This window comes from Ornithorhynchus anatinus, chromosome 1, assembly GCF_004115215.2.
Source record: "Ornithorhynchus anatinus isolate Pmale09 chromosome 1, mOrnAna1.pri.v4, whole genome shotgun sequence".
NCBI lineage: Eukaryota > Metazoa > Chordata > Mammalia > Monotremata > Ornithorhynchidae > Ornithorhynchus > Ornithorhynchus anatinus.
Window position 1 is genome coordinate 98,162,425 of NC_041728.1, and position 444,401 is coordinate 98,606,825.

The 444,401-nt window shown below is 44.7% G+C and overlaps 2 protein-coding genes, 5 non-coding genes and 1 pseudogene across 7 annotated transcripts; 4 read left to right on the forward strand and 4 right to left on the reverse strand.

Annotated features, from left to right (window-relative positions):
- The first annotated feature begins 17,084 nt into the window (after window positions 1–17,084).
- RALGAPA2 (Ral GTPase activating protein catalytic subunit alpha 2) lies at window positions 17,085–386,039 on the forward strand. The gene is made up of 40 exons (XM_029070298.2): window positions 17,085–17,224; window positions 54,225–54,335; window positions 56,428–56,477; window positions 86,884–86,941; window positions 113,711–113,754; window positions 115,767–115,944; window positions 119,919–120,034; window positions 122,164–122,302; window positions 125,054–125,253; window positions 128,189–128,413; window positions 135,515–135,697; window positions 137,082–137,219; window positions 139,775–139,923; window positions 145,092–145,203; window positions 147,225–147,465; window positions 149,697–149,861; window positions 160,607–160,729; window positions 161,495–161,592; window positions 163,433–163,523; window positions 163,672–163,842; window positions 177,869–178,062; window positions 180,036–180,134; window positions 180,438–180,593; window positions 215,181–215,309; window positions 221,705–221,833; window positions 225,157–225,215; window positions 230,062–230,170; window positions 234,378–234,488; window positions 236,325–236,393; window positions 236,781–236,918; window positions 243,422–243,602; window positions 246,520–247,291; window positions 254,047–254,118; window positions 264,962–265,085; window positions 265,817–265,972; window positions 274,911–275,069; window positions 284,751–284,878; window positions 358,613–358,734; window positions 378,030–378,069; window positions 381,604–386,039. Exons 1-39 carry the CDS (start codon window positions 17,119–17,121, stop codon window positions 378,032–378,034), a joined length of 5,610 nt encoding a protein of 1,869 aa, XP_028926131.1. The 5' UTR covers window positions 17,085–17,118; the 3' UTR covers window positions 378,035–378,069; window positions 381,604–386,039.
- Window positions 187,738–187,875, reverse strand: LOC114816032. The gene has a single exon (XR_003763811.1). It is a non-coding gene; the product is annotated as a small nucleolar RNA SNORA7 (small nucleolar RNA).
- On the forward strand, window positions 232,734–232,870 carry LOC114816109. Its single transcript, XR_003763892.1, has one exon. It is a non-coding gene; the product is annotated as a small nucleolar RNA SNORA7 (small nucleolar RNA).
- Window positions 245,298–245,435, reverse strand: LOC114816523. Its single transcript, XR_003764310.1, has one exon. It is a non-coding gene; the product is annotated as a small nucleolar RNA SNORA7 (small nucleolar RNA).
- On the forward strand, window positions 310,672–310,796 carry LOC114817026 (annotated as a pseudogene).
- On the reverse strand, window positions 327,886–328,023 carry LOC114817295. Its single transcript, XR_003765155.1, has one exon. It is a non-coding gene; the product is annotated as a small nucleolar RNA SNORA7 (small nucleolar RNA).
- A 6,900-nt stretch (window positions 386,040–392,939) lies between the features above and the next one.
- LOC114815565 lies at window positions 392,940–393,078 on the forward strand. The gene has a single exon (XR_003763358.1). It is a non-coding gene; the product is annotated as a small nucleolar RNA SNORA7 (small nucleolar RNA).
- A 41,607-nt stretch (window positions 393,079–434,685) lies between these two features.
- On the reverse strand, window positions 434,686–436,376 carry INSM1 (INSM transcriptional repressor 1). Its single transcript, XM_029069701.1, has one exon. It carries the CDS (start codon window positions 436,283–436,285, stop codon window positions 434,975–434,977), a length of 1,311 nt encoding a protein of 436 aa, XP_028925534.1. The 5' UTR covers window positions 436,286–436,376; the 3' UTR covers window positions 434,686–434,974.
- Between the last annotated feature and the right edge of the window lie 8,025 nt (window positions 436,377–444,401).

Here is a 444,401-nt window from a genome sequence, read left to right on the forward strand (position 1 = left end):
CGCTTAACAAATACCAGCATTATTATTTCCCTTTGTCTTGCTCAAGAGATGAGCCTGATTTTGCAGAGTCCTCCCCGTCCTCCCTGCATATGGAGTTCCCTTGGCCGACCTATGTAGTTACAGTGTCCCCAGGGTATTATGTTTCAACCAAGCTGCCTACAGGGCAGGCTGTTTGGCAGTCAAATACCCTCTTTTATAAGATGGTGCTTATGAAATTGCTCTTCCTGAACTCCTGTCCCCGACGACCTTACCACCTAAAACAAATTCCTTCAACCTGGGCTGGCACAAAGAACGGGCACTCCCACTAAATTGGCTATGAAATAAGCTAATAATAATCGTTCTGATAGCAATGGCACTTACTCTGTGCCAAACAGAAAAGCAGCGTGCCCTAGGGCCACGGGCTGGGAGTCAGAAAGACCCGAGTTCTCATCTCAGCTCCACCCCGTTGGGCAAATCACTAAACTTCTCTGTGCCTCAGTTAGCTCATCTGTAAAATGGGGATTAAGACGGGGAGCCCCATATGGGTTTCCAAACTGTTTCCAAACTGATTTGCTTGGAACTGTCCCAGCGCTTAGTTCAGAGTTTGGCCCGAAGTAAGTGCATAACAAATACAATTTAAAGAAAACACTGTGCTAACCACTGGACTAGATGAAATACAATCATATGAGACCCAGTCTCTGTCCCACAATAATAATAATGTTGGTATTTGTTAAGCGCTTCCTATGTGCAGAGCACTGTTCTAAGCGCTGGGGTAGACACAGGGGAATCAGGTTGTCCCACGTGGGGCTCACAGTCTGAATCCCCATTTTACAGATGAGGGAACTGAGGCACAGAGAAGTTAAGTGACTTGCCCACAGTCACACAGCTGACAAGTGGCAGAGCTGGGGGCTCACTGCCTAAGGGAGAGGGAGAACAGATATTGAATCACCTTTTTCCAGATGAGGAAACTGAGGCATAGAGAGGTTAAGTGACTTAATAATGTTGGTATTTGTTAAGCGCTTACTATGTGCAGAGCACTGTTTTAAGCGTTGGGGTAGATACAGGGTAATCAGATTGTCCCACATGAGGCTCACAGTCTTAATCCCCCTTTTACAGATGAGGTAACTGAGGCCCAGAGAAGTTAAGTGACTTGCCCACAGTCACACAGCTGACAGGTGGCAGAGTTGGGATTCGAACCCATGACCTCTGGCTCCCAAGCCCAGGCTCTTTCCACTGAGCCCCGCTGGGACTCGAACCCAGTCTCCTGATTCCCAGTACTGTTTTCTTTCCACCGAACACCAGGAAAATTCTCACCTTCTCACCTTCCAACAGGTCCCCAGAGCTCAAACTTTGGTTTTAAGGAACACTGCATAATGTATGATTATTCAACTAGGGTTTTAAATGAACATTTAAATGGCAGTGAGAAACAGCTAATTGGTCTAATAACAGTAATAAAAAATAATAATATAGCATCCTGAAGGGCAACTTGAAAGACAAGTGTTCCTAAATGCTTTCACATCTATCATCTCATTCATTCCTCATGACATCTCTGTGAGGCAGGGAGGGACAGGAGCTATAATTCCCATTTTCCAGATAGGGAAAGAGAGGCCCAGAGAGATTCTGTGAATTGCCCTTAGTCAGAAAGCACGTGACATCTCCTGATTCATACACCTGGGGTCTACTCAGAGTCATTCTGGCTCTGAAATTGGGAAATCTTAGTGTGAGTGCTTTGAAGTAGATGGTGGGGGAAGGGAAATGTCAATCAACACTGTTGTATTGTACTTTCCCAGTGCTTATTAATACTACTACTACTACTACTAATAATAACTGTGGTGTTTGTAAAGCACTGTACTAAGTGCTGGGGTAGCTACGAGGCGTTTGAGTTGAAAACAGTCCTTGCCCCACACAGGGCTCACAATCTTAATCCTCATTTTACAGATGAGGTAACTGAGGCCCAGAGAAGTGTAGTGACTTGCTCAAGTTCACACTGCAGACAAATAGTAGAGCCGGGATTAGAACCCAGGTCCTTCTGACTCCCAGGCCCTTGCTCTATCCACTAGGCTGCTCATTACGGTGCTCTGCCCACAGTGCTCAATAAATCCCATTGATTGATTGATTAGAGGTAGATTTTGCAGAGTGGCGGCTCCAATTTGACCTGAGGGGAGATTCTTGTTTCCCCGAGCTTGCAGAAAGCAAGGAGTCGCCCAGAGTCAGTCGTGGCCAATGTGGCCTCACATCATCTCACTCCGCCTCCCCGGGCACCAGTTCCGTAAGGATTTCCCTGGGTTTCTGTCGGGCCCGATTTATCTTCACCATCCAAATAGTTTCTTGAGCTTTTTCTATATTTTCTTGCGTTTGGAGAGGTCATTACAATTCAATAGTATTTATTGAGCACCTACTATGTGCAGAGCACCGGACTAAGCCCTTGGAATGTACAATTTGGTAACAGATACCAATGCTTCCTGGGTACAAATACCAATGCTTCTGCTCCCAAGAGGAGTCAAACTGAGCAAAATTCAGCCTGGGAGCACTCTGTTGACTCACCCAATCCATCAGAACTCTCACTGCCAGTGGGGACCTGGAGACGCTTATTTGTTAACCGGCACCGCAGACCTGTGGAAGGATTATGGGTAGAGTGGTTTCTTTTAGCAAGTTTTACTCGCTGCAGCTTTGTTTCAGAGTTCAGAAACGTTCCAGCCGTGGAGAATCTATGCCTCTTCTCCCCTCCTTTTCCCACCCCTCCCTTCCCTCCACCACTTTCCCCAATCCCCCCTCCCCTGCTTTCTCCTCCACTTCCCATCCTTCTCCTCCCCGCTCCTTTTCCCAGCCTCCCTCCCCGTCCTTCCCCTTTTCCTCCCTTGTCCATCTCCCTCCTCCCCTCCCTTCCACCAAGAACTGAGGAAAATAATAGGGCCTGGTTTCCTAACTTTTCAGTGCAGGCACTTAAGATGAGGGGGGAGCACTTCTGTACTTATTGATTTACATACTCCTCCATATAGACACTTCATCCATGTAACGATCTTTCCATTCTCTTTTCCCTCCTATCTGAAATGTATCTTGCATCTGTCTCCCCTTCTAGAGTGGAAACTTTCGAAGGCAGCTATTGTCTACTCCCTCAAGATCTTAGCACCGTGATCTTCCGACCCAGAAGCCACCCGGTAGAGTCTTTCGTCTACTTGATATGGCCCTCAATTCTCACAATTAAGCCCCAAAACGTAATAGAATAAACACACCTGGGCTGTTTTACTTTTACCCATTCAATTATATTTATTGAGCACTTACTGTATATAGAGCACTGTACTAAGTGTTTGGGAGAGTACAATATAACTAAGTTAGTAGACACGTACCCCCTCTTGACTGTAAGCTTGTTATGGGCAGGGAATGTGTCTTTTCATTGTTCTATTGGACTCTCCCAAGTGCTTAGTACCCAAGTGCTCAGGAAAGCAGCGTGGCTATACGGAAGCAGCGTGGCTCAGTGGAAAGAGCCCGGGCTTGGGAGTCAGAGATCATGGGTTCTAATCCCGGCCCCGCCGCTTGTCAGCTGTGTGACTTTGGGCAAGTCACTTAACTTCTCTGCGCCTCAGTTACCTCAGCTGTAAAATGGGGATTAGGACTGTGAGCCTCACGTGGGACAACCTGTTTACCGTGTATCTCCCCCAGCTCTTAAAACAGTGCTCAGCACATAGTAAGCGCTTAACAAATACCAACATTGTTAGTACAGTGCTCTGCGTACAGTAGGTGTTCAATAAATATGATTGACTGACTGACTCTATGCCCTCTCTTGCTTGCTTGCTGTCTCTGCCTCTCTTCCTATCTCTCTCAGTCCTTCTCGCTCTCCTTTTCTCTCTCTTTTCCGCGGACCCTAAGAGTCAGGCCAAATAGGCACTGCGTGGGTCCTGAAGGATCAGGGGAGTGCCAAGGTCAGCGGCAAAATGGCGGTTTGCTGTTACCTCTACCACAACTGTCTATTAGTTCCTTGATAAACTCAGACTCCATTTCCAGCACCTGTCGGCTGCCGCAAAGCAGGGGCCCCGCTCCCTGGCCTTCTCATGGCAGCTGTGGAGAAGAGCCCCAGATACGATGGCTAGAACCGCTCCTGTGTTCAGATGATCCTCCTCCTTGGCAGTTGCGCTACCCAAACGGTTGGTTCCTTCTTTCCTCAAAATTGGCAGTTTAGGACCAGGAGAGTCCCGAAGTCTGACCTTTAGCCAACTCACCCTGTTCTGGCCGTCTCCCACCTCTCCTCACCGCTCCCTGGCTGGCTGGATAGCTTCACTTCTCCCTTTCACGGATCATAGCATCTTACCCGCGGGCATGAACGTTAAGTGAAGAGCCATTTTTTTATGGCATTTTTAAAGTGCTGACTGTGTGCCAGACACTGTTCTGAGCACTGGTGCGGACACAAGCCAAACAAGTTGGACACAGTCCATGCTTCGTATGGGGCTCACTGTCTTAATCCCCATTTTACAAAATGAGGTAACTGAGGCACAGGAAAGTTAAGTGACTTACCCGAGGTCACACAGCACACAAGTGGCAGAGCCGGGATTAAAACCCAGTTCCTTCTGACCCCCAGGACGGAATTCTTTCCACTGGGCCATGCTCCTTCTCTAAAGGGATCCTCTAAAGGGTTTTTAGAGAATAAGGAATCCAGGACAACACCGAGGTTGTGACCTTCTGCGATAGGGAGAATGGGGATGCTGTTGATTGACGAAGGAAAGTTAGACAAAGGCTATTTAGGAGGGAAGATAAGTTGTGCAGTTTTAGATGTATTGAGTTTGAGATGCTGGCAAGACATCCACGTGAGGATGTCCTGGAGAGATGCGGGATTGTTGATTCGATGAGAAGTTAGGATTAGAGGGATAGATTTGGAAATCCCCCACAAAGAGGTGATAACTGAAACCATATTTCAGAGTTGAAAGTCTTCCCAGCTCTGTAAAGACAAGGCCTAATTAATTTCCCTATAAGTAACCCCAATTCTAGTGTAGGGTTCCATATAAAGAAGATTACCGATAAATAATGATGTGGGTAATGGTGATGATGACAGTAATCATATTAATGGTGATATCATTGTTGGTGGTGATGATTATGAAGATGATGCTGATGTTGAGGACAGGCACGAGGATGACGATTATGATTTTGATTGGTGACGGTAGAACCTTGAGCTCTGGAAATCTTTAAGAAAAGTCTTTCTAGACAGCCATCTGCCCTGCAGGTATTGATCATTTCCGCTCTTACCCAACTCATTCTCTTGGTTCTCCCCAAGCTAACCTTCTAAGTGTACCTCATTCTCAACACTCCCATCTCCAACCCTTTGTTTCCACTGTTTCCTCCTCTTGGAACTTCTTTCCTCCCCACATCACACAGAGCACAGGTCTCTCCATATTCAAATCACTCATTCATTCATTCAATAGTAATAATAATGATAATATTGTTGGTATTTGTTACGCGCTTACTATGTGCCGAGCACTGTTCTAAGCACTGGGGTAGATACAGGGTCATCAGGTTGTCCCACGTGAGGCTCACAGTTAATTCCCATTTTCCAGATGAGGTCACTGAGGCCCAGAGAAGTGAAGTGACTTTCCCACAGTCGCCCAGCTGACGAGTGGCAGAGCCGGTATTCGAACCCATGACCTCTGACTCCCAAGCTCGGGCTCTTTCCACTGAGCCACACTGCTATTGAGCGCTTACTATGTGCAGAGCACTGTACTAAGCGCTTGGAAAGTACAATTCGGCAACAGATAGAGACAATCCCTGCCCAACGACGGGCTCACAGTCTAAACGTTCTTTAACAAATTCCCAGCACTCTGATGTGTATTCCCTTAGTCAGTCGATCAATCAGTGGTATTTATTGAGCATTGGGCAGAGCACTGCACTAAGACGTTGGGAGAGTACGATATATTGGAGTTGGTGACCTGTTCCCAGTCACCACTTGGGGAAGCAGCGTGGCTCAGTGGAAACAGCCCGGGCTTGGGAGACAGAGGTCATGAGTTCGACTCCCGGCTCTGCCACTTGTCAGCTGTGTGACTGTGGGCAAGTCACTTCACTTCTCTGTGCCTCAGTTACCTCATCTGTAAAAAGGGGATTAACTGAGAGCCTCAAGTGGGACAACCTGATTACCCTGTATCTACCCCAGCGCTTAGAACAGTGCTCGGCACATAGTAAGCGCTTAACAAATACCAACATTATTATAACTTATTTATACTCAATCATTCATTCAGTCGTATTTATTGAGCACTTATTGTGGGCAGAACACTGTACTAAGCACTTGGAAAGTACAATTCGGCAACAGAAAGAGACCATCCCTATCCAACAACGGGCTCACAGTCTAGAAGGGGGAGACAGACAACAAAACAAAACAAGTAGACAGGCGCTAATAGCATCAAAATAGATAAATAGAATTATAGATATAATAATAATGATATTATATACACACCCTCTTTAGCAGTCATGTATATATGCCCACTCTATTTATTCTGAAAATATTGTTAGTATTTTTATTTTTGTCTCCCATGTTAGAGTATAAGATCTTTGTGGGCCAGGAAATAGTTAATTCTTTATTCTGAATTTCCCAGGTACCTAGTACGGTTCCCCAAACCAAGTGGGCTTTCAATAATCAATGGTATATACTGAGTGCATACTGTGTGTAGAGCACCCTACTAAGTGTTCAGGTGAGTACATGACAACAGAGTTGGTAGACACGTTCCCTGCCAGACAGTAATATAATACTATGTGCAGAGCACTGTTCTAAGCGCTGGGGTAATCAGCTTGTCCCTTGTGAGGCTCACAGTTCATCCCCATTTTACAGATGAGGGAACTGAGGCACAGAGAAGTGAAGTGACTTGCCCACAGTCACCCAGCTGACGAGTGGCAGAGCCGGGATTCGAACCCATGACCTCGGACTCCCAAGCCCAGGCTTCTTCCACTGAGCCACGCTGTGATGTTGTATGGTGTTTGTCAAAATGCACTTACTATAATACAAATTTTCCTTAATGTGGGATTCATCAAGAATTCCACCCCCACATTATAGAACTGCGTGTACTTTTTAAGCATTCAAAATTTTTTTTAAGAGAAGCAGCGTGGCTTAGTGAAAAGAGCACCGGGTTCTACTTGTCCGCTCTGTGACCTTGGGCAAGTCTGTTGATTCATTAATTAATAATAATGTTGGTATTTGTTAAGCGCTTACTACGTGCAGAGCACTGTTCTAAGCGCTGGGGGAGATACAGGGTCATCGGGTTGTCCCACGTGAGGCTCACAGTTAATCCCCATTTTACAGATGAGGGAACTGAGGCACAGAGAAGTGACTTGCCCACAGTCACACAGCTGACAAGTGGCAGAGCGGGGATTCGAACCCATGACCTCTGGCTCTCAAGTCCACTGAGCTACGTCGTTCAATAGTATTTATCGAGCGCTTACTATGTGCAGAGCACTGTACTAAGCGCTTGGAATGTACAAATCGGCAACAGATACAGTCCCTGCCCACTGACGGGTTTACACTTCACTGGGCCTCAGTCAGCTCATCTGCAAAATGGGGATTAAGATTGTGAGCCCCACATGGGTCAACCTGCTTACCCAGTATCTACTCCACCACTTAGAACAGTGCTCGGTACCTAGTAAGCGCTTAACAAATACCATACTAATTATTATTATTATGAAGCATTTACGTCGTGCCGAGCCCTGTGGTCGATATGAGAAGCAGCGTGGCTCAGTGGAAAGAGAACGGGCTTTGGAATCAGAGGTCATGGGTTCGAATTCCCGCTCTGCCACTTGTCAGCTGTGTGACTGTGGGCAAGTCACTTCTCTGTGCCTCAGTTCCCTCATCTGTAAAACGGGGATTAACTGTGAGCCTCACGTGGGACAACCCGATGACCCTGTGTCTACCCCAGCGCTCAGAACAGTGCTCTGCACAGAGTAAGCGCCCAACAAATGCCAACATTATTAAACGATCGGATGGTGGTTTGGTTTGAAATGTTCCTGGAACGAGGGTCTGTTTTGGGCTCTACCACTTTATCGTGGCAGGGTATGATTGCAAACGCCGGCCTGGGACTAAGCCAGCGGGTTCGTTCCAAGTACCTACGGGGCGTGTTCTGCTTTAATCCTCCCAGCTGTCCGAGAGGCGGGTTGAAAGCACCTTTAATCCTTGCTTAAAAGGTGGAAGTAGGGAGACTCTGACAAAGCCCCCGGGACTTGTCTGAAATTATTCGGGGAAGGAGAAACAGAAAATCGATCCATCGGTCATACTGATTGAGCGCTTACTGTGTGCAGAGCGCTGTACTAAGCGCTGGGTAGAGTACAACGTAACAGAGGTAGTAGACACATTCCCTGCCCATACCGAATTTACAGTCTGGAGCAGGTTCCGGACTCAGGGCTACCGTCTCTTAACCACCTCCCTTCTCTTCATCTCCAGCCGGGCCGCCCTCGACTAAGTAAGACGCCATGAGGCCCAAGGCGCGAGTTCTCATGCCAGCGTCGATGTGTTCCAATCCCGTTTCTCAGTAGCTTTGCAAATTTGGGGGGAACTTATTAGAGAAGCAGCGTGGCTCAGTGGCAAGAGCCCGGGTTTGGGAGTCAGAGGTCCCGGGTTCGAATCCCGGCTCTGCGGCTTGTCAGCTGTGTGACCGTGGGCAAGTCACTTCACTTCTCTGGGCCTCACTTACCTCGTCTGTAAAATGGGGATTGACTGTGAGCCTCAAGTGGGACAACCTGATTACCCTGGAGCTCCCCCAGCGCTTAGAACAGTGCTCGGCACATAGTAAGCGCTTAACAGATGCCAACATTATTATTATTATCTGACTATCAGCAAGCAATCACCCCTGAAATTGCTATGTAAAACCACCCCCTTCTTCTGAACCTTGGCTTCACTGACACTCTCCTTTTCTGTTTCCCCTCCTATCTTTCAGTTTGCTTCTTCTCAGCCTCTTCGGCAAACTCCTCCTCTGCCTCCCACCCTCTAACTGTGGAGTCTTTCCGGGCTCAGTTCATTCATTCTTTCGTTGTCGTATTTATCGAGCGCTTACCGTGTGCAGAGCACTGTACTAAGTGCTTGAAAAGTACAATACACCAATAAAGAGAGACAATCCCCGTCCACACTGGACTTGCAGTCTAGACTGGGGGAGCGGAGACATTCATTCATCCATTCGATAGTATTTACTGAGCGCTTACTATGTGCAGAGCGCTGTACTAAGCGCTTGGAATGGACAATTCGGCAACAGATAGACATCAAAACAAGTAAACGGGCATCAATATAAATAAAAATGATTACAGATATATACATATATACTTACGTGACGTGGGGCGGGGAGAGCGGGGAAGAGCCAAGGGAGCGAGTCGAGGTGACGCGGAAGGGAGGGGGAGGTGAGGAAAAGGGGGTTTAGTCTGGGAAGGCCTCTTGGAGGAGGTGAGCCTTCAGGAGGGCTTTGAAGGGGGGAAGAGAGATTGGCAGATTTGAGGAGGGAGGGCGTTCCAGGCCAGAGGTAGGACGTGGACCAGGGGCCGGCGGAGAGACAGGTGAGATGGAGGCACAGTGAGAAGGTTAGAACCAGAGGAGAGGAGTGTGTCGACTGCGATATAGAAGGAAGAGAAGGGAGTCCAGTTCTGAGTCCTTTTCCATTCCCCATCTACACCCACTCCCTTGGAGAATTTATTCACTCCTACAGCTTTAACTGGCAATAACGGATAGAGCACAGGCCTGGGAGTCAAAAGGTCATGGATTTTAATCCTGGCTCTGCCGCTCGTCTGCTCCGTGGCCTCAGGCAAGTCACTTCACGTCTCTGTGACTCAGTTACCTCATTTGTAAAATGGGGATCGAGACTGTGAGTCCCATGTGGGACAGGGATTGTGTCCGATCCAATTCGCTCGTATCCACCCCGGCGCTTAATCCAGTGCGTGGCACATAATAAGTGATTAATAAATGCCACGATTATTATTGCTTTCGTATTATTATTAACATCTCTATGCAGACGATTCCCAAATCCACCTCCGCAGCCCTGATCTCTCTCCTTCTCGGCAGCCTCATATTTTTTCTTGCCTTCAGGATATCTTTTTTTGTTGGTATTTGTTAAGCGCTTACTATGTGCAGAGCACTGTTCTAAGCGCTGGGGTAGATACAGGATAATCAGGTTGTCCCGCGTGGGGCTCACAGTCTTCATCCCCATTTTACAGACGAGATCACTGAGGCCCAGAGAAGTGAAGTGACTCGCCCACGGTCACACAGCTGACAAGTGGCAGAGCGGGGATTCGAACCCATGACCTCTGACTCCCAAGCCCGGGCTCTTTCCACTGAGCCACGCTGCTTCTCTGATTCAAATATCTCTGAGATTCTTAGATCTGAGATTCAAATATCTCTACTTGGATGTCCCTCAGACACCTCAAACTTAAACCTAACATGTCCAAAACAGAATTCCTCATCTTTCCACCCAAATCCTCACTTTCCTATCACCGTAGATAACCCCACCCTCTTTCCAGTCTCACGAATCAGTAACCCCGGCATTCTCTCTCAGTCAATCCACTCATTGACCAAATCTGGCACCCAATTCTGTCAGTTCTACCTTCGCAAAATCTCTAGAATCTTCCCATTTGTTTCCTTCCAAACTGCTGCATCATTTATGCAAGCATTTATCATATCTTGCCTTGACTTCCGCATCAGCCTCTCTGCTCACCTCCTCACATCTTGTCTCTCTTGGCTCCGGTCCGCACTTCGCTCTGCCGCGCAGATCATTTTTCCAAGTCGCCTTCCAGCCCATAGCTTCCCCGTGCCTCAAAACCCCTCAGTGGTTGCCATCTGCCTCAAAGAAAAACTCCTTTCCGTAGATTTTCAGGCGGTCGATCAGCTCTCCCCCTCCCACCTGGCCGATCCTCGCCGATCTATTACCACGACCCGACGTCCCCGCTTCGTTCCTCTAATGGGAACCTACTGTCGTCCGTCCTGCTGCTGCCCCTCGTCTATATCCTTCTCCTGGCCTGGAATTTCCACCCCTTCTTATACAACAGGCCACCTTTCTCTCTCCACCTTCAAAGCCCCCCTAAAATCACATCTCCTCCAAGAAGCCTTCCCTGACTAAGCTCTCATTCCTCCTTCCCATCCTCGTCTCTGCATCAACTTAGAGAAGCAGCGTGGCTCAGTGGAAAGAGCCCGGGCTTGGGAGTCAGAAGTCATGGGTTCGACTCCCGGCTCTGTCGCTTGTCAGCTGTGTGACTGTGGACAAGTCTCTTCACTTCTCTGGGCCTCAGTTCCCTCATCTGTAAAATGGGGATTAAGACTGTGAGCCTCATGTGGGACAACCCGATGACCCTGTATCTCCCCCCAGCGCTTAGAACAGTGCTCTGCACATAGTAAGCGCTTAACAAATACCAACATTATTATTAACTGGGCACTCACATCCGTATCCCTGAAGCACTTGATGTTATCTCCACCCTCGGCCCCGCAACATCTACGTACGTATCCTTGAACTCTCCCATTTCCTCATCTGTAATTTATTTTGATGTCTGCCTTCCCTCTAGCCTGCAAGCTCCTTGTGGGCAGGGATCGTGTCTACCAACTCTGTTGTATTTTCCCGAGCGCTTAGTACAGTGCTCTGCATACAGGAAATGCCCAATAAATACCGTCGAAAAATAATAATAGTAATAACTCTAGTATCTGTTAAGGGCTCACTCCTAAGACTGTGAGCCCCATGGGTTTGACCTGATTATCCTGTATCTACCCCAGTGCTTAGAACAGTGCTTGGCTCGCAGCAGGGTAAGTTCGTCTCTAGGTCGTAAGCTTGTCTCTAAGCTCGTTGTGGCGGGGCTCAGTGGAAAGAGCCCGGGCTGGGGAGCCGGGGATCGTGAGTTCGAATTCCGGCTCTGCCACTCGTCAGCTGTGTGGCCGTGGGCAAGTCACTCAACTTCTCTGTGCCTCAGTTACCTCATCTGTAAAATGGGGATTAACTGTGAGCCTCAAGTGGGACAACCCGATTCCCCTGTATCCCCCCCCAGCATTTAGAACAGTGCTCTGCACATAGTAAGCGCTTAACAGATACCAACATTATCATTATTATTATTCTGGGCAGAGAATGTGTCTGTTTACGGTCATCACTCTCCCAAGAACTTAGTACAGAGCTTTGCACACAGTAAGTGCTCAATAAATACCATCGAATGAATTGAACTAACACCACAATGATTACCCTCTCGACTGTAAGCCCCTCGTGGGCAGGAGTCCTATATACCACTCTATTGTGTTGCACTCTCCCAAGTGCTTAGGACAGTGCTCTGCACCCGGTAAGCAATCAATAAATACCATTGATTGATCGATTGACTGAATGATTCCTAGGTATTGGGGAAGAGACAAGATAATCAGGTCAGACACAGTCCCTGTCCCACATGGGACTCCAAATCTAAGGGGGAGGGAGAACGAGTATTAAATCCCCATTTGAGGAAACTGAGGTACGTAGGAGTTTGATGCTCTTCTCTAAACTGAAAGCTCTTTGCGGACAGGGAATGTGTCTGTTATAGGGTAGCGATGTACTCTCCCAAGTGCTTAGTACGGTGCCCTGCACAGAGTAAGCACTCAGTGAATACGATTGATTTACGTGCCTAAGGCTACACTGCAGGCAAGTGGTAGAGCTAGAATTAGAACCCGGGTCCTGTGACTCTTGGGTCCCGTGGTCTCTCCAGTAGGCTATGCTGCTTCCCCAAAACAATAAACGCGATAGTCGTCATCATTATTATCACCATAGTGTTTACTGAGCACCTGGCAACTACTATATGCAAAGCACTGTACAGTAGTAGTAATAATGATGTGTTATTATATTAAATATAATGACATTATATATATAGTATATCATTATCTATTTTATAATGATATGTAGTATATCATATCATTATATATTATTCATTCATTGAGCGCTTACTATGTGCAGAGCACTGTACTAAGCGCTTGAAATGTACAAATCGGTAACAGCTAGAGACAGTCCCCGCCCTTTGACGGGCTCACGGTCTAATCGGGGGAGACGGTCAGGCGAGAACAATAGCAATAAATAGAATCGAGGGGATGAACATCTCATTAAAACAGTAGCAAATAAATAGAATCAAGGCGATGTACATTTCATTAACAAAATAAATAGGGTAATGAAAATATATACAGTTATATTATATATAATGATATATTGTAATACCATATATTATATCATTATATGTAATATTATATAAGAATACTATATATTATATCATATATAATAATATACTATAATTATATCATAATCATATTATACTATATAATATCATTATACTATACTATATAGTATATATAATACATATACACTACATATTATATCATTATATATTTTATAATGATGTTATATATTATTATATATAACGATGTGATATACTATACTATACAATGTATCATTATATATAATAATATATAATATCACTATACTATACTATATAGCATATATAATATATATACTATATATTATATCATTATATATTTTATAATATTATATATTATTATCGAGGACCCACTCGGTGCAATGTACTGTACTTAGCACTTGGGAAAGGTTAACAGAAAGAAGTTCCATATCCTCTGCCCACAAGGAGCGTGTATTCTATCTGTGCACCTGCTGGGCGTAAAGGAGCTTACTAGACTCCCAACGTATCCCGAAGCTGTACTGTTTTTTTGCGGAACACGGTTAACCGAGATACGATACCTTAGTCTAAAGCTGAGGGATTCATTGAGGGGTAATAGATTGAGTAGCTATTATTAATAATTATTAATCATATTCCTTGAGGGCTTACTGTGTACAAAGCAATATAATAATAATAATAATTTCAGTATTTGTTAAGCACTCACTCTGTGCCAAGCACTGTTCTAGACTCTGGGGCAGATACAGGGTAATCAGGTTGTCCCAGGGGGGGGCTCACAGTTTTAATCCCCATTTGACAGATGAGGTAACTGAGGCCCAGAGAAGTTAACTGACTTGCCCAAAGTCACACAGCTGACAAGTGGCAGAGCCGGGATTAGAACCCATGACCACTGACTCCCAAGCCCGGGTTCTTTCCAGTGAGCCATGCTGCTTCTCTATTAAGCGCTTGGAGAGCTCGCAGTCTAGAGGAATTGAGGAATCATATATTGATATTCTCAATTTCAAAATTTTATTTTTGCAGAAATTTCCAGATTATTAATCATATTTATTGAGCAATTACTGTGTGCAAAGCAATATACTAAGCGCTTGGGAGAGTATAATAAGCCCATTCCCCGCCCACGAGGAGCTCACAGTCTAGAGGAATTGAGGAATCATATATTGATGGTCTCAGTTTCAAAAATTTATTTTCAAGGAAATTTCCAAATTGTTAACCAAATTGATTGAGCAATTACTGTGTGCACAGCAATATACTAAGCGCTTGGGAGAGTATAATAAGCCCATTCCCCGCCCACGAGGAGCTGACAGTCTAGAGGGAATTGAGGATGTTGATGCTGTCAATTTCAAAAAATTATTTTCACAGAAATTTCCAAATTATTAATCGTGTTTATTGAGCAATTACTGTGTAGAAATTTCCAAAGCAAAACCCAAAGAGACCGTACAGCGGTATTTGGTAAGCGCTTACAGTGTGCCAGGCGCTGTACTAAGCGCTAGGTGAATCAAGCGCTTAGTACAGTGTTCTGCAAACAGTAAGCAGCGTGGCTCAGTGGAAAGAGTCAGAGGTGATGGATTCGAATCCCGGCTCTGCCACTTGTCAGTTGTGTGACTGTGGGCAGGTCACTTCACTTCTCGGTGCCTCAGTGACCTCATCTGTAAAATGGGGATGAAGACGGTGAGCCCCACGTTGGGATAACCTGATTCCCCTGTGTCTTCCCCAGCGCTTAGAACGGTGCTCTGCACATAGTAAGCGTTTAACGAATACCAACATTATTATTATTATTATTATTATTAAGCGCTCAATGAATACGATGGAATGAACACAGTCCCTGTCCCACGTGGGGTTCCCCGTCTCAACCCCATTTTACAGATGAGGTCCAGATGAGTGACTAGTCCAAGGTCTTCCAGCAGACGAGTGGTGGAGGCGGGATTCGAACCCATGACCTTCTGCCTCCGAGGTCCCGTGCTCTACCCTCTTCACCGAGCTGCTTCCTTGCAGTGGAGGCCGCTGGGGGCCCGACTTGGAATCTATGTTTCTACTTATCGTCATTCAATAATAATAATGATGACATTTGTTAAGCGCTTACTATGTGCAGAGCACTGTTCTAAGCGCTGTGGAGGGGGATACAAGATCATCGGGTTGTCCCACGTGGGGCTCACAGTCTTCATCCTCATTTTACAGATGAGGTCACTGAGGTCCAGAGACGTGAAGTGACTCGCCCACAGTCACACAGCTGGCAGGTGGCAGAGGCTGGATTCGAACCCATGACCTCTGTCTGCCTCCCAAGCCCGGGCTCTTTCCACTGAGCCAGGCTGGGGAGGATAGAAGGTGATGAGGTTGTCCCACGTGAGGCTCACAGTCTTCATCCCCATTTTACAGATGAGGGAACTGAGGCCCAGAGAATAGTGATGATAATAATAATAATGACGATGCATTTGTTAAGCGCTTCCTATATGCAAAGCACTGGTCTAAGCGCTGGGGTAGATATAGAGTGATCAGGTTGTTCCCCGGGAGGCTCACAGTCTTCATCCCCATTTAATAGATGAGGTCACTGAGGCCCAGGGAATGATAATAAGAATAATAATGATGGCATTTGTTAAGCGCTTACTATGGGCAAAGCACCGTTCTAAGCGCTGGGGAGGATACAAGGTGATGAGGTTGTCCCCCGTGGGGCTCACAGTCTTCATCCCTATTTTACAGATGAGGGAACTGAGGCCCAGAGAAGTGCAGTGACTTGCCCCAAGTCACACAGCTGACAGGTGGCGGGGGGGGGGGGGATTCGAACCCACGACCTCTGACTCCCAAGCCCGGGCTGTTGCCTCTGAGCCACGCTGCTGGTGTATAGTCCAAGCGCTTAGAAGAGTGCTCTGCGCACAGTAAGCACTCCCTGAGTGCGATGGAATGAGCGAGTGAATGGGTGAATGAGTGAATGAGTGAATGAATGAATAGGTGAATGAGCGAATGAATGAATGAGTAGGTGAATGAATGAATGAATGAATGAGTGAATGAGTAGAGCCCGTCGAAGGGCAGGGACTGTCTCTGTTACTGATTTGTACATTCCAAGCGCTTAGTACAGTGCTCTGCACACAGTAAGAGCTCAATAAATACTATTGAGTGAATGAATGAGTGAATGAATGAGTGGGTGAATGATTGAATGAGTAGGTGAATGACTGAATGAGTGGGTGAATGAATGAATGAGTAGGGAATGAGTGAATGAAATGAATGAGTAAGTGAATGAATGAATGAGTGGGGGAATGAGTGAATGGGTGAATGAGTGAGTAGGTGAATGAGTGGGTGAATGAGTGAATGAATGAATGAGTAGGTGAATGAATGAATGAGTGGGTGAATGAGTGAATGAATGAATGAGTAGGTGAATGAATGAGTAGGTGAATGAATGAATGAGTAGGTGAATGAATGAGTGAGTGGGGGAATGAGTGAATGAATGAATGAGTGGGGAATGAGTGAACGAATGAATGAGTAGGTGAATGAGTGAGGAGTGGATGAATAATGAGTGAATGAATGAATGAGTAGGCGAATGAGTGAATGAATGAATGAGTGAATGAATGAGTGGGGAATGAGTGAACGAATGAATGAGTAGGTGAATGAGTGAGGAGTGGATGAATAATGAGTGAGTGAATGAATGAGTAGGAGAATGAGCGAATGAATGAATGAGCGGGGTGAAGGAGGACGGCGGTTTCAGGGCGGCCCGCGGCGGGGGGGGGGGGGGGGAGCGGGAGGCCGGGGCCTGGGCGGCGAGGACTACAATTCCCGAGAAGCTTTGCGGGCCGGCGTCGCGGAGGGGGGCGGGGGGAGAGGAGGGCGCGCGACAGGCGGCCGCTCACCAGGGCCCGCGGCGGGCGCGGAGAACGGCATGCCGGGATATGTAGTTCGGGGCGGGGGCGGAGGAGGAGGAGGAGGAGGAGGAGGAGGAGGAGGAGGAGGAGGAGGAGGAGCGGGGGCAGGGGCCGGGGGGCGGGGCCGGGGCTCGGCGGTCTCAGAGCGCAGCCCGCGCCGGTCCCGGCCGGGATGTTCTCCCGCAGGAGCCACGGCGACGTGAGGAAAACCACCCAGAAGGCGCTGGACCCCAGGAAGGACGTGCCCACCCGCCTGAAGCACCTCCGGGCGCTGCTCGGTGAGGGGAGGGGGGCGCGCGCCGGGGGGCGGCGGGGGCGGGGGGGGGGGGGGAGCGCGCGCGCGCGCGGGCACGAGGACGGGGCCGCCCCTTCCCGCCCCCCGACGACTCGGGCGGCACCACTTCCCGCCGCGGGGGGGGGTGGAGCGGGGCGCCCCCAAACACCAGCTCTCGCGGGGGGGGGGGAGGGGGGTGAGGCGGCTGCCCCTGCTGCTGCTGCTGCTGATGAGGGTGCTGGTTAATGATGAGGGTCATCCTGAGGGTGCTGGTCAATGCTGATGACAATGAGGGTGCTGGTTATTAATGATGATCACAATGAGGGTGCTGGTTAATGATGATGATGATAAGGGTGCTCGTCCATAATGATAATAATGAGGGTGCTTGATAATAATGATGAGGGTGCTTGTCAATAATAATAATAATAAAGGTGCTTGATGGTAATATTGAGGGTGCTTGATAATAATAATGAGGGTGCTTGTCCATAATAATAATAATGAGGGCGCTTGATGATAATAATCAGGGGGCTTGTCCATAATAATAATAATAATAAGGGTGCTTGTCCATAATAATAATAATGAAGGCGCTTGATGATAATAATCAGGGGGCTTGTCCATAATGATAATAATAAGGGTGCTTGTCAATAATAATAATAATGAAGGTGCTTGATGATAATAATCAGGGGGCTTGTCCATAATAATAATAGTAATGAGGGTGCTTGTCAATAATGATAATAATGAGGGTGCTTGTCGATAATGATGATAATAATGAGGGTGCTTGATAATAATAATGAGGGTGCTTGTCCATAATAATAATAGTAATGAGGGTGCTTGTCCATAATAATAATAATGAGGGTGCTTGTCCATAATGATGATAATAATGAGGGTGCTTGTCGATAATGATGATAATAATGAGGGTGCTTGATAATAATAATGAGGGTGCTTGATAATAATAATGAGGGTGCTTGTCCATAATAATAATAGTAATGAGGGTGCTTGTCCATAATAATAATAATGAGGGTGCTTGTCCATAATGATGATAATAATGAGGGTGCTTGTCCATAATGATGATAATAATGAGGGTGCTTGTCCATAATGATAATAATGAGGGTGCTTGTCAATAATGATAATAATAATGAGGGCGATTCTTAATAATGATAACAGTGAGAGTGCTTGTTAATAATGATAATAATGAGGGTGCTTGTTAATAATGATAATGATGAGGGTACTTGTTAATAATGATAATAATGAGGGTGCTTGTTAATGATGATGATAATAATGAGGGTGATTGTTGATGATGATAATAATGAGGGTGCTTGTTAATAATAATGATGATAACGAGGGCGCTTGTTAATAATAATGATGATAACGAGGGTGCTTGTTAATAATAATGATAATAATAATGATAGTGCTTGTTAATAATGATAATGATAATGAGGGTGATTGTTAATAATGATAATAATAAGGAGGGTGCTTGTTAATAATGATAAAAATGAGGGTGCTTGAGAAGCAGCGTGGCTCAGTGGAAAGAGCCCGGGCTTGGGAGTCAGAGGTCACGGGTTCGACTCCCGGCTCTGCCACTTGGCAGCTGTGTGACTGTGGGCCAGTCACTTCGCTTCTCCGTGCTTCAGTGACCTCATCTGTAAAATGGGGATGAAGACTGTGAGCCTCACGTGGGACAACCTCATTACCCTATGTCTACCCCAGCGCTTAGAACAGTGCTCTGCACATAGTAAGTGCTTAACAAATGCCAGCATTATTATTATCTTTATTATTAATAATGATAATAATGATGGTGCTTGTTAATGCTAATAATGAGGGTGCTTAATAATAATAATGATGGTATGGGTTGTGTTTACTATGCTCATTCATTCATTCACTTGTGTTTATTGAGCGCTTACTATGTGCAGAGCACTGGACTGAGTGCTTGGAGTGTAGAATTTGGCAACAGATAGAGACAGTCCCTGCCCAGTGACGGGATCACAGTCTAAACGGGAGCAATCTAAATGTGCCGAGCACTGTTCTACGCGCTGGGGCAGATACAGGGTAATCAGTTTGTCCCACGTGGAGCTCACAGTTTTCATCCCCATTTGACAGATGAGGTCACTGAGGCACCGAGAAGTCAAGTGACTTGCTCAAAGTCACACAGCGGACAGGTGGTGAGGCCGGGATTAATAATGTTGGTATTTGTTAAGCGCTTACTATGTGCAGAGCACTGTTCTAAGCGCTGGGGTAGACACAGGGGAATCGGGTTGTCCCACGTGGGGCTCACAGTCTTCATCCCCATTTTACAGATGAGGTCACTGAGGCCCAGAGAAGTGAAGTGACTTGCTCACAGTCACACAGCCGACAAGCGGCAGAGCTGGGATTAGAACCCATGACCTCTGACTCCTAAGCCTGAGCTCTTTCCACCGAGCCACACTGCTTCTCTAAGCGCTTGTTAAGCGCTTACTCTGTGCCAAGCACTGTTCTAAGCACTGGGTGGGGGGATGCAAGTGCCGGGTTATGTGCCAAGCACTGATCTAAGCGCTGGGAGAGAAGCTGCGTGGCTCAGTGGAAAGAGCCCGGGCTTGGGAGTCAAGAGGTAGTGGGTTTTAATTCCACCCCTGCCCCTCGTCTGCGGTGTGACCTTGGGCAAGTCGTTTCACCTCTCTGGGCCTCTGTGACCCCATCTGGAAAATGGGGATGAAGGCTGTGAGCCTCACGGGGGACAACCTGATAATAATAATATCGATGGTATTTGTTAAGCGCTTAGTATGTGCAAAGCACTGTTCCAAGTGCTGGGGAAGATACAAGGTGATCAGGTAGTCCCACGTGGGGCTCAGAGTTTTAATCCCCACTTTACCTAGGAGGGAACTGAGGCACAGGGAAGTGAAGTCACTTGCCCAAAGGCACACAGCTGACAAGCGGCGGAGCGGGGATTCGAACCCATGACCACTGACTCCCAAGCCCGGGCTCTTTCCACTGAGCCACGCTACTTCTCTAGGATTAGGAGCGTGAGCCCCATGTGAGACAGGGACTGGGTCCAACCCCATTGCCTTGTATCCACCCCACCGCTTCGGACAAGAATAGTAATAAAGATGGTATTTTTCAAGCGCTTACTATGTGCAGAGCACTGTTCTAAGCGCTGGGGGGATAAAAGGTGATCGGGTTGTCCCATGTGGGGCTCACAGTTTCACTCCCCCTTTTACAGATGAGGTAACTGAGGCACAGAGAGGTTAAGTGACTTGCCCACAGTCACACGGCTGGCAAGCGGCGGAGTCGGAATTAGAACCCATGACCTATGACTCCCAAGCCCGGGCGCTTTCCACTGAGCCACGCTGCTTCTCTAAAGGAACCCCGCCTTTCCCCGTGTCATTTACGATGGTTTATGTCATTTGTTCAGCGCTCCTTTTGCGCTCAGCTCAGAACTGAACGCTCTCCAAAGCCCGTCAAAGGGCAGGGACCGTCTCTATCTGTTACCGATTTGTCCATTCCAAGCGCTTAGTCCAGTGCTCTGCACCTAGTAAGCGCTCAATAAATACTATTGAAGGAATGAATGAAAATCGGGATACCAGAAGAGAGCACCCTCATGTGTTGGTTTCGCTCCTCGGTCATTTTTTGGTCTGCAGAAAGAAACCACTGGGCAGGAGAGAGTGGATGGGTTTAGGAAACACGGGCTCATCGCAGAGTTGGAAAGGAAGAAGACGGGTTGACCACGAAATTTAAGAATTTAGCCCGGGCATTATTAAGCAGCATCATCCGTGACGTTTATTGAGCATCTCTTGTGCCCGGGACACTGTACTAAGCACCGAGAGAGTGCAAAGTGAAGCGATCGCCGTTCTCGAGGGGTTTCTGGTCAAATGGGAGAGGGAGGCACTTAGATACACTTACAGATATGGGGAGTAATAGTATATTTAAGATACGTACTTCAGGGGGCGGAAAGGGGGTTTGGTAATTTAAATCCTCAGCTCGCTCTAGAGTGCCAAGGTGGTAGTCGATAGGAACGTTAGAGATTATCCGGGGAAGATCTCGGGGGTGTCGGGGGGGAAATGTGATCTCAGGGCTTGGAAGACGGGTTGAGCCGTGCTCCGTCGGATACGAGAGGGGAGGGAGTTGCAGAAACGGGGAGGATGTGGGCAAGAGCTTGGCCGTGGGAGAGGTGAGAATGAGGCAGTGAGTAAATTATTTTGAGGGGAATGAAGATTGAAAGCTGTGATGTAGTGGGAGAAGAGAGTAGATAGGTTAAGGGGGTGGGGGTGGAGGAAACAGATTGCTTTAAACCCGGTGGTCTGGTTTTACTACTTGATAAGGAGAGGGATTGTCCCCCAGTGGAGGTTTCTGAGGGGAGGGGAGATGTGCCTAAAACCACGTTTTAGAACAGTGATCCAGGGCAGAGTGAAGTTCAGGCCGGAGTTAGATCGTGAGTCCCCTGCTATTGTTTTAATGAGATGTTCATCCCCTCGATTCTATTTATTGCCATTGTTCTCGTCTGTCCGTCTCCCCCGATTAGACCGTAAGCCCGTCAGAGGGCAGGGACTGGCTCTGTTACCGATCTGTACATTCCAAGCGCTTAGTACAATGCTCTGCACATAGTAAGCACCCCATAAATACTATTGAATGAATGAATGTGGGGCAGGACTGTTTCCAACCCGATTATCTTGTAATTACTTTTATTTGTATTTATATATATTGATAGTAATGTTGGTATTTAAGCACTTACTGTGTGCAGAGCACTGTTCTGAGCGCTGGAGTAGATACAGGGTCCTCAGGTTGTCCCACATGAGGCTCACAGTCTTAATCCCCATTTTACTCATTCAATAGTATTTATTGAGCGCTTACTATGTGCAGAGCACTGTACTAAGCGCTTGGAGTGGACAAATCTGTAACAGATAGAGACAGTCCCTGCCCTTTGACGGGCTTATAGTCTAATCGGGGGAGATGGACAGACAAAAACAATAGCAATAAATAGAATCGAGGGGATGAACATCTCATTAAAACAATAGCAAATAAATAGAATCAAGGTGATGTACATCACATTAACAAAATAATGAGGGAACTGAGGCACGGAGAAGTGAAGTGACTCGCCCAAAGTCACACAGCTGACAAGTGGCAGAGCCGGGATTCGAACCCATGACCTCCGACCCCCAAGCCCGGGCCCTTTCCACTGAGCCGGGCCGATATCGTCTGTCTCCACCACTAGACTGTAAGCTTGTTATAAGCAGGGAATGTGTCTACCGACTCTGTTGTATGGTACTCTCCCACGCGTGTAGTACAGTGCTGTGCACGTAGTAAGTGCTCAATAGATACCATTGATGGATTGATTGATGTTTCCGCCTGGCACATAGAAAGTGCTTGACAAGGACCATGTCTTTAAAAAAAGACTGAAAACGGAGGTGGGTGAGGAGGCTGATGAACTAGTCAAGCTGGAATATGACGAGTGCCTAGACCAGGGAGCTGAAGGCAGAATATGACAAGTCTCTGGACCGGTAAGGAAGGGATAGATACCGGAAACAGGGAAGAAGAACCAAAAGGTTTTGGTGGTGGACGAGATGAGGGGGTTTAAAGGGAGTTTCCCACCATGGTGGTGCGAGACAAGACAGAAACCTCCCTGCTGACCTCCCTCCCTCCGGTCGCTCCCCACTCCGATCCATACTTCATTCTGCTGCCTGGGTCATTTTTCTACAAAAACATCTTGGCCATGTTTCCCCTCTTCTCGAGAACCTCCATTGGTTGCCTGTGCGCCTCCATATCAAACAGAAACTCCTCACCGTCGGCTTTAAAGCACTCAGTCGTCTTGCTCCCTCCTACCTCACCTCACCGCTCTCATACTATAGCCCAGCCCGCACACTCCGCTCCTCTAATATTAACCTCACTCGATCTTCTCTATCTCACCTCCAGCCTCTTGCCACCACAACCTGCCTCTGGCCTGAAATGCCCTCCCTCTTCCTATCGGACAGACGTTTAACTCTCCCCCCGCCTCAGACGTTACTGAAGGCCCATCTCCTCCACAAAGCCTTCCCTGACTAAGCCCTCCTTTCCTCTTTTCCCACTCCCTTCTGTGTCGCCCTGATTTGCTCCCTTGATGAACAACCTCCTCGCGGCCCCACAGCAGTTATGTCCACATCTGTAATTTCGTTTATATTAATGTCTGTCTCCCGGTCTAGACTGTAAGCACGTTGTGGGCAGGGAATGTATCTGATATATTGTACTCTCTCAAGTGCTTAGTACAGGGTGGTGCACACAGGGAGCGCTCAGTAAATATGTTCGACTGAAGAACGAGGCCGCGGGATGGTGTGAAGGGGCCCGGCGCGAGCGACGGGCGAGGCGGCACGGCTGTGTGAGGGATGGGAGGCTGAGCTGCGACTTGCCCTGCATCGTCACGTGGGGAAAGACACAATCACGGCACGCACAGCCCCTCCCCAAAGTATAGAACACTAGCTGCTGGTAGAACCGCAGCTGAGACTGTTGACTCTCAGCTGGGAGGAATCGAAAGCCCTGCTCCTCTAGCCACACTACCCTACTGCTTCTTTGGTTTTATTATGTGCATTTGTCTCTGTCATGTATGCTACTGCTACAGTGTTTTCATTTTCTCGACTCTCCTCAGGTGTCTCTTGCCAGTCCCTTCTCCCCACTTTTAGTAGAGTGTGAGCCCCTTACGGGCCAGGTAGCATTTCCAATTCTGGACCTGTATCTTCTTTCCCAGCATTTACGACAGTGCTTTGCGCACATAAAGTGCTTAATATTATTATGAATCGATCGATATATTTCCCGAGTCCTTACTGGGTGCAGAGTTCAGTACTAAACTCTCGGGAGAGTGCAAAAGACATAGTCAGGATTTGTAAGTAGAATTCTGGCCCTCGAGTTTACAGTGTAGTGGGGGAAACAGACATTTCTGGTAAGGGAAGTGACCAGATATAAGGTTTATTCATAAATGCTATGGGTAGTGATGAAGTAAGTGCTTAAGGAGTAAAACTAAGCTCGTAGGTGACACAGAAGGGAGGGAAAAGAAAGTGGGGACGTAACGGATTGATGAAGGAAGGCTTCCTGGAGGAGATGAGATTTTTGAAGTGTTTTAAAGATAAGGAGAGTGGTGGATGGTTGGATATGAAAGGGGAGGGAGTTCCGGGCAAGAGAGGAGGTGTGAGGAAGGCAACAAGAGAGACGAGTGTGAGCCACAGCGAGTAGGTTGGTGTTAGAGGAGCGAAGCGTGCAGGCTGGATTGTACGTGGAGAGGAGTGGTTGGATAGGTATCGATCCATCAGTGGTATTTATTGAGCACTTTCTGGGTGCAGAGCGCCGAATAAAGCGCTCAAGATAGTAGGGAGAAAGCCGATTGAGAACTTCAGAGTCAGTGGCGAAGAGTTTCTGTCTGATGCGGAGGTGGATGGGCAACCATGGAAGAATTTGAAGGAGTGGATAGACGTGTGCAGAATGACTTTTTGTTTTTTTGAAAGAATGGAGTATGGACTGGAAGACGGAGAGAGGCTGGAGGCGGGAAGGTGGGAAAGGAGGCTGATGGCAGTAGTCCACAGGCTATTTATGGCAAGCGCTTGGACCGTCGTGGAGAGGAAGGGGATGGACTTTGGAGGTGTTGCGGCGGAAGAACAGATTGGATTTGGTGACTGAATATGCAGATTGAAGGAGATCAGTTGGTCAAGGATAGGGCCAAGGTTATAGGCCTGTGAGACCGGGAGGATGATAAGGGTGGTTGATTGTTTTGGTAAAGTTGGGGAGAGGAGGGAGTTTGGGAGAGGAGGCGACTACTGGGAGTCAGGGTCATTGCGAAGGTTCCTGACGTGAGAGACAGGGAGAAGGTCAACTGTGACGGCAAAGTGAAGTGGAGGAGAGGATTCGACTGGGGGAAGATAAAGAGTTCAGTCATTGAATATTAAGCCTGAAGTCTTGTCTCGTCTTACGCCGTCGAGTCGTCTCCGACCCGCAGCGGCGCCGTGGACACGTATCTCCCGGAACGCCCCACCTCCATCTGCAGTCGTTCTGATAAGCTTGAAGTAGCTGCGGCATAGTCCTGTAGAGATGTCCTGGAGGCAGGAGGAAGTGTTAGATTGCTGAGAAGGAGAGAAATCAGGACCGATGAGCTAGATTTGGGAGCCATCCGCAGAGAGGCGACGGTTGAAGCTGTGGGAGCGGACTGAGAAGAGAAAGGGACCGAAGATAAGAGGTGGGAGGCAGAGGAAGTGCCAGCGAAGAAGACTGAGAGCAATCAGCCTGAGTCACGGGGGGAGACCCAAGAGAGAACCGAGTTGGAAAAACCAAGCTTAGTTACTTTTTCCAGCTCTTGAAAGCAGTGTAGCAGTCGAAGAGGATCGGGGCCGAGTAGAGTCCGTTAGACTTGGCAAGAAGGAGGTCGTTGGTAATTTTAGGGAGTGTGGTTTCAGTGGAGTGAATGAGGTGAGAGCCATTTTGTAATAATAATAATAATAATTATGGTATTTGTTAAGCACTTACTGTCCCAAGCACTGTTCTAAATGCTGGGGTAGATACAAGGTATCAGGTTGTCCCACATGGGGTTCACAGTCTTAATCCTCATTTTAATAATAATGTTGGTATTTGTTAAGCTCTTACTATGTGCCGAGCACTGTTCTAAGCGCTGGGGTAGATACAGGGTAATCAGGTTGTCCCCCGTGAGGCTCACAGTCTTAGTCCCCATTTTACAGATGAGGGAACTGGGGCACCGAGAAGTCGAGTGACTTGCCCACAAGTCACACAGCTGACAGGTGGCGGAGTCGGGATTAGAACCCACATCCTCTGTTTCCTAAGACCGTGCTCTTTCCACTGAGCCACGATGAGGTAACTGAGGCATTGAGAAGTCAAGTGGCTTGCCCAAGGTCACACAGCAGACGAGTGGTGGAGCCGGGATTAGAACCCACGTCCTCTGACTCCCAAGCCCGGGCTCTTTCCAGTAAGCCACATTGCTTTTCTAGTGTGAAGAGGGTCAGTAAGGCAGTTGGAGGAAAGGAAGTAGAGGCAGAGGAGGTAATCAACCTAATCTAGGATAGATAATGGGAAGAGGGAGAAAGAGCCATAATAATAACGGTGTGATTTGTTAAGTGCGTCCTATATGCCCAGCTCTCTATTTGGACCCAGTCACTGCACTACATGGGGTCCACAGTCTAAGGAGGAGAGAGAACAGATATTAAATCCCCATTTCGGATGAGGAAACCGAGGCCCAGAGAAATTGTGACACGCCTAAGGTCACACAACAGGCAAGTGACAGAGCTGAGATTAGAATCCAGGTCCCCGAGTCCCAGGCCCATGCTCTTTCTACAAGGCCCCGCTGTTGCTCAACTAATGTTGTTTAGCCAAAGGGCGGGCCGAGTTATAGCAGGTGAGGATGAATTTGAAGTGGCCCAGGGAAAGAGCACAGGCCCGGGAGTCAGAGGAACTGAGTTCTAATCCCGACTCCGCCACGTGTCTGCTGTGTGACCTGGGGCAAGTCACTTCACTTCTCTGGGCCCCAGTTACCTCATCTGGAAATGGGAATGAAGACTCTGAGCCCCATGGGGGACAGGGACTGTGTCCAACTTGGTTAACTTGTATCTACTCCACTGCTTAGAACAGTGCTTAACATAGTAAAATAGTAAGTTCTTAAGTAAAATAATTATTATCATCGTTAAGTGGCCGTGGTCAGCCCACTGCCTAGATTTCCACCAACAGGGCTCGGTGGCACGAGCGCAGGACTGGAAGAAATGTACCGTTTAATCAGGGCTAGGTATTGGTGGAATGACAGGGACGGAGGGTTGGGAGCGAGGGAGTTGCTTTCAGTGGAGAGGGATGAGTTGAGTTGAGCGTACGGATTTGTTTATCAAAAGAGGAGATCAGAAAAGGAATCCAAGTGGGACATGACAGCCTGGGGTAGGTGGAGGGGATCAAGGTATCAGGGGTGTCTGTTGCGGGGAGGACAGCAGGATAGGGGAGAGATGACAGGGTACGAGAAAGTGGGATTTCAGAGTTGGGGAGGTAAGAAATGGCACAGTGACCGGAAATGATGAGCTCCGGCGTGTGTCCAAGTTGACTTTGGGCTATCACTTTTTGTGTAGTTTACAAATGATAGGTTTTTTTTTTTAAAAAAAACAACTTTACATGAGTGGAAATAGGGTAAGAGTCCAATCGGAGGACCTGTGAGGGAAATGAAAAAGCAGGCTACCCTGACAAGAGCTGTTCTAGTATTTTATGAATCAGTTTTTTTAATGGCACTTATGGAGTGCTAGCCACTGAACTAAGCCCTTGGGAGAGTATACAGTAGGTAACGTATTCTGTCCCTTAAGAACTGACAATATTTTGAGGAAGGCAGGCAGAAATCATTTATGGCTGTGATAGCGAGAGGAAGAACAAGTACAACTCAGGAAGCAATGCCACTTTTCTTTTCCTGAGGTCATGTTCCCCTCCCCCGCCCCCATCTGCCCGCTCAGCATTTATATGCCAATTATTCATGCATTCGTTCATCGTCATATTCATTGAGCACTTACTGTGTGCAGGGCACTGTACTAAGCGCTTGGCAAAGTACAGTACAACAATAAACAGTGACCTTCCCTGCTCACAACGAGCTCCCGGTCTAGCGGGGAGAGATAGACACCGATGCAAATAAATAAAGTTACAGATGTGTACGTAAGCGCTGTGGGAGAGGGGAGAGGGGAAGAGCAAAGGGAGCAAGTCAGGGCGACGCAGAAGGGTGAGGGAGATGAGAAAAAGTGGGGTGTAGTCTGGGAAGGCCTCTTGGAGGAGATGTGCCTTCATTAAGGCTCTGAAGGGGGGAGAATGGCATAGCAGGTGACAGAAATGGAACTTCTGCTGTTCAGATCCTCCCCTTCATTCTGCATTTGATTCCTCAATCACAAAGCTGTCCCGCATACAAATTAAACTCGGGGCACACCCTAATAAGGACCCATTTAGGTGGACTGCTCTGCGGAGTCCGCCTGGTGCTATGGTCTGAAGCTCACACTGGGAAAACACTGTACAAAACCAAGGATCTTAATCGGCAGCATGGAACCGACTACTGACGACCGAGGACCCCTTTTCCCTCTGCTCCCTCTACCCCTCCTTCACCTCTCCGCAGCTCAACCCTCTTCTCCCCCCTTTCCCTCTGCTCCTCGCCCGTGCTCATCCGCTCAACTGTATATATCTTCATCACCCTATTTATTTTGTTAATGAGATGTACATCACCTTGATTCTATGTATTTGATTCTATGTATTGTTTTAATGAGATGTTCTTCCCCTCGATTCTGTTTATTGCCATTGTTCCTGTCTGTCCCTCCCCCCCCCCCCCATTAGACCGTAAGCCCGTCAAAGGTCAGGGATTGTCTCTATCTGTTACCGATTTGTCCATTCCAAGCGCTTAGTACAGTGCTCCGCACATAGTAAGCACTCATTAAATACTATTGAATGAATGAATGAATAATTCCGGCTCCACCGGTTGTCTGTTGTGTGAACTTGGGCCAGTCACCTAACTTTTCTGTGCCTCGGGTACCTCATCTTTAAAATGGGGATCAAGTCTTCAGGCTTAGGCTGAGTCCCATGTTTGTCAGCGATTGTTTCCAACCTGATTATCTTGTATCTACTCCAGCACTCAGAGTATTGGGCACATTGTAAGTGCTTAATAATTAGCGTAAAAAATACCGTCAGGAACCGTGGTACGTAGGCAGCACGCTCTCCACTCTTCAATAATGCAATGATAGATAAGGAAGTAGAACACTGATTCAAGAAAGCTAACGTTTCCTTCGGGAGGCCGTCAGAGTAGGGCTGCTTTACGGAGTCAGCCTCCTGACCAAATTGGAAGTCGATAGAGCCGGATGTGTCCGGTTCTTCCCCCGCCCGCTCTGTGTGTGTACACATAGCTCCGACCACACTGTGCACACCCAAAGATTGTCCTTTGTTGTTCGCAGTGCATGGTCCTGGTGTGTGCTTCCGTGTGTGTGTGCGTGTCTGTGAGCGAGAGAGAGAGCTCCAACCACACTGTGCATATCCAAAAGTTGTCCTTTGTTGTTTGCAGTATATGGTTTTGGTTGGTTTTGGTTTTTGTTTTTGCTTTCTTGTCTCGTGAGCTTCATGATGTTTTTAGTCATAAAGAACTGCTTTTTACTTGATTATTCGGCAGGATCCTGGTCGAACTGTAACAATCGAATACCAGTTTTCAACTGGGATGCGGAATTGTTTGAAACTTCGTTTTTAATTGCATCCTTAAAATGTTTTCTCTGTCCTCTCTGCTTTCCATTTTCCCAATTTCAGCTCACTATTCATTAGCTCTCTGGATATCCTGTGGTCATCCATTCTCCTCACATGTCCTATCCAATTTGCGGTTTCGATGTGAACTTTAGCTAATGCAAGGGGACGAACCTCATTCTAGGATGTAGTTGCTCCTGATTCTGTCTTGCATTTGATATTGATTTTTAGCCCATAATTTGTTCTGACAAAACTTCTCAGGGAGTCAGATAATAACAATAATGTTGGTATTCGTTAAGCGCTTACTATGTGCCGAGCACTGTTCTAAGCTCTGGGGTAGATACAGGGTCATCAGGTTGTCCCACGTGAGGCTCACAGTCTTCATCCCCATTTTACGTCTGTGGGGAGGCCAGGTCTCACAGCTGTAGAGAAGATTGGCTAGATCTCTGTTTCGATCTGGACCTGAATACCACAACGCCGACAGTTTCCTAAAAGATGCGGTGCGGCCCAGTGGATAGAGCACAGGCCTGGAAGTCAGAAGATCCTGGGTTCTAGTCCCGACTCTGCCACTTGTCTGACCTGGGGCAAGTCATTTCTCTGTGAAGCAGCGGGAAGAGGGGAAGCAGCGTGGCTAAGTGGAAAGAGCCCGGGCTTCGGAGTCAGAGGTCATGGGTTCGACTCCCGGCTCTGCCACTTGGCAGCTGTGTGACTGGGGGCGAGTCGCTTCACTTCTCTGTGCCTCAGTTGCCTCATCTGGAAAATGGGGATTAACTGTGAGCCTCACGTGGGACAACCTGACCCTGTATCTACCCCAGCGCTTAGAGCAGTGCTCTGCACATAGTAAGCGCTTAACAAAGACCAACATTAATTCTCTGTGCCTTAGTTACCTCATCTGTAAAATGGGGATTAAGACTGTGAGCCCCATGTGGGACTCGGACTGTGTCCAAACCTATTATCTTGTATCTACTCCAGCCCTTAGAACAGTGTCTGACACACAGTAAGCGCTTAACAACTTCCACAATTATTATTATTATTCTTACTGATGAGTTTTGGTTTCTTTTACTATTCTGTTCATCATTGCATTGTCTGGCAGGGAGCTACTTAGGTAGCAGAATTCTCTAGCTTGTGAGCTCGCTGTGAGCAGGGAATGTGTCTGTTATTTTGTACCCAGCGTGGCTCAGTGGAAAGAGCTCGAGCTTGGGAGTCAGAGGTCATGGGTTCTAATCCTGGCTCTGCTGTTTGTCAGCTGTGTGACTTTGGGCAAGTCACTTAACCTCTCTGTGCCTCAGTTACCTCATCTGTAAAATGGGGATTAAGACTGCGATCCCCACGTGGGACAACCTGATCACCTTGTAACCGCCCTCAGCACTTAGAACAGTGCTTCACGCATAGTAAGTGCTTAACAAATACCATCGTTATTATTATTTATTATTACCCTCCCAAGCGCTTAGTACAGCGCTTTGCACACAGTAAGTGCCTAATAAGTACAATGGAAAGACTGAATGAATGAATGAATTCTATGGTAGTATTCAGTTCTGGGTTTCCAATATAGATTTTTAGTTGCATGTATGTCTTCTCAGGCGCAAGTTGATGTGAAAGCTGTGAGACTTGGCTGATTCCGAGAACTGGTTTCTAATCCTTTGCATTTCTCCGTGGGCGGGTGCCTCTAAGGCACAGTCATTTGCGTACAAAAATTCTTGAAAGACTGTCTTTGAATGGCTTTCGATGATGCCTGTTGAGTTGAAAGAGTTCACCAGCGGAGCAGAAGCATATTATAAAACCCTATATTCAGGTCTCTGGGCTTATCTTTCATCATGGCGCCGTGGAATAAATTCAACAGGGCGGGGCTCACTCTATGCCCCTGCACCACCGCAGTGCCGACGGGAATGGGCCGACGGGAATGGCTTGGACAGGGCACCCCTCAGTTGTGTCCCAGCCAACTATTCCATCTTGAAGGAACAGTGAAATTTTAACGCTCTTTGTACGCCGCCAAATGGATTAAGTAATTTCCCCGAGACAAAACCTCTCAGCGGGTTTGCCGTCGGGTCCGGCTGCTCGGCCGGGCAATTTCGTGGCTAGGAGTACAGCGGTGACTTCCTCGCTAGTTGGGAGAAGGGCCGTGTCTTTGCACGTCAGCGGGTTTTCTCTATTTTGACGGGCCTCGTTTTCAGTGAACACATAGAGTAACCTACTTACCTTAGAGAAGCAGTGTGGCTCAGTGGAAGGAGCACGGGCTTGGGAGTCAGAGGTCGTGGGTTCGAATACCAGCTCCGCCGCTTGTCAGCTGTGTGACTGTGGGCGAGTCACTTAACTTCTCTGTGCCTCAGTTACCTCATCTGTAAAATGGAGATTAAGACTGTGAGCCTCACGAGGGACCACCTGATTATCCTGTAAATCTACCCCAGCGCTTAGAACAGTGCTCTGCACATAGTAAGCGCTTAACAAATACCAACATTGTTACCTGGTGTGGCCCGCTGCTTAGCTTTGGGTGTGGGATATGGAGATCTCAACTGGCAGGGGGACCATTAGGTCCCCCTCACCTGTACCTTCCGCTGGAACAGAGAAAACCTCCCTGCCTCCCTCACTCTTGTGGGGGCAGGCCAAAGTGGGGCTGGGAGGAGGGAGGATGGAGAAAAATAAAAAGCATATCCCAGTCCCAACCATTACTTACCCTGGGTATTTTGATGGCGGTGGCTGCTGCTCTTTCCTTCATTTAATGCAGTGCCAGGTGATCCTACCCGCGCTCACCAGGCATCCCGATACTCGTGATCTGATCCTCAGCTTGGCTGTCAGTACCCGTGGGTCGGGGAAACCTCATGCCTGCCTCGAGAAACGGCGTAGCTTAGTGGAAAGAGCATGGGCTTGGGAGTCAGAGGACGTGGATTCTAATCCCGGCTCTGCCACTTGTCTGCTGTGTGACCTTGGGCAAGTTACTTAAATTCTCTGTGCCCGTTACCTCATCTGTAAAAGGGGGATTGAGACTTTGAGCCCACGTGGGACAACCTACCTTGTATCCACCCCAGTGCTGCAGAACAGTGCTTGGCACATAGCGCTTAACAAATACCATAATTATTATTATTATTATCGGATCCCTATCGTTGACCCGCCATAGACCTGTTTGAGTAATACATCACGTGGCAAGGCAGGATTAAAGGCAGCGTTGTGCCAGAATGAAGTCAGTCTACTGGCGGAGAAGTTATGCTCATCTCAACAAAGCTTTGCTGGGTGGGACCCGGGAGGAGGATGTAGGACAATAGCTTACCCAATCGGCTGCTGTTCGGCGAGCCGGATCTGAGCAACCAAAAGCAACAGCGTCGGGAAAAGTTTCAAGGACGCAAATAAAGCGCGGCCCAAGTCAGTACTGCATCGGAGCTGGAAACGGGGAGACGAGCAGAGCGGACAGACCAGCTCGTCTTGCTGCAGCAGACGAAGAAAGGAGTGGCTCTTTGAGCTGCAGCTTGGAGGGAATCGTGAGACCATGGCAAAAATGAAAACAGCAACAGGTGCTAAGCACAGCAGAAACATCACCACAAGAGACAAACCTTTGTGTCTACCTGATGTGGTTAGAACAGTCAGTCCCTCATTGGCCTTTTTTAGACTGTTGCCTCTGTGGCTAAACTTCATCATCAGCAGTGTCATCCCAAACACAGCGGATATGTTTGTGTCATTATATATGTGTAGTCCACATTATATATGTGTAGTTAACATTTATTCTGGAGGTAATGGGATTTTTTTGGTGAATTAAAATATTCTCATTCCTGTATTATAATAAAATATTTAACACACAGGTTGCATTGCCTGGGGAGAGTTCCACAGTATGATCACCGCAAGCATGATTTAGATCAATCGCTGGTCATAATGGAAAATTCAGATTCTATATCATTTTCCATATTGTTGAACACTTCCTTTCCAGCATCTTCACTATCGGTTTCTCGATGTTTTGACATCGATTTTTAACTGATTTTTTTGCCCTCTTTTGGTAGGTGTAAATTGTATTTACTTTGCTTCCTTCTGTCAGATACATAAGTAGTTCAGTTCATAAAATCTTTCCTGGTGTATTGTGAAATGACTATACATCTGATCAGAGTTCTTGGTATAACCACGCACTCAGTGAATTGTTCATATCGTGGTATTTCCAGTTACTCCATTAAAGATGTCAGTGGATTAGCGTGTGAGTTGAAAATAAGAATTAAGTAACCGTCATGTCCATTACCATCATAGTAAGTGTCAAAAAAAAAAAAAGATACCTTTGGTTGCCTGGACAAAATGCGCACCTGGCTTTCGACTGGCATATATAAGGGGCATATCAAGATGGGGTGGCGAGAGGGAAGACCTGTACAGTAGCGAAAGAACCCACAGGTGGAGTAGGATGGAGAAGAGGGAATCGGGGAAAGAAGGTAGAGAGGAAGGAGGGAATTTGATGCATGGCTATTCATTTATTATTAAGGATCCTTTGGGATACTTAAGAGTAACCCAGGCAAGACTTTGAAAATTTCAAACTCGTGTGTTGGTATCATTTTCCACGGAGGAATGCCTAAATTTTCTCACGCACTTTTGTAAAGGAAATGGAGGTCCGTTTTTGTAGCATCAGAGCTGGTTAAATCTTCAGTTTTCTCTCCAGCTTTGTTTATTAGTGATATGAATTCCTGACATCTAGGAAAACATGCTGTCTGTGTGAATGGAAATCTCCCTTTAAAGCTTGTGTTTTATTTTGAGAAATCTTTTATTCAGTCTGTAACAATATCTCGTTGGTTCTACCGTAGCGTCTCTAGAATCCGTACCGCGGTAATCCAAGCTCTTATCATTTCCCACCTTGACTACTGCAACAGAGAAGCAGCAGGGCCTGGTGGAAAGGCTCGGGACTGGAAGTTAGAGGAGCTGGGTTCGAATCCCAGCTCAACTGCTTGTTGTGTCACCTTGGGCAAGTCATTTAGCTGCTCTCTGCCTGAATCTCCTCAACTGTAAAATGGGGACGAGAATTTTGTGTTCTCCCTCCTGCTTAGGCTGGGATCCCCGTGCGGGACAGGAACTGTGTTAAATATAATGAACTTGTATCTACCCCAGCTCTTAGAACCGGTGCTTGACACATAGTAAGCGCTTAACAAATACCGTAATAATGATAATACTATAATACTATAGTAAGCGCTTAACAAATACCGTAATAATGATAATACTCTTTGCTGACCTCCCTGTCTTCTGTCTCTAATCATGATAATAATTTTGGTATTCATTAAGCACTTACTAAGTACAGTTCCTGGCACAGAGTGCTGGGGTGGATACAGGCAAATCGGGTCGGACACAGTCCCGGTCCCTTATGGGGCTCACGGTCTCGATCCTCAGTCCGTACTTAACTCTGCTGCCCAGATCATTCTTCTAAAAAACGTTCAGTCCCCATCTCCCCACTCCTCAGAAACCTCTAACGGTTGCCTCTCCACCTCCACATAAGGTTGAAACTTCTTTAAAGCCCTCAACCAACTCTCCCCCTCCTACCTTATCTCGCTGTATGCAAACTCTGCTCTTCTAATCGACCGTCAATCCCTTTCTGCATCCTCTTTCTTAATCAGAACTCCCTCCCTTTCATATCGGACAGATCACCCCTCTCCCCACCTTTGAAACTCTGCTAAAATCACATCTCCTCCAAGAGGTCTTTGGTGATTAAGCTTTTACACGTCCCATTTTTCCTCCCTTCTACATCGCCTATGCACTTGGATCCGTGCCCCTTAAATACTTGATATTTACCCCACTCCCACAGCATTTATGTACAAATCCATAATCTATTTTAATCTTCTTTTCCCCTCTAGAGCTCCTCATGGTTAGGGATCATGTTTGCCAACTGTATTGTAGCCTTGGGAGTCAGAGGTCGTGGGTTATAATCCCTGGTCTGCCACTTGTCAGTTGTGTCACTTTGGGCAAGTCACTTAACTTCTCTGTGCCTCAGTTACCTCATCTGTAAAATGGGAATTAAGACTTTGAGCCCCATGTGGGCCCACCTGATTACCCTGTATCTACCCCAGCTCCTAGAACGGCGCTTGGCACATAGTAAGCGTTAACAAATATCGGCACTATTATAATTAGCCTTCCAAGCACTTATTACAGTGCTCTGCACACAGTAAGCACTCAGCAAAAACTATTAATTGACTGATTTGCATTTGATGTGTAGCGAATAGGTAGATTTAAATTCTTGCTAAATCTTGATATATTTGCCCCATATAAGTCACCTAACAATGGTGGAGATTATTCCATAAGAACTGACGGATTCCAGCTTTCATCAGAATTGATTTTTCTAATGTGATGCCCTTGGGATGGTGCATTTAATTTTTTTCCCCAGCCAGTTATTTTATGTGAACTACTGTGATGAACTGCGTGGCATGGGATTTTACAGAATGCAAAGCATTTACAACCTCACCCCTTCATTTTGAATCGCAGACCTTTAAAGAAAAGACTCTTATTTTTTATCAGATTTAATGCACCCTGCTTTGATGCTGTTTTATAAGACAACTCTTGCTAAAACTGAAATCTGCCCAAATTTAGGTGTGAATTTGCCATTCCCAGCCACTGGGTTTTTGTTTTGAATTTATAACTCATAGCTTGGTACTACTGCAATTTCTTGTTGTAGTTTAAAATTTACTCATGAATGTGCTACCTTAACAGTTTCCCTCCAAATTCTCAGCAAGTAGTCAAAATCTAAAGGGGATCTGTTTAAATTTACAGGAAAAACTTTCAGATGGTCCTCTTTTCCTCTCAAGATTCTCATTTCCGTATCAAAAAGTCTTTCAGGAACCAAAAGTCAATGTGACATATTTCAAAATGGAGGTTGCATTAGGGAGAGCATCCTAATAAAATAAAACTTTGGTCTTCAGCCCACTTGGGAATGACAAGTGCTGACTAATTAAAAATACTGGTTTTAGAAGAGAAAGGGCTGTCCAGCGTGAGGTTTTACATAAAAAAGAAAAGTCCTCTTGGACACCTCGGGAAGGTCAGTTGTTTCTTTTTTAATATAGCATTTGTTGAGCACTTACTACGTTCCAGACACTGTACTAGGCACTGGGGTACATACAGGATAAACAGTTTGAACACAGTCCCTATCCCACATGGGCTCACAGTCTTAATCCCCATTTTATAGATGATGTACCTGAGGCACACGGAAGCTAGGTGACCTGCCCAAGGTCACACAGCAGACAAATGGCAGAGCCAGGAGTAGATCCCAGGTCCTCCCGACTCCCGGGCCTGTGCTCCACCCAGTATGATACACTGCTTCTCTAGACTGTAAAGTCGTTATGGGCAGGGATCATTTCTGCCAATTCTGTTGTATTCTCCGAAGGACTCAGTACAGCGCTCTGCACGTAGTAAGCACTCAATCAATATCATTGATTCGTGGACTGGGAGCTGCAGCTGTTTGAGTTGGTATAAAGTCCCCGCTAATCAGATTCTCTGCACGAGATCTAGCTACTGACCAAGAATAGTCTCACAACTAAGGTATTCAAGAGCTGGTAGAGGTTCAGGATAACAGCTTTTTCTTTGCTTCTATTTTATTCCAAAGCCCTGCCTTAGATAGACGGGCAAATTTTGCAAAATTTCCAGTCTGCTTTTCTATGCCATTCTAGAGAGTTTTCAAGCCAAAGACTTAATTTGATGACTCCAGAGGGCAGAGCTTTTGTAAGTTTCTGTATCTTCTTGGCTCACGAATTGAGCCAACTTGGCAAGCAGAGCAGATGGTGTAATAGCCGCATGCTAGTGTCACATGGCAATTCCGAAAACCCAAACAAAACACGTTAGGTGTCACCTCAGACTTGCCAGCTCTGATATTTCCTTTTTCTAGTGACCTTGACTTAAGCGAAAACATTTTAACATAGGGCTTTCTTGCCTAACTTTTTCAAAAGACCAAAATTGCATTCATAACCACTGGAGTGGAAGAATGAACTTCCTGTACTGATATGGAAAATGACCGCTTGAGTGCTAAACCTCTGAAAACAATCATTAGGCTCCATCGGGGCTGTTAGAATGCCCATTTAAACAGATGAGATCCTAAGAAGGACAGTGATCGGTGGAACCAAAATGTTTCCATAGAATTTTTGCATTTCGTGAACAAACATTCACAGTAGGTTTCCATGGACTGTTCGCTCCAGCCTTCATCCTGGGGACGAGCAGGTATTCTGTGGTTGGTTAGTAGAGAATCTTTGCATTTTTAAGAAAGTTGCAGGAGAACGGTCAAATCAGATGGAATCTAAATTTTAAAAGAATAATTGACCTGCCTTTTTTTTTTTCCTAAAAAGGAAAATGCAAAGTAATCTCAGGCTGGTACTTATAATAGTCAACAGACGATTACTCTCCCCTGCTTCAAAACCTTATTGGAGGCCTCCAAGAAGCCTTCCCAGACTGACCTCCCACTTTCCTCATCTCCCACTCCCTTCTGCATCACTCTAACTCGCTCCCTTTGCTCTTCCCCCCTCCCTGACCCACAGCACTTACGTATACATCTGTAATTTATTTGTATTGATGTCTGTCTCCCTCCCCCTCTAGACTATAAAGTCATTGTGGGCAGGGAATGTCTGCCTATTGTTGTACTGTACTCTCCCAAGTGTTTAGTACAGTGCTCTGGACACAGAAAATAATAAATGCAATTGATTGATTAATAGTTGATAGTATTTATTAAGTGCTTACTGTAGGCAGAGCACTATAATAAGCGCCGGGAAGGATTTAAGTGGAAATTAGACCCAGTTCCCGGTCCTTGGGGATTCACAGTCTAAAAATATGTAGCAGAGAGGAGACTGTTGATGAACATATAAGGAAAGGTTGCACAAAACCAAAGACATGGCCAAATCTCCCCTCCCGCCTTCCCCGGACAAAAAAAAAAAAGCATCTATAGTGTGGTGTCCTCTTAGACTGTAAGCTTGCTTTGGGCCGGGACTGTGTCGGCTAATTCTGTTGTACTGGAGAAGCAGCGTGGCATAGCGGATAGAGCACGGGCCTGGGAGTCAGAAGGTCATGAGTTCTAATCCTGGCTCTGCCATTTGCCTACTGTTTGACCTTGAGCACGTCACGTTACTTCTCATTCATTCAATAGTATTTATTGAGCGCTTACTATGTGCAGAGCACTGTAGTAAGCGCTTGGAATGTACAAATCGGCAACAGATAGAGACAGTCCATGCCCATTGACGGGGCTTACAGTCTAATCGGGGGAGATTGACAGACAAAAACAATAGCAATAAATAGAACCAAGGGGATGAACATCTCATTAAAATAATAGCAATAAATAGAATCAAGGTGATGCACATCTCATTAACAAAATAAATAGGGTAATGAAAATAGATACAATTGAGCACCTCTCTTACTTCATCTCTAAAATGGAGATTGAGACTGTGAGCCCCCTGTGGGACATGGCTAAGATCCGCCCTTTCCTCTCCATCCAAACTGCTATCACGTGTGTAAAATCACTCATCCTATCCCACCTAGATTGAGCAAGTGCTCAATAAATTCATTTGATGGATACTGTGGCCAGGGGAGCAGAATTGTGGCTTCTCACTATTCAGGGTCCCCCAGGCCCAACGGCTGCCACCACAGTCTTCCCGAGGGTTTTGTGGAGATGATGCCGGGCTGCGGCTACTTCGCTCCGTCCCACCGGAGTGGAGGAAAGCAGGTTGGAATGGTGGTTCCTCCATGACGTGGGAAGAGCGGTGTGGATTCCAGGGGAAGCAACGTGACGGGGAAGTAGAAGATGCTCAGGGCCCTCGATGTTGTGGTGGGAGGTCGGGAGTTAGAGTGGTTGTGTGGTGGAGAGAGAAGCCAGCGGAGCTGGTTGGGTGGCTGTGGGAAAGCTGCAGAGTTCCCCGTGGATTCGCTGCAGGATTCTCAGTGGACTCTCTCAGCCGTCCGCTAAAGATTTGCTACGAATAGGCCACGAAGCTAGTAGCACTTCCTTGCTCAGTGTGTTTTTTTGCAGATCACTGCTGGGCGTCATGTAGACATGCCATAAATGTTTGTTAATTTGGATGATCGTATTTCTAGGCCTCAGTACACAGCTCGGTTTCAAAGATCAACTTGGAGAAATGGGCAGAAAGTAATTTCTCAAAAGGGCTGGAGTAAAACGAGGTTTGGGCCGACCGATCAGTGGTATTTCTTAGGAGAAATGGGCAGAGAGGAGTGGCCCTGAGAGCAGTTAGCTCTCAAATTGTGTATTAGGATGTGCCTGAGACTTGAACTAGGAGTGAAAATCCCGTTAACGAAGATGAAAAATGAGTATGAATGCTGGATCGGCCAGGGCCGGGTGACAGATGCTTTCTTCAGTTATTCACTTCCTTAGGTCATACAGTGCTCTGCACGTAGTAAGCACTCGCATGTCTAAAACTGAGCTCCTTATCTTCCCTCCCAAACCCTGTCCTCTCCCTGACTTCCCTGTCACGGTGGACGGCACGACCATCCTTCCATTCTCACAGGCCCGCAACCTTGGTGTTGTCCTTGACTCGGCTCTCTCATTCACCTCACACATCCAATCTGTCACCAACACCCGCCGGTCTCACCTTCACAGTATCGCCAAGATCCGCCCTTTCCTCGCCATCCAAACGGCTATCATGCTGGTACAAGCTCTCATGATATCCCGGCTGGATTATTATGTCAGCCTCCTCTCGGATCTCCCTTCCTGCCGTCTCTCCCCACTCCAAGTCTATTCTTCATTCCGCTGCCCGGCTCATCTTCCTACAGAAACGCTCTGGGCATGTCACTCCCCTTCTTAAACACCTTCAGTGGTTGCCTATCAACCTCCACACGAAACAAAAACTCCTCACTTTTGGCTTCAAAGCTCTCCATCACCTCGTCCCCTCCTACCTCACCTCCCGTCTCTCTTTCTACTGCCCACCCCGTACGTTCCGCTCCTCTGCCGCTCGCCTCCTCACTGTCCCCCGTTCACACCTGTCCCACCGTCGACCCCCGGCCCACATCCTACCGCTGTCCCGGAATGCCCTCCCTCCTCCCCTCCGGCAAACTAACTCTCTACCCCTCTTCCAAGCCCTACTGAGAGCTCACCTCCTCCAGGAGGCCTTCCCAGACTGAACCCCCCTTTCCCTCTTCCCCTTTCTTCCCCCCCACCCTCTGCCCCTCCCTCTTCCCCTCCTCTCAGCCCTGTGCTCATTTGTATGTAGTATTTATTACCCTATTCATTTTGTTAATAAGATGTATATCTCCTTGATTCTATTTATCTTGATGATGTTGTCTTGTTTTTGTTTTGTTCTGTTTTGCTTTGCTTTCTGTCTCCCCATCAAGACTGTGAGCCTGTCACTGGGCAGGGACTGTCTCTGTCTGTTGCCGATTTGTGTATTCCAAGCGATTAGTACAGTGCTGTGCACATAGTAAGCACTCGATAAATGCTATTGAATGAATGAATGAATAAATACGATTGAACGAATGAATAAGGATCAAAGTGGCCAGTGGAAATGCTTTTTTTAAGAGGAGCTGTTAGCTCGTTGTGGGAGTTATTTTGTACTCTCCCCAGTGCTTACGAAGGTGCTCTACACAAATCAAGTGCTTAAGAAATACCGCTGATTGATCGGCCCAAACCTGGTTTTACTCCAGTCCTTTTGAGAAATTATAAAACTTCTTTTTTCTGCTCTGGATCCTTCCCAGGTAAATACGAGTTTACTTTGAATCCCTTTACTTTGAACTTAATTTTACTTAATTTTTTCCTTGTTTATGGCATACTGTTCTCTCCCCATACCTACCACAACGTAATTCATTCTTTTAGAAGCAGTTATTGCTGTGACTACACTACCTCTCATCTTATCTTACCTGGTCTAAAAATGCTCCTCAGAAGACACTGCTTTCACTGTCCATGGTTAAGTGGACAGAGTTGGCTGGATTAGCTCGGTGTTCCTGGATAGTGTTGGGAGCAGAGACACAGCTCTGGAAGCCAAGGACAGGTGAAAACCATGATACAAAAGAGTGATTTTCTTCAAATATGGTTGTTTTGTGGGATCCTTTTCCCCACAGACTTATACAGTAGAAATTAGAATCTGTCCCAGACCAATGCAAATTTACAAATAGCTCTCTGATAATCTAGTACTCCGTAATAAGGAAAACCCGTGTGGCACGATCCAAGCCTTGAACAACTCAGCCTGCAGGCACGCAACCATTTCTTCGGTTATACGCACAGTAATGGTATTTATTATTGATTGCCTTGCACTGCACTAAGCATTTAGAAAAGTACAACAGATGCATTCCTGGCCCGTAAAGAGCTATCAATCTAAAACGGGGAAACACTTTGAAAGTATTTCTGTGTTTTAATAATCAGAATAAATAGTGGATTGTACAGTTGATCATATATACACAGCTGAGGCTGAAGAAGAGTATAAATCATTCATTCATTCAATAGTATTTATTGAGCGCTTACTATGTGCAGAGCACTGTACTAAGCGCTTGGGATGAACAAGTTGGCAACAGATAGAGACGGTCCCTGCCGTTTGACGGGCTTTCGGTCTAATCGGGGGAGACGGACAGACGAGAACAATGGCAATAAATAGAGTCGAGGGGAAGAACGTCTCGTAAAAACCGATGGCGACTAGATAGAATCGAGGCGATGTACATTTCATTAACAAAATAAATAGGGTGATGAAAATATATACAGTCGAGCGGACGAGTACGGTGCCGAGGGGATGGGAAGGGAGGGGGGAGGAGCAGAGGGAGATGGGGGGAAAAGAGAGTTAAGCTGCGGAGAGGTGAAGGGGGGGTGGTAGAGGGAGTAGACGGAGAAGAGGAGCTCAGTCTGGGAAGGCCTCTTGGAGGAGGTGAGTTTTAAGTAGGGTTATAGAGAAGCAACGTGGCTTAGTGGAAAGAGCATGGGTTTGGGAGTCGGAGGTCGTGGGTTCTAATCTCGGCTCCGCCACTTGTCAGCTTTGTGACTTTGGTTAAGTCACTTCACTTCTCTGTGCTTCGGTTACCTCATCTGTAAAATGAGAATTAAGATTGTGAGGCCCACGTGGCGCAACCTGATAACCTTGTATTTATCCTAGCGCTTAGAACAGTGCTTGGCACATAGTAAGCACTTAAATACCATCATCATCGTCATTATTATTATTAAAGTGCTGACATCAGAGTCGGAGGGATAGAAGCTGGGAAGATTAGAAATTTACTTGGAGAAAACCTCCTGGAGGAGATGTGATTTTGGAAGGGCTTTGAAATTGGGGCCATGAAATGGCGGAGGATATGAGGAGGAGGTTGATGGAGGAGAGATGAGAATGAAGTATAATGGGTAGGTTGGCTTGGAAGGAGCAAAGACTGTGAGTTACGACGTAGTTATAAAAGAGAGTGGATCAGTAGGAGGGAGTGAGGACTCGATGAAGTACCTTAAAGGCAGTGGTCGGGAGCTTCTGCTTGATGTCGAGAGGAAAGGGCAACCAACCGAGGAGTGCAGAACAAAGTTTTAGGAAAATGATCCTGGCAGCAGAGTAAAGGATGGACTGGTTAAGGGAGAAACTGAAGGGAGGAAGATAAGAAAGGAGGCTGATGCAGTAATGAAACTGGAATATGACAAACGCCTGGGTCAGCATGGTGGCCTTTCGGATGAAGAAAAAAGGGACAGATCCTGGATACGTTGGGGAGGACGAACCCGCAAGATCTGTCAACAGACCGAAGCATGGCCTCCCCTAGAGGAGGAGTGTCTGTCAGTTAACTCTCTTTATTCAGTGCTTAGTGTATTTAGAGCACTGTACTAAGTGGTTGGAAAAGTATAGTAAAGTACAGTATAACAGTATAACAGACAAATTCCCTGCCCACAACGAGTTAACAGTCTAGAGTGAGGATTGTAATCTGGGATACATCTCTAGATGGTTCTTTTAAGCGTTAAATGCTAATTGAACTTCTCCTTTTTTGCCTGTTTGTTTTTTGTTACAGTCCTTTTATTACAAGATTTAAGACTTTTAGAACAGTTTTTTGAGTATAAGGTACGCTGTATTTGCCCAAATGGGTTTTTGCATGGAATGCAAAGTAGTATGATTTTTATGTCAAGTCATCTCCTGTAGTGGTCAGAGAGATCCCACAGAGTGGTTCCTTATGCTAGCTGTAACAGTAATAATAATAATAATAATAATAATGTTGGTATTTGTTAAGCGCTTACAAGGCTGTTCTAAGCGCTGGGCAGGGTAATCAGGTTGTCCCACGTGAGGCTCACAGTCTTCATCCCTATTTTACAGATGAGGTCACTGAGGCCCAGAGAAGTGAAGTGACTTGCCCACAGTCACACAGCTGCCAAGTGGCAGAGCCGGGATTCGAACCCATGACCTCTGACTCCCAAGCCCGGGCTCTTTCCACGAAGCCATGCTGTAATGCTATTTGAGTGACTTTTTAAATGGCACCTGTTCAGCACTTACTATATGTAAGGAACTGTACTAAGTGCTGGGGTAGATACAAGGTAATCAGCTGGGGCGCAGTCCATGTCCCACATGCTTCTCACCGTCTCAAACCCCATTTTACAGATGAGGTAACTGCGGCCCAGAGAAGTGAAGTGACTTGCCCAAGGCCACACAGCAGACAAGTGGCGGAGCTGGGATTAGAGCCCAGGTCCATCTGACGCCCAGGCCCGTACTCTATCCAGTAGGTCATGCTGCTTCATGTGCTGTTGAGTGCAGCACACTGTACTAAGCACTTGAGAAAATGTAATAGAAACAAAAGACACATTCCCTGAACGTGAAGAGCTAACACTCTCTAGAAATAAGGCGGGGAAAGGAGGAGAGAAAGGACTCTGTATCTAGCAGTAGGATGTGGAAAGGGAAGTAGACGAAAGGCAAATATGTAAAACAAGGTGTGCTCCGCGATTAGAATCAAGCTCACCTAATTCTGAGAAAGTACAAAACTCTGAATAGTGTATTGTCTCCAGAGGCCACATCTCTGTATCAGTTTTACCAGAAAATGTCTTCGCTACACATTTTGATTAGAATAAATGGGCAGAATTAGGAGAAGTTTTTCGAACAATGTGTGGGGTTTGGTTTTTAATGGTATTTAAGTGTTTACTATGTGCCAGACCCTGTGTTCATTCATTCAATCGCGTGGCTCAGTGGAAAGAGCGCGGGCTTTGGAGTCAGAGGTCATGAGTTTGAATCCCGGCTCTGCCACTTGTCAGCTGTGTGACTGTGGGCAAGTCACTTCACTTCTCTGGGCCTCAGTTCCCTCATCTGTAAAATAGGGATTAAGACTGTGAGCCCCACGTGGGACAACCTGATTCCCCTATGTCTACCCCAGCGCTTAGAACAGTGCTCGGCACATAGTAAGCGCTTAACAAATGCCAACATTATTATTATTATTATTATTTACTGAACGCTTACTGTGTGCAGAGCACTGTACTAAGTGGTTGGGAGAGTACAGTATAACAATAAACAGGCACATTCCATGCCCACAAGGAGCTTAGGGTCTAGAGGGGCAGACATTAATATAAACAAATTAATAATAATAATAATGTTGGTATATGTTAAGCGCTTACTATGTGCCGAGCACCGTTCTAAGCGCTGGGGTAGACATAGGGGAATCAGGTTGTCCCACGTGGGGCTCACAGTCTTAATCCCCATTTTACAAGATGAGGGAACTGAGGCACAGAGAAGTTAAGTGACTCGCCCACAGTCAAACAGCCGACAAGTGGCAGAGCTGGGATTCGAACTCATCAGTCCTGACTCCGAAGCCCATGCTCTTTCCACCGAGCCACGCTGCTTCTCCAATTTACAGATATGTGTGTAAGTGCCTTGGCACCGGGAATGGGGAAGAATGAAGGGAGCAAGTCAGGGCGATGCAGAAGGGAGTGGGAGAAGAGGAAAGGAGGGATTGGTCAGGGAAGGTTCCTTGGAAGGGATGTGCCTTCAATAAGGCTTTGAAGGCCGGGAGAGTAATTATCTGATGGATATTGAGGAGGGAGGGCGTTCCAGGCCAGAGGCAGGATGTGAGTGAGGGATTGGCAGCAGGATAGGTGAGACTGAGGCACGGAGGTAAGCTCGTTATGGAACGGGAACGTGGCTGCTAAATTCTGTTGTACTGTACTCTCCCAAGCGCTTAGTAGAGCGCTCTGCACGTAGTAAGCACCCAATAAATACTGATTGATTGTACTAAGTGCTGGGGTAGATACAAGCTAATTAGGTTGGACCCAGTGGTGTTCGTTTTACAGATGAGGTAAGGAGGCACAGAGAAGTTAAGATAATATCATAAGAACGTTGGTATTTTACTTACCATGTGCCAAGCACTGTTCTAAGCACCAGGGTAGATGCAGGGTAACCGGTTGTCCCACGTGGGGCTCACGGTCTTCACCCATTTTGCAGATGAGGTCACTGAGGCCCAGAGAAGTGAAGTGACTTGCCCACAGTCACACAGCTGCCAAGTGGCAGAGCCGGGTTTCGAACCCATGACCCCTGACTCCCACGCCCGTGCTCTGTCCACTCAGCCACGCTGCTTCTCAATAATAATTACGGTGTTTAAGTGCTTACCGTGTGCCAGGTACTGGACAAAGCGCTGGGGTGGACACATGCAAATTGGGTTGTATGCGGTCCCCGTCCCGCGTAGGGCTCAGAGTCGTAATTCCCATTTTACGGATGAGGTAAGTGAGGCAAGGAGAAGCGAAGCGACTTGCCCGAGGTCACTCGGGAGACGGGCGGCGGAGCCGGGGTTAGGACCCAGGTCTGTGCTCCACCCACTGGGCCGTGCTGCTTCTCAACAGATCGTTCGGACTGAGCGTGACGTGGGGTAACGAGAAGCCGTCTCGGCCTGCAGGGTGGAGCCGTCGGTATCGCCGAACACGTGGCCGCCGGGGCCGCCCTGCCACGCTCCCCTTTTCCCTTCCCCGGCTTGTATCGTCGGTTCAGGTTGGATCAGGGAGCAACAAACCGGGAAGGAGCTGGGCCGGGGTGGAGCGGTGGAGCCGGCGGCCGGGCCCACGGCAACCGCCGTTGCTTCGACTGAAGTTCAGACGAAACGTATGAGGAGGGCAGCCTGGGGAAACAGGCGAAGAGGGAATCGATTTGGACCTTGCCCCCTTTTACCTCACCTCGCTTCTCTCCTTCTACAACCCGGCTCGCATCCTTGGCTTCTCCAGTGGCAACCTTCGCACTAGGCCTCCGGCTCGCCCGTCTCACTGCCGGCCCCTAGGCCGCGTCCTGCCTCTGGCCCGAAATGCCTCCCCTCCTCAAAGCCGACAATTACTCTCCCCTCCTTCAAAGCCTTATTCATTCATTCAATGGTATTTATTGAGCCCTTACTATGTGCAGAGCACTGTACTAAGCGCTTGGAATGGACAAATCGGTAACAGATAGAGACGGTCCCTGCCCTTTGACGGACTTACAAAGCGCACCTCCTCCAAGAGGCCTTCCCTAAGTGCCCCCTTCCCTCATCTCCCACTCCCTTAATAATGTTGGTATTTCTTAAGCGCTTACTATGTGCAGAGCACTGTTCCAAGCGCTGGGGTAGACCCAGGGGAATCAGGTTGCCCCACGTGGGGCTCACAGTCTTAATCCCCATTTTACAGATGAGGTCACTGGGGCACAGAGACGTTAAGTGACTCGCCCACAGTCACACAGCTGACGAGTGGCAGAGCCGGGATTCGAACTCTTGACCTCTGACTCCAAAGCCCGTGCTCTTTCCACCGAGCCACGCTGCTTCCTTCTGCGTCACCCTGACTTGCTCCCTTTGCTCTCCACCCCCCTCCCCGCCTACGGCACTTATGTACGTATCTGTAATTTATTTGTATCGCTGTCTGTCTCCCCGCTCTAGACTGGAAGACTGGGCAGGAAATGTGTCTGTTGTATTGTAGTCTCCCAAGCGCTTGATGCAATGCTCTGCACACAGTAAGCCCTCAGTAAATTCAGCTGAATGAAGGAATGAATGAAAGAGGCGAGGGTACGGGAGAGGGAGATCAGGGAGGCATTTGCAAATGTAGTTTTTACTTAACTGTGGGGCTAAGCCCTTGTTGGGGCAGGTTCTGGTGCAGAATCTAGCTAGAAGCGGGGGCCTCTGGGAAAATGTATTCCACAATCCAACCATCAAGACACCGTCACATTTTTGAGGACCAACTGTGGAATGGAGTATGCGCCGCCTGTACTGTATTTGTTTTCCCTTACATTATATGAACCAGGAAGTAAACAGCAAATTAATGCAGCCAAGCTCCATTGGCCTTTTGTTTCTTAAGCACCTGCGGTGCTATTTACATCACTTCAATTTTGATTTTAGCGTATTTTGCCAGACTAAATAACAGAATCATCTTTTCTGGCTGCAATAACATTTCACGGCTCCCAGATGGGTTCTTTTCCCTCTCAGTGTTAGCGTCTAGTATAAAATTCAACAACACAAGTAATATTAATGTGCATTCACAGGGAACTTAGCACATCCTATTGTATTTCACCAAATGCATTTCTGGCATTCCTCAACACATGGACTATAAGTTTGCTATGGCCAGGGAATGTGTCAGTTAATCAATTGTATTTATTGAGCACTTTGTGCAGAGCACTGTACCAAGTGCTCGAGAGAATATGATGTAACAGTATAGCAGACACATTCCCTGCCCACAAGAAGCTTATAGTCTAGAGGGGGAGACAGACATTAATATAAATAAATTACAGATAAGTGCATAAGTGCTGTGGGGATTGGAGGGGCGATGAATGAAGGGAGCAAGTCAGGGTGACGCAGAAGGGAGAGGGAGAAGAGGAGAGGAGGGCTTTGTCGGGGAGGGCTTCTTAGAGGAGATGTGCCTTCAGTAAGGCTTTGAAGGGGAGGGAGAGTAATTGTCAGATTTGAGGAGGGAGGGTGTTCCAGGCCAGAGACAGGACGTAAATGAGAGGTCGGCGGTGATCGAGGTACGGGGAGAAGGTCGGCATTAGAGGAGCGAAGTGTACAGGCTGGGCTGTAGTAGGAAAGTACCAAAGTAAGACAGGCGCGGGCAAGATGATTGCGTGTGGTTCCTTCCATTATATTTTGCTCTCTCCAAAACTCGGCACAGTGCCCTGCACATAGCACTCAGTACACACCGTCGAGAGAGTGATGTTAGTAACGGAGGAGAATTCTTTTTAAACTCTGTGGATGGACACTCCCCTAAGGATTGAGGCTTGGACCTGAGAGTCTCAGACCCCCAAGAACCTGCAGAGAGGAAATGATGGTAATGCTAGTGCCTCGTACCCCTACCGGTCTCTTATTCCTGCCAGCCGTGCACCCACCGGGGCAAGGAAAGCGGTGAGCGAAGAGGGGGGCGGCAGATTGCACAGGGTGTGTGCCTGCGTGGTCCACATTAGCCCATTATGGGCAGAACCTGGAGGAACCCAGGTCCCCGTAGAGATGATTAGAAGTACGTGCATGGTTCAGCTCCTGGGTTTCAGCTGCCCTGGACCTACTATCAGTATAGCAGATGATGATGACGCTATTTGTTAAGCACTTACTGTGTGTCAAACACTACTCTAAAAATAATAATGATGGTATTTGTTAGGCACTTAGTATGTGCCAGGCACCGTAGTAAGAGCTGGGTTGGGTACGAGGAAATCGGGTTGGACACAGTCCCTGTCCCAACTGGGGCCCACAGTCTCAACCCACATGCTACAGATGAGGTAACTGAGGCACAGAGGTGTGGAGTGAAGTGAAGCGACTTGCCCAAGGTCACACAGACAAGTGGCGGGGCGAGGGTTAGAACCCATGACCTTCTGACTCCGGGCCCGTACTCTATCCGCTATGCCGTGCTGCTTCTCACTGGGGTAGATCAGATGGGGCACGATGCTTGGCGACACGGGGCTCACAGTCTTAATCCCCTTTTTGCAGATGAGGTAACTGAGGCACAGAGAAGCGAAGTGATTCGCCCAAGGTCACAGAGAGGACAAGTGGCAGAGCTGGGCTTAGAACTCAGGTCCTTCTGACTCCCAGGCCTGTGCCGTAGCCACCGCTTCAGAGTAGATGCTTCGAGTTTGCCCTCCCCTGTCTTTTTTTCTCCTCCCCCCGTTTTTTATGTGGCACCTCCTGAGGACCGTAGTGGCTGCTGGAGTAGGGTTCCCGTTACCCCTGCTTTAGAGAAATTACCCTCCCTGGCTCCCCTGGAGTCCATGAAGCAGGATGTGGGTGAATGTATAAAGCAATCCTTGTTTCACACAGAAGAGTGTACTCTATCAGGAGCCAGGAAGAAGTCTGCAAATTTTTCCATGACAATCTGGCCTAGTCAGCGTGGCTCAGTGGAAAGAGCCTGGGCTTCGGAGTCAGAGGTCATGGGTTCGACTCCCGGCTCTGCCACTTGTCAGCTGTGTGACTGTGGGCGAGTCACTTAACTTCTCTGTGCCTCAGTTACCTCATCTGTAAAATGGGGATTAACTGTGAGCCTCACGTGACAACCTGTACCCAAGTATCTACCCCAGCGCTTAGAACAGTGCTGTGCACATAGTAAGTGCTTAACAAATACCAACGTTAGTATAGTCACGCACTTCCTTGCTGCGGAAGGTAGCGGAAGGGTAAGGCTCGGGAAAGGCTCCCCAGCCTTTCTCTTCCAGGCTCTTCTTGCTTTTAGTGAGCTCTCCACTTCCCTCTTCTCAGTCAGCTCGACTGTAATCAATCGATCGATCCTGTTTATTGAGCGCTTACTGCGCGCAGAGCACTGTACCACGCTTGGGAAAGTACAGGCTCGTTTTGGGCAGGGAACGTGTCTTAATTCTGTCGTACTATACTCTCCCGAGTGTTTAGTACAGCCCTCTGCACAGAGTAAGCTTTCGATATTGATAATTCTGTCGTACTATACTCTCCCAAGTGTTTAGTACAGCGCTCTGCACATCTAATTGGGCCTCAGCTAATTTGCCGGCTAGGTTAGATAAATTGCAGGTCAGCAAAGTGAGCAGTTGGACATCATTACAAATTTAAAGCCCTAGTTAGCGTGGGCAAATTATATTATTTTATTTACATCGTACACGAGAAGTGGATTTCTGTAGCTACGACAAGTGTCATTCAAATTCACCACTTTTCTCTGTATCTAAATTCTCAGCTGCAGTTGGCGTTAAACCTTGTCCTCAGGTTTGGTGCCGGCAATAATTATAAATGCAGGCAACAATTAAAAACTGCTCGCATATTGCTGGTGCAAGAGGGTAATGTCTTTTGGACTGCGTTGTGAATTTTTAACACGGTGATCTGAACGTGAACCTGCTGCTGGTCAGGAACGTTTTCCAAGTCTGTTGTTTTTTTCCCAACATGCTGGTGGTCTCCACCATGATCCTTGGAAACAATGAAACTTTTCCAAAGCTCTAGCACCCTAGCCGACTATAATCTTGATTCTGTTTTTAATGAGTTCAGGGTATTAAGGAATACCCAGGGAACATATCTACCGACTCTGTAGTATAGTATTAATAATAATTGTGGTATCTGTTAAGCGCTTACCAAGTGCCTGGCACTGTACTAAGCGCTGGGTTAGATACAAGATAAACAGGTTAGATACAGTCCCTGTTCCCCGGAGGGCTCAGAGTCTTAATCCCCATTTGGGGGCATTTCGGTATTTTGAGCGGTTAGTTATTGCTTGTATTGCCAGTTTGCAGAAAAGGCATTTTTTAGCTCACATAACCGTGTGAACTCTTTCCTCTGACTTTTAGAATCTGGGTAAGATGAAATAAATGTTCTGTTTTGGTCAAATTAGTCCTGCTAAATTTCGTCTCTGTTTTCCTTGCTTGTGAATCACCACTCATCTCTCTCTCTTTTTTTATTGGTATTTAAGTGCTTCCCCTCTCAGGGTCGCACCTTGAGAGTTTCCGGTGCTCTTGGAAACTTGGCTATGGGAGGGAGAGTCCAGCAGAGGCCCGTCCATTCCATTCCTAGCTTGGGCATTGGCTAGCGAGTGGAAGGGAATCTGCCGCATGTCAAAAATGCCCCGTGCTGGGCAGCAGCGGCATGGGAGAGAGTCGAGGGCGAAGACTCACGTTTTCTTCACGGAAGGAGGCAGTGGTCACTTCCCTATTTTTACCAGGAGAACTCTGTGGATACACAACCAGAACGGTTGCAGGTGGAGGTGGGGCGTTCTGGGAGAGACATGTCCACGGCGTCGCTATGGATCGGAGATGACATAAGACAAGACAAATTTAACTGCTTACTATGTGCCAGGCACTGTACTAAGCTCTGGGGCAGATGCAAGATAATCAGGTTGGATGCAGTCCATGTCCCGCATGGGGCTCACAGTCTTAATCCCCATTTTACAGATGAGATGATTGAGGCACAGAAAAGTGAAGCGACCTGCCCAAGTCGCTTGCCGCAGACAAGTGGCGGAGCCGGGATTAGAACCCAGGTCCCTTGACTCCCAGGTCCATGCTTTTTCCACAAGGTCACACCGCTTCTCTCAGATGCATTTTGTTGCTGCTGATTGTGGTATTTAAGTGCTTTTTCTGTGCCAAGCACTGTACTGGTAGGGTGTAAGGTGCAGTACAGTCAGGTTGGGCACAGTCTTTGTTTTACTTGGGACTCACCCTGTAGTCTCCTGACTCCAGCATGTACTTTACTCTGCCCTAGATCTTTAGTCTCAGCAACCTCCAGTGGTTGACCATCCCTCTCCTCATCAAGTAGAACGGGATTGATCTGATGCTCATTTTTACAGATGAGGAAAGTGAGGCATAGAGAAGTGACTTGCCCAAGGTCACAAAACAGGCAAGGGTCTGATCCAAGGTCAGGAGACTCCCAGGCCCGTGTTCTTTCCTTTAGGATAACCTGCTTATTTTGTTATTCTGGGAAACTCTCCCTCCCTGCCCCCGAATTTATCGGTCCATATCTTGCATTTTGGCCGTCTGTAGTTTCTCTTTGTTTTTGCACAGAAGTAAAGGTCAAAGTTTATACCTTGCGTCTGTACTAACCGACAGAGAGGCAGCATGGTTTAGTGGATAGAGCCCGGGCCTGGGAGTCAGCAGGTCGTGGGTTTTAATCCCGGCTCCACCGCTTGTCCGCTGTGTGACCTTGGGCAAGTCACTTCACTTCTCCGTGCCTCAGTTACCTCATCTATAAAATGGGGATTGAAACTGTGAGCCCCACGTGGGGCAGGGACTGGGTCCAAACTGATCACCTTGTATCTACTTCAGTGCTTAGACAGTGCTTGGCATTCATTCAGTAGTATTTATTGAGCGCTTACTATGTGCAGAGCACTGTACTACGCGCTTGGAATGTACAGTACGGCAACAGAAAGAGACAATCCCTGCCCAATGACGGGCTCACGGTCTAATCACATAGTAAGCGTTTAACAAATACCATACTTATTATTTTACCAACTCTGTTGCACTGCACTCGCTCAAGGGTTTAGTACGGTGCTCTGCACACAGTCAGAATTTAATAGATACCATTGACTGATTATACCAAGATGGTACAAGGATGCCTAAAAAGAACATTTGCCTTCGTCTTCTTTGGTAGGTTAACTTCTTTCAATGCTTTTACCTTTCTTCAGAGACTCTGTTTTCCAGTCTCTTAATGGTTTGTTTCACTCCTTTGGATCTGTCCCCCACCATCCCCCCCTTCCCTTCTCCCCACCCCACCCCCCGACCTTAAACAGCATAGACGGGACCACCGTCCTTCCTGTCTCACAAGTCGGTAACCTGGGCATTATCCTTGACTCCTCTCTCTTTCAACCCACTTATTCGATTCATCACTAAATCCTGTTGGTTCCCCTTTCGCAACATCGCTGAAATCCACCCTTTCCTCACCATCCAAACCGTTACCACTTTAATACAATCACTTATCCTATCCTGCCTTGATTACCTCTTGATTGGGGCTGGGAGGGTGGACGAATAAAGGGAGCAAGTCAGGGTGATGCAGAAGCGAGTGGGAGAAGGGGGTGGGGGTGCTTAGTCTGGAATGTACAGTGGTTAGTACATGAAGTGCTTAGTGCTAGCCTCTTTCTGACCTCCCGGCCGCCTGTCTCTTCCCCACTCCAGTCCATGCTTCAGTCTGCTGCCTGGATCATTTCCCTACAAAAACATTCGGGACACGTTTCCCCACTCCTCAAGAAACTCCAGTGGTTGCCCATCCACCTTCACGTCAAACAAAAACCTCCTCACCACTGGCTTTAGATCACTCAATCACCTTGCCCCTTCCCACCTCACCTCTCTACTCTCCCGCCACAACCCACTCTGCACACTTGGCTCTTCTAATGCCTTTTTACCGTACCTCGATCTCTTCTATTTCACCGCCGACCCCTCAAAATCTCTCTGGCGTGGAACGCCTTCCCTCCTCCAAATCTCTCAATTACTCCCCCGTCCTTCAAAGCCTTTATTGGAGGCCCATCTCCTCCAAGAGGCCTTCCCAGACTAAGCACCCCCCCCCCCCACTCGCTTCTGCATCACCCTGACTTGCTCCCTTTATTCGTCCACCCTCCCAGCCCCACAGCATTTATGTAAATATCTGTAATTTATTTATATTAAACTCTGACCCCGCCTCTAGACCGTAAACTTGTTGTGGGCAGGGAATGTGACTTTTTTGTTATATTGTACTCTCCCAAGCGCTTAGTACAGTGCTCTACACACAGTACGTGATCAGTAAGTATGATTGAATGAATGACCGAACAGCGAACCTCTTAAAAGGAAAAAGATCAAAACTGTTGTCTAAGAGCCTAAGCAAGTCCAAGTTTGGCAGAAGGATTTCTTCCCACATCTTATATGTAGTACTCCTGTTACTATTACATCTAAGACCGTGATCTTTTAATAGAAATGCCACTATATTCTTGACTTATATTAAGCTTGTAGTTCACCATGGTTCCCAGATCTATTTTTACCCTACTCTTGTCACCAAATAAACCATTTTTTGGTGGGGGGGGCTTGGCCGGGGTAAGGTTTTTGTACACATTTCATGGAAATAGGCATATGCTTTTTGATAACTTTATCAGTAAGTCAACAAGTGTATTTTCTTTTCTTCAGATATTGTGGATGCAAGTGAACTTAAGCAATTTTTTGAGACCAACTATTCTCAGATATATTTTATCTTCTATGAAAATTTCATAACACTGGAAAACAGCCTAAAATTGAAAGGTAAGCTTCTCTACGATGTTTCTTAAGAGTATGCAGACCCTCTAGGTTGTTTGAATGTTTCTTCCAGAAACAGCGGTGATCATGGGCGTGAGCTGTGTTGCCACAGGGTTCATTCATTCATTCACTCAATCGTACTTATTGAGCGCTTACTATGTGCAGAGCACTGTACTAAGCGCTTGGGATGAACAAGTCGGCAACAGATAGAGACAATTCCTGCCCAACAACGGTCTCACAGTCTAAACGGGGGGTCGGGGGGGACCCTAAATGGCTCAGGACTCAGGGCTGTAGCGCATGGATTCAATTAATCTTTTTCCCTCAAGAAATGCTAGCAAAAGCCAAGTTTAGGTAGTTTACCTACATTTCTGGGGTCGTGTACTTGACGAGCCTCATGTTATGAAATCACATCCTAGCGACCAGTGGTAATGAATAGGTTTTGGGATAGAGAGAGCAAAGATACATCAAAACTGACAGTTTTTGATACAGATTGCTGTGTATTGTGGCTGAAGTCCACCATGAGCGGTATGCTTTCCCCCTTGCCATTCATTATTATTTTACTGTATTAAGTACCTTAAAGTTGCAAAATCACAAAGTGCTATACTATATGTTATAGTAATAATAATGATTATAACATTTGTTAAGCACTTACCATGTGCCAAGCACTGTTCTAAGCGCTGGGGTAGATAGAAAGTAATCAGATTGTCCTGTGAGGGGCTCACAGTCTTAATTCCCCTTTTGAGGCACAGAGCAGTGAAGCGACTTGTCAAAGGTCACACAGCAGACAAGTGCTACAGTAAGTCTGAAGCAGAGACTGTGTAGCATAACAGCCATATGCTTTGAATAACTTCACATGTATGAGCCACCAGCATTTCCTCCTCCACTGAATATACCTGAAGCGGGTTGTGTTATGAGTTAATAAATAGTCAATCGATCAGTGGTATTTATTGAGCACTTATAGCGTGCAGAGGACAGTACTACGTGGTTGGGAGGGGAAGCAGCGTGGCTCAGTGGAAAGAGCCTGGGCTTCGGAGTCAGTGGTAATGGGTTCGACTCCCAGATCTGCCACTTGTCAGCTGTGTGACTGTGGGAAAGTCATTTAACTTCTCTGTGTCTCAGATACCTCATCTGTAAAATGGGGATTCACTGTGAGCCTCACGTGGGACAACCTGATTACCCTGTATCTCCCCCAGCGCTTAGAACAGTGCTCTGCACATAGTAAGCGCTTAACAAATACCAACATTATTATTATTATTACTCACGATCTTTGCTCTCAAGGAGCTTGCAGTCTAGTGAGGATCTTATGCTGGACTAGACTTAGGTTGTGGAAGAGCGTTTCCAAGTTCTTCTAGCGTGTTATATCCAGGTCATGTAATAGTAAGCGCTCAATAAACACTATTGAATGAATGAATGAATGAATGAATAATCAGTCAAGCACTAGTGTATTTTGAGTGATTACTTTGTGTAGACCCCTCTCTTAAGTGTTTGGGTGAGTATAACAGATATCAAACGTCCCGCTTTAGGAGGCTAACTTATCATTCGGGGGTTCACATGACAAACCTAATGAAAAATAAAAGGGATATATTACCTAAATCAAAAGAACTAAAAACTAAAGGTTTGATTCCAAAAATTGGGATCAGAAATTTGATTTTTTTTCTGTTTTAGATTATTTGATTGTAGTTGCTTTATTTTTGATAGTTTACCATGCAACATTAATGTGTGGAGGAGTGAAGTGAGATGTGATTTGGCTGTAAAGTAATAAAAAAAAACCTAATTAAATCTTGAAAGGTGGAGTACTACATTATTGATGAATAGTTATTTTCTCCCTCCAGGTAAGAATGGAATAATTCCATAATCATGAAGTGAAAAACAATTCCTTTTTTTTCCAAGAAGTTTTTTGTTGTAGAAAAATCTTGGGATAAAAAAGTACTTGTGTGGAAAGAAGGAATGATACTTCTGTTGAGAATGGAAAGCACTTGATTTTTTAGAAGGCATTTCAGCTTACTGTTTTGGAAACCCTTTGAGGCCTTTGTCGATGACTGGATGATGAAGCTTTTAACACACATGTAATTGATATTGGTGTGTTTTTGTATTCCAGGGAATAAATCACAAAGGGAGGAGCTGGACTCCATTCTCTTTATTTTTGAAGTAAGTTAATTTTTCAGTTTGTCTATTTGTCTGTACTTTGAAAATTCTTCTATAAAAGCAAATTTCCATATTGGATAGCCGAATTAAAATTACATCTCCATGAGACATAGCCTTATTAAAATCACATCTCCTGAGACCTTCCCCAGTTAAGCCCTCTTTTCCTCTACTCCCTCCTGTGGATTTTGGTTTGGGACCTTTAAACACATGATATTCATCCCACCCTCAGTCCCACAGCTCTTATATACATATCAGTAATTTATTTATATTAATGTCTGTCTCCCCCTGTAGACTGTAAGCCCCGTGTGGGCAGGGAATGTGTCCACCAACTCCATTATATTGCATCCTTCCAAATGCTTAGTACAGTGCTCTGCACACAGTAGTCATTCAAGAGCTATACTGATTTGGAATGAACCTAAAATGAAGAATGGTAAAATAAAATATGATTTGGCTATCACAAAAGTGGAATTTAGTCCATAAATTGCCTTTTCACTTGAGATAAATAAATAATTTTGAATCACTTAGGCAATATTCTTCAGTCAAATCATGTGTACCTCAGCTTTCTGCCCTCACTTGAAGTTTCTGTTATGTATCAAAAAAGTCAGTATGACTATAAATCACATTTACCTCTAATGTGGCATTGGGGGGAAAATCCAATTAACTTAAATTATTAATAATAATGGTACTTGTTAAGTGAGTACTGTGTGTACTTCTAAGCTTCTTAGAATTTACACTGTTCTAAGCTCTGGGGTAGATAAAAGGTAGTCAGGTTGGACTCAGTCCCTGTCCCACATAATGATGTTCGTATTTGTTAAGCGCTTACTATGTGCAGAGCACTGTTCTAAGCGCTGGGGTAGATACAGGGGAATGAGGTTGTCCCACGTGAGGCTCACACTCTTCACCCCCATTTTACAGATGAGGGAACTGAGGCCCAGAGAAGTGAAGTGACTTGCCCACAAACACACAGCTGACAAGGGGCAGAGTCGGAATTCGAACCCATGACCTCTGACTCCCAGGCCCGTGCTCTTTCCACTGAGCCACGCGGCTTCTATAAAATACAAAGCATATTAACCTGAAACTTTTTCTTGTTTAGACATTTTTTAAGAATTATTATTGTTAAATTGTATTTGTTGAGCACTTACTATGTGCCAGGCACTGTACCAAGTGCCGTGGCAGATACAGGTTACTCAGGTTGGATATAGTTCATGTCCCACCCGGGGCTCACAGTTTTAATCTTATTCATAGTCCTAGTGTCTCAGTCTTAGAAGCAGCATGACATAGTGGATAGAGCACGGGCCTCGGAATCAGAAAGCTATGGGTTCTAATCCCGCCTCTGCCACTTGTTTGCAATGTGACCTTGGGTAAATCACTTTATTTCTCTGTGTGCCTCAGTTACCTCATCTGTAAAATGAGGATTGAAGCTGTGAGCCCCACATGGGACAGGGATTTTGTCCAACATGATTTGCTTGAATCGACTCCAGCTCTTAGTACAGTGTCTCGCATGTAGTTAGTATTTAACAAATACCATAATTATTATTAACTCCAGACTGTAAGCCTGTTGTGGGCAGGGATTGTCTCTGTTTATTTCTGTATTGTACTTTTCAAGAGCTTAGTACACTGCTCTGAGAAGCAGCGTGGCTCAGTGGAAAGAGCACGGGCTTTGGAGTCAGGGCTCATGAGTTCGAATCCCAGCTCTGCCACTTGTCGGCTGTGTGACTGTGGGCGAGTCACTTAACTTCTCTGTGCCTCAGTTCCCTCATCTGTAAAATGGGAATTAAGACTGTGAGCCCCACGTGGGACAACCTGATTCCCCTATGTCTACCCCAGCGCTTAGAACAGTGCTCGGCACATAGTAAGCGCTTAACAAATACCAACATTAATTAATTAATTGCTCTGCACATAGTAAGCGCTCAAATAAATACGATTGAATGAATGAATTATCATTATTATTAATCCCATTGTGGAGGTGCTGTAACTGAGGTACAGAAAAGTTAAATGTCTTGCCTAAGGCAACACAGCAGACAAGTAGTGAATCCAGGATTAGAACCCAGGTCTTTCTGACCTGTAGGCCTGTGCTGTATCCACTAGGCCAAGCTGCTTCTCATGGCCTCGTGAATGGAGCACTTGTTAAATCGTTTTCTGTCAATTCATTTTATAAAAACATAGGATAACTGCTATTTTAATTTCATATTATAGATAGTTAATATGTGTTAATTAAAAAAAAAAACACTCTTTTTTCTTCAAAAAAGTACTAATTGCAATTGACCTTTTTTTAATTTTAAAAGTAATGATCAGTGTTGCTTGAATTTTCTGTGGTTGTATATTACCATGTAGTACTGAGTAGGTGAAATCTTTGCCATTCCTTAATTCTGATAAACAGTTTTTTCACATTTTGAAGTTGAGAGACGAATCACTTGGTGAAAAGATTTGATCTTGAATTGCAAACTGGAATTTGGAATATTTGGAATAGAAAACCATCATGGCCTGGGGATCAGAGGACCAGGGTTCTAATCCTGGCTCTGCCATCTGTCTGTTATGCGGTCTTGGGCAAGCCCCTTAATTCATCTTTGCATCAGTTTCCTCATCTATAGAGTGGGGATTAAGTCCTACTAGAGAAGCAGCGTGGCTCAGTGGAAAGAGCACGGGCTTTGGAGTCAGGGGTCATAGGTTCGAATCCCGGATCAGCCACTTGTCAGCTGTGTGACTTTGGGCAAGTCACTTCACTTCGCAGTGCCTCAGTTACCTCATCTCTTAAATGGGGATGAAGACTGTGAGCCCCACATGGGACAACCTGATTCTCCTGTCTACCCCAGCACTTAGAACAGTGCTCGGCACATAGTAAGCGCTTAACAAATACCAGCATTTTACTCCCAAATTATTAGATTGGGAGTCCAATGTGGGGTAGGGACTGTATTGTGTATCTACCCCAGCACTTCATACGGTGACTGACATATAATGAACACTTAACAAATACCATAAAAAAAATCACTTAAGTTGCTGATTCCTTTCTTTTTTAGTTTCATGGTACATATTCTGCTTCAATTGAAGATTTTTTTTTAACTTTTAGCCTTTCAACAAAAGCGCCACAGTGTTTTGGGTGAGGTATCGTCACAAAAAGCCAAGCAGCCTGGCCGTCAGAATGGAAATCATTTTCAGTAGAGTATTCCAAGTGTCAACAGGATTTGATTTATTGCTACTTGTCGTTGGAAAAGTTCTGTAATGATTTTCACATAATTTTAGAACCTACTAAGTCAGAAGGAACATAGAAGTAAACATTGTGTAGGGATTATTTCATTGGTTGATGTTTGAAAGCCTTAAGTGGGCATTAGATGCTAAATAGTAAAACAGCAAAGGAACTTCATGCTCCCAGGAGCTTACCTTGTATAAGAATATGAGCCAAAAATCTTTGAATGATGATTTTTGCTAATGTGTGAGTTCTTTTTGGGCAGGGAATGTGTCTGTTGTTATATTGTACCCTCCCGAGTACTTAGTACAATGCTTTGCAAACAGTAAGCACTCAATACGATTGAATGAATGAAAATGTGTGTGTGTATGGATATATATAAAGGAGGGTTTAAGTTATAAATTACATTTTGGATGATTTGTAACTTTCCTCTACCAGTGCTTAGTTGATGCCTGGTAGGAGTGGAGAACAGATGATTAATATCAGAATGTGGATGGTAAACTAGAGAAAATTTCTCTAATTATTCAGGAGAAGATGGGATTTGAGGAAGACTCTGAATAATCAAAGGCAGTCTGCATAAGCCCAGAGATGGGAATGGCATAAAGAAAGTGAATGTCACTGACCTGAAAAAGAAATCAAAAAAGCTGGAGAATAGGAGTGAGGATAGAAGGAGGTGGATATGGGAGAGAAGGCTAAAGGGCAGTGACAGTTGAAGGAATGTAGAGAACCTTTGGGTGCCAGTGGAAATGTATGAAAACCCAGTCGATAGCATCGAAGAGACACATAGGGCAGATGTTTGGTTGATGTTTACCATTTAGGAGGCCCGGGAGGGAATTATAGTTATTCTGTTATGTTAGTTACAATTTGGTTCTGGAATTTAGCTGTGTGAATGAAGAGAAACAGTTCAACGGAGGTGAGAAGTGGCTAGATTTGAATTTCGGGGAAGAAGGTGAATAAGGAATTCAAAGTGGTAGAACCCCGAGGAAGGGTTAAGAATGATAATGGTTTCAGGAAGGATAGGGTGGGGAGATCAAATGAGTGTGCTTGCAGCAGACCTTAGCTGATGATAGTGTGGCAGAAGAGGAAGGCATCCAAATGGCAGAGTTGTCCTGAATCTCATGCACTGGATGGGAGCAGAACGTTTGAAGAAGGTATATTTGGACCCAGAACCTACGTGGATCCTTTCACAACCACATCGGCATCTTCTTCGTAGGACTTCCGCTAAGAAGATGAGTGCTTAAGGAACCGTGACTCAGTGCTAAACGAAAGGGCCGTCTTAACTGTTGGATGACATTTTCAAGCATTTTTGTGAAGATGGTACTTTCCATTGTTTACGGCGGTGGTCAGTAAGTTGATAATGATGGTATTTGTTAAGCACTCACTTTGTATCAAGCCCTATTCTATGTGCAGCGGTAAAGGGGTAAAGGAAAGTAGGCTGTTAGGGCTCTACAGTCCAGGAAACAGAATGCACTATTTAAGTCAAGCCCATGGTGTTACTAGAAAGAAAATGTAACAAGGCAAATAACCCTTCTCCTTGCCCCCTGATGTAAGAGGAGTAAAAATCTGATCACTTTAGGTAGGTCTCCTAGGAAGTAGGATGTAGGTCTCCTAGGAAGTAGGACCAGAATATTTCCTTTTCCTTCTTTTTCCTCTCTATAAATGATTCATGGTTTTATCTCCCATGACATTGTGAGGGAAGGGACCATGCCAGCTCATTGTTGTACTCTCTCGACGGCTTATTACAGTTCTAGGCATACAGATACCCAGCAAAGTTTTTGGAGAAACAAAGAGAGGAAATAGATGAGGCAGAAGAGGGAAAAGAACAATAAGGGAAAGGAGTGGGCAATCAGAGACAGGGGAAATCAGGAAAAGAGCATGGCTAAGTGGCAAGAGCATGAGCTTTGGAGTCAGAGGACCTGGGTTCTAAACCGGTGCTGCGTCTCGTCTGCTGTGTTTATAGTTTACAGTTGTTTTGTTGTAAGTTAGTTATGATTTGGTTCTGGAATTTAGCTGTGTGAATGAAGAGAAACAGTTCAACGGAGGTGAGAAGTGGCTAGATTTGAATTTCGGGGAAGAAGGTGAATAAGGAATTCAAAGGGTAGATTCTCCTGAGGAAGGGTTAAGAATGATAATGCTTTCAGGAAGGATAACCTCTCTGTGCCTCAGTTTTCTCATCTGTAAGGTGGCGATTCAGGCTCAGCTCCTTGTGGGATATGGCCTATGTCCAACCTGATGATCTGTATCTACCCCAGTGCTTAGTTCAGTGTCTGGCACACAAGAAGCCCTTAACAGATACCATTAAAAAGTGGGGGGGGGGGAGGCGGGGGGAGAATGAGTGAGGGATGAAATCTATCTGTCTTGATCTCTGATTAGAGCTTTGCTTCCATTCAGCTGATCCAGTCATAGCATAGCCCAGGACGGACCAGCTGAGCCGGGGCTGCTGCTTTTTTGCTTTGTTCCTAGCCGCACGTAAAGGCTGTGGCCTTAAACTGGTCCACATTGAGCCCTGTTGCCACCAGGTCCATTGGCATGTTAGAGGCAGAAGTGGCACGATCCCTGGTTGACCATAGCTGCTGCCATCCAGGCAAGTGAGAGTCCTGGCACTTGCCCTGTACGAACCAACCCGTGTTGGGGATGTGAATGAAGAGGAGTTTCCAGCCCGGCTAGAAACATGTAATTTTGTAACCATGCTCTCTCTTCTGTGCAGCAAATTGATTTCTCCATCCTTGTTGACACCCTCGCCCATTGCACTCGCCAGTTGTTCCGGACATTTAACTCCCTCCTCAAACCTCCTGTCCTCCCGCCTCCCTCATCTCTTGCCCCTAATGACCTGGCCATCTACTTTATAGAAAAAAATGGAACTATCAGGGGTGATCTCCCTAAAATTTCCCCTACTTCTCTCCAGCCTTTCCCTCCTCCTACTCCTTCTTCAACTCTCCTATCTTTCCCAGCAGTATCTCAAGAGGAGATCTCCTGCCTTCTCTCAAAATCCACCCCCTCCACCTGCACATCTGACCCCATCCCTTTGTATATTATCAAAGTACTTGCTCCCTCTCTTCTCTCCCTGACAGCCATCTTCAACTGTTCACTCTCCAGTGGCTTCTTCCTTACTGTTTTCAGACATGCTCATGTCTCCTCTCTACTAAAAAAAACCCCTCCCTTGATCCACGGTTCTCTCCCAGTTATCACCCCATCTCCCTCCTACCATTTCTCTCCGAACTCCTTGAGTGAGTGTTGTCTACATCTGCTGTCTCAAGTTCCTCTCCTCCAATTTCCTCCTTGACCCCCTCCAATCTGGCTTCCGTCCCCTTGGCATCACAGAAACCACCCTCTCAAATGTCACAAACGATCTCCTTCTTGTCAAATCCAACAGCCACTACTCCGTCCTATCTTCCTAAACCTCATAGATGCTTTCAACACCGACAACCAACCCCTTCTCATTGAAATATCATCCAGCCTCGGCTTCATGGACATATATCCTCTCCTGGTTCTCCTCCTATCTCTCTAGCCGCTCATTCTCAGTCTCTTTTGCAGGCTCCTCCTCTGCCTCTCACCCCCTAACTGTGCGAGACCCTCAAGGTTCACTTCTGGGTCGTCTCCTATTCTCCATCTACACCCACTCCCTTGGAGAACTCATTCGTTCCCACGGCTCCCACGACTTCGACTACGGATGTGCAGATGATTCCCTAATCCCGATCTCCAGCTGTGATCTCTCCCCCTCTCTGCAGCCTTGCATTTCCTCCTGCCTTGAAGACATCTCTACTCTCCTTGACTCTGCTCTCTCATTCACCTCACTCATCCAGTCCGTCACCAAAACCTGCCAGTCTCACCTTCACAACTCGCCAAGATCCACCCTTTCCTCTCCACCCAAACCACTACCTTGTTGGTAGAATCTCTTTTCATATCCCGACTGGATTATTGCATGAGCCTCCTCTCTGATCTCCTATCTTCCTGTCTCTCCCTGTTTCAGTCTACACTTCACTCCGCTGTCCGGATTATCTTTCTACAGAAGCGCTCTGGGCGTGTCAGCCCCCTCCTCAAAAACCTCCAGTGGTTGCCTATCAACCTTCGCATGAAGCAAAAACTCCCCAGTCTTGGCTTCAAATCTCTCCATCACCTTGCCCTCTCCTACCTCACCTCCCTTCTCTCCTTCTACAGCCCAGCCCGCACGCTCCACTCATTCATTCATTCAGTCATATCTATTGAGCTCTTACTATGTGCAGAACACTGTACTAAGTGCTTGGAAAGTACAGTCAGTTCGGCAACAGATAGAAACAGTCCCTACCCAGCAACAGGCTCACAGTCTAGAAGGGGGGAGACAGACAACAAGACAACAAAACAAGTAAACAGACATCAATGGCATCAAAATATACACAAGTGCTCTGGGGCAGGGAAGGGGGTAGAACAGAGGGAGGGAGTAGGGGTGATGGGGAGGGGTCACTAACCTCACTAGGTCTCGTTCTCGCCTGTCCCGCCGTCAACCGCTGGCCGACGTCCTGCCTCTGACCTGGAATGCCCTCCCTCCTCACGTGTGCCAAACTAGTTATCTTCTCCCCTTCAAAGCCCTACTGAGAGCTCACCTCCTCCAGGAGGCCTTCCCAGACTGAGCCCCCCCCTTTTCCTCTGGTCCTCTTCACCTCCCCATCAGCCCTACTCCCTCCCTCTGCTCTACCCCCTTCCCCTCCCCACAGCACTTGTGTGTGTTTGTACATATTTATTATTCTATTTAATGTAGTGTCTATAGCTATAATTCTGTTGATCTATTTCGCTGCTATTGATGCCTGTCTACTTGTTTTGTTGTCTGTCTCCCCCTTCTAGACTGTGAGCCCGTTGTCGGGTAGGGATTGTCTCTGTTGCCGAATTGTACTTTCCACACGCTTAATACAGTGCTCTGCACACAGTAACCGTTCAATAAATATGATTGAATAAATGAATGTTCTGTCAGCACTTCAGATTTAGCTGTCCAAAACAGAACTCCCTATCTTCCCATCCAAACCCTGTCCTCCCCTAGATCTTCCCATCAGTGTGGGCGGCACCACCATCCTTCCTGTCTCACAAGCCCGCAACCTTGGTGTTGTCCTTGACTCATCTCTCTCATTCGACCCACATATTCATTCTATCACTAAATCCTGTCAGATCATCCTTCACGACATCGTTAAAGACCACCCTTTTCCTGTCCATCCCAACTTGTCTTATGCCGTTGAGTCGTTTCTGACTCACAGCGACGCCACGGACACATCTCTCCCGGAACGCCCCGCTCTCCATCTGCAGTCGTTCCGGTAGTGGATCCGTAGAGTTTTGTTGGTAAAAATACGGAAGTGGTTTTTCCATTTCCGCCTTCCGCGCAGTAAATTCAAGTCTCCACCCTCGACTCTTTCTCACGCCACTGCTGCCCAGCACGGGTAAGTTTTGACTTGGAGCAGATTGCCTTCCACTCGCTAGCCACTGCTCAGGTAGGAATGGAATGGACAGGCCTCTGCTTGACTCTCCCTCCTGTAACAGAGACTGGTAGACTACTGGAGACTCCAGATGGGACCTTGAGAGGGGCCCATCCCGACTGCAATCACGTTAATCCAAGCGTTTATCCCATCCTGCCTTGTTTAGTGTATCAGCCTCTTTGCTGACCTCCTGTCTCTTCCCATCCCAGTCCATACTTCACTCTGCTGCCTGGATCATTTTTCCAAAAAAACCATCCAATCCAAGTTTCCCCACTCTTCAAGAACCTCCAGTGGTTGCCCATCCACTTCTGTATCAAACAGGAACTCCTTACCATTGACTTCAGGCATTCAATCACCTTGCCCACTCCTCCTTCACCTTTCTGCTCTCCTACTACAGCGTGGCTCAGTGGAAAGAGCCCGGGCTTGAGAGTCAGAGGTCATGGGTTCGAACCCCGGCTCTGCCACTTGTCAGCTGTGAGACTGTGGGCAATTCACTTTACTTCTCGGTGCCTCAGTTCCCTCATCTGGAAAATGGGGATTAAGACTGTGAGCCTCACGTGGGACAACCTGATTACTCTGTATCTCCCCCAGCGCTTAGAACAGTGCTCTGCACATAGTAAGCTCTTAACAAATACCAACATTATTATTATTACTACAGTCCAGCCCTGGGCCGGGGCTGGCTCCCAAATCATTCACTCAGTCATATTTATTGAGCGTTTACTGTGTGCAAAGCACTCTATAAAGTGCTTGGGAAGTAAAATACAGCAATAAAGAGAGACAGTCCCTGTCCACAGCAGGCTCACAGCCCTGGTCCCCCCTGTGACTCCAAACACCCCAAGTGTTTAATATCAGGGTGAACCTTGGACACTGGGAAGAAGGAAGCTCAGTATTTCGAACTGAGGGAAGTTCTCCATCAATAATTACTCTCTCCCTCTCAATTCCCCACTCAAGTCCCGTATGTGAAGCCTTGGATTTGAAGAAGCCACTGTCCGATATGAATAGCATTTAGGTGAGGTAGAGCTGAGGTCCAGGAGGCAGGATGCATAGGTCTGGTAAAAAGTGTGGGGCCTGTGGGTTGGGAGAAATCTGAATCTCGAGCAGGGTCCGCAGCAAAACTGAAATTGTCGTGATGCACCCGAAATCCCTCAAGTGGAAAAAGCACTATGCCCTCCAACCCCGACTAAGCCACTCTATCATACTCACTGGTGGCAGCGAATGTGTCGGTTTATTGTTTTATTGTACTCTCCCAAGTGCTAATACGGTGCTTTGCACACAGTAAGCGCTCAATAAATCCGATTAAGTGAATTAATGAAATGGTGAGGGTGCGGAGGTGTCTCTGTTGAGGTCCCAGAGATAATTTTGTTCTGCGACCACTAACTGTACCTGCTCTCCTTACCAGCTGTCTTGCTGGTGGGCAATAATAATAATAATGTTGGTATTTGTGCTGCTTCTCATGCTCATTCTCATTGCTTCCGACAGAGTCTGGCTGGTTTAGCACAATCCCCCACTACCACTACATAAAACACTTCAAATGCATGGCCTATTGTAGGTAGTTTCTTGGGGAAACTGAGCTAAGAGGGTACTTTTTATTGCGTATTGAAGGGGTTGTCATTAAGATATTCATTTTAGGGGTTCTAGTAAGGGAAATGATCAGGGAGATATAGCTCCAGATCAGGGAGATATAGCTCCAACTTTGCTGTAGCTGAAAATTCATTCAATCATATTTAATAATAATAATAATGTTGGTATTTGTTAAGTGCTTACTATGTGCAGAGCACTGTTCTAAGTGCTGGGGTAGATACAGGTTAATCAGCCTGTCCCGAGTGAGGCTCACAGTGTTAATCTCCATTCTACAGATGAGGCAACTGAGGCACAGAGAAGTGAAGTGACTTGCCCACAGTCACACAGCTGACAAGTGGCAGAGCCGGGATTCAAACCCATGACCTCTGACTCCCAAGCCCGGGCTCTTTCCACCGAGCCACGCTGCTTCATTTATTGAGCGCTTACTATGTGCAGAGCACCGTACTAAGCGCTTGGAATGTACAATTCGATCAGACTGAGGATAAAAGAGAGAGGGATTCCAGATGTGTAGAAAGTGAAGATCGAGCACTTTGATTCGTTCAACTGTTCCGCGTTGTAACACTGAATTCTGAATCGGGTTCTGTGAAGCTAGCCTGAGACTCGAGTGAACCGTGATTGATGGAGAAATAATTAAATCCAACACTATTAATGAGCCCTAGCACTAATAATACTAATAAGTAGGGCGCTGTCGATGTCTGAGCAGGGGTTACTCAGAAGGGAAGTGGCCAGAAAAGGTGCCCTGCTGTAGTGTCGTGGACCAAGGGGCAGGAATTTTCTTCTCAAAAACACTCATGGATGCTTTCTCACTGTGGACAGCAGCATGCCGAACCAAAGGACAATTCCTAAATGAACTGACAACTCCAGTTTCTTAAAAGAGTATCTGATATAATAATAATAATGTTAGTGTTTGTTAAGCGCTTATTATGTGCAGAGCACTGTTCTAAGCACTGGGGTAGATACAGGGTAATCGGGTTGTCCCACATGGGGCTCACAGTTAATCCCCATTTTACAGATGAGGGAACTGAGGCACAGAGAAGTTAAGTGACTTGCCCAAGGTCACATAGCTGACGTGGCAGAGCCGGGTTTTGAACCCATGACCTCTGACTCCCAAGCCCGGGCTCTTTCCACTGAGCCATGCTGCTTCTCTAATTCATTCAATGGTATTTATTGAGCGCTTACTGTGTGCAGAGCACTGTACTAAGCGCTTGGAATGTACAAATCAGCAACAGATAGAGACAGTCCCTGCCCATTGACGGGCTCACAGTCTAATCAGAGAAGACGGACAGACAAGAACCATAGCGATAAATGGAATCGAGGGGATGAACATCTCATTAAAACAATAGCAAATAAATAGAATCAGGGTGATGTACGTCTCCTCTCTCGCCCCGCACCGGTCTATTCTTCGCTCCGCTGCCCGGCTCATCTTCCTGCAGAAACACTCTGGGCCTGTCACTCCCCTTCTTAAACACCTCCAGTGGTTGCCTATCAACGTCCGCTCAAAACAAAAACTCCTCACTCTAGGCTTCGAGGCTCTCCATCACCTTGCCCCTTCCTGCCTCTCCTCCCTTCTCTCTTTCCACCGCCCACCCCGTACGCTCCGCTCCTCCGCCACCCACCTCCTCGCCGTCCCTCGGTCTCGCCTATCCCGCCGTCGACCCCCGGGCCACGTCCTCCCGCGGTCCCGGAACGCCCTCCCTCCTCACCTCCGACAATCTAATTCTCTTCCCCTCTTCAAATCCCTACTTAAAACTCACCTCCTCCAAGAGGCCTTCCCAGACTGAGCTCCCCCCTCTTTCCCTCTGCTCCCTCTACACCCCTGCTTCACCTCTCCGCAGCTAAACCCTCTTCTCCCTCCTTTCCCTCTCCTCCTCCCCCTCTCCCGTCCCACCCCCTCGGCACTGTGCTCGTCCACTCGACTGTCTATATCTTCATCACCCTATTTATTTTATTTTGTTTAATGAGGTGTACAGCACCCTGAATCTATTTATTCGCCATTGTTTTTATGAGATGTTCTTCCCCTTGACTCTATTTATTGTCATTGTTCTCGTCTGCCCGTCTCCCCCGATTAGACCGTGAGCCCGTCGAACGGCAGGGACCGTCTCTATCTGTTGCCGACTTGTACATTCCAAGTGCTTAGTACAGTGCTCTGCACATAGTAAGCGCTCAATAAATACTATTGAATGAATGAGTGAACATAGGAAGCACTTAAATACCAACATCATTATTATTATTATTATTATTACTACTACTCTGCCTTCTTCTGCCTGTTTGAAGGGTAAGTATTTAGCCCAAGCACATGCTCTCAAGCCCCAAGAAAGCTCCTGTATCATTAAAGAGTAAAAATTTGGGTTTAGATTCCTTCTCTCCTTTTTGTTCCTTCCCTGTATTAAATATAAATCCCTGCGTGGCTTAGTGGAAAGAGCCCGGGCTTGGGAGTCAGAGGTCGTGGGTTAATCCCGGCTCCGCCACTTGTCAGCTGTGTGACTTTGGGCAAGTCACTTAACTTCTCTGGGCCTCAGTTACCTCATCTGTAAAATGGGGATGAAAACCGTAAGCCCCATATGGGACAACCTGATGACCTTGTATCTACCGCAGCGCTTAGAACAGTGCTTGACACATAGTAAACGCTTAACAAATGCCAACATTATTATTATTACGATTTGAGATTGGTGATCTGGTTTCACAACCACCACCAGGATTATAGCCATAATCCTGTAGTGTGAAGCCCTGATTCAGAGTCTTGGAAGAACCTCAAATCCAATTCTCCATAAAAATTGATTTGATGTGGAAGAAGAGTACTTATAAAAGCCAGATACTTTGCATTTGAGGGGAGAATAAGACCTGGTCTCAGACTGTTATAATCATGACGAGTGAGGGTGTTGCCAGAATCTAGAGAAGGGTGTGCTCCCACTTCAAATGAGCAAAAAAGACAACTGAGTCCAGTTATTATGGAATTTTTCTTGGGGAGACTGGGCTAAGATGATGCTTCTTATTGTTTATTAAAGCTACTGTCATTAAGATATTCAGTTTAAGGGTCCTAGTAAGGGAAATGATCAGGGAGATCTTTGCTTTAGCTGAGAATTCTGAATCGGGTTCTGGGCAACTAGCCTGTTAACGGTGATTGATGGAGAAATAATTAAATTAGGAGGCTCAAAGACTCTTCCTGCTGAGGGTCAGGAAATCCCTGACAATGTTTGTTTAATTTATGACTTCAATAAAAGGCTCTAATTTTCTTAGGCTTTCATATCATCTCTCATAAACATTCTGGGATTATGCTTCATTTGAGGTTCAGTCATAAGGAAGCTAGGAAATACTGAGAACGTTAAATATTTAAGAGATTGTATATTAAATTCCTCATTCTTGTTTGGGTTTTAATTCAGTATTTCCTTTTTTTTGTTCACTTTATATTTAGGTAATGCTTTCACCCAAGCCATGTGCTCAGATTCGGATCAGTGACTGTAATGTAATCCTCGAAACCCAGACAGCCAAGAAGAAACAGGCTTTAATAAAAACAGTTTGAATTGGGACTTGTAGCCTGATATGAAGAATAGTGGTTTTTGCAGCTGACATTTGTTTAGAGGTAGACTTTTGTCATTCTAGGGTGGTTTCAACTGGAAGATTAAAAAAAAACCCAAACTGCTGATGGGGCATTTTTCTAAGGACTCTTCTAATTTTGGCTTTTGATAGTCTAAAGCCAAGTTTGGAATGGAGCCAAACCTCCCACCATTGTGGCTGAGCGGGAAAAATGGAAATGGGAAGATGAAATTGCTGATACTTAAATAAAGGAATGATATTAAGCAAGAGCACCACCTCTCTCCATTTAAGTTTTTAATGGACTTTATGCCCAACATGAGTTTGACAGGAGGGTGGCTCATATTTAAGGTAAACTGGGAATTGTGAGGGCAGGATTATTAAGAGCTTGGTGGTTGATTGGTCGAGACCCTTAAGATTGCCGTTGAATCTGTTTCAGTTTGACTTCTAGTTGAGCGAGGGGGTGGGGCGGACCAGGCTTCTTAAAATATTGAGTTCCCAAGAAAGAAGAGGCTATCCAGTGGCGAAGCATTGACGAGAGAATGGCTATTTGGTGATTGAGAAAATGTTAAGTATTCATAACATATAAGTGCAAAAGGTGAATAGTGGACATCTATCTTCATTCAGGTGGAAGGGAGATTCTTAAGCCGGGGAGGGGAGTCGGGGGTGGACTGTTCTTCAGTTGCCAGGGATAAGAGTAGAGGATTTAAAGCTAGTCTGCTGTGTAGGAGAACAGGAGCGGTGTTAAAATTGTACGAGCATTTGCTTGATAAGGCAGTTAGTCCAAGTGGGGAGAACTTGTGACTAGCCTCCAAAGCTCTAGATAATAGCATCTATTGAGGAACGGTCTTCCCCGGACATTTTCATTCAATCGTATTTATTGAGCGCTTACTGTGTGCAGAGCACACAATTCGGCAACAGGTAGAGACAATCCCTACCCAATAGTGGGCTTACAGTCTAGAAATATTCATTACCTTTGAGTTACTGAAATCAAATTTCACACTCTTTTTCCATTTATTGTTTTTGTTTCTCAATCTTGGCACATCCTAGTAGATGTCGAGCCACTTCTTTACTCATCTTTTTCAGTAAATCAAAAATTTGAGAACAGACTCTTCCTTTTGTCCTCAAAAAGGTATCAATCAGTGTTTTGTGGGGCCTGCTGCAAAATTCCTCTTACGAACTGAGGAAAAAGTACAGTGCTCTGCACACAGTAAAGCCCTCACTAAATACGATTGAATGAATGAAAGAGTGTCTCGGTTAATAATTGAACCATCATCATTCATACATTTTGTAAATTATTTTGATGAAATTTAACCATGGACAAACTTTTAAACAAGCACCAGGCAACTTTTTAGAAATCCACAACTGTAGTTCAAGTGTAGAACAATCTCTTCAAAGGACTTAAAGCAATTTTTTGATTTCAGGTTTGTAGCTACTAGGACTGATTGGCTTTCATGTAATGTAATCTAAAATCTTCCCCACACCCTTTAGGTCCCTCCACTAACCATAATTTCTTTTTCACCAGTGCGAAGTATTTCTGTGGTGTCGGAAGAACTTTATTTTGTACAGTATTTCAGAAATGTGTGCAGAATATGAAATTGGAAGCAGCCAGCAGACTTGCCATCAGTTGCCAGAGACCTTAGAGCTCACAAGTTTTTCAGAGTTTTTATACATTTGGGGGAATTTTGCACACTTTGAAGCCAGTGAGATCAGGTAGAACAAAATGGCAAATACCTTTTCAATGCTGGAAAACAGCTATCTCAGTTCCAAGTGGTGTTTTGCTTCCTATTTCTCCTTGTGTTTCTTATTCCTTAACATTTTGTGATGCAGTCTATCAGTCCGTGGTATTTACTGAGTGCTTACTGTGGGCAGAGCACTCTACTAAGCTCTTGGGAGAGCACATTTCAATAGGTAGTCACGATACCTGCCCTCAGTGAACTTACATCGAGAGAGGGAGGTAGACATTCAAATAAATCAAAAGTAGGGGCAGGAATAGAATGTAAGGTTATGTACTTGGGTGCGATGGAGATAATAATAATAATGATGATGGTATTTGTTTAAGCGCTTTCTATGTGCCAAGCACTGTTCTAAGTGCTGGGGTAGATACAAGGTAATCAGGTTGTCCCACATGGGGCTCACAATCTTAATCCCCATTTTACAGATAAAGTAACTGAGGCACAGAGAAGTGAAGTTTATTCCCCCGTTTAGACCGTGAGCCCGTCAGTGGGCAGGGATTGTCTCCATCTGTTACCCCATTGTACATTCCAAGCACTTAGTACAGTGCTCTGCGCATAGTAAGCACTCAATAAATACTATTGAATGAATGAATGAATGAAGTGACTTGCCCAAATTCACACAGCTAATAAGTGGCAGAGCTAGGATTAGAACCCATAACCTCTGACTCCCAAGCCTGGGCTCTTTCCACTAAGCCACAGTGCTCTTCTCAGGGGTGGGGTGAGTAGATTAGACTGTAAACCCGTCAGTGGGCAGGGACTGTCTCTATCTGTTGCCGATTTGTACATTCCAAGCGCTTAGTACAGTGCTCTGCACATAGTAAGCGCTCAATAAATACTACTGAATGAAAGTGAGTACCAAAGTGCTTAGGGGTTATGGACTCAGACACATGGGTAATTTAAATAGAGAGAAAATAGCGTGGAGAGATGAGAGATTAAAAGGGAACGCTTCCTGGGGGAGGTATGATTTTAGTAGGGCTTTGAAGATGGGGAAGAATGGAAACAGTGGTGATTCTCTGACTGTGTAATTGCATGCAATTAAATACACAGAGGCTTTAACTTGAAATTTAAAATAAACGCCTGATGATCTTGAACTCTTCATATACTTGTTGCTAAAGAATGAAGGAAAATAGTGACAGTGAAAATAACAATAATAATAATTATGGTATCTAAGCACTTACTCTGTGCCAGGCACTGTACTAAGTGCTGGGATGGATAAATGGTGGTATTTGTTAAGCACTTACTATGTGCAAAGCACTGTTCTAAGCACTGGGGGATACGAGGTAATCAGGTTGTCCCACGTGGGGTTCTCAGTTTTTACCCCCATTTTACAGATGAGGTAACTGAGGCACAGAGAAGTTAAGTGACTTGCCCAAAGTCACACAGCTGGCAAGTGGCGGAGCCGGGATTCAAACACATGAACTCTGACTCCCAAGCCCGCGCTCTTTCCACTGTACCGCGATAAAAGCAAATCGGGTTGGAGACAATCCCTGTCCCACATGGGGCTCACAGTCTCAATCCCCATTTTACAGATGAGGGAACTGAGGCCCAGAGAATGAAGTGACTTGCCCAAGATCACACAGCAAGCAAGTGGTGAAGCCGGGATTAGAACGCATGACCTTCTGACTCCCAGGCCCGGGCTCTAGCCACCATGCCATAAATGTAAATATGGGTGGAGCGATAAATTTTCCAAGGCTTTAACCCAGAACTAGCACATGTTGATTCGGTGCTTTCAAGGGATTAAGATCTGGGGGAGATAATTGGGGTAAAAAGGCTGAATTAAGGAAAAAAAAAAAAAGTACAAATCCCAATTCAGTAAATATAATGTTGGTATTTGTTAAGCGCTTACTATGTGCAGAGCACTGTTCCAAGTGCTGGGGTAGATACAGGGTAATCAGGTTGTCCCACGTGAGGCTCACAGTTAATCCCCATTTTACAGATGAGGTTAACCGAGGCACAGAGAAGTGAAGTGACCTGCCCACAGTCACACAGCTGACAAGTGGCAGAGCCGGAGTCGAACCCATGACCCCTGACCCCGAAGCCCAGGCGCTCGGGATCATTGCCATAGATATAGTAGCAATATTTCTTGTTAACTGTGTACAGTGCGCTACACTAAGCCCGGGGAGAGAAGGCACAGGTGAGAATTAGATATGGTCCCCATCTCTCGGAGGGCTCACGGTTTAAGAGTATAAGTGGGGAGAAGGGTCTGGAGACAGACACACCAGGAAGTCCAAATTTCAAATGAAGTTAAATATGTTATTAATTGAAGGTCTTAAAACCAGAACAAAACGTGCTTTACATTTTCCCTATATTATATTAATGAAATTCAAATGGTAGTTATTTGGTCGTTAATTGTTTTCCGGAGATATGAAATAAATTTTTCAGCCTTAATATAAAAAAATTTAGTGGGTCACGTTGATAGGTATTGGTAGTTTTATGATTGTTAGCTATATTGTAATATGGGATGATTATGAACTGCTCAGAATTGGCAAAGAACTCCTGCTCGACAATAAATATGAAATCTGAATCTGAGGATTGAGATTACGTACCAGCCTGCTCCTGGCAAAGCCTCCACACAACCAAAGATCTTCGTTGGCAATGGAATTGAATGCTGTCATTGAATTCTGTTGTTTTAATAGCACAGTGTTCAATGATGTAAGGAGACCCAGACAAGGAGTCTACTGTATCTTTTGGGAAACTGACAGACAGTGTGGTGCCAATGCGAAATTAAAATTCAGAGCAAACTGAAGGTCTGAAGGACAAATATATTGTCCAGGCTTCTTTAGGTCATGCGACTTAGAGTTACCACAGATGCCACATTCAACTTGTAGAGCAGTTCTACCAGTGCTACCCGTGGGAAATACCCGAAATCAACTGGCAAGATAGATTCACAAACAACAGAGTCCTGGAATTGAGTCGCAGGACCAAGATCGTGATACCAAGAGGAAAAAGCAGAAACGGCGGTAGGCACTGCGAGTAACAACAAATACAGAAATGCAGCAGCGAGGGGAAATGTTTATAGGCGCACAGTGGACCGTCCATAACTCTTCACACCGCTAAAAATGATATGTAAAAACAGCCATTACACCACCAAAAGAAAACATGTTCGATCCTGACTTTAAACTATGTTGTGGCACATCAAAATTTGGGTATGATTCGCTAATATACGTCACTTTCTATTCTGGAGCATCTGGTTTTAGGCGGCTGAAGCAGCGTGGCTCAGTGGAAAGAGCCCGGGCTTGGGAGTCGGAAATCATGGGTTCTAATCCCAGCTCTGCCACTTGTCAGCTGTGTGACTTTGGGCAAGTCACTTTACTTCTCTCTGCCTCAGTTACCTCGTCTGTAAAATGGGGATTAAGACTGTGAGCCCCATGTGGGACAACCTGATCGCCTTGTATCCCCCCAGTGCTTAGAACAGTGCTTTGCACATAGTAAGCGCTTAACAAATGCCATCATTATTATTATTAATAATAAAACGTGGCTCTGATTTTGGGGCATCACAGTGTGTGGCACTGTGCTATTGTTTTTGCTTTTGAATGTTCGATCCATGAACTGTATTTATTGAGCGCCTTCTGAGTGCAGACCGGTCTCTGTCCTCAATTCTCAGGAGTTTCTGCATGTTGTGGAAGGGAATAGGTAACCCCAAGATGTTTTTGTTAGTGGGGAGATATTTTAGAAAAATGATGTGAGCCACAGAGTGAGGTATGGATTGGAGAGGGGAGCGATTGGAAACAGGAGGGCTAGTGTGGAGAGTGATGCACTAGTCAAGCCAGGTTATGGCAAGAACTTGAACCACTGTGGTGGTTTGGATGGAGAGGAAGGGATGGTTTCTGGAAATGCGGCGGAGGAGAAACTGACGTGATTTGGCAGCCAACTTAATATGGGGTTTGAAAGAATGAGAGGAGACAGGGATAGTGCCATCCCCTCTAGACTGCGAGCTCATTGTGGGCAGGGAATGTGTCTGATGTTGTACTGTACTCTCCCAAGCGCTTAGGACAGTGCTTTGCACACGGTAAGTGCTCAGTAAATGCGATTGAATGAAGGTGGTGGTTTCAACTGAGTTGGGAAAGTTGGATGGAGAGGATTTGGGAAGTGAGATGAGTTCAGTTTGTGGAGCTTAAGGCACCAGTGGGGCATCCTGTAAAGATAGGCTAGAGGAAATGCGAAGATGGAAGCGAGGCCGGAGTTCGGTTATGATGTACTAGGCACGGTGTTCGGCACCCAGTATGCACTCAATGAATACCACTGATGGTGATATTTGTAACCTTGGGCGCGGTTGAGCTCATAAAGGTAGCGAGTGTAAAGCGAGAACATCCACGGTTAGTGGATGGAAGGCAGAGATAGAGCAGCAAAAGTCGCCAGGAAGTAGGCCAAGAGATAGGAGGAGGACCAGGAGAGAATTGGGTAAGTTAAACCAAGGCCAGAGAGTGTTTCCAGAAGAAGGGAGTGGTCTAGTAGGATTTACTGAACGTCCACTTGGTGAGGTTCACTGTGGTAAGCACATGGGAATCACAAAATATAAATGTTGCATTTCTTGCCCATAAGGAGCATGCACTCTAATGGGGGGAGGCAAGCGTACAACTGTCACCGTCGTCAGAATAAATAAATAGAGTGGGCAGATATACCTGAGTGGTAAGGAGGGTGTAAATAAATCCATAATAATAATACTGGTTTTGGTATTTGTTAAGCGCTTACTATGTGCCAAGCACTGTTCTAAGCGCTGGGTAGATACAAGGTAATTAGGTTGTCCCACGTGGAGCTCACAGTCTCAATCCCCATTTTCCAGATGAGATAACTGAGGCACAGAGAAGTGAAGTGACTTGCCCAAAGTCACACAGCCGATGACCTCTGACTCCCAAGCCCGGGCTCTTTCCACTGAGCCATACTGTATAAGTGTCGGAGTTGCCAGAAGGGATGATACAGCTCAGGGTGCTGGGGAGTGGGATAATCGGGGAAAACTGGATGGAATTGTTGTAATTTTAGAAGAGATTGGAATGCGGGTAGACCTGTGGTCTATCTTTGGGGAGGGGAGGAGTTCCAAGTCACAAAAACAGAGTGAATGAAAGGATGGAGGTGGAAGCGGCCAGAGGGAGATGAGGTAGGAGGTTACCTTGGGAGTCATGAAGACAGCGAGTTGGGAATAAGGGAAGGAGAGAGTGGATAGGTGAAGCGGGGTGAAATGAAAGGGAGCCTCGGAGCTGCTTGTGAGGAATTTTTATGTGAAGAGGCACAGAAATCAGTGGAGGGTTTTGAGGAGAGGCGAGTAGTGGACCTTGCTTTGCCTTGGGAAGACCCTCTGGGCATCAGCATGTAGCGTGGGTTAGAGCAGGAGACTGGAAGCTGGGACACCCGTGATTTGACAATGCGATAGTCTAGTCACGGCAAAACTGGAGCATCTTGTACTGGGGTGTTAGCCATCTGGGTTGGAGAGGTAGGGAGCTACAGAGTCAAAGGCATTTGAGAGGCGGAGGAGGATTAGGACAGTGTAGAGTCATTAGGTATGGCAAGGTGAAGATCGTTGGTGACCTCGGAAACAGCAGAGAGGAGGTTGGAAACCAGACTGTAATAATATTTATTATATATTCTAGAACTATGGTATTTGTTAGGCACTTACTATGTGTCAAGCACTGTTCTAAGCACTGGAGTAGATACGTGTCGCCTCGACTCGCTCCCTTTGCTCTCCCCTCCCCCAGCCCCACAGCACTTATGTATATCTGTATATATCTATAATTCTATTTATAGTGATGCCTGTTTACTCGTTTGATACTGTCTCCCCCGCTCTAGACTGTAAGTCGTCGTGGGCAGGGATTGTCTCTATTGCCACATTGTACTGTCCAAGCGCTTCGTACAGTGCTCTGCACACAGTAAGCCCTCGGTAAATAGGATTGAATGAACGAATGGAAGTTGGACACCGTCACAGCCAACATGGGGCTCACAGCCTTATTCCCCATCTTACAAATGAAGTAAATGAGGCACAGAGAAGTGAAGCGATTTGCCAAGGCCACACACCGAGCCAGATTTAGAACCCATGACCTTCTGACTCTCAGGCCTATACGCCATCCACCAGGCCACCGAGTCAGGCAGGAGGAGAGGAAATGGAGGTAGTGGGTGTCATTCATTCATTCATTCAATAGTATTTATTGAGCACTTACTATGTGCAGAACACTGTACTAAGCGCTTGGAATGTACAAGTCGGCAACAGATAGAGACGGTCCCTGCCGTTCGACGGGCTCACGGTCTAATCGGGGGAGACGGGCAGACGAGAACAATGACAATAAATAGAGTCAAGGGGAAGAACATCTCATAAAAACAATGGCGAATAAATAGATTCAGGGTGATGGACATCTCATTAAACAAAATAAAATAAATAGGGTGATGAAGATATAGACAGTCGAGCGGACGAGCACAGTGCCGAGGGGGTGGGACGGGAGAGGGGGAGGAGGAGAGGGAAAGGGGGGAGAAGAGGGTTTAGCTGCGGAGAGGTGAAGCAGGGGTGTAGAGGGAGCAGAGGGAAAAAGGGGGGAGCTCAGTCTGGGAAGGCCTCTTGGAGGAGGTGAGTTTTAAGTAGGGATTTGAAGAGGGGAAGAGAATTAGATTGATGGAGGTGAGGAGGGAGGGCATTCCGGGACCGCGGGAAGACGTGGCCCGGGGGTCGACGGCGGGATAGGCGAGAACGGGGGGGCGGCGAGGAGGTGGGTGGCGGAGGAGCGGAGCGTGCGGGGTGGGCGGTAGAAAGAGAGAAGGGAGGAGAGGTAGGAAGGGGCAAGGTGATGGACAGCCTCGAAGCCTAGAGTGAGGAGTTTTTGTTTTGAGCGGAGGTCGATAGGCAACCACTGGAGGTGTTTAAGAAGGGGAGTGACAGGCCCAGAGTGTTTCTGCAGGAAGATGAGCCGGGCGGCGGAGTGAAGAATAGACCGGAGCGGGGAGAGAGAGGAGGAAGGGAGATCAGAGAGCAGGCTGACACGGTAGTCTAGCCGGGATAAAACGAGAGCCCGTAGCAGTAAGGTAGCCGTCTGGGTGGAGAGGAAAGGGTGGATCTTGGCGATATTGTAAAGGTGAGACCGGCAGGTCTCGGTAACGGATCGGATGTGTGGGGTGAACGAGAGAGGCGAGTCAAAAATGAGAACCCATCTGAGGAGTTTGCACAGGGATGGGAGGAAGCGTATGGAGAGATAACTGGAGGACATGGTAGGAGCCAGAGAAGGATTTTTTAGCATGAGGAGAGGTGAACATTTTGGAAGGACCAGAAGAAGGCACCATCACCGAGTGAGCAATTGCCGATGGTGTACCGGGAAAGGAAAGGGAGTGGGTGCAAGGGGTTTTGGCAGGTGAGAAGCGAGGTGGGCCCCGAAGGCACAGATAGAGGGGATTGATTTTGGAAGTAGGTGGGGAAAGTTTCTCTGAGTTCAAGTTACTAAGTTACTACCAGAGCACGGACCTGGGAGTCAGAGGTCGTAGGCCTTAATCCTGACTCTGGCACATGTCTGCTGTGTGACCTTGGGCTAGTCACTTCTTCTGTGTGCCTCAGTTACCTCATCTGTAAAATGGGGATCAAGATTGTGAGCCCCATGAGGGACAAGGACTCTGTCCAATACGGATACCTTGTATCTGCCCCAGTGCTTGGCACGTAGTGCTTAACAAATGCCACAATTATTATTATTATTGTTGCTATTTATTACTCAGATCCACCACAGTCAACACCAACAGGGTTAGTCGTTCTTTTCAAGCAGCGTGGCTCAGTGGAAAGAGCCCGGGCTTGGGAGTCAGAGGTCATGGGTTTGAATCCTGGCTCTGCCACTTGTCAGTTGGGTGACTGTGGGCGAGTCACTTAACTTCTCTGTGCCTCAGTTACCTCATCTGTAAAGTGGGGATTAACTGTGAGCCTCACGTGGGACAACCTGATGACCCTGTATCTCCCCCAGCGCTTAGAACGGTGCTCTTCACATAGTAAGCGCTTAACAAATACCAACATTATTATTATTATTATTTATTTTATAAGCCCCTAGTACAGTATGCCCTGGTTTTTTAGAACCTTTTCCTTCCACCGTCGGAAACGGAACTGGCCAGAGAAGCTAATGGACGTGACTCTGTTAGGTAGAACTGGGTGATTTTCCTCCCTTTTCTCCCTTATCTTTCTTTTCTAAACCGGATCAGAACGGACTGCGATCCCACTGGGTTTGTGATTTGAGATCTAGTTTATGTTTTTCCGCAGAGCCGACGTGAAGATCAGCAGATTTGAAGCAAACGAACCCCCAAAATGATTCTTTCGAAAAGCAGCATCCTACATAAACTCCGGTTTAAACTTCACATTATTCCTAGTCATGCAGTAAGCCTGGAAGAAAAGGGAGTCTGGATAATCAGTTAGATGAATTGACAGATACCCCGATGTGTTGATCAGTAGTAATACCTAATTTCGATTTCAAGTGCGCTATAATGGATTACCATATAGATGCAGCAAAGTACTAAGCATTAAATAGATCTGTGTGTCTTTTGAAAAGGTAATATTTATTCACACTGGGTGGTTTCTCAAAATATTTTGTAGTGTTTTCCAGTGAAACCACCGACAAGATGTCGGTATCTCATGTGGCATTCAGGCCGGAATTGAGGTTCCGGTAGAGGAAAGTGTCAGGGTGTTGAATTGGTCTTACTGAGGACTGGACTCGATTCTGGTATTGAGGGACGTGCTTTCAAACTTGCACTAGTAACCCTGGCTTTATTCGCAACCCGACGCTAGAACCTCAGTGTGTAACTCTAGGATAGCGGCACGGCCCCAGTGGACAGAGCAGGGGCCTGGGGAGTCAGAAGGACCTGGGCTCTAATCCCGGCTCTGCCACCTGTCTGCTGTGTGACCTTGGGCAAGTCGCTTCACTTTTCTGGGCCTCAGTTACCTCATCTGTAAATTGGGGATTGAGATTATGAACCCTATGTGGGACAGGGAGGGTCCAACCTGCGTCTTCCCCAGCGTTTAGTGCAGTACCTGACACGTAGTAAGCACTTAAATACCGCAGTTATTAATATTATTATTACTAATAAATCATGAGGCTTTTGGGGGATGAGATGCAAGAGGGAACCTTAGGGAGGCTTAGCCTATAACTTTTCTTCAATATTTTCTCCAATCTGCAGTGTTCTTGTTGGGCAGCCTAAATATTTTGGCATAGCTTTCATATCACTGGTAAAATAATTTTATTGTATTTTTTTTTGAGTATTTTAAGCTTTGTTTTGTCTAAGAACTTTTACAAAAGTGTTAGGAGTTGTGATAAGTGGACCAACTGGATATAGCCTAGGCCGACTGCACCACATGCCTGCAAAGCAGATACAGCATATTTGACAAGGTTCTTTCAGGAATTTTGATTTTAAATTCTCCTGTAAACTATTAGAGGTAGAAAGTACTACCTTTATCGGTATGGGCATATTATTTAAAGGGGCTCTTGCCTGCTTCAGGCCTTTATCCCTTGACCTTCTGCTGCCCTGCAGAATAAGAGAGACCGCTTAGACACCAGTCAATCAGTGGTATTTATTGAGCACTCACTATGTGCAGAGCACTGTACTAAGCACTTGGGACAGTACAATGCAATGAAACGAACTGACACGTTCCCCGCCCATTCCCATCATCCAAATGGGAAAGTCTCCGTCTCCACCTCTGAGATTTTTACTCCCTGAAATAATGATTGTACACAATATTGTGGCATGATTTCTTGAGGCTCAGTCACCCATTTCATAGTTCTCCTTATTGGCCACGAATGCCTTCAGAGTTGTCTGCCACTTCAGGATGTGGAAATGTTACTTGTAAAACAAAAAAAAAGGATATGCTATTTTGAATGCCGATGGGGGTTAACAATCTTACTATACAGAGAGCCAGACAAAACGATACCTTTGAGGAGTTGGTGCTCAAAAAAAATGCATTTTACGGTCCCCCTGTCATGGCATATGATGTGATGTTGTCTTCCCATGGGACCATGTCAGAGCCCAGATTCGTGTCCCTCTGATGAGAGAATCCTTATCCCTGTTGACTGGGGCTGGGAGTTTTTGCTCTTGGCATTTGTTGGAGGGAGAAGCCCCACCCTCCCCCGATGTGCCTGCCGGCTCTTCAGGTTTTCAGCTGACCCTTACCTCTGCCCCATCCCCATTCATTCATTCAATTGTATTTATTGAGCGCTGAATATGTGCAGAGAACTGTTGTAAGCCCTTAGTAATGATAACATTGGTATTTGTTAAGCGCTTACTATGTGCAGAGCACTGTTCTAAGCGCTGGGGGAGTTACAGGGTCATCAGGTCGTCCCACGTGAGGCTCACAGTTAATCCCCGTTTTACAGATGAGGGAACTGAGGCACAGAGAAGTGAAGTGACTTGCCCACAGTCATACAGCTGACAAGTGGCAGAACCGGGAGTCGAACCCATGACCTCTGACTCCGAAGCCCGTGCTCTTTCCACTGAGCCACGCTGCTTCCAGTATTACATAACTCATTCCATCACATTTATTAAGCCCTTTCTGTGTGCAGAACACTGTACTAATCGCCTGGGAAAGTACAATACAACAATAAATGGTGACAACCCCTGCCCACAGTAGGCTCATTAGCAGACACATTCCTTGCTCACAGTGAGCTTACATTCTAGAGGGGGAGACAGACATTAATATGACATTAACAGAGTTGATAGACACATTCCCTGCCCCACATGAGTTACAGGTTCATTCTTGAAGTTGTCTAGTAGTTTATTAAGCAACTCCCTGGAATGAGAGGTTTTTGACACTTTAACATCGTCGTGGGTTTGGATTCCAGCCCTCTGATTGAGGAAGTGGTTGGGTGTTGTTTTGGGTTTCATGGTTTTTGGTGTTCGATACAAGCGCCTCAGGAGGCTGTGGAGAACACATTGATTGACCACGATATTGCTTTTGCAGTAGGTGATGCATTGAAACCTCTATCACAAATTTCACAGGTCCATTATCTTTTTCAATAAAATAATCATATTCGACTAAAGTAAAAGTAAATTAGTGAAGAGTCGAACTTGGACATTTCATATGTTGTGCACCTTGCACCAGGCCATGTGGTCAGAAGTAAACTTCCCAAGGATGTTCAGGAGTTTCATTGTAGTATACCTGTCATGATAAGAAAGGAAATGTTGTAGCTTGTTTTTTTTTCAGTGCATGCCTTGTTGGACAACCATTTTGGGGTCTTGTTTAAGTGGTTTCTCTATAAAATACGTGAAATTGCTCAGCCCTTTCTATTTGCGCTCTTCTTTTTAATTTGCATTTCTGTAATTTAGAGACTTTGGACTTAAATTAATCCTGGGGTCCCTTGCATATGTAATACACTCAGATAATTTTGAACATTTTTTCCCTTTGTAGAAGGCACAGTAAAATTGGGAATAATTCACTAAATAGAAAAGTTCACAAATTAAGAGGTTCCATTCAATTTGTTTGCTTTTCATTGCCCAAGTAATTATTATAGCTTGACGAGTTCTCAGATTTGATTTAATAAAAGTCATTTGTTATATGACAGATAGCCCCTCTCCCCCTTTGCCACCTTTCTTCAGACCTAGACAATAACCTCACTGTAGGCCAATCAGATCTTTCCATTCCAAGCATATTTTATCACGATCTTAGATGGAGTGTTGCCCTGTCGGTCACGTGAATTTAAAGACTGTAAGCAACTCGGTTAAATTAAAACACTGATAAAATTTTAAATCTCCCAGAGTAACATCTATAAGTGCAAAGTGACTCAGGCAAAGTCATTAACAGTATAAGAGGAACGTCTTGACTACATTTTATATTTTGACCTATTGATGCTTTCTTTAAAAGATTTACCCCTACACGCTGTGGACTTGGTTGTCCACTGTTAATTATCTTGTTTGAGTTGTATGCCTAACCAGCTCCAGTTGCTTATGACTTTCAAAAGGGAATGTATATAATCCCTGAAGCAGTTTGTTTATCGGGAAAATTTATTTTATTGAATTTGCCTTCTCTGGAACATTTATTGTTTACCTTAAATATAAATATTAATCCATGTATCAGGGATCCCTTGTCAAATTATTAGCCGTGGATTTTTACTTTATATTGAATTTGATACTTATTTCTCCATTTGCGTTCTGCACGTACTCTCTCTTGAGTTGCTCTATGTTTGTGTTTGGTGTGTTTGCGTAAAGGAACTGTAATTTAAACAAATATTTTAATAACACTGGGAGAGTTATTTTAGCCTAAAGTGTTCTAGTAGGGAATGCATGATGTCTGCCTTAGATATCCATTTTTAAACCAGTTTCAAGAAAAGAAAACTTTTTTGTGACATGGTCACAGCTCAGTTTTATCTGCACATCTTCCCAATCAGTCTATCAGTGGTATTTATTGAGCAGTTACTTGCCACAGCACTATACTGAGTGTGAGGGTGAGTACAATACATTAGAGTTGATAGATCCCTGTCCACAAGGAGTTGAACAGAACATTACTTAATTCAAACCATTTAGGATAAATGATTATTGTTACCTCCAAAAACCCTGCCAATTCCAAAGCACCTTTCTTCACCTAGGCACCCCAAACCATATAATGGTTGATCAGCTTCCTAAATGGGGAATAAACCCCCCAAACCATGAAGGAGAATGTCTTAAAATCTTCTTCAGAATAAGATTCTCCAGTTGAATGCATTCTTGCCCAAAGTGTTGTCTTTAACCCTTCCTCATCTCCCTCCGCCAAAAAAAAAAAGTCCAGGTTTCCCCAAGGAATGGAACCATTTAAGTAAGGCCATTTAACATACTCAATTTTTAACAATCCATGACAGTTTTGCAATAGTGAGTGTCTCTAGACTGTAAGCTGATTATGGGCAGAGAATGTGGCCGTTTATATTGTTATATTGTATTCTCCCAAGCGCTGCTCTGCACACAGTAAGCGCTCAGTAAATATGATTGAATGAATTATGATTCATTCATTCATTTAATAGTATTTATTGAGTGCTTACTATGTGCAGAGCACTGTACTAAGCGCTTGGAGTGTACAATTTGGCTACAGATAGAGAAAATCCCTGCCCAATAACGTGCTCACAGTTTGAACTAGGGAGACAGCAAAGCGAAACAGAACAAAACAAAACAAGCAGTCTAGCGCAGACATCATCAAGATAAATAGAATCATAGAGATATACACATCATTAACAAAATAAATAGGGTAATAAATACTATATACAAATATGCACAGTGCTGAGGGAAGGGGAATGGGGTAGAGCGAGGGTGGGAGAGGGGAGAATGGGGGGGAGGAGGAGCAGGGGGAAAGGGGGTGCTCAGTCTGGAAAGGCCTCCTCGAGGAGGTGAATTCTCAGTAGGGCTTTGAAGAGAGGAAGAGAGTTAGTTTGGCGATCAAATACGATTAAACGAATGCTCTGCACACAGTAAGCACCCAATAAATACGATTGATTATGAAAATGATCTCAGCATTAGGCAAAGTACTTTAACCAGTTTATGGATTGTCTTTATCATCATTGCCTTTTAAAAAGACAATTTGAGAAAAGGAACAATGCATGATATTACCCATGAGAAACTTTGAAACCTTAGTTGTTGGGAGTAAAATAATCTAGTAAATTTCAGCTGCAGATGTCAAAGGTTATGCCTCTTGCTTTCCACTGTGCACTGACAACAAAACTAACTACATCATTTTTGCTGTTAGGAAAGAGCAATAGGCACAGGCCATCTAAATTCTTTATTTTAGTTAGTTCATTTTCTCTGCCTGGTGCTAAGTGCTTAGTACAGTGCTCTGCACACAGTAAGTGCTCAATAAATACGATTGAATGAATGAATGAATTAAATGAATGAATCAAGCCTTTAGAAGATCTGCTAATAAGAGGACCTGGGTTCCTAATCCCGTCTCCACCACTTATCTGTTCTTTGACCCTGTGAAAGTCATTTAACTTCTCTGTGCCTCAGTTTTCCACACTAGAAGATGGGGATAATAATAATAATAATAATAATAATGTTGGTATTTGTTAAGCGCTTACTATGTGCCGATTTGATATTTCTCCCTTCTCCTTGACTGTGTGTGAGCCCCATGTGGAACAGGGACTATACCCAGCTTGATTAACTTCTATCTACCCCACCGCTCAAAACAGTGGTTGACACATTGTAAGTGCCTAAGAAATACCATAACAGAGTAATAAATACAGTTATGTGGGTTTCACATCCTCTTCTTGTTGTAGTGCTAATGATTTATGAAACCGTAGCAGAAAGGTGATTATGGCAAGACGAAGGGAATTTGGATAGTCCCCAGACCAAAGACTCAACATTAGCCAGGTTCAGGATGAACACGAAAAATGAATTTGGCTGGCGTTTTTCGATACTGTGTAGTACAGGAGAGATCTTTGTAAATCTAATAATTTGCAGCTCCTTAGTAAAGATGGAGAATCTGTGGGTGTAGAATAGTCTGATTATAACCTTGGGATTAAGAGTTCTGCATGAGTTGTTTCAGGCCACTAAAGAGACCATCACATGCACACTTTGAATTATCTACAAGGTGATACGGACTTGAAAAGGTTATTGTACAACTCTTACGTCCAAATCGTAGAATACTGGATTTGGAGAGAACTGATTCCCATCTAGAGGACAAGTCACTTCACTTCTCTGGGCCTCAGTCACCTCATCTGTAAAATGGGGATGAAGACTGAGAGCCTCACGTGGGACAACCTGATTCCCCTGTGTCTACCCCAGCGCTTAGAACAGTGCTCTGCACATAGTAAGCGCTTAACAAATGCCAACATTATTATCTAGGGTGACAGCAATCCAGCGCAGGGTTGCCGCACTTGTGTGGAATTTGGCACCAAAGGAAACACACTAGAGATTGGTAGAAATGATTTGGTAGAAATGATTTTTGCTTTGAGAGAAAACGAATGATCATGCTGCCTTTCTGCAGGCGTATGTCCTCTTTTGTTCTTTAACATTGTTATGAAGTAGTTAATTGTTTTTGTTTTATGCAGAAAATCTTGCAACTACTACCAGAAAGGATATTCTTCCGATGGCATTACCACAGTATAGGTAAGAAAATCCCCCCCTTTTGGTATTATCAGTTGTGTAGCAAAATGCGTTCCTAGTAATGTTACTGTAATTGGCTTACAAGATATTTTATTAACCCTGTTCTTGGGAACCATTTTGTTAGGTTTCCTTGAGAATCTGTACTCGAAAAACCTTTTGCCTAAGGCTTCTACTCCATCCTAATCCTCCTCGACTTCTCAGCTGCCTTTGACACTGTGGACCACCCGCTTCTGGAAACATTATCCAACCTGGGCTTCACTGGCACTTTCCTCTCATGGTTCTCCTCCTACCTCTCTAGCTGTGCATTTTCAGACTTTTTTGTGGGCTCCTCCGGTGACTCCCACCCTCTAATTGTGGCTGTCCCTCAAGGTTCAGTCCTGGCTCCCCTTCTATTCTCCATTTAAATACTCTCTTGATGAACTCATTTGATTCCATGGCTACAGCTACCATCTCTTTACGTATGATTCCCAAATCTACATCTCCAGCCCGGATCTCTCTCCTCTGCAGTCTCATGTTTCCTCCCGTTTTCAGGACATCTTTACTTGGATGTCACCCTGACAACTCAAATTAAATATGTCCCAAACGAAGTTCCTCGACTTCCCACCTCAACCTTGGCCTCCCCCTGACTTTCCCATCACTCCAGACAGTACCACCACCTCCCCTGTCCCACAAGCCTGTAACTGTGAAATTATCCTGGACTCATCTCTCCCATTGGATCTTCATATTCAATCTGTCGATTAGTCGTATTTATTGAGCGCTTACTTTGGGCAGAGCACTGTATTAATAATGTTGGTATTTGTTAAGCGCTGGGGTAGATACAGGGTAATCAGGTTGTCCCACGTGAGACTCACACTTGATTCCCATTTTACAGATGAGGAAACTCAGGCACAGAGAAGTTAAGTGACTTGTCCACAGTCACACAGCTGACAACTGGCAGAGCCGGGATTCGAACCCATGAACTCTGACTTCCAAACCCGGGCTCTGTCCACTCAACCACGCTGCTTCTCTAATTGGGAGAGTACGATACAACAATAAACAATCTCAATCTCTGCCCAAAATGAGCTTGCAGTCTAGAGAGAGAGACAGACATTAATGTAAATAAATACAATGTATAAATGTTACCAAATCCTGTTGAATCCACCTTCACAACATTGCTAAAAATCTGTCTTTTCCTCTCCACCCAAACTGCTACCATGCTGGTCCAACCTACCCAGCCTTAATTACTGAATCAACCTCCTTACTAACCTCCCTGTTTCCTCTGTCTCTGTCTCTCCCCCACTTCAGTACTTACTTCCCTCTTCTTCCTGGATCATTTTTCTACAAAACCATTCAGTCCCTGTCTCTCCTCTCCTCAAGAACCTCCAGTGGCTACCCACCCACCTCTGCATCTAACAGAAACTCGTTACTGTTGGCTTTAAAGCACTCGATCACCTTGCCCCCTCCTAATAATAATAATAATAATAATTGGTATTTAAGTGCTTACTGTGTGCCAGGTACTGTATTAAGTGCTGAGGTGGATACCAGCAAATCGGGTTGGACACAGCCCCTGCCCCACGTGGGGTTCACAGTTTCAATCTCCATTTTACGGATGAGGTAACTGAGACATAGAGAAGTGAAGTGATTTGCCCAAGGTCACGTAGCAGACAAGTGGCGGAGCTGGAATTAGAATCCGTACTCCCAGGTCCTATCCACTATACCATGCTGCTTCCCATCCTACCTTATCCTGCCTTACCTCCCTGATTTTTTGATACCGCCCAGCACTCACACTTTGCACCTCTAGCACCAGCTTGCCCACTATGTCCTGATCTCATCTATCTCACTGCCAACCTCTTTCTCACATCTTGCCTCTGGGCCTGTAACTCCTTCTTCTCCTCTCTCTCTCTCTCTCTCTCTCTCTCTCTCTCTCTCTCTCTCTCTCTCTCTCTCCATATATATACTAAGACTACATATCTTCAAAGTCTTTGTGAGGTCACATCTCCTCCAAGAGGCCTTCCCCGATTAAGCTTTCTAATTCCCGACATCCTCTCCCTTCTGCGTCGTCTGTGCACTTGATATTCACCCCTCCCCCAGTCCCACAGCACTTATGTACATATCGGTAATTTGCTGATATTAATATCTGTATCCCCTTCTAGTGTTAGCTCCTTTTTGTTTTTAATGGTATCTGTTAAGCGCTTACTACCTGCCAGGCACTTAGCTTTTCAGGTTGGACACAGTCCCTGCCCGCACACAGTCTTAGTCCCCATTTGACGGTTGAGGTAACTGAGGCGCAGAGCAGTGAAGTGACTTTGCCCAAGGTCACAAAACAGGCAAGTGGTGGAACTGGGATTTCATTCATTCATTCAATAGTATTTATTGAGTGCTTACTATGTGCAGAGCACTGTACTAAGCGCTTGGAATGTACAAATCGGTAACAGAGACAGTCCCTGCCCTTTGACCGGCTTACGGTCTAATCGGGGGAGACGGACAGACAGGAACAATAGCAATAAATAGAATCGAGGGGATGTACATCTCATTAAAACAATAGCAGAGAACTGACTTCTAACTTCCAGGCCTGAGCTCTACCCACCAGGGCACATTGCTTCTCATTCTGGGCAGGAAACATGTCTGCCAACTCTTTTATACTGTATTTTCCCAAGCACATAATCCATGCACTGCATATGATGTTCAGTAAATATGATTGTTTGAGGTACAAATAGGTTAGGTAAGGTCACCCAGCAGGGCAGGGACTGAACTAGGTCACGTGCTTTTGCAGTAGGTCAGACTGCTTCTCAAGAGAGTGGCAGAACTGTCCTCCCCACAACTGTATCCTCACTGGCTTTCTTGCCTCACTTCGTCCTCGTCGCTGGATTGACTTTGCCTGGCCACTTCTGCCAGCTCCCATTATTTGACATTGCCCTCGGATGAAGCGGCGTGGCTCAGTGGAAAGAGCCCGGGCATGGGAGTCAGAGGTCGTGGGTTCTAATCCCAGCTCTGACACTTGTCTGCTGGGTGACTTTGGGGAAGTCACTTCACTTCTCTGGGCCTCAGTTACCTCATCTGTAAAATGGGGATTAAGACTGCCAGCCCCACGTGGGGCAATCTGATGACCTTGTATCTCCCCCAGCGCTTAGAACAGAGCTTGGCACCTAGTAAGCGCTTAACAAATACCAATGTTATTATTATTATGGTTAAGAAAGGCAGCAGGGCCTATTGGAAGAGCGTGGGCCTGGGAATCAGAGACCCTGGTTTCTCATCTCAGCTCTGCCACTTGTCTGCTGTGGGACCGTGGGCAAGTCACAGTGCTTCAGTATTCTCATCTGTAAAATGGAGAGCAATCGATCAATGGTATATATTGAATACTGACTTTGTCCAGTATTAAGTGCTTGGAAGAATACAGACAACAGTTAAATAAATGTTCCCACTGTCCCCTTAGATCGTGAGCCCTGTGAGGGACAGGGACCGTGTCTGATCTGCATATATACTGGATTAATTCCAGAATTTACTGTAGTGCTTGACACATAGTAAGCACATAACAAATGTCACAATGATTATTATTATTACCAGAGGCTTTATAATCTTGTGTATTCCTCCAAGAAAAAGAGGTTGAGGTAAATTAATATTGTTGATTTCATTTTACAAGGAAAAGATGGAGGAACAGCGGTTTCCCTGACATAGCCGAGGATATGAACAGGTCGACAGATTTATTCATTCATTCATTCATTCAATAGTATTTATTGAGCGCTTACTACGTGCAGAGCACTGTACTAAGCGCTTGGAATATACAAGTCGGCAACAGATAGAGACAATCCCTCCCCTTTGACGGGCTTACGGTCTAATCGGGGGAGACGGGCAGACAAGAACAATGGCAGTAAATAGAGTCAAGGGGAAGAACATCTCATAAAAACAATGGCAACTGCATAGAATCAGGGTGCTGTACATCTCATTAAACAAAATAAACAAAATAAATAGGGTGATAAAGATATATACAGTCGAACGGACTACTACAGTGCTGAGGGGGTGGGACGGGAGGGGGAGGAGGAGAGGGAAAGGGGGGAGAAGAGGGTTTAGCTGCGGAGAGGTGAAGGGGGGTAGAGGGAGCAGAGGGAAAAAGGGGGGAGCTCAGTCTGAGAAGGCCTCTTGGAGGAGGTGAGTTTTAAGTAGGGATTTGAAGAGGGGAAGAGAATTAGATTGTCGGAGGTGAGGAGGGAGGGTGTTCCGGGACCGCGGGAGGACGTGGCCCGGGGGTCGACGGTGGGATAGGAGAGAACGGGGGATGGTGAGGTGGGAGGCAGAGGAGCGGAGCGTGCGGGGTGGGCAGTAGAAAGAGAGAAGGCTGTTAGGCTTGATTAGACTCCTTTAGTCTTCCGCTCTTTGAAGACACAGTGGCTCTGTTTGTGTTATCTCTCCATGTCATCATAACAGAAGTGCTTAGGACATCCGTTGCCTCATTAGTAGCACAGTGTGTTCAATGTGTTCTCTGAGCTAAGAGTAGGAGGAGGGTGCTGTTCATGCCTACGATTTACTTGTTTTTAAGCCAGCAAGATGAGTGGGAAGTATAGAATTCAAGGACTCTTAAATATGAGTTGGTATTTGTTAAGCGCTTACTATGTGCAGAACACTGTTCTAAGCGCTGGGTTAGATACAGAGTAATCAGGTTGTCCCTCGCGAGGCTCACAGTCTTAATCCCCATTATACAGATGAGGTAACTGAGGCACAGAGAAGTTAAGTGACTTGCCCACCGTCACACAGCTGACAAGTGGCAGAGCCGGGATCAAGATAGTGGAGATCATTTGAAGAAAAATTTATCTTAGTTCAAATGTGAAAATTAAGGTTCAGCTATTATCCTGAAATTCCTGGTTGTGGATTTAATTCAAGTGGATAGTCTTTTAACTGTTTTAAAAAAAATCCCACTGGTTCTTGTACAGCACTTCCAGGATCAACCCTCCCAAGAGCTAGCACCCTCACCCAACTTCTTGCCATATCTTAGTTTAGCCTATTGAATCAGCACCCCCTTCTCTCCTCCTGTCAGCATATATACACATTGCTGCATGTCTATGCTTCAAAATTCTCAAATGGCTACCTGTTTCCCTCTCCAACAAGCAGAAAGCAGCATGGCCTAGTGGAAAAAACAAACACTGGCTCTACCGTTTGGTTGCTGTGTGATCGCGAGCAGATCACGTAACTTCTGTGTGCCTCAGTTTCCTCAATCGTGGAATGGGGATTCAATATCCGTTCTCCCTCTGATTTTGACTGTGGGCCCCATGTGGGACAGGGACCGTGTCTGACCTAATTGACTTGTATTTACCCCAGCACTTAGAGGAGAGTGCTTGACTTAAGTGCTTAAGAAGAGTTATTATATCGTCGTTCTTCCTACTGCTGCCTCTGTTGGTAAATATTTTTTTTTTCTGTCCACTCCATTAGATTGTAAACTTTGGGAGGGAGGGATCGTTTATCTTGCTTCTTTTGTAATCTCTCAAGACGTTACTACAGTACTTCAGTCATTCATTCAGTGAATATTTAATGAGTGCTTATTGTGTGTTTAGGTAATTGTAATAGAGTTAATAGACATGATCGCTATCTTTGAGGAGTTTATAGTGTAGATGGGGAGACATATAGGAGAAAGAAGTGAATAGGTGTACGATTAAGTGCTTAAATAAGGGTATCTAAGTCTTTTTGTCCGGAAGTGTTCCAGATGGTTGTAAGTACTCAAGTGCACCACTTGTGCTGAAGTGATTATTCTAATTATTGTTGTATTTGTTAAAGGCTTACTAATGTGTCAAGGACACAGTTCCTGTCCCATATGGGGCTCCCAGTCTAAGTAGGAAGGAAAGTTGGGAAGATTCAACTGGGGGAAGACAAATTTCGGGACGGGGGAAGCCTTCCTGGAGGAGGTGTGATTTCAGCAAGGCTTTGAAGGTGAGGTGAGATTTCCAGGAAGGGAGGAGGTTGTAAGAGGTCAGCAGTTGGGGAGACAAGTCCAAGGCACTGTGAGTAGATCAGCTTGAGAGGAATGAAGAGGGTAGCTGTGCAGGGGAGGTCGTGATAGAAGAGAATTGTTAAATAGAAAGGAGGGAGTCGACTGAGGGCTTTAAAGGCAGTGATCAGGAATTACTGCTAGATGTGGAGAGGAATGGGAAAACCACTGGAGGTTTTTGAGGAGTGGGGAGAAGTATGAGGAATGAAGTTTTAGGCCAGTGAGGAGACTGATTCAATAAATACCATCCGTGGTAGTGAGTTTTAAATTAGATCAACATAATGTCTGGGAGGAAATTGGAAAAGAGGAAGAATTCTTGGCGTAGTTTAAAACTGGATATTGAGAAACATTCTCAGAGGTAATGATTTTCTCTTAATTCTTCTAATTGCAGAGAAGTTTACATTTTTGTAACATGAAAATATCCTACCTATCTAATTTTGTTTCAGGTATCTGGGGTGAGCATTTGGTGGTTTTTTTGTTCCAAAGTATTCTTTTCTAAGCATAAATGGAGGCTCTTTCCCAGTCCCCCTCCCCAAAGCCAATAGTCATGATTACAGAGGGGTGATGTTTAATGGAAACAAACCTTCTGATTTCATTTTACTTATATCTTTAAAGAATTGACAGTGGCCTTTAAACTTTAATGAGAAGCGGCACTCAGTGGAAAGAGCCCGGGCTTGGGAGTCAGAGGTCATGGGTTCTAATCCCTCCTCTGCCGCTTGTCAGCAGTGTGACTTTGGGCAAGTTACTTCACTTCTCTGTGCCTCAGTTACCTCATCTGTAAAAAGGGGATGAAGGCTGTGAGCCCTATGTGGGACAACCTGATTACCTTGTATCTACTCTAGCACTTAGAACAGTGTTTGGCACATAGTAAGCGCTTAACAAATACCAACATTATTATTATTATTTAATTGAGGCTCTAGACTTATGCATTTGAGTTGAAGTTAAACATCCAACTCCAAAAGGCATCGCAAAGAAACATTCTGTGGATTTGTGACACTCGCTGGAGTGTTTCAGGCCTACAAACCATCAGTAGATTACAAAGGGTTATAAAAAGCGTATTTTCATCTGTGCTAAGTATAACTTCCCTCCAATTTTGTTCATGTTATTAAAGTGAAAACCACACCCATTTTCTTCAGAGACCACTTTTAAAATTTGCAAAGGTAAGTAGCCTTCTCCGCATGAATAAACAGAAAACTAGATGTGAAAGTCAACCTGGCTTTATGTGTTTTGTAACTCGGTGAAACCAGAACAACGTAAATAAGGTGAGTTTAATTCTCACAAGAAATTCATGTGTTTACAACACAAGCCAATGGATCGTTTATAGGAATAATGAACCCAGTTCTACTAGATCTGGGTTCTAAGCAGCGTGACTCAGTGGAAAGAGCACGGGCTTTGGAGTCAGGGCTCATGAGTTCGAATCCCAGATCTGCCACTTGTCAGCTGTGTGACTGTGGGCAAGTCACTTCACTTCTCTGTGCCTCAGTTCCCTCATCTGTAAAATGGGGATGAAGACTGTGAGCCCCACGTGGGACAACATGATTCCTCTGTGTCTACCCCAGCACTTAGAACAGTGCTCTGCACATAGTAGGCGCTTAACAAATACCAACATTATCATTATTATTAGATCTGAATAAGGGATGTACATTTTGATATGTGGGGCTGTGAGGGCACAGATATCGTAAGCTAGAATGTGGTGGGGATGTGTATGCGTTTACAACGGCTTTTCCCCATGTAATCGTGTTGAGCTCATTTTACGTGACTGCTAAAATATTGGAGAATTAACTCCTTGCCTTACACAGTGCAGTGGCATCTCACTGAAGATAGTAGAACCCAGCACAGCTCTAAATTTTAGACCCCATCTTGGGCCCAACCAAGTGCAACCTGGAACATAGTGGGCACGATAAAATTTGGGGTCAACACACCTAAACTCCCACATAAAATGCCCAAAGCCGGCTGGATGTCTTAAACTGTGGACCACCCACGTCTACTTCAAACATCATCCAACCTCGGCTTCACTGACACTAATAATAATGAATAATTATGGTACTTGTTAAGCGCTTTCTATGTGCCAAGCCCTGTTCCAAGCGCTGAAGGTAGATACAAGTTAATCACGTTGGCCACAGTTCCTGTCCCACATGGGGCTCACATTCTTATCCCCATTTTTTTTTTTACAGATGAGGTAACTGAGGCAGAGAGAAGCTAAGTGACTTGCCCAAGCTCACCCAGCGGGCATGTGGCGGAACCGGGATTAGAACCCAGGTCCTTCGGACTTCCAGGCCCATGCTCTATCCATGAAGCCACACGGCTTCTTTACGTCCCGCTGTCCTCGTCTGGTTCTCCTCCTGTCTCTCTGGCTGCTCATTCTCGGTTCCTTTCTCAGGCTCCTCCTTTTCTTCCCGTCCCCTACTGGTGATTGTACATTGTACATTCTGAGCGCTTAGTACAGTGCTCTGTACATAGTAAGCGCTCAATAAATACTGTCGAATCAGTGAATCCATGAATGACGATGCAGTGAATTCCTTTAGATGTTTAAAGTCCCCTCAAGACTCAGTTCTGGATCCCCTTGTAGTCTCCGTCTACACAGACTCCCTTGGAGAACTCACTTGCCGCCGTGGCTTCAGCTACCGTCTCTTTGGGGATGATTCCCAAATTTACATCTCCAGCCCTGATCTCCTCTGCAGTCTCGTATTCCTTCCTGCTTGGATGTCCTGCAGGCATCTCAAACTTAACATGTCGAAAACAGAACTCATCTTCTCACCCAAACCCTGTCCTTCCCATGACTTTCCTCTCACTGTAGACAGCACCACCCTCCCCCCCCCCGTCTCACAAACCTGTAACCTTAGCGTTCTTCTTGACTCATCTCTTTCGTTCAGCCCGTTGTTGGGTAGGGATTGTCTCTCTTTGTTGACGAATTGTATTTTCATTCATTCATTCAATAGTATTTATTGAGCGTTTACTATGTGCAGAGCACTGTACTGAGCGCTTGGAATGTAGAATTCGGCAACGGATAGAGACGATCCCTGCCCAGCGACGGGCTCACAGTCCAATCGGGAGAGACAGACAAAAACAAGACAACATAATCATGATAAATAGAATCAAGGGGATGTACACCTCATTAAAATAAATAGGGTAAGCACTTAGTACAGTGTTCTGCACACAGTAAGCGCTCAATAAGTACGATCGAATGAATGAGTGAATGAACCTGCATAGTCAATCTGTTACTCAATCCTGTTGGTTCGACCTTCATGACATTGCTAAAATCCGCCCACTCCTCTTCATTCAAACTACAGCCTCCTTCATCGACTTACTCATCCTATCCCATCTCGATTACTGCATCAGCCTCCTCGCGCTTGTCATCCGGCAGACAAGTGGTGGAGCCGGGATTAGAACCCAGGTTCTCTGACTCCCAGACCCATGCTTTATCCATTAGGCCACGACTCACAGGGCAGGTTGCTCAATGTTCAGTTTGCCTTGGTTGAGACTATCAAATCACTGGACTTTTATCATATGTGAGTTTTGAAACATCATGATCAATTATCAATTTCAGTTTTCCCCAAGTAATCTGATTTTTAACACTTGTATCACATTATGGACAGAAGCCAGAAGTGCTGTAATGGTCTCTTGTAGAGGGGGAAAGAAAATCTACTGGTTATGTTACTGTATCCGATGATTCCACCCTCTGAATCGTTGCCATACTGATATAATTTGGCTTGTTTGTCGTATGGTCTGACGCTATTACTTTTTGCTGTTCTCTAGTGGGTAGACCACAGGCCTGGGAGTCAGAAAGTCTTGAGTTTTAATCCTGGCTCTGCCACGTGTCTGCTGTGTGACCTTGGGCAAGTCACTTTACTACTCTGTGCCTCAGTTCCCTCATCTGTAAAACGGGGATTGAGACCGTGAGCCCCACATGGGACAGGGACTGTGTATAACCTGATTTGCTGATATCCACCCCAGCGCTCAGTATGGTGCCTGACAATATAGTAAGCACTTAACAAATACCATAGTTATTATTAATTATTATTTAGTGCAATGCCTAATAATGAGTACAATTTGAGCATCTCCAATTGTATGGATTGGTTGCTTTTACTTCTTTTCCTTATTTCCTAAAATGCATTTTGCACACCAGAAGTACCTGGTCGGTGGTGTCGAATGATGATGTTCTTTTGTTTTGGTTTGTTTTGCTTTGCTGTCTGTCTCCCCCATTTAGACTGTGAGCCCGTCATTGGGCAGGGATTGTCTCTGTTGCCGAATTGTACATTCCAAGTGCTTAGTACAGTGCTGTGTACATAGTAAGCGCTCAATAAATACTCTTGAATCAACGAGTTCATGAATGACGATGCAGTGAATTCCTTTAGATGTTTAAACTGGGGAATGTGGAATTACCCTGACCACTAGGATGATACTTTAAGGAATTTCATTCTCCACATCTGTTTTAGTTCCACATTCAGACTCTCAATCTACACTTATTTATCCTCTTGGGATACTTCCATTAAGAACAGCAGTGTCAATGATCTTCCGTTTTGTAAAGTTTATCAAGCAGCAGAATGTCTGTCTTTTCAACGGGTCTAGCCGGTCTGCTTCTTGACCTTGCTGCAGTACAATTTGTAACCGTCGTTATCCAGCACATTCTTCAGTTCCTACTTCTAATATTTGTTACCTTGAAATGGAAGGCTACCTTGATGTACAGTCTTAGGAACATCATCGGGCCTCTTGATATGCAAAAACGGAAGGCTACCTTGATGTACGGACTTAGGAACCTCATCGGGCCTCTTGATATGCCTTAATTTAAAGCATCATTTCGAGATCAAATCTTCAGCAGCCCATATCCTCCGAAAATGACTTCGTCTCTTAAAGCCATTCATTTTTTGTCCTTACTTTAGAGTTTTTCTTTGAACCTTTCATATTTTAATATTTTAATTTCTTGGTGCGCTCCCTCTGGCCCTACTAAATAATCTCTTCAGCTTCAGCAAAGAACCTTGCTTCAGCCATTAAGCAGGTGCAGTTTGATCTACTCAGTATTTCTCAATCCCAGGCCAGTAGGCTGCATATAGATTTTGGGCTTTTGGTTTGTCACTGGGCCCTCTAAATTAGCTTCTCCCGTATGCTGAGCACTGTTTTCGGCATCTGCGGTGTGTGGAGCTCAGCACTGAGCATCTTTTGTGTGGGCAATACTGAATTAACACTTCCTCACCACTACTAGGTACTTGGGAACATGCAATAGAAATGAGACAGATCCCACATCCTTGGAGTTGACCCTCCAATGAAGTTTATAATCTGACGGACAATTTCGCCTCCAATTTAAAACTCTGTGTATTTCAATCTCTCTGAGACTGTAAGCTCTCTGTGGGCAGGAAACATGTCTACCAACGCTGTAATAGCGTACTCTCCCTACTGAGAGCTCACCTCCTCCAAGAGGCCTTTCCAGACTGAGCTCCCCCCTTTTCCCTCTGCTCCTCCTCCACCCTCTGCTCCTGCCCCTTCCCCCGTCACCTCCCCTCAGCTGAGCCGCCTTTCACTCTGGTCCCCTCCCCTCCCTCTCCCCTCAGCACTCTCATTTGTGTGTATATTATTTATTACCCTATTTATTTTGTTAATGAGGTGTACATCCCCTTGATTCTATTTATCATGATAATATCGTTTTTGTTTCGTTCCGTTTTGCTCTGTCATCTGTCTCCTCCGATTAGACTGTGAGCCCGTCATTGGTCAGGGATTGTCTCTATCTTTGCCGAATTGTCCATTCCGAACGCTTAGTACAGCGCTCTGCACATAGGTAGCGCTCAATGCATACTATTTAATGAATGAATGAAATGCTTAGTTTAGTACTCTACACACAGTGAATGCTCAATACATAAAAACTGATTAGTTGATTTTCGGATATATCCAAAGCTCATGTTAGCATGTGATTTTATAAAATGGTGCTGCATCAGAGTGAATTTTCCTTAGTTTTCTCTTTTTTATTTCTTATCAATATTTTTTGGAACTGAATGGGCAAAGTGTAGTCCAAAGATGGATCAGGCCTACCAAATGACTTAAACTGGCCCCAGCAAATACCGTTAGCCAACTCCTGGCTGCCACAACCTGAAAATCAGTGGTAGGCAAGGCTTTGCGTAGTTGGCTCGGCTCGGGGGAAACCCTGGATTTCAAATTTGCACCCTTCAATTTCTGCTACTGAGCAGCTACTTAAAAATTAATGAAGCATTCCTTTTCCCTGACTTACTCCCTTTGTACCTTACCTCCCTCCCAGCCTCGCAGCACTTATGTACATATCTGAAATTTATATTAATGTCCGTCTCCACCCCTCTAGACTTTAAGCTCATTGTGGGTAGGGAAAGTGCCCAGTGTTGTATTGTACTCTCCCAAATGCTTAGTTTAGTGTTCTGTACACAGTAACCGCTCAGTAAATGCACATGAATGAATGAATTAATGAAAAAACTTGGTAAGTGGCCCATAGGCCAAAATAATTGCTCACCCCTTTTTGGGGGCACTTCACTAAAGGATAGAAGACAGTTTTATCTTTAACAAGAAATTGCATTCTCAAATAGACCTATTGCCCATTTGAAGTATTATAATTATGCTTGTGACTTCAAAAAATAAATGAAGCAGCATGGCCTCTTGGATAAAGCCCAGGCTGGGAGCCAGAAGACCTAGGTTTTAATCCCAGCTTCACCATTTGTCTGCTGTGTGACCTTGGACAAGTCACTTAAATTTTCTCTGCTTCAGTTTCCTCATCTGTGAAATGGAGATGAAGACTATGAGTCTCATGTGGGACTGTGAATTACCTTGTATCTACCCCAGCAGTTAGTACAATGCCTGGCACATAGCGCTTAACAACTACCATAAAAATATCTGTGCTGTGTTAGACTGAATCATTCTAAATACCTAAAGAGTATAGCATAAACACAGCCTTCATTTGTAACGTTGGCATCTGGGCGTGCATTCTGACCACAGATTAATGAAACGATCGGATAGTCACCTTCAGGAATTTCTTTCTTTCTCTGGAAGAACAACTGTCCCTGGCTCTTATGGGTATCTGTCTATTTCCCCTTCAGAAAAAGAGCAGGGCTCATTCCTGTTTTTAAAATGATGCATTTCACAGTGATTCCCCCAAATTTCTTCCCTTGGATAAAGCAGCAAGAAAAATCACACCCATGACTAATATGTAAAGTTAAATTTGAGAATGGTTTAGTGCTGTTATCATTTTGTATAAGAATTGGATTTTTCTCACTAAATGCTTTGCATGAAGTGATGAACAGTTTTGGGCTAACATTTTTAAAAGAACCCACATCAGTGCTTCAGTCATAATCTACCCTACAACTCCTGCTTCACAGTTAACCCTTGATAACATTCAGTTTAGAAAAAAGTCTGCTTACTTGGGGAAGAGAAGCAGTGTGGCCTGGTGCGTAGAGCATGGGAAGCAGCGTGGCTCAGTGGAAAAGAGCCCGGGCTTCGGAGTCAGAGGTCATGAGTTCGACTCCCGGCTCTGCCCCTTGTCAGCTGTGTGACTGTGGGCGAGTCACTTAACTTCTCTGTGCCTCAGTTCCCTCATCTGTAAAATGGGGATTAACTGTGAGCCTCACGTGGGTCAACCTGATGACCCTGTATCTCCCCCAGCGCTTAGAACAGTGCTCGGCACATAGTAAGCGCGTAACAAATACCAACATTAGAGGACCTGGGTTCTGATCTTGGCTCTGCCACTTGTTCCTTGCATGACCTTGGGCAACTCTCTTAATTCATCTGTGCCTCAGTTACCTCATCTGTAAAATGGGAATTCATACTGTGAGCCCCAGGTGGGACGTGGACTATGGCCGACCTGGTTGGTTTGTATTTACCCCAGCACTTAGTACAGCGCCTGACATGTAATAAGCACTTAAATACCATAGAAAAACCCCATGCTTTCACAAATTTCCTGTTATTGAGGAAAATATCTCAGGACGCATTGGCCTGGCCAGCTGGGCTTCTGAAAAGCGGATACCTCGGCTCTGAAATGTAAGAGGAGTCAGCCTAAAAACAGAGATTAAGGTCTGCCATGCCGTTGTCATCCTAACGTTATTGTGTAACCGTGGCACGGACACCAAGCCGACAGGATCTGAAGCAACGCCATCGGTTCCATCTGCGCTGTGGGAGACAGAAAGCCGGCATCAAATGGCCAGATCGTATCTCAGACACCGGAGTCCCGTAGCGTTGTGGGATCCCAGGGACTGAGGTGATGACAATCAAAACTCAGAGGGGAAGATACGGTCATCTAGTCTGCCTGGATGACAGAAGGATTCTCAAGACAGTCTTCTGTGGAGCGCTCAGCCTGGGGAACGGGTATGAAGACTTACTGGAAGACCAAGCCGAGGGTGCGCTCCACCGATACTAGCATCTGGAAACTTGCTGCGCAGGACAGACCCCGTGGGCTCCAGATCTGCCATCAGGCGGTTCAGTCCTTTGAGGTCAAACGCACTGCTGCAGCGAAGGAGAAACGCACCAGGGAAAGGCAGTTCCAAGCACTGCAGAACAACCAGGGCTGACCTTCGCAATCAGTCTGCCGTTTTCGGCTCTGTGTTTACACCGTGGCTTCCTCCTGCACCTCAAAAATACACCAGAAATGACAGGACTGAAGCTTGTTTGTCCTCAGTAGGAGATTCAACATTGTGATGTTGAAATTAATTATATACTTGAGAACGGATAGAATGTTTAGCATATAAAACAGAAAGATCAATAATTGTGCAAATGAAAACGCACACAAAGGGTCAGAAACTTCGGAAATGCAAATACAAAGGGGCAAATGTCATCAAAGCAAAAGGATCAGTTTAATAAATTCCAGGGTTTAATGTGACTAATTCAGAATGCATTACTTCTGGCTAAATTGAAAGATCCGTACAGCTCTGGACTGTGGTTAAGTGTTTACCCAATATTATTTGGACCTGTTATTTTTTCAAAGTCATTTTATTTTCTTTGATTCCTGACGGTGATCTTACTATTTAGCCGAGCTGTGGGTCCGATAAGAGAAATAATAGGTGGAAATGATAGGTCAAGGGAAGGGCTAGCATGTTCAATTTCCATTTAGCAGAGACAAAGCTAAAGGGACAGATTTGCTGGGATTCTTTGAAATCATTTCCTGGAAATCTTTAGGGCATTAGTGACAACATTCAGTTTTGATCATTGTTTTCAATTCTGTAGACTTTTCACAGTATGTTATGCAGGGTTTTGTTTTCCAGAGAGTAAGAATTGCAGAACGGTTTCCTCCTAGGAGGAAAAGCTCCACATCTATCCAAGGAAATGGTAACATTATTATTTGTCAGATCTAATTTGAGCATATGTGGGTTAGATTGCAAAATGGTTTTAATTTCTGGACCAAGTTGACCATCTTCAGGGAGCGTGGTCGCAATTACTGAATGAGTAATCTCCTCAAGGCATGTCATGTCATACTTATCAATCTGTAGTACTAATTCTGTTTACAGACCACCGTATTAAGCTCTTGAGGGAGTATGGTGGGCTTAGAAGACATGATCCCTATCTTCAAGGAGTGTATGTTCTAGGCAAGACACAGACATTAAAATAAATTCACTCAATTGTATTAAGCTCATACTATGTGCAAAGCACTATACTAAGCGCCTGGGACAGTACAGTATAACAATAAGCAGACACATTCCCTGCCCACAACGAGCTCAGAGTCTAGAGGGGGAGGCAGACATCAATACAAATAAATAAATTACAGATCTGTATGTAAGCGCTATGGGGCTGGAAGGGGTGATGAATAAAAGGAGCAAGTCAGGGCACTGCAGAAGGGAGTAGGAGAAGAGGAAAGGAGGGCTGAGTCAGGGAAGACCTCTTGGAGGAGATGTGCCTTCAGTATGGTTTTGAACATGGGGAGAGTAACTGTCGGATTTGAGGAGGGAGGGCGTTCCAGGCCAGGGGCAGGACGTGGGCGAGGGGTCGGCGATGAGATAGAGGAACAGTGAGAAGGTTAGCGCTAGAGGAGCCAAGTGTGCAGGCTGGGTTGTACTAAGAGAGGAGTGAGGTGAGATTAGAGGGGGCAAGGTGTTTGAGTGCTTTGAAGTCAATGGTGAGTTTTTGTTTGATGCGGAGGTGGATGGGCAACCACCGGAGTTTCTTGAAGAGTGGGGAAACGTGTCCTGAGTATTTCTGTAGAAAAATCATCTGGGCAGCAGGGTGAAGTGTGGACTGGAGTGGGGGAGACAGGAGGCTGGGAGGTCAGCAAGGAGGCTGATACAGTAATCAAGGTGGGATAGGATAAGTGATTATATTAACATGGTAGCAGTTTGGATGGAGAGGAAAGGGCGGATTTTAGCGATGTCGTGAAGGTGGAACTGATAGGATTTAGTGATGGATTGCATATGTAGGAAATTACAGACACGAAGGTGAAGAAGGAAAAGGGGTTATATTGTATCAACTGCTGTACTCTCCCAGTACAGTGCCTCGCGCAAAGCGATCGATCAGTCGTATCGATTGAGTGTGCACATCCCCTGCCCGTAACGAGCTTACAGCCTAGTGGGGTGTTCAATAAATGCTTCTGATTAATAGGAATGTAAATCAGTGTTTATGTAATAGAGTAAGTAATTATTAAGGAGCTCGTCAAGCCCATTACCACGTGCTGGAGCTGACGAAACATTGCCTCTCGATAGATTGTGCCCACAGTTGACCGTCACAGTCCAAATTGCATCATCAACCGTTGAAATGGATTTCTCCGGGTCCCCGTAGGCTACTGTGACTGAGTCACATCGGTGGCAGCCGGCCGTCTCCTTGCTATTGAGACAGGACTCGGGTGTTTCTCAACCCAAGGAGTGGGGCTGTTTGGTTTATGGGGCAGTGTCTTCACATCCTGAGGCGTGTAAATACTGCTGCGCCCTCAACACACCACACCCAGTGACCAGGGACTTTCATAATGTCGTCTGAAATAGAAGAGCCACCATAATCTGATCTCAGATCTCCCCTTACCCGCTGGGATAAGCCTTCAGACAGAGTCTGGAGCAATTACGGTTCAAAGATACCAGACGAGCTCAGCCGGTGGATTCATGCTCGGAAAAATGCGGCGTGAAGATAGAATCTTCGGGGCACCCTGAAACACCCTTGAGAGTTAAGATGAACATCTAATTAGTTTGTCAGCCTACTCGGTGGTACCATTCTCCTGGGTTGAGTCAGTTTAACCAAAATTTCAACAGTTGTGATTGTCCAAGAGCCTCCTACCATTGCTCTCCAAACTCCTTGAGCTCCTTGTCTACGCCTGCTGTCTCAATTTCCTCTACTCCAGTTCTCTCCTGACCCCCTCCGATCTGGCTTCCGTCCCCTTCGCTTCAGAGAACCACGCTCACAAAGGTGGTGAGCTCCTCCTTACTAGATGCAACAGCCTCTACTCCATCCTGATCCTCCTCGACCCCTCAACTGTCTTCGGCACTGGCAACCGCCCCCTTCTCGTGGAAACATTATCCGATCGCGACTTCACTGACGCTGTCCTCTCCTGACTCTTCTGTCTTTCTGGCCACTCATTCTCACTGTCTTTCGTGGGCTCCTCCTCTGTCTCCCACCCCCTAACTGTAGGTGTCCCTCAAGGTTGAGTCTTGGCTCCCCTTCTATTCTCCATCTACATCCACTCTCTTAGAGAAGCAGCGTGGTTCAGTGGAAAGAGCCCGGGCCTGGGAGTCAGAGGTCATGGGTTCGATTCCCGGCTCTGCCACTTGTCAGCTGTGTGACTGGGCAAGTCACTTAACTTCTCTGTGCCTCAGTTACTTCATCTGTAAAATGGGGATTAACCGTGAGCCTCACGTGGGACAACCCGATTACCCTGCATCTACCCCAGCGCTTAGAACAGTGCTGTGCACATAGTAAGCGCTTAACAAATACCAACATTATTATTATTATTATTATTATTGGAGAACTCATCTGCTCCTGTGGCTTCAACTGTCTCCTCTGTGCGGATGATTCCCAAATCATCCTGATCTCTCTCCTTCTCTGCAGTCTCACATTTCCTCCTGCCTTCCAGACATCTCTGCTTGGATGTCCCACCGATGCCTCGGACTTAACATGTCCAAAACAGAACTCCTTATAATAATAATAATAACAGTGGTATTTGTTAAGCGCTTACTATGTGCAAAGCACTGTTCTAAACGCTGGAGGGATACAAGGTGATCAGGTTGTCCCACGTGGGGCTCACAGTCTTGATCCCATTTTACAGATGAGGTAACTGAGGCTCAGAGAAGTCAAGTGACTTGCCCAGAGTCACACAGCTGACAAGTGGTGCACTTAGAACAGTATCTGGTACGTAGTAAGCTCTTAAATACTATATTATTATTATTATGTGGGTAGTCATTCAATCGAAAGTATTTAGTAACTACTGAATACAGAACACTGTGCTAAACACCTAGGAGAGTTCAGTAGAATTATTAGATGTGAGCTCTTGTGGGTAGGGAACTTGTCTTTCAACTGTGTTGTATTATACTCTCCCAAGTGCTTCAGAGCTTTATAGAAGGCACATCTCCAAGAGGCTGCCCGTGCCTAAGCTTCTCATTTTCTTTTCTCCCACTCCAAGTGGCCCCCTCGCCCTTGGATTTATTCCCTTTATTCACCCCCTGTCGGTCCCACAGCACTTAAGAACATATCCGAGAAGCAGTGGAAAGAGCCCGGGCTTGGGAGTCAGAGGTCGTGGGTTCTAATCCCGGCTCCGCCACTAGTCAACTCTGAGACTTTGGGCAAGTCATTTAACTTTTCTGTGCCTCAGTTACCTCATCTGTAAAATGGGGATTAAGACTGTGAGCCCCACTTGGGACAATCTAATAACCTTATATTTACCCTAGCGCTTGGAACAGTGTTTGGCACATAGGAAGCGCTTAACAAATGCCATCATATTATTATCATGTCATTATCATTATCCTTAATTTACTTATTCATATTAATGTCTGTCTCCTCCTCTAGACTCTAAGATCATTCTGGGCAGGGATTGTGTCTACCAACTCAGTTATATCCGAGAAGCGGCGTGGCTCAGTGGAAAGAGCACGGGCTTGGGAGTTAGAGGTCATGGATTCGAATCGCAGCTCTGCCACTTGTCAGCTGTGTGACTGTGGACATGTCACTTAACTTCTCTGTGCCTCAGTTACCTCATCTATAAAATGGGGATTAAGACTGTGAGCCTCACATGGGACAACCTGATTACCCTGTATCTACCCCAACGTTTAGAGCAGTACTCTGCACATAGTAAAGCGCTTAGTACAGTGCTCTGCTCATAGTAAGTGCTCAATAAATGCTATTGAATGAATGAATGAATAGTAAGCGCTTAACTAATACCAACATTATTATTATTATATTGTTAAATTGTGCTCTCTCAAACGCTGAGTACAGTACTCTGTATGTGCAGTAAGTATTCAATAAATTTGAACTATACAGTGCTCTGTATGCAATAAATGCTCAATAAATGCACATAGGGCTTAACAAATGCCAACATTATTAAAATTATTAAATATGATTGATCCATGTCCTCGAGGAGCGTAAGAGACACAGTAGTGCAGAAGATAGACACCGAAATATATTTCAGATAGGATGAAATAGAGTGTAGTTATATGTCTGTGAGTGCTGAGGATGTGTATGAATGCCCTAGTACTTTTAGTTGCAGCAGAAGTGCTGAAGTGTAGAGGGATATAAAGTAAGGGGATTAGAAATTGTTTGGAGAAAGTCTCCTGGAGGAGCTGTGATTTCAAAAGAACTTAGAAGATGAGCAGAGCAGTGATCTGTCAGATATGAAGGGTCAGGGATTTCCAAGAAGGTGTGAGGATCTGAGTAAGAGGTTGCTGGTGGGTGAGAATGAGGTCTCTCATAATGTATCAAGAGACATCATTACTGAATGTCTGTTTTCGAAACCAAAATGCAGCAGAGCCACTTAAAGTTCCTGAAAATAATCTACATCCTCGTGAGCGATTGAGAGTCGTCACTATGTTCTCGTGCGGGGCTTCCTTTCAGGACCACTGGGATCGTATAGCTGACGATGCCGTGGAAGAGGATGCATGCGTGTATATAAAAAAAGGGCATGGTTAGGTAGGCTAGAGAGAAATAAAGCTAGGCGACTGGTTAGAAGAGGATGTAGGCACCGACATTCTTCATTTAGCTCCCCGACTATCTCCTGGGTAAATTCTGAGGATTGTCTGATACGTTGTGGGAAATGGCTTGCAAACTTTAATTCCTTTCAGCATCAGGCCAAACGGCAAAGTGGTGAAGTACATTAGCCAGCCAGTCAATCAGTTGGGTGTATTTATTGAGCATCTCCTGGGTGCATCTTCTAATCTTCTTAGCACCTGGGAGATAGTAATAAAAGTAGTAGACCAAGTACCTGCCTTCGGTCGGTGGTATTTATTGAGCGCTACGGGTTTGAGAGAGTAGAGTGCAGTAGAGTAAGTAGACATGATCTCTGCCCACAAGGAGCTTAGCGACTTGTTGAGGAGGTAGATATTAACAGAAATTACAGATGGGTATATACTCGAGTGCTATAGGGTGGAGCGAGGTGAATATCAAAGTGATTAAGAGGTACAGACCCAGATGCATAGGTGACTTAGGGAGGGAGAATAGAGTGGGGAAATGAGAGGTTAGTCGGGGAAATATGATTTTAATAGGGCTTTGAATATGGAGAGAGTGATGGTCTGCCACATGTGAAGTGGGAGGGAGTTCCAAGCTAACAAAAAGATGCGTGCCTGGAGTCGGCAGGGAAAAAAATGAGGTCAAGGTAAAGTGAGTAGGTGGGTGAAGACTGTGGGTTGGGATGGAGCAGTTGATCCGCAAGGTACGGTAGGAAGGGGAAACCTAATTAAGTGCCTTAAAGTTGATGTTAGGGGTTTATGTTTGATACGGAGATGACTGGGCATCCATTGGAGTTTTTTGATCAGTGGGGGATGTGAACTGATTTTTTTTTTTTTTTACATACAAAAAATGATCCTGGCAACAAGATGAACTATGGACTAGAGAGAGGAGAGACAGGAAACAGGGAGGTCAGCGAGGAGTCTGATATAAAAGTCAAGGCAGGATATGACAGATGCTTGGATCAGCGAGGTAGCAATTTTGCTGGAGAGAAAGGAGTGGATTCTAGAGATGTCGTGAAAGTTGAACTGACAGGATACGGTGACAGACTGAATATGCGAGTTGAATGAGAGATGAGCAGAGGATAATGCCAAGCTCTGGACTTGTGAGACAGGATAGTAGTGTGTATGATCTAGTGGGAGAGGTAGTCAATCGGATTTATTGATTGCTTACTATGTGCAGAGGGTACTGAGTGTACTACACTTACTGTGTACTAAGCACCTGAGAGAATACCATATATCAGAGTTAGAAGACATATTCATAGCAGAATTAGTGGACATGTTCTCTGTCCACAAGGAGGTTACGGTGTAGAGGGGGGAGACGGATGTTACTGTAAGTTCTGGCTATGTACATAAGTGCTGTGGAACTGAGTGTGGAGTGAATAAAGGGTCCAAACTCAATTGCAAGGGCAGGGCAGAAGGGAGAGGGAGTAAAGGAAGGGAGGGCTTAGTTGGAGAAGGCCTCTTGGAGGAGATGTGGTTTTAATAAGGCTTTGAAGGTGGGAAAAGTGATGGTCTGTTGGATATGAAGAGGGAGGGAACTCCAGGCCAGAAGCAGGATGTGGACATTGGATCAGGAGTGAGATAGACGTGAGTTGCTTGGTGTTACAGGAGCAAAGTTAACATGATGAGTTGCAGTAGGAGAGTAGCGAGGTGAGGTATAAGGGGGCAAGAGTGCGTTAAAGCCAATGGTAAGGAGTTTCTGTTTGATATAGAGGTGGATGGGCAGCCACTGGAGGTGGGGAAATATGGACTGAACGGTATTTTAGAAAAGTGATGCAAGCAGCAGATTGAAGTGGGGAGAGCAGGAGGTCAGTAAGGAGGATGATGCGGTAGTCAAGGTGGATGGAATTATAATGACGGTATTTGTTAAGCACTAAAGGCCAAGCTCTATAATAAGCGCTATGCTGGGTTGGTTACAAGATAATGACACGGGGCTCACAGTCTAAGCAGGAGGGAGAACAGATTTTCAGATCTTCATTTCACCGATGAGGGAACTGAAACTCCGAGAAGTTAAGTGACTTGGCCAAGTGCATATAGCAGAAACGATCGGAACCTAGGTCCTCTGACTTCTGCCGATGGATTGATAATGTTAAGGCTATGGGCTTTTGAGACAGGGAGGATGGTGGTTTTGTCCACAGTGTTGGGAGAGTCAGGATGAGAATAGGGTTTTGGTGTGAAGATGAGGTGTTCTATTTTGGGCTTGTTAAGTTTGAGGTGTCGGCGGGACACTCAAGCAGAGATGTTGTTGATTCTATTCATCTTGATTCTATTTATTGCCATTGTTCTTGTCTGTCCGTCTCTCCCGATTAGACCGTAAGCCCGTCAAAGGTCAGGGACCGTCTCTATCTGTTACCGATTGCACATTCCAAGCGCTTAGTACAGTGCTCTGCATATAGCGCTCAGTAAATACTATTGAATGAATGAATGTTCTGAAGACAGGAGGAAATATGAGACTGCAGAGAAGTAGAAAGATCAGGGCTGGAGATACAGATTTTGAAATCATCCTCGTAGAGCTAATAGTTGAAGCCATAGGAGCAAATGAGTTCTCCGTGGGAGTGGGTGTAGATAAGAGGATAAGAAGGGGACCCAGAACTGAGTCTTGAGAGACTCTCACATTTAGAGGTTGGGAGGCAGAGGAGGAGGAGCCTGTCAAAGAGGCCAGAGAGCTAGGAGAAGCAGGAGAGGACAGTGCCGGTGAAGCCAAGGTTAGATTATGTTTCCAGGAGTCAGGCAGGAAATACATTACAGCGTGGCTCAGTGGAAAGAGCCTGGGCTTCGAGACAGCGGTCATGGGTTCGACTCCTGGCTCTGCCAATTGTCAGCTGTGTGACTGTGAGCAAGTCACTTCACTTCTCTGTGCCTCAGTTACCTCATCTGTCAAATGGGGATTAACTGTGAGCCTCACGTGGGACAACCTGATCACCCTGTATCTGACCCCAGCGCTTAGAACAATGCTCTGCGCATAGTAAGCGCTTAACAAATGCCAACATTATTATTACATCATTAAAGCCATGCATGTTCTTCTGTCCTGAGCTAGATTTGTGAGATGTGAATTTTTTACTTCAGTATGATGAACTGTGGAATGGGATAGCTCCGTCATTTTAAGTTCACTTTGAAGTACAACCTCACTCAGTATAAGCCGTTGACTGCTAAGTGGAAGCTCAGTGATCAACTGCTCAGATTGAATTGTTTCAATTTGAGGCTTTTCTCACTACTGTTTTCAGGCTGCTGATTTCAGATTACATTCTTTAAACCAATACACCTGTTTGTCTTTACATTGTTTCTTCTGCTCATCTTTTTGTAAGGATTTATAATTTGTTTCTGGAAAAATAGTAACACACAGCGAGGCTAACATCATTTTTGTTTTGGCAAAAGATGGCACAAAAAGACTAGAGCTGCTTTTCTTTCAGCCTCCGCTATTAACTCACATTTTGCTCAAGTTATTAGCTTTATTTGAGGACAAGAATTCAAGCTTTCAGTCATATCCAGGAGATGTTGCCTTTTGGAGACTACAAGAAATAGTGGAGCTGTCTGGGAGGCCACACTCTTAATTAATTCAAGTGGTTTTATTCTTAAAATATACTGGAAAAAAATCCTCATAAGGTTGAAATGATTATTATAATAATAATAATGATAATGGTATTTAAGCACTTACTATGTGCCAAGCACTGTTCTAAGTGCTGGGGTAGATACAAGGTTATCAGGTTGTCCCACGTGAGGGTCACAGTCTTAAACCCATTTTATCGATGAGGTAACTGAGTCACAGAGAAGTTAAGTGACTTCCCCAAAGTCACACAGCTGACAAGTGGTAGAGGCGGGATTAGAATCCACGACCTCTGACTCCCGAGCCTGTGCTCTTTCCACTAAGCCACGCTGCTTCTCTAATTCAGACCCCCTGAATTGATCCATTAATTAGATCGATAGAGTCAACAGCAAACTTTGATTTCCGCTGGAGTGGTTAATGTTGGTATGGGATTCAGGATCAGGACCTTAACTACTACGTATTTTCTGATCGCCTCCTCACCTTGCCCCAGTTCACTTGAAAGTATAGCTAATTTTTCCATACTCTGTTAAATCGAAGGGTTATGAGGAATTTTCTGGGTACTTACTGAAGAAAAGTAGCTTAGGTTAAAAATAGGACAGTTGTAGGTAAGTGTGGATTTCTAGGTTTCATTACTGTAGCCCGTCACCCATTTGTTGTGAAATAACAACCTCCTGCCTCTCCCCACTTGGGTCCATACTTCAATCTGCTGCCCGGGTTATCTTTCTACAGAAATGTTCAGAGCATGTCACCCCCCCCCCGCCTCAAAAATCTCCAGTTGCCTATCAACGTCTGTATCAGACAAAAACTCCTCTTTATTGGCATCAAAGCTCTCCATCACCTTGCCCCTTCTTACTTCACCTCCCTTCTCTCCTTCCTCATCCCAGCCCGCACACTCCACTCTTCTGGTGCCGCTTACCTTCTCACTGTGCCTCCATCTTGCCGGTCCCACCGTCGACCCCTGGCCCAGGTCCTACCTCTGGCCTGGAATGCCCTCCTTCCTCAAATCCGCCAAACAATCCTTCTTCCCCCCTTCGAAGCCCTACTGAAGGCACACTTCCTCCAAGAGTCCTTCCCAGACTGACCCCCCCCCCTTTCCTCAGCTCTCCCTCCCTTCCACATCACCTTGACTCGCTCCTTTTGCTCTTCCCTACCTCTCCCTGCCCCACAGCACTTACGTGGATATCTATAATTCTATTTATTCATATTGATGCCTGTGTACTTGTTTTGATGTGTATATAACTGTAATTCTCTTTATTTGAAGTGATGCCTGTGTACTTATTTCAATGTCTATCTCCCCGCCTCTAGACTTTAAGCCCTGTGTGGACAGGGATTTTCTCTCTATTCCTGAATTGTACTTTCCAAGCGCTTAGTACAGTGCTCTGCACACAATAAGCGCTCAATAAATACAATTGAATGAATGAATGAATGAATGAATGAAATAATCACCTACAGGGCCCTTTCCATCGAAACATGTTGTTTTATGTTTAGGCATTTTAGACTCGGAGCACTTCCATACTAGCAAAGTCTAGGATTTAGGGAAACACTGCTGCCTATATTTGCTCTTGTGCTGATGATAGATTTTTAGTATCTCTGGGGAGGTATGAAGATGAGGGCCAAATCTAGTAGTTTTCTCCATGACGGCAGCAAAGCTCCAGATTCTATTTAGGCCAACTCTCTTCCCCTCCCCACTTTATCCTTTCTTGCTAGTAAAGCATTGTGCCCTCATGCCTTCTTGTAGGCCTGTTAGAATCTAGAACCATTCTAGGCAAACTAAGGTCCATCCACAGTTTGAATCCAACCCCAAAGCCAGGCTACCCAGGGATTCTCAGGCCTTGTGCTCCTCTTCCCAGCTCTTAGTAGAGGGATCCTTATCCTCTCTGGAGCAGCAGGCTTTTAGGTGAACGATTGTGGCTTGGATCGTCTGCCAATGGGGAAAGTGTGTGTGGAGGACTTCAAAGTTGTTGTTTTTTCACTGTTTCTTTCTTTTGTCAAATGGCATCTGTTAAGTGTCTGACACTGTACTGGGATAGCTACGAGGTTGGCTCACAGTCTTAATCTCCATTTTACAGATGAGGTAACTGAGGCACAGAGAAGTGAAGTGACTTGCCCAAGGTCACCCAGCAGACAAGTGGAGGAATTGGGATTAGAACCCAGGTCCTCAGATTCCCAGGCCTGTGCTCTTTTCACTAGGTCACACTGTTTCCCATATTCCTCCCTCCACTACATTCCTCTTCCTCCTCCCCCCTTTCCATTTACTGTGTTAACACTACTTTCTCCTTTATCCCATTTCAGTCATAATTATTGGGAGTCAGAGGTCATGGGTTCTAACCCCAGCTCTGTCACGTGTCTGCTTTGGGCAAGTCACTTCACTTCTCCGTGCCTCAGTTACCTCATCTGTTAAAACAAATGGTGATTCAGACTGTGAGCCCCATGTGGGATAGGGACTGTCCAACTTGATTTCCTTGTATCTCCCCCAGCGCTTAGACCAGTTCTTGGCACATGGTAGGCGCTAAACAAATACCATAATAATTATTGTTACTGCGTGCAGAGCACTGTACTAAGCTCTTGGGAGAGTATACTATAACAGGACTCATTCCCTGCCCATAACGAGCTTCCAGTCTAGAGACGAGCTTTGAGTCTGTTTTTTCCAACCCCCTAAATCTGTCCCTTTCAGATTTATCCCTTCCCACCCCCTAACCGTAGTCCCATAGGAACTGAAGGCATGTAAAGGAGAGTGGCCCCCTTCCACTGGGACCATATTGGGTCCCTCAGGCCAGAACATCTGCCCACCCTTTTCGCTAAACCATATAAGTTCATTCCTCTACACCGAGAAGGTGATGGTTCATATTCTGCAGGTAAAGAAATGAAATATCCCCAATCCAGTGTGGGATGACGGGATTCTTTAATCAATGTTTTTAACTTTATAGAAGACTTTTCACAAATTACTACTTTAAATTGGCTATATCTTAAACTGTCTCTATTGATTGCTGCCTTTTTCATCTCAAGGTCATTCTGTTTCCTTTTAACTTGATACGTGGGTTTGAATCAAGCTAGTTTCCTTAGACTTCAGTGCTTTCTGAATCGTTTTTCAAAAACTATTTGTATGGTGATTTATTTTCATTTTAAATATAACTTAAATTATGCCCGAACGGCAGTAGCTTCAAAAATGCATTTAATATTCATTCCGTTTCAAATTCACTTTTTAATTTCAGGATCAACTTTAAAGAAGCTTTTGCACACTGGAAACTCTATTAAGGTATTTATCTCAGATGAAAGTGTAATATCATTTCTTGCTACTTTCAACTCCATTAGTGCTGTAAAGTGATAAAACAGCACAGTTTTGAGGACTCCTAGTTTAAAAAGTCACCTGAATAATGAATATTGCTCATTGATGGTGTGAAAGGTACCATAAGTTTTCACATTCTTTCACAAAAAAAAAATTGTATTGTTTTTATTGTCATATCATTGGGAACAAATTCTGTTGAACCACACAAGTGACCTTGTTCACTTTTTCTTTTGTAAGTTTCACCTTTAATAACTTCGTGCTGTGGTCATTTAAAAGTGATAGCAACAAAAATGCGACAAGTTAGGCAAAAATCTTCTAAATTTCAGGTGCCCATATAGGATGGGATGGCAACGTTTATTCTTCCTTTAAGGGGCTTTCTTAAAACATTCTGCAGTTCATCTGTAAATGTTAAAATATACCCTTAAAAAAGCCCAACGAATTCCACTTTCACTCACCTATAAAGTCCCGGGGGAATTTCACTTCACTGGCTCCTTCCTCGATTGAGAGGGACAACTATATGTTTTATATCCCTGTTTTGTAATATAGCTTATTTTAGTGGCATTAACCCTACCCCTTAAAAGAGAAAAGACCTCCGTCTTGCCACTGAGACCTTGCCCACATCTTTCCTCCATACTGGAACTCCCTCCCTATGCATATCCAACAGAGCAGCATGACGTAATGGATCGAGTACGGGCCCGAGAGTCATGAGTTCTAATTCTGGCTCCGCCACTTGCCTGCTGTGCGATTTTAGGCAAGTCACTTGGCTTAGTGGCAAGAACACGGGCTTGGGAGTCAGAGGGCGTGGGCCTCTGCCACTGGCCTGCTGTATGACCTTGGGCAAGTCACTTAATTTCTCTGTGCCTCAGTTACCTCATCGTACCTTACTGTGAGCCCCACATGGGACAACCTGGTTACCTTCAGCGCTTAGAACAGTGCTTGGCACATAGTAAGTGCTTAATACCATCATCGTCATCATTATTATTATAATTATTCCCCACCTTCAAAGCCCTAAAATACTATCTCCTCCAAGAGGCCTTCCCTGATGAAGCCCTCACTTCCCATATTCACCCTCGCTTCTGCCTCATCTTTTTTTTAATGGTAACCGTTAAGCGCTTATGTGGTAGTCATCACACAAAGCACTGTGGGTAGTGTCACCCATTGCCCGGGGAGGGTTTCGTTCAGGAATCGGCAGGATGCGAGAGAGAGAGAGAGAGACCGGGGACAGAAAGCTTGAGTTTTATACAAAATTTATTCCACTAGGCGATTTGAATTATTTGATTATTTTAGACGCGGCGAATTAAATTATTTAATGATATTAGAGTTTCCCTATTGGGAGGAATATACTTGTGTGTTTCTCACGCATGTCAATAACATCCACCCAGGAGGAATTCACTTATGGTTTGTTCGCACACGGTGAGGCGGCTAGTTCCCACCTATGAGCACGTCCCACGTGGGAGGAATCCACTTATGCGTTACACACCCACGGTGAAGCGCCTGGCTCCCGCCCATAAGCTCTTCCCACTTGGGAGGAATCCACTTATGCGTTACACATCTGTGGTGAGGCGGCTAGCTCCCACCCACGAGCACTTCCCACTCGGAAGGAATCCACTTATACATTACACAACCATGGCGAAGTGCCCGTCTTCCAGCCCCACGAGCGTTCAACAGGACGGGACACTCACCCATCCCACGGCTCCTCACTTGGTGCAGAGAGGGAAGGAGAGGGAAAACCGGTATTTAATCCTCATTTTACAGGTGAGGAAACTGAGGTGCAGAATAGTTAAGTGATTTGCCCAAGGTCACATAGCAGGCAGGTAGCAGAGCTGGGATTAGAACCCAGGTCCTTTGACTCCCATTCCCACGCTCCAAGCTGCTTGAAGTATTCTTCATTGGTTGTTGTATTTCTTTTCTCTTAGTTTATGTGTTGTGTCATTATCGAAGTTTCATTTTCATATTGAGGTCAGTATTCCTTTTTTTTTTAGATAAGATGTGAAGGAATTCGGTTATATCTTCTATGGCTTCAAGCACTTCAAACAAACTGTGCGGAAGAGCAGGTGCTAATTTTTGCCTGCCTTGTGCCAGGCTTTCCAGCAATCATGTCCTCAAAAGGTCCCTGTACACTAGATACCCTCATAAATCCAGCCTCCAATCTGTCTGATGGTAAGTCAGAATCCTTTATTTATTCATCTCCGTGGACCTGATTTAGGTTACTAATTGAAATGGCGATTTTACAAACTCTTTAGATTTGTACAGGCAATCCTCCTCTTAAGATGTGCAGTCCTCCACTTAGGATAGCTTGAGTTCAAGTGAATGGCACTTAACATACATTCTAAATATTCATATTCTAAATATACACTCTGCTTCACCTTTACAACATGTCAAGTGGACTTTACAACACTAACTGATTTTATAGCACCATCTCCAGGGGAGTGGGGCATGTGGAAGCCTCGGGGAAATGGAGAAACTATTTTTTAAGAGAAGGTAAAATTTAAAGAGAAATGTGAGGGCAGAATGGGAGAGATGGGGGGAAGGGCAGAGGAGGTCGTTTGACTGTCAGGCAGTTATCTGGGAGAGTCAACTGAATGTATTTTAGTTCCATTGAAGTAGAAATTATCTATTCTTTTGGTCAACCTGTCTTAACTCAATACAAATTAATGTAGTTTTATTACATTGAATAGACAGTTGTGGGTAACTTTGGTCAAAATAAGATGTCTTTACCCCAGTTTGTAACAGTATTTCTACTAAAAAATTGGTTTTGACTTGCATGTAGACGTGGCCCGGTTTTCAGGAACCAATTGTGTCGCAAGGCCGAGGATTGCCGGTCCTATTTTTTTGAGCGGGGAACAGTTGAAGTTACTCAATGTCGGCGGCCGATTTTTGAAACCTTAATCCTTTTCATCTGGTGCTTTATTCGGTATTTATTTTTGAGAATTGGAAATGTCTAGTTAGGTGAGGGCCGGCATTAAAAACCATATAATCAAAAAGCGTTGATCTTTTTCGTACCCCGTCCTTAGGTCTCAAGGAACCTCTTTTAAGTATACCTCGCTCTCACCTCTCCTCTTCCCCCCAGCCTGAGACTCCCTCCTTTCCTAATTCTAAGAGACCACAAATCTCCCCATATTCAAAGCTCTTGAAATCCCACCCCATCAAATACGCCTTCTCCAGATGGTTCCCATCACTCCCAAGTTATACAGACTCACCAGCCAATTCCAACAATACCCATCCTCAGCACTTTTGTGTGCATGTATACTTTTGTACACATAAACTCTCAGTCAGCTTGCCCCCTCTTACCTTTCCTCTCCGGTCTCCTATTCTAGCCCATCCTGCACATTTCTCCCCCTAACGCTAACTTACTCACTGTGCCCCGATCTCGTCTGTCTCGCTGCCGACCCCTTTCGTACATCCTCTTCTGACTGGGAACTCCCTGCATCCCTCCGTGTACACCAGACCATCACTCGCCTCATCTTCAAAGCCTTATTAAGGTCGTAGCTCCTCTAAGAGGCCTTCCCCAATTAAGAGTTTTTTCCACCTCCAACTTCCTCTCCCTTCTGTGTCATCTACACATTTGGATCCGTACCCTTTGGGCACTTGATAGTCACCCCACCCTTGGCTCCACAGCCCTTACATCCGTATCCACGACTTATTTATTTATATTAATATCTGTCTCCCCCTCTAGACTGGAAACTCGTTGTGGGCAGGGAAAGGGTCCACCAACTCTGCTGTCCTCTATCAAGTGCTTAGTACTGCTCTCTGTATGCGGGAAACACTCAATAAATACCGTTGATTGATTGATTTTTATTCAGTGATGCATTCAGTTACATATCTTGATTATTCCATCTGTAAATATTTTTATGTCTATCCCCCCTCTTAGATTATAACCTGGTTTTGGACAGGGGCTTTGTCATTTCTTTGTTTTGCTCTTCCCAAGTGTTTAGTACAGTGCATTATGTCCCCAGTGAATTCCCAGTAAATACTATTTCTTCACTGAGATGAGGTTGAAACAGTAAGGGGAGAAGCTTACGCATCTGGGACTTCCTGTACATTCTTTTATAGTATTACGTATCAGACACCGTTCTAGGTGCTGGGGTAGGGCTCACAGTCTTGGGGGTCGGAGAATGAGAATTGAATCCCCATTTTACAGTTGAGGAAACTAAGGTACGGAGAAATTAAGTGACTTGTCCAAGGTCACACAACTAGCAATCGACAGAGCGATGGACAGAGCCGGGATTAGAATCCAGGTCTTCCGACTCTCAGGCCCATGCTATTTTTTACTAGGCCACGCTGCTTCCTTGGAGTAATGACGAGTAAAAGCACTGCAAGCAAAGGTTACAATAATAATTTTGGTATTTGTTAAGCGCTTACTATGTGCCAAGCACTCTTCTAAGCGCTGGGGGAGATACAGGGTAATCAGGTTGTCCCACGTGGGGCTCACAGTCTTAATCCCCATTTTCCAGATGAGGTAACCGAGGCACAGAGAAGTGAAGTGTCTTGCCCAAGATCACACAGAAGACGAGTGGCAGAGCCGGGATTGGAACCCACGTCCTCTGACTCCCAAGCCTGGGCTCTTTCCACTAAGCCAAGCCGCTTCTCTAGCATACATTTTTTTATAGGCCATAGAGTAGGTGAGAAGATTTGGCCACCAGAGCTGTCAGCTCGTGACTTTTGAATAAGCTGGAATTTTTAGAAAGGGAGAAAACCTTTTCTATCAAAATAATTGCTTATGTAGGCACCTGGACTTGCTTTTGTTTGTATTAACAAAAGAATAAGAGGAGGGCGTGGCTCAGTGGAAAGGGCCCGGGTTTAGGAGTCACAAGTCATGGGTTCTAATTCCGGCTCCGCCACCTGTCAGCTGTGTGCTTTGGGCAAGTCATTCAACTTCTTGGTGGCTCAGTTCCCTCATCTGTCAAATGGGGATGAAGACTGTGAGCCTCACGTGGGACAACCCGATTACCCTGTATCTCCCCCAGCGCTTAGAGCGGTGCTCGGCACATAGTAAGCGCTTAACAAATACCAACATTATTATTATTATTATTATTATTAAGTAGTCCTGTACGATGTGCTGGGTGAAAAGTCCCAAGTCCACAGGAGTTCTGTAGATACCCTGAAACAACAGGTGTTTCCCAGTGAAAAGCATCGTGGCCTGGTGGAAAGGGCACAGGCCTGGGAGCCGGAGGACCTTGGTTCTAATCCCGGTTCCACCACTTGCTTGCAGCGGGACCTTGGACAAGTCACTTAACGTTTCTGTGCCTCAGTTCCCTGACCTGTAAAATGGGAATTCCATGCCTGTTGTCTCTACAGCTTAGACAGTGAGCAGTGAGCAGAAACTCTCTCCAACCTCATTATCTTGTATCTACCTTGTACCTGAGCTTAGTATAGTGTTTGGCACATACTAAGTGCTTAACAAATACCAATTTCAAAAACCATGGTTATGATTATTACTACTACTATTACTTAGATTGTGCTCCATCGAGGCAGGGCCCGTATCTGACCTGATTATCTCGTGTCTACCCTAGCCCTCAGTGTAGTATCTGGCACATAGTAAGTATATTATTAGTGTCATAATGATAATGTGGTATGGCGGAAGAGATACCTAGTGGTGCTCCGATTGGTCTCTGCACAAAATGGTGATGTAGACTGTTGCACTGGAGGGGGAAGGTAAATGAATGGTGATAGATGCCAGAGAAGCATTGCTTCCTAAATACCGTTCTTTACACCTGGCCCTTGTCTCCTCTGGAGATATGGCGCCAAAGCTCTGTTCGTTTTGGTGATCCCTAGGCCACGTTAGACTACCTAGAACTGAGCCTCCTGGCAGATCCCGATTCGGAATTTCCGATTTCCTTCTGAGACTTACAGAGTAAAAGGGCTGACAGCACTTTTTCCAGGTGGCTTACAGATGCATTTGCCTCTAGAGCTAGGAAGTTCCGTTGACTGTCAGCAACCTAAGTTAGCTGAATTAATTTAAGCACGTATAATTTTAGACACGTAGAAGTTCCTTATAGACAGTAATTTAATAGGCTTTGTAAGACATAGCTACTGACGGCTTCTCTACTCTTTGCCTTTTATTGTAAAATTTTAAACCCATTTCAGGATCATCTTTATTTGGTGGCTCCATTTCATTGTTTTCCATATTTTAGCCAAGGTTTGTCCTGAAGAAATCATCCCACTTTTGCCAGCTGTAGCAGGTGAAAAAGTTGTTGAGGACCAAACCTGCTTTTTTCTTCAAATATTGTTGAAGTATATGGTAATTCAGGTGAGAACCTAATGTTCCGAAATCTTGGACGCTATATGCTTAACTGTAGAAAACTAAGATAATTGCATCTGTGTTCACCTTGATGTATCCTATTTTGATTTTGTTCAGACAGTTACGACTTATAAAGTGCCTTGTGAAGGCCCTTTATAGATGGAGGGGTGTAGGTGCCATTTGAGAGCATCCTTAAATGTGAAAGTAATTTGCAACTAGATGAATCAACTACACACCTTTTTTTTTTTTTCCCAGAATGTGGGTTATCAGTAAAGTGAGCAACCCATAAGGGTTTCCATTTATTCAGCAGATGCAAACCACATCAGGATGTTGATTTTTAAAGTGCAACAGCTTTACTATTGTCCTGGAGAAATTCTTGTGGGCAGGGTGTTGCTTTTAACTCAGTTTCTTTCCTCCATCTTATTAATACAGGGATCCCTGCTATACATTGTCTTAATTGGCATATATTACATAGGATATGTTCTCTGCTTTGGGATGCTTCTTTCCACGTGTGTATGTGCTATGCTATTCCGAGGGAGAGGAAGACTAATCCTTTACCCTCTGCATAGCAGAACAGGCATCTAAAGTGCTCATGTGGATGCCAACCCTAATTTAGGTTGGGGAAAGAAGAAATTATACGAGAGATAGTATCTCTTGTATACAGTGCAAGAATGCTACCTGACCTGCTGCTGCAGGGGTTGTGTGACCTTGACAAGTCACGTAATTTCTCTGTGCTTGGGCTTGACGTGGGTTAGTGGATAGAGCACGGGCCTGGGAGTCAGAAGGACCTGGGTTCTATTCCCGGCTCCTCCACATAAATAAAAAATAAATTGTGGTATTGTTTAAGTGCTTACTATGTGCAAAGCAATGTTCTAAGCGCTGGGGGATACAAGGTGATCAGGTTGTCCCATGTGGGGCTCACAGTTTTAATCCCCATTTGCAGATGAGGTAACTGAGGCGCAGAGAAGTTAAGCGACTTGCCCAAGGTCACACAGCTGACTAGTGGAGGAGCCAGGATTAGTACCCGTGACCTCTGACTCCCAAGCCCATGCTCTTTCCACTGAGCCACGCTGCTTCTCTAAGCACACATGTCTGCTGTGTGACCTTGAGCAAGTCACTGCACTTCTCTGGGCCTCAGTGACCTCATTTGTAAAATGGGGATTAAGAGTGTGGGCCCCATGTGGGACAGGGATTGTGTCCAACCTGATTTGCTTGTATCCACCCCAGCGCTTACTACAGTGCCTGGCTCAGAGTGAGCACTTAACAAATACCACGATTATTATTATTATCTTTGTTGATCAAGTGTGCGAGACCACTTTCTTTGAGATCTTGTATCTACCCCAGTGCTTAGCCTGGCACATGGTAAGCGCTTAATGTCTACCATCATCATTGCTATTATTATTATTGTAATTATGATGGTATTCGTTAAGCGCTTACTATGTGACTGGCATTGTGCTAAGCACTGGGGTGAATACAAAAAAATTGGGTTGGACACAGTCCCTGTCCCCACATTGGACTTCCAGTCTCAATCCCCATTTTACAAGTGAGATGACTGAGGCCTAGAGAAGTGAAGTGACTTGCCCAAGGTCACACAGCAGCCAAGTGGTAGAGTCAGGATTAGAACCCACAACCTTCTGGCTTCCAGACCCATGCTCTGTCCACTACACCGTGCTGCTTCTCGTTTACTGTTAATCCCCTGTGGGACATGGGCTATACCCTTCCTGATTAGATTTTGTCTACCCAAGTGCTTAGTACAGTGCCTGGCACATAATTAATGCTTATCAACTACCATTAAAAAAAAGCCCTGTAATTATTTGGGGCAGTGCCTGATAATTGGACAGAATCTTGGAGAATCCAGCTCCGTGACATAAATTCATAATCTGCACAAGATGATCCCATTGCTTTTTAGCTGAATCTGAAAGTCTGAAATGCAGCCTCTCTGCATTTGAGCAGCCTCTCAAGTTTCACCTTATATATCATAAAGTGTTTTAAGCTGCTTCTCAACATTTTTATAGTGTATTAGAATCAGTATATTTTCCAACTCTCACGTTTAGCATAGTGGTGTTTACAGTGTCATCGTGAAGAGCCTTTGTATTAACTTGATCCATTCTTTTTTTCTTTGAACACAATGTCCGAAGGCTGCAAGTTTGGAGTGGAAGAATAAGGAGAACCAAGACACTGGGTTTAAGTTTCTCTTTACTTTATTCAGGAAGTATTATCTTCCTCATTTGTTTCCATCATTTACCAAGTTAACCAACCTCTATAAGCCAGTACTGGGTAAGTCGTGATTTTCAGCACCTGGTGCGGAAATTAAAATGATCCTATCAAGATTTCTTTTGACTTTCACTTTTAAAATATTTACAATTTCAATGACTTTTAAAATATTGGAAAATTGAACCTTTCAAAACAACTTTCCAGTAGATTAACATGAACTCTTTTTAGATTTCCTCTGATAAGCTTTCATAACGTGGCTCAGTGGAAAGAGCACGGGCTTTGGAGTCAGAGATCGTGGGTTTGAATCCCGGCTCTGCCACTTGTCAGCTGTGTGACTTTGGGCAGGTCACTTCACTTCTCTGTGCCTCAGTTACCTCATCTGTAAAATGGGGATTAAGACCGTGAGCCCCACCTGGGACAACCTGATTCCCTTGTGTCTACCCCAGCGCTTAGAACAGTGCTCTGCGCATAGTAAGCGCTTAACAAATACCAACATTATTATATCAGCTTTCTCAGGGTAGCATTGCTGGGCCTGGCTGCCTTAGTTTTGAGGGAGCTTGGGAGGAGATGGACAGGGAAACAAGATGGGGGTTGGATTTCCCCTTTGAGCAGGGTAGGGTAATGGGAAGGGCAAGGAGACAGTTTTCCAGGAGACCTGGGTTCTGATCCTAACTCTGTCATTGACCGGTTGGGTCATCTTGGCCAAGTAGCTTCACCTCAGTTTTCTCATCTGAGAAACAGGGATTAGACACCTGGTATCTTTACTTCAGTGGTGAGCCCCTCATTCGATCGCATTTATTGAGCACTTGTTGTGGGCAGATCACTGTACTGAGCACTTGGGAAAGTACAATACAGGCACAGGAGCTGACGGTGATATAAATATCTTGTTATCTATCCCAGCACTTACTTTGTGAAAAGCCCCGTGTTAAGTGTAATAAATTGATTGATTATGGTATTTATTAAGGACTTACTTTGTGAAAAGCCCCTTGTTAAGTGCTTAATAAATACCATAATCAATCTCTCTCGAGCACTTTGTGGGTGCAGAGCACTGTACTAAAGCGCTAAGGAGAGTACATTGCATCAGACTTGGTAGACTCGTTCCCTGCTTACACTCTAGAGAGGGAGACAGGCATTAAAAATAAATTGCAGATGGGGGAAATGGCAGAATATGAGGATCTGTATAAGCACTGGGCAGCTGGGGACGTGGTGACTGTCAGAGTGCTTAAGGGGTGCAGACCCGAGCTCACAGGCCACAGAGCAGGGAGGGTGAAAAGCAGATGAGCGCATTTTGAGGGTACGCATTGGGTGCTAAGAGGGTAAGGAGACTTGTAGACTGCTTTCACGTGAGATGAAGAGAAGGATGGCCAGTCTTCTCTCCCTCCTCTCCCTTTTTTTCTCTCAGTAGGTCCCCGACTCCATGACCCCGCTCCCAGGCTCATTAGCACACATGGCCATCCAGCGGGCAAGGGAGTAGCCGTTGGACCCTGATATCGCTCTAATTTACTTCTTGTTGTGGGACAGCATGGAATTTGTATGTTTTGGGCTTGAATAATAATAATAATAATAATAATAATAATGTTGGTGTTTGTTAAGCAGTTACTAGGTGCAGAGCACTGTTAATAATAATGTTGGTATTTGTTAAGCGCTTACTATGTGCAGAGCACTGTTCGAAGCGCTGGGGAGATGCCGGGTAATCAGGTTGTCCCAGGTGAGGCTCACAGTCTCAATCCCCATTTTACAGATGAGGGAACTGAGGCACAGAGAAGTGAAGTGACTTGCCCACAGTCACACAGCTGACAAGCGGCGGAGCCGGGATTCGAACCCATGATCTCTGACTCCCAAGCCTAAGCGCTGGGGTAGATACAGGATGATCTGGTTGTGCCACGTGCGGCTCACAGTTAAGTCCCATTTTACAAGATGAGGGAACTGAGGCACAGAGAAGTGAAGTGACTTGCCCACAGCCACACAGCTGACAAGTGGCAGATCCGGGATTCGAACCCATGACCTTCGACTCCCAAGCCCGGGCTCTTTCCACTGCGCCACGCTGCTTCTCTGAACATTCTAATATCAATATATTAATATCGCAAGGCTCTATCCTCTCATAAGATCACAGATGCTGGATCTATTGGTGATTTCCACTTCAAGGCATTAAGAAAACAGGCAGAAGGATCTGAATCAGTTGTGTTGGTGATGAACATCTTTTTAGATTCAGTTCAGAGAGAATCAGATGAAAAAATAATAATAATATTATTTGTTTGAAAAATAATAATTTGTTTGAAAAAATAATAATAACAAACCTATGAGTCTCTGGCATTCAGCGACTGGATTAAAATTTCTTTGGTGTCTGTGGACTCAATTGCCTGGAAGAAAGCAGGAAAATTGTATTCCTCCTCAGACGGCAGAGTAAATCGAACGGATATATCGTTGAACTTTTCAATATTTATTCTTGAAAGGGACAGGGATATTGCCTTCTCGTTGTGAGTACGGGTTGTTGCTGCCTTCTCTTCTGCAGAGAGTTGGAAGAAGCGAGTCTACTTTAACTTCTCTCCTCTCCCAAGCCTTTAACAAATATCCAGTCTGTCTTTTAGCACCTGGGGAAGGGGACAGATGTTATTCTCACTCTGTGAATGAGTAATTTAAAACTCCAAATACATTTCCAAAGCTAGAAAAGCAATGCACATTTTTTTCTGCTGCCCGTTTCCTCGGATATAAAGTTGGCCTTTTGATAATGCTGGCAGAGAAGTAGTATCGGAAATTTTGCGTATAAGTACTTCAGGTTGTGATTTACCAAGAGAGTGGTTTATCTCTTTCCAGATATTCCTCATTTGAGACCAAAGCCAGTATACGTTACGGCAACTCGAAACAACGAGAATGTGTACAGCACAAAGATCCCCTACATGGCTGCCCGGGTCGCTTTTATTAAATGGATCGTAACTTTCTTTCTGGAAAAGAAGTACCAGACTATAGCTCAGAACACTAAAAACGGAGCAGAGATGTTGCCTAAGCTGATCCAGGTAATGGTCTCTGATATTTTTCGTTTTATCATTCAGTCAATCAGTCGTACTTATTGAATGTTTATTGTGTTCAGAGCAGAGATAGAAGGGAGGGAAGATAATCATTTTCATTGCTGACATTTATCAAGAGATTCTTTATGTGCCTAACACTGAACAACTAGCAATTTACAAGAAATCAATTAACACATGGGCCCTGGTGGGGCCTCACTGTCAAAGTATAGGAGAATAAGCACAGAGAACAATAAGGACATTTTGCAAGCAACTAAACAAATTAAAATTCACACTCAAAAATAATGGATTCTCTTACAGTATGTAATCATTCATTCAGTTGTATTTATTGAGTACTTACTGTGTGCTGAGCACTGTACCAAGCGCTTGGGAAAATACAATACAGCAATAGAGACAATCCCTGCCCACAAAGAGCTCAGTCTAGAGGGGACGGAGACAGACATCAATACAAGTAAACGGGCATCAAGACATCCATCCAAGTAAACAGGTATCGATATAAATAAATAAAATTACAGATGTATATATAAGTGCTCTGAGGCGAGGGGGGGGGAAGGGAAAAGGGAGTGAGAGTCAGGGTGACGTGGAAGGGAGTGGAAGATGAGGAAAAGTGGGACTTAGCCTGGGAAGACCTCTTGAAGGAGATGTGCCTTCAGCAGGGCTTGAAGGTGGGGAGAGTGATTGTCTGGTGGATTTGAGGAGAGAAGGAGTTCCAGGCAGAGAGAGTCATGGGTCGGCCATGGGTCGGCGGCGAGACAGGCGACATCGAGACACTGTGAGAAGATTAGCGGCAGAGGAACGGAGTGTGCGGGCTGGTTTGTAGAAGGAGAGAAGGAAGGTGAGGTAGGAGGGCGCAAGGTGATGAAGAGCTTTAAAGCCAATAGTGAGGAGTTTTTGTTTGATACGGAGGTGGATAGGCAACCACTGGAGATTTTTGAGGAGGGAGTGACATGCTCTGAGCGTTTCTGTAGAAAGATAATCCGGGCAGCAGAGTGAAGTGTGGACTTGACTCTATTTATTGCCATCGTTCTCGTCGGTCCGTCTCCCCCGATTAGACCGTAAGCCCGTCAAACGGCAGGGACTGTATCTGTTGTCGACTTGTTCATTCCAAGCGCTTAGTACAGTGCTCTGCACATAGTAAGCGCTCAATAAATACTATTGAATGAATGAATGACTGGAGCGGGGAGAGACAGAAGGTTGGGAGGTCAGAAAGGAAGCTGATGCAGTAGTCTAAGCGGGATATGATGAGTGATTGTGCTAATGTAGAGTAGAGAGCAAAGGGCGGTTCTTAGCGATATTGTGTCGGTGAGACCGACAGGATTTGGTGACGGATTGGATGTGTGGGTTGAATGAGAGAGCCGAGTCAAGGATGACACCGAGGTAACGGGCTTGTGGGAGGGGAAGGATGGTAGTGGCGTCTACAGTGATGGGGAAGTTCGGGAGAGGACAGGGTTTGGGAGGGAAGATGAGGAGCTCTGTTTTGGACATGTTATGTTTGAGGTGGCGGGAGGACATCCAAGTAGAGATGTCCTGAAGGCGGAAGGAGATGTAGATTTAGGCCTTATCTGCATAGAGGTGGTAGTTGAAGCCATGGCAGCGATTGAGTTCTCCAAGGGAATGAGTGTAGATGGAAATAGAAGGGGACCGAGAACTGAACCTTGAGGGACCCCCACAGTTAGGGGGTGGGAGGGAGAGGAGAAGCCCCAGAGGAAACTGAGAATGAGTGGTCAGAGAGATACGAGGAGAACCGGGAGGGGACAGAGTCAGTGAAGCCAAGGTTGGATAACATATCCAGGAGAAGGGGATGGTCCACAGTGTCAAAGGCAGCTGAGAGGTCGAGGAGGATTAGGATGGAGTAGGAGCCGTTGGATTTGGCGAGAAAGAGGTCATCGGTGACCTTTTTAGACGGCAGTTTCATTGGAGTGAAGGGGATGGAAGCCAGATCGGAGGGGGTCCAGGAGAGAGTTGGAGGAGAGGAATTTGAGACAGCGGGTGTAGACGACTCGCTCAAGGAATTTAGCGAGGAGAGGTAGGAGGGAGTTGGGGCGATAACTGGAGGGAGCTGTGGGGTCGAGGGAGGGGGTTTTTAGGATGGGGGAGACGTGAGCATGTTTGAAGGCTACGGGGAAGAAGCCATTAGAGAGTGAACGGTTGAAAATGGATGTTAAGGAGGGAAGGGGCGAGAGTTTTTATAAGATGCGAAGGAATGGGGTCCGACGCGCGTGTGGCGGGGGTGGCATTTGAGAAGAGGCAGGAGATCTCCTCTGGAGATACTGCTGGAAAGGATGGAAAAGTTGAAGTGGGGGCCGGGAGGAGTGGAGACTGAGGAGGAGGAGGAGGGGTGATTTGGGAGACCTCACACCTGATGTTAATTTTGTTAATCAAGTAGTTGGCCAGATCACTGGGGGGGCAAGGGATAGGGGAGGCCGGGGGAGGGCGGGGGACAGGAGGCCTGAGGAGGGTGATGGGCAACGGTCTCAATATGGGAGGAGAAGTACTTTTGCCAGGCAGAGGAGAGGGCAGAGTTAAGGCAAGAAAGGAGAAACTTGAAGCGGACAAGGTCGGCCTGATGTTTAGATTTGTGCCGGCAGCATTCTGCGGCTCGAGCGTAAGAGCGAGGGAGGCGGACAGTGCAGGTGATCCAGGGCTGTGCGTTGGTGGCATGAGAGCGATGAAGGGATAGGGGAGCGAGCGAGTTGAGATGAGTAGAGGGGGGTATCGTTGAGAACATCGAAAGTAACAGTGGGATAGTGCGTGGGCACCACAGAGTACCAAGTTGTGTAAAAGTCATGTGAAGTTTAATTCCGGGGGGTTCACGGACCGATGGAAGTTGGTGAAAGGTACTGTCGGAAGACCCGTGCTTCAGCTTTGGTCAATGTGGTTGATATCCTGTAAGGCGTTTCAGGAAGTTTCACTTACTCCCGTCCAGACTGCTGGTGGTAATGTGCAAGAGAAAAATCCTGAGGCGGAGGGCAGTGGATCATCTGAACAGGACAAAAACCACTCTAACAGCAGCACCTTGTCTGACCGGAGACTCAGCAATTCAAGCCTCTGTAGCATTGAAGAAGAACATCAAACAGTGTATGAAATGGTGCAGCGAATTCTCTTATCTACCCGGGGCTATGTCAATTTTGTCAATGAAGTATTTCGCCAGGTGAGTCGTGTGTTGGTGTATGTGGGTGTTTACACAAGCAAAGATACAGAAGCAGCGTGGCTCAGTGGAAAGAGCCCGGGCTTGGGAGTCAGAGGTCATGGGTTCTAATCCCGGCTCTGCCACTTGTCAGCTGTGTGGCTTGGGCAAGTAACTTCACTTCTCTGTGCCTCAGTTACCTCATCTGTAAAATGGGGATTAAGACCGTGAGCCCCACGTGGGACAACCTGATTACCTTGTACCCATCCCAGCGCTTAGAACAATGCTTTGCACATAGCAAGTGCTTAACAAATGCCATAATTATTATTATTATTATTGTTTGTGTTCTATTATTTTGTTGCAGTCGCAAGATATCCTAGAGAAGCAGTGTGGAGAAAACCCTGGCCTGGGAGTCAGAGGACCTGGGTTCAAATTCCAGCTCTTCCGCATATATGCTGTGGGACCTTGGGCGAATCATGTAATTTCTCTGGGCCTCAGTTTCCTCATCTGTAAAATGAGGATTGAATAGATAATCTCCTTCCTACTTAGACTGTGAGAAAAGTGAGACACAGGGAACGCACCTAACCTGACAAAATCTCTATCGACCCCAGCACTCAGAACTGTGCTTGACACATAGTGAGCACTTAATTTTTATTATTATAATTCTATCTTTCTTGTAATTAGTTTTCGACATTTTGTTTTGAATGAAGTTTAATAGAGAGTGGGTTTCTAATCTCATGCTTTGCAGTATGACACCATTATTCACCTTGTTCACAAATATGTGTGAAATTCTGATTTGTTTAAAAGTGCCAGAGCAGTTGAGGCTCAGTTATATGGAGGCTTATTTGTACAAAGGCCTATTTATGAGAAATTTGCCCAGTTTCCAGAAACTGGGTTGTCTGGAAAGATATATCAAGGAAATCATTGATATTTGGCAACCAGGATGTAGAAATGGAGAGTTATTAATTAATCTCAAGGAAAATGAAGTGTTAAATTCAGCAGCATATTTGTATTTCAATTTTTTCTTCTTCTTCAAATAATTTAGTCCTTGTAATTATTTTGTAGTAAGCTTTTTTTCATTCATTAGCTGTCACCCATGGTTCAATTCATCTGTACATTACTTATAAAGGAAAATTGTGAAATTGGAAAAAGGTACATTTGGGAGCCAGAGGACCTGAGTTCTTATCCCAACTCTACTACTTGCCTGCTGTGTGACCTTGGGCAAATCACTTACCTTCTCTTTGCCTCAGTTCCCTCAATTGCCAAACGGGGATTCTGTACCTGTTCTCCCTCCTATATAGGTGTGAGGCCCATGTGGGACAAGGACTGTATCTGGCTTGATTAGCTTGTATCTACTGAGCAATTAGAACAGTGCTCAACACATAGTAAACTCTTACCATAAAAGAAAAAAAGTGAATTCATTGTTATTTCATTGAGCTGAAGATGCCTTAAAAATCATGAGAATGGTCCGTGTTGGAATACATGTTTAATAAAATACACCTCATAGTGTTAACTTGTAAATAAATCTTTTAGCCTTCAGAAATTAAGAAATCTAGTAACTTCATTCCCTGAAGTCAGATTCTAAGTTCTTAATTTCTCATTTTAAAATTATAATTGGTTAATGTATCTTGAAATGAACACAGCTGAGTTTCACAGGTGTAAGCATTATTTTTTCAGTTGCATACTTTCATTGGGAGGAAAAGATCCAGATACACATCTGTTTCCCTGTAGTCACGTTGGGAGGTAAAATTCCCTTCTAGGCTTGAAATTTTAGAAATTGATGAAATGAAGCGTGTTTGTTACGGACTCAAACTGTCAAGTCAGAAAGCATTTCCATGGGATCAAAGTGATGCTAGTGGAACCATCCCTGATTTTCCCAAGCATCCTTCTTTCTTGGTTGCTCTCCCCTCCACATACGGAATCAGAAAAAACCCTACTAGTCACCGAGTGTGAAATCTAGCGGTAGCAGGGCCGGGTCCCCAGACCGTGGCCATCTGCTCCATGAACCTGTGGAAAGGGGGTTGATGAAATGGTGAATAGTCTGTCAATTAACGGAAGACCAGGCTCAGCATTCGTTTACTTTCCGTGTGATGGTCAGATTGACTCTCTCTCTAAGGTAATGTAATGGTTTATCATCTTGTTTCGAAAATTCCCAAGGGAAACATGTGCCATTGACCATTTTTGTGTAGAAGTGATGAAAAATTTCAATTGACAATTGATCTGGCAACTTTTTCCGTGGCCCGTAGTATTACACTGCCCTCTTTTGAGGAAATGGAGAATATTTTAAAAATGCTCTTCCAAGCAAGTTAGGTTCTCCCTCTTACTTACACTGAGAGCCCCATGTGGAGCAGGGACTATGTCTTACCTGATTAACCTGTATCTGCCCCAGGGCAGAAAACTTTGCTTGGCACATAGTAAACTCTTCACTCATTCAATCGTCTTTATTGAGCGCTTACTGCGTGCAGAGCACAGTCTTAACGAATATAATAAGAATAATGTTGGTATTTGTTAAGCACTCATTATGTGCAGAGCACTGTTCTAAGCGCTGGGGTAGATACGGTGTAATCAGATTGTCCCGTGTGAGGCTCACAGTCTTCATCCCTATTTTACAGATGAGGTAGCTGAGGCACAGAGAAGCTAAGTGATTTACCCACAGTCACAAAGCTGACAAGTGGTATTAAAAAAAGGCTTGCCTCAAATTCTAAAGTCAGAAACCTTTAGGTTTTTTTTTTTCATTGCTGAAGTGAAACAATTTACTCCCAATTGTTTGGAGAAGCAAAACTGGGAAAAAAATAATCTTTCTTTAATCTTTCATCTTTCTTTCCCTATTTCTTCCTTTTCTTCCTACCTTTCTTTCTTTTTTCTTTCTTTCTCTCTCTCCCCCTTCTCTCTCTCCCCCTCTTCTCTCTCTCTCTCTCGCCCATCTTCCCTGTAAGTCATCTTTTGTTAATTTACTGGAAGAACAGGTCAATAAAAAAAAAAATCCTGGGAGACAGGACTTTAAAATAGGGATAGTACCTATATTTTTTAATGGCATTTGTTAAGCACTTACTGTGTGCCAGGCTCTGTACTAAGCACTGGGATAGATACAAGTCAGTCAGGTTGGACACAGTCCATATCCCACATGGGTTTACAGTCTCAATTCCCATGTTACAATGAGTTAACTGAGGCACAGAGTACTTAAATGACTTGCTTACAGTCGCACAGCAGGCAAGTGGCAGAGCTGAAATTAGAACCCAGTCCTCTGATTTCCAGGCCCGTGCCATTGTCATTAGACTAAGATGATTCTCCCGATATACTGCTGCTGTTGCCAATATTCATTCATACAATATACAGTGTGCAGTACCAATATACATATTAAACTCAGGGTGAACAAGTCATTCTGAAATTCAGGAAAACTCACTGTTTCATTCCTCCACCACCAATCCACACCATCTCCCACCGCTCCCCCTTCATCTGTCATTCATTCATCCAGTCATATTTATTGAGCACTTACTGTGTGCAGAGCACTGTGCTAAGCGCTTGGAAAGTACAATTCGGCAACAGAGACAATCCTTACCCAACAATGAGCTCACAGCCTAGAAAGGGGGAGACAGACAACAAAACAAAACAAGTAGGCATCAGTAGCCTCAAAATAGATAAATGGAATTATAGATATGTGCACATCATTAATAAAATAAATAGAATAATAAATATGTACAAATAGACACAAGCGCTGTGGGGCGGGGAAGGGGGTAGAGCAGAGGAAGGGAGTAGAGTTGATGGGGAGGGAGGAGGAGCAGAGGAAAAGGGGGTGCTTAGTCTGGGAAGGCCTCCTGGAGAAGGTGAACTGCCATGCTTTCTCTTTCCCTTCCCGTCACTTTGATTTTACAGTCATCTGCTTGAGTCGTCTTTGTCTCACAGCCACCAGAGTACATATTTTATAAGCTCTCTTACTTCTTCCTATGTAATAATTTGTCGGTCTTCCCCGCTAGAGTGTGACCTCTTGAGGACTGGGATCATGAATATTAATTCTCTTGTATTCTTTCAAGTATTTAGCACAGTGCTCTGCACAGTAGGCACCCAGTAAATACAATGGATTAAGGAAGATGATCCTGCTCCTCAGACGGGCTCCCTCAGTAACTAGATGCATTTTAGGTGTGATTTTTTTGACCACATGCCAAGAATGCACTAGCTCATCTGGTTTCCTTTCCTTCCTAACTACTGGCCTTAAGATAGGAACCCATGTGGAATTTTAGGTTTTGACATAAAGCAATGGAAAAAAGCTCTAATAATTTTTGACTGATAGTGAGTGTGGAAGAAACCTTGATTCTAAAATGTATTCTTTGAGATAGACAGCACTATGCCATAATCAGTCAATCAGTAGTTAATTATTATTATTATGGCATTTGTTAAGCACTTACTATGTGCCAGGCTCTGTACTAAGAGCAGGGGTGGATACAAGCAAATCAGGTTGGACACAGTGGGGGCTCACAGTCTCAATTCCCGTTTTACAGATGAGGTAACTGAGGCCCGGAGAATGAAGTGACTTGCCCAAGGTCACACAGAGACAAGTGACAGAGCTGGGATTAGAACTCATGACCTTCTGACTCCCAGGCCCGTGCTCTATCCACTACACAATGAGCACTTACTGTGTACTTGTGTCCTGAGTGCTTGAGAGAGTACAGGGTAACAGAGTTGGTAGACACATGCCCTTCCTACAGTGAGTTTACAGGGAGAAACAGACATCAGTATAAATTATGGATATAATACATAAGTGCTATGGGGCTGAGGGAGAGTTGAATAAAGGGTGCAATCTTCCAAATGCAAGACTGACACGAGGAAATGGGATAAGAGGAAATGAGGGCTTAGTTGGGGGAGGCCTCTTGGAGAACAAGTGCTTCTAATAAGGATTTAAAGGTGGGGAGAGCGATCACCTGTTGGATATGAAGAAGGAAGGTGTTCCATGTCAGAGGCGGGGTGCGGGTGAAGGATCAGTACCAAAAGATAAGATCAGTATCTTACATTGTATTTACTCTTAGTTGATTTGGAAATTTTAATGACACTTGAAAGCTTAAATCCTTCATCTGGGGAGCTACATTAATTAAGGAAAATAAACCCCTCTCCTCACCGTATCAAATTTAGGGATCTTCAGAATGACACTTAAACACTAAGAAATGACCTTTCTCATCAGGAATAAAATCTAGTGTCCCTTGTCCTGTTTTCCAGCAACCGACTACTCTCACGATGGACGGGCCAGACTGATCGGTTGGAGTTGATTACAGTTACCTATGCTTTCGGTCCAAAGAATTGCCTCCTTAGAAATGGGACTCCAGGGCTGATGTACAGGATTCTTTTTAAATTTCAGTTTAATTTCATTCCTTTAGACCTGTGTGGAATGGTATTTAGTTTTCTCTCGGGACAGATCTGTGAAGTAAATTCATAAAGCAGTTATCTCTGGGATTCTTTAATAATCATTGCTTATTATGATGAGCGATGCCTGGCCTGCAATCCCACAGCCTCCTGAATTCTCAGACAGTATTCATTGCTCCTTTTCTGAAAAAGTTAAATCTGAAATATTTCCTTCCCTGTAGCATTTGTTCAGTAGTATATATTGACCTCCTTCTCTGTGCAGAGTGCCATACTAAGTTTTTGAGAAGGTGCTAAGGAAATTATTCCGACGTGTTCTGTGGCCCGTGGGAGTGGTACAGTCTAAGAGTTAGTAGGATAGTTATTGATGGACATACGAGGAAAGACTAAAGTGATAAAAACAGCAAACCAAAAAAAAAAAAAGGGGGGGGTGTGTTTTCTCCATGTAGTGCTGCAAAACATTGTAGCTAAAGGAGCATAATCTCAGGGTCTTTACTCCTCAGACAGGGCCATTCAGAGTCCAGCAGCCTTAGGATTCCTAACATTGAAAATCTGCCATTTCTCTTTCTTCTGTTTTACTCCAGCAGGACTGGATGAGCTCAGTCGATCGATTAACATTTTCTGTCGAGTGCGTACTCTGTGCAGAACACTTTTCTGAGCGCTTAGAAGAGTAGACCGTAACAGGTTTGGTAGACAGGTTCCCCTTACTCCAGCAGGACTGGATGAGATCATTCGATCAACATTTTCTGTCGAGTGCGTACTCTGTGCAGAACACTTTACTGAGCGCTTAGAAGAGTAGAGTGTAACAGGTTTGGTAGACAGGTTCCCCACCCACAAGGAGCTCACAGTCGAAACATCTCCAGATTGACTTGTGGAGGTGGCTGGCACTCCTCCTGGGTCACTGGCCTCAGCGTGCAGCTGACAAGGATCTACTGAGACTGCATGATGCCACTGAGTCATCTTCCTGACCTACTAATAGTAATAATATTTGTGATATTTGTTAAGGCTTACTATGCGCCAAGCACTGTACTAAGCCCTGGGGTAGTCATTCATTCATTCAATCGTATTTATTAAGCGCTTACTGTGTGCAGAGCACTGTACTAAGCTCTAGAAGATAATCAGATCCCACCTGGGGCTCGCAGTCTAAGTAGGAGGGAGAAGGGGGATTGAATCCCCATTTTGCGGATGTGGGAACTGAGGCACGGAGAAATGAAGCGGTTTGCCCAAGGTCACCCAACGGGGAAGTGGCAGATCCGGGTTAGAACCCGGGTCCTCTTTCTCTCAGGCCCCGTGTCTTTCCACTAGGCCACCCTGCTTCCCATCGTCGGGTGGGCTGGGGGACAGGCAGCCTCTCTCCTGTGCTGTCAGCTTGGCACTCCGGTGACGGTGGAGCCTCTGTGGCCATATTTTGCAACAAGACTCTCTGCCTTTCCCACCCCAGCATGTGCAGAGATGTCTTTTAGTGTCTGACTGTGTGGATTGAGTGCAAAATGAAAGAAGTTCAGTTTAACAGCAGCACACTGTTTTGTTAAGCTTTAGATTATATTTATTTTCTTCAATTTCCTTCTTTTGTTTACCCAAGTATGAGTGAATTTTGAAGGATAGAACCTGCACACACAGTGGTGTGTAGTCCAGAGAAAAGTCTGAAATGGGGTGTTTATCTCAGTAAACATTGCAATTATCAGTGATTTAGTTAGCTCCCATCCTGGTAGTACTCAGAGGGCTGTAATTGTATCTAAATAAGCATTGAAAGAAAGTTTTGACTTCACGTTTTAGGCATTTCTGTTGCCTTCCTGTGACATATCAGCCACCCGGAAAGTGGTCAAAGTATACCGAAAATGGATACTGCAGGATAAACCCGTTTTCATGGAGGAACCAGATAAAAGAGAAATCACTCAAGATGACATTGCACATTTGGGATTTTCAGAGACAGAGGCGGATGAGACCGATGGCAAGGAGGTATGATTTTCGTTTTTTCCCGTGTGCCAACTGCAGGGTGGAGCCTTTTTTCCCAGCCCAAGCAGCGTGCTCAGAGAGAAGTTTCCCAGGTGACAGGAAGGCCATCTTACAGGATCCAGAAGAAGACCCTGAGCACTGCTTTGGTTTCCAGGACTGAGGTGGTGCGGCGGAGAGGTGTCAGGGTCTCCTTGGGATACACGTGAACCAGAAAGTCACAGTACTCCTTCATCCTCCTCATCCTTTCCATCGTGGTGTAAAGAGCCCCGGCTTAGCTCTAGGTCCTGTACTGGGCACAAAAGAGAGTACTTAAGATGCAGAATAGCTCACTTCCCTCAGAGAGCTTGCAATCTACAAAGGGGGCAGGAAACCGAAGAACAGGAACATACAATCAGAAAGGGCAAGAGCGTAAGTAACAGAAATCTAGATAACACAGCAGTTGATTGGTACATAAAATATGTGCTTAAGTGGCCTTGGAGCTTAGCAGGTCTAGGGCCCTGGGGGAAGAAAGGGAGGCTTCGTGCTGGAGGAGTTTTTTTGTTTTTTAGTAGACTAAAGCTATGAAACACTTCATGAATTTGCCTGCCTTCCTAATCTTTGTATTGAAATGCCTTAGGTATTTTATGAATAATTCTTAATGATGATTGCTTTGTACGATATGATAGTGACAATTAATTACTGCTAACTTTTACAGAATAGCTTTAATCTTCAAATGCTTATGCAAATGGTTTTAGGGAAATCATCTCAAAGCCTGCAAAGCAAAGGTTTGGCTGGATTGGCGCAACGCACTAGAAATAGTTGAGTCATTGAGAGCCTGAGCGGAATATGAACAAAAAAAAATCAACAAATTCTTAATTACCATTTTCGTAACTGCCGGAACCTTTCTGAAGTAATCAATTGCATCTGCAAGTACACTGTTATTTTGTAAAGGGCTGATTTGAAAATGGTTGAAAGTATGTGTCCCGGGTTTTAGATCTTTTGCTTCTGTTTAGAAGTCTCATAAAGAGTACATTTACAGGTTAGCATCAGGGTGGAAACACATATGAATTACCAGCCTTTTTTCATATTCCTAACAACAAATCGTTTGAAATTTCCATCTAGGAGACATGCTTTCTAAAATGCATAATTTTTCTTGGTAAATAATTTATGAAATGCCGTAAAATATTTCCAAGATAAAGGTGCACAGGTTGCATTAGATGTGTTAAAACCGTCATCTTGATCGCTCGAGATCCAGAAATGCAATTTTAATTTAAATTAGCATTCTTTTGCAAATTAGCACAGATGTTTGTGATAACACTGTATAACTCTTTCATAGTTTTCATTAGATCTTGAAATATGGGTATACCTATTTCTTCCCACTGTATTAACCTACTACTGTTTTCAAAAGGCCGCCTCCGAGCATTCCGGTCACAAACGATCTTCCAGTTGGGGACGGACTTATTCCTTTACTAGCGCAGTTAGCCGAGGATGTGTGTTAGAAGAGGAAAACAGGAACGTTAAAGCTGGTGCTCAAGCTGCATTACAGGTACACGTTAAGAAGAGTAAACTGAAGAAAACCCAAGATAATCAGTAAAACTTAAGTTCTTGTTTTGCGATTGTGCTTTTTAAATAAATTGTTGGGAAGTTATCTAGTGACCTTTTAGGAGTGCTCCCTCTTATAAAGATCAATTGGAATGTCCACAGAAGTAATTCTTTCTTTTGAAAATTATTGGCGGGGACTTATACAAATTTGGTTTCATTTGTTTTGATGTAGGGAAGGGAAAAATATGAAATAGATGAGATTTAGGCTTGAAAATCATTCACTAAAACACAAGATCTGTTATTAATAGTTATTCATACTACTCTTACCTTAATTTACATCAAAGCTCTTGGACCTTCTCCACTATTACAGGCTTAGAAGTAAATAAGCTATTTAAAAATCTCCTAGTGGGTATGTACATCTCGGATTGCAGCCTCTCAGAAACAACTGGTTGAGTAAAAGTGGTGCTAGATATATATCTTACATGTTAAATGAAGTGGTAGCCAAAAAAAAAGGGCACCATGACCCTTCAAAGGCATATATTTCACTAACAGAATGAGCCTAGGCTATCAAACGAGAGGTCAGGTGCGAATCCAGAGAAGACCTCCTACTTAGATTGAGAGCCCCATGCAGGACAGGAACTGGGTCTGACCTAATTGACCTGAACCTATCCCAGCACTTAGAACAGTGTTTGACACATAGTAAGCGCTTAAATACCATTTAAAAAAATCTGGAGGCCAGAGGAATAATGAGCCTCAAGCATTTTTTCTACTCTGCCCCTTGGATTCTCTGTATCAAGGCTTCCCTCTATCATCCACATGGATAGTCTGAAGGAAATGAAAGGCTAATCATTTTCCGTCGCATGTTTTAACAAAGTGGTTATGGGAGAGAGAATTATTTTTTAATCACGAAAGGGTTTTTTAGGAAATGCCTGTGGTTAGTCTACCTCACGATTCCAGATAGAATGGATGGTCTTTGCCAGCAGGAGGGAAATAGATATTGCTGATTATTCAGAGGAGCTAACGGGAGATTCTGCTGCATTTTAAGGATAAGTTACCATTGCTGTCAGCAGGATAAGTTCCATCTAGGAGGATAAAGTGAGGAAAAAATTTTGCTTTTTATTCTAGCTCTCTAATATTGGATAGTTGTAACTATGTTTGGGATGTCAACACCTGCTTTGTCTTCATTTTAATGGATCTGTGTCTTACTGCCCAGTTTAGCTGATCAGTAAGGTTACTGAAGACATCAGGTCCATTAATACAGAACAGTCAGTCAATCAATCAGTGGTATTTATTGAGCGCTTGTGGTGTGTAGAGCCCTGGGCTAAATGCTTGGGAAAGTTCAATACAATAGAGGTGGTAGACGTGATCCCGATTAAGCGTTAATTTCTTCTTCTGTGTCACCCTTGCCCCTGGATATGCACTCTTTATTCACCCTACGTATTCATAATATATTTATATTAATGTCTGTCTCCCCATTCTAGATTGAAAGCTCCTTGTGGGCAGGGAATTTTTTCAACAACTCTGTTATAATGTTATATACTCCCAAGCAGTTCGTAACGTGCTGTGCACACAGTAAGTGCTCAGTAAATACTATTGATTGATTGATTGCCCACAACAAACTTATAGATTTCAGTCCCAATAGGGAGCGCCCTTTGAACTGCCACTCTAAACATTCCTTCCCTCAACTAGGATTGATAAATCTAGGGTGAGCAAGTTTGGCTTATAGGTATTATTTAAACTGTTTTAAGGATATAACTAAGTATAAGCCACAAATTCCCAGCTTATCAGCACAATGGCTAATTGGGTTTCTACGCAAAACCCACTTCCCGACTGTCTTCCCTGCAGATCCTTAGAAGTTGAAGTGATGATTTGTGAGCCCATTATTGGGTAGGGATTGTCTCTATCTGTTGCTGAATTGTACTTTCCAAGCGCTTAGTACAGTGCCCTGCACACAGTAAGGGCTCAGTAAATATGATTTAATGAATGATGAAGGCTGACTGAAAACTCTCCCTTTCACTTCTAAGGCTAGGGCACCCGTCAGTCAACACGGGTTGACTTCTAGATTCCTAGAATGTCAATTTCTAGATTACTTTGGGAGCAGTGTGTAACCTGTTTGCATAATTGGATCAGGAAAATGATGGTCACCTCAAGTTGAGTACCTTTTCCCTTGGTCTTCTACCAGTTGATACTTTTGTTGCAAAACAATTGCATAGAGCCAGATTCCCTATAGTGGATATTCTTCTCCTAGACAGTGTGCCAGATCTAAGATAGTTACTGTCTTCATGTACTTCTTCCAAGAAGGGATGCTTTGATTTCAATCCTCAGAGCAGTACTCTACTAAAGGGTAGGGACTGTAGGTTCCTGAAAGACATCAGAGTTCCCTAAGTAAGTCATAACCTACATCACTTTTTCACTTGAAGAACCTGCTGCTATTCACAGTTCCAATGCAGTAATAAAAATAAATGGAGTGTGTTTGAAACAGTGCTTAAGACTTGGTTCATGGGACTGAATGTCCTTTTCCTAAAAGTTGTGCCTGATTAAACTATATTGCTTTTCAAGGTGTTTTTGACGAACTCTGCCAACGTTTTTTTGTTGGAACCATGTGCTGAAGTCCCCATACTCTTGAAGGAGCAAGTTGATGCTTGCAAAGCAGTTTTGAGTATTTTTAGGCACATGATAATGGAGCTTACAATGAATAAAAAAACATGGTAAGTTTTTCTCTCATCTACCAGTCCACCTGGACCAGGGGCAGCTGTTGCAACTTGGCAGAGGTAGGTTCAAAACAAGCCAAAGGGAAAAAAAAAGTTATTCTCTCAGTGGGTGGTACGCAGATGGAATTTGTATCCCTGTCGTCCAGTGCCAGTATATTTAATAAGCGTTCGCACAGTGTTAAAGAAGGGAAGTCCATATGAGTAAAGGGAAAGTAGAAATGTTAGAAGGAGAGATAGGTGTTTTAAAAAGCTCAAGAAGGGTCTAGAACTTTCACTGATCATAGATCTGTAGTGGGCTATTGGGAGGAAACGTTAAGGATGTTCTAAGTACCTTCCTAACCACTAGGATGTATATCAAGAAAGAACCACCACCCAGGGAAAGGATCAGAAATGATACACTATTGTACTCAAGAGATATTTTATCAAATACACTCAAGGTTGCGATCTCATAGTCAACATCATCCTCTTGGACAGAAAGTCAAATCTCTAATTGTTCAATTTAAGTTGTATTCTGAGTCCTAAATCTAGTTTTGTCCCCAAACGTACTGGATGTCTCCCAGTACGAGTAGAAGTACTCTCATTTTGAAAAATTCGAAGATGGTTTCGTTGGACTCTAAACAGTTTTATAAAGGGCAAAACGCATAATACCCTAATAGTTCCTTAGGATTTGATTACTCAGCTGCTGAACACTGGGCCCGATGCACCTATCTGTAAATGAAGTTGTCTTTCGTCAACAGCAGCGATGCTTAGTTAGGTACTTGGATTTGACGTCCCATCTCTAACGCTGGAGGCTCCCATCAGGAACAGTGGAGGAACTTAGGTCCTTCAGGCCTGAAACTCTTGTCTGTGGCAGTTGTGTTCCATCTGGGACGCGGAGTGCAATGATTAAGTAGGAAGGCAGGACTGGAGCACGCTGTAGAAGGCCCACAAAGGTCTTTTCAATTTTTTTCCATTTATGGCCAGGGCGAGTGGTCCGTTGAGCCAATGCTGCGCCGTTTTATCACACACCAGCGGGAGGTTGATTGGGTAGTCTGTTGGGTCTTTGCTACCCTCCACAGCCAGTTATTTTTCATGATTCTTCCTGGGCTTCCCTGCCCTGCGAAAGATCCTAGGTGGTTCATCAGTGTGTGAAACTCTGACTACAGAAGGTGAAACCCCCAGCAGGCAGGAGCAAGATAAGATCCAGGCCCCCGATTGGCAAGAGCAGTGCTCTTGTCTCTCGTATAATAAATGAATAAAAGAGCAGTAGTAGAAAGCAAATATTAGATTGTTTTCTGGTTTTTTTTAAAGGTATTTGTTAAGCACTTGGTCTGTGCCAGGCACTGTACGAAGTGTTGGGATAAATACAGAGATAATCGGGTTGGACACAGTCTCTGATCCACATAGGGCTCACATTAATCCCCAATTTACAGATGAGGTGTTTGAGACACAGAGAAACTGACTTGCCCAAGGTCACCCAGCCAACAAGAGGCAGACCCCCAGGATTAGAACCCACTCCTCTGACTCCCAAGCCTGTGCTCATTCCACTGGGCCATGCTGCATCTCTGCACTGACATGAGAAAAGACATCAAATTAACTAGAAAGACCGAAGATTTCGTTTGAACACATCCACGTAGCTCTAAAGAGTGGTGGAGTCCATATGACAAGTGATATTTTTGTCAGACTCTATTTCTGAAATTTATTGGGGAAAAGTTCTAGCAATTATCACAATCCAGGAGCCTAGACCATGATTTCCTCTGCTTCTTTCTTGGGTTTCTTTAATTACCCAAGATTATGGCTGACTAGGAGACTTTTTCTCTCCTTGAAATCAAGAGCAGCAAAACCATGTTCTGGAGTAATCAAGGCAACAGGCAGTGGACACAAATGCCACCTCAGTTTCTCTCTGCTAGAGGAAGGTTTTCACAGAAATAAGACACAAACATAGTCTACAAAGTAAAGGAAGCCAGATGGAAAAGAGAGAGAGAGAGAGAGTGTGGGTATAAGTATGTATGTTTAAAAAATCAGCATTAGGAATTAGGGCAGAACAATCATGGGTGTGAATTTTTAAGAGAAGTCAGAAGCTGACAGTTCTTTATAATAATAATTATGGTATTTGTTAAGTGCTTACTATGTGCCAAGCACTGTTTTAAACACTGGAATAATAATGATGGTATTTGTTAAGTGCTTACTATGAGCCAAGCACTGTTCTAAGCTCTGCTCCCTCTACCCCCTTCACTTCTCCGCAGCTAAACCCTCCTTTCCCCCCTTGCCCTCTGCTCCTCCCCCTCTCCCTTCCCCTCTCCTCAGCACTGTACTTGTCTACTCAACTGTATATATTTTCATTACCCTATTTATTTTGTTAATGAGATGTACATCGCCTCTATTCTATTTATTTCCTATTGTTTTAATGAGCTATTCATCCCCTCGATTCTATTCATTGCCATTGTTCTTGTCTGTCCGTCTCCCCCGATTAGACTGTGAGACCGTCAAAGCGCAGGGACCGTCTCTATCTGTTACCGATTTGTACATTCCAAGCGCTTAGTACAGTGCTCTGCACATAGTAAGTGCTCAATAAATACTATTGAATGAATGAATACAAGGGAATCAGGTTGTCCCATGTGGGGCTCACAGTCTTAATCCCCATTTTCCAGATGAGGGAACTGAGGCACAGAGAAGTGAAGTGACTTACCCAAAGTCACCCAGATGACCGGTGGCAGAGCTGGGATTAGAACCCACGACCCACGCACGACCTCTGACTCCCAAGCCCAGGCTTTTTCCACTGAGCCATGCTGCTTTTCTGTGAACAATGAATCAGATTCTGGATGAGAATGTGAGAAGCCATCCCAGTAGTTAGGTCATCACATTATTTCACAGACGTATGGCCACCCCAGAGCAAATAATTCAGTTTTGAAAACCTCCCCTATTCCCTACATGGTGCACAACTTGTATTAAATGCTGAGGAAAGGTTCTCTCCCCTCCCAGTTAGTATTCTTAAAAATAGTAATACCGATATTAGTTATAATGGTATAGGTTTTATTTAAAATATAGGTTTTATTTAAGTGCTCACTATGTGTTAAGAAATATACTAAGCACTGGAGTAGATACAACATATTGGATTTGACAGTTCTTATCCCACAGAGTGCTGACAGTCTAAGAGGGAGGGAAAGCAAGTATTTTATCCCCATTTTACAGATTAGGAAACTAAGGGCAAAATGAAATGATTCGTCCAAGGTCACGCAGAAGGCAGGTGACGGAGATGGACAAGAACTTGGGTCTCCTGACTTACGGTCACGTGCTCTTCCCGCTATACAGTACTGCCTCATTTCTCTTGTGAGAAATGGGGCTCCACTAGGTATGTTACAGTCTCTCTCCCAAGACACTAGGGCCTGTGTTCCCATTCCCTGCCCAGCTGGTGTTCAGAAATTGGAACTGGAGGAGCAAATGAATATGGCACATCTGGGTGGAATCCCAGAGACCACCAATGCCCAAGTCACATTTACATTTTTGGTTGCATTTTCCATGACCCTGGTTTCATTTGAATACCGTTTATCGGTCTTGTTCTTAGGATGCATTTAAGGCAAAGTTGATTTCTTTTGCGAACTGCTTTCTATTTGCTGCTTCTGGCAGAAACAGCAAGTTTTGGTCTTCATTGTGGATGAGGAAGGGCACTAGCTTCGGGGTCTGTTTGGGGTTGGAAGAGAGGTGGTTTGCTTTGTACTCTGTAATCCCTCAAATATTTTCCATTCCAATCAGGATATTCAGGAGGTCTGACATTCTGACTACAACCTGCCTCCCCCTTCATTTGGATGCAGAATCAGTCTCAACATGTCCAAATTGTCTTTTTTTCTGGTTTTTAAGCGCCTCCTATGTGTCAACACTTATCTAAACACTGAGGTATAATAATAATAATGATAATGTTGGTATTTGTTAAGCGCTATGTGCAGAGCACTGTTCTAAGCGCTGGGGGAGATACAGGGTAATCAGGTTGTCTCACATGAGGCTCACAGTCTTCATCCCCATTTTACAGATGAGGTAACTGAGGCACAGAGAAGTTAAATGACTTGCCCACAGTCACACAGCTGCCGAGTAGCAGAGCTGGGATTCGAACCCATGATCTCTGACTCCCAAGCCCGTGCTCTTTCCACTGAGCCACGTCAGACATAGTCAGTGTCCCGTATGGGACTCGTAGTCTAAATAGGAGGGAGAACAGGTATTTAATCACCGTTTTACAGTTGAGGAAACGGAGGCACAGAGAGGTTAAGTGACTTGCCCAAGATCACAAGCAATCGGCAGAGCTGGAATTTGGAATCCAGGTCCTCTGACTCCCGGGCCCATGCTCTTTCCACCACCGAGCTGCTTCTCAAATTGCTAATCTACTAAAATTAATGCTGTAACGATGCTGGATGGTTGTCGACTCGTGCCCTAATTCCACTAATGAACGCTAATGAATGAGTATGCATCTTCCCTGAGGTAGTCGAAGGTCCCGGAAGAGAGCTGGCCTCGGAATGGTTTGCGGAGGGGCTGGGAAAAAGGTTTCAGAGCTGGGCATTTTTTTTCCCTCCAAGCTTCTCCAGTTGCTTCCTCACCTTCCCCATTACTGGAGCTCCCCAAATGTCTCTCCACTGCCGTGATCCCCGACATTTGACAGCGACCTATACTGAGACGGTGCAGAAACAGAAACTACATTAAAAGAAAAAAAATCCTAAAGTTTCAATATCAGATAAGTGGATGGCTTTTTTGGTTGAATGTTCATATTCTTCCCAGACTACGCAGCCCCTTTCCTCTTCTCCCACTCCCTTCTGTGTCGCCGTGACTTGCACCCTTTGTTCTTCCCCACTCCCAGCCCCGCAGCACTTGCTTAGAACAGTGCTTGGCACATAGTAAGCGCTTAACAGATTCCATTATTATTATACCTGTAATTTATTCATATTCATATCTGTCTCCCCACTTCTAGACTATAAGCTCATTGTGGACAGGGGATGTGTCTGTTTACTTCTCTATTGTACTCTCCCAGATGCTTAGCACAGTGCTCTGCACACTGTAAGTGCTCAATAAATATGATTAAATTGAATGTTATTGGTCATAAATATATGATTTCCTATCATTCATGCTATGTGATATTAATTCCTAGATGACAAATTGGAATTCTTTTGGAATGATTTTGATGTTTTGTTTTGGGGATTCAGGGAACAGATGTTACAAATACTACTCAGGATAACAGAAGCGGTCATGCAGAAACCAAAGGATAATCAAATAAAAGACTTGTTTGCTCAGAGCTTGGCTGGGTTACTGTTTAGGGTAAGTTATCCCCTCTTTTTCAAAAAACCAAACAAAACTTCAAAATGGTGGCTTGAGCTGTGGTTTTATTTTTTAATTGATATTCGTTAAGTGCTTACTATGTGCCAAGCATGGTACTAAGTGCTAGGGTAGATACAAGTTGAGAAGCAGCGTGGCTTAGTGGAAAGAGCCCGGGCTTGGGAGTCAGAGGTTGCGGGTTCTAATCCCGGCTCTGCCGCTTGTCCTGACTTTAGGCAGGTCACTTCACTTCTCTGGACCTCAGTTAACTCATCTGTAAAATGGGGATTAAGACTGTGAGCCCCACGTGGGATAACGTGATAGCCTTGTATCTACCCTAGCGCTTAGAAAAGTGCTTGGCACATAGTAAGCACTTAACAAATATCATAATACCAGTTAAATCAGGTTGGACGTAGTCCCTGTCCCATGTGGAGCTTACGGTCTAAGTGGGGTTCAGAGTACACAGATGGTGAAAATAATTACTGTAGCAATTGAGAGATTTTGGAAACAAATGATATTCTGGGAAGCCGCATGACCTAGTAGAAAGTATACGGGCCTGGGAGTCAGAGGATCTGGGTTTTAATTCTGAGTCTGCCGCACGTCTGTTGTGCAACCTTAGCCCAGTCATTTAACTTCTCTTTGCCTCAGTTACCTCATCTGTAAAATGGGGATTAAATCCTACTTCCTCCATAGACTGTGAGCCCCATGTGGGACAGGGACTGTGTCCAACCTGATGATCGTGAATCTAGAGAAGCGGCGTGGCTCAGTGGAAAGAGCACTGACTTGGGAGTCAGAGGTCATGGGTTCGATTCCCAGCTCTGCCACTTGTCAGCTGTGTGACTGCGGGCAAGTCACTTCACTTCTCTGGGCCTCAGTTACCTCATCTGTAAAATGGGGATTAAGACTTTGAGCCTCATGTGGGACAACGTGATTACCCTGTAACTCTCCCAGCGCCTAGAACGGTGCTCTGCACATAGTAAGTGCTTAAATACCAACATTATTATTATTAGTATTACACCTGTGCTTAGAACCATGCTTAGCACATGGTAAGCACTTAAGTACCATTTTAAAAAAAAGTGATGCTCTCTGCGATGGCTGCACTCTATCATGTCTGCCATACTTCCCGGTCTTTCCACCAGTTTTTACCTCTTATAATGTAATACAATAATAACATGGCAGATTATCATTATATTATTATTATTGTTATGGTATTTGTTGAGCACGTACTATGTGTCAGGCATTGTACTAAGCGCTGGGGTAGATACAGTCAAATACATTAGCTATCCTAGAGTCTAGTCGAGCCTGAGAGCTGGAGGGAAGTAGTTTTAGCCAGGTTGCCCACAATCCTCTCCCTCCCTCAGCCCGTCTCTTGTCAGGTTTCCTTTTGTTCTTCCCCACCCCTTTCCTCCTGCTTTTCACGATGGAATAGATTTTTCTTACTTTATGTGTGTCTGTACAGTATCATCCCTGGGATGAAAACTGAACTAAGCACTTGGGCGAGTGCAACAAAAACAAGAAAGGTATTCCAGCACCTCAGGGAGCTTACAGTCTCATGGGGGAAACAGCAGATGAACAACCTGAGCAGAAGTAAAAACAAGGATGTGACAGGAAGGGGTAAAAATATATGTATAACAGAATGTGTAAATAGCCAAATAAAATGTACAAATGTACATATGTGCGGAGTTTAGGAGTAAAATAACACAAGTTCTAAGGGTGGATGTTGGGTTGATATGACTAGGGTGTTGTGAATTAATCAGGACTCCAGTGTACTTCTCTTTCTCCCGTTATATATCCATTACATACATGTATTATATATAAAAGATATTCTATATCAAATTAATGTGAATACATAGGTTTACGCACATTAAGTTGACATAAAAATTTTTAAACAAGAGATGCAAAGAAAATATCTGAAAAAAATTTAATGATGGAAATTAGTTACCTATTTTGAAATTTAAACCTGCCCACTGTATTCAGAGGAAATCTTTTTAGAACTGTAGAAAACATGAATCTTTCTTTCTCAGACCCTCATTGTGGCTTGGATCCGAGCAAATCTGTGTGTTTACATTTCTCGAGAACTTTGGGATGAATTCCTCAGCGTACTGTCTTCCCTTACGGACTGGGAGGAACTCATAAACGAGTGGGCCAATATCATGGATTCTCTAACGGCTGTTTTGGCAAGAACAGTGTATGGTGTGGAAATGACAAATTTACCCCTCGATAAATTAAGTGAGCAAAAGGAAAAAAAGCAGAGGGGCAAAGGTGGTAAGTTTTCATTCTTTCAAAAAAAGAGGCAAATTTCGATTAGGCTCTTCACGCCCCTCTCCTCTTTCTCATCTCTTCTGCCACTTTCCAACTCGACACAGTCCAACTCGATTTGCTTGTATCCACCCCGGCGCCTAGTAGAGGACCTGGGACGTAGCAAGCGCTTAACAAATACCATCATTATTATGTGCCTCACCTCCCAGCTGTACCAGTTTCCCTCCTATTCTTCTTCCATACATTTTCCTCTTTAGTCTGTTCTACATTGTGCTTCATGGTTCATACTTCCAAAAGGTTAATCAGACCATGTTATTCTCCTCCTCAAAAATCTCCCCTGGCTCTCCACTACTTTGGGAATAAAACAAAAATGCCTGACTATTGACTCTCAAGGCTCTCCATCCATTGGATCCCTTTCCCATCTGCTCTTTTTTTCTGTTACACCTCTGTTCCCCCACTTTTCCCCCTCCCAACTTAATCTCCTAAATGTTCCTTGCTGTCAACACTCCCGTATGTGATTCATTGCTCAAGCTATTCCCCCTGCTGAAGTGGCCTGTCATGTTAGCTTCACCAAATGACATCTCTCCTGTAGTCCAAATCGAATTCCTACCATCCTGTTCATGCCATCCTATTAGTCTCCTCAACACTTACGTATCCATTTATTTATTCACTTCTATATGCTACTTAGTCTCTAGTCTCTTTAGCATTTATGCTATTTTATTTTTTTATCAGTTTGTTTTTGCCATCCTCCCCATGTTAGATTTAAAAACTCCTAAAGGGCAGGGAGTGTGACCTTTGCTTCTTTTTTGTGCTCCTTAAATGCCTAGAAGAAGCTTAGTGCTGTGCAGACAGAAAGCGTTCAGATAGACTATGAAATCAAATTCTCTTCTGGAAGTCAGAAGACTTGAGAATTCATCCTATGTTATTTGTTTTTGGTGTGATCATTTTCAAGACACCCCTTTCTCTGCGATTTATCCATTGTTGACTATAGCGTCGGCCTCCTCGCTGACCTCCCTGCCTCCAGCCTCTTCTCTGCAGTTCAGACTTCACTCTGTTGGCCAGATCATTTTTCTAAAAAATCATTCTGTGCATGTCTCCCCAGTCCTCAGAAAATTCCAATGGCTGCCCCTTCATCTCCTCATCAAACAGAAGCTCTACTCAGCTCACTCTCCCTCCGACCTATCCTTCCTTCTCCAGCTCACTCTCCCTCTGACCTCTCCTTCTTTCTCTCCCACTACAACCCAGTCCACCGACTTCACTCTTCTTTAGAGAAGCAGCGTGGCTCAGTGGAAAGAGCACGGGCTTTGGAGTCAGAGGTCATGGGTTCAAATCCAGGCTCCGCCACGTGTCAGCTGTGTGACTGTGGGCAAGTCACTTAACTTCTCTGTGCCTCAGTTACCTCATCTGGAAAATGGGGATGAAAACTGTGAGCCCCACATGGGACAACCTGATTCCCTTGTGTCTACCCCAGCGCTTGGAACAGTGCTCTGCACATAGTAAGCGCTTAACAAATACCAACATTATTATTATTATTACCACCTACCTACTTACTGTGTTAAATCTTGTCTGTCTTGCCACTTTCCCTGGCTCACGACCTCCCTCCTCCTTGGAATACCCTCTCTACTTTCAATCATTATAACCACCACTCTCCCCATATTCAAAGTCCTGCTAAAATCAAATCTCCTCCAGGAAGCCTTCCCTGACTAATCTCTCACCTCCCTACCCCATTTTCCCTTCTAACTGCTTCATCTGTGCCCTCAAATCTGTACCCCCAATACACTCTGCTCCTACAGCACTTACACACTTCTCTCTGTTGATATCGGTACCTGTAGTTTATTTTAATATCTGTCTCCCCGCCTAGAGTGAAAGCTCTTTGATCTAAGGAATAGCGTCTACCTACTCTATTGTATTCTCCCGAGCGTTTAGTGCAATGCTCTGCATACAGTAAGCTCTCAATAAATACCATTGATTGGTATGTACAATGACTACATGGAGGATTTGTCTTGGGTAATTTTCTGTACATGTCTTTGTACTTCTTGCTTCTTTGAGATGGTCTCTAAGTATGGGAGTTACATTTTAGATATTGAGCAGTTGCAATTCAGTTAAGAGCTATCATAATGAAAGGATGCATGGCTTATAATATCAATAGAAAGCTTTACAGTATTTGTTGAGATCTGTTAGCAGTGAGGAAGATAATTAGAATATATATCATGAGTTCTTTTTTGTTTGTTTCATAGGCTGCATTTCAGATTCTCAGAAGGGATCAGGTGTTGGGAGATCATTTTCTTTAAGTTGGAGAAGCCATCCTGATGTTACAGAACCGATGCGATTCAGGAGTGCTACTACATCTGGGGCACCAGGAGTTGAAAAAGCAAGAAACATTGTCCGTCAGAAAGCAACTGGTAAGAAATTGAAGGAGTCTCTTAAATGTTCAGAAGTTTTAAAACCTAACTAAAATCAGACTTGTAAATAAGGGAAGAGATCAAGTGGGCTTTAGAATGTATAGGATGCCGAGTAGTCATTTATGTTTCTGAAGTTATATTTGATCCAAGGAAACCCTGATTGAAAAGTTTTACTTAAAATTATTGAAAAGATACGGAGGATGAACAACTTTCACAGCAGACCTTTTCCCTTCCCCAAGCTTTTGAATGACCAGAATCAGTGGAACCTCAGGACTGTTTGTTTAAACGTGCCTCCGTTATTATGAAAGAAAGAAAATGAAATTACTGAGAGCTCTTTATCAATCAGTCAATTCATTGATTAATTCATCACTGTGCGAAGCACAGTAATATACACTTGGGCAAGTTCAGTGCAACAGAGTTGGTAGACATGATCCCCCCCCACAAGTAGCTTACAATTTACAGGGGTAGACAGACATTTAAATAGATTAGGGTTGGAGAAAGAGTAGAATGAATATAAGGGTATTTATGTAAATATTGTGGGGCTGGGGTATCAAAGTAGCTCGTTTATGAAGCTAAAGGAAGTATGAATGTATCTTTGGTGAACCTCTTATTTGTACACCTGATCTAGCCAAGAGGCAGTTATTTTTATTGTATTTAGATTCAAGAGGATAAGTTTAATTTCTCTTAACTAAAAGGCACCTTGAGCTCAAGGAATAGTCTGATCCCTCTGCACTCTCCCAAGCACTGAGACCATGCTAGGTGCCCAGTAGCCACTCAGTAAAATCAATCAATTGATTGATTGATTGGAGTTAAGGATGGGTTTGATTTACAAGGAAGTACATATTTTTCTCAAAATCAGTGGTGGGCCATGGAGTCGGTCTATTATTTTTTCAAACAAAATATTAATTAGATTGATTCCCATCTGGGGGAAAGAAAATACCTGACCAAGCATTACATTTTAATTGCAGTATAATTAATGAGTTAATAGATAGTAAACATTTAATCAGCGAATGTTCTGCAGCTTGGTACATTGTTTAATTATTGTTCTTTAAAGCCTCAATTCAAAATCAGTTCCTTTGTTTGAAAATGAAAAAAATGATTGAGTGGATCCAACATTATTGTAACTGTGTCACGTAAAAAGAGTCTTCATTATCCCTTTAAAGAAATAATTCCTTTTATTTTAGGAGAGCAGTGTTTAGAGTTTTGAGACTATCCCTGCCCTTGTCAGGACTTTAAAAAAAAAACAGAATTTATAGATGTGTGCTGAGTGCTATAATTAAGAATTGAATAAGGAAAAATGATGAAAAAGAAAAGATTTAACCCCTTCCCATCAACAGCTCAGATAGGTTTCCTTTGGCAGAGTCCAAACGAGGCAGACGAAAAGAGGAGGTTGAGGAGTATCAAGTGATAAATTGAGCAATCTAAGTGCCATTTCACCTTTACCACAGTGTCATCCCCACTACTAATTTGCAGATTAGTTATCCTTCAGCAACCTTCAAATGCTAGGTCTTACAAGGATGTTGAAAGAAAAGATCCTCTTAAATGTTAATAAGTGGAATAAAGTTGCAGTTCGGGAGGGGAAGTCCATTAAATGAAGGAATGTCACTTGACTGGTATGGTACTCAGAGCTCATTACATACCTTCGGCCGCTCATCCGTGATATATGAAAAGTCAAAGTGGCTCATCCCAAACAAACCTCAGTGAAAGGCGGAGAGGTATCAGACACCAGCCGATGAGCTAAAAGAAGCGTACTCAGTCTCACATGGGAGGAGGAAGTCACAGAACACTTGATGCATGACATTTTTGCTTTAGAAGCTTATTCAGTGTTTATTAAGCCTTACCGATAGGGTAAATTTGATCGTAACAGTGGTGACATGACATGAATAATGTGAAGTAAATTGATATTTCGCTGCACCTCAAAAATCCTACTCAGTAAGAACTTTTATTATCCATCATGTTTGGGAATTGAGGTTCAATTTAGTTAAAGCACATCTAAGAGAGTTGTCCAGCAGGGAGGGGTCTTTTTGTAATCGCACACCTTTCGAAGCCCAGGAAGATGTCGGCATCCTGGGACTGCTTCCATTCGATATTAATTAGTGAGACTGTTGGCTGATCATATTAGGAGGTAACGTCTCCTGAAGTACTTTGCTTTTTAATCGTAATAGCAGAGTGGTATGCAGCCTGACGCCCTAAGGACAGACCGCAGTGAGGAGAGGATGCCAAAACTGTTTGATAATAAGCGTAGCAGAATGTCAGCCGATATCCCAGTGGAGGACTCAAAATATTTAGTACATTCCTCTACAAGGATCTATCCATCAGTGAATAGAGAGTATCCTAAATGCCAGCCAGTAAGGTGCAAGGCAGCACAGCTTTTACTGTATCAATAAAATAAAAATCTCATGGGGGTTTCCTGGCCTTCTGTATGCACGTTCAGTTTGGGGTATTTAAATCCTAAAGTAAGAATATGTTGGTTAATATTTAGAAATTCAGATGAAGTTTTTAGGCTTTTGGAGCCCATTAAAAGCATCCTCAAAGAGTACCCAGAGAAAAATAAAATTGTTACAAATGTTCTTCTGATGTAATTATTGCTTTATGTTTCCTGGAAGCTAAGCGAAGCCAGTCTATCAGCAACTGTGTCCATCTTTATGAGGCTTTGCCAACCACTAAAAGTGTTCCTCTTCTGCTTCACACTATGAGCTCTCTTTTACCTGGTATCTCTTACACTTCTCACTCTCCCAGGCTTTCAGGTACTGTACTTACAGCACTCTTGTATATGAATGTCCCTCATGGTTTTAATACCACATGTTCTGGCTTTTTCTCCTGGGTTTCTTTTAAGGGGATTGAAATTTTAAGTTGCTTGACTTGGTGTGCTCGGCGTCACAAAACCTGTGTTTTAAATCAGGTTTTCCCTGAGATTTACTATCATAAATTCAGCAGTTCTTATTACATCTGCCTTTTTTATCAATGGTATCTGTGGCAAGATGAAAACTGCTGTTTATATTAAGTTTCCTGTGCTGAGCATGTCAAAAAAGTAACACATTTTTTGATGGGAAGAATATAGTAGAGGCTTTAGAAGATATTCTGTGTTTTGAAAGGGGAATTTTCAGAAGTGGTTGGTGGGGGGGAGTTCTGTTGGGATTGTTATTGTACTCTCCCAAGCGCTTAATACAGTCTCTGCACACCGTAAGCATTCAATAAATATGACTGAATGAATGAATTGCATAAAATTACAGATAATTGCATGTGTTCCCAGCCCGATAAAAATAAACTAGAGAAGAAAATTGTCCAGCCAGCCAAGGGTTATTTTGACCTTGACAGTGCTGATTCACTTATTAATCACTAGTCAATTCAAACAAATGAATGTGATTGCTAAAAAATCCCCAAAAAGACCATTGCTGAGAATTCCAACAAAGAAACAAGGCATATTGACAATTTCGTATTGACAAATTGTCTTTAACCTCATGAGTTGTGGGCATGGTCATTTTCTGGTTTTCTCCTCCTGATTTTCCCATCACAGTAGACAGCACCACCACCCTAGGATCCCTGTCTTACAAGCCCGTAACCTTGGCATAATCCTCGACTCATCTCGCTCATTCAATCCACATATTCAGTCTGTCACCAAATCCTATCTGTTCAACCTTCACAATATCGCTAAAATCTATCCTTTCCTCTCCCATCCAAATTGCTACCAAGCTGATCCAAGCACTTATCCCACCTGGACTAGTGCATCAGCCTCCTCACTGGCTTCCCTGCTTCTTGTTTTTCCCCATTCCACTCTGCTGCCCTATTCACTCTATTTCTACAAAGCCATTCAGTGTATTTTTCCCCACCCCTCAAGAATCTCCAGTGATCTACATCAAACAGGAAACCCCTTACTAATGCCTTTGAAGCACTCAATCACCTTTTTCCCTCCTATCTTACCTTGTCGCTCACTTTGCTCCTCTAATACCAACCTACTCACTCCCTCGATCTCGTCTATCTCACCCTGGACTCCTCACCCACATCCTGCCTCAGCTCTGGACCTCCCTCTCTTTTCATATCTGACAGGCCATCACCTTCAAAGACTTATTAAAATCACATCTCCTCCTAGAGGCCTTCCCTGACTAAGCCTTCATTTCCCCCACTCCCTTCCCCTTCTGCATCAGCCCCACACTTGGATTTGTATCCTTTATTCACCCCGCCCTCAGCCCCACAGCGCCTCTGAGCATATCTGTAATTTATTTTAATGTCTCTCTGCCCCGCTAAACCTTAGGCTCTTGTGGGCAGGGAACAGGTCTGCCAATGCTGTTATATTGTAATCTGCCAAGCACTTGGTCCGGTGTTCTGCCTACAGTAAGCCCTGGATAAATACGGTTGACTGATTGTCTGATTTTAGACTTTTGTTGCGCTATGGTTAATTAATTCCTGTTGTAGTAGCTTCGATTATATTGAGAAGCAGGGTGGCCTAATGGAAAAAGCACGGGTTGGGGAATCAGAGGACCTGGGTTTGAATCCCAGCTCCGTCACTTGTCTGGTGAGTGACCTTGGGTAAGTCACTTAAGTTTCCTGTGCCTCAGTTAGCTTACCTGTAAAATGGGGATTAAGACTCCGAGCCTCTTGTTGAACATAGACTGTGTCCAACCTGATTAGCTTGTATCTGCGCCAGTGCTCAGTACAGTGCCTGGCACATAGTAAACACATAACAAGTACCATGAAAAGTATTATAAATAATCTATTTAATCTACTGTGAACAATTTGTATATCAGTTTTCTTGAAACCATAAAAAAGTATTCAGCATTATTTAAATAGCAAGCTTTGTACTTATATCTGATGTGAGAAGCAGCATGGCCTAGTGGCTAGAGCACGGGCCTGGGAGTCAGAAAGACCTGGGTTCTAATCCCTGCTCTGCCACTTGTCTGTTGTGCGATCTTGGGCAAGCCACTTTACTTCTGTGTGCCGCAGTTACCTCATCTGTAAAACTGTGAGGCCCTTGTGGGTCAGGTACTGTGTGCAACCTGATTATCTTGTATTGACCCCAGCGCTTAGTATAGCATCTGGCACATAGTAAGTGCTTAAAAATACCACATAAAAAATGATGTGTATATATATTTTACTTAGGATTGAATGCAAATTGCAATTTTCTTAGGTAAGGTTAAAACTGGTGAGAGGAGTTAGTGACAGGAAGGAAATTGGCACCATCCAGTTGGATTATTCAATGTGTGACCCTTATGAGCCAGGTGAAAATTCTGCTGAGTCAAAATCGTAAAAAAGTTTAATTTTTTTTTACAGTTTTCTCCCCAGTTTGTTAAAAAAAAGAAATCGACATCATAACTGTGACAAATTGTCCTTCCTTCAGAATTAGTTGGTCTGGGGCAGTTTATACTCTTAAAAATTCACTGATTCGAACAGTGGAAAATAATTTGATAAAATGAAGTCACAAAATGTCTCCTCCTGCTACGATTATTTGGGAAAATCTCTAGAATATTAATATATTTTAATTTCAGATTTGCACGTGTATCATACTTATAAGACCTCAATACAAGATGAACATAATTTAGGGAAACATAAATCTGGCCACATAATGTCACCCCATCCACCTTTAGAATCGGTCTAGTTTCAGACTATTAAATATTATGAATGCCCAATATAGTTTATTATTAAATGCAAATTTCCTTCTGTTTATGGTTAGAGCCAGTTTTCTCATATTTTGGTCACAGAAGGGTCATGTTTTTAAACACGATTAGTTAAAATGAGTTATCGAGGGGTTGAACATTTCTTTAAGAAAGCAGAATATAGGTAGTTCTTTGGACAGGGACCATGTCTACCAACATTATTGTATTGGACTCTCTCAAGCGCTTAATACAGTGCTGACACAGTAAGTGCTCAATAAATGTCATTGATTGATTGTGTATTCCATCTCACTAAGTGGCAGCTACCTTTCTTTATTGTCAAAGGTTAGGTAGGGCTTCCAGTCGTGGGTATTACTTCCAGATCAGATTCAGAGGCTTCCTGCTTACGTTGAGCTGCAAATTGACTCTCAGAGGTGCTAATTCCCCCTTCTCTTCTAGTTTGCCGTGCCATTCCAGAGAGTTAGCAGGGAACTTAGTCTTGGTCTTGCCTGACTCGGGGCCACTGAAGGCAGTCCATCTTTATATATGTCCGTGTGAGCAAAGATAAATTGTTAATTACAGAGGAGGCTCTGATGAGGTTTTGTTTTGAAATAATATTCCTTTCTAATTGTAGAACCGGATTTTCTTTACAAATCTTCTGTTTATAGAGTGAACGAAACGGCTTTTAGATAGCTAAAACCGGCAGGTTCCCATGGAGTCTCAGAGAAACCTGAAGTTCTAATTTCATTTTATCAGCGTGGGCAGTTGGGCTGCAGTGACTCAGATTTCATTGGCTAATTTAAATGAGCTAAACTTCCTTGATCTGAACAAAGATCCAGTTCAGATCCGTGACCTCTGGGCATTTTATATTTGGCCCATCCCCAGCTCCCCGGCTCTGATGTACATAGTTTTAAATTATATAAGTTGCGTATTCATATTGTCTGTCTCCCTCTCTAGACTGGGAACTCATTATGGGCAGGAAACATGTCTGCTAATTCTGTTGTATTGTCCTCTCCCAAGCGCTTAGTACAGTGCCGTGCACATAGTAAGCACTCAATAAGTACAACTGATTGATTACTTAAAACTTGGAGCTGGGAATGATAACGTATGAATGGTTGTGGTAAGTCTGAGAAAACGTGCTGCCGCATGACGAAAACCCCCATGAAAATTCTGAATTGCCGAGTTTCCCGGTAGCCCCCTAATAGTATTTTTGGGTTTATCTTCTGTTCTCGGCTTGCGTTTCTGGTTTTCATTAGTCTAAATCAATTTTAACAATTAGCCCGCAGAGACGTTGCTCGGTGTCTTGTCTGTTCCTAACGGAGCCAGCAGAGGGAACCCAAGAATTGTGAAAAATGAAGAAGCGGGTGGAGAAGAGAGTGAACTTTGTGAGAAAATCCTCAAGCATTTTGCCAACACCGCCCTTTAATAGATGCCCAGATTTGCATATCTATATGATTAAGGCATTCAGAAATTCGTCGGCAGTTGGCCTTTAGACTGTTACTTTGGGGCAAATGTTTTGTTTGGTTGTCGGTCTCCCCCTTCTAGGCTGTGAGCCCGTTGTTGGATAGAGATCATCTCTATCTGTTGCTACATTGTACTTTCCAAGCGCTCAGTACAGTGCTCTGTGCGCAGTAAGCGCTCAATAAATACGATTGAATGAATGAAATGGTTTTGAGCCCTATTTCTCTGAGTCGGTAATTCCCAACAACTGCAGGTGCCCTGGACTGTCAAATTAAAAGTGGGCAGGTTCCACTTTATAGGAACTGGGAAAGCCCACCACTTCAGGTTTCGGCTAAAGACTTGAACTTTGTTTGAGGAATGGGCTCTTCCTGTCGTTTTACCAAGGCAAAACCACGCTAGAGCAACTTATTTGGAAGGCCTTTTAGCCAGCATGGCAGGTACTGTGCCAGGAGAGGGAGGAGGAAGAGTACGCACGTGTCTGTATGTGTGTGTGTGTGTGTGACAGTGGAAACACTCAAATTGGAAAGCGATGGCTCTGTTGCTATTTAGCATCTCACCAGATGGTGAGCCTCATTTGCTTTTAAAAGATGCCGTCTGAGTTTTGGTCCAAGCTTTTGCTTGCTTCAGCTTCTAAACCCACCAGCCGTTATCCACCAGCTTAAAGAAACGAAATTCAATCCTTTTCTCAGGAAAATGTGTTTTTTGGGCTGTTTTTAGGTGGGATGTTGTCATTTAGAAACGGTTTTTGGGCTCCCTCTACTGGCTGTAGATTAATTATTAGGGAATAGAAACCAGCTCCGTCACAGGCCCCATTGTTTCTGGCATCTTGCATAATTAGGGTACACAATGAAGGCAGACGACCAAGAGGAACCATCTGGTTCCATCCTGGTGTAGGCATAAGGCGAGGAAGTGGGGTTAGGGTAGGCTCTGAGTTTTGTGGAGTTTAAAAAAAATTGCCCTTCCCCTTCATTTTGCTGCCATTGTTCTCATCTGTCCGTCTGCCCCGATTAGACCATAAGCCCGTCACACGGCAGGGACCGTCTCTATCTGTTGCCGACTTGTTCATTCCAAGCGCTTAGTACAGTGCTCTGCACATAGTAAAGCGCTCGATAAATACTACTGAATGAATTTTGCCCGCGTTGCCTCTTCTATCATTAGCCGTTGGCTAGTGCCGGAATTGTCCCCGAGGAAGAGAGGAAACGGCATCCAGGTGGGGAGAGGCGTTGTCTTTCTTCCTTTCACATTCATTAGACTTAACAGCCCAAATTCCACTTCTGGGTTCAAGTCGAATGGCCTAAATGTGGAATTCGGTGTGCCACTTTGGTGGTGGTTAGGTCTGGGTCTGTGGAAGAAGCCCTGAAATGGCCTCCATTTCTGGACACAGGATCTTCATTTTTGGTGCCTAGACAACCAGGAGCGGGGACAGGACTGCTGGACTGGACAAAGATGTTTGCTTTAGCCGGAAGGGCAGCAGAATGAGCTACCAGACCAAGTCCGGGCAGTGTTTTGTCTTTTCAAATTGAGATGCTATTTAAAAAAAACCCAAAAAACCCAGAACACCCCACTGCTTCACCACCAAATTCAACAGCAACAAAATGCCCCCGAAGAAATCCCACTAGTATTATTTCACTATTCTGGCTCTCATCATTATATAGGATCATCGTAACATCGATAAATATGGGTAAGGATGGTGAATATATATATATATAAAAATATGTCAATACACAAATATAGACTGCTACATTTTAAACTATCAGAAAAGGCAGATTAATAATCAGATAAAGTAAGCTCCTTTTGGTCAGGGAATGTGTTCTTTGTATTGTACTATCCCAAGTGCTTAAGACAATGCTCTGCACACAGTAAGCACTCAATAAATTCCATTGATTGGTTGATTAATAAAATCAGTTTTCACCATGAATCCAGATTAATTTGTTTATAACTATCAGTGATATGTATTGAGTGCTGTTGTGTGCAGCGCTCACTGTACTAAGCGCTTGAGAGAGTAAAAGAGTTGGGAGAGAAGTACTCTCCCCACAGTATATGACCCAAAAGCATGTAGAATTGGGGAAGTTAAACCTGATTGGGTATTTTTCGGAAAAACTAGGTGAGAATATTACTGATAAAGTTGGGCTTCTCAATTTCTTACAGAGGCAAAATTCAGTATCTCTCTAGTACTGTGGCAATAGCCAGTTCTGGCAGCTTCAAAGAGCTGTGTAATTTTCCTATGCATTTCTGTACAGGGCAGTGATTTGATTATTTTACCTTGCCAAGGGAAGTGTGCTTTTTGTGCTTTGGAATTGGGGAAGAATAGAAAAATGTTTTGGGTTTAAAATGATAAGACTTAGAATTCAACTTTTTTCGATTGTGTAGACATCATATTTTAAAAAATAAGGGAACCATGTATTTAACTAGAATGACTCGGACATTGTCACCTTGTTTAGATAAAGCTAAGAAAAACTCATGAATTTCTGCCTTTTCTTTGCTTTCTGTGAAATAGTCCGGGTTTTCCTCCACCATAATTCCCAGATCTGACACTTCCTCTTCATCCAAATGGCCATCACCTCAGTCCAGGCATTCTTCATAATGCAGCCAGACTATCTGCCTCTTCACTGGTTTCCCTGTCTCCAGACTCTTCCTTTTCCAGGCCATGCTTGACTTCGCTGTTAGGTCATTTTTCTAAAACGTTGCTCTGCCCATGTCTTTTCACTCCTCAGCAACCCTCAAAGGCTACCTTTGTTTCTCCACATCAATCAGAACCTCCTCATCATTAAGGCACCCTATCAGTTTTCCTGCTTTTGCTTATCTATCATTTCCTCCCCTATTCTCAGCTCTCCCTCTTCATTCCCTTCCATATTAATGTCACTGTACTTCTTTCTCTGCTCTTCCACTTTTGATCCCTTTTTACTACCTGGAAGTCCCTCCCACTTCAGACTCACCAGACAGCTGTTGTCCCTTTCTCACTCTAAAGCCCTCCTGAAAACCTATTTCCTCCAGGAGACGTTCTCCAATGGGACTGAAGCTTCCTAAGTAGCATCCTCCAACGGCTTCCCGTAGCATTTACATTTGTATACCTTGATACTCGTGCATTTTCCTGACGCAGATTAATTGTACTCATTTGCCTATTTAACCTCTCGTACTTTTCTGTATAATTGTGGTATCTGTGAATGGTTTGTGCCTGTCAGTACCATCTCTTCCGCTAAATTGTAAGGTCCATGAGGACAGTGTCCATGCCTTACCTAATAGTAATCTTCCAAGAACTTTGTCCAGGGCTTTGAAAAAAGTAGATATTTAGTAAACACCGTTAATTGATCGATATTAATTTTCTTCTTCATCTTCCCCATTATGTCTAACCTCTATTAATACCCTAACCTACCCTAGGAAACAATTATACAGATCAAACTCGCCTCTCGACCCGAAAAGTCTAAATTGTTATCTTTCTTTGGACTGCTTAGGGTTTCCGATGATTTTGTTTTTAATCTTCTCCCTCCCTTTGATGAAACCATTTAGGAAAATGAGAGAAATGTATTCTTGTGGGGAATTCTATGGCTAGATCATTTTATCACTCATTTTTTGCTAAAAGAATGCATTTGGTATTTCAGAGTAGCACTAGATTAATATTTATTTGAAAGTGTTGCAGTGACAAAAATAAATAATCCTTGAGACAAATGTCTTTGTATTTTAATTGAACATCCACAGATGTTGAAGAGTGTCAACAGCTGGAAAATGGAGCGGGCATAGAATCCACTGGCCTGTTGGTTGACCAGGAACAGCAAATAACTCGTAGCAGCAGCACTTCAGATATTTCTGAGTCCTTTCGAGGTAATTTATGGGGCACGGCTTTGAGGGAAATGCAGGTTTGCAAATTCCAGGAACAAAAAGAAAACGTTTGTAGTTTGCATTTGTGTATTTTGCACCATGCATATTCTCCATCTTGGAGTGCCTGTGCAGCGCTGTAAACCTTTGGAATGTGTGCTCACTGATATGCATGTATGTAATGCATGGAGAACGTGCACGGAGAAGCAACGTGGCTTAGTGGAAAGATCTGGGGCTTTGGAGTCAGAGGTCGTGGGTTCTAATCCCAGCTCCACCACTTACCAGCTTTGTGACTTTGGGCAAATCACTTAACTTATCTGTGCCTCAGTTAGTTACCTCATCTGTAAAACGGGGATTGAGACCATGAGCCCCACGTGGGATAACTTGATTACCTTGTATCTAACCCAGCACTTAGAACAGTGCTGGGCACAAAGTAAGCACTTAACAATTACCAACATTATCATTATTATTATTATTACTACCGTGAATGATTTTTCACCAGAAATCTTCCTCTCTTACTACTTCAGCCTGAGATGAGCTTTTTTATTTCATTAGAAAATCTGCAGGTTGAAGAGTGTATAGCCATGAGGAGAAATGGCTTAACAAGAAGCCAGATTTCTTTTGAAAATGCAAATTGCCTGTCATCAGTAATTCTCATATGATTACCTTTTGCATAATAACTCTCTGCTCAACTGGAATGTCTAGAATATCTACCTTTCATTATATTTATTGTGGTTTTTTTTTACTTTTTACCACTTAATCACTCTCCAGGCAAAAAGAATGAGAACTCCCAGAATCTGTGTCCTTCAGACTCCAGATCTGTTCAAGAAAACAAAGGGTACATGAAGAAAGAAAATGAAGGACCCACGGTAAGCCTTATTAATGTTATTTACCTTTGAATTCACTTTTGGAATAGTCTGTGAATATTTTAATTGAATTCTGATAGATCTGATTGTACCTAGTTTTTTTTTCTCATTTCTCTGAGGCCTCTGCCAGCTCTAATTCATATTCATGATTCATACAGGTATATTGTGAAAATACTAAATTAACACATTGCCCTGAAATTAAGAACAAAAACTGATCAACCCATATTTTTGCCCTTTCCCTACAAGCCAAACTATATCACCATTCTATATTCCTGACTGGTTAACTGAGCAAGTGACCATTTCCAGGATGGTTCTGAATAATACTTATATTCTGGGAATATGCTGTTACAGTTCCAGGTGACAAATCGTTTTTGCCAGGGTAGAGGAAAAGCTCAGATTCACAAAGTTGCCAGATTAAGAGGTTTCCAGGCCCATCTTAGAGCATCATCGGAGAAGCAGCGTGGCTCAGTGGAAAGAGCCTGGGCTTTGGAGTCAGAGCTCCTGAGTTCGAATACCAGCTCTGCCACTTGTTGGCTGTGTGACTGTGGGCAAGTCACTTAACTTCTCTGTGCCTCAGTTCCCTCATCTGTAAAATGGGGATTAAGACTGTGAGCCCCACGTGGGACAACCTGATTCCCCTGTGTCTACCCCAGCTCTTAGAACAGTGCTCTGCACATAGTAAGCGCTTAACAAATACCAAATACCAACATTACTACGGCCTTGAGGGGGTCCCCTGAAGCCTTTCTGGGGTAACCCAGACCTCAGAGGTTATCCTGGCGGGGCTCATCTAAGGTTTGACCATGGAAGAAACCAGGCATTCCCCTCCCTGAGCTTTGAGGAGGAATTGTGTCTGCCAATTTATACTGTACTTTCCCAAACTTTTAGTACAGTGCTCTGCACACAGCGTGGCTTAGTGGAAAGAGCGCGGGCTTTGGAGTCGGTCATGGGTTCTAATCCCAGCTTCACCACTTGTCAGCTGTGTGACTTTGGGCACATCACTTAACTTCTCTGTGCCTCTGTTACCTCACTTGGAAATGGGGATTAAGACTGTGAGCCCCACGTGGGAGAACCTGATTACTTTGTATCTACCCCAGCTCTTAGAACAGTGCTTGGCACATAGTAAGCGCTTAAACACCATCGTTATTATCATTATTATTTTGCTCTATTGGTACTCTTCCAGGGACTTCGTAGAGTGCTCTGCACACCGTAAGCACTCAATAAATACCATCGATTGATCAGCATAGGCCCCATTATAGGAGTTACTGGTGTGAGTGACTTGACCATCAGATCTTTGCAGTTCTAATGAGTGTAGGAGCTGCAGAGTGGCAACATTTTGGGGATAGCACTGTACGGCTTAGTAACAATAATATTGTACATTCCAAGCGCTTAGTACAGTGCTCTGCACATAGTAAGCACTCAGTAAATATGATTGAATGAATAATAGACTAAACAGCGATCTGAAAGAGCTGCACCCCTTCCTAAATTTGTAAATCACCCCCCTGCTTTGTGGTGGAGGAGACCGGCTCACGATATGAGTTAGTAGTGAACCGACTACTAAGGTAAGGGTGTAGGGAATCAGCCACAGCATATTTAGTAGTCTTCTGTAGTGGAGCGATTTAATCAGATGTCAATTGCAAAGTGAAATCCTCAAGTTGAAGTCTTGGGTAATTTTTAATTTGATTAAAACGAACACAATACGTTAAAAAGAAAAATAACGGCCTCCTTTTAGCTATTATCATTGATTGAGTTTTGTTTTTAGGAATTTGTACAAGAAACTTCTGTGATCTTCTTTAAATGAAAAATATCCTGTTTTCAATGAATTCAATATGTTCTTTGTCTGAAGATTTTAGTACGAAGAAGCAGCAGCCCAGCTGAATTGGATTTGAAAGATGATTCTCAGCAGATGCAAGGAAAATGTAGGGAAAGACAAAAGAGTAAGTGGTGGGAAATGGGAATATTTTCCTGGCTTACGTTCATTTGAGAAACCTCAGAGCTAATAGTGATGCCCTTTGATTTTCAACTGTTTCTGCTTTGGAAAAATGAAGCCCAGTTGCTCACTCTCCACCTCGTGTTGGTTTTTAGGTGAGAGCATTAGTAGCGATACCTCCATCGGTTATGGTAACGAGGTAGAGATGAATTCCTGGCGACCATTTGAGGAAGATCAAGAAGCGAACATCCCACCGGATGTTGCCGGGGATTCAGGTGCTCAACACTGGCTACAGTTGAGTCCTACAGATGCTGCAAATCTAACAGGTATTTTCTTTTCCTATAGCTACTCTGCTTCTTACACCTGTGTCACAGATGGCTAAGTAGTAGATAAGAGTGGATAAGTAAGAGGGAGAGGGTGGATTGAGTGCCTCAAAGCAAATGATTAGGAATTTCTACTGGATGTAGAAAGGCCTGGGCAGCAATTGGAGGTTTCTGAGGAGTGGAGAGACATGTGCCCAACAGCGTTTTAGAAAAATGATGTGGGCAGGAGAGTGGAGTAAGGGCCAAAGAGGGGAGAGGCGGATGCAGTATTCACATTGGGTATATCAAGGGCCTCTACTAACATGGGGGGCCTTTGGATTGAGATGATTCTAAAAATGTTGAGAAATAAAAGCCGACAAAATATGGCCGAAGAGTGAACATTGGGGTGGAAGGATAAGGAGGAGTCAAGGATAATGCCAAGAATACAGGCTTGAGGGATGGGGAGGAAGTGCTTTTTTCAACTGGATGGGAAAGTTAGGTGGAGGAGAGAATTTGTGTGGGAAAATGAGCTCGGTGTCGGACCTAGTAACCTTGAGGTTCCAGTGGAATATCTAGGTAGAGATGTCCGGGAGGTAGGAGGGAGTACGAGATTGCAGAGGAGAGCGGTCGGGGCGAACGAAGGAGATCTGGGAATCGTTTGCATGACGTTAGTACAGTTGAAGTGGATGAACTCCTCAAAGGAGTAAGTGTAGGAAGAGAAGAGAAGGGGTCCCACGATGGAGATTTGTGGGCCACCCATAGGAGTGGGAGGCAGAGGAGAAGCCAGTGAAAGAGATCAAGAATATCTTCAATCCACTTTAAGGATTGACTTGAGAACCACTGGCTTTAAAGCACTCAGTCAGTTTGCCTTCTCCTATCGTACCTCACTAATCTCCCATTACAGCCCAGCCCACACATTTCACTCCTCAGAGAAGCAGCATGGCATAGAGGATAGAGCACTGACCTGGGAGTCAGAGGTCATGGGTTCTAATCCTGCCTCCATCTCAGGCAAGTCACTTAATTTCTCTCTCTGTGCCTCAGTTACCTCATCTGTAAAATGGGGATTGAGACTGTGAGCCCCCTGTGGGACAGGGACCGTGTCCAATCTGATTAGCTTGTATCTACCCCAGTGCTTAGAACAGTGCTTGACACATAGTAAGTGCTTAACAAATACCAGTATTATTATGAGAAGCAGCATGTCTATTTAGTCGCCATTGTTTTTATGAGATGTTCTTCCCCTTGACTCTATTTATTGCCATTGTTCTTGTCTGTCCGTCTCCCCCGATTAGACCGTAAGCCCGTCAGAGGGCAGGGACTGTCTCTATCTGTTGCCGACTTGTACATTCCAAGCGCTTAGTACAGTGCTCTGCACATAGTAAGCGCTCAATAAATACTATTGAATGAATGACCTAGTGGATAGAACACGGGCTTGGGAGTCAGAAGGTCATGGCTTCTAATCCCAGCTCAGCCATTTGCTCTATGATCTTGGGCAAGTCACTTCACTTCTCTGGGCCTCAGTTGCCTCACCTGTAAAATGAGGATAGAGACTGTGAGCCCCATATAGGACAGGGACTCTGTCCAACCTGATTTGCTTGTATCCACCCCACTCCTTAGTACAGTGTCTGGCACTTGGTAAGCACTTAACAGATACCATAATTATGATGATTGTGCCAGCTTGTTTCACTCTGCCCCTATTTCGTCTATCTCTCTTGCTGACCGCTTTCCCACATCCTCCCTCTGGCATGCACACCTGTTCCCTTCCATATATTCTAGACTACCACTCTCCCAACCTTCAAAGCCTTATTGCGAAGTAGTGCGGCATAGTGGATAAAGCACGGGCCTGGGTTCTAATCGCGGTTCTGCCACTTGTCTGCTGTGTGACCTTGGGCAAGTCACTGCACTTCTTTGGGCTTCAGTTACCTCATCTGTAAAATGGGGACTGACACTATGAGCCCCACATGGGCCAGGGACTGCGTCCAACCCGATTTGCTTGTGTCCACCCCAGTGCTTAGTACGGTGCCTGCCACGTAGTATCATTATTATTATTGAGGTCACGTCTCCTCCAAGAAGCCTTCCCCCATATTAAACCCTCTTTCCTTCCACTCCCTCTCCCATCTGTGTGGTCTGTGCTCTTTCCATACTCACCCCATCATCAACCCCACAGTGCTTATGCTTATATCTTTAAATCATATATTTATAAATTATATTAATCTCTGTCCCCCCCCCAGACTGTAAACTCACTGTGGCCAGGGAACGTATCTACCAACTCTGTGTATCGAACTCTCCCAAGCGCTTAGTACAGTGTTTTCCACACTATAAGTGCTCCTTAAATACCACTGATGATCCGACTATAGAGATGAAAAGAGAACCAGGAACTGTATGAGAAAAACCGAAGGTAAATAGTGTTTCCAAGAGAAGAGCGTTGGCCAGTGTTGAAGGCAGCCAGGAGATTGAGGAGGAATTGGATGAAGCAACGTCCCTAGGATTTGGCAAGAAAGGTCATTGGGGATTTTGGAGAGAGCGTCTCAGTAGAGCCAAGAGGGCAGAAACCAGATTGCAGAGGGTCAAGAAGGAAGTTGGAGAAGAGGAAAATTGTAGCTGAGATAAAAATACCTGCTTGAATTTGTCATGTAGGGCGGTGTAACTTTTAGGTTCGTAAATGATTTCAACAGGAATATTTTCAGTGCTACAGCCGAGAATCAGTATTAACAGTAATTCCTGATTCTCCCTGCATGTTCACGGTTGTACCTTTTTCTGGTCTCAATATAAGTCCCTTTCAGTAATCAATCATATCTCCAGTGTAACTTGCATGTGATTATGAAGCAGCGTGGCTCAGTGGAAAGATCCCGGGCTTGGGAGTCAGAGGCCATGGGTTTGAATCCTGGCTCTGCCACCTGTCAGCTGTGTGACTGTGGGCAAGTCATTTAACTTCTCTGTGCCTCAGTTACCTAATCTGGAAAATGGGGATGAAGACTGTGAACCTCACATGGGACAATCTGATCATCCAGTATCTCTCCCAGCACTTATTCATTCAGTAGTATTTATTGAGCACTTACTATGTGCAGAGCACTGTACTAAGCGCTTGGAATGAACAAGTCGGCAACAGATGGAGACAGTCCCTGCCGTTTGACGGGCTTACAGTCTAATCGGGGGAGACGGACAGACGAGAACGATGGCGATAAATAGAGTCGAGGGGAAGAACAGCTCGTAAAAACAATGGCAACTACATAGAATCGAGGCGATGTACAATTCATTAACAAAATAAATAGGGTAATGGAAATATATACAGTCGAGCGGACGAGTACAGTGCTGTGGGGATGGGAAGGGAGAGGTGGAGGAGCAGAGGGAAAGGGGGAAAAGAGGGTTTAGCTGCGGAGAGGTGAAGGGGGGTGGTAGAGGGAGTAGAGGGAGAAGAGGAGCTCAGTCTGGGAAGGCCTCTCGGAGGAGGTGAGTTTTAAGTAGGGTTTTGAAGAGGGGAAGAGAATCAGTTTGGCGGAGGTGAGGAGGGAGGGCGTTCCGGGACCGCGGGAGGACGTGGCCCGGGGGTCGATGGCGGGATGGGCGAGACCGAGGGACGGTGAGGAGGTGGGCGGCGGAGGAGCGGAGCGTGCGGGGTGGGTGGTAGAAGAGAGAAGCTTAGAACAGTCCTCTGCACAGAGTAAGCGCTTAACAAATACCAACATTATTATTCCACCCTGGGGCATCGCTACCATCTTCCTCTAATGAATGGAGTTGGTTATCATCGTACCTTGTTTTTGGAGGGGTTGCTGTGCAACTCCAACCTGAAGCCGTGAAATTTCAGGCAGGCGATCGCCGCTAGTCCCCGAGGGTTCTGTGGCCGAGTTCGAGCTGTCGTCCGTGATCCTATTTGGAGCACATCCCCTGATCTCATGCCCTTCGGGGCCCACCCTTCCTGGAAAGCTGGGTTCCGACTGCTGCCGTGACGTTATCGGTGGGAAAGGGTAGGACTGTGGCCTAAGAGAAAGAGCCCGAGCCTGGAAGGCAGAGGGCCTGGCTTCTAATTCGCAGTTTCTAATCCCAATGGTAGCACTTACCTGCTGTGAGATCTTGGGCAGGTCACTTAATTCCTCTCCGTGCCACCGTTTCCTCAACCGAGAGTCTGATGAGGGACAGGGACCGTGCTCCCCTGGTTAACTTGTCTGCCCCAGTACTTAGTAAAGCTCTTGGCATGTAGAAAGCGTTTAACCAATACCACCCTTATTATAACCGGGGTGGACAGGGGAGGGACCAGGTTCCTCTTGAGTAGGTTTCTGATTTCGTCTTTATTGCCGTATTCTACTTTCAAAGCGCTTAGTGCGGTGCTCTGCATGCAGTAAGCGCTCAATAAATAAGATTGAATTGAATAATAGTCCTTGGAGGTCTTAATTCCTCTACGTGCCTCCATTTCCTCAACTGTGAGTCTGATGAGGGACGGGGACCGTGTCTCCCCTGGTTAACTTGTCTGCCCCAGCACTTAGTAAAGCTCTTGGCATGTAGAAAGCGTTTACCAAATACCACCCTTATTATAACCGCGTTGGACAGGGGAGGGACCAGGCTCCTCTGGGTAGGTTTCTGATTTCATCTTTATCGCTGTATTGTACTTTCAAAGCGCTTAGTACGGTGCTCTGCACGCAGTAAGTGCTCAGTAAATAAGATTGAATTGAATAATAGACCTTGGAGGTCTCAAACGCACTGTGAAAGGATTACCAGATTGCTGAACTGATGAAAATGACACTATCAAGTTGATAACCTCTGTCTATTCACAAGTATTAACTACTAGGTGAGAAGCAGCATGGCGCAGTGGATAGAGCACAGGCTTGGGAGTCAGAAGGTCATGGGTTCTAATCCCAGCTCTTCCAGTTGTCCGCTGTGTGACCTTGGGCGAGTCACTTCACTGTGCCTCAGTTGCCTCATCTGTAAAATGGGGATTAAGACTGTGAGCCCCAAAGGGACAACCAGATTACCTTATATCTGCCCCAGTCCTTAGGACAGTGCTTGGCACATAGTAAGAGCTTAACAAAAACTACTACTCTAATTGTTACTAGTATTAATACCAATAACAGTAGTCTATTTAGCAGTTCCTGGCCCAAAGAGGCCACTGTTTCGGAGCACCAGCATTTCTCGGCATTATTGGCCTCACTTAATTCATGCCAATTGTAGCAGAATTTGGAAATCTAGTTCTGCCAAGTCGACACCATCTTGAAACAAGTCCTCAGTCTTTTAAGCGTTCTAAACTATCAACCAGCAACCTCTTTGGGTGGTTGCTAGGTAGTTAGTCACATGGAGTAGAGGATTAGAGCACGGGCCTGGGAGTCAGAAGGTTGTGGGTTCTAATCCCGGGCTCCGCCACTTTTCTGCTGTGTGACCTTGGGTTAATCACTTCAGTTCTGTGCCTCAGTTTCCTCATCTGAAAAATGGGGATCGAGACTCTGAGCCCAAGGAGGGACAGGGACTGTGTCTCACCCGATTTGCTTGTATCCGCCTCAACACTTAAGACAGTGTTTGGCATGTAGTAAATTCTCGTGGTGGCTATCCATCAGGGCACACGCAGATTAACCCGGAAGCCAGCCCCCACCAGATTTCTTATCACTGGTCACCATTAGCATTGTCTCAGAAGACTCTCTGAATCTTTGGTCAGCAGCCACGAATATCATTAACATTATAATTAGCTACTGCACTGTTTGGTGTTCATTGATGTGTATTCCTTCTAGGTGGCCCTTTATTTTGTCTTGTCATGCACCCCAAATCTCCAAATGGTTTGTAATGAATCCTTTTCTTTATGGTATTTTTTAATAATAATGTTGGTATTTGTTAAGCGCTTACTATGTGCCGAGCACTGTTCTAAGCGCTGGCGTAGACATAGGGGAATCAGGTCGTCCCACGTGGGGCTCACAGTCTTAATCCCCATTTTACAGATGAGGGAACTGAGGCACAGAGAAGTTAAGTGACTTGCCCGCAGTCACACAGCCAACAAGTGGCAGAGCTGGGATTTGAACTCATGAGCCCTGACTCCAAAGCCCGTGCTCTTTTCCACTGAGCCACGCTGCTTCTCTAAGCTTCTGCTTCTTTTAAGCACTTTGTATGTATCAAGCACCGTTCCAGGGATTGGGCTAGGTATAAATAATAATGTTGGTATTTGTTAGGTGCTTACTATGTGCAGAGCACTGTTCTAAGCGCTGGGGGAGATACAGGGTAATCAGGCTGTCCCTCGTGAGGCTCACAGTTAATCCCCATTTTACAGATGAGGTCACTGAGACACAGAGAAGTGAAGTGACTTGCCCACAGTCACGCAGCTGACAAGTGGCAGAGCCGGGATTTGCACCCATGACCTCTGGCTCCCAAGCCCATGCTCTTTCCACTGAGCCATGCTGCTTCTCTTAATATAGAGTAATCATATTACTCTCAATATAAAGTAATCATATTGCACACAGTCCCTGTTCCACACGGGGCTCACAGTCCTACCATAAGTATGAGAGAGAACAGGTAAGGAAACTCCACTTTACGGTTGAGAAAACCGAGGCACAGACAAGTTAAGTGACTTGCCCAGGGTCTCGTAGCAGGCAGGTGGTGGTGGTTTTAAGTGGTGGCCCATGCTTTTTCTACTAGGTTATGCTGCTCCTTAAAGTCATGTCGTGAAATAATAAATGTGTAGCTTAAATTCTCTCGCTTCCCCTTAAAGAAGTTGCTTCCTTTGACCCCCATCCTAGTGGTGTAAATGTTTTGATCTCAGCTCTTCTGACTCCGCAGTCTCCTTTAGGGCAAGACATTCATGCTTTCCTCCTGTAGGCAATACATTTACAGTGCAAACTTCTGTCACCCTTACCTTGGACATTCAGCTCTACTGGGAGGGCAATCCAATCCAGTTCTGTGGAGCTATCCCCATTGTATATTTTTATGTTATCATTAAAGTGCTTATTATGTGACGGGCACTGTTCTAAGCGTTGGGGAAGATACAAGTTAATCAGGATGGACAGAGTCCCTGCCCCACATAGAACTCACAGTCTAAGTTAGAGAATAGCTATCGAATCCCCATTTTTCAGTTGAGGAAACTGAGGCGCAGAGAAGTGAATCGACTTGCCCGAGGGCACACAGCAGACAGCTGGTTGCGCCGGGATAAGCACTCAGGTCATCCGACTTCCAGTCCTGTGCTCTTCATTCAGTCATATTTATTGAGCTCTTAACTTTGGGCAGAGCATTGTATCATAATAATAATAATGATAGTATTTGTTAATCACTTACTATGTGCCAAGCTCTGTTTTAAGCACTGGAGCACTTTTTCCAGAGGACCACGTTGCTTACTATTTCCACTTCTCAGGTTCTCTTTCTCTAGCAATGATATGGAAAGTGAAATGCGAACACTAATGAAATAGTGGTCCGCTGGGGTAAGAGCACCTAGTAGGGCTCAGAACTCAAATAGCAGACAGCTTCACTACCCAAAAAAAAAAAAAAAAAGAAATTGGCACCCCTGGAAGATTTCCAAAGAAGGGAGAAGATTGCTGGGCCACATTGCTAGGCAACAGACGGTTGGCTTGCTGCCTTCATTTTAAAGGCTGGAGTAGTGGTCTAATTTTTTCAAATATCTAGTACTGGGTTTTTCCTCATCGGTTTTAAGATTATTTTTTATAACCAGACTTGGATTGAATTCCATGTGCAAGAACATCCAGAATTGGCAAATGATTTCCATCGTGGCCGACGTAAGGTCCCCGGAAACGATAAATGAAGGTCCGTGGGCAAGCCTCTCAAGCGCGGTTCAAGCGCGTAACTCACTGTGTGCCAGAGGAGTATTGGAGGACGTTCCATGTGCTTACATGTGCACGATGGTGCCAGGACAAAGTTTTGCAACACATATTCCCCCTAGAGCCAGATTAATATACCTGGAATCCATCAATCAGTGATATTTATGGAGTGCTTGCTGTGGGCAGGGCAGTAGACTGTGGGCTTAGGAGAGCATAGCACTTGTCTGCTGTGTAACCTTGGTCAAGTCACTAAACTTCTCTGTGCCTGTTACCTCATCTGTAAAATGGGGATTAAGACTGTGGAGCCCCATTTGGTACATGGACTGTCTTCAGACTGATTAGCTTCTATCTATCCCAGCATTTAGAACACTGCCTGGCTCATGGTAAGTACTTAAGAGATACCTTAAAATAAAATACAGTCGAGTCAGAAGACATGATTCTTGCCCACAAGGAGTTTACAGTCTAAAGAGGGAGAAAATTACAAGTAGGGGAAATGGCAGGTGTAAGTATAGGTTCGTAAGTGTTAGAGTCGCCTCTGCTTTTTGTGAATGACATTTTTGATGCTGAAATCCTTCCCTGACTTGGAGGCTGTAGCTGAAAAAATGTACGTATGCTCCTTGTGGGCAGGGAATGTGCCTGTCAACTCTCTTTTAGTGAAATCTCCCAAATCTTTAGTATGGAGTTCTGCACCTAGTAAGTACTCAGTAAATTCCAATTGCTTGATAGATGATGTATGACCCGAAGAGGTGGGAATCTATCTCATGCAGGGCGAGTTTCTGTTTTAAGTCCGCCATCCTTGCTGATTGATTTCATAACAATTGAATGCCCTGCAGTCTGGGGGAGGGAGGCAGGGCTTGCTGGCTCTGGACTCAGTGAGTCCTCCTTTTTGCACACATGCTAATACAAAGATCCATATGACCTTTGGGTATCCTTTTTCCATTTTTTTCCCTCCTTAATCTTGTGTGCATCTATTCAAAATAATAAAAAAAAAACACCCAATATCCTAGGAAGCAGCGTGGCTCAGTGGAAAGAGCATGGGCTTTGGAGTCAGAGGTCATGGGTTCGAATCCCAGCTCCGCCACTTGTTAGCTGTGTGACTTTGGGCAAGTCACTTAACTTCTCGGTGCCTCAGTTACCTCATCTGTAAAATGGGGATGAAGACTGTGAGCCCCACGTGAGACAACTTGATTCCCCTGTGTCTACCCCAGCGCTTAGAAAAGTGCTCGGCACATAGTAAGCGCTTAACAAATACCAACATTATTATTATTTTAAGCCCTCCAACCTTGCTGATAGATTTCATGACGAATGAATGAATGAAGAATAGTGATATTTGTTAAGTGCTCACTATACGCCAAGCACTGTACTAAGCTCTGGGCTAGTTACAAGGTAACCATGTCCCACATGGGGCTCGCAGTCTAAACAGTAGGGAGACCAGGCACTGAATCCCCAATTTGCAGATTAAGGAACTGAGGCCCAAAGAAGGTAAGTGACTTGCCCAAGGTCACACAGCAGACAAGTGGCGGAGCTGGGATTAGAACCCGTGTCCTCTGACTCCCGGGCCTGTGTCGTTCCACTAGGCCGCACTGCTTCTCAGGGAGAAATCTCAAGAGATTTCCGCAGGAATGCAATTTCATCCAAGTACTTTTCCATTTTTCATGCCTTTGACTGTGGTTGTGACATTTTAAAAAGTTGGAGCCAAAGCCAAGACTTCACATCGTTAGAGAATTACAGGAGGCAAAAGGCTAGTGTGAATTTAAAAAAAAACAAAAAACCAAAGCAAACATTCTTCCTAAAGGGAATGTTTTCTGCCAAGTGAATAGGTACAGCCTCTATGTTACCTACCAATCCCCCGATTAGACCGTAAGCCCGTCAAAGGGCAGGGACCGTCTCTATCTGTTGTCGATTTGTACATTCCGAGCGCTTAGTACGGTGCTCTGCACGTAGTAAGCGCTCAATAAATACTATTGAATGAATGAATATCAATCGTATTTACCGAGCGCTTACTGTGCGCAGAGCGCCGTACTAAGTGCTTGTGGAAGTACAGTATAGCAGAGTTAGTTGGTAGATACGTTCCCTGCTGCTGCTGATGTTAACGGTATGGATGAGTGTCTGGACATTACCTAAACTCAGAACCACCCCACAAGAAATTGCCTCTGCCCTATCATTCTGCAGTATGAATAAATTAATAATTATGGTATTTGTTGAGCACTTACTATGTGCCGAGCACTGTTCTAGGCGCTGGGTTTGATTACCCAGTAGTACAGTGGTCAGCTGGAATCCTGTGGCTTTCCAGACCCAAGCCCGGGGTCTACATTTCCCTGTGTTTCTTCACTGCCTCTTCCCCGAGCGCACGCCCAGCATGGGGATGGTTCCCTCCAGTTGAGTGTGGCACAGGAGTTGTCATCTTGCCTTGACACTGAAACCGCCTTTCACCGCCAGGGCCCGTCAGAGGGCGTTTCGGGATTCACCGGTGATGCGTTCCCCCGAGGTAGAAGTAGACTCGGCCTCCGCCATCTTGTCCGGAGAGAATCGTAGGGGCTTGGGCCATCAGACCGGCAGGTTTGAGGAACGCACGGTGCCGAGAGTGGGCAATACCTTAGCATGGGGTGCCTGCGAAAGCGTAATGGACGTGGCGGTGATGGCTCTGATGGGTTTGGCCGCACAGCTCCCGCGTGGCAGATGTGCTCACGGTAACCCTTGGTTTGGATCAATAGCCAAGCCATACCTTGAGGTATTGTCCTGTCCCAAGTGCTTAGCACAGTGCTCTGCGCACGACAAGCCCTCGATCAGCACCACTGAGAGAAATGATCATCCTTCTCCCGGTCAAAAAGTCGGGCTGCCTGGCCCCGCTCCTCCCCACCCCGAGGAAGCACAGGAGTGTGGGTTCTAATTCCAGCCCCACCACTTGTCTGCTGTGTGACCTTGGGCACGTCACATAGCTTTTCTGTGCCTCAGTTCCCTCATCTGCAAAATGGGGATCCAATACCTATTCTCCCTCAGACTATAAACCCCAGGTGGGACCTAATTATCTTGTATCTACATCCAGCCCCTCCTGCAGTGCTTGGCACATAGTAAGCGCTTAACAAATACCACATTTCTTATCATTCGTGGGTTCCCAGACCCAAGTGGAGCCAGGGCCTCCCAAAGGTTTGTCTCCACCGAAGGCAGCTGCGTGGCCCCGGACACTGCCATTACCCTCCTCCTCTTCTCTGCTTGGAGGAGGGAGGCTCTCCACCGCCATGCTGAGGGGAGGGGATGGGGAGGCCATCGAATAGGCCCTGAAACTGGAACTCCTCCCCTCCCCTCTTCCGGTGGCCACAGTGAACGAAAGAGCCAGTTCAATCATTAGCACGCCGGAGAAGGAGCACGGCGCAGTGGATAGAGAAGCAGCGTGGCTCCGTGGAAAGAGTCCGGGCTTGGGAGTCAGAAGTCATGAGTTCGAATCCTGGCTCTGCCACTTGTCAGCTATGTGACTTTGGGCAAGTCACTTAACTTCTCTGGGCCTCAGTTCCCTCATCTGTAAAATGGGGATTAACCGTGAGCCTCACGTGGGACAACCTGATTCCCCTGTATCTACCCCAGCGCTTAGAACGATGCTCTGCACATAGTAAGCGCTTAACAAATACCAACATTATTATAGAGCACGGGCCTGGGAATCAGAAGACCATGGGTTCTAATCCCAGCTTCTCCACTTGTCTCCTGTATGGTTTTGGGCAGGTCACTTCACTTCTCTGGGCCTCAGTTACCTCATCTGTAAAATGAGAATTAAGACTGTGAGCCCTTCGCGGAACTGGAACTGTGTCCAACCCGATTTGCTTGTGTCCACCCCAGCGCTTTGGCACATAGGAAGCGCTTAATAATTGCCATCATTATTATGATTTTTATTATTAGAATCCGGCAGTCTCTGGGGGACTATGGAAAATCTGTTGGTCAAGTCAGGAGTCAAGGAGAGGGTGAGGTGTTACTTCCTCTACTCGCCCAGAACTTTCGCTTACTTTAGGCGGTTTCCCAAAGTCGTCACAGCAAGGCTTCAGAGGGAGACGTCGTGGGGATGGGGTGAAAACACAGCCTCTCCAGCCTTAATCTAATCCACTGTATTTACTGAGCACTTATTCTGTGCAGAGCACTGTACTGAGCCCTTCAGAGAATAGTAATAATAATAATAATGATGATATTTGTTAAGCGGTTACTATGGGCAAAGCACTGTTCTAAGCACTGAGGAGGATACAAGGTGATCAGGCTGTCCCATGTGGAGCTCACAGTCTTAATCCCCATTTTACAGATGAGGGAACTGAGGCACAGAGAAGTTAAGTGACTTGCCCAAAGTCACACAGCTGACAAGCGGCGGAGCCGGGATTTGAACCCATGACCTCTGACTCCCAAGCCCGGGCTCTTTCCAAAGAGTTGGTAGAAAGGTCCCCTGCCCACGATGAGCATGTAGTCTAGAGAGGGAGACAGACAATAATATAGAAAAATAAATTATCGGTGCGTAGATAAGTGCTGTGGGCCCGAGGGAGAGGGGAAGGAAGGGTGAAAATCCAAGTGTAAGGGTGACATAGGAGGGAGTGGGAGAAAAGGAAATGAAGGTTTAGCCTTAAGGGGACGGGTCTAACCCTGGTGGCTGCTAGATAGAGTTCGTCTGGGCTGCCCCTTCCTGACTCTAGAGAAAGATAAATATCTAGAGAAGCAGAGTGGCCTAGTGGTTAGAGCATGGGCTTGGGAGTACCTGGGTTCTAATCCTGGATCCGCCACTTGCCTGCTAGGTGACCTTGGGCACTGTACTTGAGGAAGCAGCGTGGCTCAGTGGAAAGAGCCCGGGCTTCGGAGTCAGAGGTCATGGGTTCGACTCCCCGCTCTGCCACTTGTCGGCTGGGTGACTGTGGGCAAGTCACTTCACTTCTCTGGGCCTCAGTTACCTCATCTGTAAAATGGGGATTAACTGTGAGCCTCACGTGGGACAACCTGATGACCCTGTATCTCCCCCAGCGCTTAGAACAGTGCTCTGCACATAGTAAGTGCATAACAAATACCAACATTATTATTATTACTAAGCGCTGGGGTGGATAAAAGCCAATCTGATTGGACACAGTCCATGTCCTACGTGGGGCTCAGTCTTAATCCCTCTTTTTCGGATGAGGTAACAGGCACAGAGAGGTGAAGCGATTTGCCCCGAGGTCATATTCATCATTATCATGCTATCGCTTGGGTATTGTTTATATTTTCGCATTCTTATTCTCTCATCAGGAAGAGGAAGGACACTGCCTACTTAGATTTCCAAGTTGAATTTGGACATTGAATTTTTTTTGTGTGATTTTTTTGGTTAAGTGCTTACTACGTGCCAGGCGCTGTACTAAGGACAGGGGTAAATACAATGTAATCAGATTGGACGCAGTCCCTGCCCCACATGGGGCTCATAGTTTTAATCCCCGATTTACAGATGAGGTTACAGGCCTAGAGGAGTGAAGTGACTTGCCCAAAATCACACAACAAATGGGTGGCGGAACTAGGATTCGAACCCAGATCCTTCTGACACCCAGGCCTGTGCTGTCTCCAGGAAGCCACGCTGCTCCGTGTCTTCATTGAAATTCATTGATTAACATTGCTTTGAGAGGATTTAAAAAAACAAACAAAACTACTTTCAAACAGAAGTGAGATCTAAGATTTCCATTGCATCTTATCATAATGTCTTAGTCCTTTTGGAAGGCTAAGTATAATGAGGATCTGTACTTTTACAGCAGAGGCAAGTAGGGAGTAATTGTTCCGTTAGCGGTGATTCATCCTATTCTTTATTAATAAACGTGTGCCATTTTTAAAAATGGCGAGCATGTATATATGAATCCAGGGGATGACATTTTGAATCTCAGCGCTAACAGGGTCGTTGACAGGTCATCTAATCATTATATATCATCTTCCCCATTTTTAAACCCAAGACAGTGAACGCATCTCTGTCCCTTTCTTCTGGCACACATTCTTTGATTTAAACCGTCTTCACTTACATTAAGGAATGATTTGTCTAGTCAGTGTTTCAGGCTGCAGGTTGTAAGCTTATTTCCTCTTCTTTTCCATCCGAAACAGAGAACAGCTGGCCGTCGTCATAAGCCCAGTAACCTTTTCCATATTAAAATGTCCCTTAAGCTTTCTTCGGAGCTCCTACGAAATATTCAGTGCTCAATTCTCAACGATGTTGTATCTTTTAAAAATAATACTATTCTGTAGTTATAGAATAGGTTTTTTTATTTAAAAAGTGGTAATATGGTCAAAAGAAGAAGACTTCTTTGGCTTCAAGTCTCATTTTTAAAATACTGTTTCCGCAGATAGCAGCGAGTGCCTTGCCGATGACTGCAGTATAATTGCTGGTGGGAACCTGATAGGTTGGCATCCAGATTCTGCAGCTGTATTATGGAGAAGGGTCTTGGGAATCCTTGGAGATGTGAACAATATCCAGTCCCCCAAAATACACGCAAAAGTCTTTGGCTATCTCTATGACCTCTGGTACAAGCTAGCAAAGGTACTGTTTACAATTTTACTTTTTTCTTTTATAAAGACACTGAGAGCTTATTCATTTCAAACACAGTCTAGTCACAAATGCTTGAATGCCCTAAGCGCAATTTGCAGCCTACTTAAAAAGATTTGCGTATTCTAAAAGCCAAAATAAATGTTTACTATTTTACTTAGTTTGGATTTCTTTCCGGGCCATTTTAACTGTGTTGTGAATGCAGGGAATGCTCTGCCTTGAATCCCTGCCGTCGTTTCAGGGGAAGCCGACTTACCCTCTGTCATTTCAGGAGGGAAGGGGGAAGCAGGAGTTTTCATTTCCGTGACTTGAAAAAAAAAAAAAAAGAATTACAGTGATTTCGCCTTTAACGCAAGAGCGGAGTTCTTGCCGGCCTTTGTGTTAAGGAAAACTTGCGATATAGTACTCACCCCATGTCCAACGATGTATGCATCTGCGCAACTGTTTCTTCTGATCCTGCACTCCCCTGTAGCCAGAAACATGCCCTTGGTCAGAAGAACATTCTCAAATTCTGCTATTATGTTCTATCCAAAAAATGGTAGTAAAATCACACCCTCTGGGAGAACCGACACTTTTGGGAATTTTCCTCGTGGGACAGTACAGCCCGTGTGGGTTGGGGGGGGGGGGGGGTGCCCCTGAGATTGGTTTTATAATTTAGAAAAATCTAATCTATCCTTGGAGAGCCAAACTACCACCTCTCTTTGTCTATCCCCTGCCCAAAGTGTGCTAGACGACAAACTCCCTGGGCAGGGATTGGTCACAGCTACTAGAATTCCCGTGAACCACCCGATGTCACATTTTTCAGTGCAAACCAATCAAGTGGTGGGTGTTTTTTTTCCCTATTAAATCTTTTGCTTGGCTTGGGGAGAGTCATTGCAACCTGGGAAAGAAAAAGTCAAAACACAAACACAAAGTAGAAAGTTATTTCTAATCATGGCCTGTAAGGGCAATTCCAGTAATATTAAGGGAAAATTCCAAGAATTTGAGGAGAAGTGGATGGGGGAGGAAAAAGCTTCATAAAAGGCAACCACTGCTATTGAATATCACTCCACTTCTCCATACTTCAGCATCCCCATTGGAAAATGGGGCCAATAAGACCCCTTCCTATTTCATAACTTTCTGAGGGTAACTAGCGAAGGAAAAGGTTAAAAAAATGTAAAATGAGAGTTTATACGAAATATACAACATGTAGCATGGATGGCAAACAGCTAGTAAATGGACATATGGATGGTTTCAAAAACCAAATAAATTGAAGAGAATTCATGCATAGCCAAGATAGTGTCTGATTTCTGTAGCTGGCTCAGACCCTTTTAGAATAACGCACAGAGTCAAACAATTCCTGGGTCAGCCCCGTGATTCATCCGACCTAAGATTTTGTCTCCACATGTGGCATCCGGACACCTGGATGAGTCTTGTGACAGTTGCCCTCGTGGATAGCCCTCGTCATGGTTAGGCATTAAGATTGTTCTGGTCACTGGCCAATTTGTTTAAAAAGAAGCCCGGAAAGAGATTCCTGTTTGTTTATCTGCTAAGTCTGTGGTGTCAAATGCTCCCAAGCTCAACATCCAGTGCTCTGCACATAGTAAGTGCTCAATAAATACCATTGATTATTTTGATCATTTAAAGAATAATGGAACAAAGAGTGAATAAAAGTTTTAGACTTCTGTTTATGCAAATAGGCAATATGAGACTTTTTTTCTATTCTCTGGGTTTGGCCTGCAACTAATGCAGAAAAATATAATGATGGAATATGTAAGGATAAAATGAAAGGATTTTGAGTTCTCTAAGCAAGAAAATGTTTTCAAATAAATCTCAGCAAGAACAAATCTACGGAAGTATTAGCATTATTTAATGATGAAAGTGAATCAATTCAAAAATCAGATGTCTATAGTGTAAGAAAGCATATTTTAGCATCTCAGTGTACTGAATCATTGTTCCTTACTAACATTTTTTATATTTTACACCAGATAAGAGATAACCTGGCAATCAGTGTGGATAACCAGTCTTCCCCATCACCTCCTGTTTTGATCCCACCACTCAGAATGTTTGCATCCTGGTTATTTAAGGCAAGTTCACATTCTGTTCTATAAAGGCCTTGCCTTCCAGGCATTTAAACCTGGCTTTCTAAAACACTTCGCTGTTGCTTTCTGCTGGCGGGAAAAGACGTTTGGAATTACGCGCCGCCGCACGGACGTGCGTGCCGCGGGCGGAACTGCGTCGTCCTGAAGGGCCGAAAGACTCTTCCTTGCCGAATCTTAATGGAGGTTCTTGTAACCCTGCTCTGACCTGCTCGCGTACAGACCTCGAAAGCGTTGGAAGTATCCGGCAACTAAGGTTGATTGACTAACAAGATGCCGTCTTCTTTTCAGGCCACCACTTTGCCAAATGAATATAAAGAAGGCAAGCTGCAAGCCTACAGGCTGATCTGTGCTATGATGACCAGGCGCCAAGATGTCCTGCCAAACTCTGACTTCTTGGTGCATTTTTATCTCGTGATGCACATTGGCTTAACGAGCGAAGATCAGGTACAAACCCCATTCTCTTTCTTTTCCAACTTGAACGTAAGAGGCTCTCGAAAGGCGTACAGCCCTCTTTAGAGGTACTGGAAATCTGGACAAAAAAGTCGGGACTCGGAAAGCGAGAAATGGGGTCACCCAGCCTGAAAAAGATTCCCGTGAAACGTTGGATCCTAGGATACTTGCACTTGTTTTCTTTAAATCGTTTTTACCTATCGTCTATTTCCATTTAAAAACATTGATGGCCTCAGCACACGTTAAGATGATACCATTTGGAAAATTATGATATTTATCGCACTCAGTACCCGACGACGTTTAGCATTTTTTGAAATTTGGTGTTTTTCCGAGTTCGATAGCAGGAGCTGGGTAATGTAAGGTTTAAGGGCCTAGAAAATTGATGCCATTAAAGCTGAGCCTCATACAAAGTGACCAGTCATGGTTTCCTCTCCCCCCGCCTCCCATCGTACTCAGCACAAGATGAGGCAGTGTGACCTAGTGGATAGAGCACGGGCCTGGGTCTCAGAAGGACCTGGCTTCTAATCCCAGCGCCAGCACTTGTCTGCTGCATCGCCTCGGACAAGTCACTTAATTTCTCTGTGCCTCAGTTACCTCGGCTGGAAAATGGGAATGATGACTTTAAGCCCCATATGGGCCATGGACCGTGTCCAATCTGATAGCCTGTATGTATCTCAGCACCTATTACAGTGCCTGACACCTAGTAAGCATTGAACAAATGCCATAAAAAAAGCAAAGTGTAGCTGGTCGTGAATAGTAACAGCCAGCACAGATGTCGAGTTCTTGATTTACTACGCTACTTATTTGCCATAGCCTGGCTTTCGTGAACCAGGCTCAGTGCGACAAACCACCTCATTGCTCAGCGGAGGGCTGTTTGAAGAGCGACTTTTGATCCTCTTGAACCACTGAGGTACCCAGTTGTGGAAATTCATTGTTGGGACTCTGGGGAGAATTAGGTTTAGACGAGATCAGGGTTTTAGAAGACTGTGTGTTCCCAGAAAGAAAGGGAGCCGGTATGGAGCATAACTTGGTAGAACTAGGTGGAAAACTCCAAGGTGGCTATAAGAGTCAGGAGTTTTATTCTTTCAATAGTATTTATTGAGCGCTTACTATGTGCAGAACACTGTACTAAGCACTTGGAATGTACAAATCGGTGACAGATAGAGACAGTCCCTGCCCTTTGATGGCCTTACGGTCTAATGGGGGGAGACGGACAGACAAGAACAATAGCAATAAAAGCAATAATTTATATAGGTTTGTCCATGTATGGGAGTCAATCAGAGGTAATTAGCCTGGAAACTCCCTCTAGACTGCAAGCTCATTATGGGCAGGGAACACGTCTGCTAATTCTCTTGTATTGTACTCTCCTAAGCGCTTAGTACAGTGCTCTGCACCTAGTAAGTGCATGATAAATACGATGGGTCCAGGAATGTGTCTGTTTATTGTTATATTGTATTCTCCCTGCGCTTAGCACAGAGCTTTGCGCACAGTAAGCGCTCAATAAATATGATTGACTGAATGGTTGGTGATGATAATGAGAAGCAGCGTGGCTCAGTGGAAGGAGCCCGGGCTTGGGAGTCGGAGGTCATGGGTTTGAATCCCGGCTCCGCCACTTGTCATCTGTGTGACTGTGGGCAAGTCACTTCACTTCTCTGGGCCTCAGTGACCTCATCTGGAAAATGGGGATTAAGACTGTGAGCCTCACGTGGGACAACCTGATGACCCTGTATCTACCTCAGCGCTTAGAACAGTGCTCTGCACATAGTGAGCGCTTAACAAATACCAACATCATTATTATTATGATGATGTTGAGGAGCACCTGTCGGTCCCACTTTCACAACATCGCTAAAATCCGCCTTTTCCTCTCTATCCAAACAGCTACCGTGTTAATACAGTCACTCGTCCTATCCTGCCTGGATGACTGCATCAGCCTCCTTGCTGACCTCCCAGTCTCCTGCCTCTCCCCACTCCAGTCCATACTACACTCTGCTGCCCAGATCATTTTCTTACCAGAACGTTCAGGACGTGTCACCCCCGTCGCTCAAAAAAATCCAGTGGTTGCCCATCCACCTCCGTACCAAACAAAACTGCCTCATCATTGCCCCCTCCTACCCCAACTCACTTCTCTCCTTCTACAACCCAGCCCGCACACTTCGCTCATCTAGTGCTGACCTTCTCACTGTGCCTCGATCTCGCCTGCCTCGCCACCGACCCCTAGCCCACATCCCGCCTCTGGCCCGGAATTCCCTCCCTCCTAAATCTGACAGACAATTACTCTTCCCCGGCTTCAAATTCCTCTTCTCCCACTACCTTCTGCATCACCCTGACTCGTTCTCTTTGCTCTTCCCCCCTCCCAGCCCCGTAACACTTCCATTTCTGTACATATCTGTAACTTTATTTGTACTGAAGTCTGTCTCCCCCGACCACCCCTAGACTTTAAGCTCGTTGTGGGCAGGGAATGTCACTGGTTCTTGTCGTATTGTACTTTCCCAATCACCTAGTACAGTGCTCTGCACACAGTAAGCACTCAATACATACGGTTGAATGAATGAATGAACAAATGAATGCCTACCAACTCTAATGTATTGTACTCGCCACTGTACTAAGCGCTGGGGTGGATGTAAGCAAATTGGGTTGGACATAGTCCCTGTGCTATGTGGGGCTCACAGTCGCAATCCCCATTTTACAAATGAGTTAACGGAGACACAGAGAAATGAAATGACTTGCCCAGGGTCACGCAGCAGACAAGTGGTGGAGCCGGGATTAGAACCTTCTGACTCACAGGCCCGTGCTGTATCCACTGCAGCGTGCTGCTTCTCTCTGTTATGTATTATTCTGTGAAACACCGCATATCTGTGTCTTCAAAATTCTTATTCTGCTTTTCAGTCGATCAGTGGTATTTATTGCACACTGACTTTGCGGGACAGTGTACTAAGTGCGTGGGAGAGTACAATAGAGGGAGTGGACACAATCCCTGCCCTCAAGGAGCTTGAAATCTAGTGGCGGAGATAGACATTAAAATAAGCAGCAGAGTATAAAGTTATATTTGTGAGTGCAAAGGAGGCGGGGTGAGTACCAAACTACAATTGCAGAGATGACATAGGGAGGGGAAACAGGATAGAGAGAAGAGAGATTAGTCATGGAAGGCTTACAGGAGGAGATGTGATTTTAATAAAGTTTCGAAGATGGGGAGCGTAATGGTTCGTCAGATACGAAGCCGGTAGATGTTCCAGGAGGGATGGAGGGCGTGAGCAAGGTGTCGAGGGTGAGAGAGGCGAGTCCGAGGAAGAGTAAGAAGTCGGTGTTTAAGGAGCCGCAAGAGTGGACTGTGTTGTAGTGGTAAAGAAGCGAGGACAGGTGGAGGGGCGAGAGCTGATTGACCGCCTTAAGGCCGATGGTGAGGAGCTTTTGGTCTGTGTGAAGAAGAATGAGCCGCTGTTGGAGATTTCCAGCTGTAAGCCTGTTACGGGCAGGGAACGCGTCTGCCAATCCTGGCGTATCGTCCTCTCCCAAGCATTTAATACGGTGCTCTACACATCGTGAGCGCCCAATAAATACCATTGATTGATTTTGGGGAGTGGGGAGACTTGGTGCTTAAAGGTCTCCCTTAGAGCTGCTGCTCGCGTCCTGCTGTTGTCAATATCAGTAGTTTTTATCCCTGGCACTATAATGGGAAGAAGCGGCTCTCCGGGCTGCGTCGGGCCCCCGTGCCAGGTCGTGCCGACCTCTGCTTTAGACAGACTGAGGCAAAAGCTCAAACGATGGGACTTGGGAGGCCTAGCTGGGAGAGAGGAGCAGAAACCCGGTGAGATGGGCATATGGCTGGAAATGGAAATAAGGGGACCGTCTCGGAAGAGGCTTCCGGAAGAGTGTGACACTTAAAGTGGAGAAACAGGAATCAGCGCCAGCAAAGGGTACTGAGTAAGCACTCGATGGGAAATACTCTGATAGCAGAACCATATATATTGTGTGTTTTTATCACTTTTTAAATATTTTTGTATTGGTCAATGTATAGTCAGTTTTTTGGTTCATGACAGCACATGAATACATTTTATACTATTCCCAATGGGAAATAGTACTTTGTTTCGCCCTATTTCACTTACTCTGTTTTCATGGAACAAATCAAGAGCACCAAGTGGGTTTAGCAGTATATTAATTCAAATTTACGGTGTGCGGAGCACTGTACTAGGCGCTTGGGAAAATACAATATGACAATAAATCCTGACATTCCCTGCCCACAACAAGCTTACATATTACTGCTATAAAAGCATATATCACAGGCCACAGAAGCAGCCTGGCCTAGTTAATAGAGCAGATAGAACTGGGAGTCTGAAGGACCTGGGTTCTAATGCCAGCTCTGCTTGTCTGCTGTGTGACCTTGGGTAAGTCGCTTCACTTCTCTGCGCCTCAGTTTCCTCATTTGTAAAATGGGGATTTAGAGTGTGATCCCACTGTGGGACAGGAACTGTGACCTACTTGTACCTACCGTAGTGCTTGTAACAGTGATCGGCACGTAACGAGTGGTTAACGAGTACTATGATTATTTATTGTTTACTATTATTTCAGAAAACTCAGTAGAGTTGTAAAAACCAATCTGACTCCAGTCTTCAAATTTAAATTTAATTGTAAAGCCTCTGTATTTTACAAATTATTTATTCTAATTAATGTCTGTCTCCCCCTCTACACTGAGAGCTCATTATTTGCAGGGAACATTCCCCCTAATTCTGTTTTATCGTACTCTACCAAGCACTTAGTCCAGTCCTCTGCACATAGTAAGCACTCAATAAATGCCATTGATTGATTAGGACGTGATGTAGGATATTGTCCCAAACTGACAAATCTCTAAAAGATTTGAGCACAGTTTCACTGGTAAGATTGTTTAATTGAAAGGCACAATGACTTCAACTCTACTTCGGAAACAACTCTTAGAATAGAATCACCTTTAATGTTTCTGAATTCCTAGCGCGCATGAAATTGTGAGTAGGAACCTAAGCAGAATCCTAAGGCACGGTCGTAACTTAAAAAGTTCAGTTTTAGCTAAGCCTCGGCCTAATATACATGTCAGGAAATGCTGACAATTTGTAGTAATTTAAGTATGGGAAAAGTGAAACGTGCATTTAACTTGAAAATGGTACTGTTGGCGTTTATTGTCGATCCACTCTGAAGACAATACGGGTGGTATATTAATTTAGGAGTAGAGATGATGCAGGCAGAATTGGGGATATCAGAAGTTGAATTTTTTTTAAATAATCTCTGCAATGAAGGAGCCACTGTCCATTCCCGAATGATGCAATCTGTGCGGTGTGGAAGGTGAAGGGGGAATAATTGGGAAGGGAATTAACTTATTTAGGTAATGAGACTACAAGTGTGTGGAATGCAGGCAGGATATAGAGTGATTTGGCAATGGTTTCCTTCAGAATCACTGATTGCTACCCACTTTGTGGAATGGTTTTAATTGTTGCTTTATAACTCATCTTGTAAACTCACTATGGGCAGAGAACATGTCTGCTCATTCTGTCGTGTTGTACTCTCCCAAGTGCTTAGTAGAGCGCTCGGCACATAGTGAATTCTCAATTAATACCATTAATTGATTGCTTGATTATGTAAAATTGTAATAAATATTATGGAAGTTTAAAGTAGTGATCCCAGCTAATTAAATATACCATCTCTATGCTATAATCTTTCTCGGGTATATCTGATAAAAGTAAAATTAAGATTCACCTCGCTATCCCTAGCCATTTATTATACATGGGTTTCCCAGGTGAAGTCCCATAAATGTCTCTTCTAGTCCAAACCGAAGAATATGAAGTTTCAATTGTAAGATGAAATGGCCATGTTTTCTTCAGTTTAGAGAATTACAGAAAAATAAAACTGTTCATTAAATGTACTGTGATTTCAGTTTGGGAAGATAAAGTGAGGTTTGTAATGTCTGTACCATATTTTCAACCTTTTTTCATATTTCCATGTGTTCATGGTTTTAGTTAAGTAAGGTCTGTGTGATCTTTTGTGGCTTATTCAAAAAATATCAACATTTTGAACTCCGTCGATCATGCCATTCAGTATTCTGAACTTAAATGCAAAATGGGGAAATAATAAATCCTAATTTTGTAATAATCCTATTGTTTTGAGCTTATTTAGAAGTTGGAATGTTTTATGCACATGTGATAGAATTGATGTTATTCCTTCAACCTTAATGACTCTTGATGTATACTTTGGAAAATCACGTCTGCCAAGTAAAAATAATTACCGTAACTATTTTAAATGTAATCCCCTTTGACAAGAAGACAAAGGAATTGCTTTACTGTTTTGCCAGAAGAGGAGTGTTCTGGAGAAGGCCTACTAATAAGAAAACTTTGAATATAAGTGCAAGAAAAGCCTGCTCATGAACTTTAGAATTTCATGTCCAAAAAAAGAACTGGAACTCAAGAAAAATTCTGCAGCGAAAGATTCCCTAATTTAGCTGGTCACACGAACTTCCACAAGACTGATAATATTTTTCTCCCTTCTGCCATATTGTCCTCTTAGAAAATGGTCCTTTTAAAAATTCCACTTTCGTTGAATCTGAAAACAGAAATAGTAATAGCAGTAGTGTCAGAGAAGCAGTGTGGCTCAGTGGAAAGAGCCCGGGCTTAGGAGTCAGGGGTCATGGGTTCTAATCCCGGCACCACCACCTGTCAGCTGAGTGACTTTGGGCACCTCACTTAACTTCTCGGTGCCTCGGTTACCTCATCTGGAAAATGGGGATGAAGACTGTGAGCCCCACGTGGGACAACCTGATGACCCCGTATCTACCCCAGCGCTTAGAACAGTGCTCGGCACATAGTAAGCACTTAACAAATACCAACATTATTATTATTATTATAATTAGGGAAGGCTTGTTGGAGAATCTGGGATTTTAAAAAGACTTTGAAGATCTTGTCCTATGCCGTCTAGTCGTCTCCGACCCGTAGCGACACCGTGGCCGGATCTCTCCGTGAACGCCCAACCTCCATCTGCAATTGTTCTGGTATTGTACCCACAGAGTTTTCTTGGTCAAAATCCATAAGCGGTTTACCATTGCCTCCTTGCGCGCAGTCAACTTGAGTCTCCGCCCCCGACTCTCTCCCGTGCCGCTGCTGCCCAGCACAGAGGAGTTTTGACTTGTAGCAGATGGCCTGCCACTCGCTAGCCACTGGTCAAGCTGGGAATGGAATGGGCAGGCCTCTGCTTAACTCTCCCTCCCATAGTCAAGACTGGTAGAGGACTGGAAACTCTCCAGGCGCGACCCCGAGAGGGACTTTGAAGATCAGGGGGGCTGATATCTGGTCGTCTTGCGGATAAAAAGAAATCCAGGCTCTGGGGATAATGTGAGCTGAGGTTTGAAATAGGCAGAGAGGCAGTGTGGCTTAGTGGTAAGAGCACAGAGCTGGGAGTCCAGAAGACCTGGCTTCCTAGTCCCGGCTCCGCCACGTGTCTGCTGCGTGACTTGGGGCAAGTAAGTTCCCTTCTCTGTGCTTCAGCTACCTCATCTGTAAAATGGGAATTTAGATTGTGAGCCCCATGTGGGACATGGACTGTGTCCCACCTGATTAGCTTGTATCTACTGTAGCGCTTAATAACTGCTTGGCACATAGTAAGCGCTTAAGAAATACCATTAAAAAAAATGAAAGCAAGGTACAGTCAGAAGATGTGCCCGGGAGGAATGAGAGTGTGATCAGGGGATGAGGGAGTTTAGAGACTCAAAAATTTATGTGATATCTGCTTTATTGCCAATATTTATGCTTTCAGGGGCAGAAACTCAAATCACATTTCATTCATTCATTCTAACGTATTTATTGAGTGCTTGCTACGTTCAGAGCACTCTACTAAGTGCTTGGAAAGTACAATTCAGCAATAAAGAGAGACAATCCCTGCCCACTCTGGGCTTACAGTCTGAAAGGGGAGAGAGAGAGACATCAAAACGAGTAAGCAGGCATTATTATAAATAAATAGAATTATAGGTATATACACATCAAAACAAGTAAATAGGCATCAATATAAATAAATAGCATTATAGATATGTACATATAAACGCAAGCAGTGTGGAGCAGGGAGACGGGGTAGAGCAAAGGGAGCAAGTCGGGGCGACGGAGCAGGAGGGGAAGCTGAGGAAAAGGGCGGCTTAATCTGGGAAGGCCTCTTGGAGGAGGTGAGTCTTCAGTAGGGCTTTGAATCGGGGAAGTGTGATTGTTTGACAGATTTGAGGAGGGAGGGCGTTCCAGGCCAGAGGTAGGACATAGGCGGTCATAGCGGTGTGAGATGCAAGACCTCAGTGTTGATGTTTTGTTTGGTGAATCCTTTTGTCCACACTCTTATGGTTTATGATTCAGACATTTATAGGTAAAGGTTGCCCCATGTTTGAGAAATTTCTGCTGTTTGCAAGGAGTAGAATGTACTGTTAAATGTATACATTCCTTGTTAATAAGGCTGGCATTTCGAGCTATGCTCTAAATAACTGGTAGCAAAATATTTAAAAAGAATGCGCATAGAATCACTGAAGCTTGATCTCATTCAACCATCTGTAAGTGTGGGTTCTCCTGGACCCAGCCATACCCACATTTGTTTGCATGCCAATAGATTGGCCAATAAACACCCAGGTAACTTAATAAGCCACTTCATTTTTTTCCTCTGAGTTCAGTGGCAGAAGGACACCACATTTTCCTTTCCCCAGGGCTTCCTCTTGGCCACGTCACTTCCTCCTCCAATCCGTCTCTCTAAGAATTTAAAGTGCAGGCAGAGCTCACCTTGCGCTATATCGAGGCCAGAATCACGGGAACCTATTCATAGTCGTACCTCCCGAAAGGGTTTCATGGTTACCATTTGCAATTTCGCCAATCGTGACATCCCAAGAAGGATATCTTCTGGAAGAGGCAAGATATTTCCATGTATCAGAAGTGGAAGACCGATGAATATGTTTTCCAGTTTCAGGATAAAACCTTTTCCATTCCTAGCCTGAATTTCTGACTATTGCCTCTTGGTGGCAGATTTGACTGCATGATTTCCAACTGGCCATATAATGTCAGTAGTTTTTTCATTTTACATTTGATTTACACTCAGCTCTGCCAGAAGGTACGTGTGACTGCACATTTTGTCTAGGGCATGATACAGAATTAAGGAACTCTCTTCCAACAACACAAACCTGTCCGGATACAGGATGATTCGGTGTTCGAAGAAATGCTTACGCACACACGCATGGCATTGGGTTCGATGAAAAGTGTATTAAGTTTTCCTTAATGTCAGTCATTGAGTGCTTTACTGTGTGCAGAGCACTGCAGTAAGCATGTAGGAGAGTATAATATAACAGTATAATAGACACATTCCCTGTCCACAATGAACTTAGAGTCTGGAGGGGGAAAATGTGAGGTTTTATCACAATGCCACCTCCATCTTAGAGGATAACTCAGTTTAGGTTAAAAAAAATCCAGAATGCCTTAAATATAATAATGTTTATTCATATTTCTCTAAAATGTATTCACATTAAAACTGGGAAAATCTGGGACACTGGGTATCTGAATGTAAGAGGCAGTTGTGATTACCTTGAGAATGGCAGGATGAGCATAATATGATGGTATTTGTTAAGAGCTTGCTATGTGCCAGGCACCGTACTAAGCGGTGAATAACTGGGATATTTGTTAAGCGCTTATTATGTGCCAGGCAGTGTACTGAGCGCCAGGGTAGATAGACGCAAATTGGTTCGGGCACAGTCCCAGACCCACATGGAAGTATAGGTAAATACACATCTTCTAGGTTTTTAAATTTCCAAAGCCCTTTTAGTAGTATTTGAAGTTGTCTCTTAAAGTCAAGAAAGCTCCCTGATTGTAAAATGGATCAGGTGCATACATTTTGCTTTCCAGCAAGAATGGCGTCCATGTTCACAGGGCATCATGGCATTCGATTAACATGCATTGGCAGAAAACTATTATAGTGCAGTATATAGGGCTCGTGACTGCTTCTATTTCTCTCGTTATTAAGCCCTCGCTATCCATTTGTATCCTGGAGTAATCCAAGATGCTGATGGCTAGGCAGCATGGTCTAGCGGAGAGAGCACGGGCCGGGGAGTCAGAGGGCCACTTACTTGTTGTGTGACCTTGGGCAAGTCATTCCTCTACGCCTAAGTTCCTTCATCCGCAAAATGGAGATTCAAACCTATTCTCTCTCCCACTTAGACTGTCAGCTCCATGTAGGGCCTGATTATGTTGTATCGACCCCAGTGCCTAATACAGTGCTTTGCATACGGTAAGTGCGAAACAAATATCACAATTATTATGGCGCATGCTGTCAGAGTCAGTGTTTGGATAGTCCATGCGTTACTGCCATTCCTGCCTTTGTCAGCACTGATTTAACAAGCGAGATGTAGGGGAGAGGCTTGTAGGTATTATTTTCAAAACTTTTTTTTTTTTGCTGCTTACGGCGATCCCTTTGAGATTAGCGCAGAAATTTTGGCTCCATCAAGTAACATTTCCCACATTGCTGCTCATAAGCTTGCTGGAAATGATTTTCCTTCTTTGAGGAGGGGGAAAAAAGGACTTGCAAGTCTACAATTCTTCCTATATATTTTTTTCTAAATGTCAAGGACTCTCCAGACGGTGTAAGTTGTTTTGACAAACTGAGTAGCTTTGGGATCCCTCCTTGATATCAGATCTATTGAAGCTTCTGCCCAGTGATGACCCTTTGTATCCATAACAGTGAGCACCCCGTTCTATTCAGATGCCATTTTATCTTATTTTATCTTTTGCTTTGGTTAAGCAAGCTGCTAGTCCTAAACTTCCCTCTCCATTCATGGCCTGACCCTTTGGTGCTCCTTTTTCCTCCTCTTTGAACATGTGAATTCACAGGGCAGTCACCTAACAACTGGAAAACTTCCTGGATTTCCTCCCCAGTTCTTAGCAATCTGCTGGCTTGTTTTCTGGAGCTGATGACTGCTCATTGGAGCTTCCTTAAAGGATCACTGCCCTGCTGTCATTTAAGCAGCTCCTCCACCTCTGACTGCCCAGAAGTATTTGCGCATGAAAAGGAGCTAAGATCTGAACTTATTAAAAACAGTTTCTGTTAATTTCATCTTGATTCGCAACAGATGCAAAGATCAATATGTGAGAAATGGAAAAGGACAGTCGGGAAAAGGAATTTTATTTTCATGTTTCTCAGAGCATGTATCAAAGAGTGGAAAGTTTTTTTTTTTTAATCAACTATGTTTAACAATGACTTACAGATTTAGTGTCTTAATATAATTTTTCTGTTAAGACATCAAAGGAAAGTTCTCTTTTAAATGTAAAAACTACATTAAGACGATGTTACGGTTGAGGGCTTAGATGCAAAAATGTAGGAAATTCAGGCCTTTGGCTATGATTCTTGCTGTAGTAGAAACCAGAGTGCCCTTATCCAACGATAGCAGTTGTCTTGTATGTGTGACGTGACCTAGTCAGAGTTGCCGGGTGTAATGGTTGGAACATTCCGGCTTGTGGCATGTTGGCTGTTAACTCAGATGTTTTGTGCTCCAGCCACCGTGCAAAATCTTTACCATGCCGAATGCTGCGATGGGCGACACGTTCCACGTTCTTTAAGAGATGGTTGAGCTCTGTGTTTTTCTTAGTCCCCTGCAGCCTGAGTAGTTAACTGAAAGGCCCAAATGTAAACAAATCCCTAAATAAATAAAAGCATCCCCACACAAATTTGTTCGCTCTGACAGTTACGTGAGAAATTAGTTTGACCGTTCTCCTGGGTTGGTAGGCTTTTTTCATATTTGTTCATCTTTCAAGACAGGTGTTGGATATTTGTAAAAAATTCCCTCATTTTTTTTAGCCAGCTGCTTTCTGGCTAAACCTGTTTTTGCAATTCAGAACTTTGTACTTGATCACTTCGAAATTTTTACCTTTTTTTCCTAATGCTCCGTTGTTACAAAAGAGAATATCTGCTCCCGTTTCCTAGATATTGAACATTTTTCTGTCTTAGAAGTCAAAGTTAACCTGGCCCACAAGTCTTGTGCGAAATTGCTCGTTCCCTCTCATGAGATACATCAAGGAATAATGTAATAATAAGCAGTTGTTTCTAAAAAGATCCCAAAGGTGCCATCCTGGAGTCTGTCAGTGGTGAGTTGGGAAAGCCGGGAGGACGGGGAGAAGCTGGTAAATTGGTCCTACCTAAATCTCTTAATAACCACAGACAGCCTGAATCATGCAGGGATCTGCAACAATTGCATCATCTCGTTTCAGCAAAATAAATTATAATCACCAAATCACAGACCGTACAGCAGTAACCGTGCTAAATCTACTAGCCTTTTATGCTGTAACATGGATGGGCAGAGTAAGTCACAAAAACCTATTGTCAGGGGTGTGAGGCTGGAGTATATTTCATTAAGAGTGAGCGATTAAAAGGGAAGCGAATGACTGTTCATCCTGCATCCTGTCATGTAGTATCTTTTAGCAGCGTGTGGACTTTCTAGCTGATCCTCATGAATCACGGGGCTCCTCCTGCCTGCGCCTCCCCAAGCGTTGCATTCCCAGTGCCACCGATCCATGGACAAGGTTGTCGGGGGCCGGGCTTGGATCGGGAAGAATGACCTATAAGTACCCGTTATTCCTTTCGCCATTCCCGTCGGCTTGGAATTCTGAGGGCTGGAGGGTGACGGAGTGCGCGTCTGCCGTTACCCCGGGGCCAAATAGACAGAAGCACAACTGATGAACGGAGCACGGCTCTAGAAGCGGGACCTTTCGTTCCAGTTGGCTGCTAGGTTAGATTGGAACCCAGAGGACCAGAGCTCTTATCGGGGGTTGGGTTGGGGAAGGCTGTGTATTTCAGTCAATCGATGGTATTTATTGAGCGCATGTTGCCTACAGAGCACCATATACTAAGCACTTAGAAGAGTGCAGTAGAATTAGTAGACATGATCCCTGACCTCAATCTACCAAGGGGAGACCTACACTAAAGTGAATTACGGATAGGATATGTACATAAGTATGTATGATATGTATATAAGTGCTGCCCGGCCTAGTGGGAAGAGCACCGACCCCCACGGGAGTCAGAGGATCCAGGCTCTTTTGCCCTCTACCATTTGCCATCCGCTGGTGACCGTGGGCAAGACACTTAACTTCTCGTGGCCTCAGTGTCCTCATCTGCTCTCCCTCTTTACTACCCCAGCAATTAGTATGGCCATGGTAAGTGCATAATAATGATAATAAAATAATGTTGGTATTTGTTAAGCGCTTACTAAGTGCAGAGCATCGTTCTAAGCGCTGGGGGAGATACAGGGGAATCAGGTTGTCCCACATGAGGCTCACAGTCTTAATCCCCATTTTCCAGATGAGGTAACTGAGGCACAGAGAAGTGAAGTGACTTGCCCACAATCACACAGCTGACAAGCGGCGGAGCCAGGATTCGAACCCATGACCTCCGACTCCCAAACCTGTGCTCTTTCCGCTGAGCCATGCTGCTTCTCATACCAAATAGCACATAATTATTATTACAGAGGACGGAAGGTGTTGTGAGGACTTACGTGATTGGGTGGCATAGGAGTGCTGACATGGAAGCGTCATCATGGAAGCAGCGTGGCCTAATGGATAGAGCACAGGTCTGGGAGTCGGAAGGACCTGCCACTTGTCTGTGGTGTTGTGTTGTGCTGTCTGGGTTGTAGTAGGAGATCAGAGAGGAAAGATAGGAGGGGACGAGCTGATAGAGTACTTTAAAACCAATGGTAAAGAGTTTCTGTTTGCAGAGGTGGATGGGCAACCGTCGGAAGTTCTCGAGGAGTGGGGAGGCGTGGACTGAATGTTCTTTTCAAATAATAATCTGGGCAGCAGGGTGAAGTAAAGACTGGAGTTGGAAGAGACAGGAAGCAGTGAGGTCCTCGAGGAGGCTGAGTCAGTAATTCAGATGGGATAAGATAAGTGCTTGGATCGGCATCGTAGCAGTTTGGATGGAGAGGAAAGGATGGATTTTAGCGACAGAGAGCTAGAACCGACAGGATTTGGTTACAGACTGAACATGTGCAAAGATGAATCAAGGAAAATGCCAAGGGTACAGCCTTGTGAGACAGGGAGAACCAATCAGTGTTATCTATTGCATGCTCACCGTGTGCAGAGCACTGTAATAAGCACTTGGGAGAGTACAGTATAACAGGGGTTGATAGAGATGTTCCCTGCCCACAGTGAGTTTATAGTCTAGAAGGGGAGACAGTCATTAATATAAATAAATAATTAATGGCTATGTGCAAAAGTGCTGTAGGACTGAGAGTGGGGCGAATACCAATTAGGATACTAGGTAGGGTATTAATGTTGTCTACAGTGATGGGGAAGATGGAGAGAATGGGGTTTGGAAGGAAAGATGAAGCTTTCTGTTCTGGACATGTTAGGATTGAGGTATCAGCAGGACACCCAAATAGAGATGTCATGAAGGCAGGAGGAAATACGAAAGCTCGAGAAAGAGAGGTAAGGACCGGAGAGGTAGATTTGGGAATCTTCTATGTAGAGATGATGGTTGAAGCCATGGAACAAGTGAGTTTTCCAAGAACGCGGGTATAGAAGGAAAATAGAAGGGGACCCGGAACTGAGTTTTGAGGGACCCCACGATTAGAGGGTTGGAGGCAGACTGAGTTCTGTCCAAAACAGAACTCCATATCTAACCACCCAAACCCTATCCTCCCCCTGACTTTTCCATCACTGTAGACAACACCACCCTCCTCCCTATCTCACAACCCCATAACCTTGGCATCATCCTCGACTCATCTCTCTCATTCAACCCACATATTTAATCTGTCACCAGATCCTGTTAGTTCAACCTTCGCAACGTTGCTAAAATCCAGCCTTTCCTCTCCATGCATACTGCCACCATGTTAATCCATACACTTATCCTATCCCACAGTGATCAGCCTGCCCTTGCCTGCTGTGTGACCTTGGACAAGTCACTTGACTTCACTGTTCCTCAGTCTCTTCATCTGCAAACCGGGGATTCAATATCTATTCTCTCTCTTATGTATTAGACCTGATTAACTTTTATCTACCCCAAGGCTGTGACGGTTGTAAGCACTGAACAATTCAGTAATTATTATTATTCTCAAGTCTCCTAATTCTATTGTATTCTCCCAAGTGTTCAACATAGTGCTCTGCACCCAGTAGGTGCTTAGTGAAGACTATTGACTGACTTATTAAGATTGCTGAAAGGGCTGAGAATGAAGGACGGTGTGCAGGGTAGCTCAGAAGGAATGAGGAGCGGGAGCTGGAGAGGAAGAAGAGCATGGATGCTGATTAAGTGTCAGGAGTTTATTTGGGAGGCAAAATGACCTAGAGGAAAAGAAATGGAGCTGGGAATCAGGACTTCAGTTGACTGGCTCTGTGACCTTGGGCAACCTCTTTGGGCCTAAGCTTCCTCCTCTGTAAGAGGGGGATACGATAATCAACATAATTAGCCTTTAATAAATGCCACAATAATCATTATTGTGCAGCAAGGAATTTTTTTTTTCTGGTATTTGTTACGTGCTTTCTCTGTGCCAGGCACTGTATTAAGTACTGGAGTAGATGTAAGCTTATTAGGTTGGACACAGCCCTTGTCCCACATGGGGCTAACAGTCTTAACCCCCATTTTACCAATGAGGTAACTGAGGCACAGAGAAGTGAGGTGACTTGCCCAGGGTCACACAGCAGACAATTAGAACCGAGGTCCTTCTGACTCCCAGGACCGTGTTCTATCCACTAGAGCATGCTGCTTCATTGGAAGTTTTTGAGGAGTGGGGAGACACGTGCCAATTTTGAAACCGTGCGGGACTCGTGCCCGTCCTCTAATCCCCATACCGTATTCTGGTTCTCCTTCTGTCTACCTTAAGCTACTCCTGGCTCAGGCTGTGCCCTCACTTGTCCGCCGCTGCCTCTTACCTGCTTGCTGCCATTCCCCCACCCCAACCCACTCAGAGCAGATCACGTCAGACCCAGTTTGAGAGTAGGGACCCCGAGATGCCTTTGTCTTACGCTGCCGAGCCGTCTGCGACCCACAGTGACGCCATGGACACATCTCTCCCAGAATGCCCCACCTCCGTCTGCCATCATTCTGGTTGTGTATCTTTAGAGTTTTCTTGGTCAAAACACGGAAGTGGTTTACACGCAGTAAACCCGAGTCTCCGCCCTCGACTCTCCCGTGCCACTGCTGCCCATCACGGGGGCGTTTTGACTTGTAGCAAGTGGTCTTCCACTCACAAACTGCTGCCCAAGTTAGGAATGGAATGAGTATGCCTCTGTTGGGCTCTCCCTCCCATAGTCAAGACTGGTAGACCACTGGAAGCTCTCCAGGTGCGACCCTGGGAGGGGAGCCAAGATGCCCTCCTGCTTTCAAATCATCATTTGTTGACTAAAAGCGATAATAATGGTGGTATCTGTTAATTGCTTACTATATGCCAGGCACTGGACTAAGCACTGGAGTAGATACAAGCTTATCAGGTTGGACAAAGTCACTGTCCCACATTGGGCTCACAGCTTTCATCCCCATTTTGGAGATGAGGTAACCGAGGCACGGATAATAATAAGGATAATAATTATGGTGTTTGTTAAGCGCTTACTCTGTGCCAAGCACTGTTCTAAGCACTGGGACAGATACCAGGTAATCAGGATGGACATAGTCCTTGTCCCACATGGGGCTCACGGTCTTAATCCCCATTTTACAGATGAGGTAACTGAGGCACAGAGAAGTGAAGTGACTTGCCTAAGGTCGCACAGCAGACAGGTGGCAGAGTCAGGATTAGAAGTGAAGTGACATGTCCAAGGTCACAAAACAGGCAAGGAGTGGAGCCAGGATTAGAACCCAGGTCCCTCTGACTCCCAGGCCCAGGCCCTATCCACTCTGCAACACTGCTTCTCACTTCATTGACATTCCTATTCACTAGCAACCTTTGCCAGCATAAACGTGAAAGAATCAATTTTCATGTATTTCGTAGGATCAGCAAGTTTGTGCTATATCCTTGTTAGGATTCAAGAGTCATCATAGGTAACCAAGATCTGTTTTAGTAGCCCTCCTTAGAGTGTCTGACTTAAAAATTCTAATATAAAACAGGGACTATTCATTATTCAGTTAATATCTAGGTGTCATCAAATATCTAGGTATCATCATTAAATGCCGTCGAGTCGTTTCTGATCCATGGGTATAGGAACGGTAAATTCAGAGGTGATTTTAAAATGCCTCGCCATTTGCCCTTTTTTCCTCAGAGGCATTTTAATTAAGGCCGTTTTCAAACTGGCCAAACTTTATTAACATATTTACTACTTTTGAGCAAAATTCTGGTGTACAACTCCAAGGACTATTACATGCCAAATAAGTGCAAAGCTGAAGTGCTGATTGTTTTCCATACGATTGCCCGTAATTTGCACAACCTGTACTTCGTATTCAAAGGTGACGATGTTGGTAGCGAGAGCCTCAGCATGTAAGTAAGTGTGGAACATGGACTGTGTCTTAGTTAATCATTTCATGTGTACCCCAGTGCTTGGCACATAGTAAGCGCCTAACAAATGCCATTTAAAAAATGACCAGTGTGTCACTGAAAATCCATCTCATGCTGGGTGCGTGCAAAGATAATGCTTTATTGTACTGGAGGGCTTACCCCTTCCCTTGCTGTTTTGAATCTAGCCCTTGGTACTCTGATGCTCGGGACGTTTCTGCTCGTGGAGAGCAAGTCCTCGCCTGATTGCCGCCCGCGAGGCTAGTCTGACCACTGCTGTTGATGCCTAGCAATCCGCTGTGACACCACAGGATTTGAAATTGCCTCATTTTACCTTTAAACATTCATGCCACCCTCCCCGCTTGCACACACCCCATTTCGGCTCGCCGTTCAGCAGTTGTTTGAATGCCTCACGGGTTTCTCCCAGTGAAGCTATTCTGTGATGAGCATTTCCCCAATACCAGTCGACTGACTGTGTTTCACGGCATTTGATGTTGAGAATGTCTTGCTTTTTGATGTTGGAGATGGTTAGAGATGATGATGAAAATGTTCAAGAAGCCAAACATACCTTTTATGGTAGGTGCAGTCCTGATATCTTAGAGAAAGTTAGACACCCACAGCTTTATAAACCTTCAGTTTGGGATGAAGCCTGCTGCCCCATTGTCACCAAACTGTCTACCAGTCTCCTAGAAGACATGCCAATTTTCTTAATTTAGTTTCTTCCTTTTTCCTGCCTTGCATTGTCAGTTAGTGTGATTGCCAAGATCTACAGAACGATCGTAGCATCCACTCTTAGCCATCACTCTGCGAGCTAGTTTTGGGCAAGGAATGTGTCTATTTACTGTCATATTGTACTCTGCCACGTGCTTATTACAGTGATCTGCACACAGTAAGCGCTCAATAAATACGATCGCCTCACTGACTGACTGACATGCGAAGAACTCTACTAAACCTCAGAGTGATTATGTGGAACTCAAGGAAACAAGGAGTTCAAGGAAACTCTGAATGGGGGAGGACATTTCCCTAGAACGAGAGAATCACCAAAATAACATGAACAATAGGTTCAAATTAAGCAATAAAAAATGTCAAGAGTACAATAGGTGTGGTAATACTGCTGGGTTGGATTTGCGAATAATTAGCGCAATCACCCCAGCATTCTACCTCGTATCTTTTTTGCCGTCGACCTCATGCTCATGCCCTCCCTCCTACTTCACATATGGCACCCCACTTCTCTCCCCATCTTCAAGCCCCTGCTCCAGGATACCTCTCATCTGCCCATGCTATTTTCCCTCCCCCCTATGTCCCCTGCACAAATTGTGTATGACACCCTAAGCACTTACTCACCTCCTCCCCTAACCTCCTCAGCATTCATCTCCATATTCTTATATTCAGTTTGCACATAGATCGGTCAAATCCAGAACCTTGGCACATGATTTTAAAGAGATGGGCTTTCTTAGCCTTCACCGGATTCAGTGGCAATTAGATTCAGATCCTCTAAATACAAAATGGCAGAGTAAGACACTGTGGCTGCCCAGTGAAGTAAAAGTGGGCTGAAATAACCTCATCCTGCTTCAAAACCAGGTTACAGGGAAGCTCGGGCATTCAGAGGTCCCATTTAAGATTTGGAATTCTTCCACACCAGTTCATCTCAGGGCTAAAAACTGGATGGAGACATGTCTGGGTTTTCCTTTTTTTTTTTTAAATGGCATTTGTTAAGCACTTACTCTGTGCCAGGGACTGTTCCAAACTCTGAAGTAGATACAAGCTAATCAATTTGGACATAGTCCATGACCCGTATGGGGCTCATGTTCTTAATCCCCATTGTATAGATGAGGAAACTGAGGCACAGAGAAATCAGGTGACTTGCCCAAGATCACACAGCGGAGCTGGCATTAGAACCCAAGTCCCTCTTATTCCCAGGCCCGGCCTCTATCCACTAGGACACGCTGTCCCCCAAGGTGCCGCTGCCTCTCAGTGCCCTTGTCTTTACTCTCTGCCAGCTTGCTTGTAATAACAGTAATAATTGTGGTATTTGTTAAGCACTTACTATGTGCCAGGCACTTCACTAAGCACTGGGGGGATACAGACAAATAGGGCAGAACACAGTCTCTGTCCCACATGGAGCTCACAGTCTTAATCCCAGCAGCGTGGCTCAGTGGAAAGAGCCCGGGCTTGGGAGTCAGAGGTCATGAGTTCAAATCCCGGCTCTGCCACTTGGCAGCTGTGTGACTGTGGGCAAGTCACTTCACTTCTCTGTGCCTCAGTTACCTCATCTGTAAAATGGCGATTAACTGTGAGCCTCACGTGGGACAACCTGATTACCCTGTATCTACCCCAGTGCTTAGAACAGTTAGAGAAGCGGCGTGGCTCAGTGGCAAGAGCCCAGGCTTGGGAGTCAGTGGACATGGGTTCGAATCCCGGCTCCACCGCTTGTCAGCTGCGTGACTGTGGGCAAGTCACTTCACTTCCTCTGGGCCTCAGTTCCCTCATCTGTAAAATGGGGATTAAGACTGTGAGCCCCACATAGGACCACCTGATCACCATGTATCCCCCTAGCGCTTAGAACAGTGCTTTGCACATAGTAAGCGCTTAACAAATACCATCATCATCATTTTACAGGTGAGGGAACCGAGGCCCAGGGAAGGAAGTGACTTGCCTGGTCAAACGCAGCAGACAGGTGGTGAAGCGGGGTTAAGAACCCATGTCCTTCTGACTCCCAGGTCGGTGCCCTGTCCACTGGGCCACACTGCCTATCTGCTCACTGCCTGAAGTGGCTCTCTTTTGGGTTGATCTGCCTTCTCCTGTGACTGTGTCCCAAAGAGGAATTTTCACTGTGCATATTACCTCTTTCCCAGACCCCTCCTCCTTACTGGGTCTCTGTGAGGTAGAGTTTGAATGCCCCAGCTATGGTCACCCTCGTTGTTGAAATCTCCAAGAATCCAGAATGATCACAAGGGTGTCCCATCCTTCCCATCCGTAGTCCTTTACAATGCCCAGATGTTTTAGAACTTCCAATTACTTCAAAGGCCTTAAAACTAGTGGTTAGATGAAGTTATTTGTCCACAAGAAAAGAAATTAAGGAAGATTCTGCATATTGTGTAATCCAAGGATGAAAAGAAGGAATACAAATTATTCTGCAGCTCACATCTGTTTTGCTGTTTGCACCTAAGGGAAACAGAGTAAAAAGGCTACAGAGTGAAAAGGCTACAGAGTAAAAAGTTGAGGCATCTTTGCTGCTTTCCCAGCACATGCAAGGAGCATCCCAGGATGCCAGCCCAGAGTTCAAAAGCAGGCCAAGCTTTAAACATCCATAAGAATCCTTTACACACCATTCAAGCAATCAAGAACTCTTGAGTGGGATTCAGACAAATGATTGAATTATTCACAAAAAGAGCAGAAAGAAAATGTATGATCTCTCTTTGCCCCTCTTAGCAGTTGTTTAATGGAACTATATTCCTCCGTCTGGTAGTAAAATTAGCCCACACATGGATGAATTAAACACCAACCTTACTACAGGCTTTTTTTTACTTCTTTCAGTTTTCAGCGAAGAGTATTTATTAGGCGCTTGAAAACAGTACATATTTGTCTCATCTCATTCCCTAAGTACCTCAGATTACTGGGGTGCTTGGTCAAGAGCAGTGTTCAGTTGTTGGACTGTTTCGAGGACCTTTGCCTCCAGATTGGAACTTAATAGGGAGCCTTTGCTTCCAAGAGTTTGAAGGTTCTTCAGGGCAGGTCATGGAGGAGTAAATTTTTGTAAGGATGATTTTTGTTGTTGTTGTTTTTTTAAGGAAAGGTCAAACTAACTTGTTAGCTTCATTGGAATTATGGATTAAACAAAAATATATCCATCTATTTGTAAGTATTCATTGTAAAAATGTGGCTGAAATGCTCTTATGATAGTTATGAGCATCTCCTTCTATATATGCAAGTTTTGAAAGGTGAACAGGGCTTCTAATTCTGGCTCCTCCACTTGTCTGCTGTGTGACCTTGGCAAGTCACTTCACTTCTGTATGCCTCAGTTACCTTATCTGTTAAATTGGGGATAAGACTGAGCCTCATGGGGGACAGGGACTGCATCCAACCTGATTAACTTATATCTACCCTAGTCCTTAGAAAAGTACTTAAGAAATACCATTAAAAAAAATGAAACATTGCTTTCTTGGTCTAAAATATGAATTTCTCTGTTGCTTTGAGGCAATTTAATCACTGTTTTGGAATATTCATCAGTAGTGTTTTATTGACTGCTTATTGTTGGAAAGGGCACTGTACTAAACACCAAGGAGAATGTAATGCAGGTAATCGAGTGCCTACCGTGTGCAGGGTACTGTATTAAGTGCTTGGGAGAGTACAGCACAATATAACAGATACATTCCCTGCCCACAATGAGTGTACAGTCTAGAGGAGGAGATATAGCATTCATATAAATAAATAAATTACAGATCTGTAGCTAAGTATTGCGGGCTTGGAGGCGGGAGTGGTAAATAAAGGGAGCAAGTCAGGCTATGCAGAAGGGAATGGGAAAAGAGGAAATGAGGGCTTTGTCAGGGAAGGCCTCTTGAAGGAGACGGGTCTTCAATAAGGCTTTGAAGGCGGGAGAGTCATTGTTGGATATAAAAAGGGAGGGCATGGTGAGAGGTCAGCAGTGGGAAGCAGCGTGGCTCACTGGAAAGAGCCTGGGCTTCGGAGTCAGAGGTCATGGGTTCGATTTCCGGCTCTGCCACTTGTCAGCTGGGTGACTGTGGGCGAGTCACTTCGCTTCTCTGTGCCTCAGTTCCCTCATCTGTAAAATGGGGATTAACTGTGAGCCTCACGTGGGACAACCTGATTACCCTGTATCTACCCCAGCGCTTAGAACAGTGCTCCGCACATAGTAAGGCTTAACAAATACCAACATTATTACATTATTAAATGGACAAGATCGAAGTACAGTGAGTAGGTTGGCATTAGAGGAGCAAAGTGTGAGAGCTGGGTTGTAGTAGGAGAGAAGCAAGATGAGGTAGGAGGGGAAAGGCGATGGAGTGCTTTAAAACAAATAGTAAGGCATTTCTTTTGGATGTGGAGGTAGATGGGCAGCCACTGGAGGTTCTTGAGGAGTGGGGAAACATATCTTGAATGTTTCTGTAAGAAAATGATTTTGGCAGCAGATTGAGATATGGACTGAAGTGGGGAGAGACAGGAGGCAGGGAGGTCAGCAAGGAGGCCGATACGGTAATCAAGACGGGATAGGATAAATGCTTGGATTAACATAGTAGCAGTTTGGATGGAGAGGAAAGGGTGGATTTTAGTGATGTCGTGAAGCTTGAACCAACAGGATTTAGTGACAGATTGAATAAATGGGTTGAATGAGAAAGAGGAATCTAGAATAACACCAAGGTTATGGGCTCGTGAGAGAGGAAGGACGGTGGTGCTGTCTGTAGTGACGGGAAAGCCACTGTGAGGACAGGGTTTGGGTGGGACGATAAGGAGTTCTCTTTTGGCATGTTAAGCTTGAGGTGACGGGAGGACATCGAAGTAGAGATGTCTTGAAAGCAGGAGGAAACGTGACACTGCAGAGAGAAGGAGAGACATTGGGGCTGAAGTTGTAGATTTGGGGATCATCTGCATAGAGGTGGTAGTTGAAACCATGGGAGAGAATGTGCAAGGGGACCCAGGACTGAAGAAAAGCCGCCGTTAGGGGGTGGGAGGCAGAAGAGGAGCCCACAAAAGGAACTGAGAATGAGTGGCCAGAGAGATAGGAGGAGAACCAGGAGACAAGAGTGTCAGTGAAGCCAAGGTTGGATAATGTTTCCAGGAGAGGAGGGCGGTTGACAGTATTGACGGCAGCTGAGCGGCCGAGGAGGATTAGGATGGAGTGGAGGCTGTCGGATCTGGCGAGAAGGAGATCACTGGAGACCTTTGAGAGGGCGGTTTCTGTGGAGTGACGGGGACGGAAGCCAGATTGCAGGGGGTCAAGGAGAGAATTGGAGGAGAGGAACTTGAGACAGTGGGTGTGGACAACTCACCCAGGGAGTTTGGGGAGGAATGGTAGGAGGGAGATGGGGCGATGACCGTGGGGAGCCGAGGGGTCAAGGGAGGGTTTTTTTGAGGAGAGGGGAGACATGAGCATGTTTGAAAGCAGTGGGGAAGAAGTCATCGGAAATATGGTCTATCCTCAAGGAGGTAAAAATCTAACTGGGTAAGGAGGCAGTAATAAATTGTATACATACAGTGGGAGCAGGGGAAAATATGTACATTCAACAGGTAGCAGCAAGAGTATGGAAAATGAATGAACAAGGGGAATTTGTAAATTGCTAGACTCACGATGGTAAAAGTTTGCCATGGAAATGACTTAGCCAGGAATGGAAGAAATTAGGAGTGCCAATTTCAGGGCCTGAGTTTTCAAGAATATATTCAACATTCTTGAGTCATTTGAATACTGTAGTAATACAAATGAAGTATCATTCTGAGCTAGTTGATATTTTGGTAGCTCTAACTAGACATTCCTCAGCGACGTTGAAACGAGAAAGGAGCCCACTCAGCTGTTTGCCCATGAATTTTCCTTGTGGCTCAGCGGTGGGATGTATGTATGATTTCGTTTTAAATAAACTCATATCATGTATAGTAATAATAGTTCTGTACTCAAAGGACAGAAATCCTCTCTGGAAAAACGTCATTGAAATATTCAAATTGTAAATTCGAGCTGACCTGATGTTTTAAAGTATAAAACAGATGAACAGATTAACCGACTGTCCAATAGCAATTTCTCTGATGTAAAGTTCAGTCCTCAATAATGTATAACCTCACTGAAGCACAAACTGACTTTTCAATAAAATATCCTGTTTGCCCCAGAGAGAAGGGAAAGGGCCCGTTCAGAAACTAATGATGACAGATGGCTGGCTATTGTGTTACATTTATAATCTATTGTACTTTGAACAAATATTAAAGCAATAATACTTTTGTAATTGACTTAAGTATGGTTTCAGAAAGTATTTTTTGTCATTTATATCAAGGTTCATGCCCATGTGCATGTTTGTTTTTAGTGGAATTCTCAATATTTAATGTTTGTTTACAGGGATAATCCACTTTAAACTGCCATAAACTGGGTGGTTTTTTTCCATTTTTGACACTACAGTGCAACATTTTGAATTGAAATGGTCCATAATAGTTCTTTTTTTTGCTTTTCCATAACAACATGAGCACTAAATTATAGCTGTGCAATTATGTAAACAATGGAAATGCTTCCAGAATGAATCCTTCCTTTTAAATTTTCATTTTGTGTAATTGTTAAAAGGTTTGGAGCCATAATAAACAAAATCATTTTACACATTTATCGTTGTAAAGGTCAATTATGAAAGAACTAAAGAAACAACACTATACAAAATGAATAAACCAATTTCTACTGCCGTCACCATATGTTTTTCTTATTGCTTGTGTTTTTCCAGTTACTGTGTACATAGCATTCAATTAAAGAGATTCATTTACCAGTCTGAATAGTTAGTGTTTATAGAACTGTGCTTTGAAGGAAAGGAAACAACACGCATCTGTTTGAATTACCTGATTTTTGGACGATCACTGATAAAGGACAGATGTTCTCACTTGGTTACTTTCTCATAAACCTGAACCTTTTGATAAGCCAGCAACCCACTGAATTACTTTCTTGAAATCTGTCTTTTAGCACTCAATACCCACAGATCATTTAATCAAAAAATATGTGAGAAAAATTCTAGTCATAAAGTGAATAAGTGAATTTTGCAGGACAATTTTTTTTTATTTAAAATCAAAACACTAAAGGGATTTCTGTTCATTTGAACCACTGAGGTTTGAACGATTGTCTTTTAAACTCACTCTTTTACAGACTTCAGTAGAGTTGGGTCCGTCTAGTGTTACAGAGAAGAATATCATTTTTGTTACCGGTCGGAAAGCCTAACGCACGTGTCTTTAGTTTCTGGAAGGCCTTGTGTTAGTGTAAACTCATTTTAAATAGTGATGTGAATTAGCGGGCAAAGCCAGTGTATATCTCACATAAATACAAGCATGGCATTTTCATAGTTACTTTTGTTAGCCTTTTTGAAGCAATTATCAATGGTATATGCTGAATGGCACATAGGATTCTATGTCTTGTGTCAGGGAAAGTCAGATTCAGGTCATTTGAGACAAGTCAGTACTTTGATATTCAATCATCAAAAGCCCAATCATGCCTAAGACCTCCACAACTAAATCCTAGGTGGCCTTAACCCTGCTCATAATTAGTTTGTTCTCTGATCCCAGCGTTTGAGGTGTTGATTTAATTTTAGGATGTCATTGATTGGACTTGAAATTTTTGGCTTTAGGTGACTCGTCATATTCTGAGATTAGATTGGGTTTTAGCCTGTTAGACACAGTCTAAATTGTGAAATAACAATAATAATAATAATAATAATGATAAGTAACATTTAGTAGCATAATAAGTAACATTTAGTCTGTCCCCCCCCCGACTGTAAACTCAGTGTGGGCAGGAAACGTGTCTATCACTTCCATTGTAATATACTCTCCCAACCTTGTAGTGCAGTGCTCTGCACACAGTAAGTGCTCCGTAAATACCATTGATTGATTTAGCTACATTCTTTTATAAAACTGAACTTAGAAATCCATTATGTAAAGTGTTTCTGGCTGCCTCTTTGAGATAAGACTCATCATTTTACTCCACTTGTATTTCAGTCCATGTCAGTGGTATTTATTGAATGCTTACTGTACACAGAGGATTGTATTAAGTGCTTGGGAGAGTACAATATGATAAAGTTGGTAGAGGTGATCCCTGCCCCCAGAGAGCTTAGAGTTTACAGGGGGAGCTCACCGTCTTCATTCTCGTCTGTCCTTCTAACATCCCTATGATAAGCAGAAGCAATAGATATCGATATCCCTAATGTTCAAATGGGGACCCGAGGCCCTGGAGAAATTGGTTTGCACGAGGTCACACCAGGTGCCAAACTGAAAGTAGCACCACATCTCAAACAAATGGTTTCCCCCTGCAACCGTTACAGTACCTCCTTTTCTCATTTTCCTTCATATATAGTTTTGTGGATGCCTCGCCAACTGTCTGGAGGGAACTAGTCAGTGGGTTTTGTCATTATGCGGGGGTGACCTCTGGAAGGGGTAGAGGAGAGCAGGAGCAAGTTCTGGGGCAGAGAAGGGTCTGTGGGGACCCTTTTGCCGTGTCTCTCTCAAGTTCTTCTAGGCATTTATTGAACACTTCCTGTACATAATGCTTTGTGCAGAGCACTGTACCAAGTGCTGGGGAGAGTATAATACAACAGAATTGGTAGACACATCCCCACAATGAGCTTACATCTAGAGAAGATGGCAGACATTAATATAAATACTTTATAATATATAATTTGTGTCCCAAGCCTCGGTGACACTGAAGTGGGCAGGCTCTCCTGATCCATTGCAAATTAATACAATAAGTGTGTGAACTGAACTCCTTCTAGGAAGTGGTATTACCCTGCCACAACCCCATTCAAGCCAAATGTTCATCTGAGCCATGTATATTTCTTTCTCCACAGATGTTGAAAATCCTTTGGCAGTGCGTTCTATTCCATACCGAACACAAGTAATGGGAGTTGGGAGCCGTTTTTAGACTTCTGGCCTTCGGGAGGGGAATAGCAAGTTTATAAACAGGCTATTCAGCCAATTGATGGTATTTTTTGAGGGCTTACAGTGTGCAGAACACTGCACTAAGCCTTTGGGAGAGTACAATACAATAGAGTTGGTAGATATGATTGCTGCCCAAAAGGAGCTTGAAGTCCAGAGGAATGGACAGATAATCACTTTTAAAAGAAGCAGCATGATGTAGTGGATAGAGCATGGGCCTGGGAGTCTGAAGGTCCTGGGTTCTAATTCTGACTCCACCCCTTGTCTGCTCTGTGACCTTGGGCAAGTCATTTTACTTCTCTGGACCTTATCCGTAAAATGGGGGTTGAGACTGCGTGCCTCACGTGGGACAGGGACTGTGTTCAACTCAATTTGCTCGTATCCACACCAGCACTTAGAACAGTGTCTGGCACATGGAGAAGCAGCGTGGCTCAGTGGAAAGAGCACGGGCTTTGGAGTCAGGGCTCATGAGTTCGAATCCCAGCTCTGCCACTTGTCGGCGGTGTGACTGTGGGCAAGTCACTTCACTTCTCTGTGCCTCAGTTCCCTCATCTGTAAAATGGGGATTAAGATTGTGAGCCCCACGTGGGACAACCTGATTCCCCTATGTCTACCCCAGCGCTTAGAACAGTGCTTGGCACATAGTAAGCGCTTAACAAATACCAACATTATTATTATTATTATTATTATTACATAGTAAGCTCTTATCAAATGCCATAATTATTTTAAAAGGGGCTGCTACAAGGGCTGTTGTCTCTTGGGCACTGAAGACATCAATATTGACTAACAGTTAATGGTGGTTTGTCAGGAAGGATTGAGGGAAGAGAGAGGAGGCATAACCAGCTGTCATCAGAACATGCAATTGAATTTTGTTTTCAGTAACAGTGACGAGATGTGTTGAGCCATGTATACTCTTACCCCAACTCTATAGACTGTAAACTCGTTAATGTGTCTGTTAATTCTGTTGCATTGTACTCTCCCAAACCCTTAGTACAGTGTTCTGCACATAGTAAGCGCTCAATAAATACATTGATTGATTGACTCCAAGTAGTCATTGGCTTGCGAGGCAAGATGGCTAACAGGACTATATACCAGACCACCACTCTCTCCACCTTCAAAGCATTATTAAGGTCACATCTCCTTCAAGAGGCCTTCTCTGATTAAGTCCTCAGGCTCGCTCTCCCCGTTGTATCGTCTTTGCACCTCAATCTGTGACCTTTAGACATTTGGTACTCTTCCCACCACTAACCCACGGGGATTATATTCTTTAAATTATATAATGAACTAATATATTATTATACTATTATTACTATTCTACCAATACTATTACTGTTATATTTTTATATATATATAAATTATGTAATAGGAATCATTCATATTAATGCCTATTAATTAATGTCTCCCCTTCTAAACTGTAAGCATGTTATGAGCAGGGAACGCGTCTGCTGATTCTGTTTTATCATACTTCCCCAAGTGCTTAAAATAATGCCCTGCACACAGTAAGCGCTCAATAAATTAAATTGATTGATTGACTAGTGGGTGCCATCCCTGATGACTGTGCAGAAAAATCTTCCAGTCCTCCAGAGCAGAAGATGCTATTGGGCCCTCACCTTCCAACATAAATCACTGTTGAGTGTGGTTCTCACCTTTGCAGTTCTAATAAATCAATCGTATTTATTGAATACTTATTCTGTGCAGGGCACTGCATTAAGCACTTGTAAGAGTTGGGGACTTTCTTGTAACATTAGGAGAATTGGGGATGTGGAACAAACAAGTCTCAGATGGAGAGATACTCTAGACGAACTGGAAGTAACCACCAACAGTTTGAAAGGTGGGTAGAGGCCAGAGAAGATAGTGTGTTGTTTTTTTTTTAAAAAAAGAGAGAGAGAGAGAAAGAGAAAAAGGAGAACCTTTTCAAGAATGTAAAATTGGATGGGAGACTCCCTCTAGAGATGCCCCAAGCCCTATTGCTAATTCCGCCTCTCAATCTCCTCCTCCTTTCCGTAACAACTCTGGAATCGATCTTGGGGAGCATAATCTCTGGAATGTTAAGGACCTCCATGTGAGCCCCCCTGAGCTTCTCAGCAATTGGGGGGTCCCTCTAGCACTGTCGAAGTTCCTTTGTTCCCAGAAGTTCACCAATGGGAGTTATCCTTACACCACAACAACAGACTCTTCAGAGCTACAACTCACTGCCTCCCATAGAGAACTGATACCCAGGGAAATCTTTTAAGAGAAGTTTGAAGTCTTTGTCTTTGGCCTCTTTCTACCCAGGGGTGGATGATTACCTACGGACACACCACAGAGTGTGCCTCTGTAGGAAGTAGCATATATTTTCCGGAGGGTTTGCCGATAATGGGCTTCACTTTACAACTGTAAAGCCAGCCACTCTGTCGTGACTCTAAGTCTGATTTTTCTGTTTGGTTACCCATCTGGCCAAAGAAAAGCACTCAAAAGGCTTAGCAGAGATAAAGTTTTCTTAAGAAATTAGTGTGTTTTGTGGTACCTGAAAAGATGACTGGATAACAAACTTGTTCTCTGCCCTCGTTCCTATTAACTTGTGTTGTTCATTTTCTCTCCCAAGAAGCATTAGGGCTAGTGGAAAGAGCACGGGCTTGGGAGTCAGCGGTCACGGATTCTAATCCCAGCTCCGCCACTTGTCAGCTGTGTGACTTTGGGCAAGTCACTTAACTTCTCGGTGCCTCAGTAACATCATCTGTAAAATGGGGATTAAGATTGTGAGCCCCACGTGGGACAACCGCATTACCCAATATTTACCCCAACGCTTAAAACAGTGCTCGGCACATAGAGCTTAACGAATACCATAATTATTTATATGCAGTCAAACTACAAAGAGAAATTTGACCCTGGATAATAAATATCATTTGTGGCAATTATTCAGATAAGAAGATTACTATTTTAGCCAACATTTTAGCGACCTTTCTTGGCCCACACACTAAGCCCCCTTTGGTAATGGAACCCGAAACTTTCTCTTCATATCCTTGAGGAGCCTGGCTATACCTCCTAATTGTTATGTTATCTTGTAGGTGGTAGGGCTGAGGTAGGTGAGCCATCTGCTCCTGCCCTCCCAGTTGTATCTCCTTGCTTTTTAGGAGCCGGTCCAGTTAAGGAGATTGGCAAAGGTCCAGGAAATGGGTTGGAGACCGAGCAATTCTTAATTTCATCAGTCTGTAGATCCCTAGAAAGAATAGCGACTGTTATTTTCTCCAAAGTTTTTAAATCTCTTACCACTGCGCAGTGGAATCTTGCCGGCAAAATATGTCGTGGGTTGTCCGAGACATTCGTTTAGAAACAAAGGAATCGGCTTTCTGGGTTTGGTGGCTAAAAGAAGAGCTCTTCAGTTCTCCCAGCCTGGTTCGAAATATAATTCCCCAAATAAGAATGCAGATTCCAATGATGGAAAGTGCTTGTTTGTTTTCATAAGGGTGTTAATGGAAAATTTAAAAAATAAAAATGGGTGCAGAGTGTAGCTTCCAGTTTTAACAGATGGAATTAACACAAGCACAACAAAGTTAACATCGTGAGTGTTTGCATTATTAATCTTCAAATATGCTACATTATGCTACCTTTTTAGCCAGGTTTGCACAAATCCTTTCATTGCAGCATATGTCAACAGAAATGTTCTCCCATCTGCTGCTGTAGTGCTGGATGCCTGATATGCAGAGACAAGGGCACAGCACAATACCTAACTCTGTTAGTAATTACAGGTGTGTTGTGAGAAGCCCAGTGCATTAATCAGACCCTTAATTATGGAAAAGGTGGATCTTTTGTTCTGCCCTGGGAGCACAGTTCCCCCCTCCACACACACTTTATAAGCTGTAGCACCCATCTGCTCAGCCTCTTAGACTGTTTGCCTTGGCTGTTATTGACTTTAAAATGTATCAAAGGAAGTGATTAAAGCAGGTTTAAACATTAACTTGAAAACAGCATTAAAACTCACTTGTGGGGGACAGTCTGCTGAAATGTCATATTTTAAAATTATTTTTAAACTTTTGATGTATTCTTTTGTTGCCTTAATCGTCCTTAAAAGTCCTAAAGGAATAGCCAGTCCGATTTTAGAGGAATTGGTGGTCCCAGTATAGAAAGAAATAAGCCCTTAACATGGGAGGAAGGATATTATGCGATTGAAGGGAAATCGCCTCCCTCCTTATATCATAGAATAAAACTGTGTTGTTAAAAAGGCATTTGTTGTAAAATAGAGGGACAGAGTGTTCACAGATGAGTAGCAGCCTGGAACTCTTGGTAGTCGTTTTGAATTTTAAACATCAGGGTATTTCTCAGCTATTGCAGGAGATTTTTATCAGCCGTGTCTGTGAAAAGATGCTGGTTGACTAGATGAGAGAGAAGCCATCTTAAATAATTTGTTTCAGTATGGTAGTACCAGAGCCTAATGGAAGTCATTACTGCTTGATTAATGTGTATAATCATAAAATCCTAAAGAAAATCATTCTGTGGTTTTATCTTGGGTCCAGTCCTATGTCAAGTGTAAACCCATCCTTCATGTACTTTTTAGGATATCGAGTTACCATAAAAGTGAAACCTGCTACTTACAAGTAGATGACTATCCGTTATTTTTTTTAATTTAAAGTAATGCGTTAATTTTTCTGGCTTGGCAATAACTGAAAAAAATCAACTTTATTCAGTCACTCTAAGATCATGGATTTAATGTAATAGGATTTAATGTTGCCTTCTGGGTGCCATTTTCTGTACTGAGCATTTGGGAAGTACAAAATAAGGAAGTGACACATTCCCTGCCTACAAACAGCTTACACTCCAAGAAGGAAGACAGATATAAAAATATTTACAGAGTAATATATAAAAATACATAGGTGAATGTACAATAAATATATTTTCATAAGTGTGGACGGTGAGCATAAATGAGGACATAATTGCTAGAGTTGGCAAGTGGGTTTATATGACATAGGATGTTGAGAATTTATTGGCAGAAGCATGTTGGAGGAGGTAGTCCTCCAGGAGGATTCTGAATATGGGGAGGGCTCTGGTTTGTTGAGTTTGAAAAGACAGAGTTCCAAGCTCGGGGAATGGCATGAGAGAGTGAAGAGAGTTGAGAGGATAGAGAGTGAGGTAGTTAGAAAGCTATCTTACGAGAAATGAAGAGAGTGAGTTTAGGAGTAGTGGATGAGGAAAGTATAAAGCTCAAGAGAGAGGGTGGAGAACCTGGAAACTGATTGTCTAGAACTTTTTCTTGGATCAGTGGGACTTGGGGAGCCAGTGAAGAGTTTTAATGAGAGGAGAGATGTGTGCTGAACAGTGTCCCAGGAAAACAATCCGTGATGCAGATTGATCCGTGATGCGGTACAGATTGATGAGGGGAGGAGCTGATATTATAGTCTAAGTGCAATATGACCAGAGCTTTCACAGAATGGTGATAGTTTGGCCTATGGCCCAGAACACCTTCCCTCCTCATATCCGACAGACAGTTCTTCTTCCCCATTTCAAAGCCTTATTGAAGGCACATCACCTCCAAGAAACCTTCCCTGACTAAGCCTTCTTTTCCTTTTCTTCAATTCCCTTCTGTGTCATCCTGACTTTATTCATCCTTTATTTATCCTCCCTCCCAGCCCCACAGCACTTATGTACATATGTGTAATTTATTTGTGTTAATGTTTATCTCCCCCTCTAGACTATAAGCTTGTTGTGAGCAAGGAATGTTTCTATTTTATTGTACTCTCCCAAGCACTTAATACAGTGGCCTGTACACAATATGAGCTAAATAAATACAGTTGACTCAGCACGGTGCTCTGCACACAGTTACATGCTCAATAAATGCCACTGATTGATTGAGGAAAAACTAGGAATGACCCAGAGGTTGTGAGTTTCTGGGACAGGGAGGATGGTGGTGTTATTAACTGATATGGTAAAGATTGGAGGGAGAGTAAATTTAGGAAGGAAGATGAGATGTGTGGTTTTAGACATGTTATATTTGAGGTGCCAGCTGGACATGGGATGTCCAGTGGAGCTATCATGGGGCAAGGAGAGATGAGGAATTTCAGGTTTAGTTGAAAGGTAAGTGCTGGAGAAAGACTAAATGGAAATCATTTCAGCTCGATGAAATATATATTTATTCATAAAATCTTCAATCAATTAATGGTCCTTTTTGGGTGCTTTCTGTGTGCAGAGCACTGGACTAAGCACTTGGGAAAGTACAACATAACAGAGTTGGTAGATGCAATCCCTGCCTACAATAAACCAATCAATCAATTTGTATTTACTGAGCATTTAATGGGTGCAGAACCCTGCACCGAGTACTTGGGAGTGTACAGTATAACAATATAATAGAGTTGGCTTACAAACTATGGGGGGAGACAGACATTGAAAGAAATGACAGATAGGGGGAATAGAATATGTATGTAAGTGCTGTGGGGCTGGGATGACTATCAGAATGCTTAAAGGATACACGGTTGAGGGGATGGTGGATAGGGGAAGTAAAGATCTTAGTCTGGGAAGGCCTTTTGGAGGAGACGTGATTTTAGGAGGATTTTGAAGGAGGGGAGTGTGGTGGACCATAATATATGAAGTGGGAGGGAACTCCAGGCCCGAGGGAGAGTGTGGGCAAAGGGTTCAAATTGAGATAGATGAAATCGAGGTATAGAGGGTAGGTTGGTTTTAGAGGAGCAGAGTGGATTGTAGTAGATCTGTGAGGTTAGGAAGGAAGGGGAGAGCTGATTGAGTTCCCTAAAACCAGTGGTAAGGAGTTCCTGTTTGATTTGGAGTGAGGGGATAAGGACTGAGTGATTGTTCAGAAAAATGATTTAGGCAGTAGACTGAAGTATGGAATGAAGAGAGGAGACAGAGAATGCAGGGAAGTCTGCGAGGAAGCCGATGCGATAGTGAAAGCAAGAAATGAGTGCGTGGATCAGCATGGTAGCAGTTGGAATGGAGAGGAAAGGGTGGATTCCAGTCTTATGTCAGGTGTAGCTCACCCCTGGGATACTTTCTAGGATATCTATTTATAATCTGCCAATTACAAGAAGGTGACTCCATTACTTTTTTAAAAAAATTTAGGGAAATACATTAATATTCCAAAATTAGACATACTAAAAAAAAGGCGTTGGATGAGGTGGATAGGGGGAGATCACAAGTGCAGGTCAGAATTCTTGGTTCTAATCCCAGCTTTACTGCTGATCTGGGGGATCTTGGACCAGCCATTTTGCTCAGTTGAGCCTCAGTTTACCCATCTGTAAGGATTGGATCACTACCCTCAGACCCTTGTCATTGTAGGCAGGGAACATATCTACCAACTCTGTTATATTGTACTCTCCCAAGTGCTTATACACAGCAAGTACTCAATAAATATGATCGATTCATCGATAGAAATATTGTGAAGAGAAGGAAGATGATATGAAAAGGGAACTATGCAGATATTCTTTTAGGTTTATCATCAAAACGGACATTGACTGTTTCAGCATCCAGTGTCTTTACTTCTTCGGGTAGTTTCCATCCTGCTCCTTCCTCCTCCAGCAAAAGTTAAATTTCCAAACTTTCTCTTTTTTCTTCAGGATATTTTAAACACTGTCATAAGGCACTGTCCACCCCGATTTTTCTTCTTGGGTTTACCTGGCTTCACAATGCTGATAGGAGACTTCATCACAGCTGCAGCCAGAGTCCTCAGTACAGACATGTTGGAGGTAAGTATGACAATGCTCGACATCCAAGTTCCCAAGAGATTGCTGGGTCCCTAACAAGGTTCAGATTTCTCCACTCCTAACAGGTGTTGACTCATTAGTGCAATGTGAAACTGGGCTCTCAGGGTAGATACCATGGCAGCTGATGTGTGAAATTGTAGGATAAGGTGACATACGAGTATTACAAAGGTGTTTCATCAAAAGGCCAGAGTGTGAGGAATCATATCCTCACTAATATTGCTGCACATTTATACACTAAAAAACAGGACTTGGATTTCAGAACCTCATTAGTTTCTTAGGAAAAATGAAAAAAATACAAGCCTAGAAAAGGGTCACAAAACACAGAGTGTCAGGAAAATTCCCCCTTCAGGACTGTTCACGCTCTGTCTGGGGGAAAAGAAATGATATTAAAAAAAAACAGTTCGGTTATGACGCTATTAGAAGTCTTGGGGAAAATTTAATGGAGGCGAGGGCCAAGGGGGTCTCGCTCCTTATCCAGGAACGGTTCCCAGAATGCTTCGGGAAGGCAGGCAGCCGAAGAGTAATCAAGTCAGTTATTGCCAGGAGGCTGTCCGATGTGCGGCTAGCATACGCTGCTGTCCTCGTTAAGCATAACACTGCAAAATTAGGAAACACTGTATTAACTTCTCTCCCTGCCAACTTCGGAGGGGAGACCATTGGGCTGTATATTTATAAATTCAAACGACTCGTGATCTGTTCGTACTATGAACCTTTTAGAGCATTTGCACCATTAATTTGTGACTTTATGTTTTCTTTATTTGATATTATACAAGCAGCATTAAATACCTTGTAATAGGAATGCTGCTGATTTGGCTATTTGAAACATCATCTCTTACATCTCGGTATGATACCCTGAAGGACAGGCACCAGAATCTGAAGGAAACTAAATTGCTGAAAAAAACTTGTGGGATGGGATAGCATTTTTTTCAAGTTAGGACACCTTTTTAGGGGAGTGAGTTGAAAAGAGAAAGGTGGTAAATAGAGGGAGAGATGGAAGGAGAGAAAAGGTGGGAAAGAGAGGAAAACAGGAAGAAAAGGGACAGACAAAGGAAATGGAGCAGGAATAAAGACAGAAGGGATAGAGAAAGGGTGAGAAGAAGAATCCAGGAGGAAAAAATATATCTTGGAGTGGTTCTTGGTCTTCTGGAATAATATACAGAGGAGAAAATGTATCTTGTTGGAATAGTGCTCGGTCATCTGAAAGAATGTACTGACTCTTCAGGGTTCCCCATTTGCACGCATTTTCAGTACCTCCTTTTGGTGAATAGGACATCTTACACTGATCCACAAATGTTTGCCTCTGAATGGCCTTCTGAAAGACTATTTTAATGTTTCAAATAGGGGTCAAAGTGTGAAGTGTGAAGAGGGAGCATTGGAGTGGGAAATTTGTACTATACAGAGATACTTGTGTCAGTAGCTTACAAGTTAATGAAGATTAGGCCATAAATACAGCATTTCCAATCAGACTATCTGGATCATATAAAAATCGGAGTAATTAAGATATTAGAAATTCATCCCTTAGATCATGGTTTTCCCTAAAATGGGAGTATACTCTATCTAGTTTATGATATTTTGTAGGATGTGCATTGGGATAAGCACTTTTTAAAATTATTTTAATAGATAAGGTATTGAGAAGAACTTCTCCAGGTACATCCATCAGTCCATAGGATTTATTGAGCACCTGCTATGTGCAGAGCACTGTGCTAAGTGTTAAATGCTTAAGAGGGTCACTAAACATAAGAATTACCATCCCTGTGGCTGGAGTCCTTATTATCTGTTGGGAGAGACAGATAAAAAATTACTTTCATCCTGAAGGAAAAAGTGAATGGAAAGGTGGCAGATGAATAAGTAGGTGGTTAAATGATGGAGAATATAAATGAATCTGTAGACTGTAAGCTTGTTGTGGTCAGAGAACGGGTCTGCTAATTCTGTTGATTTGTCCTGTCTCAAGCACTTAGTACAGTGTTCTGCACATAGTAAGTGCTCAATAAATATGATTGAGTGATTGAATTTGTACCAAAGTACTAAAGAGGGCTGAGAAAGTTTACAAGTATGATGGAGATTTAAAAAGTAGAGGCTTTTGTAAGCTTCTTCGGGACAGACATTGGGCCTTCTTACTCTACTCTTCCCATGCGCTTTGTGGAGTGTTCTGCACAGAGTATGTGCTTAGCAGATACCACTGAATGATAGATTAAGGCATGCCTGGACACTTCAGTTTCTCTGCAGATCTTGTTGAGTCTGAATCATGATTCCTTTTTTGGTACCATATTCTGTCAGTGTCCTAAAGGACATACTAGCTGTCTTGATTCAGCCTTCTAGTTCTTGGTTTGTCTTTATATCAAAGGGTAGCATGTTACTTGTTTGTATTTTAGTTGTAGATCCTTGGCTTTTTATAGGGTTTTCTAGGTGCAGGCTGGTATATAACCCTGGCCTTTTTCAGTCTGGTTGTCGGTCCATTGCGTTTTCCTGATTCTGAGAAATAATTCAAAATCATCTTCATGTCTTCTTGTGTGTTTTCGGTCAGACTCTTTAGGGTATCCGAGCTTCAGTGAAAACGATTGGATGATTTTCGGTGTTGCTCCCAAATGCGGAGTATAGTGCTCTATTACACTAGTAATGATAGTAATGGAATTTGATCAAACTCCCACTGGGTGCGATGCACTGCATAAAGAAAGCACTTGGGAAAGTACTTCAGAAGCATGAGATATACTCGCTGTCCCAAGGAGCTTATAGTCTAATGGGGGAGATTTTTGTAAAAGTATTTAATATAGAGACAGCAGAATAAATAATTGACTGTTCAATTGACTATGCATATGTACATAGGTCCTGAGGATAAGTATAAATAATTAAGTGATGGGGGTATCGAATGTGATGATGTGTGTGACTCAAGGCAATAGGAATGAATCAGGGAGGGCTTATTGGAGGAGAAATCAGAGAAGGCTTACTGGAGGAGGCTTTGAACATGGCTTAGAACATAGGCGCCTGTGGTTCGTTGGATTTCAAGGGGCTTTGAAGGAGAGTTCCAGACAGAGAAACAGCAAGAAAACAGAGGTTGAGATTCTAGAGTGACATAGGCTTGAAAGTTAGCTTGGGAAGAATGAAGAGAGCTAATTGGGTAGTAATAATAATAATAATGATGGCATTTGTTAAGTGCTTACTATGTGCCAAGCACCGTTCTAAGCGCTGGGGGGGTACAAGGTAATCAGATTGAGGTAACAGGCACAGAGAAGTTAAGTGACTTGCCCAAAGTCACCCAGCTGACAAGCGGCAGAGCCGGGATTAGTACCCATGACCTGTGATTCCCAAGCCCGGGCTCTTTCCGCTGAGCCACGGTACTCCAGCGAGTGAAGAGAGCAGATATGCTAGTTGGGGAGAATTGGTGAAGAATCTGGAAGTCGATTGTGAGGTATGTTTGCTTGATGTTGAGGGAAATGGCAAGCCATTGGAGGTTTTGAAGAGTGGAGAGATGTGTGAGGGGCCCTGCACAGTTCAGCCGAATATAGTGTAGATTTGAGGGTAGTGAGTCTGAAGACAAGGAGACCAGCGAGAAGGTCGATACAGTAGTTAGGCTGTGTTAATGCAAGAGCTTGGCCTGAGGTGCCAGCTGTTTGGGTGGAGAAAGGGACAGGTCTAAGAAATGTTGGGTAGGAAGAGCCAGCAGGATATAACAGTAGATTGAATGTGAGAGCTAAAAGTCAGTGTTGCTTTGAGGATGACCCTGAGGAAGGGGCTTCTCGAGAAGGGAGGATGGTAATATTATCGACAAAATAGTAAGATCAAATGATAGAGCGTTTAGAAATGAAGATGAGTAGTTCAGATTTAGAACTGTTGATGTTGAGGTGCTTAGTACAGTGCTGTGACATACTAAGTGCTCAATAAATCCGTTTGAATGAATCCAAGAAGCGATGGCCCGAAGGTCAGAGGAAATCCGGAATCGTAGGTTAGTGAGAAGCAGATCCTCCCCCACTACACTGTAAGCTTGCTGTCTACCATCTCTGTTATTTTGTCCTCTCCCAAGCACTTAGTACAGTGGTCTGCACCCAGTAAGCTCTCAATGAATAGAGAAGCAGCGTGGCTCAGTGGAAAGAGCACGGGCTTGGGAGTCAGAGGTCATGGGTTTGTATCCCAGCTCTGCCACTTGTCAGCTGTGTGACTGTGAGCAAGTCACTTTGCTTCTCTGGGCCCCAGTTGCCTCATCTGTAAAATGAGGATGAAGACTGTGAGCCCCACGGGGGACAACCTGATGACCTTGTATCCCCCCCCAGTGCTTAGAACAGTGCTTGGCTCATAGTAAGTGCTTAACAAATACCATTATTATCTTATTCGAAGCCTTACTGAAAACATACCTCCTCCAAGAGCCTTTCTCTGATTAACCCGTCATTTCCCCACCCTATTTGCCATCCCCTCTACTGTTGGGTCTGAACCCGTGAAGCGTTTCGATACGACCCCGCCCACACATCGCTTGGTTATCTATCCTTATATTCTGTTGCTTCCCCTACCTGTAATTGATTTTAATGTCTGTCTCCCCATCTAGACAGAAAGCTCCCTGTGGGCTTGTATCCTGTCTACCAACTCTCTTATCTTGTTCTCTCCCAAGTGCTTAATACAGTGCTGTGTACACAGTAAGCACTCAGTAAAAGCACACATTTGTCAAGTGTTTAGTCTGTGCCACGCACTGGTCTAAGCGGTGGGGTGGATACAAGCAAATCAGATTGGACACAGTCCCTATCCCACGTGAGGCTCACAGTCTCAATCCCCATTTTACAGGTGAGATAACTGAGGCACCGAGAAGTGAAGTGACTTGCCTAAGGTCACACAGCAGACAGGTGGCGGAGCCGGGATTAGAACCTATGACCTTCCGATTCCCAGTCCCGGGCTCTAGCCACTACACCGTGCTGCGTCTCTCTGATTGATCCATTAGGAGAGCGGAATGGGTGAGAGAGACAAGTAGGTGGAGTGGATTCGGTGTGATTTTTTTGGAGAAACAGCTAGCAAGTACGTACAAAGGGTAGAAAGAGCGATGAAGAGGAGATAGGGAAATTTAGGAAGTCCAAGCTGCTCAGTTCCGGTTTTATCAGCAGAATAATTGGCAAGGAAATAGGGGGTTAGGGAGAGGGGCTATAGGAGTACTCGAGGCTGTGGTACCATTCCAGGATTCCCAGCGGACCAGATCGTATTCTGCAGCCATCACCCGGATTGCTTTTTGTGTCTTCTAGCATGTGGTTGAATAGAACAGATGAGAACAAGAGGAGGAAAATGCAAGGGGAATGTTAAGGTTAGAGCACGCTGGCCAGAGGGCTGACCGGACCAGTGAAATGTAATACACTGAAAATGAATATTGCCCAGTTCCATGTTTCCACATTTTCATTACCAATCACCTACCTTTCATCATCGTTATTGTTTTTACTCAAGGCGATCCTTTTCACTTTATCTTTCTTGGGAACTACCCTCTAGTTTCAGCCTGGTATGTGGTGGAAGATATGAATAACCACTGGGCCTCTTGGAGTCAGAGGACCTCGGTTCAAATCCTGGCTCCGCCAATTACCTTATGTAATAATAATATTTATGGTATTTGTCAAGCGCTTACTATGTGCCAGGCACGTACTAAGCACTGGGGTGGATACAAGCAAATTGGGTGGGACGCAGTCCCTGTCCCACATAGGACTCACAGTCTTATTCCCCATTTTTGCAGATGAGCTAACTGAGTTACAGAGAAGTGAAGTGACTTGCCTAAGGTCAAACAGCAAACAAGCGGCAGAGCTGGGATTAGAACCCAGGACCTCCTGACTTCCGGGCCCGTGCTCTATCCATTACACCATGCTGCTTTCCCATTTCCCTGCTGTGTGACCTTGGGCAAATCATTTAATTTTTCTGTGCCTCTGTTCCCTCATCTGCAGAATGGGGATTCAATACCTGTTCTCCCTTGCACTTAGACTGAGGCCCATGTGGGACCTGACGATCTTGTATCTACCCCAGCACTTAGTACAGTGCTTAGTACACTTGATACAGCACATAGTAAGCACTTAAATGCCGTAATTATTATTTTTATTATTATCCTTGCCCAGAGGGGCAGTGATTGTTACTTGGACTATGATCACAGAATGGCCAGTGGTTTCCAGGGGAACTATCAGAGCCTGCTTACTTCCATTTACACAGTTTGTGTTGACCTCCCCACTCGCAACCACACAACAACGGTTGACATACGTAGTTAGGTGATCTGACCAAATAACTCCCTTCGCCAACACTGCAAGAGCTAAACGGCGCTTTCCTGCCCGCTTCCGTGGTGTTGGGTGCTTTGGGTTTTGTTTAAAAACTCCTCAAAGTTTCCAACCTAATGAAAACAAATTGTGTTCTGTGTTTGATTTTTCTTTGGACAGGCCCCTCGTTCAGAAGCTCACACCATTCTTGGTTCTCTTGTTTGCTTTCCAAACATCTACCGGGAAATTCCTGTACTGCAGTCATTTCCCAAAACGGATGCGGTCATCCCAGGATCTGAAGACATCAAAGTAAATTTAAAGTTATTAACGCAGTCTGTCGAATCTTCTAACATTTACAATTCAGTTAAACATGCTAATTAGTTTTTATTTTTCTCTGCCCTTATAGGCTTATCACATATTCAATTGGGAATTTGGGGACAAGCTAATACAGAGAATACCCTCATGAATGCAGAGTTTTATTAATAAAATAAATGCATTCTGTAGGACAGTTGAGGCTTGCGTTTTGTAGGTTTTTAAGGTATTAAATTGAGAGCTGGGTAAATTCAAGAATATCATTTCTTAAGCAGCTTCATCTATTTTTTTTAATAATGTCTATTAGTCATATTTGTTTTACATGCCATTCTTCTCTTCCTCGAGTAACGGCTCCTAACTTTACTGTTAGCTGGATGTACGTACTATACTTGCATTTGTGATGAAATGAAATTATCTGAAGTGGTGTAGAAGAGGCGCATATTCATTCATCTCATCATTGGCAAAATCCTCAAGTACAAATAAAGACGAGTGAACACATATAAATTACCAATTACCTCCTTGAACACTAGAAAAGAAGCATTTGATTCCCTGATTAATGCAGAGCCTAGTATACAGATAATTTATGTTTACAGAAAAAGAATTTTACCATATACTTTATCAGCAAAATTTTTGTCCATAGAAAGTATCAATCTGTTCAAGAAGGGTGTGAAACTATTCACAGGGACTGAATCTGTGATATTTACTTAGAACAAAGTGTTAGGGTGGTTATATTTACATTTATTTATATTTCTGCTATCCAGTCCCTCAATCACCAGTTGAGATCTCTATGGAAGCAGCGTGGCCTAGCGGAAAGAACACCGGCCTCGGAATCTGAGGACCTGGGTTCTAATCCTGTCTCTGCCACTTGCCTACTCTGTGAACTTGGGCAAGTCACTTAACTTCTCTGGACTTCAGTTCCCTCATCTGTAAAATGGGGAGTGGATACCTGTTGTGATTATTAAGAAGTAGAAGAATTGTGGTGTTTAAGTGCTTACTCTGCGTCAAGCACTTTTTTAAGCCCTGGGAAAGATACAAGATAATCAGATCAGACACAGTCCCTGTCTCATCAGACACAGTCCCTGTCTCACACGGGGCTCCCAGTCAAAGTAGGAGGATGAACAGGTATTGAATCTCCATGCTACAGATGAGGAAACTGAGACACCGAAAAGTTAAGTGACTTGTCCAAGGTCATGTAGCAGGCACATCGCAGATCCGGGATGGAACCCAGGTCCTCTGATCCTAGGCTCTTACTCTTTTCACTAGGCCACATTCCTCCTCTATTATTCTCCCTGCTAGGCGTAGTTGATAGAGTGAGCCCGTTGTTGGGTAGGGATTGTCTCTATCCGTTGCCAAGTTGTACTTTCCAAGCGCTTAGTGCGGAACTCTGCACACAGTAAACGCTCAATAAATACGATTGAATGAATGAATAGAGCACGGGCCTGGGAGTCGGAAGGTCAAGAGTTGTAATCCTGGTACTGCCACCTGTTTTCAGTGTGACCTCGGGCAGGTCACTTCACTTCTCTGTGCCTCAATTACCGCATCTGTAAAATGGGGATTGAGACTGAGAGTCCCACGTGGAACAAGGACCGTGCCCAACACGATTTGCTTGAATCCACCCCAGCGCTTAGGTCAGTGCCTGGCACCCAGTTAAAACTTAACAGATACCACAGTTAATATTATTATTGTTATCATTACAATGTACGCCCCGGGGACCTGATGACCTTCTGTCTACCACACGCTTACTACAGTGTTTGACACATAGTGAGTGCTTAACAAATTATTGCTATTCTTATTACCATCATCACCATCACTATTTTCATCCCTAACCACTGGGACGAATCAGCGGAAAGAGCAGTGCTCTGGGAATCGGGAGATCTAGGTACTGACCCTGCTTCTCCCTGTAGCTGGCTAACGTATGCAAAGGCCACCCATGACCTTCCCATTTGGCTGCTTTTCTACCACCTCACTGCTCCTCGAACTCCGTGCCCTGGAGGGAACATATCTGGCAGGGACTAGATTGTCTGAGGGGTGCTATTCAAGCCACTGGTGCTGTGATCAATGTCTCTCCACAGATTCTCTATCCTGAAGTCTCAGGACTGAGACTCATCCATCATTCCTCATGGGAGACTCCGTTATCCCCGAGGGTGACGTCAAGCAGAGTAACCATCTCGCTCTGCCACCAAGCATCCTGGGGGGCTGTGGCTGGAGACAAAATGTTGCCTGAGGATGGGTCACTGGTCTGTCTCAACCATGGCTTTGTTGAGGTTCTTATATTGCTCTCTCACCAGTCGGGAGAAAAAGCCACCCAACCTACGTGTCTTCGCTTTTGCTTGAATTCAGTCATTCAGTCGTATTTTTTGAGTGCTTACTGTGTACAGAGCACTGTCCTAAGCGCTTGAGAAGTACAGTTCAGCAAAAATAGAGGCAATCCCTGCCCACAATAGGCTTGAATCTCCCTAGAGGCTCCAAAAGATCTGTAAACATTTATATTTCCGCTGACGGTCCCTCAATCACCAATCTGTCTTGAGGTTATAATAATAATAATGATGGTGTTTGTTAAGTGCTTACTATGTGCCAAGCACTGTTCTAAGAGCTGGGGAGATATAAGGTAATCAGGTTGCCCCACGTGGAGCTCACAGTCTTCCTCCTCTTCTCATACCTTTCTGGCTATAATAATAATAATAATTTTGGTCTCTGTTAAGCACTTACTATGTGCCAGTCACTATTCTAGGTGCTGGGGGAGATACAAGATAATCGGGTTGGACTCAGACCGTCTCCCACGTAGGGCTCACAGTCGTCATCCCCATTTTACAGAGGAGGGGACTGAGGCCCAGAGAAGTTAAGTGACTTAATAATGTTGGTATTTGTTAAGTGCTTACTCTGTGCAGAGCACTGTTGTAAGCGCTGGGGTAGATACAGGGTAATCAGGTTGTCCTACGTGAGGCTCACAATCTTAATCCCCATTTTACAGATGAGGGAACTGAGGCACAGAGAAGTGAAGTGACTTGCCCACAGTCACACAGCTGACAAGTGGCAGATCCGGGATTTGAACCCATGACCTCTGACTCCCAGGCCCGTGCTCTTTCCACTGAGCCACAAGACTTGCCCAAGGTCACACAGCAGACAAGTGGCAGTCAGGATTAGAACCCACAACCTCTGGCTCCCAGGCCCGTGCTCTATCCACTAGGCCATGCTGCTTCTCATAGGCTGTAAACTGTCTAAAGTTCCTTGGTATCCTATTAGATACACGTCAGCTGACACATGGTCAGCTATGTACGGTGAATGAAATTGAGAACAACATTTTTCCTTTCGTTTTCTAGTGTTACCTCATAAATATTTTACTGAAGAATGCAACAAGTGAGCCAAGTGAAGGCGCAAGGTAAATACTGAATAGGAGATGAAATATTTTAGGATTTTAAGATGCTGCAATTATAAAATATTTTGATTGAAGCAATATATTGAAAACTACAGTGAAAACGCTCTACTGGTTTCTTAAAGTGACATAAATAGAAGCCTTAAAAGAGTAGCTAAGTTTAGTACCGTGTTAAATAAAGCTTCTGAGTCATGTTTCATTTCATGCAATGGGAAGAAAAGTAAGGTATAAAAATATGAAGTCAAAATCTGGGAATATATCTTTTTTCACCTGAATACCTCATCACTCAGTTCTTCGATTCATTACTTATTGGGCGAAACTGCCTAAAACCAGGAGAAATTCAAAATTTAAGTATTTGATATGTGAAATAAATTGGAGGCTATCATGTTTTTCTTGGTGTTCCTGAAAAATTATATCACAAGGATTTCAGGAGAATCGATCAGTCGATCAAACAATGATATTTATTGAACACTTACTATACTAAGTGCTTGGGAGAGTACAACAGACTAGGTAGGTGTGATCCATTCCCTCAAGGAGCCTACAACCTACTGTTTGCCGACCCCTGTACTAAGCATCCTGTTAGTGGACAGCACTGTACTGAGCACTTGAGAGAGAACAATCCCTGACGTCAAGGGTCTTAAACTCTAGTGGGCCATCTGAGTTGTTATTTGGATGAGAAGGGAAAATCCCAAAAGTTAAGTGCAGGGAATAATACTAGATTGAAGAGTATTCCCTGAACAGTCCTCAGTAGTTGTAGGATTAAGATAGCTAAAGCAAATACAGACGCTGAAACCATCCGTGCCTATTGGCCTCCGGTAATGTTGCCGAAAAGGAAAGATTTTAGCTACTGATAAATTGCTTACACTGAGTAGAATAGTTACAGTGGAATCCCTTTGTTATGCCATTTGGTATACCCCAAATTGGAGATACTGAGGAGAGATTGTGACACCCCACCTTCTGAAAAAGGTCATGGCACCTTATAATCGTTGTTATAATTGTCCCCTCTTAGCACTTTGGCCCGCTGTAATCGGCAGGCAAACCCCACTAAAACAGCCTTAGGATATTCAGCAGCCACCCTTGATTATGATTTATACAAATTCGGCATTTACCTTCCCAGTAGGACACTTCAGTGTAGAAGGAATGAAGGTCCTTTCCCCCAGTTGTTTATTTCACCCAGATAAAAACATTTGCAAGTAAAGCAAAGCATGTTTTCATATTAAAGAAAGCAGAAAACCAGGCGTCCTTATTGCTACAGTAACTGAAGGGCTAGTGGGAATGGGGACATAGGAAAATGTGAAATTTGTGGCTCAGAAATTCGTAGAGGAACAACACATCTGTTTAAAGGAGAAATAATAGATTTGGAAAACGTTTTTCAAGAGTGGGTCTTGTAAATTGGACTGAACGACATAAGGATGAGTTAAAGATACGATCAAATCAATAAATAGTATTTATTGAGCATTTTCTCTGTACAGAGCATTGTACTAAGTGCTTGATTATTTAATAGACATGATTATTGCCCTCAAGGGCTTTACAGTCTGATGTGGGAGGGAGGCACTAAAGTAAATTACAGATAAGGAGAAAAAATAGAGTATCAAGTTAGGGTAAAGTTAAGAGTATAAAGTACAATGGGTTGGGGGTGATGTGAGCACCCCTGGCCTTAGATGATTTGGAAATACTGAAGTGGCAGTAGGTGGGAAATAGGCTGGGGAGAAGACCTCCTGAAGGCAATATGATTTCAGAAGGACCCTGAAAATTATTCATTGATTCAATCGTATTTATTGAGTGCTTACGGTGTGCGGAGCACTGTTCTAAGCGCTTGGGAAGTACAATTCAGCAACAGAGACACTCCCTGCCCACAGTGGGTTCACAGTCTAGAAGTTACCTGCCTCCTCCTCCTTCCCCCTCCTCCTCCTCCCTCTTCGTTCAGTCATTCCTTCAGTCGTATTTATTGAGCGCTTACTAGGGGCAGAGCACTGTACTAAGTGCTTGGGAAAGTACAATGCAGTAATAGAGACCATCCCCGCTCCTCCTCCTCCTCTTCCCAACCGCCTCCGCCGCCCCGCAGGCGTTTGAACGGTGGTCTGTTGGATATGAAGAGGGAGGGAATACTAGGCAGAAGGGAGAGCTTGAGCAAGAGGTTTGGTGTAGCAAGTGAGATGAGAAGGAGGCACGTTGAGTTAGGATAGCATGAGAGGAGCAAACCTTTCTAACTGGGGAGTAGTGGGAGCGGAGCAAGGATAAGTAATAATAATATTGTTGGTATTTGTTAAGCGCTTACTATGTGCCAAACACTGTTCTAAGCGCTGGGGGAGATACGAGGTCATCAGGTTGTCCCGCGTGGGGCTCACAGTCTTCATCCCCATTTGACAGATGAGGGAACTGAGGCCCAGAGAAGTGAAGTGACTTGCCCAAGGTCACACAGCTGACAGGTGGCGGAGCCGGGATTAGAACCCATGACCTCTGACTCCCAAGCCCGGGCTCTTTCCACTGAATCACGCTGTTTCTCTAAGTACTGGTTATTTCCTTCTCATCCAAATAACAAGTACTGGGAAGGGAGCTGATTGAGTGCTTTAAAGCCGAAGGTTGGAAATTTCTGCTGGATGCAGTAGAGTGAGGAAACATTAGTTTAAGATAATAAAATACTTAGAAAATTTGATTAACTGGATTCTGAAACTCAGGTGCAAAAAGAATGTTTGCTCATATCCTAGAAGCAAAGCACTAAATACATGGCTTAGTGGAAGGGGCATGGGCTTGGGAGTCAGAGGATGTGGGTTGTAATCCCGGCTCTGCCACTTGTCTGCTGTGTGACCTTGGGCAAGCCACTTCACTTCTCTGTGCCTCAGTTACCCCATCTGTAAAATGGGGATTAAAATTGTGAGTCCCACGTGGGACAGCCTGATTACCTTGTATCTACCCCAGCACTTAGAACTGTGCTTGGCACATAGTAAGCGCTTAAATACCCTAAATAGTATTTGTTGAGCTCCTACACTGTGTGCAAAGCACTGTACTAAGCACTTGGAAGAATACAATAGAATTAGTATATAGCTCCTTGTGGGAGGAGAAGGGGTCTACCAACTCTTATTCTCCCAAGCACTTAGCACGGTAAGTGCTCAGTAAATACAATTGATTGATGATACCTGCCTTTTAGATCTTTATAACTTTGTACCCTAAAGATAACTAATGAGTGCTTACAAGGAAAGGAAAAGGGGAGAGGGAGAGATTTTTAGAAAAGTGCCTAAAGAATAAAGACAAGTGCCTCAGCTCTTCTGGCATTGGTCACTTTTATCTCAGACACAAAAAAAGACTAAGAGAATAGGAAGTGTGCCTCTCAAGAGCAGTAGATTACTGTTGAAAAATAAACTGAGATCTGAACAAAATGTTGCCTATGTGATCTGTACTCCTACTCTCCCATTTCCCTATTAGTAATTCATTTCATTGTCAGACTCTCCTTCTGAACTGTGAGCGCCTTGGGTTCTAATCCCGGCTCGGCCACTTATCTACTGTGTGACCGTGGGCGAGTCACTTCTCTGGTCCTCAGTTATCTCATCTGTAAAATGGGGATTGAAACTGTGAGCTCCACATGGACAGGGTTGCTGCCTGGCTGGATTTGCTTGTCCTCACCCCGGTGCTTAGTATAGTACCCGGCACGTGGTAAATGCTTAACAAATACCACAGTTATCATTATTATTATTTCATCATCATTATGGGCAGGGAATGTATCCACTTTCCCTCTCGTTCTCTCCCTCCTGCCTATTACAGTCCTTGGCATACAGTCAGGACTCAGTAAATACCATTGATTGATGAAACAGAGTGCAGAGATTGGCACTCTGGTTGATAGGAAATAATGGGTCAGTCTAGCAAGGACTGTGGGAGTTTGAATTTCTTCCGAAACCCGTGTAGGTCATTCAACAAACCATTGAATCAGTCTGGAAACAGAAAGAGATCCAGCACAAAAATTCACTTCTGAAATCCCTGTCCTTAGAAGAGTGAATTGAGTAACTCTAAGACGTGGAGATTGTGGGAGACAACATGGGAATCACTGGCAACTGACTTTAGGCTACGGCTGATTACTCTGTAATACAGGGTTTGAATTCTTGAAGAATCCTGTGTTGAGGAAGACTCACACTTGGATCGACCTGTGTGCATGCACACAACCATTTCTTCCAACACAATAATATTCCACACAGATAGATGCGGGTAGTTAGAAGAAGATTCTCCAATTATTTCATTGTATTTTCCCTGAAATGGAGAAAATTGATGTTCTGAAAGTAGTGATTGTATTGCCATCAGTCAGTCAATGGCACTTACTCTGTGCAGTACACTGTACTAAGCTCTTGGGAGAGTGCAGTGCATTAGAGGGGGTTGATCTCTCTCCTGCCCAAGAGGAGCTTACATTCAAGTTGGGGATGATAACTGAATAACTGGAGTTAATTGTATTACTTGTTTTATGCTTTGGGCCATTTCTATAAAAGACTGAAATATTCAATGGATGTTGAGTGTAGTAACAGAAAAAAATGCAATTTGTTTCATAAAATATTTATGTAAACAATACTGAAATTAAAATTTACACTTGTCATGGAAGGAGGTCCAATGACAGGCCAAAGGTGTTACAATGTCAAATGGACATTCTTTAATGCCCCCGTGAATTTCTTTAAGCCCGTCAATGGGCAGGGATTGTCTCTATCTGTTGCCCGAATTGTACATTCCAAGCGCTCAGTACAGTGCTCTGCACATAGTAAGCGCTCAATAAATACTATTGAATGAATCCTGGGGTTCTTGAATGTGTGTTTATAATAGCACTTGTCAGGAGGAAAGATGTTTCATGAGAGTTTTTTTAATTTCCATTTCAAAGGTGCATCGCTGTATGCTGCCTTGGCGTTTGGATATGCGAAGAACTTGTGGAGTGCACAAGTCACCCTCAAGTGAAGGATGCAATAAATGTTATAGGTGTTACCTTAAAGGTACTGGTAAATCATGGTTTCTTGGGGTCTTCTGTGTCTGGGTATCCACAGAGTTATTGCAAGTGTCAATCTGACCATTTCTTTTTCGACCGGTCATCGATGTGCATGTTAGTTTTTAGATTTTTAACTGACCAACATTTCTGATAAGGAATAGTACTAGCAGGTCAATTTTTGGTTGTTTTTGCAACAGATATTGTGAGCATAGAATGTATTTTCTTTTATCTCTAAGCACATAAGTGGAGTTTAAAAATCCTGGTATGAGGGAAAATAAAAACACTAATGGCTAATCTGATGGCTAATCATGTCGCATGATAAAACAGTCGCTTTAGGCCGCAATGGATGCTTCGGAAGAGCTGAACTTTGCTGTCCCATTTTAGTATTGTGGCAGAGTACAGCACACCTGCCCTATAAACACCTGCTCCATGGCTGCTCATCAATCAGGCTAATTGAAGGAGAGTCATTCCTCCTAAGGGGAATAAGGAGAGGCAGCTGAGTGGCCTGAAGATTGACAGTTAAAAGGCAGGCGGGCAGGAGGGGAACGTAGAAGGGGACTCCAAAAAAAAAAAAAAACCCAGAAAAGACTTTCTTTTCTCATCAGGAGACTATGCAACCCGGAAGCTGAGCCTTCACTGAGGATGAGTTATTGGAGACAGTCTCTCGAGCTAGACAAAGGGATTCTGTTTATAAGGCGACATCCTGGCTGATGATCCAGGCACTTCTCTTACCTTAGTGATTTGAAGACTATTTGCACTGTAACCGTGACCTCACATGTGCAATTATTGAAAACATGGGTTCCTCTTGGTCTAGGAGAAAAATATTTTTTTTGGCAAGGTAATCTTATAAGAAGCTGATTAAGTGGCCATATATCAAGATTGCAGTATAAATTACTTATTGTTTACCCATGTTGAGAGGACAGCTAGAATCTTTTTTAAGTTTTAAAAACGATTCACTTGTTTCGCTGAAGTGATCAGGGTCTTAAGCGCCTATAAGCGTGAGCACGTAATTTGGGATTTCACTCTTTCTCCCTTGTCCGAAGCTAGTCCCCTCCTCTGTATTAAAAACCTCATGCGTTTCACTCCGTACAATCAAAAGGGCATCGTATTTTCCGGCCACAACTGCTCTTTGTCCATGGATGCGGAGTGGGGTTCGAATGCCTTAGCGCACACTCTGGAAAGGAGCCAACGTCCCTGGTCCCTTCAGATTTCCCGAAGCTCAACTGAATGAAGTTGCAGGCTCAGCGTCGGGCAAGCATGGGATTTCCTTACCCAGGGTTCATCTGGAACATAACCTCCCCCTCCTAAAAGAATGGAGTGTAGGTCACTACCTCCAGAAGTGATCATTGATTTTTCTTCCCGAATTCAACTGCGCGGGGCAACATCCTAAGACCACTGCATGCTTGTGCTGATTTCAGTTGTGTTCAGTTGAACGAGATAAGAGATCTATAAACTGGAGAGGTTGAATTTGAAGTGAAGGGCAAATGGAGGAGCATCGTTCAGAATGTTTATCCATGAGGTCCTGGACTACGGCCCTTCTGCCAGCAGTTTTCTCACGTTCGTTGCAGTTCTGTCCACAATGGCGGCAAGATGTCTGCGGAGAATAGGTGATAGCAGGCTGTCCAAGCAGCTGCTGCAGAAAGCACTGAAATAGATAACCTTAAACAGAGTGGGCAGAGGCAGTGATGTAAATAATTAGGGCATTTATAAGGTGCTTACTAAATGTTAGGATCTGGGGTGGATACAAGATGATCAGAGCAGATACCATCTCTATCCAGCATGAGACTCACAATCTAAAGGGGAGGGAGAGCAGGTCTTTTATCTCAGATGAGGGAACTGGGGCACAGGAAGGCTAAGTGACTTGCCTTGGGCCACACAGCTGGTCAGTGACAGAGCTGGGACTAGAGTCCTGATCTTCATTCATTCCGTTGTATTTATTGAGCACTTACCCGGTGTGGAGCACTGTGCTAAGCGCCTGGGAGAGTATAGTACAGCAATAAACGGACACCTTCCCTGCCTGCAGCGAGCTTCTTCTGACTCGCATGCCCTTTCAACTAATAAATCCTGCCTCGTAGAGCCTAGTTTCAAATGGAGAATCATGGAAGTGATCTTCTTGGGGCAGGCGACAATGAGTAAGGCAGCCTGGCGGACGGCAATCAGGAACAGAGTGGACAAAGTCTGTCAAGAAGTCAGAATCGAGAATGACACCAGGGACTGCAATAGGGGGCTGCAGCCACAAGTGAAGGCCATGCAGCCGACAAATATGCAATACAGAAAGGTCTGTTGGATTTTCATCACACATAGATAGCAGTCACCCTCAGTAGACTGGAAGCACCCTGGGGCAGGGATTGCATCTACCAACTTTATATGGTATGTTTTCAAGCCCTCAGTACAGGGCTCTGCCCTTGATAAGCACTCAGATTACCTTTGATTGATTTAGTAGGATCATCTTCAAGTACAAAGGCAACAATAATCATTTCCCCAAATATGCACATCCTTGTATTATAAACATATAGATTGCTCACAAGATTAGCGGTTGACAGAAAATCAATGGAAGTACCATAACTGGGTCCCTTTCAGGGTCACACTGGAGAGTTTCCAGTCCTCTACCAGTCTCGACTATGGGAGGGAGGGTCAAGCAGAAGCATATCCATTCCGTTCCTAGCTTGGGCAGTGGCTAGCGAGCGGAAGGCAATCTGCTACAAGTCAAAACTCCCCTGTGCTGGGCAGCAACGACATGGGAGAGAGTCAAGGGTGGAGACTCGAGTTTACTGCGTGGACGGAGGCAGTGGTAAACCACTTCCGTATTTTTATCAAGGAAACTCTATGGATGCACTACCAGAGCGATGGCAGATGGAGGTGGGGTGCACTGGGAAAGATATGTCCATGGCATCGCTGTGGGTCGGACACAACTTCACGGCATAAGATAGGACAGGACCCTAACTGGAATCACCATTGCATTTTTTCTATTCTAATTAGATCATCATATGGTATTGCTATTGGATTTAACTGATAACCAATATAGGAGGCCTGGTTTGAGTTTTAATGTTAAATCTCTTTTATAAATTTGGACAGTAACGAATTCAGTAGAATTGATGAAAACCTAGTGAGTGTGAAGAGCTTGGGACAATAAAACAATCAGTTTATCATATTTATTGAGTGCTTGCTGTGTGCAGAGCACTGTACTAAGCACTTGGGAGAGTACAATGTAAGAGAGTTTGTAGACATGTTCTCTGCCCACAAGGAGCTTACAGTCTATGTTCCTGCCCTCAAAGAGCTTACGGTGTATCAGGGAACAGTGTAAATCAGCAATCCAAACATTAAATTGAGTTATCAAAACATCCTGCTCAGGGACTTTGGGCAATTAATTTTAGTGTTTCAGCCTCAGTTTATCAGAAATGGGAGTGGTATTTACAAATCACAGTAGGCTCTTATAAAGTCTAGCAGAGACAGCAAAAAATCGATGACCTAGATGACCCAGAACCAAGGCAAGTTTGCATATGTGATAGGTTGGATCATGAAATCGTTTCTATGTAAGTGCCATTTTATTGATTCATGTAAGATGATGTGCACAATACCAGAAATAGCATTCAGTTGCTTAGACAATGCATTTAGAGATGTAGAGCGATATGAACTGAAATGACCATTTTATGTTATCACTGAGAAGAGTACAGAATACCATGTGTTCTCATTTGCAGTATAATGTTTAATTTCTTCATGGTTTCTCATCAGTCAGTGGTATTTGATTCTTACATGGTGCAGAACACTGGGAAGAGTTCAGTACGTTAGAGCTGGTAAGCATTTACAAATGCATAGAACCCCAGAGTGAAAGGTCTGGATGGTTTGGACCAACACACACATCCTAAAAAAAAGTCAGGAAAACTTGGGGTTTTGTGCTGTATAGAATGATCCAAATATACGTTCATTTTCTGTATAAAATGCCTAACATTCAGTATGATATAAATGCTAATTTTAGTATTTGAACAATGGTAAACTGTTCAGAAACAGAAATATGTTTCTTATGAAACTTGCCTTTAATTCAGGCCAACCTAAACCACAGCTATTGGTCGAGTTCTGTACTCATAAATAGGAAGGAAAACAATCATTGAAATGATATAAAGTTTCACCTTAAAATTACAACTCATGTCAATGTAATTTTAGTTGTCTTTGTTCAGCGATTTGATTTATCTTTTGGCTTTTGTTTTATTTTACAGTTTCCCAATAAAATTGTGGCTCAGGTAGCTTGCGATGTCCTTCAGTTGCTGGTTTCTTATTGGGAAAAGCTCCAGAAGTATGAAGCCCCTTTGCCAAGGAAAATTACTGAAGTAGGTCCACATCTTCACAGACTGAAGCATAAGCCTTTTGTTTCTTATTATTTCGACTCTCCCTATTGTACTACGTTAATTGTAGATGTTTCCAAGATGTAAGCTGGAAAGCATATCAGTGTAAGGAGTTGTCTCAAGCCATTTCTTGTCCTCCAGAACAAACGATGGTTAGACAAAAAGCTCAGAACATACAAAGAGTGTTCGACGCTATAACCTAAAACACTATTGTGTTCTCATTAGTTAGCACTAATTTATTTTAAAATCGCATTGAACTAGCACCTCCCAGCTTAGTTCGAGCTAATATAAAGAGAAATAACCAGCATTTGGGTGCCGATTCTTGAACCTATGTATTTGAAGACACCGGCTAAACAAAGGGCTCTTTGTAAATGGGGCCCTATTCATAAGGAGCAATTTAGATGGTGCCGGTCAGGGACAGGCAGCTGGCTGAAATGCTTCTCCTCGAGGAGGTACCCTGCTAGTCCAAGAAGAAGAGTGTAGATTTTTTTTTTCAAACTTTTAACCCCTAGAAAATAGCTTTCTGTCTAAATGTGATTACTTGCTTAATGAGATTATCTAGGGGAGGCACCCCCGGCAACTCCTTCCCCCCCGCCCCACCGCCCATGGTGTCTTTCGTAATGGGACCTGCCAGGAGAGAGGAAGAGGGTAGTGGTTAAAGTATGAGATTCCCCCAGCAGACAGTGTAGGGCTGACTGTCTGTAGCTTAAAGGATGCAGATGTCCTCTGGCCACAAACACATGATACCGTATACTTTGGCGAGCAGGCGGGGCTGGGAAACGCTGTCTCTGAAGAGCAGCTGGTTCTAGATTTTTGTTTTCTTTATGGTATTTGTGAGGCACTTACTATATGCCGTCTCTGTACTAAGCATTGGGGTAGATACGAGCTACTCGGGTTGGACACAATCCAGCTCCCACATGGGGCTCGCGGTCTTGATCCCTGTTTTACAGAGGAGGTAACTGAGGCCAGGTGAAGTGACTTGCCCAAGGTCAAATCGCAGACAAGTGGCAAAACTCAGATGCTCTGACTCCCAGGCCGGGGCTCTTTCCACTAGACCTCACTGCTGGAAAAAGGCCCTACTGGAGGTTGCAACCTGGGACTAGCTGGGAGAGAGTGAAGTGAGGGATGTACAGGATGGATGGATGGATGGATGGATGGATGGATGGATGGATGGATGGATGGATGGATGGATGGAACTGACAGAGAGCAGGGAAAGAAAGCATCCATCACCTAGAACCAGGTTTATCTCCATTCCCAAAGAGGCACATTTCAGTGGTAGCCCCCCAGATGCTACCTGGGTAAGTATAGATACAGAAGGTATAGTGCAGTAGGTGTTTTGACCTCAAATGTTATTGTTAGGGAGAGGAGTCTGGTTGGGGTAGTCACTGTATTAGAAAATTGTCAAATAAAAAAGAGGCATAATAGAGGGGGTTTTGAACTTTCCTTTTTCCCCAAAGCTGTAGTAAGTGTGCTGAAGTGAATAGGAATTGGTCGCGTTTAGGGTGGAGGGTGACTGTCACCCTCTTCTGGGGCACCTGACGTCCTCTCGAAGAAGTGCAGGAAACTTAGAAATGCCTGTGCACTGGGTGCAAAATCCACCCCTTTCAGGCTCCCAATCCTCTCAAATCCACATTTCCCCAAGTTACCTAAACCAGCCCCACGCTCCTAGTTCCCCGGCAGGGGTTACCAGAGAAGGAAGGCAAGTGGACAACATGGAGGCAAAGATTTAGCTTTTTGCTGCGAAGCCATCTCAAGAGTCCTCTTCTATGGCTTCAGAGGCACTCTTCTGGTTGGCTTGACTCTGGGTTCCTTTTCATGCAGATCCTGGTGGCTACCATTGCCTTCCTTTTGCCGAGTGCTGAATACTCCTCAGTGGAAACAGACAAGAAGGTAGGTAGTTAATCTGAAATGCTCCCTTTATTCACCCCCCAGCCCCAGCTCCACAGCACTTATGCATATATGTGTGATTTATTTATATTAAGGTCTGTCTCCCCTTCTAGACTGTAAGCTCTTTGTGGGCAGAAAATGTGTCTATTATATTGTTATATGGCACTCTCCCAAGCGCTTAGTATAGTGCTCTGCACACAGTAAGCGCTCAATAAATACAAGTGATTGATTAACTCCTTTTTTCCCCAATTCTCTGGAACGTGTCAGTAAAACAGGTCAGTGAAACAGGCCACTGTCTCATTTTTACAGTGCCGTAGTAGCTGGCAATATTAGTGCGTATGAAATCTCCCAAGACGTTGTGTAACTTAATTTCCACATTTCTTTTAATAGTTCATTGTTTCTCTGTTGCTCTGCTTGTTGGATTGGTGCATGGCATTGCCAGTGAAAACTTTGCTGCATCCGGTGTCTACTTCTGTGCTTGAAGATCAGCACTCACCTAGAGCCCCTTTACTGGATTACATTTACAGGGTGAGTTTATGATATGAAAATGCAAGCTTTCTTTCAGAGGCAGACTAAAGGCTACAGGATCCTCAAGGCCAAGGATCATGTCGCCTACTTGTAATTTTTTTAATGGTATTTTTTAAGTACTTATTATGTGCCTATTCTAAGCCTGGGTTAGATAAAAGCTAATCAGATTGGACACAATCCATGTTCCCCAAGGGACTCACAGTCTTAATCCCCATTTTACAGATGAAGTAACTGAGGCATAGAGAAGTTAAGGGATTTGCCTTAGGTCATACTGCAGGCAGGTGCCAGAGCCGGGATTAGAACCCAGGTTCTTATGACTTCTTAAGGCCTGTGCTCTATCCACCAGGCCACACTGCTTGTCTAGTTATAATTTGTAGTACAGTGCTCTGTTGACAACAGTTGCTCAATAAACGCTGCTGACGGTGGTAAAACAAAATCGCTCGCACTAATTGAAATCTACATATAGCAATTCCCTACTTATTACTCTGCTATTTCCCCTATTCCTAATCTGTTTTAATATCAGTCTCCACCTGTAGACTGTAAGCTTCTTGTGGGCAGCGATTGCATCTACCAACTCTGTCAACTTTGCCAAGCGCTTAGTACAGTGCTTTGCACGCGTTAAGCACTCACTAATTTTAACAGTTCTAAATGTGGTATTTGGTAAGCGCTTACTATATGGCTAATCCTGTTCTTTGCACTTGGGTAGATATGTTAATCAGGTCCTCCATGGGGCTCACAGTCTAAGTAGGAGACAGAACAGGTTTTGAATCTCCATTGTGCAGATGAGGGAACCGAGGCACAGAGAAGTGAAGTGACTTGCCTAAGGTGACACAGCGGGTAAGTGAAGGAGCCAGGATAAGAAACCAGGTGTCTAACTCACTGGCCTGTGATCTTTCCACTAAGGCCATGCTGCTACACTATTGAAACAATCGATCAGATATCAGTGATTGATTGTTTCCCCATGGAATGCTGTTGTATTAGAGCCCTTATTTTCCCTCCCCGCCTCCCTGAGCTGCTGTGTGGGTGTGTGGAGGGGTGAGGAGGCAACTGAGGATTTAGAGGAGTGGGATTCGGGGACTGTTTTCATCCTTCTCCTTCAAGCTTTGGCAGAGAAGGGGAAAGTAACAGTCAACCTTCCCCTTCTTCTCTCTGCAATAACCGAAGTGAGAAAGAGAGAGGCCGGAAAGGCATCTGCCGGATGTGCCTGTGACCATTGGACTCCCCGGCTCTTCTGCTCTGGGGAGCTGGAAGAGCGGAGGAGTCAATGGTGTGGAACACATCTCCATATGGACAATGTACTCTGACCCCGCACAGCGCTGTTTCCAGGAACGCAGCCTGAACGCTCAGCGGGGCATTACTGATTTAAATGAATGCGGTCCTCAGACCCGTCAAGCTCCTCTGAGCTTCATCGAAGATCATTCTTCCCTTTCCAATTTAACATAAAGAAAACGGCTTGTGAAGCCAGAGCTTTGTCATAACCTGATTATATAAAATGCCTCACATTAAAAGCTAATTGTCCTTGGAATGGGTTTTTTTTTAGAAGCTTAAGAAACATTCTGTCCTGATGGTAATACATATCGAATTTAACAGCCAATTTCTCGGCTGTAGTTTATTTGGGCCGTGCAGCATCGGCTGCTCCGTTCCTTCTCTGGTGGGCCCCCTCTGCCGTCCCTACCCTATGGCCCCTGCGAGACATCGCCTTGCTGAGACACTTCTGGTGCTTGCGTTTCCAGACTTGAAACTGTAACCCAAGAATCTAAATTGGAGATGGTACTTTCTGGGCAGGCGTAAAAAGGTTAAAAGTATACTCAAGGGAGAAGTCCTACTGAAAAGGTGACTTGGCCCATTTTGAAATGGGAAACCTTAGACGGAAGTGAAGAAATGGTGGAAATAGTTAAAATAAGATGGCCATGTTGGAAAAGGATTTTATATACAAACGGTCAAATATACTTTAATAACCACATCTCAATTTCCTTCATTCCTACCTCCAGTCCATGCATGCGTCTCCTCCAGTGGATGCAAAATAATTAAATTCCCCACAATTATGCCTCTGTTTACTCTAATCCTCCGTATAGTGTTAGCCTAAAATCAATTGCTTTCCTAACAAGGTCGATTTTATAGACACCATTCCTATCTTCATAGAGTAGAATTGTGCTTTCTAATTGGGTTCATCCATTTATTGAAAGAGACTTTGGATCTGCTTTTATGGCTCTTTTAAGATAAGAAGTCATCTGTCATAGCATTGATGAGTCAGACTAATCACTGTTTTAACCTAACGACAACCCTAATCCAACTTCTCCCGGCATTGGCATCGGAGCCGGTCGGCGCCCTCTCGCTGCTTGTGGTTTGGGAGAATGTAAGAGCCGGGCATGTTAGATCAGAGGTCTCTGCCAAACCCAGGAGACAAGCTGGGAGGCTTTTAAGGATGAATTAAGTTTGAAAACTGAATATCTGAGCTGTGGGATCCAAGAAGGGCTTTCTATTGGATTTACCGTGAGGTGTGTGATCATAGCTAATGAAGTGCCTGTCACAGAAGGGAGATATTTGAAACTAGGAGAGTAGGCCACGCATAATGTTTTGTTAGGTCATGGTGCTGCATGCTTATGTTGGCATAAAACAGTTATTTCAGAGGACCCCTTGAAATCTTCAGGTTCAAATCCATACGAATAGCCGGAGTAATTGCTCTAATTTGGATCAAGTCCATACTCTTAGAATCATTAAGCGGATTCTGTGAGAACCAGTAAATATTATATTTCTTGCACTGCATCCAATCAGTCAGTGGTATCGGGTGTATTAAGTGCTTGGGAGATCTACTGTCTCCTCTCAAAATCCAGCCCCTCCACTTGCATCTCCTGCCCCGTCCTTTCCCACGCCCTCTCTCCTTCCATCCCTGACCACCATCTTCAACAGTTCACTGTTCAACGGCTTCTTCCCCACTGCTTTTTAACATGCTCATGTTTTTCTTATGCTAAAAAAAACCCTCCCATGAGCCCAGGGCTCCCTCCCCCATCTCCCTCCCACCCATCCTTTCCAAACTCCTTGTCTATGCCTTCTGCCTCCACTTCCTTTCTCCAGTTCTGTGCTTGATCCCCTCCAATCTGGTTTCCACCCCCTTGACTCCACCAAAATAGCCCTCTCACAGTTCACCAATGATCTCAAAATTCAACTGCCTGAACTCCACTCCAACCCTCCTCGATCTCTGAGCTGCCTTAAAACTTTAGACTGTTTTCTGCTCCTGGAAACATTATCCAACCCTAGCTTCACTGACACTGTCCTCTACTGGTTCTCCTCCTATCTCTCTGGCCACTCCTTCTAAGTCTCTTTCATGGGCATCTTCTTTCTTCCCATCCCTTACCACCCTCATTCCTCAAAGCTCAATTCTGGGTCCCTTCCTGTTCTGCGTCCACACCTTCTCCTTTGAAGAGCTCATTCGCTTCCATGGCTTCAACTACCTTTTCTGTTTGGTTGATTTGCAAATCTTACATCTCCATACCTGATCTCTCTCCTTCTCAGAACTCTCACATTTCATCCCGCTTCAGGACATCTCTACCTGGACGTCCCACCAACGTCTCAGACTTAATGTATTCATCACAGAACTGTTCATCTTCCCACCAAAACCCCATCCTTTCTTTCTTTGACTCACTTTCCCATCACTGTTATTCAACACCGCCATCCTCTCTGTCTCACAAGCCCTTAACCTTGGCATTATCCATGACTCTTCTCTCTCGTTCAACCCGCATATTCAATCTGTCACCAATCCAGTCAGTTCAGTCTTCACAAAGTCACTAAAATTTGCCCTTTCCTCTTCATGCAAACTGCTACCAGTTAATCCGAGTACACGTTCTACCCGCCTTGATGATTGCATCAGCCTTCTTGCTGACCTCCCTCCCCCATGTCTCTCCCCATTTCAGTCCATTACTTCAGTCTGCTGTCCGGATCGTTTTTCTACAGAACCGTTCGGTCCATGTTTCCCCACTCCTCCAGAATCTCCAGTAGTTGCCCCTCCACCTCCACACCAAACAGAAATGCTTTACTATCTGCTTTAATCAACTTCAATCATCTCAATCCAGTTGCCTCCTACTACCTTACCTCCCCGTTTTCTGCTACAACCCAGATCACATACTTCACTCCTCTAATATCAACCCGTTCACTGTACCTCGATCTCGTCTATATCGCTGTCAGCCTCTCGCCCATATCCTGTCTCTGGCCTGGAACTCCCTCTCTCTTCATATCCAACAGACGATCACCCTCCCCACATTCAAAGCCTTATTAAAAGCATATCTTTTCCAAGAGGCCTTCCCCAATCAAGCCCTCATTTCCTCTTCTCCCACTCCATTTTGCATCACCCTCGCATTGAATTTGCACCCTTTATTCATCCCTCCCTCAGCCCCACAGCACATACAGTACATATCCATAATTCATTTCTTTATATGAATAGTAATGTCTGTCTCTCCCTCTATACAGTAACAGGGAACATGTTTACCAACTCAGTAATAGTGTACTCTCCCAAGCACTTAGTACAGTGGTCTGCACAGAGTAAGCACTCAATAAATACAATTGATTGATTGGGAGAGTCCAATACAACAGACATGTCCCCTGCCCAGAAGGAGTTTACAGTTTTGAGGGGGAGGCAGACATTAAAATTGTGTGTCTCTTTTTCCCACTCAGTCTGGATATCACCGTAACTGTATTTAACAGCACACAAGCAGTTCGCCCCCTCCTACTTCACTTCTCTGATCTATTACAGGCAAGCCCACACACTTTGCTCTTCTAGTGACAGTTTACTCACTGTGCCTTTATCTCCTCTATCTTGCTGCTGACCCCTTTCCCATGTTCTCCCCCTGACCTGGAATTCCCTCCCCCTCCATGTATGCCAGACCACCACTCTCCCCACTTTCACAGCATTATCAAGTCACATCTCCTCCAAGAGGCCTTCCCTGATTAAGCCCTCTCTTCCCTGGCTCCCTCTCCCTTCTTCATCATCTAGGCACTTGGATCTCTGACCTTTGGGCATGTGATATTTGTCCCACCCTCAACCCCACAACATTTAGGTACATACCTTAAGATTATGTATGATAAATTATTCATTTAGATTAATGCCTGCCTCCCCCTCTAAACTGTAAGCTCATTTGTGGACAGGGAACATATCTGCCAACTCTGTTGTGTTGTACTCTTCCTAGTGCTTAGTACAGTACTCTGCACATAGTAAACAACTAGTAAACAACTCAATAAATACCATTGATTGATCTGACCTTCTGATGATTGGCAGTGTTGGGTAAGAATATGGCTTAGAGGAACAATAAGATATTCACCAATTTCCTTAAGTTTTATGATCTTGAATTTGTATGGTTCCTGTTTTTGAAAATGCTAGAACTATACTTGTCTCATTTTGTCCTGACAACATCTCTGTGTGATAGGGGAGTAAAGTATTCTTATCCCCATTTTGTAGATGAGGAAATTGAGGCATGGAGTAGTTAAGTGATGTGTCTAGGAGCACACAGATCAGAAGCAGAGCTGGGAGTAGAATCAAGGATGTTAAAACATATATATGTTTATATATATAGTATATGTATGTACTCATTCATTCAATAGTATTTATTGAGCGCTTACTATGTGCAGAGCACTGTACTAAGCGCTTGGAATGAACAAGTCGGCAACAGATAGAGACGGTCCCTGCCCTTTGACGGGCTTACAGTATGTACTCATATGTATTATATTTAATTGTCCTTCATAATCAAAGATGGTAAATGCATGTGTGAGCTAGAAAGGCCATCGCAGGACCCAGAGTCCTGGCCACATTTTACATACAACAAGGCCATCCTTTGTTGTGCTATTTTGTTTAATGTTTTCAATACCTGGCACTGTTTTCTCTCTTGCCTCCTTTCTCTCATTCCATCTGGAGCTTTGGCTTGAAGAGAGCCTCTCCTTTTTGAGTAATAGAGGCTTCTAGAGAAGCAGCATGGCATAGTGGATAGAGCACAGGCCTGGGAGTCAGAAGGTCATGGGTTCTAATGCCACCTTGGCCACTTGTCTGCTGTGTAACTTTGGGCAAGTCATTTCACTTCTCTATGCCTCAGTTCCCTCATCAGTACAATGGGGATTGAGACTGTGAGCCCCACATGGGACAGAGACTGTGTCTGGACATTTGCTTTGTGTCCACCCCAGCTCTTAGTACAGTATCTGGCACACATTAAGCGCTTAACAAATACCATTGTTATTATTACTGATGCAAAAGCGGTAATAGGCTAAGAAAACTGGGTCTTTCTAATGTAGTCTGCACTACAGAGTTGTCATCCTCGGTGAATATTCTCATTGATCCTGACACAAACTTTATATTTCCCTTCTCCCTTGCTACATGTAATGTGGGTTTGGGATGGATGGGATGGGGCTAATTTTGCTACCCATCAGCCGTAATAAATTTATAAAGGAAGAGGCATGGATTCACTAACTTAGCATATTTTGTATTCACATGCAGAGTGTCAATTTCCCTTTTATTTTCACAGGTCTTGCACTGTTGTGTTTGTGGCTCAAAGACCCAGCAAAGCCACTACACGTTGACCCTGGCTGATCTTTCAGCTTCTGATTATGATCCGTTTTTGCCCCTGGCGAATGTCAGGAACTCTGAGCCAGTAGCACAGTATCACTCTTCAGCAGATCTAGGCAATCTGCTCACTGTTGCTGAGGGTAAGTAACTCCAAACGAAGCTTCGTTACTGACGGCAACTCAGCATCGACCGTTAGGGCTTCCGTGGTAATGGCAGTGACTCCGTGTAGCGTTTTCCCTTTGAAATAATACGCTACAGGAGGACTGGAAATGTGGCCTTTCTTCTGTTTATTCCCTTCTCCCTTCCCCTTCTTCTCTTTCCTTTCAGTCAGTCCTTTGCCCTTGAAGCTTATTTACCTTTCTTCCTCCTCTGAGTCTCTCTCCCCAAGCCACCTTTCCTTCCCTCTTCCCCCCTCTTACTTTTCCATCTTTGGCCTTGTCCTTTCCTCTCCGTTCTGCCTTCCTCCCTGACTCTCTGCTGCTATGCCATCCTTCCTCACCGTCCCTGGTCTCAGGTGGAGGTGGTGGAGGGGGAAGCCGCGATCCTCCACATGGGGGAGAAGCCCTACGGGGAAGCACAGCCATTTGGCAGCTGGGCTCAGCTCAGACCGTTTCCAGCCCAGCCGGAGGGCAGAGGCTGGATCTGTATTATAATGCTCCTTCAGGGAGTCTGGGCGGAAATAGATTTTCTTTTCAGTCTGGTCCTAGATGACACCAGCACCTCCACGGACTACATACCCAATTCTCACCATGACTTTCATCAGCCCCTGGGAATTTGGTCCATTTGGAGAGATTTTCATTCTACTACAGCGAACACGCCGGGGCAGATTTGATTGACAATTCAGAACTACTTTCAAGTAGTATCTTAAGCGTTTACACCTTTCCTTTTCTCTGATTACTGTTTTCAGGATAAAGTGTGGTGTCTTCTATACCAAAGTCAAGAACATAAAAACTTCCCAAGACACGCTTATTTCTTGCTACTTTCTGGGACTTTGAATTATGACAGTTCTTTGTCCTGGAAGAAATTTTCACCTCTGCTGGCACAGAGATTTTAGAATCTCTTTTTACCAACAATTTTAGGTGAACAGAGCCGGCTTTAGAGCATTAAAACCTGGTGTTGTGCACAGACACTTCTTGCTGAGTGGGTACATTCTGTAAAGAGTAGAGAGATAAAAATAGATAGGAGATAGCTTTGTCATTTTATGTAGAACAGAATGTTTCCAGTGTGGATGTGTGTTTTGTCATCCGCACTGTTAATTTTACCACCCGGCTATTTCCAGCTAATGTTTAAAAAAACACAAGAAAATATCCCCTTTCATTTTTGATCCATTATTTCCACACGGCTATTTGAAGAACATTACTCATCACTTATTACAGCAGCCCCATGATACAGTAGACTTCACAAGATTAGTTGTAGGAAAAACTTTTCATACTAGCTGCTACAATTTTTGCTGTGAAGCTTGCTATAAAAATCATATTTATCACTTAGTTCCATTCATCTTGTCGATTAGCACTGTCACCATTAGGAATCCTTGTATTTCTTTTAATTTCCACAGATGGAGAATAATTTTTCAATCCCTCTAGACTGTAAACTTGTTGTGGACAGGGCGTGTGTCTCTGTTGTATTACATTCTCCCAAACACTTAGTACAATGCTCTGCACCTAAGAAGCACTCAATAAATATCGATTGCTCAATTGCTCTGCATGTAGTATTCGTAGGGTTTTCTTGGTAAAAATACAGAAGTGGTTTTCCATTGTCTCCTACTGTGCGGTAAACTTGAGTCTCTGCCTTCGACTCTCTCCAGTGCCACTGCTGCTCAGCACTGGTGAGTTTTGACTTGTAGCCGATGGCCTTCCACTTGCCAGCCCCTGCTCAAGCCAGGAATGGAATGGGTATGACTCTGCTCAACTCTCCCTCCCATAGCTGAGACTGGTAGAGTACTGGAAACTCTCCAGGTGTGATCCTGAGAGGGGAGTCACCCATCTTAGTTGCCCATTAGCTGGATTGTGACTCTGGCCCTGAGTATGCCAGGGAATATCAGCTCTACTCAAAGCTGCCAGCGTGGCTTTAGGTCAAACCAACTCCGTGAAAACCCTCTTGGGATTCCCAGAACTAGTTTGGTCCTCCAGGAATTCCCTGAATCAGTTCCCATTTCAGCCCAGTCCAGAGTTTCCTTGAGTTCTTTGGATTGACCCCAGAATTTCCCCAAATCAGTTCCGGTGCTCGGAAGTTCCATTTTGGGCTTGCAAATCCAAGGTATCGGTCACCAAGTCAACTGAGCTTTCCTAATTAAACATCATCTAGGGAAGGAAGCCAGTAGATCTGACCGAAGAAAGTTACAACTGTCCTCTCCTGGAGAAGGACAGCATAAATGTCCCCTAGTGCAAAACTGCCTTTAAAATTCTCTAGGAATAGGGTTTGGGGAATGGACTTGGGGTTTAGCTAAATAGGGCCAGATTTTGCATGCCTTAGAATTTAACCTATAAAAAACAAACAAAAATACCATCCAAACCGACGTGTCTTCATCTCCCGCTCAGAACCCGAGCTCTTTCAATAGTCTAGACTTTGAATGCAGGAAGCAACTGCCTTCTAACCTGGATTTGAGATCGAGTGAACAGTCCATAAATACTATCTGTTGTGAGTGATTGGTTTTGCGTTTATCTGCCAAATTGAGAACCGAGCAGTCCCCTCTGCAGCCCGATCAAACACATGCCATCCTAAAGCAGGGTTCCGTGAGTGTGGAGGGAAGAAAGCGGGTCCCCTTCTCCCGTGGGAAACCAAAGGATCTCTTCCTTCTACTGTAAGCTCGTTGTGGGCAGGGAATGTGTCTACCAACTCTGTTATATAGTACTCACCCAACAGCTCAGTACAGTGCTCTGCATACAGTAAGCACTCAATAAATACAATTGATTGATCTCCAGAGGCCCTAATTATTTATCATAATCAACTGGGGAACTTTCTGGCCTGAAATGTTCTAAGTATCTGCTGTTGTTTGTTTATAGGCTCTCACTGTCTCTCATTCTGCTCTCTGTCTTCTCTTCTAATTGATCTGGATAGAAAAAAGAAGAAGAAGTCTGGAGTTAATCCCCCTGACTGCCCGGATGGTGATGACCCACCTAGTGAACCACTTAAGCCACTACCCCCTAAGCGGGGGTCCCGCCATCCTGCACAGCCTGATTAGCGAGAATCACGACAATGTTTACGTGGATTCTTCTGAGCTCTCCTCTGACGTTTTTAGGAGCCCCAACTTGCAGCTGTTTGTGTTTAATGACAACACACTCATCTCTTATCTACAAATTCCAGCAGAAAGAACAGAAGCAGGAGAGCCAGCTGGACCTCTCTCTCATGTCAGAGTAATTGTGAGGGATATCTCAGGGAAATACTCGTGGGATGGCAAAGTACTGTATGGACCACTGGAAGACTACTTAGCCAGAAACAGTGGAAGTCGTTCATTTGTGATGTCGGGCAGTCACCCTCAGTCATGGGACCCGCCAAGAGATTTTTCTCAAATGGAAGGAGGGGATGATGCTCTTGACCAACTACTTGAAAAGATTGGAAACACAAGTCCTGAATGCCTTTTGCCATCACAGATGCATCTAAACGAGCCTTCGCCTCCCCCTTTCGGAATGAGTCGGGAGCAAGAAACGGAGATCGTTGGAGCAATTCTGCGGCAGAACGCACAAGAGGAGGAGTATGTCCGTGGATGTCGCTCCAACTTCGCCGTGCGGGTCGCGAGTCAAGTGCAGCCGAACCCCACTGAACCCCAAGGACCGTTTTATTTCTGCAGGCTGCTGCTTAATGACTTAGGAATGAATTCTTGGGACAGAAGGTAGGAGCCCACTAGGGCATCTCCATTGATTTATTTTATGGTTCCTCTTATCTTTGTGAAAAATGGTAAAAAAAAAGAAAAGGGCCAGGGAGAGTGGGCGGCGGGGGGGAATTTGACCTGAATTTTTCCCCCACTTTGAATTCTTTTCTGGAGCCAAAGCCAAGACGTGCTTGAAACTGCTAAACCAGAAGCGTCAGGAAAATTGGCTATGCCAGCCTGATGTAGAAGGAGAATTTTCCCCCTCGGGGCCGATACTGAGAAAATCCTCTGAGCCGGTTTCTTTTTGAAATTATCTGTCTTGATCTTGCTCCATCTGCATCTTTGTACTTCTTTGGCTTTCTGAAGTCCTTGTTTCATAACTAATATCTCCTGGCCAATATTAACGGTAGACCTCCAAAAGGCGTTCTTGCTTCAAATCTGCTCCAGATTGATGCAGCTTTCTAAACTGACTTTATAACACTTGAAGCAAATTACCCTTTCTGTGTATAAGATTTCTAGCCGGCTACCCTCTCACGCTGGGCCCTGTATTCGCGGAAGCCTGTTTATACCACTCGATGTCACCATCAGTCCTACAGGACTGATTTGCTTTTAATACCACAGCACCTCTGGAAAGTTCAAAATGCTTTCCATCGAATGCATCTGCACAACCCTAAACGAGATAAATAGGGAACAGAATTACTCTCTAAAGGTGGGTATTAGATCCCTCCAGCTCCTGAAGATAAGTATCCCTCTGTGGATGCCTGGAGGACTCAACGCTACAATGTTTCAAAACTCCCATCCAAGGAGACCAAGGGAACAAGTACGATCAACTCTGCCTGTGGAAAATCTGGGTTCCCAGTTCTGGAGGGGCGGAACTCCTTGTTGTGCATTTCTCTTTGTCCTGCTTGCTAAAATATGAGTGCCATCTCCAGTTTTCTGGCCTGGCTTAGTAGCACCAGCCTCTCGCTTCACCTCCAAAGCAGTCCGCCAACAAGGTGGGCCTGAGGAACCCCCAGAGCGGCTAGGAAGGCATCCCTGGGGTGGAAGAATATATAATGATGATGATGGTATTTGTTAAGCACTTATACTGTGCCAGGCACTAAGTGCTGGGGTGGATATGAGAAAATCAAGTTGGACACAGTTCCCGTTTCATGAGGGGCTCTCAGTCTCAATCCCCATTTTACAGGTGAGATAACTGAGGCACAGAGAAGTGAAGTGACTTGCCCAGGGTCACACAGCAGGCAAGTGGCGGAGCCAGGGCCCGTGCTCCATCCACTATGCCCTGCTGCTTCTTAGAATATAATAATAATAATAATGATGGTATTTAAGTGCTTACTATGTGCCAAGCACTGTTCTAACTGCTGGGGTAGATCCAAAGTAATCAGGTTGTCCCACGTGGGGCTCACATTCTCAATCCCCATTTGACAGATGAGGTAACCGAGGCCCAGAGAAGTGGAGTGCCTTGCCCAGGGTTACACAGCAGACAAGTGGCGGAGGCAGGATTAGAACCCGTGACCTTCTGACTCTCAGGCCCGTGCTCTATCCACTACACCATGCTGCTGAGCAGATGGCAGCAATTTCCTTCTAACGAGAGCCAGGGGACCACCCTACAGGGGCAGACCGTCGGGGAAAATCCCCCTCCAAGCCGAAGAAAGCTCTCACTCATCACCATCATCATCACCATCCTTTAGCGAGTGTCAACCGCAGGCAGAGTGCTATCCTCAGCTCCTCTGGGGTGAAGGGCATCGCTCTGAGGGTTTGAGAGCATCCGTTAAAAGTACAAGTCCTTGTTCTCTCTGAGGTAAAAGTGTCTGGGAGCAGCAGATCACCCGGGGTGGGGGGGGGATCACAGCAGTGCTTTATGGAGCAGCTGTAGAAACCCCACTCTAGATGAGCTCTTCTCTTGTTGGGGGGCAAGAAATGGCAAAATAAGCCCACGGTGCTGTGATTCATTCATTCGATCGTATTTATTAAGTGCTTACTGTGTGCAGAGCACCATACTGAGCGCATGGGAAAGTACAATGCAACAATAAACAGTGACAATCCCTGCCCACAACAAGCTCATAGTCTAGAGAGCGTTCTTCCTTTTAGAATTCCTCAGAAATACCAACTGTTTTGACATTTTGGACACCTGACTTACTTAGGACTGGATGGAGGCTGGGAAAAATATAACAGAATTAGCATTTGTGGCCACAGTATTTGGTCTGCAGAAGCAGTTCACAACTTCTTTGATTCTTGTAAAGTACAGATCTCTTCTATAGTGATGTGGATGAGTCTGGCTGTTCAACTACTAGAGGGAAACATTTTGTTGCCCACAAATCTTTTGAAGGTGTGTTTGAAAAATGTTTCGATGGATCTTATCAAGAAGGACTGTTCTGTAATAAGATGAGCTGTTCTCCAGTAAACACACTCCAAAGATCCACAGCTCCTCTATAAAGCTGTTTATTGCTGCAGAAAAATGGATATTTTAGAAATTATTTAAACTATAAATTTAGAGCAGAAATGTGTAACTCAGATGAAAGATGTCGTAGTCTTACCGTGTTTTGTTTTTACCGAAACAAACCGCCAAAAATAGTTGAACAAGTATGTATTAGGGGTTATATTATGAGACTGGGAGAATTTTCTTAGGGTCAGGAAGAAATATTTAGGGGGGCAGGGCTGAAGGGGACCCTCACTTGGCCAACAAGAGACACCCACTTACTCATGAGAATAGGTGTCCTCAGCACAGTCAGGAGGCAGTGGTCAAGGAGGTCAGAAGAAAAAGGACAGTTGCTGTTCCTCCTGGGACAGAGAAGTGGTATGGCCTAATGGAAAGGGCACTGACCTGGGAGTCAGAAGACGTGGGTTCTAAAGTCTGGGAGCGGACCGGGCTTGGGAGGGAAGATGAGGAGCTCAGTCTTGCTCATGTTGAGTTTTAGGTGGCAGGCCGACATCCAGGTGGAGACGTCCCGGAGGCAGGAGGAGATGCGAGCCTGAAGGGAGGGGGAGAGGACAGGGGCGGAGATGTAGATCTGCGTGTCATCTGCGTAGAGATGGTAGTCAAAGCCGTGAGAGCGGATGAGTTCACCGAGGGAGTGAGTGTAAATGGAGAACAGAAGAGGGCCAAGAACTGACCCTTGAGGAACTCCAACAGTTAAAGGATGGGAGGGGGAGGAGGCTCCGGCGTAGGAGACCGAGAATGATCGGCCAGAGAGGTAAGAGGAGAACCGGGAGAGGACAGAGTCCGTGAAGCCAAGGTGAGATAAGGTATGGAGGAGGAGGGGATGGTCGACAGTGTCAAAGGCAGCAGAGCGGTCAAGGAGGATCAGAATGGAGTAGGAGCCATTGGATTTGGCAAGAAGGAGGTCATGGGTGACCTTAGAGAGAGCAGTCTCGGTAGAGTGGAGGGGACGGAAGCCAGATTGGAGGGGGTCTAGGAGAGAATGGGAGTTAAGGAATTCTAGGCATCGATTGTAGACGACTCGTTCTAGGATTTTGGAAAGGAAGGGTAGTAGGGAGATAGGACGATAACTGGAGGGGGAAGTGGGGTCAAGAGCGGGTTTTTTTAGGATGGGGGAGACGTGGCCGTGTTTGAAGGCAGAGGGGAAGGAGCCCTTGGAGATTGAGTGGTTAAAAATAGACGTTAAGGAAGGGAGGAGGGCAGGGGCGATGGTTTTAAGAAGGTGAGAGGGAATGGGGTCCGAGGCGCAGGTGGAGGGGGTGGCACTTGCGAGGAGGGAGGAGATCTCCTCTGAGGATACTGCAGGGAAGGATGGGAAAGTAGGGGAGGGGGTTGTTGGGGGGGAGGGGAAAGGCGGAGGGGTGACTTTGGGGAGCTCAGACCTGATCGTGTTGATTTTCGTGAGGAAATAGGTGGCCAGATCATTAGGAGTGAGAGATGGGGGAGGGGGAGGAACAGGGGGCCTAAGGAGAGAGTTAAAGGTCCGGAACAATCGGCGGGGGTGACGGGCATGGGTGTCGATGAGGGAGGAGAAGAAGCTTTGCCTGGCGGAGGAGAGGGCAGAGTTAAGGCAGGAAAGGATAAATTTGAAGTGTGTGAGGTCGGCTCGGTGCTTGGACTTTCGCCAGCAGCGCTCAGCAGCTCGAGCATAGGAGCGTAGGAGGCGGACGGAGGAGGTGATCCGGGGCTGTGGATTAGTGGAGCGAGAGCGGCGGAGGGAAAGGGGGGCGAGAGAGTCGAGATGAGTAGAGAGGGTGGAGTTGAGAGCGGAGACCCGATCGTCGAGAGTGGGAAGAGAGGACAGGGCGGCAAGGTGAGGAGAGATGCTATTGGAAAGACGGATGGGATCGAGAGAGCGGAGGTCTCTGTGGGGCAGTAGCGAAGATTTGCAGGGGGAGGGAGTGTGAGAGATGAGGCAGGTGAGAAGGTTATGGTCAGAGAGAGGGATTTCAGAGTTGGTGAGTGAGGAGATAGTGCAGCGGTAGGAGATGACGAGATCGAGGGTGTGACCGAGTCGGTGAGTGGGCGCGGTATGGTGGAGGAGGAGGTCGGCAGCCCGGTCCGCTCCCAGACTTCTCCATCACCGTGGATGGCACGACCATCCTTCCCGTCCCGCAGGCCTGCAATCTCGGTGTCATCCTTGACTCGTCCCTCTCGTTCACCCCACACATCCTATCCGTTACCGAGACCTGCCGGTTTCACCTCTACAATATCGCCAAGATCCGCCCTTTCCTCTCCACCCAGACGGCTACCTTACTATTACGGGCTCTCGTTATATCCCGGCTAGACTACTGTGTCGGCCTTCTCTCTGACCTCCCTTCCTCCTCTCTCGCCCCGCTCCGGTCTATTCTTCACTCCGCTGCCCGGCTCATCTTCCTGCAGAAACGATCTGGGCATGTCACTCCCCTTCTTAAACAACTCCAGTGGTTCCCTATCGACCTCCGCTCCAAACAAAAACTCCTCACTCTAGGCTTCAAGGCTCTCCGTCACCTTGCCCCTTCCTACCTCTCCTCCCTTCTCTCTTTCTACCGCCCACCCCGCACGCTCCGCTCCTCTGCCGCCCACCTCCTCGCCGTCCCTCGGTCTCGCCTATCCCGCCGTCGACCCCTGGGTCACGTCCTCCCGCGGTCCTGGAACGCCCTCCCTCCTCACCTCCGCTTCAAAACCTTACTTAAAAATCACCTCCTCCAAGAGGCCTTCCCAGACTGAGCTCCTCTTCCCCCTCTACTCCCTCTGCCATCCCCCCTTTACCTCTCCGCAGCTAAAGCCTCATTTTCCCCTTTTCCCTCTGCTCCTCCACCTCTCCCTTCCCATCCCCACAGCACTGTACTCGTCCGCTCGACTGTATATATTTTCGTTACCCTATTTATTTTGTTAATGAATTGTACATCGCCTCGATTCTATTTAGTTGCCATTGTTTTTACGAGATGTTCTTCCCCTTGACGCTGTTTAGTGCCATCGTTCTTGTCTGTCCGTCTCCCCCGATTAGACTGTAAGCCCGTCAAACGGCAGGGACTGTCTCTATCTGTTGCCGACTTGTTCATCCCAAGCACTTAGTACAGTGCTCTGCACATAGTAAGCGCTCAATAAATACTATTGAATGAATGAATGAATGAATACCCGCTCCACCACTTGTCTGCTTTATCACTTTGGACATGTCATTTAATTTCTCTGTGCCTCAGTTTCCTCACCTGTAAAATGGGGGTTTAGTCCCTGATTCCCCTCCCCCATAGACTATCCATTCATTCATTCATTCAATCAGGTTTAGTGAGCACTTACTATATGCCAAGCACTGTACTAAAAACTTGAGAGTACAATATAACAATAAACAGATACATTCCCTGCCCACAGCGAGCTTACAGTCTACAGGGACTGGGTTTAGCACTTAGTACAGTGTTTAGCAAAGAGTAAGGGCTTAGCAAATACCCTAGGTAGCAGTATTAGGGATTGTTAGGGGCAGAGCCCATGTGCAGAGCTGATGGAGATGAGAATTCCCGGAAGGCAGCAGCAGTGGTGGAAACAAGCATAATTTCCCCTTTTCTTACCGTGCCTCTGGCCCCCTTGAGTCGAGCGCGGTTTTGATCCCACCTCCAGCAGAGGCGGAATGCCTGGCATCTGATCACCACAGTTTCACCACATCTGTATGACTCCTCAAACTATATTTATCCGGGTGGGCCAAGGGCCAGTTTCCAGGTCATGGGAAAGAACAGGCATGATGGGTAGCACCGATCGTCCGCTCAACTGTATTCGTCCGCTCAACTGCATATATCTTCATCACCCTATTTATTTTGTTTGATGAGATGTACATCACCCTGATTCTATTTATTTGCCATTGTTTTTATGAGATGTTCTTCCCCTTGACTCTATTTATTGCCATTGTTCTCGTCTGCCCGTCTCCCCCGATTAGACCGTAAGCCCGTCAAAGGGCAGGGACTGTCTCTATCTGTTGCCGATTTGTACATTCCAAGCGCTTAGTACAGTGCTGTGCACATAGTAAGCGCTCAGTAAATACTATTGAATGAATGAATGAATGAATGAATAGCACCCCTCCACGGCAAACCCACCCCTACGCTAGCATATTGCGCATCAAGGTAGGGCCGGGACCATGCTCGCCTCATTCGGTGGATCTTATCTTGGGATGTTCATTTCATTCTACAGTCCCAAAATAGAGAGAGATAAAGTGGCATTGGAAAATTCGAGAGCACCGACTTGATTCGGTTACTTGATTGTGTCAGTAATTTAATAAAGGATCATCTGCCTTTCTTCGTTTCATTGTTTTGTTGTGAAAAATGGTCTCAAATGCATTTTTCCCCTCTATTTTTTCTTGTATTTATAGAAAAAATTTTCATCTTCTGAAGAAAAATTCTAAATTATTGCGAGAGCTAAAAAATTTGGACTCCCGCCAATGGTAGGTAAAAAAATGTGTAAGTGCTCCTAATAGCCCATCCACTGATATGACTGCAAACATAAAGAAATCTGCACAGAGAAACACCAAGTGTAATGAAAGGAACCACACCTGCAGATGTGAGTACCTACTCAGAGTGGTATTGGACAACCCTTCTAAAATTGTCACGCTGTAGATCTGTGTTTATACTTCTCTACTTGGGTCAATTAGGCAAAGCGTAGTGCATTACGTTTAGATTTTGTAATGATGTGAGATTCTCATGCATTAAAATGTACTTGGTGGAGGGACTTTGAATGAGTCTCACCTGCTCGTCTGTCGAAAGCTGGAGAAACATTGTCCAGAACACTACCCACTCCCTCGGAGAACTCATTTGCTCCCATGGCTTCTCTTGTTATTTCTATGCAGACGATTCCCACATCTACCTCTCCGGCCCTGACCTCTCTCCTTCCCTGCAATCTCGTATTTCCTCCTGCCTTCAAGACATATCTACTTGGGTGTCCTGATGACACCTCAATTGAATCATGTTCAAAAGTGAACTCCCTATTTTCCCACCCAAACCCCGTCTTCCCCATCACTGTGGACACCACCACTCTCCTCTCTATCTCACAAGTCCTTAACCTTTGGGTTGTACTTGATTCATCGCTCTCATTCCACCCACATATTAAATCTGTCACCAAATCCTGTCAGTTATACCATTACAATATTGCTAAAATCCACACATTCTTCTTTATCCAAACTGCTTCCGTGCTCAACCCAGCACTTATCCTATCCCGCCTTGACTACAGCATCTGCCTTAATAATAATGTTGGTATTTGCTAAGCGCTTACTATGTGCAGAGCACTGTTCTAAGCGCTGGGGTAGATACAGGGTAATCAGCTTGTCCCACGTGAGGCTCACAGGGAATCCCCATTTTACAGATGAGGTAACTGAGGCACAGAGAAGTGAAGTGGCTTGCCCACAGTCACAGAGCTGACAAGTGGCCGAGCTGGGATTTGAACTCATGACCTCGGACTCCCAAGCCCGGGCTCTTTCCACTGAGCCATGCTGCCTTCTCACTGACCTTCCGGCCTCCTGCCTCTCCTACTCCAATCCATACTTCGCTCTGCTGCACAGATCATATATCTACGAAGACTTCAGTCCGTGGCACCACACTCTTCAAGGACCTCCAGTGGTTGCCCAGCCACCTCCGCCTCAAAGAGAAACTCATTTCAATTGGCTTTAATGCATTGTCGTGGCTCAGTGGAAAGAGCCCGGGCTTCGGAGTCTGAGGTGATGGGTTCGACTCCCGGCTCTGCCGCTTGTCAGCTGTGTGACTGTGGCCAAGTCGCTTAGCTTCTTTGTGCCTCAGGTACCTCATCTGTAAAATGGGGATTAACTGTGAGCCTCACGTGGGACAACCTGATGACCCTGTATCTACCCCAGGGCTTAGAACAGTGCTCTGCACATAATAAGCGCTTAACAAATACCAACATTATTACCCCATCCTACCTCACCTCACTGATCTCCTACTACAGCTCAGCTCGCGCTCTCCGCTCCTCTAAAACCAGTTTACTCACTGTGCCCCAATTTCGTCTACCTCACCTCTGAACTCTTTTCCTCTTCCTCCCACTAGCCTGGAACTCCCTCCCCCTCCACATTTGACAGACCACCACTCTCTCCATCATCAAAGAATTACTAAGGTCACATCTCCTCCAAGAAGCCTTCCCTGCTTTCCCCGGCTCACTCTCCCTTCTGCATCATCTGTCCACTTGGGTCTGGGGCATTTGGCATTTGAAATTCCTCCCACCCTCAACCACAGAGCACTTAAAAACATATCTTTAAACTATATATTATAAATTATTCATATTGATATCTGCCTCCCCATCCAGGCTTTAAGTTCATTAAGGCCAGAAAGCATACGTGCTAATTCTGTAGTATTGTACTCTCCCAAGCACTTCAACAGTGCTCTGCATATAGTAAGCACTCAATAAATACCATTGATTGATTCAACAGGGAGCAACCGTCATGCGGTGTATCAATCAATCAATGATATTTATTGAGCATTTACTATGTGCAGAGCACTGTACACTAAGTGCGTGGGAGAGTCTTGTCTCGGTTTATGTCGTCGAGTCGTCTCCGACCCATGGTGACGCCATGGATACATCTCGTCCAGAACACCCCGCCTCCATCTGCGAGGGGTTCTGGTAGTGGATCCGTAGAGTTTTCTTGGTAAAAATAGGGAAGTGGTTCGCCATCGTCTTCTTCCGCGCAGTCAGTATGTCTCCGCCCTCTCTTTCCCATGCCGCTGCTGCCCACGCAGGTGAGTTTAGTACAATATAACAGACACGTTCCCTGCCCACAACAAGCTTACAGTGTAGAACATCACCTGGGCTTGTGCTTCATTGTGCTTTAAAATGCCTCTTTGGTCCTCTGCACATAGCTTACTTTTATTAGCTCACCGTAGCAGAGACTCTTAGGGACCTTGCCATCATCTGCTATCCCCACAAGTGCTTACTCCCTGCTTTGCAGATATGATTTCTTATGCAGTGGCTCTTGAACCGACCGCTTTGAAGTCTCACCAGATGCTCCGCCACCTTGGTGAACAACAGTTTTGTGGTGGTTTTTGTATGAACTGCCATCATAGTTCCTTCCCTCCCCTGGATCTAGACCCCGGGTCCCCAGGAAAGGACCGTTGGTAAGGTTGTGGATTATGGCAGAGGACAGGACGTACTGGAGAAGGTATATCTATGGAGTCGCTATGAATCGGAAACGTTCGACACCATTTAATAATGATAATAAAAAATGAATTGAGCACATATGAGATCTTAGGTGACTGATGGGTTGACTTGATCAGATAGGTGGGAATTTAAAGCAGAGAGAACCTCTTGGAGAAGTTAAATTTGTAGGAGAGTATAAAGGTGGGGAAGAATGTGATTCAGCAGATTTGAGGAGAGGGAAAAGGAGTTCCATGCAAGAGAAGGACTTTATGTAGTGGATCAAAGAGGAGACATTTCAGAGGAAGGTGCAGCCAAGAGGTTAGAAAGCAACCCTGATTCTGAAGGTGTGAAAACAGCTCATATGCAAGAATGAAGCAGATTAAGCCTCTGAATGCCTCTCAGAAAGGATCCGGGGGAAAAAAGGCTGGCCTCCTCAACCCCCTACTCTGACCCTGAAACAGCAAGTCCCTAGCAATGGAGACGCTTTAGCCGAGTAAACGAGGGAAATAAGCAGAAAGTTATTGAGGGCTGAACTCTCTTTAAGCTTCCACTAGTAGCTGTGTACTTTCTCTTTTTTTTCTTTTTTCGGTCAGTAGTATTTGTTAAGTATTTACTATGTGCCAGTCACTGTACTAAGCACTGGAGTAGATACAAGTTTATCAGGAAGACACAGTCCATTTACCACATGGGCTCCATAGTCCCCAATTTACAGATGAAGTAACTGAGGCACAGAAGAATTAAGTGATTTGTCCAAGTGGCAGAGCTGGGATTAGAACCCAGATTCTTCTGCCGTCCAGGTCCGTGCTCTATACATTAGGTCAAGCTGCTTCTCTTTCCTATCACGCCGGCCACTGAAATGATCCATTTGCTCTAATAATAATGATAACAATAATAAGCACTGTGTTATTTGTTAAGGGTTTACTCTTAGGTCTTAAGCCCCGGGGTAAATACAAGATAATCAGGGTAGAGAGAGTCCCCGCCCCTCGTGGAATTCAGTCTAAGGGGAAGGGAGAACAGGTTTCGAATCCCCATTTTACAAATGCGGGAACTGAGGCCCAGAAAAGTTAAATAACTTGCCCCAGGTCACACCACAGACAAATGGTACGGCTGGAATTAGAGCCGAGGTCCGTCACCCAAACCTGCCTCTATCCTCCTACAACCATCCACTTCGTCATCTCCCTTTCTGTACTGCCCTCTTTCTACTGCTGGCATGGGCACTTTCACCTGCCCATTGGAAAGTTTTTATAGATAGAAAAATACACGGAAAGTTGGATTAAATTAACGTTTTGATTCTAGTTCATATGTGAGTGTCAATCTATCTATAATCAATTCAAGCTGACTGACGGGAATTGAAGGTGGCAGTGAGATTTTACCAGGGTGTCCCTTCCACACCATGTTCATTCATTCAGTCATATTTATTGAGCGCTTACTGTGTGCAAAGCACTTTACTAAGTGCTTGGGAGAGTACAAATATAACAGTAAACAGACACAGTCCCATGTGCAGGGTAAAATTGCCCCTTGCATTTGCTACTGCAGAACCTGGCATTGTTTTCATTTGTCTGTCTTTGTGTATGATCTTGTCAAAACCTCCTCTCTAAGACAGTCAACCTCTTTCTGATCACTGAACCCCAGGCTGGTGTATCTGCTGCTGCAATCTCCCAGCTGTCCAGGGCCGTGCCATATCGTCTGAGGTTTGGCTTTATTGTTTACAATTTCCCACTTTGGCTCACCACATAGCAGCTGTTTGGAGCTCCTGCTGTGTAGAATGTGATCTACATATGTACACACATATAAATGTAGAACAGGGAATTTGGTTGGGGAATGGCTCACTCGAGTGAGGGTGGGAGGTACATGCTGGGTGGGCTCATTTCCCCATCCCTGCTCAGGACGGAGGAACAGTGGAAGAAACTAAGCTCTCTATCGCTTCTTGCTAACTCCTGCCCCAAATGTGCACCTGTGGCTAGAAAGGGTAAATGAGTTGCCCTAGATTCCACAATTTTACCCGGAGAAGCTGGGTTGCCTAGTGGAAAGAGCACCGTCGGGGAAGACGGGAGCGGGAGGTTCTAGTTTGGACCCTGCCACTGGCCTGCTGGGTGACCCTGGGAAACTTACTTCATATTTTTAGACTTCAGTTCCCTCATGTGTAAAATGGGTATGATAATGCTGTCTCTCTCTACATCACAGAAATGTTGGGAGGATAAAAATAAGTTCAGTGTTGTGAAAGCGCTTTGATGAAAACAAAAACACTATAGATATTTAAAGTTATATTATTATCACCATGAATGATATTTATTGAGCGTTTACTGTGTGCAGAGCGCTACACTCAGAGCTTGGGAGAGTACAGTATGACAGGTATTATTATTATCATTGGGAGTAATTTGTCCAGTGCATGAACATATTAATTTGTCTTGGTTTCATATTTCATACAATTTTACTAACTAAGGGAATAAATTAAAAGGAAGGATCTATATATTTTGATGTGCAATCTAGCACTCAGTTCCCTCACAAATATTCTTCCAGTGGCTTATATCTCTAAATTTCTAAGAATGTTTGTTATAGAAATGAATAGCACAGGATTATTACTCGGACTCCATTATAAAAGCATGTCTTGTTAGATCACCCATTCCTATTGTACCATTTGTCTTAAGGCATTTGAAGGGCTTTACACTCCTAGAATTAACCCCTGCAAAATAAAGTAGGTAAAGAGTTATCAAAACAGAAAACTTGGATTTCTCTTTGAAAAACATTTTAGTGAAAGGAAGAGTAAGTTTAGGTAGGAAGAGATTAGTTTTGTGCCCCGAGTTAGAATATAGCCGCTCTTCAGAGAAGAGTCTCCAACCAGATCTTGTCGGGATCTTGTCTAGAAATCCACCCTTGCAGGTGAAGATAGCTTTCCAAGTAGACGTATTTCTGTACTTTTGGTGCAAGTTTCCCTTAGAGGATTTGGTTCCCTCAGAGTAGTACGTTAATATCATACCTCCCTGCAACTCAGGGTCATTGTGTTCATTAGAAATGCAGTGCTTCTGTGCAGGTCAGTCAAAGGTGAGCCTCCAGGTATCATGCTGGCATTTTTCTATTGCCCGTCTTCCTCTCCAGCCTAAAGCAAACACTGCAAATAATATAGAAAGGCCAGTTGGATTTTCAAAGCACTGTTCAGAGAGCAGAACCATTTTATATTGCCCTGGAGAACCAGGGAAATATACCCCTGTAGATTACATTTAAGGTGAATTTTTTGTTCCTTTATAAAAGTCATCTTTGAAGGGTCTCAGTTGATATCTCCCCTCAACCACTTTTTTATGTGTTAAATTTGTTGCTGGTTTTCCTTTGTCCCCTCTAGACTCTCCAAAGTCAATATCCACTTGCTTCCGAGTCTCCTGGGATATTTTGCCTCCAGTAGTAGTAATAGTATTTTTGAGTGCTTTTTGTAGAATAGCATAGAGGTGACCTTGTCGAGATCTCCAAGTCTTTGGAATTTGTTAGCCAAAGAAGGGTCCGGTCTTGTCTATACCTTTAGAAAGAGATCTTGCCGAGGGTGCCAAGAAGGAGGAGTTGAAGGACTTCCAGATCTCTGTCTGCTTGCATTTCATATTAAGTGGCTTAGTGGCTGGGATGGTAGTTGTTTAAAAACACATGCATCGAACCTAAGGAAGAGAAAGCGAGATGGGTTTCCAGATGCCACAATTCAGAGGATGTGAAACCTTGTTAAAAATGTAATTCTAAAAGTCCCGCTGAACCTCGTACCTATATCAGGTGGTCATTAGGGCCTGACTTCCCCAGGATCCCAGGATGGGTTAGCAAGGGCTTAAAGGCCTAAAGGTGGAGTGGAAGACAAACAGATGCTGAGGTTTTATAAAGAACGAAGAAAAAGGAAATATTGAACTTGTGCTTCAGTTGGGTCCCGACTGTGTGCCTTTTAAAATGAAGTTTGGAGACGATGGTAGGTTTGCGGAGGTGGGAGGGGATTGGAGAGAGGTTGGGAGACTCTGTACGGATTTTCCTCTGCCGTTGAAATAAATAGGCTGTTAGATCAAAAATGCACACATCTTACTCTCAGTTGTATCCCTAAGTACTTACAACTTGAGAATTTGGTCTTTAAGAGATAAGGAGCGGGTGCACTGTTGGAAAACAGCTCAGCCGAGACCCCAGACCTTGGGTCTGCCCTTTCCGTCCAGGACTTGTGTCTCCTGAGTCTCCATCCTCTGCACTCTCCTCTCAAACCACTTCCCGACTGCCCTCTGGGCCTCCCTCTGAGTTCCAACATGTTATGACTAGTCACATGATAATTAGCTTAAGCAGCCCTTATTATTTCAGTTCTAGCCAAGTGGGACTGGGAACACAAACAAGCAAGTCCTGTGAGGGAACGTAGAGTCCAAGCTCCAGCCATTCCAGCACCGAGAGCAGCCCTCCATGCATGCTGCGTTTTCAGGGAGGTAGCAAACAACGTTTTTTCCCATTTTCGTTGAGTTTCGAGCCAAGTACACCCAGTTCTGCAATAACACATGTTTCCACCATGCAGTTTAGCTAGAGCTCTATTAAGGAATTAGGGAACGTTGGTCCAGCAGCATGAGCCTATTTGGGTACAGGACGCTACGGGATTGAAAGAAGACTACAAAACATTTTCCTTTACCCAGTGTTTTGTTGTTAGAAGAGAACCGCTGTAATCTCCTTAAGAGAAGATTTGGAGGCAACATAGAGGGAAGCAGGTTGGGCTGATAGTAATGAATGGTATTTGTTAAGCGCTTATTATGTGCCAGGCACCGTACACTGTACTTAGCACTGGATAATCAGGAAACCAGGTTTCTAGCCCCAGTGGTGCCATCGGCCTGCTGTGTGACTTCAGGCTAGTTACTTAACCGCTTTAGGTGTCGGTTTCCTCATCTGTGAAATGGGAACGATAAAACCTGCCTCTTCCAACCTCACAGGGACTTGTGAGGTCGGAAGATCGTTAGATTAGATGATTCATTCAAAAGTACTTTGGGAAAACAAAAGTACTTTGCAAGTACAAGGTGGGGCTGTCGGTCCAGTGGAAAGAACACCGTTCTGGGAATCAGGAGTCCTGGGTACTAGTCCCAGTTCTACCCGTAGTAGCTGGCTAATGTGGGCAAAGACTGCATGTGCGCTTCTTTTCAACGCTCCGCCCCCCTGCCCATCTACTTGATCGTTTCATTCTTGGCTCCAGAAGGAGGTTGAATGGCGTATACAAAACAGTGTGAGTGGAATTATAAAAGAAACTAACACCAAAATCAATTACTTTTTTAAAAAAATGGTATCTGTTAAGAGTTTACTCAGGGCCAGGCACTGTACTAAGCCCTGGGGTAGATACAAGCCAATCAGGTTGGACGCAGTCCTTGTCCACATGAGGCTCATAGTCTAAATCCCATTTTACAGGTGAGGCAACTGAGACTCAGAGAAGTCATTAGCCCAAGGTCATAAGACAGACAAGTGGTAGAGCTGGGATTAGAAGCCAGGTCCTTCTGACCCCCGGGCCCATACCATTTCCACTAGTCCCCGCTGCTTCCTCTGTGCAGGTTTCTGATCCTGAGACTTCAGGACCAAGGCTTAGCCGTTGTTTAAAAAGAAAAACTCCATCATCTGTAATTTCCTCCATCACCTGTCTCCTACACTCACTTTCGAGCTCCTAGAGGAGAGGGATCATGTTTACTAAGTCTTGTCCTCTCCCAGGCTCTTTCTACAAGGTGCCACACAGTCAATACTAAATAATAATAATAATAATGTTGGTATTTGTTAAGCGCTTACTATGTGCAGAGCACTGTTCTAAGCGCTGGGGGAGATACAGGGTCATCGGGTTGTCCCACATGAGGCTCACAGTCTTAAACCCCATTTTAAAGATGAGGGAACTGAGGCACAGAGAAGTAAAGTGACTTGCCCACAGTCACACAGCTGACGAGTGACAGATCTGGGATTCGAACCCCTGACCTCTAACTCCCAAGCCCGTGCTCTTTCCACTGAGCTACGCTGCTTAATAATGATGGTATTTGTTAAGCGCTTACTATGTGCCAAGCACTGTTCTAAGCACTGGGGGGATTCAGGGTAATCAGGTTGTCCCACGTGGGCCTCACAGTCTTAATCCCCATTTTACAGATGAGGGAACTGAGGCACAGAGAAGTTAAGCGACTTGCCCAGAGTCACCCGGCTGATAATTGGCAGATCCGGGATTAGGACCCATTACCTCTGACTCCCAAGCCCGGGCTCTTTCCACTGAGCCACGCTGCTTCTTGACTCACCGTTATCATCACTGTCATTAAAAGAAATGCAACCTTATGTCTCGGGTCAGCAGGTCTGGAAATATGGAACAAAGCAATATCCCCAAAATATTATCCGCAGAGCTGGCTGGGAGACTGGAGGGTGAGAACCCCACATGCACCTAGAAAGAAGGGTGCCTTTGGGACTGGAAACACTAGAAGCACTGAGGAAGAGGCGCGGGGAAGTGTGGAGGGCTTGGTCGTGTCTCATCACCAGTGCCGTGGCTCGCCTCCCCCACGGTGATGGATGCCTGTTGCTGTCAGCCCTCCCCTTCCAAGCTCTTCCACAATGTCCAGGGCCGCCCTGTGAGGTAACCGTTGAGCACGGGACAGGACTGGCTCTGTCCCAGTGGTGTGAGGCCTCGCCCGCTCCACGCAGGACCCTAAACAGCCACCATCCCCATCCCGTCCTCCAAAGGACTGCAGCTACAGGAGGTCATGCATTCTGATCCCGGCTCTGCCACTTGTCTGCTCTGTGACCTCGGGCAAGTCGCTTCACTTCTCTGGGTCTCGGTTACCTCAGCTGTAAAATGGCGATTTAGACTGTGAGCCCCAGTTGGGACAGGGACCGTGTCCAACCTGATTTGTTTGTATCCACCCCAGCACTTAGTACAGTGCCTGGCACATATTAAGTGTTTAACAAATACCACAAAACAAAACACCCTCTGGCCTGGCAACCACATTTGGCCCAAAACAATCTGACTATGGGGCATGGTAATAGTGACATATATTGCCTTTAGAGTACTGTCTTGACCGAATCTGTGAATCGATTACACTTATTGAGCACTTACTCTGTGCAGAGGCACTGTATTAAATGCTTGGGAGAGCAGAATAGTAATAATGATATTTGTTAAGTGCTTACTATGTGCCAGGCGCTGTTCTAAATGCTGGGCTAGATACAAGCTAATCAGGTTGGACAAAGTCCGTGACCCACCTAGGGCTCACGGTCTGAATCTCCATTTTACAGATGAGGTAACTGAGGCACAGAGATGTTGAGTGACTTGCCCAGGGTCACACAGCAGACAAGTGGTGGAGCCAGGATTAGAAACCAGGTCCTTCTGACTCCCAGGCCCATGTTCTAATCACTAGGCCCAATAGAGTTAGTACATCTGACCCCTTATGCCCCCTGCCCTCAGGGAGCTTACAATCACATCCTATATGTCCAAGGGGTTTGAGACAGGGAAAAACAGGGTTCCCCTCCCCCCGCAAACATAGGGGAAACTGGAGCACAGGGTCTGTGCCTTTCAAAGTCACCCAGTTGCTGTAGAGCTGGAGTTACAGTCAAGAAGCAGCATAATGTAGTGGAAAGAGCACGGGCCAGGGGTCAAAGGACCTGGGTTCTAATAACAACTCTGCCACGTGCCTTCTGTGTGACCTTGGACCAGTCTTTTCATTTCTCTATGCCTTAGCTACACCATCTGTAAAATGGGGATTAAATCTTAATCCCTCCTCCTTAGACCGTCAACCTCATATGGGTCAGGGACTATGTCCAATCTGATTACCTTGTATCAACTCCAGTGCTTAGAACAGTGCTTGGCACATAGTAAGCCCTTAAATACCATAATAATAATAATAATAAACTTTATTATTAAATTGGTCATAGTGCTTAACAAATGCTTTATTCTCACAATCAAAAAAAAATCAGGTTCGTCTCAGATCGGCAAATCAAAATTGCTGAGCTCTTCCCATAGTTAACAATTCAGAATTTCATATCCTAATCTCAGAGACTAATTGTAATCATTGTAAATGAAAATCTGGCACCCCAGTTCCTCTTTGCTGCTTTGTTTGTTTGTTGACACAATTTAGTTAGGATTACATGTTTAATTCAAAGAATTGTTTTGCCTACTCCCATTCTCTCTGAGTTAGAAATTTGCTTCTAATCCACAGCCGTGAAACCCACAAGATTGCCGTGTTTTACATTGCTGAAGGGCAAGAAGACAAGTGCTCAATATTATCCAATGCAAGGGGAAGCCAGGCATATGAAGATTTTGTTGCTGGACTTGGTTGGGAGGTAATGAATAATATGTTTCAAAGTAGGCAGGTAATTTGGAGAGTCCTCTGAAAAATCCTGCTGGCCTATAAAGGATGACGTAAATCTTTCACTTTCGGGTTCTTTATTTGCGAATTTCACACATCTGGGGCAGGATGGGGATTCTAAGGTTGGGAGCAAAACACAGATATCTCTCCAAACTGGATGGAAGGCTGGGATCACTGCTTCTGGGCAGGCAGTCTGTAGTATGGAAAAGGTAGAGAAGGAAAGATGTGTGGCAAAGGAACTGTTCCCTGGATAGGCAGTCAGGGATTGGAAGAGAAGTCATAGGTCAGGTTGGATTAGAAGAAAAAGTTGGGTGCGGGAAGAAATTCTATACTCAGAATCCCATGATGGCTAGCGCAAGGAGCTACGGGTTTGCTCACTTCTTCAAAATTAATCCTTCGGGAGCTGCACTGGACCTTTTTTCAGCTAGGGTAACGTGGCCACCCACATTCTGGAAGGAAAGAGCGGAACTATTGAAATGTACTGATACATACATACAAGTGTCTATGTCCCCATGCATCAATCCAAACAACTCGTTAATAACTCATTGGTGGATCTGGTATGGAGTGAGTCCACCCGTCATACTTGATTTTAAGTAGAAGGCCGAAGAAAATCATTCCTCATCAACCTCGGCAGAACGCTTGTGCTTGGCCAGTCAGAAGAGTTGGGTTTTGATAACATGCATTTCCCTTTTTAACACCCATAAGGTCGACCTTTCCAAGCATTGTGGATTTATGGGCGGCTTGCAACGTAACGGCAGCACGGGACAAACTGCCCCATACTATGCTACCTCTACCGTCGAAGTAATTTTCCACGTGTCCACTAGAATGCCATCGGATTCGGATGACTCACTCACCAAAAAGGTAATTTTCAGTTCCCTGTTGTAAAAATTCTCAATGAGACGCAGTCATGGAGCCTTTTATTATCACTTTATAATAATAAGCTTCTCAAACTGAACTTGGAAAAGATACCATGCTGTCGCGAGAGGTAGCGTGGTGTAGTAGAAAGAGAACGGGCCTGGGTTCTAATTCCGGCTTGACCTTTTACCTGCTGGGACCTTGGACAGGTCACTTAACTTCTCAGTGCCTCAGTTTGTTCATCTGTAAAATGAGGATTCACTACCTGTTCTCCCTCCCCTTTAAACTGGGAACCTTATGTGGGACAAGGACTGGGTTCATCCTACTTAGCACAATGCTTGGCACACACGGTAAATGTTTAACAAATACCACAGTTAATAAGAAGCGATGTGGTTTAGTGGAAAGATCATGAGTCTGGGAGACAGAGGTCGTGGGTTCTAATCCCAGCTCTGCCACTTATAGTGTGGCTCAGTGGAAAGAGCACGGGTTTAGGAGTCAGAGGTCGTGGGTTCTAATCCCGGCTCTGCCACTTGTCAGATGTGTGACCTTGGGCAAGTCACTTAACTTCTTGGTGCCTCAGTTACCTCATCTGTAAAATGGGGATTAAGACAGAGGCTCACAGTCTGTGAGTCTCACGTGGGACAACCTGATTACCCTGTATCTACCCCAGTGCTTAGAACAGTGCTCGGCACATAGTAAGCGCTTAACAAGTACAAATACTTATCTGCTGGGTGCCTTTGGGCTAGTCTCTTCACTTCCTTGGGCAGTTTCCTCACCGGTAAATTGTGGATAAAATGCCTGTTTTTTTATGGTATTTGTTAAGCAGTTATTTTGTGGCAGGCACTGTACAAAATACTGGAGCAGATGCAAGCTAATTAAGTGGAATGCAGTCCATGTTCCCAGGGGGGTTTATAGTCCTAATCCACATTTTACAGATGATGTAACTGAGGCACAGAGAAGTGGAGTGACTAGCCCAAGGTCACACAGCAGACATAGGCAGAGCTGGGATTAGAACCCAGGTCCTCTGACTCCCAGGCCCGTACTCTTTCCACTCAGCTACCCTGCTTCTCTTACATGGACTCTCCCTCCCTTCTACATAGACTCCAAGCCCCATGTAGGGTAGGGACAGTGTGCAACTTGTCTACCTCATTGCTTAGTACAGTGCTTGGCAAATAGTAATCTCTTAACAAATACCCTAAAAATTGTTGTTATGTTCAGAGGGGACATTTCTATAGCTCATGAAGTGTAATGCTCCTAATAGTTTCATTTTCCTCCATCGTTGAAATAATAGAGGAAAAGGAAATGTCCATGCCCCTCTAGCTCCAGTCGATCTTAGACCCGCCGAGGCCCACCTACCAGTCTCTACAATACCTTCACACAGGGAGGATGTTCAGGTGTCTCCAGTGTCAGAGCTTGTACAGAAGAAATTTACCAAATGCTGCCTTCAAGGAAGGGTAAAAAAAACAAACTATGCACGAGGGGCAGACATATTGCCAGGGAGATGCGTTCACTTGAGTGTCCTGCCTTGAACTGGAGTGAAATCGAAAGCTTGCACTCAGCATGTCCAGAGCTTTCCCACCGATCAAGACTTGAGCATTCGGTCAGAAAGTCAGAAAAAAATCCCACAGGGAGGCTAATTAGAGCTTCCCTCTTCTGGACCGCCCGGTGTCCTCCTACCCACTGTAACCCAGCTATAAATAACCCAGCCTTCTCTAAGGCAGCGGAGGACTGGTGACGAGCAAGCTTGGGGCAGTTAAGATCTCCCTCATACAAGATGATGGGAGATGGTGGGAATGAGGCCTAGGAAAGAAGGACTGGGAAAAAATTGGTCTGCACACAAGAGATACTCATTAAATACCACTGATTGCTTGAAAGGGGCCAAAGAGCAAATCAGAAAGGGAGCTGAAGAGGAGAATGAGACTACTGGCTGCAGCATTAGATGTCTAATAACATAGTGTTGAATCCATCAATCAATGGTTTTTAATGAGTGCTTCCTCTATGAAGAGCACTGTGCTAAGCGCTGGGGATACTGTACGCTCATTGTGGAGAGGTGAGGGTCTACCAGAGTTGGTACCTATCCACAATGAGCGTACAGTATTGAACAAAGTAATTCTTCATGAATTAAGCTAATGCAGGTTGAAGGGAAATCTAGTTGTAGTGGAAAGAACTCAGGCCTGGGAGTCAGAGGTCCTGGGTTCTAGTCCCAGCTCCACCACTTGTCTGCAGTGTGACTTTAGGCAAGTTAGTTCACTTCTCCGTGCTTCAGTTACCTCATCTGTAATATGGGGAAGAAGACCGTGAGCCCCATATAGGACAGCGACTGTCCAACATGATTAGCTTGTAACTGCCCTAGTGTTTAGTACAGTGCCTGATATAATGGTAATGCATAATGGTAAGTGCGTAATTAATGCCATTAAAAAAATCTCATTGACAATACTCCGTGCTGCTGGGATGAGGAGTTGGAATCCTCCCTCCTTGCACAAATGTCAGGGGACAGTGTCATCTCCTGCGGCTTTCTCTTTGTCTCTTTTCTTCCTTTCCTTAAAGGAAGTTTCTGGCAGCAATCTCTCTCCTTCCTAGAAGTACTCACTCCCCACTGCTGAGCCGGCTTCCATTTCTGTGACTGATGTGCCATGCTGAGGGTAAGAGCAGGCACATCCCATTGGAAGATAATCAGCGTGTTGTGGGAGTCTCTTTCACTCTTACCTAACACTCTAGTCCCAAACAGATGACCACGTAAGTTCTCCGCTTGCCTGGACTCCAAAATTCAATCTAGCTTTCCGGATAAAAGCAGCTTGGCCTAATGGAAAGACCACAGACCTGGGAGTCTGAAGGACCTGGGTTCTAATCCTGGCTCTGCCGCTTGTCTGCCATGTGACCTTGGTCAAGTCACTTCACTTCTCTGTGCCTCAGTTACCTCATATGTAAAATGGGGATCAACACTGGGCACATAGTAAGAACTAAACAGATACTATAAAAAGAGAAGCAGCGTGGCTCAGTGGAAAGAGCACGGGCTTGGGAGTCAGAGGTCATGGGTTCGAATCCCGGCTCCGCCGCTTGTCAGCTGTGTGACTGTGGGCAAGTCACTTCACTTCTCTGTGCCCCAGTTCCCTCATCTGTAAAATGGGGATTAAGACTGTGACCCTCATGTGGGACAACCTGATTACCCTGTATCTCCCCCAGCACTTAGAACAGTGCTATGCACATAGTAAGTGCTTAACAAATACCAACATTATTATTATTAGAAAACCAATAAAACAAACTATTGGTTCCACACTGTAAGCCCAATTCACCGCGACCTGTTCTTTATAGAACCCAGATAAGCATTGCACCTCAAGCTGTCAAACTCTCCTTGTTCTGCCCACCTGCATCCCCACCGTCATCATCACCTTGAGTAATGGATGCCCAGCATAAAAGTAAAAGAACCAGTCCCTGCCCTCAAGAAGTGCATAGTCCAGTAGCGAGCTCCTTGGATGACCACGCAGAATCAATCAGTCAATCCGTGGTGTTATCGAGCAGTTACTGTGGGCAGAGCACTGTACTAAGCGCTTGGGAGAATACAGTATAGCAGAGCTGGTAGGCACATTCCCTGCCCACAGGCAGAGCCAGTCAATCAATTGTATTTATTGAGCGCTTGCTCTGTGAAAAGCACTGTGCTAAGCTCTTGGGAGAGTACAACATAACAGAATCGATGGGGAGAATGGTGCCCCCATTGCTACTGTTGCTTCGGCAGAGGGGTTCTAAATTTTCTTGGACAGAGCAGTCCACCCAAGCAAAGGCTAGTGAGCCATCTCCCCATTTCCTTTTTGGCTGTCTTGCCAGGATCCTGCTGGGGTTGGGGTAGCGGCGAAGGGGAGAGAGAGAGAGACAGAGATTTTCCACCCCCCCACGATCCCGTAAAAGGGGCAGATGCTGTTCAGAGCATCCTTCTGGGGCTTTTTAACCACTCACTCTGCCCCCACCGGGAGAGAATCAGGCCGGCCAAGTGTTGAGTGATATTCTAAATGAGTATTTCATTGGGATTAAAAGCTACCATTTCATTAAAGGATGTTTCTGTGGAGGGAATAGATATGGAAAATATTTTTTGCTGTCATTAAAAGGGATAAAATATGGAAAAGGACATTGTTTTTTGTACGGATCCATTTTAAAAAAACATCCGATTTTCTTGTTAAAAATGCTACGACTACAAACCACGTTGTTCAGTTTGGCTCTGATTGAAAGATTCCCCACCGAAGTAATCAAAATTCAGCTGATACCTTTTGCAGCTCCTGGATTTAGCATCATTAGCGATAAACTTTCTTTATCAGGATGTCTCGCAGCTAGAATGAAAATCAATCAGAGAAGCAGCATCCTACCGTCCCCTGCCTTATTCTAACTAAATTGTACCTAACAGCTTAAAAATGAGCTGCAAAATTCTGAAGTGATTCATTCCACGCTCTGCTCCTAGAAGAGTGGAACTTTTTCAATTCAGAAACCCGGTTGCAACCCCATACTGAACTCTTGATCCTTCACTGCAGAAATTTGTTAGCTCTGGCTAGATTAGATTTTTAGCAGCTAATCTAACTGCTGTAGGGGTTTGCAAAGTGGGGACAGAGCTGTGCTATTGGATTTGTCCAATTCATTTGACTCCAGGACTATAATTGCGCTTATGTCTTACAAGGCTTCTATAGCCTCGGGCCGGCCAGCAGCAGAAAAACAAATTGGCCGTGATACAGTACGAGTGAAAGGGAATGAAAGGCACACATTATCAGTCTCCAGGCAGCGCAGTTCTGGCAGGAAGTTTCTTGGTTAATTTACAAATAAAACTTAGATTTTAGGACGGGCTCACTGTCAGACGAACAATGGGGATGTCAGAGCGGACTGTTGCTTCGTAGAAGTAGCAGCCATGCCTACTTAGGAGCGGGAATTCTTCCATCAAACAGACGACTCCGTGCGGGAGCCAGCTGGCTGTGTAATGCAATTAGTCAGAAAAGGAGGTCAGGCTATTAGGTGTGGACCGTGACCGGTGTCACCAGTGGCGTGCTGCCTGTCGGGCAGCCGACGGAATAGCTCACGCACGGTGACTTTAAAACTATTTACTCAAGAGAACGAGCAGAAGTAGGGCACGGCTAGACGCCGCACGCAGTTTGGCAAGGGGGGAGAAATTGAGCATTTGTCTGGTCACCGGCCGCAGCGTTCATCCCGAAGCACACATCGTAGTGGAGGAGACGGGGGCGCGATTAATTAGGGACCGGTTTAAGGAAAGGAGACCCTAAGTTTCACGGACCTTCGCGGCCTGGTCTAACTTTCCAACCTTGAGACACACCCAAAGTGAAATGCTGGGACAGGGAATCTGTCCTTTCTTTGAGGGTACGTGATTGAAACTGTGAGGTTTGCGGTTGGGATGAATTTACCTTTTAAACCAGAAAAAAAAAAAAATCGCGCTTCTAGTATTCTCCCTCCCTCCATGTTCTGGCCTTCTTTAGCATGAGGCTAAAGTCTCTTTTCATTTTAATGATTGGCCTGCCTCACCTCGTGTGTTTGATTGTCATGAGTGGGTAGGGGGTGTACACAATTTGCTCCAACTTTATTCATTAATTGGGCATATTGCCATTGCTGCTAATTCTGTGATTTAGTTCATTAAAGTCCAAGGTGCCCAGAGGCTATAGCCATGCAACACAGAAAAATAAACAACATTAGGATGAATATTACGTTCTTTAAAAACAATGTAATGATATAGATAGACATCTAGAGAGAGAGAGAGAACTTATTTTAGTTCCATTAATTATTTTAATTAAGCCTGCAATTTGTTTAGCGGGAGTTCACTACTCTGGTGCTGGGATTATGAAGGTGATTTAGCAAACTGAAAATGGAAGAACAGGAGTAAACAGATTTTCTTGGGGTGTTGCCCTGGGCAGCTTTTTTTAACTTTCTGATTTCTTTTGTGCATGAATTCTACGAGACAGGATGATGCAAACCTGAAAGTACACCATAATTCTTTGCTATCACACCACACAACCATGAGCGTGGAGTAGATTGGGTACATTTGGGGCACATTTTTAAAGCTGAAGACATTTTAGATTTCCCGAACCAGAGAGCCTGGAGCGTCCAAGGAAAACTCAGGAAGCACGGTGATTCAGTAGGTGGAACTCATCCCATAAATCAGTTGCCATTGTATTAATTCGAGGGGCACAGTGCTCTGAAGACAGAGCCTTTTTTTTTTGCCAGATTAGGGGTGTTAGGTGTTGGGTTCTGGCTGAATTCCAATTCCAATAATAGCATTCTGTTTGTCTAAATTCCCTCTGAAGTTTCAATTAGAAGCTAGTCCCTTTTCAGGTAAAAATACAGCTTTGTTGAATCCCTGGCACAGAGTGATGACCATGTTTCCATTCTGGAAGTGGTATAGTTCTGCACTGGATAAGGAGCTGTCATGCATTTTGAAAGACTGTGTAGGACACATTAAGAAGAAGGTAATGCTGGGTGAGATGTTGGTTAAAAAAAAGAAAGAAAGCAGTATCTTTTTTTTAACTGACCTTTTTTAAAGAAAGGGTGTGGGCCCCACTATTTGTTCCCTGCCCTTTTGTAATGATATATGTGAATAGGGACAAAACCCATGTATCTTGTGCAGTTTTCCATTTTAAAATGAAGTTTGGAGCACCATCAAATTGTCTCCCCCATCGTGACTTGCGCTTGGCACGAGTGGTCAGACGTGTCCACGAGCCCTTACTTAGAGGCAGGATTGTATTGTCCTCATCTCTACGAGCACAAAGATGTAGGTGCCGATCTCTTTTTAAATAATTGACTTGAACAGTTCCTCCCAAAAGAATGAGATTCAGAAGAATGAGGCATTTCAGAATAACCGACTTCTTTTGAAACCTTATAATAGAAAAGAGAATGTGGTGTTTTCATCTGTATTTTTCCCGATGTGGTTGAGCGGTGGATGAAGAGAATTTTCCGTATTATACTAGCATGTTTCACATATGTAATAGTCAAAAGTACCCTGTTCGTTTCTTTTGTTACAAATCTAAGAACCAAACTATAACTTAAAGACATGGAGTTCATGAGAGTAGAACATACTATGCTCTGTATCATTTAGGCTGAGAGAAAAGTTAGGTATTTGCACATTGTTTTTCATGAAAGGCATAGCATTCTTCTGCTGACTGTTTATGGTAGGGCAAAGGAAGCTAAGCAACAGAATAGCAATAGTATAAAAAGTTTAAATCCATGTTAGGCATTGCTTGAGCTTTATAAACAGCTTTCGATTAGCTGCTCGGTAATTGCATTTGCTTAACTTTTACTGTTGGCCATTATAATAACAATTCAATAATGCAATAATAATAATTGAAATGATCAATTTCAATATTGGTAATTGGGGGGGTTGTTTGTTAAGTGCTGACTGCATGTGCCAAGCACTGTACAAAGCAATGGGGTAGATACAAGATAATCAGGTTGGACCCAGTCCACGTCCCACTTGGACTCACAGTCTTAATCCCCATTTTATCGATAAGGTAACCAAGGCACAGAGAAGTTAAGTGACTTTTTAGTGGTATTTGTTAAGCGCATATTATGTGCCAGGCACTGTACTAAGCACTGGGGTACTCTCTGCCCTTCAGAGCCTTGTTGAAGGCACATCTCCTCCAAGAGGCCTTCCTTAACTAAACTCTTCATTCCTCTTCTCCCACTCCCTTCTGGGTCGCCTTGATTTGCTCCCTATACTCATCCCCCCATCCTAGCCCCGCAGCACTTTATGTACGTATCTGTAATGAATTTGCTTATATTAATGTCTGTCTCCCCCTCTTGACTGTAAGCTCATTGTGGGCAAGCAATGTGTCTGTTTATTGTTATAGTCTCCCATATGCTTAATACAGTGCTCTGCCCACAGTAAGCACTCAATAAACAAGATTGAATGAATGAATGGAAGGTTAGACACAGTCCGTGGTCCACAGAGGGCTCACAACCAATAATCTCCATTTTACAGATGAGGTAACTGAGGCACAGAGAAGGTAAATTGGTAATCAGCATGGCCTAGCTGGTAGACTGAGGTTTGGGAGTCAGAAGGGCCTAGGTTCTAATTCTGGGTCCTCCACTTGTCTGCTGTGTGACCTTAGCAAGTCACTTAATTTCTCTGTGCCTGTAAAATGGGGATTGATACTGTGAGCGCCATGTGGAACATGGACTGTGTCCAACCTGATGAGCCTGTATCGGCCCCAGCATTTAGTAGAGTGCCTGACACATAGTAAGCGCTTGACAAATACCATAAATTTTTTAAAAAATTCAAAAGTGACTTGTCCAAGGTCACACAGCAAACATGTGGTGGAGCTAGGCTTAGAACCCAGTCCTCTGACTCCCAGGCCCATGGTCTTTCTGTTAGGACTAGCTGCCTCTCTGTTTTTGTGTTGTATACCCTTCCATGCATTCTAAGGTAATTGTTTATATTTGGGACTTACTGAATTTTTTTTATGAATTTGTCAATTCTACAATTTAACTTTGGAGCAGTGAAAGTGAAGTTATACAATTTTATCTTTATTTAAATTTAATTCTTGGGAAACCAACAGATTAGTTTCCCAAACAAAGATGGTTTTACACCTTAAGTGTTAAAAGAATGTTTAGAATTTTTTTGTGAGGTATGCCATGTAATATCCCATCCTAGATTTTCAGTGAAGTGTTAAAGCTGACGTTGGAATTGTCCACAATTAACACCTTTGGATACATGTGTGATTAGCGTAATTTTGTGCATAATATGCTTATGCACATTATGCAGCTAAACACCATAAGTGTTTTAAATGAGGAAAGTACTCTCGCCACCCACACGTTTATGCCGCATGTAGATGAAATCAGCGTGCTAACATTTTTTTGGTAATGAAATATTTCTGCTGCTGAGCATTGTAATTCAATTTGTAAGCCATGACCCCTCATAAACTGTTGTTATCACTCTGATTAATAAAGAGCCAATTTGCCATTGCAGCTTCGTCACTTGGGAAATGATGAGGTTCACATTGTCTGGTCTGAACACACCAGGAACTACCGCAGGGGTATTATACCAACAGATTTTGGAGATGTTTTAATTATTATTTATCCAATGAAGAATCGCATGTTCTTCATCGAGATAACGAAAAAACCGGAGGTACGTTTTCCCTGAATTATCGGTCCCATCATACACACCGTTTGGCATGTAGAAAACTGTTACTGCGTCGCTTGAAAAATAATAAGGGCAATGTGTGAAATTCATTGACTTTTTTACTGGTGAATGACTTACCTCCTTCCGAGACCGAATAGATGCTAGACTGTTCTATTTGGTGGGAATTAACTGTGCGTTAAGATGCTCAAAGTCTGTATGTAATTTTGTATTATTTCACCTTTTATTCATATTTGCTATTTATTTGGAGCAGCTGTGAATTCCAGCTAATTGGGAAGTTCACCATATAGAATCACTGAATATGAAAGGTCATCGGGGTTTCTGTGGGGTATCCAAAAAAAGATGATTCATAACAGTAATGCGTAAGATCCACATCTATCCACGGTCTTTCACTGCGATTGAAAAGTTGCTTTGATCTTTGAAGAGGTCTGAATGCTCACAGAACTTAATAGTGAATCAGGTTTAAAATGAGGATTCTCCCAAACTGGGAATCTTTTCCTGATCTTTAGGGAAAATGCGGTAACTGAGGTGTATATATGTGTTTACCTCACTTACATCATTTTCTATGTATATATATATTGTTTGTGTGCATGCCTTCAGGGATATATCTTTCAGCAAAAAGGCCAAGAATCAGAAGTTTAGATTCAGTTTGACAAAATCAGTTACTCTGCATCAAATATCTGTTTCATATATTTAGTCATAACAACTGTGGTATTTATTTAGGGTTTGTTGTGTGCCAAGCACTGGGCTAAATGCTGAGGAAAAGATAATCAAGATCAGAATCCCTGTCAATCAATCAATCAGTGGTATTTATTGAGCACTTAATGTGTGCAGAGCACTGGACTAAGCCCTTAGGAGAGTACAATACAAAAGAGTTTGGTAGACAGATGTGGTTTGAGCTTTTGTGGGTGAGCAAGATTTTCAGGAACATTCATATTATCCTTCATTAAATCTGTTTCCTTCTCAAGCATTAATCAGCAAATTTGTAGTTGTCAGAATAAATGATATGCACATTAAATTTTAAGGTATTTATACACAAAATTGCTTTTCCTTTGAGCTAAGAAGTGTGCATTGCTATGTGCCTTTAAACCACCTGCTTTAGTCTATTTGTACAAGGGTTAAATAGGTGGTTTAATTTCATGAAAGTTTATTTTGGAACTAAGGAGCAATAATCAATTACCTTTTCACAGAATCTAAAGTGATCTGAATTTTGAACTTAGAATACTATGACATTGCATAAAATTATCCTCTGAAATTATTTTCATTTATAATATTGAGAAGTCCACTGTTCTGAATTTGGTGGCGAGTTATATGCCACTGAATTCGGCGAGGAGAGAACCCATTTCTTCATATTTTTGTTCCAAAAGCCCAAAGGGCAGAACAGAATAGCCAACTGGAAATTTAGTGTTATCCCGACATTTAAAGTACAAACCATTACAATGTAATAAAATTAATCCAGACATTTCCAGGGCAAGTGTGGCTGACCTTTTGTTCACCAACTACTGACCCCAGGGTGAATGAAAGAGGCTTGCAAAGGGGAATGTCTGTTGTTTGGCTTCAGGCCCTGGTATTTAAATTGCATTCCCTAATCGAATGAAAAGGCTGTCCTCTCTATCAGGTTACAGAATCCATGGCAACATTTGGCCTTTTATATACATAATGTTAGCCTTTTTGTTTGCATCTAAGTCGAGACACCTGGAGCAATGTTAACATTAACCGATTTAGCATTAATAGCTTCATTATATAAGAATTTCTGATCAGATAGCTGTTACTTTGTTATATTGCTTCAGCTTGTATTGTTTTCATTTTTTATCTCCTGCTTGGCAACCAGGCAGTGATTTGCAAATTTTTTTTTTGTCTTGATTAATTAAGCAATATAATTATCAGGAACCGTGATGCAGTCTTTGCTCAACAAAGCTTCTGAGAGAAAACAATAGTAAGTCTGTTAGTATGAATGCATTCCACGCGTCACAGATGCATGAGGATATTCTAAACAATGAGACGAAAAGCTGCCTGCGAAAGAGGACAAAGAATACCATGCAGACTCTACACGCTACACATACCGCCAGGGACATACTGTGGGTTCCCTGGGACACAGATGCCTCGTTAGATTGCGGCTAGTCATCAGATATTAATTCTCAGCCATTTGGTGCAATAGTTTCCCCATTCCCCAGTCTTTTAACTAGTGCTACTTGTCAGAGAAGTGAAGTCTTTGTTTCTACTCAAAAGGTTTATTTAACTTTGCCGGCTTTGAGTGAACCCTCCGCCTGCCACCTCCCCCCCCCCCAAAAAAAAATCATTATTTTTGCCTACAAATCTTAATGAAGCAGCTGCTGGAATTGTGCGGAATATTCATTCTGGGAAGGCGAAGGCAACTTATTGGAGGATTTGTAGATGACCAAGATTAAGGTGTTTTCTTCTGCTACCTGTATATTTGATTGGAGTGTAATTTGCCCTTCTGGCTTGTACTTTGATAGCCTGCCAATATCATCATTTGAAAAATAGTTTTGCTTTGTCCTTTTTGGACAAAATAGGAACACAAAAAGAACTGATTGTTGGATGGGGTCATGCATATTCAAATTTTACTTTTGTCTACCTCATTAATGGGGAATATAATAATTCAGGACTGTTTGTAATACGCTCGTGACTCTCGCTTCCAACTCCATTGAAATTTAGCCGTTCTAGGTTTGCCGTTCCAATTACCTCCCTGTTTTATTATATGTCACATATCTGACAGCTAGCTTGAAAACGAGTAAAAGCATTCACGGAGCCAGTATGCACCTTGCTTCCAGAATACATCCAGTACCACTTGCCGCCATTTACATTTCTTTTGTACTTCTCCATTTGATCATAAAACAGAAGTTTTGACGTGTATTTGGAAAACCATTACACCTGCTAATCAGGTTTCAAAAGATCCCATCTGCAGGAGTTTCTTTATTCTTCAAAATGATATCCAATTGCCCTATAAAATAATCAACTGTTTTCCAGTTCTCGGACTTTTGAATTATATGTTGATGATAATTGTGGTATTATTTAGGTGTTTGGTGCTGGGGTTGATAAGAGATAATCAAGTCAGTCAGTCCCCGGCCCACATAGGGCTCACATTCTAAATGGGAGGAAGAACACGTATTTAATCCCCATTGTACAGATGAGGAAACAGAGGCACGGAGAAGTTAAGTGATTTGTCCCAGGTTGCAAAACAGGCAAAGGGAGGAGCCAGAATTAGAACCCAGGTCTTCTGGCTCCCTGGCACCTTGCTCTTTCTCCTTGGCCATGCTCTTTCTTGTAAAACACATTACTACTACTATTAATAACGATGTTGGTATTGGTTAAGTGCTTATTGTGTGCAGAGCACTGTTCTAATCGCTGGGGTAGATACAGGGTAATCAGGTTGTCCCTCGTGAGGCTCACAGTCTTAATCCCCATTTTACAGATGAGGTAACTGAGGCACAGAGAAGTGAAGTGACTTGCCCACAGTCACACAGCTGACAAGGGGCAGACCCGTGATTCGAACCCATGACCTCTGACTCCCAAGCCCGTGCTCTTTCCACTGAGCCAGGCTGCTTCTCTTACGTTCTCTTGCAGAACCTGAACCTAATCCTCGCAATTAAATAAAGTGCTTAAAAACACTGAGCACATTCCTTTCAAATTGTAGATGATATGCTTATTGTTTTCCCGTCAGAATCCACGGTCTCCTACAGCAGATGAAATTGCATTTTGCCGTCCGAAGCACTTGCTTTGTTAAATTTGTGATGCGCACTTGAATATTTAAAGCGGCCTCCTTTTCTGACCCATTTTTAACTGGCTGGATGGCCATGTCATCTCGTGGCTGACAGGTGAAGGAACTGAACCCTGGAGTTGTTCATTCTAGCCGACAGCTCTGGCAGAGGCTGCTCAGATTTGGTGTTGTGCATACAAAGTCCAAACTAAAGGACATCCATTTTAGAAATCTGGTCCTTTATATCTTCGGGAATCTCTATGACAACTGCAATTCTAGAAGCACCGTCGATTTCTACATCCCGGTCGGCAGGCAGGTGGAGAGAGTAGCCTCCTCGAAGAATGCAGCGATTATGTTAGTTAGTTATCAGAAACCCCGGCACATGTCAGGACTTAAAACAAGCAATATCCATCCCATTGCTTTCCTTGTCCCCGCATCCACGTCATAGAAGGAATAGAAGGGACAGGGAGAGAACCAGCCGGCTTGTGTCGTCTCCACATCAGAAGCAGGATAGGGTAGTTGACCTGGCTCCCAATGACACGCGCCATTGACTGACCAAGCTCCCCCAGGCTTCTTTCCCCCAACCGTCCTCTACCACTCCTCTGCCGTCTCCCCTAGCCCCCACCTGCATTGCCATCAAATGGTGGTTGAAGTTCTGAGACCTTCACCCTCATTAATACTTAGTCCTGGTCACAGATTCCTTTCTGACCCATTCAATTATCAGGATTCCTGAATGTCTTCAAAGATCTTGGGCCGTCAGCGTGGCATAGGGTGTGTGTTTTTATGTGGAGTGGAGAAAAGGGATACAGAAGCGTCGACTCCCAAGGGGTTTGTGTGTGTGTGTGTGTGTCTGCACGCGTGTGCATGCCCATTAAGAAAGATGGTTGAGCCCTTTTTAAAATCGACTTGAATGATGTAAACTCCATTTTACATGGTTTAGAAGCCACTTTGAATTTTTTCCTTTGTAAAGTGTGACTACTTAGTCTCCGCTAAAATTTCTCCAAGGATAATTTCCTTTCACTTAGTCTTAAATGAACAAGGAATCCAAGCATTTTGGATTGAATGTTAAAAATGCTAAATAGATCCAAGATCAACTAAAATTATGGAAATATTTTGCAGCTCTATTTGTGCCGCTCTGGTATAGTTTTAAGTAAAGGAATGACATTAAAGGGGAACTGTGTGAAAAGGCAGCTGTCAGTTGCAGATGTTATATTAAAACCAAATTTCTCCTGTAATTCATTGCCACTTCTAATTAGAGGAATTCCCAGGATACAAGGGATTTATATTATTCCTTTTGTCCATTTATTGAAAGACTGTCTCAGTCACCCACAAGCAGTTCCAGAAGAATAATGAAGGGTATTTATTTATGCGATAAGCCTCAGTACAGATGGGAAAAAATCCATAACTTAAATATTGATAATTATTCCTAACTCCTGTGTAGTCTCTTTCATTGTGATGTTATGGTTGAGAAATCCATTTGAGGATGATTTCTCTCCAGAAATTAAAATCTATTTCCCTTTGAATATTTACGGATTTTCCCTCTGGGTTGCTTCTTTCATAGATCTTGCACAGTAGGAGCACTTAATAAATGTTAAGTAATAATGCTGAGCCTGATTTGGGGGTGGATTTTAGGAGGGGGTGCGAGGGAGCGTGGTCTGTGTTTGCTCTGCACGGGGCTATGCTGTCCTCTGACACCTTGCAAGGAAGAAAGGGCAAAAGAGCCCTTACTCCCTCTCTTTCTCCCTCTCCCACTCATCCTGTATATGTACACACACTCACACGCACAACAGTGCACAACATATTTTGTTCTTTTTTGCAGAGTGCCCTCCAGGGAGCTTAAAAATAATAATAATAATGTTGGTATTTGTTAAGCGCTTACTATGTGCAGAGCACTGTTCTAAGCGCTGGGGTAGATACAGGGTAATCAGATTGTCCCACATGAGGCTCACAGTTAATCCCCATTTTACAGATGAGGTAACTGAGGCACAGAGAAGTTAAGTGACTTGCCCACAATCACACAGCTGACAGGTGGCAGAGCCAGGAGTCGAACCCGTGACCTCTGACTCCGAAGCCCAGGCTCTTTCCACTGAGCCACGCTGCTTCTCTACTCTCTGTGAGGCGTGCCTGGGCCAGGGTGGTGGCTAGCTGCTCCCAGCATCTCTGCCTCGACCACTCTGCCGCCTTACAGATGCTTTTCAACAAGGCCCAGAGATATATATTAGGAGAAGGAGAATCAAGCAATGGTATTTATTGAGTGCTTACTATGTGCAGAGCACTGTACTAAGCGCTCGGGTGGGTACAATGCGTCAGAATTTGCAGGTCGGTTCCGTGCCCATAATGAGCTTATAGTCTGATAATAATAATAGTAATCATTGTGTTATTTGTAAAGTGCTTACTATGTGTCAAGCACTGGGGTGGATACAAGCAAATTGAGTTGGACATAGTCCCTGGCCCATGTGGGGCTCATGGTCTCAATCCCCATTTTACAGATGAGATAAATGAGGCACAGAGAAGTAAAGTGACTCGCCCATGGTCACACAGCAGACAAGTGGCAGAGCCGGGATTAGAACATGTCCTTCTGACTCCCAGGCCCTTGCTCTGTCCACTACACCGTGCTTATTTGTTAAGTACTTACTGTGTGACAGGTACTTTACTAAGCGCTGGGGGAGATAGGAAGTAATTGGATTGGACATAGTCCCTGTCCCACATGGGGCTCACAGTCTTCATCCCCATTTTACAGATGAGGTAATTGAGGCACAGAGAAGTGAAGCGACTTTCCCAAGGTCATAGACCAGACAAATGGAGAAGCTACGAGTAGAACCCATGTCCTCCTGTCTCCTAGGCCCATGGTCTATTCATTAAAGAGGGGGAGACAGGCACTAATATAAATAGTTTATAATACATAATTTAAAGATGTGTACATAACTGCCGTGTGGTTGAGGCTGGGGCGAATATCAAATGCCCAAGGGTCACAGATCCAACTGCATAGATGATGTAGAAGGGAGAGGAAGCCGGAGAAAAGAGGGCTTACTCTGGGAAGGCCTCTTGGAGGAGATGCGACCTTAACAATGCTTTGAAGGTGGGGAGAGTGGTGGTCTGGCATATATGGAGGGGGAAGGAGTTCCGGGCCAGGGGGACAACATGTAAAGGAGTCGGTGGTGAGATAGGCGAGATCGGGGCACAGTGAGGAAGCCGGAAATAGAGGAGCAGAGCATGCAGGCTGGACTGTAGAAGGGATAGGAGAATAGACCCGAGCCAAAGTAGCTACATCCCTGACTGGAATTCTCCTGAGCCAGGTGCGGGTTGACTTCACCCAGAGAGCTGCTTTCTGAGGAGGAAATTCCACAACTTCTCTTCAGAAACCAGCTGGATGCAGTCCTTAACCGCCCCCCCCCCCCCCCCCACACACACATCCTTGCTTCCAGTCAGTGCTTTGGCAAAGCTGAAGCCTGACTTTATCTTGCAACTTAAATCCCATTTCCTTTTATTTTGCCCTTAATGGAGATGAAGAACAAATTATTGCCATTCTCCAAATAGTAATCCTTCAAAACTTGAAAATAATCCTGTTGCCCCTCCAACTTCCCTTTGCCAGATTGAGTAATCTCCAGACCCACTAACTTTCCCTATGAGGCCTGGGCTCCAGCTCTTTAATCATATTTGAAGCTCCCCCAAATCCTCTCCAAATTCTTCCTTTCCTTCCTTCAATACTGAAACCGGGCTTGAACACACTATATCTCTCCCTTCAGAACACTGACCGACAGACTGCAGCTTGAAGCTTGGGTACGATTTTACACAGAACTGGAGACGATGTACCCAGTGATGTACGTCGACGTACGTGATGGAAAGTAGCATGGCTTAGTGGTTAAAGCACAGGCCTGAGAGTTAGAGAACCTAGATTCTAACCCCAGCTCTGCCATTTGTCTGCTGCGTGACCATGAGCAAGTCACATAATTTTTCTGTGCCTCAGTTATCTCAGCTATAAAAATGGGAATCAATACTGTGAGCCCCATGTGGGACATGGACGGTGTCCAACCTGTCCAACCGATTTGCTCCTATCCACACCGGCAGTCGGTACATTGACTGGCACCTACTAAGCGCTTAGCAAATGTCATTATTTTTTTCCCTACCCACAACGAGCTCAGTCTAGAGGGGGGATAGATACTAATATGAATAAATATATTACAGATATGGACATAAGTGCTTCGGAGGGGGGATGAATAAAGGGAGCAAGTCAGGATGACACAGAAGGGAGTGGGAGAAGGGGAAAGGAGGGCTTAGTGAGGGAAGATCTCTAAGAGGAGATGTGCCTTCATTAAGGCTTTGAAAGGGGTGAGAATCATTGTCTGTTGGATAGAAGAAGGGAGGGCGTTTAGGCCAGAAGCAGTTTGTGGGTGAGAGATTGACAGCAAGATAGGTGAGATTGAGGTTCAGTGAGAAGGTTGGCATCAGAAGAGCGAAGTGTGTGGGCCGGGTTGTGGTAGGAGAGTAGTGAGGTGAGGTAGGAGGGAGTAAGGTGATTGAGTGCTTTAAAGCCAATGGTAAGGAGTTTTTTTTGATGTGGAGGTGGATGGGCAACCACTGGTGTATCTTGAGGAGTAAGGAAACGTGTCCTGAACATTTCTTGTAGAAAAATGATCCTGGCAGCAGAGTGAAGTCAGGGAAGGCCTCTTGGAGATGTGCCTTCAATAAGACTTTGAAGGTAGGGAGAGTCATTGTCTGACAGATATGAGGAGGGTTAGCAAGGCCAGAAGCAGGACGTGGGGAAGAGGTCGTTAGTGAGATTGACAAGATCTGGGTACAGTGAGAAGGTTGGCATTAGAGGATCAAAGTATGTGGGCTCTGTGGGTTGGGTTGTAGGAGGAGAGTATCGAGGAGAGGGGCAAGGTGATTGAGTGCTTTAAAGCCAATGGTGAGGAGTTTCCGTTTGCTGCGGAGTTGGAGGGGCAACCACTGGAGGTTCTGGAGGAGTGGGGAAACACTGAACGTTTTTATAGAAAAATGTTGTGGGCAGCAGAGTGAAGGGGAGATTGTAATGGGGAGAGACAGGAGGCAGGGAGGTCAGCAAGGAGGCATTGAGTAATGAAGGTGGGAGAGGATGCTCCTTCTCATAACGTACCTCAGCACTTGGTTATGATCAATTATACAGTGTTCATTCATTCAGTTGTATTTATTGAACGCCTACTGTGGGCAGTGCACTCTACGAAGCAGTCCCCGCCCACACCAGGCTAACCTCATTTGTAGATATTTTTTGTCTGTCTGCCCTGTTAGAGTTTGAATTCACTGTGGTTAGGGAATGAAGCTCATACTTCTAATGGTACTTTGCTTAGCACTTAGTTCAGTGTGTTGCCCCGAGGTGGATCTTCAAATAATATGTTTATCTCTACACTATTAATATTAATACAGTGGCAGGCACTACAAACTACAGCCTCAACAGCACAATGTTCTGTAAAACATGATCCAGTTTTTCCATTTAGCTTTACACCGTATTCCTATAGACTCCCAATGTATATACACACTAGCACACTCGGTTGTGTTTATACACACCCAAGGGGATGAGATTGCTTACCAATTTAAAAATACACAATTGAAAGTCCTCAAGAAACGGTTAATGGTCCATTTTATGCACATTGCATAATGAGGAATAAATTTTGAAGTCTGTCTTGTAAATTTGGGCAGCTATATGAATGGCGATACAAAAAGCTATATTAAAAATGACAGTGTCACTAAATCTTTGCTAAAATATGCAGGATGATAGTGAAGAGTAATGCTGTTCTGGTTATTAAAGAGAGAGAATTATAGCTCTCCTGATTAATTCATCTCATTATGTAACCTGTAGTTTTTATAAGATAGTGGTGCCTCTTAGTCATTAAATATCCCAGTTTTCCACCAGAACTCACATCTATTTTCTCGAGCCGTGAAAACTCACTGTGGTTTCTACTTCTGACCAACAGGTTCCCTTTTTTGGACCTTTATTTGATGGAGCAATAGTGACTTCCAAACTGCTGCCGAGCCTCATCTGTGCCACGTGCATCAATGCCAGCAGGGCCGTGAAGTCTCTCATACCACTCTATCAGAGCTTGTATCCTTTGGTTTATCCTTGAGAATGTTTCCAGAGCAGTATCCATAGGACTAGATCCGAGCTACATTAGGTAAGTAGTAATAGCTTCACTGGTTCTGTAATCCACTGTGTTCACATTTACTCCAAGAGAGCTTTAAAGCTAATGTTAAATTGGGAGGGGTTATTAACTGCAGAGATTTTAAACAGCATTAAACATCAGAGGAGATGATTTTCAAATTTCTCACACTAATTGAGGTCATTTCATTTCTGCTAGGGTTGTGTTTCCAATGTGGAGTGCTAATGGTTTTGGAAGGTTCCTGTCATATTTTGTGCTCCCAAATCATGTTTGTTAACTCTCCTAATTTCTGGGTTTTTTCTCTCCAAATGGCACTAAATCCACCTTTCCGTTTTCTCCCAATACCCTTACCTTACCTTGCATACATAATCTGTAGACTTTTTCTGCTGTATATAATGTATTTGTAAAACAAGGAGAAGTGCTAATGATTTGGGCAAAATTAAGGCAGGCATCATTGACATGCAGGGGCTGTAATAACCGATATCCCGGTTTCTTGTCAGCTTGGTGGGCAGGGAGTGTGTCTGCCAACTCTGTTGTCTTGTACTCTCCCAAGCACTTAGTACAGTGCTCTACAGATAGTAAGCACTCTATAAATTCCTTCAAACAAAGTCTTAGTTTGAAAGGAACTATTTATGATCTGAGCTGTTTCATGTTTCTCTTTGCAGAGTGTGTTTAATTCATTAATGTTGGTATTTGTTAAGCGCTTACTATGTGCAGAGCACTGTTCTAAGCGCTGGAGTAGATACAGGGTAATCAGGTTGTCCCACGTGAGGCTCACGGTCTTCATCCCCATTTTACAGATGAGGGAACTGAGGCACCGAGAAGTGACTTGCCCACAGTCACACAGCTGACAAGTGGCGGAGCCGGAATTCGAACCCCATGTCCTCTGACTCCGAACCCATGCTCTTTCCACTGAGCCACGCTGCTTCTAATGAGTACCTAAAACCCTTCCTCAATCTTAAAGTCCTACCCTCATTGATTGAAAGATATCAGGGGATAACTGGGAATTGTCTTAAAAAATAGGAGGAATAAACCCTATTTGGTCTCCTCTGGAACCATCTGAGCATTATCCTTGCAGTTCAAGCCAGTCTATTGTTGAGATGGCACATGTAAAGAGATGGCATTCTAAAGAATCATGGTTCCAAGCACTATAGACTCCATATCCTGACTTAGGGTGGTTCTGCCTTCAGGCGGCATTATTTCTACCACCTGCTGTTACCCAAAGGGCTCCAGACAGAAATGAACAAGAACTCACCACTGATTCGTTTGACCACCTGCATGTCAGCCAGGAACTGGAATCCCAACATTTAAGCAGGTTGGAACAACTTACAGCAAATTGATAAAGAAAAGCAACTGACAAGTAAGGAAGTGCTATTTTCTTATATTGCTCCTTTTCATCGATTTCTGGTGAGTCTGATAGGAAAGTGAGTAGCATTGGATATATGTCTCAGCGTCAGGGGAGTTGGCTACTATGGTGTTTCCAAATTGTTGGTGTTCAAATATGACTTCGTATAACATTATTTGTTGAAGATGTGACTTTTCTCAGGTTTTTCCTTAGACTTAACATTTGTTAAATTAGGATGCTTTGCAGAACTTCTGGAAAATAATAGGAAATTCCTAAAAGTGCTATCAGTCAATGGTATTTATTGAACGCTTATTGTGTGCAGAGCATTTTACTAAATTTTTGATCACTCTACTGAGTGCTTGATACTTAATGTTGTGTTCTGTTACGTTAAGTATTACTAAACTATGGTTTAATATTTGTTAAACAATAACACACGACCTTTGGGCAGAGACCGTGTCTACCAACTCTGTTACTGTACTCTCCCAAGCACTTAGTATAGTGCTGTGCACACAGTAGAGGCTTTATAAATACCATTGATTCATTAACCAAATGAGGTGTCAGAGCATAACCATGAGTCCTTGCAGAAACTAACTTTTTTGGCTTTGGTAGTGGATTTTCAACTTTACTGAAGAATTTGTCCAACTTGGTTTGAACAGCCACTTCTTAAACACCTTGCAGCATGCCAATTCCTGAGCATCTGTCTAAATCTTCAAACTTCTCGCCATTAGTCTTCTTCAAACACTTCTGTAAATTCATCTGTTTTCTTTAAAGTTAATGCTAGACTTCATAATTCCAAAAAATTTAAATTCTTCGTCGGTTTTGGTAACTTGCAGTGACGTATTGGATTGTTGAAGTTTGAGGAGGTCCTTATTGGGCTGTTCCGCTGAATGAGCTGCAGTCAGCTCACTTACATCGGCATCATCCATTTGTAAGTGCAGTTGCCTCACAAGCACAACGGTTTCTTTGGTTATATGTTATAGCATCTCTTCTGTGCTTTGCAAATCTGATACTGACTGTGGGCAGAGCTTCCTTCAAATCCATTCCTTGTTGATTGCTTAACCTCAGCCCGGATGGGAAGGAAGCAGAAAGGGATTTACCTACCTGACACATCCACCAGAACATTGAGAAGCAGCATGGCTTAATGTGTAGAGCATGGACCAGGGAGTCAGAAGGACCTGGGTTCTCATCCCAACTTTGCCACTTGTCTGCTGTGTGATTTGGTGCAAGTCACTTAACTTCTCTGTGCCTCAGTTACCTCATCTGTAAAATGGGGAATTAGTTGGTGAGCTGCAAGTGGGACATGAACGGCGTCCACCCTGACTAATCTACCCCAGCACTTAGTACAGTGCCTGGTGCAGAGTAAGCATTTAAAAAATACCAAATCAGGCCAGTTGGACTTTTTTAGAGGTTAAGGCAATAAGATGTATATTTGGAGCATTTGTAACACAGGGAGGTTGTAACTTGGATTAGGTGTCAAACAATACTCAAGGAATCTTCAGGTTGTATGTGTCATGGTGTGGCTATAGCCTGGGATCTCTCTGTAAAAGGTAACTACATATGTTAAGGTTAAAACAGCATGAGTTCAGAAAGAGTCAGTGAGGGTTTAAAAAGAATGAAAGCACGTGCAACTACCTATTATAAAAGTAAAATCACTGTGGCGGCTTAAAAATAACAATTGTGGTGTTTGTTTTAAGCTCCTGTAATGTGCCAGTTGTGGTACTAATCCCTGAGGAAGGTACAAGATAAATTGAACACAGTCCCTGTCCCACATGGGGCTCACAGTCTAAATAGAGGGAGAACAGGTATTCGGTTCCCAGTATGGTGTAGCGTAGTGGAAAGGGCACAGGCCTGAGAGTCAGGAAACCTAGATTCTAAGCCCAGCTCCATCACTTGCCCGCCGGGTGACCTTAGGCAAGCCATTTAACTTCTCTGGGACTCATTTTCCTAATCTGTATAATAGGGTTGTCTTCCTCCTACTCTCCCCTTGGACTGTGAGTTCCATATAGGACAGAGACTGTGCATGATCTAATTTATTGTATCCACTCCAGTCCTTAATACAGTGCTTGGCCCTTATGAAGTGTTTAACAAATGCCATAATTATTATTAGAATTATTGAGGTAAGTAGAGGAAGTGGATTTTGAAAAAAGCTGAGAAACTCTCCCCTGGATACCATTTTCAGCCACATCATTTAACCAAGTGCCTGCTAAGTGTCAAAAGTGAGAATTAGCCCCAGAAGAAAAGAGGGCATGGTCACTGCCCTCAATGATTTTAGGAGATAAATGGATGAAATGAAGAAACTCGAGAGACAGATGAAAAATTAAATTGTGATGCAAAAAATAGGAACATGAATAGGAGAATTATATCAAGAGATAGTATACAAATAATAGATTATAAAATAATGGAAGACTGTAAACTAATATATTGGAAGATTATTAAATGATAGATATATGTATCGATGCTGAAGTAACGAAATTTGATGTGGTGAGGGATATCAGAGGCAGAAATGATTTTAGGAGATAAATGGATGAAATGAAGAAACTCGAGAGACAGATGAAAAATTAAATTGTGATGCAAAAAATAGGAACATGAATAGGAGAATTATATCAAGAGATAGTATACAAATAATAGATTATAAAATAATGGAAGACTGTAAACTAATATATTGGAAGATTATTAAATGATAGATATATGTATCGATGCTGAAGTAACGAAATTTGATGTGGTGAGGGATATCAGAGGCAGAAATGGATTTTCAGTAACTGAAGGAGCTTGGAGGAGCTGAAGGAATCAAAGGTGGAGGATCATGTATAAGGACCAGTTAGATTAGTTAGATTGATCGATGTGAAATCCTCCTAAAATGGCAGCTCCTCCAGGAAGCCTCCCCAGATTAATTCACAATTCCTCTTGCATCAACCAAAAATCACTCCTACCTACCAGTTAGATCATGCATGAACCCAAGCTGAGGCGAAGTAGACGAGAGCGGGTCTGTACGAGTGAGTCTCAGGTGAAAGACAATGGGGAGTTATTGGAAGGTTGGAGGAGGGAAGTGATGTATTTCAATCTGAATTTCAGACAGGATTCCTGCTGCAGAATATAAAATAGACCGAAGTGGGGAGAAACCTAAGGCTGCTACAGCAATCCAGGTGAAAACTCATTTGCAGTGGAATGACAGTTACGGGAGGAGAATTGAAGAAGAAGGGGAGAGTCCATCAAATACTATCAAATATCATTGGGTGGGGAGAATAAACAGAACGAGATGGCAGATTGGATGCAGACGAGGCGGAGTCAAAGGTGACTTCAAAATTGTGAGTTTGAGGCTAAGAGGGTGGGAGTATTGACTGGGATGGAAAAATTAAGAAGGGGACGAGGTTCAGGGGGAAAGGGGAAGATAATTTCTTTGTACTGTCTGGCAGAGTTACAAAGAACATGACATCTTGTTGAGTTAAATCGAATAGTTGTCAAAAATATGCATGTTGGGCGTAAGTGCTGAAGGGAGGAATAAAATATAAGTGGTAGGAGTGATGTTTGGTTGATGTATCAGGAGTTGTGAATTAATCCTGGAGGAGATGCTGTTTTAGGAGGATTTCCCTTCAGTCAGTGGTATTCATTGAGCACTTTTTGTGTGCAGGCTACTCTATTAAACATGAGAAGAGTTATGGTCTAGTGGACTGGGGCCAGAGGAAGGCCCAAGCTGCTGGAATAGTTTGAGCAAAGGTTCAGAGGTGGGAGAGTTAAGAGTGAGGCACAGTTAGAAGATGAGCTTGTAATGAAAGGCAAAAGACTAGAAATAAAATAAAGGGAAGTACAGAGGCAAAAAGGTTGATTTTAAAGTACAAGAAATGGAGAGTAGAAAAACCAAGACTGTGAACCAGGGAGGGCTGATTGAAGGCAGGGAAGGGGAGGGATTGCTTTTCTGGCAAATGTAAATCTGAATCACTTCAATCAATCAATCATATTGATTGAGGGCTTACTGTGTCCTCTGCGCTGTACTAAGCACTTGGGAGAATACAATATAACAGAGTTGGTAGACATGTCCAAGCACTTAGTACAGTGCTCTGCACATAGTAAGGGCTCAATTAATACTATTGAATGAATGAATGCGTACAAGGAGCTCACAGTCTAGAGAGAGGAAGCGATTTCCAGCAAACTGGCGTCGAACTCTGGAATCGAAGAGTTCGGTATGAGGCATGTTAAACTTGAGATGGGGTAGGAACTTCACGATGGAGGCCGCTTGGAAGTACAAGTGGCTTCTGGTTTCACTGGCAGAGGCAATCATGAAGGAGTTTCCCATCAGGAATGACAGATGACTCTTAGCCTCAAGACTTCGTGACAGGGAACCCATATGAAGGGATTAATCATAGTGACGGCGGTTTGCGTATTGCCACTCAAAACTCTCTTGTCCCTGTCAGTCATGTTCCTACAACAGGCAAAGGAGGTGGACGGAGAAACAGCACATCGCAGAAGGCTTTTACACGTAGGACCCATTTGTGGCCAAAAATAATCACAGCTTGAAGCCGGTGCTGAGGCTCTGAAACCTGGTCTGGCAAGGCAGTTGCTTTCGTCTCCGTTGCCCACATTGACCCACTATTTTTTGGGGTTCCTGCTGGGCCTGCCCGCCTCACAGCATGCCCTCACTGGTTCTTGGATCAGAAACTTTACCATCGATGGATGGCATCGCCCCGGCCGGCAGAACCGAGACTAGAACCCAGGACTTCTGATGCCCAAAGCACTGTTCTTTCCACGGGTCTGACATCAAGGTAGTTAACCTTCCAAAGCTTCAGCGTTCCCTAAGAGTTAATTCCCCTGAAAGTGGGTGGTTTATTTCCACATAGTTTTACTTAATCCAGGATGAAGCCCAATAAAAGTAATTAGTAAGCCTTGTTTCTTAATGAGTAATGAGTATACTTTATGCTGTAATTAGCGGAAATTAGCACCTCTGTGGAGGTTTAAAAGAGAGCAAGCCCATCAGTTTATATCCTAGGCTAGGGAGCCCCACCTCCCTTGGCAGGGAAGCAGCATGGCCTAGTTGGTAGAGCACAGACCTGGGAGTCAGAAGGTCATGGGTTCTAATCCTGGCTCCGCCACTTGTCTGCTGAGTGACCTTGGGCAAGTCACTTCACTTCTCTGGGTCTCAGTTACTCATCTGTAAAATGGGGATAATAATAATGTTGGTATTTGTTAAGCGCTTACTATGTGCCGAGCACTGTTCTAAGCGCTGGGGGAGATACAGGGTAATCAGGTTGTCCCACTTGGGGCTCACAGTTAATCCCCATTTTACAGATGAGGGAACTGAGGCACAGAGAAGTTAAGTGACTTGCCCACAGTCACACAGCTGACAAGTGGCAGAGCCGGGAGTCGAACCCATGACCTATGACTCCAAAGCCCGGGCTCTTTCCACTGAGCCACGCTGCTTCCCATTAGGAGGGTGAGTTCTGTTTGGGATGGAGACTGTGTCTAACCTGATTAACTTGAATCTGCCCAATGCTTAGAGCAGTGCTTGGCACATAGTAAGTGCTTAACAACTACCATAATTAGTAGTAGTATTATTATCACTCCCTCTCCTTAGACTGTGAGCCCCATGTGGGACAGAGACTGTGTCCAACCTGAATATCTCGTATTTACACCAGCGCTTAGTAGAGTGCCTGGCTTGTAGAAAGTGCTTAATGACTACCCCAATTATTAATATTACTATTATTATCATTAATAATAAGGAAAACTGGAAAACTGCTAGCCCTCTGGCCCATTATTCATTCACTCCATTCAGTCATATTGATTGAGTGCTTACTGTGTGCAGAGCACTGTACTAAGCACTTGAAAAGTACAATTTGGCATCAGAGACAATCCCTACGCGACAACGGGCTCACAATCTAGAAGGATTCTGCCTTACTTGTTCACATCATCACATTAAATCATCTGCTAAATCCTGCCCGCACTTCTTTCTTGACATTTTGTGCATCCAGCCCTTCCTCTCCACCTATGCAACTAGTACCTAGTCGAAGCCCTTGCCATATCACAGTTAGACTAAGTGAACTCCTCGCCCCCAACTTCATCCTCCGCCCCGTCTCATATTCGCTCCGGCCTCCTGGATCGTCCTCTTGAAACATCAGTAGGCACACATCACTCCACTCCTTCGAAGCTTCTTACGGTTCCCCATCGCCCTCTGCTTCGGGTGAAAGTTTTCCTAATTTGCTTCAGACTCTCCCCAAATTACACGTTAGGTCTCTTCATTCACAAAGCCCCAGCTCACACTCTTCTCTCCAGTCATCCACCTTCTAACTGTATTTCATTCTTGACTCTCTGGCCTCTAACCCGTGTTCACATTGTTCCTCTGACTTGGACGTGCCTCCTCCGTCAAGTCTGCTGGATCACAACTCTCCCTTGGAGGAACAATAGTCAAAATGATAATAATAATAATAACTGTGGTATTTGTTAAGTGCTTACTCTGTGTCAGCATTGTACTAAGCACTGGGGTGGATACAAGTAAATCAGGTTGGATGCAGTTCCTGTCCCACATAAACGCCCATTTTACAGATGAGGTTACTGAGGCCCAGAAGAAGTGAGGTGACTTGCCCAAAGTCACACGGTAGATAAGTGGAGCTGAGATTAGAATCCATGTCCTTCAAACTCCCAGGTCCGCGCTCTATCTACTAGGCCATGCTGCTCATTCATCTTCATTGCTGACAAGATAGCGGGGAAGGTGAGAAAAGTTCAGAACCAAGTACTTGTCTCATGTCAACCCAGCTGATGTCTAAATCCCTGAACAGAATTGGCATTGTGATTTACATTTCTTGACACTGACTAGCATTTAGAGGATACTATTCTTTAGAGGAGCAACGTGGTTTAGTGGAAATAGCGTGGGCCCGGGAGTCAGGGGACCTGGATTTCAATCCCAGCTCCACCACGTACCTTGGGCAAGTCACTTATCCTCTCTATGCCTCCGTTACCTCATCTGTGAAATGGGGAATCGATGGCTATTCTCCCTCCTTAGATTGTGAGCCCTGTGTGGGACAAGGACTGTGTTTGGACCCTAAACCTCCGTGGTTGCCAAGCTGATTGCCAAGCACATGTACTTAGCTTTAAATTACATATTATAAATGATTCATTTATATTAATGTCTGCTTCCCGCTCTAAACCATGAACTTGTTATAAGCAGGGAACTTTTCTACCAACTCTGTTGTACTCTCCCAAGCACTTAGTACAGTGCTCTGTACATAGTAAGTGCTCAATAAACACCACTGATTGAATGTATCTTCTCCAGTATTTAGAACAGTGCTTGATCCCTATTAAGTGCTTAACAAATACCTTAATTGGAATTTATTATTATTATTTTTAAATTATCAGTAAACTGGATATTTTATTATCTTAACAATAATACAGTTCAATAATAATTTTTTTTAAAAATCTCCAGTTTACACCTTGCTTTCTCTGACCAAGCATTCACCCTTTTGAGTCCTTGTATATTGTACCTTCTGCCAACTTAAGTTTGGATCAGGGGAGTTGCTCATGGCTCTCCTTATCTATCCATCTCCTTCCCAGATCTCTTCCTTTTTCCCCATCCCCCTTGCAGACTGTTGTTCCAATCCACTAACTAGCCTGAACTGACTGCCTGAGGTCCGTTTTGTCACAGGGTGTTTTCCAAGTGTACCCGACCCCTCGGTCAAATGATGTTCAACTCTCACAACTTGATCATTTAAAATAGTTAAAATATGTTTATATTTAAAATACCGTCAGATTAGCAGCAGGATCGAGGCAGTACATCTGCCAGGAGCAGAAGGAAAGCTCACTTCTATCACTTTTGTTTGAGTAGGTAATCCAGCTAAGTATTGCTGTCAGAGAAGTTCTTTGTAATAGTAACCATGGCGCATGAACAAATATCTTGAGCTGTGAGGGACAATGGAACAATCGCTGTAATATTGTCAAGAGCCTATGCATGGTAGGGATTTTTACAAGACTGAAAAGCACCATTGAGTTTTGGGATTAAAAAAAAAAAGAGCCAACTCAGTCGGAGTATGTTTGGTAATGTTTCAACACACCTTTTTAGGTCTCTGCTAGGGGTTCTCTGTAACTTCCTGGGCAGGCTAAATCAGACCTGTCAAGTGGAACCTTTAGCCCACGGTTGCTGCTTTTCCTGAGTGATGAGGGCAAACTCACCTGCCATCTGCTTGTCCTTCCCTCATGGGCAATCAGTGGGCTTATTTCTGGGTCTACTGTGTTAAACACTGGAAGCTTGCCACATGCTATGGTTACTGTTCCCAAGCCAACTAAAGATTTTGCAATCAAACTGTGGTCAGCCCATGGAAGTTTCCAAAAATCATTTAGTTAACACCGAGGCACCTTTACGTATTTCCTTAAAAAAAAATTCAGCACAATCTCTACATAGTGTCTCAAAAAAAGCTTTGGCACAATCTCTAGCATGCCTGTGATCTTTTAAATAGGAGTCAAGCAAATTTCAGTGTTTTAAAAATGCAACTTTTGTTTCACACACTAGGATGTTTTCCTATAGTCTATAATTCTTCCCCTACTAGCTACTGTCCAATAATCGGTACACATTTAAAGATACCATATCAGATTTCTTTTTCTATACCTCTACCTCTCACACCCAAACTGAGGCCTTTATGTCATACTTTCCATATCTAGCCTGCAATGGGTGACCTTGCACTCATTTGACACTCTAGATCTTTCTCCTCTGCAGACTCCAATTACCTCCCTCTCCCACCTCTGCTATTTAAAAACTCCTAGAGAACGGTATAAAACAGTGGTGTAGTCCCTTCTTGAATATAATTTTAGACTTACTCCCAGTGCCTCGATGCATTCTTTAGTCCATAGACCTAGTTTTACTCCATTCCAGTCTACAGTCTCCCTGGGCAGGAAGCATATGGAAACAATCATAGGTTTTCTTTAGGCCTGTTAGATGCTTGGGCTCACTCTCCACCTCTTGAACTCAGCTCCCTAATCACCTTTGAGTCATTTACACCCTTCTTTTTAGCATTACTTTATTTTGTAGTAAGTTGATAGGGACAACAGTTTTAATTTTTTACTTCTAATTTACAAAATCAATCAATGGCATTTATTGAGCACTTACTGTGTGCTCTACTAAGAGCTTGGGAGAGTATAGTGGAACAGAGTCATAGTTAGACACATTCCCTGCCCACAGTGAGCAGAATAAAATTAGGAGTTCAAATTAACTGTTGTGGAAAGTATGTTCCAAACTGTTTGAGCTTAATGGATTTGTAGGCGGTTTCATCTCAATTGAAAGCAGTGTTGCTTAGTGGATAGAGCATGGGCCTGAGCATCAGAAGGGCTTGAATTCTAATTGTGACTCTGCCACTTGTTTGCTGTGTTACCTTGGGTAAGTCACTTAACTTCTCTGTGCCTCAGTTGCCTCATCTGTAAAATGGGGATTAAGACTGTGAGCCCCATGTGGGTCATGGACTGTGTCCAACCTAATTAGCTGGTATCTACCCCCAAACTTAGTTCAGTACCTGCCACATAGTAAATGCTTAACAAGTACCATTAAAAAAATGGAATTTTGCTGTGAGTGCACTAGGATAAAACTTGTGTAAATACTGTCAGTTGTTCTTTGTGACTTGTAATTCCTTCAATTCAAAAAGAGGAAGGCAAAAAAATACCTCCCCCCATTAAAAAAAATACAGTTACAACTCAGATACAACAGTGAGAAATTTCGTATGAACTCTGGAAGGCGATGAAAGATAATGGAATTTAATTTCTAACCCTGGTTTTAGGTTTCAGGTATTTCAAATAGTCTTATTAAAATTGATCTTGCTTTGCTGCTAGGGCACCAGGTCAGAGGTGTTAATACAGTATGGCTAAGTTGTGGCTGTTTAGGTGAATGCACTGGGTCCTGGATTTGAAGCCTCCATCACTTTCTGATTCTGGAACCGTTGTTAACACTCTGGGTCTGGACACATCACATAACCTGTCAGTGACTGTAAGATGGGATGATAATGTGGACCTCCTGCTGTCTCTCTGAGCCCAATTTCTCCACTTCTCACCCCCCTCCCCCTCCCCGTAAAATGGGATAATAATGCCGGCCTCCTGCTGCCTCTAAGGCACAGTATGAGAATTCATTCTGTTGATGATTAAATCTGTAAAGCACTTTCAGCTGTTCAGAAAGAGAATATATATCAATACTAGATATTCATGGGGGTGTCATTTTGTCAATTAGGAGGTTCAGAATGACTGAATGCGTTTCCATAAAGCTATCGAGGAACAGTGCTTCAGGGTTGAGTATGAGTCAATCGTGACAAAGGGTTCCTTACTTGATAGTCGTATTCCCACCATCAGCAGCTATGAAAATCATAAGAATACAATCAGCCCCAGGATTTCTTCCTATTCTGGACTGCTCCCCAAGCCTCCACCCTATACCATTATAATTCAGTATCTAGCATCATTGTGTCCAAGCTGGAGAAGGTGAGAGAAAGAGAGGGATCTTTTGTATTCAAAGATGATGCCATTAGGGATACATTTTACCACTGCATGAGTATGGCGGAAAGGGCCAAGCTTCTTGTGTGAAAGACCCTACCGCGGTGTGCACGCCAGAAGATTATTGCCCGTTGAACTGACGTTTGCCATTTGAAGCATCTGGTGCTGTTTTCAGTCTTGTTTCTTCCTCTTGGCCCACAAAGAGCTGCTCCTTTCTTGATTCTATTATGCCAGCCTGGTCTGTCTGCCACAGTTATCTCCCAATATTCAGCTGTCATTCCACACTTCCGAGGGCTGCACGACACTGAATCCCAAGCTCTCCCTCCTCCATAGCCTCATTAATGGCAACCAAGTTGATGGTAACCCAGATTATTTCAATGGAATGACACGTATCATAATAGTCTGGATAGTGGACTCCCTTATGGTAAATAAATAGCCATAATCCTAACATTCGCTAGGTCAAAATAAATGGCACATTCAACAATGTATGAGGTTAAAGTAGACCCATTAGCCTACCTCCTTAACATCAGCATCTTGGTTGGTACATTCTAGCACCACTCCTGGAAAAAAAATTAGAAAAAAATGTACAGAATATCCCACTGCCCTTGGGATGGGCCTTTAGCAAGTAGATGACCCAGGATGATGGTCTGTTGATCTCCGAAATGGTAGCAGTGATGTTTAGTGATGCCCTGGGATGATTTGGCAGCTATATTCAAGAATGTACTACTCATAATGATTGGGGAGAGGTCTAGGAAGGGCACCCTCAGCAGAGTCAATCTCATTCACAGCAGGACCAGGTTGGGTCAGTTTAACATTAATAATAATAATGTTGGTATTTGTTAAGCGCTTACTATGTGCAGAGCACTGTTCTAAGTGCTGGGGTAGATACAGGGTAATCAGGTTGTCCCACATGAGGCTCACAGTCTTCTTCCCCATTTTACAGATGAGGTAACTGAGGCACAGAGAAGTTAAGTGACTTGCCCACAATCACACAGCTGACAGGAGGCAGAGCCGGGATTCGAACCCATGACCTCTGGCTCCCAAGCCTGGGCTCTTTCCACTAAGCCACACTGCTTCTGGCTCTAACCATAGAAGAAACAACCAGCGCATCATGTCAGCCTCCTTGCTGACCTCCCTGCCTCCTGTCACTCCCCACTCCTATCCATACTCTGTTGTGATGCCTGAATCATTTTCCTTCAAAAACATTCAGAACATGTTTTACAACTCTTCAAGAAACTCCAGTGGTTGCCCATCCATCTCCACATTAAACAAAAACTTCTCACCATTGGCTTTAAAGCATTTAATCACCTTGCCCCCTCCTAGTCCACTAGTGTTGGGCAGAGATTGTCTCTCTTTAGTGCTGACTTGTACTCTCCTACTACAACCCAGCCCACACATTTTGTTCCTCTAATGCTAACCTTCTCACCATACCTTGATCTCATCTATCTCACCACCCACCTCTCATCCACATCCCACCTCTGGCCTGGAACACCCTCCCTCCTCATATCAGACAGATAATTGCTCTTCCCCACTTCAAAACCTTATTGAAGGCACATCTCCTCCAAAAAGTTTTCCCTGTCTAAGCCCTCTTCTCCTTTTCCCTCATTCCCTTCTGCATCACTCTTACTTGCTCCTTCATTCATCCTTCCTCCCATCCCCACAGCACATATGTATATAACTGTAATGTATTTATTTATCTATTCATTTATATTAATATCTTTCTCCCCCTCTACTCTGAGCTTGTTGTGGGCAGGAATGTGTCTGTGTGTTGTTATAGTATATTCTTCCAAGAGCTCAGTACAGTGTTTGCACATAGTGAGCGCTCAAATGCGATTGAATGAAAGAATGAATCATGTAGCATGGGGGCTCTAGGGTGACAATGATAACAGCGGTTATCAAGAAATCATGGCACTTTGGGGCACATAAATGACCAGATACAGAGTCGACATCAGCTACTAAACAAAACCAGACTCCCTGCTGAAGTCTGGAAATACCTTCTTCATTCATTCATTCAATTGTATTTATTGAGCATTTACTGTGTGCAGAGCACTGTACTAAGCACAACAGTACAGTACAACAGCAGACACATTCTCTACCCTTCTTCAAGAAAGGTATCTCCATTTCAGAATATCATCTTCTAACCACTGAATATCCAAACAGGCAGTGTGTACTCAGGGGCCACCCGGATCCCCCCTGTAGCCCAAGATGGCAATTGGTGACCAAATATACCTGCCATTGCAACTATCATCAGCTCATTTGCCTCAGCACTGATAGAGATCAGTCAAGCGAAAGGAAAATTCTGTGAGGATCTTGACAGATTTACTAGAAATAAATCTATATTTACCAACTCCTCAGATACAGTTCATTGCATTCAGAAGGCACTCAATAAACACTACTACCGAGGTAGCCCCAATCCGCTGGGGATAATAACTGTGGTATCTGTTAAGCGCTTACTATTTGTCAAGCACCTTTCTATGCGTTGGATTAGATACAAGATCTTCAGGTCCCAGATGGCGCTCACATTCTGAGGAAGGAGGGCGTTCAGGTCTTGAATCCCCATTTTGCAGATGAGGGAACTGAGGCAAAGAGAAGGTAGGTGACTTGCCCAGGGTCACACGGCATAAAGTGGCAGAGTGATCCCGGGACATTTTATAGCCATGAGTGAGCAGAAGAGCCGAGACACAGAGAAAGACATCGGTCCACCCAGGAGCAGAAAACTGAAACGACGCAATGATGGGACCGCCGGGTCTGGACTGGGAAAGTCAGTACCTTGGTAGATCTCAAATCCACAGATATATTTCTGTAAAGATCCCTAATGCAAGCCCAGAGCTGAGCAAAACTGCAGGGTGTAGTTTTGCCCCTTCCCTACTATGTAAGCTTATACAATAATTAACATTTACATATATAACAGATAACATTTAGAATCTGCACTGGGAATACAAAACACTTTTAGGGTTACGATTATTCACAGGCCCAGACTATCTAAAAATCTGTGAATGTCCAAATTCCACACATGATTTTGACCTAAGCCTTGCCAGTTTTTATATCTTTAGCCAAATCTACTGTAGGGGAATGAAGGAGGACTCGTCTTATAGAGTTAAATGATCTCGGGGTCAAGATTCATTTTGAAGTCGCCAAGACCTAATCGCATATCTTCTTTTTTTTTTTGCTTTTAATCATATGCAGATCTTATGCAGATCCTATGCATGTCAGTAACATGCATGCAGTGCCTGTGGAAAGTGATCTGCATCCCTTAGTCCAGGAGCTTTTAAGACCCTGGCAGCCCCATGCAAATAATGGCAGCTGAAGTCACTTGTCAGAAAGTCTGTAAACTCTGGTTACAGCTGCACTTGTCAGTAGCTTTAAGGGAAGTGTAATCAGCCACAGAGATTAATTTGCATCTCAATTAGAAAAGAGTCAGGAGGAAGCACTAGGGTCTTTTGCTAGAAGGTTGGGGAAGAAATCTCATCAGGCACAAAAGCCTCCCAACCCTCAGTACTCCAGCTGAGTGGAGGACAATATCTGAGGGTTAGTTACCATGGGGACTAGAAGCCTGCTGAGCCACAGAAGAATCTAGGGTTTGCACTGTAATCATTTGGTCATGATGACACAAATTCCACTGTTGTTCCCAAATACATTTGGATATTAGAAAGCTGTTAGAAACATGGAAACAGTCTCTCTGTCGAAAAGCGGGCAAGAGTGCCGTTCCTGGGGCTAACTCTAATTTTTGTTGTCTTAGCGCTGTGTTGTGCAGGATGATTCAGAATGTAGAAAGTTATGCAAAAAATGAAAGTATTTTTATCTCTGGCATGCGGAGTTACTTGTGTCTACCGCACTCTACCGTTATCCATGTTTCCGCCACACCCGTCATCATTGCATGATCAAGAATAAGAGCAAAATAAGGGGGAAACAGAAATGCAGTCGTTTCTCCCGGGGGGGCAGGGCCGGTGGGGGGGGATTCATATTCTGAACTAATGCATATGTGAACCTACTGATGAAAACCTAAGCATGGCACCATTGACAAGTAAGCTAATGCCTTCAGGGCTGACATTTTATGGTTTTCATCTGTTACACTGCCTCAGAAGTTACTCCTGAACCTTGTTTTCAGAATAGTTCTTTGAAACATCCTGAAATATCTGGACTTATGTCTTCAAGTTAGCCAGTGCCCAAGTTGCGTGATGGGGCGTTTACATGGGCCCAGTTACTGCTATTTCTAGCAAATAGCTACAGGAAATCCACCCCAGTGATCTTTAAGGGGAGAGCTTTATTGTCCTTTGAGAGTTAGGTTTTTTGTGATAATTATTAACTTATTTTTGTTTTAATGGTATTAAGCGCTGGGGTAGATGCAGGCCATTCAGGTCAGAAACAGTCCATGACCTCCACATGGGGCTCACTGTCTTAATCCCCATTTTACAGAAGTAGTAACTGAGGCACAGAGAAGTTAAGTGAGCTGCCTGAGGTCACGCAGCAGACAAATGCAAGAGTTGGGATTAGAACCCAGGTCCTACTGACTCCCAGTCCCATGCTCTATCAACTAGGCCACACCGCTTCTCATATGTAATTTGTATATATTATTCATATATATGATTCCATAGTAGGAAGACAGAAAGCCCTCCAGGAATACATAATACACTTTTGAAACTGTAGAGATAGGAGCCGAATTTTTTTTAATTTGCATTTCAAAACGTTCTTCCAGCTTCCAAAAGGGAAAAAACCTCTTCAAAGTATCCTCCTTGAGGGCCCACAGACTGAACCGGTGTATCACAGCTAGGCTTCAGAACGTCTTCATCTAATATTAATCAAATTCCCATTTACTAGTTGTCAGTACCGTGTTGAGAGAAGCGTTACCCTCTGATCGGCATCCCCACTGCATGATTTAGAGATTCAGGATGCTCTGTTTGAGAGTGAGACTTTCCATTACTCACATCTCCAAGAAGAATCCCAAAGCCGTTGCAGTTAAGGGGCTTGCGGAGCTACGAGGGGACAAAGCATACACGTCTAAATGGGTGCCCTTCTGTGCTGGGTCTGTTTCTCTCTGGGCAGCAATCTCTCAACAGATTTTGGCTGTACATAGTTGTAATGGTAATTCTTGAATTCATTAGTGAGTGAAACAAAAGTCTCACTGGGAGCAGTGCACTTCTGTAGTAGCTTGTGCTTAAGGAAAGGCAAAATCCCATTATTATGGTCTTAAGGAGACACTCCTTTGAATTACTCTAATGAAATTTTGCAGTTTTAGAAACTTAGGTAATGCTGCAACTGGAGTATTACATTGAAATGCTGCCTACATAATTTTGTCGCAAAGCACTCTGCTCTGACTTCATTGTGGCAGGATTGGAAAAACTCTCCACTCACCCTCCCCCCAACATTATTTGTACATGGGATTTCCATTTTCCCCCCATCTCTATGTTTCCCCGTCTATCCAACAACTCTGGCTTCCAAATGGCAGCCACAATAACTCTTCATTTCATATTTTCAGAATAGGATTCACTTCTTGCTTTTCCCTCCAACTTAGAGAGGCCGTGTCTGTAATTCCTTACGGCTTTCATTTCAATTTCCTCAATGTTCAACTTCCTACTTCCAAAGATTCCAGAGATATATTCTTTCACTTGACAGGGCCTTCTCATTTTTACAACCTGCCACTGCATTTGAAAGGATCCAAGAAAGTCAAAGCCTCACTGGAATAAATCATAAAGCCATAAATCCTGTTAAGTCATTTGCAATTTTGTGTTCTAAAAAGGGCCCTCAATGTGCTGCTTCAGGCTATCGTATTCAAGAAATCAGCTGGGTGAATTCTTTGCTCGGGATTAAAGTTGGTGTTTAGAATTTGAAATTTTTCTCGGCTCTCCCCATGTTGGTAACCTTAGTCATTTTTGACTTTCCATTCTAATGTGGAAGGGAAAAGGCCACTTCCAAATCACCCAAGCTTCCTTGACATGTACTTTGAAAAAGAGGCTCCAGGATTGCTAGCCGGCAGCCAAATGGAGCTGTCCAGCTCTAAACTCCAGAGAGTACAAAGCTGCTGTCTCACCTCCCGGTAATTTGCCTACTGAGAGGAGTGGAGGCATATCAGAGCATATTGGGCTGAAAGACAAATGTGCACCCTGAAGTCCAAGATTCATACCTCCACAAAGCAAGCCCCGGCACGCAGCTGATGAGAGTCGAAATTTGCAAGCAGAGTTCCAGGATTCCCCCAGGGCTGACTTTTCAAAGGCAAATGAGGAGCTTTTGCAACTTGATTCCTGGGCAACTTTTGACAGTTGTTCTGAGAATAATAAACCAGATGGACAGAATAGATTTTGGTGTCTCCCTCCAAACTGCCATCCTCAGTGGAATTCGAAAGTCGGAGTAGGGTTTAAAAGGAGGAACCGTTGCCCCAGATGATCATCTAATCTTGGGTGCGGTGGGACCGTTTTTAACTAGAAGCAGCTACAAATCTCTGTCTTGTTGCATTCATTTTTATAGGAGCATAGCAGTGGAGGAAGGAAAATGAATTTGTTGTGATATATTTTTAATTTAAGGGATAGCACATTCTCTGAATCCCAAGTAGTGGATTTTATACCTAATGGGAGACAGTGCTCCTGCATTTTAACCATGTTGAGAATATTAGGTGTCCAGAGCCTTAGAAGACGACTCATCGGCAGGCTGCGTTGCATGTAAAGGAAAGGGGAAATCTTGGCATCTCAGATCAGGAGCTCCCCCAGAAATAACTTGTGGCGATTCTGGAGTACAGGGATAACATTGCCTTCTGTCCAATGGAGTACGTGTCTGCTCAAATCCCAACTGCCCAGGTTAAAAAAGAGACCATTTGTGGTCAGAAACTTCACTGGCAGGGTTCAGAGACAGGAATGGTGTTGAATTTGCTAGGAAATCTTTCCGGATCATTTCTCCTTCCAGAAAGAAATGGAGTGACGATATTTCTAAACAGTGCTCCACTTTTAATTTTTTCTCATACCAATACTTATGGATTTGAGAAAATAACTTCAACCAAAATATGGCTTCATGGTCTCTGCGGTGCCTTACATTCCAGACTTGTCTAGCTGTCTTCCCTAAATTGAAGAAAGCCAAATGGCCATAATCTTTGGTCCCGTTCCTGGCCATCTTGCTTTCAGAGCTTGTCCTCTGTAATTGACTGGACAATGAATCACTATTTTCAGGGTTTATTTTACTGCATCTTAGCTCATAAATACACAGTTTAAAAGGCTTGGCATGTTAAATGTGCTGCTTTCACTCAGCAGACTTCACCTTGTTGCATACCCAAAGACAAGTGATTTTACGTGAAGTTGGATGTTTATGCTTTATCGTGGCATTTTTGCATTTTCCTATATTTGTCTTTCATTATGGCTGTAAGTCTGGTTGGAAGACCATAATGATCCCAAATACCATCTGGAAGACTTCAGCATATCTAAAAGGGAAGCATTAGATACAATATCTTCTTTTCAGTGCACCTGCCATGGCTGTGTCAGCTTTTAGTACGTTAATAACTGGGAACCTCGGTGATTTTTCTTCAGAAAAACAAACCTGAACCTTCTGGAATTAGTAGGTGTTCATGTGTCATTGTAAATTGTGACAGTGTTGAGGAAACTCCGCTTTCCTTTTGAAAAAGTATTTTGCCAAGATTTTACGTGTGCATCTTTGAGTCATCTATACTCCTAATGTGTGTCCCCTTGGCATTTCATATCCTATTTAAACATTATCAGGCAATATCAATTTTCCCTATGTTGGTTTTAGAGGGATGTCTTCCTAAACCAATTGTAATTAGCAAGTTAGACAAACCAATATACCTGAGAAAAATTCATAATAATAATGATATGACTGCAATTCACTAGTACAACTCATTCACATAGGAAAACAATGGGAATATCAAGAGGAACAGGTGAATGATGAGGAGAGAGTAGCCACTGGATTTCCCGACTCTTCAGAAATTTGAACCTGAATGTCAAATTTTTTTATTAGAGATTTTTAGACAAATTTGTTTAAAACTAGTTGGGATTTACTGGCCTTGTTTGAATCTTGCTGACCATCCTTAGGGCTATGTTGGGACATAGCGTGGCACCTCTGGACTTCCTTGCCTCTGTAGTTATATTTCTACTAGTAAACCCCCATCCAGCACCTCTTTGATTATAAATTAAACCCGGATAATCCCTACTGGCCCTTAACTCTTTGTGCAATGGTTGTGGACCACAAAACTGGAAAGGTTATTGCCTCCCAGCCAGCTGTTGAGTTGGAATCTGATTCCATACTCAAGAAGAGAACAAAATCTTTGAAGAAGAGAAGCAGCATGGCTTAGTGGATAGAGCACAGGCCTAGGAGTCAGGAAGACTTGTGTTCTAATCCCAGCTCTGCCACATTTCTGCTGTGACCTTGGGCAAGTCACTTCACTTCTCTGGGTCTAAATTCCCTCATCTGTACAATGGGGATTAAGACTGTGAGTCCATTGTGGGACCTGACTGTGTATAAACTCATTACCTCGTATCTACCCCAGCGCTCAGAATAGTGCCAGGTGTGAAGTAAGTGCTTAACAAATACCATTTTAAAAATAAGATTTGATGATAGTGTAAACTCATTATGGGCAGGAACCGTGTCTGCTAACTCCGCTCTATTGTACTCTTCCAAGCACTTAGTTCAGTTCCCTGTGCATAGTTAGCACTCACGTATCGATGATGGTGGTGACATCTATGGCTCGATTACGGTGCTACTTTGTCAACTGAGGCGATTCTTTGGCTGAGTTCTAAACCCTGAAAATAAGAGGCTCTGAAGATCAAAGTGTCAGCTAGAGTTTAGTTTAAAATGCTGCTCCCTTGCCACTACGTCGTCGTCATCATGAATGGTGTTTATTGAGCTCTCTATGCAGAGTAGTGTACTAAGCGCTTGAGAGAGTTGGTAGACACATTCCCCGCCCACAAAGACCTTGCAGTCTAGAACGGGAGATGTTATAAACAAATACAGCCTACATTTACCTGGGTCTCTTCTATCAGTGTAGCAGAGTTGGGAGTTTTTCTATAAACCAGGCAGTCCCCTAGGGCTCTCACAGGCCTCGTTATTTCTGCCTTCCATTCCCCCTCCTATTCCTGCTCTCTAAAACCTCACCTTCCCATCCCTACTGCATCGCAGTGGTGGAAATCAAGACCGTTATTCTCTTCAGGCTACAGTGATCCTTTCAGAAAGAATAAAATTCTTGCAAATATATCTGTTCCGTTTGAACAATTTATTTGACAAGGCATCTGACTGTTTTTGGCTGAAACGATCAGTTCTGCCGCTTCAACAAGTCTGGAGTAGGTGTCTGTTGCTCTGCCTTCTAAAATGCTCCCAATTTCCCATGCCATCTCCAGGATCTCTCTTAGTTACCGCGACCGGTGATCACGAGGCAGCTTGGAGTCTGAGACTGAAACATTTGGTCCATTCTCACCAATCTCTGTTGTGCCCTGATGAACATTACAGTAACTGTAATAGGTGGTGTAAAGGAGCACTGACCTTCATTTTGAAGTGCAGTTTCCCTGCTGCAGTAGATCGATAGTTTAGCTGTCTGTCTCCGCTGCTTACCTTCCGTTCTCACAGTAAGAATCTTCTGCAGGCAGCAATCGATAGTTCTAATCTGTTCCAGCCTGTAATAAGTCATGCGAGGCAAAGCTTTTAGGTGACATTACAAGGGATCGTGGAGGCGGCTTTCCGACTCTCGTTCGTAGTAAACCTGTGGACTTGCAGAGATATGTGCTGCATTCCATTTGTAGCACCTTCAACTTCATGGAATATCCTCCAAAGCATCCAACTATTGAAGCTTCTTTCAGGGGGAGCTAACTAGCAACTTGGCTTTTAATTCCGAGTCTACATTGGGTGCCAGTATCTGTTCTTTATCTATATGTTATGGTCTTTTGCCCTTAAGGCACACCCCTTCTCTTGCCAAACTGACTTTTATTTCATCTGCTCTTTCGAACCGCATCCCTGGGAGGGGGCCGGTGGACAGTGTGCATCTCACTGGGCAGCCCTAGGGCTCAAGAGGGGACCACCCCTCTCCGTTCAGTTTGTAAAATAGTTTTTGGGTTTTCTCCTCTCTCCAGTAGTAATGGAAAGGAGTCCATTAAACTCAGAAATGCAAGTTAATCATAGTGGACCCTCTTTACCCTTCCGTGGTCTACTGAACTTCCTCTTCTCCGGTCCTTGCCTCGGGTGTTGACCTCACTGCAGCAGAAACTAAATTTGTCTTTAATCTCAGCTGACAGAGAGCTCTGAGACATTATATGGGAGATGGGACCAGGGGGGAGCTTCCCAGATAATGCTCTCCTCATGAGACCCCAAAATACCGACAAGATCAAAAGTCGAGTGCTTCTGGGGGTGACTTTCTCCGTTATGCTCTCTAATTCATGATCTAAATTGCTATTCTGATTCTTTGATTTAGCTCTTATTCTCTAGCTTCTGGCTTTTAAACTAAGTAAAGCATTCTGGGTTGTTCTTCCAGACAGCTTTTGGGGGACCTGTGGGACCACTGGCCCATAGAAATTGTTACCATCTCCTTCTCCATCTTTCTCAACTCAGGGAATCCAAGAAGCTGCGTGTGGGCTTCAGTATTCTTCCCAGTTTCTCCCCCAGGGTCGCTGTGTGGTCTGTCCAGGACTTGGCAATTCTAGTCTTTTCCCCTTTCTCGATCTCCTCTGGCATGGAGTACGAATGCCTTTGCTTTTATAACTCTCACTCACTTACCCTCCCTCCTCCAAAGCCCTAATCTTGGGTCATCTAAGGGGGCAGTAAGATGCTCTCGGGAAGTGAACTCTGTTTTCAGGGCAATGTTCATTTCCCTGAATGGAAGAGCTCATCACCGAATGCCTCCTTGGCCCCCTGTAAACCGTTTCTTCTCGGCAAAGTCTTGATTGGACAGGCTCAGCCACAGATGGGGCCTGAGTGGTTTGATAAGAAAGAGGAATAGGGAGATTTTAAATTAGTTAGCAAACCCAGATTGCCTCGTAAACTTTCTGTAATTAAAGAGTTAAAAGATTTAAAGATGAAATGAGAATTTTTTTTTGTTTTCCCTTCAGAGATGGGGAGGCCCATTCAAAGCAAGCCCCATTAAATTATTAATGCAGGTCTGGCCGAAGTGAGGGAGAGAATTTGCTTCTCCAGATATGCGAGGAAGCAGACAGTGGGCTGTTTTTAATGGGTTTTTGCTGTTAGTAAGTACACCCGAGCTCAATTCTCCCAAATCTTATGGTCCGTGTCACTTCGGTTCTGCCAGGTAACATGGACTGGAGCTTTGGTAAACTTTGTCAGATCCCCTTCTTGCCCGACTTAAACCCATGTCCCGGCTCTGCCGAGCCTTCAGGATGACACCAGAGTTGTCAGGAGTCCAGCACCTGAGAGGAAACATCAAACTGCGATTACTGGACCCAATCTAAAATTTAATACGTTCGAGGGCAATGGTGGGTGTTTGGGCCAGAATGGAACTGAAGAGCTCAGAGCACTTTAGTTCACTAGGCCTAATTGTTGCAGCAGTCAAGGTTACTCTTTGAAGGTAAGCCCGGCACGTTGAGAGAAGTAATTCTCTCACAGCACTACGAGGGGGCCGTTGACTACATTACTGGATACACTGCTGAAGTGCACTACCTGGCCCCTGAGAGTTCCCCCAAAATGCCTGCTCTCTACTCCTGTAGACCGATGGCTAAGCATTCTCGTCACATGAAGGGATGAAATGCTTTTAGATCCCAGAGGGTGCCAAAAGGCTTCATGCATATCTCAGCCTTTCTCGGGGACTCTCTCAGCATTCCTTTTTCACCTCTATTTCCATGGTTGCACATTTTCTCCCCACTAAAAGCATCCCTCCCTCACAGGGGAAAATAATTTCTTCATTTTACACTGAGGAAACCAGAGGCCTCCGGAAGCGACACAACCTAGCTTCGGGTCCTCTGACAGGATGGTGCCAGAATCAAGACTGGAGCTCAGGACCCCGGTTCCTAGGTCTTGACTCGCAGTCAAAGACCTCTGCTGTGGGTTCTAGAAATCCATTCCCCTCTTCAGTCTAGGCAGCCAGCTCCCTTAGTCTTCTGAGCAGTGCGGCGGGGCGACATTCATTTCAGTGTGACATCTTGATCCTCAAAAAAGACCCAAAAAAACCCCACACAATTTTTCATGTTTCCTAGGTGGTCCCTAATTCTTCTGTTTGTAATTGACTAGGAGCTCTTCCTGAACTGCATTTTAAAGCTACAGGGAAGTCATAAATAGCAGCGTGTCTTTTTAATGAAAGAGAATTCGAGGAATCAGTAAATTACCCTTTCCAGGCCCAAGTTGGAAGAGCTTGAAAATTCAGATTGCCGCTCCCCACCTCCCCGCCCCCCCACCTTAAAGCTTGCATTGTCAGCTCACCCCGGCTCATTAGCATTCTAGCTTGGTAGGACCGTTGCTTCTTGCTAGCTTACCAGCTGTTCCTGCTGCTAGTTACAATGTCTGATGTGTTCAGATCACTGGGTTCCTGTACTCACCACAGAGAGGAGACAGCCCTTCCACTGGGGATACCCACGTGTCTGCCTGTCAGCAATGGCACCGAATAAAGTAATAGGTCCTCGCATGGCATATGGTGTCTGGATTCATACAAGATGCAAAACTATTCTGCCACTAATGCACAATGACTCATAGCATTGCTAATTTTTCTAACAAAAGCCCACTTCCACACCCACACTTTTAACCCCTCGGGCTAAAAAGTCTTTAGTTTCTAAGCTGTGGAAATGTAAGTCGGGGGCTGCTAGATCAATATATGAAATGTGTTACACTTATTAAAAACATATGAAAGCCCCAGCTTTGTTTTTCCGTTTGGGTCATTTCGAATTTATAGATCATTTCTCTAACTCTAGGAGAAACAGATTTTTCTGCTTAAACTTTGATTCCTTTTCTCACGTTGGAAGAGGTCATTATTCTTCTACCAGTTCTGAAGATTGATTTTTTTCAACGAGTATTAGAAAATCAGTTGGAGATCAATCTGTACATTCACAGAACATTTGAAACCTTATTTCGTAAGAAAAAGCTAAAAACTTATGTAACTGTTTGGCTAATGCGGGGGTTCTCTTAAAAAACATTGCCTTAAGCTCATTTATAATGCAGCATATGAATTATTGGTGAATTTACAGTTAAATATGGAGGGGTCCACAGGAACTCAAACTTCCCCAATCAGGAATGATTCCTGTTGACAAAACACTGAGAATTCCTCAGTCCCCAAAATCCTGGGAATTGTTCTAACTCCTGAAGCAATTAAATTGAAATAAACGGCCATTTGCTCATTTACATGTAGAAGTGTGTATTATTGCATTAAAGTTGGGACCAACTTACATTCAGTGGAGTGAGGACATGCAAAGTAATTACATTGGACCTACATTATTAATGGTCCCCATTGTGCCAGGATATTTTAGATGTCTCAGCTCCCTGCATGATTTTATGGGCCATATGTAGCCCAATACCCAAGGTAAGATATTGTGACAGCTGGGTGCTTTTTAGACTGGACTTTTGGGCTATGTTTGAATTGGCTTTGGTTTTGTTGGTTCATTTATAAACTAAATAATGATCTATTAAGCATATTTTTCTCATGAATTTTTGGATCTGAGTTATAAGTCCTTGTTCAGTTGCACATCATTTTTTGCGTGTATTAAAAAAATGCATGAAAATCAGGCTGGCCTTCTTCTGGGCAAGATTTTAAATATGCGGTCCCTTTTCCGCCTTTGTTATGTTACCAGTCGCCACCAAAAAGAAAATTGTTCAAGTCAGAGGATTAAGTAATCTTACTTCTCTGGCTTCTAAATTGGGCCTCGTTTCAGGTTTTGTGACTTTTTGAAACGACTAAATCCTTATGGGTTTTGGAGGAAAAATTATTGAGCAGAAAATGATTTTTTTCTCTTTTTTCTCCATCTGGATTCTGATCTGCACTGGGTTGGGGGGATCCAGGAAACTGAAATGGATCCCCCAGAACCTCTGGATGTAATTGTATTTTAAGGCCTTTTGGCTAAGATCAAGTGTAGCATCTGTTCTTATCTCTTTAATATCTGTTATGTCCCCTCTAGATTGTAAGCTGATTGTGGGCAAGGAACGTTGTCTGCCGATTCTCTTGTACTCTCCCAAGTGCTTATGCTTTATCTACCAACTCTGCTGTATTGTACCCTCCAAGAATATACACACTAAGTGCTCAATCAGTCGTATTTATTGAGCAGTCAGTCTTATTTATTGTTTACTGTGGGCAGAGCACTGTCCTAAATTCTTGGGAGAGTACAGTAAAGCAATAAACAGCCACATTCCCTGCCTGAGCATTTATATTGTGGTTTACCCTGTACTAAGCACTAAATACCATTGATGGAGGGATTGATTGATGATTTTTCAGATCTTTGAGTTGGGAAACTCTGCTAGGTGTTGGGAAACTCTGCTAGGTCCCTGGACAGCCTCCAGAGCTGCACCGGCGTAAACCTAGATGGATCTCTTAACCTTAGCATTCGATGGTATCTGTCTGGAAGATAGTTACCTTAGTATTCCTACTTTGCCTCTACCATTTCTGTTGATAGTCACCCTTTCAATAGGACAGGGTAATCTGCTGCGTGACTCCAGCTGCTCTGCACACACACACTATTGATTACACTTTTGAAAGTAGAACTATTTTGACAATGGGATATGTGCATAGAAACCATCATTTTTCATCTCCTATCTTTGATGTGTAATTCCCTAGTCTACAGTACTAAAGTGTAAATCTTCTGTGAGCCGAATTTTCCAAAATTGATTTTATCGACAAGGATAACGCACAAATTTCCTCTCAGAAAAATCTATGTCATTAGAAAAAAAATGACATTTCCAATTATGCACTTCAGACCTTCACATGTCTGAATAGCAAACGTCCACATTTCTGGCTATCGAAAATGATTCCACGTGGGCTGGGATTTACTCAGCACAAACTAGCGGGCTCTTGCCTAAACTACTGAGAGGCAAATGAAAGTAGCGTGTTCCTTCGCCCAGAGTCCAGTGCTACAGGGGAGCAAGGGGAAGCCTGGATCCCATTTCCATTTCTGGTCTGGGATCACAAACAGGATGTGGACTTCTCCCTGCATGCTCACTCAGCAGCCTCGGGCACCAAGTGAGAAGGGCACGTGATTTTTGGCTTACTTCCTGCTAGAGTACGGAGCTTTAGGAGAGCAGGGGGATACCTGGATTCCATATCTGAACCTCTGTCTCTCCCCAGTCACCCTACTAATAATAATTGAAAAATTATAATAATAATATGTACCAAGCACTATATTAAGCCCTGTGGTAGATACTAGATAATCAGGGAGGACACAGTCCCTGCCTCCTATGGAGCTCATGGTCTAAGTAGCAGGAAGAACAGGTATTGAATCCCCATTTTACACATGAGGAAACTGAGGCATGGAGAAGTGAAGGAGCGTGCCCAAGGTCACATGTCAGGAAAGTGGCAGAGCCCAGGATTAGAAGCCAGTTCCTCTGATTCGCAGATCTGTGCTCTTTCCACTAGGCCACACTCCTCACCCAGAGCTCACCCTGGTTCAGAAACATGATCAATTGTTCAGCAGGGCTTTCTATAACAGCCTGAGGTCTTAAGTACTATCTTTTTTTTTCCCACGCCAAAATCCCAAATCTAAGCTTCTTAAAACTGTCTATGTTGAAGCCGGTGAGGTACAGAGGCCACCTAGTTCCCTAAAATGGTTGGTGTGCCCCATGCCGGAGCCCCAAAAGGGTAATAATAATAATATTGGTATTTGTTAAGTGCTTACTATGTGCCGAGCACTGTTCCAAGCGCTGGGGTAGATACAGGGTAATCAGGTTGTCCCATGTGAGGCTCACAGTCCCATTTTAAGATGAGGTAACTGAGGCCCAGAGAAGTGAAGTGACTTGCCCACAGTCAAACAGCTGACAAGTGGCAGAGCCGGGATTCAAACCCATGACTTCTGACTCCCAAGCCCGGGCTCTTTCCACCGAACCACGCTGCCTCCAAGCCCCCCGTTCTACGAGAATGGGGTCCAGGGCCCGCGCCGCGGACCCGGCCGTCCTTGATGGTCTCACTATCCAGCTCCGTCCCCAAGGGCCAGCAGAAACACCGGAAGAGCAGCGGACTGCATCCAGCGTCGGGAGGTTTCTCTTGCTGCTTCTGCTGATGTCACCTTCAGAGAGGCAATGAGAGAGGGAAAGGGCCGGGGCTCGGCATCCCGGAGGCCTCTTTCTTGTTTCTGGAGGGTAGGCTGTGTTCCGCCAGAGGTGGGGAACTGCCCTCGGATTCGCATGTAGAGCAAGAAATGTCGATCTTCAGTTTGCACATATTCCCCGTCTCACAAATGCAATGCGATAGGAAGTCTGCTTTGGGAAGGTGATTCCGCCATTCCTTTACATTCTCCCTGCTGTTCTGGTACCAAATTCGGCGACTGCCTGTCTCTATTTCAGAGAAAACTGGGATTCCAAATGGGAAATAACCACCTGTGTCCTCACCAGTGTGTTACTGAAGCCCAAAATATTTTGACGGGGTGCACTTCAAATGAAACTTCACCAGTAAAATAGGACTGATGTACTGTCTTTAAAAAGTAAGACCAAACCCGTTCCAAGACCCATTTCTGTATGTCTTAATTTCACATATGAGCTGTAGGGTGGGGAGAGAAGGTTAAAGGATTCTTACAGCTGAAAAAATGAGACTAATTAGTGATCCTGGAAAATAACGTGATTTTGAAATAATCTTAATAACGCTGTTTTGGGCATAGCCACTTGTACTAATCATTCCGGTTTAAGAGCTTTTATCTGACATTTTGCAACTCTGTTTTTCTGTAGAAGATAAAAGGAAATTTCAGTGTCTCATTTTCAATCATATATATAATATTTGACAAAAAGATTCCTGTTCTGTTCATTTCTGTGATCAGTAATTTTCAGATCATTACCATGTTCGGGGGGGGGGCGGGGTGTGGGGGGGTAAGGGGGAATGTCATTAGGGGGTTAACCCTTTGTGTGCTGTAACTCTCCTCAAACCAGGCATACTGGATTTACATTACAGAAGAATGCAGAGCATGGTTATTTTAAAATTCTTTTCTTCCTGATTATTTTCCCCCTTATTAGATTTTTTGATGCCTGTTGGTCTTCTTGTTACCATGTTTCAGGACTTGTTGCCATGATAATTCAGGTCCTCTTACAGGTTTCTCTAATTGTGATTGATGTGTAATCATTCGTTTTATTGAACCTCATTAAGAGCCGCAAACCTCTGTCCCAACTTACAGTAATTAGAGCCCAGATAGCCCTTCCATCTGTTCCAAAAGCACTGTTTAATTAATGAACTTTTTAATGTGTTCTTTGCCTTGTAAAAAGCTCTTAGCTTTCTCAAGTTGTTGAATGGGATTTGCATACCAGACTTTCATCACTGAATTTTTTTTTTAATCCTACAGTGGTGCTAATTATGGAATCCCAGCACCCATGCTCATACCTAAGTTGGAAATATCTTTGACTTGCATCTTGAAAATCATTCACTTTAAATCAATCCATTTACACCATAGGGTTAATTCCTAGATGACTAAAATATTTAGCATTTATCTTAATTTTTGTAACTCTCCAGTTTGAAGGTCATAGGAATGAACCTTCAGCAAATGGCAGGAACGTTATACTTCTGATATCCCTTTCCTATTTTTTTTTCCCCACAGAAAGCAAGGCTGAGGGAATAAGACTAAAATAGCCACTGGATGTTTTCCTGCAACTCCTAGTGACATTGTCTAGAAACTGCTGATACATATATAAATATGTATATATTTTACATAAGAAATGAATGACGATTATTCACGCGTTTTGAAAAGAAATGTATATACTTTTAGAGTAGGCTTGGACTTTGTAATGATGTTTAGAATCAAGGCAGGATGAGTGCAACAGCGAGGTTTTGTGGCCAGGGCTGGGAGCCAGGTGACTGGATTCTAATCCTGGCTTTGCCGGTGACCAGCTCTTTGAACTAGGCTAAGTCACTCCCTTTCTGGGCCTCAGTTTTCTCATCTGCAAAATGAACATAAAATGGCTCTTCTCCCTTCCCCTTAAACTATTTGTCCCATGTGTGACAGGGACTGTGTGTGATCTGATTATTTTGCATCTGCCCCAGCATTTAGCCCAGTATTCGATAAACAGTAAGCATTTCAAAAGTATCGTCATTGGCAATTTAAGGAATTGTTTGATATATTTCTCTGCATTTTTTCTGCCTGTTGCAACTGTCAATAAAGGACCTGATTGCCGTGACATCTCTAATGATAGGCGAAGCAGTTTGAAGACACTCAGATTCCTTTGCCAGATATCATCATCAACTTTATAGACCGTGGACTATTATATATTTGACCTGTGGTGATTGATATTTGTTCTCATTATATTGATTTCTTCCTTCTTAAACAAATCCATTAATGCTTTGGAACCAAATGAAGTACTCCCCAAGGGCAGGGTGGATATGATCCACCAACTCTGTTGTATTGTACTTTTCCAAGCACTTCCAAGTACAGTGCTCTATCCATGCAGGAAGCGCTGATTGATTTACTAATCCCACTCTCCCTTATCAGTGCATTTTTAGGAGCCAAGAGAGCCCCGTGAAATTCTTTGGTTTCTTGAAATAGAGCAGCACCTTCTGTGGCTTACAGTTTTTCCTTTTTGGCAAAGCAATTTTTGCCTCGTTAGGTAAAACTTTTTTTTTTTAGAATGGCTACTATTCATTTTTACTATTTACTATTTTTACTATTCAGATTCTCAATCAATGGTATTTATTGAGCATTTACTGTGTTCACTATTTTAAGTGGTTGGGAGAGTACAATATAACAGAGTTGACAGGCACATTTCCTCCCCACAAGGAGCTTCAAATTTAGGTGGTGAGACAGACATTAAAATAAATTACAAATTATGTAAATGCTGTGGGCTGAGGGTAGAGTAATATCAGGTGCAAGGATACATTACCATGTACATAGGTGATGCCAAAGGGAGAGGGAGTGGAGAAGAACAAGGCCAAGTCAGGGCAAGTCTTTTGGAAGAGCTGTGATTTTAGTTTAATTTTAAAGGGGGGTAAGAAGTAGGGGAGAGGGGGAAGAGTCTGTCATATGGAGGGGGCGGAGGTTTCTGTTGGCCCCCTTTTCACAATTAGAAAGGAAAGCAAGTAAATATTGTTATGCTGATGTGCTCCAATTTAGTGTGTGTCAATAAGATATTGGAAAACACAGCTATTTTGAGAAATGGAAACTCCTGAGTTATTAGCTTTTCACTAAATTAAAAGTCGATGGTCAGTTCAAGCTGCATTATGCACCCCACTCCAGAAATATCATGGAAAAGGTACCCACTCTTCTAGCATCTAGTGGACAGAGTAAGAAAGGTCAGAGGTCACCCCTATGGATAGGACGACCTATTCTAAAGCTGGATTTAGAGCCAAAGTAATGACTAACTCTCCCAAGCTTACTATGTGCCAGGCACTGGGATCGATACAAAAAAATTGGGCTGGACACCATCCCTAAATCTACAAGGGGCTCACAGTCTTAATCCCCCTTTGACAGATGAGGTAACTGAGATACAGAGAAGTGAAATGACTTGCCCAAGGTCACACAGCAGACAAGTGGCAGAGCTTAGCTTAGAACCCAGGTCCTTCTGACTCCCAGACCCATACTCTATCCACTAGGCAATGTGGCTTCTCTAAAGAGATACTCCAAAGAGTTTAAAGAGAACAAGGAATTCAGGACTCACAGTCTAAGTGGGATGGAGAACAGGTATTGAATTCCCTTTTTTCAGATGAGGAACTGAGACACAGAGAAGTAAAGATATTTGACCAAAGTCACACAGCAGGCAATGTCAGAATTGGGATTAGAACCCAGGCCTCTAACTACCAGTCCCATGCTCTTTGTCCTAGGCCAGCTGCTTCTCAAGGATCTTAAGAATTTTAAGAACGTTGAGGTTAAACTAGCTAATCTAGTGAGGGGGCTTTGAACTACTTCTGGTAGATCAAATAAATAAAAAAGTAATTGACACTTCTGTTATTTTGAGGGAAGGCCTGAACTCCAGCAAGAATGCAGAAAATTGATCTGTGATTGAAACAGTAATGAGGATGAAGTGATAATCTTTAAGCGCATAGGACAGCGCTTTGCACACAGTACGCGCTCAATAAATGCAATCGAATTACCATAATCACTGTTATTTATTAAGCACTTAACTACTTGCAGAGCACTGTACTGAGTGTTTGGGAGAGTATAAGAGAACAGAGTTGTATTGAGAAGTATGAGAAGCAGTGTGGTTTAGTGGAATGAGAATGGGTCTGAGACTCAGAAGAACCTGGATTCTAATTCCAGCTCTGCCACTTGTCTGCTTTGTGACCTTGGGTGAGTCACTTAACCTCTCCATGCTTCAGTCACCTCATCTGTAAAATGGGAATTAAGACCATGAGCCCCAGGTATTCAATAGTATTTATTGAGCACTTACTATGTGCAGAGCACTGTACTAAGCGCTTGGAATGAACAAGTGGGCAACAGATAGAGACGGTCCCTGCCATTTGACGGGCTTACGGTCTAATCGGGGGTGGGACATGGACTGTGTCCAACTTGATTGGCTTGTATCTACCCCAGTGTTTAGTACAGTGCCTGGCGCTTGATAAATACCATTTAAAAAAAAACACAAAGCCTGCCTGCATCCAACTCCTGTGCCAAGCAAAGACCAGCAAGGTGGTGCCTATCTATCTGCTCCTGTGTTAGACAGAAGTTCCTTGAGGTAGGGAATGTGTGTTTTGCTTCAGCTATACGCTCGCAAATCTTTGTACAATGTTTTGCACTTCGGCTCTCAATAAATGCCATGGATGTGGGGCTTCCCTTTGGTCCTTTTCCAGTTACAGCCCCCCAGCCTTCCCCAAAATCAATCAATCAGTGTTATTTATTGAGCACTTACTATGTGCAGAGCACTTTACTAAGTGCTTGGGAGAGTGGAATACAACAGTGTTGGTAGAGAGGTTCCCTACCCACAAGGAGCTCACAGTCTAGAGGGGAAGACAGACATTAATATAAATAAGTAAATTACAGATATGTATACGATTGTTGTGGGGCTGAGGGTGGAGTGAATATCAAGTGCTTAAAGGGTACAGATTCAAGTGCAAGGCTGATGCAGAAGGGAGAGGGAGGAGGGGAAATCAGGAAAGCCTTCTTGGAAGAGATGTGGTTTTAGGAAGGTTTGGAAGGTGGGGCAAGTGGTGGTCTGGGATGGGATGGGACTTCCAGGCCAGAGGGAGGATGTGGGCAAGGGATCAGAAGGATACGAAGTGCCAAGTCTTTAACTTAATGATTGAAGTTAGTGACTTTGCCACCTCAGTGCCAACCCCTATGGGGCATGACTGGCCGCTGACCCCCGTAAAATTGGTGTCTAGGAAGCAGACCCTTGTTTCAAAGTGGATTTTTTTGCCGTGAGTCTTTGTATTCATACAAATTCAAACTAAATTTCATAATTCAAACTAAAAGAGTGTGTCCAATGCAAATTAGTGGAAAAACCTCCATTGTAGAATTTTTTTTAAGTGTTGATTTACTGCATTAGTACTGACAGCGACATATTCAATTGGTGCTAATAAGTGAATTGTATTTGTAGGGAGAAACAGCAAGCCAGAGTTTTCTCAAGCAGAGTTTATAATTCATCCTGATTTTGTGGGTTTTAAAGTAATGAGGGTTTGGTGAGATTAGATGTAAATGTTCTACATCTTAGTACATACAACATTTTCAGATTTTCTGGCCCAGAAAAATACTCTCAACTCTGGTACCTCTCATTCAGAAGACTAGGACTGTGGAACAATCAAAATTTAACCAGCACCCTTCTGCCCTACTCCAGAGATTCTCTCAAAGGGCGCATATAGCTCAGGGCAATGTCCCTTTTATATAAATAACATTAAACAGCAGTTCAGAGCAAATTTAAACCTCTGCATGTAAAATCAAAGTGGATATTCTCAGTTGGGGAAGGCCTCTTGGAGGAGACATGATTTTAGTAAGGCTTTGAAGGTGGGGAGAGTGGTGGTCTGTAGTATATTCATTCATTCAATAGTATTTATTGAGCGCTTACTATGTGCAGAGCACAGTACTAAGCGCTTGGAATGTACAAATCGGCAACAGGTAGAGACAGTCCCTGCCCTTTGACGGGCTTACGGTCTAATCGGGGGAGACGGGCAGACAAGAACAATGGCAGTAAATAGAGTCAAGGGGAAGAACATCTCATGAAAACAATGGCAAATAAATAGAATCAGGGTGATGTACATCTATGAAGGGGGAAGGAGTTCCAGGCCAGCAAAGGGATGTGAGCATGGGTGTTGGCAATGAGATAAGTGAGGTAGAGGTACTGTGCCAGTTGTCAGCTGTGTGACTGTGGGCAACTCACTTCACTTCTCTGTGCCTCAGTTCCCTCATCTGGAAAATGGGGATTAACTGTGAGCCTCCCGTGGGACAACCTGATTCCCCTGTGTCTACCCCAGTGCTTAGAACAGTGATCTGCACATAGTAAGCGCTTAACAAATACCAACATTATTATTATTATTACTGTGAGTAGGTTGGCATTAGAGGAGTGGGCTGGGTTTTAGTCAGAAATGAGCAGGTTAAGATTGGAGGGGGAGAGCTAATTGAGTGCTTTAAAGCCAGTGTGAGGAGTTTCTGTTTGATGCATAAGTGGAAGGGCAACCGCTGGAGGTTCTTGAGCAGCGAGGAAGGTGGGAACTGAACTTTTTTTAGAAAAAAGATCTGGACAGCAGCCTGAAGTAAGGATTGGAGTAGGGAGAGCCAGGAGGCAGGGAGGTCAGCTAGAAGGCTGTGCAGTAGTCAAGGCCGGATATATGATAAGTGCTTGGATGGAGAGGAAAGGGTGGATTTCAGTGATGTTGCAAAGGTAGAACCGACTGGATTTGGTGACAGATTGAATACGTGGGTTGAATGAGAGAGTCGATTTGAGGATAATGCCAACGTTATGGGCTTGCGAGACAGGATAGTGGTGTTTTTCACAAGCATTTGGATTATTTTCAATTCCAAAAAATCAGTATATTCATTTTCTCACTGAGGGAGCCATTGGCGTGTGCACAGAGGGAGGCGGGGACATTCATTCCATCGTATTTATTGTGCGCTTACTATGTTGGACACCGTGCCTTGGACGGATGAGACTGCCAGATCCTGGTCCAGACAGCGTCTCCCCTCTTGGTCATGCCAGTCCTGTCTCTTGCAACAGCACATTAGAGAAGCAGCATGGCATAGTGGATAGAGCATGGATCAGAAAGTTATGGGTTCTAATCCTGCCTCTGCCACTTGTCTGCTGCGTGACCTTGGACGAGTCACTTAGCTTCTCTCTGCCTCCGTCATCTCATCTGTAATATGGGGATTGAGACTGTGAGCCCCACCTGGGACAGGGACTGTCCCCAACCCGATTTGCTTGTATCCACCCCAGCAGTTAGTACAGTGCCTGGCACATATTAAGTGCTTAACAAATATAATCATAATAATAATAATCTTTGACTACCTTGGCTTCCCTTTGGGCCACCCCCCATATATTTGTTTGGGCAGATAATTCCTCTGGGCATTGTGCCTCACAAAATGTATGAAGATAAGCGGCCCAAGACACAGTTGTTCCTGGGGACTGTATAAATCAATTCACAAACAAAATGGAGCCTGTGACTTGAGAAAAACCTTTTCATTCATTCATTCAATAGTATTTATTGAGCGCTTACTATGTGCAGAGCACTGTACTAAGCGCTTGGAATGTACAATTTGGCAACAGAGACAGTCCCTACCCATTGAAGGGCTTTTGAGTTCCTGTCGCCTTAGTGATAGATTCTCATCTGGTTTCAGGGGGTCTGTGTCACTGTGCTGCTCATCCAAGGCAGCGTGGCTCAGTGGAAAGAGCCCGGGCTTGGGAGTCAGAGATCATGGGTTCGAATCCCGACTCTGCCACTTGTCAGCTATGTGACTGTGGGCAAGTCACTTAACGTCTCTGTGCCTCAGTTCCCTCATCTGGAAAAAGGGGGATTAACTGTGAGCCTCCCGTGGGACAACCTGATTACCCTGTATCTACCCCAGCGCTTAGAACAGTGCTCTGCATGTAGTAAGTGCTTAACAAATACCAACATTATTATTATTATCCAAGGGGATGATACCCAAATGTGTGTTATTATCACATATGAAAATTTTATTGACATTGCAGAAAAGAATTGTTTATTTATATTAAAATTTATGAAGTCGTGCCTTTCACTTTAAACAGAAATCCCAGTAAATAAAATAATAAAATACTCCAAATGGACAAAAGCCAGTAGCAGTGAGAAATGTGACTGCGCAGATATCTACAAATATCAGCGTCCTCTTACTACCTAGTTGGGTTTTAACCAGTTTAAAAATAAGACACACGTGCCACCTAGTCTGGGTTTCCAAATGAGGACTCAACTGAACCGCGGCATTTGAGGGAACCTCAGGGATGAGGCGTCTCTGTAGAAACCATTTTGCCTGCAGGTGACCATTTCCAATTTCCAGCTGGGTTAATAAGGCCCCCTCTAGACTGGAAGCTCATTGTGAGTAGGGAATGTTCATTCATTATTGTATTTATTTATTGAGTGCTTACTGTGTGCAGAGCATTCTACTAAACACTTGAAAGTACAATTTGGCAACAAATTGAGACAATCCCTACCCCACAACGGGCTCACGGTCTAGAAGGGGGAGGCAGACAACAAAACAAAAACAAGTAGACAGGTGTCAATAGCATCAATATAGAGTTATAGATATATTCACATCTTTAATAAAATAAATAGAATAATAAATATGTACCTATATACACAAGTGCTGTGGGGTGGGGAGGGGGTTAGAGCAGAGGGAGGCGTCGGGGTGATGGGGAGGGGAGGAGGAGCAGGCGAAAGGGCGACTCGGTCTGGGAAGACCTCCGGGAGGAGGTGAGCTTTCAGTAGGGTTTTGACTGGGGGAACTGTGCTGGTTTGGCGGATGCGAGGAGGGAGGACATTCCAGGCCAGAGAGGACGCGGACCAGGGGTCGACGGCGGGACAGGCGAGTGACTGGTAGATTATTGTGTTGGGCTTTCACAAGTGCTTAATACAGTGCTCTGCACACAGGAAGCACTCAATAAATATGACTGATTGATAACTGTACTCTCCCAAGGGCCTAGTCCAGTGCTCTGCATTCAGTAAGCACTCAATAAGTATGATTGATCGATTGCCACGTCCCACTACCACAGTGGCGCCCACCTCAGTTGCCTGGAGGATCCCCTTGCAGTGCCGAGGCTCGCCTGGGCACTTTTGGCAAAGCCCAGGGACCGACACCAGGACGGGTCAACGGGGGGGCATGAGGGTGTGTAGGGCGACTGTCTATGTTCAAGGAAACAAGGATTTGAAACAGCCTAACCTGGATTTGAGGCTTGAGAGACTCGGAGCGGCTTCTTAAACAGCCCTCAGAAGCAAGTGGGGATTCAAGGCTTATTGCAGAGCCCTGGCTAAGCGTGTACTCTGCTGAGCATTCCCTGAACTGCAGGCTGGAGTACCGTGTGTGTGTCACCTGAAATTAACACGTAGTTTTCAAGGGCCGTTCTTTGGACTGACAAAAGGAAGAAATATGGAGGTTAATTCTCCCACCCCACTTTCAATTCAACATATCGTCACCGGTTTTTTCCCCTTTCTTTTTTGCCCAACTCTGTAACTGTGGAAATTGAGTTTCATGCCTTCTTAGCCACCGTATGCCCTCGTGGAACTGATAGTATAACGTGACTGCATTAAGAGACGGAGATTGACAAGACTCCTCCAAGTGGCTAAGATAGACCTGATGTAACCTGCCCCTTCACCCCGGCTTTGTATTTACTTATCAGAGCCATCACCCTCAATCTACCACAGATCAGAAAGACGGTTGTTTCCATATGTGCTATTTATAAATTCGCCTGTGACTAATTAGGCCGATCCAAGACTGGCATGTAGCGTGAGCAGGCATTTCCATAGGGAAATGCAGTGAGGAAGAGAGAGGTGGTTCAAAGTTTGAAGTGTGCTACTCACCTAAAATAATGTAGATTATTGGATCAGACCAGTGAATGGACGGTCCACCCACCCCAGTGTTCCGCCTCCCACAATGGCGGCGGACTGCTTAGAGACAATCTGTCCTTATGTGCCATCTAGAAACCCTTTGTTTTCCCTATAAAGTCATTCATTTATTCAATTGTATTTTTTGAGCACTTACTATGTGCAGAACGTTATACTAAGTGCTCGGGAGAGTACAGTAGAACCGACACATTCCCTGCCCACAGTGAGCTAAAGACTCATTCATTCATTCAAGAGTGTTTATTGAGCGCTTACTATGTGCAGAGCACTGTACTAAGTGCTTGGAATGTACAAATCGGCAACAGATAAACCACCAGGGAGTATCATACTCACAGTGGCTTAGTCAGTGTTGGAAGGCGTAGTGCTTTTTCCACTTGAGGAATTTCGGTTGTATGATGACAATTTAAGCTTTGCGGTGGACCCTGCTCGAGGTCCAGATTTCTCCCAACCCACAGGTCCCCACTTTTTACCAGACCGATGCATCCTGCCTCCTGGAGCTCAGCTCTACCTCACCTCAATGCTATTCATATCAGTCAGTGGCTTCTTCAAATCCAAGGCTTCACACATGGAACTTGAGTGAGGAATTGAGAGAGAGAGAGTAATTACTGATGCAGAACTTGGCTCAATTTGAGATACTGGTGTTTCTTTTTCTCAGTGTCCAAGATGCACCCTGTTATTAAGTGCTTGGGGTATGTGGAGTCACATGGGGGATCAGGACTGTGAGCCCGCTGTAGGCAGGGACTGTCTCTATTGCTGAAATGTACTTTCCAAGCATTTAGTACAGTGCTCTGCACACAGTAAGTGCTCAATAAATACAATTGAATGAATGAACTGAGTGTAAGCGGACATGTTCACAGGGAGCTTACATTCAGTTCTGGTGTCTCATGTGACTCCAAACACCCTCCTAACTTTTCTTCTAGTTACCCCTTATGGCGACCCTACAGTGTCATCAATATACTGAGATTTCATGTTTGAGGCTTTTAGAATAGGCCTATACAGACAGGCCTCGGAGTGTCCTCAGAGCAGCTGTACTTCGCCCATACACCAAAATACAGATGTGCACTCTCTCTCGCTCTCTCTCTCTCCCTCCCCCCCTTCTTTCTCTCTCTCTCTCTCTTCCTCTTCCATCACTTGCCAACAAAAGCAGTTCTCAAGTCTCCCTTTGTCTTCATGTTCTAAAAAGCCAGACTGCTCCCTCATCTGTACCTATTTTCTCCCCAAAGGTGGCTAATGTTGGGTGGTTTCATTCCCATCCCGAACTCAGTTTCCATCCCTAGTTGTCTTGGCAATCAGCAGCTATTCTTGGAATTTGTAAGGTTGTCTTTTTTATATCATCAGTGTTTGCTGAGGTCTCATCCACTGAAGGATTACTTTCAGAAACAGGTGCTTCTTCCTGTTCATTCAGCAAACACTGGGTAGACCCCTCCAAGCCGACAGGCTTATCAGTGTGCTCCTTCTAACCAGTTTCGTCTTGGGATGGCACCTTGAAGGGCCCACAGGCAAGTACTTTCTGACCAGCGCAAACCTGAATGAACCTGCAAATCAATTTCTTACAAGGGGAATTTAAATCAATTAGAGCAATGTCTTTGGGCTGCTGAGTGACTAAACTCTTCATTTCCTCTCTGTGGAATTGCGTGGCTAGAAAAAGACCTGCTTAAGCAGAGAGGCAAGCATGATGAGCCTGAAATTAGACCTGGTGCATCTTTGAAGGTAGCCAGAATTTTCTGAAGAACTACTTTGGCTCTATTCAAATCCTGAAAACAGACTACCATACTAACTTCTTTCCTACTTTGATGGCTTTGAGCGTAGGCCTTGGTTTTTGGTTTTTTTAAGTCCTGCCTTGTCTTTTTTATTTTGTATATAAAGGGTTAAGAGAGAAAATAACTATTTGTTTTTATGGTTGAATTTAATGAAACTTAGTAGATCTACTATTGTATTTTTATTTACCTGCCTATGTTACCCGGATTGCCTATATGCCTTAGTGGAGATTGAAGCCCATTTTCTCTTTGAAGAAATCAATTTGCAACAATCAAATCTGTGTCATCTAATGGTTTTAAATTGAATTTTCAAATGTTTTCTCCATTCTCTTGACTTGGCTGACAGATTGTCTTTAGTGTAAAAGGCCAGTTCTTTGGTGCTGCCCCCGTACAGTCGTGAGTTTTGGAGCTGTTCACCAAGTTAGAGGATGTTGTCTCCCAGTTGGATGTTTTCTAGGTTCGAATTGGTTTATTTCTGGCCTATATGTTAACGTTATCTGTCCTAGTGTCATTACACCTGTTTTGTGACTTTAGAGGAAATAGGGGAAGGACTAGAAGGAAGACCTGAGCAAGGAAAGAGAAATTAGACCATAGAAGAACAAGCGGCAGGGGAAGAAAGTCAAGAAGCGAAACCAAAGGAAACAAAATATGTTTCCTCCAAAAGGAGACTGTCAGTGGCACGGATGAGGGAAAAAAAGATACATTTTCCATGAGTTGCAGAGGAACCTCAATTCCTATCCCTTGAAACTGGCTGTGAATCAACTGAAATTCTTTTTAATAATGGAAAAAAACCTTCCTTCCTCTGAATATATATTTTGGTATTTGTTAAGTGCTTACTATGTGCCAAGCACTATTCTAAGCACTGGGGGAGATACAAGGTAATTAAGTTGTCCCACGTGGGGCTCACAGTCTTAATCCCCATTTTACAGATGAGGTAACTGAGGCACAGAGAAGTGAAGTGACATGCCCAAAGTCACACAGCTGATAAGGGGCAGAGCCGGGATTAGAACCCACGACCTCTGGCTCCCAAGCCTGGGCTCTTTCCACTGAGCCACGCCGCTTCTACTATCTGCCTAGTGTGACTTTTTCAGCAGGATATTGAGAACTCTGGGAGAGAATTTACCAACAAATCCTAAACTCTCCTCTCTCTCACCCTGAGCCCCCCATCTCCCCAGGGTTCCAAACCACCCCAGGTGCCTGGAAAGTAACAAAGAGGGGAGGAAAGCCTCTCCCAACAGCTGGGGCAGCATGCAGGGCTCACTCCATGTGGGTGGACTTGGGTCTATGGCAATGAAATCGGGGCAGGTGGCTTCATAATCTTCCCACTAGCCTCCCTCCCTGCCTTCCTCCTGCACTGGCCTCCTCCCCTCGTCTAATGCAGCTTAAAGGTCATTCATTCAATCATTTATTGAGCGCTTACTATGTGCAGAGCACTGTACTGCACTTGGGGTGTACAATTCGGCAACAGATAGAGACAATCCCGGCCCAATAACGGGCTCACAGGTTTTGGGTTCCCCCAAAAAACTACCGTAGTTTGGAGAAGGGAGGGATGTAGTAATTTCAAAGCCCAGTGAGTCTCTCAGCAAGTGTCAAAATACAGTATTTTGACAGCAGGATTTTTGTTTACCTTCTTCTTTCAGTTACTTGACAGTCTTAGACTTCTCTAGAACCTACGTATACATTATGTTCCTTTTTTGAAGAGTTTAGGATGCTTGTTAGAGATAAAAGAAGATTTTAGGTGTGCTCAGGGGTCCCTGTAGATTAGCAGAGCATTGGCTTAACAGTACTTTCCTTTTGAATTTCTGTATAGGTTTAGTGGTCTCCTTGTTAATGCTGGCTGAGTCTGCCTGGAGTAAAACCAATTCTCCTTTGGGAGAAAAAAAATCCTCGGTCCCTCATGTTTCTTCATTGCACAAGCAAAAATGCCCTTGTTTCAAACAGAAAGCAAATTTGCCACTAGTATTGTTTGTTACAATTTTCTTTAAGTGCCTACTATGTGCCAAGCACTGTTCTAAGCACTGGGGTAGACGCAAGGTAATCAGGTTGTCCCACGTGGGGCTCACAGTCTTAATCCCCATTTTACAGATGCGGTAACTGAAGCACAGAGAAGTTAAGTGACTTGCCCAAAGTCACACAGCTGATAAGTGGCGGAGCCGGGATTAGAACCCATGACCTCTGACTCCCAAGCCCAGGCTCTTTCCACCTAGCCACGCTGCATCTTTAACTGATCGACTAAACTCTGTTTAAGGTCCTAAATGTCACCTTTTGGTTTTGCATTTGTATTTGGCCTTCCAGATTGACACAGCTTCCCAAGGAGGATAAGGGTCTTTATCTGCTGTTATTACTCATCTACTAATGCAATGCTTGCCCTTTTTTACTGGGAACAGTGAAGGAGAGAAGCTATTTTTTCTTTTGGTCTTCCCTCCCTAACGCAACCCTAGCCCCTGGTGGTCGTTCATTTTCCTCTTGCTCTCTGGCCAGCAAAAACTCCAGATAATTCTATTGAAAACACAACAGTTCTCCCTGTGACTCTGCTTGCTCTATCAGATGTGGGGAACCCCAAATATTAAATATGCACAGATGGCCCCCCACCCCAAATAACTGCTCTACCAATTCTTTAAGAATCCTGGGATACGTATCATCAGACCCTCCTGAATAAAATGTACTTAAACTTAAATTTATTTTATTAATGATGTGGATATATCTATGATTCTATTTACCTATTTTGATGGTATTGATGCCTGACTCCTTGTTTTGTTTTGTTGTCTGTCTCCCCCTTTTAGACTGCGAGCCCGTTGTTGGGCAGGGATTGCTCTGTCTGTTGCCGAATTGTACACTCCAAGTGCTTAGTACAGTACTCTGCACATAGTAAGCGCTCAATAAATATGATTGAATGAATGAATGACCTTTAAGCTGCATTAGACGAGGGGAAGAGGCCAGTGCTGGAGGAAGGCAGGGAGGGAGGCTGGTGGGGAGATTATGTAGCCACCTGCTCTGATTTCATTGCCATAGACCCAAGTCCACCCACATGGAGTGAGCCCTGCACAATCATGCTTTTTCATCATTTTCCTAGTAATATGGTCTCTTACCCTATGTAGTTACTAATAGTCTTTGAGTTTAGTAGTTACTAGTCATAATATTTATTAATACTACAGCTTGTCTTGTCTTATGTTGTTGAGTCGTCTCTGACCCATAGCAACACCATGGACACATCTCTCCCAGAACACCCCATCTCCATCTGTAATCATTCTGGTAGTAGATCCATAAAGTTTTCTTGGTAAAAATACAGAAGTGGTTTACCATTGCCTCCTTCCACTCAGTCAACTCGAGTCTCCGCCCTTGACTCTCTCCCGTGCCGCTGCTTCCCGGAACAGGGGAGTTTTGACTTGTAGCAGATTGCCTTCCACTCGCTAGCCACTGCCCAAGCTAGGAATGGAATGGATACGTCTCTGCTTGGCTCTCCCTCCCGTAATTGAGACTGGTAGAGGACTGGAAATTCTCCAGGTGTGACCCTGAGAGGGCATTAAGCAGGTACTTATGTGCAAAATACTGTACTCAACACTGGGAAAAAGCACACAGATGATGATCAGACCTAGTCCACGGCCCTCAAGGTTACACTTTTAAGCAACTTGGCTTCTCGTTTCCCCATTTGCCCTTCCTTGGTCCAGAGACTACAGAACTATCTGAAAGAAGAGTCTGCTTTCTTGAACTACTTGTCCGCTTAGCTGACAGTCCTGACAATCTTCCACTGAATCCTTCTCCCTACCTGGTCTCAGAGGGAAGGATGAATAGAGGCCAACATCTATGGAAATGCTTGGCTTTGAGAACATTTATTCTTGTTTTGCTGTCATATATTGCCATTTTAAACCTTTGTTAATTGATCAGACCATTAAAAATATGAGCATATGGGAGTATAAAGTAAAATATGGCATAATAATTTCCGTGATTTTTTCTGAAATGACTTTCTAGTTAAAATGTTTTAAAAATCACAATTGCATGGGTATGTCAATGTATCAGTAGTTAAGTATTATTACCCATTGATGCGGCCTTAAAAAGTTCAAAGGCTGACCTAGTACGGCTTTGTCTTTTCCTCTTTTTACTGTGGTGTAAAGATGTCCTTGTAGCAAGCATTAGCATTTATGTGAAAAATGAAATTCATTTCAGTTTGCGCATAGATTGTCAGAAAGATTAAAGTGTGCATCCAGCCATTTTTCTTCTTTAGAGAAAGCAGCCTTTGATGTGCTAATGCTCTCGTCCTCTGCTTTCATTCCAAAGTGGTGGTCATTGTTTTGAGGCGGGACAAGAGTGTCTCCTTCACATAGGCACATTCTGATACCTTTGTCATCAAACCTTGTTCAAGGTGGGATAATATAATTAAGAGATAATGTTATTGGAATTAATACACTGTGACCAAATGCCAGCCTGCCTCAGAAAGATAAATACCAAGGCCAAGCCAAGGTGTTTATAAACCCTGAAGCAAAGCTGAACATTTATTTCCTAAGTGTCTGAGCTCTGTCCCACCATGTGATATTCTCTAGAGTTCCCTAACCCTGCGTCTTGTAATTTTATTAGGATTTTAATGAAAGAAGGTAGGCTGTTTTGTTGTCCGTGGTTCCAGAATGGTTCCCAACAGGATTCTAATTTCCCTTGAAAGTTTGATGCAAGTGAAATCAGTAAGGGTCAGTCATCAAAGGCTCTGGCAATATTCAGGTTTGGGCAATTCGCAGTCTTCACTTGCGACTTAACTAGAGTGTGTTGATCCAGACCAGGATCAAGTTTCCTTTGGCCCAGTTGTCTGGAGAAATGATTGTAATGGTTCCATGAGTCGGGGGTCTTTATTCCTCAAAAAGAATGTGTATGTGGCTCCTCGCCTCCCTCTTACTCAGAATCTAATTGGAACCCCAGTGGTTGAGTTGACTTGGAAGATATTAGAAAGGTTCAGAATCTGAATGCTGTTAAGGCTCAACCAGGAGGGACATGTTAAGTAATGTTTCGTGTAGTGCAGGATCAGAAATCTGTGAGTCCTGGAAAGATGTGCACCCACACTGTGCTTCAAGCCCAAGAAAGGAGATTTTTACCCTTTTTCCACTCTAGTGTCCTTTCTGGAAAGGAGGGAGCAAAGTGTCAGTGCAGAGAAGAGGAAAACATGGAAGCTGTTACTACTACGGTGAAAGGCACCGTGCTCCTCTACATGTGCTTCATCAGCTTCTGGATCTCAGTCCCTTTTACCCACAAAAGGAGTATTGCCCCAAAGCTTTTTTTTGAGACCACAAGCTGCATTTCTTTAGTGGTCTGGGACTTCCAATTCATCCACTCTGCAATCTTGCCCTCTTGTGTGCGAGATCATAATTAGAGATGTCCTTGTCAATGGCGTCCCTAAGACATTCAGTTGTTCCTAGGTCAACCTGGAACCCTCTTTCCTTCACTGTTTACTATCTGGAGCAGCATCAGCCGGTTATTCTAACCTTCCAGGAATTACCACCCATCCTCCCCTGCTTTCAGACCCCCCCACCTTTCCCTGCTTGCCTGCTGTTAGGGCCTGGACCACTTTGTTTTTATTTAGCTCATCTGAGCAACGGTTTCAATCACATTTTAAAAATCCTCATTCAGAGAACCAATCGGCTGTTTCTTTCCTTCTTATTACACCACCAAAAAAACCCCACAAACCATAAACTTCAGGGATGGCCAAGGTAAAGCACTGAAGTGAAACCAGAGATTTCTTGTTCAGACTCAAATTTTCACACCACCGAAGTAAATTGGTCCCAATCTCTAAACCAGAACGTTGAACATGCAGATGATCCCGAACCTTTCTAAAATTCCCCTCCACCGTATTATCGAGCCAGCACTAGGCCTTTGAAGTTATGACGCACGCATTAATAATTAAGACATTTGGTAAACTCGCCGAACGGAGAGCTGCTGCATTCTGCGGGCCAACAAAGCAAATTTTAATTTAATGAATCTTAAGCCACACTGTTCACTGATGAACAAAGACAGACTGAGTTTTTGGAATCAATTACTCTCTGGGCCCTTTGAGGGGCTCGGATCCTTGTACACCCTGAAGTGGTTGGCTGATGGCAATGAAGTGCAGCCTCCCGGTGGGAAGCTTTCTCCTCCGCTGCCCAGAAGTGCACACAGGGTAGCTCGGAGAGTGCTAGGAGCTTGGCACAGCCGGTTTTCTTTCGGGGGCACAAGGAGCATGATTGCCTGGGGTGGCTGAAGGCCAGCAAGCCTTCTTACTCTTGATGGACAAGTGCTTCTGGCCAGCCAGGGGGAAGCTTATCGAGCCAGTGCTGGGCTTCACATGATTCACAGGCATGTTTTTTCCCCAAAATTGAGACTGCACCGTTCAGCCAGTCAACAAGGAGGTACCTGATTCTGAGACATGCCGCGCGTCCTTAGGCCTTGGACGGCGTCACCCGCACCGGAGTGAGAATCTTTGCCCCTGATAGCTGGTTCCATGCTTACAGTGTCAGGGCTGGAGGGGCACCGATGGAACTGGAGGATGAGGGTGCAAGTTGCTGAGAAAGGACCAGGGAGCTGGAGGTGGAAGACCGGGGGAGAAAACTCTCAGGCTTAAAGGGACCCTGAAAGCTCCCCAACTCCATCTCCTCCAGGAAGTCTTATCTGAAACCACCTCTCCTCTTCTCCCACTCCCTTCTGCACGGCTCATATTTGCTCTTTCATTCATCCTCCCTCCCTTCCCCACAACACATATGTATATATCTATATATATCTGTAATTTATTTATTTAATCTATTTATATTAATGTCTGTCTCCCCTCTAGACCGTGAGCTCATTGTGGGCAGGGAATGTGTCTGATGTTACATTGTGCTCTCTCAAGCTCTTAGTTCAGCGCTTTGCACACAATAAGCCCTCAATAAATGTGATTATTTATTGTAGTAATAATAATAATAATAGCACCCACACCTGCAGGGAGGAGTCCAGAAAAATTCACCCAATCTAGGTGAGTGTAGGCTGAGAGGGGACAATCAATCAATCAGTATTATTTATTTAGTGCTTACTCTGTGCAGAGCACTGTACTAAGCGCTTGATAGAATACAATATGATAGAGTTGGTAGACATGTTCCCTGCCCACAGGGAGCTTACAGTCTAGAAGGGGGGAAATTAGGGTGAACGGGAATCAGGGAAGAGCACTGTGGGACTAGCAAGGGTGGAGAAAGGAAAATTGAATCTCTCCCTAGAGAACTAGCTATTTGTATCACATTTAAATCGTTTGCAGTGAGCTGAATTTCTTTCAACTGAAATCTCCCTGAGGTAGGGATTTTGTTTTTCCTTCCGTGGTTCTCTCCCAAATGCTTCAGATAATCCTCGGCATCCAGTGGGTGCTCAGTGAATACTGTCGAATGGCTGCTTGACCAGGGCACTGAGGGACCCAGAATGTCCCAACCCAAGGAGCTGTGAGTCAGGAGAAGAGAGGCCCAGCAGTCAGTCACTTACCCACACACACCCGATTCCGTAAGCTATATAAAGACAGTTGGGGTGAAGTGAACATGGACGCTCAAGGAAGGTCAGACCTCCCCCGTTTCCCATCCCTCCCAACAACACCCTCAAAATTACTACAGTGGTCACCATTTTGGTGTTGGCAGAATTAGACCGAGTGGGACCATGGGCAAAGAACAGGGAGAAGCACTTTACTAAGTGGCTATAAGAACACAACTCCCAAGATCCCACCTCCTTCAGCAGACTTTCCCCAGCCACGTTAACCCATCGGGCACCCTTAATACTACTGGATTTTGTTTATTTCCTATCCTCAGCACTTTTGAATATATGATTATGATGATAATAATATTTGTTAATTGCTTACTATCTGCCAAGCACTGTACTAAGCCCTAGCTGAGACATACAAGATAATCAGGTGGGACACAGTCCCTGTCCCACGTGGAACTCACAGTCTAAATAGGGGGGAGAACAGGTACTGAATCACCATTTAACAGAGAAGGAAACTGAGGCACTGTGAAGTTGTGACTTTCCCATGGCCACACAGCAGGCATTTTCAGAACTGTGATTAGAACTTTGGATTCTTGTTTATATGTTCAATTACCTGTTTTTCTACTTCATAATGATGATAATAATGGAAGTTGTTAAGCACTTACTATGTACTAAGCACTGTTCTAAGCGCTGGGGTAGATACAAGGAAATCAGGTTGGTCACAGTCCCTGTCCCACATGGGGGTCAGAGTCTTAATCTCCATTTTACAGAGGAGGTAACTGAGGCCCAGGGAAGGGAAGTGACTTGCCCAAGGTCACACAGCAGAGAAGTGGTGGAACTGGGATTTGAACTCAGTTCCTTCTAATAATAATGATAATAATAATAATTATGGTATTTGTTAAGCACTTATTAAGTGCCAAGCACTGTTCTAAGCTCTGGGGTAGATATAAGGTAATCAGGGTTTCCCATGTGGGGCTCACAGTCTTAATCCTCATTTTACAGATGGGGCAACTGAGGCACAGAGAAGTGGCTTGCCCAAGGTTACACGGCAGACGGGTGGTGGAGCCGGGATTAGAACCCAGGTCCTCTGACTCCCAAGCCTGTGCTCTTTCAATTAGGTCATGCTGCTCTGTCCATTACACCATGCTGCTTCCTTACTTATTGTTGCTAAATATACTCAAACCACTTTATATTACATCCGTCTTTACAGGCTATTGAGAAATAGTTTTGGTTTGTCTTCCCCTTTAGATTGTGAACTATTCTGTTGCCTTCTGCCAAGTGTTTAATATAGTGTTTCACACTCAGAAGGCCCTCAATAAATGCCACCGATTGATTGATGGATTACAACAGAAACCAAACACGTTCCCTGCCCTCAAGAAGCTTAATAGGAGAGATGGACAAAAAATGACATACAAATTGATGGGAGCAGAAGGAGCAACAAGGATTTAACAGCCTATGGATATGTCAGGATGAAATAGCTCTATAAATAATTGGTTATACAATTCTACGTACCTTTGTTCATAATTGCTGAGGTTGGGAATAAAACTGGGGAGAGATGTTGCCTGGCAGGTGAGACGGGAGAATGAGGGAGAAATACGGAAAAGTGGTCGAAAGGCAAGGAATGAAATGGAAAGAAAGGTTAAAAAAAAGGCAGAGGGAAACCCCATTGGGTGGAAAGGGATGAAAGGAGGAGACGCAAGAACTCTACAGTGCCTGGCACATAGTAAGCACTTCACAAAGACCATCATTATTGTTTTATTTTTAGCCTGCTAGTCAAAACTCAAATAATAAATGGCCACGTTGCTGGAAATGGGGTGCACCTTTTGTGTTCGGGAGAGCTCTACAGAGACCTTAGCCGTGTTGAGCACAAAGATTCTGCTGGCAGGATGTGGTTTTTAGTATCCAGTCTCCAGCTTCTTTGAAAAGTAGGTGTTCTGTACTTCTACAGTAGATCAGTTCCCCGTAAACATGCAGTGCCCCGTTAATAAGTTCCACTTTATCACTCCTCAAATAACCAGATAAGAAGCAGGTTCCTAGAGTTTTTTCCGTTTGAATTTCCTTGAACATTTGTAATGAAACCTACTTTTCAGGCAGACATTCTTTGTTCTTGTCTCATACCGAGTGGTACCTTACCAGGATAGGAGCTCACCGTTTGAACTGCAAATTTGTGAGGAAAAGGATTTCTCAAAACAAAATTATAGATAAATTGTTTTACGGAGAATTTAACTGTATTGGGGATAAAGGGTTATTCTGCTTCAGAAACGAGAAATGATTTTATGGAAGCTTTTGAGCGTGAGATGTTTTGTGACATTCATGTTTAAAGAGAAAATGCAGTGCATTTGCTAAAGAATAACTTGAATATTTGCCTTTTTCTGGCTCACTGATTTTTCTATTTGTTGATCATGAATGTGGTCATGAGGGCAACGATAGAACAGTTGTGTGAGTCTGGAGACCAAAGCGCTGTTCCTCTCTAAGATACAGCTCTATTTTGTGCAGTTCTGAAGATATTCATTCGGTAGTATTTATTGAGCACTTACTATGTGCAGAGCACTGTACTAAGCGCTTGGAACGTACAAATCGGTAACAGATAGAGATATATGTTAAGGTGTTGATTTATAGAGGATTTATTTTACACTGGGTCCTTTTCTATAGAAGGTGTTACCTGTTGGACATGTAATAGTTTTGAGTTGGTTCATATTTCCCTTTTAATGCCAAAATATGGTCTCATTCTGTGAGTCAGTGCTTTTTACAGAGGGCTTTGGGCAGAGTGCCATGTGATACATGAGTCCTGCCCTCAAGAAGCCTAATACGCAAGGCAGACCTTAGAATAAATAAAAGGTAAGAGGAAGCAATGGTTTAAAGATCAGTACATAGAGCAGTGTCCGAAGATTTCCACCCGCTTGGATGGCCATTCGGCTCCGGCACTCTGGGTCCAGCTGTGGTGGGGGAAAATAATAATAAATAATAATAATTGTGGCACTTATTAAGCACTCATTATGTGCCAACTACCGTTCTAAGCACTGGGATAGATTTAAGTCAGTCAGGTTGGGTACAGTCCCTATCCCACATACTGCTCCCACTCTTAATCTTCATTTTATAGGTGAAGTAACAGAGGCCCTGAGAAGTGAAGTGACTTCCCCAAGGTCACACAGCAGACATGTGGGGAGCTGGGATTAGAATTCATGGCCTTCTGGCTCCCACGCCCATGCTCTAGCCACTAAGCCACACTGCTTCTCTGAAAATCGTCAGTAAAAGTGATGGGGGGAATCTGAGAGAGCCTGTGCCATCCTGCTGATCCAGCCCAAATCCTGGCTCTTGCACAGGATAGTGCTTAGAGAGGAATAGATCAGGAGAGGTGAAAAGTACTCTGAGGCTTTTCTATAATTTTTTCTCCCCCACTGTCGGTAGATATAAACATTTTCCATAGAAAGCAAATACAATAAATATTGACTTTCCTGCATGAATGGAATCGGCTGATACCGATTCCCGAAGCTCCTCGGTGGTGCCCAGATTCAAACATAGGTCCTGCCTGGGAGATTCCCCAGGTCCCCAAAAAATGGGAGGGGGTGGGACAGGCTGACTGGATCTGAGGCTTTTAAAGACTTGTTCTAAAACTCTGCTTCCAGGTGCTGTCCAGCCAGAAATTGATCGTATTTGTTGAGCGCTTATTGTGTGCAGAACATTGTACCAAGCGGTTGGGAGAGTTCGGTATAACAAAGTTGGGAGACATGTTCCAATTTAAGCCTCCAATGAGGCCCTCGTGATGCCTTTTCAGACACTCTTCTTCTCAAGGCCATCCTCTTACGCAGAGGAAACTGTCATGTGCCCAGAGAGCCCACTTCTAATCCCGGCTCCGCCACTTATATGCTGTGTGACCTTGGGCAAGTCACTTAACTTCTCTGTGCCTCAGTTCCCTCATCTGTAAATTGGGGATTGAGACCGTAAGCCTCACGTGGGACAGGGACTGTGTCCAAACCGATTTGCTTGTATCCACCCCAGCACCTAATGATAATAATAATAATAATAATGGTATTTGTTAAGCACTTACTAAATACCAAGCACTGTTCAGAGTGCTGGGGTAGTTACAGGGTAATCAGGTTGTCTCATGTGGAGCTCCCAGTTTTAATTCCCATTTTTTACAGATGAGGTAACTGAGGCATGGAGAAGTTAAGCGACTTGCCCAAGGTCACACAGCAGAGAAGTGGTGGAGCCTCGTCCTCTGACTCCCAAGCCCAGGCTCTTTCCACTAAGCCACGCTACTTCTCTAGTACAGACCCTGGCACATAGTAAGTGCTTAACAAATACCAGATCATTATCATCATCATCATTATTATTATTGTTGTTACTTAAAGGGTCAGATAAAGAGCAATGCATTCGGCCATTGGTTGGTTGTTTTCTTCAGGGCCTCTGCACTTCCAGTTCCCCAAGATCTAAGGACAGATGGCCAGGCAAAGACCTCCCTCCCTCGCCCCGCTCAACCAGTAGAGCAGCTTTTCACCAAGGCTCAAAACGATCATCTGAATTTTATTCTGTGGGTTTTGTCGACACTCCTGAGCCCCAGAATGTCATGGTTTCTCCGGTTATGTGAGGTAGACTTCCAGTTCACTCTAATCCCACCACATCAGTATAATCAGAAAGAGTTGTAAAGAATGGGTGCAGTCCCTGGGTTTCCTGTATTCTTAAATTGCTAACCCTCCAAAGGATAGGAACCAAGTCTAGTTCACACCTGTGTATTCTCTCCCGGCGCTTGGTATAGTGCTCTGCATAGAGTAAGCACTTAAGAAAGAATACTAATACTTAGTAATGCTCCCTCTAAACTGTAAGAGGGTTAGAAAGAGCATCAATTCTTTCGAAATGTGGTGTTGGAGAAGGCTTTTGCGACTACCAAGGACTGCCCGAAAAAGACTGCCCGTCTTTGGAAGGCCAAATGACCCGACTTAGATCAGCATATTTTGGACATATAATCGGGAGGACTAATTTTCTGGAGAAGACACTAATGGTAAGAAAAGTCCAGGGAAAACATGGAAGAGGCAGACCAGCAGCTAAATGGATAGAGACCATAACAATGATAATGGAAGAACCGTTAGCAAGGTTAAGGATTATGACAGAAGATAGGACGTTCTGGAAAAAACTTGTCCATAGAATCGCTATGTATCGGAAACAATTCGACGGCACTTGGTAATCGTGATAAAGACTCTAAGCTGTTTGTGGGCATGGAACATGTCTACTGATTCTACCTAGGGAAGTAGCACGATCTAGTGGGTAGAGCACGGGCTTGGGAGTCAGAAGGACCTGGGTTCTAATCCCAGCTCCACCTCTTGTCTGCTGTGTGACCTTAGGCAAGTGACTGCACTTCTCTGTACCTCAGTTATCTCAACTGTAAAATGGGGATTAAGAGTGTCAGCCCCATGTGGGATAGGAACTGTGTCCAAACTGATTAGTTTGTAGCTACCCCAGCACTTAGATACATAGTAAGTGCATAACGAATACCATTATTATTATGATTATTAGTAGTAGTATTAACTCTGTTATATTGCATTCTCTCAAGTGCTTAGTATAGTGCTCTGGACACTCAACAAATACAGGTGTTTAGTACTGTAATCTGCACAAAGCGCTCAAATCTGATTGAACGAGTGAATAAATATGAAAATTATTATTACTACTACTAGTTTTACTACAGAATAGGTAAGTTTCCAAGCCGGTTTCTTTGGTGATTGAAGTGCTGGAGTTTTCGAACCATTTCAGTCTTTGTGAGCAGGCCCAGGGAGCTGTCCTTAGCACCACTTTCAGCCGCCTCCCTCCTTTCCCCTGACTCACAACTTTCACTGCTGCTCTGGAGCTGGATAACAGTGGATGGGACACTTTGCCTTTTCACCTGATTTATTATTGCTGCATTTAAATTGGCCTTTCTAGTCAGATAAACTCCGCATATTGTTCTGTTCTTTCTGCCAGGAACCAGTCGTAAAAGAAAAAAATGACATTTGAAGATGGTGGAAAATATGCTTTCCTTACTTAGCTTTTGGTGGCCAACCCACCGGATGCTATTTGTACCTGCTTTCAAGAGAGCAGATGAGGCCCCAAGCCTTAAGAAAATTCATGTGTGCTTGGGGCTAGGTGGTGCTCAGGAGACAGCAAGTGAACTAATCACAGTCTCTAGCCCGTTCAGCAACTCAAAACTGAGGTTATAAAAGCACTAAGCAAAAGCACCCCAATAATAATAGCTATAGCAGAAAAATAATGTAAATCAAATACATTCTAAAGGAGACCCCCACACACACCTCCAGATGAAAGTAAAACGTTTAACATAAATTTTATGGGTAAAACTGTCTCCAAGAGAACGATCTGTAGGTGCAGGCCCTCAGCATTTAAAGTGGCAATAAGATGATAGTCCACAGGTGCCGAAGGAACAGTCTTGCCGCAGAAAAAGCACCCAAAAGTCTGGACTCCTCTCACAGCTCTGGTTCAGGCCAAGGGAGCAGAACTATTTTTCCCACCTTGTGGATCTCTCTCTCCCTTTCCTTCTCCCTCCCCCTGCCTCTCTCCTTTTCTTGGGGTCCTATGGGAGCTTTTTCCAATGACTGGCTTAAAGTTGCCCTACTCACATACCTTATAAGATGCTTTCATTCAGCCATGGATGGTTACCAGACTTAAGATTTCTTGTACCATTTCATGGCTATTTTACAGAAACTGCTCCTAATACCAATTATTGTCCATTTCTTGGAGAATGGCCTTGGCCACCAAAATGACATTTTGTTCAATTATATTTGCTGTTTTCAAAGAATTTCCATCTCTTCCAGTACATATCATCTACTGTGTCCAAAGTCTTTCTCAGGTTTTAGGATTTTTCTCAGACTTTGCCCATAATTATAGCCCTGTGACCTGATTCAGACTGGGAGGGGATCGGGAAGATGATGAGGGGCGGGCAGGAGCCCTGACCTGTTCACATCAGTGGCCTCAAGACTTTGTTGCTTCTCTCAGGCCTCAGACTCTCCAGCCTCCCTGAGCTAAGCTTCACCATCCAGCTCTGTGCCAAGTAGGGATAGTCACAGACTCCCCCTTCTCCTCAGCTCCTCTCTCCTCTTCCTCCTCCTCCTCCTTCTCCTTCTCCTCCTCCTTTTCCTCCCAACCGCCAGAAATGTAATGAACATTGCTCTGCCTGGAAACTGGTTTTTATGGGATCTTTTTTGAAGGGAACACTGAAAAGATATGTTCAGCAAGACTCTCCCACCCCTAAGGGACCTCCCTAGAGTGCAGTTAGCAACTGGCAGTGGGATCGGGGTAAATGTTCAGGTTCATTACAAGGTTTGCAGATTGTTGACCTGTCCACAAGGCTGCATAATTGCCTGAATATTTACCTTTCCCATCAAACTTCGTTTTGTCCCCCTAGATTCACGCCCCACTTATTTTCAGCAATAGGGCACGCTTAGTTGATGATTCAGTTTGCAGAGTATCCAGGCCCCTTGCTTCCCTTACTTTTCACTCTGTTTGACTTCCTGCCTTGTGACTATTTCATTGTTCCTCACTGAGAAGTTTCATAATTCAAGCCAGCTAATAAGAATAATTGATGGTGTTTATTTTTCATGGTATTTCTTAGGAATTTACTATGTCCCAGGCACTGTATTAAGTGCTGGGGTAGATACAAGCTAATCAGGTTGGATATAGTCCATATCCCACACTGGGCTCACTGTCATAATCCCCATTTTACAGATGAAGTAAAGAGGACAGAGAAGTTAAGTGACTTGTCCAAGTTCAAAGAGCAGACAAGTGGTGGAGCTGGGATTAGAACCCAGGTCTTCTGACTTCCAGGCCTGTGCTTTATGCACTAGGCCATGCCGCTTCTCAAGGGCTCCGCTATATGCTACACTCTCTCTCTATGAAGCGCTGAGGTAGATACAAGGTAATCAGATAAGACACAGTCCCTGTCTCAACAGGGGCTCATAGTGAGAGAACATATATTTTAATCCCCATTTTGTAAATTAGGAAATTGAGAAACAGGGAAGTTGAGTGACTTGCCCAAGGTCACATAGCAGGCACATGGCAGAGCTGGGACTAAAATTCCAGGTCTCCTGACTCCCATTCAGGGTCTCTAATGACTCCAGTGAAAATCTTAGTGAGGATGTGTTTAAAACTTGGATAAGGCTATTCCTGGCCTCTGTGATGTGAGCTCCAATAAATGAATTTGCTGAAATGGGTTAAATAACAGCTAACAGTTTGTATTGTCATTGATATTCTGAGGAGCTGGAGGGTCTCTGTGGACATCCTATTACTAACTTATGCCCTTGGGGTGTAGGATTCTTGACACTATAGAAACACTAAACATGAATGAATGTTTAAAGGTCCAGGCTGAATTTTGTCTTCAGGGGCAACCCATGAAGTTGATATTTCATTTTTGACTGTGAGTTCTGCTTTCACTCTTTTGAGTTAAAAGTTATTGAAGGAATAAGTTACAGTTCGCTGTTGTAAAGCCAATATGAGTACAGTTAGCAAGGATGATGCTAAAAACTTTTCGGTGGGCCCTGCCATAGATTCCCAGGACACATAGATCCAAGAGATGCCTCTTCATACTTTTCCTCATCTCTTTCTATAAAGGTGGAACTCTCGATAGAGTGCATGAAGTTAATTTATCCCCTTGCTGCCTTGGTATGGGCAAAAGCAGAAAAAGAAATGCTGTATTGATTTGGGGTTGGTGGGTGATTGAAAAATTCAGATGTTTCACTTTCCAAAATCTCTTCATGTTCCATGGGTTTTGCATCCTTGAAAACACTGAAGGCATTCAAAATCTCTACACTGCTGTCACCTGCTGGTTGTGACCCTTTGTTTTTCCTTTTTTTTTCTAGTTTTTACTGTTTCCACAGCTTAGATTTATTTGCCATTGGGGTTTACTGGGGAAAAAAATAATAATTTGTAAGGAGTATATAATTACCCAGTGGTCACAACCTCACTGCTTCCTTGGGGGCAAAACTGATTTTTTTTTTAAAAAAATGAAAGTCTTAATTATGCAGTTAGCCAGTAGGTAGGGGTGAGGCTAGAAATAATCATTCCAGCATCTCTCAAAAAAGATACATTTCATGGTATTTCAAATTAAAATAACTTTCGACCAAGAGGTGTTTTAAAACTGTTGAAATGAATCCGAATCATGGTGCGTATGGGCAAAACTAGAGAGACGTTAAGACTTCTTTCTCCCCACTAACTCATTTTTCTGATTTCAGAACAGACTATCAACCTCCCTCTATGTAGGACTTCCTAATGAGAGCTTTTAGCAAAATCAGTGGAGTTTTTAATAAAATCAACAGTTTAGATCATTCTCAAAGGAAAAACATGGGCCTTGCTTTCAATATAAACATTTCTTCACCTTCAGCATAAACCAAGGGTGGCAGAAACTGTATTCATTGTGCCATGCTCATTGCTCGTTCCACAAATAACTTTAGTCAATTTATTGTCTAAAGAAGCACAAGGATTTTTTACTTTGTTGTTTGAAGGCAGCATCCTAATGGAGGTTGCTGGATGGCATCACTAAATGACAAAGACCGAGTCTTTCTAAAAGTCCCAAAGTAAAAATCTCAATAGAAGACTTGTTGAAATTCATGCATTTTGTCTGCATTTTCAATCAGATTAGCTCCATAAGGAAACATTGCTTGGTAACAGGTGACCTTCCCCCACCCTCCCCACCCCGTATTTATTCCTTGATGATCACCTAGCTTGTGGAACCAGCTAGATAATTACCGAATAGGACCATCGGCAGCTGTACATACACTGATAAAATGGGACAGTTACATTGTTCTACTGATCTCTGGGGGAAAATGACCCAGGGAATTGTCTTCTGTAATCATCAAATCATCAGGCAGGGGGAAAAAAAAAGGGCGCATTCATTCTGGATCCTGGTGGCAAAATGTGGTTTGCCCACAGGGTTGGTGTGACAACAGGTCCCTTTTCAAACTTCCCCGAGAATTTCCTTCGGCACCTGCTCTCTTCATCTGTGTGGAGATCCCAGGTGCCCGCACGCTGGGGAAATTAGACCTTTGAATGAGAAGATGTGTAGCAGGATGGCTCTTCAAGGTATTTATATTTACTCGGCTTACTCATTCAGGGTGATGCAATTTATCCGTCTGTAAACCCAGCAGACTGCTAAGGGGTAATAGACGGGGGAGAGAACCCCACTTTCCCCCACAGTTTTGGTGGGAATTATTTTCGCCACCAGGAAGCCAGAGTCGTAGGTGTTGTTTTCTGGCTACTGGTACGTTATCCTCCAGGAGAATGGGAGGGGAATAGATTTGTCACTTCTGGGTACCGGGTCTTGCAGGTTAACAAATATCCCAGCAAATTTGATTAAAAAGGGGGGTACTTGCCTAAAAGGGCTTACCTGATGATGAATGCCGATTCATGATGTACGGAAACAGTCGAGGATCAGAAACCTATGACTGCCACCCCACCCCCAAGTGATTTTAACCAGTGAGGTCCAATCGGGGCCGTATCTGGGTTTTGTCCAAAAGCCAGAGTAGGAGTTAGCTCCCTGCTCTAGCTCAGTGCTCAACCAACTCCTTGACCGTGTCCCCAACTTCCGGTTTGGTCTAGCATAATACCAAAAGGGTCAAGCAAACTAGGGAAAGGGCACGAGCCTTGGAATCATTGTTTAAAAATCACGGCACTGACTGAGCATTTAATGAACACCCAATGTGCTGCTAAACTGAGAACCTACTTTGTGCACACTACTGACCTTAGCATCTACTGTGGGGAAAGCACTGTACTGAGCACCTACTATGTACACACTACTGTCCTTAGCAGCTACAGTGAGGAAAGCAGTGTCCTGAGAACCTATTTCGTGCAGTGCTGAACTGAGTTTCTACCGTGTGCAAAAACTGTAGTAATAATGAGGGCATTTATTAAATACTTACTATGTGCCAAGCACCATCTATAATAATAATGATGGCATTTGTTAAGCGCTTACTATGTGTCGAGCACTGTTCTAAGCGCTGGGGTAGATACAGGGTAATCAGATTGTCCCACGAGGGACTCACAGGCTTAATCCCCATTTTACGGAGGAGGTAACTGAGGCCCAGGGATGTCAGCCACGACCTCTGACTCCCAAGCCCAGGCTCTTTCCACTCTGCCACGCTGCTTCTCTATGCACTGCAGTAGTTAAAAACATCATCGAATAGGACCACCCTTGGCCCACATAGGACCCCCGGGCAAGAGAGCGAGGGGAAGGGGAGAAGAATTATTTTATGCCCATTCTGTAGATAAGGAAACTGAGGCACAGAAATTCAGTGACTTGCCTAAAGTTACCCGGTGACAAATGGCAGAAACTGGAACTCAAATCTGGAAATCCTGACTCCCAGTCTCATACTCTTTCCACTTAGGCTGTCTTCCTAGACTGGGTGCCTACTGTAGGCAGAGAGCTGTATTTGGGTGCCTACTCTTCAGAGCGCTGTGCTAAGTGTTGTGCCCTGAACAAAGCACTTGGGGACACACAGCAAAAGTAAGAGGTGTGGTCTCTGCTTTCAAAAGGCTTATGGTCCAGTGGGAAGGTTGAACAGGCACAGATTGCCAACCATAAAATAGGTAATAAAATGAGAGTAAAGATACTAATAACAAAGACCTCTAGTAAATCATAAACAGATATATGTGAATGATAAAGTGACTGTAAAGGTAATTTGCCCAAAAAGAGGGATTAATCAAGGAGAGAGGAGGTGGCTATTAGAAGACTTTGAAGGTGGTGAGGGATATGATTAGGTGGATTTGAGATGAGAGGGTGTTCCTTGCAGGGAAAAGCTACCTATATTCCCATCATTGGACTGTAAACTCCTTGAAGGGAGGGATCAGTGTCTTTCATTACTACTGTACTCTCACAACTACTCAGTACAATACTCTGCACACTGTAGATGCTCAATAAATACTCTGGTGAAGTAAAACTACATTTAATAAGTTTAATGTCCAAAAAGAAATTCAGTATCTTTACTGGGCTGCAATGTGGAAAGTCCCAGAGAATTAAGTGATTTGGGAATTTTATAAAATGTTTCTTTCGGGTGTTATTAGCCCCATTTGCTATTTATGTCATAAATAGTTTGAAAAATCAGAATAGTTACATATTCTCGGTAAGGTGATCCTGCAAATATAATTTTAAACCAGGACATTTTCATGTGAAGGATTAGATTAATTTGTGATTTCAGTCCTTTCAAAAATAGATCCATCAATTGTCTGTGGGCATGTGTATATTCATGGACAGCTGGGAACTTAATAGATCAAGTGGAGAAGCAGCGTGACCTAGGGGATAGAGCACAGGCTTGGGAGTTAGAAGGACCTGAGTTCTAATCCCGGCTCTGCCTCTTGTCTGCTGTTTGATTTGGGGCAAGTCATGTCACTTCTCTGTTCCTCAGTTACCTCACCTGTAAAAGGGGCATTAAGACTGTGAGCTCTATTTGGGATATGGACTCTGTCCAACTCGATTAGCTTATATCTACCCCAGTGAAGTGCCTGGCGCGTAGTAAGAGCTTAACAAGTGCCATAAATCAGTGTTTCTGACCATCAGTATAAAGCTTGTTACAGTGAGTGATCACTGGCATTGAAAATCACCTGTGGAAAAAAAGCAGTCAATCAATGGTATTTACTGAGCACTTGCTTTGTGCAGAGCATTGTATTAAGCACTTGGGAGACTACAATTCAAAAGGGTTGGTAGACAATTTCTTCCCTCAAGGATTTTATAATCTAATAATAATCTAATAATCTTCTATAGAGAAGCAGCGTGGCTCAGTGGCAAGAGCCCGAGCTTGGGAGTCAGAGGTCATGGGTTCGAATCCCGGATCTACCACTTGTCAGCTGTGTGACTGTGGGCAAATCACTTAACTTCTCTGTGCCTCAGTTCCCTCATCTGTAAAATGGGGATTAAGACTGTGAGCCCCACGTGGGACAACCTGATCACCCCGTATCTACCCCAGCGCTTAGAACAGTGCTCTGCACATAGTAAGCGCTTAACAAATACTAACATTATTATTATTATTAGTTAGGGGGAGAAACATTAAGATCAGTTTACGAGAGGAGAAAGGGCAGAGTACAGAGATGTGTACATGACTGCTGGGGGACTGGAGGTGAGGATCAAAGTGCTTAAAGGTGACATGGGTTGGGGAAAGAATCAAAGTGCTTAAGGGCACTCTCTTAAGCCACCACATTATGGCATCTCTTACTATTTGCAAGTGACAAGATGCAGGCTTTGAGAGTTCAGAGTAGAGTTTTTCAAGCCTTTGAAATCCCTTGCCGTTACCAATCATTTTAACAGAGTCATCTTGGAGACCAAAATGCTCCGGTCTTTGCAGGACTGAGGTTTGCACCCGACAGAGAAAGGCAAATGTGTTGGAAAAAGTTTGTGGGTTTGCCTCGGTTGGAATGGCCCTGATGACCATTATCTTGACCTCAGAGGACATGCTGACAGAGTTCCTGGAATGGGCCTGGAGGGAAGGAAACATGGTAGGTGGCTCTAGAGTCACTGCCCTTTCTGCATAACAGAATCGTCCTCCACTAGGCTGAGGCCCAACATTACCTCTGCACAGAATCAGGCCCAAATTGGATTTTTTCCCCAAGTAATTTTCTGCCAAAATTCCCTTGATTGTGCAACCCCAACCATAGTACTAAAGGAGTAAAGCATATGGGTACCAGAGTTTCTAAATTTCATTGTTGCTCTTGTTTTATGGAAAAGCGGTTACTCTGTGCCAGGCATTATACTGAGTGCTGGGGTAGATACAAGCTAATCAGGTTGGACACACTGGCCATATCCCATGTGGGACTGACAGTCTTAATCCCCAATTTACAGATGAGGGAACTGAAGCACAGAGAAATTAAGTGACTTGCCTAAGGTCACACAGCTGACAAGTGGTGGACTCAGGATTAGAACCCAGGGCCTTGAGAAGCAGCGTGGCTCAGTGGAAAGAGCCCGGGCTTGGGAGTCTGAGGTCATGGGTTCTAATCCCAGCTCCGCCACCTGTCAGATGTGTGACTTTGGGCAAGTCACTTCACTTCTCAATGCCTCAGTTACCTCATCTGTAAAATGGAGATTAAGACCGTGAGCCTCATGTAGGACAACCTGATTACCCTGTGACTACCCCGGTGCTTAGAACAGTGCTCGGCACATGCCGATATTATTATTATCATTCTGACTCCCAGGCCCGTGCTGTATCCATTAGGCCATGCTACTTCTGATTCTAAGTTTTGGTGAACAGTGAGGGAGCTCCTTGGGTGCAATCAAAGTTAACCCCTTCAAGTATTGAGAATATCCCATTTACCAGCAAACCAAGCTAAAATAGGTAGAATCAGCATTCGTGACTACTCAGTCAGTGTAAATCGTCATCTCTCTGGGATTTGCAAGGCTGGTTAGTCCGCCGTTCCAAAGCGGGTTTGTCATACGCAACTTTTTTTCCAGCTATGTTCCTGTTTTCAGTGCCATTTATTGAGGCCATGTAAACCAATGAGACTTGTCCGTACAATCCCCTTTTTGTTTAAGATGGAAACATAATCCTTAGAGCAATAGCTATGTATTATTTTGTCCAATTAGCTACTTAATAGAAAATGACAAGCCCGGCTTGATTTCTTCATCTCCCCAGGGAGAATTCGGTGGTGTTAGAATTCCCCGAAACTTCCAGTGGCGATCAGGAGGGAGTGGCGATTTTCGGGCTGAGCTGGGGGCATGGTGAATTCTACATCTGTGCGGTTGGGATTCCAGCTCTCATTCCAGGGGTTGGTCAGTGGTTCAACTGTGTCCATAATGGTCAGGTACTGTCCATCATATGGAGGTGGTTTTCTTAGTTCCTAAATTATTCTCCTTTGGTAAACCCCTAACTTCCCTTAAGGCTGCCAGATGTCATGGCCTAACTCGGGACTGTGATTAATATCTCACTGCAAACTCTCAATGAATTTTAAACTAATTAAAGAGTAATAATGACTGTCTTCCTCACCAAGCACATCTCATCTTATTTAATTTTTACCATTTTTCTTAAATCCGCTTTATTTTTCACTGAAGGAATCAACCATAAACCCACCTTTATTAAATCGATGTAGGCCCTGGAGATCTTTGCCTAATTTGCGGGGGCTAGCTAATATGGGTTATCGATATTGGGATGGTTTTGCTTGAAGTGACAGTAATAACTGTGGTATTTGTTAAGTGCTTATTATGGGCCTAGCACGGTACTGTGCACTGGGATCGACACAAGATAAGGGTAGATAACGGGATAAGGAGATTGGTCAGTGAACGGTGGAATTTTTAGGAGCATTTCATTTGTTCGCAATTTGGATTTTGCAATGCATGATATGGGGAAAGAACAAAATAATAAATAAGCCCAAGTGAGCTATCAGTTATTCCTTTTTCATGGTAGTCAAAGACAAGCCGCTAGTCAGCTGTGTGACCTTGGGCAAGTCACTTAACTTCTCTGGGCCTCAGTTACCTCATCTGTCAAATGGGGATTAAAGCTGTGAGCCTCACGTGGAACAACCTGATCACCTTGTATCCCCCAGCGCTTAGAACAGTGCTTTGCACATAGTAAGCGCTTAACAAATACCACAATATATGAAAGAGGAAACATTTATCTTGAAATACACAGAGCTCCAGGATCTTCACCTAGTCCAGTGCTTCAGTCCTGAAAGGGGACTAGGAGAATGTAGGAAACATTTAAATTGTAAGTCAGTCCATGCTACTTAACAAAACTGTCTTCCTCACCCAGCACGTCTCATCTCGTCTTATTTCATTTTTACCACTTTTCTTAAAGCCGCTTTATTTTTCGCTTGAGGAGTCAACCATGAATCCACCATTATTAAATTAATGTAGGCCCTTTAGATCTTTGCCTAATTTGTGGAGGCCAGCTAATGTTGGTTATGGATATTGGGATGGTTTCGCTTGAAATAAAAGCAGCTAAGGGGATTTAATAGTACACATGTAAAATACACAGCGACCTTTCTGAAACAGGTTCAACGGTAAAATGGACTTGTAATCATATATAGCTAAAAAAAAAATTTGTATACCCTCTAGAGGATTGTAGCCTAGTTTCCAGACCTTTCTCTTTCATACCTCATCCCCATCAGCCTATAGTGATCTGGGTGGCATATATATCTGGTGTCATTAGCCCCATTCTGGGAGATGGGGGAACAAGAGCATAGGAAAGTCAATTGCCTTTCCAAAACTCAGTGATGAAGTAAGTCAAGAACCAGGTTTTCTGCCCTCCAATCTTTGACTCTTACTCCTCCACCCTTTTTATCCTACCAACAGTGTAGAGTTTTAATTTCTTTACTATTTCTGTTTTATAAGAACCCTGTAAATCTGAAATGACACCAATTAGTAAGTTAATTCTGATTTCTGTCTGGGAGTGACCTTTGATTTTGAGCGCTCTCTAATAAAATGGATAATCACAACCCAGCAGTGAAAGACTCAGGAACAAGGAGATCAGAGACGGTTCCATTCTCGGGTTCTAATCCCGGCTCTGCCACTTGTCTGCTGTGTGACCTTGGTTAAGTCATTTTACTTCTCTTGGCCTGAGTTCCCTCATCTGTAAAATGAGGATTGAGACTGTGAGCCCCACGTGGGACGGGGATTGTGTCCAACCCAATCTGCTTGTGTCCACCCTAGTGTTTAGTACGGTGCCTGGCACATAGTTAAGCACTTAACAAATATCATTATTATTATTATTATCCAAAGCTGGAGAGAGTGAGAAGGATTTCCTATGACTTCACTTGCCTTCTCTTGGCCACAGTGATTAATTGCTTTTACGAACAGTTTATCAATGAACAAGCCCAGCCTGTTGGGTGTTTTCATACCTCTCTGACTGCCCTCTAGATTGTAAGCTCGTTGTAGGCAAGGAACGTATCTACCAACTCTATTATACTCGACTTTGAGCCCTATGTGGGACAGGGACTGTTTCCAATCCGATTATCTCGTATCTTCCCCAGCACTTAGAACAGTGCCTGACACATAGTAAGCACTTAATAATAATAATGGTATTTGTTAAGTCCTCACTATGTGCCAAGCACTGTTCTAAGCACTGGGGTAGATACAAGGTAATCAGGTCGCCCCGTGTGGGGCTCACAGTCTTCACCCCCAATTTCGATGAGGTAACTGAGGAACCAGAGAAGTGAGGTGACTTACCCAAGGTCACACAACAGATGAGTAGCAGAGTCGGGATTAGAACCCACGACCTCTTACGCCCAAACTCGTGCTCTTGCCACTAGGTCATGCCGCTTCTCACTTAACAAATACCGTAATCATTACCCCCAGCGCTTTGAACATAGTAAGTGCTAAAGTGCCATTATTATTATTATAATCATTGTGAATAACAATAAATATGTATTGATAGGTTGTAGATGGGATAGTAAACACCTTGAGGGTAGGGACAGTGTCTTAGTACAACACTATGCACATAGTAGACAAGCAAGCAATACGAATGGTTGGTTGACAGAATGAATGACTCTCTCTGTAGTCTTCCAGGAAATTTTTACTGATGAGAGGTTCTAAGAAGCAGAATTGGACATTTGCTTGCCCTGAACTTTGGAATAGGTGGAGCTCACCCCAAGAAGTGAAGAACGCGGAGCAGAAAACATCCTAATCAAGGTTCCCTTCCTTCACATAGTTCATTGGGAAGAATTGACTGATTTGTAAATTTCTAGTGTAAGTTTCCTCCCAGCCGACTTTACCCATGGGTTTCATTTGCTTCCAAGCCATTTAAAGTTTCAATTTCCCCTTTAGGAAAGGACTTGAACATTAAAGTCCAGGTCCTTAGAAAACTTAGCAATTTAATGCTTTTTAAGAAAATCACTTTTTTTTCCATTCTTATTTTGTTGAGATAAAGGACAGTTGCTTTTATCGTTAAAGGACCCAGACGGCCTGCCTCCTGGTTTCCCTGAGTTATTCTTAGCCTCATTCATATTGAGCCTTGCTGAATGTTTTCCACTAGATTTGTTTTCAGTCGTACAATTCATTATGAGCACCGGCAAATGAATCCTTAGATTTACAATTAAAATTGATAACCCCAAATCCCATGCATTTGGTTTCCTTTTTCAGAGTATGCATTTAATTTGATTACATCTTTTGGTTAAGTCATCTCCTTTATAGGTCACCAAGGTATTGTGTCTGCTTTTGAATAATAAATTCTTTTGGGCTCAACTGCACCTGGAACTCCCATTTATAGGGAATATCCATATAATTTTTCAAATTATCCAGGATGTGGTGTCCTAGAGGGAATAAAGAGCCTTCCTAATGATCATTGGTAGCAGGAGTGGGGCAGAGGAGTGCTCCCGAAAGAAAAATTATTCAAAAACTAAGATTAAAATGAAAGAAAATAAAAATAAATTCCAAAATCCATGATGTTTCATATTAAGAATTTTAGGTTTTAATCACCTGCTGTCTTTGCCTTTGATTGACTGAATTTTGGAGGACTTAGTCTTGCTTGAAATTTTTGTTGTCTTTGAACTGAAAGTGCTGTCTCTGCAGATAAAGTTTCAGCAATTTTTCTTCAAAACTTATTTTGAAGCTCAGACTTGGACTTTTTCCTCTGGACCGTATTTTGCATTTGAGGAAAAAAAAAAATGTGTCCCCAAAGCAGAAGTTCCACAAAACAAAAAGCATTTTCAACTAAACACTGAATGTTGTTGATTGGAATAATTGTGCAATTGAAATGATTCAATGTCCCTCCAGAAATCTTCACCTGGCATATCATTTTTCAATCAGACTTTCAGTTGAGTAACACCTTATTTTTCATGGCATCAAACTCATCCAATATTATTGAATAATGTATCCAATGCCTTGTGTGTGCCAAGCAGCATATTCAACCCTGGAAAACAGAGGTAAAAGATATAATACTTGTCTACAAGGAGCATACATTCTGATAGAAGGAGACCATCACAAAATGATTTACGGTAGGAGGAAAAAGAGAATGGAAAGTTTGCGAAGTAAATGCTCAGATAGTAAAGTACTGCATTGATATTTACCTAAGTGCTATAGGTGGCTTTGAGCAAATGAGTGCAGAAGCAGCCTGTCCTAGTGGAAAGAGCCCAGGCCTGAGAGTCAGAGGCCCTGGGTTCTAATCCTGGCTCCACCACTTGCCTGCTGCATGACCTTGGGCAAGTCATTTCACTTTGTGCCTCAGTTCCCTCATCTGCAAAGTAGGAATTCAATACCTGTTCTCCCTCCTACTTATAATGTGAGTCCCTTGTGGGACCTGATTATCTTATATCTACTCGAACCCTTAGCAATACTTGGCACGTAGTATGTGCTTAACAAATACCAGTATTATTATTATTGGTCATTCATTCAATCGTATTTATTGAGCGCTTATTGTGTGCAGAGCACTGTCCTAAGTGCTTGGAAAGTACAACTGGGCAACAGATAGTGACAATCCCTACACAACAGTGGGCTCACAGTCTAGAAGCGGGGAGACAGACAATGAAACAAAACAAGTAGACAGGCATCAATAAAATCAATATAAATAGAATTATAGACACATCTTGAATAAAATAAATACAATAATATGTACATATATACACAAATGCTGTGGGGCGGGGAGGGGGGTAGAGCAGAGGGAGGGAATTAGGGCGATGGGGAGGGGAGGAGGAGCAGAGGAAAAAGTGTGGCTCAGTCTGGGAAGGCCTCCTGGAGGAGGTTGTTGTTGTTGTTGTTCTTGTTGTTGGGAAGAAAAGACTAAGTTGAAGAAAATGAATCAGTGAAGGACTCTTAATGAAGATGGCATTTCAGGAGGGGTTTCAGGGTCCTGGAAGATTGGAGGGGAGAGAGGAATGGGGGAGTTCCAGACAAGTTGGGGGCTGGGGGAAGGGAGACCGAGAGGGGTGGAGAGGGAGGGAGGAAGGGAGGGACCAGAAAAAGGGAGTTGTGAGTGAAGGGAGCCGCTAAGGAGAGAGTTAGTGAACAGCCTTTAAGCCAGCGGTCAGGAATTTTTTTCTTGAGGCAGAGGGAAATAAGTAATCCCTAGGGGTTTTTGAGGAGAGAGATGTGAACAGAAGGCCTTTAGAAAGATCATCAGGGCTGCATACTGTGGCATAGACTGAAGATGTGAGAGATTGGAGCCGGGGAAACCAGCGAGAAGACTGAATCATTCGTCTAATTTGGAAGTCAATCAATCATTCGTGTTTCTTTTCATTCATTCATTCAATAGTATTTATTGAGCGCTTACTATGTGCAGAGCACTGTACTAAGCGCTTGGGATGAACAAGTCGGCAACAGATAGAGACAGTCCCTGCCGTTCGACGGGCTCACGGTCTAATCGGGGGAGACGGACAGACGAGAACGATGGCGATAAATAGAGCCGAGGGGAAGGACATCTCGTAAAAACCGACGGCGACTAAATAGAATCGAGGCGATGTACATTTCATTAACAAAATAAATAGGTTGATGAACATATATACAGTCGAGCGGACGAGTACAGTGCTATGGGGATGGGAAGGGAGAGGGGGAGGAGCGGAGGGAAAAGGGGGAAAAGAGGGTTTAGCTGCGGAGAGGTGAAGGGGGGGTGGCAGAGGGAGTAGAGGGAGAAGAGGAGCTCAGTCTGGGAAGGCCTCTCGGGGGAGGTGAGTTTTAAGTAGGGTTTTGAAGAGGGGAAGAGAATCAGTTTGGCGGAGGTGAGGAGGGAGGGCGTCCCGGGACCGCGGGAGGACGCGGCCCGGGGGTCGACGGCGGGACGGGCGAGACCGAGGGACGGCGAGGAGGTGGGCGGCGGAGGAGCGGAGCGTGCGGGGTGGGCGGTGGAAAGAGAGAAGAGAGGAGAGGTAGGAAGGGGCAAGGTGACGGAGAGCCTCGAAGCCTAGAGTGAGGAGTTTTTGTTTGGAGCGGAGGTCGATGGGCAACCACTGGAGTTGTTTAAGAAGGGGAGTGACAGGCCCAGAGCGTTTCTTGAGCACTGAGTGTGTGCAGAGCACTGCCTAAACACTTGGGAGAGTACAGTGCGACAGAGTTGGTAGACACAATCTCTGCCCGTAGCGAGCTCACAGTCTAAAGGAATTGACCAGAACTTAAACCAGAATGGGGACAAAAATCACAAGATGCCTCAAAACATCATTATTCCACATGCTAAATAGACCGCAGAAAGCCTCCTACTGACTGCACAAATTGGAGGAGCGTACACAGATGAAAACTGAAATTGCTTCTGTGGGTTTTGAGAGGAATTTTAAGTATAAGAATAGAACTGTAGAGTTAGTGATTGATGAAGTTCATGTTTAAAGGCTAAAACAGTTTGGTTAATTGCATAAACCCTAGGAGCACTGACAGAAAACCAACGTTTGGTAGTTATAAAGTTGGGGTGTCATTCTCAGCTTGATCATAGAATGATTATGATTGTTGCCCAGTGTACGCAGCATGGTCTAGTGGATAGAGCACGGGCCTGGGAGTCATTCATTCATTCAGTAGTATTTATTGAGCGCTTACTATGTGCAGAGCACTGTACTAAGCGCTTGGAATGAACAAGTCGGCAACAGATAGAGACGGTCCCTGCCGTTTGACGGGCTTACGGTCTAATCGACGGGCTTACAGTCTAATCGACGGGCTTACAGTCTGGTCATGGGTTCTAATCCTGGCTTCTCCATTTGCTTTGTGGCCTTAGGCAGGAAACTTCACTTCTCTTAGCCTCAGTTACCTCATCTGTAAAACGGGGATTAAGACTGTGAGCTCTATGCGGGACAGGGACTGCGTTCAATCTGATTTGCTCGTATACACCCCAGCACTTATTACAGTGCCCGGCACATAGTAAACACTTAAAAAAACCATAATTATTACCATTATTATTTATTATCAAATGTGGAAATGTTTCTGCACTTTCGGCACAAACACTCGCAGCTCTAGAGAGAGGAATGATGCCCAGAACATCATCTGCAGGATGGTGTCCTTGGGACATTGGGAATAGATGGGAGAACAGCACCCCAGCCCTCCACCTGGCTTTTGAGTAAGTTAGAGAAGACACCTGGTGATCAGAGGGAACGGAGAAAAAGATAAAAGAACCAAAATGGAAAACTCCACCTTGCTGACTCTCTCTGTCCTCTCCCACAGTCTTCAAAGCCCAGGTGGTGTGGTTAGAGAAGCAGCGTGGCTCAGTGGAAAGAGCACGGGCTTTGGAGTCAGAGGTCATGGGTTCGAATCCCGGCTCGGCCACTTGTCAGCTGTGTGAATTTGGGCAAGTCACTTAACTTCTCGGTGCCTCAGTTATCTCATCTGTAAAATGGGGATTAAGATTGTGAGCCCCAAGTGGGACAACCTGATTCCCCTGTGTCTACCCCAGCGCTTAGAACAGTGCTCGGCACATAGTAAGCGCTTTACAAATACCAACATTTTTAATTTATTTTATTTACCAGGTAGCGCAGTACAGGCAGCATTGGCCCTATTTATCTGAGAATCGTTGGGAATAATATGAACCCCAAATCAACACAAGTCCAAGAAAAGCTTTTTGAAACCTACTTTCAATTGTGTAAAAACAAGAAAATCTTTTTGAAACCTACTTTCAACTGTGTAAAAACAAGGCCTTTCCCATGAGGCTGGAACCTGCCATAGCTGGTATTGTCAATTTACCATATCCTGCCCTGGTTACCATATCAGCCTTCTCACTGAGCTCCCCGATTCCTATCTCTACCGACTCCATTCTACTCTGCTGCCTGGATCATTTTCTAAAAAAAACAGTTCAGTCCGCATCTCGCTATTCCTCAAAAACCTCCAGTGGTTTACCCATCCATCTCCACATCAAACAGAAACCCCTCCCTTCCACTTCACCAATCTCCCATCCAACCTAGCCCGTACGCTTAGCTCCTCCAGCGCCAATCTGCTCACCGCACCTAGGTGTCTCATCTGTCTCACCGGCAACCTCTCTCTCTGGCCTGGAACTCCCTCCCTTTCCCTATCCGGCAGACTACCGCTCGCCCCATCTTCAAAGCCTTCCTAAAATCACTTCTCCTCCAAGAGGTCTTCCCTGACTGAGCCCTCATTTCTTCACTTATTTCCCTTCCCTTCCACATTGCCTATGCGTTTGGGTCTGTCCCCTTAATGCATTTTGATTCTCTCCCCACCATCCCCATCACCCTTAAGCACTTTGATACCCACCCCTCCTTAGCCCCAAAGCTCTTACGTGTGCATCCTTATATCCTGCCATTTCTCCTACCTCTAATTGATTTTAATATCTGTCTCCCCAACTAGACTGTAAACTCCTTGAAGGCGGGAATCATTTCTATCAACTCTTTTGTATTGCTCTCTCCAAGAAGTTAGTTTGGTACTCTCCACAGAGTAAGTGTTCAGTAATTACCACTGATCGATTGAAACCAACTTCATCCTCTTCAATATTTTGGAAAAGGCTTTTGTTGCGTGGCTCAGTGGAAAGAGCCCGGGCTTGGGAGTCAGAGGTCATGGGTTTGAATCCCGGCTCTGCCACTTGTCAGCTGTGTGACTGTGGGCAAGTCACTTCACTTCTCTGTGCCTCAGTTCCCTCATCTGTAAAATGGGGCTTAACACTGTGAGCCTCATGTGGAACAACCTGATTACCCTGTAACTCTAAGTGCTTAGAACAGTGCTCTGCACATAGTAAGTGCTTAACAAATACCAACATTATTATCATCACCATTATTATTATTATGTAATGAGATGCATTTCTAGCTTTCTTTTTGTAGGTGATTGTCTAAAGTTGCACTTTGTCAGTGTTGCAATAATTTCCATTTTGGCAGTAATGAGAAGAGCATTCAGACCTACTTCCTTACTTGTTTTGTAAATATATTTTACTTTTTAAAAAAGAGGTGAAGTGCGCTGTGGAAGTTTAATTACCTAAAAGCTGATGTCTCTATTGTAACTGCTCCAAAGCTTCCTGGTCCCGGGAAACAAATGAAAGGATCGCGGGCCTACCTGCTATTTACCCCAGTTGACAGGATCTAGAGTGGCATTTGTTCTTTCTTAGTCATTTCATTTATGGCCCAGACCAGACGTGACGAGGAAATGACTGATGGTCCTACCCATTCTCCACTGCTCATTTCCGTAAACCGCCGACTCCCAATGAAACTTTGGAGCTGCCAGCAGCGCGGGGACACCGCGGGTGGAGTGGTCTAGCGCGCAGAGACTGAAGCAGATAAATAATAGGTGATGCGACCTTTGCACAGAATCTGCATTCTTTTCCTCAAGGGTCAGATTCACACCCACATTAAGCAGAAAATCCATACCCAGTTTTTATGCCTCTGGAGTGGTCATTCGGGGCTCTTTCCATGCCGGGGCGCGTAGGCTGAGCCCAGGCGGGTCTCATTAGGTGTCCCAATTGATGTGGCGTTATTTGTTGGGTCTTTGTCCCGCAACGGCGGTTGGGACGGGGGTCCCCTCTCGCGGCATTTGCATCCGCATCGAGCCGTCGGCTCGATTAGTGGCGGGAGCCACGCTTCCGGCTCCCGTCCGCTCGGATCTGGTAAACGGCCTAGGAACTCCTCGTCGGGTTAGCGGTTGTGCGGTGCCTTGTGGGCTTCTGTGTGCGACGTGCGAGGCCTTTCATTAAACAGCAGGGTATTATTAGGCCTCGCCTGGAAAGCCTTTCTAGTGCGTCTGCCTTGTTTGAACGGGGCCCACAAGCAGGCGGCAGCCTAGCGGGGTGAGCAATGAATTGAGAGTTGAGGGCAGGCCCATAGAGGTCCTCAGGCTCAGGTGGTTGTGAGCCATAAGTTTAGCTTAGCTCTTTCAGTAATTTGTCACGCCTTGGTCTGCTCCTGCTGCGCCAGCACGTGCCAGCTTAGTGTCAGAGTGCCTGTTCGCCAGACGGCCACTCAGGCCGAACATCCTGCTGTTAACAGGACCAGCGGCTCGCTGTGGCAGTGGGGAAGACAGAGCCTTGGCAACAGCCGAGGACTGTGCAGAATAAACATGTTCGTAATGAGATGTGAATGGCATCAGTCAGTCCCTTTAGAATAGGGGCTAAGCGTTTGCCTCCTCGCTCTCCTCGCTTAGGAAGTTTGGCAGCCTATTCATTAATAACGAGAGTCATCAGGAGTTCAGCCGATCAGGGTGAAACAGCTCCAAGCACACCCTCCCTGGTACTTGGGTTGTCAAGAATTGTTTTGTGCTCTGGTTCTGGAAGGGGGTGGGGCGCGGGGGAATTGGACCCATCACCTATTACCCTCTTTGAAAAACGCAGGATTTTTTTTTTTTAATGCTGTTCGCTAAACACTTGCTAGGTACCAGGCACCGTACTAAGCGCTGGGCTTTGTACTAAGCACTGGATTCGTTTTAATTACACCGTTTCCTCAAGAAGACTTGGAGGGCCCAGCCCGCCGCCCCCCTCCCAACTCGCCTGTGTTAGCATCACAATTCTTCCTTAAATATTATTCCTTTGATGAGGTCATGAGAGGGCTGTGCAGGCCCCTTCAGGATGGAAGATCAAGGGGTCCCTTGCCCGGCAAGTCAATGTCTCCCAACATTTTCTCACCCAGAATACTTTTGAAGGAATAAAGGAAGGGCCCACTTATGGCGGCTCTAGGGCCCCCAAACTCAAAACCAAGGCTTTTCATCCCTTACAGAATCTCCAGGGGATTGATGCTGTTGTCCCCCCTCTGAGCAGCCCCAAAGATTTCTAGAGGACTAAAAGAGAAAGAAGGATCTTTGGGGTTTGTTGTTGTTAATGAGGAGAGGGTCAATTCCCCGAGTCCTGGGCGAGGGTCGGCCTTCCGCTGGAGATTTGTTCCTGACATTAGCCCGGTACCGGGAGTGCATGATTCACCTTCTGAGAAAACAGAAGCTGCACACAAAGGGAAAAGATTTGCTTTCTACCCTGTGAAAAGCTGCCACAAGCAGGGGTCCCATTAAGACAGCTGGAAAGTTGCTTCAGCTTGTTACGCTTGTAAGTGTTATTGGTAGCTGGTTTTTGATTACACATTTGAATGCTGTGTGTTCCAGGTTTCCGCATTTTAATTAAAAGGTGATGGTCTTGTTTTCACTTGCTTCGTGGTCTGTATTTCCTAAACCGTATTACATGCAAGGTCTTATTTTCTAGGCCCCGGATTTGTGGATTAAGGCAGCTAAAACTCCTCAGATACGCCGCAGGAGGAATTCTCTTCAGTTTTTAACAAGTGCGGGTACCAGTGCCATTTACAGAACCCATTGATTATTTCTAAAAGGCTTAAAAGAAGAAAATGAGTAAAATACGGTATTGGCCAGGGGAACTAAAATTATCGGCGCTCCATTGGGTTGACTGCATTTGACCGATTGGCTTACCGAAATATTATTTATCGCCGTGGGCAGGGATCGTACCTACCGACCCTGTGATATTGTGCTCTCCCAAGCGCCTAGTACAGTGTTCTGCACGTGGTAAATGCCCAATAAATACTATTGATTGATTGGTGAATCGATGTACGTGACGTTTGTATTTTTTCCTTTGAACTGTCAGGGGTGGCAGGGATTTTATTGTCATTCTTATTTCTTTTCTCTCTCTGCTTTTTAGTGGTCCTGAGGTTGAGACACAACAGTTACTGTTTGAAACTTGGCAAATCTCTGTGACAGAATTTTATTCTCCAGGTTTTAGCCAACCGGACTACGTCTAAGGGACGCTGAAGCCATAGGGAACGGCAGAAATTAGAAAGCATCTCTCTTCACTATCAGTTCTTTAGTTGTCTGAATTATTTATAGAGATTGAGCCATTAGTATTCTTGGACATCGCACGAGGCTTTCCTTAACAGACTCTTGCAGTTATGAAGAACGCGCTGTGTATCTTGAAGCAATAATCCAGAATCACAGAGAAGTAATGACATTTGAGGATTTTGCTGCTCAAGTCTTTTCTCCCTCTCCTAGCTACTCCCTTAGTGGAACGGGTGAGTGTCTCTTCGTATTCTTCTCTGGAGCGGTAAGAAGCATTTGAGCGGCAGATGTACACCTGTTTTTCATAGATAAATGCTTGCAAATTTAAGAAGAGCCTTCTCCCCCTGAATCAACTAATGAATATCAAAAGGAATGATGACATTCATTTTAATTTGTTTTGCATCCGAGCTGTTCACTCAGTCCCTTTCTTCAGCTATCCTGTTAACCTCCGAATCTAGCAAGGTTAATGAACTTTCTCTCCGTAATGTGCTCGGGTTCATTCAAGACTGTGGGTTTCTTGCTGAGCTGGGAATATGTTGTTCAAAAGCTATGCCTGAATCAGTGCTTACTTATCGAAAAATAGTTCCTCACAGTAGAAGCCGTTGCTACTAATGCTAAACGGGGATTATGCTGCTGAGATACCCGGGTCAGGGATTAATGCAGAAGAAATGTAAGGACAGTGTTCCTTTGGCAAATCATAACAGCAGTGCAGTGCGCGAACGTTTTCTCTGGAGTGGTTTGTGTGCATATGGCCAAACTTCAAACCCTATCGGCACCTGGTCTGGAGCGGCTTTTGGAAACTCTCCGTTAGTCTTTATCAGTTGTTAGCCCGGGCGAAATATATAGAGATTTACATGAAACTTAGTGCATTACTCCTCGCTTTAAAATGATGTTCTGGTTTTACCTCAAAATTAAAAAATTTAAAGAAAATAAAAATTAGCACTGCTCCATGGCCTTGTTTAATGGTAATGGGGGATTTTGATTTTTAATAGTAATAACATCCCTCAACTCTAAACTGCGGCACATGCTACAGGTCAGTCATCCTCCTGGAGAAAAAGAATTAGCGCTGGGGAGGTTCTCAATCCTTTACTCAGAATGTTTGACATCAGACTGTTTTAGATTGCTTCATAGATTCCAAGCCCGGATAAACGTTTCTGAACCCTGGCGGGGTCTCTCCGATTCAGGCTTGTGAACAAATATCTTATATCTAAACTGAAGAAAGAAATGAAATTCGGTGAAATAAATCACTTACAAATAAAATCAGCCATGCATCATTGTTTAACATTACTGGCTCCAATCCTTGATGCTTTCAGAGCTTTGTTAGAAGATAAGAGGTATATGCATGCACTTGTATTGGTCGCCAGTAGCAGCAGGCAGAAGGCTTTGGAGATAAGCAAGCTGGCAGAAGTAAAGGGGAACCAGTGCTATTTACATAATCGTGCCTCTGCTTCCTGGAGAGGCGTCAAGAAATACGGGGATGGCCTCTATTGATCTTTGCTGAACTGGAATACTAAACAACATTAGAAAAGCTTATAACTTAAAGCTTTGATTAATGTTTCCTACATTAAAAAAAGTCGAACAGCTGTGGATGGAATTCTTTTATACACCCTGCCAAAATTTTAAGACCAAAACAAAAAAGATCAGTTTCAAGGGAAATGAAGATTTCATACCCAGTTTGGCAAGAGACTTTAAATCATTTATGTAATTTGGGTAAAAGAAAAATTAAGATACTCAGCAGATTTTTAAGAAAACAGAAATTGTCAGGGCTGTATCTAGCACCACGATTGCACACAATATTTTTTTCACCCTCTGCCATCTGGATAATAATCAGTTACTTAAAAAGATGAATTTGAAAATAAACAATTGGACTGAGACATTTCTTCTTATATTGTCTGTTGCCCTGATTCGGATATATAACTGAAATATATTTAAACGTTTTGATTTCTAAGTGTCCGTCTTGCTAAGCCGAGGGTTTTAGGGCACTTTTCAGTCCATTCGGTCCAATCTAGAAATGAAGAAAGGTTGAAGCAGAGTTGAATAAAGGAGCTGTTAGACAAATGTAGGCAGTGGCTTTGGAAAATCTGTGGGATAAATAACTATATTTTTAAAGAGGTCTTCACTTCTCAAAAATGTTTTTTTTAGCCGAAATAACTTCTAGCCCAATGCTGTCCGCTTGCAGATTGAATGAAAAGAGTACGGATGTACGTAAAAGACTGTGCAGAAAGAAGGATGAAGCCAAATCTCAGGCAGGGAAACAAAATCTGATCTCATCCCCTCTCTAGTATGTCAGAATTACAAGGTTTCCTCAACGTTCACAGCTTTCAAGAATGTGGTTAATGGCAGATTTCTGCATGAATGTTACCAATGGACAGAGCGATCATTTTATCTTACATGTGTTTTGTTGTCATTGAGATTTAATAACTCCACACTGCATTTATTCATGGCACTGTTTAGAAAGGAAATGGGAGTATATCTTGGCATGAATTAACAGTCAAGTTTGACTGTGAGAAAATGAGGACGGGCAGTTTCAGAAGGATAAATCCATATTTTGCCAATACCAAATATTCCAAGTTTGGGTCTTGTTTGTACCCCTCTTTGATATTGATTTTTCTGTGCAGTGCATTGCAGTGCAGTGGATTTTGCAGGGGAAAATATTTTTCAATTATTGATAACCTTTGGGCATTTGGAGAGATGAATGGCGATTCCCCCAAAGAGAATATACCTGCTTACCTTACCACTAGAAGGTAATGGTAAACTCTGGTGAATTTCCCCCATCGCAAGCAGCCAGTCAACTAGAAACTGATCCTGAGACTCGTAAGCTTACTCAGAAAGTTCCAACTCCTTCACCGCCTCCCTCAGCTCCCCACATCAATAGCAGTTGCTAACGCTCCTTGCATGAGTACCCGGATACAGGGTCAGAAATGTGGAGGCCTCTAAGTTCTCTTTGCATCACCCAAAACAGAGGGTTTATTAATAATAATAATAGTAATAATTATAGTATTTGTTAAGCGCTTACTATGTGCCGAGCACTGTTCTAAGCACTGGGGTAGATAGAAGGTCATCAGGTTGTCCTGTGCATGGCTCACAGTTTAATCTCCATTTTACAGATGAGGTAAGTGAGGCACAGAGAAGTGAAGTGACATGTCCGAGGTCACACAGACAAGTGGCGGAGGCAGGATTAGAACCCATGTCCTCTGACTTCCAAGCCCAGACTCTTGCCACTAGGCCATGCTGCTTCTTAATGAGAGTGAGTTTTAAAACTGGAGGGTTCTGAACTTTAATGGGAGCAAGTTTTAGCATTCAGCATTGTACTGAACCCTCTACACTCAGAAAGGGAAAATATTATCCAGTAATCTAATGTGCTCTTTCTTCTGAAGAACATTTTCACGTCCTTTGATAGGAGCCTTTAACTTATGGGCAGAAGGCTCAGCTGTTGCCATTGGCAAAAGTCACACCCTGAGAAGAGCTTTCTTTTGGCCAGTTTTGCAAGACACAACTCATAAAAGTCAGTGGAGAGAAGGGGGTTCCCCAACCAGAGGGATACACATATCTGTTTTCATTCAGTCGTATTTATTGAATTGAGCTCTTACTTTGTGCAGAGCATTGTACTAAGCTCTTGGGAGAGCAAAATACAACAATAAACAGACACATTCCCTGCCCATAATGAGCTTACAGTCTGGTTGGGGGGGGCGAAGTGGGGGGGGGGAGACAGACATCAGTGCGAATAAATAAATTACAGGTATGTACATAGTGCTCTGGGGCTGAGGTGGGTAATGAACAAAAGGAGCAAGTAAGGGCGAAGCAGAAGGAAAGCGAAAAAGAAAGGAAGAGCTTAGTCTGGGAAGGCCTCTTGGAGGAGATGCACCCTCCATAAGGCTTTGAAGGCGGGAAAATACCTGTTGGATTTGAGGAGGGAGGATGTTCCAGGCCAGGCAGGATGTGGGCTAGGGGTCAGCAGCGAGATAGACGTTTCCTTTTCCTTCTTCCTCCTATTGTAATTTATCTGGTGGTTTGTCTCCCCGGCTCAATTGCAAGCTCCTCAATGACAGTGATCGTGTCCATCGATTCATTCCTTCAATCATATTTATTTAGCGCTTACTGTGTGCAGAGCACTGTACTAAGCACTTGAGCACTGTACTGAGCACTTGATTCTATTGTACTCCCCCAAGCACTTAGTATGATGCTCTGCGCACAGTGAGTGGTCAGTAAATATTATCGACTAAGTTACTCTCCAATAACGTGAGGAATGAAAAGTTTTTCACAAAACTGGTTTTTACCTCGGACTGTTGTCCACGGGATTTAGTTCTGGGCAACAGTTATATAGAGAGGAACTGATTTTAAAGCTGAAGTTCAGTGCTCTGCACACAGTAAGCGCTAAATTGACAGGGGTGGTGATGACTAATGTTATGCTGAATGAGGGGAAAGGGAGATGAGCGTGCAATTGGTGGCAAATGGTCATGCTACGCATGAAAACACGAAACCAGTTATTTTTGCCATTTGGAGTCACGAAAAAATGGGACAATGTGCTGGGAACTGGGAGTTGATAGACATGGGCAGGGGGAGAGAGGAGGTTTGTAAGTCCCAAACCCCAGTAGACAAAGCTGAGCCACGCGAGAGCCGACTGTAGGACGTTGTCAGCCCCCCACTCCCGGCGGGGATCGGTACCCTGTACCCATCCACCCCTCGCAGCAGACGCTGAGCTCACCCAGCAACCACGCCAACCTCCTTCCTGCCGCCCTGACATTCCTGCATCGAAGCAGACGGTGGGGCCTTTTTGGTTAGAGCAAGTCTTGGGAGAAAGCTCAAAGTTGGGGGTGAGTCTTTGTGGTACGGCACCATCAGCCACCACCCAAAATGCCTTTCGCCTGCCGGTGCCTCCAAGTGAAAGGGACTGGTGATGCGAGCTTTCCGCAGCCCCGTGCTCAAGAGCGGTTAAAGGATGGAATCCTGGGTGTGCTCGGTGCTCTTTTCCACATGCATGTGGAGTTTCTCTTTTCTGAGGATTAAGGAAGTACGTGTGCCATGAGCATCTCGGGCTGGGAACCCAGAAGAAATTCTAGAAAACTGCCTCCTGAAGCTGCCTAGAAAAAGAATTGATTCGGCCCAGTTCAAAGAATATCTCAAGGCACACTGACCGAAGTGATCCCATTGACCTTTTCTTCACTTAATGAAACAGTTGGAGTGCTCTAGAGGGTTGTGAGAATGGGAGAATTGGCATTTATTTGTTGAGCTGATGCATTGGCATTCGTTTGTTAAATAGATGAATGCCATTTATTTGTTGAATTATAAAGGCATCATTTTAAAAGAAACCATTTCGTTCCCATGTTCATGAAAACACATGAATAGCACTTTGATTCTCACCCCACCCCACAGTTCATTCAGTCGTATTTATTGAGCGCTTACTGTGTGCAGAACACTGTACTAAGCACTTGGAATGTACAGTTCGGCAACAGATAGAGACAATCCCTGCCCAACAATGGGCTCATAGTCTAAAAGGGGGAGACAGACAACAAGACAAAACAAGTAGTCAGGCATCAATACCATCAAAATAGATCAATAGATATAGATACATCATTAATAAAATTAATAGAGTAATAAATAATATATACAAATATACACAAATGCTGTGGGGAGAAACCTATGTCCATATCCTTATCCTCTGGGACTCCCCCTCTCTGTAACTTATTTTACAGATAGGGCTGTAAGCTCTTTGTGGGCAGGGAATGTGACTGTTTATGGTTGTAATGTACTCTTCCTAGCGCTTAGTACAGGGCTGTGCACACAGTAAGCGTGCAATAAATATGATTGAATGAATGAATTTTAATGTCTATCACCCCCACGACATTGTAAGCTTCCTGAGAGCAGGGATTGTGTCTAACAACTCTGTTGTTCTCTCTCAAGAGCTTAGTACCAATCTTTGCCCACAGTAAGCACTCAGTAAATACCACTGATTGATTGTTAAATTGAATATGACGAATCTCCTCAAGTAGTAAAACGTAGGGAGCGTACATTACATTTTCAATGAAGCAAAATGTGTGAGTCTAGGTACTTTTTTAAACATCATATATTTTCTAGGGACAGGAAACTAGCAGGTAGTGCCTTGAAGGGTTAATTGGAATGGGCACACTTGACTGCAGGGAGGGTTAGGGAGGGACTGATCTAATCACTGCCATATCCAAGTGCATCTGTTCACCATGAGATCATTCTTCTGCATGCTAATGATTCGGAAAATGAAGCGTAATGCTTGACATTATCAGAAAGGATATAAATAGTGTAAATCTTTACTTTTTGGAAGCCTCTGGGTTTTAGAGCACAACAGAAGGAAAGACAAAGACATCTCAACTTAGACATTTGTGTTTTAGGCGGCGGGACCACGGGAAACAGTTGGGAGAATCCACGCACCCTTGCACTCTTCAGACACTAGCTATGAAAATGTTAGCGTGTCCAGTTGAGTTTCTGTTTGGGGAGAATTTGCAGGCTGAGTGTGTGAATTTGAACTTAGATTTATTTATTTATTTTTACCAAGATGCCTCAAGGCAACTGGAATTAAACACTTTCTTACAGTTTCATTTACGTTCACCTTCTCAGAAGATGCCGATACAATTTTTCTCTCACGTCACCATTCAGGGTTGCTACAGAGAGCAGGCAGAGGCAGGGCATGATTGTTTTAGTGTAGGCCCTACAAAAGTATGACATTTGGTTTCTCTTTCAGAAGGAAACCTTCTTAGCGACAGCCTGGTGGCCTTCACAAAATGATTAGGGCTTCCTCCTTGGCCCAGCTAGATAATAGCAGTTTTAAAATAGGTCCAATTTGGAGCCAAAATTAGATTAGTGTGAGTCACTGATATTTTAAAAATATTTTTCAGCATTTCTTCTCAGCCTTTAGAGAATATTACAGACTACTAATCTAAACAGCATTGTAACTTTCTCTTTAAAAGCAGAGCTGTCTGGAATTTCAGAAGGCTCCAAACACTGAGAATTTTTTATGGTATTTGTTGAGCGCCCACTATGTGCCAGGTACTATAGTAAGTGCTGGTATTGATACGAGCTAATCAAGTTGGACATAGTACCTGTCCCACATGAGACTTACAGTCTTCATTCGCTATATTACAGATGAGGTAAGCGAGGCACAGAGAAGTTAACGGACTTTCCCAAGGTCACTCAGCAGACAAGTGGCAGAGCCAAGATTAGAACTCAGGTTCTCCTGACTCCCAGACCTGTGCTCTATCCACTAGACCACTCGGCTTCTCATTGTGAGCTCTAGATTGTGCGCTTGGTGTGCAGAATCCTTTGTGTTACACTGTACCTGGTTCTCATCCAGAAAGGGAGTCTGTAGCTATTATAGCCAACAGAGTTTTCTCCTGAACCCTTAGGGAGAAAGACTGGTTGGCTGCAGTGAAAGCCTGAACTCTCCAAGACCTAGCAGGATGGAAGACCTCAGGGATAGGAAACTTGGGAGGGTCAGAGAGGATAAAGTGTCCATCCATCCAGCATGAGAGAGGACAGACTGACATGAATCTGAGAGTCCTGCCACCTGAAAAATGCTCCCACTTCAAACGGGGTGGAGGGAGGATAGGTGGAAGCCATTTCAGGTTTCCCCTCCGTCCCCTCTTCCGCTCTTTTCTCCTCTCCCCCTCCTCTTCCTCCTTTCCCTCCCCCCTCTGCCATCCCAGCTGCACATACACATGGCATTTCCTGGAGGTTTCCAGAATTGGGGCAGCTGCTGTAAGCGGCTCCTGGCAGCTGCAGCCATGGCAGAGGGGTGATTGGTGAGAAGGGAGTGGAGTTGCTGGACAACGGAGGCCACCGCAAGGGAGAGACAGAGTGAGTGCTTTTCCCTTTCTCTCCGACCCAGTCTCTAACTTGTTTCAGGACCTGGGAGGAAGCAACATAATAGACATCCCTGTTGCAGCTGTACCTATCTGGCAAGGGGTCTGCTCATCTAAATCTCAGACTCACCCAAAACCAGGGTTCTGCTGACTGGATAGGGTTCTGACCCCATGGACTTGGCTGGGCCAGCCAATTTCTTGGGCCTTGAGAGTAAGAAGACCCGGATTCTATTCGCAGCTCTACCAACTTGTCTGTTGGATGCCCTTGAGCAAGTCACTTCACTTCTGTGTCTCGGTTACTTCATTTGTAAAATGGGGATTAAGGCTACGAGCCCCCCCTGTATCTATTCAAGCACTTCGTATAGTGCCCGGCACGTAATGTTTAACAAATACCATAAAAAAATTACTTGTTAAAAATCCTGTGCCAAATGGGCTGTGGAGACACCATGCAAACACCACCTGATTTAAAAGCCTACACAGGGGCAGGTAAGGTATTTACAAAGAATGCAGTCAAATGCAGTCAAAGATGCCACGTGGCCACGATATTGTATTTGCAAGAATACTGTCAGCATGCAAATCCCTTCTCTCAGAACAGTTCGGTTGCAGCAGTTGAAAGGAACTTGGTGAATAGCAACTGTGACTGTGCTTCCTTCTAGCCACACTCCCTGCCCGTAGGAAGTGTTTGGAAGAACCGCCTCCCGGGCAGAAAGGGAACTTATCTGACAGAGTTATTTACTATCTAATCAATCGGGGTATTAATTGAGCACTTACTGTGTGCAAAGCACTGTAAAAAGCACTAAGGAGAGTACCTTATAGCAGAGTTGGTAGAAGTTCCCTGTCCACAAGATGCTCAGTCTAGCGGTGGAGATAGTCATGAAAACAAATAACAACTAGAAAAAAAGTGCTATGGGGCTTTGCTTTCTCTGTTCAAACTGCAAACTAGGGTGGTATTTCATAGCAGTCCTGGTGGAGGTTATAGGATGAAGACTATTACTGTTACTCTGCAGAGATTTTCTTCTGAGAGGTCAACAAGACTGGTAGAGGATCAATCTCTTCTTGTCCTGGACACCTGTGTGTGTGAAATAATGACCTAAAATAGTAATGAACTCAAATCCTTTTTGGGGATTAAGAAAGGTTCCAGTGGCCTGTAATCACACTCAAAGGATCTCTCTCATATCTAAATCAGTGGAATCAAAATATTTTTTGCAAGATTGACAGATAAATGGAAAAAGGGAGGTGGGGATGTACATCTCATCCCCCAACCTTTGAAGCTGACACTCCAGAGGGGAAGATCCTCTCCACGGGCAAAATAAAGGCTCTTGAGACCCAGTCCTCCCCAAGGATGTTTATAATGTTGATGGCCACAAATGGCAAGGGATCATATTTGTGTGTGTACAGTGAGATTAGGACTGTGGGTTCCACATTGTGCTTTTGAGCCACACAAGCACCCACTGGGGAATTTCACCATCAGGGGCACCATATTTAAGAATGAAGGACGACTATATGTATACAAATACACACACATGCACTCCCATTAACTGTCATAACTGTCCAAATTAATTCTATGGGGTTGTGATTCACTTGGTTTTTCCATTATCTGAATGTTCATAGAGTTGTTAAGGAATTAGAGAGCATTCTCCCAACTAGGCACATCTACCCAGACTGTATCTAATTATCTTGTATCTACCTCAGCGCTTAGCAGCGCTTGGCATATAAGTAAATTAGTTAATACCACAATAAAGAAAATGATGCAAATAAAGTCATGCATATGCATTTGGGACTAATTGAAGTTTCTGTAATGTGAATTTTCCTTAATGTTGAATTCATCACATACTTAACCCTCCCCTACATTATAGGATTGCATTTAGATGCAGTTCATTACTTTTTTTAAATGTATTTAGTATCCTAGAAGTCAAATAACTATGAAAAATAGCTTAAACTTTTCATACTCCCAGTAAAAAAAAAAGTCTTAGACTTTTCCAAGTATGAATTGCTCTATTTGAATAAAACAAATTAAATTTGTGGTTGGAGTTGGGGGAAGATGTTAATATGCAAGCAGTTTGAAATAGAACTTTGGAGCATAAAAGTGCAGAATTCCATGACTAATCATTCTACCACCATGTAATTCTGAATTTGTTATTTCACTGTGGTTTGGGGCACTTCAGGCAGAGGTGCCCAAATTCCTAGTCAGAACACCCAGGCCATATGGGTTTTCTGCAGTGGCCCAGGAGCCAGGGAAGAATCCAGGCCTGCTCCCCTGGTCCAACCACCTCAGGGAGTTTCAAAGTGATTTGGTAGAAGACAGGGCCAGGTTAGCGATTATTACCTCTGCATTTTCTGTTTTTCTCCAGAGAAATCAGATACTTGATTGATTGCACCTAATGTTAATCCTGAAGACTAAAAACATTCCATGGGAGTCTGATTTTCCCCAAAGGAGAATGAAGGGGCTAACAAGCAGGCAGTACTCAGAGCCCTGTTGTTCAGGGCATCCAAGTTTTTCCCTCACTCTCCTTGCCATTAAAAGCCGTAAGGAGTCAGACTAAAGCTTCCCCCTCCCAGAGATTCTTGTTATCCACATGTTTTACCTGGGAAATCAATCTTCTGCATGTATATATATATCATTTCCAAGAGCACCAGGAACTGTGGTTACCTAGTGTTTTAACAGTTAAGGATCCCAAACTGTGAAGTCGGGAAGCCCCTACATGCCCATCAGCACCAGATTTGGGCTTCCCAGTTTCTAGGTTCCTAATCTGCTATCGTAAAACATCCCCCCCAACCCCTTCCTCGGGAAACTGGCCTTGGTTTCCTAGTGCCAGAGAAGATGAAGAGTGCATTTTACCCAACTGCCACAGGTGCCTTTTAGGAAGCTTAGGGAGTTAATGCTTGTGAAGCACTCTAAGAGCCTCAGGTGGAGAATGATATAGTCACAAGTACTTGTGTGAGTGCAGTTTCCTTGGCGACAGGGATGTCATTAGCAGCTAGGCACTCTTGGATGGCTAACTTATCTAGTTAGGGTAAGATCTGCTGGGGAAATCAGACAGAGGACACCCCCTTGATGAAGTCACTGCCACAGCTCGAGGTTTCTCGGAGTAATTAGGGGAAGTCTCTGCTACCGATAATTGATGGAAAATGCAAATTGTATAAATGGGTCAAAAGACTAGGGAATTGAGAGGTTAGTCAGGGAAGGCTTTCTGGAGGAGATATGATTTTATCAAGCCTGAGAAGATGGGGAGGGTCCTGGTCCGTTGGATATGAAGGGAGAGACCTATGCAGGAGGGAAGATATGAGCAAGTGGGCACAGTGGAAAAAAAACAAGATCGAGAGTAGGTTGGGGTTAGGGTAGCGTAAATTTCTTGAGAACAGGGATTATGTCTACCTACTCCATTGTATTGTACTCTCCCAAGTGCTTACTACAATGCTCTGAACACAATACTCAATAAATACAATTGATTGATTTATTAGTAGGTGATAAAGTAAGAGAAGAAGAGCTGATTGGGCGCCTTAAAGCGAGTGGTAAGGGGTTTCTGTTGGAAGTAGAGATGTATAGGCAACCATTAGAGGTGTTTGAGAGGAAGGAAGATGTGAGCAAAAGGATATTTTTAAAATATGGACTGGAATGGAAGAGAAGCTGGAGGCAGGGAGGTCAATAAGGAGGCTGATGCCACAGTCAAAGTGGGAAATAGCAAGTTCTTGGACCAGTTTAGAGAGAGAGGAAAGGGCGGAGTCTAGAGTTTGGGAAGTTAGAACCTACAGAATTTGGTGACAGACTATGCAGGGTGAATGAGAGAAATGAGTGAAGGATATAATTTCAAGGATTGTGGTGTGTCTACTGTGATGGGAAAACTGGTGGGAGACAAAGGTTTGGGTGGGAAAATAAGGGTTCTCAGGGCAGACAATACTTTTCCCATCCTAGACTCCTGGGAGAGACAGAAATGGGTGGCTAGCAGTGGTCTCTTATTCTAGTGATTGGGTAAAGTGATTTACTTTGAAGAAGAATATCGATGGTATTTATTGAGCACTTGCTGTGGGAAGAGCACTGTAATAAATGCTTACAAGAGAACAATACAGTATAGAGTTGGTAGATATGTTCCTTGACCTCAAGAAGCTTGCAGTGTAGAGGGGGAGACAACTTAAATATAAATTATGGAGATGTACACATATGCTTTGGGCTGAGGGTGGGGTGAATGCCTATCAAGTGATCAAAGGATACAGGTGCAATTGCATTAATTTGATGTTCTGAAAAGTTTATGGAATCATCATGATATAGACTGTAAGCTCATTTTTTTACAGTCTCTACTGACAGTGTTATAGTGTACTCTCCCAGTGCTAAGTAAAGTGTTCTCCATCCAATGATTGCCCAATAAATATGATTTATTGATTGATTGATAAAGCAGATAGCCAAGGCTCCAGTCAGTAGCTATGAGTTCCACCCGGGAGACTGCCAAATTCAAGAAAGTATCTCCTAAGAGCAGTGCATCTACTTAGGTCTTAAGAAAGGGAATGCTACCTATACCCTAAAAAGAGACTGAGTGGGAGGGAAAGAGATGGGTATTCAAGATCCTCGTTCAGCAGGAGAGAGACGAAAAAGGTATGGTGAGGAAAGTAACTGTCAGTCACCTCTGTAGGAGGCTTTAAATATGAGAGCCCTGCACTCTCCCTTGGTGGGAGATCTCATAAAACATATGTAAGAGCACAGCCAGCTCTGTAGAATTGCATGTTCTTTTAGCCCCAAGGTTGTTAAAATGGCAAAACATTTTAAGCATGAAATCCAAAAGTCTCATTGTAGAAGATGCCAAGGAAATTCAGGCAAAACTCCCTGTGACCCCTACCAGTGAGGTAATATCTAAGCCGAATTCAAATCTCCGAACCCTGACCACAGCAGGGCTTCTCCTTTTATGCTCCCCTCAGTCCATGCACTTACCGATAGCCTGTGGTCCGGTCCAGCCTCAGCTGGGGTGGGGGTCTTAGTCTGTGGTCCATCCTCAGTGGGCCTGGGGCCTCTCTTCATCCTGCCAGATTGCCAGAAGATCCCAGCTCGTCACACCTCTAATTCTTCAGGGTCATTCAGGGAATATTTTACCCTTCTAGGTCTGGGCTGTGGGTCACCACATTAAATTTGCTTATCCTTAGTGGGAACAGTAGCCAAAAGCAGCCTGTCTTACTTTCAGTGCTGAACGGTGGTAGGCCCTAAGGCTATTTAGCATGCCAGGGCCCTTGTTTGGTAGCTAGGGAAACCCTGTTCCCTAGCTACATCTCCAGGGCTCAGAAATAACTAGGGAAGCACTGGGTTGCTCACCCAGAACCACAGTTCTGGCCATGCAGTCCCTGGTGTCCGTATCACCCGGCCGTGAACCTTGAAAAGAGAGTGACAGACTCCCGTAGAAGTTGCTCTTCTCCTCTAGACTGTAAGCCGTTGTGGGCAGGGAATGTGTCTGTTATATGTGTTGTACTCTCCCGAGATCGTGGTACTGCACTCAATAAATACGATTGATTGATTGATTCGGAAGAGGACTACAGAAAGCTCAGGCGCCCCAAAGATGAGAGATATATAGAGTGACTACCAAGCTGTGAGAGACTAGAGCCCTGCACGGACTTGCTTGGGACCAAGCCTGTGAGCCAGGATGCAACCAAGCAAATCCTGACAGATTGCAACGGGCTTGGGATTCACTTCCGTGACGCTCCGGCCGCTGAGGGCCAGAAGGGTCATAGCAGGGCAGCCTGGGAACTGTTCATGCCTGCAGTGCTCTTTAGCTTGGGCACCACTGGTTAGGGGGCTCCTGGAGCTATCTGTCCCAGGATGTTGTGAGATCTACCCCATCCGCCTAATAGCATACCCTAAAAGTGAGGCTACCTCCTCCTCAGATTCAGACAATGCAGTCCTACGCTGGTAGGCTGAGTTGGCTGGTGGGATCTCTGGAATGTAGCCTAAAAGGCTCTGAGACCCTGCTGGAGGTGTAATAATAATTACCCTGCGTTTGTTTAGTGCTTACTATGTGCCGAACACTGTTCTAAGAGCTGGGGTAGATGCAAGGTAATCAGGTTGTCTCACGTGGGGCCCACAGTCTTCATCCCCATTTTACAGGTGAGATAACTGAGGTACAGAGAAGTGAAGTGGCTTGCCCAAGGTCACCCAGCAGACAAGTGGCAGAGCCGGGTTTAGAACCCACGTCCTCTGACTCCCGAGCCCAGGCTCGGGGAGGCAAGGGAGACAGAAGGAAAATCTAGGGTCCATATGCAGAATTAGATCCTAAGTATACAAACGCTATCGCTCTTGGCCCTTAGCCGATATTAGGACCAAAGTTCAATTCAACTGCAAATATTTCCTCTCTGTGCTTAGCAGCTTGAGTGCGTAGTTAGAGAGTGGAAGAGCTATCCTTCAGTTTGAAGATGATGAGGCCAGTGGTGGATATGCACCCACGAGGTTGAGGAGCTTTGAGAAAGGAATTCTTGCACAATTGCATTTTCTGGCTTCTTGCCATCTGGGAGACTCTCCATGCCCTCCAAGTTGTCAGGGGTTCAGGGTGATGGGGAAAAGAACAGCCTATTTGGGGAGAGGCCCTGCTAAAGGTTGAGGCTCCTTCTCCCCTCCCACCACCCAAACCCCAGGCAGGTTCATAGAGTTGACTTTTCTCTTTGAACCCTGCAAGTCCCTAGCCATTTTGCAGAAACCCATCTGGGTGGGACTCGGGTCGGAGGGCGTAGAACAGTGATCGTCACCACTGACTGCAGCATTTTGGACTGTGTGTGCCTGAGTGCCTGTTTGAGTGTCTACAGTGACAGTGTCAATGGGGAAGGAAAGAGAGCTTCTCTCGCCTAAAGTCTCTTTACCCGTTTGCATTTGTATTCATCCTCTTTCATATATTGAGAAGCAGCCTGGCCTAATGAGTTGACACGAGCCTGGGAGTCAGAAGGTCCTGGCTTCTCTAAGCCTGGCTCTGCCACATGTCTGCTGTGTGACCTTGGGCAAGTCACTTCACCTCTCTGAGCCTCAGTTACCTCATATGTAAAATGGGGATTAAGAGTGTGAACCCCGTGTGGGACAGGGACTGTGACCAATCTGATTTGCTTGTATTTGCCCCCAGCATTTAGTACAGTGCCTACCATTCAGTATCTGCTTAACAAATACCATAAATATTATTATCATTATTATAATTAGTATTATCTGTGGCACAGGTCCATATGCCAGGCATTCAGAAAGCCAACACTTAGGATGAAAAAATAAAAGTGGGGATCATCGGTGGCCCAAAGTGGATTGCACTGCTGACTTTCTCAGATTCCGTTCTTTTTACTCTCCCAAGCACTTAATACAGTGCTGTGCACAAAGTAAGGCACCCAGTAAATAACACTGGAGAGGACGACGATGATGCATTCATTTCCACCAAAGTCAGTCAGCAATCATATTTATTGAGTGCTTAGTGTGTGCAGAGCACTGTACTAAGCACTTGGGAGAGTACAGTATAACAATATAACAGACACATTCCCTGCCCACAATTAGCTTATATTCTAGAGAGGGAGACACTCATTAATATAAATAAGTAAAATTACACATATGTACATAAATACTGTGGGGTTGGGAGGGGGGATGAATAAAGGGAGCAAGTCAGTGTGGTGAAGAAGGGAGTGGGAGAAGAGGAAAGAAAGGCTTAGGGAAAGTCTTATAGGTCTGAGAGAGGGACAAAACCATGGCCACATTCTCAGACTAGAGGGCTAATTTTGTTCACCTGACTAGATCTTTTCTTCACTGATCCTAACTAGCCCGATTTCACTCATTGGATAATTGGATAATTAAGAGTTCCACTATATTGGAAAAAGTAATTATGTCCTTAGCTCCCAGAAGTTCAGCAACTACGGTGTCACGATTAGCATTTATTCTCTGAATAGTATTTGAGTGCCTGCGGTGTGCAAAGCACTGAATGAAGCACTAGGGGGAAAAATAATTGAGGATACATAGAAAAGTTGAACCGTGTATCATCAGACTACTGGGTTCTATGTTAGGACCTTTTCAGCACACTGCAAGCTGCCGCTGAATATTTTAAGTTTAACCTTGGGGATTCTTATCTGGAATCTTTCAACTCTGTTCTGTCTTCTACCTTGGCTGCTAGTATACAGCCATAATCAATAAATCAATCGTACTTAGAATAATGGTATTTGTTAAGCATTTACTATGTGACAGGCACTGTACTAAGCACTGGGGTGGATATAAGCAAATCTGTTGGACACATGTGGAACAGGAGCTCACAGTCTTAATCCCCATTTTACAGATGAGGGAACTGAGGCACAGAGAAGTGAAGTAACTTGCCCAAGTGGCAGAGCTGGGATTAGAACCCAGGACCTTCTGACTCCCAGACCCAGGTTCTATCCACTACACCATGCTGCTTCTCTAATCAGGCACTTACCGTGAGCAGAGCTCCGTACTAAGCGTTTTGAAGAGTACAATACAACAGAGTTGGTAGACACAATTCCTGCCCAAAAGGAGCTTTCAATCTAGAAGGGAGACAGGCGTTAAAATAAATTATGGATACGTGCCTAAATGCTGTGGAGCTGAGGGTGGGGTGAATATCAAGTGATCGAAAAAGGGTAGTGAGCCAAGTGCATAGATTACAGAAAAGAAATGAGGGCTTAGTTAGGGTAGGCCTCTTTGAGGAGATGTTATTTTAATAAGGCTGCCCACGGATCGTGTAAGTAGCCATAAGACAATTCTGTTGTTCGAGCAGCCGGGCTTAATGAATCAAAAGTATTTACTGAGCACCTAGCTGTGCACCGCATACTGAACTCAGCCCTTGGGAGCTGACAACAGAATTAAGAGTCGTGATCCCTGTCCTCCAGGGGTTTACAATCTGGCAAGGGAGAAGAGATACTAAAATAAATGACAGAAAAAGCAAGTATTAGAATGTGAAGATGTGCATATAAGTGCCAAGGGAGAGCGGGGCAAGAGTACCCATGTGCGTAAGTGGCATTACGGTACATTTTGTAGGAATAATCGAGACCAACCCCAAGGTGTGATTGTATTCATTCAGCTGCAGATTGGCAGTGGGCGAAAAGCCCTCCTTGGTCCTACTTCTGCTCAGGCAGAGCCCAGCAAAGCATACTGATGAGAGGAATAAAACCATTCCTCTTCAGCAATTACAAACAAGGCCCTGTTGTGGGTTATATCCATCTGCGTTCCTGGATTTGACTAAGTACTGATATAGGCAGGGCCAGGAATGGAAAACTGAGGAAGAGATTAATACAACCCACCTTGGGTAGTTAGGCAAGCACGACTTAGTGGGAATGAGCAAGGGCCAAGGAGTCAGGAGACCCTAGTCCTAATCCCATCTCTGTCACTTCAGTCAATCAATCGGTGATATTTAATGAGTGCTTACTGTATGCAGAGCACTGTATTAAGCACTTGGGAGAGAACAACCCTGTTGTAGTTCTCTCCCAAGCGCTTAGTACAGTACTCTGCTCACAGTAAGTGCTCAAATACAATAGATTGATTCTAGTACAACAGAGTTGCTGGACATGTTCCTTTCCCCTGCTGTGTGACCTTCGGCAAGTCACTTGACTTCTCTGTGCCTAAGTTTCTCTATCTGTGAAGTGGGGATTCGATCCTTGTTCTGCCTTCCCTTTGGACTGTGAACCCCGTGTGGAACGGAGACTGTTGCTGACTGTCATATCAACCTCAGGGCTTAGCACATAGAAAGTGCTTAGTGAACACAATTATTATTAGTAGTAAGTATTAGTATTCTTATCGGATTCAGCAGCGAGAACCATGATGCGAATTTCCAGTGGGAATAGACTGTGAGAATCGTAGAATCGCACAGATGTTCCTTTTCTTCCAGTAGCCGTCGATCAAATCAGGGAAGGACATTGTGAATGAAGGCAACCACATCCCCCTCCAGCAGGAAGGTGACTTATAGGGATTTTAGACAGGGACACTCCAGTCCTTCATTTGTGGGCTTTCAAGCACGTGGATTTTGAATACTTAGTATGACCACCGGGCTGGTCATTACTCATTCATTCAATAGTATTTATTGAGCGCTTACTATGTGCAGAGCACTGTACTAAGCGCTTGGGATGAACAAGTCGGCAACAGATAGAGACAGTCCCTGCCGTTTGACGGGCTTACAGTCTAATCGGGGGAGACGGACAGACAAGAACAATGGCACTAAACACTGATGGGATCCCTGGGAAAATCCACATTGCCACTGTAGCCAAGGATAAAGTCTTCTTGCCACATTCCGTGCTGCTCCGATGACACTGAACCCAGCACAGGAAAGGTAATGAAATAAAGCAATGGGTGTGGGGAGATGATAAAAACCGAATCACAGAAAAGCCAGCTCTCCCTCTCACCTTTATTCAGCCATTTGCCTGTTGTATGACCTTGGGCAAGTCATTTAACTTCTAGACTGCAGCCTCCTTGTGGGTAGAGGTCGGGTGTACCGACTCTCCTGTAGTGCACTGTCCTCTACCGAGAATGTAGTACAGTGCTGAACATATGGTGAGCACTCAGTACCATTGGTTGATTGATTAAACATCTCTCTGCCTCCACTTCTTCATCTATATAATGGGGGCATCATATCTTTCTCCCTCCTGCTTAGACTGCGAGCCTCATGTGGAGCAGGGTCTGTGTCCAATCTGCTTATATTGCATCTACCCTGCTTAGTACAGTACGGACAGATAGTAGGCACTTAACACATACCACAGTAATTGTGATTATTACTAGGACAGGGAAGATTCTATTGCTTTTTCCTGTAAAGAATGGGTTTGCCCTCAAGAGTCTTGATCCAAATTTCCCTTCTCTAAAATCAGTGTGTTTGGAGAGAAAAGTATCCAGGATCCACCCACTGGAGTTTATGAAATATTTCAAAACCTCCGGGACACAAACCCTAGAAATGTGAAATTTAGTACTTGGAAGGCTTTCATCTGGACCTTCCTTTGAATTCCAGCCACTTAATGGAAAATGAGCCTTGTAATTCATTTTAATCAAAGGACATCTCCTCTCTGGTCTTTAAGTTCCTTGTGGGTCAGGATCGTGATTACCTACATTGCATTGGACTCTCTCAAGCACTTAATTTATTCAATTGTACTTATTGAGCACTTACTGTGTACAGAGCACTGTACTAAGCGCTTGGGAGAGTACAACAATAGACAGGCACATTGCCTGCCCACAACGAGCTCACAGTCTAGAGGTGGGGAGACAGACATCAGTACAAGTAAACAGGCATCAGGACATCAATACAAGTAAACAGGCGTCAATATAACAGTGCTCTGCACACAGTAAGCACTCAGTAATTACGATTGATTGATTACATGGTCTGTTATTCAGATTCTATTTTAACTCGGATTCTCGAGAAGTACTAACAACTGTTCCTATATGTTTAGCTTTCAGCAGTGATCAGATGTTCACTTTGCAAGGCACCAGACTTTTAATTATTTTAATTTCATATTATGAATTAGATTATGCTACTTTTAGAGTGATGGCTTTATATGTAATATCAATGCATACTGAATTGCAAGAATTCACTAGCTTAATTGTCTATTAACTGTGTAGAATCATTGTGGGCAGGGAATGTGGCTGTTTATTGGTGTATTGAACTCTCCCAAGTGCTTAGTACTGTGCTCTGCACACAGTAAATCCTCAAAAAATACGACTGAATGAATGAACATTCAAGTTAGAGCAATAGCTATTCATATGATTTTATGTTCTTTCCTTTCAGATTGAAATGTGTAAAGGTCTCATTTTGGTAATCAGAAAAGGTAAGACTGATGCTTCAAGAGTGATAAACTGGCATCCTCTGTCACTGACATTAAGTTAATCAAGCGCTTCTCCAACAAACCCTCCCCCACCCATTTCCTTGTTATCCCGCTAGACTGTAAACTCATTATGGGCAAGGAGCATGTCTGCTGATTCTGTTGTGCTCTCCCATGCTCTTATTACAGTGCTCTGCACATAGTAAGCGCTCAATAGATACCAATCACTGGTTGACTGATTCCTTTCCTCTCTGCTGCTATTCTTTCCTCCTAAAGGGAATTCCAAACAAAGTGACCTGACCAAGTAGCAGCTTTAGCAGCCCTACTAACTGCGCTAGTAGGATCTCCCTGTCCCTGCATGTCAGCTGAAAGCACATATTTCTTCTTTCTTGGGCTCCTATTTGCTTCGGGCAGAATCTGACACCAACACCTGCCAGGCTGGAAAATGTCTTTGTTGCTTGCACTTTTGTTTGAATTGCTTCAGGGGAGCCAATGGGAGTTGAGCCCATTGGCTTTTTTGTTGCCTAAGCACTATGGAATAGGATCTTGAGATGGGGCCCGATAAGCAGTGGCACGTGCTGGGCCCGGGCCCCTTTGAGTTAGCTCAGCTTAACTAATGCTTCTCTTTTTGGGGGGTTGGGGATTGGTGGGGGGGGAGGAGGTGCAGATTGCTGAGCTTGGACTTCTCAATGGGACAGCTGGGGGAGGAGGAAAAGGAAACAAAGGAAATCTCCCCCCAACCCCCCAGGGCCCTGAACCTGGCTATGGACTGGGGTTTCGGACCCAGAGCACGCAGGCCGGTCAACCCCCCAGGTGTCACCACTTTTGTATTTGCAGTTCTGGGGTTGGGGGTTTCCCAGATCTCTGAAGAGTGGAAGGAAGCAGCCTGACTGCAGTGGGCCGGCTGACCACACTCACCGGTAGGAAGGCAGGGCTGAGACCTGAGGGCCAAAATGTCGACGAGGTTCCTTGAGAGAGGCCTGCTTCATCCCAGGGAGGCTCTAAGCGGGCAGCTGTCCGATAGAAAGTAGCAGATTGATGAATGGCTATTTATTCTTCACGCTGTACAAGGGTCGGGTGTAAGCAGTCCATCGCCTCCATCAGATGAAATGATTATTTTAGATGTTTATCCTAAAATATTTGTGTTTATTTAAAGCCCCTTCAGTAAGAGTGGGACTCAACCCAGTTTGCCGAAGAGCAGGCATTTATTTCCTCAGGGGAGTCGGGCCCCTTTGGCCCAGAACTGAACGTTCTTGCCTTGGGAATGGATTTGGCCCAAGCTTTTCATTATTCCTATAAACCGAATCTCAGATTGGCCTCTGAATGGTGAGGCGAGTCATAAATGTTTAGGCTGCCATATTCGAAGTCTGGAAAAAGGATTTGTAAAATCTCTCCCTCTCAGAGTTATGTGCTAGCATCTTGTGTACGTGTGGATATACTCCTGTTTTCTTTGACAAAAGCGGTGAAGTGGGCTTGAGTATGTATATTAGCCGAATGGAGATCCAAGCTTCCATTACAAGAAAAAGGCCAAGTAATTAGAGTTCGTGCCAGACAGCTTGCAAGTGGAATTATAATATTGGTATGAAAGCCTTTATCTTTTGTGGTTATTGCTTGCTCATTCTGCAGCTGCTGTCTCCCTATCAATCAGAGGGATTTTAAAGGGAGCTTCAAGGTTGATTGCATAGTTAAGGACTTGCCAGAAGAAAGTTTCTGACTGATGGAATGTACAAACTCAAGAAAGGCTAATGGAATGTCGTGGGTGATTCAGAGTGCCTAGGTGTGGCTGATCCCCGCTTGCCTGTTTGAACTGCACTGCTTTTCATAGGCACAGGAGCTGTATTGTTGAAGAGCTTGCAGGAATATTGCTTGAGCTTGCCCGGTTGGCGAAATTTCTATTTTGACCATCTGCCATTCTGTTTTAACGCAACATACACCCCTCCTTTCTCCCCACCCCGAGGAAAACAGAACCCTTCTCCTGATCCAGAACTAACAAAGGTCTATTTTTTCATCGTCATTTCACGTGAACCGTAGTTCGTGTTCTACGTTGATTTGCAAGGGGGTGTTTTTTTTTCCTTCCTTTCTCCCTCAGTTTACCTGGCTAGAATATACATCTGCTAAGTCTGAGAGAGAGCATTCTAGTTCATGTCGGACTTTGGGAGAACTGGTGGGGTACAGATTTTAGAGCAAAAAATGAATGGGGATAAACAGCAAGAGAACTCCTGTTTGTACTGATTTGTTTAAATAGGATCACTTTCCATTAGCCTGTTAATTTTGAAGGGGGAGCACATTTATGGCAGTTGGCTGTCAGAGTGTGAGGGAGAGTGGTCCCTGATTTTTGTCACAAGCAAGGACAAAATAGGGGGAGTGCTGCTCAATCAATGGTATTTACTGAGCACTTACTGTTTGCAGAGCACTGTACTAGACACTGGGGAAAGTACAATATTACAGAGTTGCCCTCGAGTTTACAGTCTAGAGGGATAATGATAAATGTCACTGAGTTGCCAAGTATGTCTGGCAGGCAGGAACACAAGGAAAGAAGGGCCTCTTAGAAGCCGACCCAATTAGACACCCCGAGGAACAAAGGACCCGGCAATCTTTGGTTTGAAGGGACTCTGCTTATTAGTTTTAGTTTGAAGTCTGCTTGGCCGGGGAAAATGTAAACTGTGGTCAAGCAGAGATGGAGGTTATTCATGGACTGACACCCCTGAACATGAACCCAGTCAAATGGCTTTCAGATGCAAAGTGTTGAAGCACCTAAAAGGTGAGGCAAGCAAATAAAATAGATACGCTTCTTTGGAGCTTTTTTCAGAGACAGTTGTATGAGGAAACCTTTGTTAGAATATATAACAGTTTAAAAATATTTCCCCAGAAAGCTGATGAAATGGCATTCTCACTCACTGAACCGTCTCAAGGGAGTCCAGACTACACTAGCAACAACAGAGCGTGGTTGCAACAGGCGCTTTTCTACATCTCAGAGCATGATTGTAATTGCTCTGGGAAATAGGAGTTGTACACATGCACGCTTTAATTTTATTCATCTTGTTTTTAGAGTGCAGTAGCTGTATCCTCATCTGTTCTCATTCAGAGAGCCATTTAATCCTGACCTCAAATCATAGGTACCTTTTGGGAATAACCGAGTTGTTAACAATGTGTAAAATATCATTGTGTAAATAGTTGTAGACTTCATTAGCATCGTCAGGGATTTAATACCGTCTACATAGAATGTTGACATTGCTTTCTTGGATACAGGTGATATCATCACACGTTTCTTCCCTGCTCCCAGCCCTGGCCAATATATGCCCACCTTCTTGAACTAACAGATGAATTTCCCAGTATGTATACTGGGGAGACGTCATTGTCAATAAGAAACATCCTGGGTTTGGCCCCATAGATGAGCCAATCTTAACATTATTATGCACGAGTTTTTAGAGGGGAATTAATCCCATTTCTTCTCAGCATTTTCATTTTTTATTGAATCTTTTACAAGAAAAGAATCGGCAACTCTTGTTCTCACGTCCTTTTCCTCTGCTTTCTTTACAGGTTTTCTCACTCCCAGTTTGAGTGCTGACCTAGCTGTAGCTATCTGAGTTGAACGGGGAGAGCAGATTTCCCCGTCACTGTCATGAGCCACGAAACTCAAAGTCTCTGGGAAACTTCATCGTTCAACTAGTGCTTTCAACAAATCTACAAATTAAAGAACTTTTTGGAAGCCCAAAGGCAGCTCCGTATTTCTTTCAACTCCGAAGAGGCAAGATCAGCTGTAGTGTCAATAGAACTCTGTCTGTGGGTCTCCAAGAAAGGATTTTCTGTCACACAATCATAATTCCTCTCAAAGAAGAAAAACTTACTGATAAACAAATAGCTTAGTTATCCCTTGTGCACTTGTTGTGGCTGGTGTAGAAACAACTACAGGTGATTCCTAAATGGCTTTGATAAGTATAGCCGGTAATTGGTTTGGTGTAACGCAAGTCATTTTCCCCTGTTACAGATACAAGCATAATTATGCTAGGAGGGCGATCACACAGCCATTGAAACTAATGCTCTGTTAAATTTCCTCTCCTTGTGTTTGTCGATTGAAATAATATTGGGATCTGGGGATCTATGATCCATTCAAAAACGGGGGCAACCCCCGAGAGCCCAAAAGTAGCTTCACATTAATTCAATTGAATGTCCATCACTTCTTGTTCGGGTGGAAGTGATTTTCCATCAGACACTGTCACTCCATTGCAACAGAGGACTCCTTGCAGTCCTGAAGTGATCTGTCAATCGTCAAATCCAGCAAGCAGCACCCTAGTCCCAGCCTCATTCCCCATCTCCTGAAGAAACAGGCACATCATCTCTCAGACATACATACAACTGCCTGGCGCCTCTTCCTCCCTCATCGCCTCGTTTTCTGTCCTCCCAAAAAGAGATGGGGAGGGAATGCTGGAGAGTGCTGCCCCACTCTAGCAGGAGTGGAAGACACACACCCCACACCCCTGAGTCCTGCTCTCTGTCATCATCCCTTCCCCAAGACAGACCAGAGGGGCCAGGAGAAGGGTATTATGACAGTACCTCTGAGGATGTGCTTGTTTCCAGGATCACATCAGCCTCTGCCTGGCCCTGCAAGCTCCAAGTGGGGACACCCAGGGGGTGCTCAATAAATGACATCGGTCCTGTTGCTTCGGAGTTGCTTTGGCCTCAGAGCTTGTTGGTATGTTTTGGTAGGTCTGCAGAGCGCATTTTTATTCCTGGCCACGATCTTCCCAGGATGCTGAGCACGTTCAACTGCTAGAATTGCAACCACTTCTCCATGCTATGGTGAGAAATTTGCTAGAATTCACTGGGCTAGTGGAATTAATGAGCTGAAGTGTCTCTCTTACATCAACTTTAACCCCTTTTAAAAAGGCCATCCTGGGAAAATGTTGATCTGTCTATTTTACCCCCAGTTGCCTAAGATTTAGAGTCACTTCAAGCTCCAGTGCTGAGACTACACCGAACTACTGTGTAAACCCAAAGAAGGGAGAAAGGTGGAGCATAGTATAGCTATCTGGGACCATTTTTTAGCACTTCTGAGGCAGAGCTCTTCTGTTTAAGGTTCCAAAGATAAATCAATATTTGGTGACATTTTGCTTTTTCCTCATTTCCTCTTTCCCTTTACAATCCCGGGCCTTCCACTCCTGTATTAAATCCGGTGTTTGTCTTCCTGAGCGACTTCTTCCGCCAATGCTAAGACTTGGGAAGTGCACCCTGGCCCTTAACCTTGTACCTAGGACTGAAAGCGGGCGTGCTCAGCAGTCAGAGCAGGAACCCATAACCCCGTCAGAAAACACAACTCAACCTCTTACCCTCAACTCCTCTCGTCCTCCCCAGTGAAAGCAGAGGGGGACATTTAGGGGGACTCTGATATGGGGCACATGTGGGCAGGTAGATGAAGAGGAGAGTGGATCTAGGGGAAGGCTAAAAATATAAACCTGCCAAAGGCACCCACAGACACATGGAATTCGGGAATGAGATAATTCAGAGGAAACTCTTTTTAAAATAACATTGCATGACTCACAAAGTGCTGTTCTGGTATCTAAGGGAATGCCACTGTTTCAAGGAGGATGTTGAAAAACCAACTGGTAACAGGAAACGGCTTACCTGCCATCTATTTTTGGGAAGTGACACGGCAAACGTAGAGTATAAAGCCAGTCACTTCTGACCATCATGGAAAGTGCAGCCAAGTGTTGGCATCTTAATTGGACCTATCACTTTTCCCTTTTGGTGACCTCAAATTCCTTGGGCTAACATGTTTTGTGTATGTAATTAAAATCCCGATAATTAATTGGGATATCTAGAGAAACACATTAACAATAATAAAATGGACTTGCAGCAGAGTTTCTGGGCTTGGACCTATTCTGAAATTAGGAAACATTTGCAGAATTTGAAACCATCAGTTTTCATCAATTGCTATGTAAGGGCATATGGGTGTGAAATAACTAATTTTACAAGCACGTCAACATATCAGAAGGCAGAGTTAACTCTCTTCTGTGTTTTTCACACTGTTTATATTGCAACATCACACAGTGGTTCTATCTTACTGAAGGAGGAATATGTACTATGCCCCTAATAGACTTCTTCCACCAGAGGTTGGAAAAAAGACCAAAACCACTAGTTACTATAGGCTAAATGAATCTTAACTCATGCCTTATAATCTAAGGCTAAATATATTCACATCATCTTGCCCAGGTAATTTTATGATCCAGAGGTTAAAAAACCATTTTCTTACTACACTTCCCAAAATGGTTCTGAATTAGAAATGTTTGCTACTAAATAATCTCTCTCTATACATACACACACACATACATACATATATATATATATATATCTTTTGAAATTGGAAAGATCAATTCATTTGTTAGAAAAGCAAATACTGCACCTTTGCAAAAAAATGTCTTTTGATTAAATGTATAAAGAAATGATAATCACAATTAACACACACCCTAGACACCCAAGCTATGTCACATTAACAGGCCAACCATCAGTGAATGTAAAGTGCCCCTAATTAAGTCTAAATGCGATATGACTTGATGGTTTGAGAGCAGTTCTCACCTATTTTTATAATGTCCTGGATCTTAAAATACACCCAGCACAGGTTCTCACTATGGGCTTTGCACTTTTTAACAAGTCATTCAGAAAAGTAAGGAAATTGAAACACAAGCATGTGACCTTAAATAGGCAAAAAAGAAAATCCACTTAAGATATGATTATTACAAGTGTCTTTCAAAATATGCAGTTAATGAGTTAATGCTGCAATCTCTGGGGACTAGAGGGTAATGAATGAGACTGGGCCTTGGATGACAGGTTTTGTTGGTTTGTCAAAACTTCAGCCTTACAAGAATCCTGCAGATTCAGCAATGTGCAGACTCAACTTCCCCTTCCTGAAGCTCTCAGGTTTAGCTAACCTGTTCTTCCAAGATTTTGATTTTATTTTTAATGTTCTGATCAATACTTTAAAATTTACTGTGATTTCTTATATGAAGTTTCATTTGTTTATCTCAACTGAAGGGGAATTTCTATAGAAGCAAAATTCACTATGGACTCCATTTTTTTTTTTTTAGTTGCACTCAAGAGATCTGTATACTTCAGTGAATGTTTCCTTCTGTTTTCAGATCTATGGTGTCTAGTGAATGTAAATAAGGAAAAGAATTTGATAAATATTTACAGTAAAATTAACTTCTAGTGTATTTTTTCTTTTGGATTTCTTATTTTGTCATTAAAATCGAACTTTTAGGTGAATTTATGTTAAAGTTTTTGAACCAGGCACCGCAAGTTAATACTACTCATGTCACTCGTTCATGGTCTACCTTCAGTGGCTGAGAGGTTCCGCCCTGCATGAGCCAGGCCCAGCTCATAGGACCTGCAAAACCAGAGCCTACGAGGTTGTGCCGTTATAGAGAGGAAATTCAGTTTGGGGCAGGCCAAGCTTCGACCGCCCCCTCCATACCTCCTCTCCCTCACCAAACTCCTTCTCTGTCTCCTGTGACACGCCCACTGTCCGACTAACCGGAAAAGGCAGAGAGGGATGAAGAGGATACTCCATTCTTCAATTTAGTTGCATCTTCCTCTCAGTTTAGCATAGCAGTGATATGCTCTCTGACCCAGGCCCCAGGGACATGCTGCTACAGTGTCTGAGAGACATAGAAAGGCGCCTCTTTTAAATGCTGGGCAAAGGTCTTTTTTTTTTTTTGTAAATTTAGGGGTTGACGAGACTAGACCCAGATCCCATCTTAGAGTCATACCCTAGAAACAAATTCAGATAAATTGTTACAGTTTATGTCGGCCACTTGATTTTTTATTTTAGTTGAGATTTTTCTTAACTCTAATTGAATGTGTCAAAAAATTAATTACAAAAATAGAATTTGGGTGCTGCAGGTTGAATTCATTTTCATTCTGATTGTTTGATAGAAGGAGATGGTTGTTCTTAATGTGCAATAAATTACATGTTGAATTCAGTGGAGTAGTTCAGATGGCATTTTTCCCCACATGAGACTTAAAAGTTTACCTTTTAAAATTAGATACCACGATGGCCAGAAATTCTGCAAAGATAATTATCAAAATTCCTTCTTTGTTCCAAAGCACTGCGACAAAAAAAGTGAGATGAAAAGAAAAGTCGAGTCAGCTACATTACTAATCACACAGTACGTTAACTTGAGAGGGACGAAGAGTGTGAGCTGGGGTGTACATAGGAGAGAGCTGACTGAATGCCTAGCCAATGGTTAGAAATTTCTGTTTGATGCCGAGAGGAATGGGCAGCCATTGGAAGCTTTTGAGGATGTGTGCAGAATGATTTTTAGAAAAATGAGCCAGGCAACAGTGACTGGCCTAGTGGCAAGAGCATGGGCCTGGGAGTCAGGGGATGTGGGTTTTAATGCCAGCTCTGCCACACGTCTGCTGTGTGAACTTGGTCAAGTCACTTAACTTCTCTGTGCCTCAGTTACTTCACCTATAAATGGGGATTAAGACCGTGAGCCCCAACCGGGACAGGGACCGTGTCCAACCTTATTACCTTGAATCTACCCAAGTTCTTAGAACAGTGCTTGGCAGAAGGTAAGTGCTTAACAAATACCACTAATTATTATTATTACCTGGGTTCTAATCCTGGCACTGCCCCTTGTCCTCTATGTGATCCTGGGCAAGTCCCTTAATTACTCTGCCTGTTTCCTCATCTGTAAAATGGGGAGTAAATCCTAATCCCTCCTACATAGACTGTGGACAGGTACTATGTACAATCTTGTATCTACCACAGAGCTTAATACAGTGCTTGACACTAAGTAAGCGCTTAACAGATATCACCATCATTATTAAAAAAATGAATCAGGGAGCTCACCAAGGAGGCCGATGCAGTAAATTAAGCTATTCATTCATTCAATCATATTAATTGAGCGCTTACTGTGATGTGACAAGGGCCTGGATTAGTGTGGTGGCCATTGGGTTAGAAGGGGTGGATTCTGAAACTGTTGTGGAGGAGAAACCAGAAGGATTTGGTGACAGATAGAAAACGGAGGTCAAGTGTGAGGAAGGAGGTAAAGATATTGCCGAGGTTACAAGCCTGATTGATAGAGAGGATGATGATGCTGACAACTGTGATGGTATAATTAGGTGGTAGAGGGGAATCCTTAGGTTCCCACATATTCCAACCTTTTATCTTCTCTGGATACTTTTTTTGAGATCAATGACCAAATCTGGATCTATCCAATTCAGAGTGTATTGGAAGGATTATTTCCTAACTCATAAACATCAAACTTTTGTTGATAGATCCCAGTTCCATACTGACACTTTTTACTAACGGTCCAACTGATGACTTCAGTGTATATCCAAAAGGTACTAGCGTGATTTTAAAATGAAAAAAATTCTGACCCAGTATGATTTTCAGGGGTTCACAGTGGATAGTTTTGTTTGGGGGGGGACAACAGTAATCTTCAAAAGGATACTTGCAAAACATTGGGAAATTCTCAAAGCCTTGGGCATGATTCTGAAAAATAAAACTGTTGTTTTATCCTAGAAGACTGTGCCCAAGACTAAAGCTGAGAACTCGTACTGTGCCAGAGCTTTCCTGACTGGCTGGCTTTTGCTGCTTGCCAGGATTTGAGAAACAATACTTTTAAGGTGTACGGTGTTGCAATTCTGGCCCATATCTCCCTTTTGAAAGTGTAGCTTGGAAAAGGAGCTAAAGAGCTTTGCCTTTATCTTTTGAGAATACGTTTCCCAGTCATTTTTTTTCTTTCCTGGAAGCACCACAGTACGGAACATTATATGGATTGGGTTTATGGCATGTGTCTTTTTGTCAACAGTTATTCTGATCAACTTTCCATTATACCTAATTGGAGCAGTAAAGCCACTGGAAGAATGTTTCATTGGTCTCCCTTTTTAACAGTCATGGCTCTCAGATGACACCTTAGCATGGCCTAGTGGACAGAGCAGGGGCTTGGGAGTCAGAGGATCTGGGTTCTAATCTGGATTCTGCCACTTGACTGCTGGGTGACCTTGAGCAAGCCACTTAACTTCTCTGTGCCTCAGTTACATCCTCTGTAAAATGGGGATTAAATACCTGTTCTCCCTCCTGCTTAGACTGTGAACCCCATGTGGGACAGGGACTGTGTCCAACTTAATTACCTTGTACCTACCCCAGCACTTAGAACAGTGCTTGACACATAGTAAGCACTTAATATCATTATTATTATTGTTATTATTACCCATTCGACTGATCTCAAAATTTTGATTTGGTGTTTCTTGCACAGGCAGTTACTAGTCATCCATTGCAACAAGACTGGCTGCTCTGGGAAGAGTACCATACTGGACATTCTAAATAAAGAGCCCTACCCTCAAGGGGCTTAGAGTCTAGCAAGGAAAACAAACACAAAGATATGATCATACAGCTGAACAAATGAAAATGCATATTCATAAACTAAGAGAAAATTAAAGGCTGAGAGAGCTGTAGAAAACAGTGCAACTGGGACAGTAAGGCAGAAGTGGGAAGGGAATGATAATAATTGTGGTATCTGTTAAGTGCTTACTATGTGCCAGTCACTGTACTAAGCACTGGGGTGGATACAAGCAAACTGGGTTGGACAGAGTCCCTGGCCTGTCTGGGGCTCATAGTCTTAATCCCCATTTTAAAAATGAGATAACTGAGGCAAAGATAGTAAAATGACTTGCCCAAAGCCACAGTGCAGAAAAGTGGCAGAGCTGGGATTAGAATAAAAATAATTATGGTATTTGTTAAGCACTTACTATGTGCCAGGCACTGTACTAAGCACTGGGGTGGAAAATTGGGTCGGACACAGTCCCTGTCCCACGTAGGGCTCACGGTCTCAATCCCCATTTTACAGATGAGGTGACTGAAGCACAGAAAAGGGAAGCGACTTGCCCAAGGTCACACAGCACAGGTCGGTGAACTCATTCGCTCTCACGGCTTTGACTACCATCTCTACGCAGATGACACGCAGATCTACATCTCCGCCCCTGTCCTCTCCCCCTCCCTTCAGGCTCGCATCTCCTCCCGCCTCCGGGACGTCTCCACCCGGCTGTCGGCCCGCCACCTAAAACTCAACATGAGCGAGACCGAGCTCCTCATCTTCCCTCCCAAACCCGGTCCTCTCCCAGACTTCCCTATCACCGTGGATGGCACGACCATCCTTCCCGTCTCTCGGGCCCGCGATCTCGGTGTCATCCTTGACTCGTCTCTCTCGTTCACCCCACGCATCCTATCCGTCACCGAGACCTGCCGGTTTCACCTCTACAATATCGCCAAGATCCGCCCTTTCCTCTCCACCCAGACGGCTACCTTACTGTTACGGGCTCTCGTTGTATCCCGGCTAGACTACCGTGTCAGCCTTCTCTCTGACCTCCCTTCCTCCTCTCTCGCCCCACTCCGGTCTATTCTTCACTCCGCTGCCCGGCTCATCTTCCTGCAGAAACGATCTGGGCATGTCACTCCCCTTCTTAAACAACTCCAGTGGTTGCCTATCGACCTCCGCTCCAAACAAAAACTCCTCACTCTAGGCTTCAAGGCTGTCCATCACCTTGCCCCTTCCTACTTCTCCTCCCTTCTCTCTTTCCACCACCCACCCCGCACGCTCCGCTCCTCCGCCGCCCACCTCCTCGCCGTCCCTCGGTCTCGCCTCTCCCGCCGTCGATCCCCGGGTCACATCCTCCCGCGGTCCCGGGACGCCCTCCCTCCTCACCTCCGCCAAACTGATTCTCTTCCCCTCTTCAAAACCCTACTTGAAGCTCACCTCCTCCAAGAGGCCTTCCCAGACTGAGCTCCTCTTCTCCCTCTACTCCCTCTGCCGCCCCCCCCCTTCACCTCTCCGCAGCTAAACCCTCTTTTTCCCCCTTTCCCTCTGCTCCTCCACCTCTCCCTTCCCATCCCCACAGCACTGTACTCGTCCGCTCAACTGTATATATTTCCGTTATCCTATTTATTTTGTTAATGAATTGTACATCGCCTCGATTCTATCTAGTTGCCATCGGTTTTTACGAGATGTCCTTCCCCTCGGCTCTATTTATTGCCATTGTTCTCGTCTGTCCGTCTCCCCCGATTAGACCGTGAGCCCGTCAAACGGCAGGGACCGTCTCTATCTGTTGCCGACCTGTTCATTCCAAGCGCTTAGTACAGTGCTCTGCACATAGTAAGCGCTCAATAAATACTATTGAATGAATGAATGAACAGCAGACAAGTGGTGGAGCTGGAATTAGAACCCGTGACCTTCTTACTCTCAGACCCATGCTCTACCCACTACGCCATTCTGCTTCTCACTACACCATGCTCCTTGCCACATGAATAATAATAATAATAATAATGTTGGTATTTGTTAAGCACTTACTATGTGCAGAGCACTGTTCTAAGCGCTGGGGGAGATACAAGGTAAGCAGGTTGTCCCACGTGAGGCTCACAGTCTTAATCCCCATTTTACAGATGAGGTAACTGAGGCACAGAGAAGTTAAGTGACTTGCCCACAGTCCCACAGCTAAGTGGCAAAGCCGGAATTCGAACCCATGACCTCTGACTCCCAAGCCCGGGCTCTTTCCGCTGTGCCACGCTGCTTCTCTGGTCAAGTGTTAAACTGGAGATGGGTTCATAAGAGAGCTCTGAAGATGAGGAGGGACATGATACTGGCAAAAGAAAGAGAAGAGGGAATTTCGCATGTTGGTAAATGGCAAATAGAGTGACCTAGAGATGAGGAAAGAAAAAGGCAAGTTACAGTGAGGAAATTTGCTTTGGATGAGTTGAAAACATAAGCTATGGAGAGAAGAGATCAAGTAAGAGCAAGCCGACTAGGGAGAACATTCTGACCTTAAGGGGTTCATATGGTAAGAGGTCACAGTTGAAGCAGTGAGCTTTCACGCTCCCATGTGCTGAATATAGTCTCTGCCTATAGTAAGTGTTCAGTAAATACCATTGATTGATTGACTAGATCCTTTCCAACGGGCTTGGCTGAAAGGTTAGCGAGATAATTGTAGGAGAGGAAAGAACAATAACAACTACAAAACCCAGCGGGCAATGGGCCTGGTTTCACCAAGACTTCTCAGAAGCTGTTGAGGTATTCTGGGAGGAGTTTGGCTCCTCCGCGCACTTGTTACAACACCCCACCTTGGTCACCCACCGGCGTGGACACATGCTTCATCAGATTTTCTCCAAACAATGCTTTTTCTCTAACCTCCCCAGTTCTTAGCCACTTTGCAATCACAGTCTAACAGGCCCACCCCGGCTGCCCCTCAAATCTAGACCTTGATCTAGACCTTACCCGCTTTATTTCAAACTCCGTGCTGCAGATTCATTCTGCCTATCTCAGACCATCTCACCTCACTTGGATTCCCTTCCATCTCTTGAAGCAAAAGCTTTCAATCGTATTTATTAAGCGCTTACTGGGTGCAGGACACTGTACTGAGTGCTTGGGAAAATACAATAGAGCAATAAAGAGGGATGGTCCCTGCCCAAAATGAGCTCGCAGTCTAGAGGAGGGGAGGCAGACACCAATACAAATAAACAAAATGACAGATATATACAGAAGTGCTGTGGGGCGGGGAGACCGGGGAGAGCAGAGGAAACAAGTCAGGGCGACACAGAAGGGACTGGGAGATGAAGTATATGCCCTCAATTCCATCTTCCTCACCAACCTCGACTCCCTTTCCCCCATCCCTTCAGCATTCTTGCACTTCTAACCCACAGGCCTGGATCAACGCCACAAGCCACTTCCTCAATTATATCCACGCGGGCTAAATGCGGCTGGCAGAAACCCTGACTCGAGGCAAGCTTCTCCCACTAGAAATTTACACCCAACTCAGTTTTCTCCTCTACAGCTCTTACTACATTTGTCTCATGGACCTACCCACCCAGGCTCTTCCAGCTATTTTAAACCTTTGACTCCCTCCAGAAGCCCCACTTCCCTCCCTAACCCTCTGATGATCTCACCAACTCTTTGTTGGTAAAATTGAAGCCTTCAAATATGGAGTTTCCCCCAACCTCCCCATCACCCCCTCAACTTTAGACACCTGCTTTCTCACATTTCTCCAGCTTCCCAGCTCTCTCCCAAATGATCTCCCACCTACTCCTTAATAATAATAATGTTGGTATTTGTTAAACGCTTACTATGTGCAGAGCACTGTTCTAAGCGCTGGGGGAGATACAGGGTCATCAGGTTGTCCCACGTGAGGCTCACAGTCTTCATCCCCATTTTATAGATGAGGGAACTGAGGCACAGAGAAGTGAAGTGACTCGCCCACAGTCACACAGCTGACAAGCGGTGGAGCTGGGATTCGAACCCATGACCTCTGACTCCCAAGCCCAGGCTCTTTCCACTGAGCCACGCTGCTTCTCTATAATAATGCTGGTATTTGTTAAGTACTTACTATATGCAGAGCACTGTTCTAAGCGCTGAGGTAGATACAGAGTAATCAGGTTGCCCCACGTGGGGCTCACAGTCGTAATCCCCATTTTACAGATGAGGGAATTTAGGCCCAGGGAAGTGACTTGCCCACAGTCACACAGCTGACAAGTGGCGTAGCCGGGATTCGAACCCATGACCCCTAACTCCTAAGCTCGGGCTCTTTCCACTGAGCCACGCTGCTTCTCAAATCACCCCTCTTACCTGAGCCTCTGACCCTATCTCCTTATTGTCTAAAATGCCATGTTTTTACTCCTCTCCCTCACTGCCATCTTCAACCTGTCACTCTCCAACAGCTCTTCTCCCCCATTCAAAAAAAAAAAAAAAAAGGCCTCTCTTGATCGTATGAACTGATCCCTCCAGTTTTTACTCTAATCTCCCTGCTCCTATTCCTATCCACATTCCTAGAAACGGCTGTCTTCTCCACATTTTTATGATATTTAAGCGCTTACTGTATGCCAGACCCCCCTCTCAGGGTTGCACTTGGAGAGATTCCAGTACTCTACCAGTATCAACTATGGGAGGGAGAGTCGAGCAGAGGCCTACCCACTTCCATTCCTAGCTTGGCCAGTGGCTAGCGAGTGGAAGGCAATCTGCTACATGCCAAAAATCCCTTATGCTGGGCAGCAGCGGCATGGGAGAGAGTCAAGGGCGGAGACAAGTTGACCACATGGAAGGAGGCAATTGTAAACCACTTCCTTATTTTTACCAAGAAACCTCTATGGATGCACTACCAGAACAATGGAAGATGGAGGCGGGGCGTTCTGAGAGAGATGTGTCCATGGTATCGCTAGGGTTAGAGACAACTCAACAGCCTAAGACAAGATGTGACAGACACTGTACTAAACTCTGGGTAGATATAAGCTAATCGGGTCAGACACAATCCAAGGCCCACATGGGGCTCAGGGGCTTAATCCTCCTTTTACAGATGAGGTAACTGAGGCACAGAGATGTTGAGTGACTTGCCCGAGGTGACCCAGAAGACAAGTGGCGGAGCTGGGATCAGAACACAGCTCCTTCTGACTCCCAGGCCTGTGTTCCACCCACTAGGCAAACTGTCTTGAATTCCATTCCACCAGTTCCCTTCTCTACCTTCTGTACTCTGACTTTTGACCCCTTCCCTTTATTAAGACTGCTCTCCCTCAAGGTCACCACTGACCAACACCAAAGGGCTATAATCCATCATAATCCTCCCCCCCCCCCTTTGTTTTTAGAAGCAACATGGCTTAGTTGAAAGAGGACAGGCCCATGACCCTGTTCTACGTCCTCTACTCTTCTCATTCACTCTTTCAGGAAGCTCATCTTCTCACATGGCTTCGGCCACCACTTCTATGCAGATGACTCCCAAATCAATCCCTCTAGTCTTGACCCTGCATCTGAACTGCGATCCACTTCTCCTCTTGCCTCCAGAACATTTCAAACACGAACCTGTCTAAAACAACTCATATTTCCTCCAAATCAGCGTGAGACGTAGCGTGGCTGCTTCTCCTCCATCTCCTTCAAGAGGCCTTCCCTGACTAATCCTTCCTTTCCTCTCCCACTCCTTCTGTGTTGCCCTGACTCGCTCTCTCTGTTCACCCCCCTCCCAGCCCCACAGCACTTATGTACATATCTGCTATTTATATTAATGTCTGTCTCCTCCTCTAGACTATTAGCTCTTTGTGGGCAGGGAATGTGTCTGTTTATTGTCATACTATACTCTCCCGAGCGCTTAGTATAGTGCTCTGAACACAGTAAGCGCTCAATAAATGACTGAATGAATGAAAGTGGCCTAGTGGATAGACCACAGGCCTGGGAGTGAGAAGGACCTGGGTCCTAATCCCAGCTCCTCCTCTTGTCTGCTTGTGTGACCTTGGGCAAAACACATTACTTCTCTGTGCCTCAGTTCCCTCATCTGTAAAATGAGGATTAAGATTGAGACCCCCATGTGGAACATCGACTGTATCCAATTTGATTATCTTGTATCTACCCCAGGGCTTAGAACAGTGCCAGGCACATAGTAAGCATTTAAATACCATAAAAAAAAAAATCCACTCCTCTTGACTTCCACATCTCAGCGAACACCACCATCTTTCCTATCACAGAAGCCTGCACCCTTTAAAACTTTACTAAAATCACATCTCCTCCAAAAGCTTTTCTCTAAGCCCTCATTTCTCCTACTCTTTCTCCCCCTTTTGTGTTACCTAAACACTGGGATCTGCTCCTTTTAAGCACTCAATATTCTCCACACTCTCGGTACTTATGTACATAGCTATAATTTATTTTAATGTCTGTCCTCCCCTCTAGTTTGTAAGCTCCTTTTGGACAGCGAATGTGTCTTCCGACTCTCCCAAATGCTTGGTAAAGTGTTCTGCACACACTAAGCACTCATTAAATACCATCGATTGATTGATTAATTGATTCTTACCTATTGTTAAACTCTCAGATTCATGCTACTGCCAAATCCTTTCAGTTTTTCCCGCTCATTTTTTGAATCCACACCCTTCTTCTAGGGAAGCAGCGTAGCCTAATGGAAAGCTCACAGGTCTGGGAGTCAGAAGACCTGGGTTCTAATCCCGGTTCCACCACATGTCTGCTGCGTGACCTTGGGCAAATCACTTAACTTCTCTGTGCCTGTTTCCTCATCTGAAAAATGGGGAAAAAATTACATAAAATTGAGTCCTACTCCTGCTACTAATTCATTCAGTCACATTTACTGAGTTCAGAGCACCGTACTAAGCACTTGGGAGAGTACAATACAACAATAAGTAGATATATTTCCCGCCACTTAGATTGCGAGCCCCATGTGGGACAGGGATTATGTCCAACCTGAATATCTAAACATTAGAACAACATTTGACAACACATAGGCCCTTAAATATTATTATATTATTAAAAATAATATTATCATCACTCTTCTTCTTTTCTGCCCAAACTGCCATCACCCTGGTATAAGGTCTGGTGTTGCCTCAGCTAAACTATTGCATTGGCTCCCTCCCCACTCTCTAACTGATGCTACATGCTGTGGATGCATCATCTTTCTGAAGCATCACTCTGCCCACTTATCTCCTCAAAAGTCCCCACTGGCTCCCTACGTCTCTTTGCATCAAACCCACTCCTCACAATCAGCTTCAAAGCTCTCCAACATCTGGCCCCACTTTACTTATCTCCCGTTCCCCAACCCGCTCGCTGTCTATGCTCCTCCCTTCTAGCTATTCCTCACTCTTGTCTTCCCGCCTCACCCGCTTACTGAAGCTATTACCCCAGCTTGCAGATCCCTTCCTCTCCATGTCAGACAGACCACAGCTCTCCCCACATTCAAATTCCTCCTAAAATCCCCAAAATCCTAAAATCCTCTTTTCTTCTTCCACCACTCCATCACCCTTACACTGGGAGTCGCTCCCTATTTTCACCCCTCCCTCACAACCATAGTTTCATTTTAATTTTATTAGCGTCTGTCTCCCCCTCTAGACTGTAAGATCGTTGTGGGCAGGGAATGTATCTACCAACTCTCTTACATGGTACTTCCCCAAGTGCTTAATACAGTGCTCTGCACACAGCAAACACCCAATAAATATGATTGACTGATCCCAACTCCTTCAACTAGGTTTCAGCAATTAGTTTCTCAGCACCCTGAGCCTTAGCACCCCTTCAGCCATCTCTAGCATTTATCAATGTAGTTATGCCCTCCTTAAGACTCATTCGCTCTGACAATGTAACAATTTTTTTTTTTATCCTTCTCAATGTCTGTGAAATCGGACCACCTCAGTGTCACATCCGGCTCCTCAAGCAGTTTCATCAGGTGTACATCCCCTTGATTCTATTTATCGTGATTAAGTTGTCTTGTTTTTGTCCGTCTGTCTCCCTCGATTAGTCTGTGAGCCCGTCAGTGGGCAGGGATTGTCTCTATCTGTTGCCAAATTATATATTCCAAGTGCTTAGTACAGCACTCTGCACATAGTAAGCGCTCAATAAATACTATTGAATGAATGAATGAAAGAATAATAATAATAATGTCAGTATTTGTTAAGCGCTTACTATGTGCAGAGCACTGTTCTAAGTGCTGCGGTAGACACAGGGGAATGAGGTTGTCCCACGTGGGGCTCACAGTCTAAATCCCCATTTTACAGATGAGGGAACTGAGGCACAGAGAAGTTAAGTGACTTGCCCACAGTCACACAGCTGACAAGTGGCAAAGCTGGTCAGGGTTCTTTACAGGCCTTACTCAATTATTAAATGGCAAAGGTCACAAACAATGAAGTTCTGGTACACAGCCAGTCTCCTAGTATCAAAGTTACGCTCAAAACAGATAATAACAACTATGGTGTTTGTCAAGCATTTACTATGTGCCAAGCACTGTTCTAAGCACTGGGGTACAAGGTAATCAGGTTGTCTCCCATGGGGCTCACAGTTTTAATCCCCATTTTACAGATGAGGTAACTGAGGTATAGAGAAGTTAAGTCACTTGCCCAAGGTCACACAGCAGACAAGTGGCGGAGCTGGGATTAAGAACCCGCGTCCTCTGACTCACAAGCCCGTGCTCTTTCCACTAAGCCAGACTGCTGGCTTACCAGCCTTCCTGTCTCACAAGCCCTTAACCTTAGCGTCTCTCTCTCTCTGTCATATTCAATCTTTCAGCAAACTCTGTCGGTTCAACCTTGACAACATTGCTAAAATATGCCCTTTCCTCTCCATCCAAGCACTTATCCTATCCCGCCTTCATTATTTCATCAGCCTCTTTACTGACCTCCCCGCTTCCTGTCTCTCCCCACTTCAGCCCATCCTTCACTCTGCTGCCCTAATCATTTTTCTACAAAACCATTCAGTCCATATTTCTCCACTCCTCAAGAACCTCAAGTGGTTGCCCATCCACCTCTCCGTCAAACAAACTCCTTACCATTGGCTTTAAAGCACTCAATCACTTTGCCCCCTCTTACCTTACCTCTCTGCTTTCCTACTACAACCCAGCCCGCATGCTTCGCTCCTCGAATGCCAACCTATTCACTTTACCTCAAATTCATCTATCTCACGGATGACTCCTTGCCCATATCTTTCCTCTGGCCTAGAATGCCCTCCCTCTTCATAGCCAACAGACAGTCACTTTCCCCACTTGCCGTGCCTTATTAAAAGTACTTCTCCTCCGAGAGGGCTTCCCCGACTAAGCCTTCATTTCCTTTTCTCCCTCTCCCGTCTGTATCGTCCTTGTACTTGGACCCTTTATTCAACCCACCCTCAGCCCCACAGCATGTATGAACGTATCTGTAATTCATTTATTTACATCAATGTCCGTCTCCCCCTCTAGGCTGTAGGCTCATTGTGGACAGGGAACCAATTGTGTTGAATTGTATTCTCCCAAGAGCTTAGTACAGTGCTTTGCACACAGTAAGCACTCAATAAATATGATTGATGAAGTGAAACAAAAAGGGCAGGGGAAACACTCTAAGGTAAAACAAAGCCTCAGGCAATTATTGCTGCATCTCGACTGAAAAATGATAGTCATTTCTGAGGTTAGACCAACACGGTGCAATGTTAATTAATAATAATAATTTTAGTATTTATCAAGTGCTTTACAGAGTGCTAAGCACTAGTACTAAGCACCAGGGTAGATATAGTATAGTCAGACAGACAGAATCTCTGTCCCATCCAGGGCTCAACGTCCCGGGGGAGGGGAAACAGGTATTTAATTCCCATTTTACAAATGAGGAAATGGAGGTATAGAAAAGCGACTTACCCAAGGTTGAACAGCAGTCAAGTCATGGAGCTGGGATTAGAACCCAGGTCTCCTGACTTCCAGTGCTCTTTCCACTAAGAGCCACCCTATTAGTCTGTAGTGTTCTGGAGGTTGTACTAAAGGAAAATGCTGTATCCTAACCAAAGCCACAAAATCTAGAAAAAGGCATAGGTTGATAAACCTAAGACGATGCAACAAACACCTGAGAAGTCACATCTCTCTCCAGTCATCATTGTTTCACTTTCCCTCACCCCTGTATCCTACACCCATCTGCTTTCTTTCCACAGAGTATAGCTATTACCTCTACGATAGGCCACCCTATTTTCTCAAGATAAGACCACTTTCATTTTCTGCTTATTAGCCTTTCAAAGTAATTTAATATGTTCTGTTACTAAATATTAGTGCATTTTGGTATATCAGCAAATCTTTAGGGCTCTATAGTAAATCTAGACATAATGATCCAACTATTCAATACTGTTTTTTGCTTGAGGTTCCAACCAGGTATCTGTAAGCTGAAGACAGACAGCATTTCTGATCCCCCTAGAAAACCTTTGATTCCACAAGGTTTATAAGCATCATCAAAAGACTTCTTAAGAACCTTTCAGAAACTTCTGTATCTCGATAACTGTGCTCTTGAGACATACACAAGATGGCCTGCAGATGATTATGAATCCCTTTGCAGGGTCAACGTAGTGCTAGGGTCTAATTAAAAACCTGAAAAAAACTAAGGGCTTTTTTTTTTTTTAAACCAGGCAACACCTGGGAAACCCTATGTGCAAACCAAGATTTTCACTGGCAAAATAGAATTTAATCCTGTCACTTAATTCTGCTACTCAGGCAACCATTGATGCTCTTATAAACAAGCAACTAGAAAACAGAATCCAAATGGTCATCAGTGTTTTTGGGAAATTCTTAGAATTTGGTGATAATAAAAATAATAACAATAATCATAATAATCGTGGTATTTGGTAAGTGCTTATTATGTGCCAACACTGTTCTAAGAGCTAGGATAGGTATGGGGTAAGTAGGTTGTCCCACAGTCTTAATCCCCATTTTACAGATGAGGTAACCGAGGCCCAGAGGAGTTAAGTGGTTTGCCCAAGGTCACACAGCAGACAAGTGGCAGAGCCAGGATTATAACCCATTACCTCTGACTCCCTAAGCTCTCTCCACTAAGCCAAGCTGGTGATAATGGGGCAAGTTTTAAGGTTGTCTCAACTCCTATATGGTTGAACTCTGGATCTGCTACAGAATCACCATTGTCATCATTATCATCAGTGGTATTTATTGCGCCCTTATTAAGGGTACTGTACTAAGCACTTGGGAGAGTAAGACGTAACACAGTTAGCAGACACAATCCCTGCCCACAAAAGAGCTTACAGTTTACAAGGGGAGAGAGACATTAATATAAATGAATAACATAATCCAAAGACATGTACATTAGTAGTGTGGGGTTGTGAGTGGGGCGAATATCGAATGTCCAAAGGTCACGGATTTTAGTGTGTAAATATCAGAAGTGAGATACAAACCCACAGCTCCATTTGGAGACCAGAAGCCCCAACGAGGTGAAACGGCAACTTGAGTCTGGCGCCTTAGACCGCTAGGACATCCTGACACCTTCAGTGGCCTTCGGTCACTTTCAGCCCCATAGGTATCACTTACAAACCAAAGCGACATCAATTGGTAGGAGATCACCAACGATAAACTCCTACTGTGGCTTTAGGACATGTGAGGAGAATGAAGAAAAACAAGATACCTAAACAGCTGCTGAGTGGTGAACGGGCAGGGGGCACACGCTCGCAAAGAGGACGGAATAAATAATTGAGAGGGACACGGTGAAGCACAGCCTTGAGCCATGTGGCAGAGCAGTTGGCTGTTGAGAGACCACCATATTCATTCATTCATTCTATAGTATTAATTGAACGCTTACTATGTGCAGAGCACTGTACTAAGCGCTTGGAATGTACAAATCGGTAACAGATAGAGACGGTCCCTGCCCTTTGACGGGCTTACGGTCTAATTGAATAGCAGTCAGGTGAGCCTGGAGGGCAGGAATGATCAGAAGACTTGTCCTTGAGTGAAGGTTTCATAAAGACCAGGATATTGGGAGGCAATATTACAGAAAGACATGCCCTATATGGGGCAAACACATCAGGGCAGGAAGAAACTATCTTCAAGGCACAAAGGGAGAAGGGAATGCATATCTATAATTCTATTTTTTTATGTTAATGCCTATTTGTTTTGATGTGTACATATATCTATAATTCTATTTATTTGCATTAATGCTACTGATGCCTGTTTACTGGTTTTGATGTCCCCCGTTCTAGACTGTAAGCCCGTTGTAGGTAGGCATTGTCTCTCATTGTTGCTGAATTGTACTTTGCAAGCGCTTAATACAGTGCTCCACACACAGTAAGCACTCAATAAATATGATTGAATAAATGAAAGGGAGCATCTCTTATGTATTGCTCATTTCAGTCACCCCAACATGCAACGATAGATTTTTTCACCATCAGAAGCATCAGAGATACTGTATTTACTTGCCTGATTGCCTCACCCCAATTCTTGACGGGGAAATAATTTTTTTTTTGGTACCACTTAATCGTAGAGGTAATAGCTATACTCTGTGGAAAGAAAGCAGATGGGTGTAGGATACAGGGGTGAGGGAAAGTGAAACAATGATGACTGGAGAGAGATGTGACTTCTCAGGTGTTTGTTGCATCGTCTTAGGTTTATCAACCTATGCCTTTTTCTAGATTTTGTGGCTTTGGTTAGGATACAGCATTTTCCTTTAGTACAACCTCCAAACCACTACAGACTAGTAATCCCTCCGTTCCAAGTTATTTTTGTTTTCATATATAGAAAACATTTGTATAAATCAGGCACATTTCAGGTCCTACATAATCCACCCGCAGTACGGTTGAAATGTGATAAGATTTTAAGATATTTTAACATATCTCAAGTATATTTGAAATGTGGCAAGAATCTTCACAAAATAAGCCTTTTTTGTTGTTGCAAGTGTTGTTCCTTGCAAGGATCTTTCTGCACTCAAAGACTAGATCCTCCCAACAGAACGCTTGTCCTATTAATACTTGCATTATATCATTCAGGTGATAGTAAGTGCTTTTTGATCAATATTTTCAAAGAAACAAGAGCTGGGCTAAGTGCTAAAGTTGGACATTCATAAGAGCTCTCCATCGCTCTCTACCTGCAGAGCATTTTCAGCAATTTCTTCTCCCATACTTCGACGTAGCAAACACATTAATGGCATCTTCAGCTCCCTCTAAAAAGCATTTGTATCATTTTGCTATATATACGCAAAATGTCATCATTACACTCCCCCTGCCACACCTCCCAATACCCCTGAGGATTTAAATCATCTACAGTTTACTTCATTTTGGAAGACGACCCTACTGATGGTCAGATCCTCATCATTCCCCCTGGCCTGGACCTCCCTCTTCCTTCATATACGACGGTCCACCGGTCTCCCCACCTTCCAAGCCTCATTAAAATCACCTCTATTCCAAGAGGCCTTCCCTTACTAAGCTCTCGTTTTCCTTATGTCCTCTCCCTTGTGCATTCCTAGGCATCTCCTTTATAACTTTAAGCACTTGCTATTCACCCGACCGTCAGCCCCTCAGCACTTACATAAATATCGATAATGTATTTTGTTGTCTGTCTCTGCCTCTAGACTTTAAGCTCCTGGTGGGCAGGGAATGCGTCCACCAACTCTGTTGCATTGTACTCTCTCAAGCACTTCGTACTTAGTACTAGCACTCGATTGATTCCTAGATGCTTCCATCATGGCAATTCCGACTGGAGCAGTGACCTTCCTTTCCCCACTTTCAAGTATCAACAGGAAGCTCAAATGGGCACTTCTCCCAGATACCATCTACCAGGCCCATCCAGACTGGTTCAAGGACAATGATTCAGGCATCATGTTTTCAACATCTTGCATCTCCTCATGATCACAATAAAAAGGCAACCTACAAAAGCTTGTAACCTAGCACGCACGTCGAGTTAAAGAACGTGTGAGACCAGTGGTAGGCTGTGACAGACCACATTCTACATGTCTGCTGTGGGTCCTTGGGTAAGTCACTTGACTTCTCTGGGCCCCAGTTATCTCATCTGTAAAATGGGGATTAAGGGTGTGAGCCCCACTGAGGCAGGGACTGTGTCCAACCTGATTAGCTTGTATCTACCCCAGCGTTTAGAAGGGTGCTTGGTACATAGTAAGCTCTTAACAAGAACCATAATTATTACTATTATTACCACCTAGTTTCAAAGCCCTTCTAAAATCACATCTCCTCCAGGAGGTCACTCAATTTAATTTCTAATCTCCCCAGATTCAATCCTCCACAAATGCGACTTCAACACCACCTGTGAACTTAGGTATTCACAATTTCCTGTAGTATCTCTGTAAAAATAGCTTAGATGGCCTGTTACTTAACCAGTATCTCTTTTACAATTCACTTTTACCTTCTTCCTCCTCTCTGTAAGTTGTTTCAGGCAATGCCTCCCCACTATATTATAAACTCTTGAGGGGTGGGATAGCATGGGCCTGGCAAAGGACCTGGGTTCTAAACCCAGCTCTGTGCCTCAGTTAGCTCATCTGTCAAATGGGGATCCAATATCTGTTCCCCCTCCTACTTAGGTTGTGAGCTCTGTGCGGGACAGGAACTGTCTGACCAGATTGTCTTGTATCTGACCAGATTGTCTTGTATCTTCCCAGTATTTAGAACAGTGCTTGGCATATAAGAAGCACTTAAATACTACAAATTATTATTATTACTATTATTATTATTATCACACTCTCCCAAGCAGAAAAGTTGCTCAATAAATGTGACTGATGCTCTGCACACAATAGGTGCTTAATAAATGCTACTGATGGACAAGACCGAGGAGACATAGGCCATGCGGCCCACCATCAAGCAAAGGAATTTTATTTATCACTGAAGTTACGTGAACCCACTTGGGGATGGCATTCGGGGCCATTCTTAAATAGTGTAAGAGTCGATCAATCTGAAGTGAAAGATATAATGTAAGCTTTTTGAGGGCAGGGACCATGACTTCTTACTCTATTGTTCTCTCTCAAGTGCTTAATACAGCACTCTGCACTCATTAAGTGCTCTTTAACTGTCACTGATGGATTATTTGATTACTTGTTTTATCCTCCAATCCCTTCCTTCACATGAGACAAACCATTGCTGCCATCCTACCCTGTTCTGTAGGACTCCAGATAGCTCTGGGCACTAGGCACTAAGGGCCAGTTGGGGAATGTGTGAGTGAGTGTGTACATCGGGGGGTTGGGGGTCGGGTGGTGGACGGGGGTTCTGTCCCATCCAGCTAGAAATTCAATTCATTTGATTCATTCACTCCTATTTATCAAGAGCTTATTGTATGCAAAGCCCTGTACTGATTGGGAAAGTACAATACAGCAATAAACAGTGACATTCCCCGCCCACCAAGAGTTTGCAGTCTACAGGGGAGGAGACACACAGCAGTACAGATCAATTCTCAGGAGATTAGCTCCCGCATGGGCATTAGAGATACTTAGAGAAGCAGCGTGGCTCAGTGGAAAGAGCCCAGGCTTGGGTTTCAGAGGTCATGGGTTCGAATCCCAGCTCCACCGCTTGTCAGCTGTGTGACTGTGGGCAAGTCACTTAACTTCTCTGAGCCTCAGTTACCTCATCTGTAAAATGGGGATTAAGACTGTGAGCCTCATGTGGGACAACCTGATTACCCTGTGCTTAGAACAGTGCTCTGCACATAGTAAACGCTTAACAAATACCAACAATGTTACTATTAGGCTCATGATCACTCCTACACTTCTCCCAATCCCCTCCATGGAGGTAGACTGCCAGAAACCTACTCGCCGAAAAGCACAAGATGCTGGGGTCTAGACCAGTTGCCTCAAGTAACTCTTCCATAGGATGGCCCTGAAAGCATCCCCAAAATGGGCCGGAGGCAACACCATTTCAAATATTAACTGGATACCTCTTACTCTAACAAGGATAAATCCCTCTACAATTAATCAATCAATACTATTCATTAAGTGTTAACTGTGTGCAGAGCACTGTACTAAGAGCTTGGAAGAGTACAATATAACAATATAGCAGACACATTTCCTGCCCAAAGTGAGCTTACAAACTGGAGGGGGAAGTCATTAATATAAATAAAGGATACGAACATACACGCTGTGGGGCTGAGGGAGGGATGAATAAAGGGAGCAAATCCAAGTTCAAGGGTGATGCAAAAGGGAGTGGGAGAAGAGTAAATGAGGGTTTAGAGATGTACCTTCAATAAGGCTTTGAAGGTGGGGAGAGTAACTGTCTTTAGGATAATAATGTTGGTATTTGTTAAGCGCTTACTATGTGCCGAGCACTGTTCTAAGCGCTGGGGTAGATACAAGGCGATCAGGTTGTCCCACAGAGGGCTCACAGACTTCATCCCCATTTTACAGATGAGGGAACTGAGGCACAGAGAAGTTAAGTGACTTGCCCACGGTCACACAGCTGACAAGTGGCAGGGCCGGGATTAGAACCCATGACCTCTGACTCCCAAGCCCGTGCTCTTTCCACTGAGCCACGCTGCTTCTCTATATGATATGAAGGAGGGTGCTCCACAATCCTCATCTTTAAGAGGAAAGGTTAATGAGCAAGCTCTGGAAATTGCTCACATATGTCACTGCTCTTTCCTGTCAGTAAGATCCTAAATCCTGGATTGGTTACTAGTGGCTTTTAGTCCTAGAGAGACTGAGTTGCAATGAAACTCCAAACTAAAAGGTAATATAGCACATCCAGTTTAGACCCAGAAGAAACACAGAGAGGATCATCAAGACCTCTACACCGAATATGTACACTTTTCAAAAGATTTTGATGCTATATTATTTGAAAGAGAAAGTGCCAAATGAAGCAGAGGATTCTGGAAAATATGTTTATTGCTCAAGGGACCAATAAGAATCACCACAAGCCAGCAGCACTAAGACCAGATACACAATAGAAACATCAGACTAAGCAGCGTGGCTCAGTGGAAAGGGCACGGGCTTTGGAGTCAGAGGTCATGGGTTTGAATCCCCGCTCAGCCACTAATCAGCTGTGTGACTTTGGGCAAGTCACTTAACTTCTCGGTGCCTCAGTTACCTCATCTGCAAAATGAGGATTAAGACTGTGAGCCCCACGTGGGACAACCTGATCACCCCGTATCTCCCCCAGCGCTTAGAACAGTGCTCGGTACATAGTAAGCGCTTAACAAATACCAACATTATTATTATTATTATTATTATTAAGGGGCCCTCGAGGACAAATAAGACTACTCCCAATGGGCAGGAGCAGAGGTGCCTCCCCCACCCCTCTAAAGAGGGTACAGGGTCCCTTTCCAGGGAGGAGAAATAGGTGGGAAATAGATGAGGACTGACCAATGGAAAATGAAAGGGCAAGATGTCACGAATATGAAGAATTGTATAAAAATAGCCCAGGAGACTCTGCTCCCCATTGAAAAGATGAACTAACCTTGGGAAGCAGCATAGCCTAGTGCACAGAGCCTGGGCCTGGGAGTCAGAAGGACCTGGGTTCTAGTCCCGGCTCTGCCGCTTGTCTGCTGTGTGACCTTGGGGAAGTCACTTCACTTCTCAATGCCTCAATACCTCATTTGTAAAATAAAAGCCACAAGTGGGACCTGGACAGTGTCCAACCTGATTAGCTCGTATCTACCTTAGTGCTTAGAAGAGTGCCTGGCATCTAGTATGTGCTTAACAAATACCATAAAAAACCAAACCAAAAAAAACCAAAACTAACCCTTGTCACTCATGGCTGAGTCCTCGCCATCCTTCTAAGTGGATCAGTGGCTGTCCTGCGTGCTGAGCTGATCGGGCTGTCTCCGGCAGTTCCTACTGGACACTGGAAAACATGGGTAACAAATCTCCAATAAAATGTGATGACAACTGGCCCAGACACTGATATGGCGAGCGTACCTGGCGGTTCTAAGGGCAGAGGGGAGCCAGACCCATACATAAATTCTCTCTAGGGGCTGGATGAAGGTGAGAAGCAGCATGGCTTAGTGGATAGATATGAGCCTAGGAGTCATAATAATAATAATGTTGGTATTTGTTAAGCACTTACTATGTGCAGAGCACTGTTCTAAGCGCTGGGGTAGGTACAGGGTAATCAGGTTGGCCCACGTGAGGCTCAGAGCTAATCCCCATTTTACAGACGAGGTAACTGAAGCACAGAGAAGTTAAGTGGCTTGCCCACAGTCACACAGCTGACAAGTGACAGAGCCTGGATTCGAACCCATGACCTCTGACTTCCAAGCCCGGGCTCTTTCCACTGAGCCACGCTGCTTCAAATGAAGCCAGGATCTTATGGTAGCTCTCCTCTAACTGCCCTTCAACAGAAGATTCACTCATTCAAAAAGGGAGACACCAAGCTACTTCCACGTTGACAAAGTACAGAGAGGTTCATCCACAGATCTGGAGAAATATTGCAAAAGTATCGGCAAATGGACTTAGATTTTGGTAATACTCTGAGTTTATATAGAAAGTGCCAGAAACTATGAGGTTCTACAGACGGCACCTTTTATGTAGCTAATGTAGAAATCATCTCAAAACAAGAGAAGCAGTGTGGTCTAGTGGCTAGGCCATGAGCCCGGGAGTCAGAAGGACTTGAGTTCTAATTCTGCATCTGCCATTTGCCTGCTGTGTGACCCTGGGCAAGTCACCTCAATTCTCTGTGACTCAGTTACCTCATCTGTAAAATGGGGGTTAGGACTGTGAACCCCATGTGGGACATAGGCTCTGTCCTACCTGATTAGCTTGTATCTACCTCAGTGCTTAGTACAGTGATGCCTGGCACATAGTAATTGATTAACAATATCATTAATGTATATATATATATATTTAACAAAGGAAAATTACTCACCCTCAAACTAGGAAGAACACCCCTTTAGAAACTTCTCCTTGAAACCGATACCAAACCCATAATATATAAAGTTACGCTTACCTTTATGTTTTCTTCTTCCTAAGAAAAAGTTAAAAGTTAAAAAGTTAAAGTTAGAGCTAGTAATGAATGGTTCATTTTTGAGCTACCAAGAAAATTAATTCCATTTTAATACGTGTCCTAGCCAGGCCCCAGGTATATCACAGATTACTGACCTACATGAGAGGAGGATTTTCCTCTATAGTATGCCAAATGAAATAAAGACTGTCGTAGTGGCAGTTAACCTTTCTAGGATCATGCAAGGTCATCAAACCTCCCATTTTAGAAAGGCAATGCCTTAGGTTTAATTTTGACATGAATTCTTGGGTTGTCCTGTTCTAATTCATATTCTGTTCTAGCTGGGATCAAAAGTGGGATCAAAACTGATGTTTCAGGCTGGTTGAATCTGCTTCAGTGTTTTTTTTGTGGAGGCTCATCCTTGGAATAGCTGAGAATCGATCAATCATATTTATTGGGTCCTTACTGTGTGCAGAGCACTGTATTAGGTGCTTGGGAGAGTACAATGGAACAGAGCTAGTAGATGGGTTTCCTGAGACCTATTCGAGGGTAGTTTGCCCACTTTTTAGTGAGTTTTGGAAAATGAGTGCCTTAGGCTTATTGCCATGTCCCTTTGCTCCTAGGACAGTCTGAAAATACACCCACACACTCACTCTCTCTCTCTCTTTTTCTGTTTCTCTAACTCTCCTCAGGAGCTGATGTGGACAAATGAGCAGTTTTATACCAGAGGTGGAACATAAATAGAGGATTTAAGCAATGTGTATAACTTCAGGGTGATATTCTTCTGGAAATGCTTTGGCATGTCCAATCGAAACTGCATCATTCATGAGATCAGGTCCAGGAAATCTATCGTTAGCTAAGGTTAATGATCCATGGCTGGACCTCAGGTCATACTGGCCTCTTGCCCCATCCAGGTCTTTTAAACCTATGAACCATTGGACTTGAATGGCACCTACATACCTCCATCAAAATAATGTCTTAAAATGACTCAGATAGCAAATACCAAAAAACACATATTAAGAATGATGGATCTTTGTCATAGATATAGTGGATGAGCTGAAATGCATGACCTAGAAGCGCCAAGTTAATCTATTTAATAATGACTCTGTGCAACAGATCAAACTTGCTGAGTAAGCTATAGAAAAATTAGGCAACAAAAATTGCCCTAACTCTTTATACAACTAAATGTGGAAAATATTCAGCATGTTCCATTAATCCTAGCTTACACATATCATTCCTCTCATGCCAACCTATGTAACGTGCCTCATCCTTGTTTCTATTGCCACCAACCCCTTGCTCGTGCCCTCTTTTCTACCTGGAACCTCCTCCCTGCCTTCACTTTCAGCAGAGCAACGCTTAACAGATAATCATTAACAACAATTAATAATCATTATGATTAATGATTATCTTCCCCTCTTCACAGCCCTTCGGAAATCCCTCTCTTCCCAGAGGCCCAAGATGAATAATTTCCCATCTCCATGCCCTAGGTCCTGCTACAACTGTCCCTTCAACACGTCTGTGTTATTTCAGCACCTGGGTACTTATGCCCTTCTCTCCCCCATAGCCCACTGCTCTCATTTACAGGTCTACCCTCTATTGCTTCCTCCTACCTGTTTTGTTTTTATGGTATTTGTTAAGCACTTACTAGGTACCAGGCCTATACTAAGCACTGCAGTAGATAGATACAAGTCAATCAGGTTGGACAGAATCCATGTCCCTCATGGGGTTTACAGTCTCAATCCCCGTTAAGGGACTCGCCTAAGATCACACAGCAAAAAAGTGGAGAAGCCAGGATTAGAACCAAGGTCCTGCTGACTCTAAGCTTGTGCTCAATTCACTGGACCACACTACTTGTCACTAGGCCACGATGCTTCTCAGCAGCTGCAGTTTATTTTAGTGTCTGAAGCCTCACTCACTAAACTGTAAGATCCCTGAAGGCAGAGATCATGTCTATTAACTCTACTGCGCAATCCCAAGGGCTTAGTACAGTGCTCTGTACAGAGTATGCACTTAATAAATACTACTGATTGATAGTTTCAAGGTAATTCACGTTTCTTTAGGAATGCCAGAACATACACCATAAAGTCTGTTGGAAACACAGTGCACGGGATACATGGGATACACCTGAAAATGTACAGTCAAGCTGCAGAATGCCATCTTCGCTAACAGTCACCAACCAAGTTTTCATGTAATGGATTGCCATAATCAGCATATTCCTGGGACAAGAATGAAGTACTGGATCTTCAGGGATAGGCTTATACAAGGAATATTCTATCTCTTCTATTTTCTTGCCTTTCAGCATAGTTTCAGTAATGGTGAAATACTTTGGAATCTGGAAAGAGTGCTGAAATGCTTAAAAGGTAAAACAACCAGTAATTCCAAAGTCAAATTAGCTGCAATCAGGGCTTACTCTTAGAAGTTAAGACTTATAATACCCTATTTAGGTAAATAACCTTTATTCCAATATTTGTAGAATATCTGTTAAGAACTCAAGGTGTCCATCTTTAAGGCAGCATTACAGATGCTTTTCTGCAGCAAACCTACTATCTTTGTTATGCAAATTGCATAGCAATAGGTTTCAATATTATTATTATTATATTATTCATTGAAATGATCTAAAACTCTTAAATGAGTTTGATTTTTTTTTAGAGAGACTGATGAAAAAATTCACTCAGGCAGGTCCCTTTGGATACTTCTGTTGACAGCTTATTTCCAAAAACAGCCATAGCCCGGGCTGTTCTAAAAACTGGCTTTCCCTTATGGGTCTTTTAACTAACATTTAATAAGGTCTTATCCTCACTCTGGGCAGATCAGAATACAGTGATAGAGGACAAAAATTGATGGATTTTTTTTTTTTTAACCATTCTCATGCCCATTTTGAGGGGAGTTCCCAATTTGCACAACTCTTGCAAAAGACACAGTTATTCATCAAATAGCTGTAGACCCTTAACTGATGATGGATTCATGTGTGAGGTATTGCTAAGGAAAAATGTGTTTCCTCTGAGGAGGAAGTTATTTTAACGGGACGAATGTCTTCTGAAGCACTACGGCATTTGTGATTAAAAAATCAGTTCAAAAAGTATACGTCAGGTCTTCTCTGAATATAAATCACATCCACCTAGAAAACTGGCAATTTCAGTTCTCATACTGTCAAACTATACTTTAGTCAAAGTGATCGGGACCATCAAAATACAAGAGTCAAAAATTAACAATGAAACACAGTGTGCAAAATTCTGTAGCATTCACAAAAATTATCAAGGAAAACGCAAACTATTTTAAGTAGAGCTGCAAGAATGAAAACAAAAGCTCTTAATGGGGTGAAAAGATAAGAAACTTCATTTTAGGTCAAACCAATGGCCCATTCAGTTCAGTGTCCTGAATCTGATAACAGCAAGCAATCAATCAGTGGTATTTATTGAGTGTTTACAAAATCAATCATATTTACTGAGCACTTAGGTGCTTGAAAGAGTACAATATAACAAAGTTGGTAGACCCCTTCCTTGACCACAATGAGCTTACAGCTGAGAGGACGAGCTACTGTGTGTCAATTTCTTGACATCGACCCCTCTTTCTCTCCCTCCCTCCTGCCAGAAGCTTTCTTCCCCTTCACATTTGACACACCACCACTCTTCCCATCTTCAAAACCCTACTAAGCTCATATCTCCTACAGGAAACCTTCCCTGACTAAACTTTCCACCCACATCCTATTTTCCCTCCCTACTGTCTCACCCACCCACTTAGTCCCATCCCCTAAGCACTTAGGTACTCGCCCCACTCCTACAGCATTTAAGTACACATTCTTTACTTGGTTGCTTCCTTACCTGTAATTTATTTGAATGCCTTTCTCCCCAGTTAGGCTATTCACTTCTAAAGGGCAGGGACAGGGCCTTCCAATTTTATTTTACTCTCCCAAGCAGGGCTCTGCACAAAGTAAGTGTTCAATAAATACCACTGATGATTGGTCCCACCAGAATCCAGACAAGGGCCCAAGTCATCGGTTTCACCCCCTCCGGCAACAGCTGTAATCTACCTGGACTTCAGGAACGTTTTTCAATCCATCCCATGTCCACCTCAGTCAAGAAGCTGGGAAACACAGCCTGTAGATGGGCCCGGCTGACTCGAGGGTCAAACCCAAAAGACAGGCATGAATGGCACAGAATCATATTGAGTGAAACCAGCAAGGATCAATCCTGAGCCTGGATCTAATCAAAACCTTCCTGATGAGCTGGACAAAGGAATCGAGATCGCATTCACCAAATTTACAAATAATACTAAATTGATAGGGGTTGCTAGCACTTCAGATTTGATAGTAAAATTCAAAGTAATCTAGACAAATAAGAACACTCTTTCAAAAGCTAGATATAATTCAGCAGACAAGTCACTTGAATTTCTGGCCCTCAGTTTCTTCTGTAAAATGGGAACTAAAAACCTATTCTCCCTTCTCCCTGTGAGCCCCATGTGAGACAGAGACTGTATCTGCCTGATTATCTTATTTCTACCCCAGCACTTGGAACAGTGCTTGACACATAATAATAACAATGTTGGTATTTGTTAAGCACTTACTATGTGCAGAGCACTGTTCTAAGCGCTGGGGGAGATACAAGGCAATCAGATCATCCCACATGAGGCTCACAGTTAATCCCCATTTTACAGATGAGGTAACTGAGGCACAGAGAAGTTGTGACTTGCCCACAGTCACACAGCTGACAAGTGGCAGAGCCGGGATATGAATCCATGACCTCTGACTCCCAAGCCCGGGCTCTTTCCACTGAGCCACGCTGCTTCTCAACAAATACCATAATAATTATCACTAGAAACATTGTGATAATGTTTAGGGAGGAAAAACAAAGTATAGGATAAGGAACGATTAGATAGGTACACAAAAAGACCTCAGGGTGAAGGTAGAGTCATAATCAACCAAAGGCTGAATTAATAATCAATAATTATTGTCTATACTGAAAGCTCTCTGCGGGCAGGCAGCAAATGTATCTACCAACTCTGTTGTATTGTGCTCCTCCAAGCACTTAGTACAGTGCTCTGCACCTAGTAAGCACTCAATAAATACTTTTGCTGATGCTGTTGGTAAAGAAGCCACATCTCATTAACCCACATAGCAATCCTGCCCTTTTAGCAACCCCAAAACAGAGGAGAGTCTATAAAACAGGGAACTGGGAGAAAAAGGTGGTGGAAATAGAAGTGCTAAGTCTGTTACAAGCTCTCTAGGGCTGCATACACAATAAGCACTCAATGAATCATGCTTCCTACCCTGGTGTGAACCTGTTTCCAAAAATAAATCTTCCACGGCATGAGTTTATAGTCTTCTAGGCTGTTAGCTCATTGTGGGCATGGAATATATCTACCAACTGTTGTATTCTACTCTCCCAAGCACTTAGAACAGTGCTCTGCACACAGAAAATAGTCAATAAATATGATTGGTTGATGAGCCTGTGTCTTGGGTATCCTGACCCTACCTTTATCCCTATCGCTGCTTAAAATACACACTTGTGTGTGTGTGTGTGCACGCACATGTGTGTATATTTCATTTCCTCCTCAAGAATCAGGAAGGCAGGAAATTAGGCAGTAGAGGCAATTATGCAAGTAAACACAGTATTCCTGGGATTTATTAATAGGAGTATAAAACTGCAAGAATTGATTAGTACCTCCCCCACTTCACTTTGCACTCAACAGACCTGTATTAAATACCGGTTTTAGTCACTGAACTCAAAGGACATAGAGAAACTGAAGAGGATCCAGAAACGAGAGACCAAAGTGATTAAAGGAACGATTCTAGAAGGAAAAGTTCGATTTTTTCATCCAGAGATAAGAAAGCTATGGAGGCTTTTACGGGAATGTGGCAAACTACCATCAACACTTATGTATCTGGTCTACTTTAATGTATTCCCCCAAGTGCTTAGTACAGCCCTCTACAGACATTAAGCGCTCAATAAATACCATTCATTGACTGATAGATTTACTGTCACTCCCCTACATACCCACTTTTCTTCTTCTGCCTAGATTCCTTCTAGATTGAAAGATCCTCTAGGGCTGGGATCTACTGGACTCTCCTAAGCATTTAGATCAGTTGCTCGGCACACAGTGGTCACTCAGATACAATTATTGGTTGATCGGCTAACCATTTGATCCATTGTTGTCCATCACAACTGAGGTCTGAACAAGAGGAAACTGACTTTAATGAAGAGAGGTTTTGGTTGGATATAAGAAAAAACTTAGTGTTAAGATAATAAAATACCATACAGGTTACAGAAGGAAACTGTGGTGTGTGGTGTCTCCCTTACCAGACAGCTTTAAGAAGAAGATCATCTTCGTAGACGGTTTAAGGTCAGGCATCTGTCTGGAAGCAGAAGACTAATCAAAATGATTTCCTGGTATCTCTTCCGGCTCTAGAATTCTGTGTCCTCTGAGACAGTGCTCCTTGAAATACCTCTAAGCACAGCCATCTAATTTAGGCAGAATTAATTTATCAAGATTCCTTCAGTTTGATTCCCAGATGCTGGAATGAATTAACCAGATAATCGTATACATAATCGTATACAAAACAAGAAAACTTTATAACAAAGAAGTGACGTGGCCTAGGAGATTGGAGCAGCATGGCCTAGTGGATAGAACGTGGGCCTGGGAGTCAGAAGGTCCTGGATTCTAATCTCGGATCTGTCATGGGTCAGCTGTGTGACCTTGAGCAAGTCACTTAACTTCTCTGCCTCAGTTACCTCAACTGTACAATTCATTCAATCTTATTTAATGAGCGCTTACTATGTGCAGAGCACTGTACTAAGCACTTGGAAAGTACAATTCGGCAACAAGTAGAGACAATCCTTATCCAACAATGGGCTCACAGTCTAAAAGCAGGGAGACAGACAACAAAACAAAACACATAGGCATCAGTAGCATCAACAATGGGGATTAAAACTGTGAGCCCCATGAGGGACATGGATTGTGTCCACCCTGATTAGCTTGTATCTGCCTGAGCGCTTAGTACCTTGTCTGGCATATAATAGTGCTTAACAAATACCATTTAAAACATCAAAAAATCAAAATAAATGCTTCACAGTGGCAGCATCCTCCCAGATTCTGGCATCTAGGGAGTAAAAGACTGTATGCCGATTTGCTACAGGTAGAAGCTTTTGTCCTGCAGAAAAGACTCCCGCAAAATAGGTATCTTAATACTGATGAAACTGTTCTCAATTGTTTCAAGTTCCTTCTCTAGGTCTCTATAGTCCCATTTCCTGGGCCACCTTTCTTTCCTTTTTTATCCCATGACATTCAAGGGACTTTTGGAACAGTATACTTAAATATGGTCCAGGTACCTTTTGGCCTATTTGCATTATCCTCCTGCCTCTGAGTTTGAGGGGAAATTACAAATCATGTAAAATGGGATTTCTCATAGTTTTATTGTCTTTTCCAAAAGTCAAAATAAACCTGTCTACAACTGAAATTGTCACAATAACACTTTAGGACTAGAATTAGGATTAAGTCAGGGTTAGGAAAAAGGCTGTTCTGGCTAAGGTTAAGCCAAGAGTTAGGGTTAATGGTCAGTGAATGATTTGCTCAGTTGGAATGCCATCAACGTAACTTTCATTTGGTTATATCATTATCTGAATATTTGCTTTTCCCTTTTAAACTATCTGTTATACATCCGTGTTTGAAGACAATATTTTTGGCCATTTCTCTTTTGAGCAAGAACAATCATCGCTTTGCTGTTGCTGGAGAGAGACCAAGGTTTTCTCAGTCATTTTTGAAATACCTATTCCATGTCCTAGCATTTCTTCTGCTTCCCATCATATATGACAGGTTAAAGAAACTTGGCTACTTAAGATTTATGGTCACAATCAGGTTACAGGTGCCAACTTTTCATTTCATGCATGAGGGCAGGCCTCTGATGGTGCTGGGCTGGGGGCAAGGGGGAGTAAAGAAAAATAAAAAGAGAGAGAGACAGACAGACATGGAGCTAGAGAACATGAAGAATAGGGTTGCCAACCATCCATCAATTCAGATAACCCATAAAAAAGTGGTCATATCCATAAATCCCTTAAAAATATTTTAATGTAATAATAAGTATATCAAAATATGTAATATTATGTATTGAAGCAGCATGGCCTAGTGGAAAGGGTGTGAGCCTGGGAGTCTTGGACATGGGTTCTAATCCCACCTCTGCCACTTGCCTGCTGTGTGACCTTGGACAAGTCACTCAACTTCTCTGGGCCTCAGTTTCACAGTTTCTTTATCTACACAATTGGGATTCAAATACCTGTTCTCCCTATTACTTACCTTAGAGAAGCAGCATGGCTTAGCAGAAAGAAGACGGACTCGGGAGTCAGTGGACGTGGGTTCTAATCCCAGCCCTGCCACTTATCTCTCTGTGACTTTGGGCAAGCCACTTAACTTCTCTGTGCCTCACTTACCTCATCTGTAAAATGGGGATTAAGCCTGTGAGCCCCCCAAGGAACAACCTACTTACCCTGTATCTACCCCAGTGCTTAGAACAGTGCTTGACACATAGTAAGTGCTTAACAAATACCATAAGCATTATTATTATTATTATTTGAGCCCCAAGCAAGACCTGATGATCTTGTATCTACCCCAACACATAGTACATTCATTCAATAGTATTTATTGAGAGCTTACTTTGTGCAGAGCACTGAATTAAGCACTTGGAATGTACAAATCAGCAACAGATAGACAGTCCCTGCCCAATGACAGTGCTTGGCAAATAGCAAATGTTTAACAAATATTATTTATATACTAATATAAAATATTTTTAATAATAATCAGTGCACTGATTTAGCACTTACTGGGTGCCAAGCACTGTACTAAGCACTGGGGTAAATATAAGATAATCAGGTCAAACACAGTTCCTGTCTCTTACAGGGCTCACAGTCTAAGGGAAAGGAAGAACGGGTATTTAATCCCCATTTTACAGAGGAGGAAACTGAGACACAGACAGGCAAAGTGACTTACCCAAAGTCACACACAGCAGATAAGTAGTATAGGTAGTATTAAAACCCAGGTCCACTGACTTCCAAGCATGCCCTAGGATCAGGGGGATCAAGCTCCTTCTATAAATACGGGTAAATACAGGTGGCCGCTACAACCTGTGGGTAATGGCATCATCATCTTGGCCATCATCTCCTGATTTACAGCGGTGGGCACCTGGATGTAGAGTTTGTCAAGAGGCTCGCTGCCTGCCCTTATGAAAACAGCTGCTAGCCCTCCATAACCCAGGAATGCCTGCTCTCCTTCACTTTTGACCTATGAGGCAAAAGCTTTGTAAATCACTATTCTTCATTCAGTCTGTTGGTAGAAAGTATTCTCAGAGGTTGACAACCCTGATGCAGAAACACAGAGCCAGTATGGTTAACATGGGAAAACAGGCAGTGGATAAAGAGGAGAAAGGCAGAAATCCTTAGATCAAGGACTTATTTGAAAAGCAGTCAGAAAAGCTTACCAAGAAATCCATTCCCCTGCTGAGGCCAAGAGCAGATGAGGTCTAGTACGGCCCTACCAAGCACTTAGGGCAGCCCTCTGCACACAATAAGTACTCAATAAGTACCACTAATTGATTGATTGATTTCCAGATCTGGGATGGGGTGGGAGACAGTCACACACAAAAGCCATATCAGTAATCTGGCTACTAGCCAGCCCATTTCTGAGAGTTATCGGGAAGGGAGCTATGGGGACAAATGTCCAGATTCTAAGGGAGCAATAACCCCTGGAATTGGTGTCCTTAGCCATAATCTGGCCAAGTAGCAGCAGTAATAATAATAATGGCATTTTTTAAGCACTTACTAAGTGCTGAGCCCTGTTCTAAGCGCTGGGATAGATACAAGGTTATCAGGTTGTCCCACGTGGGGCTCACAGTCTTAATCCCCATTTTACAGATGAGGTATCCGAGGCTCAGAGAAGTTAAGTGACTTGCCCAAAATCTCTCAGCTGGCAAGTGGCAGAGGCGGGATTAGAATCCATGACCTCTGACTCCCAAGCCCGGGCTCTGGCCACTGAACCACGCTGCTTCTCAGCAGTAGAAATAGCTGCAGCAGCACGTAATTAGTGCCGATTTAATGTGGTGCATTGAATTAGGCAATTGGGTAGTACAGAATAATGAAATGACAAGTTGTCTCTCCCCAAGCAGTTTACACTATAACTGGGGGTGGGGGAAGAGGCAACCCAACAACCTTTGTATGGCTAACTAGGATAGTTAAAGAGGTTGTGAGAGAGGAAAACGTGATTCATCAATCAATGGGATTTATTAGCTTTTACTGTATTCAGAGCCCAGGGCTTGGAAGAAATACAATAAGGAGATAGTACCAGTCCTCAGGGAGATAACAGTCTAGCTCCCTCCCCCAAAAGCAAGCAGGAAAATCCATAAAAACTGGCAAGTGAGGTGCAAGGAGGAAATTAAGCAAAATCAAAGAGGACTTTGAAGACTACTTTGCAGGAGGTCCTACAGTTAATAAAAGAGTTTAAAAACATACCCCAAATTCATTTATTGAGCTCTTACTGTGTGCAGAGCAGAGAGCTGGCAGGAAATTCAGTCAATAGTATTTCAATAGTATTTACTGAGCGCTTACTACGTGCAGAGAACTGTACTAAGCGCTTGGAATGTACTATTCGGCAACAGGTAGAGACAGTCTCTGCCCATTGACGGGCTTACAGTCTAATCATCATCAGGACTCTTTGGCGATGATAGGGTAAAAGGTGCAGTCTTGTGTTAAAAAAGGGTTCAGAGTCTCAATTATTTTAGGCTATTTACTAAGGAAAATGATAGAGAAACTTCCATACTCAGTTCTTTTGGTGACCAAGAGACCAGAGGTACTAAGTTCATTCAATCGTATTTGTTGAGTGCTTACTGTGTGCAGAGCACTGTACTAAGCACTTGGAAAGTACAGTTCAGCAATAGAGACAATCCCTGCCCACACCGGGAATCAGATCGTGATGATCACAAAGGGAGTTTTATTCCAACTGCATAATCTACACAGAAGTAAATCAGTGAGACAGGATTGCAAGTGGTCTCTTGACTGTGAACTTATTGAGGGTAGGAATGTGTTTATTTGTTCTCATATTGTACTCTTCCAAGCGCTTAGTACAGTGTTTTGCACCCAGTAAGTGCTCAGTAAATAGAATTGAATGAATGAATGAATGAAATAGTCACCATTTCAGAGAACCAATATACCATCTTTAAAACATTTATTCAGTATCTGGTGGGGTGAGAAGATAGAACCAAGCATTTGGAAGCATACAATAAACAAGCTGACAATTCTTGCCTCCAAACAGCTCCACAAATCACCAATGTATTCAAAAGGAACAGGGATTGTTTTAAAATACGTTTCAAAAACTTTTATTATCACCTTTGGTACCCCCTACAAGGCGTTCTTCATTAAGGTCCGTGAGTTTCCTTCATACCATAAGTAATAGAACTTATAAATGTAAACTCAATAAGCCCTTAGGAAGAAAAATTCCTACTGAGGAGCTTCCACAAGGGAAAATATCTAGTCTGGAAGAGTTTTTTGAATGAGTAAATAAGGATATGAATAATAATAATAATGTTGGTATTTGTTAAGCGCTTACTATGTGCCGAGCACTGTTCTAAGCACTGGGGTAGCTACAGGGTAATCAGGTTGTCCCACGTGAGGCTCACAGTCTTAATCCCCACTTTACAGATGAGGTAACTAAGGCACAGAGAAGTTAAGTAACTTTCCCACGGTCACACAGCTGACAAGTGGCAGATGTCTCTGATAGATTTTACACCAAAGGCTTTTTTAGAAACCAGATAATCATGGGATTGGAAAAAAATTGGGGCTTGGATACGAAGCTGGCTAAAAGAGAAAAAAAGTGTGGCTTAAGTAGCCACTGTGTGGAATGGAGAAATGGAATAGGGGGATTCCCCAGGTGTCAGCTTTAACACCTTCATACATTGCCTAAAAAAGGGACTACACAACCTCCAAGTTTGCAAACAGTACTAAGTCTTCCCTGAGGTAAAATGCTAAGTAAATACAGAAAAATTACAAAAGGATTCAAAGAGCTGAGTGGGCTAAAAAGTGACAGATAAATTTCAGTGTGTGCAGATGCAAGGTAATTCGCTTGGGGAAAATACGTTAAGTTACACTTGCATAATAAGCATTTTTAACAGCATAGCAGAATTTACTGAACAGCTCTGTGCAGGGCATGGACCATTCGAGGGAAGTGAAAAGCATGGCCTCAATCCTTGAGGAGCTTACATTTGAATGTCAGAGAGAGAGGGACCAAAATAGGCAAATGATGATGAAATCTCCCACAAAGCAACAGATGACTTCCAGGGAATTTCAAGATATGCATAGAGCTCAAGGCTTAAGGCCCACGGGTTGACCACACACCACGTCCGGAAAATGAGCACAGATCTTAGCTCGGCACTTACGATTGAATGAACAGCCTTCCAACTTACACATTCATCCTTTCAATCGAATGGTATGGGCTGGCGCCACAGAGTGCTGTCGGCAGAAATCCAGGCCAACCTCATCCACTTGAAATTCATCCTTACCTACCTGCTCTAACTCTGCCCTTTCCAAGGAACTCTACTTCTCCTTTACTGACTTCCATACCCACTTCCTGTACCAACTATTCCAGACTTTTAACTTTTAGCCCAGTTAGCTCCTACACTAAAAAAAAAAAAACCCTCTGGACCCCAGTCATTGCATGGTATTTACTGAGCACTTACTGCATGCAGAGCACTCTATTAAGCGCTTGGGAGAGTACAGTACAGTGAATGGATAGACGGGCTCCCTGACCACAAGGAGCTGACAGACCTGTGCGGGAGTTAGACATTAAAATAAACTACAGGTTAATATATATTGTTGTGGGCAGGGAATGTGTCTGTTTATTGTTGTATTGTACTCTCCCAAGAGTGTAGTACAGTCTTTGCACACAGTAGCACTCAGTAAATATGAATGAATAAATGGTAAGTGCTGTGGGGGTGGGGTAAATATCAAAGTGCTTAGATGATGCAAAAGGAAGGGCAAATAGGAGAAATGAGGGCTTAGGGAAGGCCTCTTGAAGATGTGATTTTAGGAGGGTTTTGAAGATGAGGAGAGATTTTCTTTTTTTAATGGTATTTGTTAAATGCTTACTATGTGCCAGGCACAGTTCTAAGCTCTGGGGTAGATACAAGTTAATCAGATTGGACCGAGTCCCTGTCCCACATAAGGCTCATAGTCTTAATCCCCATTTTTAGAAATGTTAACTGAAGCACAGAGGAGTTAAATGATAACTGAGTCACAGAGGAGTTAAATGACTTGTCTATGGTCACCCAGCAGACAAGAGGCAGAGCTAGGAATAGAAACCAGAGCTTTCTGACTTTCAGGCCCTTGCTCTATCCACTAGGCCACACTGCTTCTCTAGGAGTGTGGAGGGTGTGTCTATTGGATATGAATGGGGAAGGAGGACCAGGCCAGAGGGACGACACGGACAAGAGGTGGTGGTGGTGAGAAAGACAAGCTCGGGGTAAGGGGAGTAGGTTGGGGTTAGAGGAGTGAAGTGTGTGAGTTGGACTGTAGTAGGAAATCAGGGAGGCGAGCCAATCGTAAAGAGCTTCTGTTTATGGCAGAGATGTATGATCTGAGGTTTTTGAGGAGACGGGACATTTGGACTGGGCAATTATTTTAGAAAAATGATCTGGGAAACAATGTGAAATAGGACTGGAGAGGGAAGAGGCAGGAGGCAGGGACGTCAGCAAAGATGCTGATGCGGTGGTCAAGGAGGGAAATGATAAGTGCTTCGATCAGCATGGAAGCCATTTGGATGGTACTGTTTCTCCTGGAGACACTATCCAACCTTGGTTTCACTGACACTAGCCTCTCAGGTTCTCCCCCTTATCTCTCTGCCCACATACTTCTCGATCTCTTTTGCCAGCTACTCCTTAAGTGGGATTGCCGATTTTTACATTCCAAGCACCTCGTACAGTGCTCTGTACATAGTAAGCGCTCAATAAATACTATTGAATGAATGATTGTGTCTACAACTATATTGTACTGTACTCTCAAGAGCTTAGCACAATGCTCCACACACGTGTGCGGAGCATACGGTAAGTGTTCAATAAATACCGCTGATTGATCGATTCTATTATATCTGTACCTTTTCCTCTGGCCATCTGTGGAATATGTTCCACAGTCCTCAATTCGTCGTAAAAGATCTTGAGTGCTGTCTGTTAATCAATCGATCGATGCTAATCACTGAGTGCTTACTATGTGAAGAGCACTGTAAGCACTTGGGAGAGTGCAATATAATAGAGTTGGCAGACATAATCCCTGTCCATAAAGACTTTACAAACTAGAGGGGGAAACAGATAGCAAAATAAATTACAGGTAGGGGAAATGGGAAAGAATAAGGATACGCCCATAAGTGCTGAGGAACTGAGGATACTGTAAATTCCTATCCTTCGATGCAATTAGTGTGTGGACAGTGTAAACACATAACTGTGGTTTATCATATTCCACAAGCCACATTGAGGGTCACACACTGAAGTTTAAGCTCGGTAGTTTCAAAACAAAAACAAAATATACAGTTAAGTGGTAAGCATACAGAATTCATTACTACAAGAAGTTGGGAGCAAGTTCAAGACAGGGCTGAATAGATTAATAGATGAGAGGTTCTTCATAAGTTTTTAGAGTGAAAGAGTACTGGGGTGAAAAGGATGGCTGTTAGATGACTCCAAGGGGTTTTAAATAGAGAATATGCATGGGAGTTTTGTCTACGATGTATTCTTAGAGGGAAAAATAGAGATTCATTCCTAAGTGCTTTCTGAGTACCCACAGTGAGCGGACCACGATTGGGAGCGTACGATAACAGTAAAATACAGTTCCTGTGCTCAAGAAGCAAGTTAGGATCGATGCCGAGGAGGATAATTTGATTCCTCTAAGTAACCCATTGCGACAAAGACAGTTCCGAGTTGGATCGGCCATAGATCTAACCCAGAAATGGCAATTCCCATGTTCCTCATTTTCTGGGACAGTGGGAACAAAATCTCAGTTTATTCTTCCCCAGTGCTTCCATGTTTCTATGTTCACTGACTTAGGGAGCCAGCTTGATTTTGAAATGGATTCCAAGCTATAGTTTTATCAAGAAGTTGACCACATTGGGTACAATTTTTGTCTACATGCATGTTAACAAACTGAGCAAAGTAAGGAACACATCCATACCTCTGTTAAAAAAAAGTTGGCATTTATTAAGCACTTACTATGTGCAGAGCACTGTTCTAAGCACTGGGGGAGATACAGGGTAATCAGGTTGTCCCACGTGAGGCTCACAGTCTTAATCCCCATTTTACAGATGAGGGAACTGGAGCACAGAGAAGTTAAGTGACTTGCCCAAGGTCACACAGCTGACATGTGGCGGAGCCGGGATTCGAGCCCATGACCTCTGACTCCCAAGCCCGGGCTCTTTCCACTGAGCCACGCTGCTTCTCAATAATAATGTTGGTATTTATTAAGTGCTTTCTATGTGCAGAACACTGTTTTAAGTGCTGGGGTAGATACCGGGTAATCAGGTTGTCCCACATGAGGCTCACAGTCTTAATCCCCATTTTACAGATAAGGGAACTGAGAAGTTAAGTGACTTGCCCACAGTCACACCAGCTGACGAGTGGCAGAGCCGGGATTGGAACCCATGACCTCTGGCTCCCAAGCCCGGGCTCTTTCCACTGAGCCATGCTGCTTCCCTGTTACAGATGATAATGGATATAATCTGCCTAAATTGTAGTTACAGATTTTCACTGTTCCTCAAAATAAATCACAATGGAAATATCTTCCAAGAACAGACTACCCTGTTACTGTCAGCAGTGTGCATTGATCAAGCAAAAATAAAAAGTTAAGTTTCATAGGCACACCAAGTCAGACCACACAATATACAAGTCAGCAAACAAAAAGATGCCTGTTAATACTTTCACTCTAAACACATCTGTTTACTGTGAACACTTGCCAGATGGAAAACATTTGTGTTCTGAATAAACTAGTTCTAATAATAATAATAATTCAAAATTATGGCGTTTGTTAAGCACTAACTATGAGCCAAGCACTGTTCTAAGCACTGGGGTAGATAGAAAATAATTGGGTCGGATGCAGTCCCTGTCCCACATGGGGTTCACAGTCGTAATCCCCATTTTACAGATGCGGGAACTGAGGTACAGAGAAGTAAAGTGACTTGTGCAAGGTCTCACAGCAGACAAGTGGCGGAGCCAGGATTAGAACCCCTGACTCCCAGGCCCCTGCTCTATCCACTAAGCCATGCTGCTGCTTAAGAAATTTAGAAATTTTGTGAGAATATTAGTTCCTATTACACTATTTAGATATAACACTAAGGAAGAATCAGGGAATATTCTTCTTAAAATGAGTCTGTTCCGATACAACATAATCCACAAGTAGATTTAGTGTAGAAATCAATCATTGGTATTTATTGATCTTTTACTGTGTACCAACCACTCTACTAGGCCCTTGAAGAACTTTTTTATGCTATTTGTTAATAATAATGATAATAATAATGATGGTATTTGTTAGGCACTTACTTTGTGCCAAGCACTTACTATGCCCCAGGTCGAGAAGCAGCGTGGCTCAGTGGAAAGAGCACGGGTTTAGGAGTCAGGGGTCATGGGTTCTAATCCCGGCACCGCCACCTGTCAGCTATGTGACTTTGGGCGAGTCACTTCACTTCTCGGTGCCTCAGTTACCTCATCTGTAAAATGGGGAATAAGATTGTGAGCCTCATGTAGGACAACCTCATTACCCTCTACCTACCCCTGCGCTTAGAACAGTGCTCTGCACATAGTAGGCGCTTAACAAATACCAACATTATTATTACTATTATTACTAAGCACTGGGGTAGATTCAAGCTAATCAGGTTGGATGCAGTCCCTGTCCCACATGAGGCTCACAGTCTTAATCCCATTTCACAGATGAGGAAACTGAGGCACAGAGAAGTGAAGTGACTCACCCAAGATCACACAACATACAAGTAGTCCAGGTCTGTGCTCTTTCCACTAGGCCATACTACTTCGCACTGTGGGGAGGGAGCTTACCTACTACTTCTGCTATATTGTACTCACCCGAGCGCTTAGTACAGTGCTTTATATACAGTAAGCTCTCAGTAAACTAATTCTCTTCCCCTCTTCAAAGCCCTACTGAGAGCTCACCTCCTCCAAGAGGCCTTCCCAGACTGAGCTTCCCCTTTTCCCTCTGCTCCCTCTGCTTCCCCTCTTCCCCCCCCACACCTCCCCTCAGCTAAGCCCCCTTTTCCCCCCTTTCCCCCTGCTCCTCCCCCCTCCCTGCCCCTCCCCTCAGCACTGTGCTCGTCCGCTCATTTGATATATTTTTACTACCCTATTTATTTTGTTAATGAGATGTACATCCCCTCGATTCTATTTATTGCTATTGTTTTTGTCTGTCCCTGATTGTCCGTTTTTGTCTCCCCTGATTAGACTGTAAGCCTGTCAATAGGCAGGGATTGTATCTGTCTGTTGCCGAATTGTACATTCCAAGCGCTTAGTACAGTGCTCTGCACACAGTAAGCGCTCAATAAATGCTAATGAATGAATGAATGAATAAATACAATTGATTGATTGAGCTGTTGGCGGGACATCCATGAAGAGATGTCCAGAAGGCAGGAGGAAATGCAAGACTGCAGAGAAGGAGCGAGGTCAGGAATGGAGATGGAGACTTGGGAATCATCTGCATAATTCAATAGTCACAAAACTCCATAACTGACTTCCCCTGGATGAAGCAGCTTCCAAAGAGGGACTGGATAAGCCAACGTAGATGAAAGATGTAAAATCACGAAGGGTGCAGATGAGGTGAATACGTTGCTACGGTTGACCGAATCCCCCCCAAAACCAAGACGTGGGAGTTGAAGCCACGGGAGTAAATGAGTTCTCCAAGGGAGTCGGGGGAGTTGGAGAATATCAGAGGATGCAGGACTGAGCCTTTAGGGACTCCCCTCACCCCCAACTGTCAGAGGGCAGGAGGCAGAAGAGGAGCCTGCAGAGGCTGAGAAGAGATTGGAGGAGAACCGAGAGAGGATAGAGTCGGTGAAGCCAAGGTTAGATATAATTTCAAAGAGAACGGGGTGGTCCCCGGTGTTGAAGGCAGCCGAGAGGTCTAGGAGGATTAGGGTGGAGTAGAGTCCAGCAGATTTGGCCAATAATTTGCAGGGGGTCCAAGGATCTTCAACCTTGTGCCTTCAAGAGTTTAGGCATGCTCTGAGTACTGCAAGTCTTAACCTTTCACAGATTTAAATATAGAGCCTCAAGAGGTTAAATCGAAAAGCAAATAAATGACCACCGACACGTATTGAGATGAGCTTAGTTTTAATACTAGGAAACTGACGTCGCTCTAGGATTTGTCTGTGATCCTGTATTGCCACCTGATGCTGAGCGTAGACCGGAAGAAATGCTGATGGAACAATTCGACGAGTTGAATATGTCATCTGCGGAGAGTCCAGGTCTCTCGTTGTAGAGAAGGTTGGAGAGCATCACAGTTCCGTGGATCTTCGGTTTAGTGTGGAACTAAAACCACGTTGACGGGCGGACTCCCAAAGGCTCTACTGACTTCCTTGACTATCACGGCATCACGGGGCAGCGTGTTGCATGGGTAACAGAATTCAGACAGCATTGAGCTGTGTTGTCCATTTAGATATTATTTACTTGTTTATCCAGCTTCCTTTGGTGCAGCTGATAATATGATGTAATATCCATTTTCATTTCACTTATGAAGGCATTTGATAACAGGCAGCTGATATTGTGTGTGTGTATAAATAAAATGTCCATTTTCTTTACACTTATGAAGGCACTTGATAACATCAGTAGCTCTGGATTCTGGAAATTGTTTAGTCAATTTGGCAACTCTGAAAATTTCATTAATTCTTGAATGACGGTCGCTTAGTGCTTCGGATGATCCTCGAAATCTGTGGAGCTGGAAGTTTCCCAGAAGAGCGAAAGAATATTCTAACATCTGCACCCAAGCCTCTTGGAGCACCCTCTAATACAGCTGAGTAGAACCAATTTCATCGGACGGAGACCACTATACAACCCACGGGGGATGAGAAGTGGATCAAACAAGGCACCCCAAAGCTCTGGCACAACCAGGCATCTTGAAGTAGTCTCGGACTCTTCGTGAGCTCTCCAGGGCCCCTGAATTTACTAAGCAATTTCTAGCACCTCAGTGATGATGTCAAATGTTTTCGTGAGGCGCTTCCTCTAATAATCCATGAATTTTTTTCAAACCCTTCCTGAAATTATTTTCTGACCACACATTTCCTACGATAATCACATGTTTACCACCTGCTGTGGAAAACTGTTTCCTGGTTCTTTTAATTTGGTTTGGTTTGGTGGTTTTTAATCTTAACCTTCAAGCTTCACTAGGCGTCCCCTTGTCCTGGTTTGTGCGGATTTGGTGAACCGTAGCAACCCGTACACCTCACCCCCACCCTTCATGATTTTACAAATATCAACCGCTTTTGCTTATCCAGAGCCTCTTTGGAAGCTGCTCCACCCAGGGAAAGTCAGTTACTATTTTGGTGACTATCCATTTGTTACCTGAAGAGACCTCATTTTCTCATAATGGAGAGTATCCCGTCAGACGGCCGAAACAAAAGGAGTGGTGGGGGGGACAAAAAACTCTATTCTTCTGACTCTACCCTTGCTCTGTGACTGCTCTGAATGGAAGTATAAAAACGGTTCTTTGTTCAGTCTCCCGGTATTAAATCCCAGGGTCCGCGAAAGCAAAGCCGTGGCAGGAATTACGCTGCACGGACCGCCTCGGAAATATGAATGGTGGCAACTGAGAAATGCTGAATCTATTAGTCAACAACATATGTTCACAGTAAGGCCATGGTACATTACTGCCATCTGGAAACATTCCCCTCCCACAACCTTGCGCTCCCAGGTCTCTCCGAAAACTCGGATGTCATCCCCTGTGGTGGATACGCAGGATGCGAAATCCCAGCCAGCTCCTCAATCGAAGCCCCACTCCAGTTTCGGGTTTGCCTCCCTCGTATGCTGTTGATACTCGGCATATGTGGTTGTCGCTTTGCCTTCGGCTTGTTTGGGAGTTGTCACAACTTCTCATACAGCAGGTTGGGCAAGGTCAACCATGCGTGAGGCACCGGCTGCCTCGGGCAACGGCAGTGTAAGGAGAGCGAGCTAGCTCAAAGGGCTATTTACTTAATCTAGCCTCAGGTGATATGCTACGGCGGCTCGTCCAGATGTGATTTTCGAAACAGGTAGCCGGGCTGGAGGCGAGATCGGGTCGACATAGTAGTCGTTGTCGGGTCACGACTCGCCCAGATTAGGGAAAACATCGGGATTGTGAAGGAGTATGATGATCAATTTTTTAAAGGGGGGCCTAGGGGCATATGCGCGTACCCCCCACAACTCCCATCCCCGGGGATGAGATTATTCATGGATGTTTACTCTAAACCTTTCCTCAGCATCAGTCCTACGCACAGATGGTCAGAAGTTTTGATGGGGATAATATTGAACGCTACCAGCATGCTAAAATTATAGGCTGCCCAACCAAGATCTATTTAGAAACCCAAGTACTTTCAGTAAAGAGGTCCCAAAACATCATACCCCTAGGCCACCGCACCTGTTTAACGGGTACCCGGGGGCTGGAAAGGCCCATCTGCAACCGTCCCATAATAATAATAATAATTGTATTTGTTAAGCGCTTACTATGTGCCAAGAGCCCAGGCTTGGGAGTCAAAGGCCGTGGGTTCTAATCCCGGTTCCGCCACTTGTCTGCTGTGTGACCGTGGGCAAGTCACTTAACTTCTCTGTGCCTCAGTTACCTCATCTGTAAAAATAGGGATTAAAAAAAAATGTGAGCTCCACAGGAGACAATCTGATTACCCTGTATCTACCCCAGCACTTAGAAGGGTGCTCAGCACATAGTAAGCGCTTAACAAATGCCCAAGTTATTTCGAGAAGCAGCGTGGCTCAGTGGAAAGAGTCCGGGCTTGGGAGTCAGAGGTCAGGGGTTCTAATCCCGGCTCCGCCGCTTGCCAGCTGTGTGACTTTGGGCAAGTCACTGGACTTCTCTGGGCCTCAGTAACGTCATCTGTAAAATGGGGATTAAAACTGTGAGCCCCACGTGGGACAACCTGATCACCTTGTATCCCTCCAGCGCTTAGAAAAGTGCTTTGCACGTAGTAAGTGCTTAACAAATACCAACATGATCATTATTATTATTATTCTAAGCGCTGGGGTAGATACAAGGTAATCGAGTTGTCCCACGTGCGGCTCACAGTCTTAATCCCCATTTTCCAGATGAGGTCACTGAGGCCCAGAGAAGTTAAGTGACTTGTCCAAAGTCACTCAGCTGAGAGGTGGCGGAGCCGGGATTAGAACCCACGACCTCTGGCCCCCAAGCCCGGGCTCTTTCCACAGAGCCAAGCTGCTTCTCGTAGCCTCGTCGCTTCTCGTTCTTAGCCTGTGGGATCTAACTGGGTTTTAAAGAGGCAGGGAGGGGAACTCAACGCTAATCACTGGGGATGTGGAAGGAGACTAAATCTTCACCTCAAACCCAGTTCTGTACGGACTGACTGGGCATGTTCATCCTTCCTTTTTTTCGTTTGTCCGGCTCTGCCACTTGTCAGCTGTGTGACTGCGGGCAAGTCACTTAACTTCTCCGTGCCTCAGTTACCTCATCTGTAAAATGGGGATTAACTGTGAGCCCCACGTGGGACAACCTGATGACCCTGTTCTTCCCCCAGCGCCGAGAACAGTGCTCGGCACATAGTAAGCGTTTAACGAACACCGACGTTATTATTATTGCTGTTGTTCTTCCCTCCTCCACTCCACAGCCACCGAAGGCATTCGAACACGGCACTTCTCAAACTGGAGGTCCTGGAACTTCTGAGGTGAGAGCTGAGTTGGACAGCTCCAATCAGCATTATTTGAGGAGGGCAGGATGAAAACGCTGCAGACAGCCTCAACGGGGGCCGAGGGGAGAGGGAGCCGGGGCACTTCTGGTTTCTCATCCGTCTCCCTGCATTCAACCGATCAATAGTATTTGTTAAACGCTTACTGTGCGCACAGCGCTGTGCTAAGCTCCCGGGGGAGCGCAGTGTAACAGAGTTGGGAGACACGATCCCAGAGTTTACAGCCTCGAGGGGGTGACGTTCCCTCCCAGTCCTCCACCCCCGCTGGATGGCAAAAAGAAGAGTTGGATAGTTCCAAACAACTGTTTGCTAGAGATGGGGCCTGCACGTTCAGTGGGATTTGGGGTTTTTGTTTGTTTTGGGTGAGACGAATGAGGGTAGGGCAAATGTTCGCATCCAAGTGTTTCTTTTCTAAATTAAGAATTTGACTTTGAAGCATTGCAGTTGTGTGATTTTTGTAGAACCCAAAGCATATTGTCCTGATTGGTGAACTCCAAAGGATATTTCCGATCTGTCCATTCCAAGCGCTTAGTACAGTGCTCTGCACATAGGAAGCGCTCAATGAATACTATTGAATGAATGAATGAATATTTGCTTCATTTGCAAGTTTTAATAATAATAATAATGATGATATTTGCTAAGTGCTTACTATGTGCCCAGCACCGTTCTAAGCACCGAGGGGGGTACAAAGTAGTCAGGTTGTCCCATGTGGGGCTGACAGTTTTGATCCCCGTTTTACAGATGAGGGAACTGAGGCACAGAGAAGTTATGTGACTTGCCCAAAGTCACACAGCCGACGAGTGGCGGAGCCAGAATCAGAACCCATGACCTCTGACTCTTTTTACACTCTCCATTTTCTATTTGTTACATCAATTTCTTAACTAAGTCGGCTGAACTGTTTGCAGCGAAGTAAACGCCACGATCCTTCTTCGAATGCGCTCTCCTATTAATAATACGAGTCTTTGTTTTCATCGTAACATTTTTAACCTGCTTCCAACTGTGAAGTCTGCAAGCTCGTTTTTGATAGAAATCGACCCTAGGAGTAGTCATAGCATTTACTGACCGCCCCCCCGGGAGCGGTGCAAATTCATCTTTTCTAAATTTGCTTCCTCCCCGTAAAGTTGGTGTCGATTAGCCCTAGCTTCAGCATTTACAGTCATCGGTCAGTGAAGGAGGAGATGGATGAGCGGTGCTGGGCTGCTCTCCCGCTGGTACAACCTGTCAACTGAAACTGAAGCAACGTGGTCTAGTAAAGAGAGTCTGCAGTATGACCTTGGGTAAGTCACTTCACTTCTCTGTGCCTCAGTTACCTCATCTGGAAAATGGGGATGAAGACTGTGAGCCTCACGTGGGACAATCTGATTACCCTGTATGTACCCCAGCGCTTAGAACAGTGCTCTGCACATAGTAAGCGCTTAACAAATACCGACATTATTATTATTATTATTATTAAAACGGGGATTAAGACTCGTGAGCCCCAGGTGGGACGCGGCTTGGGTCCAACCAGACAAGCTTGTATCCACCCCAGTGCTTAGTGAGAAGCAGCATGGCATAAGGGAAAGAGCATAGGCTTGGAAGTCAGAGGTTGCGGGTTCTAATCCCACCTCTGCCATTTGTCAGCTGTGGGACTTTGGGCAAGTCACTTGACTTCTCTGGGCCTCAGTGACCTCATCTGTAAAATGGGGATTAAGACTGTGAGCCCCACGTGGGACAACCTGATCACCTTGTATCTTCCCGAGTGCCTAGAACAGCGCTTGGCCCATAGTTAGCGGTTAACAGATGCCATTATTAGAAAAGCAGTGTGGTTCAGTGGAAAGAGCATGGGCTTGGGAGTCAGAGGTCGTGGGTTCAAATTTCGACTCAGCCGCTTGTCAGCTGTGTGACTTTGGGCAAGTCACTTCACTTCTTTGTGCCTCAGTTACCTCATCTGAAAAATGGGGATGAAGACTGTGTGAGCCCCATGTGGGACAACCTGATCACCTTGTATCCTCTCCAGCGCTTAGAACAGTGCTTTGCTTAACAAAGCCATTATTATTATCATTATTATTATTATTATTACGGTGTCTTTTCTTTATTAAAAAAGAAAAGCAAAACCTGCCCCCTGGCTCCTCCTCGGTTGCTGGGAGCCCCTTGCTTGGTGCGGGTACGAAGGGAAAGCAAGCTAAGGCACTTCAGTAACTCACTCTTCCCGTGCAGTGGGTTGGGGTTCCACTGACCCTGCTGCCTTTCTTTTTCTATGGTACTGGTTAGGCGCTTACTATGTGTCAGGCACTGTTCTAAGCGCTGAGGTTGATACGAGCTAACTCAGGTGGGCCACAGAAAGTGGAGTTCACGCTCTTAATCTCCGTTCTACAGATTCGCTCCCATCCTCCCTGCCAGGGGTGGCTTTTTCCCAGATGCCCACTGTGGGCAGGGCATGTGTCTATCGTTAGATTGCACTCTCTCGAGCGATGAAGCACAGCGCTCTGCACACAGTAAGCGCTTGATAAATACAACCGATTGACTGACGAACTGGGCTGTCTCCTCTCGGCCTAGGGAGGCTCCTGAGGGTCAACTCGAGGACGGCCCCTCGCTCAACTTGGCGGACCAACGTCGGGGGGAGAACTGCCGCCCAAATGGCAGTGGCGGCCACCGGGCCTCGTCTCCAAGGCGAGGGACGGTGTGGAGGGAATCGCCCCCGGAGGTCGGATGGAACCGACGGTGGTCAAGTGGGGTGGGGTGGAGCACCCCGTCTTTCTCTCCAGGGCCTTCGGCTCCCGAGGGCCAACTCGAGGACGGCCACTCGCTCAACTTGGCGGACCAACGTCCGTAAGAGAACTGCCGCCCAAATGGCCTTGGCGGCCGAGGGCCCCGTCTCCAAGGTGAGGGGCGGTATGGAGGGAATCGCCCCCGGAGGTCGGATGGAACCGACGGTGGTCAAGTGGGGTGGGGTGGAGCACCCCGTCTTTCTCTCCAGGGCCTTCGGCTCCCGAGGGCCAACTCGAGGACAGCCCCTCGCTCAACTTGGCGGACCAACGTCCGTAAGAGAACTGCCGCCCAAATGGCCGTGGCGGCCACTGGGTCCCGTCTCCAAGGCGAGGGACGGTGTGGAGGGAATCGCTCCCAGGTGGCCAGGTGGAACCGAGGATGGTCAAGTGGGGCGGGGTGGAGTGACCCCGTCTTTCTCTCAAGGGCTTTAGGCTCCTGAGGGCCAACTTGAGGACGGTCCTTTGCTCAACTGGGCCGACCAACGTCATGGACGATAACTGCCGCCCAAATGGCCGTGGCCACCACCGGGCCCCATCTCCAAGGTAGGGGGCTGTGTGGAGGGAATTGCCCCCGGGGGCCAGGCGGAACTGACAATGGTCAAGTGGGTGGGGTGGAGCACCCCGTCTTTCTCTCCAGGGCCTTCGGCTCCTGAGGGCCAACACGAGGACGGCCCCTCCCTCAACTTGGCGGACCAACGTCCGTAAGAGAACTGCCGCCCAAACGGCCGTGGCGGCCACGGGCCCCGTCTCCAAGGTGAGGGGCGGTATGGAGGGAATCGCCCCCAGGGGTCGGGTGGAACCGACAATGGTCAAGTGGACTGGTGTGGAGCACCCCGTCTCTCTCTCCAGGGCCTTCGGTTCCCGAGGGCCAACTCGAGGACGGCCCCTCGCTCAACTTGGCGGACCAACGTCCGTAACAGAACTGCCGCCCAAACGGTCGTGGCGGCCAGGGGCCCCGTCTCCAAGGCGAGGGGCGGTAGGGAGGGAATCGCCCCGGGGTGTGTGGAACCAATGATGGTCAAGTGGAGTGGGGCACCCCGTCTTTCTCTCAGGGGCCTTCCCCTTATGTGGGTAGCAGCCCCTCGCATCTCAGCCCCCTCGGGGCCAACTGAGGCGCTCCCCATCGAGGGGCAACGCTAGGCCTTAGGCCCCAAGATGGCCGCCGTCGTCGCCTCAGGGGCGCCCCCTCCCCCCCCCGCACGCGCCTCGCCCTCCTCGCGCCCCGCCCCGCGCGAGAAAGGGCGGGAAAGGCCCTGGGGCCGCGAGACCAGATCCGAGGTGCGCATGCTCCCAACCCCCCGCGCGCCCCCGCTTCCCCGTCCGCGGCCCCGCCCCCCCATCCGCGCCCCCGGGGGCGGGAGCGCGCCGCAGGCCCATCCATTAGGAGGAGCAGGACACGGCGCGTGGCGTTTGACTTTGAAAATATTTTATTTGAATAGTAAATAGTTATACAGTTGAAACAGTTCTATCGAAGCGTCCTATAAATAGCTAACGATTAAGAAAATAATGTGTGTAGAAAAGAGATTGCATCTAAAAGTAAGAGCTGTCGGTGGCACAAGGGCTGGGCCGGGCCGCGGGAGCACAATGGTTCGGCTGAATGCAATTCCCTAATGGATAGGTATAAAAGTTAAAACCTTTGAACAGATCCCTTTTTAGAAAAAAAAAAAAACCCTCTTCCGAAACGCACAGTGGAATGTCACCAGTGGCAGGGAACAGAACAGCGCGTAAAAAATAAGATCCGCCATCAAATAATATCATCTTCATCCTTAATATAAATAAATAACGAATAAATAACAATCACGCATAAAATCAACATATACATTTCAACGTAAACTCGGACGATCCTACCTCAGCCAAGATTATCGAACAAAAAAGGTCCACGTAGAATAATATTAAGGCAGTTTCTACAGCGTATTCCGAAACCCCTTCCCCATCCCGCCCTCCCCCGCCCCTCTCCCTCCCTCCCTCCCTCCCTCCCACCCCCACAAACAACAAGTCAAGGCATTTGTGGCTATGCTAACGAAAACTCTTCTTGAAGCAGTTTCTCTTTTTGATTTGTTCACATCCCAAAAAGAAAAAAAAGAAAAAAAAGGTAAAGCCAGAATCCAGCGGTTCACAAGCCATAATAAAGCTAATCAGGTAAATTCGATTTACAGCCTGTGAAGTATTAAAGGCATTCATTTCCTCGAGATTGACTCAAAACCACCCGTAGGAGGAGAGGGGGCGGAGGGGAAGGGAGGGCACGGGCTTTCTAGAGACGGGAAAGACATCCAAAAAATCTAATCGTCGGACCGGGTGTTGCCGAAGGGCCCAGGGCTCAGTGGTAGTTATGGAGCGCTTACTATGTGCAGAGCACTGTACTGAGCGCTTGGAACGGGCCATTCGGCAACAGATAAGGACCGTCCCTGCCCAGACTCAAAAAGAGAAGGACCAGGAGGGAAGCCGGCGAGGCCCGCGGGTCGCTTGGGCTGGCGGCTCCCCTATAAAAGAGAAATCAAGCGGCTTTTTCGTGATCCGATTAACTGGAGGGAAGGAGGGGTGGGAAAAGAGGGGGGAGAAAGCCTTTGAGTAACGAAGGGTTGTGGGGGGTGGGGGTGGGGGGGGGTCATCACCACGCTACACCGAGAAAAAGACAACACTTTTCACGTTTCAGTTTTCACCACCCGGCGCGTTCTCCGAACGGAGAGAAGCTGTTGCGGGGAGAAGCGAAGGGAAGAGGATGCGGGACGGACTCAGTTGCCCCTGTTGTGGTTCTACAAGCGAAGGCACGGTTTGGGGGGGGGGGGGGGAGCGGGTTCTCGCGGGGATGGGGGAAGGGGCGTCTAAGCAGCGGGGCTTAGTGAAGAGAGCCCGGGTTTGGGTCGGGAGGGGGTCGGAGGTCGTGGGTTCTAATCCACTCGTCAAGCCGTGCGCCTCCGGGCCAGTCACTCTGTCCGGGCCCGGGCGACCTGACGTGTCAAAGGGGGACGAGGCCCCCAGCGCTCCGCACAGTGCTCGGCACGTCGTCAGCGCTTCGCGACGGGAGGTGGGGGGGAGAGATCATCCCCTCTTGGCCTCAACTTCCCTCCCCATCATCCCCTCTTGGCCTCAACTTCCCTCCCTTCCCCGGGTGGCCGGGCGGCCGGGCTGGGGCCCTCCCTAGCAGGCGGGGCGCACGGGCACCTGGAGGAGAACGACCTGGCGGTTCTCCGAAGGGTGGCATTTGTTGATGTGGCGGGTGAGGCCGGGGGAGCTGTAGAAGGTGGCGGGGCAGTACTTGCAGGGGAACACCTGGGCGGCGTGGAGGAGGCGCAGGTGACGCTCCTGGCCGGCCTTGGTGGCGAAGGTCTCCCCGCACACCGGGCACAGGTGGTACTCGACGGGACCCTCCCCTGGGCCCCCGGGCTCCTTCCCCGCCTGGTCGGCCGCCGCCGGGGGCTCGGGGGGGCCCGGCCGGTCCTTGCCCTGCAGGGCCTGGTGGTGGGCCAACAGGTGCTTCCGCAGGTAGGCCTGGCGACGGAATTTCTTCCCGCAGTGGTGGCACTCGTACAGCCCGTCCTCGGAGCCCGACTCGGACACCCCGGGGCTCGGCGTGTCCCGGTCGACCCCGGGCCGGGCGGGGTCGGGGGCCGGAGGCCCGTTGGTGGCACCGGCGCTGGGCGGGCGCGGCTTGTGCCAACGTCGGTGGGAGGCCAGGTTGGCCGGGCAGCTGAAGACCTTGTCGCACTCGGGGCAGCGGTACTCCACCCGCACGATGCGGGAGCACTTGTGCTGGGCCAGCGCGAAGGGGTCGGCGTACTCCTCCTTGCACAGCTGGCAGATGAACTCGCCCAGCGGGCGCCCGGCCCCGCCGACGGCCGGCCCGCCGTGGGCGTGGGGCCTGGGCGGCTCCACCGGACCCTCCTTGATCTTCAGGCCCAGCACGGGCGAGGTGGTCACCTCGTCCTCGAAGTGCAGCTTGCGGATGGCCTTGGGCTTCTTGGCGGCCGGGGCCTTGGCGGGCTTGGCCGGGCCCTCGGCCGTCGGCGGCCTCTTGGCCGGGCCGGCCGGTCGGCCGGGGGCGACGGACGAGGTGCCCATCTTCAGGTCGGCGGGGGCGAAGGGCAGGGGGTCGACGGCGCACGTGCCCCCGGGCCCGGGGAAGGACTCGGCCGACACCGGCGACCCCAGCTCGAAGCTCCGCTCGAAGTACTTCTTCTTCTCGTGGTCGCGGCTCACCGGACGCGTGGGGCTGGACAACGGCCCGGGGGGCAAGGCCTCCGGGTTGCCGAACTGCCCGGGCCTCGGCGGGCGGGCCGGGGGCGGCGAGGAGGAGGACGACGACGACGACGACGACGAGGGGGACGAAGGGGAGGAGGAGCCGGCGTGGGCGAAGAGCAGCAGGTCCCGGTGACCGTGGTCGCAGCAGCGGATGCGGTAGGAGGCCGGCGTCGGCCGCTTGTGCCGCTTGACCAGGAAGCCGCGAGGCATCCTCGGCTCAGGACCGGTCGCCGGTGCCCAGGGGTGCCCGGGGGTGCCACCGGCGGGCAGAGGTGTGGGATGGGGGGGGGGGGGGACGACCACCTCCACCTCCTCCTCCTCCTCCTCCTCCTCTCCCGATCGTCCGGCGGGGGCGGTGGGCTCTCAGCGCATCCCTTCCAGGCCCGCCCAGCCCAGCCCCCTCCCCTTGGCCCTTCCCTCTGCCCGGTCCGGCTGGAGGGGTCCGGCTGGGGGTGGCGGTGGGGTCCGGCCGGGGAAGGGGGGGAGGGGTGGTCCGGCCGGGCTGGGGTCGCGGAGCCGGCCGTCTGTGTCCCCCCGGCCCGGCCGCGGCCGCGCTTTAAGGGGGGAGGGTGCCATTGTTCTCGCCTCCGGCTCCATCCCGAGCCAATCAGCGCTTCCCGCTGCTCCAAGGATGGGAGGGGAGGGATAGGGGGCGGGAAGGGGGGCCACAGGGATGGAGGAAAAAGGGGCAGGGACTCCAGGGTCTCTCTCTAGGTAGAGCAGATGTACCTGAGACAGAGAGTGAGTGTGTGAGGGAGAGTGTGTGTGTGTGTGTGTTTGCTCCTTTTCTTTTCTCCCCTCCCGCCCTCTCCCTCTTTTTTTTTTCCCCTTCCCCCCCCCCCCTTCTTCCCATTTCCTTCTGGCCCCTCCTGGATGGAGGCACACGCCCGACCCCTCCTCTTTTCACGGTCTGATGGCTTTCTATAGGAAGCCACACGTGCCTGGGCTTTGTGTCTCTTCTCCGGGGGGCACGGATCTGCCAAATGGAAACGTCCATCAGCATTACAATGAACAGCGTCTAAAAAAATCGAGGTTGGGGAGAGGGGGGTGTTGGGGGGAAGGGTGGGGGGGGGGGATTAGCCAGAGTTCTGGAGCAAAATAGCAACAAAGAAAGAAGAATGGTCCCAAATATGTCAGGAGGGTTTCAATCTGCAAACTGCAGCGCGGAGGGGGGATTGGGGAAGGGGGAGAGGGAAGGGAAAGGGGCTTTAGGAAAAGATCGCGGGCGGGAGCTCTGCACTAGACGTGAAGACCCAAACCGTCCGAAAGATGGTTAGGGAGGTCTGGGAAGTCGGCCACCCTGTCGAGCCAGAGAGGTGAGAGCCTCGGACGAAGAGAGGGGGCGTCCAAGACAATCCCCCCCAACCCCATCCCCTAAAAGGGCGATAGAAAGGGCAGCATCAAGGCCGTTTCTGCGCGCTCCGCACCGGGACGCCTGGGTCCCTCTTAGCGGTTTGGAAGAAGGCAAGTGGCATTTCAGCACCACCCGCTCCCCCAACTCTTTCCGCCAGAAGAGCAAGTTCTTCATTCAACATTTCTGGGAGCAGAAACGGATAGATGCCCCCCCCCCCCCCCTCCTTTTCCGCTACTGGAGAGAAGAACTTGGATTTCTTTTTGAAGCAAGTTTGTTCTGATTTGTGTCCGTGTGCCTGTGTGTGTACGTGTGAAGTTGCTTAAATCCCTAAAAGTCACGGGAGGGAGAGGGCCTTTGCCACTTTTTTTTTTTATATCCCGGCCGGAGGCCACCCCCGTGGTAAAAATTCCCCGGTCCTAGCCCGACTCTTTTGGGATGAACTTCTTTCCGATCATCCTTTGCTGTCTCCTGCCTTTTTCATTCCGCATCGGTGCATTTTGTCTGCCGTTTGACATCGGGTGCTAAATCAAGGGGTCTAATCGAGGAGCTGAAAATAAATAAATAAATAAATAAATAAATAAATAAATAAATAAATAAATAAATAAATAAATAAATAAATAAAGGGCCTGTCGGTCTCCGCGCCGTGGCCTCCCAGAGCCTTTGCCCCCTTTCACCTTTGTGAAGGAAATTAACCTCCTTCTATTGAGCGCGAACCGCGGCCAATCTGGACGAGAAAGAGACGCGTGCTGCGGGCTGGAGGAGGGACGGGGAAATCTGCCACCAAGACAAGAGGACAAGCTGCCTGTCTCCCCCTACCAAAAGTCATAACGGTGGAGGGCAAAAAAACAAAACCACCAAAAAAAAAAAAAACAACAAAAAACAAACCACCCCGCAAACCCAGCATCCAAACGTCCCGATTCCCTCCGCTCCTCTTCCTGGTTTGATCCCAAACTCCAGTTCTTCCTTCCCGGCCCTGCTTCCCAGGACCGGACACCGTCCGCCGCGGAACCTGTTACACCGGGGGGGGGTGGGGGGGGGGACGGGAGCTCCGCAGATGCATTCATGCCTTCAGTCGTGTTTACGGAGCGTTTACTGGGTGCAGAGCACTGGACTAAGCGTTGGAGAAAGTCCGGTCCAGCAATAGAGACGGTCCTTGCCCACCCTGAGCCCACAGTCTAGAGCCAGGGCAGATGCATTTTCCACGAGCGACCTCCCCGGTGAGGTATCTGTCCTGGAAGCCCATCTCCTTCCACGGGCAGCCCTTTTTTAATAATGGTGGTACTTGTTAAGCGCTTACTATGTGTTGAGCACTGTCCTAAGCGCTGGCTCGGTGGCCCCACTCCAGGAAAGATGCTGTAGCTTTCCCTCGGATCGATTCAGACGGGAGGCAGCGTGGTGTAGTGGCTAGAGCACGGGCCCGGGAGTCAGACGGTCATGGGTTCCAATCCCGGCTCCGCCACTTAATAATGATGGTTTTTGTGAAGCGCTTACTATGTGCCAAGCACTGGTGAGCAGGTTGGCCCACGTGGGGCTCACAGTCTTCATCCCCATTTTCCAGATGAGGTAACTGAGGTCCAGAGCAGTTAAGTGACTTGCGCAGGGTCACGCAGCAGACAAGTGGCGGAGTCGGGATTAGAACCCGCTGTCCGCTGTGTGACCGTGGGCAAGTCACTTTACTGCTCTGGGCCTCAGTTACCTCATCTGGAAAGTGGGGATGAAGACTGTGAGCCCCATGTGGGTCAGGGACTGTCCAACCCGATTCACCTGTATCCACCCCAGTGCTCAGGATAGTGCCTTGGTACTTAGTAAGCACTTAACAAAATTGTCGTTATTACTACTATTATTATTATTATTAATAAATGCTACCAGGACGCGCAGGAGCCGAGTGGGGGGTGGACCCCCTGGACCTCTCCAAAGAACCTGGACCAGCACCGGTCTGGATGGGACTTGTGCGTCGCCCCGACCCTCCCCCAGGAAAAACCAAGCCAGGAAGCTTCGGGCGGGAAGTGCAGCCTCAGTTTCTCCAGGCGCCGCGAAGAACATCGCCCACATTAACCTGGTGGGTCTCTGCGGCCCTGCCGGGTTGAATTGTACGTTCCCCGGCGCTTAGTACAGTGCTCTGAACTTAGTGAGCGCTCAATACATACGATTGATCGATCGAAGGGAAAAAGCAGCCGAACAACTCTTCGCCCCTCCCAGTGTCCCCGAGACTCCTGCTGTCCGGGACCTGTGGACTTGGGTTTCCCGGCCTAGTTTTCATTCACTCATTGATTCATTCGCTCATTCAGTCGCATTTATTGAGCGCTTACTGTGGGCAGAGCACTGTACTAAGCGCTTGGGAAGTACAATATAGCAACAAAGAGAGGCAATCGCTGCCCATTCAGGCTTACTGTCGAGAGGGGGGGATGACAGACATCAAAACAAGTAAACGGGCGTCAATACAAATAAGTAGAATTATCCTGGGCAAGGGGCTGGGGGCGAGAATTGATGCGCTGAAAGACCCTCTTCCCAGTCGGAAGCAGCATGGCCTAGTGGCTAGAGAACGGGCCTGGGAGTCAGAAGGTCACGGGTTCTAATCCCAGCTCTGCCACTTGTCTGTTTTGTGACCTTGGGCCAGTCACTTTGCCGGGTCTCAGTTCCCTCATCTGGAAAATGGAGAGTAAAATGGTGAGCCCATGCGGGACAAGGATTGTGTCCAACCCGATTTGCTCGTATCCATTCCAGTGCTCAGTACAGTGCCTGACACACAGCGCTTAAGAAATGATGATGATGGTATTTGTTAAACACTATGTGCCAAACACTGTTCCAAGCGCTGGGGTAGGTACAAGCTAATCAGGTTGTCCCATGTGGGGCTCACAGACTTAATCCCCATTTTACAGATGAGATAACTGAGGCATAGAGAAGTGAAGTGACTTGCCCAAAGTCACAGAGCTGATGAGTGGCGGAGTCAGGATTAGAACCCACGACCTCTGACTCCCAAGCCTGGGCTCCTTCCACTAAGCCACCCTGCTTCTCAAATACCTTCATTATTATTATTAGGGTGGGAGGAGGAATGTCCAGATGGGTCAGAGGGGAGGTAGACCAGCTTTGGAGGCGTGTGTGTGTGTGTTTGTGTCTACTTGCTTTGTTTTGTTTTGTTTTGTCCTGTTGTCTGTCTCCCTGCTTCGAGAGTGTGAGCCTGTTGTTGGGTAGGGATGGTCTCTATCTGTTACCGAATGGCACTTTCATTCATTCTTTCAATTCCTTCAATCGTATTGACTGAGCGCTTCCTGTGTACCGAGCACTGTACTAAGCGCTTGGAAAGTACAATTCGGCAACAGATAGAGACCATCCCTACCCAACAACGGGCTCACAGTCCAGAAGGAAGCCTAGACTAACTTCGCTGGGCCTCAGTTTCCTCATCTGCAAAATGGGCCTCACGTGGGACAACCTGATTACCCTGTATCTACAGTGCTTGGCACATAATCAGCGCTTAACAAACACCGCAATTATTACAGAGAAGCGGCGTGGCTCAGTGGAAAGAGCCCAGGCTTGGGAGTCAGAGGTCATGGGTTCGAATGCCGCCTCCGCCACTTGTCAGCTGGGTGACTTTCATTCATTCAATAGTATTTATTCAGCGTTTACTATGTGCAGAGCACTGTGCTAAGCGCTTGGAATGGACAAATCGGTAACAGATAGAGACGGTCCCTGCCCTTTGACGGGCTGACAGTCTAATCGGGGGGAGACGGACAGACACTAATGTTGGTATTTGTTAAGCGCTTACTCTGTGCAGAGCACCGTTCTAAGCGCTGGGGTAGACACAGGGGAAATCAGGTTGTCCCACGTGGGGCTCGGTCTTCATCCCCATTTTCCAGATGAGGTCACTGAGGCCCAGAGAAGTGAAGTGACTTGCCCCCAGTCACACAGCTGATAAGATGACAAGAACAATAGCAATAGACAGAATCCAGTGACTTTGGGCAAGTCACTTCGATTAGATTAGACTGTCGATTAGACCGTAAGCCCGTCAAACGGCAGGGACCGTCTCTATCTGTTGCCGACTTGTTCATCCCAAGCGCTCAGTCCAGTGCTCTGCACATAGTAAGCGCTCAATAAATTCTATTGGATGAATGAATGAATGAACTTCTCTGGGCCTCAGTTCCCCGCCTCGGGAAAATGGGGATGAAGACGGTGAGCCACCCGATCGCCCCGTATCTACTCCAGAAAAACACATAGTAGGGGCTTAAGAAAAGCGCGATTATTATTCCTTCCCAGGCGCTCGGTACCGTGCTCGGCACCCAGCGAGGGCTCAGTAAATACGATCGAAGGATTGAATGAATCGCCCCAGAGCCAAGGAAGGGCCCACCGGGGCCTCCCCCGGATCCAAGGCCCCGGAATGGCAGCCCCGAGGCCCTGGGGTTTGATCCCGGTCGGGGCGGGCAGAGGGAAGGGGAGCGCATTGTGTTCGCAGGAATGAGGGATTGTTGTGTCTGGCCGAGGGGCACGCGAGAGACACGCGAACCCCCTCCCTCCCCCAGCCTATTCACCTCGCCTCCCCCCTCACCACCCCACCCCTTTTGTTCGGTGTATTAGCATAAAGCTGCTATGGATCTCCCGTTTAAATAATTACACACAAAAGAATGGAACATGAAAGAGAGACAACAAGAAAGAATCCGCGAGCTGCTCCGTTCCCCAGCCCCTGCAGGAGAAAGAGCTCAAGTATTTTCCATCCCCCGGGCAATCTGCTCCGCTCCCTATTATTCGCCCAAGGGGGCTGGGGTGGGGGGGGGGGGGAGAGAAAAAAAAGGGGGGAGCGGTCGGACTCCCTTTTTCCTTCCCCAGAAAGGCGTTTTCCACCGCAAAAGCAGAAAGAGGGCAGAAAGTTTTGGAGGTCCCCGCATAGGGGTGGGTACAGGCCGCGGCCTGTTCCAAGGCCCTGGATGAGAACGTGCCAGGATAAAGGGGGGTACGGGCAGGTGTGCCGGTCCAACCGGTGCCTTCTTGGGGGGGTGGGTTTCCCGAAAAGTCCCCGCCATTCGTGCCGCTGCAACCTCCAGCTCCAAGGGTGAAAGGATAAGGATGGAGAGGGTCGCTTCTCCCCCCCCCCCCTTCTTCCCCTTCCAGATGGGAAGAGGGTCCCGGCCAGATGCAAACACGCTTTCTCCTGGTGTTCTGATCTCCCCCCCCCCACACCTTTTTTTTTTTGTGTGTGTGTGTGTGTGGTTTTGGCGTGTGTGTATGCGTGATTTTATTTGTCCAGTGCGAGTGTGTTTGTTCAGTGATGTGTGTTTCCCTGCCTCCCTGTTTAATGGGGGCGGCGGTGGATTTGTTTCTATTAGCATTAGCATACAGCTGCAGGTTACTCCTCCCCCACGACCAATGTACACTTTCTCCAAACCTTATCATCACTTCTTCTCTCAACCAGAAAACAATCAACAGCTTCTCACACATGGCTTCTTTTGCTGCCTCTCTCCGATTCTTAGCTCACCCTCTCCACCGGCGAGCACATGCACACAAACACCCACTCCTCTCTCGTAGGCTTGAATATTTATAGGCAGCCCAAAACATTCGCTCTTTCCCTGTTCTGCTTTTCTGAGCTATTTAGGTATAAAAAGAAATAACAAAGCCGTCCTGGAATTAAGTTGGCCTTCCTTTTCAGGAAAGCTAGTAAAACATTAGCTGAATGCCCTTTCAGAGGAGAAGATCATTAGTTGCCCGTATTATTTACTGGGACCATGGGATAATTGATGTATTTTGAATGTGGTTTGGCTCTACCTTATCTCATTTAAAAATAAACTTTTTCTGTCCCTCCATTTGCCCGGACCTTTTATGCCCCTAGAATCCAGAGGGCCTCATTGGCCTGCGCCTGTACTACTCCAGAATGACTAAAATATTCCTCCCTTCCTCCCTCCAGATGCCAGGAGGTGGGATGCTCACGGCCTCGACGTTGCCTATGGCGACTTGATGAGCGAAGACACTTCCGGGAAATGGTGGGCTTCGGCTTCCTTTAGTGGCCTCTTCGTTCTCGTGGCCACCGAATGTCTCCATCCTGTTCTCTACCCAACCCAGAGGCATAGAGGATGCCCTTCCCCGGTTGTCGGAGCTCGCTTCTTCCCCACCAACCTGAGCCTCAAGATCCTGGTGCAAAGAAATCCCTTCCTCCTTGGAAACCCAACGATCGCTTCGCACTTCCTCCCGGCCCATCTGGTGACAGGATAAACTAATCTGTTGCCGATTTGTCCATTCCAAGCGCTTAGTACAGTGCTCTGCACATAGTAAGTACTCAATAAATACTATTGAATGAATGAATGAATAATTGCCCCAATACTGTCAGGTGATTTTTTGGGGGGGGGGGGGATATTTCATAAGCGCTTACTCTGTGCCAGGTGCTGTACTAAGGACTGGGGTAGATACAGAGTGGAAAGAGTCCAGACTCGGGAGTCAGAGGTCGCGGGTTCTATTGCCAGCTGTGAGACTTTGGGCAAGTCACTTCCCTTCTCTGTGCCTCAGTTATCTCATCTGTAAAATGGGGATTAAAACTGTGAGCCCCTCGTGGGACAACCTGATCACCTTGTATCCTCCCCCAGAGTTTAGAACAGTGCTTTGCACAAGGTAAGTGCTTAACAAATACCACCACCACCATACAAGCTAGTCAGGTTGGAGATAGTCTTCTTCCCTCATGGGGCTCACAGTCTCAATCCCCAGTTACCAGATGAGGTAACTGAGGCACCGAAAAGTGAAGTGACTTGCCGGAGGTCACCCAGCAGACAAGTGGCAGAGCCGGGATTAGAACCCAGCTCCTTCAGACTCCCAGGCCTGACCTCTACCCACTAGGCCGCACTGCTTCTCTGCTTTATATTCTGGTTATCCCCCTGGGCCTATCCTTTGCCCGAAATGTTTCATTCATCCGATGGATGGTCATGAGTTCTAGTCCCGACTCTGCCGCTTGTCTGCTCTGTGGCCTGGGGCAAGTCATTTCACTTCCCGGTGCCTCAG

What these genes read in the sequence shown, in the direction of transcription:
- RALGAPA2 (XM_029070298.2), top strand. Translation starts at nt 17,119, where the DNA reads ATGTTCTCCCGCAGGAGCCACGGCGACGTGAGGAAAACCACCCAGAAG. An exon ending in GCACCTCCGGGCGCTGCTCG is followed by an intron (nt 17,225 to 54,224) that starts GTGAGGGGAGGG and finishes TCTTTTCTTCAG; the next exon opens with ATATTGTGGATGCAAGTGAA. An exon ending in ATGAATTCTTGGGACAGAAG is followed by an intron (nt 247,292 to 254,046) that starts GTAGGAGCCCAC and finishes TTGTATTTATAG; the next exon opens with AAAAAATTTTCATCTTCTGA.
- INSM1 (XM_029069701.1), bottom strand. Translation starts at nt 436,285, where the DNA reads ATGCCTCGCGGCTTCCTGGTCAAGCGGCACAAGCGGCCGACGCCGGCC.